Raw genomic sequence first — 576,716 nt, 5'->3', positions numbered from 1 at the left:
GTAGAGATCATTGACCTAGGGGTGGGAAGGGGTAAGCAGTTGGCATATGGTAGGAGTGGGTGGGGGGGGGGGGGGGGGGGTGATGGCTTGTGGTAGAGATATAATCCTCTGGGCGAGGACAGGTCCTGCGTGTTGTGTTGGATTCAGGTTCCAGTTTTTTTGTGAGGTGGAATGATTAGTGCCTCAGGTATCAGTAGCCTGAGTGAACAGCAGGGAAATGACGATCCACAGAGGGCACAGCTCTCGCAATGGCAACTAATGGGAGGATTGGACAGCTCCTGTGAGTAGGAGCTGCTGAAAATTAGACTTTATGACTGAGAGAAGTACTCCTGCTCATGCTGGCTTCATATCCGGATGAGGATGGGAACCTTCCTGTTGGTTAACATCACGATGTACTGTGTGAAGCTAGGAAATCTCTCAGCTTAGATCCTAAACTAAATGGAAAAAGTGCAATTTATTGTTGTTTTATTTAGCCACTGGAAGATCCTTCAGTCTGAATGCTGGAATTTATGTACCTTGTACAACCACTTGATACAGAATGGATTTATATCAGTTTTGGTTCTTGTTCCTCTTCTTTTGATCACCAAAAATCTGATTACCTACTTTTATTGAAATTTTGTTTATTTCAGTAGCACTACTCCCTCTGATGTTGATAGTATTTGGCAGCAATTTTCTGAGGAAATAAGATAATTGCAGAGGACATAACCAAATGTAACACTTAACAGGGCGCTTAAGGACAGAAATGGATACTTTTGTGTGTAAAGTGGTGAAGATCATACCAAATTAACCAAGTATATCTACGAGGAGCATATCTTAGGCCACCCAGTGTGGATACCTTTAAGCAGATGTGCCTAAAGTGATACCCTATTCAAGGAGTGTAAGGACATTCCTTGTAAGTACAGACCAGCAAATTTAACATCAGCGGTGGGTAAAGTTTGAGAAAAATAAACAGGGAGAAGATCAGGAGGCACTTATAGAGGCTTGAATTCATTAAGGATAGCCAGCATGGATTTGTCAAGGCAGATCGTGCTTGACTAATCTAATTGAATTTTTTGAAGGGAAAGCAGTGGATGTTGTCTCTATGGATTTTAAGGAAGCGTTTGACAAAATATAATAAAAAGATGGTGAACAAAATTAATGCTCGGGAAATAAAAAGGTAATTGTCAGCTTGGATAAAAATTGGCTTCAGGACAGAAAAGTGGGTCATAGTAAATGGTTATTTTTCACACTGGAGGAGATGGACAATGGTCAGTCGTAGGACAATTACTGTTTTTGTTATATTTAATTGAAAAAAAATGTTTTATTGGTTTTACAATTTTTTACAGTAACTGTTGCCATGGATACCACACAAAGAAAGAGAAGAAAAGTAGGAATCTGCAAAATGGATATACAAAAGCAGATAATGAAGGACAAACAAACATTTATACATTCATACATTCAAGTAAAGAAATCCATGGACAGATGTGGGCACCCTTTTTTTGAGAGCCTGGGAGTCGGTTGCCACAACCATACCATTTTACTTACGTCCCTGCGAGAACATACTGGGGAGATCTTTGGACAGCCAGTCTGTGGCCTTGGATGGCATTGCAGGAGTCTTTGACGGGCAAAGGTGAGGGCATCTTCCCCTGTCCCCATAAAGAGCTCTGGCTGTTCTGACACACTGAAGACCACTACTAGTAGGCATGACTCCACCTTCACCCGCACAATCGTGGACCACTTCACCCCCACAATCATGGGCACGGCCTCAAAAAGGCTGTTCAGTACCCGATGAGTCTGGGGCAAGACCAGAACGTGTGGGTGTGGTTGGCCGAGTCTCCCTGGCACCATTCGCATTTGTCCCCTACTCCATGTTTATTCATGTTCTGATTAAGTACGCCCTGTGCACCACCTTTAACTGCGTTAGGCTCAGCCCTGTGCATGAGGAGGTGGAGATCATTCTATGCAGTGCTTCGATCCAGAATCCTCCTTCTATCTCCATGTCTAACCCTTCCTCCCACTTCTCCCATATCTTGTCTAGTGGTGACTGTACCTCCTCTAGCAGTCATCCGTACATGTCCGTGCAGTTACCATCCCCTAGTTCGCCCGCGATCAAAAGTCTGTGTAGTCAGGAGTGTCATTGTAGCTGGCGGAACAATGTTGTTTTCTCTTGGAGGATGTTCCTTGTTTGTATGTACCATAGCTCATTCCCGTTCGGGAGCTGGAGCTTGTCTGTGAGTTCCCCCAGGGTGGCTACTCTGCCTTGTGAGTATAAGTCCCTACCATCAGTACCCTTTCATCCTGTTTAAAGGAGGTGTCCAATGTCACAGGTGCGGGGCAGGATCTTATGGTTCTTGCAGATGGGGGCCATGGTGGAAATTGCTGTTAGACCAAAATGGTGTCCCAGTTGGTTCCATGTTCTCAGAGTGGCCACTGCCATTGGATCTTGAGTAACTGGCTTGGGGAATGGAAGTGTGGCCATGGCCAGTGCTCGAAGGGATGTCCCCATGCACAAACTCTCCTCCATTTTAACCTATTTCGCTCCCGGCTCCTTGACTTATTCCCCCTACTCTTTCTGTGGTTGCTGCCTAGTGATAGAATAGGAGATTTGGGAGGGCCAGGCCTCCCATGTTTCTCGTTCTCTGCAAAACACTCTTTCTGATCCTTGAGGTCTTTCCCCCTGCCCCCAACACACACATACAAATGTGATGATTAATTTGTCTATCTTATTGAAGAAAGCCTTTGGGATGAAGATCGGAAGGGATCTGAACAGGAAGAGGAACCTCGGCAGCACATTCATTTTGATCGTCTGCACATTCCCCGCCAGGGAGAGTGGGAGCGAGCCCCACCTTTGCAGATCCCTCTTTACCTCCTCTATCAGACTCAACATGTTCTACTTGTGGATCCGTTTCCAGTTGGGCTATTTGGATCCCCAGGTATCGGAGTTTGTCTTGGGCCAGCTTGAACAGCAACTTCCCCAGATCTGCACCGGTTCAAGAGGAAGATTTTGCTCTTGCTCAGGTTAAGTTTGTAACCTGAGAAGGCTCTGAACTCTTTCATGTTGATTGGAAGTTTGAGACACAGAGGAACAGGTTATCTGCATCGAGTGGAACTCTGTGCTCCCTGTTGCCCCTCTGGATGCCTCTCCACCCCTTCGCTGATCTGAGAACAATTGCCAGTGACTCAATTGTCAGGGCAAATAATAGCGGGGACAAAGATATCCCTGTCACCCGCCTCTGTGCAGCAAGAAATAGCCAGAGCTGGTTGTGTTCGTTCATATGCTCACCATGGGAATGCTGTGCAGTAGTTTCACCTGTTATGGGCCAGGGTTTAGAGAACACCAAAGTATATCATGGAGTTCACCTGACCTACAACTTTTAGATTTTGGTTATGAGGAGCACAAGGACCCACTTTCCAGGTGTTATGCAACTGAGATCTTAAGTATTTTTAAACAAAACTATGTTTATTCTATGAATCCAGTTAACATTTTATAAACACACAGTAAACATCTTATCAACTACCAACACAAATACCCCCTCAACGATACAGGTAACCCTTAATAACTTTCCTCACAACATCCATAAGCCAAACACCCTTTTTTCGACAAAACAGTAGGTTTGAATTCCTTACAGAAAACAGGTATTACTTTGAAGTTATCAAGTGGTCTGGAGACATTCTTTAGCATGCAGCGAGAGAGACCAAAAATACACCTCTTTGTTTGAATGCAGCTCCCAACTGAAAATAAAACCAGAAAACTCAGAGCCACAAAGCAGCTTGCAGCTCAAAATGAAAGAAAAAGACAGAATTACAGCCCAGCTCCACCCACACAATGACATCACTGCAGCTGTTTGATAAAACACATTTTTTGTAAAGAGACCCTCACATGACAGACCCATGAGGTGAACGCTGGTCCAGTACAGGTACCTCCATTTGGCTCTGTTAAAGGCCTTCTCTGCAACCAGGGAGATGATCAGTTCTGGCTTCTCCTCCCCGGGTGGGGTCATGATCATGTTCAGCAGGCGCCTGATGTTCGCCATTCATTGACTGTCCTTGACAAAGCCCATCTGGTCCTCCACGAATACCTCTGGCATGCTGCTCTCCAGTCGCCTCGCCATGGCTTCATCAGTACTTTGGCATGCGTGTTTAGAAGTGAGATGTGTCTGTAAGACCTGCACTCGGTGGGGTCTTTGAATATTTTAGGGATCAGTGATATCAAAGCCTGTGCCAGCATGGGCGGTAGGGTCCCTCTCGATAGTGAGTAGTTGAACATCTCCCTCAGGTGCGTGACCAGTGCTATTATGAATGTTTAGTAGAAGTGCACATATTTTTGAAGTTGGCAAGACGTGCAGTTAGTAAAACATCTGGATCTTGTGCACCATAAATAAGGGAATTGAGTACAAAAGCAGGGAAGCTATGCTGAATCTTTATAAAGCTCTGGTTAGACCGCAGTGGAGCATTGGATATATTTTGGGCCATTAAACCTCAGGAAGGATGTAAGGGCGCTTAGGAAGGTGCAGAGGAAAATTACCAGAATGATTCCAGGGAGGAGGGATTTTAGCTACAAGGTGAGATTGGATTAGCTGAGCCTCTTCCCCTTGGAGAAAAGAAGGCTGAGTGAATAGTTGATGGAACTGGACAAGACTATGGCAGGTTTAGATAAGATAGACAAAGAAGCGCTGCTCCCATTAGCGAATGGTATCCTTCTTCTTGGGCTGTCTCTCAGCATCGAGGATGGCTTGTTTCCACTTTGGGGAGGTGGGTTCTGCTGTGGCTGAATTGTCCGATTCTGGATCCACAGACTGCCCTAGGTTTGGCAGGTGGTGCTTGATGAGGTGGGTGGGTGGGACGCTCTGGATTCTATGCACTCCTTCCGCTGTTTACTACTGTTCCACTGTTGCCGTCTGTGTGCTCCACCATTGACGCTTGAGGCAATTGACGCCTTCGTGGATGCTTTCTCTCCAGTTTGTAGGTTTCCAAGGCAAGTGTTTCCCACGCGTCGGTGGGGATGTTGTATTTATTTAGGGAGGCTTTGTCCACAGGATCTGTCCGGGCTTACGACCAGAAAGTCGGCGCCCTCCCCCCTCACACCGATCCTCCATCCGCAGCTACACAGCATAAAGCCCCATCTGCGGATACCGCCTGTGGTGGCTGCGCCGTGCAACATGGCGCTGGACACGCGCATTCCCTGCTGTCAAAAACTGCCTGCCAAAAATTGCCCCCCTGTAACCAGTTTCACCACCCCCATACCACCCCCCACCAGTCCCCCCCAGCCCGTGCCGAAGCCCCCCCCCTTCCAGCGAAACGGTCCCCCCCCGACTGTGGCGGCACTGGACTCAGTCCGCAGCCCCCACACAAGGTCCCCAAATGGTGTGAGCAAACGTGTCCCACGCCGTCGAGATTTGGCCCATCGGGGAGGAGCATCAGGGAGGGCCTATGGTGATGTCCTGAGGCTATCCGTACTGTGTACGGCGTACTCCCGGAGTATGCCATTTTTGAGGGGGTGGAGTATCAGCGCCCCGATTCCAACATAAATGGGGATTCTCCGGCTGATCACCGAATGCGATTTCAGCATTGCCGATCAGAGGATCCAGCCCTTAATCTTTATTAACTCAATTGAAAATGTAGACAAAGGTACACAGGAAATTTCAGAAGCTGAAAAAATAAACCCAATCACAATTGTTCATAATCAGGATAATTGAACAATTCCAGTGATGCTGAATGCCAGATTAATCATCTACAAGCTTGTCACGGGAACGAGTGCCAATATCGTCAGCCTCTCCAATTTGAACTGCCTGAGAGTTCAATTGGCAGTTTTTGATCAATCGAAATGGCTGATTGCCCACAGTGGGAATGCAATTGAAATGCCAGGGGTATGTGACCTGGAAGCATGAATGCACATTCAAAGTCACATTGTGTAATTCACCATTGTGGACACAAAGCGAGAGTTCATATTGGGAGTGAGGCACCCTCAATTACGATGCGAGAGCAAGGTCGGTAATCAAAAGGCTTTAATCTACAGAGAACAGGACAGCATTCGAGAGAAGTGTGCTTGCCACATGGAGCCTCATCCTATATACCGTTTTCTGGGGGCGTAGCCAGAGGCGGAGTCCCCCAGGGTTCCAAGCCTCTTAAAGGGGCAAGGTATTAAAGGTCAGGCACCGTTTACGGCAGTTATTAATACCGTTCATCACATTCACCCACTGTTTAAAAGAAACACATAGTCCGTCGGAGGTGAAGTGTTTTAAATTATAAGTTCAGTCTTTGTGGTGGTCTGATCGTCCGTGCTGACTTTCGCTGCTCCAGTGTTGGCGCCGTGGATGCAGTCGGTTCCGATGGTGGTATATCCGGGAGCATGGTTGACTGAGCCTTTGCCCGCCTTGGACGGGGGGAGGTATCAGGGGTCATTAGGGTGGTCGGTGCCGACGCCGGCTGGGCGGCAGGGGGTGCTATGGGGGACGCTGTCGGAGTCGGCGGTCAGTGCGGGGTGGGGACCATCGGTAGAAGGGGGGGTGTCGGTGGGGAAAACGTCGGGGTCGGTGGGAGAGTCGGTGGGAGAGCCAGCGGGTGCCAGGTCTCGCAGGGAGACAGTATCCTGCCTGCCGTCGGGGTGCTCGACGTAGGCATATTGAGGGTTTGCGTGCAGCAGGTGGACCCTCTCGACTATTGGATCCGTTTTATGGCTCCTCACGTGCCTCCGGAGTAGGACTGGACCCGGAGTCATCAGCCTGAGTGGAAGCGAGACCCCAGAGGTGGACTTCCTGGGGAAGACAAACAAACGATTGTGGGGGTTCTCGTTCGTGGCCGTACAGAGGAGCGACCTAATGGAGTGCAGGGCATCAGGTAGGACCTCCTGCCAGCGGGCGATAGGGAGACTCCTTGACCATAGAGCTAGGCGGACAGCCTTCCAAACTGTCGCGTTCTCCCTCTCCACTTGCCCGTTTCCCCGCGGATTATAGCTCGTCGTTCTGCTCGAGGCGATGCCCTTGCTGAGCAGATATCGACGCAGCTCATCGCTCATGAACAATGTACCCCGGTCGCTGTGGATATAAGCGGGGAAACCAAACAGTGTGAAGATGCTGCGCAGTGCCTTGAACACGGAGGCCGAGTTCATATCGGGGCAGGTGACAGCAAAAGGGAAGCGGGAGAATTCGTCGATGACGGTGAGGAAATAGATGTTGCGGTTGGTGGACGGGAGGGACCTTTTGAAGTCCACGCTTAGTTGCTCAAAGGGCCCAGAGGCCTTTATCAGGCGGGCCTTGTCTGGTCGATAGAACTGCGGTTTGCATTCCGCACAGATCTGGCGCGCCTTAGTCATGGCCTTGACCTCCCCTGTGGAGTAGGGTAGGTTGCGGGACTTGATGAAGTGGGCAAGCCGGGTGACCCACGGGTGGCAGAGGTCATCGTGGATGGATCTCAGGTGGTCCAATTGCACGTTGGCGCACGTGCCGCGGGACAGGGCATCTGGGGACTCGTTGAGCTTCCCGGGGCGATATTTAATATTGTACGTATAGGTGGAGAGCTCTATTCTCCACCTCAGAATCTTGTCGTTCTTTATTTTGCCCCGTTGTCCATTATCGAACATAAAGGCGACCGACCATTGGTCGGTGACGAGGGTGAACCTCCTACCAGTGTCGCACGGCCTCCACTATGGCTTGTGCCTCCTTCTCGACTGCAGTGTGCCGAATTTCCGCGGCGTTGAGGGTTCTGGAGAAGAACGCTACCGGTCTGCCAGCTTGGTTAAGGGTAGCAGCCAGGGCGACGTCTAATGCGTCGCTTTCTACTTGGAAGGGAATGACTTTGTCCACCGCGTGCATGGCGGCCTTGGTGATGCCGGCCTTGATACAGCTGAAAGCCGACTGGGCCTCAGCCATCAGGGGAAAAACCATGGTCTTAATGAGTGGCCGGGCTTTATCCCCATATCTGGGGACCCACTGGGCGTAATAGAAGAAAAGCCCCAAGCACCGTTTGAGTGCCTTGAGGTTACGGGGGAGGAGGAGTTCCTTAAGGGGGCGCATGCGGTCGGGGTCCGGGCCTAGGACCCCGTTTTCCACGACGTAGCCGAGGATGGCTAGCCGGGTTGTGTGGAACACGCATTTCTCTTTGTTGTACATGAGGTTGAGGGCCCGGGCAGTCTGGAGGAACTTCCTCAGGTTTGCGTCGTGGTCCTGCTGGTCATGGCCGCAGATGGTGACGTTGTCCAAGTACGGGAAGGTAGCCCGTAAGCCGTACTGGTCCACCATTTGATCCATCGCCCTCTAGAAAACGGAGACTCCGTTTGTAACACCAAAGGGTACCCTAAGGAAGTGAAACAGCCGACCGGCTGCTTCAAACGCCATGTAGGGGCGGTCCTCTGAGCGGATAGGGAGTTGATGATAGGCCGATTTTAGGTCAACCATGGAGAATACCCGATACTGGGCGATGTGAGTCACCATTTCAGCTATGCGGGGAAGTGGGTAAGCATCGAGTTGTGTAAAGCGGTTTATAGTCTGGCTATAATCCACTACCATTCGTTGCTTTTCCCCGGAGCGGACTACCAATACTAGACCCCTCCAAGGGCTGTTGCTGGCCTCTATGACCCCCTCTTTTAGTAGCCGCTGAACCTCTGACTTGATGAAAGTCATGTCTTGGGTACTGTACCGGCGACTCTTGGTGGCAACGGGCTTACAGTCGGGAGTGAGGTTCGCAAAGAGGCGGGGTGGCGCAACTTTGAGTGTCGCCAGCCTGCATACCGTGAGTGGGGGAAGGGGTCCGCCGAACTTCAGTGTCAGGCTCCGGTGGCTGCACTGAAAGTCCAGACCGAGCAACAGGGGGGCACAGAGTTGAGGAAAGATGTAAAGTTTAAAACCGGTGTATTCAGCGCCTTGAATTGCGAGGTCAGTGTGACACAATACCCCGTGATTTGAACCAAATGGGACCCTGAGGCGAGGGCGATAGTTTGGGAGGCGGGGTGGGTGCGCAGGGAGCAGCGCCTTACCGTGTCTGGATGGATAAAGCTCTCCGTGCTCCCGGAGTCGAATAGGCAGGGAGTGTCGTGGCCGTTGACTTGAACCCGCATCATTCAGTTTTGCAGGTGTTTCGGCCGCGATTGATTGAGTGTGATCGCTCCTAGTTGCGGGCCGTCAGAGTCGAACTCACAAAATGGCTGCCCGGAGTCACAAGATGGCCGCCGGCGCCGGTCGAACGTGTCGGGTTTCCAAGATGGCCACCGCCAAGATGGCCGCTCCCATGACTCGCACAAGGTCGATGACGCGTTGGAAGTGGGCGTGCCCGGCCACAGCGCGGCCGCGTTGCGGGGTCTGTGAGACCGGGAACTTGATTTCTGGGCCTGGTGAGGGTTTCGTTTGTGGCCTTTGGGCCCAGCCAGGCAGACTTTCGCGAAGTGCCCTTTCTTCCCGCAGTCGTTGCAGATCGCGGAGCGGGCCGGGCAACGCTGACGTGGGTGCTGGCCTTGCCCACAGAAATTGCATGGGGAACCCCCGGAGTGAGCGGATCGCTGTGCGGCACAGGCCTGTAGTGTGGCCGAATCTGGAGGGGATCAAGAGGGGTTTGCAAGGTCCGCGGAGTACGTACGGAGGTTATGGTGGGCCATTTCGAGAGAAGAGGAGAGTGTTACCGTGCCCTGGAGATCCTTTGCCCTGTCTTCTCGGAGCCGCTGCCGGATGTACGAGGACCTGATACCAGACACAAGGGCGTCGCAAATATGTAAGTTCCTGTGGTCTTCTGCCGTTACTGCTTTGTGGTCGCAGTTCCTCGCGAGCGCATTGAGTCTTTCCACAAACTCGTCCAGCGTTTCCCCAGAATGCTGGCTGCAGGTTGAGAGCAAATGTCTGGCGTGTACCTCGTTAGTAGGTTTTATGAAGCGCTTCTTCAGTATTTCGACCGCCGCATCATAGGTAGTAGCGTTTTCGATCACGGGGGAGAGTCGGTGTCCCACCCGGCCATGTAGTAAACGCAGATTGCGAGTGCTGTCGACATCAGTCGTTGAGGAGTCCAGATAGTCCTCGAAACACCGGAGCCAATATTTAAAAATTTCCGGGGCTTCCGGTGACCTGGCGTCCAGGTTGAGTTTCTCCGGTTTTAGAGCGCTGTCCATCTTGATGTGTCTGTAGATTAAATTGAGGCATCCTCAATTACGACGCAAGAGCGAAGTCGGTAATCAAAAGGCTTTAATATACAGAGAACAGGACAGCATTCGAGAGAAGTGTGCTCGCCACATGGAGCCTTATCCTATATACTGTTTCCTGGGGGCGTAGCCAGAGGCGGAGTTCCCCAGGGTTCCAAGCCTCTTAAAGGGGCAAGGTATTAAAGGTCAGGTACCATTTACGGCAGTTATTAATACCGTTCATCACAGGGAGCGAATGCATGTGAAGCCCTGAACCTCATTGAGCGACTGTATGTTCCAGACAGTGTGAATACCAAAGATGTGCAGGTTGGGTGAATTGGCCATGACAAATTGCCCTTAGTGTCCAAAAAAATTCTATGATTAAGACAGAGGATTATTATGTCTGCCCATGAGATTTGATGCCACAATCATCCGAGGAGGACAGTAAAGAAACAGATGATGAGCCAGAAGAGGAAGACTATGAATGTCTAACTAGTTTATTTGCGACTAGTGACAAAGTGATCACAAGTAGCATACAAGTTGTGCAGGACAATGACGACACTGACAGATCTCAGCTGGACTGCACAGAGGCTGACAATGAAAGTGCAACAGTGAACAGATCAATTGATAGCACATCAATTGTGAGCAGCCAACAAGAAAATGAAGATATCGTGGAGAAGTGACTCCAGATGAGAAGCACAAAGAGCTCAAAGACATGTCAGACAATCCAAAGGAAACTGATACTAAAAGGTCTGAAAATGGGCAGCACGGTAGCATGGTAGTTAGCATAAATGCTTCACAGCTCCAGGGTCCCAGGTTCGATTCCCGGCTGGGTCACTGTCTGTGCGGAGTCTGCACGTCCTCCCCGTGTGTGCGTGGGTTTCCTCCGGGTGCTCCGGTTTCCTCCCACAGTCCAAAGATGTGCGGGTTAAGTGGATTGGCCATGCTAAATTGCCCATAGTGTCCTAAAAAAAAGTAAGGTTAAGGGGGGGGGGGGGTTGTTGGGTTATGGGTATAGGGTGGATACGTGGGTTTGAGTAGGGTGATCATGGTTCGACACAACATCGAGGGCCGAAGGGCCTGTTCTGTGCTGTACTGTTCTATGTTCTATGTTCTAAACCAAAAGGAGCTGATCTTGAGAACACAAAGATTAACTACAGAACAATAGAATTTACACAAAGGTACGGGGGCAAACCAGAGCATCCTGAGGAAACCCAGGCAGACACAGGGATAACGTGCAGACTCCGCACAGACAGTGACCCAAGCCAGGAATCGAACCCGGCTGTCTGGCACAGTGAAGCAGTAGTGCTAATCATTGTGCTACTGTGCCGCCCATTGAGGCTGGTGGATGAATTATGGCCTGGCCTTTGCCTTGGGCCTTTGGTTCCCGGCCCAGATTTTGTGCGCATTATTATGCTTTGATGGTTTATGAACTGGCCACAAGATTTTCCTGTCGAAATATTAAGCAATAATTGACACTTCAATTTGTCATTTATTTTCTTAAGAATAATGGGCGGGATTCTCCAACGCCCCCGCCGGGTCGGAGAATCGCCGGGGGGGCGGCTTGAATCCCGCCCCGGCCGGCTGCCAAGTTCTCCGGCGCCGGGGTTTAGGCAGGGGTGGGAATCGCGCCCCGCCAGTTGGCGGCTGCTGGCAACGGCCCCCACCCCACCACCCCGGCGATTCTCCGGCACGCCATGGGCCGAGTGGCCGCCCGTTTTCGGCGAGTCCCATTGGCGTATGTTAGGATAGGTACTTACCAGCGGGACCTGGCTCCGCGGGCGGCCTCGGGGGGGTGCAGTGGGATCTGGCCCTGGGGGGGTGCCCCCATGGTGGCCTGGCCTGTGATCGGGGCCCACCAATCTGCGGGCAGGCCTGTGCCATGGGGGCACTCTATTCCTTCGCGCCGGCTGGTGTAATGGTCTGCGATGGCCGGCGCGGAGATGAACTGCCCCTGCGCATGCGCTGGGATGATACCAGCACACGCTGGCACTCCCACGCATGCGCCAACTCGCACCGGCCAGTTGGCGTGACGCCAAGCCCCTTCCGCGCCAGCCAGTGTGGCGCAAACTACTCGCTGCTGGCCTAGCTCCTGAAAGTGGAGGATTCCGCACCTTCGGGGCGGCCCGACGCCAGAGTGGTTCAAGCCACTCCTTCGCACCGGAGTTGCCCGCCCCGTCAGTTTCCGAAGAATCACGCCCAATAGCTCTGCGAAACTGAGGGAGACTGAGGTTTAAAATCCAAATATATTACATAATTTCTTAAAATATGTTTGATTTTGTTGCCGGACCAAAAAACAGAAATTGCTGAAAATACACAGCAGATTAGATAGCACCTGAAAGGTTATGACATTTGATCGTGTTTCCTATATCAGAACCGGTGATGCTGACTGATCTAAATATATGTTTCCAGTATTTTAAGTTTTTCTGTCCTGATTTTCAGCATTTGCAGGTTTTCTTTCTCTTTATTTTAGATTTGCGCCTTTAACTCCCAATTACTTTGCTCAAGATCAAAGTCTATCCAGCTTTCTCTGCTCAAACCATTTACATGGCATATTCACCGCTCATTAAACCGGACCATGACAAGGATATTGGAATAATTTCCAACGAATCTATTTGAATTTCCCATGATGCCCTTTTGAGTTAATTGAACAATCAGGCACCTTGAAATGTGACTTTTCACATATTACCATCCAAATGCTTTGTATGCTGTTCATTTGTATAAAATTCCTTTGCTATTATAACTTAGCTGTTAAATAGTTTACTTTAAATTGGATACAATAATAAATTCATAGAATCTTACAACACAGAACGCCATTCAACTGGTTCTTTGAAAGAACTACACAATTAGGACCACTGCTATTTCCCCGTAGATCTGCAATTGTGCATTTTCAAATATATCTCCAAGTCCCTTTATAAAATTCCCATTTAATGTGCTTCTTCCATCCTTTCAAACAGTGTATTCTAGTTAGTGCTGCCATTAAAATAACGAGCAATGGAATTGCACATCAATGTGTTAACCATTCATATTCTAATGCTCAAAGACTTCAATTTGAAGGCATAATTTAGCAAAATGCTTTCTCATGAACTGCTCTGAGGTTTGCTTACAGCGTCACATCTGACAATATTCGATTCTTTTGAAATGGCAGTTTGAAACAATGTGGAAGATGAAAGTATGGCCCTTGAGGAACCTGGGTCAGGAATTTGCCTCTTGGGTCTGGACCCCAATGTCGGGGTGAAATAAGAGTCACAACCCCACAGTGTAAGGCAAATGGTTAGCTTGTATTCTCACTGAATTGGCCAATTAATGGCCAGAGGGCTGTCTCTTCATCCAATCAGGTTATCACCAATTAATTTTAATGGTGCCATTTCTCCAACCTTTTAGATATGCAAGATCAAAAATGGCCTCAGCTGTCAGGTTATAATCATGGAGGGGGCCTCTCCATTGATGGCCATAGCCCCAGCTAAGACCAGGTAGGCATGAAGTGACTCAAAGCCTGCCTGAATCACTGTCCCCCTGATCTACCACTAAGCGGTCACCTCCAGGTAGCTGGTCTCAACGCCTCAGGCTCCTGAAGGAAGACTGGGAAATTTCAATCCATTCATGCTATCATTAATTGGCTACTGCTGCTGGCAGATATTTTGTGGGTAGTTACATCCTTCATGTCACAATCTCCAACACAGTCATAAGTCACCTTACTGAACTCAGATATAACTCATGTTACAAAATTGAATAATTAATTGAAAAATGGGGTAAAATACATTTTACTTATCTTTTAAACTCTTCCTGCCTCCAATCCATGTCTCATGCCTCCCTGTTACCAATGTTACCAATGCTGTTGAAATTCACTACCTTCATCAAATTTTTTAAAAACCTTACCTGGAGATGGGATTTTCAGCTCAACCTGCCGTGTGTTTTGCCGCGGTGGAGGTGGCCCACCATTGGCCGATGGCAGGATCTTCTGGTCCCGCCATTGTCAATGGGGTTTCCGGTTGAATGCATGCCTCATCTTCATGAACCCGCGGCAGGGGTTCACCATCGTCGGGAAAGAAAGTTCTCCTTAGTATGAATAGCCGGAAAGTTTCATGCTTTCTATAGGGACGTCAGGAATAAAAGAATGACTAGGGTAAGAGTAGGGCCAGTCAAGGACAGTGGTGGGAAGTTGTGTGTGGAGGCTGAGGAGATAAGCGAGATACTAAATGAATACTTTTCGTCAGTATTCACTCAAGAAAAAGATAATATTGTGGAGGAGAATGCTGAGACCCAGGCTATTAGAATAGATGGCATTGAGGTGCGTAGGGAAGAAGTGTTGGCAATTCTGGACAAGGTGAAAATAGATAAGTCACCGGGGCCGGATGGGATTTATCCTAGGATTCTCTGGGAAGCCAGGGAAGAGATTGCTGAGCCTTTGGCTTTGATTTTTAGGTCATCATTGGCTACAGGAATAGTGCCAGAGGACTGGAGGATAGCAAATGTGGTCCCTTTGTTCAAGAAGGGGAGTAGAGATAACCCCGGTAACTATAGGCCGGTGAGCCTAACGTCTGTGGTGGGTAAGGTCTTGGAGAGGATTATAAAAGATACGATTTATAATCATCTAGATAGGAATAATATGATTAGGGATAGTCAGCATGGTTTTGTGAAGAGTAGGTCATGCCTCACAAACCTTATCGAGTTCTTTGAGAAGGTGACTGAACAGGTAGACGAGGGTAGAGCAGTTGATGTGGTGTATGGATTTCAGTAAAGCGTTTGATAAGGTTCCCCACGGTCGGCTATTGCAGAAAATACGGAGGCTGGGGATTGAGGGTGATTTAGAGATGTGGATCAGAAATTGGCTAGTTGAAAGAAGACAGAGAGTGGTAGTTGATGGGAAATGTTCAGAATGGAGTTCAGTGACTTGACTTCCGGGCGGCGAGCGAGGAGGTCGCAGGGAGAGGGGCTCCCGCAAGCGGTGGACAGCAGGAGGAACAGCCCCCCCCCCCCCCCCCCCCCCGACAGGCCGGACGGCGGAGGAGCCGGAGCGGGAGCCGAGGAGACGGAGCCGAGGAGCCGGGGAGCCGAGGAGCCGGGGAGCCGAGGAGCCGGGGAGCCGAGGAGCCGGGGAGCCGGGGAGCCGGGGAGCCGAGGAGCCGGGGAGCCGAGGAGCCGAGGAGCCGGAGCGGAGGAGCCGAGGAGCCGGGGAGCCGAGGAGCCGGGGAGCCGAGGAGCCGAGGAGCCGAGGAGCCGGGGCGGAGGAGCCGAGGAGCCGGAGCGGGAGCCGAGGAGCCGGAGCCGAGGAGCCGGAGCAGGAGCGGAGGAGCCGGAGCGGAGGAGCCGGAGCGGCGACAGGGGGGCCCAACAGCAGCAGGTCCATCCCCTCTCCCTCCCCCCCCCCCCACGCGGGCCAGGAGCGGTGCGGCGGCGGCCCCCCTTCTCTCCCCCCCCCCACGCGACCCAGGAGCGGTGCGGCGGCGGCGGCGGCGGCCCCTCTTCTCTCCCCCCCCCCCCCCCCCCACGCGGGCCAGGAGCGGTGCGGCGGCGGCGGCCCCTCTTCTCTTCCCCCCCCCCCCCCACGCGGGCCAGGAGCGGTGCGGCGGCGGCGGCGGCCCCTCTTCTCTCTCCCCCCCCCCCCCCCCCACGCGGGCCAGGAGCGGTGCGGCGGGGGCGGCCCCTCTTCTCCCCCCCCCCCCCCCCCCCCGCGGGCCAGGAGCGGTGCGGCGGCGGCGGCCCCTCTTCTCTTTCCCCCCCCCCCCCCGCCAGCAGCGGGGACCCCCCCCCCCCCCCCCCCCCCCCAGCCAGCAGCGGGGACCCCCCCCCCCCCCAGCCAGCAGCGGGGACACAACCCCCCCCCCCCCCCCAGCCAGCAGCGGGGACACAACCCCCCCCCCCCCCAGCCAGCAGCGGGGACACAACCCCCCTCCAGCCAGCAGCGGGGACCCCCCCCCCCCAACCAGCAGCGGGGACCCCCCCCCCCCCAACCGGCAGCGACCACCGGCCCACTCGCCCCTCCCCCCCCCCCCCAACTGCTGTGACCACCACGTGGCAAAGACAAAGGGACTCTCTCTCCTGGTTGAGTGGGGAAAAAAGAAAAAAGAGACTTGTATTTCTGTTCTTCCCAAAAGAAAACTGGTAAAGAGAAAAGGGGTAGGGGAAATAAATTTAAAAAAAAAATATATATATATATACATATATAGATATATAATAATAAATAAAATAAAAATAGGGTGCGGAAAAGGGGGAAAAAGAAGAACAAGGAGAGAAGAAAAGATGAAGGGGAAGGGGGAGAAAAAAGTGCCAGAAAGGAGCCAAGAGAAAGGGGGCACCGGAAGTAGACTGGGCAAAGGGAAAGCCAGCTCGGGCGAACGAGTCAACACGCGAAGCGGCGGGAAGGATGCTTCGCCGCATCCAGAAGAGCTGGACGGGCGGGCAACCTCTCCCCTGGGGTTAGAGGGGGGCGTGAATTGGAAGGAAGCCTTTGCCGAGGTGGTGAGGGAGCAGCTGCAGGCATTCAAGGCAGAGTTAAAAGCAGACGCAGAGGCCGCAGCACAGGCAGCAGCGACCAGGGCCATGTCAGGGGTGCAGCAGGTTCTGACCAGATTGGAGAAGAAAGTGGATGCCCAAGGGAAGATACTGGAAGCCCAAGGGAAGATACTGGAAGCCCAGGGGGCAACCATTAAAGAGCTGGAGAAGGCAGCGACTGACGCGAGCGACCGGGTCATATCCCTGGAGAGGGGAATGGTGAAACTGAGTGCAACACAGGGGAGCCTGAAGGGCAGGGTAGACGACCAGGAGATCAGCTCGAGAAGGCAAAATATCAAGATAGTGGGCCTGCCAGAGGGGATAGAGGGTAGAAATCCCACAACATTCGTGGCTGCGATGCTGGGCTCCTTAGTGGGGCGGGAAACTTTTCCCACCCCACCGGAAATGGACAGAGCTCATCGGTCACTGCGCCCGAAGCCCAAGGAAGGGGAAAAACCGAGAGCAGTTATAGCCAGACTGCACCGGTACCGGGATAGGGAGACAATCCTGCGCTGGGCCAAGGAGAATAGAGCCTGCAATTGGGACGGGCACGCCATCCGAATCTACGAGGATTTTGGAGCGGACATAGCTAAGAGACGGGCGGAGTTCAACAGAGCGAAAGCAGCTCTCTATAAGAACAAAGTACGTTTTGGTATGCTGTACCCAGCAAAACTCTGGGTCACATACCAACACAAGGAATATTTCTTTACAGCCCCTGCCGAGGCGAATAGATTCGTCGAGGAGCACGGGCTGGAAAAACGCCATGGGAAGTAGGGACGAGGGGCCCATGGCAAGGAGACACGTCATGCCGACGGGGGGGTGGGGAGGGGCGAGGCAAAGCCAGCCCCCTCCCCCCTGGCAGAAACACCCAGAACGGAAAACAACCCAATGCCCTAGGGCCCGCTCCAGGTGGGAGGCCAGGCCCCGGCACGAGGGAACGGGAGTACTGGAGAGGGGAGAGGGGAAGCGGGACAGCAACCTCCGAGAGGGGAGCCACCGTGCTAGCAGGAAAGCTAGCGAAGGGGGCGCGCAACAGAGCAGGGCCGCAGCGCACCCCCAACAGGGGGGAAGGCGCCAGGCAGGGGAGGGGGGGGATCACCCATCAAAGGTGGGAGAGCAAATGGGGACAGGAATGGGGGAGAGAGGGGCAATGGAGGGGTACACAGGGGTATCCCCGAAAGGGATAGAGCGGGGGGGGGGGGCACCCGGGGGGCGAGAGACCAGGGAGGGGAAACGCAGGGACGAAGGGACAAAAGAGGCCAGTAAGGGAATAGGGCCACAAAGTGCCACAGACAAGGGCTCGAAACAGGGAACTGCTGCAAGCACCCACCCAGTACGGTCTGTGGGTGAAGGGGCCCCCCGGAGTGCAGGGGACTACCCGCGTGGCGGACACAAAGTGGACGGCCATGGCGGGTGTCCCCGGGACAAGGGGGAACCCCGGAGCGCAGGGACCCGACCGCATGGGGAGAGCAGTGATAGTGGACATCCTGGACGGCCCCCTAACATAGGGAAACCCCAGAGGGCAGGGGCGCGTCCACCGGACAAATATGGTTAACCCCACAGGAGCAAGGGGGCAGAAGCCCCCCACCAGAATAGTCACCTGGAACGTAAGGGGACTTAACGGCCCAGTGAAGAGATCTAGAGTCCTCACCCACCTTAGAAACATGAGGGCCGACATAGTCTTCCTCCAAGAGACGCACTTGAGGGAGCGGGACCAACTGCGGGTAAGAAAGGGCTGGGTGGGACAAACCTATCATTCCTGTTATGGGGCAAGGGCCAGGGGGGTGGCGATCCTGATTGGCAAGAGGACAATGTTTAGGGCGACAAAGACGGTTACGGACCCAGGGGGACGGTATGTCATGGTCAGCGGGGCCCTGGATGGGGCGCCGGTAGTTCTAGTTAACGTGTACGCGCCCAACTGGGACGACACGAGCTTCATCCAAAAGACCATGGCAGAAATCCCGGACATAGCGACGCACCGACTAATCATGGGGGGGGACTTCAACTGTGTACAGGACCCAACGACGGACAGATCAAACCCCAGAACGGGGAAAACCTCAAACATGGCAAGGGAACTCAGCCACTATATGGAGCAGATGGGAGCAGTAGACCCCTGGAGATTCGCCCACCCGGGGGAGAAAGAATTCTCTTTCTTCTCCCCAGTACACAACGTGTACACCAGAATTGACTTCTTTGTGGTGGGGAAAACGGTGCTTCCAGAGATAGACAAGGTGGAATACTCCGCAATTGTGATATCAGACCACGCTCCACACTACATGGATGTGCGGCTAGAGACGGGAAGGGCCCAGCGCCCCAAATGGAGGTTGGACGGTGCCTTACTAGCTGACAAGGCCTTCAGCGAAAGGATAGCGCAGGCCATAGCGGAGTACACTGAGATCAACCAAAACGGGGAGGTCTCACCCTCCACGTTCTGGGAAGCGCTTAAGGCCGTACTAAGAGGGGAAATCATAGCCTACAAAGCGCAAAGAGATAGGGAGGAAAGGGTGGCTAGGCAGAAGCTGGTCGACTCCATACTGGAGGTAGACCATAAATACTCCGAGGCCCCGACTGTAGAACTCCTGGCGGAGAGAAAAGAATTACAAAGGAACTTTGACCTGCTCTCCACCAGGAAAGCAGTACACCAACTCCGCCAGGCACGCGGGGCCCTATACGAACACGGAGACAAAGCCAGCCGCCTGTTGGCCCACCAGCTGAGAAAGCAGGCAGCCAGCAGAGAAATCGCGCAAATCAGAGATACCAGAGGCACGTTGGAAACAGAACCAGAGAAGATTAACAAAACCTTCAAGGCCTTCTACCAAGAGCTGTACACCTCAGAGCCCCCAACGGGGAAGGCTGGGATGAACCGGTTTCTTGACGGACTGAACATACCAGTTGTGGGAGAGGGCAGAAAACGGGATCTGGAAGCACCACTAGCACTGGGAGAGATCATGGACAGCATTAGCTCCATGCAGGCGGGGAAGGCGCCGGGACCGGACGGATTCCCGGCGGACTTCTACAAAAAATTTGCGACAGCGCTGGCCCCGCACATGCGGGAGATGTTCACAGACTCGCTAGCTAGGGGCACGTTGCCACCCACGTTAGCACAGGCCTCAATCTCGCTGATACCTAAGAAAGACAAAGACCCAACGGAATGTGGGTCATACAGACCCATATCTCTGCTGAATGCAGACGCCAAAATACTGGCCAAAATCCTAGCCAAAAGGCTAGAAGACTGTGTACCTGAGGTGGTCACAGAGGACCAGACGGGCTTTGTCAAAGGTAGACAGCTGACCGCGAACATCAGGCGCCTGCTGAGCGTGATAATGACCCCCTCCGGGGAGAGAACACAAGAGGTGATCGTCTCCCTGGACGCAGAAAAGGCCTTCGACAGAGTCGAATGGAAATACCTCATAGAGGTACTGGAGCGGTTCGGGCTTGGAACAGGGTTCACCGCTTGGGTAAAGCTCCTGTACAGCGCTCCCATGGCGAGTGTACAGACCAACAATACCAACTCCCAATACTTCCAGCTGCACAGGGGCACCAGACAAGGATGCCCACTGTCCCCGCTGCTGTTCGCACTAGCAATCGAACCGCTAGCAATCGCGCTCAGGGCAGCAAAAAATTGGAGGGGGATCCGAAGGGGAGGTAGAGAGCACAGAGTCTCACTCTATGCGGATGATCTGCTCCTCTATATCTCGGACCCACAAAGCAGCATGGACGGAATCATCGCGCTCCTGAAAGAGTTTGGAGCCTTCTCGGGCTACAAACTCAACATGAGCAAAAGTGAGATCTTCCCATTACACCCGCAAGGGGGGGGGGGGGCAGCACTAAAGGGGCTGCCGTTCAAACAAGCCCGACATAAATTCCGCTACCTGGGGATCCAAATAGCCCATGACTGGAAAGGGATCCACAAATGGAACCTCACCAGCCTGACGGAGGAAGTTAAAAAGGACCTGCAAAGATGGAACACACTCCCGCTCTCCCTCGCGGGGAGAGTTCAGACGATCAAAATGAACGTACTGCCCAGGTTCCTCTTCCTGTTTAGATCCATTCCGATCTACATCCCCAAGGCCTTTTTCAAAGCGCTGGACAAACTCATCATGGCGTTCGTATGGGGGGTAAAAATGCTAGGATCCCAAAGAAGGTCTTACAAAAAACAAAAACCAGGGGAGGGTTAGCCCTCCCGAATCTACAATTCTACCACTGGGCAGCAACAGCCGAGCGAGTAAGGGGATGGATCCAGGAGCCAGAAGCTGAGTGGGTGCGTGCGGAGGAGGCCTCCTGCATGGGAACCTCCCTCCGGGCCCTCGCCACGGCAGCACTCCCATCCCCACCCAAAAAACACTCCAGCAGCCCAGTGGTGACAGCCACCCTCCAATCCTGGAACCAACTGCGGCAGCAACTTGGCCTGACCAAAATGTCGAACAGGGCTCCCATCTGCAACAACCATAGGTTCAAACCAGCACTGACCGACGCCACCTTCAAAAGGTGGAGGCAGGACGGGGGGACACTGACAGTCAGGGACCTATACACGGACGACAGGATCGCAACACTGGACGAACTGACAGAGAAATTTCAGCTAGCTGGGGGGAACGAGCTACGGTACCTGCAGCTCAAAAACTTCCTACGAAAGGAGACAAGGACGTACCCACAACCGCCACGACAGACACTACTGGAAGACCTACTGGACGCAAGTATCCTAGAGAAAGGGAACTGTAGTGACATGTATGACCGACTGGTAGATAGGGACGACACCGTACTGGACGCAACAAGGAGGAAATGGGAGGACGACCTGGGGATGGAGATCGGGTGGGGACTCTGGAGCGAAGCACTGCATAGGGTCAACTCCACCTCCACGTGCGCAAGGCTCAGCCTGACGCAACTAAAAGTGGTACATAGAGCCCACTTAACAAGAACCCGTATGAGTAGGTTCTTCCCGGAGGTGGAAGACAGATGTGAACGGTGCCAAAGAGGCCCGGCCAACCACGCCCACATGTTCTGGTCCTGCCCCAGACTCGTGGAGTACTGGACAGCCTTCTTCGAGGTAATGTCCAAAGTGGTGGGAGTGAGGGTGGAGCCATGCCCGATAGTGGCGGTCTTCGGGGTTTCAGAACAGCCAGATCTATTCCTGGGGAGGAGGGCGGATGCCCTTGCCTTTGCCTCCCTGATCGCCCGCCGTAGAATCCTGTTTGGCTGGCGGTCAGCAGCACCGCCCAGAGCTGCGGACTGGCTGTCCGACCTCTCGGAATCTCTCCAAATGGAGAAAATCAAATTTGCCATCCGAGGGTCGGACGACGGCTTCCACAGAACGTGGGAGCCATTCATGCGACTGTTCCGGGACCTATTTGTGGCCAATGTACAAGAGGAAGAATAGTCGGGGGAAGGTAGCGGGAGGGGGGGGGGGGCTACAGGTTCGTTACGGGGGTTCGATGGCTAGCTAAGGCCCAAAACCAAGCTAAATAAACATGTTGAGGGGGGGAGGGGGGGGGGGGGCGCAGTTACTACTACGAAGATGCTTACCTGTAAATATGTGTGTTAATTTTTGCGTGTTTGTTTTTGTTTGTTTTTTTTTTCTCTCTCCTAACAATTTGTAATTTGTTCAATATAAAATACGAAAACTGAATAAAAACATTTATAAAAAAAGAATGGAGTTCAGTTACGAGTGGCGTACCACAAGGATCTGTTCTGGGGCCGTTGTTGTTTGTAATTTTTATAAATGACCTAGAGGAGGGCGCAGAAGGATGGGTGAGTAAATTTGCAGACGACACTAAAGTCGGTGGAGTTGTAGACAGTGCGGAAGGATGTTGCAGGTTACAGAGGGACATAGATAAGCTGCAGAGCTGGGCTGAGAGGTGTCAAATGGAGTTTAATGTGGAGAAGTGTGAGGTGATTCACTTTGGAAAGAATAACAGGAATGCGGAATATTTGGCTAATGGTAAAATTCTTGGTAGTGTGGATGAGCAGAGGGATCTCGGTGTCCATGTACATAGATCCCTGAAAGTTGCCACCCAGGTTGATAGGGTTGTGAAGAAGGCCTATGGTGTTTTGGCCTTTATTGGTAGAGGGATTGAGTTCCAGAGCCATGAGGTCATGTTGCAGTTGTACAAAACTCTAGTACGGCCGCATTTGGAGTATTGCGTACAGTTCTGGTCGCCTCATTATAGGAAGGACGTGGAAGCTTTGGAACGGGTGCAGAAGAGATTTACCAGGATGTTGCCTGGTATGGAGGGAAAATCTTATGAGGAAAGGCTGATGGACTTGAGGTTGTTTTCGTTAGAGAGAAGAAGGTTAAGAGGTGACTTAATAGAGGCATACAAAATGATCAGAGGGTTAGATAGGGTGGACAGCGAGAGCCTTCTCCCGCGGATGGAGGTGGCTAGCACGAGGGGACATAGCCTTAAATTGAGGGGTAATAGATATAGGACAGAGGTCAGAGGTGGGTTTTTTACGCAAAGAGTGGTGAGGCCGTGGAATGCCCTACCTGCAACAGTAGTGAACTCGCCAACATTGAGGGCATTTAAAAATTTATTGGATAAGCATATGGTGATAAGGGTATAGTGTAGGTTAGATGGCCTTTAGTTTTTTTTCCATGTCGGTGCAACATCGAGGGCCGAAGGGCCTGTACTGCGCTGTATCGTTCTATGTTCTATGTTCTATGTTATTAATGAGCCGACAACGCTGTCACTTGCCTCCTTCATTGGAGCAGGCAGATCCTAGCACCCTCTTGAATGCCCTCTTGAAAATGATTGAGGGCAACAATGGGGACGGGACCTCTAGCTCCACTCAATGACCATTTGTTTTTTGTTACCCTTCTGTTTGGATCCCTGTTTTGTTCAAATAAATATTTTGCTAAAGGCTAATTTAACTGGCTCCACAACTTCATTTCAAGTGTTGCAGATTCCAGTATATGTTTTCCCAGTGAATTTGCATAGAACTATCTGAGGCATAGATTTAAAGTAATGGACAGGAGATTTAGAGGGGATTAGAGGTGGGAATCTAGAACTCATTGTCTGAAAGGATGGTATATAAGAACTAGGAGCAGGAGTAGGAGTAGGCCATCTGGCCCCTCGAGCCTGCTCCTGTAGGTATTACGCTCAGATGGTATTTCATTTCATTATCTCTGTAATAAGAATTAGAAAGTAAGTCTTCAATTCTTCAACTCTAATTGTATTGTGTTCTACAATCACTCTCCTCCAACTCCACAATGCCATTATCCCCTTTATAATAATAATCGCTTATTGTCACAAGTAGGCTTCAACAAAGTTACTGTGAAAAGCCCCTAGTCGCCACATTCCGGCGCCTGTTCGGAGAGCCAATACGGGAATTGTAAACGCGCTCCTGGTCTTGTTCTGCATTACAAGTCAGCTGTTTAGCCCACTGTGCTAAACCAGCCCCTTTTTTTTATATATGGGCAGTCCATCAACATTATGTGTGGTCTATTAAACAATTAAAGCTCCAATATTTAATTTAAGCACTGGGGAAGATTAACAATTTCCCAACAGATTCCTCCGTTAAACAAAGAAATAATCATCTTTAAGTTTGACGTGAATTACCATAACACAAATGTATATATTTTCTTTTCAACAATAATTGAACCCTACTCTCTGAGGTTTGTTTTTAATTTAATATCCACCTTCACATTTTCTTCCTTGTAAGAAGACTTGCCCCTCTTTAACAATTTCTAATAACTTCTTCAAGCCAGCCCCTTTTTTGTCCGACAGTCAAATAATTGGTAACTGCTATCAACCCAATTGATCATGTCGATCTCCCTGTTCTCGAGCATCTGTTTTCGGCTCACTAGGTCAATGCGTAGTGACTTTTCAATGACGCTTTTCATAGAGTGGACATTTTCCCAAAGGGACTTATTATCCATGTGACACGCTATAGGTACAGTTCCCGAATGTCCTATTCCATTCAAAATTTCAGTCAGGATCCTGGATATAAAAAATGCCATATCTACCGCCTCTACTCGGACAAGTATCTCTGCCGCCAATGTAATTTTTACCACTATTCATATCTTTTTAGTTTCCAATTCCAAAGGGCAACATTTATCTTTCTTCTTCAGGAGAAAAATTATAAATCTTCCCGCACCCAGAAAGCTATTAGAGAGATTAACATGTCATACCTCACAATAAAAAACAGTTTCAGTTGTCTAATGATACCTGAAGATAGGAATTTCAAAACACCAATTCTCCAATTTTAATTTTGCCAATGTTTTGTTTACTCAAACAATTTCTTCAATTTTGGGATCGATCATTTTAGTGCTTAGTTCTAAAACATTAAAACTGGAGTCCGGTATTGTTTGTCTAGCTAACCAATTCAGTGGCCCAATTAAACTTCAGAGTCCCTCTTTTCACAATGCAGAAGCTGCCGTGTCTTTTTGTAAGGCCCTACCTTGAGTAATTGTTGTAGGGTTAATATTCTTCAAGTAAGGCTGCTGATGTAGAGTAACATGTGAACCACTCTGCCTGATTTCTAACTCACAGTATTTGAATGCACCAGAGGCCTTACGTCCGATCTTGAACTCTGTTAAAGCCCGTTAATAACAGTATATTCAAATTCGCTATTACTACACCATAAAAAAAATCACCTCCATGCATCATGAAGATGTCCAAATGTTTCCCTCCATGGTGCCAATAAAACATCACAGTGTCTGCTTTCAACTGAAGACAACTTTAACAAAACCAACCTCATTGAGGAATAGCAAACTCTGATGGTGTCATTCAACCCGTATACTTCCATTTTAACCTGTTTTAACTTCCAGACTATCCTTCCTGTGTCTGGATTCTTTTGAAGAGGACAAAGAAAAATTTATCTTTGAAATGAATGTCTCTGTAAGAAAGCAGCTTTAATATCTACCGACTTGCATTCCGAAGAATTTGTGGCTAACAGAGCCAAGAAGATCTTCAAAATAACCTTTCCTGCCGTAGGTCAATCTACCCTTGCATCTTGGTCACCTAAGTTTTCTTTAAAAACCTCAAGACCCCAGCCTGACTTTGGCCTTATTAGTTCCATCAAGAAGCACCTTTTCTATGCCTTTCCATCCATGAGATAGAACTCGTTGTTCCCTATCCGGGGCCTTTGTATACACCTCAAATTCTTTCCAACTTTGCAGTTTTCCATCTTTTATTAATTTGTCATCAAACTTGTTGGAAGCCACTAAGATCTCTCGATCATATAGATTTTTGCCCCTGGTAACATTTCTCGTCTGTACTTTTTTCTTGACCTTGTCAGGCTGCACCCTCTATTCTGCCTTATATCTTGTTCCAGACTGCTGCAGCTTGACCTGCACATCTTATTCTGAAATGTTCTTTCAATAGTTATTGACCTCTTCCTGTAGGTATGTCATTGCCAGATCCACTGTCTGAACTGACACAAGCTTTCTAAATTTTTTGTACTTAATGATTCCAAACCATGGGCCTAACCTCCTCCCTTTTATCTTGTACATTTGACCAGTTTTTGTTTTTTCCGCTTGGCCTTCCCCCCTCTACCAATGATAATTGCCATGATGTGGAGATGCCGGCGTTGGACTGGGGTGAGCACAGTAAGAAGTCTTACAACACCAGGTTAAAGTCTAACAGGTTTGTTTCAAACACGAGCTTTCGGAGCACGGCTCCTTCTTCAGGTGAAGAAGGAGCCGTGCTCCGAAAGCTCGTGTTTGAAACAAACCTGTTGGACTTTAACCTGGTGTTGTAAGACTTCTTACAATGATAATTGCATCCTTCCACTGACTGACCCTTTCTGGCAAGTATGTCACCTTAGTGCCAATCTTTGGCAGTTCTGCATTGGGACAAATTGCCTCATCTGGTTCATTAGAATTACTGTGTCTCCCTTCAGACATCCTGTCAATTTCCATGATCTGGACCTCATAACTCTGTAACATATGTATATGAGAAATACCTGGTTCTCCACACTTTCAATAGCCCCTTTTGATACTGCAAACTTGTAATCTGTGCCCACTAATCTTGATGAGTGCTTCCAAACAATTTTGTTTCTATGCTGCAAAATGTTTTACCATCTGTACCTATAACCATTCCTGGACCTTTCCATTCATTAAACCCATCACTTTTATAGTATGGCATGTCTTCCTGTTTGAAAATAGGTGGCCATACATTGTGCCTCAAAGCTCACAAAATTCTTTCTGAGATTTCTGCTTTCAGGAATCTCTTCAGCCCACATGCAGTGCATTCAAATGCTCAGAAAAGGTAGAGCTAATCGTAATCCACTCCCAAACTGGAAGATGATCCTTCATGACTGAAGGAATTTGGGGATTTCTACCAAAAGCCAACTGATACGGACTATAACTCCCAACCATATACAGAGAATTATTTGTCTGGACGGCCCATGCTAAAGCCAAAGTTAATTTACAATCTGGCCTATCACAATTGTACAAAGCATTTAATCTGTCACAGCATGATTTCTCTAATACACCCCATTAGTAAGTGGGCTTTCAGCAGCTGTATTCATAACTATTATGTTCATGTTCTCACACATATCACAAAATATATAATTGGCAAACCACCCCCCCCCCCCCCCCCCCCCACATTATCTATGAGAAACCTTTTCACTCACCCTGGTCCGGGGCCTATCCGTTTTCCATTATCTATCCTATAATTATTTTCTTTCCATTACTGTGTATAATCTGACTAAACCTAGTTCCGAAGTCTACAAAGTGTAATATGAAAATGTTATTTTCTTTATGACACGTTAAGATCCAGAGCCACTGTCATAATATGCACCCATGCACATCATGAGGTAAAAACAGGCAGTGCCAGACACCCAGGTGAGCCAATCAACATACAGGACAGAACACAACCAATCACCAGACAGAACACCAGAGGGGGGCTTCCAACTATAAAACACATGAGGCATCAGCACTCCGCCTCTTTCCACTGGTGACAACTGTAGTGACAGTCAGGGTGTATATATCAGTTAGCACCTTCTACACGTGGATCAGAGCTAGTCTGGTCTAGTTAGTTATAGTTAGTACACTTAGAGTAGTAGAGTGTCAACCAACAGCCAGCTGTGTGCATTGTTACAGAAGTTCAATAAATTGTATTGAACCAACGCCTATGTTTGGTGTCTGCTTTACCGTTCATCTGCATCCGGTTGCAGTCTGTGTTACCCCAGGGTGAATAACACGACAACCACAACTTTATTAAAATCTCTTGCTAAGAGAATACTCGCTATGGGCCATGATGATGTTCTTACGTATTTCTTACATATATCACATCTATTGCTTATCTGTTCAGAAATGGGCGGCACGGTGGCACAGTGGTTAGCACTGCTGCCTCACAGTGCCAGGGACCCCGACTTTTGGTGACTGTCTGTGCGGAGTTTGCACATTCTTCACGTGTCTGCGTGGGTTTCCTCTAGATGCTCTGATTTCCTCCCACAGTCCAAACATGTGCAGGTGAGATGGATTGGCCATGCTAGATTACCCCTTAGTGTCCAAAGGTTAGGTGGAGTTACGGGGATAGGATAGGGAGTTGCGCCTAGGTAGGGTGCTCTTTCAGAGAGTCAGTGCAGACTTAATGGGCCAAATGGCCTCCTTCTGCACTGTAGGGATTGTACAAGTTTGGTGTTTTCTTCATCTCTTACATCTGCATCCCTGTGCAACATTTTTAACCTTTGGGAAGACGGATGGGGAAATTGCCGATGCAACTTTAACACAATCATCTTTTTCTCTTCTCCATCTTGTTCTCTGATGCTAATAATACTTCCTTAGTTCCTTTACAAGAAAAAATAGCATTCATTAACGGAATACAATAGTGTCCAGATTGTGCCAGTTGTAAGTCCACAGTTTTTCCAAATATGATGGCCTTGTCATTTTCCATGTCAAGTTTCATATGTGCTTTCTTCACTGATGGTCAGCTAAATAGTAACAATATTTAGCTGGATCCAACATCCGTGCCAATAAAACAATTCCTTCCAACAATTTTACGAGGCATCTCTTTTCAGTTATGTAAAGGATTAATCATCCCCAAATCTGAAAATTGTGGAACTTCTAAATTCCTTTACCTTGTTCCTAAATTTGTCACTTAAAGTGTCCAGCTAACATTTCAACCGGTCTATTTCACATATTGCAGATGTACGTTCATTGTCTAATACAGCATAATTGATGGAGTATTTGACCAGCACTTTCATCATTGGACTGAAACTTCTCATTACCAAGACAATGCCTTCTCTTTGGTCAATATCTTCCTCATCTTCTTCAGAATTTTCTGTCTTATGTTTGGCTTCAAACACCCTATTATATCTCTTCGGACATATTATTGCATAATGTAATTTTGAACCATGCCTAAAACACTGATTGACCACACCCTGGGTATTTCTGGGGTTAATGTGTCTGTTGGAATTTCCTAACTCATTCCTCCTTCCATAATTGTTTCTGTCCTCATTATTTTTAGTTATAAATATAATTCAGGTTGTCAGCATGGTCATCACAGGCTGAGATATGCCTTGGGCACCACCACTCAGGATTTTGCTGTCGTGCTCCAGGCTTTCCACCATGGTCGACACACCTAGCATTGTCGACATCATCTCCTGCGCCTACAGCCTTTGGAATTCCTCCAATTGGCTTTGCACTTGCTGGAATGTCGCTGACATCCCTTCCTGAATCTCACGGCTGTGTTCTATCATCTGCATCAGCTCTGGAAGAACCTTGTCCAGAGGTTTGCCATCTGACTGGAACATTGCTGAGTCCTGGGATCCAGCAGACCTCCAACTGTTGACTCCCTTGGATGTTCCAGCCTTCACCTGATGTGTATCAGCAACTTTGTGGTGCTCATTAACTTGTCCCCAGAAGCCTGGCCACTAATGTTGCCCACCAAGGTATGTGTCTTCACATTGGTGGAAGGTGTGATGCCTTGATGATGGTCTCCTCAGAGCACTCCTCCAAGGTGCTCTCTTGGGTGGCAGAGGGAATGATTCCGGATGGCCCGGCCCCATCAGATGGAGATCCTGCAAGGCAATGGACATGTGGTCAATGAGATCGAAGGATCATTTTTTCTGACGTGAACAACTCACTTGAGACAGGTCATCAGGGCACTGGCTTCTCACCTCTGCGGCGCCGACCAACCTCACTGTCGGTGACTGCTCTCTCCTTGGACAACCTCACGATTTCCAGGGCCCGTTTCTCATAAGAGGTGAGACTTTGAATGTCTGGAACCCCAACCCCCTCCCACCCCCCAGCCATCTTGGCTCCTACCCACTTATTACGGGTGATCTTCTCCTGCTGGGACAAAGAGAGGACATGATGAGCCACACACTTGATGGTTCAGGGGGTCTATAGCAGATAGCATGTGTGGGCACCGCAACCATACATGAAGGGATTGTGCTGATGGGTGCCAGTGGGTTCTGAAGAACAAGCATGAAGATCAGATGTGGAGGGTGCGAGGCTGTTATCTGGGGGTGGGGGGATGGGAATTTGAGGGGTGGCAGGTGGAACTCATGTCAGGAGAGAGATGGTAACTTACCCTTGCTCGATGGAGGTCGTTGGTCTTCCTACATTGGATGTTGGTCCTCCTGGTCATGCTTCCAGCACTGACAGCCACTGCCACTGCCTCCCAGGCAGTATTGGTGACACTGCTGCTGGTCCTCTGATTCTCTTGGGGGAACATGATGTCCTGTCTTGCATCCACAGCGTCAAAATGCATGACCATGTCAGCATCGCAAAAGCAAGGAGCAAGTCTGCGCACAGCCATGCTGTGTGTCGACCGGGAGTGAGTTGTGCGGGAGTGTTTGAAATCAGCTCCCCCTTGTTAGTGGCGAGAAACTGAGGTGCAAGTCTGGGGAATCTGACGGTGCAGCAGCCAATAATGGCGAGAAGCTCATGGGGGTTCATTTGTGATATGAAATGCTGTTAAATACGAGTCGTGATCTCATCAACCCGGCCATCGAGAAGCACCCCGTCGATCACGGCCAAAATGACACTTAGAAATGTTTGCGTTAAATCGTGCCCAATGGTTATGAGGGCCTACAGGAATGTGGAGTTGAGACCACAATTAGATCAACCATGATCCTACTGAATAATGGAGCAGATCCAGGGGGAGAGATGGCCAAATCGTCTCATGTTTGTTATGTTCTGATGCTCTTAAGACTTCCCTCTATAAGAGCTCCCAAAACCTTTCGGATATTTTCTGTTATTTTTCTGAAGACACTTGCTGACTTTCAGATTTGCAAAGCACAACGCGACTGGGCAGCAGGGTAGCATGGTGGTTAGCATAAATGCTTCACAGCTCCAGGGTCTCAGGTTCTATTCCCGGCTGGGTCACTGTCTGTGTGGAGTCTGCACGTCCTCCCAATGTGTGCGTGGGTTTCCTCCGGGTGCTCCGGTTTCCTCCCACAGTCCAAAGATGTGCGGGTTAAGTGGATTGGCCATGCTAAATTGCCCGTAGTGTCCTAATAAAAGTAAGGTTAAGGGGGGGGGGTTGTTGGGTTACGGGTATAGGGTGGATACGTGGGTTTGAGTAGGGTGATCATGGCTCGGCACAACATTGAGGGCCAAAGGGCCTGTTCTGTGCTGTACTGTTCTATGTTCTATGTTCTATGTATCACTTAGGTTGCTGCAGGTTGTGATTGTTTTGAAATCTTGCAGCTTCACGTGAGTTTCTGCCCACTAACAATGATGTTCTCCATGGCAAGAAGTCACCCGTTATGAGAATGAGGCTATGGGATAGCACATTAATGGTAGGCCATGTGGCCATGCCTCTGATCAAGTGTGCCCCCAACGGGAAAATCTAGGCTATTTTCTGTGTGATTGGGTTGGGTAACTACAACCAAGTTTTTGGTTCAAGCCCCACATCTGAAACTTGAGTTTATAATCAATCTGACGTTTTGGTGCAGCGCTCAAGATGCCTCACTATTTGCGGTGCTTTCTTTTGCCTGAGACCTTAACAAGGCTATGCCCACCTATTAAGTAAATTTAAAACATTCTATGGCATGATTAAAAGTTGAGCGGGGAGTTATGTTTGCAGGCCAAACATTTGTCCTCAGTCAGCATTATTTGGTGATGTTAATCCATTAAATGTCTTTTTTTTTTGCACAGATATTTTGCCGCATTAGACTGCAGTACTTCTGAAATACCTCCACAAAGGTGCTACATAATGCAGGTTTGTTCTTTGCTTGGGATTTACCCGTCCTTATCTTGCACAGGAAGGAAGGAAATAGGATCCTGCACTCCATAAGTAAATATATTCTATACTATTCAAGACACATTGGAAGGAAAACAATGAGTTGTTTTTTTTGATATACCTTTCTTTTCCCTTATTGTAATGATATGAGCAAGCAACTTGGAGGGAAACAAGCCCTCCAAAGCAAGGCTTGGGGATGACTGTCTGAAGGGATATTGTCAATTTGCTACTGAATTGCCTACAAATAAATTGCCTCAAATCCAATGTTTGCATTGCCACAGCAGACAGTCATCCCATTAAGTCTTCTGTTAGTTCCTTGGATCTTTCAGATTTGTGAGTTTGATATAAAATTGGAAGCCCAGTGTTTAATAATTCATGCTTGATATATCTATACAATGCCAAGAGTAGTTCAGTGTAATCATTTTTTCCTCACCCTTTCTTCTATTCTGATCCTCTTATCAGTTTGTAAACTCAGAATTTATAACTTATAAACCTCCTCTGCGACCAAGCTTTTTGTCATCTGTCCTCATATCTCTTTAAGTGGCTCAGCATCAAATCATTTTCAATGATATTGCTCCAGGAATATTTCACGAAGCTAGAAATGCAGTATAAATGCTATTGTTGATCGGGAATTCGTGCAACTTGTGCTTGAGACGGTTTTCAACAAATGTTTAAAACAAATAATCTGGAAAAAAAAGTCATTTGTAGCCAAACTCTAAAGAGATTGGGTGAATTTCAGTTGGAGTTTTCTGACTGATCATCTGTAGCCAGATTTTTATGCTCCCCTGCCAACAGGTTTGTAGGTGGTGTGGTGGAGGGGGGAGTATGCAATTGAAAGAATGGGATTCCCTCTGGGTTCTCACTCACTCCAACCATGCAGCAGATTTTATGATGGGTAAGCAAGGCCTGTGCCCAGTTTCTGGTAGTTCTTCCACTGCCAGACTTCCTCTAATATTCAAATTACCTCAACGATCCAACTGAGACCATTAAGGGCCAGTTATTGGCCACATCAGAGTCATTTCCCATCTAGCCTCAATCTTTAGGCTGGCAGAATAATTTACCTGGTGTTGGGGAGCCTGAGAAAGAGTAGGCCTAGATCTCAGGTGGGAGGGGGGAGCGCCCCCATGAGAAGCCCCCTTCTGACAGCAGGCACCATCCACACCAGTCCAATCCCATAGAACCATGGAATTCCTACAGTGCAGAAGGAGGCCATTCGGCGCATTGAGTCTTCTCCAACCCTCTGAAAGGGCATCCTATTGAGGCCCACTTCCCCGCCCTATCCCCGTAATCCCACACCTCACCTAACCTGCACATCTTTGGACACATCTGAGAGGGGCAATTTAGAAAGGCCAATCCACTTAACCTGCATGGACTGTGGGAGGAAACCAGAGTACCCGGAGGAAACAAACGCAGTCATGGGGAGAAGGTGCAAACTTCCCACAGTCACCCAAGGCCAGAATTGAAACCGGGTCCCTGGCCCTGCACCCCCCCCCATCCAAAAGATTCAGGTCCACATCTTTGGCAAGTTAGCTGTGAAAACCATGAATAAAATAGTATACATGTTGTTAATGCCATTTTTCCAGTGTTTCCATTGACCTTCTGTCAAAGTTATGGTAGATAAGTAGAAGAATTCTATATTTGCTATTCAGTAAGAACTAGGAGACTAGGTTTGATTCCCAAACAGTGATGAGTTAGCTGATATTGGGGCCATGATATTAGAAGTCCTACATTTGAGATCAGTTTGTTTGAATTGTGACGTAGAAGATCATTCCGGTTTCCCATGCCTGAGAGGCTGGATTTTCTGCTCTGGTTATAGTTTGTGATAGTGTGGTCGGTGTGACGTGTGGTTGCCTACTGAAATTGTCAGAGATCTTGGAATGTTTGACAGGCTAGGTTATCAAAATTTGTGGGCAAGTCCAGTAAAAACTGGTGCAAAATATCATTCCGCTGCAGGATTTTAAATAGCTACAACAACTTAAGGAGCGAGGAACTTTAGGGCTAAGAATTAAAAGCAAAATGTAAGGAAGGACTGAAGGTGGAGGTTGGGCTCTCAAATTACCCTGATGCGGACGTGCAAGAGTTAAGGGAAGCTGGGCTTAATAAATGGATGCAGTCATAGACATGAGAGCATCGCAACAATGCCATACACAGCTAGACAGTGGCACATGAACGTTAAGACAAGACCAGGTCAGAAAAGTAAGTGGATTTCAGGACACCTTCATGATTGCGACATATTAAACAGATAAGGGGGGGGGGGGGATTTTCCATTGGAAACGCGATTGGCCGGAGAATAGGTTTTGACGTCAAAATTGCGGCAGACACCGATTTGACGCCAAATCGCAATTCTCCGTCACCTCGACAACAGCGTCAATGCGTTCCTGAATGCACGTACAGTAAACACCATTTGCATGTCATTAACGGGCCCAACCCGATATTCTCCGGGGCCTCCGTGATTCTCCTCCTCTGATGGGCCGAGTTCATGATGGCACGGTTCACTTGTGCTGTTACAAATTGTGAAACTAGCATTGTGGCTGATGAGAGAGAGAGAGGAGGTAGGGCACAGAGAGGAACGACTATGGGATGCTGGGCTGGGTATTGGCAAGGCTGGCTGGGTTGGGGGGGTTCCCCGCAAGGGCTCGCAGTGGGGTGTTGATGGGGGAACAGGCCGGATGGTCGTGTGACCCCCTGTGGGAGTTGGGTGGTGTTCAGTCATGGACCACCATTACCACGGCCGGCAAGGCAGGCATCTTGCTCCGCACCCACTGACCACCCACCTTGGCCCCTGATTCTGCAGAGTGACACCTGGCCGTATGAGTGCCCCCCACCGCCTCCCCCTCCCCCCACCTGCTGCCACCCGCCAGCAACCCACGCAAGGCAACGCCAACTGTATCCCATATGGGGTCACAGGGTGGGGGCTGCAGAGCATACCCCTGGCTTCAGGGACAGGCACAGAGCCAGAGGCCCCAATGGTGGCAGGCAGCGACGGGGCAAGGTCTGCGGGGATTGGGGAGGGACATGCAGGGGCAGAGTCCGCAGTGCTAATCAGAGCCACCATGTATCCCGGTGGACCTGGTTGGGCACGAGGGTATGCACCATGCTAACATGTCGGCCTTTCACCCCCTGCAGAGAATGTATATTAGAATTCAACCACCAACGGTGGCCTTCCAGCAAGTCACAACAGCTCTGGGGAATGCCCTGTGGCTGTATGGGCTGGAGCTGCTTGAGAAAAGGAAGTTGGAACAGTGGAGCATGCTGGAGAGGAACAGGAGGAAGCCACCCACGATGGAGAGTCGGCCACCCAACAGGCCAAGGAGGAGGAGATGCCAAGGAGGCGCCGAATGAGGCCTTGCTTGTAACGGCAGCGCATTTCCTTTGAGGACCTGCCGGACCATGCAGGTCATTGAAGACTGTGGCTGAGCAGGGGGACAGTGCAACATATCTGTGGCACCTGATGATGATTGGCCGCTCAACACCAAACAAAAGGGGGACCAATCGATCAACATGCAGCTGATATGTGACCATCAGCTGCGCATCATTCACCTCTGCGCCCGATAACTGGGCAGTGTGCACAACGCTTTCATTCTGGCACGCTCGACGATACCTGACATGTTCGAGACAATCCGTCCCCTCCACTACCCCCTCCCGGGGGCTCCTGGGTGACAGGGGCTATCCGCTGCTGTCGTGGCTGATGACACCGATCCAGAGGCCACAAACAGATGCGGAGAGCCACTACAACGCCGCCCATACAGTGACCTGGAGTGGTTCTTTGGTCTCCTGAAGATGCAGTTCAGGTGCCTGGACCACTCTGGAGGGGGCCACCAGTATGACGCTAAGAGGGTCACCCGCATCATGGCGGCTACTACGTTCTCCTCAACATTACGCAACAGAGGAGCGACGTGCTGGAGAAGGAGGAGGAACACCAGGCCTTGTCCGATGAGGAGGAAGTGGGGGAGGGCGAGAATGGGCAGGACATGGGACCCAGGCAGGCACGTGAGATTGAATGACGTATGCACCAGGGCCAACATGCATGGGATGCTCTGATCGTCTCCAGGTTGACCAACCTGGGGGGTGGGGGTTGGGGGACTAGCTAGGGGAATTACACTGCATCCCATCCCCACACCACTCACTCCCCGCCCCTCCTCGGCCACCCCCATGCCTCCTGCCATCTTTCCTAATCTATAATCTACCATTGTAACCCTCTGCTCTCTTCCATCTCAAATGATTGTCTCACTTCCCTGGATATGCAATCTAAACTATTTGCTTCAACCATTCTCTGTGGTAGTGAGATCCACATTCTCACCTACATTCTTCCACATTCCCTGTTGCATTTTTTGTAACTATTTGATATTGATGGCCTTTCTACACATGAAGAAAGGGTTGGTTAGTTTAGTTGGTTGGATGGCTGGTTTGTGATGCGGAGCGACGCCAACATCATGGGTTCAATTCCCATACCACTGAGGTTATTCATGAAGGCCCCGTCTTCTCAACAGTGTCCCTCAACTGAGGTGTGGTGACTCTCAAATTAAATCACCACCAGTTAACTCTCTCTCAAAGGAGAGAGCAGCCAATGGCCTTCAGGGACTATGGCCATTTTCACTTTCACACAAGGGGAAACACTTTTTCTATATCCGCTTAATGAAGTGAGGAAGAACAAGAGTATAAAAAGATTGTTAGTGGTGTTCGATTGGCAACCCTGGAAATTTATGGGACATTACCCATGCAGTTATATTGGGATTATTTCAAATTATGCTCACCAGCTGTGGCCCTGCCAGAGTTTGGAGGGAGAATGTGTGATCATCTCAATAGGCAGGAAAAGAGACTGATTTGGGGAATTGTTTCATTTAAACATTGAACTCTTCAGCGTCCAAATAAATGTTGCCTGGAGGGAGGCTTACATACACTCTTGCAGAATTCAATACACCTTCACTTACTCTTATTGTGTGATGTGGAGATGCCGGCATTGGACTGGGGTGAGCACAGTAAGAAGTCTTACAACACCAGGTTAAAGTCCAAAGGTTTGTTTCAAACACTAGCTTTCGGAGCACTGCTCCTTCCTCAGGTGAATGTGTTCTGTGTTCAATGAAATATGGTGAGTATTTCTCATCTGGCCAACCAAACATTTTCTGCTTTTAGCACTCAATATTGAAGAAGAAAAGCTTGTGTTTATACAGCAATTTTCATGACCACTGGATGTCTCAAAGTGCTTACAGCCAATCAGTCACTTTTTGAAATGTAATCTCTGTTGTAATGTTGGAAATGTAGCAGCCTACCAGTGCACAGAAAACACCTACAAACAGCAATGTGATAATGACCATTTACACAGCTTCCGCTGGAAATTCTGTACTATCGCCTCCAGGACTGATTATCTCTGTGTGTCTAGCTCACATTGTGAAGTCAGCACCACCAGAAAAGTGAATTATACAGCTTTGATTTTCAATCTGCTGACCTCCATGAAGAAATATCTCATTGGACTTTATTTCTGGACTCTGGAACCCACATGAAACAATATTTATTTTCTCTGTGGTCACCAGACTGTAAAACCTTCTTCTTTTACCATATGAATGTGATGGGGGTGGTTTTGTAATACTCCTGTCCATGTTTTGTGTGTGTTCAAATAAACTAACCCTTTGAGTTCATCCAATTGCGAGTTTTCTGTGAGGTTGTTGTTAGAAACCTGGAACACACCAAAAACATGGAGCTGGGAAATAAGCTAGCACTTATAAAGAGGGAAGCAAATTAAAACTCCTGTCTGTTTATAGATGTGTGGTGATGGAGAAACTGGTATTGTTTAAATTAATCCCCCTACCGTCCACAACAATGAGATGCCAAACAATGGTCCATCTACGTTCCCATATCATTGTAATCTCCTGTGCATCATAACATGGACAGTCTCCACTCACTTGAAACAGTCTCCACTCACATGAAACAATGCCATCTCCTGGGAAAGGTAAAAGACAGATACAAACCAGGCAACTGGGAGAAAAAATACGGAAAGTGCCTCTCCAACTCTGTTGGATGATCGAACCAATCCAGCAATCTGGTGCTGATACTTCTAAAGGTGATCTCCACCCCAGGCACAAATAGGTCCAACTTAAACTTGAAGGAATTAAATGAATCTCTATCCAGTTCATGAGTGGGCAGCCTGTTCCAGATGCACTGCCAGATGTTCCTGTGTACTGTCCTGTCCTGCAGAGAGAGTACATCCTACAACGGAGAGTGCCAATTTTGGGGCTTCTGCTTGTTGTGCACATGCTGTGAGGGAGAATGAGCAAGATGTAGGCAGGATGGGAGTTGTTCAATAGAAAACAAGTCTGTGCAGTGAGAAAGGAGCTGTGAGAGATGTTGCTGATTCTAAAAAGACGGACAAATGTCAACAGGATAGTGCTTGTGATGATGTGAATGGAGCAAGAAAGAGTTGAATGTCTGTTTATAATGAGAATGAGAAGTAGTATTGTGTGTCCTTGTGATGAATCGTGAAGACTGAGGGAAAAAAGGGCATCTCTTATTGACAAGGATGAAGAAATGGAGAGTGACATTCACACTGGTTTTTCTTGTGAGGTCTTCCTGAAATTCCAAGACTCATTATGCATTCTTGGCTGAGATCCATTCATACAGATGCGCCCAAGGGAAAACATTGCCTGATTGACAGTTCTTGCTCTGTGGTCTATTCTGCAAATGGCACAATGTCTGTTTACACAAGATAAAAGGGTGTCGAGTAGATAGAGGGCGGTTCTTACCAAAAAGGCAAAGTGTCAGTTCCAGCGAGAAATCCTGAGTGAAACTGTCGGTGGGATTTTTTGCGAATCTTACACCACTTTCAGAAAGGGTTTTCTCCCCATAAGCATAACACCACCCTCTGGGTGCCCTACCACTGCTTCACTCGCACCGGGGAAAATTAATCAATGCAAACACTGGGAAGCTCCATATAAATGCCTGTGGGCGGCACGGTAGCACAGTGGATAGCATTGTTGCTTCACAGCTCCAGAATTCCCGGCTTGGGTCACTGTCTGTGCGGTGTCTGCACATTCTTCTCGGGTCTGCGTGGGTTTCCCCCGGGTGCTCCGGCTTTCTCCCACTGTTCAAAGATGTGCAGATTAGGGGGATTGGCTATGCTAAATTGCCCTTAGTGTCCAAAAAAGATTAGATAGGGTTACTGGGTTATGGCAGTAGGGGGGAGGCGTGGGCTTAGGTAGGGTGATCTTTCCATGTGCCGGTGCAGACCCGATGGGCCGAATGGCCTCTTTCTGCACTGTAAATTCTATGTCTATACCTCCACCAGCACTCGTTTCTGATTCATTTAAGGGGTTAGCAGCATGGAAGCCAGCTCCGCGTTTTACTCTGGGAACCCTGACCAGACACTTAGATGGGGTGCAGCAGAGGCAAGGTGCATTCTATCAACAATCCAAGAGGTGGCTCACCAGTAGGGTCACCACCCCGCCTTGGAGGCAAAAGCTGTCTTTTTCAATGCCAGCACGCTGCAGAAAAGGACAGGGCGGCAGTGCCACAAAAAGATGAATGACCTTCTTCATGCAGCCAAAGTAGGTCTGCCACCTCCAGTCTCTCAATGCACCCCCTCACCCATTCATTGCACCTCCAAGGTGATCTCTCACCCATTGACCTCATAGGTTGCCCACCTGTCACATAGCCCTCTGAATGGTGCTTCCTCCCGCCAATCTCAAGTTTTCTCCTCACATCCGTGTTCCCGTTCCAGTCCCACGCATGCCACTTCTCAATGATCTGCATTGACAGATATGCCACCTACACTCTCCCCATCTGTATCTGCGCAGGACACACTGGAGCACAACCGGTGTGAGATGGCATAGCCACCTGGTGTCATACAGGAGCTTAGAAATCTGACACCGCATGTGGAGAGAATGCTTGAACTGGCCTGGGAAGAGTCTGATCGTGCCTGTACTGATGGAAAAATGGGGGCAGAGAGGAAAAATGAGAACCCTCAGGACAAACAGCCATTCTGAAACCATCACTTGTGTAAAAATCTTGCACCGTTGATCCCTCATGATGTACGTATGCCATCTCCCTTCCCTTGCAGAGCAAACAGTTGACCAACTCAGACCATCATCAGGCCCAGAAAGATCCAGAGCAGAGCAGTTGAAAGGGAGACTTCTACGAATTCACCCTTCAAGAGGCGGCACAGCTCTTACCCGCACCCTTTACCAGCGCTGATACTCACAACTCATTGGGAATAACTAGTAGGCAGGCTTCTGGGTTACTTGCTGGTGAACACCTTACAGGTGATGATCCACAACAGGCGGAGGCAGAGACATCCTAGGGATCTGGCACTCGGAGGGATGGAGCCCAGGACTTTGCTGAGCCTCTGGGTTCAGTCATCCCCGAACTGATGGAACAACAAAGGCAAGATCACAAAAGTCAGGAAGGGATAACAGCATCCCTCCTCAGATTGCTAGTCCAACAGGAGGGGTCCAATCACCTTTAGTCCAAGGAGATGGTGTCATCGCTCAGATAGACAGTGGCCTACACTGCGAGGGTGGCATCAGCAGTGGAGACCTTGGTGCAGGATGTGCACTCCATGGTGAGGGATGTCCGCTCCATGGCTGAGGACATGACATCCATGGCTGAGGGTTTCAACTGCATGGTGCAGGCATAGGTGGGAATCCACGAGTTTCAGTGGCAGAGGATGTCAGGGCTTTTGGATCTCAATCCCAGGGAGAAACACAGGGACTTCCAGGCACCCAGAGGGAAGAGGATTAGGCATGAACACGGCTCGGGGCCCTCCACCCTGTGAGCAAAATACCTTCAGCCTCACACACCAAGAGACTGCACTGCAACACCCATGTTGCCCGAGTGTGTGCCTGGATCCTCAATGTTGAGCCGGCCAGGGAATGACAGCCAAAGTAATCTCAGGCATCAAGACATGGAAGGCATCAGACCGTGCTAGAATCAGCTGGGCACACACCTAGACGTAGTCTGAAGGCAGGAAAGAGTAGGAATCTGTCGCACCTAGTGAGCAAGGGTGATCACAGGCACTAGTTAAGATAGGGCACCACTGTAATATAGCACCTGTAATAGATTTCACTTTGTTCACCATCGCATCCACAACCCAGTCATTCCATAGTCCCAAGAACCGCACTTGGCACTTCATCCCTGTGCAGGGTTAGAGTAGCAGTGCTAAGTCTCTCCTACCTCCCACACTCACTCATTGAAGTCCCCCCACCCCTGGCATCAATGCCCGGGCGGGCCTCTTTTAGCAGCCACTCTTTTCCTGTGATGAGGATGCCGCGGGCTGACAAAGTACGGAGAGGCTGACCCACCCCAGAGGTCAGCTGTAGCAACTAATCCGTGGCATTGTGGTTCTGACATCAGAAGATAGGAGGATCAATTTGGGAAGATCCTTGACCGGTATCGTGTCAAACAGGGCTATTCACTCTGTGGGGCTTCGCGCTGTCTAGCTAAGGGCCCAGGCTCCCCCTCGTCAGCAGTGTGCTGGTCCTGGCTGCACTTCACTGTCTCTGCTTCTGCTCTATCGCAAGCAGCCAATTCAACAGGCTCCATGATTCTCCGGAATCATGCACTGAAAAGAGAAGGAAACCACAGTGAGTGGTGAGAATTCCTGAGAAATTCTTTTCTGCCGCTTTCCGTCTTGTACCAGGACCTTCTCAAAGTCTTGAGCATGGTCACCACGTGCCGCAGCTTTTCCCCATCAGAAGTAGTGGCTATCATGAAGGAGCCGCTGCTCAAGAATCTGCACCTCCATCAATATCCATTCCGGTGGCTGGCGAAGCGGAGGGCTGTGGCTGCCGGGGTGACCAGGATTGGGGATGTGCTGGGTGGCGAAGGAATAGGCTGGATGATGCCCTACGAGCTTGCTAAGCGCGGAGCTGTGTCCGTCCAGCTCGTGACCGAAGCCATCCAAGGCCTTAAAATGGTCGTGCTCAGCCCCAAGGGCACACTCGGTCTTCAAGCGGCACAGGTGTGCAGTGATATCCCATCTGAGCGGATCCCTGCTTGGACAGAATTCCACACTGGTGCCAAGCCCCGGAACCTCCCCCGGCCGACGGTGCCCCATGCCCCCAGCTACCTCGTGGAAATACCCTCCATACCTTTTCGCACTGCGCGAAGGGGTTTCCTGTACGGTCTGCTGCTGCACGCCTTCCATTTCCTTGTCCTCGCCCGCCGTTCAGACACGCCTTGGCGTGCTTCGCTGCCGTCTGGCGGCAGAGGTCCCTGCTGGAGGTTCCTGTATGGAGGTGTCCTCCCCACAACACTTGGCAACCTGGGGTGGAGGGTGATGCATACGCCAGTACCGTGCAATCAGCGACTGCACTTCTTCTCTGACTCCCCAGTGGCTTGCTCTTTTTGCGGCCTGGTGGAGTCCGTGCACTATGTTTATGTTGCATGTCATAAGTTGCATTCCATATTTGGTTTCTTGACAACGTTGTGGTTGAGGTTTTGTTTGCACTTCTGCCCCTCACTCCTGATCTATGGGCATCTGGTGTGGAGGGGGGCGGGGAAGGAGGAGGACTTCCTTGCGAACCTGCTCCCGGGCCTGGCCAAACTTTCCATAAACAGGCCCAGGCAGCTGGCGTCTGAGGTGGTCATCCAACCGGACTGTCTGCCCCTCTTCCGCAGCCGGGTGTCCCTGGAAAGAGAGCATGCGGTGTTCATGGACACACTCGAGGCCTTCTGTGCTTGGTGGGCACCGCAGGGGTTGGGCTGCTTTATCGACCCCGATTTAAACAATTTGGCTTGATGGTTTTTAAGTTTACGTTTCCTCTTTATTCCTTTTGGACTGTGCTCCGATTGTTCTTTGGGAGCAGCCCCTTTTAATTTGTCCACCAGTCAATTTGTGTTCTTCAATTTAGTTGATTGGGCCCTATGGAACATATCCTGTGTGATGTGAACTCTTGTTTTAGCATTGGGGTTCATTGGTTGGAACGGAACCATTTTGTGTGAAACCAATTAAACTAAATAGAATTAACTGAGAGACAAAGCAAAAGGAGAAGCCCCTTAAAATGGAAACTGCCTTAAGAAAAAACAAATCACAAATGAAACTTAAAACAGCAAACTAATATGTGATTAAAGGGGTCACGCAGTGGTTGGGACTGGAATCAGTGGCATTTCTCTTAGCTTTGTATAGTTCATTGGCACCGTTGTGTTGCTAATGAAGGATAAAATTGCATTCCAATCAATTGACTGCCTGTTGTGACAGATGAGGCACAGCTGATTAGAGTAAAGCCTGCAATGAGCATGACATGCAGGTTGAGTTTTCTGTGTGCTGCTTTTGGCTGCAAAAATGCCTGAAAGCCTAGATTTTGTTTGTTGCTGTCTCTTCTGCGGCTTGCAGTAAGGCACAGGGAGGCTGTAAGAAGGCGTACTACCAGTCTGAAGTAGGGGGAAGAGGTGCTGTCTCACTGCTCTGTATTTCTTTCAGGTGATGATTATTCCTGCCTTGAGAGTCCACTGCTGGGAGCTGAGAGAGAGAGGAGTGACCTGACTGCTATTGCTGCCACTTGGAAACTTGCTTGCTTGCTTGCTGCCAGATGCAACCACTGCCAGTGCTGACGACGGGGAAGTTTGGTGGCCAGATTCAACTGAGCAACTTGCTGAAGATATGAAGAACTGCTCATGCAGTTTGTTGACACTTTTATTGTACTGATGACTGTTCAGTACAATGTTTTTTGTCTGGAAGCCATGTGTTTGCTTGCTTCCACCTCCTCTACCTTTGTGGTCTGGGACTATGAGGTGGAGGTGCTCTGCTGCAGGTGATTTGGAAGGGTGGGAGCCCAATTCAACTGAACAACTTGCTGGATGTGTGAAGGACTTCTCTTGTAGCTTACTGGTGCTTTTGTTGTACTGTTAACTGTTTAATGTTTACCATCTGGAAATGTATCTTTGCTTGCTACCGCTTCCTCAACATCTGTAGCCTGAACCAAGGACTGGATGGTGTCAGGTGACTAGCTGCCGGTACGACAGGAGGGAAAAGTTGGCTACCCGATTCCACTGAGCATCTTGAAGAAATGATTTGCAGATTGCTGGTGGTTTTATTATGCTGGTGACTGATGTGTTGGGTACTTTGGATCTGTGGAGACTGTGTTTACCTTAGAAGTAACATAGACAGGCTACCAACACTTGTAATAGTACAACACTATTTTATTAAGCTAAGAACTGTTGAACATACTTGCACAGTGGGTCGACACTATGTTAGATTAGCTGAAGGCCTATCCTGACCAGTCTAAACTGTTAGCACATGGTGAAGGTTTGTGCTACTTGCTGCGAGCTCTGGCTGTCTCAGAGGCTGCATCCCGAATAAGTGGGAAAACTAGTGCCCTCTGGCTTTATAGTGACTGTGCCCTAACTGGTGATTGGCTTCTGTGTTGGGTGTGTTGATTGGTCTTGCAGTGTGTCAGTCAGTGTGTGTCTCTGCACCATTATATACTGATGTGTATATTATGACAGTGACTGTTTATTGTTTCATGCCTGGAAGCCATGCAGATTACTGGTGACTTTTTGTACTGTAGCTGGTTTATGTTTAAGGACCGAAAGATATGAACTTGCTATTTTACTGATGACTGTTTAATGTTTGATGTCTAGAGGCTGTGTATCTGTCTGCTGCATCCGTTTCGCATCTGTGACCTGTAATCTGGAACCTACTGCCAGTACTGACTTGGAGGAAGGGAACTCTCTCAATCTTAATCTTCTACCATGCTCTGTATCGATGTGACTTTTCTGGTGCATTGTTATGCTGACTTTTGAGCAACTTGCCACTCATGTGGGTCCAGTGCTGGAGCTGTGGCAGTGGGGAAGGGTTGTTGTACTATTAGCTGTTTGCTGTTTGATGCCTTGAGGCTGTGTGTTTGGCTGCTGCAGTCCCTTTTGTCTGAGGCCTCAAGTCCAGACAGGGTGCTCTGTCACTCTTCTGCCATGCTCTGCATCAGCGTAGCTTTCTGGTGTATTGTTATGCTACCCCAAGTGACTTTCCACTGATGCGCGTCTGCTGCTGGGATGTGTGGGAGAGGGAAAGAGAGCGGCGGGTTGATTTGGATGCTGGTAAGTTCCTTGTAGTCGTTACTTGTAATGCTGACTGTTTATTAATGTTTATTGTGTATTTGTTTTTTTTTTGTATCTCTACACTTTTGTGGTCCTGTGTTTATGCTGATCTATATTGGAAGGTATCTGGCATGGAGTTCCAGGCAAGGTGGCGCCAGAGTGAGGCGACTCTCTGCATGCTCTCCCCAACAGATCCACTTTTAACTTAAATTATACTCGTTCTAACCTTTTAATTCCCTTTTCTTCCATGTACTGAATGATCTGTTGAGCTGCTTGCAGAAAAATACTTTTCACTGTACCTCGGTACACGTGACAATAAACAAATCCAATCCAATGGTGCTTGTGCCTGTTCCCTGACAGTTAATGGTTCATGAGATATGTTGATTGTTATGTAGTTTGCTTTGTTGTGTTGTCAACTGTTCACTGTTTGATGTCTGGATGCAGTTGTCCCTTTTTGTCATCAGGCCTGGAGTCTCGAAAGGGCTGCTTTCTCGCTCTTCCGCCATGCTCTGCGTCAGTGTTACTTTCCTGTGTATTCGAGTCTGCTGCTGGGAGGTGTGGGAGGGGCAGAGAGTGGCAGTTTGATTCAGATGCTGGTAACTTAATTACAATGTTTTAATGTTTGACCTGTATTTGTTTTTTTTTGTATAAATCCACAGTTATAATTTTGTTCGTACCAATTTTCTGTAGCAAAAAGGTGCCTGTGTATATGGGACGGTGCCTTTTCCGTTAATGGATTCTGCAGTTTGTGGATTGTTCAATTGTTTGCTTTAATCCATTTTGTGTCAAGGTATTGTTGACTGTTATTGAACAAAATATTCATGCATCCAGAGAGTACCCACATTCTTCCATTTCACAAACCTTACACACTTATTCTTGAGAGACAAGCTTCCTTAGCAAGTGCAATTGGACATCAATGGAGCTCAACCCCTTGGTGAGCAGAACGTAAGCAGAGTTGTGCCAGAGTGTGGGGTTGCATTCATATTTTAGTTGTGCTTCCCCAAGTGAGAGGGTCTTCATTCCTCATTGAAACAGGGAAGCAAGCCATTCCTGAATTGCCCTCTCTGCTATTGCAACCTGACCTCTCATGGGACCTCACAGTCATCCCCAGATTTCATCTTCTCTCACCCACTTTCAACTCGCAGTAAGGATGGGCACATCTTCAGCAGTGATTTGAGCAGAAGCCCAGAAAGGTAGGCACAGGAAGCGATGCCTGCATGATAGCTTCCAGACCCCCTTAAAGCAACGGGCACCCCATAGTGAATGGAAGGTAAGGCCTGCTAGCGATCCCCACCGCCGAGAATGAGTGACTGAAACCCAACCCCAAGTTGAACTTCTGTGTCCCCAGCATCCTCTCCAGTGCACCCTAAGCAATGAAGAGCCAGGGAGTCATGGCCGTAGACATAGACATTTACAGTGCAGAAGGAGGCTATTTGGTACATCGAGCCTGCACCAGCCCTTGGAAAGAGCACCCTACATAAGCTTCTGGATGATTGGCACTTTTATACGGCCGCAGCATAAAGTTTTTTTTTAAAGTTCCAAATGAATGATTATTTTTTTAAACAAATATTTTTGCACATCCTATTGTTATTGGAGTGAGGGCTGGAAGGCTGTTTATTTTGTTGTCATTAGTACAACTGGGTCAAAGTCCCAGAGCACCAAGTCAAGCATTTGAAACCGGTCATCTCAGCACAAAACAGCCCAGTAACTGCCTCCGCACCATTGCCAGGAACAGTGGGCTTGACTCTCACATTCACCCCACCCCACAACTCTGCCAAACCATAGGATGAACATTTCACCTTTTCTGGCATTTATCCCCCAGGCGAGCATATTGAGTCAGGACATTTCCTGGCTCCCACTATCTACCTTGGGATGAAAATCCAGCTCAACATTTCAGGCCTGTGGACTTTCATGACTCATGAGAATGGTCATTATTACTGTGGTTCATAGAGTGGGCTGCAAAATTATCTCAAACCCCCTATTACTGTACTATTTTCACACACTACTCTCAAAATGGCACTGTGGAGTCAGTGAAGGTATCTATCTCCTTTCGGGGAATAATAACCAAGAGAAATTCACACAACAGTCGCCCAAGATGAATTGAAACAATAAAAAACCCACTTGGGGCAAATCAAAAACTGGGAAGTGGGATTAATTTGGAAAGCCCTTTTATGACCAGTAAGAAACAAGATGGCAGAAATAGACGACTCCTGTGCAGTAAATTTTTCTCCTATGTTTCTAACTGCTTGAATTGAAAGTTTTTTTTTAAAAAACTTTGTTAGAAAAATGCCAGCATGTTAACAAATACACACTTGTGTGAAAATTGGCATGAGAATTCGCGATTTGATTTGCGCTGTTCCACACACAAACAGCATCTCATCTTTAGTTTTGCTACTATTCTTAAGAATTTACTGGATTTGCACGTTAATTGCCCATTAAACATGAAAACAAGTCTGGTACCCTTTTTAACAATGTGATAATTCTTCATGCAAAATGTCAGTCATCCTCTCTGGTCCAGAAGAAAAACAATTTTATATCTGCAGAATCTCAGTCATATATTGCAAGTACTGAAATGTTATTAGCAGCATATGTCAGTTGTGCTTCAGTTAGTAGCACTCCTATCTCTAAAACAGATTGTGGGTTCAAGTCACTCCAGTGCAGCACTATGCAGAGGTGTTGTTTTACAGACAAGGCATTACATTGAGGGAAAATATGGCAGAAGTCTGAAATAAGAACAGAAACGTGTTGGAGATACACGGGAGATCTGGCAGCATCTGTGGACAGAAACCAAGATATTGTTTTGAATCTAACATGACTCTGCTTCAGAACTGAAGGAGTGGCGAAATGTGATAAGTTAGATGGGGAATGGGAGGAAGAAGGAAAAGGATGGTCTGGGATAGGGTAGACAGCGGGAGGGATTAAACGGCAAAGATGTCAAGGAACAAAAAGTAATGAGGAGTAATGATGGTTGTCATGTTTTGATGGCCACCTAATCAAGCACTAGGAGGGAAATAGAAAGCAATAGAGGTGAGCAAGGTTAAAGAGGCACATAAACCTCTGGTCGACGAGAAGAACCTTTTCAAGGTTGGCACCCCTGGAAGAGAAGTGGCAGCCAAGTAAGGCTCCATTTGATCTCCTTAAAGTGGATGTAAATGTTCCCATGAACTTATTCTGAATTATTCAAGGTGTCCTGGCCAATGGTTATCCTTCAGTCAATATCATCAAAACAGATGATCTGGTCAATATCACATTGCTGTGTGTTTGGGAACTTGCTACATTACAATAGTGACTATATTTCAATGTACTTGATAACCTTATGTCCGATGTCCTGGGGGGGGGGGGGGGGGGGGGGGTGTTTGCTCGAGCTGTTGGGGAGGGTTTAAACTAATGTGGCAGGTGGATGGCAACCAATGCAGGTAGTCAGATGGTCGTAAAACAGTGACAGAAACAAAAGGCAGCAAGGGGGAAAGTGTAAGGCAGAGAGGCCATAGTCAAAAATCAAAAAGGGTGACAGTACAAGGTACAGTGACTGAGGGGAGCTCAGTGAATAGGCCCAGTAATACTAAAAGGAATAAAACGGGAAGCAAAAACATAAATGGAAAGCGACGCGGCAGGTTGTTACATGAAGATATAGGTTCAACAACAAGGAAAATTAGGAGAAAAGTTAAGAGGAAATATAACTCGGGAGAGGTTACTGATCGAGGTGTTAAGATTCAAAACAGAGGTATAAAAGTCAACATAAGTCTACTTTACCTGAATGCTTGTAGTATTTGGAATAAGGTAAATGAGGTGATGGTGTAAATCATCGTGAATGACTATGATTTAGTGGCCATTATTGAAACATGGTTAAAGGATGGTCACGACTGGGAGTTAAATATCCGAGGGTATCAAATTATTCGGAAGGACAGAGTGGATGATAAGGGAAGTGGTGTAGCTCTGTTATTTAAGGATGACATCCGGGCAATAGTAAGGGATGACATCGGTGCTATGGAAGATAAGGTTGAATCCATTTGGGTGGAAATCGGGAATAGCAAGGTGAAAAAGTGACTGATAGGAGGAGTCTCTCAGCAGTGCCTTCATACTTTTAGGGTAGCGCAGTGGTTAGCATTTGTCGCTTCACAGCTCCAGGGTCCCAGGTTCGATTCCCGGCTTGGGTCACTGTCTGTGAGGAGTCTGCACGTTCTCCGTGTGTGCGTAGGTTTCCTCCGGGTGCTCCGGTTTCCTCCCATAATCCAAAGATGTGCAGGTTAGGTGGATCGGCCATGATAAATTGCCCTTGAGTGTCCATAGGGGTTGGGTGGGGTTGCTGGGTTACAGGTATGGGGCGGAGTTCTGGGCTTAAATGGGGTGCTCTTTCCAAGGGCCGGTGCAGGCTCGATGGGCCAAATGGCCTCCTGCACTGTAAATTCAGTGTTCTATAGGCCACCAAATAGTAACATTATGGTGCGGGAGGCAATAAACAAAGAAATAACAGATGTATGTAAAAATGGTACAGCAGTTATCATGCGGGGTTTTAATCTACATGTCGATTGGTTTAATCAGGTTGGTCCAGGCAGCCTTGAGGAAGATTTTACAGAATGTATCCGTGATAGTTTCCTAGAACAGTATGTAATGGAACCTACGAGGGAACAAGCAATCCTAGATCTGGTCCTGTGTAATGAGACAGGATTGATTAATGATCTCATAGTTAAGGAACCTCATGGAAGGAGCGATCACAATATGGTGGGAAGGAGCAATCACAATATGGTGAAATTTAATATACAAATGGTGGGTGAGAAGGTAAAATCAAATACTAGTGTTTTGTGCTTAAACAAAGGAGATTACAATGGGATGAGAGAAGAGCTAGCTAAGGTAGATTGGGAGCAAAGACATTATGGTGGAACAGTGGAGAACCTTCCAAGCAATTTTTCACAGTGCTCAGCAAAGGTTTATACCAACAAAAAGGAAGGATGGTAGAAAGAGGGAAAATCGACCGTGGATATCTAAGGAAATAAGGGAGAGTATCAAATTGAAGGGAAAAGCATACAAAGTGGCAAAGATTAGTGGGAGACTAGAGGACTGGGAAATCTTTAGGGGGCAACAGAAAGCTACTAAAAAAAGCTATAAAGAAGAGTAAGATAGATTATGAGAGTTAACTTGCTCGGAATATAAAAACAGATAGTAAAAGTTTTTCTACAAATATATAAAACAAAAAAGAATGGCTAAGGTAAATATTGGTCCTTTAGAGGTTGAGAAGGGAGATTTAATAATGGGGAGATGAGGAAATGGCTGAGGAACTGAACAGGTTTTTTGAGTCTGTCTTCACAGCAGAAGACACAAATAACATGCCAGTGACTGATAGAAATGAGGCTATGACAGGTGAGGACCTTGAGATGATTGTTATCACTAAGGAGGTAGTGATGGGCAAGCTAATGGGGCTAAAAGTAGGCTTCTGGCCCTGATGGAATGCATCCCAGAGTGCTAAAAGAGCTGGCTAGGGAAATTGCAAATGCACTAGTGATAATTTACCAAAATTCACTGGACTCTGGTGTGGTCCTGGCAGATTGGAAATTATCAAATGTGACACCACTGTTTAAAACAGGAGGTAGGCAGAAAGTGGGTAATTATGGACCAGTGAGCTCAACTTCGATAGTAGGGAAGATGCTGAAATCTACCATCATGGAAGAAATAGTGAGGCATCTGGATGGAAATTGCCCCATTGGGCAGACGCAGCATGGGTTCATAAAGGGCAGGTCGAGCCTAACTAATTTAGTGGAATTTTTTGAGGACATTACCAGTGTGGTAGATAATGGGGAGCCATTATTTTTTGGTCTCCTTACCTGAGAAAGGATGTACTGGCGCTGGAGGGTGTGCAGAGGAGATTCACCAGGTTAATCCCAGAGTTGAGGGGGTTGGATTACGAGGAGAGGTTGAGTAGACTGGGACTGTACTCGTTGGAATTTAAAAGGATGCGGGTGGATCTTATAATAATATATAAAATTATGAAAGGAATAGATAAGATAAATGCGGGGAGGTTGTTTCCACTGGTGGGTGAAAGCAGAACTAGGGGACATAGCCTCAAAATAAGGGGAAGTAGATTTAGGACTGAGTTTAGGATGAACTTCTTCACCCATAGGGTTGTGAATCTATGGAATTCCTTGCCCAGTGAAGCAGTTGAGGCTCTTTTGTTAAATGTTATCAAAATACAGATAGTTTTTTGAGGAATAAAGGGTTATGGTGTTTGGGTGGGAAAGTGGAGCTGAGTCCACAAAAGATCAGCCATGATCTCATTGAATGGCAGAGCAGGCTCGAGGGGCCAGATGGCCTACTCCTCCTGCTTCTAATTCTTATGTTCTTATTTATTTCTTCTTTTTCATGTGACCACTGGCGAGGCCAGCATTTGTTGCCCATCCCTAATTGCCTTTGAACTGAACAACTTGCGAGACCATTTCAGAATAATTGATCTCTTGATCAATTGGGCCACTGGGCTGCCGAATGACAGATGGAGTTTAATTTTGATGCGTTTTGGTAGATCGAATTGGGGCGAAACCCACTCAAGTTAATGGTTGGGAGATGTGGAGAGTTATAGAACCGAGATCTAGGATGAAGGTTCATAGCTCCTTGAAAGGTGGAGTCACAAGTGGACAGGGTGGTGAAGGTATGCTTGGTTTCATTGGTCAGAACAATATTGGAGTTCTACTGGAGGCTATATTGTAGTTTCTATGTCGATGCATATAATTTTTTCTGGTATCACATTAATTAGAAGTAATAATTGCACATCTATTTGGGGCAACTGGTTAATTTTATGCAAACCATGCATTTGTCCATTTTCTGGCTGCTCAAATATTTACTCTTCGCTCCAAACTTCTTTCCTTGGGTAGGACAGTGGGGAAAAAAAAAAGTAAAATGTGTGAGAGAGATAGAGAGGGGAGACTGTATGTGAGAGATGGCAGATGTCCCCATTCTGGTGTGTGCCATTGTGTGATTTATATAGAGGCCGGACTAGGTGTGAATGAGATGGAGAGGGAGAATTAGGAGATGTAAAGGCTGGAATTCTCCAGCTGCTTGGGGTTTTTTTTGGTACAGGGATGATGGTCGTCTTCTTGAAGCAGATAGGCACCTCAGATTGTTATAAAGGCACCTCAGATTGTTATAAAGAGAGGTTGAAGATGTCTGCAAATACCCCCGTCAGCTGATCCACGCAAGACCCGAGTGCTCGTCCGGGTACCCCATCCGGGCCAGTGGCTTTCCGTGGATTGACCTTTAAGAAGGCTGCTCTGACATCTGCAATGGTGATCTCAGATACAAGTTCATCCGCAGCTTCTGGCGTGGAGGGCTCGCATTGGAGCGGCGATTTTACATGCCTTCATCTTGTAGCCCATCATATCTTGCAGACCTTGCTATAGACAGCGGGGGTCTGTGTGGCTAGCCTTGGACCCGAGCTTGGTCCAGTATTTTCTTTTGGCATCTTTGATGGATTTTTTTAGATCATATCTGGCTTTCCTTTGGAGGTCAGGGTCGCCTGACTTGAACGCCTCAGACCTAGACTTCAGCAAGCAGTGGATATCCCTGTTCATCCAGGGCTTCCGGTTGGGAAACACGCAGATTTGCTTCTTTGGCACACAGTATTCTACACACTTATTCATGAAGTCAGTTACTGTAGTGGCGTACTCGTTCAGGCTGGTCGCATAGTTTTTAAATACTGACCAGTCCACTGACTCTAATCAGTCTAGTAGGAGATCATCTGATTTCCTCAGACCAACACTGGATGACTTTCTTTGACAAATTCTCCCACTTCAGTTTTTTAAAAATAAATTTAGATACCCAATTAATTTTTTCCAATTAAGGGGCAATTTAGCATGGCCAATCCACCTACTCTGCACATCTTTGGGTTGTGGGAGCGAAACCCACGCAAACACGGGGAGAATGTGCAAACTACCCACAGACAGTGACCCAGAGCCAGGATCGAACCTGGGACCTCGGCGCCGTGAGGCAACAGGGCTAACCCACTGCGCCACCGTGCTGCCCACCCACTTCAGTTTTTGCTTATAAGCCGGGAGCAGGAGCACAGCCTTGTGGTCAGATTTGCCAAAGTGTGGGCGGGCGATAGAGTGGTAGGCATGTGCCTGGGTGGCAGCAGACATGCCAGTGTATCACCCTGCCCCGAGCCAAACCACCCAGCGGCCTCTGATGGCCTAGGAGACCTACCAGGTACAAATTACGCCTGCTCCACATCTGTGTGGACTCGCACTAAACAGCACCAGGTGAGGTCTCCCAGGCCTGGGCATTCGTTCCTGGGCCTTGGGAGAATCAGGCACTAACATATTTAAGTGAGCCTAACTGACTGTGAGGGTGCGATCCAGATCATAATGTCTCAGGAGATCTTGTTAGATCTCGCGTGGCAACCAGATTGTCGCAAATCTCACGAGTGGCTCTTGAGTATGGCCTAGTCGTGTCAACTGAGCCTGTTGTGGCTGAGGAACACTGAAACCTTTTTGCAGCTGTTTACAGCTGTTTGGGAGGTTAACAGCCAGGAGATGATGTGTCAGCGCCCCTACAAAGACGAGATGAACCCCTGACAACCCAGTTGAGTGTCTGTACAGGGTAGCAAAGATAATTGGGGAGGAACTATTTAGCAAAGCCAATAAATTATTGGGGAGGTAAACCAGATAATAGGAAACAGCAAAATCTGTGTCGTCAACATGTTGAAGTAGTACCACAGCCAGGAAAAGGTCAAGCAGGTAATGGTCTGTCAGATGACAAAAGAACTGGAGGACAAAGGGAAAAGTGAGGATGAATTAGAGCCTGGGAGAAGCCTAAAATGAATCTCCTACCCTCCTTTTAGCAAACATGGAAATTTGGGAGATATTAGACTTCATATTCACCCATTAAAATACAGCACAAAGAAGAGAATTGGCAAGGCTGCTCACAGCATTGAACAACTATGTAGAGACAGTCAGGCTGCACCATGTCATCTCTGCATGATGTGGATGTGAGATAAACCTTGCCCATCCCTGCTGCCTTGGTTCAGATAAACCGACCCAGGTATGGGAGGAAGTTGAATTTATGCTGAAGTGCAAACTAATAGAGACCAAGTTCTCCAGCGGTGCTTGTGACTAAACCAGATGGCTTCACAGGCTTCTGTATTGGCTATCAAAAGAGCTGACTCCTACCGGATCCCAACTAGAAAACTGCATATATAGATTTGGTAGCACAGCCTATGTCACTTAAGACAGACTCATTTAAAGGGATACTGGCAGATTCATTTAACCACTTGAGTGAAAGCAATCTCTACCTTCATAAACTCCAGATGGGTTATTCATGTCGAGTCATGCCATTCAGACTTCAAACTGTCCCATTCACCTTCAAAAGGCTAATAAATCAGGTAGTGACGCCTACTCAACAGTACAATAGAATGATCTCATTGTGTATAGTGACACCTGTGAAAGCCACCTGGAGCAATTGGAAACTCTTCTTAAGGTTATAGTCAACTGACCTAATGGTTAATCTTGCAAAGAGTGAGTTCACTGAGGCTCAGGTGTCCTACCTAGATAAGTATTAAGCCAAGGGTAAATAATGCTCAGAGCTGCAACAATATAGGCAGTAGTAAATTTTCCCATCCACAACAAAATGGGAAATACTTGAGAGTTTTAGAGCTGTGTTTTCTACTACATGTTCGGTCCAAACTTCAGTACCATAGGTGCCCCAATTAACAGACCTACGGCAGAAAAAAACAAAGGCAGTTTGGACAGAGCGATGCCAAATGGCTTTCGAAAGCTAGAAACCATTCTAGTATATAAGCCACTGTTAGCAGCTTCAGATTTAAACAAACCATTTAAAGTAGCCATAAAACCTAGTGACTTTGGGGTACTCCATGAGGACAAATCAAGCATAGAGAGACTGATCAGGTATTTGTTCAAGAAACGCTAGAAATTATATTCCTCTGTGGAGTAAGAAATCTTGGGTTTATTACTGGCCCTCAAACACTTTTTGACATACATGTCTGAAATGGCTATACAAAGACCACCGTAGGATCACAATTCCTTGACCTTTTGTGGAGAAATTCGAAACCCGAAATACAAGACAATTTCATTAGGGTTTGTTCTTCCAACTCTATCACTTAAATGTTACCGAGATTTGTGTGGAAAAATAATTTGCAGATGTTTTGTCAATCCAGATAGCAACAACAACCCAAACCTCAACAGATCATAACCAACAGAATAGAGTAGAAGGTCTGAGTGCAGCGAATAAATGTGTATGTATGGCTTTTGTTTTTATTGTGCTCGTTCCTAATTTTGTAATGAAATAAGAATGAATGTCTCCTTTCAAAAAAAAAACCCAACTCTGTTGTAGTAAAATGAGGAATAATTTCACCCCTCTTAACCTGGTCATAGCAAGTGTGTGCACAGTAGTACTGATTCATCACAGTGCTGCACTGGAGGAAATCTTGGAGAAGGAGATGGTGAGATTATTTTTAGGAGGTTAGAGAAGGTGGGTGGCACAACAATAGGACCAGCATACTGCATGCAGTAGAGTGAACTGTATGATAGAGTGTGCCGCTGTGGAGGCTCCTGTTCAGCAAGGAAGTTGTCGCGGTTTTCACCATCTAATTGAGCAAGGTCAACAGCTATGCTCATCTACACTGTTCTTTCAGTAGTAATGAAAATCACCACAGCACTCTGACTCCATGCCACAAATCTGCTAATCACATAGGATTTATCTGTGAGGAGGGTCAGTTTGCCATGCAATTCTAGTTTAACAAGGTGATCAATCCCATTTCACCATGGACAAACTGCTGCATTAACAGATGGGCCAGTCACTTTTGTTCTGTGATTCTTGCTTTCATTGGCGGCAGAGGATTTATGTATGGAGGACTTGCACCTGAAATTAAAATTTTTATATAGGAATTATACATATCAAAAATTATTGCCTACTCCACATGTCTTCTATGGTTTCCTTCAATACAGTCTAATCATGAGATATTTATCAAGTTCTAACAAATTCCTGTGCTTAGATTCTCCCAATCCCAGTGAGCATCTGTGCATCCTCTTGCTGTCTCTGCCTTCACAACTGCAGTATCCTCTAGAGGGTGCTATTCTTCTCTAAAGACAATATTGCACTCATTGCTCACAATGCATTCTAGACCCCTTCAGTAAAGTGTGATTTTCTTTACCACCTCCTCTTCTCCATTGCCAACTGTCTCATCTGCCACTTTAGAAGTGGTAGTGCACTATCCACAGCTGGATTCATGAATTATGAGTGTTTCTTATTGGCTCAGTCAGTCCTCCCACGCATTCCAAAAGCACAACAATATTATTGCAAGTTAGTTCTGATTGGGGCATCCGTCAAGCAAATGTTCACGCAGCACTGATCCCGCAGCTATCATGCCATTATAAATGATATTTTCTAGCAAGAGCTTTACATAGCCAAATAATACCAAATTTTTTTTCAAATGTACGGAGAAAGTTCACGCCTAGGAAAAGAAATTCAGCGAAATTAAAATGACTGCAAGTGATGCAGAATTATATGAACAATGAGAGTGCACTGGCAGAAGAGAGTATGAGAGTAGAATGGGACGTTGTAATTACCCTGCATTAAAATGAAATGAGGTCATGCAATTTTCAATGGGGAAAGTAAATCGATGAACTCTCACTGTACCAGGCAAGAGGCCACTCTTTATTTAGTATTTAGCAGTGTTGCAATTTAAGGAAAATTAAGATTTAAGAAAAAAACTGATATTGGAATAAATTTAAACATGGTAATTGGAATAAATTTAAACATGGTAATTGATAAGTGCAGGGTGTTTTGATATGTGAATTAGCATACCAGTGAGAAAAGCAAGTGTTTATTGATGTGACTAGGGAAGAGGTGACGCCCAAGTACAGAGATAAGGGAATTGACACTCGTATGATAAAAGCGGGGTCCACAGGGTGGGTAACATCAAAGGGAAAGCATGATATATCCATGGCACAATAACAGGAGATGCAGGTGCCATCACGGCCAAATCCATCTGCAGAGAACAGTCTTCCCCCAAAACAGTTTATTGCGAAAAGGTGACTGGATAAAATCCCAAAACTCGAACAGATCAGATTACTGAAGACAGTTTCACCAAATGTGGGCAAATAACTTGTGTGTGGTAATGATATGCTGGATTTGGCTTGTAGAGTTACATGTATTGGATGTTGTTTGGGGAAAGAGGCGTTTCAAAGTTCAGGACACTGAGGTAGCTGGGAACAAAGGGATAACTTTATGAGATCTTGTGAGTGTGTAGCCATCAGTGTAGTTAAGTGTACTGTTGTCATTAATCTTTGAAGTTGACAAATATTCTTTATTAATTGATAACAGAACAACTAGACTATTCTTTCCTGGTTTGTGTATTTTTTCTCTCAGTATAGCAAATTGAAATATACACCACTAAGAGCTGGTATTTCAAGTTACCTACCAGGGTATTGGAATGCCCTCTCATTTTAACATCAGGGGAGTTCTTATAGACCATGGAACATATAGTGCAGAAGGAGGCCATTCGGCCCATCGAGTCTGCACCGACCCATTTAAACCCTCGTTTCCACCCTATCCCTGTAACCCAATAACCCCTCCCAATCTTTTTGGACACTAAGGGCAATTTAGCATGGCCAATCCACCTAACCTGCACGTCCTTGGACTGTGTGAGGAAACTGGAGCACCCGGAGGATACCCACGCAGACACGGGAGAATGTGCTGACTTCGCACACAGTAACCCAGCGGGGAATTGAACCTGGAACTCTGGCGCTGTGAAGCCACAGTGCTATCCAGTTGTGCTACCGTGTTGCCACTCTTAACAGCAGTAAGCCTAAGGTTGGGAAGTGCTTGAAAACATTTGACGCCAAATGTTGGCACAGGTAGGAGAAAGAATAATAAAGTTAATGTCAGAGATTTGAAGAGTTGATTTTAAAACCAGTTAAGAACTACAATTACAGTAGATTGATAAATATTGAAGCAGAAAACTACTGAGCATAAAGGGCTATCTTTTGTACAGCAAAGAAATCTCACAGAACATCGACTATATAGACATAGGTGGTTAATGACACAGTCCAGATCGAACAGAGTGAGCCAAAAAAAAACAAATTTCTAAGTAGAACGGAAATCAATAATTATGCCTTAAATAAAAAGATGCAGAAAGAAAAATCAGGAATTAAAACAGGACATTTGACTATTAACTCAATGGACAATTGGACAAATAAATAGTATGTTTGGGTTTTTTAAATAATATTGAAAAATAAGTGGGACAACTTTTGAGAAGGGAGGTGGTGGTAAAAGCTTTTTCTTATAAATTTAGAGTACCCAATTAGGGGCAATTTAGCATGGCCAATCCACCTCACCCTGCACATGTTTGTGTTGTGGGGGCAAAACCCACGCAAACACAGGGAGAACGTGCAAACTCCACACTGATGGTGCCCCAGAGCCGAGATCAAACCTGGGACCTCGGTGCCGTGAAACAGCAGTGCTAACCACTGCGCCACAGTGCTGCCCATGGTAAAAGCTTTTACTGAAGAACATGTTGAAGACAAAGGCACAAGAGGAGAACAGGAGCAGCTGTGAGGAAATTTCCAGAGTGTATGCACATTTTTATGTCCACACATTTATATTTTCTTCAGTAATCACTTCAGGAAGTGATCACTTCAGATTTCTTCTGAGGTTTCTTCTTCCCAGGCATTTATTGAGGTATACCTTCAGGGTGTCTTTGAAGTGCTTCCCTTGTCCTCTTCTTGTTTGGGTGCCTTTCTTGAGCAGGGTGGAGAAGATTTGCTTTGGCGGTTGGGACTCTGGCATTCTAAGCATGTGGTCAGACCAGCAGAGTTGGTTTCAGATGATCATGGACTCGATGCTGGTGCTATTGGCTCCTTCAAGGATGTTGATGTTAGTACGTCTGTCCTTCCAGCTGATGCAGAGAATTCGTCTCAGACAGCATTGATGATACCCTTTCAGGGCCCTGATGTGGTGTCTGACATAATCCAAGTTCCTGAGCCTTTTAGAAGAGTTTCAAGGACTACGGACTTGTGCATGAGGATCTTAGTATCAGCACAGTATCTCGCCCTTGGGCGGCAACACTTGTGGATTGGATACAATGTTGGATCTTCCCATTGATGTCGGCCTAGGTGAGATATGGCTCCCCAGTTAGGGGAATTATTCCACATTTGGTAGAGTTTCTCCATTGATCTTGATGGAGGAAGAGACCAGATTTTGCCTTGGGGCAGTTTGGTAAAGGACTTGTGTCTTGAGGTTGAGCCTGAGGCCAATTCTTGGTGTGCTTCCACGAAGGATTCAAGCATGGCTTGGAGATTCTCTTCCGAGAGAGTGGAGATTTTGATGTCATCAGCACATTGAACTTCCACGCGTGATGTCAGTGCCATTTTCTTCTTGGGTTTTAACCGGTTGAGGTTGAAGAGTTTTCTGTCCATCCTGTAGACATGTTCAGTCCACTGGGAAGAATGTTCTTGACATGATGGAGTTGGAGAAAAGGGTGGGGGAGATGACGAGTCTCTGCTTGACTCCAGTCATGACCTCAAAGGATTCTGTCATTTTCCATCAGTGAGGACTGTTGCCGACCATCCTGTCAGGGAGGTGTTCGAGGATGTTGATGAACTTCTCTGGACAGCCAGTCTTTGACAGGGTCTTCCATCGTGCTTCAATTGACTTAGTCAAAAGCCTTTGCCAAATCAATGAAGGTGATGTAGAGTGGTTGGATTGTTCGGAAGCCACACTGGTTTTTCGGAAGGATTTCTAGGGGAGGATGATATCGCACGTGTATCCTCTGCCTGATCTGCCATCGAGGACTTGTTTTCCATTGCGCTTTGTCTGGTTCCATTTATCTTTATAAAAAAATAAAGAGAAAGATGTCAGCACTTTTTACATATCGTCAGTCTTAAAATATTTAATAACTCTACTTTTTGCTATAATTTAATCAACTTGTAACTCACATTACCATATTCCTCGAAGTACCAAACATGTATTCCTTTCTTCACATTTCCTCTCCGGTATAAAAGTAGGACCATTTGAATTTCTGCAGCAATATTTTGACAAACCAACTGAAATCTGATGATCACAATCACTCAGATGGCTCCGCACGTAGAATTTGGATATCATTATGGAATTACTGCAGAGAACTAAACAGAATAGGATTTAAAAAGCTTTGACAAAGGGTCATCTGGACTCAACATTAGATCTTTTCTCTCCCTACAGATGCTGCCAGGCCTGCTGAGATTTTCCAGGATTTGCTTTTTGGTTTCAGATTCCAGCATCGGCAGTGATTTGCTTTTATTTTAAAAAGTTTACTTTGGCTCATGGAATTTTAGTGCAGTATTTCCTCTTTTCCATCATGAAATGCATAATGAAATTTGCATTAATAACTTTCCCTAAATTTGCATAAATACCTTTCCCTAAATTTTCTGTCGCTGGAACAACGCTTGGATTTATCTTTAACAACTATTACCTTTTCTTTATGCCAAGTGTCCTGCACAGTTATTTATAACAGTAATTACATCTTGCACTTCTGGTCTTCCTGTGCCTTCTTTCAGGCGAAACACCAGATCCTCAATAATTGACTGCATGATGAACTGTGCTGTACTGTGAGAACATGTTGTCTACTTTACTTTATTAACACCCAATTGCATTTCTCCAGAAAAGCAAAGACCAGTACATCTGAAGTTTTGTTGAAAACATAACACTGGCCCACTAAGAAAAATTGTACTCTTCAATATTTTGACAAACCAACTGAAATCTGAACATAAAATTTGCAAACTTTTGCATATTTACAATAGGTGAATAGGTGAAGTATCTCATTAGCTGGGCCAGAAATGTTTAAATGATTTAATTAAAAGTACCACCTAATTAACTGTTTTATTTTAATTTCTACTAATTAAAATACATTCTCAGGAACAGAACATGACCAAACTAGATGTTCTTGCAATGCAAATTACAATCAAATAATTTATTTTGGCTTTTTTCTGCACAGAGGAATTATCTAATAAAGGTCTGTCGGTTAGCCTGGGAATTCTGTGGTGAGTGTGGTAGTCTGTATTAGGGGTATTACGGTACCCAGGTTGAGGCTGTAAAACCATTGGTGTTGAGGTACCTGAGACAGCAAGATCATTGGTGAAGTCTGCCTGCTGGTTTCACTCAGTAAGGCGGAGTATAAGAGTCTGTGTCTCCCCAGCGGCTGCATTCTGTACCTGCGCTGCTGGGGGAAACATCTAGTCCAATAAAGCCTTCAATTGTACTCCAATCTCGCTTTGAGAGTTATTGATCGTGTATCAGTGAGTAACTCACAGCTCCAACAACACTCTGGAACCTGGACATCGTTGAAGACCAAGCAGCCTGCTTGATTGGCACCCCATCCACCACCTTAAACGTCCACTCCCTTCACCATCAATGCACAGGGGCAGAGGCATGTACCATCTCCAAGATGTACTGCAGCAACTTCCAAAAAAACACGCAACCTCTGCCACCTAGAAGATCAATGGAAGCTGATACAGGGGAACACCACCACCTGCAAGTTCCCCTGCAGGCTACACACCATCCTGACTTGGAACTATATCGCCATTCCTTCACTTGTGCTGGGTCAAATTCCTGGAACTCCCTCCCTAACAGCATTGTGAGTGGTACCACTGCAGGCCCCATGGTGTGGGCAAAGAAGGCAGCTCACTACCACCTTCCCAATGGCAATTGGGAATGCGCAATAAATGCTGACCTAGCCAGCATCACTTGCATCCTGTGATTTAAAAATATTCCTAATAATTCGTGATGACACCCAAATTTCTGAAAGGGCCTGATGATCTGTAAAGCACTGGGATGTGAGAGAACCTCCCTAGTGTAATAAAATAAATAATAAATCGTGAAATAGGGTTTGGTATGCTTCAAATATTGTTAATTATTGGTACTAAGAGGGGTACCAGAGGATTGAGAAATAATAAATACAATCTGCCGATCCTAAACTACACTTCCTCCCTAAATCACTTCCATCCAGGATATATTACGAGCAGGAATATCATAGGTCATAGAATGTACAGCGCAGAAGAAGGCTATTTGGCCAATTGAGTCTGCACTGCCCTTAGAAAGAGCACTCTACTTGAGCCCACACCTCCACCCTATCCCCGTAACCCAGTAACCCCATCTAATCTTTTTGGACACTAAGGGAAATTTAGCATAGCCAATCCACCTAACCTGCATATCTTTGGCCCGAGGGAGGAAACCGGAGTACCCGGAGGAAACCCATGCAGACACTGAGACTCCGCACAGACAGTGATCCAAGCTGGGAATCGAACCTGGGATCCTAGAGCTGTGAAGCAACATTGCTGCCCATAAATAAGATCAAATATCATAGAATCATAGACTTTACAGTGTAGAAGGAGGCCATTCAGCCCATCAAGTCTACACCAGCTCTTGGAAACAGCACTTAAGCCTACAACTCCACCCAATTCCTGTAACCCAGCAACCCCATCTAACCTAACGGCAATTTATCATGGCCAATCCACCTAACCTGCACATCTTTGGACTGTGGGAGGAAACCGGAGCACCCGGAGGAAACCCACGCAGACATGGGGAGAACGTGCAGGCCCAAGCGGGAATCGAACCTGGGACCCTGGTGCTGTGAAGCCATAGTGCTAACCACTATGCTACCATGCTGCCCTAATATAGGAAGTGTACATTCAGTTATAGTTTTGAAGTTATTTTTTATTAATTAGCAAGAAAACCCAATGAAAGATTTCCCAAGATTCTTAAACCATCATTAAATAGCATAGTTAGCACTTGCAAAACAATTCAAATGAGCAAAGCTGCCTGCATTAACATGCGGGGGTTATTCAGGCATCACGATCACTGCATCTGTTTTCAGGGGTTATCCAATTTGGATGTCACATTATGTTTTGAGAAAGGATGTACTCCTACCCATGCTCTTAAAATATTAAAAGTTTAATTAGTGGAAATGAAGCTTTAGCATTGTTTTTATTTCTCTCGTGTACATAATTCTCAAGAGAATTTAATTAGGTATGATAAGCAATGAACTGATTCCAGCTAGCCATCTCTATGAATAGTTACATGCTAAGGGCATCATTTTGGCTGTGGGCGATGGTGTAAAAGGGTTTATATCTGTTCAGTCGGCAGTTATATATGTCTCTCAATTAAAATTCTGGAGAGATGTACAACAGGCAGCTGATCTGATATTATCCTTTTTACACTATTGCCCAAAAGCACAATTGACGGTCAGGATTTTGCCAACCGCAGGGTGGTAGGCTGGGACGCGGAGAGAGGCTGGATGGGCAATCAATTTAAATAATTAAGTGCCCCTGAGAATGACTTTTGAGAACTGCCTTCATTTTGCTGGTGCTGGGGAGGTACCCCCTCCCTCCACTGCATGGAGGTGGCTTCATTGTGACTGTCTAAGCTCGAGGCTTGATACACCAATCAAGGGATAAAAGGCATCTCCCATTTTCCTCAACCCAACCTGCCTGTGGAGCCTTCCCTCTTAGCCGCTGGAAATATTAAATTAAAACTTCCCCTCTGAGGCCTCCTCCACTTTGAAGCACCATCGTGTTACCCCCACCTCCCAGCTTGGAGTTGCCGAAGGTACAGAACTGACGTCTCTCTAATTGGGCCGGCAGCCTCCACATCCCACCTGCCATCCTTAATTGGACAGCAGTTCCAGAAGCAACCAAGGCCACCTTCAGGATATAACTTCTTCTTTCGTATTGTTTTGTAAGAACAACAACTATAATTTTACAACAAGGTGGTTGAGCTAGGCTATTACATAAGGAGTGGTGGTGTATATTGTAGTAATACCTCCTTCATATTTATGGGTTGGCCATTGAGTTCTATGGTCTTTTCAGGATGATGACAGTTACATACAGGTGAGTTTATAATTTTCCATTTGTGCAGCAGATATTTGTGCATACCTGCCATGGTTTGTACAGATTCAGTTGAAGGTGCCAATGAGCTTTGTGGGAGGTTGAATGAGGGGCATTCTGTGTTGTCTTTCACAAGTGTTTGTTTGTGGCTTCTGGTGACCATTCCTTTTCTCCAAGTATTTTCAGGGTTGAAATGCATTGCCTAAGGTTATGAGTGTGGGCCTAAAAAAGTCTACATAAGGGTGGGGGATGTTGGTGTGGCCCTGGTGGATGGGGAGGTATTTGTCTTCCTCGATTTGCTGAGCTTCATGGAGGGTCGCTGCATCACGATGGATCAGTGTGGGGGGGAACGATGTATGCCGGTACAGGTAGCCAGTGTGCTGAGGTCGATCTGAAGGTTTCAGTAATGCATCTGATTGCAGTGTTCAGTTGAGCATCAACCAGTCGGGTGTGGCCACTTCTGGTCAATACCAGTTCACTGTACGTAGTGACAGAGTACACAAGGGCATTGCCAAAGTCCTAGTACTTGTGCTGAGGCTCACCAACAGCTGCTTGCCAGTTTCTGGATCCAGTTGAATGTGGTCCAGCTTCACGCTGAGTTGGACGGGAGTCACATTGTACAAGGTTGCAATAGGGCAGCACGGTAGCACAGTGGGTAGCACTGTTGCTTCACAGCTCCAGGATCCCAGGTTCGATTCCCGGCTTGGGTCACTGTCTGTGCGGAGTCTGCACGTTCTCCCTGTGCCTGTATGGGTTTCCTCTGAGTGCTCCGGTTTCCTCCCACATGTCCTGAAAGACGCGCTGTCAGGTGAACTGGATATTCTGAATGCTCCCTCTGTGTACCCGAACAAACGCTGGAATGTGGTGACTCGGGGATTTTCACTAACTTAATTGAGTGTTAATCTAAGCCTACTTGTGACAATACAGATTATTTTTTTAAATTATAGAAGAATAATCGCTTATTATCACAAGTAGGCTTCAATGAAATCACTGTGAAAAGCCCCTAGTTGCCACATTCCAGCGCATGTTCAGGGAGGCCCGCGATTCTGCCTTGTTCTGCATTACAGGCTAGCTGTTTAGCCCACTGTGCTAAACCATCCCCAGTCCAAGTCCAAGGATATGCCCAGGCTGCATTTAGTATTCTTGATATCAAGATGAAGTGGGGTGACTGTTTTTCTTGTGTGGGTTTGGTTTTGAGTGTCCATTGCTGGAAGTATTCAGACATGATGTTGGATTGCAGGTCCGAGGCAAACTCTGTGTTGTCAAAGGTGGTTGTTTTGAGTTGATTGTCAGCATATGGAAATTTGTGCGACTTTGTTGGTGGCATGTTGCTCATCTAAACATTGAAATATATCAATGTCAGTATTGATTCTTGTGGCAATCTTTTTGAGGGATCAAGGTGAGCTGACTTTGCTGTCAAGATGGATATAGAGTCAACTATTGCTCAACATCGCCCAAAGCAGACATTTTGTTTTGGGGCAGAGGATGATTGTTGAAAGTTTCAGCCTCAGGCCTTTATTCCAGACCAATGAGCAGTCTATGAGGGCTGCACTGGTCTTACATTTCCTCTGTGAACTTGTCTCCATGTGCACCGTGTGGACAATCTGCTCATGGGAACTGCATACAGGCCGGAAACCTGCCCATTTTTCAAGGATCATAGCCTTGATGAGAGGGCTGATTTTCCATCAAACGATGGGTTTAAAGAAGCGATTGTCATAATATACACACAAGTATATGATGTGCACAGACAGGCATTGATTAACACACAGGATGACCAATGAACACACAGGATGGCCAATGAACACCCAGAACACATCAGTGATATCAGCCTATAACTTGCTGGGTCATTAATCAGCTTGTGAAGTTTTAGTGTGTCACGGGCCATCGCCTCCTGTAATGCTTTTGAGTTGCATGCTTATTCCATGGCTTTTCTGTACGGTTTTGCATGCCACTGTATCTATTTGGTGAAGAAATTCCAGGGAATTCCATCTGACAACCTCCATCCCCTCCTTCATTGATACTGACTCTTCCTTCACCTCACCTATGTTGGGGAACTTGTGGAGATATCAAGGTCATTGTCTAACGTATTAACGATGTACCTCAGTCTTGGTGCTCTTGTCGAGAGGACTTTTTGTAGTTTCTCCTAATTTGGAGTCAATGGAGTTTGACTGGGCATTTGGGGGCTAGTGTTCCATAGTAATAGTAGATCTAAGAACACAAAGCAGGGACTAGCACATAGACCAGTGTGTGAAGTCAAAGCCTTAAAAACACTCAATCCAGCGCGAGCATGTGGCTGAATTTAGAGACTCAGTCAGTGTTCCCAGACAGATTGTACTGCCAGAACAGGTCCTAGGTTTCCTTTATCTAGTGAAGAATAATGCACTGAGGCTTTGGGGGGGACACTTATTGGCAACAGTGGGCCGGAATGTTGGAGCCAAGCACAGATCCTCCAAAACCACCATTACAAAATTAAAGAAAATATACAAAAACCCCAGTTCTAAGGGGATTTATATATAAACCACACAATGCAATGTAACACCAAACTAAGGCCCAGTGCAGAACATACATCATTCCACTGAGAGGATCAGCAGCAACATGTTCGGATTATGATCAAATCTTCAGAGCCTCCCAAAAAAGGAGGAAGAAAAAGGAAGGAAAAGCTAGAATTATCAGAACTAACCCTCACGATAACAAGGGATTAGGACCCAACCCAGCCTCCATATTACCCTGGCGCATGCCGAGCAACCACCAATAGTGAAGAGAATGAGCCGCTCAATCATGCAAAAAGGTGTCCCGCCCCCAAAGGAACAGCAGGATATTTAACAAGCTTAGAACTCATCTCATCCCCAGGCCCCCGTGTCTAACGGCCCAGGATGCCTCCATAAAGCCCCCAGAGGCAACAGGATTCTAGCCTTAGCACCGAAACTGGCCTAGCCCAGCACATCCGGGGACACAGGAAACTATACCCCTATTGCCTCCAGCGCACCCCAAAACCTGTCACCCAGCAAACCCATACCTCTCCCACCTCATCCAGGGCAGTGCACTTTCCCTACTAATACTCAGAATAAAAAGGATGGTCACTCCTGCCCCTGCCAGGGTGAGGGCACTGCAACCCAAGAAGAAGAACCATCAACGCCCCCAGAAGTTGGGCACCCTGGGAGGGAGCACTGATTCCCTCCTCCCCAGTACAACCAGACCAGGATTAGAAACACAACCCTGCTCACCCTGATGAAGAGTGGGAGAAAGTAGCCCCCAAGGAATGAGACTCCCGAATGACTGCCAACACAAGATAACAAAAGCAAAAACCCCCCTCCTTAACAACCCGGCCACAATTAACTAGTTTCACTTCAGCGTGTACCATTATTAAATAATCTTCTTCTAAAAGCTAAGAAGAGGACAACAGAGATTGACCCATAAGGAGGAAGATTCAACCTTGGGTGTCAGACAGAAGTCTGTCCTCTCCCAGGATATAAAATCTGCCCTGGCCATTAAATAATAAAGGCACATATTTCTAAATTCAAGAACCCCAAAATTAAGAAAAAAAACTCAATTTAAAAAAAAAACCTAATATGGATTAACTCTAACGGGGGGGGGGGGGGGGGTTTATCCTCAATCTCAGTAAGAACCGAATGAACCCTACCAACCCCAGACAACCATCCTTCACCCAGCTCCAGCTGCAATCATCCACCTTTTAAGCAAGATCGGGGGTGAAAAAAAACGGAACACTCACTTGCCACAGCCACAAGAATTGTAAGACATAATAACAAAAAGGGAGTAAAGCTGTGCACATATCACACTTCACATAATCGACTCAACATGATTTTGCTAAGCCAGGATAATCGACAACACCTGCCCCCACACTTGCATGCTGCACTCTCTTGCAGGAAAAAAGGCCAACTTTAAATATTAAATAATCAACAATGTAATCACAAGGAAGTAACTTCCAGGATAGTAGAAGAATTACATGACAAAAAGGAGGATAAAGACCCCACCCACATTACATAAGAAGATAAAGGGTAAGCCAAGATCAGTGAGCGCTCTTCAGGATCTCTCGAGGATTCCAACGATGAAAGTGCAAGGCGCCATCACATCCACCATACCGCCTCTCCGACGTCCAGGTGGGCCACCGCCTAGGCCCTGGGCAGGGGGGGGAGGAAGGACTTGACCAGCATAGCCACCTAAAACCTCTCGTGACTAACATCAAGAATATAGCACCGGTGATCGGTGGACTTGACCAACACCTGGCCTTGAAGATTGGACTTGTTGTGCTCCATCGAATTTAATGCACCCAACCTCCAAATCAAGATTACCAAACATGGCAGCTAATTTTTGAACTCAAATCGGAAACTCGCCTCTCCTCGCTAGGGACCAAGCCCATGAACGCACTTTGCTTGACCACTACCCCCTGAACCGTCAGGATAAATGACATGGCATGCAGTAGAACCTTGATAACACCGAAGGTGGGTCCTCATTGGGGAAAGTGCTTTCTCAAGTGTAGGAACTTTCTCATCTCCACCACTCTACCAAAGTTACCTTGCAATTCCCCCCCCAGTGAGCTCTATGACCTGAATCGCAAAGACATGATTTTCATCCAAGACATATTGCCAGGCTGCGCCCGACAAATAGTGCACCGCAGTGCACAGTTTACTTGAGGTAACTAAGGCATTGGTTCTATCTCCTTCACCTTGGAGAACTCTGGAGGGTGCCATTAGGTACTGGTCTCTGCAAATGGGGATCAGACAGAATGGTACTTGTCGGGGTCTCCTAACCAGTGTCGGGTGTGATAGCTGGGAAACACGGGCTAAATGCACTTGCTATGGGGCATAATTCCCGTTTGGTTAAATCGCACCGACATTTTCAATGGCGGCCATCATCTGGGTGTATAAAACATCACCAAAGCAAGGGCCAGCTCAGCAGAAACGACGCCACTGCAAACTGGACCTCAGTCAGCCCACTCCAACCAGCAGGAACAAACAAAAATTTTCACTATTAATCTGAGTCCTTCTTGCAAAAACACCAAATTGGGACCTCCAGGGACATGCTGCAAGCCACATAATCCAAATATGAAATGTGAACAAGGATAAAATAAATGATTGGAAGATGAGTAGAGCCGGAGCTTGCAAAACCAAAACCACACCCACATTCACATCACATGACTCTGGGTCACCACTTTTTTTGACTGCTTCCAGATAGCAGTCCCTCATCAAGTTCCACCTTGGGATTCGTTTTGATACCCCAAATGCAATACTGATGTGACTATTGATGAGACCATCAATTCATGCGACACGTGGTTAGAAGTGAACAGTGGTTTTAATCGTCTTACACCAGAGCCTGCCTGTGCCACGATGAACTGGTAGGCAGGCTCTCAGCGTCAACCTTTAGACTTCCGGTTAGGGGGAGGAGTCATGGGTGGAGCCAAGGGTGGAGCCCAGTACAAACTCCCGTACACTCCCAGTGCATCTCCCCCTAGTGGCAGAGTAGCGCAACTGCTCATGTGCCGAGCTTACAGAGACATAGTACAACATGTGTAATACAATGTGAATTACGCTACTGTGATTCACCACATTCACCCCCTGTTAAAAAAAATATATATATCAAGTCCGGCGGGGGTGGTGGCTTACAGATTGAGTCTGCCCGGTGGCCGAGTTGTTCACTGTGATCGGCGGAGCACCAGAGTTGCAGCCCCTTCTGGTGGCTGGATGAGCACCGTCGGTTGGGGTATGATGGCAGACTCCGGGGGCGATTCCGCCCGAGCTTCGTACCCGTCTGGTTCGACTGGGGAGTGGGGGCGCTGGGAGCTAGCTGGTGCGGGCGCGCAAAAAAAATGTAGCGAACTGGTGGGTGCGGGGGGCCGAGTTGGGTGGGATGTAGTGTGAGGGGTACCTCGGCGGTGGTAGTGGGGGGGGGGTTGGATCCTGCAGGTGCTAGGTCCCGGATGGATACAGCGTCCTGACGGCTGTCTGGGAACTCTACGAAGGCGTACTGGGGGTTTGAATGCGGTAGGAGCACTTTGTCTATGAGTGGGTCAGTTTTGTGCGCCCTGACGTGCTTCCGGAGGAGTACTGGGCCTGGTGTCTTCAACCATGCTGGGAGAGAAACCCCCGTGGTAGTGCCCCTGGAAAAACTAAAGAGCCGCTCGTGAGGGGTCTGGTTGGTAGCGGTACATAAGAGGGACCTAATAGCGTGGAGCGCGTCGGGGAGGACTTCTTGCCAATGGGAGATCAGGAGATTCCTGGACCGGAGGGTCAGTAGGACGGTCTTTCAGACCATCGCATTCTCCCTCTCCGCCTGCCCATTCCTCCTGGGCTTATAGCTGGTAGTCCTGCTCTAGGCAATGCCCTTGCTGAGCAGGTACTGATGCAGCTCGTCACTCATAAAGGACGAACCCCGGTCGCTGTGTACATAGCTGGGGAAACCAAACAGGGTGAAGATACTATGCAGGGCCCTAATGACTGTGTGGGAGGTCATATCGGGGCACGGGATAGCAAAGGGAAAATGGGAGAACTCGTCGATGATGTTCAGGAAGTACACATTCCTGTTGGTCGAGGGGAGTGGCCCTTTGAAATCAATAGCGAGGCGTTCAAAGGGCCTAGAAGCCTTGACCAGGTGGGCCCTGTCTGGTCGGTAGAAGTGCGGTTTGCACTCCGCACAGGTCGGGCAATCCCTGGTGATGGCTTTTACCTCCTCGGTGGAGAAAGGCAGATTTTGGGATTTAATGTAGGGACGAGCCGGGTGACCCCCGGGTGGCAGAGGTTATTGTGGATGGCTTTTAAGCGGTCACTCTGTGCGCTGGCACATGTCCCGCGGGACAAGGCATCTGGGGGCTCGTTGAGCTTCCCCGGTCGATACATAATATCATATTTGTAGGTGGAGAGTTCGATCCTCCACCTCAGAATTTTGTCATTTTTAATTTTGCCCGTTTGCGAGTTGTCAAACATGAAGGCAACCGATCTTTGGTCGGTGATGAGGGTGCACCTTCTACCTGCGAGGTAGTGCATCCAGTGACGAAAAGCCTCCACAATGGCTTGTGCTTCCTTTTCGACTGAGGAGTGTCGAAGTTCCGAAGCGGATAGGGTTCGGGAGAAAAATGCGACTGGTCTCCCTGCCTGATTTAGTGTGGCTGCAAGAGCTGCTTCTGAGGCATCGCTCTCAACCTGGAAAGGGATGGATTCATCCACCGCCTGCATGGCAGCCTTGGCAATGTCTTCCTTGATGCAGTTGAAGGCCTGGCGAGCCTCAGCTGACAGGGGAAAAAGTGTGGCCTTAAAGAGTGGGCGGGCTTTGTCCGCATACTGGGGGACCCACTGGGCATAATACGAAAAGAATCCTAAGCACAGTTTGAGGGCCTTGGGACAATGAGGGAGGGAGTTCTAAGAGTCCGGGTCCGGGTCGAGACCCAGGACTCCGTTTTCCACGACATAGCCGAGGATGGTTAGTCTGGTTGTGCGGAGAACGCATTTCTCCTTGTTGTATGTGAGGTTAAGCTTCTGGGCCGTCTGGAGAAATTGGTTGAGGTTAGCATCGTGGTCCTGCTGGTCATAGCCGCAGATGGTGACGTTATCCAAGTATGGAAACATGGCCCACAGCCCGTACTGGTCCACCATGCGGTCCATTGCTCGTTGGAACACCGAAACCCCATTTGTGACGCCAAAGGGGACCTGGGGGAAGTGGAAGTGGCCATCGGCCTCAAACGCCGTGAAGTGGCAGTCCTCCGGGCGGATTGGGAGTTGGTGGTATGCAGACTTCAGATCCACCGTGGAAAAAATCCGATACTGGCCGATTTGATTCACCATGTCTGCAATCCTGGGGAGGGAGTACGCGTCGAGGAGCGTAAACCGATTAATAGTCTGACTATAGTCTATGACCATGCAGAATTTTTCCCTGGTCTTGACTACCACCACCTGAGCTCTCCAGGGACTGTTACTGGCCTGTATGATCCCCTCACGTAAAAACCTCCGGACCTCGGATCGAATGAACAACCCTGTCCTGTAGGCTGTACCGCCTGCTGCGAGTGGCTATGGGTTTACAGTCCAGAGTGAGGTTGGCAAAGAGAGGAGGGGGGGGAGATTCGCAGCATGGCTAGGCTGCAGATAGTGAGTGGGGGTAGGGGTCCACCGAAGCTGAGGGTGAGACTCTTGAGATTGCATTGAAAGTCGAGTCCCAGTAAGAGTGGGGCGCAGAGTTCGGGCAGGACGTTAGTTTGAAATTAGAGTAGCTAGCGCCTTGGATTGTTAGAGTTGCGATGGTGCGCCCTTGGATATGGACAGAGTGGGAACCCGAAGCGAGGGAGATAAGTTTGCCGTGCAGGGAAAACGGGGAGCGAACAGCGTCTTACCAGATCTGGGTGTACGAAGCTCTGTGCTCCCGGAGTCGAAAAGTCACGGTGTAGTGTACCCATTGATTTGGACCGTCGTCATCGAGTTGTGGAGATGCTTTGGGCGCGATTGGTCCAGTGTGACTGTGTTGAGTTGCGGGTCATCGGCGGCTCAGTCAGCTGCGTTGGGATGGCCCCGCGATGAGTGCCCGCTGAGGTCGCAGTCTTCAATCAAATTTTCCGAGTTTGGAGAGGATGAAGTCCAAGATGGCCGCCCCCGTGGATCGCACGTGGCGGGTGGTGAGGAAGATGGCGTCCAAGATGCTGGCGTGGTGGGGGTCCGCCAAAATGGCGGTCCGCATGGATCACACGTGGCAGGCGGGGCCTGAGTCGGGGTATATGCCGCAGTGTTCCGGGGCCTGCGGGCCTGCGAGTGCGGAGAGCAGTTGCTTTGTGCCGCGGGAGGGTTAGGGGCTGGGGCCTTCCTTGCCAGACACACTCTGGCGTAGTGACCTTTTCGCCAGCAGCTGCTGCAGGTCACATTGCGGGTCAGGCAGTGCTGCCACGGGTGCTGGGACTGGCCACAAAAGTGGCAGGCTGGGGCAGCATGGTGGCTGGGCGGCCGCGCGGCACAGGCCTGGGGCAGTCACTGGTCGGGGGCCCATGACGGGGTTGCGGAGTCCGCAGGAAATGAGGTGAGGCTACAAAACGAGACCTCCATAGTTGTAGTGAGTTCACCAGTTTCTTCTAAATTTTGAGCCCCTTTCTCCAGCAGTCGCTAGCACACGTAATTCGATCTAAGGCCTGCAACAAAGATATCGCTGACAGCCCCGGGATAAGGCTTTTAAGTCTCTTAGAAATTCTTCTAGCGATTCTGTGGGGCGCTGGCGGTGAGTAGTAAAAACCTCATTGACGGGCTTCCGTACATTTTGTCGAGTAGGGCCAGGGCCTCTGTATATGAGCCGGTACAGTTTAGCTGAGTAGATATACGATGGCTCACCCTTGCGTGCAGTAGGCTGAGTTTCTGCCCCTCCGTCGTTTCTGGGGTGCTTGCTTCAGCCAGGTAGGCCTTAAAACATCAGAGCCAATGAGAAAAGATTTATTTCGCCTTTGCATCCTGTGGTTCGCGTTCCAGTCGATCAGGCTTGAGGGCTGATTCCATAGTCGTTCCTTACTGTTTCTTAAGACGATTAAATTGATGAGACCATCAATTCACGCGACACGTGGTTAGAAGTGAACAGTGGTTTTAATCGTCTTACAACAGAGCCTGCCTGTGAAACGATGAACTCCAGATGAACTGGCAGGCAGGCTCTCAGCATCAACCTTTATACTTCTGGTTAGGGGGAGGAGTCGTGGGTGGAGCCCAGTACAAACTCCCGTAAACTCCCAGTGCATCTCCCCCTAGTGGCAGAGCAGCGCAACTGCTTGTGTGCCGCGCTTCGAGACATAGTACAAGATGTGTAATACAGTGTGAATTACGCTACTGTGATTCACAACAACTATCATGGCTGGTGGGGAAATGCGGCGTATTTTGTGGGACATGTGTGGCATGTCCCTGCTTTAGTCTTTGGACATGATGGTAAGGTCTGGGTTGTAGCCTCCTTGCCAATGGGCAGAATAGAAAGTTACTCACTGTTTGTGAATGAAGAGTAGTCGTAAGAATATAGCCAAACTGATCCCATTGCCAACATGTGAGGGTGTGGGACTCTCATTTGGTCCCGATGTCAGGGCCCAAAAGCCCCAAAGTCGGGGCGCAGCAGCAAGTGTTAGCAACCAGCCTGAAGAAACTGTTGAATAAGGAACCACAGGCTGGATTCTCTGAACAGGCTCTGTCCTCACGCCGGCGTGGGAACGGTACGTTTTACGACTGAAAATGTAAATGTGGCGCAAAGCGGCCACCGATTCTGTTTGTGGGGCTCGCAGGCAGGCAGTGTAGAGCACCCAGCTCTAGCTGCCGATTAAGGCCGGAGAATTGCCAGGTCTGAGTCCACAGCTGCCACGCCGAGTTCCTGACAAATAATAGCATGAGACCCACACCGTCAGGGACTCGGTCAGTCGGGGGAAGAGCTTTGGAGGAGGACCTTGGGCAACGTCCTGAGGCCGTCAATGTGGCGTTCGTCTAGAGTACGCTGCTTTGGAGAGGGTGGAGTCTCATGAAAGGGGTGGCACCCCCTGGTTTCGGCCTGATCGTCGAACGCAATTTTGGCGTCGGCGACTGGAGAATCCCACCCCACGTGTGGTGCAATTAATTGGAGAATTAAAATCCAACTTATTTTTAGAATTGGTCTTTTTTGAAAGAAAATATTTGCTGGTACAATTACATCGCCAATGAACAGTAAGAAGTCTTACATCACCAGGTTAAAGTCCAACAGGTTTGCTTAGAATCACTAGCTTTTGGAGCGCAGCTCCTTCCTTGGGTGATGACACTCGCCTGATGAAGGATCTGTGCTCCAAAAGCTACCGACTGGTTGAATAACCAGCACAATATCAAGAAGTGAAATTGCTCTTTTTTTTCCTCATAACTGCATTATGTACAGGTCTTCCTTTCCTGATAAAATATATATAATGGAGGATTTTATTAACGGAGTGGACGGAGGACATTTGTCATACAGTTCAGCACCTGCCACAGGAACCTGGGTAGCCTCAGTGATCAGCAGACTTGTTATGTCTTTGGTTTTCAAAGAGACTGAATGTTGTCTGAGTTATTGCAGTGTTATTTGCATCAAGTCCCTGTGGGAATTCTGTTCCATCCTGTTACACACCGATCAGTTGTTAATATTTGGAACCCAGTCACTATACTTTATTGTCAGGAAAATTGGAGAGGAAGATTTCAGCTTGAACAATTCACTGCTCAGTGAATTGTAAAGGAAAATTGCCTGAAGACGGACAGAAATCATCCTCCTTTACATCAGTCATTTCCCCATTACTCCAGATTGTAAAGTTCGTGCAGTGATGAGCCATTCTACACTGTCCTGAAAGATTACATCATTAGCAATATGTGGCCCATTAAAGGCTGACAGTACATTTTGTGCCAAGTCTATTTTTGCATAAGGGGAAAACAGGGCTGTATGTATTTCTGCGGCTAATACCATGGGCTGAATTTTAACATTCAGACCTGCTCACAGTGGAGGAGGCTGGCAGCACATCGGGAACCTCGAGGACATTTTGTCAACTGCTTTTTAATCCAGCCACTGCTGCCCTCTGTGATTCCCAACCAAGTAGAGCAGGAGGGCTTGAAGATATCCTAGGTCAGTCTGTGTTTACTGTACTATTTAAAGGGACTCTGAGAGTTAGCATGGAAGAATTGTTGAAGTATTATGACCAAGCCAGGAATGACACAGATGGAGGTTCAATGTGGCAAGGCATCATTTTCATACATTTTTCAGTGATGCATCACTAGAGATCATTATGAGGCTTTGTCTGTAAGGGCTTACAGCAAATTTCTCTTCCCTGAGGGTGTGAAAACAAGGTAGCCTCAGAAAATAAGTAAGCAGACTTGGCTGGAAGTAGTTGAGGAGACCAACAGCAAGAATGTGCTTTCTCGCTCTTGAAATGAAATGAAATGAAAATCGCTTAGTGTCACGAGTAGGCTTCAACGAAGTTACTGTGAAAAGCCCCTAGTCGCCACATTCCGGCGCCTGTCCAGGGAGGCTGTTACGAGAATCGAACCGCGCTGCTGGCCTGCTTGGTCTGCTTTCAAAGCCAGCGATTTAGCCCTGTGCTGAACAGCCCCTCTTGGATAAAGTGCTGCAAGAAATTCAATGACCATCCCCCTCCCCACCCCTCGACCTCTGTCTCTGCCTTCCACTGGAATAGTGCCGGAAGACTGGAGGATAGCAAATGTTGTCCCCTTGTTCAAGAAGGGGAGTAGAGACAACCCTGGTAATTATAGACATGTGAGCCTTACTTCGGTTGTGGGTAAAATGTTGGAAAAGGTTATAAGAGATAGGGTTTATAATCATCTTGAAAAGAACAAGTTGATTAGCGATAATCAACACGGTTTTGTGAAGGGTAGGTCATGCCTCACAAATCTTATTGAGTTTTTTGAGACGGTGACTAAACAGGTGGATGAGGGTAAAGCGGTTGATGTGGTGTATATGGATTTCAGTAAGGCGTTTGATAAGGTTCCCCACGGTAGGCTATTGCAGAAAATAAGGAAGTATGGGATTGAAGGTGATTTAGCAGTTTGGACAGTAATTGGCTAGCTGAAAGAAGACAGAGGGTGGTGGTTGATGGCAAATGTTCATCCTGGAGTTCAGTTACTAGTGGTGTACCGCAAGGATCTGTTTTGGGGCCACTGCTGTTTGTCATTTTTATAAATGTCCCTTTAGTTAGGAAATAACCATGGGGGTCCCTTAAGTTAGGAAATAACCGTGGGGGGTTCCTTTAGTTCGGGGATACCTATGGTGGCTTACTTTAGTCGGGCAGTCTTTAGGGGGTTTCACTGTACTTCGGTACATGTGACAATATATCAAATCAAATCAATCGAGTGCCATGATGTCTCAGATATTTACATAATGTTTATATCCATGGAATATGTGGGTATCTATGTGAAGCATCAGATGATACCTGTTGAGTAGTTATTTCAGTATCTGTCACTATTGTTATGGATGCCTGGACAGCTCTCAACAGTGGATAAGAGACTGGACCAGAGTCATAACTTTTTTTAATGTTTAAGGCAATGCAGAAAGAATGATTCCTTCCAAGAGAAGAAATCGGGCTTGGCTATTTTATAAAACAAACTTTATCAAAACAAGAGAAGAAAAAACATATTTAAACTTTTAATCTTCAACTCTAACGCTAACAGATTACATGATGTTTCTTAACCTTAACACTCTAATTCCAATTAAACACTTTAACAGCAGCTCTCATTCCACTCACACAAATTGGCAAAGGCAATATTTGCATTTATGAAGCAATTTTCTTTCTGTCAGGGACATTCGTTCAGTCCTGTGCTTTTCCAAAGCCTGCCTCAGTGACAACTTGCATGACCTTTCTCGGTCACTTTCGAAAGCCTTCTCCTGTACCTGTTCAAAACAGTATTCTTTTTCTCTCTCTCTGAGCTCCACCCAGCAATGGTTCTCTGGGGTTTCCAGACTTGAACCTATTTCATAGAATTTACAGTGCAGAAGGAGGCTATTCGGCCCATCGAGTCTGCACTGGCTCTTTGAAAGATCACCCTACCCAAGGTCAACACCTCCACCCTATCCCCATAACCCCATAACCCAGTAACCCCACCCAACACTAAGGGCAATTTTGGACACTGAGGGCAATTTATCATGGCCAATCCACCTAACCTGCACATCTTTGGATTGTGGGAGGAAACTGGTGCACCCGGAGGAAACCCACGCACACACGGGGAGAACGTGCAGACTCCGCACAGACAGTTACCCAAGCCGGGAATCGAACCTGGGACCCTGGAACTGTGAAGCGATTGTGCTATCCACAATGCTACCATGCTGCCCATTATTGTTATCTTGGCTGTTTGATGACCCACTCCCGTTTAAACAGAATAACAGGGCCATGCTACTGATAAGCAAACTAATCTCCCATTGGTGGACAAATAAGCCATCAGACCCGATAATAGGCTAATGGCGGGTCAGACAGGAGTGTCCCAAAGGACAATGGATCCTGTGTATTCCCACTAATGAGTTTAAGTCTGACTGGGAAAATGGAACTCGGCCAGGTGTGGGCATATCCCTCTGACTCCACGTTAGCAGGTTTTTTCCCTCTCGGTCTGCTCAACTCCTAACTGCCTGCTACATCCTGGATCTCATTTCTGGACCCAAGTTCCTGATATCTCCCTCGCATAACACTAGAGACATTGAAAAATCCTCAGAAACAGAATCTGAACTCATCGCTGTCTCTGTTCCAAAGTATAGCTCTCTAGATCTTCTAAAGGAAGAACCGCTAGAGAGGTTTCTGAAAACTCACTTTGTGCAGCAAGTGGCAGATCAGCATGACTTCACCAAACTCCTTCCATCACCCATTTGTATGGTGTATGATATTGGACCTGTATTTGCTAGGATCATAGCTGGTATCAATTTCCCATTGGTGGTGTAACTCCTCCTTACCTCTCTGGCTGAATATTCGCATTTTACAGATTCTATCCCTCCTATCAATTTATGTTTGTTGTTGACGTTTGACAATCTATAAAGTATTAGGCAGCATTAACAAAGCAAACTATGTTTGTAGTTTCCTCTTAAACAGCATTGCCAGTGAATTTTGCGTAGTTTCATGTACAGTGTTAGATAATAGAATTTTGTTTACTCTTCTTGATAGTGTTCCTTGATCCTTTGGCGCAGTGATACAATACTTTACTGATTGCACAACATTTTCAGCCAATCCATTCATTGCTGGATGATGTGGAGCTGACTTGATATGGTGTATACCAATCCCCCTCAATTCATCCTCAAACTCTTTCAAAGTAAACTGTGTACCATTATCACTGACAATCTTCTCCAGTGTTCCAAATCTTGCGAATATTTAATCTAGTTTTTCAGTGGTTGCTCAGTCGTCGTTGACATCAATATTGCGACTTCTTTTGCCCATTTCGAGTGCATGACAAGAATCACTAAGAACCTGCGTCCTTCCAGTGGACCAGCATAATTGATGTGCATTCTCTGCTATGTCTGAGTTGGCTATTCCAATAGATGTAATGGTTGGAATAGTGGAGTGTTCCTTACTTTTGAACAAGATTGGCTTGCCCAACTTTCTCTTCAATTTGATCATCTAATCCTGGCCACCAAATATATCTGCATGCTAATTCCTTCATCCTTACCACACCAGGAGGCCCCTCATGCAGTTAGTTGGTCAAGGACTGTACTACCTAAGTATGGAGGAATAACCATGTGGATTCACCACAAATAGAACTCCATTCTGTACTGGCAACTCAAGTCTTTGTGTGATGAAGGGCTTGTGGTCTGAATTTTTTCTATGAATGTCTGACAGCGTTCCTTTTTGGACAAAGTCCATCAACTCCGCATCACTCGATCGGTTCTTGAACATCTTTGAACTTGAGATGAAGTCACACTATCCGCAAGTACAAAATATTGACGACCTTTTCTTCTGGGCCATGCTTTGACTTGTATCGGCAATCGCGATAATGCATTTTCATGCTGTTCGAACTTGAGATACTGGATATTGTAGCTGTGTGCCAACAATATCAATGACCATTTCTGCAATCTACTAGTTGCCAAAGATGGTCTGTGGGTTTCCCGAAGGCGTGGGGTGGCCACAATGGGAAATCCCATTGACCGGCTGCAGGAATGGAGAAGCCTGCTGCCGGTGGGGGCATGCCACACCGGAAAACACAGCTGGCGGGACGGAGAATCTCGCCTGGTATACCTTTATATGGCAGAATGATTGAAGGGGCAATGATCTGTTAAAAGGGGAAAATCATTCCCATATAGGTAATGGTGGAACCTTATTTCACCAAAAAGCTGCAGTTTTTAGCTATTGATTCATTTCTACGCTAGTAAAGAGTTTTTGAAGGAAATGGTATCGGTTCCTCTCCTGAAGGTATAATGTGCGAGATAACAGCACCAACCCCAGAGGGTAAGACATCACAAGCTAGTTGTAACTTCATTTTGGAATATAATGAACCAACAGCTCCGACTTCAGTAAAGCTTCTTTCATTTTGTTGTATACACTCTCTCATTTCCTAACCAGTGTCCTGCCCGTTTGTCACATAATAACATTTGTAAAGGCTTCAATCGTGATGCTAAATTTGGCACGAATTTACCACAATAATTGATCAATCCGAAAACCGAGCTTAATTGTGCCAACATTTGAGGAAGTGGTGCTTCTAAAATTGTTGACAATTTTCTTCGGTTCTTTGTGTAAATCATCTTTGTCGATGATATGACCAAGATAATTTATGGATGACTTGAAATAGTCACACTTTTCCTTCTTAACTCTCAGATTTTGGCTCTTTAACTAACTTCAGGGTAGCTTCCAAATTTTCCAAGTGTTCCTGTTCGTTCGAACAAGTGATGAGCGCTGGTTTAGCACAGTGGGCTAAGACAGCTGGCTTGTAATGCAGAACAAGACCAGCAGCGCATGCACCTGTTCAGGGAGCTGGAATGTGGCGACTAGGGGCTTTTCACGGTAACTTCTACTTTTGACAATAAGTTATTATTATATGTCATCTAAATAACATTGAACTCCATTCAATCCACTTAGAATTTGATCCATGGATCTTTGAAAAAGAGAAGACACAGATGTTATTCCAAAAGGAAGTCTTCTGTAACAGAACATAGAACGATACAGCGCAGTACAGGCCCTTCGGCCCTCGATGTTGCACCGACATGGAAAAAATCTAAAGGCCATCTAACCTACACTATACCCTTATCATCCATATGCTTATCCAATAAATTTTTTAATGCCCTCAATGTTGGCGTGTTCACTACTGTTGCAGGTAGGGCATTCCACGGCCTCACCACTCTTTGCATAAAAAACCCACCTCTGACCTCTGTCCTATATCTATTACCCCTCAATTTAAGGCTATGTCCCCTCGTGCTAGCCACCTCCATCCGCGGGAGAAGGCTCTCGCTGTCCACCCTATCTAACCCTCTGATCATTTTGTATGCCTCTATTAAGTCACCTCTTAACCTTCTTCTCTCTAACGAAAACAACCTCAAGTCCATCAGCCTTTCCTCATAAGATTTTCCCTCCATACCAGGCAACATCCTGGTAAATCTCCTCTGCACCCGTTCCAAAGCTTCCACGTCCTTCCTATAATGAGGCGACCAGAATTGTACGCAATACTCCAAATGCGGCCGTACTAGAGTTTTGTACAACTGCAACATGACCTCATGGCTCCGGAACTCAATCCCTCTACCAATAAAGGCCAACACACCATAGGCCTTCTTCACAACCCTATCAACCTGGGTGGCAACTTTCAGGGATCTATGTACATGGACACCGAGATCCCTCTGCTCATCCACACTACCAAGAATTTTACCATTAGCCAAATATTCCGCATTTCTGTTATTCTTTCCAAAGTGAATCACCTCACACTTCTCCACATTAAACTCCATTTGCCACCTCTCAGCCCAGCTCTGCAGCTTATCTATGTCCCTCTGTAACCTGCAACATCCTTCCGCACTGTCTACAACTCCACCGACTTTAGTGTCGTCTGCAAATTTACTCACCCATCTTTCTGCGCCCTCCTCTAGGTCATTTATAAAAATGACAAACAGCAACGGCCCCAGAACAGATCCTTGTGGTACGCCACTCGTAACTGAACTCCATTCTGAACATTTCCCATCAACTACCACTCTCTGTCTTCTTTCAACTAGCCAATTTCTGATCCACATCTCTAAATCACCCTCAATCCCCAGCCTCCGTATTTTCTGCAATAGCCGACCGTGGGGAATCTTATCAAACGCTTTACTGAAATCCATCAACCACATCAACTGCTCTACCCTCGTCTACCTGTTCAGTCACCTTCTCAAAGAACTCGATTAGGTGTGTGAGGCATGACCTACCCTTCACAAAACCATGCTGACTATCCCTAATCATATTATTCCTATCTTGATGATTATAAATCGTATCTTTTATAATCCTCTCCAAGACTTTACCCACCACAGACGTTAGACTCACCGGCCTATAGTTACCGGGGTTATCTCTACTCCCCTTCTTGAACAAAGGGACCACATTTGCTATCCTCCAGTCCTCTGGCACTATTCCTGTAGCCAATGATGACCTAAAAATCAAAGCCAAAGGCTCAGCAATCTCTTCCCTGGCTTCCCAGAGAATCCTAGGATAAATCCCATCCGGCCCCGGGGACTTATCTATTTTCACCTTGTCCAGAATTGCCAACACTTCTTCCCTACACACCTCAATGCCATCTATTCTAATAGCCTGGGTCTCAGCATTCTCCTCCACAATATTATCTTTTTCTTGAGTGAATACTGACGAAAAGTATTCATTTGGTATCTCGCTTATCTCCTCAGCCTCCACACACAACTTCCCACCACTGTCCTTGACTGGCCCTACTCTTACCCTAGTCATTCTTTTATTCCTGACATACCTATAGAAAGCTTTTGGGTTTTCCTTGATCCTACCTGCCAAAGACTTCTCATGTCCCCTCCTTGCTCGTCTCAGCTCTCTCTTTAGATCCTTCCTCGCTTCCTTGTAACTATCAAGCGCCCCAACTGAAACTTCACGCCTCATCTTCACATAGGCCTCCTTCTTCTTCTTAACAAGAGATTCCACTTCTTTGGTAAACCACGGTTCCCTCGCTCGACCCCTTCCTCCCTGCCTGACTGGTACGTACTTATCAAGAACATGCAATAGCTGTTCCTTGAACAAGCTCCACATATCCAGTGTGCCCAACCCTTGCAGCCTACTTCTCCAACCTACACATCCTAAGTCATGTCTAATGGCATCATAATTGCCCTTCCTCCAGCTATAACTCTTGCCCTGCGGGGTATACTTATCCCTTTCCATCACTAACGTAAAGGTCACCGAATTGTGGTCACTGTTTCCAAAGTGCTCACCTACCTCCAGATCTAACACCTGGCCTGGTTCATTACCCAAAACCAAATCCAATGTGGCCTCGCCTCTTGTTGGCCTGTCAACATATTGTGTTGTGTAATTCTTCAACTTGAGGCTTGATGGTCTATGGCACGGTTCTAGTCTTCAAGCATTTGGGTGTACTGTCTGGGTTGATTTTTAGGTGTAGCTCAACTCCAGTCATAGAGCCTAGTAAATCTTTGAACACATTCTCATGCTTCTTCAGAAGTTACTCTTTGAATCCACTAATTAATCAACTGTTTCATAGTTAAGCCTAATCTTAGACAACAATGCTCTGCCAAATAGAATGGAGAATTTCTATGGACAATGTGAAGAGGCAACTTTGCCTATGCCCATTTGCTTCTACTTTCACCATAATGCATCCTCTTAATGGTACGTCCTCTACATTGTCTAGCCTGAACATCATATCAAATGGTTTTAAATTGTCTCAGTTATTAACAATACTGCTGAGCCTGTATCCACTTCCATTTTAATTTCATGATGTCCAAGTTTTGGATATGCCCCAAAACATTGTTGATTGCCCTGCATTGACAAGACACCTAGCTTGAGCTCTTGCAGTAGCTCGGTTTCACTGTGTTATGAGTGATCATGAGCTTTCTCCACGAATTTGTAGAAATGACTAGATTGTTTACTTTTACTATTCTTCTTGCACCTTCTTGATTTAGAAGTTCTGAGTCCAACACTCCTTGGCAATATTGGCTCTTCTTGCCACAGTTCTTGCATGTATTTCCTTTATTCCAGCATTCTTCTGCTGATTGTCCAAAAGCGGCATGGTTGCACTTTTTCAGCCCTGTCCCTTGAGGTATCCATTTTGTGGATCTTCTCTCCAGCCCCTGGGCGCAATTCTCCGTCCCCCACGCCGGTTGGGAGAATAGCGGGAGGGACTCCCGACATTTCTTTGCGTCCTCCCAAAATTCTCCCCCCCCCCGCCCCGCCCGACCCACGACACGAATCGCCGCTCGCCGTTTTTTACGGCGAGCGGTGATTCTCCGCGGCCGAGCAGCCGGGCCTTTACGCCTGTTTTTTCACGGCAGCAAACACACCTGCTTGCTACCATTGTAAAAACGGGCGCTGGATGCCCGTTTGAGGCATCCAGAGGCCCGTTTGGGGCGGGAGCACTACCGCAGTGCTCGGGAGGGGACAGGACAGACCGATCGTCAGGCCTGCGTCCAAAAGGGACGCACTATTTCCCCTCCGCCGCCCGACAAGATCAAGCCGCCACATCTTGTCGGGCGGTGGTGGAGAAATGCGGAACCGCGCATGCGCGGGTTCCGTCAATGGCGTGATGACATCACTTGCGCATGCGCGGGTTGGAGCCGGCGGCGCGTCATCTTGGCGCGCGGCCTTAATGGCGGTCGTTAAGGCCGCGACGCCGTGATTCCCGGGGTCCCGCTCCTAGCCACGATGGGGGGGGGGGGAAGAATCGGGTCCCGGGTACGGCAGCCTTTACGACTCTCCGCATTTGCGGAGAATCTCGCCCCCTATCTGCGAAGCTTCTCTCGTAGCAAGCTCCATAGGTGTGGCGATTCTAAGCAGCTTTTAGAGTTAAATCACTTGCAGTAAGCAGCTTCCTCTGAATAGCTTTACAGCGTAACCATCAAGTGTTGAACCAAATTCACAATTTGGTTAATCTTTTCAAAAACGCTTTAAATTTTAAAATGGTTTCACCCTCTTCCTGACTATGCTGGTGGAATTAGAACCTTTCTGCAATCGGTAACGATTTAGGAGATAAATGTCTTCATTAATTCACTGAAGGACTTGTCTCCTGGTTTTGACGTGTGAACAAAATTCTGTAACAGCATAAATGTTTCAGAGGACCTTTAGATCCTCGGGTCTCTGATTAGCTATTAAAAATAATTGGGATCTTTTTTCATTTAAATTCCATGTTTCTTAATCCTAATCAAACGTGTCCATGGTATCGGTTTTTCCCATCATTTATGGATTATGGTTCCTAATGTTTGCACTTCCTCCTTCCGACTATGTTGGAAGGTATGGCATAACAATCCCTTGAACAAGCAATCAGAAAATCTTTCTACTTTTCCCTGACTATTTCAACTTTTTGTTCGTACAGTGACCCTTGCACTGTTGGAAGACTTCAAAATCCCTATTCGCCACAGCCCATGTAGCTTCACCATGTGCATGGTCCCTGCAACCCAGACCCCAATCACTTCAACGCAAGAAAGTCTTCCCCCACTATCGATCTTCTTACTCACAGTTACTGTTGAAAATATTTGTTGAACCTTCACATCGGGAATAATGTTTTGCCTAACGTCTCTATGTCTAAGTCTGGTGTTGAGAGCCTTCTCCCAGTACTATCCCACAATTAGTCAACAAAATCTTCTTTCACACTATTTTTATGCCTCAATCCTCATCGCCAGTTTTCTCTCCTGTTATACTTTTTTGCCACAAAGAGAAAAGGTATGGGAGTGTCAACACTCTCTATTCTTGTAAAACACGATGAGAGGTTTAAAAAGAGTGTTCTTCAATATAATCAGGATGGCGACCTTCCCAAAGTCCACAGAAACTCGCTGCTGGTGTCTCTACTCATCAGGTGATGCAGAAGCAGCAATAATGTATTCCCAGATACATAGCACTGATCCTCACCAATGGCCTGCAGACAATGGGCAGCATGGTCGCACAGTGGTTACCACTGTTGCTTCACAGCTCCAGGATCCCAAGTTCAATTCCCAGCTTGGGTCACTGTCAGTGTGGAGTCTGCACATTCTCCTCGTGTGTCCGTGGGTTTTCTCCGGGTGCTGCAGTTTCCAACCACAGTCCAAAGATGTGTAGGTTAGATGGATTGGCCATTCTAAATTGCTATAGTGTCCAAACAAAGTTAGGTTGGGTTAAGGGGATAGGGTGGAAGCGTGGGGCTTAAGTAGGGTGCTCTTTCCAACGGCCAGTGCAGACTAGATGGGCTGAATGGCCTCCTTCAGCACTGTAAATTCTATGATTCTATTCTTTGAGTCAAGCTGCAATGTTGTTCTGCTCTTGGCTAGCAGGAATATGCAGGTGGGATTCAAAAGAGCATATGGAGAAAATGTGCATGGAAGCAGGGACCCTTAAAAGTACTTTCAATCCTGGTCCCTTGCCTGTAACCCTGAAATCAGAACCTAAATGATGCCTCTTCTCTAGATAGTGGAGCTTGTTTCCACACAGATGCTAGTGGGGCAGTTTATGGAGGGTTGCAATTGCTCCAAAAACCCAGAGGGCATCACTCAAGAGCATAAGCAGTCAGAGCAGGGGTACAAACAACCTGCCTCTAACTCCTGAAACCACAGGGGTTGCACCAGGAAGGTGTAGCAGGAAAAGGAAAAAAAGGGATTTGTGGTTCCACAAGCTATTCACTCGAATGTTTACCTCTGTGTTACTGTGCTGCACTTCTGCTGCATGCTAATAAGTCATAACATTTATTACAAAGCTCCATTGCTCAGGTCTACCCACTTTGCTTGCTATCTGCTAAGTAACATCTGCCTCGTGAAGAAGGGTATGACAAGAGTTAAAGACAAGTACTGGGTGGCTGTAAAGAGGATCAATTTAATAATTTTAATAATCTTTATTGTTACAAGTAGGCTTACATTAACACTGCAATCAAGTTACTGTGCAAAGCCCCTAGTCGCCACATTCGGGTGCCTGTTCGGGTACATGGAGGGAGAATTCAGAATGTCTAAATTACCTAATAGCACGTCTTTCGGGACTTGTGGGAGGAAACTGAAGCACCCGGAGGAAACCCACGCAGACACAGGGAAAACGTGCAGACTCCGCACAAACAGTGACCCAAGCTGGGAATCGAACATGGGAACCTGGTGCAGTGAAGCAATAGTGCTAACCACTGTGCTACCATGCTGCGCAACTGATGCGTATTAGGCTGATCAGTGCTGGGGCCACAGGTGCAGAGCGCAATAAGTTCAGAATTGGTGTACCAGATGGTTGTACTGCCTTTGATTAACTGAAGGACTGAATCAATTCCTCCTGGACATTCCTGACAGTTAAACTAGTGACTGCGGATGCCCTCGACACACCACACTCCTCCTCATCCTGTTGTTTCTCCTCTTCCTCTGAAGATGCAAAGAACTCTTACCTTCTCCTCATGGCTCTCCAGATTCTCCTGCTATGCAAACTTGTGCAAAGCACAGACAATCACCATTCAGAAAAGCCTTGCTGGTATGTTTGAAGGGTGCACCAGATCTGTCCAAGCATCTGAATTGCACCTTCGGCAACTAGTTTGACTGCTCAATTATCACTCCAGTTCTCATGCGGCTTCTTTTGTACTTTTCCCACATGCCAGTGGTAGGGCTCCTCAAGTTTCATCTGACATATGAGAAACCTTTGTCTCCAAGGCACCAGCCACTGACATTGCTTCAAGATGTGAATATTCCAGGAGAATTGACTGGAGTAGGACAAAGTTATTAATGCCACCCTCTGGGTATATTTTACTGACGGGCATGATGAATATTCAGTAGTTGCAGTCCAGCTGAACCTTGATGCAGTGGAATCCCTTTCAATTAAATTGATCCCTTATCAGCCATGGTTGAATGGTGGAGCAGACTAGATGGCGAGTAGCCTAATCCTGCTCCTGTGTCTTATGGTTTTTTGCCTTGTGGTCTAATTGATAAATATGCCCGGATCAGCTTGTGGCATCTTGATTGCCACCTGTGCATTCTGTGACTTCCTGGACCTGTGAGAATCCAGCCAGTACAACAAATTCAAGCGTCCTCTCACTCTTACTGACCTTGTCGTTTACAAAGTGTTTGCAAGTGCCATCCTGGAAAGCATGCCATCCTGGAAAGCATGCCATCGACCGATCACCTATGTGGCAGCATTTGTGGCAGCAGATTGTGATAATCCGCAGATTCCTAGAAGGACTCTGAAGCGAGGAAATTAAGGGCTGTGACCTTCACAGTTGCTGGTAATGAGTGCCCACCTGATCCACTTGGCAGGAAGTCTTTCTCTCGGATGCTGAAAATGTCAGCAAACATTTAACAGGAAAGTCTGAGCTGCCTAAGGAACTGGTGCTCAGTCATGCCCAGAAAGCTAACCCTTTATCTCAATACCTTTATAATGGGTATATTTCTTTGTATAGCTGATGATGGGCAGCACAGTAGCAAAGTGGTTAGCACAATTGCTTCACAGCTCCAGGGTCCCAGGTTCGATTCCCAGATTGGGTCACTGTCTGTGCGGAGTCTGCACGTTTTCCCCATGTGTGCGTGGGTCTACTCTTGTGCTCTGGTTTCCTCCCACAGTCCAAAGATGTGCAGGTTAGGTGGATTGGCCATGCTAAATTGCCCTTGGTGTCCAAAATTGCCCTTAGTGTTGGGTGGGGTTACTGGGTTATGGTGGAGGTGTGGGCTTGGGTAGGGTGCTCTTTCAAGAGCTGGTGCAAACTCGATGGGCCGAATGGCTTCCTTCTGCACTGTAAATTCTATGATGTGTGCTCATCCCCTCTGTCCTGTTTGGCAGCTGATGCTTGAGGAAAGGCTGCTGCTGCTCATGGTCTTGCTCCTCCTGTTCCTCTTGCTCCTCACTTAAGGTTCAGGTTAAACACTGAGCTGTAAAAGCAAATTCTAAACTTCTGTGAAGACTGACATTTGGGAACTGTTGAGAAGTGGCATCCAGAGTTTTGGAAATCATCTTTAAAGCAATGAAAACATATGCCTTCTCAACAAGACCTATACAGTCCTTTCACTTTGACAAAGAAGCAGCTGTCGGATCTCAATATTTAAAGCCTTCCTTGTTTGCCAATTGTTCACGTCCATCCTCTCCCCTTGTTTTACCAGCAGAATTCCAAAAGACCCAAGTTCATAGAGCTCAATTCAGAATACTGAGTTAAAATTGCTCTTAATCAACATTTAACATCTTAAAATGTTACACCTTCCTGTCCTTTGGGTCTTTTTTCCAAGCACTGTATAATACACTTGAATTTATCTATCCTCATTAGTTGGTGAAGTATAACATGACACACTAATACTTTGGTCATGAGTTTATTTACAGAAGGCAGTGATATATATGACTGCTTTCTCCCTACCAATCCAGTGTCAGTCTCTCTCTTTATATGTACGCTCGCACTGAATTTAAAAATGCCCAACTTAACAATACCATTAACATTCCATCAATACTACTGACATGCTGGTAGTTTAAAATGTTTTAACTTGTTACTTGCAGATGAACGCACACATCTTGCCAGTTTAAAATGCCCCCCCCCCCCCCCCCCCCCCGCCACAAGGAGTCCTTTATTTTTGTAATGGCCCCAAAAGGATTTGGTCTGACGAGAGGAGCAAATGCGCTAAGATCATTTAGCCATATTTAAAGATATTGGTTTGTATGAAGGGAAGGGGTTTTCGAGACTAGTTTTTACAGTGATTAAGGTACTGGGGGACCCTCCCATATTGCTTTCAGCTGACAGTGCCCGCTCACGCTGGTTGTGATCAAGACAGATGGGGAGAATGTAGATGGGAGTTCTGTCGGGTCAGATGGTGATGAAGGCTGGCATGCATGGTACACAAGTGGGAGTGGGGATGTGAGGAGCAGATTATATACCCGGGGACCATGGGGAGTGGGATGGGGGTGCCATGGTGAGTGTTGGGAATCATGAGGTGACTGGGTGAAAGATCACTGTGTGGAGGTGTGAATGGTGCACTGGAAACATGTGGGAAGAAGATTTACCCTGGTTGCATGAAGAAAGTCATTCATCCTCTTTTGGCATGTTGCCCTGACCTCTTATGCAACAGGCTGGCATTCACTATCATGGCACTGCATCCCAGGCGGAAGTGGTGACCTTGATTGATGGGCGTCTGCATGATCACGGGTAGAGGATACCATCTTGTGTTCCGCACCATCCATGGGTTTGGGAAGTTTCCCTCCAGGAATCATGGTGCTGCCTTCCTGGCAACCTTCACCCCCAGAGTGGACTTGGAACAAGTGCAGGGGAGGAGTTTAAAAGGAGCGCCCAATTTATTACAGAGATTAATTATTCCCAGGGTGAGCATATCAGAGGCAAGCTGCCATGACCGTGGCATGACCTCTTTTGAGGTTCACTCAATTAAACTAAGTAAACAAACTGGGGGACAAATAAAAAGGGGCCGCTCCTTAAAGGGCACTCCCCAAACAAAAACATAAAAGAATCTATTAAAAGGTGATTAGAAGGGTCAGCAAAGCACCCCAGATCATCCTTTGCCCACCGGGCATGGAAGGCCTCGAAGATGCCAGTGGGCACTGCTCCATTGACATGGACACCTGGCCATGAATGAAGCCACGCAAGAGGGGCAGACAGCAGGGCTGGATGCCCCCCTCTATTCCCCCCCTGCCTGGACCTGTTCATGGTAAGTTTGCCAGACCCAGGAGACGGTACATGAGGAAGATCTTCTCTTTCCCCACCCCTCTCCGTGCCATTACCCGTAGATCAGGGGCGGGATTCTCCGACCCCCTGCTGGGTCGGAGAATCCCCGGGGGGCGGCGCAAATCCCGCTCGGACACCAGCTGCCGTATTCTCTGGCGCCATCTTTCCCGCCACGCCAGTCGGGGGCCATTGGCAGCGGCCCCCCCCGGCGATTCTCCAGGACACAATGTGGCGAACGGCCATTGGTTTTTGGCCAGTGCTGCCGGCGTGGGTTACGTATGGTCCCACACAGCAGGACCTGGCAAGTAAGTCGGCTTGGGCGGTCCTCGGGGCGGTGGGGGGGGGAGGCACGTGGGGTGATCCGACCCCGGGGGTCCCCATGGTGGCCTGGCCTGCAATCAGGGCCCACCGATCTGCGGACGGGCCTGTTCGTGGGAGCACTTCTTCCTTCCGCGCCAGCCCCTGTAGGGCTCCACCATGGCTGGCACAGAGAACAAACCCCCCCCATGCATGCGCCAAAGTACGACGGCTTGTCTACGCATGCGCAGAATCACAATGGCGATCCGCACATATATGAGATCACGGCAGCCGTTCCGCGCATGCGTGACCTCGCGCAGTTCCTTCAGCGCCGGGAAGAGCAGCGCCAATGCCTCCAGCATCCACCTAGCTCCCTAGACAGGTTTGAATTCCTCACCTTGGGGGCCCGTTGATGCCGGACTCGTTGGCGCTGGTTCTCCTGCCGGCGTGGGGTCTTAGTCCCCGGAAGAAAGAATCTCGGCCCAGGAGCGTGCAACTGTAGCGCATACAAAGCTTTAATAAAAGGTTTTTTCAGGACTTGCGGTGGCGGCAATGCGGAGGTAAGCCGCATGTTCGGCAGCTCCCGCTAATAACGGACTTTGGGGCTCTTTTCAGGGCCCCCAACGGAACTTAGTCGACGAATCCCGACGTGGGAAGGGGTCTGGAGTAGATCCCTAAGGTCCTATGGTCCGGACCACGAGTGGGGCAAGAAGAAAAACGGTGGAAGCGCCCCTGGAAAAGCAGGGGAAAAGAAACAAAATGGCGGCCGGCGGAGCCCTCGAGGAGCTGAGGCAGTGGGCGCAGGAGCAGCAGGAGACTCTGCTGTGCTGCTTCCAGGAGCTTAAGGTGAAGCTGCTGGAGTTGCTGAAGGCTACCACCAGAGAGCTGATGGAGACTCAGACAGCCCAGGCGACCGCGACCCGGGAGCTGCAGAAGCAGGCCTCCGAAAGGGAGGATGTGGCCGTTGCGGGGAAGGTGGAGATGCATGAGGCGCTCCATAAAAGGTGGCAGGAGCGGTTCGAGGAGCTGGACAACCGGTCGAGGCGGAAGAATTTGCGGATCCTGGCCCTCGTGGAGGGGTCGGACCTGGCGGCCTATGTGGTTGTTATGCTGAACTTGCTGATGGGAGCTGGGTCCTTCCAGGGGCCCCTGGAGTTGGAGGGGGCCCACAGAATTCTGACTAGGAGGCCCAAGCAGAACGAGCCGCCGCGGGCGGTGTTGGTGCGGTTTCACCGGTTCTTTGATCGTGAGTGCGTGCTCCGGTGGGCCAAAAAGGAGCGGAGCAGCAAGTGGGAGAACACGGAGGTGCGGATCTGGAGTGGAGTGGAGTGCGGAGGTGGCTAAGGTGAGGGCCGGGTTCAACCAGACGAAGGCGGTGCTCCACAGACGGAGCGTGAAGTTTGGCATGTTGCAGCCGGCGCGTCTGTGGGTCACCTACAAGGACCGGCACCATTATTTTGAGACCCCGGAGGAGGCGTGGGCCTTTATGCAGGCCGAGAAACTGGACTCAAACTGAGGGTCCAAGATGGGGGATTTTGTATGATAATGTAGTTGTGTTTGATTTTTGCTCTGGAGCGGGGGGTTCTCTGTTTAATGCAAGATGTGGGTTGGCTTTGGGGTGGGTGGGGCGATGTCGTTATGTCTTTTTGTATGGGTCTGGTGGACGGGTTTGGGCAGGGAGGTAAACTGGGAGTGCGGGGAGCTGGTGGTGGGGACTGGCAATGGGAGTTGCCCTCGAGGAGGCGGGATTGGGCAGGGCGAAAGCGCGGGCTTTTCTCTGGTTTCCCGCGCTGTGGGATGATGGGGGCGGAGTCGGGGCTGAGAAGCACAGGCCGTTGCTGCCTGTTATTTTCCCGGAGGGGTCCTAGCCTGGGGGGGGGGGGAGTACCGGGTTGCTGCTGGAATGGCCAGGAAGCAGCTGGAGGATGCAGGGGGTGCTGGGAGGGGAGGAGTTGCCGCGGTGGCGAACTGGCCAAGCGGGGGACGCTGGCCAGCGGTGGGCAGGTGATGGGTTATGGCTAATCAGCAGGGGAGAGGGGCAGGGAGCCCTCTGATCCGGCTGATAACCTGGAATGTGAGGGGGCTGAATGGGCCGGTCAAACGGACCCGGGTGTTTGCTCACTTGAAGGGGCTTAAGGCGGATGTGGCCATGCTCCAAGAGACACACCTGAAAGTGGCGGACCAGGTTCGGCTGAGGAAGGGATGGGTGGGCCAAATATTTCATTCAGGGCTGGATGAGAGGAATCGGGGGGTGGCGATCCTGGTGGGAAAGAGGGTGTCATTTGAGGCATTAAATGTGGTGGCTGACAGTGGCGGGAGGTATGTGATGGTGAGTGGTAAGCTGCAGGGGGAGCGGGTGGTGTTGGTGAATGTTTACGCCCCAAATTGGGACGATGCGGGGTTTATGCGGCGCATGTTGGGCCGCATTCCGGACCTGGAGGTGGGGGGCCTGATCATGGGGAGGGGACTTCAACACGGTGCTGGATCCCCCATTTGATCGATCCAAGTCCCGGACGGGTAGGAGGCCAGCGGCGGCTAAGGTGTTGAGGGGATTTATGGATCAGATGGGAGGGGGGGTGGATCCCTGGAGGTTTGCGAGGCCAAGGGCCAGGGAGTACTCGTTTTTCTCCCACGTGCATAAGGCCTATTCGAGGATTGATTTTTTTTGTCCTGAGCAGGGGGCTGGTTTCGAGAGTGGAGGATGCTGAATACTCTGCCATTGCCATTTCAGATCATGCCCCGCACTGGGTGGACCTCGGGCTGGGGGAGGAGAGGGACCAACGTCCGCTCTGGCGCTTGGAGGTGGGGCTGCTGGCAGATGAGGAAGTGGCCGGGAGGGTTCGGGGGTGTATTGCGAGGTACCTTGAGGCCAACGATAATGTGGAGGTCCGAGTGGGGATGGTCTGGGAGGCATTGAAGGCGGTGATTAGAGGGGAGTTGATTTCCATCCGAACCCATAGGGAGAGGGGGGAGCAGAGGGAGAGATTGGTGGGGGAGATGGTGAGGGTGGATAGGAGATCTGCGGAGGCTCCGGAGGAGGGATTGCTGGGGGAGAGGCGTAGCCTTCAGGCCAGGTTCGACCTATTGACTACCAAAAAGGCGGAAGTTCAGTGGAGGAAAGCACAGGGGGCGGTGTATGAATATGGGGAGAAGGCGAGCAGGATGCTGGCACACCAGCTCCGAAAGCGGGACGCGGCCAGGGAGATTGGGGGAGTGACGGATAGAGCTGGGAAGGTGGTGCGGAGGGGGGTAGATGTTAATGGGGTCTTCAGGGACTTTTATGGGGAACTGTACCGGTCTGAACCCCCGGTGGAGGGGGGTGGAATGGGGCTCTTCTTGGACAAGCTGCGATTTCCGAGGGTGGAGGAGGGGCAGGTGGAGGGACTGGGGGCGCCGATTGAGCTGGAGGAGCTGGTTAAAGGGATAGGGAGCATGCAGTCGGGGAAGGCGCCGGGGCCAGATGGGTTTCCGGCCGAATTTTATAAAAGGTATGCGGACCTATGTCACGGACGCTGATTTCCTTGATCCTGAAGCGGGACAAGGACCCTCTGCAGTGTGGGTCATATAGGTCTCAGTGTGGATTTCAAAGGGCCCCTCCCCTCCACCAACCGTAATACACATTTTCTCAGTGTGGTCGATGGGTACTCCAGATTCCCCTTCGCCATCCCATGCCCCGATATGACGCCTGCCACGGTCATCAAAGCCCTCAACACCATCTTAGCTCTGTTTGGTTTCCCCGCCTACATCCACAGTGACAGGGGATCCTCATTCATGTGTGATGAGCTGCATCAGTTCCTGCTCAGCAGGGGTATCGCCTCCAGCAGAATGACAAGCTACAACCCCCGGGGAAATGAACAGGTAGAGAGGGAGAATGGGATGGTATGGAGGGCCGTCCAACTGGCCCTACGGTCCAGGAACCTCCCAGCCTCCCGCTGGCAGGAGGTCCTCCCTGATGCACTACACTCCATTTCGTCACTACTGTGCACCGCCACTAACAACACACCCCATGAACGTCTTTTTGCCTTCCCCAGGAAGTCCACATCCGGGGTTTCGCTCCCGACTTGACTCTTTGCTCCAGGACCCGTCCTTCTCCATAGGCATGTCCAACTCCACAAGGTGGACCCGTTGGTGGAAAGGGTGCAATTGCTCCATGCAAACCTCCAGTATGTCTACGTGGTGTACCCCGACGGCCGCCAAGATACTCAGGGACCTGGCACCAGCAGGTCACACACACACACACCCCGCCGACCCGGCACCACCCTCCCCCGGCGCTCCCAGCAGCAATCCCCCCCGGGACCATCCGTCCTCACCCTGCCCACACCCGAGGATGAAGAGGATTTCGGCACGCTCCCGGAGGCTCCGGACATCAGACCAGCATCGGCATCGCCGCCACTACTACGTCGCTCCCAGCGGCACATCACGGCCCCGGACCGGTTAAACCTCTAACGAGTCCACTGGACTTCAAAATACATTTTTTTCTATCTATCAAATATTGCAAATGTAAATGTAAAATGAAAACCATTTGTTGTATCTAGTTCTCCACCACTCCCGCCGGACTCAATTCTAACAGGGGGTGAATGTGGTAAACCACTGTTGCACCTCTATTAGGTGATGTATGGTAGGACCTATACCACAGGTACGTTGGTAGTCCCTGCCTGCTGGCTCCGCCCAGCAGGCGGAGTATAAATATGTGTGTCCTCCATGCTGCAGCCATTTCGCCAGCTGCTGTGGGAGGCCACACATCTTGGAGCAATAAAGCCTCAGTTGTATCCAACTCAAGTCTTTGTGCAATTGATTGTGCATCAAGTATCAACCCAGCCAAGAAGCTGATAAGAGTTATACATTCCACTTTTTATCATTACAGCTTTAACTTCATCTGTATCTATTCTTTACATGTGTGATAGTGTGAAACAGAGGTGTTCATGAGACATTGCGTTCAAACATCTGGGGTAAGTGTGTGACAATAAATAACCTTATTTTAAAATCTTCATAAAGCTTACAGCTAAAATTTATTATCAATGAAGAAAAATCACTGAGGACAAGGACACATGCAATTTACATAAGAAGTCCTGATTATAGACTGGAAGGTACCACATAAATCTTGTCCATAGTGAGAAAAAAGTTGCATTTTATTGCACTTCCTGTAATTTTCAAGTTGAAATGTTTGCAATGTACTTTTACAAATTCTATGACTGAAGAATATTTTTTGGAAGCAAAGGTTTTCCCAGAATGAGGCTAGGCCATTGAACTTCGGCTGTACTGACACTGCAATGTCCCCAAATGCAGGATACTCTGCTGTAAAATCTGTGGTAGTGGGAGACTGCAATTGGGCACTCCCCTGATTACAAACCAAAAAGTAGAATTTCACCATCCTGCTCTGTCTTCTGCTACATGAGTGCAGCACAATATTTCCCTCCTGTGCCTTCCTGCAGACATTGATCACAGCTGGAGGACCATCAACCCAGCAAAAGATGCTCTTTGGTCTGCCCAAATCTTACTGGTCATCCAGTGCAAAGAAGCAGTTGTATTAATTCCATCTCAATCCCAATCACAAGACGTCAAGCTAATAATGTCACTGTTGGTTTATTGAATGCAATTTATTGCTAGTTTAGACTGTTTGGTTGATACACCCATCATCATAGGCACGTGCTATTCAGTTCTGCCACAGCTGTGTTGATGCCTTCAAAAGTTCCCATTCATTAAGATCAATAAATTCATGCCTAACTATAAGTAAAATGTGGAGAGAGAAGTGAGCTAACATTTTGAGTCTGGATGAATCTTTGACCAAGCTAGAGAGAATTGGAAATAGGGTCAGATTTATACTGTTGTAAGAGGGCGTGGAGCGGCGTGACTGGATAAAGGGCCAGTGATAGGTGGATATTGACAAAATATGTCATGAACCAGAAAAACAAAAGGAATGTAAATGGGGGTGATTAAGGTTAAGAAGGATGCTGATAGAAGCACATACAGAGATTAGAATGTGTTAATGGCAGAACAAAAGTGAGCAGCGTGTCAAAGAACAACTAGGAACAGGGAACAGGTGGCCCAAGTGGGGTGGGGGGAGGGGGAGACAATGATGATGTAAAAACAGAACTATGGAAGAAATGAAAATAAATTGATAGAAATAAAAATGGGGTGAAGGTGGAAGAGCGAGTTCACGGTCTGAAGTTGTTGAAACTCAATGTTACGTCCGGAAGGCCGTAACGTGCCTAATTGGAAGATGAGGTACTCCAGATTACATTGGGCTTTACTGGAACATTGCAGCAGGCCAAGGGTGGACATGTTGACGTGAGAGCAGGACGGTGAGTTGAAATAGCAAGTGATATTTTTCCTTTCTGTCCACGACATCTTTGTCTGTCTCCACCTATCACTGACCCCCTATCCAGCCCCACCGCTCTACGCCCAACCCCCCCACAGCAGTATTAATCTGACCCTATTTCCAGTTCTCTTCAGCTTTGACACAGAATCATCCAGACCTGAAATGTTAGCTCCCTTCTCTCTCTCCACAGATGCTGTCAGACCTGCTGAGATTGTCCAATATTTTCTGTTTTCGTTTCAGATTCCAGCATCCACTGTATTTTGCTTTTGTACAAGTAAAATGTTCTACTTTGACTTTACATTTCAGGAAAATTATCTTCTTCAAGTCTGTAAATATCTTTCATCGTGACAGTCAGTCAAAGTCCAACGAGTTACCCGTTGCGCCACAGAGCCACCAGCTTTCACCAGGCCTTACGAGTACAAAATTCTGTTTCCCACTCTTTTGTTTTTGCTATTGACATGTCAATAAGACATGAAAGAAGTTAAAACTGTGAACATCAAACTTTATTTTTTTCTCTATTTTAAAATTGACTTTAGTTGAACTTAAAGATGGCTGGTGACTCATGGTCATAGACTCAGGTCACAAGACTCACAGGATTGGCCATCTGTCCTGGAAGTTTCCAACAGGAGTTACAAGAACAAAAGACTTCAACTCTCTACCTGGGATGGTCCAAACCCTCGAAAGGGGACCAGTGAGAGGGAAAATGGGCATAATTTGCATCTCTATGAACTTGCCCCTCCAGAAGAGTCATAGGGTCTGCCCAGACAATGGCTCCCCGAAACTAAATCCTCAACATGGGTGATGGCTCTTTCAGAGGCTGATAGTTGAGATAATACAATCCATAAAATAAAGGCCAGATCCAGACATCAGATAAACATCCCTTTTGAAATCACTGTGGAGGAAAGAGATCACATGACTGAATGGGCAGCATGGTAACAGTGGGTAGCACTGTTGCCTCACAGCGCCACGGTCCGAGGTTTGATTCCCGGCTTGGGTCACAGTCTGTGCGGAGTCTGCACATTCTCTCCGTGTCCTCCTCATGCCCCACCGCCCCCCCCCCCCCCAACCTGGTTTCCTCCCACAAGTCCCGAAAGACGTGCTTGCTAGGCGAATTGGACATTCTGAATTCTCCCTCTGTGTACCCGAACAGGCGCTGGAGTGTGACGACTAGGGGATTTTCACAGTAACTTCATTGCAGTGTTAATGTAAGCCTACTTGTGACACTAATAAAGATTATTATTATTAAATGGCCACTTGGAAATCTCTATATTCAGTTGAGAAGCGAGAAACGAGCAGTCTGCTGATCAACTGAAACCTGAAAAGAACAACAACAGGCAAGCAGCCAGTGACACATGTTTTATTTTAAAAGCATCCCACCACTGTATGCCAATCAACATAGGTAAAGAAACCTCATCATGCTGCATTGCCATTCTCTTTAAATGTCTTCTGTGTTGCTGTCTCCGAACAGAGACTTATCTGAATGAACTCATCCACAAAGCAAACTCCCTCTGGACTTTGACTTTCTTGACTCTGGAAATTATGTGGTTCTATTACTACTGTTATCCATAGTTGTAAAACTCCCTCTTTTTTTCTATCCTCCCACTGTCTATATGTGTGCACGTACAAAGTTGTGTATTCACCCCCCCCCCCCCCCCCCCACCACCTCACTAGACACACACATGCACGCACGCACACACCAGTGTTTGAATGGAGAACCAACCTTCTGAGTTAATCACAAAGGGAGTTTGCTGCAAGTTACTTTAAAAATTGGACCATACAAACTGAGGGTCTGGAAAAACCCACCCAGCCTATTTTTATAACTAAAAAAGCTCTGTTTAATGGACAGGCTGCAAGAGGATAAAGGAGTTCAGTGGCCTCTCTATCCTGTCCCTAACACTATTCTTTGAATCCATTATTGGTGATCAGCACTTCCAGCACTGGGCTAAATCGCTGGTTTTTAAAGCAGACCAAGCAGGCCAGCAGCACGGTTCGATTCCCGTACCAGCCTCACCGGACAGGCGCCGGAATGTGGAGACTAGGGGCTTTTCACAGTAACTTCATTGAAGCCTACTCGTGACAATAAGCGATTTTCATTTCATTTCAATAGCACTTACTTCACATTTTAGTCACAAAATAGACCAAATCAAATTAGTAGAGACATGTATGCTGCTTTCTAACTTCAACATAAAGTATTCTCAGGTCAGGTGAAAATAATGCTTTTCCAACTCGGCCATAACAGTGTGCCTTATCCTCAACTCCAGAGAGACCTCCTACTCTACTGTAATGTGGCATCATTTCACTTCCTACTCAACCATCTTTATGACTTTCCTAATTCAGTACTTATTGGCATAAAATTGTGATTACTTTCATGCTGCAGATAAAGTTTAAGATTTTCCAATCTCCCTTCAGCTGATTAGAGATTTTCATTTCATGAGGCTGGGCTGTTTCTAACCGGGCACGATTTAACAAAAAAATAGTCCATTCTGGGCAGGAATCGAGATGTTGTTCCCGCTATCTAATGGCACTCTATCTTATTTCAGGCCTCAATGGGAAAGGCTCTGCCGAGGCCGCACTTAGACACATTTCCTGCACCGAGTAGCTCCGACAAGAAGAGCTTCTCAATGCAGGAAGACATTGGGGCTCCATTTAAATATGGTCCCCCAATCTCCAACCACCCCCCACCCCTCCCCACCCGACAAACCACCCCGGGAGCCACTCAATGTTTTAACTCATTTTTTTGGGGGGTCCTTAAGCCTCCACCCCCCCTGCACCCCACCTCACTTGACAGGGCACCCCGGGACTGATCCCCAGTGTGGGCAAAATGCCATGAAGGAACAACGCACGAGCCTACCTTAACAAATTTAATTTAAAACCATTTACTTCTAACAAGAGGAAAGCAATTCTCAAAGTCATTCCGACTGGTCTGTTCGGTCTTCTGGACTGATGTATCAGGATCTCCCGACTTCTGCCATTTTGAGAAGTGTGAACTTAATAATCTTGGTAATTTTGCATAAGAAGTGGCAGCACAAAACATACCATTAAATAAGATATCCAATTGTTCAGTGCCAAGATCCAAGAAGCAATTTGCTTCATGTAAAATAATTTTCTATTCTAGACATGATTTTCCAGCAAACAATTTCCTGCAATTGAACCCTGCAAACCTAATTTGGTCAGCTTTGGAATCTTATTCGAGTTTAAGATTCTGTCTTAAGACGTTGTTCCCTTGAATTAGAATTCGAACAGAGTCATACACTTTTGTAGCAATGCAAAACAATTTTGTATTTAAAAAATGCATTACTCAACTTATTCCTGGAATGGGGGATTTATCTTCCAAGAAAACATTGAACGGGTTGGACCTATACCCATTGGAGTTTATAGAAGAATATATTTTTAAATTTGTTCATAGAATGTGGGCATCAGTGGCTGGGCCAGAATTTATTACCCATCCCAATTGCCCTTGAGGAGGCAGTTAAGAGTCATCCATGTTGCTGTGGAGCTGGAGTCACATGGCGGCACAGAAGACTTCCTAAAGGACATTAGGGAACCAGATGGGGTTTACAATAATCGACAATGGTATCATGGTCATCATTAGACTTTTAGTTCCAGATTTTTATCAAATTCAAATTTCACCATCTGTAGTGGTGGGATTTGAACCTGGGCCCCGCCAGAGCATTACTCGGGGTTGCCAGTTTACTAGTCCATTGACAATAACACTATGCTACCACTTCCCCATGTGAGATGATCTTATTGAAACATGTACGATTCTGAGGGGATTTGGTAGAGTGGATATCAGGAGGGTGTTTCACATTGTGGGAGAGACCAAAACCGGGGGACACAGTTTAAGAATTACCATTTAGGATGGAAATTGGGAGGTTTTTTTCTCTCAGAGGATGGTTACTTTGTGAAGTTCTCTACCCAAGACAAAAGTGGATGCTGAGTTATTGAATTTATTCAAGTTAGAGGTGAACAGATTTTTGATAGACAAGTGAGTCAAGGGCTATGGGGGCCAGATGGGAAAATGGAGTTGGAGCCGCAACCAGATAAGCCATGATTTTGTCGAATGGCAGAGCAGCTCGAAAGGTTGAAGAGGCTATTGATGCTCCGATAGCGTAGTTGTATCGTCACTGGATAGGTAATGCAGATAACTTCTGGGGACCTGGGTTTGAATCTGTGGCGCGGCATAGAGGTTAGCACTGCTGCTTCACAGCATCAGGGACCCAGGTTCAATTCCAGCCTTGGGTGACGTGAAGTTTGAACTTTCTCCCCGTGACTGCATGGATTTCCTTCGGGTGTTCCAGTTTCTTCCCACAGTCCAAAGAGGTGAAGGTGAAGAGCACAGATATGTGCAAGTTAGGTGGGGTTATGGGGATAGAGTGGGGGAGTGGGCCAAGATCGGGTGCTCTTTCAAAGGGTCAATACAGGTCGGTGGGCTGAATGGCCTCCTTCTGCACCAGGGTTCTATGTACATTCTTACCACGGCAGAGATGAAATATGAATTCAACAAAAATCTGGATTTAAAAGCTCTAATGATTGTGATGAAACTATTGTTGATAGTTGTAAAATCTCAGGTGGTTCACTAATGGGGAGTAAATCTGCCATCATTACCTTGGCTTGCCTCCAGATCATCTCGCAACACCAGATCCACGGTAATGTATCTCATTCTTAAATACTTTCTGAAATGGTCATGCATCAAATCACTAAAAAGCCTAAAAGAAATGAAAGTGGACAGATCGGCAGGCATCGACCTGCACAGTCCTCCCTACAAATATCTGGGAGATTTGTGACAAAGTTGGCATAACTGTCTCACAGACTATTCAAACACAGCCTGACATAGTCACAGTCACGGAATCATAACCTTATAGATAATGTCCCAGACACAATTATCACCATCGTTGCATATATTCTGTCTCTCCGGCAGGGCAGACACACCAGAGGTACAATGATATACAATTGGGAGAGGAGGGGTTGTCCTGGGAATGCTCAACATTGATTCCAGCCCCCATGAAGTCTAATGGCATCAGGTCAAACATGAGCAAGAAAGCTACTTTTTGACTACAATGTACTGCCCCTCCCTCAGCTGTTAAATCAATATTCCTTCATGTTGAACACCATTTGGAGAAAGAATGGAGAGCGGCCAAGAACACAGAATGTACTCTAGATGAACATCACCATCACCAAGAGTGACTCGGCAGCACCATTACAGATGGAGCTGGCCTTGTCCTAAAGGATATAGCAGCCATGCTGGGTCTGCAGAGGGTGGTGAAAGAACCCAACGAGGGGGAAATAAACATATTTGAACTTTTCCTCACCACACTGCCTGCCGCAGGTGCATCTGCCCATGACAGTATCGATAGCAGTGAACACCATGCAGTGTTGGTGCAGACAAAGACCAGTCTTCCCAAAGACCCGTTTTTCCTATTAGAATACCCTCCGTCGTGATCTTTGGCTCTATCACCATGATAAAATAGAATGGATTTCAAACAGATCGAGCAATTCAAGATTAGGCATCCATGAGGCACTGTGGGCCATCAGCAGCAGCAGAATTTTACTCAACCACTATCTGTAACCGCATGGCCCAGCAGATTCCCCACCTTCCCATTGCCACCAAACCAGGGGATCACCCCTGGTTCAATGACCAGTGCAGGGGGGCATGCCAGGAGCAGCAACAAGTATACCTAAAAGTGAGGCGTTAATTTAGTGAAGTTACAACACAGGACTACCTGTTTATCAAGCAGCAGAAACAGCAAGTGGCAGAGCTAAGGAATTCCACAACCAACAGATCAGATCTAAGCTCTGCAGTCCTGCCACATCCATTCATGAATGGTGGTGACAATTTAAAAAACTCAATGGAGAAGGTGGCTCCATAATTATCCCATTCCTCAATGGGAAGCCCAGAAGATCAGTTCAAAATTTAAGGCTGGAGAATTTACAATAATCTTCAGTCAAAAGTGCCAAGTGGATGATTCATCTCAACCTCCTCTGGAGGTCCCCATCATTACAGATGCAGTCTTGAGCCAATTGTATTGACTCCACGTGATATCAAGAAATGCCTGAAGGCACTGGATACTGCACAGACTATGGTCACTAACAATATTTCAGCATTAGTACTGAACACTTGTGTTCCAGAACTTGCCACTGCTCTAACCAAGCTGTTCCAGTACAGTTACAATGCTGGCATCCACCCAGCAATTTAGAAATTGTCCAGGCATGTACTGCACACAAAAATCAGGAAAAATTTAACTTGGCCAATTACTGCCCCAACAGTCATCTCACTATCATAGGTAAAGTGATGAAAGGAGTCAGCAACAGTGCTACTAAGCAGCACTTGCTGAGCAATAACTTGCTCACTAATGCTCAGTTCGGGTTCCACCAGGGTCACTCAGCTCCTAACCTCAGTACAGCCTTAGTTGAAACATAGACAAAGGAGCTGATCTCCAGAGGTGAAGTGAGAGTAAATGCTCTTGATATCAAGGCGGCATTTGACTGAGCGTTTGCTTCAAGAAGCCGAAGCAAAACTGGAGTCAATTGGAATCAGGGGGAAGATTCTCTGCTGGTCGGAGTCAGACGAAGCACAAAGGAAGATGGGTGTGGTTTTTTAGGTCAATAATCTCAGCTCCAGGACATCACTACAGGAGTTCCTCAGAGTAGTGTCCGAGCCCCAAACACCTTCAGTTGATCTTCCTTGCATCGTAAGAGGTGGGGATGTTCGCAGATGACTGCACAATGTTCAGCACCATTCGCAACTCCCCAGATACTGAAGCAGTCCATTTCCAAATGCAGCAAGGCCTGGACAGTATTCGAGCTTGGCCAAATGTGATGAATATAGGAAACTTTTATATATATATATTGTATTGTATATCTGTTGCAATAATATTTCTAAAAATCCTGGTTTAACATACAGGCAGGTGATGTGTCTACTAGGGTTGTATAATTAAAGTATTGTAAAGGTGAAATAATCCTTCATTCCAACCATGTCTTTGTTTACTCAAATGGGGTTAATGGAATATTGTGTACTTTGGAAGATTCTCTGGGGTGTAGATAATTGAGGGGTTATGTTTAGCCTTAGGTAAGATGGTCATGAGGCAGTTAGTGGGATAGAGAGGATGTAATTAATAAGAGGAGCCGAGTCTGCAGCAAGCAGTTTAGCTGTAGGATCTTTTAGTCTGACAACGACAGAAGGTTTTCCAGGTTGTGCCTGTAAGGATCTCTCTCTCATTTTCTGAAAGGAAAACCCTGCACAATAGTACAGCAAGTATCTCTGTGTTTGCGAACTTTATTTACAAGTGGCTTTTGACCTGTAATGGGCTTTGCTTATTTGGAGATAGAGAAGGTATAAGTCAGTGAGTAGTGTTTCCTTTAATTTTAAGAATTATGCAACTGTTAATTGAAAAGCTATTTTCTATCCTGTGTTAATAATGAAGTTTGTTTTAATCTAAAAGATCCCTATTTGTCAGTGGAATCATTCCTGGGAATAAAGTATCCTTTCCTCACAGTTTTACGAATTGAAAACTTGGAGGATTTCTGGTCCGGTTTTCTCATATAACTTAGTGCCTGGTCCGGTACTGTAACACTAACAAGTGGCAAGTTACATTTGTGCCATACAAGTGGCAGGCAATGACCATCTTCAACAAATGGGAATGTAACCATTACTCCTTGACATTCAATGTTATTACAATCACTGAATGCCCCCACTACAACATGCTTCGGGTACTAATGACCAGATAATGACTATCTGGACTAGCCATATAAATATTGCAGTTATAAATATTGTGGTTATAAGAACAGTCAAAGGCTAGGAACCCTGTGGTGAGTAACTCAACTGCTGGACTTCCCAAAGACTGCCCCTAATCCACAAGGCACAAATCAGGATGTAATGGAATTCTCTCCATTTGCCTGGATGTGTGCAGCTCCAACAACACTCAAGACACATTTGACAACATCCAGGACAAAACAGCCCATTTGATTTGCACTCCACCCACAAACATTCACTCCCTCCAATATCAACTCACGGTGGCAGCAGTGTGTACCATCTACAAGATGAATTACAAGAACTCACCAAGGCTCCTTAGACAAGTGCATGACCACTAACATCTACAAGGACAAGGGCAGCAGGCATATGAGGCATCACCTGCATGTTCCCCTCCAAGACACTCACCATCCTAACATCAACATTTATTCTCTGCCGCTGGGTCAAAATATTTGAACCCGCTCCCTAACAGCACAGTGGGTGTATCCGCACAACAGGGAGCGCAGCAGTTCAAGAAGATAGCTCACCACCACTTTCTTAAGGGCAATAGGAGTGGACATTAAATGCTGGCCTAGCCAGCAACATCCACATCTCATGAAAGAAAGTTCCGTGTTCCTGTGAGTCCAAATAGCACAATTTGCAACTGGTTTATTTTCCTGCAATATTAAAGGCAGCCAATATGAAACCATTTGTTTTATCAATCTTACCCTATTGCAAGAGCTTGCAAATCTTTCATATCATACATAAATGTTTTAGCGCAGATGTATATTGTGAAATACTACATAAACACATTTAGTAAGATTTTTGAATGAAAATGTACATATTTACATACTTTAATATAACAATGTGGTTCAAGTTATTAACTGAACATTACTTTGTGTTTTTTTAATGCCTGCATTTTTCATTTTGCTGATAGTTAAAACATATAAATATTCTAACCACTATAAGCAGAGAGATAATAAAAAGACAGGAAAATAAGGGAGACAGAACTAGTGAAGCAATTAAACATACAGACATGGTAAAACAATTCTCATCCTAATTTGAAGTTTTTTTTAGATACTTAGCGAGTTGAACTTTGGAGGTAAACAAATGTTTTTGAATAATATCTAATTAATACATTTACTTTGCTCCTGGTTGAAAAATAAGAACATCCTAATTACTAACAGCTATCAGACACAGGGAAAACAGGAGAGACAGGTTGTTCCTTCTGAACTTGAACTTTGTTTTCCAAATGAAAGTGGGCAGTTGGAATCAATTAACATCTGTATTTTGCTCATGCCTATAATTAAAATATTTATATATCCCTATATAAAGAACTCAAGGAGACAAATAAACAGACAGAAAAGAGAGGGAAATGAAGAGAAAGGCAGGCAGAGAACCAACCAATCACAAGTTATCAAATCAACATTTGCAAAAGTTCAATAGATAATCGAATCCTAATGCTGTACGGAGCTCCTCACCCATCCAAGTACTATCAGACTGGGCATTCTCTCTTCACTGCTAGCAGACAGCAGGTCTGGAATTTTAACTTTCAGACCTGCTCACAATGAGGGAAGCGAGCAGAGCACCAGGAACCTGAAGGTTTCAGCAACATTTTTGTCAGTGCAACCCAGCCACTGAATCTGCACCTGACCTCCAGGAATGCTAACCTTAATGAGAGAGGGTATATTTCAGCTCCAATATTTAAAAAGTTCCTGCAAGAGTGAATAGTGATGAATTGTAAATCTGTTATGACAACAACAGCAACTTTACAAATTGAGGTCCTCTGCTTCACCAATGCATTTGTTTGAAATCTAATCTATTTACCACAGTGTCAGTGACACTGCACAATGGAGGATATCCTTATTGGGAAGACGGAACTTAGTCTCCACAAGGACTGTGCAGTGGTCGCTCTTATCAATACTGACAGAAACACCTGAGCAGGCAGGTTGGAGAGGATGAGGGCTCATGTGTTTTTCCCTCTTCTTGCTTCCTTCACCACTTGCCACAGCCCAGTCTAGCAGTCCTTGCAGACTCAGCCAGCGTGGTTTGTAGTGGTGTGATCGATGGACATTCAAATCCCTCATCCAGAATGCATTCTGCGCTCCAAGTGCTTCTTCTGACTGGTGTTTAACATGGTGGATGTCATAACCCGCACGGGACTTACCAAGTGGTAATAATTAAACTCCCTGTGAGCCTCGCTGAATACAAGCTCCCACGTTAAAGAGAGCGGGGAACACTAACTATGTATTAGATGAACTTCTGTATAAAGTCGGCCACTTTGGGTGCTGACAGGAGAGACACGATTGGGATCTTTCGAACCATGTAAATAATAGTATTATATGTAAAACTGTCTTTCTCAACTCGGTGTGGACTCCCTCATGGTCTATTAAAGTGGAGTAATGACTCATGAGCAGAGTGGGGGGGGGGGGGGGGGGGGAGTACATGCTAATTGGCAGGAGGTTTCCTCGCCCATGACTTCAACGGATGTTGAGGGCTCCGAGGGCAACTTCCTCCCAACTGTATAACTCTGTGATAGAACCACTGCAGGAGGTGGTGTCTGGGATGTTATCGGTAAGGTATGATTCCGTGACTATGACGACATCTAGCTGTTGCTTGACTAGTCTGTGAGAAGGCTCTTCTAATTTTGCAAGTTGTTCCTTTGCATGGTTGACAGGGCTGAATTTGCCATTGTAATTTCCAGTGCTTAGGTCAATGCCAAGTGGTCTGTCCAGTTTCATTCCTTATTGTCTTTGTTTCTAGTAGCAAGCTGAAATTCACATGGCAGATTTTCCTGAAGGGAATTAGTGAGATGGGTTTTTAAGTCCAAATTTCTATTGATTGAATTCAAATTCAACTATCCATGGTGGGATTGAAACCCAGGTCCCCAAAGCAATACCCTCATCTCAGATGGCCACCTGCAAAGGACCATGGAAATTATGGCCAATCCAGGACTCAGATAGACTCAGAGCTTGTGTGTGTATTTGCAAACCAGATAGATAGACACAATTGAAACCCCCGCTCGTTTGCATTCTAATGGACCATTTCCCAAGAACAAAAGAACTGTACTCAGGTAACCGATGCAGATACAGACTGATTGGTGCTAATCCCTTTACTCAGAGAGCCCAAACAGCCAAGGTCAGTGACCGCTTAGGACACGCCCAGCTATCAAGGCACCCGCCCCTTTATTGGCCAAAATTTAAGGCAGTAATCGAAGCCTGTTGAATTATTGGGTCCAAGTTAAGGACCGCCCCAAAGAGCACGAAATCCCAGAGGCATAAGAAGAGACACAGCCATGTGCTCGGTCTCGCTTGGATCCGGCCTATTCTAACCCAAGTGCAGCATAACGACCAGACAGACAAGTTCAAGACCAACAATCGCTACCAGGATGAGCCCAGCAGAAACAGAGCCACTTCTTCCACCCAGCCATGCAAGTTCCGGCCAAAGGCATTGTCCATCTGCATAGAGCCAGTTGCCCTGAAATTAAGTATAGGTTATTGTAGTTGTTAGGTGTAGTTTAACTTGTAGTGTTTTGTGTTGCATGTCGAAGTAATCCTTGTGTGTAAATAAACCATCTTTGAACTTGAACTGACTAACTGGTTGTGTGGTCCTTTGATCGATATCTGGTAAAGCCTTGTGGTGGTATCATTTGATACCTGGCGACTCTGAAGAGCATCATTATTAACTTGCAACATTATTGGCGATACTCGTGTGATAGTATTCCATTAAATTGGCAACACCTGGATCCCTGGATTGTTAGCCAGTGAGATTACTGCTACACCACCACCTCCTCCTCAATACCAATAATTTGGATGAGGGAATCAAATTTTATATTTCAAATTTGTTGATTGATGACACAAAACTATGTAGGATTGTGAGTTGTGAGGTGGATAAAATGAGGCTTCAAGGGTATTTGGAGAGGCTAAGTGAGTCGGCCAGAACATGGCAGATGTAATATAATGTGAATAAGTGCGATGTTTTCCCTGTGGTAGAAGAAACGGAAAGGCAGATTATTTCTCAAATGGTAAGAGCTTGGGCAGTGTTGATATCCAAAGGGACATGGGTACCTTGTTCATGAGTCACTAAAAGGTGCAGCAAGCAATTCGGAAGGCAAATTGTATATTGGCCTTCATTGTAAGGGGAATTGAGTACAGGAGTAAAGATGGCTTGCTTTAATTGTATAAAGTCTTAGTGAGATCGCATCTGGTTTTTGCCTATAGTTTTGATCTCCTTATCTACGGAAGGATGTACTTGCCATAGAGCGAGTGGAACAGTGGTTCATCAGATTAATTCCTGGGATGGAGGGATTAAGAAGAGAGTGAGGAAACTGGGTCAGTATTCTCTAGCGTTTTGAAGAATGAGTGGTGACTTTATTGAAACTCAGTATTATGGTTAATGTAGATAGGATGTTTCCTCTGGTGGCGAGTATGGAACCAAGGGACACAGTCTCAGAATAAGAGGCAGACCAAAGGGGCTGGTTTAGCACACTGAGCTAAATCGCTGGCTTTTAAAGCAGACCAAGGCAGGCCAGCAGCACGGTTCAATTCCCGTACCAGCCTCCCCGAACAGGCGCCGGAATGTGGCGACTAGGGGCTTTTCACAGTAACTTCATTGAAGCCTACTCATGACAATAAGCAATTTTCATTTCATTTAATACTGAAATGAGGAAGAATGTCTTCATTCTGAGGGTGGTGAATCTTTCGGATTCTCCACGCCAAAGGACTGCAGAAGCTCAATCACTGAGCCTGTTCAAGACATAAATCAATAGATTTCTGTATACTAATGACATTAACGTATAGGGATTGGATTATATTTGTTTATTATCACCTGTACCTAGGTACAGTGAAAAGTATTGTTCTGCGTACAGTTCAGACAGATCATTCCATACATGAAATAAAAACATAGGGCAAACATAAATACACAATGTAAATACATAGGCCCAGGCATCGAGCGAAGCATACGGGAGTGTAGCATTACTCAGTAGAGGAGCTGTGTGAAGAGATCCGAACAGTCCAGAAGTGGGTCGTTTAGGAGTCTGGTAACAATGGGAAAGAAGCTGTTTTTGAATCTGTTAGTGCGTGCTCTCAGATTTTTGTATCTCCTGCTTGATGGAAGAAGTTGGAAGAGTGAATATGCCGGGTGGGAGGGGTCTTTGATTATGTTGCCCGCTTTCCAAAGGCAGCAGGAGGTGTAGACAGAGGCAAAAGATGGGAGATGGGTTGCGTGATGGTCAGGGCAGTGTTCACGACTCTGTCATTTTCTATGGTCTTGGGCAGAGCAGTTGCCATACCAGGCCCGTGATGCAGCCACATAGGATGCTTTCTATGGTACATCTGTAAAAGATGGTAAGAGTCAATGAGGAAATGCAGAATTTCCTTAGTTTTCTGAGAAAGTATAGGCGCTGTTGTGCTTTATTGGTCTAGCGTTGACGTGAGTGGCCCAGGACAGATTGTTGTCAAACATCTCCACCTTGGCACCAGTGGATGTAGACACGGGCGTGTACGTGCTTCCTGTAGTCAATGACCAGCTCTTTTGTTTTTCTAACATTAAGGGAGAAATTGGTGTCACACCACTCCACTAGGGTTTTGATCTCCCTCCTGTATTCTGACTCATCGTTGTTCGAGATCCAACGCACTAGGATTGTGTCATCAGCAAACTTGTAGATGGAGTTGGAGCCAGATTTTGTCACACAGTCGTGTGTATATGGGGAGTATATTAGGGGGGTAAGTATGCAGCCTTGCGGGGCCCGGCATTGAGGTATATTGTGGAGGAGATGTTGTTTTTTATCCTTACTGATTGTGGTCTATGTCAGAAAGTCGGGGATCCAGTTACAGAGTGAGGAGCCAGTGGTTTAGGAGCTTTGATATGAGCTTGGCTGGGATTATGGTGTTGAAGGCAGAGCTGTAGTCAATGAATCGGAGTCTGACGTAGCATCCTTGCTGTCAAGATGCTCCATGGATGAGTGTAGGGCCAGGGAGATGATGTCTGCTGTAGACCGGTTGAGGAGGTATGCAAATTGCAGTGGATCTAGGCATTCTGGGAGTGTGGAGTTGATATGCCTCATGACCAACCTCTCGAAGCATTTCATAATAACCGCTGTTAAGGCCACTGGATGATAGTCATTTAGGCACGTTGCCTGGTTCTTCTTTGGTACTGGTATGATGGTGGTCTTCTTGAAGCAGGTGGGGTCCTCCGAATGGAGTAGGGAGAGGTTGAAGATGTCCGCGAACACATCTGCCAGTTGGTGCATGCAGGATCTGAATGCATAACCAGGGACCATGCCAGGACCCATCGCTTTCTGAGGGTTCATTTTCAAGAAAGCTGATCTGACTTTGGAGCTGTGATGGTGGGTAGGAGTGTGTCCGAGGCTGCTGGGGCAGCTGACGGCAGTTCGATGGTTTCCTGCCTGAACCAAGCATAGAATGCATTGAGTTCATCAGGGAGGGATGCGCTGCTGCTGGAGATTCTGCTCGGCTTCGCTTTGTAATCCGTTATGTTGTTTAGGCCTTGCCACAACTCACGTGAGTCTGTAACACTGATCTGTGACTCTTGCTTGGTCTGATATTCTCACTTGACATCTCTGATGAATTTGCGGAGGTCGTACCTGGATTTCTTGTATAAGTCAGGGTCGCCTGTCTTGAACGCCTCAGACCTCGTATTCAGTAGAGAGTCAATCATCCGATTTAAGCCATGGGTTCCAGTTGGGGAACATGCGTTCCACCTTCTTTGGCCCACAGTCTACTACACATTTGGTGATAAAGTCTGTGACGGTGGTGGCGTACTCGTTTTGGTTGGTCGCTGAGTTATTAAGTCTGGACCAGTCCACTGATCCAAGCAGTCACATAGGAGCTCTTCTGTTGCCTCGGATCACCATTGCACAGCTTCTTAACCAGATTCTCCCGCTTAAGTTTCTGCTTGTATGCCGGGAGAAGGAGCACCGTCTTATGGTCCGATTTTCCAACATGCGGTCGGGGGACGGATCGGTAGGCGTCCTTGGTTTTTGTGTAGCAATGGTCGGCAATGTTGCCGTCCCTGGTGGGAAGGAGATGTGCTGGTGGAATTTTGGCAGTATACTCTTGAGGTTGGCCTGGTTGAAGTCCCTGGCCATGATGAACAAGGCCTCCGGGTGTTCTGTTTCACTGTTATTTATAATTCGTCAAGTGCCTTCTTCTTTTCTGCCTAGGGTGGGATGTAGACCGCTGTGATAAGGCTGAAGTGAACCCCTGTGGATGGTAGTATGGACGGCACTTCACGGTTAGGTATTCCAGGTCTGAGGAGCAGTAGTTCACCAGGTCTCCACATCTGAGCACCAGGAGAAGTTGATGAGGAGGCAAACCTCTCCACCCTTTGCTTCGCCTGATAATGCCATGCGGTCCATCCAGTGTATTGAGAAGTCTTCAAGTTGTATGGCACAATCCGGTGGGGAGAAATGGTGTAGAGCAGTGTTTTTCAAACTTTCTCTCTGGCCAACCTTTGGGATCCATACCAGCCGATCATCGCGACCCACACCGGTCGACTTTCATGACCACGCCTGCCAAATTCCGTGATCTACCATTTTTGCTTACCTTTAATGTGACAGGTGAGCTTGCTTGGTCCCCATGATCTCACTTGTTTTGTCACTCAATTTTACATTTCTGTATGGGTTGTTCTTCAGAGGTGCTGGAGCTCACACCACCACTGCTTTGTCCTGTTGTGGATTCCCTGAGCCACTCACTCCAACAGGTTTAGTTCTGAGATCCTGGCCTGTTTGTGTCTCTGGCCCTCACTTTCTTATTACAAAATGATCCATTTTAAATTTTTCAATCCTGTTGCTTGTATGCTGCTGACAAAATGGAGGAATCGCAATCGTGCCCAGAACATGTGACGTCAGTGTGTGGGGCACGTGACCTGTTTTCTGCGTCACTTCAGGCAAGAAGACTGATTTAATTTTTTTAAATCTTCTCATGAGTCATCGTGCTGATGTCAGGAGCAGGCGGTGTTTCTCACTGGGTTCCGGGCATGCGCACTGATGGGCGGGCACGCATGTGCAGCACGCCCGCATTTTTAAAGCCGATCGCGGCCATCATTTTTAAAGCCGCTCGCAGACGGCATTTTTAAAAGCCAGCTGCTGTGGCCATTGCACATTAATTTCCGTGATCGGGAACGCCGCGATGGATGGCTCCGTGACACTCCTGACACCCCCGTGACCCACCTGCATGTTGAGACCCCGACTTTGAAAAACTTGATCTGTTTAAATGACAGGATCGTCAGCTCCACTGGCATATTCTCCCTCCTATTTCCTTTGTTCTTATATTCCTCCCAGGGCGCTTGAAGGATGGGGGAGGAGTCAAGGCTCACTGCAGGCGGTTAGCACTGCTGCCTCGTGGCGACGAGGGCCTAGATTCGATCTCAGCCCGGGTCATCGTGCGTGCGGAGTTTGCACTTTCTCCCCGTATCTGTGTGGGTCCCACTCCTACAATCTAAAGGTGTGCAGGCTAGGTGGATTGGCCATGCTAAATTGGCCCTTAATTGGAAGAAAATAATTGGGTATTATAAATTTAAAATTAAATAAATACCCTTAAAATAAGCAATTGCATTTTTAATGTCTTAACACATGCTCAGAACATGTCAAAGAATTTCTGCTGACAAAAAACTAAAATACTGCAGATGTTGGAAATCTGAAATAAAAACAAAAAATGTTGGAAAAACTCAACAGGTCTGGCAGCATCTGTGGAGAGAGCAATAGAGTTAAAGGCACATGCAGTAAAACTGCATATCAGACTCCAAACATTAACTCTGTTTCTCTCTCCGCAGATGCTGCCAGACCTGCTATTTTTTTCCAGCACTTCTTGATTTTTTTTTCTGAGATCCAGTCACCGTTGATATGTAGGGAAGGGGCAGCCAATGTGTGGATGTTGAGTGCTGATTGCCATGCAAAAATGTGGGCCAGGGCAGGGTACAACTTCTTGTTCTTTAAATAGTGGGAAGGCGATTGTATACGTCGAGCAAGTGTTTATTGTCTTATCAGAAATGTATTACTGGTAGAAAGTTTTCTAATAGTGGCGCCTGTCATCATGTTGTTTATAGTATTGGTGGTGGCGTTTATACATTAAGCTGCTAAGTATTTAATTGGACGAGGCAGAGGTGAGGTGATGCTTGTTTGTGGTGTTCGCCAGCACAATGTTACCTGTGAGTCTCTGTGAAAATGCCCTCACAGCGGAGATATCTATTGGGTGGAAATGTGCAGAGATGCACTGCTGTCGTTGAAATACCTCTTACTGCACAATTAACACAATGTCCAAAACTAATTTGACAGGCACCATCTGCTGACGGTGCTTACGGAGCCATCGGCGGACATCCTCTCCACATGACCGGATTTGTCTCTCAGTCCCAGATTAGGTTTTGCAGGGAAAGAGATTAAGAGCAACAGCTTGATATATGCGCTACCTTCCTCCGGTCACTGGCCTGCCCACTCCCCCCTGTAAACCAGAAACCTCGCACTGGGGGGTGCAAGGGTCCCCTTGAGCCTTGGCTCCAGCACGTTCCCCTTTCAGTCGCCCTGTTCCCTTGCCATACCATACAATCACAATTCAAATGTTACGCACCACATGATTAACCGAATTCAATCAGGTTATTTGTCGATTTGTCTTATATCTTGCAGTATAATTACAGAATCACCCCCCCCCCCCCCCTCCCCCCCAATACATTCTGCAGGATTCTATTCCTTTCAGGAAACTGCTGGGATTGGGATTGAGGAGAAATTGGGTTGCCTCACTAAACCGAACCAACGCGCTGTGTTTATTTTTAGTCAGCCCTTGGTCACAGGGCGAACAGCTTTAAAGCGCGGTTTATGCAAATCGGTCTGCTGCCCCTGCAAGTGGGTGGTGTCTGTCGTTGAAGATCAGGTGGAAATTAAGGCGAACGCTCCTTAAATGTGGAAGATGGACGGCAATGGACACATTGGAAATGTTAAACACTTGGCTGGCTTGCGACTGCCAAGCAACAGTGTGTGAGAACACAGCACCATCCTGCGGCTCTGAGTTCAAGGCAGCGTTCAGCACCGAGCTCACTCACTCACTTCCACTGATAGTGACCTCCAAAAGGCAGAGCACACCATCCACATTAAACACGCAGTTCAGTCCGCTGCCGGCCGCCACAGCATTTGCTCCATCTCCACCTGGTGCTGAGTTGGGACGGGGGGGTGCTGGAATGTGAACAGACCTTCGATTCCTTGCACGTTTCCACTCGCTTTTATTTCTAGCTCCCCCCCACCTCCCCTTGCAAAGCGGCCGCTCGTGTGTGTGTGTGTTTCCCTTGTTACGCCAATGAGCAGCCTTTTCACTTTTCTCGCCGCCACCTTTCGTGAGCAGTCATGTTAAAAGTCCATGTGGGCTGATTCCTTGGCGCTGCTGCGGGCTCTCAGTGTGCTTGGCTGAGGAGGGGTGGGGGGGGGGGGGGGGGGGGGGGAGAGTGAGTGCTCTGTGTGTGTGTGTGTAGGGAGACAGACACAGGGAGGGATGGATATCTGGGGTTTTGTCTGAGCTGCTTTAGGGTGTGAGACGTGAGTTGTTTCTCTGGGGAGGAGGGGGGGGGGGGGGGGGGGTTAGTGCGCAGGCGTCATTAATCTATTCCTGGCACAAGTCTGTGGGTTAGGATGGGACCTCTCCCTCTCTCTGTATGTGGGTGTCAACAGGGGGAAGAGGAGAGCAGTCCCGGGGCTCAGTCTGCCTGAGCTTGCCAACTTCTAGTTGTGTTTAATCTTGTCCTCCGCCCTGATCTCTCTCTCCCCTGACATTAGCAGGAGGGCTGCCAGGGGAGGGCTGCCAGGGGAGGGTTGTGTGTGTGTGTGTGTGCCTGGGTTTGAAGCTCTCAGTCATTCTCATCGGCCTGGGGATTCGGCCAGAGCCGCAGCCCTAACAAGAGCTCGGCGAGGAAGCGAGCGCAAGAAGTGGCTGCAGGTCTTTTTCTTTTGGATGGCAATGACATGGAGGAAGTACCGTTCCGTAAAGTGCGGACAAGAAGGAAGAGATGCCCCTGCGCCCCGGGCTCTGCTCTCGACACGCTCAGCTGCGAGGACGAGTTTGACTGCAAGGAGCTGGAGTTACTCTTTCAGAATTACAACCTGAAGCTGGAGCAGACGGCCACCCTCAAGGCTTTAGCCATCCTCATCGTCATGACGGCCACTCTGGCCATCGTGGAGTTACTGGCCGGCCCGCGCCTCTCCATCTCCAAGGGCTCTCACCCGGTTCACACCATCATCTTCGTCTCGCTCTTTATTGTCACGAACGTCAAGTACCTGCAGGTCACCCAGCTGCAGCAGATCGTCAAACTGAGCCTGCTCTTCGCCTTTACTTTCTGCTTCCTCTGCTGCCCCTTCTCGCTCGGATCGTATGGCCTGGAGCCGCCCACCTCCCCGGAACACGGCATGTGGCAGCTCATGTTGGTCACTTTTGTCGCTTACTCACTGCTGCCCGTTCGGACCTTGCTGGCCATCATCTTCGGCCTGATGGTGGCCGTGTCCCACATCATAATCACCGCCACCTCGGTCACCTCCACAAGGCAGCCACTCTGGCGCACGGTAAGCAATTCTCCCACTCACATGAACAAGTATTATTGCTGTTGTTTTAAAAAGAGCCAGATTTAGAACCGAATCTGCCAAGCTCCTTTATCCCAGTGTCCTTGAATGAACTCAGAATCGTTGTTTCCAAGTTGGCGTTTCCAGGGTTCGATGCTCCTTTCTATTTCTGGGAGGTGCGAATAGTTCCCGGACCACGTCTAACTTTTAACGTTCTGTCTTTGGCCATTCAAGTGGAATTGCAGGAAAGTCAGAATAGTCCCACTTTGTTATTTTAAGAGCGATCAACTTGATCCCAATCCTGGTGGATCCTTGAAATAAAAAGAGTGAATGCTGGACAATCTCACCAGGTCTGGACAGCAGCTCTGGAGAGTGGGGCTGTGGTCGAGGTCTGACTTCCAAAACAACAGGTTCTGATTCTGTTTAAAATGCTGTGGAAGAATTGTAATTGCAACTTCCCCACCCAGTCTTTGACAAGGGTCTGACTATATTGTTGGCAAATAATTGGCGAATGTTTCTCTGTGTGGACTGACAATTGCTCCACACATCAGAATAAAACGTATCCATTATAACTAGGGTCACCTAACGGAAAATAGGCTTCAATCCCTCCCGTAGTAAAACACCTTAGATGAAGATAACGGATTGCCGTTTCCAGTAGCTTTTGTTAACAGCGCCGACTCCTTCTGCTGAGCCGTGTCAAACATCGCATTCATTTCTATTTTTAGTCTGAAAATGAGATGGAGATGCCTTGTCCAGTTCCACTTGTAAATTACTAATTTCACCCTCACTCCAAGTTTCTGAGATCAACTTTAAAACGTGTCCCCCCCCCCCCCCCCCCGCTAATTTTCTTCAGGATAAACCATCCATCCCCTGCAAAGTTCCCTAAAACTCAGATAAAGCAATCCCGAGACGCTGGGGGTGATAGTCTAGGGTGAGCAGTGATCAGGAAAACTCTCGTTCAGTGAAAGTAAATCAAAAGGAGCGCTTTGAACTGTAGCCGCTCAGATCAACATTGATAACGAGGGATGTTACTGAAAGGGAGAGGGTGTGATTTTAGTAGAATGGGAAGACTTCAGTGTCTGTATGTATGTATGTGTGTGTTATCGTTACTTCCTCAGTATCTTGGAAGGGCGGTTGAAAAATCGAAAAAAAAAGTTTTAATGTCCCTGAGAAACAAAAGAAACACGTTACTTTTCGGGTTGTGTTGAGTGGACAACGCGTTTCAGGCGCACGGATTGATTGCAATGCTCTCCTCCGCAGCTTGTGGCCAACGCTGTTCTGTTCGCCAGTGTGAATGTGTCCGGGGTGTTTGTCAGAATCCTGACGGAGAGAGCCCAGAGGAAAGCCTTTCTCCAGGCGAGGAACTGCATCGAGGAACGCCTTCGTCTGGAGGATGAGAACGAGAAACAGGTGAGTGGGGTTGGCCCTGAAGATTGAGAGCCCAGAAAGCCGAGAGATGTGTGAAAAGGGGGAAGATGTCACGGTGTGGAGCGAGGTCTTCGAGTGCATTGCAGATTTCTGGGAATGAAACAATCTAGTCTGTAATTTGCAGGCAACTTATCAACAACACACAGCGTAAACAGAGGAGATAACATATTGATGTGTGTTGAAAGGCAGAAAACACGCTCCTTTGAAATTGAGAGAGGTTCGGAAATATCCGCAATTTTTTGCGCGAGTTCCAAACTAACTGACCTCCAAAAGTTGCAGACGTGCTCACAATGTCCATCAATATACCTAACATTTACTCTTTTAATAATCATGGCTTAGTCTGATCTGACCAGGTTATTGAGTGAAAACAGATACAGACAACCCGGGTTTTCTTTTTACAAATCAGGCCCCCATGTTCTCCTTTTCCATGGACATTTTTACATTTTCCCTTATTTCCTCTGGCAAATAACATCTGAACTACAAATTACACACAGTGTAAATTGCCCAGTACAATAGAGCCACCAACTTCTGTGGAATGTGGAAATCTGAAACTAATTAGGGGAAAAAAAAGTACTGAGAATACTTTGCTGCCTGTCAGATACCTGTCAGCATCTGTGGGAAGACAAGATGAGTTCAACCTTTCGGGGCCTTCCTGCCTCAGGACTGCCAGAACTTTAACAGAAGGGAAACTCCATTCCTGCTGACCAGAATATACCTGAGAAAGGGTTAACTTGTCTACTCTCATCTCAGATGCTGACTGACCTGCTAGGTGCTTCCAGTATATTCTGAGGGCTCTTTCTTTGCTAAGTGCTTTTAATATTTTACTTAACGTTAATATATATATATGCAATATGCATGAAAATATATGTTACCGAGATTCTTGTTATTGTTTCATTACAAAGCAGTCAACACTTGTTGGTGCTGAGTTAAGGAAAGACTTAAGCTATTGGAACTATTTCCATTTGAGGCCAAGCAGGTTAAAATGAAACTTATTAGGCATTGAACATTATGAATGGTTTTGAAAGTGTAAGTGGGGAAAACTGAGTTTGGGGAATCAGTGATAAAGATTTGTCAGTTGTCAGTGTTCACTAAGCTAACGAGGAGAGCAGTTGGATAACTTTTTATACAGAGAGCTGTCATTTTCTACAGAAGGTAACTGAGACAGAGGTTATCGTGTTTTTAGAAGGAAGGTAGATGCATATTTGAAGCAGACAAGAAAACAAGTCTAAGGGACAGTGGAATTAGGCTCTGATTATTCTTGAAAGAGCATAATACAATGGGCTGAGTGATCTCCTTCCGTCATATCAATTTTCTCTGGATGTTTGTCTTCAGAGAACGTTACACAAAGAATATTCCATTTACTTTCAAGTTGGAGCTGTATTCTGGGAGAAAATAAGTTGTTTTCTGACTAAACAAATCTTTTAGATTGTCAGACTGATAAAGTGGAAGTTCAGTCATGGGGACCAAAAGTTCTGACTAGTCCTACTTCAAATAAAATTAAATAAGTCAATAAATCCGCAGGGTTTTCTATACAGTGTTAAGGGTATGTTCTTAGAGTTAACAATCCAAATAAACTGGTGACAAATATTAAAACAAATGTTTTAGTGTGGTAAACAGTACATAATGTCCAATGGAAAAATCACAGTGAACCATCCTGGTACCCAGTTGGGCATTATAATTAAGTCATTGGACAGTGTCAGGTTTTCTAAACACAATATGAATGCTTTAGCCTGAGTTGACTAGTGAAAAAAGATGACTAGTAATGTGTAGTGCAATATCATGTTCGAATTTCCAATTGGATGTTTCTCACATTCAGCATGTACGTTATTGTAAACTAATAATAATAACCTTTGTTAGTGTAGGCTTACATTGACACTGCAATGACGTTACTGTGAAAATCCCCTAGTCACCACACTATGGCGCCTGTTCGGGTTACACTGAGGGCAATTTCAGAACGTCCAATTAACCCAAAAAGCACGTCTTTTGGGGACTTGTGGGAGGAAACCGGAACACCCGGAAGAAACCCACACAGACGTGGGGAGAACGTGCAGACTCCACACAGTCAGTAACCCAAGGGAATCGAATCCGGGTTTCTGGTGCTGAATGCCTTCCTGTAGAAATGTTTTAATGAATAAATCTGCGCCTGGTGTTTAAAGAAACAATGGGCGTGATTCTCTGCTCCTGAGGTTAAGTGTTGACGCCGTTGCAAACGCCGTCATTTCCCGCCGGCGTCAAATGGCTTCAGGAGCAGCAATTCTGACCCCTACAGAGGGCCAGCACGGCACTGGAGTGACCCACGCCGATCCCGGCATCAGATGGGCGCCACGGGTCTGCGCATGTGCAGTGGGACCGGCGCGATTGCCGCGCATGCGCGGTGGCTCCCTTCTCTGCACCGGACCCGACGCAACATGGCGTAGGGCTACAGGGGCCAGCGCAGAACAAAAGAGGCCCCCAGCTCGAGAGGCCGGCCCGCTGATCAGTAGGCCCCAATCATGGGCCAGGCCACAGCGGAGGCCCGCCCCCCTCCCCCCCAGGGGCGGATCCCCCCCCCCCACGAAGATGCCCCCGGATCCATTCACGCCGAGGTCCCGCCGGGTAAGACCAGGTTAGAACGGTAGCACGGTAGCATGGTGGTTAGCATCAATGCTTCACAGCTCCAGGGTCCCAGGTTCGATTCCTGGCTGGGTCACTGTCTGTGCGGAGTCTGCACGTCCTCCCCGTGTGTGCGTGGGTTTCCTCTGGGTGCTCCGGTTTCCTCCCACAGTCCAAAGATGTGCGGGTTAGGTGGATTGGCCATGCTAAATTGCCCGTAGTGTCCTAAAAAGTAAGGTTAAAGGGGGGTTGTTGGGTAACGGGTATAGGGTGGATACGTGGGTTTGAGTAGGGTGATCATTGCTCGGCACAACATCGAGGGCCGAAGGGCATGTTCTGTGCTGTACTGTTCTATGTCTATGTTCTATGTAGAACGGCGCTGGCGGGACTCGTTTTTTTTGTACTGCCGCTCGGCCCATTCAGGGCCGAGAATCGCCGGGAGGGCCACGTAGAGCGGGCCCCGACCACGCCGGCGCCAATGGCGCTGATTCTCGCTCTCCGTAGAATCGTGTCCCAGCGCGGGCTCGGAAAATCCCGCCCATCATTTTGAATGTTGACGGTCAGAAAACTAAGTCCAAGAAAAGTCTGTGAAAATGAGTAATAATTTCAAATTATTAATTGCAATACTTCTGACAGTAAGATGCTTTCAGGACTGGATGTCAAGATTGGCACAAATAGATAGAGCTGCTTGAGTTCCAAAGTCAGAAGCAATTTCGCTCCCTGGCCCAATTCCGAAATGCTGTTTCATATCATGAGCCAATGAAAATATCAATTGAAAATATAATTGTGTATACTTATTGTTATGGGCCAGGGTTCAGAGAAACCCAAAGAATATCATGGAGTTCACCTGACCCACAACTTTTAACAGATTGTGGTATGGGGAGCACACAGCCCACTCTACACGTGTAGTAGAGCAGAAATGGAAAAGTATTTCTTGAAGCAAAGCAATGTTTATTCTATGATCTCAAGTTAACCATTTTAAAACATACAGTGAACATCTTCGCAACCATGAATTCAAATACAACCCCCAAAGACTACAACACAAAGTAAACCGTTAAGCTTTCCTTTTAACATCCATACGACTGAAAACACCTTTTACCAGAAGCACATCAGTTTAAAGTCTTACTGCTTTTAGTTTCAAATCACCAGGATCGGTTTACAGTCTTTAGATTACAGAGAGAGATTCATACACCTTCTGGCTGTGACTGCAGCTATCCAGCTCTGAAAACAAAACTAAAACACACCCTGCAGCAGACAGCCTAAAACAAAAGTAAAAAGCTGACAGACAACCCAGCTCCACCCACTCTCTGACATCACTGCAGTAATAAACACATTTCTTAAAGCTACTCTCACTACAGATATTTACATACATATCATTTCTAAACACCCATTTCTTAAATGTACTCACATGACATTATGGCCTGTCTTGCATTAATAAGCATGCACTCTTACCCATTCTCTATGTAAAGATCATTTGCTTGGAGCCCTAGCTGGCTGATACTTAGTATAGGTCATAATGTTTTACTGGTTACAGTGAGCAAGAAACCCTTCCCGAGGACATCTAGCCGGTCCCTCAGGTCCTCAGAATTTGTACTGTTGCAGCCGACCAGAGTTGGGTTTCTTAGCATAAACAAACTTGGGCCTATGTGTAACTGTAAATTGTCTAACCTTGATAACCTCTAGGGCACATGTTATTTGGGGATTAGCTTGCTTTCTGCAAATGGGAGTTTACCTGCTCTCAATGAACTGCCCATTAGGTAGCAACTGCAGACGAGGAAATCTTTACGGAATTATTAATCATAAAAGTTGGTGCTGTGTTTCACACAAACACTGTAAAACATATAAAGGGACACAGTTGTCTGCATTACAAATATTGCATACAGAGTTTTTTAATTCTCAGTCCAGCTACCTAGAACACAGAACATAGAACATTACAGCGCAGTACAGGCCCTTCGACCCTCGATGTTGCGCCGACCTGTGAAACCACTCTAAAGCCCATCTACCCTATTCCCTTATCATACATATGTTTATCCAATGACCATTTAAATGCCCTTAATGTTGGCGAGCCACTACTCTTGCAGGCAGGGCATTCCACGCCCTTGCTGCTCTCTGAGTAAAGAACCTACCTCTGACATCTGTCCTATATCTATCTCCCCTCAATTTAAAGCTATGCCCCCTCGTGCTAGCCATCACCATCCGAGGAAAAAGGCTCTCACTGTCCGCCCTATCTAATCCTCTGATCATCTTGTATGCCTCAATTAAGTCACCACTTAACCTTCTTCTCTCTAACAAAAACAGCCTCAAGTCCCTCAGCCTTTCCTCATAAGATTTTCCCTCCATACCAGGCAACATCCTGGTAAATCTCCTCTGCACCCTTTCCAAAGCTTCCACTTCCTTCCTATAATGCGGCGACCAGAACTGCACAAAATACTCCAAATGCGGCCGCACCAGAGTTTTGCACAGGTGCAACATGACCTCATGGCTCCGAAACTCAATCCCTCTACCAATAAAAGCTAACACACCATACGCATTCTTAACAACCCTATCAACCTGGCAAAGTGGCAACTTCCAGGAGTCTATGTACATGGACACCGAGATCTCTCTGCTCATCCACACTACCAAGAATCTTACCATTAGCCCAGTACTCTGTCTTCCTGTTACTCCTTCCAAAATGAATAAACCTGTTCAATTTGTTAATTATCCATGTAATTTTAATATTAACACCATGTTAAGCTGAATTTTCGACATTTACCTTAACTAGTTAACTTCAAATTTTAGTGCATACACAAGGATGCTAATGTATTATATCTCCACCAATCTACATGTTTTTATCACTGGTCTTTACCTTATCTTGTACAGTTATGTTTAGATTTACTGACTGACTAGTGATACATATAACAAAAAGTTGACTGATTTTGTGCACAAGTGCTTTCTAGAATAAATGTGTGAATTTGAAATGTGTACATTATATGTAAAAAATAATGTTTGTTTTATTAAACGTATCAGTTCATATGGTTAAAGTGTCTGTGTTCCCAAAAAGAATCAACCCCTTAGGATACGCTTAGAAAACCCATTTACATTTATTTTTAAAATTAATTTTTCTTTTTAAGGAAACCCCTTACTGGCAGGATGATGGACAATTCAATAATGTATACTGTCATGTGAGAGTACCTTTAAGAAATGGGTGCTTAAGAAATGTACCTTTAAGAAATGAGTGTTTATCAGTGATGTCAGAGTGTAGGTGGAGTTGGGCTGTCTGTCAGCTTTTTACTTTTGTTTTAGGCTGTTTTGCTGCAGGGTGTGTTTTAGTTTTGTTTTCAGTGTTGGAGCTGAAGCCAGGCAGAGCAGGTGTACGGTTGATCTCTCTGCCATGAAAAGACTATCTCTTGATCATTTGGTGAATTCAGAATTCTAAATGTTTTCAGTAGTGACTTTAACCTGATGTACTTCTGTTAAAGGTTTTGTTTTTAAGTTGTACAGATGTTAAAAGGAAAGCTTAAAGGATTACTTAGTGTTGTAGTCTTTGGGGGTTGTATTTCAATTAATGGTTGCTAAGATGTTCACTGTATGTTTTAAAAAGGTTAACTTGAGTTCATAGAATAAACATTGTTCCGCTTTAAAAAATACTTTTCCATTTCTCCTGTACCACACCTGTAGAGTGGGCCGTGTGCTCCCCATACCACAATCTATTAAAAGTTGTGGGTCAGATGAACTCCATTATACACTTTGGGGTTCTCTAAACTCTGGCCCATAACAATATAATACTCACAGTGAATCAGATGAACAAACTTGCATTCATCCACATTAGATCGTGCAAGAATGAATAAATTATAGTACTGAGATAAATATATAAATTATTTTATTAAGTTCTTAAATCTGACACTTGGGTACTTTTACATATTTTTAAATGCTGTAATAATTTGAAAAACACCTGAATATTACCGACAATTTCAATCTGTAATTTGTCACAGGAAAGACTTTTAATGAGCCTGTTGCCCAGAAATGTGGCAATGGAAATGAAGGAAGATTTCCTGAAGCCTCCCGAAAGGATATTTCATAAAATATACATCCAAAGACACGACAATGTCAGGTAAATTACTTTGATTTTAATTTTCCTCTTTCAGTAATATTGCAACTATTTATGTTATTTACATGTGGTTGTTGATTATGATTGATAGCCCGAGAGGTTCTATATTAAATGTTCCTAACATCCGGTCATGCAGAAGTCCACAGGTCATCATATGAATCTATAACCTCAGGATCAAAATACTGTCAATTTATAATGCAAAGAATCTAATAATGAATTGGACACCTGCTATTTGTTTACTAACTGTATTAACAACAGTGAAAACCTACTCATATTTTTCAAACTGTTCAGCATGTCAAGATTTATTCTGCGTGAAATTCCAGACTGGGTTATGGATACATTAAGTTCTTAAGCTATAAAGTATCAGTTAAACAGTTCATATGAACCAGCTTAAATGTAATTTTGAGACTGATTAAAAAAAAAATAACTTGATAGATTCCTCACTTATAAGTTACTGATAGGTATTTTTAAGTATGAATTTCAAGGTATGCACAGTACCTGCTCAGTTTAAAAAATCTCACTTCTGCACAAAACTTTTGTTTATAATGTATAAAACATTTAAATAATACCAACAGATTTTACATTATTACAAAAATAACCCCAACACCAGCCCCCCCATCCACCCACCCAGTCACGCACCAAGACTAACCCCTTCCAACACCCCCTAAAAAAAACTCGACCAAACTGACCATCACCACCCTATCCGCCTCTAACAGCTGACGGTAACCAACTCCCTAAAAAATGGAATAAACGGCCACCACCTTGAGTAAAAACTCCTCCACCGACCCTCTCATAGTATACTTTAATTTCTCCAGGTGCAGAAAATCCACCAAGTCCCCTAACCAAGCCAAAGCAATAGGCAACGCCAGGGACCTCCACCCGAGCAAGACCCACCTCCAAGCTACAAGAGAGACGAAAGCCGAGATATCTGCCTTCTCCCCCTCCTGCAGATCAAGCAAGACCGAAACTCCAAAGCTGGCCAACATCAGTCATGACGCCACCTTAACCCCTAGAATTCCTGATACTGTTTCGAAAAAAGAAACCCAAAAATCAGTAAGCCAGAGGCAAGACCAAAAATGCGTGTATGGTTTGCCTGCCCCCTAGAACATCTGACACCTATACTCCACCCCCGGGAAGAACCTACTCATACGCACTCTAGTCAAGTGCGACCTATGCATCGCTTTAATCTGTATGAAACTTAGCCTCGCACAAGAGGAGGTGGAGTTGACCCTCTGCAGAGCTTCACTCCACACCCACCCCTCAGAGATCAGCCTCAACTCGTCCTCCCACTTCATCATAATTTCTTCCAAAGAAGCCCGATCCGTCACCATCATCTGCCCATATATGTCTGGGATCCTTCCCTCCCCTCCTTCATCCCAAGACAGAATCCTATCCAAACTCAAAGGGGAAACGAAGGAAGCTCTTTATGCGCAAAGTCCCGCACCTGCAGACATCTAATTACGTTTGGAAGCTGCAACGTCTCAAAAATCACTTCTAACCCTGCAAACCTACCCTCCAAAAACAGGTATCTAAACCTACCTCCCACCTCCGTCTTTCATGCCCGAAACATTGAATCTAGACCAGCCAGCACAAACCTAGGTGGCTGGATTCTCCGCCCCGCCGGGCCACATTTCTGACCTGACCCACCGGTGGGGTTCTCCGTTACGTCGGCCGGTCAATGGTGTTTCCCATTGTGGGGCAGCCCCACGCTGTTGGGAAACTTCCGTGTGCCGGCAAAACGGAGAATCCTGCCGACGGAGAATCCTGCCCATGATTCCTACAAATTGGCGCGAACAGCGACATAGTGCCTAATTTAAAATGCTAACTAAATTGGTTCCTAATCCTCAGAGGCTACTACCACTGGGCTCAACAACAATCTCATCAGGGAGAATGGGAGAAGGGCAATCCGGAGCCCACAAGTTCGACCCAATAAAAAAAGTCTCCTCCATCCGTTCCCATATAGAGTCTGAATCCTTAAACCACCCATGTTTCTTCTCAATGTTTGCTACCCCATAATAACACAGCAGATTAAGTAGTGACAATCCCCAGACTGTCTATCTCTCGGTAAAAAATGTCCAAGGGGTCTTGCCCACCCAAGCAAAAGAAAATGTTAACTTAGTGACCCGACCAAAGAATGCCTTCGAAAGAAAGATTGGGAGACACTGGATCAAGAACAAAAACCTTGGCAGAATATTCATTTTCACCGTCTGGCCTCTTCCCACCAAATTCAAAGGAAGGGCATTCCACTTCTTCAAATCAGCCATACCCCATCCACCAGACTGGAAAAGTTAAGTTTATGGAGTGAGGCCCAATCATGTGTGACTTGAATTTTCAGATACCGTAAACTAGCCCTGGCCAGTAGCCTCCCCAGATCAACTCTCCTCCCAAGGGGTTTCAGCGGAAAAACTTCACTTTTACCAAGGTTTTAGCTGTACCCCGAGAAGGCATCAAACTTTCCAAGCAACTCCATTATCTACTCCACATTGGAGAGAGGGCCCATAATGTACAACAGCAAATCGTCCGCATACAGGGATATCCGATGCTCCCTCCCTCCCCGCTCTATCCTCCTCCACTTAGAAGACGATCTAAGCACAATGGCCAGTGACTCGATAGCTAACGCAAACAACAGCGGGGATAGTGGACAGCCCTGCCTTGTAGCCCTGTTCAGTCAGCACTACTCCAAGCTCAGCGCATTGGTACAGACACAGTAGATGCCCAATACAAAAGCTTAACCCAGAAAATAAATTTTGTCCCAAAACCTAATCGATCCATAACCTCAAAAAGGTACCTCCATTCAACCCAATCAAATGCCTTCTCCACGTCCATTGAGATAATCACCTCTGGCTCAGCCACTGAGGAGGGCAACAGCACCACCCTCATGAGTCTCCTAGTGTTGGTTGACAGTTGCTGGCCCTTAACAAACCATGTCTGTTCCTCCAAAACCACCCCCAGCAGACAAGGCTCCAAACGAGTTGCCATCACATTAGCCAACAGCTTCACATCAACATTTAACAGAGAAGTAGGTGGGTACTCTCCACACTTTGCTGGATCCTTATCCTTTTTCAAGATCAGTGAGATTGATGCCTGCGCCAGGTGGCTGGCAGTACCTCCCGAGATAAAGAGTTGTTGAACATCTCCAACGTAAGCGGAACTAACAGCCATACAAACTGTTTCTAAAACTCTAAAGGGAATCCATCCAGACCTTCCCGTCTGAAGTAGACACATACAGCTAAAAATCACCTCCTGTCCAATCAGTGCCTCCAACTCTTGCCTTCTATCCCGCTCCACCACCGGAAAGGTCAACTCATCTAAAAATTGTACCGTTGTCGATTCCTCCTCCGGAGGCTCAGACAGATATAGACCACAGTAAAATGTCTCAAACATCTCATTCACCTTCTCTGGGGCAGAAACCAACCCCCAACCAAGTCCCTAACCTGAACGATCTCCCGGGAGGCAGCCTGCCACCTCAGCTGGTGAACTAACAAGCAGCTGGCCTTCTCTTCATACTCATAAAACCCCTAAATAACCGCCCTCAATGCTTCCCAGAGCGTGGAGGGTGAGACCTCCCCATTCGTATTGAACTATACATACTCGCTAATAGCAAAGAATATCTGCTGGCAAAAACCCTTCTCCGCAAGCAACACCATGTCCAATCTCCATGGGAGTCGCTGAGAGCGGCCCGGCCTCAACAACAGATCCCCATAATGGGGGCATGATCCGATATTACTATCGCCGAGTATTCTGCTCCCCTGGCCCCGGGGATCAACGACCTACCGAACACAAAAAAAACCAATTGGGAGTAAACCCGATGAACATTGGAATAGAACGAAAACTCCTTGTCACTCAGGTGTCTAAATTTCCATTAATATACCCGCCCCCCCCCTTTGTTCCATGAACACCAGCAGTTCCTTTGCCGTGCCGACATGGTGAAGGACTTTGAACTTAATCTGTCCAACCTAGGGTCCAACACACAATTGAAGTCCCCCTCCCATTATCAACTGATACGTATCGAGATCAAGATTAGACACCAGTGCCCTTTGAATAAAATCCGCTTCATCCCAATTTGGCGCATATACTTTAACCAAAACCACCGACGTGTCCGCTAACACCCCACTAACCATAATAGACCTCCCTCCTGAGCCTACCATAATGCGGACTGCCAAAAAAAATACTGTTATTATTCAATGCCCCGGTCCCCCATGACTTGGCATCAAAGCTAGAGTGAAACACTTGCCCAATTCATCCTTTCTGCAACCTTGTCTGTTATCTAACCCTCAAATGGGTCTCTTGTAAAAAGACCACATCAGCCCTCAAACTTTTCAAATGTGCAAACACCCAGAACCTTTTAACTGTTCCATTTAAGCCCCACACATTCCAAGTAACCAACCAGACCAGGGGCCTGTGGCAACCCCCCCCCCCCCCCCCCCCCCCCCCCCCAAACAAAGGATCAGCTGTATCCCTCCCGTGAATCAGTCCGACGGGACTGCGACCTGTGCCAGCTCCAGGCTCAGCCAAGGTGGCACCATCACCCCCATCCAACCAATTCAAAATCAAAGGAACTGCACTGCCAGCAAACTACCCTTTCCCCCCAACCGCTCCCCCTCCCTTCCACTCAGCCCCACCCTCCCTGAACATTAGATAAATAGCCCACTAAAACCCAAACCTCCCCCTTCATCCCCCAAGAAAACAAACACCCAAAACCTAAGCTCCTTACCATAAGAAACAAAATAAACCCCCCCACCATAGGTAACCAATTACAGCAATCTCATCCACTCCGCTCCCATTAGCCAGCACACTTGCGAGCCAGGTGACCCCCACCTAGGTTGGAAAAAAAAGACAAGACCAAGAAAAACCCTACCACATCATGTATCCACAACAATCGCCCAGCCCAAACCAAGCTTTAATATCAAACATTGTCGGAAGAAAACATAAACCCACACCTCAGTCCCCTCCTCCCAATAGTTCGAAAATACTATAAACAACCCCTAAACCAGCAAACTCCATTACAACAACACACCCTCTCCCACTTTACAACAAAACAAAAACATTTTTTCGAAATATAGGAGAACTCAAGAATGTCTAAACAAAAGGGATAATAATCCTCAAAGCCTTGCGTCCCCACCTCCAGTCCGTCTTTATTAACAAAGCTATTCACCTCCTGCGGCGTGTCGAAATAATTATCTCTGTTTCTGAAAGTAACGCGAAGGCGAGGCGGGTATATCATCCTGTAACACACGTTGTTTCTGTAGAGGGCCATCTTGGCCTTATTAAATACTGTGCACCTTCTTGGCAACTCTGCCCCAACGTCTTTATATATTCGGATGGGATGGCCCTCCCATTTACAATCTCAGGTGTCCTTCACCCATCTCAGGACATTTTCCTTATTCAAGTATCAATGGAACCAGACAATTATTGCCCATGGTGGTTCCCCAAATCTGGGCTTCTGTCTCAGTGATTGCTGGGCCCAGTCTAACTCCAGAAAGGTTGAACAGATTCCCTTCCCCACCAACTTCCAAAATATCTTGCATACATATCCGTGGCACTTGTACCTTCCAGCCCCTCTGGCAGACTAACGATCTTTAAATTCTGATGTCTGAACTGGTTCTCCAGGTCAATCGACTTTGGCCTTTAACATCTTTCGCTCTCCCACCAACAACACCATCTCTGCCTTCAACGAGACAAACCGGTCACTGTGATCATTGAGGGCCTCCTCCACCTTCTTAATCATCGACCCCTACACCTCCACTCACTGATCCACCCTGGACAAGGTCACACAAATAAGTGCTATAAACCCCTCAATCGCCTTCCTCAAATCATCAGCAAATGCTTGTCGTTGTTTCTTGAATTCCCCCAACAAAAGTTCCACCAACATCTCCATCGCCCACTGAGGGAGCAATGACGCCTCAGAGACCCCCACCATTTTCTCCCCTTCTGAGGTTTGAGAGACTTCTGAGTCGGATAAAAATCCCTTGCCTGATTTATTCCTAGTATTATACCCCTTAGACATCACTCGACAGAGGGGATCTAATTCTGTCACCCAATGCCACTTTCTTCCCAAAGAACACCTATTAAATGGATCAAAATGGCCACAAATCAAATACCCAGGCAGGAGCCACCTTGTGTGCAAATGTTCACCACATAGCCACCACTGGAAGTCCTGCACTGTCATTTTGATATTGTTGTTTGCAAGAAAGTAAATTATTACAATGATGTATAATGCCTTTCTTTTATAATGCCTTTCTTGTTGGAAAATCTTTAAATAAATTTTTAAGCTGATGTGCCTTGTAACATTGGCTGCAGTGCAAAGTTTAAACTGAGGTCACAGTTGCCTGCCCCAGTAGGTCAGGTAGAATGAAGGACCCCGTGACAATTTTTAGAGGGGAGCAAGGCAGTTTACTGCTGTATAGCCAACATTGTTCTGAATGCTAATACCCCACATGGGACCATGACTTCAGAGAGGGGCTGGAGAGCTGGTCTCAATAAATGACTTCAGAGAGGGGCTGGAGAGTTGGTCTCAATAAATGTTACTATCGGGACAATTATGAGATAGATAACTGATTAAGTTTAACATAGGGTACCCAAAATGGTTCCATAGAAACACTGCATGGTTCTTTCAAGGACAATATCACAAATTTATAGTCTAATGCATTAAACTTACGCATTCCTGAATGATGATTACGTTATTCAGACAATGGCAAAGCAAGTTATTAGAAGGAGTGGACTTTAATACTAATCATGACTCAGTTTTTGGAATTAATCTCAAATGTATCATTAGTGATGCTGGATCAATAACAGGAAGATCCAATTAAATTCTAATTACATTTGCAATTTTCCCATGATCATTGGTGAATTATCAACAACATCCTGAAGACAACTGTAAAAGTTTTTAAGAATGTACAAGGCAGCTTTACCTATCTTAAATTCAAAAGTCTGCCATCATCCTCCCATTCCTAAACAGTATTCAGATTGTTATTGGATGGTAGCACTACTCTCTCCAAATGAACTTGATCTATGTACACAGCTGGTCTGTTTCTGAGTGCTAATACTGCTTCCAAGTTTGTTGGATTGTCACAATCATCATTGTGGTGTGCGATAATGAGTATTCAACAAATGTTGGCTTTGGATCAATGCTGGAAGGTTGGAGCAAACATAATGTTATATCTGACAACCATCGCTACAAGCACCATTAAAATAAATTCTTGTTTTTTATGTAGCACGGTGTGGGACACATAAACATGTGCAATCACCTCAACTGGCTGTGTAATTAGGTGGGATATTTCCTGATATCAGTGATACTGTCAAATATTCAGTGATCATCCTTCCAAAGCAAATTCCAGGCCATAAAATTTTATTCATTTATAAACGCCTGAATACTAATATCAAATGCAATCAAGAGTGACTTGTTGTTGCGCCTTATCTACTCAGTAAGTTTGGTGTGTTTTTGGATATTTATTTTCTATTGCCTGCCGCAATTCTCCAATGTAATTTGATGTCAAAAATTTAGTTCTCCTTCCTATCCTTTGAAACTAATGTGTAACCCATTTTGTGGACTGAGTTTTATGGCCCCCTCTGGGGGCTGGTTGGTAGGCGAGGGGGGAATAAAATTGGGCAGCAGGTTATGGATACTGTTTCTGACACCAATCTACCTGCCCCTGCCATAATGTGACCAGTGGCGAGGACGGAGTTCTGAGTCTCGTGTACCCAGTAAAATCCAGTCTCCCGTCTCTGGGTAAAAGATATAATGGAAAATTAATGGATTATCGTAGCGGTTGATTTGGGATATTTTGCATATAATTGGCTGTGATGACATCCTATCATTTGCAACATTCTTGACTGAAGTTCCATTTAAATTTGAAAGCTGAAAATTTTGACAGGCAGCTTTGACTGTGAGAAGACTGCTGCTCTTCATAATACAGATTCCTTCTTTGTGTTTGTAAAGCAGATTGTCTCTCAAACCACAAATCCTCTCAGTAAATCATAATGAACCTTGAAATACAAGAAGCAGGTGTCAACATCACAGCAATATCTGGGAATGTTTATCGTTTACATTTTGTGAGATTATTGGGACGAGGATGCCTTCAGTTAGTTATTTTTTAACTAGAAATTTTATAGGTTCGGGAAAGGCTAGTGCAGCAGGCAGTCAAATGATTTATTACTGTTTTTCCACAGAATTTCCATGCACAACGCAACAATTCTGTAACTCGCTGCATTGAATTGTTAGACCATGTAAAATGTTCACCATTCTAATGCATTAGTCCTAACCTTAATTTTCCAAATGCGTATTGATGTGAAGGCCAGAGATGTAGGAGCAGAAGTATGCCACTCGGCCCATCGAATCTGCTCCACCATTCAGTGATTTCATGGCAAATCTGGTATAATTCTCAACTCCAATTTCCCGCTTATCCCCATAACTCTCTTTTTTCTTATTGATTAAACATCTGTCTATCTCAGCCTTGAACATACCCAATGATCCAGCCTCTACAGCCCTCTGTGGTAAAGAATTCTACAGATTCACTACCCTCTGAGAGCAGAAATTCCTCCTCATCTTTGTCTTAAATGGGCAATCCCTTACTCTGAGATTATGCCCTCTGGTCAGAGATCTCCACAGGAGGAACTATCCTCTCAGCATCTATCTTGTCAAGTTCCCTGAGAATCCTATATGTCTCAATAAGGTCACTTCTCATTCTTCTGAACTCCAATGAGTACAGGCCCAATCTACTCAACCTCTCCTCATAAAAGATTCCTTTCACACCCGGGATCAATGTAGTCAACCTTCTCTGGACTGCCTCCAATGCCTTTCCTCAGATAAGAGGACCAAAATAGGGTTCCAGGTGTGGTCTAACTCGTGCCTTGTATAGTTTTAAGAACTTTTCCCTATTTTTACACTCCATTCCCTTTGAAATAATCAACATTCCATTTGCCTTCCCAGTCACCTGCTGAACTTGCATGCTAGCTTATGGTGATTTATGCCAGAGGACACCCAAATTCCTCTGAGCTGCAGTTTTCTGCAGTCTTTCTTCATTTAAATGATATTCAGATCCAGTTGGCGGGATTCTCTGATGACGAGTCAGAGTATCCGCGCCGCCGTGAACACCGTCCCGTTTTCCGACGGTGCAAACAGGCCGCCGGCAGCATCGATTCAGGCCTCGAAAAGGGGCCAGCAGCGGTGCCGCAAGAAAGGCGATGGGTGTGGTGCAAGAGCTGTGCCGCCGGCACGCGACACCCGAATAACGCGGCGTCTCGGCGACCACGTGCATCGCGGCCTTGGCGATGTCAGCCTTGATACGGTTGAAGGCCTGGTGAGCCTCGGCCGTCAGTGGGAAAACGGTGGATTGAATGAGTGGGCAGGCCATGTCTGCTAGTTTGGGACCCACTGGGCGTAATACGAAAAGAACCCCAGGCATCGTTTGAGGGCCTTGGGGCAGTGGGGGAGGGGGAGTTCCATGAGGGTGCAAATGCGATTGGGGTCAGGCCCTAGAACTCCGTTCTGAACCACATAGCTGAGGATGGCTAATTGGTTCATGCTGAACACACACTTCTCCTTGTTGTAAGTTAGGTTGAGGAGTGTGGCGGTGTGGAGAAATTTGGAAAGGTTAGCGTCGTGGTCCTGCTGGTCGTGGCTGCAGATGGTGACGTTGTCCAGATACGGGAAAGTGGCCCGCAGCCGTACCAGTCAACTATTCAGTCCATCTCACGTTGGAAGACCGAGACCCCGTTGGAGATGCCGAAGGGAACCCTAAGGAAATGGTAAAGGCGGCCGTCTGCTTCAAACGTAGCGTATGGGCGGTCCGCCTTATGGATGGGGAGCTGGTGGAAGGCAGATTTCAGGTACACTGTCGGGAAGACCCGGTACTGTACAATCTGATTGACCATATCAGATATGCGAGGGAAGGGGTACGCGTTGAGCTGCGTGTACCGATTGATGGTCTAACTGTAGTCAATGACCATCCTGTCTTTCTCCCCAGTTTCCACAACTACCACTTGAGCTCTCCAGGTGCTGTTGCTGGCCTCGATGATGCCTTCCCGCAGTAGCCTCTGGACCTCAGACCTGATGAAGGTCCTGTCCTGGGCGCTGTACCGTCTGCTCCTGGTGGCGACGTGTTTGCAATCCGGGGTGAGGTTTGCAAACAGGGAAGGCGGGACGACCTTAAGGGACGTGAGGCCGCAAACAGTAAGGGGTGGTAGGGGCCCATCAAATTTCAGGATTAGGCTCTGGAGGTTGCACTGGAAGTCCAGGTCGAGTAGCATGGCAGCGCAGAGGTTGGGGAGGACGTAGAGCCGGAAGCCGCTGAACTCTACACCGTGAACGGTGAGGGTGGTGATGCAGTACCCCCGGATCCGGATGCCAGGGAGATTCTTTGGTTAGCGGGGTGGACTGCGAGGGAGCAGCACCTTACCGTATCGGGATGGATGAAGCTCTCAGTGCTCCCGGAGTCCAGAAGGCAGGATATCTCGTGCCCGTCGACCTTCACCTTTGTCGAAGCGGTCGCGAGGTTGTGCGGTCGAGACTGGTCGATCGTGACCGAGGCGAGACGTGGCTGGTCATCGGCGGTGGCAGGCGATGAGCAGCCCGATGAGGTGCCCAACAGGCAGGGGTCCTGAGGCGGGCAGCGCCCACGGGCCACAGGTGTCCTGGGGCAGGCAAGATGGCGGCGCCCATTGGTTCTGAGGCAAGCAAGGTGGCGGCGCCCACGGGCCGCACGTGTCGCGGGTGGAGCAATATGGCGGCGCCCATGGGCGGCACATGATCTGAGGAGAGGAAGATAGCGGTGCCCACTGGCCACACGTGGGGGGAGCAGGGACAATAGTGGAGATTGAGTGGGCCTGGCACGCTGCAGCGAAATGTCCCTTCTTGCCACAGGCCTTGCAGAGCGTGCTCCGCGCCGGGCAGCGCTGCCGGGGGTGTTTTGTCTGTCCGCAGAAGTAGCAATTGGGTCCCCTGGGGTTGGTTGGCTGCCGCACGGCACAGACATGGGGTTCGCTGGCGGTCAAGCGTGGCCCCTTCTAAGAGGCGCTGGCGGATGTAGTCAGACTCTATGCCCGTAACGAACACGTCTCTCATTATTAGGTTCGAATGTTCCGTGGCCGAAACGGCCTGACAGAAATCCGGGAAGTTGATGCCGCGTGGACAGGATATGCCTGCCGTAGATCTTGTTGGTCTGCTGAGCGCCTCTGCGTAGGTAGGTGTGTCCTGGACTGGGGGGAAGACGTTGGAGCTCAGCCACGTGTACGGAATCTGGAGCTTCTGTGCTTCTGAGATTGCGTCTGGCGCAGACCCGATATATGCTTCAAAGCAAGCTAGCCAATGTGCAAAGTCCTTTTTGGCTTTGTTTGCTTGAGGATGCAGCTGCAGATGATCCGGCTTGATGCGGAGGTCCATCTCTGAAAAATCTCTGTGTAATAAATTGATGCACTATCAACTACGACGAGATGAGAATAGAATGTAATCGAGGCTTTATTACACAGAGATGTGTGGCCTCCTACAGCAGCTGGCGAAATGGCTGCTGTTCGGAGAGCACACACCTTTATACTCCACCTACTGGGCGGAGCCAGCAGGCAGTGATCTACCCCATACCTGTAGTACAGGGGCCTTACCGTAATACCACTATATACAGTATAATACAACAGGTGGTGACTACCACACTAGGGTTGTCGGATGGTGCGGGAGATGGGGGGTTCTGGGTGGTGCGTTTGGGCGGAATGGTGGTGCAAGTGCCTGTGCTCAGCGAGGCCCTCCCCCCTAGTTGGTGAAACGTGGGGCAATCAACGCCTCACGTGCTCACTCGCCAAGCCGGTGGCGTCATGCAGCACCCGGCAATATCCAGCACCCATGTCGTGTCTGTGTCCCCCCCCTCCCCATCCTCCTCCTCCTCCTCTTCCTCATCGAGAGATGCTTCACCCTCATCGGGCTCCCCCTGTGCCTCCTCCTGCTCCTCCTCCAGGACATCGCCCCTCTGCTGGGCTATGTTGTGCAGGATGCAGCAGACAACAACGATGCGGCCGACCCTCTCCGAATGGTACTGGAGGGCCCCTCCAGAGCAGTCCAGGCATCTGAAGCACATCTTCAACAGGCGAAAGCACCTCTCGACCACACCCCTGGTTGCTGCAAGGGCCTCATTGTAGCGCGTCTCCGAGTTGGTCTGTGACCTCCGTGTAGGTGTCATCAGCCACGACCGCAACGGGTAACCCCTGTTGCCCAGCAACCAGTCCCTCAGTCGGGGATGGGGGGGTGTCCCTCGAACATGGTGTGCCAGTATAAAGGCATCATGAACACTGCCGGGGAACTGAGCGCACAGATGCATGGTCTTCATGCGGTGGTCGCAGACCACCTAAATGTTCATGGAGTAGGTCGCCTTTCTGTTCATGAACACGTCCCTGTCCTCCGCTGGTGGACACATGGCGACATGCATCTCATCAATTGCCATCTGGACCATTTGTATCCTGGCCATGGAGGCGAATCCTGCTGCACGGGCATCCTGGTGTGCGCGGTCCTCTGGAAACTGGATGTACCGGTAGGCGATGGCATACAGGGCGTCGGTGACTGCTCGGATGCACCGGTGCACCGATGCCTGTGAGATACCGGACAGGTCCCCGCTCGGCACCTGGAATGACCCCGTCACGTAGAAGTTGAGGGCAACCGTCACCTTCCCGGTGACGGGATAGCATGTCCTCCCCCCATGCCACATGGTGCCAGCTGTGACATGAGGTAGCAGATATGGGCGACGGTTTACCGACTCATCCTGATTCTCCTCCTGCATGACCTGTCCGGCAGGTCCTCGAAGGACATGTGGTGACGTTACACTCGAGGACTCATGGGGCACCTCTGGCACCTTGGCACCACCACCTGCTTCTCCTCTTTCCTCTGCGCCCCATCAAGATCTGTATCCTCATCCAGTGCATCCCCATCGATGTGGTGGACATTGTCCCCCTCCGCCGCCTCCTGTCTGGCAGGTGGGACTGCAGCCTGAGTGGGTGGCCCTCTGAAGCCCATCCCTCTGCTGCAGCCGCCGCTGCCGCAGCTGCTCTGAGCCGCCTGCGTCGACGCTGCCAAAGGGCCACCTGCAGGGCAGCGGTTCCCACCACGGGGGCAAACATGGCTGGCAGGTGCCCAAAAATTAGAATCTGCAGGGGTGGGGGAGATACAACATGTTTAAGGATGGCGCATTGGCACCTCAACAGCCAGTTGCCATGGGATACATGTGTGCCCCAGTTGGCTGTTGTTGCTACAGACACGCAGGCAGCCTGACCCCTGCCCACAGTATCCGTCTACCGCCCAATTTTTCTTCTTCCTCCTCATTGCACCCCCGTCGGCTGGCCATGCCCTTACGGGGGTTGGCATGTGTGTCGTCCTGACCCTCCCCAGAGATGGTCTCTGTCAGCTGGGTGTTGCAGCACCTCTGGGGGGGGGGGGGGGGGTGTGCTGGGCGCCAAGGTGAAAGCGTGTGGCCGTGCGGGATGGCAGCGCCAGTGGCCTATGTCCATCAGCATGACCTCAACTTGCGGGCATGGCTTCGCTACCGCCCTGCCATGGCAGGCTGGCTGGCATGTCACTCCCGCGGGAAACTCTCCCTACCCCCTCCCTGGAACATGGAGGCCCCTGCCTTGAACCCCCCCTCCCCCAGAGCATGGCGGCACCCATCCCCCACCCCTCTCCTCCCCCCCCCGAGCATGGCTGCACCCTTCTCTCCTCCCCCCTCCTGAGCAGGGTTGCACCCTTCCCCACCCCCCGTGTTTCCCCCCACCCCGAGTATGGCTGCAACCTTCCCCACCCCTTCCCCCCTTCCTCCCCGAACATGGCGGCACCGTTTTGTGTGGTACCTTATTGAATGTTTTATAGAAATCCAAGTACATTACATCTACTGGTTTCCCTTCATCTACTCTGCTCATTAGCCACCTCAAAGAATTTGAATACATTTTTCAGGCATAATTGCCCCTTCATGATGCCGTGCTGTCTCTGCTTGATTATATTATGTACTTAAAAATGCTCTGTCATTACATCTTTTACCTCTATGACTCTAAGCTAACTGGCCTTTAGTTACTTGCTTTTTGTCTCCATCCTTTTTTGAATAAAGGTATTACATTGGCAGTTTTCCAATCCTCTGGGAGTTTTCCAGAATTTAAGGATTCTTGGAAGATTACTACCAGTGCATCCACTAGCTCTGTGGATATTCCTTTAATATCCTGTGGTGTGACCCATCAAAGACCTCTCGACTGTTAGCCTCATTAGTTTCCTTTGCACATTTTCCCCAAATACTGGGTTACGGGGATAGGGTAGTGTCGTGGGCTTGAGTAAGGTGCTCTTTGTAAGGGCCAGTGCAGACTCGATGAGCCAAACGGCCTCCTTCTGCACTGTAAATTCTATGAAATTCTATGAAACTACAATAACTTGCATTTAAGTAGCACATTTAGCATAGAAAAAACATCCCAAATCTCTTCCTAGAAGCTTTACCATATTAAGGATCATAACCTTCTGGTGCCCCAGCATCGCGTTTAGGGGTACCCCAATGATGCACTGGGGAATTCCTCTAGGAAGGTCCTAAATAGGGGTTTACCCGGCAATTGTCCAGAAGTTTTAACTTCCTCTGGACAACTGGGCTGGACTGGGAACGATCCTACAGAAGTGATTTAAATTGATAACTTTGGTGGTTCTGCCAGTTTTACCCTGATTGTTACCCCGAAATAGTCAGGCAGAGTAAAGTTAGTTCCAATTCCAGAGTAACTATTAAAACATACAGATATAGCCTGCAAGAGGTACCCCCACCCCCACATACACAACTCCCAATGGAAACCCCCAGCCCTGAACAAACCCCCCCCCCCCCCCACCTTGCTGACCCCCCTCTATAGGTCGGATACCCCCTATCCCCAGCCTGACCCCTTTTCACAGAGTGACCCGACCCGTCCTTCGGTCCGATCGCTACCCCTCCCAGACTGACCAACCCCTCCAGTTGTCTGAACACATACCTTTGAAACTTAGCTTTGCCCTTTAAATTGTCCCTTTAAACACCTCCAGTCTGGCAGCTCGTGCCATAAAAAGGGAGCATGTCTTACCTTTCTGCCCCAGTTACTCCACACCGATGCAGTCGGGGGGGGCGGGGGGGGGGTCGCTGCGCCAGTCCTGAGGAAGGTTGGGTCAGACAGGTGCTTTGTAATTTAATTGTGGGTAAATCCACCAACAAGAGCAATCCATTAGAGATTACCAGTCTTGAGAAGTTACACGCCAAAACATTGGCCACACACCAAATAATTAACATTCAAAGGCATGATTAGAGGCTTGATCGAAGAGCTAGTTTTCAAGGATAGTTTTAAAAGAGGAGAGATTTGGAGAGGTTTTTGGGAGAGGTTTCCAGAAATGAGGATTTTGGTGGATGAAAGAATGTCTGCCAATGGTGGAGCAAAGGGTGTGGGAAATTCGCAAGAGACCAGTGGGAATTGAGTGCTGGGAAAGTTGCAGGTCTGGAGTCAGTTGGAGAAATGGAATCATGGTGAGAGTGGTGAGGGGAGGGAGGAGTAGGAGGGGGTATGAATTCGAAAGACAAAAATAATTTTAAATTGGAGACTAGGTGGACCAGGAAACTAAAGTAGTTCAGTTAGCACAAGGATGATGAGTGAATGGGCCTTAGTGCTACATTGGGGATCAGTACCATGACTTTGGATGAGCTGGTGTTTGTGAAAGGTAAAATATGCAAGAGGAGAATATTGGAATTATGGTGTCTGGAGGTGGCAAAGGTAGGGATGAGAGTTTTAGTCTCACGTGGATTGAAGCAAGGATTATTGAGATGGAAAAGTTAGTCTTTGTGATGGAGAGGATGCAGGGTCAGAAATTCAATTCAGGGTAAAATAAGTGCACAATCAGCATGACCCTGATACAGTGCCCAGGGAGGGGAATGGAATAATTGGCAAATATACTCATTTTATGATGGAGACTGAAGACAGTGGTTTTGGTTTTCTCAAAAGTTTAATTGAATGAAATTTCAACTCATCCGAAATTGCATGTCAGTTAAGTGGGCTGACAATATAAATGCAGTGAAGGGTGTCAAAATAAATAGCAGAGAAATAGAACTGGATGTTGCAGTATTCATTTGGAAAGTGATGGTATGCACGTTCCCCCTGTGTCTGCGTGGATTTCCTCCGGGTGCTTTGATTTCCTCCCATAAGTTAATTAGCTAATTTGACCATTCTGAATTCTCCCTCTGTGTAATGGCCGGAATGTGGCGACTAGGGGATTTTCACAATAACAGTATTGCAGTGTTAATGTAAGCCTACTTGTGACAATAAAGATTATTATAAAAAGTGTGGGCTTGGGACTCACGTTTGCTTCTGATGTCTGCGTCTCAAAGCCTGCTGAAATATCCAGCCCTATGTCTTTGGTGGATGTCACACAAGAAAAGCAATCAGAAGAAAAATATGAAGGGTTAAAGATAAATCTATGGGAACTATAGAGGTAACAGTGTGGAAGAGAAGCCATTTTTGGAAATTGTCTGACTAGGTAAGGATAGAAAAATGTAATTAGACCTATGCAGTTTGACACAGGAAAAACTTTGAAGGAGGATATTGTGATTGAAGTTGCGAAAGACTGCAGAGAAGTTGAGAAGGATACAGAAGTGCATCATGTTCAAAAGATGTATTTGTGATTTTGATCAAAGGTGTTTCTATGTTATGTTAGGAACAGCAATTTAGTTGGAGTTAAGGGAAGGATGGGTGTAGTTTTAAAATTAATATTCATATATTTTGACAGCAACTTCAAAATAATGCATATTTATATCGTTGGCAAACAGAGATTTAAACTGCAAACTGCAAGGTTAGATTGTATCCTCTGCCATCTTAAACTATAAGTTAAAATGCCGAGTAGCAAAATCAAGATGGCTGTATCTTTAGAAAATGGAAGAATATTGCATTGTTTGTGAATTTAAAATAGCTATAATTATGATATAAACAGGAAAGAAAAGTTAGTGTAAGAGTTTAAATTTGATGATATTTTATCGTATTAATTTTTTTAGCCATTGTTTTTGAAAACAACAGAAGCATAACCTTGAAGATAAAAGGAAGTCTAATCTTATGTAAATGTTAAGCACAATATTTCCTTTTTGAAATATTACAGATTAGTACTTTATGACAAATCATAATGACTAAAAATGTAATTTTGAAATTCTATTTTAGTATTTTCATCAACATTTGATCTCTTTAATCAGTGCCTTCGTATAGAGGAGACAATCTATTATGAATTAGGGAGATAATGAAATGATTAACACATTGATACATGTAATTTCTTCACAGACTGGAATTAATGAGAAGTTTATAAATATTCAGTGGCGAGTGGGAGTCTGATAACTGTGGTTGACGTATTCAATAAACCCACTCTTAATGTTTTGAATTTCATATGCACAAAATAAATGTTTGTGCCAATGACAGAATAATTCTTCATAAACAGTCCCAGTTACTTCCACATCACAACATATAGGGGTCGAGCTTCTGTCCAAGTTCTGCTGTTATTTCAGCATAATTGGCCTGATATTGGCCAGATCCCTGCCCAGACATTTAAGGTTTTCAGTCAATAATTATAACCAGTACAGAGTGAGTTTCCATGATCTTTTGCACTAGTTTAAAAAACAATTACACTCAAAGCAGTCCAGTGACAAAACTGGCCACGCTACCTTATTGATCAAATCACCATTACAGGCTTTCACGAATTGCAGGATTTTGAAAATGAAGGGACTCATTTGGATGCAAGGATACTTGTAGAAGATGCCTATACGTGTTTAACTATATTGTGGGCGGGATCACATTTTAGCAAATCTGCATATTAAAGCGAGCCATCTAATCTCACTTTAATGTGCAGATTCCCGAGATACTCAAGGAGTGGGATCTATCTTCTTCACCTTGGGTGAGTGCCTCAGTACTGGTCTCCACAAACAGGGACTAGATGGTACGACACTAGTGGGGCTCTGGGGATCGGAGGCCCCCAGATGCATGCGCTTTGGTCAAGGTGGTACCCTGTCTTCTGCTTGGGTGTTGCAGAAGGGGGAGGTGGGGGGTAGCGGCGGACTCTCCTATAGTGTGTTGGAGCTTGAAAGGGCGGGGGGGGTGAGGGTCGCTTCGGGGGCTCCAGAGATCGGGACGCCATTTAAAAATGGGGTCCCGATCTCTCGCTAGACTGAGGAGTTTGGCGAGTGGAGCTCCCCAGTGCACCAAACGGGGCTATGTGCAGCCTCAATCACACGTTCCCTGCTGAGGCCCCCTATCTGCTGTGTGAGCCATATTCTCAGTGCTGCAAGTGCCAGGAGACACGCGGCTAAACACGTTCGCTATGGGACACTGTTTCCATTTAGTTAAATTCGCCTGTTGATTAAAAATTATTGGGGCGGCACAGTGGTTAGCTCTAATGCCTCATGGCGCCGAGGACCCGGGTTCGACCCTCGGCCCGGGTTGCTGTCCATACTCCCCGTGTCTGCATGGGTCTCATCCCCATACTCAAACATGTGCAGGGCAGGTGGATTGGCCCTGTTAAGTTGCCACTTAATTGGAAACATTTAAAAAATATATATTATTTGTTCTGATAAACTAATTTTCAGCTGTATTAAGTCATTTGCATCAAGTTGTCATAAATATTTCATGGAATATTTTTAAAGCAAACATTAAAAAAAGTCTCCTGACACCCTATTGATTGTGTCTGCTTGTGGCAGGTATTTCATTTGGTAAAATGTAAATGAGTTTGAGCAGAAACTTGGGGTGGGGGTGGGGGAATAAAAGCCTTTCCAAAACTAACACAAGCTATTGATTGTGTCCAGATCACCAATTATGCCCGAAGAGGAAATGTTCCTCCATTATTAAATTAATTTCCACAATTCCGAAAAAGTGATTCAGATGTTTTCGAATTTAGAAAATGTTGGTACATTTCTTTGAAAAAGCACAGGGGCTCTGAAAATATTAAATCGTGCAACGTGGTATTTACATACGAACTGTCATTTGATAATTAATCTCAAATGTGACAAAGCTGAAAAAGAACTCAGATGCTCACCATCTCACCTGAATAACCGTACTTTAAAGTTGTGGTAAATTGGTTAGAAATGTATCTGGAGACTTGACTGCTCAATCCTGTATTTCACAGATTTGTCCAGATGTGCAAGCAGCTTGGGTATTTGCTGGGGAATATTAAAACTCTCCTTGAAGTGTCACACAGCATTTCCTGCTGCTAATGCCCTTGTTAATATAGCTGTTGCATCAAATTAGTTTTGAAGTCAATTCCAATTAAACAAATGGAAGCAACTGTGATTTTGTTTTCACATCAACTGAATGAATAAAATATTGTAACCAAACCTCCCTTTGTTGGTAAACCTTTACTCTCTGACGTAGGTGAGTGAATAACATTAGTTTATCTGTTTTAGTCTCCTTGCTTGAATGTAAATGTTGATGAATGTTGATGAGTGTAATATTGCATAATTAATTCCTGTTAAGTTTGTGAAGCTGACAGTTTTTCACTTTCCAAACTTTATGGATCAATTGCACTGTTGCTTTTGCATCAGTAAAAAGCAGCTTTAGGTGCACAGAATGTAAATCTGGCAGTACAACATCTGAATCAGATCATTAACCTGAATGGACATACTAGAGCCTCGGTTCAATGTTGTTGTACCCAATTTCAAGTTCTGGGCACTTGTGCAACTGTGTACAAAGTCGGAATCTTTTTTAGACAGCTGTCGCTGCCTCCTGAACTGAACACAGAGCTCATTTCAATATGTCTAACTCGGATGCCTAAATTTGTTTACATAGTCAGAGTGAGAATCTTTATTCATCCACAGGATTTTGTGTTGCTGGCAAGGCCAGCATTTATTGTCATTGAGCAGGTGGTGGTGAGCCGCCACTTGAACCATTACTGTTCATGTGGATTACAGTTTCTGGTGGTGGTTTCCATACAGCTGAATGACTTGCTGGGCCATTTCAGAGGGCAACTAACAGTCAAAGACATTTCTGTGGGTCTGGAGATATATATTGGTCAGAAACATAGAAAAATAGAACATGGGAGCAGGAGTAGGCCATTTAGCTCCCTGAGCCTGCTCTGTCATTCAATGTGATCATAGGAATTGGAAGGAGAAGTAGGCAATCGGCCCTTCGAGTCTGCTCCGGCATTCAATCAGAACATGGCTGATCTCTTTCTGGCCTCAAATACACCTACAAAACCACCTCCCACATCAGATCATGGCTGATCCTCTATTTCAATGCCACACTCCCACTCTCTCCCCACACCCCGTGACACCTTTAATGTCCAGAAATCAATCTACTTCTTTCTGAAATATATTCGATGACTTGACTTTTACAGCCTTCTGTAGTAAAGAATTTCACAGGTTCACAACCCTTTAGAGTGAAAAAGCTTCTCCTCATCCCAATCTTAAATGGCCAACCTGTACCTGGAGAATGTGACCCCTTGTTATACATTCCCCCGCTCCCAACCAGGAGAAACATCATTCCCGCATTCAGCCTGCCTATCCCCGATAACATTTCATATGTTTCAATGAGATTCTCTGTCATTCTTCTAATCTCCCGTGATTAGTTAAGCGAAACGCTCGGTGATCCAATCTCTCCTCATACGACAATTGTGCCTTCCCAGGAATCAGTGTGGCGGTGAACTTCTGCTGCACTCCCTCTATGGCGAATATACCCTTTCTTAGGTAAGGAGACCAAAACTGCCCACAATACTTCAGGTGTGGTCCCAACAAGGCCCTATACAGCTGCAGTAAGACAACCTTGCTCTTGTACTCAAATGCTCTTGTAATGAAAGCCAACATACCATTTGCCTTATTTTAACTGATTGCTGGATCAGCATGCTTGCTTTCAGTAACTGGTGTGCAAAGACACCCAGATTCCATTGTACATCAACATTTCTCAATCCATCACCATTGAAATAATACTTCGCCATTCTGTGTTTCCTACTGAAGTGGATAATTTCACATTCATCCACGTTATACTATTTCTACCATGTATTTCCCACTCACTCAACTTGACTAAATTACCTCGAAGCCTTTTAACATCCTCCTCACCACTCACATTCCCACTTAGTTTTGTGTCGTTAACAAACTTGGAAAGATTACTTTTGGGTGCCTCATCCAAATCGTTGTCATATATTGCGAATAGTTCGGGCCCAAGCATTGATCTCTGCGGGATGCCACTAGTCACTGCCTGCTACTTTGAAAAAGGCACATTTATTCCTCCTCCCTCTTTCCTGTCTGCTAACCAATTATCAATCCATGTCAATATATTACCCACTCCTAAACTTTTATGTGGGACTTTATGTGGGAAATTTATGGGTTTGAAAGCTGATAACCCCCAGGGCCTGATTATCTGCATCCCAGAGCACTTATGGAAGTGGCTCTAGAAATAGTAGATGCATTAGTGCTCAAATTTTGTTTTTTAGTGCTAACCACTATGCTACCGTGTTGCCTTTCCGGGATTCTATAGACTCTGGAACATTTCCTGTAGACTGGGAGGGTAGCTAATGTAATTCCATGATATAGAAAGGGGTAGAGAGAAAACAGGAAATTATAGACCAGTAAGCCTGGAGTCAGTAGTGGGGAAAAATCTAGAATCCATTATCAAAGATTTTATAGCAGAGCACTCAGAAAATAGTGGCAGGATTGGACAGAGTCAGCATGGACATAGGAAGGGGAAATCATGCTTGATAACCTACTGGAAATCTTTGAGGATTTAACTGATCGAGTTGACGAGGGGGAGCCTGTGGATGTGGTATATTTGGACTTTCAGAAGGCTTTTGCCAAAGTCCCTCATAAGCGATTACTGCATTAAATTGAAGCACATGGGATTGGGGGTTGTGCATTGGGATGGATAGAAAACTTGTTGGCAGACAGGAAACAAAGAGTAGGAATTAATGGGTCTTTTTCAAATTGGCAACCAGTGACTAGTGGGTTACCGCAGGGATCAGTGCTTGGACCTCTGCTATTCACAATATATATTAATGATTTTGATGAGGGAACAAAATGTAATATCTCCAAATTTTTAGATGACACCAAGTTGGGTGGGAGGGTAAGCTGTGAGGAGGACACAAAGGTCCTTCAGTGTGATTTGGACAAGTTGAGTGAGTGCACAAATGAATGGCAGATACAGTGTAATTTGGAGAAATGTGAGGTTATCCACTTTGGTAGCAAAAATGCGAAGGCAGACTACTATGTGAATTGCCATGGATTAGGAGAGGGGAATGTACAACAAGACCTCCTACACCAGTCACTGAATGTAAACATGCAGGTACAGCAGGCGGTAAAGAAGACAAATGGAATGTTGGCCTTCATAGCGAGAGGATTCAAGCCCAGGGCCGACTGTGAATGTCTTGCTGCAATTATATAGGGCCTTGGTGAGGCCACACCTGGAATATTGTGTGCAGTTTCAGTTTTCTTATGTGAGGAAGGAGGTTCTAGCTATACGGGAAGTGCAGAGAAGTACCAAACTGATTCCTGGGATGGCAGGGCTGACGTATGATGAGAGATTGAATCGGTTAGGATTGTATTCTGGAGTTCAGAAGAATGAGGGGGAATCTCATAGAAACCTACAAAATTCTTAAAGGACTAAACAGGGTAAATGCAGGAAGGATGTTCGCGATGGTGGGTGTATCCAGAACTAGGGGTCACAGTCTGAGGGTAAGGGGTAGACCATTTAGGACAGCGATGAGGAGAAATTTCTTCACCCAGAGACCTGTCGTCCTGTGGAATTCATTACAACAGGAAGTAGTTGAGGCCAAACCATTGTATGTTTTCAAGGAGCAGTTAGATATAGCACTTGGGGCGAAAAGGATCAAGGGATATATGGGAGGAAAGTGGGATTAGGCCAATAAGTTGGATGATTAGCCATGATCGTAATGAATAGCATCCAGTAACTCTCCTTTATCTAGTCTACTAGTTACGTCATCAAAAAACTCCGATAGGTTTGTCGGAAATTATTTTCCTTTCATAAATCCATGCTGACTTTGTTGAATCCGTTTGATATTTTCTAAGTGTCCTGTTATCACTTCCTTTATGATGGACTGATGTTAGGCTAACTGGTCAGTAATTCCCTGTTTCTCCCTCTTCCCTCTTTTTAAATAGCGGGGTTATATTTGCCACCCTCCAATTTGCCGGGACAGTTCCAGAATCCACACAATTTTGGAAGATGACAATCAACGTGCTCACTATTACATGGACACCTCCTTTAATACCCTGGGCTCTGGGGATTTAGCAGCTTCCAGTGCCATTAATTTCTCCAGCACTATTTTTTTCCATTGGTGAGAGGTTGCAGTCAGCCCCTCCCAGACTTCCTTTCTAATTGCCTCCCCAATTCCACTTTTCAAAAATGTACTATTTAATGCTATGTGGGCTTCACTGGGAAGGCAAGTCTTTGTTGCTCATCCCTAATTGCCCTTGAACTGAGTGGCTTGCTCAGCCATTTATGAGGGTAGTTAAGAGCCAATCACATTATTGCTGTGGTTCTGGAGTCACATGTAGGTCAAACCAAGTAAAGACGGCAGATTTCCTTCTCGAAAGGACACTCGTGAACCAGATGGTGCCATCAATGATATTTTCAATGTTTCTGCTTTCAATTCTCGATTTTATGAACAGAATTTAAATTCCACCAGCTGCCGTGGTGGTTCTTGAATGCTTGCCCCAGGGCATTATTAGCCTGGACCTCTGGATTATCAGCCTAGTGACATTACCACCATGCCACCATAATTTGTAAGCTTGCCAGTAAACAAAATTGGTTAGACTCCGACAGGCAAGTAGTGCTGGTCTACCTGATTGGCATCGTCAGTTCAGCAGAATTATGGTAACAAAGCCCAAGGATGAGAATAGTGTGGCCCTCTGTCCTCTTTGTTCTTGTGTGCCATTTGCTGTCTGCCACCAGAATTGTGGAGGCTTTCAATTGCTGAAGAATTTAGGCCGCATAATGACAAGACATGCGATCTTGCATATTCAACCTGTCCCACCATCAAAAAGCCATTGCTCTGCTCATTGCTTTCCAGATAAGTGCTCAGCATGCAATGATTCTTTCAAGTAATTACTGATAAGTATTCAGTAGATTTCTGTATCTCTGTCAAAACCAGATCAAGGTGTGTTTTGGTTTTTCATTAATTTAATATGGCCCAGGATTTTCTGTCAGTGGTGAACTGACAGTACTCACCTCTGATATCAAAGAAAATTGTCTAATGACATAGTAACCCCTGGAGCATGAATTTCACCTTTCATACATCAATTTGATTCTGACACCAATAACAGAGATCTCCAGCAACAGTGATGTCATCAAGCAGATTAATCAACCAATCACATGGAAAAATTCTCAGAGAGAACAAAACAGGAGAAGCAGTGATGTTGTGGTATTGTCACCGGACTAGTAATCCAGAGACCCAGGAGCATAATCTGGGTAGCTGGGACTGAATCCACCATGGCAGCTGGTGCAATTAAAATCTGATGATCACCATGAAACCATTGTCAATTGTCATAAGGACCCATCTGGTTCACTAATGCCTTTCAGGGAAGGAAATCTGCCCTCCTTATCTGGTCTGGCCTATATGTGACTCCAGACCCACAGCAATGTGATTAACTCTTAACTGCCACTATAAGGGAAATTAGGGATGGGTAGCGATGTCCGCATCCTATGAAAGAATTTTTTAAAGTAAAATGCATTGATCATCCTTCTCTGTTTGATCATTTTACGGAAAGTGAAATAAGGATTGGTGTATACACACGGGGCTAAGGTAGAGGCTGTAATATCATAAACGTTAACAAAAAATATTGTTTATTACATTGAAAACCAATAGATTTTTGATCATAATGGAGACATTTGACATTCCAATGGAGCACTCCCAGTGGAGGAGCAGGGAATAACTGACACAAGCTGCTAGATTTCTGGGACGGACTTCTCCCGTAACTGGCCGGATGGCCTGATGCCAGCGCCAAGAGCGGCGTGAACCACGCCGGCGTCAGGGCGTCCGGAAGCTGTGGAATCCTTTGCACTTGCAGGGGCTAGGCCGGCGCCAGAGGGGTTGACGCAGCGCCAACCGGCGCCGAAGGGCCGCCGTGGTCCCGCGCATGCGCAGGACCGCCGGCGTGTTCTTGCACATACGCAGGGGGTTTCTTCTCCGCACCGGCCATGGCGGGGCCCTACAGAGGCCGCGCGGAGGGAAAGAGTGCCCCCATGGCACCGGCCTACCCACAGATCGGTGGGCCCTGATCGTGGGCCAGGCCACTGTGGGGACCTCCTCCCCGGGGCCGGATCCCTGCCCCCGCCCGAAAACCGGCGCCGTAGAATTCGGCAGCCGGTGTCGGAGCTGCAGGGTGGGATTCACCCCCCCCCCTCCCCCCCCCCCCCCCCCCCCCCCCCCCGGCGATTCTCCGACCCCCCCGCCGGCGTGGGGGTCAGAGAATCCCGCCCCTGTATTCTGCTGCACATGTGTGGGGTTCAGAAATTATGGTCATTTTTGTATTTGCAATGATGGAAAAACTGTCAGTTTCATTGTCATTATAACAATAAAATCTAGATCTTTAACAAGCAGAGCCAAACAACATTTTAGTTTTAGTTTAACAAACTTATTCCATTTTTTGTTATCTAACTCTCCTCAGGGAGCCTCGTTTATCCCATGGCTGACAATCATTAGTCCAGTTCCTAACTTGGAGTGGACAGTCTCTCAATGTTAAATTGTTGAAAACCTGATTTACTCCTAACCCCACTGGTAAATTTATAAAGACTAAAGGTGAACCTACTAGAATTCATGAAACTACTCTGAATCCAAGTGTACATTGGCACTATCACTGAAATAAAATTTCCATATTCTTATTGACAGCACATAGTCGGGTTTAGATAAAATAGCTATTGAGCACATTTTTTGAATGTGTGAATTTAATATTTGACAGTAACATCTCTTTCCATTACAGTGTAATTAAGACATCCATCTTCTCCATATCTGTAGTGTATCTTCATTAGAACCATTTCTGTAAATATAGTAAATTACATCTGTGCAAATGAGATACATCTGCTTAAGTTAGTCACAACATGATAAGCATCAGGTCCTAGAAGTTGCAAAGAATTTATAGAATTAAGTCTCCTTTCACAGAGTTTAAGTTAATTAATTGGTTGCATTCACACAAGCAGAGGATGCATATTAATTGCAGCAGCTCTCTGTAGGTTCTGGTTACTGGCAGAATTCCAAAGGGAACTATGTAGCATTTGTTTCTTATCACAATCTTTATCAAGACTGTGAACAGAGTCATTGATAGGGTCACTGATGTTCAAGAGTTGAATATTTGTGCAGAGAAGATTAACCTTTGGAATAGATTTGTGGCAAATGTGGATTTGCTTCCTTTTTTGTATGTCCAGGGCAAAATTAAAGGCCAAAAAGTAAACAAAATCAAAGGGCATATTTGTATTTTGTCCATTGTAAAACAATTTCTTGTCACAAATAATTTGTTTATTTCACATGCAGTATTGAAGCTGACAAATTTAACACATTTGCTTTTAATCTAGTCATTTTTCTGTCCTAGAGTGAGATTTCTCGCAAGTCTTTTCATTTGTTCTGTCAAAATTCTACCATGGTAGTTCATTTCTTTCAGTGGGCTAAAGAACATTGTGAAAGCTTTCCAAATTAGAAATGCATAGTCACACAAGGATAATGAGAATACTGAGTGTGTAACCCATTTTCATATGCGATTTGAGAAAAATCAATGGCTGGAACTAGAATGTCAAAAAACAAATCTGTGGAGTATAACCGCTTTGACGCCAGTTGTATTCATATGTCCAACAGCAGCATTCGTGAACCAACCTCACAGCTCCATCAAACAACTCCACTGCTGTGTGGACACCTCAGGGGAATGGAAGGTGAAGAGTGTAAACCCTGACAAAAGATCTTGAGTGGTACCCAAAGGCAAGCTGATCTCTAAACATGTCATCTTGCCGGCAACTCCCAAAACCAAATCAGTGCCAAACATAATGGGCGCGATTCTCCCAACGGGAGACTGATTACCGACGCCGGAGTGAATCCCGGAGTGTTTCACTCCGGCGTCGGAGGCCGCTCCTCGCACCCTATTCCCCCCCCCCCCCCCAGGGGGCTAGGAGTGGCGGTGCGTGAAACCCGAACGCCCGGCCTTGACGCTTGCGTCAAAGCGGCGTGCCAGGAATGACGCGGCCGGCGGCGCCGAAGTGACGTCAGCCGCGCATGCGCAGGTTGGCCGGCTCCAACGCGCGCATGCACGGTTGCCGTCTTCCCCTCTGCTGCCCCCGCAAGACATGGTGGCTTGATCTTGCGGGGCGGCGGAGGGAAAAGAGTGCGTTGTTTACAGAGCAGGCCTGTAGTGCTCGATCCTCCCTCCACCCCTCACAGACCCCACACTCACCTGTCGCGCGCTGTTCACGCCGGCAGCGACCAGGCGTGGTTGGCGCTGGCATGAACCGGTTGGGTTCGGCAGGCCGCTTGGCCCATCCAGGCCGGAGAATCGCCATGTTGGATTTTAACCTGGTGTTGTAAGACTTCTTACTGCATTTATACAAAAAATAGAGCCATGCTACCTATGAACTAACGACCCACTGACGGAAAATGAAGCCTTAATGGGCTCATAACTGGTCAGGCAAGAGTGACCCAAAGAACAATGGATCTGGGGCATCCTGCCTATTCCCACAAACAGGTTTAAGCTTGACTGGGACAATGTAACGTGGCCAAGTGTGGGCATATCCCTCTGACTCTGTGCTGGAAGGTTTTTTTCCCTCAGTCTGTTTAATCCCTAAATTGGCTGCTACATTGGGGTCTCATTTCTGGATGCAATTTCCTGATATCTCCTTCGCGTAACAATACTGAATGGCATCAGTATTATTTGCAACTTTCTCTCATTCAAGTGACAGATATTTTTCATGGTTACTCTGCTATTCCAGTTTTGAGTAAGATCACGGGCGCGATTCTCCCGACTTACGAAAAATCGGAGAATAGCGGGCGGCGTAAATTTTTACGGACACGCTGGTCCGACGCCCTCCCGCTATTCTCCTCCCCCACGCCCGCCTCCCGACACGAATCGCTGCCCGCCGTTTTTTTACGGCGAGCAGCGATTCTCTCCTGGCCGATGGGCCGATTTCCAAGGCCTTTACGGCCGTTTTTACAAGCGTAAAACACACCTGCTCTGACCGTTCGTAAAAACGGCCGTAAAGTTCCCGTTCTCGGGAACCATGGCACCGATTGGCACGGCCGTACCACGGCCGTGCCAAGGGTGCCATGGGCCCGCGATCGGTGGGCACCGATCGTGGGCAGCGGGTACTTTCCCCGCGCACTCTTTCTCCCTCCGCCGCCCCGCTGGATCCATTCGTGGGGCGGCTGAGGGGCATACCGGCCCGCGCATGCGTGGGTTTCACGCATATGCGTGATGACGTCATCCGCGCATACGCGGGTTGGAGTCGTCCAATCCGCGCATGTGCGGCTGACGTCATCTGACGCGTCAGCCGTCGCTAACTTTGGCTAGCGGGCTTAACAAACTTTGTTAAGCCCGCGATGCCGGAGTTCATGGCCGCGCGATGCTAGCCCTGACCGGGGAGATGAATCGGTTCCCGGTCGGGGGGGCGGAGGCTGGCGTCAAACGCGCCCGTTATTGACGCCAGCTTCCCGATTTTTCGTAACTCGGGAGAATCGCGCCCCACAGTTCCAATACACTTGCAAAACCCTTATGGGGATAAACCTATAAGCTTGATGTGCTTGGCTTCAACATGAAGCCCCCACTGGGCACACTTTAACCTAAAAGATTATATCAACTATACATAATAGTATCCTTCCTTACTTACTGGATTTTGGCAGGTTAAGGGATACTGTTATGCTCCTCACATTGACATGTCAATTCTGACAGTTTTGCAAAATTTGAGATGGTTATCTGGTTTGCAATCCATGCTGCTGTGGTACAAAGGAAGATAGTTGTGGGGTTGGAGATCAATTATTTCAGCTCCAGAATATCACTACAGGGGTTCCTCAGGGTAATATCCTGGACCTAACCATCTTCAACTGCTTCATCAATTAGAATTAGATATAGCTCCTGGGGCAAAAGGGATCAAAGGATAAGGGGGGAATGCGGGATCAGATTATTGAACTTGCTGATCAACCATGATCATAATGAATGGTCGAGCAGGTTCAAATGTCCAAATGGCCTTGTCCTGCTGCCACGTTAGCACAGTGGTTATCACTGTTGCTTCACAGGGTCCCAAATTTGATTCCGGCTTGGGTCAATGTCTGTGCGGAGCCTACACGTTCTCCCCGAGTCTGCGTGGGTTTCCTCCAGATACTCTGGTTTCCTCCCACAGTCCAAAGATGTGCAGGTTAGGTGGATTGGCAATGCTAAATTGCCCTTAGTGTTCAAAAAGGGTAGGTGGGGTTACTGTCTTATGGGGATAACTGGAGTAGGGTGCTCTTTCCAGTGGCTGGTGCAGCCTCGATGGGCCGAATGGCCTCCTTCTGCACTGTAAATTCTATGTTTCTATGTATCAATGACCTTCCTTCCATTATAAGGTCAGATTTGGGGATATTCGCAGATGACTGCACAATGTTTAGCACCTTTCATAAATCCTCAGATACTGAAGCAGTCAAGGTCCAAATGCAGCAAGACCTGGACAATATCCAGGCTTGGGCTGATAAGTAGCAAGTAACGTTTGTGCCACTCAAGTGCCAGGCAATGACCATCTCCAACAAGGGAGGATCTAACTATCGTCCCTTGACATTCAATGGCATTACCATTGACAAACCCCCGCTATCACCATCCTGGGGATTACCATTGACCACAAACTATACTGGACTAGCCACATTAATACTGTGGCTACCAGAGCAGGTCAATGACTAGGAATCCTGTGGTGAGTGACTCAACTCTTGACTCCCCAAAGCATGCCTACCCATCGACAAGCACAAGGCAGGAGTGTAATGGAATTCTCCACTTACTTGGATGAGTGTAGCTCCAACAACACTAATGAAGCTTGACACCATCTAAGACAAAGCATCATGCTTGAATGCCATCACTTTAACAAATCATCAATCCCTCCACTACTGATGCACAGTAGCAGCAGTGTGTACCATCTACAAAATTCACTACAGGAACTCATCAAGGCTCCTTAGACATTACCACAACTGCCACCATCTGGAAGGACAAGAGCAGCAGATACCTGGAACACTACCATTTGGAAGTTCCTATCCAAGTCACTCACCACCCTGACAAGGAAATATATCGCTGTTCCTTCTCTGTCACTTGATTAAAATCCTGGAATTCCCTGCCTAACAGCACTGTGGTGCAGCTCATCATGACCTTCTCAAGGGCAATTAGGGATGGGCTGTAAATGCTGGCGTAGTCAGCAACGTGCACATCCCATAAAAATGGATTTTAGAAAATAGCCATTGCAAAAATGGCATCTTAGACTCTGGGCCAGAACCTGCTAGGGGAGTTGGAGTCACAGTCAAATTGTTACTCTGCTCCTTTTCCCTTACACTGGAATGCAGCTGCACCTTTCTTGCTACACCTTCCAACCTGGGCCAGCTGAGAAAGATGCAATGTAGCAGGTTCCCGCAGCAGAACTTGGCCGAAGTGAAGCCATGTCAAAAGACTAGGAATCCTGTGGTGAGTGACTCAACTCTTGACTCCCCAAAGAAGTGAAGGGCAGCACGGTAGCATTGTGGATAGCACAAATGCTTCACAGCGCCAGGGTCCCAGGTTCGATTCCGGCTTGGGTCACTGTCTGTGCGGAGTCTGCACATCCTCCCCGTGTGTGCGTGGGTTTCCTCCGGGTGCTTGGTTTCCTCCCACAGTCCAAAGATGTGCAGGTTAGGTGGATTGGCCATGATAAATTGTCCTTAGTGTCCAAAAATGCCCTTAGTGTTGGGTGGGGTTACTGGGTTATGGGGATAGGGTGGAGGTGTTGACCTTGTGTAGGGTGCTCTTTCCAAGAGCCGGTGCAGACTCGATGGGCCGAATGGCCTCCTTCTGCACTGTAAATTCTATGACATTCTATGTCCCCTTTTTTAATAGCACTAGCTGCCATAAAGCAGGTAAATTCAAAGGCCCAGCTAATTTGAGAAGCAGAGAATGAGCAGCCTCCTTGGAAGCTACTGTGCAAAGATGCACAATGGGAATGGACAGTCACAAAGCAAACAGCGTTTGATGTTTAGAGACAAGGAAAGAATCTCCTCCAGTCAAGTGTACTTCATCCCACATGTGGAAATGCGTAGTACAACAAATCTGTCAGGAACTGCAAATTAAGCTGTTCTCTCACAATACATTGAAGGAAGCAAATGACTAATTGTTTATGTGTCCTGCCCATTGTTGGAAAATGAATGCAGATACTCTACTGGAGTGTGGAACGGTTTAATCTGAATCTACACCTGTGAACATTGACATATGTATCTATGTGATAGAAAGTTCACTCTTTGCAATGGTTACCAAGCACTGGCTACTTTGTGAGCCATGTCAGGATCTGCTAATCAAACTGTACGCATCTACAGACGATCAGATAGTCTTCATCAATGTAACTTCGAGGCTCACACAACCATTGATGTTAAAAAATGCATGGATAAGCACTTGAAATTTCATAATATTTAAGGGTACGGCCCAAGTATTGGAAAGTGCGGTCAGTGTAGATTTAGTGTAGTTTTGTCAATACAGACTCGATGGGCTGAAGGGCCTCTTTTGTATTGTATGACTTCACGACATGTTGGGCCGTACAACAACTATAGACAGCATTGTCAATTATGAAGAGACTTAAGAGATTGAAGATTATGTGATCATGTTGATTTCACAATTGTTATGTGAGAGCACTTGGAGACAGAATCAGCGACATACAGCATGCTGCAGGAAGTAAGGGCAGCAGGCGCAGTGGTTAGCATTGCTGCCTCACAGCACCGAGGTCCCAGGTTCGATCCCAGCTCTGGGTCACTGTCCATGTGGAGTTTGTTCATTCTCCCTGTGCCTGCATCGGTTTCGCTCCCACAACTCAAAATATGTGCAGGTAGGCGGATTAGCCACGCTAAATTGCCCCTTAATTGGAGAAAATGAATTGGGTACACTAAATTTATTTTAAAAAACTGCAGGAAGTAAGGCAGTGCCTAAAATGAAGTGGCACTGACAAGCTTTGGCATATTCTCTTTGTTGCTGTTATAACCTTTCAGGTAATCTCATAGGGTGTCTCCTTTTATATCAGAACTTATGGAATTATGTTCAATCTTGCCTGTCTGAGGTCCAAGACAAAGATGCACTAAGTTCTCATCAGAGATTTGTTCTACACTGACAATGTTACATTATCATTCCATACTGAGGAACACTTTCAGCAGCATACAGCCAGACTCTGTCACCCTTGTAAAGGGTTTTCTATGACCATCAGCATCAGGAAGACAAATGCCATGGTTCAGGATGTTGCCATGCCATCATCTATCTGCATTGACAATGCGACACTGAAGCTTTTTGACAGCTTTACAATTCTAGTCTCCACAATCACCAACAGATGCTGATGCTGAAATCAACAGATTCAATGTAAAAGCTGCAGCTGTTATGTTTAAGCTGAGTTGCTATTCGTCTTTCAGTATTGAAGAAGATAATCTACATTTGTCATCCAGGTATTGAGCTGCATGGATGTGAAGGTGGGTGATAGGTCCTATCATAGCATGTAAAGCTCTAGCGCAAGTGGAGGAAAATGAGGCTAGAAGGTAGTTAGGGGCACTGTTCTCGTGGCTTTTTCATGCCTTGCTCTTGTTTGGAGCTGACACTATCCATTGTTTCTTATATGCTGATGCGCCATTGGGAATTGTCTCCCACAATTCAATGTCAATTTTGAAGTCCTTGAGGGAGCTTTAAGGGTATCTCTGAAGCGTGCCATGGGTGCGTGCTCTGTTCTGCAGTTCATCGTAGAAGATTCAATTAGGGAGTCGGTTGCCAGGCATTCTGGTAACATATCCAGCCCACTGGAGCAGTTTTTATTGGAATATTGTGAAGATGCTGGCCATGCCGGTTCTCCAGAGGACCTCTGTGCCTGGGCCTTTGTCTTGCCACTTGATATTCAGGAGCTTGCAGACGCAGCAAAGTGGAAGGAATTGATTTTCTTTGCCTGTTGTTGGTCCAGGTCTCATTCGCATAGTGAAGAGTGGAGAGGACGACTGCTCGGTAGTCCTTGAGCTTGGTTTTTAGGCTCACCCCTCCATGTTCCCATACTGAATGATGATGTCCTCTGAAGGACACACTGGCCTAGCAATTCTGGCACCAGTCTCATCATGAATATGAACACACCATGAGAGAATGCTGTCCACAGTGGTCAGCTTCTGGCTGTTTACTCTCACTGTTGGCCCTTGACCGAGCTTTCCTGGGCCAGGTTGCAACATTACTTCTGTCTTCTTTGTGCTGATGTGAGACCAAAGTTATCACAGGTTGCGGATAAAAGGTCCATAATGTGCTGTATGTCTACCTCAGTTTCAATGTTTAGTGCACAGTCGCCAGCAAATAAAAATCACGTAGCCTATCAACGGGGTCCTTGGTCTTGGCATGGAAATGTTGCAGGTTGAAAAGCGTGCCGTCTATCTATGCCTAAGTCCTCATCCTGGGAGGCGTCAGTGAGCATGGCTGAGAACATGTTGAAGAGGGCTGCCACCAATACATAGCCCTGTTTCATTCCATTGCTGACAGGGAAGGGGGCCGAAGTCTTATTATCATCAAGGACGAGGACCTGCATGCCATCATGGAACTGTCGAACCATCTGAATTAATTTGTCTGGACACCGAAATATGCACATAATATTCTAGACCCCCTTCACGGCTAATAATGTTGAAGGCTTTGTCTAGGTCAGCAAAGGCGGTGGATAGGTCAGCATTTTGTAATTGGCATTTCTCCTGCAATTGGTGAGCAGCAAACACCATGTCAATGGTCTCCCTACCTTTTCTGAAACCACACTGGCTCTCCGGAAGTAAACCCTGTTCAAGATGTGATATGAGCTGATTTAGAAGGATTCCTTTTTTGTTTATTTTTTAAATCAATTTAGAGTACCCAATTTTTTTTCCCAGTTCAGGGGCAATTTAGTGTGGCCAATCCACCTAACCTACACATCTTTGGGTTGTGGGGGTGAGACATGGGGAGAATGTGCAAACTCCACACAGACAATGACCCAGGGCCGGGATCAAATCCGATTTAGAAGGATTCTGACAAGCAATAGACAGGAGAGATATTTCTCTGTGATTGTCACAGGACTGGCGGTTGCCTTCGAGTTTGTAAATGTGAACAATGAAGACACTTTTTAAATCCTGGGGAAGGACCCCTAGCTCCCATGTCATCTGGAATGGCTGGGTGAGCTTTCTGAGCAGCTGTGATCCACCCTATTTATAGATCTCCGCTGGAATTCGATTGGCTCAAGGGACTTTGCCACTTGATAATTGCTGTACAGCTTTCTCTGTTTCCAGCAGTGTGATTGCAGTGCCTAGAGCAAGCTTGGCATTGACCTGGGACAGCCTATTTATAGCTTCATCATTAACGTGGGATTGGTCTGTTGAGGGCATTATTGGAATGCTCAGCCCATCTCTCCAGATCTGGGATTTCTCTGTGAATAGCATCATCCCATCAGTACTGAGTAGCTGAGAGGAGTTGAGTGATTGAGGACTGTAACCATCCTGACAGATTTGTGTCATTTTTGTCAGCATAGGCTTGTATTTCATTTGTCTTTTGACTCAGCCACTTGTCCTGCATCTCACAAAGTCTGCGTTGGACTGTGTTGCGAATATAGTTATAGGCAGTTTTTCTCGTTGTGGACTCGTCATTTAGCTACGCTTGTGTAACTTGTATTTTTCTTCAATAATAATAATAATCGCTTATTGTCACAAGTAGGCTTCAGTGAAGTTACTGTGAAAAGCCCCTAGTCGCTACATTCCGGCGCCTGTTCGGGGAGGCTGGTACGGGAAGATTCTCAATCTCAGTGTTTACTCTTGGTGGGACCAAGTATCTCATAAGCTGTAGTATACACAGTATCCCATAGAGAAGCCCAGGTTTCCTTGATGTTGCCTGAGGGGATCTGAAGGTTATTTAGCCTCTTCTTTAGATTATCAATAAGCTGCTATTGGGTGTTATCGATCTTCAGGCCTGAGATGTTCAGGCACTTGGGGATCTTCTTCCCTTGAGGACGTTGCCTTGGCTGAACATTCAGACACATCTTGAGATGAGATGTCTGGCCAGTCCAGCAGTCAGTCACACATGGTCTTAGTCACTCTTATATCCTGTCTGTCATTCTCTCTGATGATGACGTGGCCGATGAGATGCCAGTGACCAGAGCAAGGGTGCTTCCAGGATGTCTTATTTTGGTTTGGGAGCTGGAAAGCTGTGTTGGTGAGAAGAAGCTCATGCTCAGCACAGAATTTCAGGATTAGAAGACCATTTCTGTTGCCTTTCCCAACTCCGCTTTCGCCATTAACACCTCCCCAGGTTTGGTAATTTGTGCTGACTCTGCCGTTAAAATCATCAAATGTGATTACCTTGTCTGACTTTGGTTTCACTATAGCCAAGAAGTGGAGGTCTTCATAGAAGTTTTCCTTCATGATTCAGGATTGTCATTGTGGGGCATATGTACTGATGATGGTGGTTTGCTTCTTGCCTGCCAGTGGGATTTTTAGCAACATGAGGCCTTCATTTAGGCCCTTTGGGAGGCTGGCCAGCTTGGTCACCAGTTCATTTTTGACTGCGAAGCCCACACCAGCCTCATGCACCTGGTCTGCTTTGGCTTGATCACTCCAGAACAAACTGTATCTTGCCCCTATTTCCCTGAGTTGACGTTCCTCTGCAAAGCGCATTTCGCTGGGGCGGAGGGTGGGGGGGGGGGGGGGGGGGGGGGGGCAATATCAACTTTGTATCGAGCTAGCACTCTGCCAACTAGGGCAGTTCTCCATTCAGGTCTACCAGTTTGGGTGTTGTCCATGAGAGTGCGCACATGGCATGTACCAAAGGTGAGATGTGTCAGATTAGCTTTCTTTCTTTTTGATATTACTACTGCTGAAGTGGAACTCACCAGCCGCAGTGAGCTGGTCACATTTTGTGAAGCAAGCAATCTTTGGGGCACCTTTTCTCGCTCCTTTCTCAGACTGCAGAGATGAGCAGTACAGCCCTGAAAAGGTTTGCTCAATCGCTTAGGTGGTTGCCGCGTTTCACCACTGCTTCGGTTCAGTGAAAGATGACTCTATGACCTGATCTGCCTGTGTGCGGGTTTGTGGCTACAGGTTCCAGTGAAATCGCTGCTTTGACGCTCACCCATTGCCACAGGAAAGGAGGTCCAATAGATATATGCAGATGACTTGTGTGTGAATTTCATTTAAGTGAGGCAGATTTGAGTACCGTCAGCCTCACTCTATACTCACATATCCACCTGTATCCAGTGGCAGGACAGGGTATAGATTTAGATTTATTGTCACATGCACCAAGGTACAGTGAAAAGTATTGTTTTGCATTCAGTGCAGGCAAATCGCTCCATACATGAAAACATAGAACATATGATAAATACATGAGGATACATAATGAAAAATACATAGAAATTGTGTGAGGTATACGGTATGTGGTGCAAGAACTGTGGAAAAGATGTGTAGAGAAATCAATTCAGTCCTGAAGATCAGTTCATACCCTAAGAGGGTCATTCAGGAGTCCGGTAACAGCGGGGTAGATTCTGTCTTTGAATCTATTGGAGCGTGTTCTGAGACTTTTGTATCTTCTGCCCAATGGAAGAAGTTGGAAGAGAGAATAGCCCAGGTGGAAGAGGTCTTTGATTATGCTGCCCGCTTTCCCAAGGCAGCGGGCTTGGACCGAGATGTTTGCAATACCAGGCTGTGATGCAGCCAGATAGGGTACTTTCTATGGTCCGTCTATAGAAATGGCGTCGTTGTGTACATGCCAAATTGCCTTAAATTCCACAGGGCGTAGAGGATGATCAGGACATCTTCAGTGGTTTCCTCCATGCTGGCTGCCAGGAACAGACGTCTCACATTTCCAGGTAAACAAGTCCTGTGTCACTAAAGCCTTCAGCCTGCCAGTTATTATCACCTGGTTTAACCCGCCCCATGAGATGGCTTTCTGGGGTGTGGCCGCTGTCGCATGCAAACAGCTAATTGGAGTAACAGATGAGAGCTGAGTGTCAGGTCGGGTCTGATCCGGGTGATCTGCTCTGAGAAGAGCATGGCATGATCCCCTGACAGAGGTACTTTCCACAACCATAACACCCCATACACCCCCCCCCCCCCCCCCCCCCCAACAAAGTAAGTGAGTGTGGAACAAGAACAACAGGACTCAGGGCATCAAAATTCAGATCCAGCAAGCTTGAATCCTCGGTGCACTCCTCTACATTGATGAGACCTGGACAGCCAATACTAGGCAGGAGAAAGGCTGGAAAGTTTCCACCTTCACTGTCTCAGATGTTTCCTCGGCATCTCTTGGCAAGACAAAGCCACAAGTTCAGAGATCGTGGAGCATACTAATTACATGAACATAGGCTCATTGCTGAACCAACAACATCTCCACCGGCTAGGCCATATTCAGTGGATGGATGACAGTCATGCACCAAAAGACCTTGTTTGGTGAACTGGCCACGGGGCATCCATACCTCTGCTTCAAAGACATCTTCAAATGAGACATGACTCTGGTAATATCATGGTTGTGTTATATTTCACCGACTGACCACTAGGCGTCTCATTATTATATCAGTGAATGTTCGAGTTAGGTGACCTCAGACTGACTGGGGAGCTGGAAGAGACAGGTTGCTTGTGCATTTTAATACTGTTATTCATCTGTTGTTTTGTATACAGTTGACCCACAGTTGAGGTTGATACATTTAGCTTTCACTGTTCTTGGAATATAAGTCAGGCCATCCAACAACAACATTATAGGGTACCAGGAGAGGGGTGGATGTTGTCAAACACTGAGGAAAAAAACTATCAGCCTACCACGAGGTCCACAGAGATTTAAAGATTTTGCCGACTGCCAGAATTAACAACATGGAGTCACCAATGAGTCTCTGATTTCATGGTAATATGGACAGAAACTGGCATGTGTTTAAACAACAATTTAATCTGTTTAGGAGATCAATCAAATTTGTGTAAGGTGGTGGTGCTCCTAACAGCAGCAGGGCCCAAAGCAATTGCTGTGATTAATACGTTTAAATTTGCAAACGATGAAGTTTGGAAAAATTTTAATTAAGTAATTCGAAGATTTGATGCACATCGCCCCCTGCAGATACAATTAAATTTCTGAACGCCATTTGTTTAGATCATATTTATAGAAGACAGAAGAGTCCATAGATAATTTCATCACTGATTTAAAGTTAAAAGCTAAAAGCTGGGGCAGGATCCTCCGAAATGGAGGCAGAGTGTCCGCGCCGTCGTGAACGCCGTCGCGTTTCACGACGGCGCAAAACGAGTGTGGGCACTACCGATTCTGGCCCCCACAGGGGGCCAGCACGGCGCTGGAGTGGTTCATGCCTCTCCAGCCTCCCTTCCTGGCACCAACTGGGCGCTGCGCCAACCCGTGCATGTGTGGGGGACTTCATCAGCGCACTGGCCCCAACGCAACATGGCGCGGGGGTTCAGGGGCCGGCCGCGTAACAATGTAGGGCCGGGGCTGGAGAGGCCAACCGGCCGATTGGTGGCCCCCGGCCCGGCACGGGGCTCGGAGAATCCCGACCCTATAATTTTTCTACGGTGGAATCTTCCATGATTCGGAACCAGTTTGTGTTTGGTTTGAATGAAAATGAGCGGAGGGAACGGTTGCTGAGGGAACGGTTGCTGAGGGAATTGGAGCTGTCTTTCGAACAAACAGTTAAAATTTGTCAGGCGCATGAGCAAGCAGCACAGCATTCTAAAATGTTTCTCAATAATAACAGCATCTTCTTGAAGGAAAGAACTCCGGTTGCTGCCCTTTTTCCAAAAAGGCAGGAAACTTACGAATAAAGGCGGGAAAGTTCCTGCAGCTCCTCGCACACCAACAAACAGGTTAAAGATTGGGACAAAGTATTTCTGTGTAAAAGATGTGGTGAAAGGCTCAAATTGGGGCAGTGTCCAGCGTTTGGCAAGTTTTGTTCCAGATGCAATGAAAAAAATCACTTTGCTCAGAATTATCACTCTTAGCTCAGCCTTAGGTCAGTCAGCACTGTGGAAGACACAGTCTCCAGTGATGTAACATCATTGTTTGTTGAAGCATTAACAGACAAGATTAATTTTTTTGAGACATCAAAAAACTTTCCAGCACTTAAAAAAATGTAAACTGATACTCCATTTAAAATAAATGTGGTTGATGAGGACAAACGGCTGCTACCACTTGAAGTGAATGGTACAGTAGTCCAACTGAAGTTATGCACTGGTCCCTAAGCCAATCTAAACAGCATGATTGATTTTTTAAAAATCAAAAAATTCAGCCTATTAGAAGAAATCACAAAACATCGACAGATTATAATGGTTCAAGCATTAAATGTTATGGTGCTTATGGCTTGAGTGTGGTGGTGAAGAACAGTTTATTCCGTCCCATTCTGTATCGTATCCGAGGGCTTGGATTCATTATTTGCTGATCAGTCCTGTGAAGAATTAGGTCTTATGCAGTTGGTATATAGCATCCACAAAGGGTTGGAACAACATTCTGATGATTCTGAGAACATTATCAGCAAATTCAGCGATGTGTTCACAGGTTTTGGCACACAACCATTCATTTATAAGATACAACTCAAAGAGGATGCAAAACCCATGATACAGGCACCAAGAAGAGTACCTGCACCTCTTCGGGATCGCTTCAAAAAGGAGCTAGTCAGAATGATAAAATTAAATGTAATCAGAAAGATGGAAGAATCTGGGTAAACTCCATGGTTTGTGTAAAGATATTCGCATGTGCATGGATCCTAACGATCATAAATGAAATGAAATGAAAATCGCTTATTGTCACGAGTAGGCTTCAATGAAGTTACTGTGAAAAGCCCCTAGTCGCCACATTCCGGCGCCTGTCCGGGGAGGCTGGTACGGGAATCGAACTGTGCTGCTGGCCTGCTTGGTCTGCTTTAAAAGCCAGCGATTTAGCCCAGTGAGCTCAAAAGAGAACACTACCAAATACCAAAGCGGGAGGAAATCACATCTGAGGTGGCTGGTGCACAATTCTTTATGAAACTTGGTTCATCTCAAGGTTTCTGGCAACTAAAGCGAGAGGAACAAAGTACAAAATATTGCACTTTTAATACGCCATTTGGACAGTACTGCTTTCTGAGAATGCCATTTGGCATAATTTTGGCATCAGCAATTTTTCACTGTAGCATGTAGCATCTTCAAATGAGACATGACTCTGGTGATATCATGGTTGTGTTATATTTCACCCACTGACCACTAGGAGTCTCATTAGTATATAAGTAAATGTTAGAGTCAGATGACCTCAGACTGACTGGAGAGCTGGAAGAGAGAGGTTACTTGTGCATATTAATACTGTTATTTATCTGTTGTTGTGTTTGTCGTTGACCCATAGTCAATGTTAATAAATCGTTTATGGCTTTAGCGACAAGTCTTCTTATAATATAAATCAGGCCATCCGACAGGAACATTACAAAGACAATTGAAGACATTAACACTGATAACTGGGAGACAGTCAATGACCTCTGGCAGATGACTGTCTGAAAGGGCATTGGAATAGGTGAGCAGAAAGAAAAGACTCAGCTGAACAAGAAGAAGGCCCAGAGAAAACAGAGAAGAGCAAATGTTGCACCCTCTCAGCCCACTATCGTCCTCTTCAACAGATGTGGCAGAGACCGCCGTGACAGAATGAGGCACCTGAGCCACATGAGGCCATGTTTCACATGGGTCTGATCATCCTGATGCAAGCCATTGTCTTAGGGAATGGAAGTTTGCCAAATATATTAATACTGATGCCGATGTGATTCAACAACATCCTCATTTTAAGCGGGCATTGAATACATGTTTAATGGTTAAAGTGTAAACTTAAGTTGAAATGCAAAGCATTTTATTTGCGAGTGAGAAGGTTACGGACTTGTTCTTTTTCTATTATAAAGACTTCCATTTACAGGTTTGAGGAATGATTTTCAAATGCAAGCTTTATTGTCAGACGTGTAAAACAGTAAATAAACGTCTCACCATGCCATTGTTTCATTTGGCAACAACATTCCTGTTTATAAAATGAAAATGTGTAATCTGCAACAAAATAAGATAATATGTTAATTTAACAGTTTACCACACAGGTTATTTAAATTTTCTGTCTACTCCATCAATTAAGTGACAATAAGCAAAAAGTACCCTTTTCAATCTGTGCGTCTGGCAGATACTAGTTCAGTTAAACACAATATGGAAATTTTATCCCATTGTTTTTGACTTTGTGTGCATAGAATTTCTATAATTGAATATCTAACAGCACAAAATTAAAAATGAGATCTTCCATCTACTTGGCTAAGTGAGTTTGAAATGGTTAAGAACAGGTACCAATGAGACCACAATGGAATCATACTAAGAGTACTCAGAAATGGGATGTCCAATATCAATCATATTGATGTAAAAAATAAATTAAACAAATTTGATACAAAAGTTTGTTAAGAAACAATACGCCAGCAAAAATACCCATAAAATAATTAAAAGGAACCACTCATGGTTTAAAAGCATTGTTTGAATCTTGTTACCACCAATTTAAATCTCAGCGTCCAGCAATCCTGATCATCCATTAATATGTTTATAATTTAGATTGATGTTAACCCAGTTACAGACCAGTGAATTATGCAGGTGGATGAAACTTCCCCCAATTGGCTCACCAGAAAAACGTGATGGACATAATAGATGGCACGGAGGTGTTGTGGATGTCTACCCCCTTTCTCAATTCTAGAACATTGATGAACTGGGGCACAGGACAACAATTAGCCCCCTGGTCTAATCCCCATGTTACAAAAGATCTATTTGATTGAAATTCATTTCTGGACTCGGCTTTGAACAGCCCTGTTGGCATCCCGTAAAATCTTGACTGTTATGCCTGGCTTTTATTTACAGCTATTTGGAAAAACAGGACTTACATTTGATTTCTTTCTTCCTCCCCTCCCCAGCATCTTGTTTGCCGATATTGTGGGTTTTACCAGTTTGGCTTCACAGTGCACCGCACAGGAACTAGTCAAGCTTTTAAATGAACTATTTGGCAAGTTTGACGAGCTAGCCACGGTGAGTCTTTGATTTTTCTTTCCTTTGGCTTTGGTTTAATTTTCTCTTGATTGTTTGGTGAAGAGTAAAAATCACTTTGGATTTTACTTCTCTTGGTTAACATTAATGATTAACAAAAATACAGTGCAAGCAGTCAGCACATTTGTTTACTGGTGCCTTCCAATAAATACTCCCTACTGCATAGTCATCACTTGGATCAACCTGCATTAAGAAATGTGCAATCTGATTTTGAAAGAACACTTGACATCAGGAACAGGAAGGGGACAAGCAATCACAATGTTGGGAGTTTATTACAGGCCCCTCAACTGCCAACGAGAGATAGAGGAGCAGATAGCTAGAGAGATTGTGGATAGGTGCAAAAGTAACAGGGTTGTTGTGGTAGGAGATCTTAACTTTGCTTACATTTGACTGGGACTCAATTGGTGCGAGGGGCTTGAATGGGGCAGAGTTTGTAAGGTGTATCCAGGAGGCTTCTTGATGCAATATGTAGATCGACCAACGAGAGAAGGGGCAGTACTGGACCTGGTATTGGGGAATGAGCCTGGACAGGTGGTTGCGGTTTCAGTAGGGGAACATTTTGGGATTAATGACCACACTTCTGTACGCTTTGGAGGACTTTTGGATAGGGATGAGGGTAACCCTCAGGTTAAGGTGTTAAACTGGGGAAAGGCAAATTCCGATAATATTAGATAGGAATTGAAAAATTGGGATTGGGTGCGGCTGTTGGAGGGTAAATCAACATCGGACATGTGGGAGTCTTTCAAGCGACAGTTGATTAGGATTCAGGAAAGTCACGTTCCTGAGAGAACGAAGGATAAGTATGAGAAGTTTAGGGAGCCTTGGATAATGAGGGAATTTGCACGGTCCAGAAGGGTGGGGACAGTCAAAACCCTTGAGAGGAATATTAAGAAAGTAGAAGGTATTTGAGGAGGAAATTAGGAGGGCTAGGAGGGGTCATGAAAAGTTCTTGGCAAGTCGGACTTAGGTGAATCTCAAAGCTTTTTATTCTGATGTAAAAGAGGATGGCTAGGGAAAGGGTTGGACCACTTCAGGACAGTGGAGAGAATCTATGTGTTGACCCAGAGGAAACAGGCATGGTACTAAATGAGTACTTTGCATCAGTGTTCACCAAAGAAAAGTACTTTGTGGAAGATGATTCTTGGATGGGATGTGTAGATAGTCTGGGTCATGTTGACATCAAAAAGGAGGAGGTATTGGGTGTTTTAAGAGACATTATGGTAGATAAGTCTCCCGGGCTGGATGGGATTTACCCCAGAATATTGAGGGAAGCAAGGGAGGAAATTGCTGGGGCCTTGACTGACATCTTTGTATCCTCAAGTTACTATTAAGCAATTTTTCTGGCAGGAACAGCTGGTTGTGCCAGATTGGTGAAGACCCAAAGAACTGGAGAATAGCTAATATTGCAAGACTGCTTAAGAAAGGTAGCAGGGGTATTCCAGAAAACTATAGGCCGGTGAGCCCCATGTCAGTAGTAGGTAAATTATTGGAGAGAATTCTCGGGGACAGGATTTATACCCATTTGGAAAAAAGTCAACTCATTAGCGATATACAGCACGGTTTTGTGAAGGGGAGGTCGTCTGTCACAAACTTGATCGAGCTTTTTGAGGAGGTGACAAAGATGACTGATGAGGGCAGGGCAGTGGATGTTGTTTACATGGTGTTCAGTAAAGCCTTTGACAACGTGCCTCATTGCAGATTGGTACAAAAGGTGAAGTCACACGGGATCAGTGGTGAGGTGGCAAGATGGATACAGAACTGGCTCCGTCACAGAAGGCAAAGGGTAGCAGTAGAAGTGTGTTTTTATGATTGGAAGGTTGTGACTCATGGTGTTCCACAGGGATCGGTGCTGGGGCCTCTGTTGTTTGTAGTGTCCATGAACGATTTGGAGGAAAATGTAGCTGGTCTGATTAGTACGTTCGCGGATGACATCGAGGTTGGTGGAGTGGCAGTTAGTGTTGAGGATTGTCAGAGGATACAACAGGACATAGATAGGTTGGAGACTTGGCAGAGAAATGGCAAATTAAGTTTAATCTGGACAAATGTGAGTTATATTGGTAGGACTAACATAGAGGGGAAGAATACAGTAAATGCCAAAACTCTTAGGAATATAGAAAGTCAGAGAGATCTAGGCATACAGGTCCACAGATCTTTGAAAGTGGCAACACAAGTGGACAAGGTAGTCAAGAATGCATATGGAATGCTTGCCTTCATTGGACGGGGCATCGAGTACAAAAACTGGTAAGTCATGCTGCAGTTTTGGTAAGCCGCACTTTACAACCTTGGTAAGCCGCACTTGGAATATTACGCACAATTCTGGTCGCCACACTAACGGAAGAATGTGGAGGCTTCGGAGAGGATGCAGAGGAGGTTTACCAGAATGTTGCCTCATCTGGAGGGTGTTAGCTATGTGAAGAGGCTGAATAGACTCGGATTGTTTTCATTAGAATGATGGAGGTTGAGGGGCGGCCTGATAGAGGTCTACAAGATTATGAGAAGCATGGATAGAGTGGATGGGCAGGCACTCTTTCCAAGGTTGGAAGGGTCAGTCACTAGGGGGCATAGTTATAAGGTCCATGGGGCAATGCTTGGAGGAGATGTGCGAGGCAGGTTTTTTTAAACAGAGGGTGGTGAGTGCCTCGAACACGTTGCCAGGGGAGGTTGTGGAAGCAGATACATTAATGGCGTTCAAAAGACATCTCGACAAATACACAGATAGGATGGGTATTGAGGGATAAGGCATTAGGAAGTGCTGAGCATTTTGGCCAAAGGTGGTATCATGACTGGTACAGGCTTGGAGGACTGAAGGGCCTGTTCCTGTACTGTATTGTTCTTTGTTATTTATTCTGGACAGTTATCACTGTACGGTAATAAATGCTTGTCAAGATGCATCAAATTGATCTAATGCAGCCTCTAGTGTGTGTATTAGCTACATCATTTTCACCAATGCTTCGAATATATGAGTGTTGCAAAATGCATTGTTTATCTTCTTCACTCTGTTGTAGTTGCTATCTTTATTCCAACATATTCCAATGCTTCATCACCAAAAGTGAAGTGTGAATGTTTCAACAAATGTTGCAAAGTAAACTTGAGAATTCTTCAGGGAATGTAGCAGCAAAAGAATAAATATGCTTTTTCACATTGCTACCCCTTCTCAATCTTGCTCATCGCCTGAGGTGTGGTGATCCTCATGTTAAATCAGCACCAGTCAGTTCTTCCCCCTCACAAGTGACAGCAACCTATGGTCATCTGGGACTATGGCGACTTTACCTTTACATAACTTATTAGATAATTGTGGGTTTTCGAGTAGCATTACTTGCCCTTCATTGAAGAATTACGTTTTAGTTCCCACCTCAGTGGTTATAATCATAGATCATAGAATTTACAGTGCAGAAGGAGGTCATTCGGCCCATCGAGTCTGCACAGGCCCATGGAAAGATCACCCGATCTAAGCTCACACCTCCACCCTATCCCCGATACCCAGTATCCCCATCTAACCTTGGACACTAACGGAAATTTAGCACAGCCAATCCACCTAACCTGCACAACTTTGGACTGTGGGAGGAAACCGGAGCACCCGGAGGAAACCCACGCAGCTCGGAGAGAACGTGCAGACTCCACACATACATTGACCCAAGCCGGGAATTGAACCTGGGACCTTGGAGCTGTGGAACAACTGTGCTAACCACTGTGATTCCGTGCTGCCCACAATGGTAGGACGTTTTAGTCCCTTTCTGGAGCCATTTTTTTCCAGTGACTCAGAAGCAGGGAATGTGTCATGACAACATCAGGCTCTTTGCCGATCTGATTTTTACTCATCAGCGGTGAGTTCCCCATGCTCAGAGTCTGAGCTGAGTGGAAGATTCAAATTCTTTCTTCTTGTTCAAATCCTACAAATTTTTGTGTTCCAATTGGAGAGCTATCACAGGAATTGAATGCATTTTCCTTTTGTGAAATCTGACAAGCTGTGTTAACAATAATGCAGAACAGCATGTTTTTAATTACACCTACTTGAAAACATAGGATTTTGAAGAGCAAACTAGAGTAACTCACAGATCACAGGCTCTTATACATTTTAAGAACATAGGCACCGGTTTCACTTGAGTCAGCTTGCCCTTTCAATTACACCATGGCTGATCTGTACCTCATCTGTATTTATCTCCCTCTGTTCTATACACCCCTATACCACTTTGATACCCCCTCACCTCCTTCTTAGATGAGAAATCGCTTATTTTGAAACTGTGCCCCCAGTTCCAAGTTTCCCATGAGAGGCAGCATACCCTGTGAAGCAGATGGAACAGATGGCAGGTGTAATTCAACGCAGAGAAGTGTGAAATGATTCATTTTCCTTGGAAGAACGAGGAGAGGCAATGTTAAACAATTCTAAAGGGGGTGCAGAAAAAGAGGGTCATGGAGGTGGATTTGCACAAATCATTAAAGTGGATGGGAGAAATGAGAGAGTTATTAAAAGAATCTGAGGATTTATAAATAGGTGCAAAGAGTACAAGAGCAAAGAAGCTATGTCAAACCAGGCTGGCCTGAACTGAAGTGTTGTGTCCATTTCTGGGCAGGATGTGTTGGCATTGGAGAGGATGTCGACAAAATTCACAAGAATGGTTCTCGGATTGCGGGCCTTCACTTATGTAGATAGATTGGAGAAACTGGGTCTGTTCTCCTTGGAGATTAAGGAGATTGGTAGTGGTATTGTTGCTGGACTAGTAATCCAGAGACCCGGGGTAATCCTCTGGGGACCCGAGTTCAAATTTCCCCACAACAGGTGATCTGGAATTAAAAGTCCAATGATGACCATGAAACCATTGTCGATTGTCGTAAAAAACCATCAGGCTTCACAGTATCCTTCAGGGAAGGAAATCTGCCGTCCTTGCCTGGTCTGGCCGACATGTGACTCGTGACCACAGCAATGTGGTTGACTCTTAAATGCCCACTGATACAGCTCAGCAAATAGGGATGGCCAAGAAATATGGCCCAGCCAGGAATGTCCACATCCCATAAATGAATTAAAAAATGGGCTAGATTTTCCCTTTTGGGGACTGAGTCCCCACGCCCGCTGGAAAACAGGCGAGAATCACTCCGGACTTTTTCCTCAAAGATCAGGGGTGATTCTCTGTTTTCCAGGGGGCTAGCAGAGCCCCGGCGTGTGTCCTGCAGCTCTGGCCACCTGTAGGGCCTGCTAGCCAGACAGCGCGGCGGCCGTAAGTGGGTCTGCATGTGTGTGCGGCGACCCACCTCGGTGCGGGTGCCGCCGACATGGCGGAGCCACACAGCGGGCCTGCGTGGAGGAAGGTAGGTCCCTTCCAGATTGCGATGGCCCGCCGATCGGTGCTCCCTGATTGCGGCCTGGTCACCACTGAGGCAGGAGTCAGATACCCCCCACCAGGACTTTAGCTGCGGGCCCCAGCTCCCGTCGGGTGGTGCCACAGGTAAACCACACCTGCGGGAATTTGGCCGGTCGATCGTGGAGAATCACCGCGGGAGCCTGTTCCAAAGGCCCCCGACTGGCGCCGTGTCAACCGTGGGCGCGGGACTGGCGCGTCCGCAGAGAATCGCGGAAGCGTCATCGCGCCGGATTTCCGGCGTGAACGGCTATTCTCCGTTCCTACGCTGGTCGCGATTCCGGCGCTGAGGATCGGAGACTCCCGCCCAATGTAATATTAATTGTTCCAAATTTTCTTCAGTCAGCACGTTGTGGATCTTTGGAAGCCCAGAGGGCCGTGGATGCTCAGCCATGTACATGCAAGATAGGGATCAACATGATTTTGGGTATAAGGGAATTAGAGGATATGGGATAATGTGGAAAGATGGAGCTGAGGTAAAAGATCAGACATGTTCTTACCAAATGGCAAAGCCTATACTGATTTGACCAGCTTTGCTTGTCTGTTGGTTCCTCACATTAAGTATTACTATTCCGTTTTGTGTGCTACTTTTAGCTGAACTTTACTTTGAGAACACATCTACACATATTAAAAAGTTAAGGATAAGATAACAGAAGCACAAGCTGGGATTTTCCATACCTCTTCCATACAATTGACAAATGTAAGTGACACATTTATCAGAAGGACTTATCTCTTTTGCTGCCAATCATTTCTAACAAATGTGAAAGAGTCCTGATGCCTTTCAGCCACTGTCTTCTAGCAATGTTGAAGTCTAAACCTGGGTCTTAAAATGGGTATAGATTCCAATGGCGTTCAGTGATGATACACCAGAACAGCAAGGGCTGAGGACTGAACTAAAATCATCATGTATTTAGATTTCCAAAAGACCTTGGCATAATTCAATCATACTGTGATACCAATAACATATTCAATGGTGCTGTGGCCCAAAGCTGAGTTTGAGTAGAAGGCAAGTGTGAGGTGGCAGGCAAAGAGGTGGGGGCAGGACATGTTTTTAGGCAGGCTGGCAGCAACCTGTGGTTGTTTGGAGCAATGAGGAGGACTGCTGCTGCTTGGAGCTCCACTTCAAAAAAATACATTTAGCCAGATTTTGAGCCCTTTTTTGAGTATTATTCCTTTAAATGGCCACATATCACAAGTTATGACCAGCCTAAACACATTTAGATATTAATGCTTGAAGACGTGCAGGAGGTTCATTTGAATGTTAAATTAAATCAGCATTCGTTTAAATCAACCACAGGGCCATCTGTAAAAACATCAATGCAGCAGTGATCCAAAAGCCTTTGCAGACCTTTGCCTTTCTAAATTAATTGGGTATTTTGCTCATTTTATGCCGATAAGACATGTACACAGGTAGAATTTAGATTTTTTTGTATCTTTGTTTTTTGGCCCACCTTAAATATCCATCAAGATGTCTCACAAATATATGAGGGGAGGTATGTTTATTTGTCACCTGAGCCCTTCGGCTTCAAGATGGCTTTCTAACTTTAAGAAGGTTTTTTTTATGGCTTTTCGCTCAGAAGATTCATAGCTTATTAGATTCGAAGCCTCTATTAGTTTGACCAGCTTTCCTTCTCTGTTGCTTCCCAGCATTTAGTACAATTACTATTCCATTTTGTGTGGCTACTTTAAGTTGAACTCCATTTTAAAAACACATCTATGCCTGCTAATAGGTTAGAGATGAGATGGCAGGAGCACTATTTTATATATCTCCCTGAGGGCACGCAGACAACTGAAGTGATCCGATATTCAAAAAGTAAGATAGATCAAATCCAGGGAATTATAGACAAATTATCTTAACATTAACTGTAGGAAAGATAATTGATTCTTTACTCAAAAATGTATTATAGAGATATCTAGAAACTGAAAATATATTAAAATACAGCAACAAAACAGAAAATAGAGAGCAGGGGTTAACATTAGTTACTCTAGGCTGTGCAAATGTGGGTAGAGGTGTATTGCATAGGGATCAGTGCAAGGACCACCATTGACATAAATTACTTGGACTCAGGAACTGTAAGTACAATTTTTAAAATTGTCGATGACAAATATTTGGAGGTATAGGGGGCGATTTTGATCCCTCTCTCTTTTTCCATGAGAAACTTGGCATGGGCTCAATATCTAGAGAGAATCAAATACGTGATTCTCTCTGGCTTGATCTAGTTTTGGAATTTCCACCACACCTCTCTCCGGAGGAGAAATGAGAATCGCACTGCAGAACCGCAGAAACCTCATTTTAATACATTAACATGTCATCAGTGAGCACTCTCTCCTCCCCCTGCCCACAGAATCTTGATCTAGCGCTGGCGTGATGTCACACTGCCATCATTTACATTAAGTCTCTCTGCTTCCCTTGTAAGTCATGGTTTGGCCACCCTTCCCATTTAACTTTTACGCCAGCCATGAATAAACAATTGTTGCAGTTCACCCATGCATTCCTTGAATGTTTGCCAGTGCCAATCCACCATTATCCCTTTACGCAACATTTCCCAATCTATCATAGCCAACTCATATCATCATAGTTTCTTTTATTAACGTTCAGGACCCTAGTTTCAGAATCAACTAAGTTACTATCCATCTTGATTAAACATTCTATAATATTATGGTTGCTCATCCCCAAGACTGCTAATGATTCCCTTCTCATTACACAGTACCCAGTCTAAGATGGCCTACGTTCTAGTTGGTTCCTCAATGTATTCGTCCAGAAAGCCATCCTGTATACACTCCAGGAATTTCTCCTCTACAGTATTGTTACTAATTTGATTTGTCTGATCTATATGCAGATAAAAGTCATCCAGTATTACAGATGTTCCTTTATCGCATGAGTCTCTAATTTTCTGTTTAATGCCATTCAGTACATCACCACTACAGTTTGGGGCTCTATATGCAATCCTTACTCATGTTTTTTGAGCCTTGGTGTTTCTCAGCTCTACCCATACAGATTCCGTGTTGCTGGAGGTAATATACTTCATCACGATTGTGTTAATTTAATCTTGAAACAGCAATACAACACCACCACCTTTTCCTTTTGTCCTTCCCAAATACTGAATACCCTGGGACATTCAGTTCCCATTCCTGGTCACCCTGAAGCCATGTCTCCTTAATCCCGACTATATCATACCCGTTTACATCTATTTGCGCGATTAGTTCATTCACTTTATTGTGAATGCTCCACGTGTTAAGGCTTGTTTTTTTAACATTACTTGTCCCGCTCCCAATATTTTTTACTGTTTGAATCTGGCCCTTGGTTTATCTGCCTATCATGTTTCTTATGCCCTTTTCTCTGTTTTATTTTTGTGCTTGATTACCCTTCCTCTGACTCCTTGCAGAGGTTCCTATTCCCCTAACTTTTTAGTTTAAACCTCTTCACAGCCACTCTAGTAAATACTCCCCCTAGGATGTCAGTCCCGGTCATGCCCAGGTGTAATCTGTCATGTTTGTACTGGCCCCACCTTCCCCAGAACTAGTCCCAATGCCCCAAGAATCTGAAACCCTCCCCCTCACACCATCTCTTTAGCCACCTATTCATTTGATGCATCCTGCTATTTTCACTCTGACCAGCACGTTGCACTGGTAATAATCCTGAGATCACTACATTTGAGGCCCGACTTCTTAACTTTCTTCTGAACTCAAGAAGATGAGTCCCCTGGGCCTTCGGGATAAATAAGTGCCCTGGGCCTGACGGGATATACCCAAGGTTACCACGGGAAGCAAGGGAGGAGATTGTTTCGCCGTTGGCGATGATCTTTGCACCCTCATTCTCCACTGGAGTAGTACCGGATGATTGGAGGGAGGCAAATGTTGTTCCCCTATTCAAGAAAGGGTATAGGGAAATCCCTGGGAATTACAGACCCATCAATGTAATGTCAGTGGTGAGCAAAATATTGGAAATGATTCTGAGAGATAGGATTTATTGGGCGGTATAAAAATCGGGATGGCCGTCGTGAAATCGTCCGAGGTTCACGACGGCCTCGGGGCCCGCTCCCCGCACCTAATTCACCCCCACCCGGGGGGCTAGGAGCGGGCAACCCGCGCATGCGCGGATGACATCAGCGCGCAGACGGCACGAACACGCGCATGCGTGGTGCCATCTTTCTCCACCGCCGCCCAGCAAGACGTAGCGGCTTGATCTTGCTGGGCAGCGGAGGGGAAAGAGTGCGTCCGTTTTGGACGCTGGCCCGACGATCGGTGGGCACCGATCGCGGGCCTGTCCCCCCCCGAGCACATTCGCGGTGCTCCCGTCCAAATCGGGCCCCTAGATGCCCCAAACGGGCATCTGCCGGCCGTTTCACGAATGCAGCGACCAGTTGAGGTTGCTGCCGTGGTGAAACGGGCGTGAAGGGCCGGCCGCTCGGCCCATCGGGCTCGGAGAATCGCCGTTCGCTGTAAAAAACGGCGAGTGGCGATTTTTCCGAGTTGGGGGGGGGGGGTTGGGAGAATCGCTGGGGGCACCAGGGGGCGTAAAAAATGTTGGGAGGCCCTCCCACGATTCTCCCACGCCAGGTGGGGAGCGGAGAATTCCGCCCATTATTATTTAGAAAAACATAGTTTGATTAAAGATAGTCAGCATGGCTTTGTGAGGGGCAGGTCATGCCTCACAAGCTTCATTGAATTCTTTGAGGATGTGACGAGACACATTGATGAAAGTCAGGCAGTGGATGTAGTGTATATGGATTTCAGTAAGGCATTTGATAAAGTTCCCCATGGTAGGCTCATTCAGAAAGTTAGGGGGCGTGGGATACAGCAAAATTTGGCTGTCTGGATACAGAATTGGCTGGCCGAAAGAAGACAGCGAGTGGCAGTGGATGGAAAGTAGTCCGCCTGGAGGTCGGTGACCAGTGGTGTCCCGCAAGGATCTGTTCTAGGACCTCTGCTCTTTGTGGTTTTTATAAATTACTTGGATGAGGAAGTGGAAGGGTTGGTTAGTAAGTTTGCCGATGACGCAAATGTTGGGGGAGTTGTAGATAGTGTTGAGGGTTGTTGCAGGTTACAACAGGACATTGACAGGATGCAGAGCTGGGCTGAGAAGTGGCAGATGGAGTTCAACCTTGATAAATGTGAAGCGATTCATTTTGGAAGGTTGAATTTGAATGCTGAATACAGGGTCAAAGGCAGGATTCTTGGAAGTGTGGAAGAATAGAGGGATCATGGGGTCCACGTACATAGATCGCTCAAAGTTGCCACCCAGGTTGATAGGGTTGTTAAGACGGCATATGGGGTGTTGGCTTTCAGTAACAGGGGGATTGAGTTTAAGAACCGTGAGGTTTTGCTGCAGCTTTACAAAACTCTAGTTAGACCAGACTTGGAATATTGTGTCCAGTTCTGGTTGCCTCATTATAGGAAGGATGTGGATGCTTTGGAAAGGGTACAGAGGAGATTTACCAGGATGCTGCCTGGACTGGAGGGCATGTCTTGTGAAGAAAGATTGAGAAATCTAGGGCTTTTCTCACTGGAGAGAAGAAGGCAGAGAGGTGACTTGATAGAGGTGTACAAGGTGATGAGAGGCATGGATAGAGTGGATAGCCAGAGACGTTTCCCCAGAGTGAAAATGGCTGTTACGAGGGGACATAACTTTAAGGTGATTGGAGGAAGGTATAGGGGAGATGTCAGAGGTAGGTTCTTTACACAGAGAGTGGTGGGTGTGTGGAATGCACTGCCAGCAGAGGCGGTGGAGTCAGAGTCATTAGGGACATTTAAGCGACTCTTAGACAGGAACATGGACAGCAGTAAATTGAAGGGGTGTAGGTTAGATTGATCTTAGATTAGGATAAATGGTCAGCACAACATCGTGGGCTGAAGGGCCTGTACTGTGCTGTTCTATGTTCTATAACTCCCTATATTTATGCTTTTAGTACTTCATCCCTATTTGTACCAATGTCGTTTGTGCCAACGTGTACCACGACCCCTCCAGAATGTCGAGTAACCACTCCAAGACATCGTTATGGGTGGCACGGTAGCAGAGTGGTTAGCACTGTTGCCTCACAGTGCCAGGGTCCCTGTCTGGGTCATGGTCTGTACTGAATCTGCACCTTCTCCCTGTGTCTGCGTGGGTTTCCTCCAGGTGCTCCAGTTTCATACCCGCAAGTTACGGAACACAGGCTTGTTAGGTGAATTAGACATTCTGAATTCTCCCTCAATGTACCCGAACAGCCAACATAGTATGACAACTAGGGGACTTTCACAGTGACTTCATTGCAGTGTAATGTAAGCCTACTTGTGACACTACTAAAGACTATTATTATTATTGACCCTAGCACCCATTCTCCTGATCTGCGGGCACCCAATGTGGAAAGGTGGGGGGGGGGGGGGGTGAGGAGAAACCCTGCTGGTGGACAGCCTCCTGTATTTCGGGTACAGGACTTCCCACCCCTGCTGCCTACCACCCAGGAGTCTGGTCAGGGCTCCCTCCATGAAATGCAGTGCTGACTTTCGTGCTGCCATTTCTTGTCATGGTTCTGGAACAAGTGCTTGGCAGTGCTGGAGACACATTTAAATGGAGCTCCAAGTGATTGCAGTGATTAAGTTTCCCTGGGGCGAGCGAATCAGTGGGAGGCTACCGAGAGCACGCTTGGTGTCCTCCCGCTAATTCGGTGGGCGGGATTCACTCCGTTTTTCTCAATGGCTCTGTCACTTTGCTGTTTTTTGGTAAGATTCCATCCATAATTATATGTTGTTAAAAGATAGTTTAGAGTAGTTGATGTGTTGGGTACTCTGGATCTGTGGAGACTGCGTTTACCTCAGCAGTAACACACAGGCTACCAACACTTGAAATAGTACAACACTATTTTATTAAGCTAGAAACTGTTGAACATACTTTCACTGTGGGTCGACACTATGTTAGATTAAACTGAAGACCTATGCCGATCCTTACCAGTCTATACTCTCAGCACATGGTAAAGATCTGTGCTACAAGCTGTGAGCTCTGTCCTTCTCAGAGGCTGCATCCTGAATGAGCGGGAAAACTGGTGCCCTCTGTCTTTATAGTGAGTGTGCCCTAACTGGTGATTGGCTGCGGTGTTGTGTGTGTTGATTGGTCTTGCAGTGTGTCAATCAGTGTGTGTCTGCACCATGATATACTAATGTGTATATTATGACAGTAGTGATATTGTCGTCGGACTAGTAATTCAGAGACCCAGAGCAGCTCTCTCAAGACCCGGGTTCAAATACCACCACAGCAGATGGTGAAATTTGAATTCAATCGCAATCTGAAATTAAATGTGAATGATCAACACGACTCCATTGTCATTTGTAAAAGGAAATCTGGGGATAGCACCATGGCATGGTGGTTAGCATTGCTGCCTCATGGCGCCGCAGTTCCCGGTTCGATCCCGGCTCTGGGTCACTGTCCATGTGGAGTTTGCACATTCTCCCCGTGTTTGCGTGGTTTTCGCCCCCACAACCCAAAGATGTGCAGGGTAGGTGGATTGGCCATGCTAAATTGCCCCGTAATTGCAAAAAATGAATTGGGTACTCTAAATTGATATTAAAAAAATAATAAAAGGCAATCTGTCATTCTTACCTGGTGTGGCCTACGTGTGACTCCAGATCCGCGACAATGGGCGGGACTTTCCTCTTTCTCATTGGCTCGTTCTGCACCCGTCGAGGTCAGCTCACCAGTGGCTGGGAGTAGGAACGTATGGTCTCACCATTGTTAACGAGGTTTCCCATTGAACACACCCCTCGCTGCTGTGAAAACCCGTGGTGCGGGCGTGCCGTCGACAAGACCATAAAATCGCACCAGCAGACAGATAATCCCTCACAATGTGGTTGATTCTTAAAATGCTCTCTGAAGTGGTCTTGCAAACCACATAGTTCAAGGGCAATTAAGGATGGGCAATAGATGTTGGCCCAGCCAGTGGCATCCGCATTTCATGAATATTTTTTAAAATCACTCCCGTGAGCAGTACTATTTTAAAGTGAAAAATATATTTATGTACATTAGTACAACTTAAAAAATATCTAAAAATCTCAAAAAGAAGCCTGTCCATGTGAATCTGTCTAAAATGTAACAGCCTAATTTAAAAAATCTCCTTGAAGGATCACTAATTAGTCCAATGAACAGAAACTTGCAGCCCTGATAATTCAGCCTGAGGCGTGACCAGTATCCTGGGCGGATTTGGCTTCTCATGCAATTTGTTTTATGAAAAATTAACTTGCACTTGAAATTCCTCGATGTTTTGCATTGATTTGGCTGAATGGGGGTGAATTGCACTGAAATTAATAGCTGAACTGATAGAAACACCTGCCTCATATAAGAAATCAAGGGGGCAATTCAACGGACTCAAGTTAAAGTCGACTGACTGGCACAATTAGCTAGGTGTTTCCCGGCAGCTGCCGTGCTAAGAAACATCCTCCTATCCAACGGCATTTTGCCATTGTTCTGGGCCTGGGGGAATTTCTCCCACTGAGGCCGCACTTAGAGGGATTCCCTGATGGTGAGTTGAAGCTCCATTCTGGAAGGCTGCCCTGATCTTCCCCTCCCCTCTCTATCATCCCCACCCCCCACTCTTTTGAACCCCTCTCCCCTCCCCAACCTTGGGGAGGCCCCTGCGTATCTCCCTCACCCCCCCCCCCCCCCCCCCCCCCCCCGTACTTGTCAAGGCCCCCCTCGGCCCAGCCCCTGGCAGTGGCAACCTGGCACCCTGGTACTGCCAGCCTGGCACACGGGTAGCACCCCAGGCACCCTGACAGCACCACCTCGGGACCTTTCCACTGCCAGGGTGCCAGGTTATCAGTGCCATGGTACCCAGTTCCTGAGAAGTGTGCCAAAGTATCACCGTACCCTATCCCTGACCATACAGTTGTCTCCAATGGCCTGGGAGACCCCCCCATGTGCCATTACGATGAGTCCACATTTATGTGACCAGTGGTAAACGGTGCCCTGATGAGAGCTCCCAGGTGCGGCCATTGAGTCCTGGTCACCAGTTGAATCTGGCGTCCACCTAAATACTCACATCTGGATCTCGGCCAGCAGTCGGCCCGGCACTCAGTGCGGAGCCCACACTGGGGCTCGCACGCAATTCACCTATTGCGCCAGATCCACAACGGTGTCACTAAATCACGGCCCAAATCTTAGATCTAGGTATCTCCTCAATGCCTTTCTCCGGTCAAATAAATAGAAATAATTGCAATAAAATACTGCTCCACATCATAATAAATAATTTTTGTCAAAGAAATCATTCAGTTTTTATTTTATAAATGCTGATTGCTTGATTATTAAACTAACCAACAATTAGAAGCAATAATATATAGCTTTCTAAGAAAGATGAAGCATCTAACCCCGGTTTGAAAGATCAAATAAATGGAACAGAGATGTGACATTAAGTCATTATCCATTGAGCTGCTTGGCAGATCTGTCAGATATTTTGCCAGAAATGTCATGTGCAGCATTAGATTTAATACAAGCATTGGTAATTGCCTCCATTGCAAGCAAAAGCTGAGGAAACACAGTATGAATTATTGTGCTGTTCTTTCGAATATGGATCATTATAACCGTGCAGCACCTATTCTATTATTGAACTTGAACCTATTTTCTCACAATCAGTCTGGTTTGCATTTATAATAATCTCAGATATCTTGATTGAAACATTTTATAACTCGAGGTGGAATCTTCCAATAAATTGTCAGAGCGTCAGATTCAGTGAGAAAACTGACGTATCGCTCTCAGGCTGCACAGCCGAGTTCCCCCTCCAGATTCTTTGGCACTCTGTGCCAGATCCACAGAGATTGGGGTGCCATCCTTAAAGGGCACCCCGATCTGCAGTGAAAACATGCTCCTCACCCCCTCCACGGATACAGGGGCTCCCCTCCAAGCTCAGAGGCAACCCCACCACCTTGTCACAAGCATTGGGGCAACAGCCCCAATAGTGCTCCCCAGAGGGCATAACCCTGGCACAGTGCCACCCTGGCAATGTATTTAAATGAGGTTCCTGCCCAGAGTGTCACTGGCGAGTGGGCAGAGAAAATCTCCGAGCGTGATTTCAACGCCCAAATTCTCGTTCCCAATGTCTCATGGAATCTCCGCCAGCACCGACATTTTCGCCTGCAGTGAACAGCAACTGAAAATCCCAACCTGTGTATCATGCTCCTTTGTTTAGCGTTCACCATGTCCAACAAAACTATTAGTAAAATGAGTTGTTCCCAAGTCTTGCTAGCAGGTAGCCTCGTCAACTGAAAAAAAAAATTCTTTCTTGGGGTGTGAGCATCACTAGAAAATCCAATATTTATTTCCTATCCTTATTTGCCATGTCCTTTCAATGTTATTTTATGCATTTTGAACTTTAATGGTGTAGTGGAATTGTTGCTGGACTAGTAATACAGTGATCCAGGGTAATGTGCTGGAGACCTGGGTTCAAATCCCACCATGGCAGATGGTGAAATTTGTTTTCAATAATAAAAATACCTGAACTTTAAGCATAATTGGAATTTTTCACTGAAGAATAAAGCAAAAACCTCAGTTGTAATGACATAGCAACTTTAACACAGGAAAACAGCAAAAGATACTTCACAGATAAAACTGGCACTGAGCCAGAGAGTGGGATATGGAGAGGGTGATCAAAAGCTTATATTAAAAAAGTGTATTAAGTGTTTTACACAGAGACAGGCCATTTGGCCCAATGAGTCAGTGCAGACCTTTATGTTTAATATGAGCATCCTCGAACTCCATCAACATATCTTTCTATTCCTTTTCCCTCACATGGTAATCAAGCTTCCCCTTAAGTGTATCTGTGCCATTTATCTCAACATGATTGACTAATTGGGGCAATGGGCCAATAAATGGCAGATGGAGTTCAATTTGGATAAATTTGCATTTTTGAAGATCAAATCAGGGCAGGACCTACTCAGTTAATGGTTGGGAGTTGGGGAGAGTTGCAGGACAAAGAGATCTAGGGATACAGGTTCATAGCTCCTTGAAGGTGGAGTTGGAGGTGCATAGGGTGCTGAAGAAGGCATTCAGCATGCTAGGTTTTATTGGTCAGAATATTGAATACAGGAATTTGGACGTCTTGTTGAAATTGTACAAGACATTGGTAAGACCACACATGGAATATTCTGTTCAATTATGGTCAACCTATTATAGAAAGGATATTGTTAAACTAGAAAAGTGCAGAAGAGATTTACGAGGATGCTACCAGGACTTGATGGTCTGAGTTATAAGGAGAGGCTGGATAGGCTGGGATGTTTTTCCCTGGAGCAGAGGAGGCTTCGGGGAGATCTTACAGAGGTCTATAAAATAATGAGGAGCATAGATAAGGTAGATAGTCGACATCTTTTCCCAAGGGTAGAGGAGTCTAGAACTAGAGGACGTAGGTTTAAGATGAGAGGGGAGAGATGCAAAAGAGACCGGGGGGAAATGTTTTCACACAGAGGGTGGTGAGTGCTGTGTTATGTAATTTGGAATAACACAAGCTTGATGCAGATTTGAGTAAAAGATGCTCCAGACTTTGAAGTGAGTTCAATGTGTTTTATTGAACTATTAGCACAGTTCTCAATGAGTTCGACTCTCTGCTAATCTAAACGTAGTAACTCAGTCTAACTGAACCAGTCTTGCTCTAAGCCACGTGCTGGGGTGCGATGCTAAGGATACACCCTGTCTCACTCTGCAGATGTCGGTCTGTGGAAAGAGGCGGGGTTTGAGTGCCTCATCCCTTTTATAGTGAGATATCACCCCTGAGTGTCCTGACTGCTCATTGGTCATGTCGTATTCTATGTATTCATTAGCTGCATGTTTGCATATCATGCCATCTCCCTTTATTTAATGTTTTGTTGGCGTAATGGAATGTATTTACATGTGAATGAGTCTGTCTAACGTGACTGATGGAGGACAACAGAACAAAGCAAACAAAACAAACGTTCACAAGTGATCCTGGTCGACCGCCAGAGAGGTGGCGGAGGGAACGACGGCGCCTTGACAGGCGGGATGGAAGCCTGACTGGTGGCCTCGTGATGCGAGGCAAATCAACATATGAAAATGGAGGAGAAAGTGGTTGTGTGTCCTGACTACTCATTGGTCGTATCCTATTATATGTGTTCATTAGCTGCATGTTTGCATATCATGCCAGTGAGCATCTGGAACGAGCTGCCAGAGGCAGTGGTAGAGGCGGGTACAATTTCTTCCTTTAAAAAGCAGTTAGACAGTTACATGGGCAGGGTGGGTATAGAGGGATATGGGCCAAATGTGGGCAAGTGGGACTAGCTTAGTGATAGAAACTGGGTGGCATGGACAAGCTGGGCCGAAGGGCCTGTTTCCAAGCTGTAAACATTATGACTCTATAACTATTCCTGTATTAGCGCATTCCACATTCTTATCACTCCAGTTGAAAAGGCTTCTGTTGAATACCCTGTTGGATTTATTAGCTGTTCTCTTATTTTGATGACATTAGGTTTTTGCAATTCCCCACTAGTGAAATAATTTCTGCTACACCTACCCTATCAATCTCCCCTTTCATAATCATAATTGGGTTACACCTTAGCCTTTGGCTGGAATTCTACGTCCACTTGCGGGTGGTGGGATTCTCTGGTCCCGCTGGCAGTGTCCCCTGCCCATGGGTATACCGGCAATTCCCATTGATAGCGGTGGGAACAGAGAATCTGTCTTTCGATGTTTTTTCTCAGTCTGTACAGTTTTTACCAAGCTAACTGTTTCCTGTCACAAGGCTAACTGCCTTCCTCTGTAAGGACCACTGCAGATTCATTCCTCTAGCTTCAAGCCGAATCTTCCAGCTTCTTTCTCCTTTACAAATTTCTAACCGAGCTTGAGCCCCACCTGCATTCTGCATGTTTAATGATAAAGTTAGTATTTCCTCTGTTTAATGTGCAGGCCTTGCTCCCCAACTTGGTGAGTGCAGCATACACAAGACCAAAACTGCAATTACATTCTGTGAGAAATAATGGAACCTTCGAACTCCCACAATACATCTTTGAGGCAACATGACATACATGAGATGTTCCAATCCGAAATGTCAATCAATTGTTTCTATCTTCAACACAACTTGTCCCCGCAGCTCCAACTGGCGCGGAACGGCTGGCGCGAGTCCGCGCAAGCGTGCTACAGCTGGCATACTTCTGCGCATGCGCGGAATGGCCGGCATGATTCCGTGCATGCGCGGGGGTTCCCTTCTCGGTATCGGCCCCAGGCAATATGGCGGAGCCCTACAGGGGCCCGGCGTGGAGGAACATAGGCCCCCATTCGGGGTCGGAGCTCCCCACTCCCCCTTCAGCACAGCCCCGCAGACTCACTTTCCAGGTCCCGACATGTGGGGCCTGAGTAAACCACGCCGGCAGGACTCGGCCGAACTCGTCGGCCACTCGGCCCATCGGGGCCCGGAGAATCGTCGGTGGGGGGGTCTTTCAACGGCCCCTGACCGGCACGGCGGGAATCCCGCAGGCGCCCGAGAATTGACAGGAGAGAATCGGGAAGCTGGCGTCGGGGCACGGCTCTCGTGTCCCCCCCGGGATTCTCCGACACAGCGCCTGGTCGGAGAATCCCAGCCATGGTGCTTAAATTTGCTGATCACAAAAAGATAGGTGTAGTATTATCATAAATGAAGGCAATGCAAGGGTTAATGAAATGTACACAGACAGCCACTAGAGGGAGCTAGTCCTATGAGTATATAGTGAATGACGCTGAGCCTTGTGGGTTAGATGATGAAGAAAAGGAGATAGAAGAACAGGGGCGGGATTCTCCCGTACCCAGCAGGGCGGGGGGTCCCGGCAGAACGGAGTGGTGTGAACCACTCCGGCGTCGGGCCGCCCCAAAGGTGCGGATCCCTCCGCATCTTCAGGGGCTTGGCCGGCGCCCGAGTGGTTTGCGCCCCGCCGGCCGGCTTGGAAGGCCTTTTGCGCCGCACCAGCCGGGGCCGAAGGGACTCTGCCGGCCAGCGCGGGAGCGTCATCGTGGAGGACCACACAGCCAGCGTGTAAGAAAAGAGTGCCCCCACGTCACAGGCCCGCCCGCGGATTGGTGGGCCCTGATTGCGGGCCAGGCCATCGTGGGGCATCCCCCGGGGCCAAGTCACCCCACGATACCACCCCCAGCACCCCGGAGGCCGCCCGCGCTGCCAGGTCCCACCAGTAAGGGACCTAGTCCGATTTACACCGGCGGGACCTGCATTGAACGAGCGGGACTTCGGCCCATCACAAGTCGGAGAATCGCCGGGGGGGCCGCGGCTGCCGACGGGTGCGGCGCAATTCCCGCCCCCGCCGAATCCCTGGCGCCGGAGAATTCGGCAGCTGGCGGGGGCGGGACTCACACCGCCCCCCAGCGATTCTCCGACCCGGCGGGGGGGGGGGGGTCGGAGAATCCCGCCCTAGAAGACAGACAGGAGATAGTGAGGCATGAGAGATAGTGAGCAGTTGTGTACTTGAGAGTTCTGCAGTTAGAGATAGCATAGTTTAATACAGTAACCTTCTACTTTAGGAATGTGAACAAAACATACTAAGTAGTGTAAATAAATTTATAGTTTTGGTCGTTAACAAGACTTGTTGTTCATTGTTCAACACTACGTATTCAAGCCACCCAGGTAAAGCAAAGCAGAGAACAACACAATAGGTAGGAAAATAAGATGTGAAGAGGACATAAGAAGGCTAAAAAGAGATGTAAATGGGTTAAATGATTTGGCAAAGATCTGGCAAATGGGGTATAATGTGGGAAAATGTGAAATTGTCCAATTATCTAAATGGGAAGAGATTGCAGAGCTCTGAGATGCACAGGGATCTTTATACTAGTTGGGCTGAATGCACTGTTCCAGTGCTACAGATTATATCTAATCCTATGATACCGAACTAAATGAGTAGTTTTAAATGTAAATGAATCAGGAATAGCTGACATAGATTTGTTAACGGCAAGTTGCAGGTGACATTTAAGATATGTGTTTTTGAAGAAGTAACCAATTAAATAAGGATACCGCAGTAAATACACTGCATTTGGATATCCAGAAGCATTCTATAAGATGATTCATTATTTGTTGCATTGTAAACCTGTTTATTTGTCGGCAGAAATATAACAAGAGACTGGACATTCTGTATGGTGGCATGAGGGGTATTTGGAGAAGGATTGGAAATGATGCAGGTATCAGTACTAGACATTAGGAGCAGACTATTAACTTTCGTGGATTGTAATGTAGGGTTTTAGCAAAGAATGAGGAAAATTGTGAAAAACGTTGGGAAGTCATGCGTTCTTGGGATGGGCTGACAGGTGGCAACAATAATTTAGTGCTGAGAAATATGAGGTAACTGGGAGGATAAACAAACACTGGGGCATAAAGTCAATTAAGAGCCCTTGAAGAGTGGGGTTAAACCTTTGGGCCTGGATTCCCAAAGTGAGTTTGGGAACCTGCCATTCAAATGAATTCTGGATGCTGACTCATAGCCTGCATTTTGTCACTCTTGCAGAGTTATTCTAAATGTAGATGGTATCATTTGGTCGGAGGGAAGCTTGCCACCCAATGAGAGGCACCAAGTGCCTCGAGGAGGAGGGAGCTGCTTGTTTGGAGCCAGCAGCAAAGCTAAGTTGTTAGCAGCCGCTGTTTGACTGAGGAGAGCTTGCATCTCCTGAAAGGTGAAGAGGATAAAGATGTAGCAAAGTTGCCAAGGATACTAAACGAGTACAGCATGAGGCCCAGCATTAGTTTACTCTTTTACTTTTGCAAAATAACAAAGGTGGAAACAAACTTACTTTTACCCTGCTGCGGCCCCAATAGTTGTGCATTTGCATGAACGTTGTTCAGGAAAAAGATTGGAAATCCCATTCATTTCCAGACTGGCCACTCAATAAGCTTCTTAAGGCACTTCATAGGTTGTTAATTGGTGGCAACAAGGTTTCCCATTCCTCCTCCACTGCAGGCTTTTTGAACGTTGTCCAGAAGCAGCAGGATCCAATGCCTTGAGCTGTCAATGTAATTTTCAAATGATGTTTGAACATGTTCCTGCTCCCAATGCTATTGAAACCCAGCCAATAGGTTTGAATAGGTAATTTCTTGAAAGCAAGAGAGCAAGTAGATAAAACTACATAAAACAACAATTTCATTTTGGGCTTTATAAATGGGCATCTCAGTTATGAATAAAGGTTTAATGGCCAATTTGTGCAAGGCAGTTATAGAATATAGTTAGAGCACAGTGTGCAGTGAAGAAAGAGAGTACATAACAATTATGCCAGGATTGAAAACTTATAGTTACAGATTGATAAATCATTTTTGTATCACTTCAAGCATTGTGATTTTACTCTCTTGAATACTGAGTTGGCAAAGAGCAGATATAATGATTAACTTTGATTACAATAAATTGTTTACTGTAATTTAAGTAGGAATCCCATGGTTCCAAATATAAAGTCAATTTTGTACAGGCTAAATGAATCAAATTTATTTGCACAAGAAACAAAGTAAAGATAATAAACAATACTTTAAAGTACAATAAATATTTCCACATTTGCATTAATGAAAATTTGTTGGCCGGGATTCTCCCCTACTCAGCGGGGCGGGCCGTACCGGTGCCGAGGAGTGGCGTGAACCATTCCGGCGTCAAGCCGCTCGGAAGGTGGGGAATCCTCAGCACCTTCAGGGGCTCGGCCGGCGCCGGTGGGGTTGGTGGCGCGGAAGGGCTTGGCGCTGCGCCAACCGGCATCGAAGGACCTCTGCTGGCTGGCATGAGTTGGCGCATGCGCGGGGGCGCCAGCGTGCATCATCCCAGCAAATGCGCAGGGGGTTCTTCTCCGTGTCAGCCATGGCGGAGGTTGACAGCAGCTGGCGCGGAGGGAAAGAGTGGCCCACGGCACAGGCCCGCCCACGGATCAGTGGGCCCCGATCGCGGGCCAGGCCACCGTGGGGGCACCCCCCAGAGCCAGATCCCCCCGCGACCCCCCCGAGGACTCTGCAGGCCCCTGTAGAGTCAGGTCCCGCCGGTATGAATCTGGTTTGATTTACACCAGCGGGACCAGCCGAAAACGGGTGGCCGCTTGGGCCATTGGGGACCGGAGAATCGCCGGCGGGGCCACTGCCAACAGACCCCGAGCGGCGCGGGGCGATCCCCGCTCCCGCCAAAAAACCAGCACCGGAGAATTCGGCAGCTGGCGTCGGAGCGGCAGGGCAGGATTCACTCTGCCCCCCCCGGCGATTCTCCAACCCGGCGGGGGTCGGAGAATTCCGCCCCTTATCTTAATTAGATTCTGGTCAAAATTGTGGTTCTCTTCCTCTTGTCGAATCTCACTGTGCTTAGTGTTAGCAACTCATTACACATTAAATCCCCGCCTAAGTTCTTGGAATCCAGTATGAGGGAAGTTTTTCTTGCGGGTGGGGAAGGGGTACAAAGGTTAGGGAGGGGAGGAGAGGCCTTGCAGGGGGAGGGGGATATGTGGGTCGATTAGTGGTGTTGGTGCAGAGGTTAGGGGAGAAGGAATCACCCGGAGTGCCTGACCTTATTTTTGGGGGCGGGGGGTAAAGGGAGATGATTAAAGGAGACATTGATGGATTCTCAGCCCCCCCCCCCCCCAACCAATTTCCCATTCTGCCTTCCATCACTACCCCTGAACCTCTCCCAACAGACTGAAAATTGAGGCTAGGAGGGTAGTGGCATTAACTGGTTTCAAATTGTTAAAGTCTGCAGGGAGTTAGGGCTATGGCAGGTGTTGAAGGAGGTTTTACTAGTGTCAAGGCTTTTGCACAAATCAGCCATGGGTGCAACAACAGATATTGCTCTTGGAATTCAGAATGACTGGGAGAGTGAGCAAAGGGCATGCAGAGCAGGGCAATCTGCTAGAAGAGGGAGGAGGAGAGGGGGGGGAAAGATCTCTCAGCAGGGCGCACGTACCTCCAGGATGTAAAGGAAGCAATTCTCGCCTACCTGAATTTCAATGTGAAAGTGTGCAATTCTGAAAGGACAGTCACACTGAAATCTGTCACATACTGCTGTCATAAACTTAGGTCTCAACAAAGTTGGTGCAAAAGTGACTGTGTTGATGAAATTTTATGTGCTGGACTCTTTCCAGGTTAGTGTTGGAAATATATGCAAATCCGAGCAGTTTGCCATCCACTCTTGCATAAGGAGAGGAACTGAATATCTCTACTTATAGAGAACTGATTACAGAGAACATAGACCATAGAACATACAGAGCATAAGGAGGCCATTTGGCCCATCGAGTCTGCACCGACCCACCTAAGCCATCACCTCCACCCTAACCCCATAACCCAATAACCCCTCCTAACCTTTTTTGTTCACTAAGGGCAATTTATCATGGCCAATCCACCTAACTTACACATCTTTGGACTGTGGGAGGAAACCGAAGCACCCGGAGGAAACCCACGCAGACACGGGGAGAATGCGTGGAAATATGCCGACAGTTCTGTGCATGTTTGAACTCGCGCGGTCCATGCCACGCTGGGTAGAGCTGTGGGGACCACTCTGGCACCAACCTAGCCCCCTAGGAAGGGGAACATTCCCCATTATTGGGGACTGTTGATACTGGAGTGGTTAGCGCTGCTTTTCACGCAAGCATGGGATCATAGCCCCATTAATGGAGGATCCCGCCCGTGGTCTTTTAGGCCAGGAAAACTGGCGTCAGATTCACCATCTTGCTAGCAGTCAGCTGTCATGGAGTTTGCAGCTCCAGCTGCCGATACGGCTCCCCGCACTTCCGGGTCCGAGGCTGCGCATGCACACAATGGTGGCCTCCAGCGGCCTCACCGTACTGCATTGTGGACTCAGCCCACAGACCTGAACTGCCTAAATAGTGCCCCGCATCGGCCACTCTTCCGACCCGGACCGCCCGCACAAAAAAAAAACAGTCCCAAATGAGGCCCCCCTCTGCCCTCCGATCATCCCTCCACCAACTCTGGTGGCCCCGGACTGAGTCCACAACTGCCACACTGGTATCATGGACGATGGGACCATGAGTGATGCACGCAGTCAGGAATTCGGCTGGTTGGGGACGGAGAATTGCGAGACGGGCCTCAGCCAATATTCAGAGGCCGTGGATATGGCGCGCGCTGTACTCCCCGGGTATGCCACTTTTTTAGGGGGGCGGAGAATCGCAGAACCGGCGCTGGTCACGATCACGTTCGGGAAAACGGATTCTCTGCCCCGCTGCCGAACGCGATTTCGCCTTCGGGGTGCGGAGAATCCCGCCAGGAAGTGTCAGTTAATCAAATAAGCTGACTAACTGAGAAGCGTGAGTTCCTCATTTTCATCCATGGGAAGCTTCAGGATAACCATTTGGGTATTGAGGTCTCACAAGAGTTGCAGGAGCGGGCGAATCAAATGTGGGTGCTGAGGGGAGATGGTGCTACCGAGCAGTGGGAGACTGAGACTGGGGCGAGGAGAGACCATCGATAATTATTACCAGTGAGTTTAGGATTTCCAGTCGTAACATGGACCGATAGGCCGGACTCCTGAATTCCAGTTAGCAGAGAATTCCGTTTGGTAGAGTGCTGGATACCAGAAATGTTACTGCATTTACATTGATCTCTCAGATGATAAGCTTAAAAATCACATCTTATAATTGTATTGAGAATAATCATTCACCTGCCGAGTGATAAAGAAACACTTTAAACCACCGACAATGCAAGCTTCAGAGCCATGGAAATTTTTTTCCACTTAAAAGCTTCAAATTTCTTGTTATATTTTAAGCATGAAAATATCTTTAATAATAGGTTCAAATAGAGCTTTACCTTTTATTTTCAAACATTCATGATTCTAACCAGTCTATTTTTGGCCTGCATAATTCAGTAAATGAGCCAAGTACAGACACAGCTTCCTTTCAACTTCAAAGTGTAGGATTGTTTTCAATTGATTTGTTGGCAGTGTTGGAGCAGAATAGATGGAGAATTATTCAGCACTAAGATTGGACTGTGCCTGGCAGAGTGCTTTTTATTGCTTCCAGCTGGAAAAATTATTCTACTTCTTCCTCCTTAATGAGCAGAGAAATTTGCTAAAATGTTGATCGATATTCTCCAGAAGATGAACAAATTCTGTACTGGTCATAATCTTTGACAGTTTTACTAATAATTTGTATAAAGTTCAAATATAATAAAAAGAAGAGATGAGGGAGGTAAATAGGCCTCCAGAGGTGGTAGTCAGTGATGTACAGAATGGTTCTGTGCTGTTCATTGTGGCCTGGAGTTTTATTTTTGGAAATGTTTTTATTCGATTTTTAACATTTCATACAAAATTACAAAATAAATACCTTTAACCAAACACCAACCCCATAGAAATTGCCAACGGGTTGTTGTTCAACCAGTGAAACAACAAAAAGGACCAAAATGTGTTGTGTGTGTGTGTCCCCTCGAACAACGCTAGCACCTCTCTTCCACCCCCTCAAACAAAATGACTCATCCGAGCCTTAGTGAGGTGCCCTCGAAACACTACCTTCATCTGGATAAGGCTCAGTCTCGCACATAACAATATAGCGTTCACCCTCCGCAGCCCCGCACTCCACACCTCATCCTCCAGTATTGGCCCCAACTCCTCCACCCACTTAGCTTTCACCCCCACCACCGAACGTAATTCTTCCCCCACAATTCATGCATGTATGTCAGCCATACTGCCCTCTTCTGTCCTGAACAGGAGAGAGTCCCTTCCAATAAGGACGATGGTGGCACCACTGGGAAATCCAAAAGAAAACCTCTTAAAGCTCCGCACCTGGAGGTACCAAAACATGTCCGAGCCTTGCAGCCCAAATTTCTCCTTCAGCTCCTGCAGGCTGGCAAACCGCCCCTCCAAAAATAAATACCCCACTCTCTCCAGCTCTCTCTTCCCCCATGCACCAAATGTGGCATCCAGCCTTGCTGGCTGAAACAGGTGGTTAGTACAAATGGGAACCAGCCTTGAAACTGCCCCCAGCTTAAAATGCTGGTGCAGTTGCCTCCATATTTTTAGCATGGATATCACCACTCGGTTCGTTGAGTACTTTGCCGGTGCCGACAGAAGTGGCGCTTTTACCAATGTCTCCAAACCTTCCCCCGACATGTCCCTGACTCTATCTGAACCCAGAAAGCCACCGGGTCCCCGCAACACCCCAACAGCTTCTCTGCATTGGCTGCCCAATAGTAGTACAGAAAATATGATCAATGCTAGATCCCTGCCTGTTTCTCCCTCTGAATCCTCGGGACCTTACCCGTTTTAATAAAACCGGAAATAAGCCACTTGACCCTTCGGAAAAACAACTTGGGCGGGAACACGGGGAGACACTGAAATGGAAACAAAAATCTCCGCAAGATGTTCATCTCAACCGATTAGACCTGGCCCGCCAATGTTAACGGAGACTATCCCACCTCTACAAGTCTGTGTTAACTCTTACATTAGGCTTGTATAATTCAACCCCCAAAGCCACCTCCTGGACCACTATCAAAGACTAGTCCCTGCCAACTGAAACGGCAACCCTCCAATTCAGCTCCCCTCCCTGATATGCCAACCACAAAATATTCACTCTTTCCTATGTTCAACTTGTCACCGGAGAAGACACTAAAGCTCTACAAAATACCCATAATATTTCCTGGAGACAGTCCCGGGTCCTTAACATATAGCAGCAAATTATCAGCGTATAACGACACCTATGTTCAACCCCACCTCTAATGCTCCCACTCGCCGCTTTTGAGCCCCTCAAAGCCATGGCCAAAGGCTCAATTGCCAACGCAAACACCCGTAGGAAACCCACGCAGACACAGGGAGACTCCACACAGACAGTGACCCAAGCCGGAATCAAATCTGGGACCCTGTGAAGCAACAGTGATAACCACTTGTGCTACCATGCATACAGCAACTGCACCCATGACCCAAACCGAGGACCAACCCAAAATACTCCAAAACTGCAAGAAGATACCCCACTCACCCAGTCGAATACCTTCCGTGCGGCCAATGATACAATTATCTCTGGTACTGGCCCGTCCGCAGGGGTAAGCATTCAACATTTAGCAACCGACGCACGTTCAACGACAACTTCTGCCCCTTCACAAACCCCATCTGATCTTCCTCTAACACCTCTGGGAGGCAAGGCATCAACCTTAATACCTTGGCCAGTAACTTGGCATCTACACTTTAACAGGGAGATCGGATGCTATGACCCCCACGCTGTGGGGTCCTTATCCTCTTCAGGAGCAGCAAGGCGAGTGTCTGCCCCAGTGCCTCAGGGAGGGTGCCCCATGTCAAAGAGTTCTTTAACATTCCCAGCAACAACAAACCCAACTGATCCACAGACTTCTTATAAAATCCCACCGGGAACACATCCTGTTCCGGTGCGTTCCCTGCCTGCATGTGCTTCAACATTGCCTGATTCTCCTCCAGGCCCAATGGTGCCTCCAGCTCCTCCCTCAAATCACGGGAAACTCCAAAGGCCCAGGAACTCTGCCATTCCTCATTCGCACTCCGATGGCTCCGACCTATACAATCTCTCATAAAAGCCTTAAAAATTCCATTCACCTTCTCCTGGAAGGAGACGATCCCACCCTCCAAATCCCTAACCTGAACAATATCTCGAGCCGCCTCCTCCTGCCTTAACTGGTGAGCCAAGAGCCGGCTGGCCTTCTCCCCAGACTCATGCACCACCTCTTTCGCCTGCCTCAATTGCCACACCTCCCACTCCATGGACAGCAAGTAAAACTGCAATTGCAGCTTTTTCCTACCCGTCAAAAGTTCCTGGGTCGGGTCATAAGAACATAAGAACTAGGAGCAGGAGTAGGCCATCTAGTCCCTCGAGCCTGCTCCGCCATTCAATGAGATCATGGCTGATCTTTTGTGGACTCAGCTCCACTTTCCGGCCCGAACACAATAACCCTTAATCCCTTTATTCTTCAAAAGACTACCTATCGTTATCTTAAAAACATTGAATGAATGAGCCTCAACTGCTTCACTGCGTCCCTCATATATCCTCCACCGCTAGAACCTCATCCACCAGTTTATTTCACTCCTCCTTCCCCTCCCTGTCCACATGTGCCTTAAACGCCATGATCTCTCCCCTGATCACCACCTTCTTCGCCTCCCACAAAGGTGAGGGAGAAGTCTCCCCATTATCATTATGTTCCACACACTCCCCTTTGGCCCTCAAAAGTCTCATGCAGAACTCCAAGTCCGACAGCAGCCCTATGTCTAACTGCCACACCCTATGGTGCTCTCAATCGACCTCCAACGCCAATGTGGGGCATGATCTGAAATGACCACCACCGAGTACTTAGTCTTCTTCGCCCCCAGAAAAGAGTTCAATTTACAATAAAATAATCAATTCTCGAATACATCTTCTCCCCAGGATGCATAAACCGCCACAGATCTGCCCCACCCGTCTCCTCCATAAATACAGACAGTATCTGTGCCACCTCAGCCAGGACCAATGATTTTAGCCTGGAGTGATCAATCTTCGGGTCCAATAGAGTTCATATCACCCCCCAAAATTAAATGGTGGGTGTCCAAATCCGGCACCATAGCGAGCAACCGTTTGATAAACAGTACATCATCTTAATTCGGGGCATACACATTCACTAGAACCACCGTCCTCCCTCTAATGCCCTGCTACCATAACGTATAGTCCACCCTGATCAGCTAGAAACCTCTCCAGCCGGAACCGAACTCTCTAATTAGGATTCCACCCCTGATCCCTACAACCAAAGCCTGAGTGAAGACCTCGCTCGTCTAGGCTTTCCGGAGCCCAATCTGGTCCCGTACCCCCATGTGAGTCTCCTGTAAAAACACCGTGCCGGTACCCAGACTCTTTAAATGAGCAAAAGCCCTTACCCTCTTTGCCGATCCTCCCAGTCCTTGCAGGTTCCAGGTGACTAACCTTGTCGGGAGCCTCTCACTCCCCTCACACTCAGGTCAGCCATTACCACCACATTGCGTCACACCTTTACCACCAGTTTCTAGGCCCCAGGCCCACCTATAATGGCCGATTGCCCCATCCAACAGGTTAGACAAAGAAAATCCCCTGATCACTGTTAGTTCCCTACCCCTCCCTCACCCCCCCCCCCCCCGCCATACCTCCTCCTTCTCCCCCAAACCAGCAGACTGCCTGCCGCCTCAACAACCCCTCTCCCCTCCCTTCCCAAACAAATTTTCTAGACACATCGAGCCTCGCCAAACTGGCCCAACAGGTCGTAGGCCTCTCCCATACCACTCCCATTCACAAGCCTACCCTTTAGTACGAGCAAGGTATTTCCCCCCCCCCCCCCCCCACCAAGGTCCCATCCAGAAACAATCAAAAGAATAAGGTCTACTATCCTATTCCCCGGCCCATACTTGATGCGCAATCAATAACTACTGAAACGAGGATGTAGTCCGAATTGAAGGCTTTAATCAACAAGATGTTTCCCCAGCAGCTCGAGTACAGAAAGAGGCCAGCTGTTGGGGAACACGGGTTCTTATACCCCACCTCACTGGGCGGAGCTACTTTACGTTCCGACCAATGAAATGCAAACACTTGGGCCAATGGGCAGAGAGCCTTCTCCACCAATGGTAGCTCACACTCCCAGGTACCTTAATACCTCTAGTCATACTACCACATTCACCCCTTATTGAGAAAGGAACCGGGGGTGGGGGCGGGGGGGGGGGGGGGGGGAGACTGCTTGGGCGAGCAGCCATGACTGGTAGTCCGGGGTGAGTGGGATAATTTACTGGTAGTATGATTAGTGATATGGGACTATACCTCTCTCGAACGGCGGCTGCCCACTGGCCCGTAACTATGTACAGCATCAGGGATTATGTTGTAAACATGGCACACTGGCCCGTAACTATTTACAGAGACAGAAAAAAATCAATTAAGAGTTTACATCTACTTGATCAGATGATCGGGGGCCTTGGACGTCCTCTGCGACCAACGGAGCTTCGGCGGAGATATTGATGGAGATGCGGGCGTCCATGACTCCGGGAGCAATGATCCGGTCCTTGTGGAGGTTTCAACACCCCCAGACGGCGCTGGAGAGGGCCGGGCGGGCAGGGGGGGGGGGGGGAATCTAGTCCTCCAGGTGGCGCAGGTGAGGGGATTGGCGGGCCAGGGAGGGGAGCGCCTGCAGGGAGCAGTTGCGGTTGGGGGTGTCCTTCCATAGCATGTGGGGGGGGTGGGTGGGGCTGGTGACGAGGGGGATGGCCGGGAACTGGCGGGCACCAGGTGCCGTAGGGAGACCGTGTCTTGTCGACCGTTGGGGTACTCCACACACGCACATTGCGGGGTAGCGTGGAGCAGCTGGACCCTCTCGATCAATGGATCTGATTTGTGCGCCCACATGTGCTTCCGGAGCAGGATGGGCCCGGGGACTGCCAGCCAGGTCGGGAGCGGGGTCCCTGAGGAAGACTTCCTGGGGAAGACAAGAAGGCGTTCATGAGGTGTTTGATTAGTAGAAGTGCAAAGTCGAGACCGGATGGAGTGGAAGGCGTTTGGAAGGACCTCCTGCCAGCGGGAGACTGGGAGATTTCTGGACCGTAGGGCCAGTAGAACGGTTTTCCAGACTGTGCTGTTCTCATAACTGGTCGTCCTGCTTGAGGCAATGCCCTGGCTGAGCAGGAATTGACGCAGTTCGTCACTCATGAAGGAGGACCCCCTATTACTGTGTATGTAGGCGAGGAATCCAAACAGGGAGAAAATGCTGTGGAGGGCTTTTATGATGGTGGTTGTGGTCATGTCGGGGCAGGGGATGGTGAACAGGAATGGGGAGTACTCGTCAATCATGTTGAAGAAGTACGTGTTGCGGTTGGTAGAGGGGAGGGGACCATTGAAGTGCATGCTGAGGCGTTCAAAGGGACGGGAAGCCTTTATCAGATGCGCTTTTTCAGGACGGTAGAAGTGCGGCTTGCACTCCGCGCAGATGTGGCAGTTTCTGGTGACTATCCTGACCTCCTCGATGGAGTAGGGCAGGTTGCGGGTCTTCACGAAATGGAAGAAACGGGTGATCCCCGGGTGGCAGAGGTCCTCATGGAGGGATCGGAGACGGTCCACTTGTGCGTTGGCACAGGTGTCGCAGGACAGGGCATCAGGAGGCTTGTTTAGCTTCCCAGGACGATACAAGATGTCATAGTTGTAGGTGGATAATTCGATCCTCCACCGCAAGATCTTGCCGTTCTTTATCTTGCCCCTCTGTGCATTGTCAAACATGAAGGCCAGTGACTGTTGTTCTGTGAGGAGGGTAAACCTCCTGCCGGCCAGGTATGCCTCCCATGCCGCACAGCTTCTACTATGGCCTGTGCTTCCTTCTCGACCGAGGAGTGGCGGATTTCGGGAAGCGTGGAGGGTACGGGAGAAGAAGGCCACGGGCCTGCCCGCTTGGTTGAGGGTGGCTGCCAGAGCTACGTCAGACGCGTCGCTCTCGACCTGGAAGGGGAGGGACTCGTCGATGGCACGCATTGTGGCCTTTGCGATATCCGCTTTGATGCGGCTGAAGGCCTGGCGGGCCTCCGTCGACAGGGGGAAAGTGGTAGGCCGAAAGTGTATGAGGGGACGGGCTTTTTCACCGTAGTTGGGGACCCACTGAGCGTAATAAGAGATAAACCCGAGGCAGCACTTCAGGGCCTTGGAGCAGTGAGGGAGGGGGAGCTCTATCAGGGGGTGCATGCGTTCCGGGTCGGGGCCTATCACTCCATTTCGCACTAAGTAGCCGAGGATGGCTCGGTGGGCGGTGCTGAACACGCATTTTTCTTTGTTATAGGTCAAATTCAGGAGTTTTGCGGTTTGGAGGAATTTGCGGAAGTTGGCGTCGTGGTCCTGCTGATCGTGGCCGCAGATGGTGACATTATCGAGATACGGGAATGTTGCCCGTAAACCGTATCGGTCGACCATTCAGCCCATTTCTCGTTGGAAGACCGAGACCCCGTTTGTGACACCGAAGGGAACCCTTAAAAAGTGGTAGAGCCGCCCGTCCGCCTCGAAAGCAGTGTACTGGCGATGGCTCGTGCGGATGGGGAGCTGGTGGTAGGCCGACTTCAGGTCTACCGTGGAGAAAACCTTGTACTGTGCGATCCTGTTGACCAGGTCGGATATACGGGGGAGAGGGTACGCGTCCAGCTGCGTAAACCTGTTGATGATCTGACTGTAGTCTATGACCATCCTATTCTTCTCTCCGGTCTTTACCACCAGCACTTGTGCTCGCCAGGAGCTGTTACCAGCCTCAATGACCCCTTCCTTCAGAAGTCGTTGGACCTCGGACCTGATGAAGACCCGGTCCTGGGCACTGTATCGTCTGCTCGTGCGGTCGGGGGCGTATGAACGGGCGTTTCTGTACACAACATCTAGAGAGCTCACGAGGGCCTGTGCCTCTGTGAGGCACAAAGTTTCCTTCTCTAACAGTCTCTGGTGGATTTGTGGGAACTGCATACCCGCAGAAAGGCGTCTCGGATTAACAGTTCGGTGTGCTCACTGGCCGAAACTTGCGGGCAGCCGCGGTTCCTCCCCAGTACCAGGAGCGCACGGTAAAAATCGTCCAACGACTCACCAGGGATCTGCTGCCTCGTAGCCAGCAAGTGCCGAGCGTAAACTTGATTCACCGGTCGGATGAAGTGTCCTTTAAGCAGTTCCATGGCGGAGTCCGAGTCGGACGTGTCTTCGATGAGCGTAGATGGCAGTGCCGATGCACGAGTGGAGGATGTGTAGTTTCTGCTCCCTCGTCGGAACGTTTTCCGCCGTGCTAAGGTGGCTATTAAAACAAGCCAGCCAGTGCTTGAACATAGCTGCTGCGTTAGCTGCGTGGGGGCTAAGTCGTAGACACCCCGGCTGGATGCCGAGCTCCATCCTTTAAAAACTTGTTGATTAAATTGATGCGCGATCAATAACTACTGAAACGAGGATGTAGTCCAAATTGAAGGCTTTAATCTACAAGATGTTTCGCCTGCAGCTCGAGTACAGAAAGAGGCCGGCTGCTGGGGAACACGGGTTCTTATACCCCGCCTCACTGGGCGGAGCTACCTTACGTTCCGACCAATGAAATGCAAACACTTGGGCCAATGGGCAGTGAGCCTTCTCCCCCAATGGTAGCTCACACTCCCAGGTACCGTAGTACCTCTAGTCATACTACCACAATACTCCCTTGTCCCAGTCCCAGCATCCTCACCAGGCGTCTCTTTCCCACAAATTACCATATCAATCCCCCCACTCCACCATCCCCCATGACCTCCAGGAAAAGTGTCCCCGCCATCCAAGAAAAAGAAGAGCAAAAACATAAAGCACTATATTGCAACTTTTACAACCACCCCAACTCAACTTTCACATGCAGAAAAAAATCCACCAGCCCTCCTGACACCAGTCCCAGCCCTTTGTCCCTGATGAAGGCCTCAACCTGCTCCGCCATGTCGAAATAGTGATCCCTTGTGTCCAGAGAGACTCCCAGCCTTGCTGGATACACTACCCTGAACTGCACATGCGTATTGTACAGTCAATCCAATGCTTCAGCCAATTTAGTACCAATGTTCTGGTAGATGCGCTTCTTGTGCCCATCCCAAATAATTCCTCTTATTGGCCCACTCTGGGACCCACTCCTTCCTCTGGCAACTGTGAAATTGGACAATCACTGCCCACGGCGGCTCGTTCAGCCATGTCTTCTGCCGCAGAGCCTGATGCACCCTCCAATTCCGGAGTGGAAAACACTTCATCCTCTCCCACCAACAATCGAAAGCACGTTTCAGAAAAATACTCTGTTGGTCTTGGGCCCTCCACTCCCTCTGGCAAGTCCACCACTCTGATGTTCAGGCCTCACGGTAGCATGGTGGTTAGCATCAATGCTTCACAGCTCCAGGGTCCCAGGTTCGATTCCTGGCTGGGTCACTGTCTGTGTGGAGTCTGCACGTCCTCCCTGTGTGTGCGTGGGTTACCTCCGGGTGCTCCGGTTTCCTCCCACAGTCCAAAGATGTGCGGGTTAGGTGGATTGGCCATGCTAAATTGCCCGTAGTGTAAGGTTAATGGGGGGATTGTTGGGTTACGGGTATAAGGGTTACGTGGGTTTAAGTAGGGTGATCATTGCTCGGCACAACATTGAGGGCCGAAGGGCCTGTTCTGTGCTGTACTGTTCTATGTTCTATGTTCACACTCTTTGACCTGTTCTCCAAATCTTCAACTTTGGTTTTCAGGCGCTTATTCCTGTCCGCATGAGCAGCATATCAGCTTCCAACAAGGCAAGCCAATCCTCGTACCTTGACAAGGCCTCCTTATGCCTTTCAGTGTCTTCCCTTGCTCCTTCACAGCTTTTGCAACCTTGCCCAGCTGCTCCCATATTGGGCCAAACGCCTCCTCGATGGTGGTTCTAAACGACTCTTTAAGCTCCTTCCCTTGTCGCTCAAATTGGCCATCCATCTGCCTGCCAAACCTCTTCAACTCCTGCGCTGTCACACCTGCCGGTGTTTTTGATGTGATTGGTACAGCCGCCTCCACCATCCTTTCTGCCCCAGACTGCTTTGATGGGCTACCAGCCGGGGGTTTCTTTCACATGGCCTTTTTCAATGAGGCTTTTGAGATTCCTCAGCTGCTCTTCCATTCTCCACACCTATCTATGGGTTAGAACCCAAAATCCTCCAAAGGAAAGAGGCACAAAAGGTGCAACATGCCAGGACCATGGCAGGACCCAACTTTTGTGCAACCTGCTTTCATGTGCCATCACCAAATTCGTGGCCTAGATTTTTGGGGAGTCGTAGAGAACCTAGTTATCGAAATCCAACCCCTATTTCTGACAGATCCAATTCTCACGGGATGTATGAGGGGTGGGACAGGGAGGTGTGCTGTTGATCCCAAACTCAACAGACCCATTTGAACTCAGCGCAAAGTTCAAACAGAAAAGCCCATTTTCACTGGAATATGGGCTTTACCCCACAGTGTGGTGTTAAGAATCTTGGAAAAGTCTAAAAGTTGTAAATGCTCTTGAAGAATGGATAAGGCCTGTAGAACTGGAAAGCTGTTACTTTATTTAAATGGCCAACCCTTTAAAATAGAAAAAAATCCTGCCTATGTGAGAGTTGGAAATGGAATCTGTTCGCGCAATTTCAATAGTTGTTTGTTGACATAAACTTAAGTGCTATCCTTACTACATTATTCATTCTGTTTTATTCATTCAGGGGATACTGGTTGAGCCAGCATGTATTGCCCTTCGCTAATTGCCCTTGAACTGAGTGGTTTGCAAGGACATTTTAGAGGGCATTTAAGAGCCAACCACATTGCTGTGGGTCTGGAGTCACATGTAGGCCAGACCAGGTAAGACCTAACTGTCTTTAATCTGGTCCAAGAGCTGTCAATCATAACCAGGTGTTTATAAACATTGTGGTTAGTTTCACAGCTGGCTACTTGAAATTCACTCAAGCATGAATGCAAATGAGGTGAAACAATCCGGATAGCTGGCTAACAGCTGACTATGTGTGCAAACTGTCTATCACAGCCTAGTAAAATCAATTTCACATTGATATGAATGAAAGCCTTACAGATCAAAGATCTGAGGGGGGTTTAAACCCAGCTGATGTGGTTTTCCCCTTATAGGAATTTACAGGTGGTGCTTTCTCTGCCTGTACTGCACAGGTGAGTTTTAAAGCAGTGATTTGTTTCCACTGTCTCTGTCTGGACTCTTCTTTAGTTTCCAGGCAGGGGTATCCATAAGTGGGGGCTTCCAGGCAGAGGTCTTTGTAAGTAGGGGCTTCCAGGCAGGAGTCTCTCTTATGGGGATTTCCAGACAGGAGTCTCTATAGTGGGGGGCTTCCAGGCAGGGCTATCCCTTATGGGGGAGATTCAAGGTAGGGTCTCTATAATAGGGGGTTTCCAGACAGGGGTCTCTCCTATGGGGTCTTCCAGCAGGAATATCTATCGTGGAGGACTTCAGTCAAGGGTCTCTCTTTTGGGGCTTCTCTGGTGTTGGATTCCTTATGGCGGGGGGGAGTCTCTGCTGGGGTCTCATAAGTTGGCATAGGGACTTTATGGGCTATGGGGATAGATGGTTTTCATGAGTTGGCATGAGGACAATAAGTTGGCAAGGAGCTGTAAAGAACCATGGGATGGGTACAAGCATGGGTTCGTATGGAGCATTTGAGGGGCATTTGGGGTGGGTGAGAAGCATGGATTGGCATTGGGAATAAGACATAGGAGTGGAAGTAAGGCCATTCGGCCCATCGAGTCCACTCCGCCATTCAATCATGGCTGATGGGCATTTCAACTCCACCTACCAGCATTCTCCCCGTAGCCCTTAATTCCTCGCGACATCAAGAATTTATCTATCTCCGCCTTGAAGCCATTTAGCGTCCCGGCCTCCACTGCACTCCGCGGCAATGAATTCCACAGGCCCACCACTCTCTGGCTGAAGAAATGTCTCCGCATTTCTGTTCTGAATTTACCCCCTCTAATTCTAAGGCTGTGCCCACGGGTCCTCGTCTCCTCGCCTAACGGAAACAGTTTCTTTGCGTCCACCCTTTCTAAGCCATGTATTATCTTGTAAGTTTCTATTAGATCTCCCCTTAACCTTCTAAACTCCAATGAATACAATCCCAGGATCCTCAGCCGTTCATCATATGTTAGACCCGCCATTCCAGGGATCATCCGTGTGAATCTCCGCTGGACACGCTCCAGTGCCAGTATGTCCTTCCTGAGATGTGGGGCCCAAAACTGGACACAGTACTCCAAATGGGGCCTAACCAGAGCCTTATAAAGGCTCAGTAGCACATCGCTGCTTTTATATTCCAACCCTCTTGAGATAAATGACAACATTGCATTCGCTTTCTTAATCACAGATTCAACCTGCATGTTTACCTTTAGGGAATCCTCGACTAGCACTCCCAGATCCCTTTGTACTTTGGCATTATGAATTTTCTCACCGTTTAGAAAATAGTCTATGCTTGGATTCTTTTTTCCAAAGTGCAAGACCTCACATTTTCTCACGTTGAATTGCATCAGCCATTTCCTGCACCACTCTCCCAAACTGTCTAGATCCTTCTGCAGCCTCCCCACTTCCTCAGCACTACCTGCCTGACCACCTAACTTCGTATCATCGGCAAACTTCGCTAGAATGCCCCCAGTCCCTTCATCCAGATCATTAATATATATGGTGAACAGCTGTGGCCCCAACACTGAACCCTGTGGGACACCGCTGGTCACCGGCTGCCATTCCGAAAAAGAACCTTTTATCCCAACTCTCTGCCTTCTGTCAGACAGCCAATCCTCAACCCATGCCAGTAGCTCACCTCGAACACCATGGGCCCTCACCTTACTCAGCAGCCTCCTGTGTGGCACCTTATCAAAGGCCTTTTGGAAATCCAGATAGACCACATCCACTGGGTTTCCCTGGTCTAACCTACTTGTCACCTCCTCAAAGAATTCTAACAGATTCGTCAGGCACGACCTCCCCTTCCTAAATCCATGTTGACTTGTTCTAATCCGACCCTGCTCTTCCAAGAATTTAGAAATCTCATCCTTAACGATCGATTCTAGAATTTTACCAACAACTGAGGTTAGGCTAATTGGCCTATAATTTTCCATCTTTTGTCTTGATCCTTTCTTGAACAAGGGGGTTACAACAGCGATCTTCCAATCGTCCGGGACTTTCCCTGACTCCAGTGATTTTTGAAAGATCTCAACCAACGCTTCCGCTATTTCTTCAGCCACCTCTCTCAGAACTCTAGGGTGTAGCCCATCGGGGCCAGGAGATTTGTCAATTTTAAGACCTTTTAGCTTTTTTAGCACCATCTCTTTTGTAATGGCAACCATACTCAACTCAGCCCCCTGACCCTCTATAATTTTTGGGATATTACTCATGTCTTCCACTGTGAAGACAGAGGCAAGGTACTTATTAAGTTCTCCAGCCATTTCCTCGTCTCCCATCACTAGCCTTCCGGAATCAGTTTGAATTGGCCCAATGTCTACTTTGGCCTGTCGTTTGTTTCTTATGTATTGAAAGAAACTTTTATTATCATTTCTTATATTACTGGCTAGCCTGCCTTCATATTTGATCCTCTCCTTCCTTATTTGTCTCTTTGTTAACCTTTGTTTGTTTTTGTAGCCTTCCCAATCTTCTGATTTCCCAGTGCTTTTGGCCACTTTATAGGATCTCTCTTTTTCTTTGATACATTTCCTGACCTCCTTTGTCAGCCATGGCTGTCTAATCCCTCCCCGGATAATCTTTCTTTTCTTGGGGATGAACCTCTGTACAGTGTCCTCAATTATGCATACAAACTCCTGCCATTTTTGCTCTGCTGTCTTCCCCACTAGGGTCTGCTTCCAGTCGATTTTCGCCAGTTCCTCTCTCATGCCCTCGTAATTACCTTTATTTAACTGTAACACCATTACATCCGATTTTGCCTTCTCTCTTTCAAACTGCAGACTGAACTCAACCATATTATGATCGCTGCTTCCTAAGTGTTCCCTTACTTTAAGATCTTTTATAAAGTCTGGTTCATTACATAGCACTAGGTCCAGAATAGCCTGCTCCCTTGTGGGCTCCATGACAAGCTGTTCCAAAAAGCCATCTTGTAAGCATTCCATGCATTCCTTTTCTTTGGATCCACTGGCTACGTTATTTACCCAATCCACCTGCATATTGAAGTCCCCCATGATCACCGTGACCTTGCCTTTCTGACATGCCTTTTCTATTTCCCGGTACATGTTGCGCCCCTGGTCCTGACCACTGTTAGGAGGTCTGTACATAACTCCCATTATGGTTTTTTTGCCTTTGTGGTTCCTCAATTCTACCCACACAGACTCCACATCATCCGACCCTATGTCGTTTAGTGCCATAGATTTAATTTTGTTCTTAACTAACAAGGCAACCCCACCCCCTCGGCCCACCTCCCTGTCTTTTCGATAGGCTGTATATCCTTGGATGTTTAACTGCCAGTCCTGAACCCCCTGCAGCCATGTCTCTGTGATGCCTACCACATCATAATCATTCACGATGATCTGTGCCATTAGTTCGTCTACTTTGTTACAAATGCTACGAGCATTCAGGTAAAGTACCTTAATGCTAACTTTCTTATCATTACAGATATTGGAAGTCCTAAGATGTCCAAAGTTATCCTTCCTTTTTGTTGAATTCCTAGTCTGCATCAAGCTTAAATCCACCTGCCTACATGTTATCCTCCTGCGTATCTTGCCATTTAACTCCATGCTCCCTGTCGCTTTCACTTTCCCTTCCCCCCAACTCAGAAGTTTAAAGTCCTACTGACCACCCTATTTATCCTCTTCGCTAGAACACTGGTTCCAGATCGGTTCAGGTGGAGACCGTCCCAACGGTACAGATCCCCCCGGTTCCAAAACTGATGCCAATGTCCCATGAAGTGGAATCCCTCTTTCCCACACCAATCCCTTAGCCACGTGTTTACTTCCCTAATTTTATTGTCCCTATGCCAATTGGCACGTGGCTCGGGCAGTAATCCGGAGATTATGACCCTTGAGGACCTGTATTTCAATTTTCTTCCTAGTGCTTGATAGTCCCCGAACAGGTCCTCCACCCTAGCTTTACCTATGTTGTTAGTCCCAACGTGGACCACAACAACTGGATCCTCCCCCTCCCGCTCCAATATCCTTTCAAGCCGGTCAGAGATGTCCCGCACCCTGGCACCGGGCAGGCAACACACCATGCGAGACTCCCGATCCGGCTTGCATAGGATACTATCTGTCCCCCTAATTATAGAATCCCCTATAACAACTACTTGTCTTTTTACTCCCCCCTCTTGAATGGCCTTCTGCACCATGGTACCGTGGTCAGCTGGCTCATCCTGTCCAGAGCCCTTTTCCTCATCCATACAGGGAGCAAGAGTCTCATACCTGTTGGACAAGGTCAAGGGCTGAGGCTCCTGCACTCTTGAACTCAGGTTCCCCCTGCCTGCCTTACTAACAGTCACACTCTGAAATCCCTGATCACTTACTGAATGTGAATTACTTAATCTCCCAGGTGTGACTGCCTCCTGAAACAAAGTGTCCAGGTAACTCTCCCCCTCCCGGATGTGCCGCAGTGTTTGAAGCTCAGATTCCAGATCATCAACTCTGAGCCGGAGTTCTTCCAGCAACCAACACTTGCTGCAGATGTGGTCATTGCCATTCACAAGGGGAACAGCCAGCTCCCACATCATACAGCTACAGAACATCACCTGCCCAGCCATCTCTGATTAGTTAATTAATTTATTACTTTGTATAAATTTCAGTTTAAAAAAAAACTTGGATACCTGTGCTATAGTCTTTTTCAACCTAGTTCTGGTTAACAAATAAGAAAAAGAATGAATGAGAGTGTGTGAGGAATGAGGGTTAAAATGCCTAATGCTTAAAATAACAACTAGGATGAAGTCCCAAAGAACTATAATCAACCCTTTAAACAGTCTGTGAGTACAGAACAGTGCTTTATTGGACTTTGGTTTAGTATGAATAATGTCAGTGTATTTTGCAGTGGTGCTGTGCCTGGATACTAGTACTTTGAGATAAATAACATCTAGCCTACAGCGCCTTCCAGCTATTTTTTCCCTGAGAAAGGAATATATAGCTGTAGCCGACAACCTGAAGGGATTCTGCTGTCCCCAGAATAGGCTGTGCTTTATGAGTCTCCTGCAGTTGCGTTGGTCATCATAAATGCCACGGTGACAAACTTCAGGTGTTATATTAAACCCTATTCTCCTGACTGACGAGCCAGGTGCTTTGAAGGAAGAGACACAACCTCAATGTGGGGCTTATATTTTCAGACTTTAAAGAAGGGTCTCCATCAAGTGATCAATCAAATTCATTATGAGGCCCAAATCTTCGCCAATCTCCTGACTTTGCTTGTCCAGTGCTTTTTTGCATTTCCATTTGCCATTTATAGGTGTTCTGGAGAATCTAGGGCGGGATTCTCTCAGCCAGCGCCGGTTCGGAGAATCCCTGTTCCCGACGGTTTTTCGAGCGACACTGGTCCGATGTTGCGATTCTCCCAACAAGCGAAAACGGCGTTGCCGTGATCGGCACCGAGCGGCCCAGAGAATCGCCAGAGGGGATCCGTTTAGCGATTCTCCAGGACCCCCGCGATTCTGCAGCCCGGATGGGCCGGAGTCCCAATGGCATGACCCCAGGTCACGCGGCACTGTTCTAACCTGCTTTTAAAAATCGTGAGCCAGTCGGTTCGGGCACGGGCTTGGCTGGGGGGTGTGGGCCCCCAGGTTTGGGGGGTAGCGTTCAGCCCCGCCGGCCGGTAACGGCCTGCCATGGCAGGGCAGTGCCTAAGCCACGGCCGCAATTATGGTGGCAAGGCTGATGGGCACCGACCCTGGGTGCTGGCTGAGCGCGAGCCCCCGATGGCGGCACCCATCATCGGGTGCAGGGCCACATCCATGGCATCCCCCAGTGAGGGCACTGCCATCCATTGGTGGTGCCATCATGAGGGATGCGCAACAGGAGTCAGGGCACAGAGGGTGCGGCCAGGGGTGGTTGTGCATACGTGTGTGTGGCGCAAGCGTGGCACAACTGGCCAACTAGGGCGGCCATGAAGCCCATAGCATATGGTTGTGGAGGGGGCTATGCGCCACGGTTAAACCTGTTGTCTACCCCCCCCCCCCCCCCCCCCCCCCCCCCCCCCCCCCCGCCTCCTCCCGCAGAGCATAAGGTTTGGGCACCAGCCAGCGATGTTGGCCACCGTGGTGGGGGCTGCTGCCCTGCATGCAGCCCTGTGGCAGCATCGGCGCAGGCGGCTCAGAGAGGCGGCAGCAGCAGCAGCTGCAGCAGAGGGACAGGTTGCAGAGGGCCAGGTGGCATCCGCTCAGGCTGCAGGGCCGCCCGCCCGACAGGCGCAGGAGGATGAGGACAACGATAGGGGCGAGGCACAGGATGAGGATACCGACGTGGATGGAGGGTGGGGAGGAGGAGGTGGCGGTGGAGGAGGAGGTGGAGGAGGAGGTGCCACAGCGCCGGAGGCGCCCGATGAGGCCTTGTGTCTACCGATGCTGCATGTCCTCCGAGTACCTGCCAGACAGGGAATGCAGGAGGAGAATCCGGATGAGCCGGGAGACCGTCGCCCATATCTGCCACCTGATGGCACACCGGGCATGCTATCCCAGTGGCCGTCAAGGTTACAATGGCCCTAAACTTTTATGCCATGGGGTCGTTCCAGTCGCCGAGTGGGGATCTGTCTGGCATCTCCCAGGCATCGGTGCACCGGTGCATCCGTGCAGTGACTGATGCCCTGTACGACATCACGGCCCACTACATCCAGTTTTCTGTGGACCCGGGACAACCAGAATGCCCGGGCAGCCGGATTCGCAGCCGTGTCCAGGATACCCATGGTCCAGGGGGCAATCGATGGGATGCACATCGCCATGCAGCCACCAGTGGAGAACAGGGACGTGTTCATGAACAGGAAGGTGACGTACTCCATTAATATTCAGGTGGTCTGCGACCACCAGATGAAGATCCTGCACGTCAGCGCACGGTACCTGGGCAGCGTGCATGACGCATTTATCCTCGCAGAATCGTTCATCCCCGCCATGTTCAAGGGACACCCCCCCTCCCGCCCCGGCTGCAGGGCTGGTTGCTGAGCGACAAGTGTTACCCGTTGCAGTCATGGCTGATGACACCTATATGGAGGCCACAGACCGATGCGGAGAACCGCGACAACAATGCCCATGCAGCGACCAGGGGTGTGGTCGAGAGGTGCTGTGGGCTGCTGAAGATTTGCTTCAGGTGCCTGGACCGCTCTGGGGGGCCCTCCAGTACCCGTCAGTGCATCGTCGTGGTCTGCTGCACCCTGCACGATATAGCCCAGCAGAGGGGCGATGTGCTGGAGGAGGAGGGGGAGGAGGAGGCCGAGGGGGAGCCCAGCGACTGGCAGGGCTCTCCAGATGAGGAGGATGGGAAGGGGGGTGGAAAGCGACGGGGCATGGGGGCTGGATATGGACGGGAGGCTGCACGACGCCACCGGCTTGGCCAGAGAGCACGGGAGGCATTGATCGCCGCACGTTTCACCAACTAGGGTCTCGCTGAGCATGGGCACTGACCCCACTGTACAGCACCACCTCACCACCCCGCACCCCCACCTCTCACAACACCCAGGAGGCGCACCTCCCATGTCACCTACCACCTTTAGCTCCCAAACGATCTCATGCACCACACCCTTCCATTACATCCACCTGCGGCACAACTGGCTGGGCCCACATGGTTGCTTGTCGAAGCGGGTGTGCTCGATGCCATGGAGGATGATGACAACCGGCTCTGCGATGAGCTGTCAGCTCCATATCATCACACAATGTCTGACTCATGGCCACAGTTACACCATCCACCTGGGTTGTCGCTGTCTGCGTCACGGACACTCCATCGCTCCATCACATGGCCCTGTCGAATCGCTGGGGGTGGCGTGGCGTGGACGTCCGGGGGGTGGGGGGGTGCATATTACACCCACCGGGGCTCAAGTTCATTCACCCCTCGACCACAGTGGCACTCAATACCCTACCCGACCCCGCAGGCACCGGACATGGCACAGAGGCAGCTTGCATTGGTGCAACAGTGTGTTTAATTAGAAAGGTTACATCCACGTGCCCTAGCCCCTATAACTAAACTGTGCCCTGCACCAGTGCCAACTTACTAGGTGTCTAACTTCCTGGCCTTACGGGGCCGACCACTATGTTTCTGTGCCTCCCCAGACGGTACAGCAAGAATGGAGGTGGACCGCTGAGACGCCTGCCCTGTGACTTGGCGCCCCGTCGGCGCTCGTCTCCTGGGACGGCCCAGCTTGGATGGGCCAGGCTGCTCCTCGGGTGTCCTGGATGGTGTGGTGCCACCCTGTTCTGCCCGCTGCCCACCAGATGCACCATGGATGGAACGTGGGGAGTCCGAGGTGCTGCGGTGTTCCGGGACCTCCCTTGCAGGAGTCACCAGCACAAGCCCCAGCTCCTCCTCCTCCCTCGGGGTGCACAGAGGACCCAGGCCTCTCTATGGGATGGGGGTGCGAGCGGAGACAAGCCCAGAGGCACCAGCGACACCTGGCGCTGCCAGTTCTGGAGGCCCGCTGTGGTATCGACCAGGGTCTGAACGGTAGCAGCAATGGAGCTCAGGGAGTGGGCCACACCTGTCTGGGACTGCGCCACCTCCCTCTGGGCTTGTGCGACGCCACCCAGCATCTGGGCAATGCCACCGATGCTCTCAGCGATGGCCTGCTGAGACTAGGCCATCACCTGGGCAATGCCGCCGATGATCTTAGAGATGGCCTGCTGAGACTCAGGTAGACTGTGGAGCACGGCTGCAATGTCCAGCTCACTCTGGCACATGGCTGCCTGTGAGAGGGCAACCCTGTCCTGGGCCATGTATGACACATGCACATGAAGCCTCACACCTTGCAGAACCTGACCCATGGCCGCCACCATTGCCCCCATGGCCTCTACCGCAGACGCCACCCGTGCGGTGTCGGCCTGGGTGGCAGCCATGACCAGCACCACTCCCTGCTCCTGGACGCAGATGGACTTCTCCACCTGTGTCTTCAGCTGCTGGAAGCCGGCCGTCACCCGGTTGTCTAGTCTGGGTGGGTCTGGTCAGTCCAGGAACCTGGGAACCGTCTGGGCGGCAGCTGATTGCTGGGGCTGGGCTGCCCTCCGACCGTCCAGACCCTCGGCTGCTCCTACCTCCACCTGCTGTACCGGTACGGCTGTGTGGTGCGCAAGAGTCAGTGTCCCAGAAGCCTCATCACTAAAGTGCCCAACTGAGGTGATAGTCTCTGCGATGGTGGAGCATGTGGGTAACAGCAGTGCCGAGAAGTCAAGGTCGTCATCGGAGCCAATGTCCGGGGTTTCCTGCGTCGACCCCTGGCCTGATGGGCACTGAGTCGCCCCCGTCTGCGTCTCACTGTCCGGTCTGTCAGTCCTCTGGGTTGCCATTCTCTGTGTGTCAGTCCTCTGGGTTGCTGTCCTCTGTGTGTCAGCCCTCTGGGTTACCATCCTCTGTGTGTCAGTCCTCTGGGTTGCCATCCTCTGTGTGTCAGTCCTCTGGGTTGCCATCCTCTGTGTGTCAGTCCTCTGGGTTACCATCCTCTGTGTGTCAGTCCTCTGGGTTGCCATCCTCTGTGTGTCAGTCCTCTGGGTTGCCATCCTCTGTGTGTCAGTCCTCTGGGTTGCCATTCTCTGTGTGTCAGTCCTCTGGGTTGCCATCCTCTGTGTGTCAGTCCTCTGGGTTGCCATCCTCTGTGTGTCAGTCCTCTGGGTTACCATCCTCTGTGAAATGAAATGAAAATCGTTTATTGTCACGAGTAGGCTTCAATGAAGTTACTGTGAAAAGCCCCTAGTCACCACATTCCGCCGCTTGTTCGGGAGGCTGGTACAGGAATTGAACTGTGCTGCTGGCTTGCCTTAGTCTGCTTTAAAAGCCAGCGATTTAGCCCAGTGTGCTTGTCAGTCCTCTGTGAGTCAGTGTCCTGGATGTCAGTCCTCTGTGTGTCAGTGTCCACGGTGTCATGTGCATCTGGGTCCTGGGTGTCCGTGTCCTGGCTTTCAGTGCCTTTGGTGTCCGTCCTCTGGGTCTCAGTGTTCTGGGTCTCTGTGTCAGTGGAAGGGCTTTCATGGCGTCTGGCCTCCCCACCGTGGCCTGCGTCCCTGGGGGGCACTGGGCCTGGCACTGGCTGTGGGAGTGCAACGCCGGACGGGCCCGTACCACCGGCTGGTCCTGTAAGACACAAGCCAGCACATATCATTAGACAGGCGGACGGCGGCCCATTCACGCCGTCGTAAAACGCTCCGGATTTTGGCGCAGGTCAGAGAATCCCACTCCCAGTTTCCACTCCTTTTTCCTTAGTTGGTCAATTTTGGAGAGAATCCTCACAGAATGAGAATAGATATCTTGTTGAAAATAAGCAACTGGTATAGGGGGCATGAGTCATTCATGGTCGTGTGCAATCAGTTTTATACCCAACCAGGCTTTCTTTTCCATTGAAATGGTAATGATATAGCAATCCAGACTGGGTGTAAAATGGGTTGCTGATTCATTATTGTTTGTTTGCACTAATGCCCAAGACCAATTTACTTGAAATAAATAATTCCCAGGAATGGATTCCCAAGCTTTGTATTGCTTTGCAGCAGTATATAGTGAATCTGATTAGTAGTGTGAGCTAATTTGAATTCAGATGCACAGCGGTACAAGGTTGCAATGTAAGAAGAATAGTCACTTGAGTTTTCATAGGCGCTAATCTCTTTTTTTAAGTATTTTTGTTCAACAAATGTTCAACAATCTTAGAATGCAAAACAACCCCACAAAAACAACCCCGCAACTCCCCCAACCCCCCCTCCAAACAAATCCCAATAATTGTCGAACCCCTCCTTTACCCCCCTCAGCTTGAACCTCACCTTCTCTCATGTCAGAAATTCCAGCAGGTCTCCTCCGCCCACGTCGGGGCACAGGGTGGAGAAGCTGACCTCCACCCCAACAAAACCCGCCTACGAGCAATCAACGATGCAAAGGCTAAAATATCTGCCCCCGCACCTGCCTGCAGCTCCAGCCGGTCCGACACCCTGAAATGGCTTCTGTGGGACCGGGCTGCTCCAAAATGGTGTTGAATACCATCCTCCAAAACCTTTCCAGCTTTGGACAGGACCAAAACATATGCACATGGTTCACAGGGCCCCTCCCACATCGCTCACAGACACCCTCACCCCCCCAAACAGCCAGCTTATCCTTGATTTTGTAAGGTGTGCCCTGTACATTATCTGCAGCTTTATCAGCCTCAGCCTCGCACACAAAGTCGAGGCATTTACCCTTCTCAACATCTCACACCACAGATCCTCCTCCAGCACTACCACTTTGCCTTAACCCCTCCCCCCCTCAGGACACCCCGTCCTCCTCCAAAATCCTCCAATAAATCACCGAGATGGCCCCTCTCTCTACTCCCCCCACAGACAGCACTGCCTCCAATAACGAAGCGGCAGGCACTATCGGGACGGTCGGAAAGATGTACCTCGCAAAGCGCCGCACATGCATATCCCTGAGATCTTCACCCTGCACCAGCCCAAACCTTTGCCCATCTCCTCCAAACTCGCAAATCGCCCTCCCAGGAACAGATTTTTCATTTCCTTAATCCCTGTCTCTTCCCATTCCCCAAACCTCACATCCATCCTCCCTGGCACTTCCTCTTGCATACACCTCTCCCAGAAGCGATCCCTCCCCCCCCCCCCCTCCCCCCCACCCCACCTTTCACACTTTCCAGGGCCATTGAAACATGTTCGACCAGACTCCAATGACCGTGTCCCCTCCCCCACCACATTCCCGTTCACTAGGTAACCTTTGCTTGCTAGTGCGGTGATCCCTCCCAGTGCCCCCCCCCCCCCCCCCCCCCCCCCCACCTCCCATCTCCTCCTCAGTAACCCAACCCCACATATCCCAACAATCCCCCACCTCTGTCATATTAAAGAATGGTACAAAACCGTGCCCACAGAAACATGGAATAAAACCAAAACCCAAGACACATTTGAACAAATGTAAATAAAACCCCCCCATTCAAGAAATTGATAAACAAAACCTGAATCAAATAGAAAACCCTCCATGAGAACACACATCCCAGTCCCCACAAACCAAGTCTAGATCCCAACTCTCATCCAGTCCCAGTACTTTACCCTTCAACAAGCCTCCGCTGCCTCTACCACCTTGAAATTAATGTCCCTCAAGTTGGGCGTCACTCTCAGCTTTGCGGGGTAGACCACTCCAAATCTCACTCCATTGCGATACAATGCTGCCTTCACCCCTCCAAAGGCCTTCTTGCCAGCTCCACTATCATACCAATGCCTTCCCACTTCACTTCTCATCTCTGTTTCGCCAAGCTCAAAACCTTCTCCTTCACATGGGACTTGCGAAAGCAGATTATAACCATCCTTGGTGGCTCATTTGCTTTCGGCTTCGGCCTCAGCGACTGATATGCCCTGTCCATAGTGGGAGGGTTCTTTCCCGCCCTCATAGTGGGAGGGTTCTTTCCCGCCCCCCCGCCCCTCCATCAACTCCAGCAACATCTTTAGGAAGTACTCAGATGGCCCCAGGTCCTGCACTCCTCAGGCAGGCCCACAATTCACTGATTTTGTCTCTTTGACCTGTTCTCCAGGTCCTCCACCTTAGCTCTGAGCCCTTTGTTGACCTCCACCATCCTCTGTAAGTCCTCACCCATCAAGGTGAACAGGTCGCTATGTTGTGACAGAGCCTCCTCCACCCCCTTCAACGTCTCTTCTCGCTCCCACACTGTGGTGATATGCATCACTGTAAATACACAAGGGGTTAATTTAATACACTATGACTAAGTAAACACTAGAGGGAGCAACAGAGCTGTCATGACATGCAGACGTACAGCTAATGAACACATAGAATAGGACACGACCAATGGGCAGTCAAGACACCCAGAGGTGACACTACCACAAGGGGGCATTACACAACCCATATATAAGGACAAGGCACACATGCTCTGTCTCTTTCCACAGGCGACACTTAGAGAGTAGGACAGGGGCAGATCAGAAGCATCACACCCACCACGTGGCTTAGAGCAGACTGGTTAGTTAGACTGAGTTACTATAGCAAGATTAGCAAGAGAGTCGAACTCATAGAGAACTGTGCTAATGGTTCAATAAATCACATTGAACTTACTTCAAAGTCTGGAGTATCTTTTCGTCAAAGCTGCATCGAGGTGCAGCCTGTGTTCTCCCAGAGTACATAACACAACACGCACCTCGGCCGATGTCTGCACCATTGCCGTCTTTACCTGGGCAATTGCGTCCTCCACCCACTCTTTCATCGCAGCCATCATCTCCCTCCACAGCACCTCCATATGCTTGGTGAACTGCCTCTCAAATTCTCCAGCAATCACCTCGGTCAGAGTGGGAGCAGTCCCACCCGACGACCCAGCCCCCGCCATCTTGCTTCCTGTCGGACACACAGACTCACTTGACGGCGGACCTTTGCTCACCCTCTTCTTTCCAGCCCCCTTTTTCTGGTTCTTCGATATTTCACACCTTCCTCATAACTTCCCACACCAACTCATTCACAAACTACCTTTGAAACTGGGCATATAGGTCCAAAAATCGGAGACTCCAGCAGGAGCTACCTAATGTGTGACCTCTACCTACATTGGTTAGTAAGTTTGCGGACGACACAAAGGTTGGTGGAATTGCGGATAGCGATGAGGACTGTCAGAGGATACAACAGGATTTATATCATTTGGAGACTTGGGCGGAGAGGTGGCAGATGGAATTTAATCCGGACAAATGTGAGGTAATGCATTTTGGAAGGTCTAATGCTGGTAGGGAATATACAGTGAATGGTAGAACCCTCAAGAGTATTGACAGTCAGAGAGATCTAGGTGTGCAGGTCCACAGGTCACTGAAAGGGGTAATACAGGTGGAGAAGGTAGTCAAGAAAGCATACGGCATGCTTGCCTTCATTGGCTGGGGCATTGAGTATAAAAATTGGCAAGTCATGTTGCAGTTGTGTAGAACCTTAGTTAGGCCACACTTGGAGTATAGTGTTCAATTCTGGTCGCCACACTATCAGAAGGATGTGGAGGTTTTAGATTGGGTGTAGAAGAGATTCACCAGGATGTTGCCTGGTATGGAGGGCATTAGCTATGAGGAGAGGTTGAATAAACTTGATTTGTTCTCACTGGAATGAAGGAGGTTGAGTGGCGACCTGATAGAGGTCTTCAAAATTTTGAGGGACCTAGGCAGAGTGGATAGTCAGAGACATTTTCCCAGGGTAGAGGGGTCAATTACTGGGGGACATAGGTTTAAGGTTCGAGGGGCAAGGTTTAGAGGCAATGTACGAGGCCAGTTTTTTTATACAGAGGGTAGTGGATGCTTGGAACTCGCTGCCGGAGGAGGTGGTGGAAGCAGGGATGATAGTGACGTTTAAGGGGCATTTTGACAAACACATGAATAGGATGGGAATAGAGGGATACGGGCCCCGGAAGTGTAGAAGATTTTAGTTTCGACGGGCAGCATGGTCGGCGCAGGCTTGGAGGGCCGAAGGGCCTGTTCCTGTGCTGTACTTTTCTTTGTTCTTTGTTCTTTGTTCTTTGTACATGCCACCACCGGAAATCCATGGATGTTAATTCTTAATTTAAACTGTAACAGCTACAGCACGTACTGAGTTGCCGAACATGCTCTCTCAAAAAAAATGGACAGAATTCAATGAGAATAAAAGTGGAAGGTTACATTATGATGGGATGGTGATAACATTGTAGAGAGTCAGAACTGAAGTAGTGTGGAGTCCATTAACACCCCTGTGGTAAACAAGCTTCCGGAGATGAGGAATCATAATAGGCAGCTTGAAATATGGTGACAACCAATTTAAAATTGTTGTTTCGCCTTGCAGTGTGATGCATTTGCATTTACGGAAGCTGCATATATTCATACATAGGGCCCTATTAGTACAGACAGAAAGAACATGTACACACATTGTACTTGTTTCAGCAAAACAAAATAGGTTACTGCCATTCGCTGATTCATCCTTAAGGAAGTAAATAAATACCCTGGAAGCAGTCCGGAGAAGATTTACCAGACCAGTACCTGGAATCGGTGGGTTGTCTTATGAGGAAAGGTTAACAGAGGCTAGGCTTGTATTCACTGGAGTTTAGAAGACTAAGACGTTACATGATTGAAACATGTAAGATCCTGAGGGATCTTGACTTGGTGGATGTGTGGAGGATGTTTGCTGTTCCCAATGAGGTGCCAGCGCTCAGTCAATGGCAATACCCTTGCCTCTGAAACACAGAGTTCAAGGCTCTATATTCTCCTTCAGAGACTTGAGTTGATAGTCAAGATTGACACTCCAGTGCAGTACTGAAAGAAAGCAATGTCTTTCGGATGAACCAGTGAAGCAAACTCTTATCTTCCCAATCAGGAAGATGTATAAGGCCCTATGACACTGTTGTAAAAGGCTTGTCCCTTATAAATATTGATGTTCAAAGAGACTTGTGTTTGTACGAGGAACACAGAAAGTTAGCATGCAGTTCAGCAAGCAATTAGGAAGGCAAATGATACATTGGTCTTTATTGCAAGGAGATTAGGCTACAGGAATAAAGAAGTCTTGGTACAATTGTACAGGTTATTCTTGAGACTAAATCTGGAATACTGTGTGCAATTTTGTCTCCATGTTTAAAGAAAGCAATACTTGCATTCGAGGCAGTACAGTGAAGGTTTATTAAATTGGTCCCTAGGTTGTCATATGATGAGAGGTTGGGCTGGATTTATCTTTTGGGAGACTATGGCTGGATTCTCCGATTTTGCGGCTAAGTGCTGATGCCGGCGTGGAACTATGACATTTTATGATGCCAAAATCGGCACCGAACCTCACTGATTCCAGGACCGGTGAGGGGTTAGCAGCGGAGCCAGGTTAAACATCCGGTTCCTGCGCTAAAAACAGCTGGAGAATGGCCAGGTCCATGGCCGCGGACCCGGCCTGCCAAATACGGCCTCACAGGACAACCCCTGGCCACTCCCTACCAGTTCCCCCAATTCTCATGGAAGCGCCCCCCACCAGCCAGCTGCATGGCTCCCGGCCGACTGTGATGGCGCTGGACACAGTCCGCAGCTGCCATGCTGGGTTCCCGACCGCTCAGATGACACGTTAACCGCGCGGTCAATAACTCGGCCCGTCGGGGGCAGAGAATGGGGGAACGGCCTTCCGATGATGCGCTAACCCTGTTTCTATGCCGTGCGACGCGTGATGCGATGTTGCCGGTTTTGAAGGGGCGGAGACGCAAAAACTGGCGTCAAACCTCACCGCCCCTAATTTGGGCATCGGAAGGGATTCTCCGCCCGATTGCCGATTACAATATCTGCGATGAGCAAAGGAGGATCCCATCCTATGTTGTCCTGCTGGAGGTGAATTGCCCCTGATATGAGCTTTCGCTGAGAGTTGAAATCCAGAGGTGATTCACTGTCACTTGCCATGCAAATTTCTGCACAGCGGTGATTGAAAGGGATTCCCTCGTGAATCCTGTTATCGGGCCGTCGTTTTGAGCGGGCAGTCTGATAGCGAGGTCTGGCGGCTGGGTCCCCTACACTCGCAATGCAATTTCACCTCTTCTTCCCCCTCCCCCAACTTGATTTGCCGGGTAACAAACCCCCCCCCCCAAAACTATGAGGGTGATCAGGTCCCCGAACATACCCCTCCATTACAAAGACCCCCCCCCCCAACAGAAGTTCCCCATTAGAGAGACCTACCAGAAAACTCCCAAAACAGGCACCCATTAGAGACTCCCACCAGAACCCCCCATTACAGAGACCCCCATTACAGAGACCCCTGCTCGAAAACTAAAGAGGAGTCCAAAAGTGAAAAAAACTGCATAAAACTCACCTGTGCCCTGTACCTGCTGGCTGAGGCAGAGGAAGAAACACTTGTAAATTCCAAGAAAACAAAAGTGCAAATTGCATCAGCTGGGTTTAAAAGCCCCTCAGATCTTTGATCTGCAAGGCTTTTTTTCATATCAGTGGGAAATTGGTTTTACTAGGCTGTGATTGACAGATTGCACACAGCCAGCTATCTGGATTGTTTAATTTAAATTCCATTCATGCCTGAATAGATCTCACGTACCCAGCTGTGAAACTAACCGCAATGGTTATAAACATCTAACTATGATTCATAGCTCTTGGACCACTACAAAAGCAGTTAAGTGCTTTCTCAGAGAAAAAAGAGGAAGTGAGAGTGGGGGGTCACTGTAATGGGTGGGTTTCTAGTGGGGGTCTCTCTTATCCCCTATAAGAGAGACCCCCACTAGAAACCCCCCCCCCCCCCCCATTACAGTGATCCCCCACTCTCACTTCCTCTTCTGTGACTTCTGTGGGGATCTCTGTAATAGGATTATTTCTGGTGGGGGCTTTATGGGGAGTCTCTGGTGGTGTCTCTGTAATGGGGAGGCTTCTGTCGGGGTCTATGTAATATCATTATTTCTGGTGGGGGTCTCTCTTATGGGGGGTCTCTGGTGGAGGTCCTGTGGGAGTGAGATGGGCAAGATTTGCATTGTGGGTGGAGGATGGCCCTCCAATGGACTTTGGGAGCAACTCCTTCAAGAGTTACCTCCTTGGCTCACCGCAAGGTCCACCATGCCAGGGCCATGCTGGGTATTACCTGCTCCATTTCTCACCCACGTGAATCTCGATCCAGAGGACTGGAGAATCATGCAGGCTTGGGAATCCAGTGGCCAGCCTGTAAATGGGATGCAAATGGGTCATTGTGACCTATTTGCATCCTCCTGCTGGCATGGCGGGGGGGGGGGGGGGGGGGGGGGGTGCATGAACCTCTATGCTGCAGCCAACAGGAGACAAGAGCATTGTCTTTTGATGACACTGGATTCTCCGCCACACCGAGAATGTTGCTGCCAGCAGTGGGTAGCAGAGAATCCAGCAAATTGGGCTTCTATTCTCTGGAGTTCAGGTAGATGATGCGATCTCATTGAAACCAATGAATGTTTGAAGGGGCTTCTTGGAGTAGAGGCTGAGAGATTGTTTTCGCTGGTCTTGGAGACCATGTCAGGATAAGTGGCTGACCACTTAAGACGGAGGTGAGGAGAAATTACTTCACTCAAAGGTTTGCAAATCTTTGGAATTCTCTACCCAGAGGTTATAGATGCTCCATCATTGAAAACGTTTAAGGCAGATTTTTGGTCTCTCGGGGACCAAAAGAATATGGGGAGCAGGTGCGAAAATGAGCTGAAGCATCATCCATGATTGCATTGAATGGTAGACCAGGCTTAATATGCCATATCGTCAGCTCCAGCTCCTTTTTCTTGTGTTCTTGCGTAGAAAAGAGTTGGGGAGTTATAACCAATATCCCACACGCATTAATCCAATCAACATCGCTAAAAAAATACAAGCAAAATACTGTGGATGCTGGAAATCTGAAGCAAAAACAGAAAGTCTTTGAAAAGCTCAGCAGGTTTGGCTGCATTTATGGAGAGAGAAACAGAGTTAACGCGTTGACTTAAATATGATTCTTCTTTGAAACTTTCTGTCTCAAAGACTCTTGTGCTACAATTGAACATTATATGCGTAGTACTATCATACATGAAGGTAATGTAAGGGTTAATGAAATGTATACAGATAGCCACTAGAGGGAGCTAATCCTTAAAGTATATAAGGGATGATGCTGAGCCTTGTGGGACAGAAGGTTGAAGTAGGTGGTAGGAGCAGGAGCAGGAGCTGGACAGGAGGACTAAAGATAGTGAGAGAGCAAGTGAGTAGTTTAATCTGTTAGTGAGTTAGATGTAGATGCGTATAGTGAATATAGTTTATTTGTGATCAATCAACTGTTTGTTTCTTAGGGATAAGTGTCGAATCCAGTTAGTAGTGTTTAACAAAATAGTTTTGTTGGTTTGCAAGACTCGTTGTTCTCTGATGAACACTACACATCGAAGCCATCCGGATACAGCAAGGCAGAGAACAGCACAATAGGAATAGCAAAAAAAAGTATCACACAACATTAAAGCAATGCTAAAAGAGCAATGCAATATCACTATAAATAGATTTTCCGTCTCTTGCTACTTATGCAAACTGGCTGCTGCTTTATGATAGAATAGAACAGTACTTCAACAGTGCTTCAGTGGCTGTCAACACTTTGGGACACACTCAGGTTGTGACAGACAAATGCATGTTTTTCCTTGTTCTGTAAGTTGCTTTGTATCTCACTCAGCTAAATCGCTGGCTTTTAAAGCAGACCAAGCAGGCCAGCAGCACGGTTCGATTCCCGTACCAGCCTCCCTGGACAGGCGCCGGAATGTGGCGACTAGGGGCTTTTCACAGTAACTTCATTGAAGCCTACTCGTGACAATAAGCGATTTTCATTCATTTTTCAAATGCTCCTTCATTAGGATATTTAATGGCAAATTGCCTGTTGGCACTGTTCTACTTTTGATTGCTGATTGGTCACTCTCTAATTGTTCGTCTGAATTTATCTCCTTCAGGAGAAACAACTATGATGGTTGACTTAACCAAATAACACAATTGGTGGCATGTCTCACGTGAAATGTTTGAAGGGGAGTTCCATCCCATCTTCCTGCTGTGTCTTGCAATAGTGCTGTAACACCCACTGCAACTGTACTGTTTGTGCTATTGCCTTAGCTTTCTGTGTTCACTCTCTTTGGGGATAGCATGTTCATTAATGTTGTTAAATGTTTGTTATTCATGCTTGACAAATTAAGTCAGAAAATTATTCATTGATGAAAAATTCTCATTTAGCACATTTGTACACTGGAACAAACATATACTGAGTTATATTTACATTATGGGCGATAATAAATTGGCCAAGGTGTAACTCAAGGTTAATCACAGCATATGGTATATGTTTTGTCTATATTATACATAGAAATGGATGGAGATGAGAAGTGACAAACAGGACTGTAATTTGGAAAGGATTTTAAGAGATATGCTCAAAGGCAATGAAGTAAGTCATGGGGTGCCACTGATTCATAGTTATTATGTACAGGAGGAGACCATTTAGCTAATCGGGCCATTCCAGACCTCTGTTGAGCAGGCCAGTCAGGATCATTCCCCTCCTCTTACCCATAGCTCTGCAAGTTCATTTCCCTCAAGTGTGGACCACATTCCATTTTGAGTTTATTTCCTGGAAATTGCGAACCGATCAGATACTTAAAGCAGCTTTACTGCTAAATATTTGCTATATTTAAAGAGATAGGATGGAATTTAATCGAGGCGAGGGGTCTGACTTGTCGGCTGGAGAGATGGTGAGACCCCTTCTTCACCTCCATTGAGAAAGGCCCACCCAAATTAAGTGCCCACCAGGCGCTGAACTGGCTAGTGGCAGGCCTTTCTCAGGGTTTAGAACCTTGGGAGGTGGAAATTTCACTCCTCCGCCCACTCTCCTCTGAGAGCTGCTGGCCAGATACACTGGGTGAAGGTTAAAAAGAAGTGAATAAAGGTGGAAGTTAACCTCCAAAAAGCTAATGAGACTGAGTGAACTGGCCAAACGTTTGAGTAAGGGATGAGAAGTACACACCAGTTTTCAGTCTGAGCCCAACACTTTGCCAAATTTTGGCTCGATTCCTCCCACCATGTCTGCTTTTCTGCTTACCAGTGGGAATGCAAATTCAGGACCCGATGCTAGACACATGACTAGAATACACCTCATGATATCATCTTTGCTCCTAATCATATTTCACATGGGGCTGGATTCTCTGTTTTTGCAACTATGTCCCCAAACCGTCGTAAAAACTGTGGCCTTTCACGCAAGAAAAACTGACGTGATAGGGCCACATATTCATAACCCGGCAGGGGGCTAGCAGTGAACCACCGTGAAACTAGCAGCTTTTGCTGCAGATACGAGCCCCCGCACAGGTTGCACATGCACCGTGCTGCATGGCACACAGACCATGAACTGGACCATCCAAATAGGGCCCCTGATCGGCCGGGCGACTGACCTGGACTGCCCGACCAAAATTAGCGAGGGCCCTCCAGCAATGGCCACTGGTAAGCGATACGTGGCGCGGCATACTCCCCGAGTACGCCACTTTTCGGGGCCCGGAGTATCAGTGAACAGGCGCCGGTCCCGATTCCATGCGGGAAACTGGATTCTCCGCCCTGGTGCCGGCCGCGATTTTGGCGTCGGGATGCCGAGAATCCAGCCCGTAATTTTTTTTTTACATAGAATTTACAGTGCAGAAGGAGGCCATTCGGCCCATCGAGTCTGCACCGGCTCTTGGAAAGAGCATCCTACCCAAGGTCAACACCTCCTCCCTATCCCCATAACCCAGTAATCCCACCCAACACTAAGGGCAACTTTGGACACTAAGGGCAATTTAGCATGGCCAATCCACCTAACCTGCACATCTTTGGACTGTGGGAGGAAACCGGAGTACCCGGAGGAAACCCACGCACACACGGGGAGGATGTGCAGACTCCGCACAGACAGTGACCCAAGCCGGAATCGAACCTGGGACCCTGGAGCTGTGAAGCGATTGTGCTATCCACAATGCTTTCCACCCATTCCCCTTAGGTGCCTGGTCCTTTTCAGAATGCTGCAGGCCAATCTATACATTCACCCAAAGTGCTAATAAAGCTTGCTGAAGAGTGTTTGTGGCATTCAAAAATCCTGAAAGGAGAATCCCTCAGACCCAAGAAGCTTATGGTCGCACAAATAACGTTGCTGGACACAATCAAGCACTCCATGAACTGTGGGGGGGAAAAACCCAGGAGTATTGTAAACTCCATTAGCACTGTGGCTTCACAGCGGCAGGGTCCCAGGTTCGATTCCCTGCTGGGTCACTGTCTGTGCGGAGTCTGCACGTTCTCCACATGTCTCTGTGGATTTCCTCCGGGTGCTCCGGATTCCTCCCACAGTCCAAAGACGTGCAGGTTGGTTGATTGGCCATGATAAATTGCCATTAGTGACCAAAAAAGTTTAGGAGGGGTTATTGGGTTACGGGGATGGGGTGGAAGTGGGTCGGTGCAGACTCGATGACCTAATGGCCTCCTTCTGCACTGTATGTTCTATATTCTATATTCTATATCATGACCACTCCCTCAAAAAAGATATCACTTTTAGTTGTAGTTGAAAAAGCACACAGTCCACTTGAATCTGTAGCACGAGGGAACTGCATGATGGCAGCTCATTAAATATATTGTGCATATTTGCTTTTCTGTTAATAGAGGAAGTGGTGAACATTTTAATAATGGCAATGGTATGAAATACTTTTGTCTATAACAATGTGGGAAAGAATCGTTAAACTCGGAAGAACACCTGGGCAATGCTAATAGACTTACAAAGTGAAAGCAAAATACTGTGGATGCTGGAAATCTGAAACAAAAGCAGAAAATGCTGGAAACATTCAGCAAGTCTGGTAGCATCTGTGCAGAGAGAAAAACAGAATTCACGTTTTGAGTCCGCATGACTCCGTCCGTATGACTCTTCTTCAGATCTAGATTCGGTAAATCAACTCTGAAGAAGACCATACGGACTTGCACCATGAGGTCTTTTCATTCTCCCCGATGCTGCCAGACCAGTTGAGGTTTCCCAGCATTTTCTGTGTTTGTACTTATGAAGTCAGATGGATTTTCCTGGGACTGCACTTGGAGGCAATGGATTGTCTGGGCTCACAGACTATTACAAAAGCGGGTGAAAGTCATGCCTGTGAGAGAACTAATCAAATTTCCTTCCATTTAAATAAATGGGCTTTCAGACATTCACTGTACCCCCATGACAAACTGTACCCCTACACAGGCCCATGAAAATAAAGGAAAATAAAGAACTTGCATTTATATAGCACATTTTATCTTCTCAGGATGCCCTGAGTGTGGGGAGCTGAGGGAGGGGAGAACAGCAGCATATGATCTTGAGGTGACCAGCTTATTAAATATCCATCCACGAGAAGCGTGTCAATTCACGCAGTGGGAACAGGCAGAAAGTTGCTATCCCTCCCATTAACTCATGGGAACAAAGCTCCAGGCTGTGCCTGGATGGGCTGGGGCCGACTGCTCTCCAAAGTGAGTCTTCCTTCTAAGTGCAGGCAGAAGTCCTGCCTGCTGCCAATCAATGCTCATTTGAGCATAAAATGGCAGCAGGCCTGTCAAAGTCGACATGGATCTGCTCCCCATCTACTCTCCCAATGGCAAGGGTCAAGCTCCCACCATCTGAAACATTCAGGGCTTTAAGTTTATTAATTTAAACAGGATTTAAGGGCTAATTTGTGCAAGTGCATCCTGGCTGATTGCCCCATACTATCTGAATATCAAGCATACTTTAACTCATCATGTGGAGATGCCGGCGCTGGACTGGGGTGGGCACAGTTAGAAGTTTTACAGGTTAAAATCCAACAGGTTTATTTGGAATCACTAGCTTTCGGAGCGTAGTTCCTTCATCAAGGGAATCACCTATGTAAATTCTATGATTCTTTGACCTGATGAAGGAGTTACGCCCCAAAAGCTAGTGATTCCAAAGAAACCTGTTTGACTTTAACCTGGTGTTGTAACTCACTATGTTGGTAAGAGAGCACTGTCTTCGGTAAAAATGGTAATTTATGTGGATTCCGTTGTGCTTTTTAGTCAGGGTAGGTCCTGTGATCAACTGGGGTTGCATCTCTAGCTGTAGTTGTATGCCACTATTTAAGCATGACTTATGCAGATGCACAGAAAAAAGGTCTCCTGTGATGTTGGGTGAACTGTGTACCAGCTAACTAAGTGATGCTTAGTGCTCTTTGCTACTTAACTGCAATTGCATTCCAGAAGCTGCAACATACTGATGTTGCGTTCTACTTCAAGTGTGGCCTTCTTTCCATCCATTCATTGCTGAGGTTCTAGCAAGGGTGCTTTGATGGTACTCAGGCGTCATTCAATCTTGAATGTCTGTCTCTTTTCTGTTCCACTCTCTACAACTACAGTTTTCTGTTTCTTCCAAAGGGCCCAGCAAATAGTGATCAATCTGCTCTGCTCAGCTGAGCTCCCGCTAGTCTTCCTACACATGCTTCAGTTATGCAGTAAGAGTGCAATGTGTGACTCATGTAAATCCTGAGTACATTTGCATGTGCCCTATTAATTGTTGTTTGACCTGCAAAAAACAAAACTAAATGATCCAATGGATTGCTAAACATTGCAGCCATTTACTCTGAGGAACAATTATAGGAGTGTGGGTGAAAGTTAAGCCCTCGGATTTATTTTGGGATGGTAGGAGTGCAGGCGGAAGACAAGGAGAGCAGCAACGTGTCCCAAATCAGTTAGCCTAAGCTCTTGGAGATCCAATTCCCAGGACTCACCTGCATAGAATTAATCATTTTCTCACTCACATCTGCAGGAAATGGTAGTGGAGTGTGGGGCAGTAGGAGGCTGTCACTGGGGCTCACAGGAACTGGGAGAAGTCACAGATGTAGGGTTTGGGTGCTTGGTGATCATGAAGGAACAATGCCTAGACCAGGGGAGAACATAGAACATAGAACAGTACAGCACAGAACATTGAACACAGAACAATCCATTGGATCATTTAGTTTTGTTTTTTGCAGGTCAAACAACTGAGGAGTCTTGGAGGAGCACTCTTACTCCCCCTAATTTCACAATAAAATATGACGTAAAACTGTTGGGAGGGTGTTGGTTACAGAACGGTAACTTCTTAAATAAATCTTTGTAGAAAACGATAAGTCTTTATTGACAGAATTAATTGGACATATACAGTAAAGGGTACGGGCTAAGAGCTATCTCCAATGCTTGAATCTTAATCTGTCTCTGCTCAATACCGCACTGACCTTTGGATCTGGGTCATGTGCCTTTTTACATCACTGCGTGGGTGGAACTGTACTCAATCCCACATTAACCCAATATGCCAGATGTGTACACTACAAAAAACAATTATTTTTTGTGGTCTAATCATTTCCCTGCCTGGTGACCTAGATCTGGTGAGAAAGCAAAATGGCTGACCTGTCCCGAACTCTGGTTAAAATAGTCGTCAGCCTTGATGATGTTGTCAAAGCTGATCTACATATTCCGTCAGTTTCTGGCAGGTTTTCTCTCACCCACTTAGGGCTACAGTTTCAAATAAAAAATGCGCAAACATTTCCCTGCAGTGAGAAATCTGTACTTATTGTCTCTCTGAGTATTTAACATGTTCTGTGCTCAAGAGAAAATTAAACTGCCAGTGTGTGTTGTTCGAGATTATATTAACTGTTCAGGGAAAATTAAAACTGCACTGAATTGCTTCAAACATATATACCTCACCATTGAGAAAGAAACGATGAATGAAAAAGTAAAACTTGTGGGAAGTCCCACCATGCAAGTGTTCACTACTTTTTATGAGGCAGCAGCTATGGGAGCATCTTCAGCAGTGAGAGGCGAAATACTTAAATAATATACTTATTGGCTCCCATAGTGGAATTGTGAGCCTAAGTTGAAATTTACTGCTGTAGCATGGCTTCCCAGGGGTCGTGACAATCATCGGGAAAAAAAAGCCGGAGCTCCCAGCTCCCCAAGTGCCTCTTTCAATGCTCCTTGTTGGTCTGTGGGAGCAGGAATGTTTCCCATTTCGACCCCACCTTTTGCCCTTCAAAGACACCTTTGATCCCCCCACCCTAATTGGCAGCTTCCCACTCTGACTCCTCCCCTCCCTAAGCCTCTATTGCCAAGGATTATCCCCAGGTGTCTTCGGCTGCAGCCTGCTGCTGCTGGTGTCCTTCCTGCAGGCTGGCCAGAATGTTTGCTGGCACTGCCATATCCCAGCTTTGTCAATTGCTTTGGCAATTTTGCTTTCACCTCGACCCTCCCTGCTTTTCCATAAATATCGATCCCAAAGAACATTATATGTATATCGCACGGTGGATAAGGTAGAGAAGCAATTTTAGAAGGTGGCAAGTTAAGCAAGGATCGTTTGCGAGAATGAAGCCAGAAGTATTAAAATAATTATCAGAAGCTTACACCTAGGTTGACACCCAACTACCTCATAGAGATATAAAACACTTGCACATTGTGGGCGGGATTCTCCGACCCCACGCAGGGTCGGAGAATCGGCCGGCAGCGGCGTTATTCCCGCTCCCGCAGGGTTTTTAAATCTCTGACCGGCCAAAAACCGGCGCTGTGCAAATCCCGCTGGCAGCCTCTGAAAACAGCTGGCGCCGGTGGGATTTCATTTTTTTTTTAGATTCCACAAATCTCCGGCCCGGATGGGCCGAAGTCCCGCCGACGTGGCCACGGGTCACGTCGGCGAAAATCACAGTTGCTTTAAAATGGCGTCAACCATTGATGATGGTTGACGCCGTTCAGTGTCGGGGGGTGGGTTGCGGCATCGGGGGTGGGTGGGTGGGCTGCGGCATCGGGGGGGTGGGTGGGCTGCGGCATCGGCGGTGGGGGGGGGGGTTGCGGCATCGGGGGGGGGGTTGCGGCATCGGGGGGTGGGTTGCGGCATCCGGGGGGTTGCGGCATCGGAGGGGGGTTGCGGCATCGGGGGGTGGGTTGCGGCATCGGGGGGTGGGTTGCGGCATCGGGGGGTGGGTTGCGGCATCGGGGGGGGGGTTGCGGCATGGGGGGGGCATCGGGGGGGGTTGCGGCATGGGGGCATTGGGGGGTGGGTTGCGGCATCGGGGGGGTTGCGGCATCGGGGGGGGGTTGCGGCATTGGGGGGGCATCGGGGGGGTTGCGGCATCGGGGGGGGCATCGGGGGGGGTTGCGGCATCGGGGGGGGTTTGGGGGGGTTGCGGCATCGGGGGGGGTTTGGGGGCAGCGGCGTGCAGAGAGGGGGGGGCTACGGATGCCCTGGGCCAACGCACCGTCGCCCCCCCTCTGTACGCCACTGCCCCCTACCCCAACCACCCCCCCCCTACCCCAACCACCCCCCCTCACCACCCCTACCTCCCTCCAACGCCCCTACCCCCCTCCCCACCACCCCTACCCCCTCCCCACCACCCCTACCCCCCTCCCCACCACCCCTACCCCCCTCCCCACCACCCCTACCCCCCTCCCACCACCCCTACCCCCCTCCCCACCACCCCTAACCCCCTCCCCACCACCCCTACCCCCCTCCAAACGCCGCCCCTACCCCCCTCCAACGCCGCCCCTACCCCCCTCCAAACGCCGCCCCCCATCTCTCCGCAACGCCGCAACCCCCCACCCTCAACGCCGCAACCCCCCCCTCATCGCCGCAACCCCCCCCTCTCAACGCCGGGTTCCCCCCCCTCATCGCCGGTACCCACACCCCGTCCCCCTCCCTCTGAAGGCTGGTACCCACACACCCCCCTTCTCTCCTCCTCCCCCCTTCCTTCCTCCTCCTCCCCCCTTCCTTCCTCCTCCTCCCCCCTCCTTCCTCCTCCCCTTCCTTCTCCTCCCCCTTCCTTCCTCCTCCCCCTTCCTTCCTCCTCCCCCCTTCCTTCCTCCCCCCCCTTCCTTCCTCCCCCCCCCTTCCTTCCTCCTCCCCCCTTCCTTCCTCCTCCCCCCTTCCTTCCTCCTCCCCCCCTTCTTCCTCCTCCCCCCTTCCTTCCTCCGTTAGTGGGGGGGGGGGTGCGGCGTTAGTGGGGGGTGGGGGGTGGGGGGGGTGCGGCGTTGGAGGGGGGTAGGGGTGGTGAAGGGGGTAGGGGTGGTGAGGGGAGGGGGTTGGGGTAGGGGTAGCTGCGTGCAGAGGGGGGGCGACGGTGCGTTGGCCCCGGGCATCCGTCGCCCCCCTCCTCTGCACACCGCTGCCCCCAAACCCCCCTCGATGCCGCAATCCCCCCCCGATGCCGCAACCCCCCCCCGATGCCGCAACCCCCCCCCCGATGCCGCAACCCCCCCCCCCCGATGCCGCAACCCCCCCCCCCCCCCCCGATGCCGCAAACCCCCCCCCCCAATGCCGGAACCCCCCCCCCCAAATGCCGGAAACCCCCCCCCCCAAATGCCGGAACCCCCCCCCCAAATGCCGGAACCCCCCCCCAAATGCCGGGTCCCCCCCCCCCCCAAATGCCGGGTCCCCCCCCCCCCAAATGCCGGGTCCCCCCCCCAAATGCCGGGTCTCCCCCCCCCCCCCAAATGCCGGGTCCCCCCCCCCCAAATGCCGGGTCCCCCCCCCAAATGCCGGGTCTCCCCCCCCCCCACCCCCCCCCCCCCCCCCAAATGCCGGGTCTGTCTCTCTCCTCCTCCTCCAAAAAACGCCGGGTCTCACCACTTCCGCAGCTGGTGAAACTGACGCGTATCGCGTCAGTCAGCTGCTGGCCCCTCCGGGGACGGAGAATAGCGGCCTAAAAGAAGGCCCCGACGCCGGAGTCATGTACACCGATTTTTCTCGCCGGAAATCGGCGTTACGACGGTCTGCAGAGAATTTCGCCCTGTGAATGGGTTCAACAGAGGATATCATTCATGAATAGAGATTTTTACTCATCATCATATCTTCCATCAACTGATACCATTTTATAGACATACACGTTTGTTATTTATTTGCAGATGTCATTTTCTGAATAACTATGGAGCAATCAGAATTCCCTTAAAATTGCTGTTAGTTTTTTTTTTGATGCAGAATCACCACTTATTGACATCCCTTCTTGCTAAGGTGATGGTGAGCCTGCAGTCTATATGGTGAAGGTACTCTTACAAGGCTGTTTTGTAGGATACTCAGCCAGTGACAATGAAGGAACAGAGATATATTTCCATGCCAGGATGGTGTGTGACCTGCAGGGGAACTTACAGGTGGTGATGATGTTCCCATCACTTACTGTTGATGGCAGAAGTCCCGCATTTGACAATACTATGAGAAAAACCTTGACAAGATGCAGTGGTACATTTTATAGATGGCACATTGTGCAGCTATGGAGTGAGTGAATGTTTAAGGTGGTGGATGGCATGCCAAACAAGTGACAATTGAATAGTTAAATGGAGCCTTTTAATGTACCAGAAGCAAATACATGATACTGCTAATAAGACTTGTACCAGTATATTCCAGGATTACTTGTTACCTGGATACTAATTCGTATCTAATATAGTGCACTTGTGTCTCGCATTATGGAGGATGCTCATTGACTGGCGGATATCCTCAAGCTATAATGCAGAACCAATTCAAGATTATGTTAATTGAATGAAAATGGAATAAAATGGTGACTCAAGGCTGACATGCAAAGAGACTAACTTGAGCCACCTAATGATGGCTTCAGTTGTGGGAGAAAATAAACTTTGTTTGAGAATAATCATTTTCAAGCTTCATTAAATATTTCAGTGATTGTGATTGTTGCTATAGTGATCAATCTGAAAATCTAAGATAATCACCATGCACAAAGAACTCCCATGTGTGCTCTGTGCAGCAAAATCTGTATTAAAAGTGGAATCAATTAATGATTTTGCTGATTTCTTGTTATTAAGAATGATAAAATAGAACTTAAAATGTATAGACTATTCCTGCTGTCAGAGTCTGTGAATAAATGGAATTACCATTCAATGACACTAAATGCAGAATACATCTTCCATTAAAGCCAGGTTGTCAAAAACACTGCCTGAAATGGAGCAAGACTTCTTAATTCAATGAAGATAATACACACAACAGCTCAATCAGAAGGGAAACATTGGTCCAGTCTGTGAGAATGGGCAGAAGGGATCTTAGAATTCCTACCGCATAGAAGGAGGTCATTCGGCCCATCGTGTGAGCACTGACCCTCTGAAAGAGCACCCTATCCAGGTCTGCTTACCTGCCCAATCTCCATAACTCTGTAACCTAATCTGCACATCCCTAGACACAGAGGCAATTCAGCATGGAAAATTTAGCACAACGTTAGATTGTGGGAGGAAACCAGAACACCCAGAGGAAACCCACGCAGATACAGGAAGAATATGCATACTCCAAACGGACAGTCAGCCGAGGTCAGAATCGAGCCCGGGCCTCTGGCGCTGTAAGGCAACAGTGCTAACCACTGTGCCCAGCATGCCACGGTTGAAGGAAAGAGTTGAAAGACCCCAGAACCTAATTATACATTGCCACATGTGAACAGGTGGCTACAATTACACCCTGACGGGCAGTTTTTTAGATGCACAGTATTTCAGTGTTAAAAGATGATATGAAATCAGCAACAAGTGTTATCACAGTAGAAAGTTGATACCTGTACACAAGGGCAGGGAATTTCTTCTATGTTTCCCTGAAGAGAATGTTGTTGAGGCATAAGGTGTCTTGCCGGCCAGCTGGGGAGCCAGGGAGAGACCCATGATGCCTGGTTTCAGGAAGGGCCACAAAACAACACGTCAATCAGAGGGTGGCAAGCTAACTGGTGGGCTTTCTCCTAGATTCAGAGCTAGCAAGAGCTGTTAGACAATCAGAGGCTCGTAACTCTTATGTTCAGCAATGGCATTGAAAAGGCAATGGCAGCTGTTGGGTGGGGAGACACTAGGGGCACCAGGATCACGTAGAGACCCAGGCAATAGGCAAGTGATATGGGGGAAGGGAGGGAGCATTGTAGATTGCTCTGAGGGGCGGCAGAGAAGGTGGTTCTCAGTGGGCGACCCACCTCTTCATCCCCCACCCTCCCTCCCCCACATCCCCACTTCCCGATGTCCTGTTACTCGATCAGACACTGATTGTCTTTGGTGGAGGAACTTCCCTAGGAAGTAACAAGTTGTCAACTCAGTTTTAGCTGCCATGCATACACGATGGAAAATTGGCGAGGTATAATAATAATCGCTTATTGTCGCAAGTAGGCTTCAATGAAGTTACTGTGGAAAGCCCCTAGTCGCCACATTCCGGCGCCTGTTCGGGGAGGCCGATACGGGAATTGAACCCGTGCTGGTGCTGTTGTTTTGCATTACAAGCCAGCTGTTTAGCCCACTGTGCTAAACCAGCTCCTCCAATTCAGGGGTATATAGGTGTATATACCTATACAGTGTATAGGTATGTCCTATACACAAAAAGCTCATGGCATTCAGGGCTGTTTACCCTGCACAACATATTTTGCAGCCTTAAATACCATTTTTAAATCTCTATTTGCCAATTTTAGACAACCCCATAGCTACTAGCCACCTGACACTGCAGCATGAGCCAAAGATATACAGTGGTCATTCTCCAGCTGTTCCAGGTGGATTCTTTGGGAAGAATTTTCTCAGATTTTTGCAGAGTGTGGCAGCAGGCGGGAAAAGGTGTGCAGAAGCTACGGACCCTGGTGTTGGTTTCCTCCACCATATTGTTAGGGACTTAGAAAAAAAGTCCAAGCTGCGAGTCCCAGTACTTCATGCTGGCGGGGCAGGCTCAATCAGCAACTTATGTTCGAAAATATCGCGGTGCTCCTTTTAGACATCAACACCATTGAGTAGAAACTGAACTTGACCAGTCGTATAAATTCTGTGGATACAAGAGCAGACCAGAGCCTAAGAATCCTTTGGCGAGTAACTCACCTCCTGATTCCCCAAAACCTGTCCACCATCTACAAGGCACAAGTCAGGAGGATGGTGGAATACTGCCTGCTTGCCTGGATGAGTGTAGCTCCAGTAACATTCAAGAAGTGAAACACAGTGGGCAGCACCGTGGCACAGTGGTTAGCACTGCTACATCACAACACCAGAGACCCGGGTTCAATTCCGGCCTTGGATGACTGTCTGTGTGGAGTTTGCACATTCTCCCTGTGTCTGTGTGAGTTTCCTCGGGGTGTTTCGGTTTCCTCCCACGGTCCAAAGATGTGCAGGTTAAGGGGGGTTATGGGATTACGGGAATACGGCAGGGGAGTGGGCCTAGCTAGGGTGCTCTTTCAGAGGGTCGGTGCAGACTCAATGGGCTGAATGGCCTCTTACTGCTGTAGGGATTGTATAACTTCTATGACTATCCACACAATGCAGTCCGCTTGATGGACCCCCTCCAATACACATTCACTCCTTCTATGACCGATGAACAGCGGCAGTTGTGTGTACCATCGAGAAGATACACTGCAGGAACTCATCAAGGCTTCTTGTACAGCACCTTCCAAAGCCCCGACCACTACCACCTAGAATGACAAGGGAAGCATGTACATGGGAACATCACCACCAGGAAGTTCCTCTACAAGTCACTCACCATGCCGACTTTGAAATATACCGCTGTTCCTTCACTGCCGATGGGTCAAAATCCTGGAACTCCCTCTCTAACAGCACTGTGGGTGTACGTACACCACATGGAATTATCAAAAAGATAATTCAACACCACCTTCTCAAGGGCAATCAGAAGTGGGCAATTAGTGCTGGCCTAGCCAGCACTGCCTACATCTCATGAACAAATACAGCAACAAATACAAGTAGAACGGGAAGTGTCCTTTTGTGATTTTCGGAATTAAGCAATAAGTGTTTTGATTTGTATAATTTTAAGTTAGAAGCACTCAGTAGGTTCAACTTTTGTACAGTAAAGGTTTTTGTTTAAATTGTAAAATCATAATCCATTTAAGTTAATAACTGGGAATTTGAATTTTATTCAAAAATTATTGGTCTTCATTGGTCAAGATTATAACGATTGCTAGTTTACTGTATATCTATCAGCCATTGTTTTTAAAACCAATAACTGTTCAAACCAAAACAATATAAAGCAGTTTACTCAAAGGCAAAACATCCCTAAAGCTTTTGTGATTTTAATTGCACTTAGATTTCATGCAATCAATTTAATTCTTCCCTATAATCCTATCGTATATAGATTCTGCAAATATTACTTGAAGAACATGCACGGAAGAATCTAGGATTATGGTTTACTTTCTTAAATATAAAACATGCTACATATCTTTTTTTTCTCTCTCTCTGACAGGAGAATCACTGTCGAAGGATTAAGATACTTGGGGATTGCTATTATTGTGTATCAGGTCTTACTCAACCAAAAACCGACCACGCTCATTGTTGTGTTGAAATGGGATTAGATATGATTGACACGATTACGTAAGTAATTCAACTTCAAAAGGGAATATTGTCTTGTGTCAGTTTCATTCATAAGTTTTGTAAATAAATAAAAAACACAAGTTCTTCCAGCTAGCCCCATAACTGCTAATCACGATTCTTAGCAGTTCCCAAAGATTAATAATTGCTCTCATAAATATGAATGAAAAATAACTTGTAACAGTAACATGATTTGTTGTCTGTCAGTGCTATATCAGATCTTTAATGGTAGCACAAGGCTACAAGGAAACTGTCTAATATTTTGCCAAAGTCACATTTTCTTTGGTCCTTCTTGACCGAAGCTCAGTTATTCAGATTTTTGCAACAACGATTATTCTGATTTGTCAGTCAGGTAGCTTACTTACCAATTAAAAAATGACCTTGAATCAGTTCTTGGTCTAGCCTTGTTGGAACTACTCCCCTGTAGGGAGATGAGCTTCACTAACCTCCCAATGGAGGCTTAGTAAAGTGTTCACATTATGTGACGAGCGAGATTCTTAACATGCGCTAAAAGGTCAACACTGAAAATAATCTTATATTAGAGCCTACAAAATTAATATTTTTTGAGGTGTTACTGTAAAGGCACAACACAGTTACAAATGAGTAAATCTCATGATACTGATTGTGGTACATTGTTTTAAAAGGAAAGGAGCAGTTAACCTTGTATATAATATTCTGCTGCTGACATGCACCTCCATCGAAATTGTGTCACCATTTTGATGTGGGAGTGTATGGTATCATGCTGAAGAAACTACAAACTACCACAGTTAATGCAGCACTAATCATCCCATTCTCATCCACATCTGGATCGCTGACTGTTAAAGACCTTTTTCATTCAGTCAAAATAGAAAGGGGATAATTCAATCGGAGCGTTTAGAATTATGAAAGGATGATACAGGGTAGATTGAAGCAGATTGTTTCCGCTCATTGAGAAATCAGGAATGATGGACCTTAGGTAGAAGATTATAAATAAGAGATTTATAATTGAAGGCTGGAGAAATTACTTCATGCAGAAAGTTGTGGAATTCATTTTCAAGGTTAATGGCTGGAGGTAGAAGCTATGTCAACATTTAAGCTTGGATTGGACAGGTGGGTGAAGGGTAAAGAGGGAAAGGATGGAGGAGCACTGCGGATAATTAAGGGTCGGACTATTTGCTCACGTGGACTGTTGGCTAAATTGCTTATTTCTATTTTGTAGATAATAATAATATAATAATAATAATCGCTTATTGTCACAAGTAGGCTTCAATGAAGTTACTGTGAAAAGCCCCTTGATAGTTTGTTTTAGGATTTGTCCAAAGAAATGGATTAAGTTAATTTGCATCTGTTTTAACTAGACTCCAAATACACTCGAAAGTGCAGATGGCCATTCAGCCCACTGAGTCTGCACCAACCACACGAAAGAGCACCATACCTAGGCCCACTCCCCCGCCATATCCTTCCACCCCACATAACCTGCACATCTTTAGACACTAAGGGGTAATTTAGCATGGCCAATACACCTAACCTGCATATTCGTGGGGCTGTGAGAAGAAACCGGAGCACCTGGAGGAAACCTATGCAGAAAAGAGGAGAATGTGCATACTCCACACAGTTACCCGGACCCCTGGTGCTGTAAGGCAGCAGTGCAAAACACTGTGCAACCACTAAAAGTGATGCTGAGTTGCCAGTAGTGACAGATAAACATTCTACTAAAATGATCCCACTATGGCCTCTGCATAAAAGCTCAGCAAGAATTAGGGCTCTTATGGCAGAGGGGCTGCTGATCATGCCTATGTGCACTATAGAATGTATAAAGAAATGGTTCCTACCTTACTTGAGCAGCTGGCTGATTTATTTGGCAGTCATTGGGGTCGGGAATTCCTTGAGTGAAGGCCATGGTGTCTATATTTAATCAGAACTGGAAAATGATACAACACTACATTTTGTTTTAATTGTTGGCATATTTCTACTGGAGAGTGTTAAAGACAAGGGGCTGGATTCTCCCAAAATAGGACTGTGTCCCCACGCCGGTGTAAAAATGCTGGAGGTTTGCTCTGGAGATTCCTGTTAAAGAGGACAGCTAATTTAATGCCCTGCAGGGGGCTAGCAGGGACCCGGAGTAATTCAGGCAGCTTTAGCTGTGGATACGGGCCCCCGGCACTTCTGGTTTTGAGTCCACACATGAGCACGGCGGTGGCCTCCAGCGGCCGTGCTGAGCGCCATGGCGGACTTGGACCGCGGAGGCACACTAAAAAATTAGACCCCCCGACTGGCCGCGCGCCCGAGGATCTGACTGCGCGGATCTTAACCGTGGCCACCTATAAGGCTCCCTTGGTGTCCGATCCCCCCACACTCCCACCAGGGTGCCGTGGACTGAGTCTACAGCCGCCACGCCAGCATCCAGACCGGCAATACCAGGTTAGTTCCACGCCGTTGGGAACTCGGCCGGTCGGGAGCAGAGGATCGCTGGGCTGGCCTCTGTCAATGACCCCCCCCCCCTCCCCACACCCCCCAGCCGTGTGCCATACTTTGTGATCATGCTGATTTTCGGGTCCCGGAGAATCGCCGGCCTGGCGCCGGGCCCGATTTCGCCGTGAAATTGGATCCTCCGCCACCGTGCCAAATGCGATTTTCGGCACGGGGCTGTGGAGAATTCAGCCCATGCGCTCAATAGTTTGTTACTGGAAATCACAACTTGATATTTGGAGTCAGGGGGTCCCCTCCCACTAATTTAGTTGAATTTCTTGCAAGGTTGGAAAGTTGTAGTATGATGGTAGGTCTTTGTCAGTGCAGGCTTGATGGGCCTTAATGTACAGTTTGATTCTATCATTCAATTGATACTGTGGCCTGTAAATTCCTGGGGTCTGGACCTGCTGACATAAATGCAGCAGAGCAGAAACCCATACTCCCCTAATCTCCCCACCGCTTACCCAAGGCCAGAGACCCCTCCCCATACAGTGAGAAAAGGGGATACAGATCCCCAATGTCTGCAGGTGCCTATCAGTGGGGTCATCCTGGGAAAGCCAGTTCGTCTGAAATTTCTAAATTTTCCTCTTTTTAAAGCATCTTTAGTCCCACTCAAATAATTCAAAAAAGGAAAGGTAATGGGTGGCATGGTGGCACAGTGGTTAGCACTGCTGCTTCACAGTGCCAGAAACCTTGGTCTAAGTGCTGCCTTGGGTGACTCTGTGGAGTGGAGTTCGCACATTCTCCCCATGTCTGCTTGGGTTTCCTCCCACAGGCCAAAGATGTGCGGGTGAGGTGGATTGGCCATGTTAGTGTCCAATGGTTAGGTGGTGTTCCGGGGATTGGGCCTAGGCAGGGTGCTCTTTTGGAGGGTTGATGCAGAATCATTGGGCCAAATGACCTCCTTGTGCACTGCAGGGATTCTATGTTCTATTCTATGTTCTCTGTTCCTCCAGGATTATTTAACTTAATCTAGTGACTGTCTGTGGACGTCAAAAGGAATTTTGAATGGAATCACACCAGGGGTAGTATTTTGTGCTCCCGCCAGTGCTGGGAACAGAGGTGGGTGTGAGTTAACAATATCCCCACTGGCTGGTCCTGGTCCCATCATGCATCTGGGTAATCTTTATGGAGGTAGAATATGCAAGCAACAGGACTAATTGCCTGCATGCGGATGGCAGCTGACATGGTTCATTAAGTGCCTATTGAGGCCAATCGAAGGAGGCTGACTGGGGTTTTTCCTTCAGCACAGGTGGCAAGGGCCAGTTAAGGCGCCTAGTTGCAGCCACCCAGCAGCAAGCTCCAGACAAGCTAAGAGGCTCTGAGTCAAGGAGAAACTGCAAGCCGCCCTGTTGAGGTATCCACCCCACAACTCCAGGGTGGCCTGCCGAGAAGATCCATTTTTACTTGAAGTTTGAAATAGGTGGAGAGTTGACACCTCCATCTGGAAGCGTCTTCGCACATATCCAGCCTGTATTGTAGCCTGCTGCTGCTTTCAAGTTGGAAAGCATCTGATTGGCTGTCCAACTTCAAGAGTCTACTGTCACCTTTAATTGATCACTGAGCCTGTTTTCTGGCCATTAATTGGCTACCCCATGGAAAATCATAATTTGTGACTGTATTACCCTGGGGTGGGTTCAGCACCCTTAACAGTTTACTACCCCTCCTTATCAAAAGGAAAACCCTGTATCAAGTTTCACCTGACTCCATTCCTATATATTTTTTACGAATGTAAAGAAACGAATTCCTCAGGGATGAACCTTCACTGGACATCCCTCCGTGACAGAGAGATGAAATGAAAAAAATGAAAATCGCTTATTGTCACAAGTAGGCTTCAATGAAGTTACTGTGAAAAGCCCCTAGTCGCCACATTCCGGCGCCTGTTCGGGGAGGCTGGTACGGGAATTGAACCGTGCTGCTGGCCTGCTTGATCTGCTTTAAAAGCCAGTGATTTAGCCCAGTGTGCTAAACCAGCCCCTCTCTCCTCTCATCTCATCTCATCTACTCTCTCATTGACCGACCCATCCTGCCCCAGAACTCGATCATAATTCAATGGTCTGGTTGGAATATGGTGCTGACAGGTGCTGGATCACATTCCATATGCCACACTGTCCTCAGAGAGATGGTGCTCAGCATCTCTCCATACCCAAATAGAAAGGGTTCTGTATGTTTGAATTTCTCAGTAGTTTTTGATTAAGCATTGCACAGAAGGTTGTTAAGTATAATTGTGTGCAATAGATTCGCTGGGCAGATTTTATGCTGGATGGAGAATTGGAGAATTCACATAAGCAAAAGAAAGCACAGTTATAATGGTAGCAGCACTGCATGGGGTTCAGTCAGTCATGAAGTCCTGCAGGGACTCATGTTGGCACTGTTGCTCTGAAGCATCTTTATCAATTATTCAGATGAGGGCACCAGGGGATAATTCTTAAATTATCCAATTACACAAAAATGTGAGGAATAAGTTTGATAGATGAATTAAATAGACTGCAGACTGACGTAGTTACATTGGGGAAACGGGTAGATACAATTCAATGTGGATAAATGCATTGAGATGCTTTGGAGATGGGATAATTCCAGACATTTATATATTATGAAGTGTTATCCACTTAAGGGTTGAGAGCAGGAGGGGGGAGCTGGCAATTGTAGCCCGTGAAACAATTCACGTCCATAACCAATGCTGCAAGGCCACGCAATTGGGACAATTAAATACAAAACTGCAGATACTTGCTGCATACAAGGCCTTGTAATGGCAATATCTAGTATAAATGTGTTCCATTCATATGTTGAATGGTATGATGTCCCGAGAAGAGATAGTGGAGGGTCATCAGAATTACATCAAGATTTAGAAAAAGTTATCAGAGTCCACTCAGCAAATGCACTGGAGGAACAACCCTTCAAGGAGACAGGATATGAAATCAGTGGAGACATCAATTAAAATATAATGACACTACCTCCATTTTAACAACCCCTGCTTGTTTGAAACTAGGACAGTTAAAATGGAATTGGACACCTACCCCGCCCTCCCTGCCGAACACTAATATGCTGCAATTTCAAATAGTAGGCAGCAAGGATACCTTCCCAAAATCAATGGGGTCCTTTTTTAAAGATGAAAATTTAAACTCTTTAGACATCATTGTGGGTCAATCTGCTGTCATAATGGAAGGTCGAAAGGCAGGAGTTGTAGCTTCCCTGCCAAGGCCAAATGTGGACAGTGTGCCAGGAGAAGCCCTGCAAGATAAGTCTTTAAAAAAATGTTATTTTCATGTGGAGCCAGGAGGAGTAGGTCTGGCCTGGGCCGTTACCACTTACCACACAGCAGGAATGATTTCTGCTGGTCTTGGGAATGATTTCCAGACACTCAAATAACTGTCTCCTTCAACACACTGCTGAGACAATGATTCTTACCATGATCAGGTGGTGGTCTGGGAAGTCGCTAATGTAACATCACTGCTTTAGAAGGGAGGGAGGTAGAAGACGGAAATCCTATGGTGTTAAGGGTAAGATCCTGGCATGGATAGAGGATTGGCTGACTGGCAGAAGGCAGAGAGTGGGGATAAAGAGGTCTGTTTCAGGATGGCACCCAATGACTAGTGTTCACCTCAGGGGTCTGTGCTGGGACCACATCTTTTCACAATACACATGAATGATCGGAGAAAGGAACTGAAGGCACTGTTGCTAAGTTTGCAGATGATACAAAGACCTGTAGAGGGACAGGTAGTATTGAGGAAGCAGGGGAGCTGCAGAAGGATTTGGACAAGCTAGGTGCGTAGGCAAAGAAGTGGCAGATGGAATATAATGTGGAAAAGTATGAGGTTATGCACTTTGGAAGGAGGAATTTAGGCATAGACTATTTTCTAAATAGGGAAATGATTCTTTAACGTGCAGGTTCAGTCGGCAGTTAGGAAGGCAAATGCAATGTTCGCATTCATGTCAAGAGGGCTAGAATACAAGAGCAGGGATGTACTTCTAAGGCTGTATAAGGCTCTGGTCAGACCCCATTTAACCATATTTGGAGTATTGTGAGCAGTTTTGGTCCCCGTATGTGAGGAAGGATGTGCTGGTCTTGGAAAGGGTTCAGCGGATGTTCACAAGAATGAACCCTGGAATGAAGAGCTTGTCGCATTAGGAATGGTTGAGGACTCTGGGTCTGTACTCTTTGGAGTTTAGAAAGATGGGGGGATCTTATTAAAACTTACAGGATACTGCAAGGCCTGGGTAGAGTGGGCGTGGAAAGGATGTTTCCACATGTAGGAAAGACTAGAACCAGAGGACACAATCTCAGACTAAAGGGACAATCCTTTAAAACAAAGATGAGGAGGAATGTCTTCAGCCAGAGGGTGGTGAATCTGTGGAACTTTTTGCCGCAGAAGACAGAGGAGGCCAAATCACTGAGTGTCTTTAAGACAGAGATGGATAGGTTCTTGATTAATAAGGGGATCAAGAGTTATGGGAAGAAGGCAGGAGAATGATAACATATTAAAACATGCTGCTGTGCAGAGGGACCTGAGTGTTGCAAACCGTTGGTTACAGGTGCAACAGGTAATTAAGAAGGCAAATGGAGTTTTGTCCTTCATTGCTAGCGAGATGGAGTTTAAGGCTGGGGAGGCTATGCTGCAACTGTATACGGTGTTAGTGAGGCCACACCTGGAGTATTGTGTTCAGTTTTGGTCTCCTTACCTGAGAAAGGACATACTGGCGCTGGATGGTGTGCAGAGGAGATTCACTAGGTTAATCCCAGAGTTGAGGGGGTTGGATTACGAGGAGTGATTGAGTAGACTGGGACTGTACTCATTGGAATTTAGAAGGATGCGCGGGGGGATCTTAAAGAAACATATACAATTATGAAGGGAATCGATAGAATAGATGCGGACAGGTTGTTTCCAATGGCGGGTGAAAGGAGAACTCGGGGTCATAGCCTCAAAATAAGTGGAAGTAGATTGAAGATTGAGTTTAGGAGGAACTTCTTCACCCAAAGGGTTGTGAACTATGGAATTCCTTGCCCAGTGAAGCAGTTGAGGCTCCTTAATTAAAAGTTTTTAAGATAAAGATAGATAGGTTTTTGAAGAAGAAAGGGATTAAGGGTTATGGTGTTCAGGCCGGAAAGTGGAGCTGAGTCCACAAAAGATCAGCCATGATCTTATTGAATGGCGGAGCAGGCTCGAGGAGACAGTAACATATAGTATAGCAACAGTAGTGAACTCGCCAACATTGAGGGCATTTAAAAATTTGTTGGATAAGCATATGGATGATAAGGGCATAGTGTAGGTTAGATGGCCTTTAGTTTTTTTTTCCATGTCGGTGCAACATCGAGGGCCGAAGGGCCTGTACTGCGCTGTATCGTTCTATGTTCTATGTTCTACTCCTGCTCCTAGTCCTTATGTTCTAATGGGGATGAGAAAAATATCAGCCATGATTGAATGTCGGAGCAGATTTGATGGGCCGAGTGGCCTAATTCTGCTCCTATGTCTGATGGTCATATGTCAGCCTTTCAGCATATCCTTCTATCCACATGTACTTGTTTGCAAGTAAAGGAGACCAATAAGACGTGCCTGCAATTGTTTCTCTCGAGGCACCAAACTCCATCTGCGGACTGAACCCTTATATAATTTTGTGCCTTCTGAAATATGGGTTTGTGCGTAAAGTTTGACTAATGTTTGCCCGGAGGGTTTCTTCGTTCCTTCTTTTGGCCTAACATAGACTCAATTTTCTGTCCATTGACTATATACGCAAGGCATATTTAGACACATGCTGTGGGGAGAAATCTCAAATCTAGATCTGAGGCACTGCTTTCGAAATGGTAATATCATTGACACTGCTATTAGAATTCAAGAGATAATAGGCTGGATATAAACCGTATGTCTGATGGAAAAAAATGAGGAAAAATTATGAAAAAGTGAATAAGTTGCTTACTCCAACAATCCTCGCAGGTTGGAATAATATATAGATCATTTTTGAGGAACATTAGAAAGCTGCATGAATCATCAGCTCAAGCTGTTCAAGGGATTTCCAAACAGCTTGAACGTTTACAAGAAGTTCAACGGGGAAGTTTTATCAGTTTCTTCTTCTAATGAAGTGTTTCGCAAGCTGGGCAAACATATCAGAAGTTCAGGTGTAGAGGTCACAAGTTTTTCTCCCATTAGTTTAAATTATAAAATGTAACTGTGGGTCCGTGACAGTTATAATGGCATGCCTTTGTCAAACAAATAATCTTAGGATTTTTCAGAACAGGCAATTGACAGGAAAAACAAAAATTTATGACAAGCATGAAAACAAATAAACCCTCAGCTTGTGCTGCCTCCTTCCTGCATCCAAGTCATGATAAACATTTGCAGGTAATGGCGTGCTAGATTTCTGATGTTGGATGCTCTTGACAGATAAATACTAATCTTGGAAATGTCACTAATTGCTGCCAAAAGGAGGTTAGCTATGCCACTAACCAGAGAACTATTACACTGTGATTTATTTACAACTGTCAGGCCATGCTTTGTTCAGCTTTGCTTAAATGGATTATAACATATGACAGTTGCTTGGATTTTAATAACTGAGATTAAATTTTCCTATCCAGCAGTTTATATTTCCGCATGTCTTGATTTTGTTAACTTCCTTGCTTCAGTCCTTGAATTGTTTTCTTCATGAATTTTATTAAAATTGACATTTTTTGTTTGTTTGTCAGATCATATTAAAAGTTATAAATATATGCTAGCAATAGCTAAGAGCTAGCAATGACCGTCACTTTAAACATACCCTTTTGAAATGGAACTCGCACCAGCTACAATGTGGATTTTATTGTTCCAAAACAAAATATGGCTATACTGAGAAACGACCTTTGAGCCAAACATGCCTCGGTTCATCACAAAAAGGGAGATGTCTGTTTTTCCCCACAAAATATTTGAACCATGAATAGATTTGCAGGAGCACATACTTTTGAAAGGAATTGTGCCAGGAATGCAATTTAATTAGTGGAAGCAGAAAATAACACCACTATCCTTGATCAAAGATCTGGAATGAGAATCACTGGACATGATTTTCAGCCCACTTCTTCTCCCACTACCACCCCCACCATGAGGTGTTTTGGCAGGATCATCCAGTCCTATCGCTGTCAATGGGGTTTCCGTTGTTTCCATCTTCTGCCACCGGAGAACCCATGGTGGGAGTCACCGTCATAGGATCGGATGTTCCTGCTGGTTGGAGCGGCTGGAAAATCCCGCTCACCACAGCACAGGGGGGAGAAAATAGATGTCATGTTCTGTGAAATATGGAATAGATGAGTGGGAATTAGCAGAAACAAGCACCTGGTGCCTCTGGCAATAACAAAACTTGAGGTGGCCACAGAGACAAACTAAAAAGACCATTTGTTTCGAACACCATGGGCGGGATTCTGCCGTAATCGGCGGGGCGGGCAACTCCAGTGGGAAGGAGTGGCGTGAACCACTCCGGCGTCGGGTCGCCCCCAAGGGTGCGGAATCCTCCGCACCTTCAGGGGCTAGGCCGGCCCCGGAGTGGTTTGCACCATGTCGGACGGTGGGGAAGGGGCTTGGTGCCATGCCAACCGATGCCGAACGGACTCCGCCGGCGGGCGCGAGTTGGCGCATGCGCGGGAGCGCCAGCATGTGCTGGCATCATCCCAGCACATGCGCAGAGGGCTTCGTCTCCGCATCTGCCATGGCGGACCACTACAGCCACCGGTGCAGAAGAATAGAGTGCCCCCGCGGATTGGTGGGACCTGATCGCACGCCAGGCCACTGTGGGGGCAACTCCCAGGGCCAGATCCCCCGCGCCTCCCTGAGAACCCCGGAGGCCACCTGCGACGCCAGGTCCTGCCGGTAAGGACCTACTCTAATTTACGCCGACGGGACTGGCAAAAAAAAACGGGCGGCCACTCGGCCCATCATGGGCCGGAGAATCGCCGGAGGGGCCGCAGCCAGTGGCTGCTGATCTGAGCGGTACGATTCCCGCCCCCGCCAAATCTCCAGCGCTGGAGAATTTGGCAGCCGGCGGGGGCAGGATTCACGGCACCCCCCTGCGATTCTCCGACCCGGCGGGGGCCGGAGAATCCTGTCCCATATATACACAATCCTTCTTCACAAGCTCACTCCCACAATGGAACAAGCTGGCAAACGAAATAGTCACAGCCCCATCACTTGTAATCTTTTGGACCCATCTTGAGATAATTTCCATTTAAAAGTTTTCATTATCAGGATGACCATTTCATGCCTAGTTTAACTTGCACTATCCATAGGCAGAATACAATACAGTCTGCGATGTCGACACAACTAAAGCAGAGGCAGAAGGTGTCGACATTCATGGTGGTCTGCTGCACAACCTCGCTATCGTTGCAACTGGGCATTCAAGGCCACGTGAGAAGGAGGAAGATGTTGGGATGAGACATCTACGACCTGGGGTCTGGTTGGACTATCCATAAGCAGCTACTGAGACTCCATTTCCCCAAAGGTGCCATCCCAACATCAATATTGCTCCATAATTGCCCACCTTTCAAATTATCTGCAGCATCCATTGCAGTGTCCTCTTGGCACAAACCCTGAAATAAAAGCCACCAACAAAGAAATCATTTTATAACAACTTTACTCATCAAGAAATCCCCAAATTCATACAAAACTGCTCAATCTTGTATATAATACTTTTGTGCAAGTCTTTTTTTCCTCAGGCAATAAGGGATGTGGGCTTTGTCGACTAGGTTAGCATTTATTGCCCATCCCTAATTGCCCCTGAGAAAGTGGAAGAAAGCCGCTTTCTGGAATTGCTGCTGTCATATGATCGTAGAAACATATGAATTGTGAGCAGGAGTTGACAGCTCGAGTCTGCTCCACCATTCAATAAGATCATGGCTGACCTCATTGTAATTTCAACACACATTCTTACCTACCTCCAATAACCCTTCACTCCCTTGTTAGTCAAAAGTCTATCCAGCTCTACCTTAAAAATATTCAAAGATTCTGCTTCCACTGCCTTTTGGGAAGAGTGGGCACGATCATCCGGCCATGCTACGCCAGAAAAGCATCTCTCTGCGGTGCAGCATGGCCGGTGAAAGCTGGGAGATCCCACTCCTGGGATCTACCTGGCTTGCAACACTGCAAGGGGAATCCTGCCGATGATGGATAGAATCGGAAGCCCCCAGCTTCATGCCCTTTGGGCAGTGTGGTGCCCTGGCACTGCTGGTGCCCGCTGGGTATGCTGACAGTGCCAGCCCATCACCCTGGTACTGCCAGCCTGTTACACTGGCAGTGCCACATGGGTGCCAGCCTGGCACTGCCAAGGTGCCCAGGTAGCACTGCCTGCTGGAATGGGCACTGCCAGGTTGCCAGACTAGTGCTGCTATGCTGGAATTTTGCGCACATGTGATCAGGCTGGGGTTGCCCATCATGGGTGTTGGAGGGTGCGGGGCGGAGGGTTTCCAGGGGACCCTCCCATGTTGCATTCGGGCTGGGAGGTAGGTCGGGGATTTTTTTGTGAGCCATGGAGATCGGGACACCATTTTTAAATCTCTCACTACAACGGGGAGTTCTGGTGAACAGAACTCCCCATTGTAAAAAAAGGGGCTATGTACGGCCTCAGCGACGCATCCCCCGTTTCGGCCCATTATTCAAAGCGAGCGGCACAGTGTGAGTTCCGGGAAACACGTGGCTAAACCGCTCACTCGGGGACTTTGTACCCTTTTGGGAAAATTGCGCCCAGAGTTCCAGAGACTCACGACCCTCTGAGGGAAATAAATTCCCCTAGCTTCTGCCTTAAATGAGCGACCATTTATTGTGAAAAAGTGTCCTTTAGTTTTAGATTCACTGACAAGAGGAAGCATTCTTTCCACATCCAATCTCTCAATCCCCTCAGGATCTTAAAGATTTCAATCAAGTCGCCTGTTACTCTTCTAAACTCTAATGGATATAAACCTATCCTCTTGAATCTTTCCTCATCAACCAACCCACCCATTCTTGATATTAGTCGAAGTAAACCTTCTGGGATAGGTACACTCACCGTGCTGTTAGGGAGGGAGTTCCACAATTTTGATCCAGTGACAGTGAAGGAACGGTGATATATTTCCAAGTCGGAATGGTGAGTGAATTGAAGGGAAATATGCATGTGATGGTGTTCCTATATATCTGTTGCCCTGGTCCATGTAGATGATAGTGGTCATGGGTTTAGAAGGTGCAGCCCAAGGACGCTTGCTGAGTTTCTGATGGGTATCTTGTAGGTGGTACATGCTGATGCTACTGTGCTTTGGTATTGGAATGATTGAATGTTTGTGGATGGGTGCAAATTAAACAGGTTGCCTTATCCTGGATGATGTCAAGCTTCTTGAATGTTGTTGGAGCTGCACTCATCCAGGCAAGTTGAGAGTATTCCATCACACTCCTGGCTTGTGCCTTGGTGATTGTGGACAGGCTTTAGGAAGTCAGGAGGTGAGTTACTTGCCGCAGGATGCCTCGCCTCTTGCTGCTTCCTTTGACTGTCTGAGTGCTCTAAAACAGTGCTACGTCAAAGGCTGTAGGATGGCTGGTTAAATAAAAGAAAAAGTGAAATGTTCATTTTTCAGGACCACCAGGCATCTCAAAGCACTTATAGCCAATGAAGTACTTTTGAAGTGTCACCGGTGCAATGTGAGAAAGATTGCAGCTATGCTTCCGTGAAGCAAACTCCTGTAAACAGCAATGTGATAATGAGCAGACTGCTTGTTTTTGTGATGTTGATTGAAGGATAAATATTGCCCAGGACACGAGGGATCTCCCCTCCTTCCCTTAATATCCAGCTGAATGACAGCACCCCTACAATGCAGTACACCCTCAGTAATGCACTGCAGCGTAAGCCTTCTTTTTGTGCTTAAATCCTTGAGTGTGATTTCAACTCAAAGCCTCATGATTCATGAGTAATCCACAGTTGACATATGGGACTGCTGATGGCTTTGAACAGCTCTGGGCCTTATGGTCCAGCTTCGGCTGCACCGTCTTAGGAAACCTGAAAGCCCTCTTTCTTTCTTGGTGCTCCATTCTCGGTGCATCTCCTCACAGTCAATTCCTCCACAGTCAGCAGCAGCTTTTCTATAATGAGTGCAGCTCACCGTTAAGATGGGCATGCGAGCTGAAACATTTGCCAATCACACACGCTGTTTGCCCCCCCGTTGAATCTGCAGACAGCCCGTGGCACATTCTGCACTGGAATCATTCAAATGAGGAGGAAGCATGAAGTTTGTCTAAATAAATTGGAATAATTGAATTTTTCTCCAGAAACTTTACCACAAGAGGAGGCCAATTAGCCCTTTGATTGCCATCAAATTAAGGATCCACCTAGAGGCAGATTCATATCACAATCTTACTTTCTTCCAGAAAATATTTCCTTTTTTATGCCTGTGCTGTTCTATATTTTGATTTAAGTTCTTAAACAAATGAACTACTTAAGTGGAGGCAGTGGTGTAGTGATATTGGTCACTGGACTAGTGGCCCTTATTTCATTGCTCTGTCTTCATCCCATTGAGAAGTTTACCTTTTAAGCTTTAACATGTATGCAATTTGCATACAGGAAGATAACATGCATAGCAATGTAATAATCATCAGATAATGTGTTGTATTGATCCTAGTTGAGGGATAAATGTTGACTACGGCAATGTGGAGAACTGCCCTCTTTTGCAAACAGTGATGTGATAACTTTAACCATCTGAGGAGGCGGTTTAATGTCTCATCTGATAGATGGCACATATGTCTGACTGTGCAACACTCCCTCTACACTACACCTTCACATCAGCCGAGACCATTTGCTTAAGCTTCTGAAGCAGGGCTTGGTCCCACCCATCCATGCAGAAGCAAGAGCCATTAGGTAATGACTGTAGTAAAGAAGATCTTTTGCTACTGCTGTCAGTCCATCAGAATTAGACAGTTATAAATAGAGTCATTTGCGTCCCTACAGATTAACAATTAGCTATTTGTACTGCGCATTCAGTTAAGGGAGAATTTACTAGCTGGATACATCTATAGAAGGTCATGGCGCACAAGGAGCAAATCCAATAATCATAGTAAAATGTACAGAGGCCGCAGTACAGAACTGAAAAACCTTATTCCAATTTTCATGTATTTAACATTTTTTTAATCTGATGAAAATAAAGCATTGTGGCAGCCTCTGAGATTCCCTATGCTGTAGCTTGAAAGTTTCCATGCACTGAAGTCATACGCACCAATTGAGAAAAAAGCAGCAGAAAAGCTGTACATGTTATAAAAGCTGACAATTCAAATAATAAGTACCAACAAATACACATCGCAAAATAAAAGCTTATGATACGTTTCACTACAATGATGGAACTTTTGTTTTCAAATTCCATGATTTCTAACACTATTTTCAAATCACATTGCACAATTCAATGAGAAACAAAGCCTAAAGATCTTTCCCCTGAGGTGAAGACAAATAGTTACGCTGAGAGTGCAGTAGATTTGCCTGCTGTAAGTGAAGTTACCGGTCTATTCTTCATCTGTGTTGCAGAGGAAACTGAAGTTGACAATAATGTAGCTTTCTTAAGGGCCAGTCCAAAAATTTGTGAAGAGGGAGGGATATGATGTGATCACTGCAGAGTAAAGATTATTATCTGGTGAGCAGTGGGTGTTGACTCCCACTGAAAATCTGACTTTTGAAACTTTTTATGGTGCAATGTGGTGTCAGTTGTGATTCTACCTTTCAATTTAAAAAGATTGGAGTAGGTGACATATTTTAAATATCTTGATCAGCCAATTGTTAAAAGTCACAATTGAGTCCTGATCCCCAATTTGAACCATGGGCAGAATTGGGGCAGTTAGTGGTAGCGTGCATTTGTGAGTCAGAAACACAACCATTGCTCAAACATTAGGAAGCAGATCTGGGGTATTTTAACCATGGTGCCTTTTGTAATCAGAAGGTGAACTTTTCACCCGATCAGCTGACACAGTGGGAAACATTCTCACTTTGCAGCACAATATCGAGAAGCTCAGCTGGAGATCTACTTGAAGCAGAACCACATCTCTGATGTATTGCCATTTGGCTCTCCCAGGCAAATCTTACTGAGCAAAGAAACAGAACATCAGAGATGTCGAGGAAACAAGCATCCAGGTTTTCTGAAGTTTCGTGGGAGCTCCTGCTGGAAAAGGTGAGTGAGAGGAAGGAAATCCTTTATCTAAGTTCTGGAAGAAGTAAGCCTGTGTATGAGTTCTACGAGGGTTAGAGGGAGATGGCAGAAGTAGCTAACCCCAGCAGCGTCACCTTCATAACCTAAATTCAACATCGGAAATGCTCCAAATTTCACAAGAGTAGCAAGCCAGCAGTTCCTCAACTCAATTGAACGGGTGCTCTCCAGCATTTCAACACAGAGTGCAGAGCAAAATGGAACATACTTTGAGGTACCATCCACAATACCACACCCTCAACATTTGGGAAGCAAGAGAGAGAAATGCTGACTGGTTAGAACTGTGTTACAATTTATTATTGAAGACAATCAACCTGCTCTCATTCATTACATAGAATTTACAGTGCGGAAGGAGGCCATTCGGCCCATCGAGTCTGCACCGGCTCTTGGAAAGAACATCCTACCCAAGGTCAACACCTCCACCCTATCCCCATAACCCAGTAGCCCCACCCAACACGACGGGCAATTTTGGACACTAAGGGCAATTTAGCATGGCTAATCCACCTAACCCGCACATCTTTGGACTGTGGGAGGAAACCGGAGTACCCGGAGTAAACCCACGCACACACGGGGAGGATGTGCAGACTCCACACAGACAGTGATCCAAGCCGGAATCGAACCTGGGACCCTGGAGCTGTGAAGCGATTGTGCTATCCACAATGCTACCGTGCTGCCCATTACAAGAGAGATCTGAGCAAGAAAACTCCAAATATGCTAAGAGCTGCTTAAAATGCAGTCCAACAGACTGCTAGGCACGATGTCAATGAATACCACTTGCAAGTTTGCCAGAAATCCAGATGTCTTTGACACAAACTGCCAGAGGCAAGTATGAAGAGATCAAAAATACAAGAGGTTCATCAGCAAAGAAAACAAGTCCATTGGAAACAAATTAGGAGAGGTAATCACCAGAGGCAATAAACAGTTGGAGAGATGGGACAAACACTACCATGAGTTGTACTCCTGGAGAATATGACGCTGTAGAAATCCTGCAGGTATGAGTTGGATATTAAACCCACAGTGAAAAAGCTCATTAAAGCTGTTGATTTTCTTGCAAATCTCCAGATGCTGATCCTATACCACCAGAATTCATCAAGCACAGGAAGCTCCTGCAGCATCTGCACAAACTTCTCTGCCTTAGCTGACAAGAGGGACTGTGCCACTTGATATACATGATGCAAAGAATGTTACCATGTATAAAAACCAAGGCGACCAAAGCAATTGCAACAACTATCAAGAAGTCTCCCTCTTGAGCAACATGGGGAAAAGTAGTTGCATGTGTTATCCATGTCAGACTGTAGATGATGGTTGAACACATTTACCCGATGTCCTGGTATGGTTTCAGAACTGGAAGATCTACAATTGACATGATCTTCTCAGTCCGGCAGCTGCAAGAGTAATGCCATGAATAAAGGTAGCCACTATATATTTCCCTCATGTGTGTCACAAAGGCATTCGGACATGAGACCAGAAGCGGTCTATTTAAGCTGCTGGAATAAAAATGGCTGTCTGCCGAAGCTACTCAGTGTGATCGCCTCTTTCCATGACAACATGATGGGTAAGGTCAGCTATGAAGGGACATCATTGGAACCCTTTGAGATCTGTAATGATGTCAAAGAGGGTTGTGTTCTGGTACCAACATTCTTTGGCATGATTTTCTCTTTGTTGCTGTCAGATGCTTTCAGGTCATCGAAGGAGGCTGACATAAAACTACTCAGCCTTGTTCCTCTGAGACCCAAGGCAAAGTTGCACCAAGTCCTTGTCAGAGAATTGCTCTATGCTGACAATGCCAAACACTAGCATTCCATACTGAGGAAAGGCTTCAGCGGCAAATGGACAGATTCTCTCAAGATGGAAAACATAATAGACAAGCTTGACTCTACTATTTTGCACTGTGGTGCATATCTTTTTCAACCATTTAGACTCTCACGGTCATCACATCCGTCCCATTTCCTTTTCCTCTAGATCCTTCTAACCAAGTGGAAGTCTGCATCAAAAAACGTTTTGAGGAGGACAATTCTACAGAGGAAGAGCTATTATACTCTCTATCTCATTCAAATACCAGCAGAGAGATAACCTGGGCCAGTTGGGTGGGGGATGCTAGAAAGTGAAGTCGAGAGTAATGCACCCAGCACTAATGAGCAAGAGCATGTATGGATGAGGAGACAGCTCGCTGGACTAGGTCTTCTTCCACCACTGTTGAGACTGACAGAGATTGGGACTTCAGGGGTTCAGCAGTGAAAAGAAAACTACTTGTGTCGCACAAGTCCTTATGTCATGGATTGGAAGACATGTCAAGCTGTTTCAGCTGAAAATATGCCAGATTCTACTTGGAGGCTGTTTGCTGTCATCTCAAATGGTATCAGCAGTTTGAGATTGTCAGCACCACCAGGACACTGCAACTAGGACAGGAATCTGTTCACCAGATTTTCTGCTTTTGTGGTAGCTCAAAATAGTTGATCAGCAGACAGCGGGCTGAAACATGTGTCTTGCCTGGTAGAGGCAGAAATCCAACATGGAGAGACTTGTGGAGAAGAACATATGGGGCGGGATTCTCTGACCCCGGGCCGGGTTGGGGAATCGACGGTGGAGGGGTTGGGGGGGGGGGGGGGGGGGGGAAGGAGGTAGTGATGCCGCTTCGATGCTTGTCTGACGATTCTCTGGTGACTGGAGCAATTGGTGCCGGCATGGTCGGCTCGGTGCCAGTCGGGGACCGCTCTACGCAGCCCCCCGACGATTCACCGCGCGCGTTGGGCCGAGTGGCCGCTGAGATAGGCCGAGTCCTGCCGGTGCTGTTAACGTGTGATCCTACTCGGTGGGATCTCGCCGTTCATCCTGTGTGTGGCGGCCTGGTGGGGAGGAGGGGGGATCTGACACCAGGGGGGGCCTCCATGGTGGCTTGGCCCGTGATCGGGGCCTACTGATCGGCGGGCTGGCTTCTCCTGGTGGGGGCCTATGTTCTTCCGCGCCGGGTCCTTGTAGCTCTCTGCCATGTTGCGTTGTGGCTGGCGCGGAGAAGGAAACTAGCGTACACGCGCAAGCTTCCGCCGGCCGTAGCGCGCATACACGGGTTTGCGCTGGCCGTAGTGCATAGACCCGCAGCGCCCGTTTGACGCCGGTATCGGCAGCTGGAGCTGCATGAGTCGCTCCAGTGCCATGCTGGCCCCCTGTAGGGCGCAGAATCCTGATCACGGCTTATGAATAAGAGTTGGCCATTTGGCCCTTTGAGCGAGCTCCACCATTAAATAACATCAATGCTGATCTGGTTGTGGTCTCAACTCCATATTCTTGTTTGACCCACATAACCCTTGACTCCCTTGTCTGTTGAAAATCTGTCTAACTCTGCCTTGAAAAAAATCAATGATCCAACCACCAATTCTCTCCGAGAGAAAAAATTCTCATCATCTCAGTCCTAAAAAGGAGACGTCTTTTTCTTAAACTGTGTTCCCTTGTTCTAGTGGAATCATCCTCCTGGTATCTCCCCCATCAAATCACCTCAGGATGTTATATGTTTCATTATGATCACCTGTCATCCTTCTAAATTTCAATGGGGTATAGGTCCAACCTGTTCAACCTTTCATTGTAGAATAAGCCCTTCATCCCAGGAATGAGTCAAGTGAGCCTTTCCTGTATTATTCCTAACGCAATTATACCTTTATTTATATAAGGCCCTAAATTGTACACAGTATACAGATGTACTCTCACCATTGACTTGTCCATCTGCATTCTACTTTTATATTACTTTCTCCTTGCCAGAAATGCCAATGGTCCATTTCCGTTCCTCATCACTTTTTGTAATTCATGTACCAGGACATCCAGATCCCTCTGTTACAGTAAAGTTCTGCAATCTGCCTCAATTTAAATAGTGTAATGCTTTTACATTTTTCCTGCCAAAGTGGCCAAATTCATATTTTCCCACATTATTTGCACTCCTTTGCCAAATTATTTCCCACTCACTTGACCTGTCGATATCCATTTACAGACTTTCTATTTTTTTTGTTTAAGTGTTTATTGAGTTATTGGAATATAAAACAAATATAAATATGAACAAACAATAGGAGATAAAAAAGACAAAAAATAGAAAGTAAAACTAAAACTATTTACACATAGGTTGGCTTCAACTATTTACATACTTACATCGTAGTTTCCTTTTGCGCCAATGTATTCCTGTGCTTGCAAAACACCGGGACTGGTCCGGATCGCAAACCCCAGCAAGCCCACTACCTCAACCAGCACCCGGGACCATGCCAGACGCAACCCCGGAAACGTAACCAGCACCCTGGTCCCCGCCAGCACCCCGACCCCCGCCAGACACAACCACCTACCTTCCACAAGGTCGGACTTCTCACATCGGATCCTGGGACGATCCAGCCACAGCCGCCGACCGAGGAAGCGAAGGAAACGTGGCAGTCTGCAGGTGAGACTGAAGCAACACAGTTTCAAGACTCCTATCCCCAGCATACACCTGGCAAATGTCCAAGTGATCGAAAACAAACTGGATGAACTTAATCCTATTCTTACCTCTCAGAGGGAAGTAAGAGACGGCTTTGTGCTCGGTTTCACAGAGAAGTGGCTCAGCCCTGCCTCACCAGACTGTGCCATACAACCTGAAGGCTTCTCAATTCATCAGGTGGACCACACCCCGTCATCAGGCATAGCGAAAGGTGGAGGGGTTTGCCTCCTCATCAACCACTCCTGGTGCTTGGATGTGGCGACCCTGGCGACCTACTACTCTCTGGACCTGGAATAACTGACCATGAAGTGCTGCCCATACTATCTTCCACGTGAGTTCACTTTAGCCATTACCACAGCGGTCTGCATCCTATCCCAGGCAGAAGTGAAGAAGGCGCTCGACGAACTGTACACAGTTATAAACAACTACGAAACAGAACACCAACCTCAAGAGTGTACTGCCAAAATTCCGATAGCACATCTCCTATCCCATCAGGGGCGACAACACTCTTGACCACTGCTTCTCAAAAATCAAGGGCGCCTACCGTTCCATGCCCCAACCGCACTTTGGGACATCAGACCATAAGACGATGCTCCTTCTCCCGACATGCAAGCAGAAACTGAAGTGAGAGAATCCAGCGAAGAAGGTTGTGCAGTGCTGGTCCGTGGGAACAGAAGAGCTCATACGTGACTGCTTAGGGACAGTGGAACTGGTCCATATTTAAGAACACAGTGACCAACTTAAATGAGTATGCCACCACCGTCACAGACTTCATCAGCTAATGTGTGGACGGTTGTGTGCCAAAGAAAGCAGCACATATGTTCCCCAATTGGAAACCATGGCTCAATCGCGAGATTGACTCCCTACTGAAGGACAGATCTGAGGCGTTCAAGTCAGGTGACCCTGACCTATACAAGACTATACAAGAAATCCAGGTACGACCTCCGCAAAGCTATCTGAGTTGCCAAGAGAGAATATCAGACCAAGCTAGAGTCACAGACTAGTGTTACAGACGCTCGGCGGTTGTGGGAAGGCCTAAACAACATAACGGACTACAAAGCGAAGCCGAGCAGTATCTCTGGCAGCAGCACACCCCTCCCCAATGAACTCAATGCACTCTATGCTTGGTTCGAGCAGGTAACCAACAATCCGCTGTCGAGTGCCCCAGCAGCCATAACTCATCCATACCCACCATCACAGCTTCCAAAGTCAGATCGGCTTTCCTGAAAGTGAACCCTCGGAAGGCGACAGGTTCGGACAGGATCCTAGAGAACCTAGTTGAGTGATGCAGCGACAACAATCTATCCCTCAATGCCAGTAAAACCAAAGAGCTGATCACTGACTTCAGGAAGCTGTCATGAGAGAGTACCTTTAAGAAATGGGTGTTTATAAATGAGTGTGTACATAAATATCTGTAGTGAGAGTACCTTTAAGAAATGGGTGTTTATTATTGCAGTGATGTCAGAGAGTGGGTGGAGCTGGGCTGTCTGTCAGCTTTTTACTTTCGCTTTCGGCTTTTTGCTGCAGGGTGGGTTTGGTTTCATTTTAGTTTTGGAGAAGCTGCAATCAGAGCAGGATGTGTATGAATCTCTGCAAGCTTATGAATGTCCATTTGCTGATTTCAACGTGGTAACTGTTCTCAGTAGTGAAGTTAAAACCTGAGTTGCTTCTGTTAAGTCTTATGGATGTTAAAAGGAAAACTTAAAGGATTACTTAGTGTTGTAGTCTTTGGGGGTTGTATTTGAACTAATGGTTGCTAAGATGTTCACTGTATGTTTTAAAAACATAGAATAAACATTGTTTTGCTTTAAAAAATACTTTTCCATTTCTGCTGTACTACTACTGTGGAGTGGGCCATGTGCTCCCCATACCACGATATATTAAAAGTTGTGGGTCAGGTGAACTCCATGATACACATTGGGATTCTCTAGACCCTGGCCCAAAACAAAGCAAAGTACTGTACACACCCTGTCAGCATCAATGGGGCCGAGGTGGAGACGATTAGCAATTTCAGATTCTTTGGGATACACATCTCCAAAAAGCTGTTCTGGTCCACCGACGTCGACACTACCACCAAGAAAGCACAACAGCACCTATGCTTCCTCAGGAAACTAGGGAAATTCGGCATGTCCACATTAACTCTTACCAACTTTTACAGATGCACTATAGAGAGCATCCCATCTGACTGCATCACAGCCTGGTATGGCAACTGCTAAGCCCAAGGCCGCAAGAAACCTCAGAGAGTCGTGAACACAGCCCAGTGTGTCGGCCCTCCTCCCCGTGAAGTGATCTGGCTGTTCTGATAACCTGAAGATTGCCACTCTTGGGCATGGCTCCACCCTCGTCCCCACCACCTTGGACATTGCCTCGAAGAAGACTGTTCAAAACCCAGCGGGTCAGGGACAAGACAAGAATATACGGGCATGGTTGGCCAGGCATCCTTGGTACAGTTCACATCTGTCCATCACCTCCAGGAAGAACCTACTCATTCAGGGTCTGGTTAAGTGCGCTCTCTGTACCACTTTTAGCTGCATTAGGCTGAGCCTTGCGCATGTGGAGCTGAGTTGATTTTGTGCAATGTGCTATGCTCCAGAGTCCCCACCCTATTTCAAACCTCAAGTCCTCCTCCCACTTCCATTTAGTCTCATCCCGCTGGGTGTTGGTCCCCCTGAGCAGTTGCCAGTACATATCCCCACAGTTCCCTTTCCCTAAGATGTCTGTCCAACAGGTCCTCTAACAGTGATTGTCATGGTGGTTGTGGATACGTCCTTGTTTCCCTTTGCAGGAAAGTTTTGATTTGTAGGTATCTAAGTTTGTTTCCCCCTGTCAGCTGGAATCTTTCTGTCAGTTCTTCGAGCTTTGTTGGTGTAAAAATATCTAACTGTCAGCATCCACCCGTCCTGACTCCACCTTCACCCAGAACATTGAGGGTGAGACATTCCCATTCTGGCTGTTAGAAATATACTTGACTACTCGACTATGCCTGTGATATTGTCTCGCCTTATCTGCCAGGAGGGCTGTGAGGGGCAATGGGCAAAGCTCATTTCCAACCTCACATGCATATAGTGCGGAGCGTGGTCGGAGATTACGATCGTGGAATGTTCAACTCTTACTTGCCCTGAAAGCACCGCATTTTCCACCAGAAAGAAGTTGATCTGTGAATAGACATTATGTACTTGGGTGAAGAAGGAGAACTTCTCCCCCAGGTGGGTGAATCGCTATGTGTCCACAGTCGCCATCTGCTCCATGAATTGGCTGAGTTATTTCACCATGTTGGAGGAACCTTCCCATTTGGGGGTTCAACCCGTCCATCTTTGGATCCTATACACAGTTAAAGTCCCCTCCACTGAACAGTCGGTGTGTGTCTATGTCAGGAATTTCTGCCATGGTCTTCTTTATAAATTCTGTGTCATCCCAGTTGGGAGCATACACGTTCATCAGGGCTATCAGTGGCCCATCTAGGACAGCGCTGACCATGATATACCACTCTCCAGATCCATAACCATCCTTATCGGTGTGACCATCGTCCTCTTATTTAGCAGTAGCACGGATGGTAGATCTTTCCCACTCAACCCTTCTTTTCCTGCAGTTGGTCCTTCACCCTCAGGTGTGTCTCTTGGAGGAAGACTATGTCAACTTTCATACTTTTCAGGTGGGCAAAGACTCTGGATCTTTTCACTGGGCCGTTAAGTATCCTGCGTTCCAGGTGACTATCTTGATGGGGGGTTTTTGTTCCCCCATCTTCTTTCCCCCCTACCCTGTAGCTACTCCACCTTCCTCTTTCCCCCTATTTCTTCCCCTAGTTATCCCTCTGTACTTGTTGTCTGCCCCCCTTGCCAGGCGCTTTCCCACTTACGGATGATGTGCCGTGGCTTCTCTCTCCTGCATGAATCCCAGTGCTAGCTTCCTCGCTAGTGTAGTGGCCCCCCTCCTGTTTAGGGGATGTGTAACAAGGATGCTTGTTGTACATCCTCCTGTTGCCCGATCTCTGGGCCCCCTGTCCGCCATTCCCGTCACCCTCCCCTGTGCTTTTCTGTACTCACTCATACTTCCCTCTCTTACCTTTCCCATCCCCAGAATGAGGCAGTACTCTCCCGTGTAAAGCGGTTGCTGTGGCGATAGTTTACAGTTGGCTGTACAGAATGTAAAGAGAAAAATACTTTTTAACACTGGCCATTAGGAAGCTCATTCTGCAGGCTCTTTGTCGCTGCCCCTGCTGCTGCTTCTCCAGGCCGTTCTCTGCAACGAACATGATCGCATCTGCAGGGAATGTGAAAAAGTACTCCCTGCCTTGATACGTGACCCAGGGCTTGGCTGGGTAAAACATTCAGAATCTCATGCTGTTTCTGTACAGCATGGCCTTCACTTTGTTAAATCCGGCCCAGGGTTTGGCCAGGTTGTGGTAGTCACCACTGTTGTATTATATTGTATATATGGGTATTACGGTAAGGCCCCTGTACTACAGATAAGGGGGTAGATCCCTGCCTGCTGGCTCTGCCAGTAGGCGGAGTATAAAGGTGTGTGCTCTCCGAACAGCAGCCATTTCGTCAGCTGCTGTAGGAGGCCACACATCTCTGTGTAATAAAGCCTCGATTACAGTCTACTCTCATCTCGTCATAATTGATAGTGCATCAATTTAATACAGAGAATCGCCGGGGCTCGGCGTGAATCCTCCCCCCCCCCCCCACCGTCATCCGAATTCACCGGCCTCCCAAAAGTCAGCGAGGCGTGAATCGCGCCGCCCGCCTCGGAGAATGGCGGGGACCGGCGCGACTCAATGGGCCCTGGGGCTGCCGAAATTCTCCAGCCCGTGATGGGCTGAAGTCCTGCCCATCTTTTGCCACTCCCGCAAGCGTAGATCAGACTAGGTCCCTTATCGGTGGGACCTGGTGGCGTGGGCGGGCTTCGGGGTCCTGGGGGGGCGCCGGTGATCTGGCCCCAGGGGGTGCCCCCACGATGGCCTGGCCAGCGATCGTGGCCCACAGATCTGCGGGCAGGCCTGTGCCCGGGGGGGGGGGGGGGGGGCACTCCTTTCCTATGCATCGGCCGTGTCAGCCTCCGTGATGGCCTCCGCGTAGGTGACCCACCCTGCACATGCGAGGGGATGATGTCAGCAGCCGCTGATGCTCCTGCGCATGCGCCGGTGGAGTCCCTTCGGTCCCGGCTGGCGTGGCGCCAAAGGCCTTCGACGCCAGCCGGCGGGTACAAACCACTCCGGCACAGGCCTAGCCCCTGAAGGTGCAGAGGATTCCGCACCTTTGGGGTGGGCCAACGCTGGAGTGGTTCACGCCACTCCATCCTGCCGGGATCCCCCGCCGGGTACTGGGGAATCCCGCCACGGGTCTGCGCCAGACCCAATCCCAGAGGCACAGAAGCTCCAGATTCTGTACACGTGGCTGAGCTGCAACGTTTTTCCCCTCATCCAGGACGCGCCGACCTATGCAGAGGCCATGGCGCTACTGAAGGAGAATTACGCTCAGCGGACCAGCAGAATCTGCGCCAGGGACCTCCTGTTCACACAGCACCAACTTCCCGGATTTCTGCCAGGCCGTTTCGGCCACTGAACATTTGAACCTGCAAATGAGAGATGCGTTCGTTACGGGCATAGGGTTTGACTACATCTGCCAACGCCTCTTAGAAGGGGCCACGCTTGAACTCGCGGCGACCAAGAAACTAGCGCTCTCGCTCATGGTCGCCTCATGCAACGTACAGGCTTATGCCCTCTGACTGCAAGGCCCATCGCCCCTGTGCATCGTGAACCCCACCGGCAGTCACCCCATCGTGGACCCCATCAGCGACCGCCCTTAGCCAACCCCATGCCTGTGCCGCGCGGCGGCCAACGAACCCCGGGGGACCTAAATGCTACTTCTGCGGACAGACAAAACACCACCGGCAGCGCTGCCCGGCGTGGAGCGCGCTCTCCAAGGCCTGTGCAAGAAGGGACATTTCGCTGCAGTGTGCCAGGCCCGCTCAATCGCTGCTATTGTCCCGGCACCCCCCATGTGCGGCCAGTGGGCGCCGCCATCTTCCTCTCCTCAGACCACGTGCAGCCTGTGGGCGCCGCCATCTTGCTCCACTCACAACATGTGCGGCCTGTCGGCGCCGCCATCTTGCCTCAGAACCAATGGCGGCGCTATCTTGCCTGCCCCAGGACACGTGCGGCCCGTGGGCGCCAGCATCTTACTCGCCTCAGGACCCAACGGCTGACGACCAGCCGCGTCTCGCCTCGGTCACGATCGACCAGTCTCGACCGCACAACCTCGTGACCGCTTCGACAAAGGTGAAGGTCGACGGACACGAGATATCCTGCCTTCTGGACTCCGGCAGCACTGAGAGCTTCATTCACCCCGATACGGTAAGGCGCTGCACCCTCGTGGTATACCCCGCGAACCAAAGAATCTCTCTGGCCTCCGGATCCCACTCCGTGGCGATCCGGGCGTACTGCATCGCCACTCTCACCATCCAGGGCGTAGAGTTCAGCGGCTTCCGGCTCTATGTCCTCCTCAACCTCTGCGCTGCCTTGCTACTCCGCCTGGACTTCCAGTGCAACCTCCAGAGCCTAACCCTGAAACTTGGCAGGCCCCTACCACCCTTTACTGTTTGCGGCCTCGTGACCCTTAAAGCCTTCCCTTTTTGCAAACCTCACCCCGGATTGCAAACCCGTCGCCTCCAGGAGCAGACGGTACAGGACCCAGGACTGAACCTTCATCAGGTCTGAAGTCCAGCGGCTGCTGCGGGAAGGCATCATCGAGGCCAGCAACAGCCCCTGGAGAGCCCAAGTGGTAGAGGTGAAAACCGGGGAGCCTAACAGGATGGTCGTTGACTACAGTCAGACCATCAACCGGTACACGCAGCTCGATGCGTACCCCCTCCCACGCATATCTGATATAGTCAATCAGATTGCACAGTACCGGGTCTTCTCGACAGTGGACCTGAAATCTGCCTACCACCAGCTCCCCATCCGTAAGGTGGACCGTCCATACACTGCGTTTGAAACAGGCGGCCGCCTTTACTATTCCTTAGGGTTCCCTTCGGCGTCACCACCAGAGTCTCGGTCTTCCAATGGGAGATGGACCGAATGGTTGACCGGTACGGACTGCGGGCCACTTTCCCGTACCTGGACAATGTCACCATCTGCGGCCATGATGAGCAGGACCACGACACTAACCTTTCCAAATTTCTCCACAACGCCACTCTCCTCAACGTCACTTACAACAGCGAGAAGTGTGTGTTCAGCACAAACCGATTAGCCATCCTCGGCTATGTGGTTCAGAATGGGGTTCTAGGGCCCGACCCCGACCGCATGCGCCCCCTCATGGAACTCCCCCTTCCCCACTGCCCCAAGGCCCTGAAACGCTGCCTGGGGTTCTTTTCGTATTACGCCCAGTGGGTCCCAAACTATGCGGACAAGGCCCGCCCACTCATTCAATCCATCGCTTTCCCACTGATGGCCGAGGCTCATCAGGCCTTCAACCATATCAAGGCCAACATCCCCAAGGCCGCGATGCACGCAGTCGATGAGACGCTTCCCTTCCAAGTCGAGAGCGATGCATCAGACATCGCTCTGGTCGCCATCCTCAACTAGGCAGGCAGGCCTGTAGCATTCTTTTCCCGCACCCTCCATGCCTCTGAAATTCGGCACTCCTCCGTCGAAAAGGAGGCCCAAGTGATCGTTGAAGTTGTGCGACATTGGAGGCATTACCTGGCCGGCAGGAGATTCACTCTCCTCACTGACCAACGGCCGGTTGCCTTCATGTTTAACAACACAGCAGGGTAAGATCAAAATGATAAAATCGTGAGGTGGAGGATCGAGCTCTCCACCTACAATTACGAGATTTTGTATCGCCCCAGTAAGCTCAACGAGCCCCCGATGCCCTATCCCGAGGTACATGTGCCAGCGCACAAGTGGACCGACTCCAGGCCCTGCACGACAATCTCTGTCACCCAGGAGTCACCCGCTTTTACCACTTCATTAATGCCCGCAATCTGCCCTACTCCATCGAGGAAGTCAGGGCTATCACCAGAGACTGACATGTCTGCGCGGAGTGTAAACCACACTTCTACCGGCCAGACCGTGCGCGCCTGGTGAAGGCCTCCCGCCACTTTGAACGCCTCAGCGTGGACTTCAAAGGGCCCCTCCCATCCACCAATCACAACATGTACTTTCTCAATGTGGTCGACGAGTATTCTGATTCCCCTTCGCCGTCCCATGCCCGGATATGACGTCTGCCACAGTAATCAAAGCCCTCAACTCCATCTTCGCTCTGTTCGGTTTCCCTGCCTACGTCCATAGTGACCGGGGACCCTCATTCATGAGCGATGAGCTGCACCAGTACCTGCCCAACAGCGGCATTGCCTCGAGCAGGATGACCAGCTACAACCCCAGGGGAAAGGGCAGGTGGAGTGGGAGAATGTGACGGTCTGGAGGGCCATCCAGCTGGCTCTACGGTCTGGAGATCTCCCGGCCTCCCGCTGGCAGGAGGTCCTCCCCGACGCACTTCATTCCATTCGGTCGCTACTTTGCACTGCGACTAACGAAACCCCCCAGGAACGTCTCTTTGCCTTCCCCAGGAAGTTCACCTCCAGGGTTTCACTCCCAACGTGGCTGGCAGCTCCAGGACCCATTCTGCTTCGTAAACATGTGCGGCACCACAAGGCGGACCCATTGGTTTAAAGGGGACATCTATTCCACGCAAACCCGCAGAACGCCTATGTAGCGTACCCCGACGGCCGCCACGACACAGTCTCCCTCAGCAACCTGGCACCAGCTGGGTCGCCACACACCCCCCATCTGCCCCGGCGCCACCCTCCCTTCGCCCGGCACACCCCACCATGTGGTAGTCACCACTGTTGTATTATATTGTACATATGGGTATTATGGTAAGGCCTCTGTACTACAGGTACGGGGGTGGATCCCTTCCTGCTGCCTCCGCCCAGTAAGCAGAGTATAATTGTGTGTGCTCTCCGAACAGCAGCCATTTCGTCAGCTGCTGTAAGTGGCAACACATCTCTGTGTAATAAAGCCTCGATTACATTCTACTCTCATCTCGTCGTAATTGACAGTGCATCAGAGGTCAGCCACAATATCCCGGTAGATCCAGATCTTGCAACCTTCCCAGCTGCAGTTTTTGGATTGCCTGGCCCAACGCAGGATTCTTCCCGGTCCGGGTACCGGTGCATCTTTATAATTATCACCCTCGGCTGTTCACCAGTTTGGGGCTTTGGTCGGAGCAACCGTTGCGCTCTGTCGATTTCTGGTGTGTTGGGGAAGCAATCCTTCCAACCAGATTGCCAGCATTTGGGCCAAATTGTCTGTGGGGTTCTTACCTTCGATCCCCTCCGGTAGGCCCATGATCGGTAGGTTTTGTCGCCTCAACCAATTCCCCTGGTCCTCGACTTCGCCCCTCAGATCCCCTTGTGCCTCGACCAGCCTTGTCACCTTTTCTCGGGCGACAATCTGGTCACCCTGGTGTGTTGCAGCCCTTTCCAGCTCTTTAGTTGTTTCCTCCTGGGCTTCCAGTTGCTTTTCCGCTTTGTCAAGGGCCACGTGCATAGTTGCTGGAGCTTCGGCAGCCATACCCTTCACTGCAGCTTGGATGTCCTGTGTTATTATCATAACTATCAGTATTACAAAGGTTAATGTAGTGTTGAGAGTAGCCATTAGAGGGAGCAGCAGATGGGCAGCATGGTGGCCCTGCTGCCTCACAGCGCCGAGGTCCCAGGATCGATTCTGGGTCACTGTCTGTGTGGAGTTTGCACATTCTCCCTGTGTTTGCGTGGGTTTTGCCCCCACAACCCAAAGATGTGCAGGCTAGGTAGATTGGCCACACTAAATTGCCCCTTAATTGGAAAAAATGAGTTCGGTACTCTAAATTAATTTTTAAAAAATTTTAAAAAGAGGGAGCAGCTGATACAACTGTATAAGGCAGTGATGCTAGACGTTAGGGAAGCAGTGTATGCAGGAAACAGCTAGTGAAGGTCATAAGGGCAGTTAGTGTGAGTAAGGTTAGATTATAGTTTATACCAGTAGTGAGGTTAGCAGTCGATGAGTGTAGTTAGATGTTATTGATCAGTTGTGTATTCTTAAGGACTAAGTGTCGAATCCCAGTTTAGTTAAGTAAATAAAATCATAGGATAAAGGCAAATTACTGCGGATGCTGGAATCTGAAACGAAAGGGAAAATGCTGGAAAATCTCAACAAGTCTGGCAGCATCTGTAGGGAGAGAAAAGAGCTAATGTTTCGAGTCCGATGACTCTTTGAAGAGTCACGGACTCGAAACGTTAGCTCTTTTCTCTCCCTACAGATGCTGCCAGACTTGCTGAGATTTTCCAGCATTTTCCCTTTCGTTCGAAATAAAATCATAGCTTTGTTTCAGTTAAAAGCTATTCTGTGGTCTTTGTGAACACTACGCCAATCATCCTGAAATTAGCAACACAAAGAACACCACAGTTTCTTCTCGACATTCTCTCAATTCTCTTGAGAGAAACATCCTCCACCCATCCCCTGGTGTGGGGTCTTCTCGTGTGGCGGGTCCGTCCCTCTTGCTCTGGTGAAGTCCGAGTTTCACCGCCTCGTGTTTTGGCCAGTTCAGTCGTTTTGCCGCTTTTCCAGATTTTTTCCACTCCTCGTCTCCACTCATCTTCTGAATTGCCATCTTTTCCTTCTTCTGTGTTTTTTTAGTGGTGTGGAGATGTTCTGTGTTGTTAGCAGGTGCTTTCCGGGCAAAAAGAGCTTAGCTTTCAGGTTCGTGGGCGAAGAGTCACCTGATGTGCGACGTGTCAGCACATCCCCATCACTGGAAGTCCTTACCTTCACAGACTTTCTACCTTCTCTTGACAATTTACTTTCTAATGTATTGGTGTCATCAGAAAATTTAGCTACCATACATTCGGACTCTTCTTCCAAATCATTGATGTAGATTGTAAATAGTTGAGATCCCAGTACTGATCCCCATGCCACTCTACTAGTTGCAGTTTGCAAACCTGAAAAAGACCCAGTTATTCCAGCTCTCTGCTTTCTGTTAGCCAACTAATCTTTTATCCATGTTAATATGTTACACCCCCTGCACCATGTGTGTAGGAATCTTTGTTGACGAACCTATGAAGAGCCTTTTGGACATTCAAGTACACCACAACTACAGATTTCCCTTTATCCACCTTGCGTGCATACGTCCTCAAAAACCTCTACATGAGTTTTACATGATTGCCTTTTAACAAAGCTATGTTGCCCTTGCCTGCTCACATTATAATTTTCTAAGAGTCCTGCTAAAACCTCCTTAATCATAAATTCGAGCAATTTCCTGATGACAGATAACCGACAGCATCCAGAGAATCGGAAGGTCAACTGGGCTTGACTGCAGTGACAACAAGTCTGCTGTAATTTGCAAACAGTCTCTTGGAGGCTGAAGCAATCAGCAGAGAGTGACAACAAGGATCATGAGGGTCCTAATGTGAGCCACAGCAGTGTTTTTCAAACTATTTTGCCCGGGACCCACTTTTACCAACCACCCGTCCTTCAGGACCCAAGCCGGCTGACCTTCACGACCCACGCCAGCCGACCTTCGCAACCAATGTCGGCCAACCTTCATGACCCACAATGCCTGAACTTCGCATCCCACCATTTTTACTTACCTTTAATACGACAGGTGAGCCAGCTTGGTACTCACAATCTCACTTGCTTTGTCATTCAATGTTACATTTCTGCTGAGGTCTTCAGCTGATGATTTAAGTTCTCACTGCATCCTTTGAAAAAAATCAAGGAGTTTGTCCTCAAACTCACCATGCTTAGTCTTCAAATGCGTTTGAATTTTTGAGGATTTTAATCTTTCAATTGCCAGTGCTTCTTTGCATAGAACACACATGGGCTTTACATCCTGATTTGCATTGGCACAATTAATAAATCCATACCTCAAGAAATCATCTTTATACTGCTTTGTTCCTCATTTCAACTTCTTCTTCAGAGACCCTGGAGCTCACACCAGCTCTGCTGGCAGCTGCAAAATGGAGGAATTACTCTCGCGCCCAGAGCACATGACGTCAGTGTATGGGGTACGTGACCTGCTCTCTACCGCTGCTTCTGGAGAAAAAACTCCATCGATTTTTGAAAAGAATCTGCTCCTGAGTCAGCATGCTGACGTCAGGTGGAGGCGGTGTGCCTCGCAGGGCTCCGGCCTGCATACAGCTGAAGGGCACGCATGCACGGGATGGCCGGCATTCTGAAAGCCGCCCGTGGCCGGCATTTTTAAAAGCCGGTCAGGCCGTTGGGCACTTTGTCTTATGGATTGCGACCCTGAGTTTAAAAATGACTGAGCTATTGCAGTCTTCCACCAAACATACTAAAACCACTGGAGCAGCAAATCACTATGGATTGGTCATTGGGGTGACAAAAGAAGGCACTACAAAATTGAATTTACAATTAAAGCCAACATGTTTATTACCTTTGAGACTTTGATTTATAGTTTATTTTCATTGCAGCTTCTTAGCAGAATTATTAGAAAGTAATTAACCTGGGAGTTTCATTGTTCTTTAATGCAGAGTTAAGGATCAAGGAAGTGTTGAAGAGTTAGGTAAGGACTGTTAATAAAAATGTTTTTTTAATGACTTTTCAGGTAAGGGAATGAAGCCAGGCCTAACTAATTGAAATGCGATGCCCCCTCTTCCTTATGGTTCTATCTTGTTTTATCTGGTGAGGCCTCTTTTTCTTATTGTGCCTCCTCCAACACCAATCTACATTGTATTGCCAGGTTGTGCAAAATGCAGCAAACTACAATGATGCCACCCATTTCTAATAAGATAATTATCTTAATTGCCATGAGTAGGCTTACATTAACACTGCAATGAAGTTACCGTGAAAAGCCCCGAGTTACCACATTCCGGCGCCTATTCGGGTACACAGAGGGTGAATTCAGAAGGTGGGATTCTCGGCTTGCTGATGCCGAAATCGCATTTAGCGATCGAGCGGAGAATCCCTTTTGGCACCACAATCGGGTGCGGCACCTATTTTCGTATGCTCCGTCCAGTCCAAAAAGGCATCATCAGAGAGTACGCCGTATGCCGTTGGGACGGCCTCAGGACATCACCTGAAAGCCCTCCCCCGATGCTTCACCCTCGATCGGCCGACTTCCCCACGGCGTGGATCACTTGTGGTCTGAATTCTCATCAACCTCGCATGGCGGCTGCAGAGTGTGATGAGTGGAAAGCAAGAGGTCTATGGTCGTACCATCTGTAACCTGCAATTAGACCATAAGACATAGAAACAGAATTAGGCCACTCGGCCCATCGAGTCTGCTCCACCATTTAATCATGACTAATATTTTTCTCATCCCCATTCCCCTGCCTTCTCCCAAGACTCCCTGATCCCCTGATTAATCAAGAACCTATCTATCGCTGTCTTAAAGGCACTCTGTGATTTGGCCTCCACAGCCTTCTGTGGCAAAGAGTTCCACAGATTCATCACCCTCTGGCTGAAGAAATTTCTCCTCATATCTGTTTTAAAGGATTGTTTTAGTCTGAGATTGTGTCCTCTGGTTCTAATTTTTCCTACAAGTGGAAACATTCTCTCCACATCCACTATATCCAGGCCTCGTAGTATCCTGTAAGTTTCAATAAGATCCCCCCTAAGCCTTCTAATTTCCAACAAATACAGACCCAGCACCCTTCAACCGTGCCTCATGCAACAAGCTCTTCATTCCAGGGATCATTCTTGTGAACCTCCTCTGGACCCTTGCCAAGGCCAGCACATCTTTCCTTAGATACGGGGCACAATACTTTAAATGGGGTCTGACCAGAGCCTTATACAGCCTCAGAAGTACATCCCTTGTCTTGTATTCTAGTCCTCTTGACATGAATGGTAACATTTGCATTTTCCTTCCTAACTGCCGACTGAACCTGCACGTTAATCTTAAGAGAATCGTGAACAAGGGCTCCCAAGTCCCTTTGTGCTTCTGATTTCCTAAGCATTTTCCCATTAAGAAAATAGTCAATGCCTAAATTCCTCCTTCCAAAGTGCATAGCCTCACACTTTTCCAGATTGTATTTCATCTGCCACTTCATTGCCCACTCTCCTAGCCTGTCCAAATCCTTCTGCAGTCCCCTTGCTTCCTCAATACTATCTCTCTCTACAGATCTTTGTATCATCTGCAAACTTAGCAACCATGCCTTCAGTTCCTTCTTTCAGGTCATTTATGTATATTCTGAAAAGTTGTGGTCCCAGCATAGAGCCCTGAGGCACACCACTAGTCACCAGATGCCATCCTGAAAAAGACCCCTCTATCCCCACCCTCTGCCTTCTGCCAGTCAGCCAATCCTCTATCCATGCCAGGATCTTACCCTTAACACCATGGGCTCTTAACTTATTTAACAATCTCTTATGCCGTACCTTGTCAAAGGTCTTCTGGAAATCTCAATAAATCATGTCCACTGGTTCACCTTTGTCTAACCTCCTTATTACCTCCTCAAAGAACTCTTAACAGATTTGTCAAACATGACCTCCCTTTGACAAAGCCGTGCTGACTCTGTACTATTTTACCATGCACTTCCAAGTACTCCGCAATCTCATCTTTAATAATGGACTCTAAAATCTTACCAATGACCAAAGTCAGGCTAACTTTCCTATAATTTCCTGTCTTCTGTCTCCCCCCCCCCCCCCCCCCTTCTTAAACAGTAGTGTTACATTAGCCACTTTCCTGTCCTCTGGGACTATTCCTGCCTCCAGTGATTCGTGAAAGATCACCACCAATGACTCCACAATCTCCTCAGCTATCTCTTTTAAAACCCTGGGGTGCAGTCCATTCGCTCCAGGTGACTTATCCACCTTCAGACCTTTTAGTTTCCCCAGAACCTTCTTCTTAGTGATGGCCGCTGCACTCACCTCTGCCTCCTGATTCTCCTGGAGCTCTGGTATCTCACTGGTGCCTTCTATCGTGAAGACTGATGCAAAGTAACTATTCAGTTCGTCTGCCATTTCTTTGTTTCCTATTATTACTTCTCCAGCCACGTTTTCCAGTGGTCCAATGTCTATTTTTGCCTCTCTCTTACCTTTTATATATTGAAAAAAACTTTTCCTATCTTCTTATTTATTACTTGCTAGCTTGCACTCATATTTCATCTTCTCTCCCCTTATTGCTTTCCCCTTATTGTTTTTTTAGTTGTCCTCTGCTTGCTTTTAAAGGCTTCCCAATCCTCTGGCTTCTCACTATTCCTCACCACTTTGTATGCTTTTTCTTTTGCTGTTAGGCTGTCCTTAACTTCTCTCTTCAGCCATGGATGCCTTGTCCTCCCCTTAGCATGTTTCCTCTTCCTTGGGATGAGTTTCTGCTGTGCCACCCCAATATCCCCCAAAAATCCCCCACTTAATGTCAAAGATTTTTTGTGTGTGAGAGGAGATAGCATTTGAAGAGGTAGTCACTGACCTTGAACACTCGTGATGTCGTTGACTTTTTCCCAGGAAAGAGGGGTCAATTATTAGGGGGCATAGGTTTAAGGTGCACGGGGGAAGGTTTAGAGGAGATGTACGAGGCAAGTTTTCTACACAAAGGGTAGTGGGTGCCTGGAACTCGCTGCTGGAAGAGGTGGCGGAAGCAGGGACGATAGTGACGTTTATGGGGGATCTTGACAAATACATGAATAGGATGGGAATAGAGGATACGGACCCCGGAAGTGTAGACGATTTTAGTTTAGACGGGCAGCAGGCTTGGAGGGCCGAAAGGTCTGTTCCTATGCTGTACTTTTCTTTGTTCTTTGTTCTTTGAACCTTTAGTGGCACTGCAGTCATCAGGTTCGGGCCTTGATTTGACCTCTATGGCGACTTGCGCCCTTTGCAAAATGTGTCTGATGGATCTCCTGGCCCTTACAGAAGGAAGACTTCACCTTTAATTTCTACTTTTGAACTAAGGTCTTTGAGCTTCATTCTGGAGAACCTGGGAGTCCAACCTGGGACCGACCTGGAACTCCTGGGAGTCACGCACCATCCTGACTTGGAAATATATAACTGTTCCTTCATTGTCACTGAGTAAAAATCCTGGAGTTCCTGCCCTAATACAACATGATGCTTCTGCCTACACCTCAGAGACTGGAGCAGCTGAAGAAGGCATCTCACACCACCTTCTCAAGGGCAACTTGGAAAGTGCAATAAATGCTGGCCTAGCCAGTGATGCCCACGTCTCGTAAGTGAATTTTTAGAAAGGGATGGGTGGTTCCCAGATTATCATACCTGTCATTTACATTCCAGACATTGCATCTGCCCCAAATTGTCATTTATCAACTGTGCAGCAGAGGACAAAACAAAAGCACACTGCACTTTCAAAGGCTGTTCTGTCAACTATGAATAATGGGCTATCTCATTCACTTTCTCCACAGCAAAGATTAATAACATGTTAGCATTTTGTATGAACATTTGTGTTGCTGTTTCTTGACTACAGGCTCTTTTTTGCCCCACCTGCACGTTCAAGATTATTTAGAAGGTCCAGGTAACTTTTTGCTCAACTCAGCAGTTATACCTGTTGACTATTGCAGACGTCACTATAGATTTTGTAAGTTTGTGCTCATTCGAAAATGAAATCTATACCAGTCCATGAGTTTGAGGGACTGCGTAAATCATATATGCACAACTACAATACATTTCCTTATTTTTCCATGTTCTTCCATAGCCTCGAGCCTGTGTAAGGGGAAACGGGAGGTGGAGGCAGTGTTTTATAGGGCAGGTGGCGTGGGAGAAAGAGGAGTGGGTGACATCTTGGGAGGGCTGCCCCTGATGCACATAGGACACCCCCTTCTCCCCCTCCCAAAAGGGAGCCCTCTTCCCTTCTTTTCCACCTTTGTTTCATATTGATGTTAAAAAATGGCCTGCCCACTCTCACCTGTCTGCCCATGCCAACTGTATTATTGCATGGACAGTGCATTATCAGAGTCAGTAGGCTTGCTAACTAACATAATTGAAATGTAATCATTTATTTAAATATGGTTGGCGAGCTTCCGATTTTGGTGGCGGAGGTGGGTGTGAAGGTGGTGGGCGAGCCACCCAACCTATTTTCCAGCCTGCCCTGACGGGGTACCAAAAATTCAGCTCATAGATTTTTTAAAATGCACTTTTATTTGATGAAATAGTTGTTATTCAAAACTTTTTCATGCCAGTTACCTTTAATGTAAATCCAGTACTCATGAAAATAAAACAAGCAATATTTAACATCAACTTTTACATACAAATTATTGTAAAATGGTAAAAATGTGATAGGGTGTCCACCATGGGTATAATTGCTGATTCTGGGGAAATTTGCAGTGAACGTTGTCCTCCTCTTGGAGCTTGTGTTCTACCAAGTACCACTCAAATTTCTTTGCACTTTGTCAATTGTAATGCTTCAAAATGTAATTAAGAATAAATTTGCTTCAAAAATATTCTTTGATATGTTTGAGAGATTTGACAAAAACAGTTGAAAATGAGTTTACCACAAAAAGTAGGCATTTTAATCTGGCATTCCACCGTCACCACCCAATTTTAATTGACTGAAATATATAAATCCATTTCTTGTTCGATAGAGGTGCAGTATTTATGCCTGTATCTTCCCAAAAGGTCCAGTTTAAATTTGGAATATCCCCAGAGTCCTGCTGATGCCCAATGGTGATTCATTTACCATATGGACATGGCCAGTTTTATGGGTGTGGTCTTCTGGCATGATGCTTTTTAATCCAGTGCAAAAAATTGCAGAATTCCTAGTTGCGCTTAATGTCATTTTCACTTAAAGTTCCACACTCTTCTGTGTTGATTACGCCTATAGGGGGAGAGTTGCATCATTATAAAAAGCACAATGAAGCAGAAACTTCAAGCCAGCGTGTATAATCTAATTTAATGTCAGAGATTTTGTGATATCTGAGTATCTAATGCCATTTGCCATTAGGTAGGCTTTCTCTTGCACATTTGGATTGTTAATATTTGTGTGGAAGTTGCTGAAAGCGCATGCTGATAATGGCACAATGAATGAACCAGAACAAGCTACTGGGAATTATCTTAACCAATTATATTGAAGCATTGTGAAATTAACAGGGAAGGGACTGAGAAGGAGAGGGAACAAGAATGGGTCAATTCAATGTCAAATCAAACGCACAAAGAAATGAAGAGGGGGAAGAAAGGTTGGCTTTAGAGAGGGAAAAAAGAGACAGAAAAATTAAAACTAATTTTAAACAAAATAAATTGGACATTTTTAAAACCTCCAACCACGTCAATTAACATGTTAGTCATAGTTTATTTTTGATGCCCCAGAGCTTGATTGGCAATAATTAACATATATCACTATGTTAAAGGGGTACTTAGACTTGAACTGCAAGACATAACTTTATGAGTGTTAGTTGGTTTTGTACCATACACATGCTGAAACTTCATGTTATTCAATGCATTAAATGTTGAGTCAGGCAGTGAGATTGACCTCTTATTGACATTTCTGAACCATTTTTAAATAAATAAAGGAGAGCATCTTTAACCTCATTCTCTTCTGGCCCAAAGTAACAAAACATATTGTGCTAATTCCACCATTCTGTACTCCTGGCAAGGAAGCTGCATTCAAAAGAAGTGTGAACTTGAGTTAGATCTAGCCAATTCTCTGACCCACTTTTTCTACCTGTCAAGCTCTTGTTCACAGAATTCCTACAGTTCGACTTCCGGTTGCGGCTATGCGGGAGCTAAGCCGCACGTTCGGCAGCTCCCGCTTTAAGAGGACTTGTGGGCTCTTTTAAGGGCCCCAATGTGGTGGTATGATTTGCATAGCTGTCTGCCATTGGTGCAGAACATCGGCTTACCATTGCCCCTGGTCGGTCATGTGCCTCTCGACCGATTGGTTGAGACAAGTCATGTGACGGCTCTCCGATTGGTCGAGAGGCTGAGTTAACCACGCCTCCATACCGAGGTATAAATAGTCAGAACGCCCGGCGGTCGTCCATTTACTGTAGTCGACCGCAGGGCTAAGTTCTAGCTTATTAAAGCCTAACTTTTCTATAGCAACTCGTCTCTCGTGCAATTGATGGCTCATCAATTTAATAAGCTAGATTTTTGAAGATGGAGTTCCGGATCAAGCCCGAATGCCTCCGCATCAGCCCGCAAACTCCGAACTCGGCAGAACTTTTTCAACATAGGCTGGCATGTCTCGAAGGATACCTGGAGTCTGCAACCAGCCCCCCCACCATAGCACAGAAGCTTCACATCCTCCAGTCCAGCGTGGGTATAGCAGCCTACGCGATAATCAAGGAGGAGAAAGATTACAATGCCGGCATGCTAAAGCTGAATGGACAATTCCTTAAACCAGTTAACAGAGTATTCGCCCGACATCTGCTGGCCACCAGACAACAGTTCCCCGGTGAGTCATTAGACCAATTTTACCAGGCCCTCGCTATCCTGGGGAGGAACTGCTCCTGCCTCACAGTTTCAGCTACGGAGCACATGGAACTGCTGATCAGCGACGCTCATGTGGCTGGGATGCAGTCCCCCGCTATCCACCAGTGGATGCTGGAGAAAGACAACCTCAGCTTAACTGAGGCACGGACTCTCTCCACCTCCCTGGAGGTCGCCGATCTAACCGCCCACGCCTATGTCCCCAGCTGCGCTGCACCATCCTGGGCCTCCTGGCATGCTTCCCCACCGCCATCCGCCGCTCCCGACCTCCCTCAGGCCTGCGCCGTGGGCCGCCCTGACAGGTCCATGGGGCCCCGCTGCTACTTTTGCGGGTTCGCAAAACACCCTCGCCCGCGCTGCCCAGCCCGCTCCGCCCTCTGTAAGAGCTGCGGGAAGAAGGGCCACTTCTCCACCGTCTGCCAGGCCAAAACGGTCGCTGCGGTTCTGCGCAGCGACCAGGAGTCCCCACCTCCGGGCCCTTGCTGGCCCCTCCTGGATGCCGCGCAACTATCTCCCCCCCCCCCCCCCCCCCCCGCCCCTGGGCCCCTGCGCCCGGCCTGCACGCCTCTCTCCTCCAGGCCCTCCCGGTCCTCTCCTGGACGCCGCGCAACACTCTCCCCCCCGCACCCGGGCCCCCGCGTCTGGCCTGCGTGCCTCTCTCTCTCCTCCGGGCCCTTCCGGGCCCCTCCAGCGCACCGCGCTACTCTCCACTCGCCGCCCCCGGGCCCCTGCGCCTGGCCTGCGCGCCTCTCTACCCCCGCTCACAGCCGCTCCAATTGGCCCGCCGGCACCACTAACCCCGCCCCCAGCAACCACGAGGGCCCCACGGGTGCCGCCATCTTGGGGCGCCAACTCCACGTGCGGGCCCTGGGCGCCACTATCTTGGGGCGCCGACCCCACGTGCGGGTCCTGGGCGCCGCCATCCTGGGGCCCTGACTCCACGTGCGGGTCCTGGGTGCCGCCATCTTGGCGCCCCGACTCCATGTGCGGGTCCTGGGCGCCGCCATCTTGGGATCCCGACTCCACGTGCGGATCCTGGGCACCACCTTCCGGGATTGGCACGCAAGGTTCTTCCAGCATCTACTCGGACGACGACGACGAATACGGATTTTCTCCACGGCTCGCGGCCATTCAGCTTGACCAGTCACGTCCACGCACGCTCGCCAAAACGACAACGCTCATCTACCTCAACGGCCACGAGACGGGCTGCCTGCTGGACTCCGGGAGCACGGAAAGCTTCGTTCACCCTGACACGGTAAGACGCTGCGCGCACCCTGTCCATCCTGTAAAACACAAAATCGGGTTAGCCTCAGGTTCGCACTCCGTCCGCATCACCGGGTGCTGCATCGCGGACCTCACGGTCCAAGGGAAGGTTTTTAAAAATTATAAACTCCTTGTCAGATAGACCGCCTCCGCTCCCTCCACGCGGACCTCTGCCATCCAGGGGTGACCCGTCTCTACCACTTCATTAAGGCCCGCAACCTGCCTTTCTCCATCGCGGAAGTCAGGACAGTAACCCGTGACTGCCACATCTGCGCCGAGTGCAAACCGCACTTCTACCGCCCCGAACGCGCACACCTGATCAAAGCATCCCGCCCCTTCGAACGTCTCAGCATCGACTTCAAGGGGCCACTTCCCTCTAACAACCGTAACATTTACTTCCTGGCGGTAATTGACGAATTCTCCCGCTTCCCCTTCACCATTCCCTGCCCCGACATGACCACATCGACCGTCATTAAGACCCTCCTCTCCATCTTCTCCCTGTTCGGCTACCCCGTGTCCTCCCTGACCTTTGCGCAGCGGCACTCCTAGGACTGGACTTCCAGTGCAACCTGCAGAGCTTGACCTTCCAACTCGGCGGCCCTATACCCCCCCTCACTGTCTGCAGCCTCGCGTCCCTCAAAGTGGACCCCCCCCCTCCTTGTTTGCGAATCTCACCCCCGATTGCAAACCCGTCGCGACACGGAGCAGACGGTACAGCGCCCAGGACCGGTCCTTCATCAGGTCCGAGGTCCAGAGGCTGCTGAAGGAAGGGGTCATCGAGGGCAGCAACAGTCCCTGGCGAGCCCAAGTGCTGGTTGTCCGGACTGGGGAGATAAACCGAATGGTCATCGACTATAGCCAGACCATCAACCGGTTTACGCAACTGGACGCGTATCCTCTCCCCCGTATTTCCACCATGGTAAACGATATCGCGAAATACAAGGTCTTCTCCACTGTGGACCTTAAGTCCGCTTACCACCAGCTCCCCCTCCGCGCGAGTGACCGCAAATACACTGCGTTTGAGGCAGATGGGCGCCTCTACCACTTCCTTAGGGTTCCATTTGGTGTTACAAATGGGGTCTCGGTCTTCCAACGGGAGATGGACCGAATGGTCGACAAGTACGGATTGTGGGCTACCTTCCCGTATCTTGATAATGTCACCATCTGCGGCCACGATCAGCAGGACCATGACGCCAACCTCCAGAAATTCCTCCAAACCGCAAAACTCCTTAACCTCACATACAATAAGGATAAGTGCGTGTTTAGCACCGACCGTCTAGCCATTCTCGGCTACGTAGTGCGTAAAGGAGTGATAGGCCCCGACCCCGAACGCATGCGCCCCCTGATGGAACTCCCTCTCCCCAATACCCTCAAATCCCTCAAACGCTGCCTGGGTTTCTTCGCTTACTATGCCCAATGGGTTCCCAACTACGCTGACAAGGCCCGTCCCCTCATTCAAACCACGACCTTCCCGCCGTCGACAGAGGCCTGCCAGGCCTTTAGCCGCATCAAAGCGGACATCGCAAAGGCCACGATGCGCGCCATCGACGAGTCCCTCCCCTTCCAGGTCAAGAGCGACGCATCAGAAGTAGCTCTGGCGGCCACCCTGAACCAAGCAGGCAGACCCGTGGCCTTCTTTTCCAGAACCCGCCAGGCTTCCGAACTCCGCCACCCCTCTGTGGAAAAGGAAGCCCAGGCCATAGTCGAAGTGGTGCGACATTGGAGGCACTATTTGGCCGGCAGGAGGTTTACCCTCCTCACAGACCAACGGTCAGTAGCCTTCATGTTTGATAATGCACAAAGGGGCAAGATTAAGAATGACAAGATCTTACGGTGGCGGATCGAGTTGTCCACGTAAAACTATGAGATCTTGTATCGTCCTGGGAAGCTCAATGAGCCTCCTGATGCCCTGTCCCGCGGTACCTGCGCCAGCGCGCAGATAGACCGCCTCCGCTCCCTCCACGCGGACCTCTGCCATCCAGGGGTGACCCGTCTCTACCACTTCATTAAGGCCCGCAACCTGCCTTTCTCCATCGCGGAAGTCAGGACAGTAACCCGTGACTGCCACATCTGCGCCGAGTGCAAACCGCACTTCTACCGCCCCGAGCGCGCACACCTGATCAAAGCATCCCGCCCCTTCGAACGTCTCAGCATCGACTTCAAGGGGCCACTTCCCTCTAACAACCGTAACATTTACTTCCTGGCGGTAATTGACGAATTCTCCCGCTTCCACTTCACCATTCCCTGCCCCGACATGACCACATCGACCGTCATTAAGGCCCTCCTCTCCATCTTCTCCCTGTTCGGCTACCCCGTGTACACACAGCGATCGGGGGTCCTCCTTTATGAGCGACGAGCTGCGTCAATTCCTGCTCAACAGGGGCATTGCCTCTAGCAGGACGACCAGCTATAACCCCCGGGGTAACGGACAGGTCGAGCGGGAGAATGGTACCATCTGGAAGACCATACTACTAGCCCTCCGGTCCAGAGATCTCCCTATTTCCCGATGGCAAGAGGTTATCCCCGATGCCCTACACTCTATCCGCTCACTCCTCTGAACCGCAACAAATCAGACACCTCATGAACGTCTTCTCGTCTTCCCCAGGAGGTCGTCATCCGGATCGCCTCTCCCGACGTGGCTGGCCTCCCCCGGACCCACCTTGCTCCGGAAGCATGTGTGGGTGCACAAGTCCGACCCGTTGGTGCAACAAGTCCAGTTCCTCCACGCTAACCCGCAGTACACGTATGTGGAGTACCCCGACGGTCGGCAGGACATGGTCTCCCTCCGGGACCTGGCACCCGCCGGCGTGCGGCCTTCCCCCCCTTCACCACAGACCCCCCCCTGTTTATTTCCCCCCAGCGCCCCACCCAGGTCACCCCTTCCCGATCCATGGCGTCTCCACAGCCAGCTCAGGTGACGGAGACTATTCAAGGACCATCGCTCCCGGACTCCAGCGGAACCACCACCATCGGCTGAACCGACGTCACCTACTCCACTGCGGCGGTCTGCCAGAACGTCACAGGACACGAAAAGACTGATAGAATCAATTTAAATTTCAACAGCTCCATGGGGTTCTCATCCCCCCCCTCCCCCTCCGCCCCCGGCTCTCGTTGATACACCCCCCGCGCCCCCCCCGGCTTCTTTCTCCGCAAGGGGTGAATATGGTGGTATGATTTGCATAGCTGTCTGCCATTGGTGCAGAACACCGGCTTACCATTGGCCCTGGTCGGTCATGTGCCTCTCGACCGATTGGTTGAGACCAATCATGTGACGGCTCTCCGATTGGTCGAGAGGCTGAGTTAACCACGCCTCCATACCGAGGTATAAATAGTCAGAACGCCCGGCGGTCGTCCATTTACTGTAGTCGACCGCAGGGCTAAGTTCTAGCTTATTAAAGCCTAACTTTTGTATAGCAACTCATCTCTCGTGCAATTGATGGTTCATCACCCAAACAGCGCTGATTCGACGATTCCCGGTGGATAAAGGGGTCTGGAGCAAAACCCCCGGGGATTTATGGTGCGGACTCGAAGTGGGGTGAGGAGAAAAACGGCAGCAGCTCCCCTGGAAAAGCGGGGGAAGGTGGACAAAATGGCGGCCGGTGGAGCCCCTGAGGAGTGGAGGCAGTGGGCTGAGGAGCAGCAGGCGGCCCTTCTGCGCTATTTCACGGAGCTGAAAGGGGAGTTGTTGGAATCCCTGAAGGTGACGACGAGTAAGCTGCTGGAGATCCAGACAACCCAGGGTGCAGCGATCCTTGAGTTGCAGCAGCAGGCCTCTGAGCGTGAGGATGAGGTCTTGGCCCTCGTGGGGAAGGTGGAGATACACGAGGCGCTTCATAAAAAGTGGCAAGATCGGTTCGAGGAGATGGAGCTTCAGTCACGGAGGAAGAACCTGCGGATTCTGGGCCTCGAGGAGGGGCTGGAGGGATTGGACCTGCCGGCCTATGTGGCCGTGATGTTGAACTCGCTGGTGGGGGCAGGATCCTTCCATCTGCCTCTGGAGCTGGAGGGGGCCCACAGAGTACTGGCCAGGAGGCCTAAGGCGAATGAACCCCCGCGGGCGGTGCTGGTGCGGTTCCATCGGTTAAGTGACGGGGAGTGTGTTCTCCGATGGGCCAAGAAGGTGAGGAGTAGTAAGTGGGAGAATTCGGTAGTGCGTATCTACCAGGACGCTGGTATCTACCAGGTGCGGAGGTGGCCAAGCGGAGAGCCGGGTTTAACCGGACGAAGGCGGTGCTCCATGGAAAGCAGGTGAAGTTCGGCATGTTGCCGCCTGCGCGCCTGTGGGTCACCTACAAGGACCGGCATCACTACTTTGAGTCCCCGGAGGAAGCGTGGGCCTTTGTGCAGGCTGAAAAGCTGGACTCGAACTAGAGATTGAGGGCTGTGGGAGTTATTCTATTTCTGTATCATTGTTTATGCTGTAGCAGGTTATTCTGTTTGTTTCTGTTTTTTCTCTCGCTTTCGGACGATGTGGGTTATGGTTTTGTGTTCTAAGGGGGGTACTGGGGTTTGTGGTTGTTGTGTCTTTGTTTGTACGGAGTTGGTGGTTGGGTTGGCACTGCGGTTTGGGAGCTGCGTTGGTGGGGTGGGGCAGTGTGAAAGCGCGGGCTTTTCTCTGGTTTCCCGCGCTGTGGGACGAGGGGGTGGAGCTGGTGGTGAGGGGCGTGGTTATTAGACCGGGTTTCCCGCGCTGGAGCGGTGCCAAGGAGCTGCTGTAGGGTGGGGGTGACCCCATATCGGGAGGGGTCAGAGTTAGAGCGGGTGCTGCCGGGGTCAGCTGTCTCACGGGAGTACAGTGGAGGGAGAGTCGCGGCTAGGAGGGGTCTTAGCCTGGGGGGGGGGGGGGGGGGTGGATACCGGGTTGCTGCTGGATTGGCCAGGAAGGAGTTGGTGCGGGTCGGGGGGTGGGGGGTCGGGGTGAGATTCTATCGCCGTGGGAAATGGGCCGAATGGGTGCTGGCCAGGGGCGAGCAGTCGATAGGCTATGGCTAGTCGATAGGGGAGGGGGGCGGGGTGCCCACTGATCCGGCTCATTACGTGGAACGTGAGGGGGTTGAATGGGCCGGTTAAGCGGGCCCGGGTGTTTTTGCATCTGAAGGGGCTGAATGCGGACGTGGCCATGCTCAAGGAGACCCACCTGAAGGTGGCGGACCAGGTCCGTCTGAGGAAGGGGTGGGTTGGGCAGGTTTTCCACTCAGAGCTCAACGCGAAGAACCGGGGGGTGGCGATCCTGGTAGGGAAGAGGGTGGCGTTTGAGGCATCTGAGGTTGTGGCTGATAGTGGCGGCAGATATGTGATGGTGAGCGGTAAGCTGCAGGGGGGAAAGGGTGGTGTTGGTTAATGTGTACGCCCCAAATTGGGATGATGCTGGTTTCATGAGGCGTATGTTGGGCCGCATTCCTGGCCTGGAGGTGGGGGGCTTGATCATGGTGCTGGATCCCCTACAGGATCGTTCTAGTTCAAGGACAGACAGGAGGCCGGTGGCGGCCAAGGTGTTGAGGGGGTTTATGGACCAGATGGGAGGAATGGATCCCTGGAGGTTCGGGAGGCCGAGGGCTCGGGAGTACTCTTTTTTCTCCCATTTGCACAGGGTTTATTCCTGCATTGATTTCTTTGTCTTGAGTAGGGGACTGGTCCCGAGGGTGGAGGAGGCCGAGTATTCGGCTATTGCGATTTCGGACCATGCTCCGCATTGGGTGGATCTGGAGATTGGGGAGGTGCGGGACCAGCGCCCGCTTTGAAGTCTGGACGTGGGGTTGTTGGCTGATGAGGAGGTGTGTAGGAGGGTTCGGAGATGTATCGAGAGGTACCTCAAGGTCAATGATACTGGGGAGGTCCAGGTGGGGATGGTGTGGGAGGCTTTGAAGGCAGTGATTAGGGGGGAGCTGATCTCCATCCAAGCCCATAGGGTGAGGGGGGAGAGGGGGGAGAGGAGGGAGAGGGAGAGACTGGTGAAGGAGCTGTTGAGTGTGGATAGGAGGTATGCGGAGGCCCCGGAGGAGGGATTACTGGGGGAGCGGCGTAGCTTGCAGGCCAAGTTTGATTTATTGACCACCAGAAAGGCGGAGACACAGTGGAGGTAGGCGCAGGGAGCGGTCTATGAGTATGGAGAGAAGGCGAGCAGGATGCTGTCGCACCAGCTTCATAAGCGGGACGCGGCTAGGGAGATTGGTGGAGTGAAGGATAGAGATGGGAATGTGGTGCGGCAGGGGGCAGAGGTCAATGAGGTCTTTAGGGACTTCTATAGGGAACTACCGGTCGGAGCCGCCGGCGGTGGGAGGGGGAATGGAGAGTTTTTTGGACAGGCTCCGATTTCCAAGGGTTCAGGAGGAGCAGGTGGAGGGACTGGGGGTGCCGATTGAGTTGGGGGAGCTGGTCAGTGGGAGTGGCCACATGCAGTCGGGGAAGGCGTCGCGACCGGATGGGTTCCCGGTTGAATTTTATAAGAAATATGCGGACCTGCTGGGCCCCCTGTTGGTTAGGACCTTCAACGAGGCATGGGAGGGGGGTGTTCTGCCCCCGACGATGTCTCGGGCGCTAATCTCCCTGATCCTGAAGCGTGATAAGGACCCCTTGCAGTGCAGATCATACAGGCCGATTTCACTGCTGAATGTAGACGCCAAGTTTCTGGCGAAGATCTTGGCCACTAGAATAGAGGACTGGGTGCCGGGGGTGGTACATGAAGATCAGACGGGTTTTGTGAAGGGGAGGCAGCTGAACACTAACGTGCGAAGGCTGCTAAATGTGATAATGATGACGGCGGCAGAAGGAGAGGCGGAGATTGTGGTGGCATTGGATGCGGAGAAGGCCTTTGACAGGGTTGAGTGGGGGTACTTGTGGGAGGTGTTGGAGAGGTTCGGGTTTGGGGTAGGGTTTAGTAAATGGGTGAGGTTGCTGTACGAGGCCCCGATGTCGAGTGTAGCGACAAATGGGAGGAGGTCCGAGTACTTCAGGCTCCACCGTGGGACGAGGCAGGGGTGCCCCCTGTCCCCCTTGCTTTTTGTGTTGGCTATTGAGCCTCTTGCCGTGGCTCTCAGGGAATCGAGGAGGTGCAGGAGTTTGGTGTGAGGTGGGGAGGAGCACTGAGTGTCACTGTATGCGGACGACTTGCTGTTGTATGTAGCAGACCCGGTGGGGGGAATGCCGGAGGTGATGGAGATTCTTGCTGAGTTCGGGAGTTTCTCGGGATATAAATTGAACCTGGGCAAGAGTGAGCTGTTTGTCGTACACCTGGGAGATCAGGAGGAGGGGATTGGAAGGCTTCCGCTAAAGAGGGCAGTGAGGAGTTTTAGGTACCTGGGGGTTCAGGTGGCTAGGAGCTGGGGGACTCTGCACAAGCTCAATTTTACTAGGTTGGTGGAGCAGATGGAGGAGGAATTTAAAAGGTGGGACATGCTGCCGTTGTCGTTGGCGGGTAGAGTACAGTCCGTTAAAATGACGGTGCTCCCGAGGTTTTTGTTTTTGTTTCAGTGCCTCCCCATTTTCATTCCGAGGGCCTTTTTTAGGAGGGTGAACAGCAGCATTCTGGGATTTGTTTGGGCGCACGGGACTCCGAGGGTGAGGAGGATCTTTTTGGAGCGGGGCAGGGATAGAGGGGGGCTGGCGCTGCCCAACCTCTCTGGGTACTATTGGGCGGCTAACGTCTCGATGGTACGTAAGTGGGTAATGGATGGGGAGGGGGCAGCATGGAAACGGATGGAGATGGCGTCCTGTGGAGGCACAAGCCTGAAGGTGCTGGTAACGGCGCCGCTGCCGCTCCCTCCAACGAGGTACACTACGAGCCCGGTGGTGGCGGCTACCCTCAAAATTTGGGGGCAGTGGAGGGAACACAGGGGGGAAGTGGAGGGCTCGGTGGAGGCCCCGCTGCGGGGGAACCACCGGTTTGTCCCAGGGAACATGGCTGGCGGGTTCCTGGGGTGGCACAGGGCGGGCATTAGGAAGTTGGGAGACCTGTTTATCGACAGGAGGTTCGCGAGCCTTGGTGAACTGGAGGAGAAGTTTGAGCTCCCCCCGGGGAATATGTTCAGGTACCTTCAGGTCAAGGCATTTGCTAGGCGACAGGTGGAGGTGTTCCCTTTGCTGCCCCCGCGGGGGGTAAGGGATAGGGTGCTTTCGGGGGTGTGGGTCGGGGATGGGAAGGTGTCTGACATCTACCAGGTAATGCAGGAGTTGGGGAGGCGTCGGTAGAGGAGCTGAAGGCTAAGTGGCTGGTGGAGCTGGGGGAGCAGATTGAGGAGGAGACATGGGAGGACGCCCTGGAGAGGGTGAACTCCTCCTCTTCATGAGCGAGGCTTAGTCTCATCCAGTTCAAGGTGCTGCACCGGGCCCACATGTCCGGATCTAGGATGAGTAGGTTCTTTGGGGGTGAAGACAGGTGCGTCAGGTGTTCGGGGAGTCCAGCGAACCATGCCCATATGTTCTGGGCATGCCCGGCACTGGAGGAGTTCTGGAAGGAGGTGGCGAGGGCTGTGTCGAGGGTGGTGGGATCCAGGATCAAGCCAGGCTGGGGACTTGCGATATTTGGGGTTGGGGTGGAGCCGGGAGTGCAGGAGGCGAAAGAGGCCGATGTCTTGGCCTTTGCGTCCCTAGTAGCCCGGCGGAGGATCTTGCTGCAGTGGAAAGGTGCGAGACCTCCGAGCGTGGAGACCTGGATTAATGACATGGCGGGATTCATTCAGCTGGAGATGGTCAAATTCGCCCTGAGGGGGTCGGTACAAGGGTTCTTTAGGAGGTGGCAACCTTTCCTCGACTTTCTGGCTCAACGATAAGGTACTAGGTCAGCAGCAGCAGCAACCCCGGGGGGAGGGGGGGAAAGGGGGGAAAGGGGGGGGGGGGTTTAGGGGGATAGTGTTTAAGTTAATTTTCGTATTGTTAATTTATTTTGTTGTTTATTGGGTTTGGAGGGGGTGGGTGGGTTTGTTATATGTGTTGTTACGGGTGACGGGGGTGTTTATTACTATTATTGTTATTGTTATTATTGTTTTGTTGATATATATTTTTCAAAAAATTCCAATATAAATTATTTAAAAAAAAAGAATTCCTACAGTTCGGAAGGCGGCCCTTCGGCCCATCGAGTGTGCACCGACCCACTTACCCACCCTATTCCTATAACCCTTTGATCTAACCTACACATCACTGACGCTAAGGGACAATTTAGCATGGCCAATCCACCTAACCTGCACATCTGTCGACTGTGGGAGGCAACCGGAGCATCCGGAGAAAACCCACGCAGACATGGGAGAAAGTGCAAAATTCACTCAGACAGTCACCCGAGGCCGGAATTGAACCAGGGTCCCTGGGTTATATAGACACCCACCACCCTTTATGTGTGTTTGTGGAAACCACCTCTTCATTCACCTGATGAAGGAGCTGCACTCCGAAAGCTAGTCATTCCAGATTTATTATTTGAATTTAAATTCCATTTGCTGATATAGTGGGATTTGAACCCATGATTTCTAGAGCATTAGCCTGGGCTACTAGTTCAGTGCCATTATGACTACACTAGGGACTAGGAACGGAAAAAATGAATGTGGGCACCTATGTGGTGATCTTTGATGGAAGGCATGCCTGTATGGATTGGGCAGTGCTGTGCCATGGTGTTCATGGCCTTTTGACAGTATTTTCCAGGTTCACTCCAGAATTGCCACTTTGGTAAGACCACTGTAGGGATAGCAACATATCATAATGGGAGGTGTAGAAGAGTGACTATAAATTAAAGCAAACAAAGGGGCTCTTAATTTCACTGATCAGCTTCATAGGGGCTGCAATTAGACTGACATTTATTATCCCTCTAAATAACATAGATATTTTTAAAATTTCCTTTCAGGTGACCAAAATGTAATATTGGATTTTAAAATGTATATATCATAGTTTTCAAGATAATAATCCAAATATTTCAAGAAGGTATACAATACTTTAGGTGATGATCTGGCAACCGGGTTGACTCTTAATTGCGAATAAAAATAAATTATTGACTGAGAGTGGTGCTATTGTATAATATTTACCTGAGGTGCAAACAGCAGAATAAATTAATTATCAAGCCATTACTCTGCGGTGTAATGTGAAAGAAACAGTAAGGTTCTTTTTTTTTAAAGCAAATTTAGAGTACCCAATTATTTTTTTCCAATTAAGGGGCAATTTAACCCGGCACCTACACTGCACATCTTTTGGGTTGTGGGGACGAAACCCACGCAAACACGGGGAGAATGTGCAAACCCTACACGGACAGTGACCCAGAGCCGGGATTGAAACTGGGACCTCAGTGCCGTGAGGCAGCAGCACTAACCACTGTGCCACCGTGCTGTCCTAACAGTAAGGTTCTTCAAAGTTAAAGTCAAAAGTTTGACTGAGTTGCAATAAAAAAATAGACAAAATATTGTCTACTTGTTGTAAACTTGAAAATGCACTCTGAGTCACATAATGTATAATGTAGTCGGAACATTTTTGAGGACAGAAAGGGCACAAAAATCAAAGTTGAGAGGTTGCGTAATCAAATGAGGGTCAGTGAATATGAAGGTGATTTGTGAAGATTGAATCAGCAGTGGTGAACCAGGGAAAATTTCAAAATAAATCTAAATGCGCATTCCATTTGCAGAAGATAAACTTCAAACTCAGACTTGTTATGATTAGATAAGTATCTCGGATACTGAATATCGGCTCCATTGAAGCACTTAAAATAGACCGTTTTCTAAGTTTTCAATGGACAGTGCCTCAGGCCAACCACGTCAAAGAGGAAGTAAAAGTAGTCTAAAGGAGTATTGTGCATTCACCAGACTGTACGTTTGATAGATTGAACTGACTATATTTGCTTCTACTGTGTTTTGTAACTTAGTTCTCATATGCTGATGTGCATCTGTTTGTATTTTTCTTCCAATGAAACAGCAAATAACAATCTTTCCAAAAACAGGTTAAAAATTAGATTTTCCTTTAAGACTATGCAAGAGAATCTATGGAATAAAACTTATCGTAGTTGTGAGGAAAAGTGGTAAGCTTTAACTCTTTTCTTCCTGATATTAGTGAATATTCACTCTGTACTTAGTATACTGTACAATACTAATTTTAAATGGTTTCAGAAAATGTTAATGATGGATGTAGTAGACATTAATCAATGACTTAAGTATTCTCGACATACTTTGCTGCAGATGTAAAAGTGGAGGATAAACCTTCAATGCCGGATCCTCATTAACTAATACACCGTGAAGATGGAATTGGGTGAATTAGTTGTGTGCAGATTGGTGTCCTGCTGAGGCACAAAAAATGGTGTCCTGCTCTATGCAGTCTGTATAATACCTGCTGCAAACATGTTTTGCTCTGGCCTGGCGATTTATATTCCTACAGCAGAAATTGCTTGTCAGGTGTCAGGTGGGCTTTAGTAATCATATATAAATACTAGACACTACAGACTAGGAAGCCTGTCTATATCTCTTGATTCTTGCCATCTATTTTTATCATGGTCAATTTCTCTGTAGAGGATATTAATGTTTAAAAATGCCAAAATTTGACCAACAATAATTTTCCTAACTCTTAATTTCCTATTGAAATACTTAATCCAGATAATCGGACATCACGCCAAATGGTATTTAAACCACTTCTTAAATCACAATGAACTGTAACCAACAGTGGGATGGCTCCTTTTTGCCTGGTGATACTTTGGCATACCTGCACTTTTACTTGGAAACAGTAATGACAGATGAAAGGAGAGCAGTGTTCAAACCTGGACAGACACATGCTTGGCTTAACTCTTATAAACTGATCTGCTTAAGGATTCTTAGACCATGAATTATCTTGCACCCATAACTTGGGTATAATAGTCATTTTAGTTCCATAATATCTGGGAATAGAGCAGAAGAATGTGGATTCAGGTCAATCTCTGGTCTTTCTAGCAGTTCCTTACTCCTCCTCCAGATCCAGGGAACATTCGTTTAAGCAGTTTGTGTGTCCTAAGAAGAGTCCTCCGATACAGCGATTCTCTGCATCCACTTCCAGTTGTCTCATGGAGCAACGGTAAGTCCTTTTCTGTTGTCCCACTCAATCAATTAGCAAAGTTGATCCCATTCCTAGCAAGCCAGTTTGTCCAAGCCCGACTCCCAGTGTTAGTGACCCATTGATAGTATCCTTTCCAGATGCTTTATTATCAATCCTGGGAAATTAATTATGCTGAGTATTTAAGAGATCAATTAGTCTTACTTTGCATAAGGAAGGTCTTGCAAATCCTATCTACTGTTCAGTCTTTCTGATCTGATGCAAGCTTCAGGTTGCTTTTTTCTTTGTCCTGCCACAGATTGCCAATGGGTAACTTTGAATACAAACACCGTCCAGTCTCCTGGATTCTGCAACATATTCTGCATCAGATTTATCAAGAGTTGGGGCCGGGGGCTACTATTTGATCAGAAAAATTATGGTCAAAATGTATGAAATAACTTCAGCTGCATATACCTAACAAACGTATATACCCTACAATGGGTGTTTCTTACTTTTCTGGATATTGTTATTCCAGTGATGTTTTCACTCTCCGTGTACTCCAGCAAATTACCTGCTGCATTGCGTTGGCCCGCTCATCTCTTCTGATTTATATGGTGACCAATTCTCAGTTTGCATCAGATTTATTGAAGGCTCTCTATATTCCAAAGTATTTTCTGCACTCACTAGATGTTTGATACAGAGCTACTGCCTTCCCCCTCTTAGTTTGATGTCCTCATATTCTTTCGTCCCATTTTCTCTTTCTCACTTGTTCCTTGCACTCAGTTTTCCACCAATCGGGATTCACTCCTGGTTTTTCTTTGACTTGCAAATTCGGAGAAAGCTGGTGCCCATTACCGTGCTTTTTACTGCCACCAGATGGGCCTCACAAACCTTGAAAAACCAATTGAAGCTTCAACTCAGGTTGGCAATCTTTATAAGAACTGGAATTTGATCCTTGTAATTCATATTCATTCTCCTGGAAGTCCTCCCTTTACACCTGTTTGCACCTGAGAATCCATGGATTCTGGATACTTGCCTTCCATCGTTATATACATAATTGGAAAGAAAACAAAACAAAAAAAGATATGAAAGAAAATTTTTGAATAAATTCTTTTATTATAATATTGGGGAAAAAGTTGAGGAACTAATCTTTCAACAGCTTGTGTGCAGTAAATTGGCATTTAATAATGAGAAGATTACATTGATTAGGCATGCTGGATAATGTATATCTGAAGATAGTACCAATGAAAGCTGATGCAATGTGGTCCAGGTAGAAAAAGACTACAAAGACGACCAGATTCAAGATGGAGATCCTGTGGTATGAATGAAAAATAGCAGGAGGAGCTGGTAGTTAGGACTTGTGGCATTAATAGGCAGCCTAGTTAATGATGATTGCTCACTAGATTTTTAAAGCAATAACATGCCACTCATAGCTCCATTATTCAAGAGAATTTGTTTGATTCCTCTAAGACTCCACATGTATGAACAATAGTCTCTTTTCAACATATCAAAACAATCTCAGCTGGATGTAAAAGCAATTTTATGTTTCCTATTTACTTGGTTCTTCTTTACTGCATGGCCTTTAAGACAGACATGCGCTTTTGTGAGAATCAAATTATTACAGGCACGATCTAAACAAGTTAGAACAGAGTTGCATGATGAACGCGTGTAGCCGGGTGTTTCCCGGCATTCACGGTGCCGAGAAACACCATACTATCTGTCGGGACTCTTATAATTCAGGGCTTCCAAGGGGAACACCTCGCCAAGTTTGAAGTAAGTCCCATTTCCTGCATTGAGGAGCTCTGCTCACAGGAACTCCCCAGTGCAGGAAGAAATTGGGTGCCATTTTTAAATGGCATCTTAATCTCTCAACCCCCACCCTGATGCAACTCTGGACCTCCCCAAAGTTCCAACGCCCCTATAAGTGGGTCCTCGGGTCCTCCCCCCACACCCCAGCTCATGCAAGTATGTATAAATGAAGAAGGGAGGGAGGCAGAAGATGGGAAATTATAGGCCGGTTAGCCTGACTTTGGTCTTTGGTAAGATTTTAGAATCCATTGTTAAAGATGGAATCGCGGAGTACTTGGAAGTGCATGATAAAATGGGACTAAGTCAGCATGGCTTCGTCAAGGGGAGGTCATGTCTGACAAATCTGCAAGAGTTCTTTGAGGAAGTTAGACAAAGGAGAACAGTGGACGTGATTTATTTAGATTTCCAGAAGGCCTTTGACAAGGTGCCGCATAGGAGACTGGTAAATAAATTAAGAGCCCATGGTGTTAAGGGTAAGATCCTGGCATGGACGGAGGATTGGCTGACTGGCAGAAGGTAGAGAGTGGGATAAAGGAGTCTTTTTCAGGATGGGAGCCGGTGATAGTGGTGTGCCTCAGGGGTCTTTGCTGGGATCACAACTTTTCACAATAATGATCTGGAAGAAGGAACTAAAGGAACTGTTGCTAAGTTTGCAGATGATGCAAAGAACTGTAGAGGGACAGATAGTATTGAAGCTGCAGAAGGACTGGACAGGCGAGGAGAGTGGGCAAAGAAGAGGCAGATGGTATATAATGTGGAAAAGTGTAAGGTTGTGCAATTTGGAAGGAGAATTGGAGGCATAAACTATTTTCCAAATGGATAAATGCTTCGGAAGTCAGAAGAACAAAGGGATTCTCTTCTGGTTAACATGCAGGTTCTGTCGGCAGTTAGAAAACAAATGCAATGTTAGCATTCATGTCAAGAGGGCTAGAATACAAGGGCGGGGATGTACTTTTTAAAATAATCTTTATTGTCACAAGTAGGCTAACGTTAACACTGCAATGAAGTAACTGTGAAGTTACTTCTGAGGCTGTATAAGGCCCTGGTCAGACCCCATTTGGAGTAATATGAGCTGTTTTGGCCCCCGTATCTAAGGAAGGATGTGCTGGCCTTGGAAAGGGTACAAAGGAGGTTCACAAGAATGATCCCTGGAATGAAGAGCTTGTTGTAAGAGGAACGGTTGAGGACTCTGGGTCTGTGCTCGTTGGAGTTCAGAAGGATGAGGGGTATCTTATTGAAAGTTCAGGTTACTGCAAGGCTTGGATCGAGTGGGCGTGGAGAGGATTTTTCCATTTATAGGAAAAACTAGAAGCAGAGGACACCATCTCAGACTAAAGGGACGATCCTTCAAAACAGAGATGAGGAGGAATTTCTTCAACCAGAGGGTGGTGAATCTGTGGAACTCTGCCGCAGAAGGCTGTTGAGGCCAAATTACTGAGTGTCTTTAAGACAGAGATAGATATGATTTTGATCAATAATGGGATCAGGGGTTTTTGGGGGAAAGCAGGAGAATGGGGATGAGAAATGTATCAGCCATGATTGAATGGCAGAGCAGACTCAATGGGCCAAGTGGCCTAATTCTGCTCCTATGTCTTATGGTCTTATAGTCTAACCCATTACTCCCACTGACCGTGGAGGCATCTGGCCCCATGGCTGAAGGCTATTGCTAATAGCCAAGTGGATTCCTGTGGGTAGGCATGTCATGTAGAATGTTGGAGTTATTGCCCCCGATCAGACTGTAATGCCTGGGCACTGTCTGAACACTGCAAGAAGCAACACCACAAATGCAGCAGCCAACATCCGGTAAACCCAGGGGTTGGACCCCAGCACCGGGGACATTTCCGTGACCAGAGGTTGGGTTTGTGCACTGGGGAGGGGACCAGTGCCTGTTCCTGGTAACATTTTGTTTGGGTTACTGGAGTACAGGGTCTGGGGTCTGGTGACCAGGGGCCCCTGCTGCGGCTGGGGGTGCATGGGCAGGGTATGTCGGATGGCAGGGGATGAGGTGGTTGGGGGTGGAAAGCAATGGGATAATGGAGGGTCCCGGGGTGGAAGACACCGCTGGTTGTTAGTTTCACACCTGCCCTAATTCCTTACTGACATTACAAAGGATGGATGATATCTTGGACCCCGCGGAGGCTGCCATTGTGGTTCTGCTAGCAGGCCAGTCGGCCAGTCACCGGAGAAGGCAGCAGCAACAGTGTCAACAGAGACTAGAGGAGGTGGCCCATATGCAGGGTACTGCTCCACACCCTGAGGATCTGGCCGCCCATCATGTGAGGGAAAGCCAGGCAGCACGGTGGCACAGTGGGTTAGCCCTGCTGCCTCACGGCGCCGAGGTCCCAGGTTGGATTCCGGCTCTGGGTCACTGTCCATGTGGAGTTAGCAAATTCTCCCTGTGTTTGCCTGTGTTTCGCTCCCACAACCCAAAGGTGGATTGGCCATGCTAAACTGCTCCTTAATTGGAAAAAATTAATTGGGTACTCCAAATTTATTGAAAGAAAAATGTCAGGGAAGGCCGGGAGGGGGAGGCTGGCAAGGCCCATGGTGCACAGGCATCTCTGGTCTTTCGAACAGATGGCAGACAGAGTATGTCGCAGAAGGCTCGGCCTCAACAAGTGAATGGTGCGGAACATGTACCATGTCCTTGTGGTGAACGTATTGCATTAACCATTCACCATGTATGTTACGATACCATGCTGTTGCCTATGAGGGCTCCACCTATGGACCATTGTAAGGTATTACCTGTGATGTATCACGTTGGTGCCTTGTGGGCTCCGCCCCTGGCTCCTCCCCTTGAGGGGAGGTATAAAGAGCAGTAACCCTGTAGGCGGCTGTCAGTAGCAGAGCAGTCGCAGGCAGGCACTGTTCTAGCCGATTAAAGCCACAGTTTAATTCAACTCCTTGTTTCACGTGAATTGATGGTTGCATCAGTCCTCGCAGACTTGGCACCACGTGGAGGAGGAGGATACCCACTACTGGTGGCCATTAATGTCAGCGCAGCCCTGAACCTTTATGCCTCGGGATCATTCCAGGGCTCAAGCAGGGACGTGTGTGTCATCTCATGGATTCCCTGTTGCCTGGGCAGAGAATTATATAAACATTGACAAGGACCAGGCCAAACAAGGTGCCTGGTCAGCAGGATTGTCTGCCATCCCCGGGGTGCCCCAGGTCCAGGGGGTTATAGATGGCAGGCATGTTGGCTTGCGCGCACCGAACTGTCTGGGACTGCCCTACATCAACAGGAAGAGGTTCCACTCCCTTAACATCCAGCTCATGTGCGACCACCATATGAACATCATGCACGTGTGTGCATGCTTCCCAGGGAGTGTGCACAACAGCTACATCTAGGGCAGACAGAAATTCCCGGCCTCTTTGAGAACAACCCCAGAATGGCTAGTTGGCTGTTGGGGGATAAGGGGTACCCGCTGAGGACTTGACTGATGATGCTAGTGCAGAGACCGGGATCTGATGCAGAGACCCGATATAAGGTAGGCCATGTGGCCACCTGTGCTGTCATTGAGCGGTGCATTGGACTGTTCAAAATGGGGTTCCGTTGCCTCGACCGCTCTGGTGGTACACTGCAGTACATCCCCCAGAGGGTCGGCAGCTTCGCATAGGTTGTGGCTTTGTCTGTCATCCCCCTCCTCCCTTCTCAATCCCTCTCCCTTCCCCCTTCCCCCCTCCCCGTCCCTCTCCCTCACCCTCTCCCATCCCTCTCACTTCCCCATCACGCCCCTCACTCTCCCTCTCCTTTCCCTCTCTCCCTCCCTCGTTCCTCCTTCCCCTTCCCCATTCCCCAATCCCCTTCCCTTCCCCTCCCCCTCCCCTTCCACTGCCCCTCCCTCTCCTTCCTTCCCTCTGTTCCACCATTCCCGGGTCTGTATAACAGCACTCCAGGGGGATGGGACTGTGTCTGCACAGTCAGCAGGTCACTCTCGAGGACAGGGGGCTGGTGATAACCCTCGGAGAGCCGAGCGCTGGTGCTCCTCAATCTATGCGATAGTCTGATTCCTGCCTGTCTACTGAGTGCTCGCTCACACCCATCGCCTGAATGTGGTGTGCCTCGGGAGCGGGGTCGGACAGTGGGAGGTATCCAGGACGCCCATACCTAGCGGGGCAGGGGATTGGTGGTCGGCTCGCATTGAGGGAAAAAAATGCAAAGGCATCAAGACTTCTTCAGTGCAACGTTTTTTAATGCTGCACATATGTATCCCCAACTGCCCGCAGCGCTTGATGACACTGCCCCACCATCCCCACCCTGCCCAAACTTTCCTCACAGACTTGGCATCACGTGGAGGAAGAGGATACCCACTACTGGTGGCCATTAATAAGAGGGCGATGTCAGCAACACTCCAGCATTGCTGCCACCATCTACCGTAGCCTTTGGGACTCCTCCAGTCGACTATGGATTTGCTGGAGTGTTGCTGACATCCCCCTCTTAATATCACGGCCACATTCTTTCAACTGCATCAGCTCCAATTAACCTGGTCCAGAGGCTTAGCATCTGACTGGGACCCACCGGGTCCTGATCTCCAGCAGACCTCCGACTGCTGTCTCACCTGGGGCTTCCTGCCTCCTGCATCGGCAACTTTGAGGTGCTCACCAGAATGTGCCCCAGAAGCCTGTCCACGTTTGTCACCCACCGAGGTGTGTATCTTTGCTCTGGTTGAGGGTGGGGATGACATCTGTGCTGTGAATATGCTGGTCTCTTCGGAGCTTTCCTCCGAGGTGTTCTCACGGGAGGTGGGTGGGAGGGGTGCGGGGAACTACCACGGAGGGGCCGCCACCATCGGATGAAAATATTGTGGGAGAATAACATGTGGTCAGTGGGAGGGATGGGTCTGTGAGGCATTAACGACTCACGTGTGGCAGGTCATCTGGGTGGGGGCCAGTGGATCCTCACTTGTGTGCCATACGGCAACCTGTACATCGGTGACAGATCTGTCCTTGGTCCTCCCCGCAACCTCCAGGCCCCATTCCTCTTAGGAGGTGAGGGCTCTGATGTCTGACAGCCCGCTGCCTGTCTGGATCCTCTCCCGTCTGTTGTGGACCAACCTTTCCTGCGAGAACACTGAGGAGGCATCATAAGCAGCATGCATCGTTCACCGCAGGGATGGGGGGTGTGGTTGTAGGGACGTATGGGGGGAGGGGCAATGGGGCATGTGGGGAGGGCATGGGCTGCACTGTTTAATATGGCTGGGCTGGGGCATGGAATAGTGATGGGCAGATGCAGTGCCAGGGGGCCGGTGCCAACCCACCCGTGTGGCCTGCTTGAGGTTCTTGATCTTCTTATGGCACTGGGTGCCGGTCCTGCTGGTCACATTCCCTGAGCTGATGGCCACAGCCACTTCCTCCCAGGCGGCACTGGCTGCCCTGTGACTGACCCTCCCAGACCCCTGGGGCAACAGGGAATCCCGTCTGATCTTGGCCACGTCCAGCAATCTGGCAAGGTCGCATCCCCAAATCGTGGGGCTGATCGCCTCAGTGGCATGGCTGTGAGCTGTGTGGAGTTTGCTCTGCAAGATCAGTTTAATTGCTGCTCTCTCTTCTTAGATGGGGATTGGTGAGCGCTGTCCCAGCGAATCAGCCGGTGGGACAGTCATTTGCAGCGTGAAGCCTGTGGAGCCTTGTTAAGTGGACCAATTAATATTTGATATCGCTGACAGCCTTGGCGAGTCAAGCGTCGGGAAGCTCGCGGCAGTTCCTGCTACCTACCAAACTTTAAAATCTTTCCATTATATCGTGCCCATTGGTGCTTCAGCTGTACTTTATAAATGTGAGCAAGTCTCTTAATTAAACTGTAAAGTATACAATTGCAGCAGACTACCAGCAGAGATAAAAAGGTTTTAGAGATCAGGGAATGCCGGTACTCTGTAATGCAGTAGAGTAAACAGAACCCAAAATATAAAGAAAAGAAAGAACTTCCATGGCTTTAGGGCACCCCAAAACACTTTATAATGAATTAAGCACTTTTGAAGAGTAGATCTTGTTGTAATGAAAAAAATGCAGCAACCAATTTGCATACAGTAAAGACCTAAAAAAAGAGAATAGGATAATGATCTGATTATCAGTATTAATGGTTTTGGCTGATGGATGATTGTCACCTGGGACTTTTCATGATCTCAAGATGTCCCACAGTGCTTTACAGCCAATAAAATGGCAGGAAATAGAAGATTCCATTTGCACACAGCAACCCCTCACAAGCAACAACAGTGACTGGATAAATCAGCTTTATCAGATGTGAGTTGAGGGATACATATCGGCTGGAACAACAGATATTAGACTGCTCTTTGAATTAATGCCATGGGATCTTGTACATCCAACTAAGAAAGCAGACAGGGCCTTGGTGTAATGTCTTGGCCATAAATTGGCACCTCCAACAGTGCAATGAGTCCGCCTGGATTATCTGTGCAAAAGGAGCCACAAAAACGAGGAATCATGATTGAGAATTTTAGGGCAGTCACATAAACGATGTTAGGGGAAATGAAAAAGAAGCTGAAATATGTCAAAGAGAACATAAAGGTAGATGTAAATATTTTTGTAAACTACCAGCTCACAATATATGCATGGTGCAAAATTGTAATTGCAAAGAAAAACGGGGAGATCAAGAGATATTGACTGAGAAAAATATAACAGGAGAACATAAAAATGGTTGAAGGAAAAATGATGGGATTATACAGATTCCATCATGCATGTGATCATGAATTAAGAATATATTCCAGAATGAATTTATCTGGCTCAAATCAGCTATCCTCAATCGCCCTAAGTTTAAATACTGTTTGTTGACAATTCAGCAGCCCAATGGATGAATATGTTTGTTTACTGATGATGCCCCATCTGCTGTCTTTGCAGAGTAAAGAGAACCCAGCTGCTTTCCAACAGAATCTGAAGAGTACCACTTATAAGCATATCAAGCGTACCACCACTTCCATCATTCACACCACACAACTTTCCTTTTTAAAGGCAAACCTTCCACATTTGGGGTGGTGACCTCTCCAAAAGGAGATCTTGCAATGGTGTATGAATATGCTAATATAGATCTGCAATTACATCAGAAAATATTGAAAATACAAGAGAAGAGATCCATTTCTGCTATGACCCTTTGTTATAACTGAATACTAGCAAGCTTTGTTTGTAAGATTGAAAAACATTGCGTGAAGATGCTTCAGTCAGAGATGTAGCTCATTGATAGAATGGCCTGTTACTGAACTCATTAACTTCCCTTCCATGATCAGGTCATCTATATTTTCTTACCCCTCCCTTTTCACTTTGCTTATGCTACTGATGTATATTTCCATTTTTTTTTTAGCTTTCCAGCATCTTAAATATTAAATTTGCCTCTATTGTGAATCTGCTTGGGAGGGAAGGCTTAGAAGGCCTGTGGATATTATGGGAGAACGCAGAATTCATGGCACGATACAATTAATATAGTGTATGGGGAGGAATTCTCCGACCCCCCCCGCAGGGTCGGGGAATCGTCCGGGGCCGGTGTAAATCCCGCCCCCGCCGTGGCCGGAATTCTCCGCTACCTGGGAATTGGCGAGAGCGGGAATCACACCCCGCTGATCGGCGTACCCCGCGCCGATCGGCGGGCCCCCCGCGGTGATTCTCCGGCCCGCAATGGGCCAAGGTCCCGCCGCTGACAGGCCAATCCCGCTGACGTAGTTTAAACCACCTCTGTGCCGGCGGGATTGGCGGCGCAAGCGGGACCCCGGGGTCCTGGGGGGGGCACTGGGCGATCGGACCGCGGGGGGTGCCCCCACGGTGGCCTGGCCCGTGATCGGGGCCCACCGATCGGCGGGCGGGCCTGTGCCGGGGTGGGGCACTCTTTTTCTTCCGCCGCCGCCACGGCCTCCACCATGGCGGAGGCGGAAGAGGCCCCCTCCACCGTGCATGCGCCGGTGGTGACGTCAGCGGCCGCTGACGCTCCGGTGCATGCGCGGACCGGCGAAGGCCTTTCGGCCAGCCCCGACGCCAGGCGGCGTAGCACCAAAGGCCGTTGGCGCCAGTTTTGGCGCCATCGGCGGAGCGGGAGCCACTCCGGCGCTGGCCTAGCCCCTAAAAGTGCGGAGAATTCCAGGTGTTCCTATTTGAAATCTTTTGTGAAGCTTTCTTCACTGGCAACTTTGTGCAGAGTGCAGAAACCATCTGTAATCATGCTGACCTTCTCTGGGGAATTTATTACAGCTTCCTCTAATTCCACTGATACCAGCACCAGAAGTAATCTTTTAAACACAGCAAATGTCTCAGCAACAAAGTCCAGACATCTAGGCCCTGTTTCCCTCCTTGGCTAAAAGAGTTGTGCAGAGTGGATATCAATCATGATCATACTGGACAGTCCATATCTCCAAGAAGCTGTTCGTCCATTATTTCCTTTATTAAAGAGTTGTTTCCTTTATGCTTCATAGAAACAAAGAATGATAGAAAATAGAAGCAGGTGTTGGTAATTCAGCCCTTTGAGCCTGCTCCATCATTCAATATGATCATGGCTGATCCTTTATCTCAACGTGATGCTCCCACACTCTCTCCATACCCCTTGATGCCTTGAGACTAGAAATCTATTTGCTTAAATATATTCAGTGCTTGACCTTCACAGTCTTCTGTCGTAGAGAATTCCATAGTTTCGCTGCCCTCTGAGTGAAGAAATTATTTCATCTCAGTCATAAATGGCCTACCCCATAACCTGAGTCTGTGACCCTTTCCTCTAGATACCCCAGCCAGAATAAACAAAATTCCTGCATCCAGTCTGTCCAGCACTATCAGAATTTTATACATTCCAATCAGATCCCCTCTCATTCTTCGAAACTTCTGAATACAGGCCTGATTGACCCAGTCTCTCCTCATACGACAATCCTGCCATCCCAGAAATCAGCTTGGTAAACCTCTGTTGCATTCCCTCTAATAGTGAGTATACCCTTTCTTATGTATGGAGGCCAGAACTGCACACAATACTCTGGGTGTGGCCACACCAAGGCCTGGTATAGCTGCAGTAAGACATCCTTGCTCCTGTACTCAAGTCCTCTTGCAATGAAGGCCAACGTACCATTTGCCTCCCGAACTGCTTTCTGTACCTGCATGCTTGTTTTCAGTGGCTGGTGAACAAGAACACACAATTCCCTTTGTACATCAATATTTCCCAATCTATCACCATTTAAATAATACTCTGCTATTCTACGTTTCCTACCGAAGTGGATAACTTTACACCTATCCAGGTTATATTGCATCTGCCATGTATTTGTCCACTCAGAGTCTGCACAGACCAGCTGGCGAGTGTATTTGCAGACACCCTCAATACCTTACTCCTCCGCTGCGAGGTGTCCACCTCCTTCAAGACCACCATAATACCAGTACCAAAGAAGAACATGGTAGCCTGCCTCAACGACTACCGACTGGTGGCCCTGACGTCTGTTATCATGAAATGCTTTGAACGGCTAGTCATGAAATGGATCGACGCCAGCCTCCCAGACGGTTGCGATCCATTGCAGTTTGCCTTTCACCGCAACCGGTCCACCGCAGATGCTATCTCCCTGGCCCTACAATGAACACTCGAACACCTCGACAACAAGGACACCTACTTGAGACAGCTGTTCATAGACTACAGCTCCGCCTTCAACACCATTCCTCCCACCCAGGCTTTGCCTTCTTCCAGACCCTTCCATCAGGCAGAAGATACAGAAGACTGAAGATCAGCACATCCAGACATAGGAACAGTTTCTTCCCCACAGCTACTAGGCTCCTCAAGTACTCTCCCTCGGACTGATCTGTTCCCTGTAAGAACACTCTTCTCGATGTCCTATGCTGCTCTTGCTCATGTCTTTGCTTTGTTTGGCCCCTTGTTCTGCACTGACTGTTTGTCGATTTACCATTTGTCAGTGTATTCTGTCAATTATTTTTTTTTGTCTACTATTTATGTACTGTATACGTTCCCTTGGCCGCAGAAAAATACTTTTCACTGTACTTTGGTACATGTGACAATAAATCAAATCATATCAAATCACTTTGTCTAAACATCCTCCTCAACACTCATTCCCATTAAGTTTTTCTTCATCAGCAAACTTGGAAATATTATGTTTGGCTCCCTTATCCAAATCATTGATATTTATTGTGAATATCTGGGGCTCAAACACTGATTCTTGTGGTATCCAACTAGTCACCGTCTGCCACTCCAAACAATGCCTATTTATTCCTCCTTTCTGTTTCCTCTCCACTAACCAGTTCACAATACATGCCAATATATTACCCCAAATCTCGTCTGCTTTACACAACTTTGCACAATAACCTCTTATGTGGGACCTTATCAAAAGTGTCCAAATACATCACATCCACCGGTTCGCCCTTATTTATCCTGCTCGCTGTGTCTTCAAAAACTCCAATAGGTTTGCGAAACATGATTTCCCTTTCATAAATCTATTTTGACCTTCTAGAGAGGCTTTCTGTACTCACTGTGAAGAACCTTGTTCAATCTCGGCGATCAAAACCAACATCTCTATAATTTCTTCAGACAGTATTTTTAAATCCCCAGTATAAAGGCCATCAGATGCAGAGCAGAATTTAACAGATCCCTACCAGCAGATTTGCAGTTGAGCGAGGGCGCCTGTTAAATTACTTGAGTTTCCTACGCACCCACCCCTGACCTTCCCTCCCTCGCATCAATTCAGGCCTTTCAGTGGCCTTTTAAGGGATGTTTCCCCCCTGGCCACTGAGAGGATGTCTGGGGTAGGGAGGAAGCAGAAAGCCTCCCCTCCAGGACCCCATTCCTGATCAGATGCCCCCTCCCAGAATCACCCCCTCCCATCCCTCTCGTCAACCCCACCCTGGACCTCATGTTTCTCACATGAGAAACCTACTCTTCCTTGGCCTTGGACTCTGGGAATTAGGGCTGGCTGAATATGCTGCAAAATCAGGACTGCTTCGCACCCCCGGTGACAGATTATCAGGTGCAGTGACATCAGGTCGTTTTCCCAATGTCATCACGCTTGAAAGCAATAATATCATCAATGTGCAACCCACGAATTAGGGAGCTCACCCACCATATTCAAATTTTCAATGAATGATTACTTAAGCTCATTAGCAGCCCAATCGACTGCAGTAATATGTACTGAATGCAATAATACATTCAGAGTGTGGAAGAAACGTCAGGTGGGATCTCGCTTTTTTCTGTGGTTGGATGTCAGGGTGCGTTTAAAGGCAGCCTTCGGGTTGAGTGTTCAACTTTCGCAGTTCAGCCTGCTGTGGTTGGCGTGAGCAGTTATTCTTTGAAGATGTGTATTCAGTGTCATCTACAGGTGGTTTAAGGCTAAAAGTTGCCTGCAGTCATGTGCACTCAGTGCCGCATCCACACTTCAGCCTGTGTGGTTTGAGTAGCATGGGGATAGTGGTTGCCATGGAAGACCCGTGTTCTAATGATGAGGAGAGGAGGACATTGAGAAAGAGGAAGAAGACAAGATGCTCAGGGGCAAGGCGCACTAGAGATGCATGAGGGTGGCCAACATGCACAGGAGCAAAGGGCTGCTGAGGGCAGGATGCTGCAAATATAGAGATGTAGAACAAAGCCTTATGCTCCCAATCTGTATACAGGGAGAGAATGAGTTATCTTTAAATGTCTGAGACACTTTGCTGAAGGAAACTCAGGATATCGAGAGCCACAGTGACCTCTTTATGTGAGATGTTGGCTGGGGACATCGCTTCCAATGGTCATCCAATGCCAGTTGCAATTATGGTGACTGGTGGTGAATTATTTTGCAACCTGATCATGGTTGCATGTGGAGACCTCAGTGGAATAATACAGCCTGCTATCCACACAGCATTCACACACTGCACTGTGCGAAAGGACAGATCATTGCATCACATTCTCCATCGGCTTTCACAATCAATTTGAACAAGCCAGAAACTTTGTGGCAATAGCAGGTTTCTCCAGGGTTCAGGGAGTGATAAACTGCACACGTTTCCAAAAACACACCAAAAGGCCAGCCCCGCACAATTATAAACAAGAAGGGATATTATTCTTTAAAAGTGCAGTTAGTATGTGACCACCATTAAATAACTCTGCAGGTGTGAGCCAGGAACCAAGGCAGCAGCCACAATTCCAATGATCTCAAGAACTCTCAGGTGTCAGAAATATTTACAGGACTTAATGCCCTGTTGGATTGTTGTTTGTCCAAAGATATGCAGGTTAGGTTGATTGACCATGCTAAATTGTCCCTTAGTGTGCAAAGGTTAGATGGGGTTACAGGATTGCAGGCGGGGTGGGTACAGAAGGTCGGTGCAGACTCGATGGGATGAATGGCCTCCTTCTGTACAGTCGGGATTCTATGATTCTATGGGTGACAAAGGCTACCCTTTGAAGAAATGGCTCATGATGCCATTGAGGACTCCTCGGACAGACGCAGAGTGGAGATCCGGTGACAGCCATGGCATAATCAGGGCCATCATAGAACAAACAATTGGGCTTCTTAAGTTAAGGTTCTAATGCCTGGATAGATCAGAAGGAGCACTACAGTACACTCTATCCAGAGTGTTGCTAGTGATCGTGTGTGCTGTGTACCGCAACATTATGCTTCAGAGAGGGAAGGCCCTGGAGAAAGAGGAACCACAAGGAAGCAGTCAGTCCTCTGACGATGAGGTTGCTGAGAAAGCAAGAAAATATTCCAACGGAGAAGTGCAAGGGCCTGCATGGGAGCACATGAATGACTGTGACACACATAAGACCTGAATAGTACAGTGGTTCCAGTCGGTCATTTAGTTGAAGTCTCGGAGCTGCCCATACTCCCAGCATTTCTGTTTCATCCCACCTCCACCGAGAACCCATTGCTAAAGCCAGACATCCTGCTCTCCAATACACACTGACAGAACAACAATGTTGTGGGCTGGAGATCTGCCCGGTGAACGATAATTGTCTGATTGCTATTTAATACATAGTCCTGAATGGTATGGATGGGAGTTGGCGAGCCACTCATTTCTAGGTCCAACTCACATCCACTGAAACAGAGCATACTATTCCACCCCTGAGAATCTGGAGACTGTCTGTAACACTAGCCATGGTCACTAGCCTTAGTGATGCTGCTGGGACTGCAAAGCTGCCAGTCAATCTGATTGGTGTTCAGCTCTCTCTCTGAGGCAGGTCTTCCGCCTGAGAGATGGAAATCTCACATCCAACCAATTAATACTCCATGGAGCAGTAAATGGTGGAGGGGTAGCCTGCATCAGCAGAGACATTTTCTTTTTTTTTTTTTTTTTTTATAAATTTAGAGTACCCAATTATTTTTTCCAATTAAGGGGCAACTTAGAATGGCCAATCTACCTATCCTGCACATCTTTGGGTTGTGGGGGTGAAACCCACGCAGACACGGGGAGAATGTGCAAACTCCACACGGGCAGTGACCCAGGGCCGGGAAGCAGAGACATTTTCCCCGCCGATTCTTCAGGTGGCGGAGCAGGAAACCATGTTACCTGGTAAATTCTGCCCCTGAGAAATTTGATGGTTTTCTCAGCTTTTAGTCTTGTGTTTTCTGCAATATTCTTTAGTTACTAATATTAATGACTCCCTTTCAATAGACTCTTATTTTCCCACAATTTCCATTAGGTTCTTTGTGCCTTCTACTGCGAAGACAGGCATAAAATAAATCATAGAATTCATAGAATTACAGTGCAGAAGGAGGCCATTCGGCCCATCGAGTCAGCACCGGCTCTTGGAAAGAGCACCCTACCCAAGGTCAACACCTCCACCCTATCCCCATAACCCAGTAACCTCACCCAACACTAAGGGCAATTTTGGACACTAAGGGCAATTTATCATGGCCAATTCACCTAACCTGCACATCTTTGGACTGAGGGAGGAAACCGGAGCACCCGGAGGAAGCCCACGCACACACGGGGAGGATGTGCAGACTCCGCACAGACAGTGACCCAAGCCGGAATCAAACCTGGGATCCTGGAGCTGTGAAGCAATTGTGCTATCCACAATGTTACAGTGCTAACATCTCTGCCATTTTCTTTTCCACATTATAATTTCACTTGTCACAACCTCATGTTTACTTTTGATAAACTGTTCCTTTCTGAAACCTTTTACAACTGTGTAAGAAATGTTTTATAATTCTTGCTAGTTTATGCTTAGAATCTATTTTTTTCCAAATTTACCAATGTCATGGCTACACTTTGATGACTTTTCAACCATCCCAATGCTGAAGCTGACTACCCTTTTTGGCAACATTGTGAACCATTTCTTTTAATCGAATACTTTTTAAGATTACTTATTCATGAGATATGAAGCTTGCTGGCAAGGCCAGCATTTACTGCACATCCTTAGTTCTTCTTGAGAAGGTGATACTGAGATTGTGTGGTGAAAATATGCTCAAGGTGCTGTTGGATAAGGAGTTCCAGCAGATTGACCCAGTGGCAAAGAGCGAATGATGATATACTTCCAAGTCAGGACAGCCTGTAATTGGAGGTGTTGATGTGCCCATGTGCTTCTTGGTGGTAAAGGCCATGAGTTTGGGAGGTGATAAAGAAGAAGTGAGTTGCTGCAGTGCATCTTGTAGCTGACACCCGCTCTGCAGCCACTGTGCACCAGTGGTGGAGGAAGTGAATGTTTAAAGTGGTGAATAAGGTGCTGAACAGACAGGTTGCTGTGTCTTGGGTGGTGCTTCTTGAATGTTGTTGGAGCTACATTAAGTAAGTTATCATAGTCCTGAATCATTTCTTGTAGATGGTGGAAAGGATTTGAGCAGTCATGTGCTGCAAAATATCCAGCCTCCAAGTTGCTCTTGTCGTCCACAGTATTTATGTGTCTGATCCGATTGAGTTTCCAGTTAATGGTGGACCGTGGGATGTTAATGATGAGGCTTTGATAGTGCTAATGTCATTGAATGCCAAGGGAGGTGGATTTCTCTCTTAATGGATAAAACAAATCATTTTCTAGTACCTGTGTGGTGTGAATGTTACTTGCTATTTATTAGCCGAAGCCCAACTATTAGCCAGGTCTTGTTACACACAGGTGTGGATTGTGTTATTATCTAAGGAGCTGCAAATGAAATTGAACATTGTGCAATCATCAGTGAACATCCCACTTCTACCCTTATGATGGAGGGAAATCTGGTGATAGTAAGGCTCAGGAAACTACCCTGAGGAACTCCTGGGTTGAGATGATTGACGTCCAACAACAACCATCTTCCTTTGTACCAGGTATGCCTTCAACCAGTAAAGAGCTTTCCCTCTGATTCCCTTTGATTTCATTTTTACTGGACATGAGTTTACAGATTGTGGTGGAATATAATTGTTGATTGTTCGAAGCACAATATGGATATCCAGTTTTGTGCTGCTAGATCTGTTGTGAATATATCCTATTTGGCCCAGTGATAGTGTAATTCAATAGAATGGAGTGTGTTATCACTGTGAAGATGGGACCTTTTCCCCACAAGGACTGCATGGTAGTCACTGATGCACCTACGAGAAATGGATTGTGAGGTTGAGGTCAAGTAAAGTTTTCCCTTGTGCTGGTTCTTTGAATACCTGCCATAATCTCTGTTTGCCAGTTATGCCTTTCAGAACTCAGTCATTTCATTAGATATGCAAGCGAGCCAATACATTCTGCGCCATTGTTGGCCCCAGTGCTTTTTCCAAGTGATGTTCAACATGGAGGAGCACCTATTCAGTAGCTAAATCAACAGGACATTTACTTGCTCATGTTTGACTCAATGCCATTGATGTGTTAGGCAGGTTGGTTCGAGATGGACTGCACTCGATGCAGGGAAGTTAGAAACAGACGTCTAACACTGGAGAAGATCCAACATTGTTTTATTCAGCTATAGAATTGCTATACATATTCAGCTGTGGGTCGACACTATACTGATCTGACTGGTGACCTTGTAGTAGCCTGACCAGACTTACTAGCTGCCGCATGGTGTTTGCACTTGCTAGCTCGTGGACTCTGACTGTCTCAGTAGCTGGGTCCCGAGAGAGTGGGAAACCTAGTACCCTCTGGCTTTATAGTGTTAGTGTCCTGTCTGGCGATTGGCTGTACTGTGTTATATGCTTACTGGTCATTCTATGTGTCAATCACTGCCTGTCTGCATCTCATTATATACATGAGTGGATATTATGACATCACCCCTTTTTTTTTAAGCTAAATAAATACTGAGGTATGTATATGTATGTATATATATGTATATGCCTGACTATATACAAATGGTGCTTGAACAAACGTATATACATGGGAAGATGTCGATAGTGCAGATACATGGCAAACGAAGCAATATTTACCAAGGTTAAATCGATGAATTCAGTCACAAAATTTACAAAAGATCAGTCGAAAGATTCAGTCTTTGTGATGGGCGACAAATTCTTGTCGATCGCCGCAGGGATGGATCAGGAGCCGCCTGCACGTGGATAAGTGGGATCGCTGTCATCGCGGTGAGCGCATGGGCCGGCACGATCGCTGGCAGATTGGTGGAGCAGATCTGCAAAGGGCTGCGTAGTGGCCAAGCTTGCCACATTGGAGACATTGGCATCCTTTTGCCAGACATTGCCACTTTAAGTAGGCGGAGCCACAATTCGGACACGTCATGACGCTGACGTCAGCGCGTTCCATGCACCATTGCGCATGCACAGTGCGGTCTGTCGACGTACGCACCTGTGCAGTCGGGTTGTCGGTCTCGTCGTCCACTCGGTCGTGGCGCGCATACGCAGGGATCCGGGAAAAGCGTGCAAAACGGCCACTCTCCTCGATGCTCAGGCCCTGCATCTGTGCTCAGGCCTGCACCCTTTCCGCATCGTGGGAGGCCAGCTTTGTAGTTTCTGCCGCCCTGACGTGGGAGTAATAATTCTTGCCATACTCATGGACAACGCACGTCTCAATAGCGACAAAACTGTCAACTGTTTTATTTTAAGGAGCTGCTGCCACAGGGAGTCGGAGTGGACAACGAAAACGATCTGATCATGGATCATGGAATCAGCTGTTGAGTCATAGTTACATGACTGCGCTAGGATGCGAAGATGGGTCAAGAAGGAGTGAAAAGGTTCATCCTTACCCTGAAGCCTCTGCTGGAAGATGTACCGTTCAAAGCTCTCGTTCACCTCAATGTCGCTGTGGCTGTCGAACTTCAGCAGGACTGTTTTGAATTTCATTTTGTCTTCGCCGTCGGCGAACGTAAGGGAGTTGTAGATATGGATGGCGTGATCCCCCGCAGTGGAGAGAAATAGTGCGATCTTCCTGGCATCCGATGCTGCCTTGAGGTCGGAGGCCTCGATGTACAAGAGGAACTTTTGCTTGAAGATTTTTCAGTTGGCGCCGAGGTTGCTGGAGATGCGGAGTTGTGGAGGAGGCTGGATGTTCTCCATTTTGCTGGAAGGCTGATTGCTGGTCAATGCTGATTCACTCGAGGTAGGTCCGTCAAGATCAGTATTACTCTGGTCCCATGATGTGTTAGGCAGGTTGGTTCGAGATGGACTGCACTCGATGCAGGGAAGTTAGAAACAGACGTCTAACACTGGAGAAGATCCAACAGTGTTTTATTCAACTATAGAACTGCTATATATATTCAGCTTTGGGTCGACACCATACTGATCTGACTGGTGACCTTGTAATAGCCTGACCAGACTTACTAGCTACCGCATGGTGTTTGCACTTGCTAGCTCGTGGACTCTGACTGTCTCAGTAGCTGGGTCCTGAGAGAGCGGGAAACCTAGTGCCATCTGGCTTTATAGTGGTAGTGTCCTGTCTGGTGATTTGCTGTACTGTGTTGTATGCTTACTGGTCATCCTATGTGTCAATCACTGCCTGTCTGCATCTCATTATATACATGAGTGGATATTATGACAACCATGAGGCTATCTTGAACTTCTTTGGTTATTTACTTTCCAGTGGAGTTTCAATTCCTCAATAGAATGTACATTCATTGAGAATTCTAGATTTATGAAAAATTATTTGCCATTGCTCACCTGGCGTCATATCTTTTAATCAAATCCCCATGTACTGAGCCAAGTCTCCTTTTATACCTCGATAATTGGCCTTGTTTAAATTTAAGGCCCTTGTCTCAGTCTGAACCACTTCACTCTCAAACTTAATGTGAGGTTCCATCATATTATGGTCACTCTTCTGCAGAGGACCGTTTACTATAGGATTGCAAATTATGTAGGCTGAGTCCACAAAACATATTTGCATATTGCTGAAATAATAAGCCCTTACTACTTGCGTATGCTATAAAATTATTGATAAATCCATGTATCTTGAGAAAGCAACAACCTGGAAATAATGGGCAGGATTCTCTGGCCCTGACACTGGTGAGCACCATCAAGAGTGGGACGGGAACATTTGGAGAACCAATACAGCCAAATGTTACTACTGCTGGTATCTGTTGACACATATGCAGTTTGATGGAGACAATAGAGGATTTTAGTTATGGAATCATAAAAGTATAAAACCTTAGAATGTTTACATCACAGAAGAAGGAGGGCATTCAGTCTCCATGTCCATGCTGGCTCTCTGCAAAAGCAGCGTAGCCCTGCAATTATTTTTTCATCAGGCACTTATTCAATTTGCTTTTGAAAGCCACCCGCAGTATCACTATAGACTTACTTGGCCCACTCTGGGAAAATATGAGCACTCTTCCTTCCTTTTTCTCTGGCAATCATTCCAGTGCTGACCTGCCTTGCAGCAATTAAAACACAAAGGCCAAAATTCTACACTCTGCTCCGTGGCAGGATTTGAAGTGAGGCGGGGAGCATAAAATAGCATGGACGGAATTCCAGCTGAGATCTTGCTCACCCTAACCCAGATCCAATTTTATCATGGGGTGGACAGGACCACGGACGGGAAGAAATTAAAGTCCTAAAGTGGCCTCTTAATGGCCATTTAAGTGCTTTTTCCCAGATAGCCTCACTTCTTAGCCCGATGGCTGAAGATGGGAAACAGTCGCAATTCGATGGCGAGGAGAGGGTGGTTTCCTCATTTGGAAGGCCATTTCAGATTGGGAGTGCCTTCCTCTCAGAAACAGGAGGGATCCGGCCATCCATCCTCCCAGCTTTTCAGCCTACCCCCCGACACCAAGATGGCCTCCCTTATTCCGCCTCATGACCACTTCTCCCCCCCCGCCCCCCCCAGCCACCACTCCCTCCACCTCAGGAAAGCTCCTGCCTTCTCCTCCCTGGGACCCTTGGTACTTACATGAACTGTGGTCCTGGGACTGAATCTCAGGCATGGTGCTGCATTAACTTTTCCAGCCATTACAGCGCAGGACCTGGATGGGTTGGAGAGCTGTGAGCCATTCTGATTGGCCGACTGCTCGCCAAGACAGAACATCTGTCCAAGTGTGGACAGACGTCCTGCCTCCTGTCAATCAGAGCTACATTGAGTGGGAAATGGCAACAAACCTATTTGAGGCATTCCCGCCGATTCTCCCAATGTCAGGCACCGAGTGCTCACCATCCTGAAAGTTACAGCCAAAGGCTTCTTGCCTTAATAATTTAATTTTTAATAATAATCTTTATAGTAGGCTTGCATTGCAATGAAGTTACTGTGAAAAGCCCCTAGACGCCACATTCCGGCAGCTGTTCGGGTACACAGAGGGAGAATTCAAAATGTCCAAATTACCTAGCAGCACATCTTTCGGGACTAGTGGGAAGGAACCGGAGCACCCGGAGGAAACACACACAGACACGGGGAGAACATGCAGACTCCGCACAGACAGTGACCCAGCCGGGTATATAACCTGGGACCCTGGAGCTGTGAAGCAACAGTGTTAACCACTGTGCTATCGTGCTGCCCTATCTTTGCAGCAACATCCTTTCTGGCCTGAGGAAGGCCCCCTGTGTTTCCTTCTTTCCCAAGTGTGCCCAGTTTGCTATCACAATTCTACCTTCTGGACTGCTCAGTTGGTTGGAGGTGACTCGGGAAGGGTTTCCTTTGGGATGAGATTTTGTGGATAAGCTCATAATCATCAGCTAGAGTTGCTGCCTGTCTCATGTTACTTTCTGTCTGCTATGTAAGTTGAGTTCCTGCCGGGAAGAGTATGGATTTTTTGAACTACTAAAGGAGACTATTTACATAAAGGTTTCGGAGGTGGCTTCAATTTTAAACACCTGTTCCCACCTGTCAAACGTGAGCTGCTTTAGCGATTCCATTTCCTGGGGGATACAGAATTTCTACCTCTGACATTAGCTGTAACACACTTAAAATATCCTCTTTTCGCTGTCCCAGGCTGGAGGGAGTAAGCTTCGTGAGCTTTTCCTGTCAGCTTACTCTGCAACAGCACCCCACCACCCAGCGGGTTTCCCAGCGCTGTAGGGTGGCTTCACTGGGAAATCCCATTGACAAGTGGCGGGAAGATAGAATCCCCCCTCCCAGCAAATGGCACATGGCCGAGAAACATGGAGCTGGGGGACTGGAGAATACCGCTCATTTGTACATTTCCAAGAGGTTTTGGGTGGATCTGGCTGTGGCAGCCATTGTTTCAGTATCCAACATTTGCCATTTCAACTTGTCTTCAGTAGCGAGTAGCGAGTTTCGATGGATGCCTGAATTATGGGAATTATCTCATTTTTTGGCATCCCCTGAGGTTGACTTGATGGTTTTTCACCTTCACCTTGGAAGGCTGCTTTGCATTTTTAAATACTTTGTTCGATCTCATTTTATACTGCAAAATTTTCAGTCAATTGAAAGTTGAAAATTATACTTTCAAAATTAAGGCAGCATAACCTCATAACATTTGGATATTTCAAAGTCACACTTAGTACACCAAAGTCTGGTGCAATTTTTATAATTATGTGGATATATATATATAAAGAAAAACAATGGTCCTAATACTTATCCTGGGAAACCCCGCAGTATGACTTCCCCCAGTCCAAAAACTACTGTTCATCAGTGCTTTCTCTTTCCAATCACTCAGCCAAATTTTGTATTAATGTTCTCAGTGTTCCTGAGGGTGGCACAGTAGCACAGTGGTTAGCTTCACAGATCCAGGGTCCCAGGTTCGATTCCCGGCTTGGGTCACTGTTTGTGCGGAGTCTGCACATTCTCCCCGTGTCTGTGTGGTTTCCTCTGGGTGCTCCAGTTTTCTCCCACAGTCATGCAGGTTAGGTGGATTGGCCATGCTAAATTGCCCTTAATGTAAAAAAAATGGTTAAGTGGGGTTACTGGGTTACGGGGATAGGCTGGACGTGTGGGCTTAAGTAGGGTAATCTTTCCAAGGGTCAGTGCAGACTGCATTAGCCAAATGGCCTCCTTCTGCACTGTAAATTCTATGATTCTGTGATTCCACTCCATGCACTTCAACATTGCCAGCTGGCCTATTTGGTAGTACTTCACTAAATGCTTTTTGAAAGTCCATGAACACCACCTCAACTGCATTACCCTCATCATAGAACATAGAACATAGAAAAATACAGCACAGAACAGGCCCTTCAGCCCACGATTTTGTGCCGATCCTTTGTCCTAGATTAATCATAGATTATTATAGAATTTACAGTGCAGAAGGAGGCCATTCGGCCCATCGGGTCTGCACCGGCTCTTCGAAAGCCGTGGGCAGCACGGTAGCATGGTGGTTAGCATAAATGCTTCATAGCTCCAGGGTCCCAGGTTCGGTTCCCGGCTGGGTCACTGTCTGTGCGGAGTCTGCACGTCCTCCCAGTGTGTGCGTGGGTTTCCTCCGGGTGCTCCGGTTTCCTCCCACAGTCCAAAGATGTGCGGGTTAGGTGGATTGGCCATGCTAAATTGCCCATAGTGTACTAAAAAGTAAGGTTAAGGGGGGGGTTGTTGGGTTACGGGTATAGGGTGGATACGTGGGTATCAGTAGGGTGATCATTGCTCGGCACAACATCGAGGGCCGAAGCGCCTGTTCTGTGCTGTACTGTTCTATGTTCTATGTTCTATGAAAGAGTACCCTACCGAAGGTCAACACCTCCACCCTATCCCCATAATCTAGTAACCCCACCTGACACTAAGGGCAATTTTGGACACTAAGGGCAATTTATCATGGCCAATCCACCTAACCTGCACATCTTTCGACTGTGGGGGGAAACCGGAGCACCCGGAGGAAACCCACGCACACGCGGGGAGGATGTGCAGACTCCGCACAGATAGTGACCCAAGCCGGAATCGAACCTGGGACCCTGGAGCTGTGAAGCAATTGTGCTATCCACAATGCTACCGTGCTGCCCTTAAGAACAAATTCATCGACACTCCATTATTCTACCGTAATCCATGTACCTATCCAATAGCCGCTTGAAGGTCCCTAATGTTTCCGACTCAACTACTTCCACAGGCAGTGCATTCCATGCCCCCACTACTCTCTGGGTAAAGAACCTACCTCTGACATTGCCCCTATATCTTCCACCATTCACCTTAAATTTATGTCCCCTTGTAATGGTTTGTTCCACCCGGGGGGAAAAGTCTCTGACTGTCTCCTCTATCTATTCCCCTGATCATCTTATAAACCTCTATCAAGTCGCCCCTCATCCTTCTCCGTTCTAATGAGAAAAGGCCTAGCACCCTCAACCTTTCCTCGTAAGACCTACTCTCCATTCCAGGCAACATCCTGGTAAATCTCCTTTGCACCTTTTCCAAAGCTTCCACATCCTTCCTAAAATGAGCCGACCAGAGCTGCACACAGTACTCCAAATGTGGCCTGACCAAGGTTTTGTACAGTTGCATCATCACCTCACGGCTCTTAAATTCAATCCCTCTGCTAATGAATGCTAGCACACCACAGGCCTTCTTCACAGCTCTATCCACTTTAGTTGTAACTTTCAAAGATCTATGAACATAGACCCCAAGATCTCTCTGCTCCTCCACATTGCCAAGAACCCTACCGTTAACCCTGTATGCTGCATTCATATTTGTCCATCCAAAATGGACAACCTCACACTTTTCAGGGTTAAACTCCATCTGCCACTTCTCAGCCCAGCTCTGCATCCTATCTATGTCTCTTTGCAGCCGACAACAGCCCTCCTCACTATCCACAACTCCACCAATCTTCGTATCTCTGCAAATTTACTGACCCACCCTTTAACTCCCTCATCCAAGTCATTAATGAAAATCACAAACAGCAGAGGACCTAGAACTGATCCCTGCGGTACGCCACTAGTAACTGAGCTCCAGGCTGAATATTTGCCATCCACCACCACCCTCTGACTTTTATTGGTTAGCCAGTTCGTTATCGAACTGGCCAAATTTCCCACTATCCCATGCCTCCTTACTTTCTGCATAAGCCTACCATGGGGAACCTTATCAAATGCATTACTAAAATCCATGTACACTACATCCAATACTTTACCTTCATCCACATGCTTGGTCACCTCCTCAAAGAATTCAATAAGACTTGTAAGGCAAGACCTACCCCTCACAAATCCGTGCTGACTATCCCGAATCAAGCAGTGTCTTTCCAGATGCTCAGAAATCCTATCCCTCAGTATCCTTTCCATTACTTTGCCTACCACTGAAGTAAGACTAACTGGCCTGTAATTCTCACGGTTATCCCTATTCCCTTTTTTGAACAGGAGCACGACATTCGCAACTCTCCAATCCCCTGGTACCACCTCTGTTGACAGTGAGGACGAAAATATAATTGCCAACGGCTCTGCAATTTCATCTCTTGTTTCCCATAGAATCCTTGGATATATCCCATCAGGCCCGGGGGACTTGTCTATCCTCAAGTTTTTCAAAATGCCCAACACATCTTCCTTCCGAACAAGTATCTCCTTGAGCTTACTTGTCTGTTTCACACCGTCCTCTCCAACAATATGGCCCCCTCATTTGTGACTCATCAGTCCACCTTGTTATTTTATTAAAAATTCAATCAAGTTGATTAAACATAATTTTAATTTAATAAATTCATATTAACTTTCCAAAATTGATTCACGTTTGTCCAAGTCATGATTAATTTTGGCTCAGATTGTCATTTCTACAAACATTCCCACTACCTACCTTCTTAAGGAGAAACAAAGAGGGAGCACATTGTTGTCATGGAAGTTAACCGGATGCTAAAGTCAGGATTTAGTTGCAAATGGGAATTCACTGTTATGTTTTTCAGATGTAGTACTTAGTTTAATGTTGAAGGCCCTGTGGCGAAGTGGGTAGTGTCCTTGCTTCTGAACTAGAAGCTCTGGCTTTGAGTCCCAACCCAGGACACAAGGAAGATGTGTTTATAGTGTAGCCAAACAGGTTGTGTGTCAACCTGCAAATTCCTTTCAGCACACTAATGACAGGCAGGAGGAGAGACTCCTGGGCCGGGATTCTCCCCTACCCGGCGGGGCGGGGGGTCCCGGCGTACCGGAGTGCCGAGAACCGCTCCGGTGTTGGGCCTCCCCAAAGGTGTGGAATTCGCCGCACCTTTAGGGGCTAGGCCCGCGCCGGTGTGGCTCCTGCTACACCGACTGGCGCTAACGGCCTTTGGCGCCCCACCGACCGGCGTCGGGGCTGGCCGAAAGGCCTTCGCCGGTTGACGTGAGTCCGCGCATGCGCCGGAGCGTCAGCGGCCACTGACGTCACCACCAGCGCATGCGCGGAAGAAGGGGCCTCTTCCGCCTCCGCCATGGTGGAGGCTGTGGCGGCGGTGGAAGAAAAAGAGTGCCCCCACGGCAGAGTGCCGCCCGCCGATCGGTGGGCCACGATCGCGGGCCAGGCCACCGTGGGGGCACCCCCCGGGGTCCGATCGCCCCGCGTCCCCCCCCCCCGGGAGCCCGGAGCCCGCTCGCGCTGCCTGCTCCCACCGGCACCAGAGGTGGTTTAAACCATGTCGGCGGGAAAGGCCTGACAGCGGCGGGACTTCGGCCCATCGCGGGCCGGAGAATCGCAACGGGGGGCCCGCCAACCGGCACGGGGGGCCCGCCAACCGGCGGGGCGCGATTCCCGCCCCCGCCGATTCCCGGGTGGCAGAGCATTCCGGCCACGGCGGGGGCGGGACTTACGAAGGTCCCGGGCGATTCCCCGACCCTGCGGGGGGGTCAGAGAATTCCGCCCCTGGTCAGCCATGCCTGATGTGGAGTGGTGCCCCTTTCAAGCTATAAGCCTCTGGCAAAGAGCGAGTGACCAGTTCCAGGGAAAGCTTCATTATGGGAACAGATGAAAATCTGCTTTGTCCACCATACGGTGTGGGATGAGAAATGACAACAACTCAGTTTAATATTTAGATTTGATTTAGAACTTTCAAAACTAACTGGAATTACAGTCGAGTTAACAGAAACTATCTATAGTTTTTATAGTTGGAAATGTTAACTTGGGTGTCAATCATGAACCCTTATATAAGTAAACAATATTTGCCACCATTGAGTGGGGAATACAGAATAGTTGTGAAAGAGTGCTTTGTTAACAGAGTGCTCAAGTTGGGAATTCAGTGCAGAGGTGAAGCCTTTATTTTCGTTGTTTTATGAACAGCAGCTGGTGGGTGTTTTTCTTCTAGAGATATTTCAGCTCGGAAATTGAAATGTGCTATTACTTTAGTAGTAATTAAACTAGATAAACCAATTAATTAAATAAACTAAAATAATTGATTCAATTATGGAAGAATTAACTAATTAAATCAATGAATATATAAATAATGTTAAGTACCTGCAACAGGGCTGGTTATGTGGCGTAACATGTGGGAGTTTGTGCAGAGCATTGTAATCCCAGGCAACAGTATCTGTGTAAGTGCCTGCAGCTCGAGGAACTTTGACTTCGAGCTGTTCAGCTGGAACCTGAGTTGCTGATATTGCACGGCATCAAGATGTAAAAAAGGCACCTGGATACTATTCCAGGAGGCAATCCTGAGGTTGGACTGAACTTTAAAGTTGGTCAAAGGTCAGGGAAAAGATGACTGCTCATGAGGTAGATGTGGAAATCCATGTGGAGTGATGGAGGCACCATCGTCCTTGACCAATAGCCATGGTGTGCTTGCTACATGAGAGGCAAGGCTTCCTGGTAGATGGGCAAACTAACCATTGCACCATGATACAGGTGACCATTTAAGTAGGGAGAGTAAAAAGGAATGTGGTTGTGACAGGGGACAGCGTAATGATATTTGCTAGAGCAGTTGGGGAGGGTTTAAACTAATAAGCCAGGGGGATGGAAACCTATGCAAGGAGTCAGAGAAAGAAGGAGCAAGGACAAAAACAAAAGGTAGAAAAGGGAATAAGAAAAGTGATAGATAGAGAAACCAAGGGCAAAATTTAAACAGGGCAAAAGAGAAAAATATTGGCAGCAAGACAAACAATGTGAAAAAGATGAACTTAAAGACTCTGTGCCTTAATGCACGGAGCATTTGCAATAACGTGGATGAACTAATTACGCAGATAGATATAAATGGGTACGACACAATTGGGATTATGGAGACATGGCTGTAGGGTGACCAGGGATGGAAATTGAATGTCCCAGGGTATCCAGTATTTAGGAAGGACAGGTGTAAAAGAAAAGGTGGTGGTGTGGCACTGTTGGTTAAAGAGGAAATTAACACAATAGTGAGAAAGTATATTACATATGACAATGTGAAGTCTGTATGGGCAGAGTTGAGAAATACCAAGGGGAAAAAGACATTAGTGGGTGTCATATATAGACCCCAAACTGCAGTGGTGACTTTGGGAATCACATTAAACATGGAATTAGAGATGCATGTAATAAGTGAATATCGGTGATCATGGGTGATGCTAATCTTTACAAAGATTGGGTATATCAAATTAGCCACAATGCCATAGAGGTGGAATTTCTGGAGTGTCTACAGGATGGTTTTCTTCACCAATATGTGGAGGAACCAGCTAGAAAGCAGGCCATCTTAGACTGGGTACTGTGTAATGAGAAAGGAATCTTAGCCAATCTGTAGTGGTCCCTTGGGGATGAGTGACCATAACATGATAGAATTTTTATCAAGATGGAGAGTGAAATAGTTGTTTCAGAGACTAGGGTGATGAATCTTAATAAAGGAAACTATGAAGATCGGAGGCAGGATGCTCCCGTACCCGTCGGGGCCGGGGGTCCTGCGTGAACCACTCTGGCGTCGGGCCGCCCTAAAGATGCGGAATCCTCTGCACCTTCAAGAGCTAGGCCCGCCCCGGAGTGGTTGGTGCCTCACCGGCCGGCGGGATAGGGGCCTGGCGCAACACCAACCGGTGCCGAAAGGCCTCCGCCGGCCGGCGCGAGTCGGTGCATGCGCGGGAGAGCCAGCGCATGCTGGCGTCATCCCCGCGCATGCTCAGAGGGATACACTTCCGCATCGGCCATGGCGGAGGACCACAACGGCTGATGTGGAAGGAATAGAGTGCCCCCACGGCACAGGCCTACCTGTGGATCGGTGGGCCCCGACAGCAGGCCAAGCCACCGTGGGGGAACCTCCCGGGGCAAGATCCCCCCGCGACCTCCCAGGAACCCTGGAGCCTGCCCGCGCCGCCAGGTACCGCTGGTAAGGGACCTACTTCGATTTACGCCGGCGGGACCGGCTACAGGCGGGCGGGACTTCGGCCCATCGAGGGCCAGAGAATTCGGGTGGCCCCGGGGCCCATTGAATCATGCCGGTCCCTGCCATTCTCCAAGGCGGGCGGCACGACTCACGCCGGGCCGGTTTTTGGGGGCGGGAAAATTGGGAGGACGGCGGGGGCAGCAATCACGCCGACCCCCCGATTCTCCCACCCAGCGGGGTTCAGAGAATCCCGCCCCTGAGGCGTGAGTTGTCCTTGATAGATTGGGGAGAGCTACTTAAAGGGATGACAGTGGATAGGCAATAGCAAATATTGGGGGAGCTGCAGCAACTGTTCATTCTTGTCTGGCACAGAAGCAAAATTGGTAAGATGGCCAATCCATGGCTTACAAAATAAATTAGAAATAGTATCTGAACCAAGGAAGATGCATACAGATTGGGCAAGAAAAATAATAGGTCTGAGGATTGGGAGCAGTTTAGAATTCAGCAAAGGAGGACCAAGGGATTGATTAAGAAGGGGAAAGTACAGTACAAAAGTAAGCTTGGAGGGAACATAAAGACTGGCAGTAAGAGTTGCTATAGATCTGTGAAGAGAAAGAGATTGGTAAAAAGAAATGTAGGCCCCCTACAGACAGAACCAGGAGAATGCATAATAAAGGACAAAGAAATGGCTGAGCAATTGAATATAAACTTTGGTTCTGTCTTCACAAAAGAGGACACAAATCGGATGCCAGAATGTTGGAGAATGAATGGTTTAGTAAGAGGGAAGAACTGAGGGAGATCATCATTAGTAGAAAAATGGTGCTGGGAAAATTGATGGGATTGAAGGCGGATAAATCCCCAGGGCCTGAGAATCTGCATCTAAGAGTGCTTAAGGAGATGGCTCTGGAGATAGTGGATGCATTGGAGGTCATCTTCTGGGATTCTATAGACTCTGGAACTGTCCCTGCAGATTGGAGGGTAGCTCATGTCACTTCAATATTCAAAAAGGGAGGTAGAGAGAAAACAGGGAATTGTGGTCCAGTAAGCCTGACATCGGGAGTGGGGAAATTCTTGAATCCATTATCAAGGACTTTATAGTGGAACATTTAGAAAGCGGTGGCAGGATCAGTCAGAGTCAGCATGGATTTATGAAGAGGTAATCATGCTTGACAAATCTGTTGGAATTCTTTGAAGATGTAACCAGTACAGTTGACAAGGGGGAGCCAATCAATGTGGCATTCTTGGACTTTCAGAAGGCATTTGACAAAGTCCCCTGTATAAGAGATTATTGTGCAAGGTTAAAGCGCATTCAATTGGGGGAAGTGTATTGAGGTGGATAGAAAACTGGTTGGCAGTGAGGAAGCAAAGAGTAGGCATTAATGGGTCCTTTTCAAATTGGCAGTCAGTAATCAGTGGGGTACCACAGGGATCGGTGCTGGGACCCCAGCTATTCACAATATATATTGATTTGGATGAGGGAATAAAATGTAACATCTCAAAGTTTGCAGATGATACCAAGTTGGGTGGGAGGGTGAACTGTGACGAGGATGCAGAGATCCTACAGCATGATCTGGACAGGTTGGGTGAGTAGGCAAATCAATGGCACATGCAGCATAATTTGGATAAGTGTGAGGTTATTCACTTTGGAAGCAAAAACAGGAAGGCAGATTACTACCTGAATGGTTGTAAATTGGAAGAGGGGAGTGTGCAGCGGGACCTGGGTGTCCTTGTGCACCAGTCGCTGAAGATAAGCATGCAGGTGCAGCAGACAATAAAGAAGGCTAATGGTATGTTGGCCTTCATTGCGAGAGGTTTTGAGTACAGAAGTAGGGACGTGTTGCTGCAATTATACAGGGCCTTTTGGTCTCCTTCTCTGAGGAAGGATGTTCTCGAGGAAGTGCAACGAAGGTTTACCAGACTGATTCCAGGGATGGTGGGACTGTCATATGAGGAGAGATTGACTAGGTTAGGATTGTTCTCGCTGAAGTTCAGAAGAATGAGGGGTATCTCATAGAGATTTATAAAATTCTAACAGGACTAGACAGGGTAGATGCAGGGAAGGTGTTACCAATGATGGGTGCATCCAGAACCAGGGGTCACAGTCGGAGGACTCAGGGTAATCATTTCGGACAGAGATAAGGAGACATTTCTTCACAAAAGTGTGGTGAGCCTGTGGAATTTATTACCACAGGAAGTAGTTGATGCTAAAACATTGAATATATTCAAGGGGCAGCTGGATATAGCGCTTGGGGCGAATGGGATCAAAGGTTATGTGGAGAAAGCAGGATTAGGCAATTGAGTTGGATCATGAGCCATGATCATGATAAATGGCGGAACAGGCTCGAAGGGCCAAAAGGCCTCCTCCTACTCCTACCTGGATTGGATTGGATCGGATTTGTTTATTGTCACGTGTACCGAGGTACAGTGAAAAGTATTTTTCTGCAAGCAGCTCAACAGATCATTCAGTACATGGGAAGAAAAGGGAATTGCACAGAATTCAAGAAAATACATGAGAATACATAATAGGGCAACACAATATATACAATGTACTACATAAGCATTGGCATTGGATGAAGCAGACAAGGGTGTAGTGTTAATGAGGACAGTCCATAAATGGGTCATTTAGAAGTCTGGTGACAGTGGGGAAGAAGCTGTTTTTGAGTCTGTTCGCCCGTGTTCTCAGACTTCTGAATCTCCTGCCCCTACTCCTACCTTCTCTGTATCTATGATATTTGTCTGTGCAGCAGCGATCAAGTTCCAAATATTGTATTATCTGCCCAGTTCTAGGATGAAAGGTATTTGCTCATAGCTAGAGAAGAACTTGAGAGGATCGTGTTGTCCTACTGAGAGAGTTTGAGGAGCTGGGATACAAATTAAAAAGCGTAATCTCAGAAGCAGTAATCTGGGGCGAAATTCTGGGGCGAAATTCTCCGACCCCCGATCTCCGATCCGCTGAAAATCCCGTCCCCGCCATGGCAGAGATTCTCCGCCATACGGGGAAGTGACGGTGACGGGAATCTCGCCACTCCGATCGGCGAGGCCCCTGCGGTGATTGTCCGGCCCGGATGGGCCGAAGTCCCGCCGCTGGGAGGCATCTACCGCCGCCGAGGTTTAAACCACCTCTGGTGGCGGCGGGAGCGGGCCCCGGGGTCCTGGGGGGGGGGGGGGGGGGGCGGGGTGCAATCAGACCCCGGGGGATGTCCCCATGGTGGCCAGGCCCGCGATCGGGGCCCCCCGCTCAGACTCCGGGCCAGTGCCCTGGGTGCACTCTTTCTCCTCCGCGGCCGCCACGGCCTCCGCCATGGCGGAAGCGGAAGAGAAAGGCACATCGCGCATGCGCCGGTGGTGACGTCAACGTCAACGGCAGCTGGCCGCTGACATCACCGCCGGCGCATGCGCCAACCGGCGAAAGCCTTTCGGCCAGCCCCGCTGCCGGGGGCACCGGTTTTTTGTACCAGTCTTCTGGTGCCAACCGCTCCGGCGCGGGGCTAGCCCCCAAAGGTGGGGAGAATTCCCCACCTTTGGGGAGGCCCGACCCCGGAGTGGTTGGCGCCACTCCCCTACGCCGGGACCCCCCGTCACGCCGGGTAGGGGAGAATCCCGCCCCTGATTTGTTACCTGAAGCAGGGGCCAATTGACAGAAGAATAATTAGATTAGAAAGTTAAATGCATGGCAGAGGGAGTGTTGTGTGAGGCAGGGGCAGTACTTAAACAGACCACTTGTCTTTGAGGCATTGAGCATGATGTCATTAGAAAGGAAATGTTATGTGATCCAGTCTTCATTTCACTTTTGCTTTAAGCAGAGAACACACACAGCTCTGATGCCTTCAAGTTTCAAACCAACGTGTGCCTAGTCTTAATTAATGAACCCACAATGTGTTTGCCAAATCCGTTATGAGCATTTGGTGCCTATTAACTTGATAACTGGCACCGAGAGGGAGTGGTTCCACTGTACAAGCTCCACTTAAACTGGCTGGGATCAGGGTCCTGCTAAATTGAATAAGGCAAGGGACAGGATTTTAAATTAACAGAAAAGTCAGGGGTGGGAGGATTCAGAAAAGGGTAAATTGAAAAGCAGTATGGGAAATGTGGAAGCCTCAGAGCAGAGCAGTATTTTGAGTGAAAATAAACAGTAGGTCAGGAAGGGCCAATGAGAGTAACAACGTTGCTCACCCACATCACCACATTTGGTGGCCGAGTCCCATCAGCACAAGATCCATCACCGGACTCTCAGGGAGGCAAAGGCCAATACATTGGTCTCTGTCCCCGCTGAATTCCCGGATTTTCCGACATGCCAAATGTTGCCACCTCCGGACCGGGGGCCACCCTTAAACCCCCGTAGATGTACTGACAAAACTATTTCACTGCGAATACCTCGGCCAAACCCTCCTTCTCAATTTTGGCGTAATTTCTCTCGGCCGTGGAGAGAATCGGAGAAGCGAATGCAATGGGTCATTCTGTGCCGTTATCAATTTGGTGAGCCAAACCTGCTCCGACGCCATAAGTTGAGCTGTCACAGGTGACTATCGTCGACTTGGTAGGGTCGAAATGGGTCAGCAATTGTGATGACGAAAGTTGTCTCTTTACCTCGGCTATAGCTATCTGCTGCGGCAGATCCTATGCCTGGCCCTTGTTCAGCAACTGGTCTAAGGGGGCCAACAGCATCAGACTAAATTTCCTGTAATAGTTTACAAGTCCTAGGAATGAACAGAGTTCCGTGGGGCCGATCGGGATGGGTGCCTGCCGAATCACTCGCACCTTGTCTTCAACCGGGCAAAAGCCATTTTGGTCCAAACGGTAACTGAGGTACATAACCTCCCAGGCATACAACTCGTACTTCTCCCTTCGGAGTCTAACCTCGGTGGCTGAGATTCATCGAGGTTCCTCAAATGTTCCTGGTGGTCCGATGTCCCCATTATCATTACGTCATTGTTATCAGTTAACCTCGCAGTATATTTTCCATTACGTGCCGGAATATTACACAGGCCAATAATAGCCCGAAGGGCAATCTGATATATTCATACAAGCCCCATTGTGTATTTACCATCATCTATTTCCTGGATCCTGAGTCCAAAACCAACTGAGGGTAAGTGTGGCTTATGTCGAGCTTAGTGAAGGAATAACAGCACGGTAGCACAAGTGGCTAGCACTGTGGGTTCACAGCGCCAGGGTCCCAGGTTCAATTCCCCTCTGGGTCACTGTCTATGCGGAGTCTGCACGTTCTCCCCGTGTCTGCATGGGTTTCCTCCGGGTGCTCCGGTTTCCTCGATTCCTCGGACGTCCAAAGACGTGCAGGTTAGGTGGATTGGCCATGATAAATCACCCTTACTGGCCAAAAGGTTACGAGGGGTTATTGGGTTACGGGGATAGGGTGGAAATGAGGGCTTAAGTTGGTCAATGCAGACTCAATGGGCCGAATGGCCTCCTTCTGCACTGTATGTTCTATGTCTATGTCTATGTCTGACCCCTGCTGAGCTTCACGTAAAGGCCTTGGCTCGATGGTCTGGGTCTTCTTGGTTGGGAAGACATGTATCCTGTCCCGTTTGACATCAGCCTGGCCCTTGGCGGTAAGGGCCCCAGGGTTGGGAGCAGGAATTATCGGACACCGAAGGCATCGCGCTGCGGGTGGCTGATCATCCTAAAGCGAGGACCACCATGCCCTGCCACTCCTCTATTCCTTGTTCCTTTTCAGGTCCAATGTGAAATGAAATGAAATGAAAATCGCTTATTGTCACGAGTAGGCTTCAATGAAGTTACTGTGAAAAGCCCCTAGTCGCCACATTCCGGCGCCTGTCCGGGGAGGCTGGTACGGGAATCGAACCGTGCTGCTGGCCTGCTTGGTCTGCTTTAAAAGCCAGCGATTTAGCCTGGTGAGCTAAACCAGCCCCAGTGGTTCAGCTAATAGATTCCTCTGTGTCACCATCTTGCAGATCCCACAAACCAGGCTGTCTCGCAGCATTTTGGACAGTGTTGTCCCGATTTTTCAGAACTCTGCGTGTTTCTACAGATGGGCTAAGAAGTCTGTCATGGACTTCCCCTGGGTCTGGAAACAGAGGAATTGAATGATGATGGGTGGCCTGGGGTTGAAATGCTCGCCCACTAATGTGACTTAGCTTGGGAATGACCGTGTGTCCGGTGCGTGGGGTAGGTTAAGCACTTGATAAAGCTGTACATGGCAGGCCACAAGGCATGAGTAGGGTGACCATCTGACACTCATCCCCAATGAAGGGATTTGTGCAAAAACAAATTGTATTCACTCCACATATTGGGACCAATCATCCTTACCTGCATCAAAACTTTCCAGCTTCCCCATGTGTGGCATGTTGGGCGTCGGTAAAGCGGCCTCCTGAGTCCTTTGAAAAGTGGGCCGAGTTCTGAGAAGATGGCGCCGTCGGCAGCTCCACTTTATCCTCATCGCCAGTGTTGGATCCTGACAGATTGACCACAAAGAAGCAATGATGTAAGCAAGGTTTAATTACACAATACTACTATCAACAACTACACTCTGCAAAGGGTCTCCCACCCAGACCCACATCCGGATCAGGGTTTTTATGTCCAGTGTTAAGAGGAGGTCCCATCCCCTATTGGGGAAACTCGGATTCATCCAAGGTCACAACAAGCAGCCTCACAGTCAACGCCCCATGGCTTTGTGAGGTTTACAACAAGGACATTAAAAATATCTCGATATAATGGGGTACCAACAGTCTAGCAAGAATGAAGAATTTGTAGAAATTAGTATAAGTAAAGAACTAGTACTGGCAAAATTAATGGGTCTAAGTGGCAATAAATCCCCTGGTCCTGATCATTTGTAAATTTCTTAAGAGAAATTTGTATCCTAGGATTTTAAAAGAGATTGCTGCAGAAATAGCGGATCTATCGATTTTGAGCTTTTAGAGTTCCTGACATTCCAGGACAGTTCCAAAGTATTAGGTAGCAACCATAATTATTTCAGGAAAGATTAAAGGAAAATAGGCAACAAAAGTCCAGTACGTCTAAAATCAATAGTCAGCGAAGCTTGGAATCTGTAATGAGGTACATTGTTACAGGTCACTTCAAAAATTATGTGATTAGGAATCGGCATTAATCTATGAAAGGGAAACCACATTTGAAAAATATTTTTGAGGATGTAACTAGTAGCATGGAAAGGGGGTACCAGTGGATGTAGTGTATTTGGATTTTTAAAGAAACATCCATTCGATAATAGATTATTACACAAAATTATGGTTTATAGTTTTGGCCTGATATATTAGCATGGATTAAGGATTGGTTAATGGACAAAAAACCGAGTTGTTAATTTGGGACGTTTTTATGTTGACAAGCTATAACCAGTGTAGTACCTCAAGGATCAGTACTTGGATTTCAGGGGCGGGATTCTCCGAATTCCCGCTGGATTGGAGACTTGCTGTAGGGGCGGCTTGAATCCCGCCCCCGCCGACCGCCGAATTCTCCAGCGCCGGAGAATTGGCGGGGGCGGGAATCGCGCCGCGCTGGACTCCGACTCACTATGGGCCAAACTCCCGCCCGTTCTATGCAGGTCCTGCCGGCAGAAATTGGACTAGGTCCCTTACTGGCGGGACCTGACGGCACGGGCGGGCTCCGAGGTCCTGGGGGGGGGCGCGGGGCGATCTGATCCCGGTTGGTGCCCCCACGGTGGCCTGGCCCGCGTGCCGCGCCGGCCGCTGTGGTCCTCCGCGATGGCTGACGCGACTGCGCATGTGTGGGGATGACATCAGCAGCCGCTGACGCTCCCGCCCATGCACGGACCCGCGCCGGCCGGCGGAGCCCCTTCGGGCCTGGCTGGCATGGCGCCAAAGGCCTTCCACACCAGCCGGCGGGGCGCCAACCACTCCGGGGCGGGCCTAGCCCCTAAAGTTGCAGAGGATTCCGCACCTTTTGGGCGGGCCGATGCTGGAGTGGTTCACGCCAGTCCGTCTCCCCGGGACCCCCCGCCCCGCCGGGTACGGGAGAATCCCGCCCCAGATATTAATGACTTTGATGAGAGGACTGAGTATAACATATCCAAGTTTGCTGATTAGGTGGGAAACTGGTGTGGAGGACACAAAACTGTAGAGCCATACAGACAGATATCCAAAGTTATACAATTTGGCAATTTGGTTGGAAAAATTGAAAAGTAGAATACGTTTTGAATGTGGAACTTAGAAATGTGCACATTCACTGGAACCTGGGAGCCTTTGACTGTGAATTGCAGAAAATTAACATGCAGCAAGAAATTAGGAAAGCAAATGGTATGCTGACATTGTTACACAGGAATTGCAGTATGTTAAAGACAGGAGGGCGTCAGATCAAACCACACTAACGTTTCCTCTTCCCAACTGTCCGTTAACAGGAAGGCATTTTGATTTGTTTCCTTTGTTTTTAAATAAGCGGTGGCGTATTTCCCAACCGCTCGATATTTGTGTGATCCAATTTCTGCTGATAACCCGCAACAAATGTGAGGTACAATGAACTGTGTTTATTGCACACATTCTTAAACTGTGAAATGGGGGTCTGCAATGTTCCCCCGACACGTACAGTAAAGAGAAGGATGGAGAAAAGTATTACGGTACAGAGGCCACAGAGACAACAAATATTGGTTCACGTGAGGTCCAGAGTCCAGAATCACAGTCCCTTGAGGAATTCCTTCATGGAGGTCAGCGGGTTGAATATAGAATTGAATATTCTGGAATGGAATCCCTCCAGTGCAGAAGGAGGCTATTTGGCCCATCGAGTCTAGACTGACCCTCCAAAAGAATACCTTATCCCTGTAACCCCACTAAGGGGCAATTGAGCATTGGCAATCCACCTAACCTGCACATTTGTGGTGTAAAATCTGTTTGTCAGGTGGTGTTAACTTCACGAGATGAAATAAACAGAAAGATCAATCAATTTTATAGGTGATGGTACAGAATTTTCAACAGAGGCACAAAGTAGATGGGGCCGGTTGTCCAGCCAGGTCAAAGCTGGCTCCTGTGTGGTCTAGTATTCCGATGTTAAAGCAGCAGGCTGGCTAGAAGCTCAGGAAGGCAATAGTAATCATTTCAACAAGCCAGAGTCTGCGTCTCCACAATGTCTTCAAAAAAGGACATTTATCCAGTGTCTGGAAATTAGCTTTGTGTTCCAGACTGGTAACACCGCGGCCATTATAAGTTGAAGAGGTGCTATTTGTTGAGGGCCTGGTGTTTGGGAAGTTGATGGGGACGACGATCATAAGCCCTCACTCTCTCTCTGTGAGAAGAGGCGTGGGCTCAAAACCAGGATATAATTGAAAAACGTGATTCTCTCGGGCGTGATTAAGATTCTCAATTTTCACCCCTCCCCCTACCCCTCGCCCTCCCCCTCCCCCTCGCCCTCGCCCTCCCCCTCCCCCTCCTCCTCCCCCTCCTCCCCTCCCCCTTCCTCCCCTCCCCACCTCCCCTCCCCCCTCCTCCTCCCCCTCCCCCCTCTCCCCCTCCCTCCCTCCCCCCTCCCTCCTCCTCCCTCCCTCGTCTCCCCCTCCCACCTCCCCCAACCCTGGCAGCACTGTGAGGACCAAGGGATTGATCTCCATGGCATTGCCTGGGCAGTTTGTCTGTCAGGAATTAGTGTGTAAAGCTGTGAAATGGAAGAATGAGGGTGGCCTCTAGATCTGTTCTTGTCATGTTAACTGCAGGCTTCACTCTAATCAGCCTCGCCTGCCACAAGAGGCACTAATTTCTGTGATATGCTACTTCATCCTCCATTGACAAGTCAATTGTGCCAATGAAATCTGAAGAGCGAATGTTCTCTGCCACTGATTGGAGTCCCAAGCATTGAACTCCAATACTTATACAAGAGTTAACATCACACAAGATACACTGATGTTAACCTCAATGCAAAGATTCATGGTGAAGTCTCTCATCACTCAACCTGTTATAGATCATGATGGTGGTGTCTTGCAGATGCCCCATATGGATGCATACGTAGGGCCCATGCATCCATTCAATTGCCCAGTCATCTAACACAAGGATTGGGGGAGGGACCTCATGACAAGTGGGCATTCTGGCATGGGTGAGAATTCACCTTGGAGATGCGGGGGGTGGGTGAGGAGGGGCAGTGAGAGACTACAGATGGCAGACTTACCCTGGCTGTGCAAAGAAGGTTATTCATCTTCTCCTGCACTGCTGTCCCATCCTCATCCAGAGTGAGCTGGCATTCGCTAATACAGCTATATACTCCCAGGTGGGTCTGATCATCCAGACTCATAAAAAAACTGTGGTTAGGAAAATACCTGCTACCCTGTGGTAATGGATCCCTGCAGAGCTATGATAATAAGCAATCTGATTCTCTCCTTTGAAACTGCCTCGACTTGTCAACCAACAAGATTTCAGCAGAAGTGGAGTGTGAAACTAAATGTAAACATTCCAGTTCAAAGCTTTCAACCTTCTAGCCATACACACATGCACGCTTCTATTTTTAAAGGGCAATGAAATTGACTGTGTGAAAACCACTTAAAAGGATCCATCTCATTAAAGGGATAACCTTTACCTGCACCTCACTGACCTTTAAAGTTGGCATTCTGACAGACTTTTTGAAAGATTTAGAGGTACAAATTACAACGTTTTTACTTGATTACAAGAATGCGTATTTCTAAGATAATATACTCAGGAACGTTTTGAATTGTACGGGGCATAGATAAGACACTTTCACTTTATTATGAGAAAACCTTAACTTTTACTTCCTGACTGACTGTTTAATGGGTTTAAATGCTGCAGTTGGGGAGAGCAGTCAAACGAGCCCCATCCCAGGGAAGACCCCCCGACCTGAGACCCTCCAGCCCAGCACCAGCCCCCTTGACCTGCACCTGGCATAAAATGCCCAATCTGCAACTTGCCGGCAATTGTTGGGAGGGTACTTACTACCTTGCCACCTCTTGAACTACAAGTTGCCAGGTTGACAGTGCTAATGGGGGGCGGGGGGGGGCATCCTGAAGAAGAATATTGAGTAGAGGATTTGAAGGGTGGGCTGGGAAATGAGGAGGCTACTGAGGGGTTGACTGGGGGCATAAGGGGTTGCCGAAGAGGGATTTTGAGCGGGGGGTGTGGGGGGGCCAGATTCTTGCCACCGGGGGGGGGGGGGGGGGGGTGGCTGCAGCAAATATTTGAGATTATCGCACCCTTTTTAAATCAGAACTGTGGACCTGTCAGAGAGATTTGGCCCCTCCGTCTCAGTTGCAGCGCGGACCCTGATGTGCCATAGAAAAGGTAACGCTGCAAAAAAAATAGTTTCCAAATACCATAGCATAGCAGGTCGGAGTCACTGCGAGCACCATCGGGAACTACTCTGGTTTTCCCACTGGTGTGAGCACTTAGTTACAGTTCAGGAACCACGGCAAATTAAAAAAAAATTAATTTTGAGTATCCAATTATTTTTCTTTTCCAATTAATTGGCAATTTAGCATGGCCGATCCATTTAACTAGCACATCTTTGGGTTTTGGTGATGAAACCCACACAGACGCGGGACGAATGTGCAAACTCCACACGGACAGTGACCCAGGGCCGGAATTCGAACCAGAATCCTCAGCGCTTGAGCCCCAGTGCTAACCACTACGCCAAGTGCCACCCCACGGCCAATATTTTTAAGGGTTTTCAAAGGATAGCTGGAAAGTGTTTCCCTTACTGAAGGATTGAGAAAATGGTATCAATGTTTTATAATAAGCAGTTGGCCATTTACAGCTACAATGAGGAGAATTTTTTCCACTCAAAGGGTTGTTAATCTTTGAAATTCTCTATTCCATAATACTGGGGGCACATTCATTATATTTTTAAGAAAGAGTTTGATAGATTTATGGATACAAATGAAATTATGGGATAAGAGGATAGTGTTGGAAGATAAGAGTTGAGGTAAAAAAATCAGCCACAATCTTGTTGAATGATGGGGTAGACATCAATGGTTGTTACACTTGTCATAATATACATCTATGTATATGATGGTGCACAGACAGGCAGTGATTGACACACAGGATGACCAGTAAGCACACAGAACAGAGCAGCCAATCACCAGGCAGGACACTACCACTATAAAGCCAGAGGGCACTAGGTTTCCTGCTCTCTCTGGACCCAGCCTCTGAGACAGTCAGAGCTCGTGATCTAGCCAGTGCAAACACCATGTGGTAGCTAGTAAGTCTGATCAGGCTAGTACTAGGTCTCCAGTCAAGTCAGTATAGTGTCAACCTACAGTTGAACATGTATAGTAGTTAAGACGTTAAATGAAATCGTGTTGCATCTTATCAAGTGTTGGAGGTCTGTCTCTCGCTACACTGCATCAAGGGCAGTCCACGTCGACCCAGCCTGCCTAACACATCAACACTCTTAGTCAAGACCTCTATCTTTAAAAGAAAATAAGAATTCCTAAATTCCAGTTATTTACTATTCTATACTGAACCATTTCCTCGGCCACAGTCGGAACCAAAGAACAAGCAACCGGTGGGTTACTGCACTCAACAGGTAGGTTTTTATTATTTTATACTGTGCATCATCACAAGACTGGGCCTAAAGCCTGTGCACCTGACTGATGATGTCACCAGTGCTCATGTGACTCATATCTGAAAGGGACACTGCTCCAACATAATATACACCGACATATACCAATTATAATATATAACATTTACTGAAAGAATAAAGCCTCAAGGTTCCATAGAATAAAAGAAAAGAAGTCAAACAAAGCAAACATGCAATACTTTCTTTGGTAACCATCTGTACTCTAAAATCCAGAATTAATGCAAGTTAAGCATGAATTAACAGGCAAACTGTTGATTATAAACTATAAATTACATATTAAATTGATGTATTTTATGAATACAGCATATATGTCATCAATCTCATTCGCAAAGACATTCAAAATTCTGTCTTTCTCACAAAGAATATCAGCCTAACTTTTTCTAGGATTTAGCTTGATCCTCAGCTGACAGCAGTACATGAGCAAGTGAGCTCTACCCACACAATCTTCCCCCAAAATAGCACACAACTGTAGAGCCTCCACAACTCTGCTCTGATGATCTGGATGGTATAGATCCACCAATGGTATCTTCAAGTAACAGAAATAGCTGCAGAAACTGTATATTTTCCTATTCTGCTTCTGGATCTCCATCTTCTTCAGTCTGCCTTTACTGCACCACGAGGATCGTCATCTGATTTCTGATGGCTTTGTATCCTTTTATATAGTTTCAACCAGTTTTAGTCTGCCCAGAACATTTGGGTTCCAAACTCAGAATTAGTTTTAGCTTCCTTCGAAATTGGGAGCGTCAATTTCTTCCTCAGTTTTTCTTTCCAGTTTCCCTTTTCAATTTGGGCCTGTTTCAAAAAAAAACTTTGGAACCAGTCCATGTGGTGTATGTATACTCCAGATGATGTTAGGGAGGGAGTTCTGGAATTTTGAACCAATGGTGATTAAGGAAGATTCATATAGTGCCAAGTCAGGATAATGTGTGACTTTGAGAGGAATTTGCGGTGTTCTCATGTCCCTTCTCATATAATTTACAGTGCAGAAGGTGGCCATTTGACCCATCGAGTCTGCGCCGGCTCTGGGGGCAGCATGGTGGCGCAGTGGGTTAGCCCTGCTGCCTCACGGCGCCGAGGTCCGAGGTTCGATCCCGGCTCTGGGTCACTGTCCGTGTTGAGTTTGCATATTCTCCCTATGTTTGCGTGGGTTTCGCCCTCACAACCCAAAGATGTGCAGGGTAGGTGGATTGGACATGCGGAATTACCCCTTAATTGGAAAAAATTAATTGGGTACCCCAAATTTATGTTAAAAAAGTGTCTGTATGAGTACCCCACCGAAACCCACACCACCACCCTATCCCCACAACCCAGTAACTCCACTTAATGTGAGGGCAATTTAGCATAGCCAATCCATGTGGGTGGAAACTGAAGCACCCAGAAAAACCTATGCAGACATGGGGGGATTGTGCAAATTCCACAGAGTTACTCAAGCAAGGAATTGAACCTGGGACGTTGGAGCTGTGAAGCAACTGTGCTAACCACTGTGCCACCCCATCTTTTCCTTGTTCTTCAGGTCGGTCAAAGTCCTGGGTTTGGAAAGTGCTGTTGAAGATGAAATTGCCAGATACATAGCGGATGAAACTTAACTCCGAGAAGTGGCGCAGTTGTAAGAAAAAGTGAGGAGAGGCAATATAAATTCAATGGTATAATTTTAAAAGGACTTGCAGAAACTGGGCAGTCTGCAGATACAAATATTTCATGGTGCCATGATAAGTAGATTAAGGCTATCCAAAAGCATACAGGTCCTATGCCTTTATAAGTAGAGGCGATTCAGCTGATGTATTGTGTCCAAATCTGGGCACCACACCTTAAAAATTATGTAAAAGCCTTATAATGTGCAGTGCCAGAACACTGAGATATAACCATTTTGCTTGGAAGCATTGGATTGCCCATGATCAATGCACGGGGTTACGGGATAGAATGGGGCATGGATTGGATTCGGAATTTATTGCAGAGGTATGGCTATCGCTCATAGATGTTGAAACATGTGTTCAGTACACTACTTAGACATTAGATTTTAAAGCAAAAAATGTATGTGATGGCCTAAAGGGCCTGGTACTGTACACATTCAATTTCCATACTCTCTTCCCCCATTCTTCTCACAAAATCATACACTGGTAAACTTTGGTGTTTTAGTAGCTCTTGGGCTAGATTCTCCCGCAACTGACCGGATGGCCCGACGCCGGCGCCAAGAGCGGTGCAAACTACTCTGGTGTCGGGCCGCCCGAAAGTTGGAGAATCCGCCGCACTTCGGGGGGCTAGGCTGGCAGCGGAGGGGTTGCCACTGCTCCAATCGGCGCCAAAGGGCCAGCGCGCATTGGCACATGTGGAACCACCGGCATGGTTCCGCGCATGCGCAGACCGGCTGGTGTGTTCCTGCACATGCGCAGACCGGCCGGCGTGTTCCTGCACATGCGCAGGGGGGGGTTCTTCTCCACACTGGCCACAGCACAGCCCTACAGAGGCGGCGCAGAGAAAGAATGCCCTCACGGCACAGGCCCGCCCGCAGATTGGTGGGCCCCGATTGCGGGCCAGGCCACGGTGGGGCCCCACCCTGAGCCAGATCCCTCCACGCACCCCCCCGAGGATCCCGCTCCCCGCTAGATGGCCGACAAGCCAGGTCCCGCCGCGATGGCCCCTGTCAATTTCACACCGGTGGGACTGGCCAGGAAACGAGGGCTGCTCGGCCCATCAGAGCGCCCAGAGAATTGCCGGGCCCCCGACCGGCGCTGCATAAACCCCGCCCCCGCTCGCAAACCGGTACCGGAGAATACGGCACCCGCCGTTGGAGCGGCGGGCCGTGATTCACGCCGCCCACCGGGGATTCTCCGACCCGGTGGGGGGGGGTTGGAGAATCCCTCCCCTTGTGTCTTATATCTGTGTAATCTGAAATTAAAAGTCTTTTGACTTGGGCATGTGTGTCTCTTTGGGGAGGCAATGTGCACCCGATTTCTAGCAAGCAGAAACTCAAATAGATTTCTTGGAAGACTTGGCACACAGAAACACAACTTCAGTGAATTTCTCAAAAGTTTGTTTTTCTGACTATTAGCATGATGATGGGTTTTTAAGTGAATCAGATTTCTGGCTGATCAAAACAAATTGTTACCATCTGTAGAATATTGTTTATTATTGATTTCCTAAAACCTACATCAAGAAAAGGACAGCTTGTTCTGCAAAATAATTGATTAGTTGAGTACAGTATATGCATTTGTAACATCATCTAAAGCCAGCAAAATAGAGATTCCTCATATCCTTGAAAAATAATTACTTTGTTTATCTGCAGGTTGTTCTCATTGAAGTTATTTTCTGAAATGTGCCTAATGGCGTGCACTGTTAATGAGCATTACTACATACAGTTTTCAACTAGCTACCAAATATTATAAATATCTATGAAATGGTATTAGAAAGGAATATCATTATTGCCTCTCAGAATGAAAAATGCTTACACACCTTTATTCCATGAAAGAGTTGTTTTCTCGAAAACCTCGGTGCTTCTACTGACAATGGTTGTGTTGCGAGTAGTTTCTAATCTAAACCCTGACACACTGGCCTTAATATCCTGATCTTAACACTTTGAATCAAAGCCCTATTCATTCAAAAAGGTTATTGACCTCAAACCATAATTCTATTTCTTTTCGCAGATGCTTCCGGACTTGCTGAGTACTTCCAGCATTTTCTGTTTTATTTCAGGTTTCCAGGATATGCAGTATTCTGCTTTTGTGTCAATGCAATGGATGTTGTATTGCAAAGCCTGGATATTGTCTGGAATATGCATGTCTCAGGGCAAAGTTATTGATGGACATTCCTGATGGTTCTATGATTTATTTTTCCATTATTTTAGACAAATTTATGAGGTGCAGGATATACGTTGAGTTCACACTACTTTAGCTCAAGCTAAGCAAAGCTGAGCAAAGGAAAGTAATTGTACCATCTTTGTGATGTGGTTTCCTACTGTTCTGTGCATGTGAGCATGCTATTGTTAAAATAATATGAAAGGAAGTGTGCTGTGCCATGCTGTGAGTCTCAGAGAGTGTCTGTCAATGCAATTGTACCTGTCAGGTTATTTAAATTAGTGTATGAGCTAGGGGAGCAGCAGAAACACTAGATTACATTGAATTTAGACCGAATTTGGCTTTATTCAGACTTTCTTATCTGCATCTTTTCTTTTAACAAGATGTTTGTGTTTTTACACAAAAAGGTTACATCACACATTATCTTTTTGTATGGACCATCCAAAGGTTATTTTGGTCGTGAGCAGTTCTGTATTAATCTTAACAAGGAGCTTGAAGGGGGCTTTGCGTGGATTTACATTTGTGGGGATTTTCTGCTTCCATTTTTGGAGAGGCATGAATGGCGAAGGGGAAGAGAATCGAGTGGGAGTCCCAAAACAGCTTTTACAGCAACGGGTTTTCCCCGATCAATTGTTCCCCTCCGTCAAAGGGCGGCTTTTAAAGTCGGGATACCCATTTGCATCATTTTAAATGTAATTATCGGGCCTTTCTGCCTGATTGTTCCTCCATGCTAAATTGACCATTGAGTTCAGTCTGACATCACGCTGACATTAATCACTACAGGTCCCCCTGACTTGCACCTGACGCACAAAACTTGCCAGAGGTGCAAAGTTCAGTACAGTGCCCAGGAAGGAGGGGGGTCATGCTTGGGCAGCATCCTGGCACTGCTGGGGGCAGGGACGCTGTTCTGTGGGGAGGTGCTGGGGTAGGGGGAGGGTGGGGAGTCTCTTTGTTGCAGGGAGGGGATGTTCCATGGAGGAGTTTCATGTGGAATGGGAGAATTCTCTGCAGAGAATGATGTTTCTATATATATTAAGGACGCCCCGATCTTTTAAAAACCTAAGGGAGTACTCACCCTCTGCTCCGACAAGCATAACTTCGAGGAATCCACACCTTACCTTTTCTTCTCAATCAGTTTATAAATACGGCAGGAAAGGCCAGCAAGGCCAACAATTGGTTGCCCTCTGCTTTTCCTGCCTGAAATGACTCTGCCAAATAATAGCAAAATTTGGCCCATTATTTTGCATGATATTTTACCTCAGCCCTATTTATAATAAGAGATTTTAAAATATTACTGTACAAGGGAATGCTGCATATGGTGAAGGAAAATTTTGAGTTTACATTTAAAATAGGATTCCTTATGATACAATGGCTTTGAACAATGTACTAGCATCAGTATGATATCACTGTTTTGGTGGAACTAGATTTGGATCTGATCGGCTACAGTATAGAAAGAGAATATAGTTAAAGAAAATGTTTTTAGGGCAGCACGATGGCGCAGTTGTTAGCACTGCTGCTTCACGGTGCCGAGGACCCGGGTTCGACCTTGGCCCTGGATCACTGTCCCTGGTCACAATATTTTTAATTCATTCACAGGATGTGGACATCACTAGCTAAGCCAAGTGGTGGTGAGCTGCCTTCTTGAGCTGCTGCAGCCCATGTGGTCTAGGTACACCTACAGTTCTGTTCGGGAGGGAATTTCAGCATTTTAACCCAGTGACAGTGCTATATTTCCATGTCAGGATGATGAGTGGCTTGGAGGAGAACCTTCAGGTGGTGGTGTTCCCATGCGTCTACTGCCTTTGTCCTTCCAGATGGTAATGGTTGTGAGTTTGGAAAATGCTATCTAAAGAGCCTTGGTGAATAACATTGGAATTAAAGGGCAGCACGGTGGTGCAGTGGGTTAGCCCTGCAGCCTCACGGCGCCGAGGTCCCAGGTTCGATCCCGGCTCTGGGTTACTGTCCGTGTGGAGTTTGCACATTCTCCCCGTGTTTGCGTGGGTTTCGCCCCCACAACCCAAAAGATGTGCAGGCTAGGTGGATTGAACACGCTAAATTGCTCCTTAATTGGAAAAAATGAATTGGATACTCTAAATTTATTTTTAAAAACATTGGAATTAAATATGTATCCAGTTTTGACATTACTGATATTGCTCTCTCTCAGAGTCAAACGTCATAAAGAAAAATTAATGCATACCAAACACAATTAAATACAAAAAAGAGAATAATGGAGTGGATCTTGCTGGACATAAAATTGCACATTAATGACATAATTGAATTTGGAAAATTGTCCAGAGAATTCAGGGAATTAAGAGATACTCAAAAATTGCAAATCTCCAGAACTTGCTGGGTAATTTAGACAACTTCACTCCTTGCGTCTCAGCCTTAGTCTCCTTAGCACTGTAGGGAATCTAGGATCATGCCAAATACTACAGAGGCCAAATCACAGACAGGACAATTCTATGGTGATCATGGACATATATTTGACAAGGAGCGGCACGGTGGCACAATGGTCAGCACTGCTGCTTCACAGCGCCAGGGACCTGGGTTCGATTTCAGCCATGGGTGACTGTGTGGAGTTTGCATGTTCTCCCTGTGTCATGGAATTATCATAGAATTTATAGTGCAGAAGGAGGCCATTCGGCCCATTGAGTCTGCACCAGCCTTTGGACAGAGCACCACACCTCCACCCTATCCCTATAACCCAGTAACCCAACCTAACCATTTTTGTCACGAAGGCCAATTTAGTATGGCCAATCGACCGAATCTGCACATCTTTAGACCGTGGGAGGAAACCGGAGTACCCGGAGGAAACCTACGCACACACGACGAGAATGTGCAGACTCCGCACAGTAAACCAAGCCGGGAATCGAACCTTGGACCCTGGAGCTGTGAAGCAACCATGCTAACCACTGTGCTACCATGCCGCTCATATGAACAGGTGAAAAAGTTACCCTCTGCAGTTTTAAATTCAATCAACCTTTCACCATTGATTTTACTCCAGAACTAACCTAATGAATCACATGATCAGAGAGTCTCCCAATGTAAGTCTTTCGAAACTTTACAAAATCATCAGTTTAATTATTTTAAATATTCTGGGGAAATTAACTGCCCTAAGTATCCAATGAGTTTAGATAGAATTCTTGGTCTCATTATTTTAGATAATAAATTCAGTGATGTCTACATGGGTTTCCTCCAAGTGCTCCAATTTCCTCCCACAGTTCAAAGATGTGCAGGTTTGGTGGAATGGTCATGCTAAATTATCCCTTGATATCAAGGGATGTTCAGGTTAGGTTATGGGGTTAAGGGGATAGGGCAGCGTGGATGAGAGAGTGAGCCTAGATAGAGTGCTCTTTCGAAACATCGGTGCAGGCTCAATGCACCGAATAGCCTCCGTCTGCACTGCAGCGATTCTATGATTCTTGTTATTTAATGGATTTTTACATTAATTGTCCATTAAATCTGGAACAGCAAAAGTACGTTCTAAATGATGTGATAATGCACTGTCAATCAACCTCCCGGCCTGAAAGAGAATAATTTTAACTGTTAATTTTGAGTTCTGCCCACAGTAAATTATTTTTAGGGAATTTTAAAATGTCTAATTTTACATTTTACATTTTTTTATTGTTTAGAACATAGAACAGTACAGCACAGAACAGGCCCTTCGGCCCTCAATGTTGTGCCGAGCCATGATAACCCTACTCAAACTCACGTATCCACCCTATACCCGTAACCCAACAACCCCCCCCTTAACCTTACTTTTATTAGGACACTACGGGCAATTTAGCATGGCCAATCCACCTAACCCGCACATCTTTGGACTGTGGGAGGAAACCGGAGCACCCGGAGGAAACCCACGCACACAGGGGGAGGACGTGCAGACTCCCTTTGATTCTGTATCTATTTTCTCTCAATTTTTCTCAATCCAATCTTCCTTTTCCTAATTTTATTTTATTTCTATATCTGATTTGACATTACGTTCATCCACTCTAATCAATCCTCCTCTATCATTCCATTAGTTTTTTCTTCAATCCTTTCTTCTCATTGGTTAAAGTAATAGACGATTGGCGAAGTTCACTATGGTGCTGGATGACGTTGTCCTCAGTACAGCATTGTCAGCTCATACTCCCAATGTATTAAAATGCAAAATGAAGATTGCAAGAGAAAGGCTAACTAACAGCATGGACGGGATTCTCTGACCCCCCGGCTGGGTCGGAGAATCCCCGAGGGGTGACGTGAATCTCGCCCCGCTGCTCCGACGCCGGCTTCCGTATTCTCCGGCGCCAGTTTTCGGCGGGGGCGGGGATCACGCAACACCGGTCAGGGACTGTTGGCAGCGGCACCCCCCAGCAATTCTCCGGGCCCCGATTGGTCGAACGGTTTCTGGCCAGTCCCGCTGGCGTGGATTGGAAATGGTCCCACACGGCGGGACCTGGCAGGTAAGTTGCCTGGTGTGGTCCTTGGGGGGGGAGCGGGGCGATTGGGGCCCACCGATCTGCAGGCGGGCCTGTTCCATGGGGGCACTTCTTTCTTCTGCGCCGGCCCCTGAAGGGCTCTGCTATGGCTGGCACGGAGAAGACACCCCCCTGCACATGTGCCAGAATATGCCAGCGGTTCTGCGCATGCGCTAACTCACGCAGTCCCGCTGGTGCAACGCCAACCCCTCCAGTGCCGGCCCAGCCCCCGGAAGTGCAGAAAATTCTGCAACTTCCAGTCTGTCAGACGCCGGAATGGTTTGCGCCGTTTTTTACGCCGGTGTCGGGCCATCAATCTGGTTCGGGACAGTCCGCATCATATGTCTCAATATGCCTCACTCCACATGATCTGACCGATTAAAAACAACAGATTTCTGGCTGGATTTTCCTTTAGAGGCAGGAAACGGGAGGTGGGTCTGTTTCGGGGGTCAAGAACCTCCCTCCAGTGGGAGTCTGACTGAGTTTCAAATTTTTCTGTGGGTGAGCCCTTAGTTGGAATGGAAATGGGTTTCTTGTTCAATTGTGGGAACAGGAATGGGGACTGGCTTCAGACACTGGTGGCAGCCACTGCTGAGGCTGCTGCTTGTCGTCAGGAAATTGGGACAATACCTGACACTGCACCAGAGGCCTGCCATTCATGAGGGAGAGGAGGGAGATTCTCTTTCCAAAGGCTGGCAGCAGGAAGCCACCTCATCATTCAGCAATGGCACCTCTTTTTTCCCTGTGCTTGTGCGGATTTCTGGGCACCACTTGACCATGTCAGGCACCGGACCAAGTGTCCCATCAGTTGTGATGCTGATGTATTGTCCAACATTGATGAAGAGGAAGTCAGTCACTTGGGTGATTCACCAGTGTACAACCATCTGTGAGATGCCGCAGAGGTCTGCTCCTGACAATGGCACAGAGGTCTCTTAATGAGTCCAAAAGCAATCTAAAATGCCAAGTTAATTAGAACAGTCCTGTTCTGGGGCCCAGTCCCTCTCCCTCCCTTGGAAAAATGGCAATGGGCTGAAATACTCATGGAATGATAGATTCATAGAATTTACAGTGCAGAAGGAGGCCATTCGGACCAGCGAGTCTGCACCGGCCCTTACGAAAGCACCCTACTCAAGCCCACGTATCTACCTATCCCCGTAACCCAGTCACCCCCACTGGCAGGACCTCTGGCTGTGCGATGCCAGGGACAATTGTTTCTCGTTTCCCCCCTCCGTTCCAATCCAATCGGAAGCGGCAAAATTCAGTTTTCTGTCTTTCCCTCACAAGGATGTAATCATGACTCGGCAGTACTCAAAGAAACCTCCATTTCCTAACAGCTGTGCTCAATCTAAGAATAGTTACGCTTCCCTTACGTGGTGAGAAGTACTAAACCAAATCAGCATAAAGCAGAACATAGGGCTTGATTTTCACCGGGTCAGGATGACTCTGAAGCTCTTAAATGGTGGGTGGGCCCTGATTCCAGGCTCCCAGACCCATATCAGGGTTTCTGATTCTCAGATGTGTCTTTCAAGGGTGTGGGCTAGTTTGGCTGTGTGACCACATCCTACACTTCTTACTTTTAAAAATTCAGTTACAGGATGGTTAGGCCAGCATTTATTGCCCATCCCTAGTTGCCCATCAAAAGTTGGTGGTGCCTTCTTGAACCGCTGCAGTCCCTGAGGTATAGGAGGGAGTTCCAGGATTTTGCCCCAGTGACAGTGAAGGAATGGTGATATATTTCCAAGTCAGGGTGGTGAGTGACTTGAAGGGGAACCTCCAGGTAGTGGGGTTCCCAGGTCTCTGCTGCTCTCGTCCTTCTAGATGGTAGTGGTCGTGGGTTTGGAAAGTGCTGTCTAAGGAACTTTGGTGAGTTACTGCAGTGCATCTTGTAGATTGTACACATGGCTGCCACTATTTTTCAGTGGTGGAGAGTTTGAATGTTTGTGGAAGGGGGAGCAATCAAGTGGGCTGCTTTGTCCTGGATGATGTCGAGCTTCTTGAGTGTTGTTGGAGCTGCACTCATCCAGGCAAGTGGAGAGTATTTCATTACACTCCTGCATTTTCTCCCAATGTAGGTATGCAGGGCCGGGAATTTTCATAAATACGCAAAGAGGATGATCTGGCCCATAATTTTATATGAATATTGATAGGTCTACTTGCAAATAATTTTGAAAATTGTATTTATTTGTTGTCTCCTTATTACAATCCTGTTTCATCGAGCAAACAAAGGTACAAAATAGGAATCTATTGTAACTGGCAGAAGGTAAAAAATACGAGCATTAAACAAACAAAAGAAAACATCTGGGGAGGGATTCTCCGACCCCCCCCCCCCCCCCCCCCCCCCTCCCCACTGGGTCGGTGAATCCACGGGGGGCAGCACAAATCCTGGCCCGCTGCCCTGGCACCCCGACGCCGGCTGCCGTATTCTCCAGCGCCGTTTTTCAGACGGGCGCGGGATTTACGCCACGCCGGTCGGGGGCTGTTGGCAGCCCCGGCAATTCTCCAGGCCCCGATGAACCGAGCGGCCTTCCATTTTTTGCCAGTCCCGCCAGCATGAATCGCTCAACTCACGCACCGGTGGGACCTGGCAGGTACGTCGGCACGGTTGGTCCTTGTGGAGGTGCGGGGGGGATTCAACTCCGGGGGGCCCCCACGGTGGTCTGGCCCGCGATCGGGGCCCACCACTCTGCAGGCGGGCCTGACCCGTGGGGGCACTCCTTTCTTCCGCGCCAGCCCCTGTAGGGCTCCACCATGGCCCGCGTGGAGAAGAGAACCTCCCGCACATGCGCCAAAATACGCGCATGCGAGAGATCACGCTGGCCCTTCGGCGCATGTGAGAGATCACGCTGGCCCCGCTAGTTAGAGCGGCGCCAACCCCTCCGGCATCCACCTAGCCCCCAGAAATGTGGAGAATTCCACACTTTCGGGAGCTGTTGACGCCGGAGTGGTTGGTGCTGGATCTCCCGTCGGCGTGGGGACTTAATCCCAGAAGGGAGAATCCCGGCCCTGATGTCTACTCTTAGAAAAGGAACCACACTTTTTGTCTTTGATGCCAACCCACTCAGTTGATTCAAAATTCACAGCAAGTTCATCCATCCAAATACCACTGACACATAGCCCGAGATTCATACACTCAATCTTCCAATGGGGAACAATGAAGATGTTGAGTTACTAAACCAGCCAGTTTAATCACCTCATTTAAACCCAGGAGCTCATGAACTCATGAGCTCATGAGAACAATGAAGATGTTGAGCTACTAACCCAGCCAGTTCATTCATCTCATTTAAACCCAGGGGCTGCAGAAGGACTTGGACAAGCTAGGAGAGTGGGCAATGAAGTGGTAAATGAAATACAATGTGGAAAAGTGTGAGGTAATGCACTTTGGAAGGAGGAATGTCGGCAGAGACTATTTTCTGAAAGGGGAAATGCTTCAGAAAGCAGATACACAAACGGACTTGGGAGTCGTTGTTCACGATTCTCTGAAGGTTAATGTGCCGGTTCAGTCGGCAATTAAGAAGGCAAATGCAATGTTTGCATTCATGTCAAGAGGGCTAGAATACAAGAGCGGGGATGTACTTCTGATGCTGTATAAGGCTCTGGTCAAACCCCATTTGGAGTATTGTGAGCAGTTTTGGGCCCCGTATCTAAGGAAGGATGTGCTGGCCACGGAAAGGGTCCAGAGGAGGTTCACAAGAATGATCCCTGGAATGAAGAACTTGTCATATGAGGAACGTTTGAGGACTCTGGGTCTGTACTTGGAGTTTAGAAGGATGAGAGAGGATTTTAGTGAAACTTACAGGATACTGCGAGGCCTGGATAGGGTGGACATGGAGAGGATGTTTCCACTTGTAGGACAAACTAGAACTAGAGGACACCATCTCAGACTAAAGGGACGATCCTTTAAAACAGAGATGAGGAGGAATTTCTTCAGGCAGAAGGTGGTGAATCTGTGGAACTCTTTGCCACAGAAGGCTCCGGAGGCCAATTCACTGAGTGTCTTTAAGACAGAGATAGATAGGTTCTTGATTAATAAGGGGATCAGGAGTTATGGGGAGAAGGCAGGAGAATGGGGATGAGAAAATATCAGCCATGATTGAATGGCAGAGCAGACTCGATGGGCCAAGTGGCCTAATTCTGCTCCTATGTCTTATGGGATGAAAAAAATATCAGCCATGATTGAATGGCTGAGCAGACTCGATGGGCCGAGTGGCCTAATTCTGCTTTTATGTCTTATGGTCTTATGGTCTCATCATTCTGTGTCCCATAAATGTAAGAACTAACAGATCTATAAATAATGTATTGACACCAAATGATTAATGATCTTTAGGTATGACTGTATTATTTCAGGTCTGTAGCTGAAGCCACTGAAGTTGATCTCAACATGCGTGTGGGTCTTCATACAGGGAGAGTGTTGTGTGGCGTCCTTGGTCTCCGCAAGTGGCAGTATGATGTCTGGTCCAATGATGTTACGCTGGCTAATGTAATGGAAGCCGGTGGTCTACCTGGGTACGTGGCATTTAATTTAAAACTTGAATAGAGTAATTGTAAATCACTACTGGATGAGTCCTAACTGGCAGGTTAATGGCAAGATTATTCAGATAAATATTCAATGTGATTCTTTTCTATCTCCTTGAGTACTTTCAAACGAATTATTAAAACTAGTCTGTAATTAATGTTAGCATTCTTATTCAATCTGAAATCAATGGAGACAGCTCTGAATTTTGAATTGTGCCTTTTCTATCATTCTGTTAACAATCTTCAGCTTTCCTTTTTCTTCTTTATGCTTACTTTTATCATCGTATCATTTTGTTCACATTCTTTCCCCCTGGTAATGTTGCAAGGAAATGGAAATTAGAATGCAGAGAGCAACTATGGGGAAAGGTTTCCTCAAAGCAATTAGATTATAAACATGCTTCAAAAGGGCTGATTTATGATGTCTTGAAATATTGTGCGAAGAAGAAATATCATTTCTTCTCCACTGATCAGATTGTGGCAGAGGGAAATCTCCAGAATTTGAGTGGTGGTCTGAACATGGAAAGTGATTCGGTTTGGAAATAAAAGCTGATTGTTCCACTTTCTCAATGCAATCCTCCAAACGTGGGATAGGAAAAGAGTCCGTTCTTGTAACTGCATTAACCTTTGCATAGTCCACACACAACTGTTGGGTACCATCTGGTTTTAGTACCATCATTATGGGTGAGCTCCATTGGCTGCAAACCACTTCAATTATGCCATTTTTAAACATACTCTCAATCTCTTTGTTAACCTGTGCCAATTTTAAAGGGTTAAGTCTGTATGAATGTTGTTTCATTGGAACAGCATTTCCAACATCTACATCATGTATAGCCATTTTAGTACTTCCCAATTTATCTCCACACACTTGCCCATGTGATATCAATAACTCTTTCAGGTCAGTTTTTCCTCTGGAAGGTAACTCAACAATTTATCCCAATTTTTAAGAACATCCTCATTTTCCAATTTAATTTGAGGTATGTCAAATTCACAGTCATCTGGATTTGGTTCGTCATTTTGAGTTAGAATCATTAAAACCTCCTTTTTCTCTCCTCTTTTAAAGTACCTTTTAAGCATATTCACATGACACACTCGGTGAGTTTTTCTTCTATCTGGTGTTTTTACCATATAATTCACCTCACTTAATTTCCTTTCAATCTGATAAGGTCCACAAAACCTAGCTTTTAAAGGCTCCCTACCATTGGTAACAACACTAAAACTTTATCTCCACTGACAAAACTATGAACTTTGCATTTCTTGTCCGCGGCAAGTTTCATCACATTTTGTGCAACTTTCAAATGTTATCTAGCCAATTCACCTGCTCTATTTAATTGTTCCATAAAATTTGACATGTAATCCAATAATGTAAGTTCCAATTTCCCACTCACCAATTTTTCCTTAATCAATTTAAGTGGTCCTCTTACCTCATGACCAAAAATTAGTTCAAAAGGACTGAATTTGGTTGACTCATTAGGTGCATCCCTAATTGCAAAAGGTACAAATGGAATTCCTTTATCCCAATCCTCTGGATAATGGTGATAATAAGCCCTCAACATTGTCTTGAATGACTGATGCCACCTTTCTAACGCTCCCTGCGATTCTGGATGGTACGTAGTTGATTTAAATTGTTTTATTTTGAAGCTATCCGTAACTCCTATGAATAACCTTGAGGTAAAATTTGATCCTTGATCCAATTGTATTTCTGTGCGTAGTCCATATCTAGTCAAGAATTTAAGTAACCCCTCCACAATCTTTTTAGCTGTAATATTACCTACAGGACTGGCCTCTGGACTTATACACCTTCTGGCTGTGACTGTAGCTATCCAGCTCTGAAAACAAAACTAAAACACACCCTGCAGCAAATAGCCTGAACCGAAAGTAAAAAGCTGACAGACAGCCCAGCTCCATCCACACTCTGGCATCACTGATAAACACCCATTTCTTAAAGGTACTCTCACATGACACTGGAACAATGGACAGTGGTGGAGGATGCAATTTTTCCCCGTCAAATGGTTGGCCCGTAATCTCGCCTGCTGTTACTGGCTATCAATAGTGTTTTTAAAAATTCTTTCATGGGATATGGTTGTCGCTGCAAGCCCAACATTTGTTGTGCATCTCTAATTGCCCTTCAACTGAATGGCTTGTTAGGCCATTTTTAGGAAATTTTGTATCCATGTTGTCAGTGCATTACCCTGGACCTCTGTATTACTAATTATCACTATGCCACTATCTCCCTTCAGGTTTGTTGAATTCACTGCCTCACGGCGCTGAGGTCCCAGGTTCGATCACGGCCCTGGGTCACTGTCCGTGTGGAGTTTTCACATTCTCCCGTGTTTGCGTGGGTTTCGCCTCCACAACCCAAAGAGGTGCAGGGTAGGTGGATTGGCCACACTAAATTGCCCCTTAATTGGAAAAAATGAATTGGGTACTCTAAATTTATAAAGAAAAAAAATGGACAGAGGCAGGAAAGCACAGGCAAACCAACACGATGAACTATTTTCTAATTTTGCTCAGCATTCCTATGCGTCTTCCACCCCAGCCTCAGCAGGGCTAATTCCCCCCCCCCCCCCCCCCCCCCCCCCCACCCCGAGGTCTCCAAAAGATTAAAACAAACTGAAAGTTAAATGTTTTGGCTTAGATTTAAGGTCAATAGGTGACAAAATTATTATGAAATGATGTGTAAAAGCAGATGTTCCTGCACAGTAGACACACACAAATTATAAATATCGAGCGACACGGAACCAGTTCAATAGTTTTGCTTTTGGCATGGAGGAAGAAGTTCGATTTTTACTCTTCATTGTGGGGATAGGAGTATTTTTCCATCTTTTACAGATGCGTTCTTCACCGATAGGTCAGCAACTGCTTTGTTTTGGATTGAGGAATAAATTATCAACTCTGTTCTAATAATGGACGTAATAATGGACTCGCCAGTAGCGGGTTTCCCGATGCAGTAGAGAATTGGGCATTTGCGGTAAAAATGGATCAGCACCCTCCGGGGCCCCTCTGGCTGCGCGATCAGGCGGTTCGCACCCGCACGCCAGTGGGAGGATGCAAATGGATGCAAGCGGGTCTTAATAACCCATTTACATCCACTTAGCAGGCCGGGTACCATATTCTCCGGGCCCTCAGGATTCTCCAATCATCCGGGTCTTGCATTTTATGTTTCAAATTTTGTCCAAAAATTTTTATTTTTTAAAAATAATTTTTATTGGAATTTTTTGCAGAAAATATAAAAATATAACAACAAGTATAGCAATAAGCAGTAATATGCAACTAACAGTCCCATAACACCCACAATTCCCCCCAAACCGTAACATCACATGTATCACACTCCCCCCACCCTCCCCAACAAGAGAACTTAACCATAAATTTAAATTAAATAAATCAAATTTAAATAAAATAAGCAAACATAATCAACGTCCCGTCCCCCCCCCCCCCCCCCCCCCCCCCCCCGCAGGTTGCTGCTGCTACTGTCCCAGTACCCTATCGTTGAGCCAGAAAGTCGAGGAAAGGTTGCCACCGTTTAAAGAACCCTTGCACCGATCCTCTCAGGGCGAATTTGACCTTCTCAAGCTTAATGAAGCCCGCCATGTCATTGATCCAGGTCTCCACGCTTGGGGGCCTCGCGTCCTTCCATTGTAGCAAAATCCTTCGCCGGGCTACAGGGACGCAAAGGCCAGCACACCGGCCTCTTTCGCCTCCTGCACTCCCGGCTCTACCCCAACCCCAAAGATCGCGAGTCCCCATCCTGGCTTGACCCTTGATACCGTCCTTGCCACCCCCTTCCAGAACTCCTCCAATGCCGGGCATGCTCAGAACATATGGGCATGGTTCGCTGGACTCCCCGAGCACCTGACACACCTATCTTCACCCCCAAAGAACCTACTCATCCTCGTCCCAGTCATGTGGGCCCTATGCAGCACCTTGAATTGAATGAGGCTAAGCCGCGCACACGAGGAGGAAGAATTTACCCTCTCCAGGGCATCAGCCCATGTCCCGTCTTCGATCTGTTCCCCCAGTTCCCTTGTCCAAAAATTTTAATGGTTTATGGTCTGCATATGCGATTGTGTCAGATAAATTGTGACCAACATAAATGTTCTGATCTTGCAATGCTAATACCAACTCAAGGACTCCTCCTCGATTGTCAAATATTTATTTTGGTGAATGTTGAATTTTCTAGAAAAATATCCAATTGGTCTTTCAATTCCTTTGTCATCTTCCTGCAACAGTACAGCACCAACACCCACATCACTTGCATTAATTGCCATCTTAAATGGCTTGGCATAATTAGGTGTCATCAACACTGGTGCAGTGGTTAACAGTCTTCAGATTATCAAGGAACAAACAACATTACAGCACAGGAACAGGTCCTCCAGCCCTCCACTCCTGCACTGACCATGCTGCCCGTCTGAACAAAAGCTGCCTACCCTGTCGGGTACCATATCTCTCTCTTTCCATCCCATTCATGTATTTGTCAAGGTGCCCTTAAAAGTTACGATCGTATCTGCTTCCACTACCTCCCCAGGCAGCAGGTTCCAGGCCCCCATCAGCCTCTGTGTAAACAAAACCTGCCTCATATATCTCCATTTAAACTTTTCCCCTTGCACCTTAAACCTATGCCCCCTAATAATTGACTCTTCCACCCTGGGAAAAAACTTCTGACTATCCACTCTGTCCATGCCCCTCATAACCTTGTCGATTTCTATCAGGTCGCCCCTCAACCTCCATCATTACAGTGAGAACAAACTGAGTTTATTCAACCTCTCCTCATAGCTAATGCACCCCATACCATGCAAATCCTAGTAAGTTTTTCCTATTTCCTTTCCTAAGCCTCCACATCCTTCTAGTAGTGTGGCAACCAGAATTGAAGACTATATTCCAAGTGCTGCCTAACTAAGGTTCTATAAAGCTGCAACATGACTTGACAATTTTTAAACTCAATGCCCCGGCCGATGAAGGCAAGCATGTCATATGCCTTCTTGACTACCTTCTCCACATGCGTTGCCATTTCCAGTGACCTGTGGACTTGTACACCCAGATCCCTCTTCCTATCGATGGTTCTGCCATTCACTGTATGTTTCCCATCTGTATTAGATCTTCCAAAACGAAGGGCAGCACGGTGGCGCAGTGGGTTGCCTGCTGCCTCACGGTGCCGAGGTCCCAGGTTCGATCCCGGCTCTGGGTCACCGTCCGTGTGGAGTTTGCACGTTCTCCCCGTGTTTGCGTGGGTTTCGCCGCCACAACCCAAAGATGTGTAAGCTAGGTGGATTGAACACACTAAATTGCCCCTTAATTGGAAAAAAAATTAATTGAGTACACTAATTTTTTATTTTAAATCTTCCAAAATGCATTACCTCACATTTGTCCAGATTAAACTCCATCTGCCAGCTCTCCGCCCAAGTCTCCAGCCGACCTATATCCTGCTGTATCCTCTGAAGGTCCTCATCGCTATCTGCAATTCCATCAACCTTTGTGTTTGCTAACTTACTAATCAAACCAGTTACATTTTCCTCCAAATCATTTATATATATTACAAACAGCAAAAGTCCCAACACTGATCTCTGATAAGCGCCACTAGTCACAGCCCTTAATTCAGAAATGGACTCTTCCCCTGCTGCCCTTTGTCTTCGATGACCGTGCCAATTCTGTATCCATCTTGCCAGCTCACCTCTGATCCCGTGTGACATCACCTTTTGTACCAGTCTGCCGTGAGGGACCTTGTCAAAGGGCTGACTGAAGTCCATGTAAATAACATACACTGCCCTACCCTCAACAATCATCCTCTTCACTGTCATGTGAGGGTACCTTTAAGAAATGGGTGTTTATAAATGGGTGTGTATATAAATATCTGTAGTGAGAGTACCTTTAAGAAATGGGTGTTTACTACTGCAGTAATGTCAGAGAGTGGGTGGAGCTGGGCTGTCTGTCAGCTTTTTACTTTCGTTTTAGGCTGCTGCAGGGTCTGTTTTAGTTTTGTTTTCAGTGTTGGAGCTGAAGCCAGACAGAGCAGGTGTTCTGTTGATCTCTCTGCCATGAAAAGACTATCTCTTGATCATTTGGTAAATTCATAATTATAAATGTTTTCAGTAGTGAATGTAAACCTGATGTGCTTCTGTTTAAAGGTTTTATTAAAGTCTTCTGGAAGTTAAAAGGACAGTTTACAGATTACTTAGTGTTGTATTCTTTGGGGGTTGTATTTGAATTGATGGTTGCTGAGATGTTCACTCTGTTTTAAAAAGGTTAACTTGAGTTTATAGAATGAACATTGTTTTGCTTTAAAAAATACTTTTCCATTTCTGCTGTACCACAACTGTAGAGCGGGCTATGTGCTTCCCATACCACAATCTGTTAAAAGTTGTCGGTCAGGTGAACTCCACGATACACTTTGGGATTCTCTAAATCCTGGCCCATAACATCACTTCCTCGAATAACTCGATTAAGTTAGTGAGACACGACCTCCCCTTCACAAAACCATGTTCCCTCTCGCTAATACATCCACTCATTTCTAAGTGGGAGTAAATCCTGTCTCGAAGAAGCCTCTCCAATAATTTCCCTACCACTGACATGAAGCTCACCAGCCTATAATTACCTGGATTATCCTTTCTACCTTTATTAAACAAAAAACAACATTGGCTTTTCTCCAATCCTCTGGGACCGACCCTGTAGTCAATCGGAATACAACGATTTCTCTCAAGTCCCAGCATTTTCCTCCCTTGCCTCCCTCAGTATTCTGGGGTTGATCCTATCAGGCCCTGGGGACTTGTCTACCTTAATGTTTTTCAAGACCCTCAATACCTCCTTTTTGATCTCAACATGACCCAAACTATCTACACACCGTTCTCCAGACTCATCATCCACCAAGTCCTCCTTTAATACTGCACCCATTTCCTCTGGCTCCACACATAGATTCCCTCCCCTGTCTTGAGTGGGCCAACACTCTCTCTGGCTACCCTCTTGCTCCTGATGTATGTATAAAAAGCCCTGGGATTTTCCTTAATCCTGCTGGGCAATTACTTTTCATGACCCCTTTTCGCTCTCCTGACTCCTTGCTTAATTTTCTTTCTACTTTCCTTGTATTCCACTCTTGCTTTGCATGTTCCCAGCCTTCTAGCCTTGCCAAATGCTTCCATTTTCTTTTTCACAAGGCTCAAATGCCTCCTGACATTCTATTGTCCACTGAAATGTTTTGTGTTGTTTTAGAAGTTCAGACAATGGAGCAACCATTGCTGGCAAAATTTGGCATCCATTTCCGATAGAAACCACTCATGCCCAGAAATCTCAAAACTTCTCTCCTAGCTAATGGTATTGGAAATTCTCCAATAGCTTTCATCTTCACATACCATGGAGCCATCTGACCATGTCCAATGTTATGGCCTGAGAAGGTGAATTGAGTTTTTGCAAATTCACTCTTAGCCAATTTACCACCAATCCATATTCCTTTAATCGATTGAATAGTTGTTTTAAATGTTCCAAGTGTTCCTTCCATGTTTCACTAAACACCACCAAATCATCAATCAATGTATACTGCACAATTGTTTAGATCCAAGATGATCTTCGTGGTTAATCTTTGGAATGTTGCTGGCACATTCTTCATTCCAAACGGCAAGACCTTAAATTGATACAGACAATTCGGCGTCATGAAAGCCGAAACTTCCTTTGCCCTGTCCATAAAGGTACTTGCAAATATCCTTTAAATAAGTCAAGTTTAATAATAAAATGGGCTTGTCCCACCTCTTCAACAGTCTTCTAAATGAGGAATAGGGTACGCATCAGACTTTGTAACTGCGTCAACCTTATTATAATTCGCACACAATCGTTGTCTTCCACCTGATTTTGGCACCATGTCAATTGGTGAACTCCAATCTCTGCAGCTCACTTCAATGATATCCTCCTTAAGCATGTTGTCAATCTCCTTTTGTATCTGTGCTATCTTTAGTGCATTAAGCCTGTATGTATGTTGTTTAATGAGAGTAGCATTTTGTATATCTATATCACGCATAATTACTTTTGTACTTCTAAATTTATTCCCACCTAGCAGCTCTATGTGTCTGTAAAAGACTTTTAGTTAATTTTGATTTTTCTCTGGAAGGTAACTCAATAATTAACACCAATTTTTTTAATACTTCCTCATGATTCAATCTAATTTAAGGAATGTCAAATTAATAATCATCTGGATTTATCTCATCTCCCTGAGCGACAACATCTAACTCTTCCTGCTTCTTTTCTTCTCTATCAAAATACCTTTTGAGCATATTAACATGACACACTCTTGAGCTTTCTTTCTGTCTGTCTGGCGTTCTTATCAAACCATTCACCTCATTCAATTTTCTTTTAATTTGATAAGGCCCAGTAAATATTGCTTTAAATCAGGAGTTCTCAACCTTTTTTAACCCATGGACCCCTTTTCCTCTTAATTTTTTTTTGTGGACCCCCATAGCCATTCCACAGAAAAAAAAGCTTCTTATATGCGTGGTAAACTAATCCTAAAGTCCATCTACCTTACCGTGAGGGTTGGAAACGGATTAGCGGTATTTTCGTACGTTGCCAAACTTATTCTAATATGAAAAGTAATGAAAAAAACTTTTTACTGACTAAATTGAATTAAATTACTCTAAAAATAACCAATTCATATCAAATAGACACAGTTTCTAGTGATTACTGTGTTAAATCAGTCATTAAACTTGTCAAGGAGAAACGTGGCATAAGCGTCAGGTCAACCGTGGGTATTTAATAAGCACAATAAACCCATTTGTCATCAACCGGTATGGATTTTTTTTTCTCAGAATACAGTACCACAAAAATAAACACAGCAAATGCACCTTTTAGTTCTGAGCCCCTTCAGCCCTCAAGGTAAATTAGATGGATTATAATCTCTATTTGACCTTTGTCAGTGCGAGAGAGAGAGAGAGAGAGAGAAAGGTGAATATTCATCATGAAAACAAACATTTTTTTCTTCTACTTGATTCTCAGTAATAACAATTTTTCTGAAGTAGAATTGCTCTATGGACCACTAAAATATCACCGTGGACCCCCAATTCGGTATTTTTTTTGTGTGGACCCCCAGTAATGTTACATGGACCCCCAGGGGGTCCTCCATGTGGACCCCGGTTGAGAACCACTGCTTTAAATAATACAAAGAACAATACAGCACAGGAACAGGCCCTTCGGCCCTCCAAGCCTATACCGGTCATGATACCACCCTTAGCCAAACCCTTCAGCACTTCCCAGTGCTGTATCCATCTATACCCATCCTATCCATGTATTTGTCAAGATGCCTTTTGAACGCCGTTAATGTATCTGTCTCCACAACCTCCACTGGCAGCACTTTCCAGGCACTCACCACCCTCTGTGTAAAATCCCTGCCTCGTACATCTCCTCTGAACTTTGCCCCATGACCTTAAACCTATGCTCCCTAGTGACTGACCCTTCCACCCTGGGAAAGAGTGTACCTGCCCATCCACTCTATCCATGCGCCTCATAATCTTGTAGACCTCTATTAGGTCGCCACTGAAGCTCCGTCATTCTAATGAAAACAGTCCAAGTGGATTCAGCGTCTCCTTATAGCTAAGAACCTCCAGACCAGGCAACATCCCGGTAAACCTCCTCTGTACTCTATCCAAAGCCTCCACATCTTTCTGGTAGTGTGGCAACCAGAATTATGCACATTATTCCAATTAAGGCCATACCAAGGTTCTATACAACTGTAGCGTTTTTATACTCAATGCTCCATCCAGTGAAGGCAAGCATTCCGTGTGTTTCTTGACTACCTTGTCCACTTGTGTTGCCACTTTCAAAGATCTGTGGACCTATACGCCCAGATCTCTCTGACTTTCAATATTCCTAAGACTTTTGCCATTTACTGTTTTTCCCATCTGTTAGACCTAGCAAAATGCATTACCTCACATATTGCAGAATTCTCCCAGAATCTACCGGGAGAGAGAAACCGATCCCATTGGCTGCTTTGCATATCATAAATGCTTATTAAAACAGCTGGTGTCAGGCCATCCAATCTTGCATCATGCCAGAGTGGAATTACATTGGTCTAAAACCTAATTGATAAGAGTGACATGCACAGTGCGGTCCTCAATTCACAAGAACATTGGAGGTGAGTGCAGCAAAGCTTCCTGTTACAGTACTGTACTGCTTCTGGTGTGCTGTTCTTCTCTCTGTCAGGGCAGACCAGTTCCTGTCCTCCGTGTTCATACCGAGCCAGTCTTCATGGACAGCACCATGCTGCTCAACCCATAGACCCTATGTCACTGTTTAGCATCAGTACAGTGCCTGAGTTTGGGGAGTGCAGGGGTTTCTTTGCCCCCCCTCCCTCTCCCCCACCCCCACACCAGTGTTTACCTTGAAAGGGCTGTGCTGTGCTACATGAGCCATGCAGCCATCCCAACAAGGCTCGAATTCCGACCAGAGGTGGCGTGTGAGGGGAAGCCAGGCAGGTGGAATATCCTGACAAGATTTTATGAACGGCAGATAAACAAACAGGTGTAAGTTATAGCACATATATCACTGGAAGAAAATGCACACCTGCCCCAGATTGTAGGGGGAGGGCCTGTTAATGTGACACATGAGAGATGGTTTGCATGGACACAGAACAAGTCAGGGCTGCAGTGTTTGGTGAAGGTCACTGTTATCTACAGTCCTCTTTGGAAACACAACTATGTCAAGGCTCCCATGAAGTTCAAGGATTGGCAGACAGGAGTTAGAGAGTACAAACATTCCTGCTGCAAAATGGAAAGGAATCACAGATGTATGGCAGTCCACGGGCTATGTGGACCTCACAGTCTGAAGTCAGGGAAACGAGACAGCAGGAGAGCAGCGGTCATGCAGCAGGTGTAATGATTGGAAGCACAACTGCAGGGAATGGTGAGTGCTGTGTGCTTCAAAGGAATAATGCACAGCTTGGAATGCAGGACGACCCTACCATCGATGCCACTGGGCTTGGCAGACTCTGTATTTGGCTGCAGAGGTTATGGTGATGGTCACAGGGGCATTTGCAACCTGTAGATAGGGAACACATAATGCAAGGTGGGATATGTGAATCATGGGGTGGAGGTACTGTAAATTACGGTGCACACAACCTCCAGATTGGGTAGGTACAGGTCCACATGAGGCATGGGCACCTCACAGGTAATGGGCTCCGAGGGAGAGTGTCAATGTCCAATATGACAAAATCCAGTATCAGTGGAGAGGCTGGAGAATAACAGGTGGTATATCTCTACCTGCACATCATGAGGCTCCAGGCAAATCGGAAGCATGCAGATAGAGAGGGAGGGAGGGCCAAACCATGTGCTGTAATAAGGGTGTAGAACCACCGTCTTAACACTCAGGTAAAATTAGATCTTCCAAAATCAGATGTAAGAGTGTTTTTTTTCTGGGAGGACCGCTAACCCTGGCTCTGGGACGTCTTCTTGCGACACATACACACTTGTTGGTGCTGCTAAATGGACAGGGTCCAGGTCAATTAGTAGGACTCAGAGCCTGTTTCTCAGGAAGCAACAACAGGCCAGATTTCTAAATTGGGCTTTTAAAGGGATAGGAACAATTTATAGCCTTGTGTCAAAGTTTGAAAAAGCTACATTGTGGATGGCAGGAATGTAGCCTTGGAGAGTGAAGGTTATAGTGAAGAGGACAGAGCAGCATCAACTCAGCCATCCCATCAGTGAAGGGGAGTCACAGTTTAACAATTAATGCCATTCATCAGTGGCCAAACTGATTCCATTCATACACCATGAGCAACCAAAAGCTCATATATACGCCAGGTCAATAAGTGGAGTTCAGAGCCAGATTGGTTCAATTATGGAAATGACAAGTTCTTTCCCACACAATATACGCAGATTAAAGCAGTCATTAATATGACAGCGCTAACATTGCTCCCTCTCCGTGTCAAGCCGTGATCCTCCCCATTTTCCATGCTGGTGAAAATGAAGGAAGGATCTGCCCACTTCTTTCTTTGTCTGATGTGATTTAGCCTGACAGCAGGATGAAAAAATCCAGCTCCACTAACTCAGCAGAAAGAGGAGACTTGCATTCCAACTCCCTCAGCTAGATCCAAACCTTATTTTCAAAGGCGAATGGTAAGTGCGCAAACCAACTGTTAAATACAAATACTAAGGGGAAAGTAGTAGCATGGATAGAGGATTGGTTAATTAATAGAAAGCAAAGAGTGGGGATTAATGGGTGTTTCTCTGGTTGGCAATCAGTAGCTAGTGGTGTCCCTCAGGGATCAGTGTTGGGCCCACAATTGTTCACAATTTACATTGATGATTTGGAGTTGGGGACCAAGGGCAATGTGTCCAAGTTTGCAGACGACACTAAGATGAGTGGCAAAGCGAAAAGTACAGAGGATACTGGAAGTCTACAGAGGGATTTGGATAGGTTAAGTGAATGGGCTAGGGTCTGGCAGATGGAATACAATGTTGACAAATGTGAGGTTATCAATTTTGGTAGGAATAACAGTAAACGGGATTATTATTTAAATGATAAAATATTAAAACATGCTGCTGTGCAGAGAGACCTGGGTGTGCTAGTGCAGGAGTCGCAAAATGTTGGTTTACAGGTGCAACAGGTGATTAAGAAGGCAAATGGAATTTTGTCCTTCATTGCTAGAGGGATGGAGTTTAAGACAAGGGAGGTTATGCTGCAATTGTATAAGGTGTTAGTGAGGCCACACCTGGAGTATTGTGTTCAGTTTTGGTCTCCTTACCTGAGAAAGAATGTAGTGGCGCTGGAGGGTGTGCAGAGGAGATTCACCAGGTTAATCCCAGAGCTGAAGATGTTGGATTACGAGGAGAGGTTGAGTAGACTGGGACTGTATTCATTGGAATTTAGATGGATGAGGGGGGATCTTATGGAAACATATAAAATTATGAAGGGAATAGATATAACAGATGCGGGCAGGTTGTTTCCACTGGCGGGTGAAAGCAAAACTAGGGGGCATAGACTCAAAATAAGGGGAAGTAGATTTAAGACTGAGTTTAGGAGGAACTTCTTCACCCAAAGGGTTGTGAATCTATGGAATTCCTTGCCTAGTGAAGCAGTAGAGGCTCCTTCATTAAATGTTTTTAAGATAAAGATAGATAGTTTTTTGAAGAATAAAGGGATTAAGCGTTATGGTGTTCGGGCTGGAAAGTGGAGCTGAGTCCACAAAAGAACAGCCATGATCTCATTGAATGGCGGAGCAGGCTCGAGGGGCCAGATGGCCTACTCCTGCTCCTAGTTCTTATGTTCCCTCAGCTAGATCCAAACCTTATTTTCAAAGGCGAATGGTAAGTGCGCAAACCAACTGTTGAATACAAATCAAAAAAACTTGTTTTCCTTCCCATATACTGATGAATTAAATAAATTATTTTCTCTTGCTAAAAAAAACATGTAAACAGAAGCCAGAAAAATAAACTGAGATCAAATGTTGAGTCTTTGAAAGCAACAAAACAATGATGTATCAGAGCCTGGAACATAGGATTTAGGCGCAGAAGTAGGCAATTCAGCCCTTCGAACCGACTCCGCCATTCAATCAATTTCTTTCTGATCTCAAATCCACCTCCCTACCTGTTCCCGATATTTCTTTAATCCTTTTTTTAAAAATCAGAAATATGTCTATTACCTTCTTGAAACCATTTAATGATCCGGACTCCATCGCGCTATGGTTCCACAAATTCACCACCCTCTGCGTGAGGATGTTCCTCCTCATCTCAGTTTTAAATCTCATGCCTCTCAACCTTTGTCTGTGACCTCTTGTCTTAGATTGCCCCACAAGGGGGAACATTTGGTCTACATTTACTTTATCAATCCCTTTTAGTATTTACATACCTCAACCAGATTCCCAACTCATCCTTCTAAACTCCAGCGAGTATAAGCCCAAACTGTTTAATTTCTCCTCCTTTGTCAACCCCTTCATCCCCAGAATCAATCCTCTGAACTGCCTCCAATGCCACCACATCCTTCCTCAAGTAAGGAGACGAAAATGGGACGCAATACTCCAGATGTGGTCTCACCAACACCCTATACAAGTGCAACAATACTCTCTACTTTTATTCTTCAGTCTTTTTGCAATAAAGCTAACATTCCATTTGCCTTTCTTTTACATTTTGTACCTGCATACAGACTTTCTGCGATTCAACAACACCCAAATCCCTCTTCCCAAATGCATTTTGAATCTGCTTTCCATTTAGATAATAATTTTCGGACTAATTTTTTTCAGCCAAACACTATCCACATTAAACTCCATCTGCCATATTTTGGCCCAATCGCCTAGCCTATTTATATCCATCTGTAAAATCTGTATCTCTTCTTCACAGCCTGCTTTCCCACCAATTTTAGTATCATCCACAAATTCTGTTATGTTACACTCTGATCCTGCTGCAGATCATTTTTATAGATTGTAAACAGTTGAGGGCGAGGACAGAATGCAGCAGCACCCCACTTGTTACAGTTCACCAGTTAGAGAAGGACCCATTTAACCCGACCCTCTGCTTTCTGTTAGTCAACCAATCCTCAATTCAATCTAGTATTCTACCCCAACCCCCTGTGATCTCACCTTCTGGATCAATCTTTTATGCGAAACCTTGTCAAATGCTATCTGGATGTCTAGATATACCACATCCCCAGGTTCCTCATCCACCTTGTTGGTTACATCCTCAAAGAACTCGAGCAAGTTTGTCAAGCATGACTTACCCTTCATAAAACCATGCTGACAATTGTGGATTGAGCTTTGTCTTTCCAAATGTTCAGTCATCTCCTCCTTAATGATTGATTCCAGCAACTTCCCCACCACAGAGCTCTATATTTTCCTACTTTTGGCCTCTCCCTTTTTGAATAGGGGAGTCACATTAACGTGTTTCCAATCCACCGGGACCTTTCCAGAATTCAGGGAATTTTGAAATATCATAACCAATGCATCCACTATCTCCTATAATACCCTAGAGTGCAGGCCATCAGGTCCCGGAGACTTATCTGCCTTTAGTCCCAGTAGTTTATTCAATACCTTCTCCCTAGTGATGGTTATTGCACTAAGGTCTTCTGCATTAACTGCAGTTCTTGATATGATGTCAGGTCACATGACAGCAGTAAGAGAGATCTGGAAGAAGAGAAGCTTTAATCTCCTGTGGAAGTCCAAATGTGTAAACAATTGCCTTCATAAACAGTTATGTATAAAGAGACTACGGACTTTAGCAGCATACTTTTGGGAGACCAAGCAATCTCCAAGCTCCATTGAGCCCTTCGCACACAATACATTTAACGCGCCTACCTACCCTACCACGCGAACCCATTCACTCATTCATCCATTCATCTGTTCATTCACTAAGATTCAAACAAGGCATTTAAATCTGCCATACGGCGGCAGGTACTATAAAAAAGGAGCATGTCTCTCAGACTCTGCTCCGCTGTGATGGAGCTCTTTGAGTGTCACTACGCTACTCATTTTTGCAAAAGCCATGCTCAGAAGGTCTCGGAAGAAATGCGGAGCAGCATTAAATTGGGAGCATGTTTGAGTGGAGCATCAATCCAACATTGATTTAGTTCCTCGGAAGATCTGGGCCATTGCTTATTTGTCTGTCAACACTGGAAAGAAGCAGTTCTGTGTAACTGGAATTTGCAGACCTTTGTGAAATGTAGAATTTGTTTTGTGTGTGGATAAACTAAACAGTCATAAGTCTGGATGCTTTGCATGCAAATGCACTGTGGGTGGCACAGTATTTCTTTCAGTGAATTACTGTGTATGAAGCATACTATAAAAAGTAATGACATTTTAGACACAAACAGTTGAATAAATTATATTAAATTTTGAAATTTGACAACTTGTCATAATAGAGATATATATAATTACAAAACCCCTACTGTACCCCTACTGTACTTAAGTGTACAAGATAATTTGCAGTTTTAAATTATGACTTTTCTTCATTTGTTAACTCCCTACCTGCAATTTCTTATTCTGCTCTCCCCACCATGTCCAGTATTATTTCCCAGATAGGAGAGTAAATTGATGACTGAGTAATGTCCCAGAATGTCACATTTTTCACCAAACTTCTTTCTTTTCCCTCTGCTTTGGCTATTTGCATTTGCCTCTTTTTCTTAGTGATCATTTGAGATTGAAAGTTCAATGTGTGTACGTGTGCCCCAAGTAGGTGGGCGGGGTGGGGGTCACAAGATGAGGGTGCATGCTGGAAAAATAGGGAAGTATTTTACATGTAGAAGCCTCAACATCAGCTGCATACCAAATAGCAACGTAAATGCCAGTAATGAATGAACTCCTGTGAAGAGCCACCATTTCTGCGATCTTAATTCCACCGAGCTACCTCAATGACATAGCTTATAGACGAATCTAAGACCAATGAGGGCAAGGGTAAGAAGTTGACTGAGTTGATAATTGTTGCTACCAATGGAATACTTCATCAGTATCCATCCAGCTCTAATTGCTGATTTCCAGATGTATTTGTGGATCAGGTGAGAAAAGTCCAAATGGAGAAATTGCCCCTTGTGTCCAAAGATGTGCAAGTTAGTTGGGGTTATGGAGATAAGCCAGGGTAGTGGGCCTAGGTAGGGTGCTCTTTTGGAAGGTCAATGCTTCTCCGTTCCTATGTTGAAGAAAGATGTAAATGGGAGAAAGATCTGCATGTGGTGAGGAGGAAACAATATTGTAATGTTCTGGAACTCAGTCAGCTACATTTTTACACCTGTTATTATACAGATATATCTTGCCTTTTACAAATATTCTCCTTCAGTAAACAAACAACTACTCCATGAAAAATACAGGTTGTTAGCAAAGAAATGGGATGCCAGATTGTGAAGGATTTAGGTTATTCCGAACCTGATATACTTTATTAATAACCTATGCTCTAGGTTAACCCACCAAAAGAGGGAAACCTGTTTTCCTGCCAAGACTCAGAAATGAAAATGAAAATCGCTTATTGTCACGAGTAGGCTTCAAATGAAGTTACTGTGAAAAGCGCCTAGTCGCCACATTCCGGCGCCTGTTCAGGGAGGCTGTTACGGGAATCGAACCGTGCTGCTGGCCTGCTTGGTCTGCTTTCAAAGCCAGCGATTTAGCTGTGTGCTAAACAGCCCCTGAGAATAGATCTCACGAAGGGAGAATGCTTTTCCGGGTCTCAGACAGTTAAACAGGATTTCAGTTACATTTTATGGGGAAAGTTCAGAAGCGTCACTCATAACTAAATCTTTACCTCTTATCGTTGTGGGTCCTATCCATTTAAGGCTTCCTACATGAGTGTCTAGCAGTTTAAACTTTGAGAGTAATTCTTACACAGTATAATTTTAATCAAAGTATTTTTATTGTAAAGATACTCCCAATAGATACAGACAGAATTGCAGAGTTAAAAATATAAGTTGACGAACAATCTTTTTAGTTATCTGTTAGTAATACAAAATCCCGTTAACAGTCCTTTGTTATCTGTTAATAATATAAAATCTTTAACAGTCCTATGTTATCTGCTGACACACTAACTTCTCTCCAGAGAATGAGATATGTGAAATATGAAAAATCCTAAAGTATCTCCTATCAATTTCTTAATACATTTCTAAGAAGTTAAACAAAAACATACTTACAAAACCTGAGGTTTTGTCTGACGAGGCAAGCTTGAAGAACAGAGCTTTGACCCACACTCCTGCAGAGGAGTGAGAAGGTACCTCTCTGCTAAAATGCCTCTCTTTTTATGTACATAAAATTCTCTTATCAGCCAAGGACTGCATATGTTATCTTGACACTTATTGTTGGTTAATTACCTAAAGCCAAATGGCTAATTGGATGTATTATCATCAATACATATTTTAATGATCATAGTGTCTATGTAAATGTCCGGTGACTTAATATATATTGGCAAAGGGGACTTGTATAGAACAAAGAACAAGAACAAAGAAAAATACAGCACAGGAACAGGCCCTTCGGCCCTCCAAGCCCGTGCCAACCATGCTGCCCGACCTTAAACCTGTGCCCCCTAGTAATTGACCACTCTACCCTGGGGGAAAGCCTCTGACTATCCACTCTGTCTATGCCCCTCATAATTTTGTAGACATCTATCAGGTCGCCCCTCAATCTCCGTCGTTCCAGTGAGAACAAACCGAGTTTATTCAACCGCTCCTCATAGCTAATGCCCTCCATACCAGGCAACATCCTGGTAAATCTCTTCTGCCCCCTCTCTAAAGCCTCCACATCCTTCTGGTAGTGTGGCGACCAGAATTGAACACTATACTCCAAGTGTGGCCAACTAAGGTTCTATACAGCTGCAACATGACTTGCCAATTCTTATACTCAATGCCCCGGCCAATGAAGGCAAGCATGCCGTATGCCTTCTTGACTACCTTCTACATATGTGTTGCCCCTTTCAGTGACCTGTGGACCTGTACGCCTAGATCTCTCTGACTTTCAATACTCTTGACATTCACTGTATATTCCCTACCTGCATTAGACCTTCCAAAATGCATTACCTCACATTTGTCCGGATTAAACTCCGTCTGCCATCTCTCCGCCCAAGTCTCCAAACGATCTAAATCCTGCTGTATCCTCTGACAGTCTTTATCGCTATCCGCAATTCCACCAACCTTTGTGTCGTCTGCAAACTTACTAATCAGATCAGTTACATTTTCCTCCAAATCATTTGTATATGCTATGAACAGCCAAGGTCCCAGCACTGATCTCTGTGGAACACCACTAGTCACAGCCCTCCAATTAGAAAAGCACCCTTCCATTGCTACTCTCTGCCTTCTATGACCTAGCCAGTTCTGTATCCACCTTGCCAGCTCATCCCCGATTCTGTGTGACTTCACCTTTTATCACAGAATTTACAGTACAGAAGGAGGCCATTTGGCGCATCAAGTCTGCACCAGCTCCTAGAAAGAGCACCCTACCCAAGGTCAACACCTCCACCCTATCCCCATAACCCAGTAACCCCACCCAACACTAAGGGAAATTTTGGACACAAAGGGCAATTTATCATGGCCAATCCACCTAACCTACACATCTTTGGACTGTGGGAGGAAACCGGAGCACCCGGAGGAAACCCATGCACACACGGGGAGGATGTGCAGACTCAAGCCGGAATCGAACCTGGGACCCTGGAGCTGTGAAGCAATTGTGCTATCCACAATGCTACCATGCTGCCTACCAGTCTACCATGAGGGACCTTGTCAAAGGCTTACTGAAGTCCATATAGACAACATCCACTGCCCTACCTGCATCAATCATCTTTGTGACCTCTTCGAAAAACTCTATCAAGTTAGTGAGACACGACCTCCCCTTCACAAAACCATGCTGCCTCTCACTAATACGTCCATTTGCTTCCAAATGCGAGTAGATCCTGTCTCGAGGAATTCTCTCCAGTAATTTCCCTACCACAGACGTAAGGCTCATCGGCCTGTAATTCCCTGGATTATCCTTGCTACCCTTCTTAAATACAGGAACAACATTGGCTATTCTCCAGTCCTCCGGGACATCACCTGAAGACAGTGAGGATCCAAAGATTTTTGTCAAGGCCTCAGCAATTTCCTCTATAGCCTTCTTCAGTATTCTGGGGTAGATCCCATCAGGCCCTGGAGACTTACCTACCTTAATATTTTTCAAGACGCCCAACACCCCTTTTTGGATCTCAATGTGACCCAGGCTATCTACACACCCTTCTCCAGACTCAACATCCACCAATTCCTTCTGTTTGGTGAATACTGATGCAAAGTATTCATTTAGTACCTCGCCCATTTCCTCTGGCTCCACACATAGATTCCCTTGCCTATCCTTCAGTGGACCAACCCTTTCCTTGGCTACCCTCTTGCTTTTTATGTACGTGTAAAAGGCCTTGTGATTTTCCTTAACCCTATTTGCCAATGACTTTTCATGACCCCTTCTAGCCCTCCTGACTCCTTGCTTATGTTCCTTCCTACTTTCCTTATATTCCCCACAGGCTTCGTCTGTTCCCAGCCTTCTCGCCCTGACAAATGCCTCCTTTTTCTTTTTGACGAGGCCTACAATATCTCTTGTTATCCAAGTTTCCTGAAATTTGCCGTATTTATCCTTCTTCCTCTCAGGACCATGCCGGTCCTGAATTCCTTTCAACTGACACTTGAAAGCCTCCCACATGTCAGATCTTGAATTACCCTCAAACATCCGCCCCCAATGTAGGTTCTTCAGTTCCCACCTAATATTGTTATAATTAGCCTTCACCCAATTTAGCACATTCACCCGAGGACCACTCTTATCCTTGTCCATCATCACTTTAAAACTTACTGAATTGTGGTCACTGTTCCCGAAATGCTCCCCTACTGAAACTTCTACCTCCTAGCCGGACTCATTCCCCAATACCAGGTCCAGTACAGCCCCTTCCCGAGTTGGACTGTCTACATATTGTTTTAAGAAGCCCTCCTGGATGCTCCTTACAAACTCTGCCCCATCTCACCCCCTAGCACTAAGTGAGTCCCAGTCAATATTGGGGAAGTTGAAGTCTCCCATCACAACAACCCTGTTGTTTTTACTCTTTTCCAAAATCTGTCTACCTATCTGCTCCTCTATCTCCCGCTGGCTGTTGAAAGGCCTGTAGTAAACCCCCAACATTGTGACTGCACCCTTCTTATTCCTGATCTCTACCCATATAGCCTCACTGCCCTCCGAGGTGTCCTCCCGTAGTACAGCTGTGATATTCTCCCTAATCAGTAACGCAACTCCGCCACCCCTTTTACATCCCCCTCTTTCCCGCCTGAAACATCTAAATCCTGGAACGTTTAGCTGCCAATTCTGTCCTCCCCTCTGCCGGGTCTGTGTAATGGCAACAACATCATAGTTCCAAGTACTAATCCAAGCTCTAAGTTCATCTGTCTTACCCGTAATACTTCTTGCATTTAAAAATATGCACTTCAGGCCACCAAACCCGCTGTGTTCAGCAACATCTCCCTGTCTGCTCTGCCTCAGAGCCATACTGGCCCTATTCCCTAGTTCACCCTCAATGCTTTCACCTTCTGACCTATTGCTCTGGTGCCCACCCCCCTGCCATACTAGTTTAAACCCTCCCGTGTGACACTAGCAAACCTCGCAGCCAGGATATTTATGCCTCTCCAGTTTAGATGCAACCCGTCCTTATACAGGTCACACCTGCCCCGGAAGAACTCCCAGTGGTCCAGATAACGGAAACTCTCCCTCCTACACCAGCTGTTTAGCCATGTGTTTAGCTGCTCTATCATCCTATTTCTAGCCTCACTGGTACGTGGCACAGGGAGTAATCCCGCGATTACAACCCTTGAGGTCCTGTCTTTTAACTTTCTGCCTAGCTCCCTGAACTCCTGCTGCAGGACCTCATGCCCCTTCCTGCCTATGTCGTGAGTGCCAATATGTACAATGACCTCTGCCTGTTTGCCCTCCCCCTTCAGGATGCCCGCTACCCGTTTGGAGACATCCTGGACCCTGGCACCAGGGAGGCAACATACCATCTTGGAGTCTCTTTCACGTCCACAGAAGCGCCTATCTGTGCTCCTGACTATAGAATCCCCTATAACAATTGCTCTTCTGCGCTTTGACCCTCCCTTCTGAACATCAGAGCCAGCCGTGGTGCCACTGCTCTGGCTGCTGCTGTTTTCCCCTGATAGGCTACCCGCCCCCAACAGTATCCAAAGGGGTATACCTGTTTGAGAGGGGGACAACCACAGGGGATTCCTGCACTGACTGCCTGCCCCTTCTGGTGGTCACCCATTTCTCTGCCTGCACCTTGGGTGTGACCACATTTATATAACTCATTAATTATATAATTAATTATATAACATTTATATAATTCATAGAAAGCTATCTATGATGCTTTACGCCACCAGCATGCTCCTAAGTGCATCCAACTGCTGCTCCAACTGTGAGGAGCTCCAGTTGGGTGCACTTTCTGAAGATTAAGCCATCCGGGATTCTGGAAGCCTCCTGGACCTGCCACATCTCACAGTCAGAGCACTGCACCCCTCTAATTGACATTGCGTCAATTAATTAGTAAATTAAATTTAAAAGTTTTTTAAAAAGTTACTGTTAACTATATGTTTCCTAGCACTAGATTTCTACTGTAAATGTGAAAGCTAAATACAGTACTCTCCGATCTCTGGCTTAGATACCCCTCTAAATTATAATTGAGTAATAAGTAATTATGTTTAATTAGTTTAACAATGCTTCATTTTTAAATTTAGTGTAGCTTCCCAACCAGCCAATCAGGTCACAGCTTTACTGTGATGTCACTTCAGTTTCCCCCTCCCCCCACACAATTTGAAAATGTAATAAAAATAAATAAAAATCACTTACATTTCCAGGTTCTCAGATGCTCTCTGGTTCTCACCCTGCAGATTAAAAGTTACAGGCCAGAAGAAAGAGAGAGAACAAACAATAGGGAAAAAGCACCTTCTCCCACTCTGCACCGAATTACCTCACTGCACCAAATTACCAAGTTCCAAATTCCCACTCTGGATGTGTCTCACTCCGGCTGTGTCTCCTTCACTTGTGCAAAGGCCTGTCTTTTTTCAGTGTTGTCATGTTCTTTAGATACCAAAACAGACACTTCTTTGAGGGTATTTTTCTAAGTGTCAAGAGTCATATAATTAAGGAAGGATTTGTGTGTTATTTATCTGAAGAATTTCCTGTGCACATGTTTTGAATATTTATAGGTGTAGTTGTGATCTAAAAGAATTTATGGTGTGTCAAAGGAAGGTCTTTCTTATCCTGTTATTATTTGTATTAATGAGCCTTTGAAACCAGCTCCAAGTTTCTCCCAGCAGATGGTAACTTCTACATAACCTTCAGCTGAAGTGGTTTTATTCCACTTTGAATTAAAATGCTGTTTATATTAATGCCTTATTTCAAACCGAATTCTGCGGTGAACGTGATATTCATCACAAGATGAGGAGTCAGCTGTCAGTTAGTGGTTAAGAATAAGATGGCTGACAAGACAATTGTCAGGGGAGGTATAAAATAGAACATAGAACATACAGTGCAGAAGGAGGCAATTCGGCCCATCGAGTCTGCACCGACCAACTTAAGCCCTCACTTCCACCCTATCCCCATAACCCAATAACACCGCCTAATGTTTTTGGTCACTAAGGGCAATTTATCATGGCCAATCCACCTAACCTGCACGCCTTTGGATTGTGGGAGGAAACCAGAGCACCCGGAGGAAACCCACGCAGACGCAAGGCGAACGTGCAGACTCCGCACAGACAGTGATCCAGCGGGGAATTGAACCTGGGAGCCTGGCGCTTTGAAGCCACAGTGCATCCACTTGTGCTACCATGCTGCCCTGATGGCTTGGAGCAGATACTTGGTTAAGGTTAACAGAAATTAGCCATTTAATTTCCATTTGCCGCAACATGGGCTGGATTCTCCGCAGCCCCTCAACGAAATTGCGTTCGGCGAGGGGGCGGTGAATCCAATTTCACAGCGAAATTGGGTCCGGCACCGGTCCAGCGATTCTCCGGGACCTGAGAATCGGCGTGATCGCGGAGTACTCTGCACGGCTGGGGGCCCATTGACAAGCCAGCCCAGTGATCCTCCGTTCCCAACCAGCCGGGTTCCCGACAGCATGGTTCTAACCACCTATTGCCGGTCGGGACTCTCGTGTGGTGGCTGCAGGCTCAGTCTGCGGCTGCCCTGGTGGGGGGTGGGAGGATTGAACACTGGGGGGGGGAGCCTTATAGGTGGCCGGGGTTAATATCCATGCGGTTGGATCCGAGGGCATTCGGCCGATCGGGGGGGGGGCGGGGGTTTACCTTTTCAATCTGCCTCCGCAGTCCACCATGGCGCTCGGCATGGCCGCTGGAAGCCGCCATCATGCGCATGCGCGGACTCAAAACCAGAAGTGCGAGGGCCTGCATCCACAGCTAAAGCTGCGTAAATTACTCTGGATCCCTGCTAGCCCTCGAGGGCATTGAATTAGCCAATCTTTTTGGGGGGAAACTCCAGAGTAAAACCCCAGCTTTTGTACGCCGGCGTGGGGACATAGCCCCATTTTGGGAGAATCCAGCCCCATATTTAGCAAAATTATAGATACAATTGCAATATTTTTTTAATGTCTTCAGTGCATAATCCGCAACAAATGTGTAATGACATGGTGACAAATTAGTATTTAGTAGCTCTATTATCCATCATTTTGATCTTAAAAGCCCTGAGCTGCACATAAAAAACATATTTTCTCAATGTTTCATGTGTTTGTATACAATGCCATAGTTTCTCTAGAATGCTATGATATTTTTGACATTTCACTGTTCATAGTTTAAAAACAAATGAAAATAAAATCTAAACAAAGCCCACATTTCTCAAAGGCTTAGTTGCTGTTATTGGGTAGTTGTAAATTCTTGGGTTAAATACCAATAGGTCCCATAAGTCTCTTATTACTTGACTGCAATAATTAAGGGCCTTCATAACTCCCTGGTGAAGACATCATACTTGTTTATGTTCATAATCAATTCTGAATTACTTTTGTTTAATGTCTTCACTTTGGTTTTAGAAAGGTTCATATAACAAAGACCACCTTGGAGTGCCTGAATGGAGATTATGAAGTTGAAGCAGGATATGGGCATGAGAGAAACAGTTTCCTTAAAAAGCATAACATTGAAACCTTCTTCATCGTGCCCACTCATCGAAGGAAAGTGAGTCAAAAACTGATCTCTGGCTTCACAGTTAAGATTTAAGCCTACAGAAGTATTACATTGAAATGTCAAGATAAGCCTAAGATTCCAGTTGCTGAATTGTTTTGAATTACAAGAATTACCAAATTCATTATGTTTTCTACCTGTTTTCCACAACACTTTTGCAGAGGCTGATATTTAATTTCTGCCCAAAATGGACGCGCAAATAGTGAAGTGGCCACACATCTTCCTTGTTAGTGTTGGCATGAGGCCTGAACCACTTTGAGACTTTGTTCTTAGTAACATGCTGCTAATAAGTTGCAAATGTTAAGCAGGTGGCCCGTGGCAAATCTCCATTTGTGGGAGAGCAGGGAAGCTAGCTAGACATGAGGATGGGTAGAGCAGGGAAAGCATCTGTGGTGGTGGTTTTGGGTGGAGGGGTGCTTTGAGCAGGCTGCCTGCCAGGGCGAAGGATTTCTTTGCACAGCTCAGTAGCAACACTCTTGTTCTTCCGTGGGAGCATCCAAGAAAAAGGGTGATTTTTGAGTGGGCACCAGTGTTCAGTGTTCTCTTAGGGACGCACCAGGCAAGTTATTAAAAACAGGGGACTGAGGCAGCATGGTGGTGCAGTGATTAGCACTGCTGCCTCATGGCGCCGAGGTCCCAAGTTTGATCCCGGCCCTGGCTCACTCTCCGTGTGGCGTTTGCACATTCTCGCCTCACAACCCAAAGATCTTATTACTTGACTGCAATAATTAAGGGCCTTCATAACTCTCTGGTGAGGATATCATATTTGTTTATGTTCATAATCAATTCTGAATTACTTTTGTTTAATGTCTTCACTTTGGTTTTAAAAAGGTTCATATAACAAAGACCACCTTGGATCCACCAGGGTCAGTCCTTAATTGGAAAAAATGAATTGGGTACTCTAAATTTATTTTTTAAAAAGGGGACATCATGCTTTTCTACATAACAATGATAAATATTGCTAGAAACTTTAATAAACCAGTCACACCAGTTTCACATCAAACATTGGATTTTCTCCAGTCCAGGTAAAGGATAGGAAAGTATCCTCGGTGATAGGGTTAGGATATAAATTAATTCAGATGATTTGAGCTAATACCTGCTGCTGAAAAAAATGTCTCTTTATGGAGTTTGCCAACAAATTCCATTGTTTTGTTGTTATACAATGTTACATTCTCACACGATAGAAAGCACTGAAGTTGGGTTTGACATCTGTCAGATTTAGAAACTTTTCCAGGACGATTAGTGCTAATTTTGTATCTGTGATTTTCATTCCATTTTTATAAACACAGAAATAGTGTTAATTTAGAATATTTTTCACGAGGGCGTAATTTGTTGTGTGCATCAGGCCCCATACACACATTATTAATTTGTAAGCGGTTATAATTCAGTTGGTATTAATTAATGCCATCTTTTAATGGAATTAATAGAAGTATTTATTTTGCTATCTCATTGTTATTTAGTTCTTAATGCTGACCATGTAAATTTACTCCGGATTTAATTTGGTTCAATACTGGGTTAAGTTCTTCCATTTAAAATCTGTCTTTCAAACACAGAAGGGAATCAAAAAAAATTCATTGGTGAGCAGAATAAAAAACATTCCTTGAAGGAGTTTTTTTGGTGAACACTGCAGCACAACAGTGTCAATGCTAGATAACTTGGAGGATGGAGAACAGCAACAGAATGAGATGATGATCCAAGCCTGGGGAGGTTTGGGACAATAAAATGTGTCATTCATCTAGACTTCAGCAGGGAATGGTACCTGAAGGAATTTTCATTGCCAACGATATGAAGTAAAATTCTCCGTTTGGGAGGCAATGGGTTGAATTTTCCGCCATTGGGATGCTCCATTTTGTTGGCAGCCCAGGGGTTTCCCGACGGCAAAATCTGGTGCGGCGGGATGGAGAAGCCTGCCCTATGTTCTCCCTCTGGAGCTGTCCCGCCTCCCTCCCGGATCGCTATTCAGCGCCCATATAGGGGTGACCCGACCTGCCTCCCCATCCCAGAGACTCCCTATAAAAGAGAACCCCAGAGACTCCCTAAAGATAGGGTATCCCCCCCATAGACCCCCCCCCTCCAGAAAAGAAACCCCTGTCAGGAACCCACCCAGAAGAAAGCTCACCCCGGAAGAGAGACCCCTGACTGGACATAGAGAGCAGTGCCGATCAAGGCAGTGAAAATAATTACTGCTTTAACACTCACCTAGGCAATACACCTGCTGGCTTGGACAATGGAAGCACCACATGTCAATGGCCCGAATGAAAATGCCCATTCAGCTGTGTTTAAAGCCCCGCAGACCTTTGAGCTGCAAGCCATTCTTCATTTCTCTTTCACATTGATTTTACTAGGCAGTGATTGACAGCTTCCACATACACAACTGTCAGCATTGCTCCATTCATCTTCCTTCATATTTAAGTAACTCTGAAGTGACCTCACTGCAATTTTTATAAACATCATGCTTTGATTGACAGCTCCTGGACCACTTTGAACAAAACTAAGTGCTTTCCAAGCACCTCCCTTCACGCTTGTGTGATTTTGATATGTTCAGCTGGAAATTGACAGCTCAACCTCCATCATGACGCCAACAGGGAGTCGGAGCATCGGAAATGGATCAGTGACTCACCAGAAACTCCACTACCGGTGGTGCGAGGTGGAGAATGTTGCCCATAATCTTAGACTTATACTGACTCCTAGAACAAAATCTGCAGCCGCACAGCAATCCGGATGGCAATTTCAGTAGAAGTCACATTGACTATCATAATTAATTTCTAATGCTGGGATTTTCTGGTCCCACCTGCTTGCTGTTGGAATCTTCCGCTTCCACCAGATTTCAATGGACATTTTATTGGCATGCTGCATCTGCCGGAGTAGGTCCCGCCACGGTGAGGCTGAAAAATCCTCACCTGTGGCATGATGCATTTCCAGGCATCAATCGTACACATAGATACATAGAAGATAGGAGCAGGAGGAGGCCTTTTGGCCCTTCATGCCTGCTCCGCCATTCATCACGACCATGGCTGATCATCCAACTCAATAGCTTAATCCTGCTTTCTCCCCATAGCCTTTGATCCCATTCTCCCCAAGTATCTGTATCTTATATCAGCCAGTGTGCAGTTCACCATTGCATGACTGAAATTATAAGATTCCTGCTTTTGTTATAATGCAGTATTTATTAGCTATGGCAGTAGGAAAGGCCCGATGCTCTGCGATTCACTCCCCAATCCTTTCCACCTCTCTAACTCCATCTCTTTTTTTAATGCCCACGGGTGGGATTCTACGTCCAGCAATGCCGGAATCACAATCAGGCGGAGAATCAGGCGCCAGCTGAAAATAGTGGTCTGCGCTGGGCGCCTGACGGAGCACCGTGCTCTGGTGCCTTGATGGCAGCATGCACACATTGCACACCTCCCGTGTGCGTGGGCATGCAAAACATGCAGTAGCATTCATTAACATAATTAACGGGCCCGTCCTGGTAACCTTAGGCGTCCAGTGATGCTGCGCAGGCTTTTGGTCCTGGAATAGTAGTATAAGCGGGTATGGTTCATGGATGGAGGATGACGGCCCGCAGTGTGATGAGCTCTGGTGCTCTGTATCATTTGACAGTGTCTGACTCTTGTCCAGGTGTCACGTTCCATTGTCCGCCCAGGACAGATCCCTGCATGCATGCCATCCATTCAATTGCATGGGCCCACATTCAGCAGGTGCAGTGGTGGGGATGGGTTCTGGAGGTGGTGAGCGGTGATAGATCACTCACTGGGTAGGCCCTACCACATGACGCCCCTGCCTCTCTGTTTCAGTTCCCTGCAGACTCCTTCGGTGGCCCCGGGTGAGTCCCCCGACTGCCCCGGGGCACTGGCCCGTGTTGTCCTCCAAAACCCGCACCCGCACCCCATATCCCTGGCCTCCCACACACCATCCCTCATACACTTGGATAGAGGACTGAGGCAGTTTGGAAAGTCGGTGAACAGGTGCTTATTTGTGTCCTTGCCCTTAATGCTATCCTATGTGCTGCACCCCTGCCAACTTAACTGCCACCTCCCTTACTAATCTTGCGTGTCACAATGCAACATTTAGGTGTGCCCCTGGGCGCTGCATCAGATGTGGAGGCTGTCTGCTGCGTATCCCACCTGTGACCTGGGTCCTCTGGAGTGACCCGGCCAGGATGAGCCCAGCAGTCTTCCGGGTGTCACAGGTGCAATCCGGTTCTGCCCACTGCCCATCAAATGCGTCAGGGACAAGTGGAAACGGGATTCTGAGGCACTGTGGTGTTCCAGCACCTCCCCTCTGGGAGTCACCAGCACAGGGCCCATTACCTCCTCCTCCCTCAGGTGCCCGATGGCCCCGGGCTACTCCCTGGCACAGGGGTGCGGCCAGGGGATCCGCCGTCACCTAGCACTTCCGGTCTTGGAGGCCTGCTCTCGTCTCAACTAGAGTCTCAATGCTCGCGGCCATGGAGCAGAGGGACTCTGCCATGTCCCTCTGGGACTGCACCACGTCCCTCTGGGGCAATGCCACATTACTCATTGACCATGCCAGGTCCCCCTGTGACTGGCTTAGGTCAGCCAGTGGCAGGCCAATGTTCTCAATGCCTTGATCCGTGGCTCGTTGTGACTGGGCCACGCTCTGGAGTGCCACCACAATGTCCATGTGACCCTGGTACATGGCTGCCTGTGACATTGCTGAACTGTCCTGTGCCTCAGCCACCGCCCACACACTGTGCCCAGGCCTTGGACATCCTGACCCATGGTCGAGACCCTTGCACCCAAGGCTTCCACCACAGATGCCACCCTTGCGGTGTTGGTCTGGATAGCACGCATTGTCGGCACCACCTCTGCTCCTCCAGGCTGTTGGACATCTCCAACTGCACCTGCAGCCGGTGAATGGTTGCTGACACCCCCTCATGTAGTCCCCGGCTCTGTGTGTGCATCTCCAACATTGATAGGACTGCCCTCTCCAGAAGCCTGAGCCCTATCTGGACGGCAGATAGCCCCTGGGGCCGGGCTCCATCCAACTGCCTGGCCCCTTGGAGGTTCCTACCTCCACCTGATGTATCGCAGCATGTATTGCAGCAAGTGTGTCATGCACACCAGAGAGTCTCCCAGGAGTCTCTTTACTAAAATGTCCAACCAAGATGAGTGTCTCTGTGATGGTGGAAGGTTCCGGTGGCAGCAGTAACAAAATGTCGGTGTCGTCCCTAGGCAGGTGCTCTGGGGTGTTGCGGGGTTGCGGCTGGGGCGAGGGACCCCAGATGGTCCCTCCTCAGCGGAGGTTACCCTACAGGATCAAGACAAGATGCATGGCAGGTGTGGTGTGGGGGGAGGGGTGACTCACCTGCCATAGGGACATTGCAATGCACTGGGGGCTCATTTGGTTGTCCCATTTCCACTTGTGCCTTTTTGACTGCCCGCTCTCCCACCCCACCGACCTGGTCCACCGCCCCTGCACTGTGACAGTGTGGGCCGCAGGTCCAATGGGCCCTCTCTGGTCTTCTCCTGTTCCTGGCAGTCGTGGCCACCTTGTCTTGGGGGACCAGATATCGCACAGTATGAGACGCTCGGACGCGGGCAGCACAGGAGTTCGCAACTAGTGGCCTGTGTGTGAAGAATACCTGGCCATGGTGGGCAATATGGGTGTTGGCATGTGGTGTAAGGTTGGGTCCATAAGGATTGCCAGTGGGTCGGGTTTGAACCCCTTCTAGGAGGGGGGGTGGGTTATGGGAGTGAGGTGGGATTGGTGCCTGGGGTGTGGTGGTGGTGACTCACAAAGGTTGGCCTGGGAGGGGGTTTCCTATCCATATCCAGCACTTGTTTCCCAGTCCACCTGGCGAGGGTTGTATGGGGGGGGGGGGGGGGGGGGGGGAGAGAATGATGGGTGTGGGGTGGGGGTGGTTCAAGGGGCACGGAGCTGGTGACTCACCAGTGCCTCCCTGACGAGGTTGTGCAGTGTCTGACGGCACTCCTGTTTGGTCCTCGCAATGGGGTCCACCTCTTCCCAGACCTGGTTGACATCCTTCCCACCCTGGGGAACAGGATGCCCCACCTCTCCCCCATGGCATCCAGCAAAATCTCCAGCTCTGCGTCCGCAAACCTTGGGGCTGCTCTCCGGGGTGCCATCTTCTTGGCTGCAGTGAGTGAGTTGGAGAGGAGTGCTCATATGCAGCTGTAGTTGGTCAGGCTCTCCAGTGCCATTCCCAACTTCAGCCAATCACACGCTGGCATGCATTGGAATGGCACTAGTTCCACATGGCGTGACTGCTGCCTATCAGCATGTCGTGAATTGCTCCAGCAGTCACACCCCCATCGGGACTGTGGAACACCGGCCATTCAGTCCCGACGTCGTCTCTTAAACGGAAAATCCCAATCTACATCTTTGACCAAGCTTATGGTCACCTGTCCTAATATCTCATGCGGCTCAGAGTCAAATTTCATTTAAGTACCTGTAAAGTGCGTTGGGATGTTTTACGATAGAAATATTATATAAATCAAGTTGTTGATCCAATTCTATCAGTCATCCCTACACACCACATATCATCATTTGTTCATCTGCTGGTAATGTGCATAATTGAAAGTGGCTGTTTCCTCAACAATCAGAAGCTTTCGCCCATAGAAATTATGTAAATCAATATTCTTTTCCAGAAAATAGCATACAATACACCCATCTGGTGAGTATCCACAATGTGCTTACTATACGCTGAGAAATGCATAATGCATCTTACAATGTGAATTGAAGCAATACTAGACAGGTTACTTTGCCAAGAACACGGGCTGCTGCAGTTTATTTCAACATTGTAGTGTCCTTCCAAAACAATTTAACGGGATACTGGCTCAAAAGTTTCATTTTTCCTTCCTTTTGATCTCTGCTCTATGATAGGACTGTCACCACACAAAATCTCATTTTTTGTAATTCAGAAGATGTAGCTGTTGCTGGCAAGGTCATCATTTATTGCACACTCTTCATTTCCCTTGAAGATGATGATGTGCTGCCTTTGTGAACCACTGCAGTCCATGTGGTCACGGTACTCCCACAGTGATGTGAAGAAGAAATTTCCAGGAATTTGATCCATTGATGATGAAAGAACAGCAGTATACCTCCCATGTCAGGATGGTCTGTTACTTGCTGCAGAACTTCCATAGAATCCCTCCCGTGCAAAAAGAGGCAATTTGGCCCATTGAGTCTGCACCAACAGATCACCCAATCTAGCGCACTCCCCCACCCCATCCTCGTAAACCCACCTAATCGTCATATCGTTGGACATTAAGGTGCAATTACCATGGCCAATTCACCTAACCTGGACATCTTTTGACTGTGAGAGGAAACCGGAGCACCCAAAGGAAACGCACATAGACACAGGGAGAAAGTGAAAATTCCACACAGTCACCCAAGGCTGGAATCGAACCCTGGTCACTGGCGCTGTGAGGCAGCAGTGCTATTCACCGTGTCACTGTGCTGCTCTTACTGGTGGTCAGGTTCCCTTGCATCTGCTGCTCTTGTCTTGCTAGGTGGTAGAGCAGGGGTGGGCAAACTTTTCCGTGCAAGGGCCACATTCAGAAATTCACAATTTTAAAGGGCCGCATAGTATATTAAGTAAAATAATTAATATTTAAAATAGCCAAAATAAAAGGTTTTTAAAGAAAAAAAAAGCAATTAATTTTTATTAATTAATATTTTAAAGTAGAAACTTTACATGAAACACATTTATTTGAAAAACAAAGTAACTCAGTTTAAAGAAAAAAAAGCAATTAATTTTTATTAATTAATATTTTAAAGTAGAAACTTCACATGAAACACATGTTGTGCCGAGCAATGATCACCCTACTCAAGTCAACGTATCCACCCTATACCAGTAACCCAACCCCATTAACCTTTCTTTTAAAAAAAATTTTTTTTTTTTAATGACTTGATCTTGGTGGGCCGCATAAAGACCTTTGGCGGGCCGCATGCGGCCCGCGGGCCGTAGTTTGCCCACCCCTGTGGTAGAGTTTGCAGGGTTGCGAGGTACGGCCTCAGTAACCTTGGTGCAGTCATCTTGTAACTGAAACATTCTGTAATCAGGATGTGTCAGTGGTGGAGTAAGTGAATCTTTAATGTGGTGTATGGCCAGCAATCAAGTAGGTTGCTTTGGCTTGCATGGTATCAAGCTTCTTGAGTGTTGTTGAAATTACATTACCAAGGGAAATTAAAGTTATTCAATCACACTCCCAACTTATGTCCTGTGTATGGTAGGCAGGCTTTGGAGAATTAGAGGACGAGTCACTCACTGCAGAATGTCCAAACCGTGACCTTTTATTACAATCGCAGTATTTATATGTCTGATCCATTTAAGTGCTTGGTCAGTGGTTACCCCAGAATATTGATGGTGGGTGCTGTTGATTGTCAAGGGGGTTAGTTAGATACTCTCTTGTTGGTGATGGTCATTGCCATAGAAGTTGCGATTGGAACTGAATATTATGCAATTGTCAGCCACTTCTGACCTGAAGATCCAGGGAAGGTCATTGATTATTTTTGTGTTCAGATATTCAAAAGTCGCGTTAACTGTCCTATGCACAGACAATTATCACATTAAATGTAATAGCAGTGTAGATATGAAATGAAATTGTTTTGAGCCATGTGGTTGTTTATTATGGTTGTTACATTTTCTTATACCATCCATACTGTACTCACAAGTACATGAGAGGAGTTAATATCTTGTTAAGTATTTCATAGTGACAGCAGATACTGGTAAACTTTGCCATGCTGAATCTGTACCTGATATTGGTGAGGTTCTGTCTCGGGTACTGCCTTCCAGAATATGAGGAGGATATAGTATATTGGAGGAATACTATAAGAAGGATACAAGGATAATTCATGAATGTAAGGGCTCAGATTCTCAGCAAGATTATCTCTTCTATTGAGAACATTTCTAGATTGTTATGAATTAAAATAATTTGGATTCAGAAATAGCCTGTCAAGCACAGGTTTCAGGGACAAAGTAAAACAGTTCCAAAATTTTGTGTCAAAAGGAATAGAAAATTCCGGCAACTTTAGTTTTTAATAAGAGGGTGATGCAATTGTATAATAGATTACCAGTGGGCTTGGTAGAACAGAAAATAACAGGCTTTCAGGACTGGATGAATTCATGTTGAGAAAGATGTTGGAGGGCAATTATTTCCTGAATCATTAAATTAATAGGAGGCTTGGAAAAGTGAGCTGCTTAGACCAATGTTTTCGCCCGTCCAAAAGAAAAATACCGTGACTACAATTTGTGATTCAAATATTGCCAAATAGGTCATACCAAAATTTGCCTGCAATCAAAATTCATTTTTCCACACCTTGTTTGTGTGGGTTAAAGGTGATTTTTAGAAATTACTCCCAGTTTAGCAAATTAACCTTGCAGAACAGCAATCCCAGAAAACGTGATGTCTGTCCTTCCTTCTCCACATTCCCAAACAAATAAACTGCATCAACCCTTTATCTTGCATTGTTCCCAGCATAAATCCAATCACACCAAGAAGGCTGGGTACATTAATCCATTGTTCGCACAAGTGATGGGCAATCAAAAAGTATAATGGCTTTTCAAAATATATATATATAAATGTACACTTTTGAAAATGCAATTTAAAAAAGATTTTTTTTCTCTCCCCCTCTCCTGTGTCTACCTGCACCACCAATTATCCCTGACAAAAAGTGAGGGTTTGCAAAGGGACATAATTACAAACTTTGCCGGACCAAAACTTTTAAGAAGAAATTTGAACTTCCAGTGACTGACTGAAAGGATTACAAGACAGAATTTCACGTGCTCAGACTTTTACTGCAACAGAGGAATTGAAAATAAGATTGGCTAAACCTATTTTTGGAAGCAACTTGTACTTTAAACTACAGAAAGTAACTTCCCCTAGTTAACTGTTCACATGTCCAAAAATGCCACATTACAGTTGTACTTCACAGGATCTCTTAAGTGGACATTTTATTCTCCACAACCACTCCAAACTGATTCTAAGCTCCTGTGCACTTTCTTTCTCTTCGCTTTCCAGCTGGGTATTTCCTAATAACAGGCTGTCTTAGAAGGTGGTGCATGAACTGGAAGTTCTTCCCTCCAGCCAAGCCAGAAAATTCTCCCAGTCTCATTAAAATCATCACAAACTTGGGCTCTTCAACCTAAGTGTGAGCTTCCACATTCGTATTGCATGGTGACCAGCAGTATTTTCTCTGCTTAAGGTGTGGGTCGAGCTGCTTTTATCTTTCTACTCTCTTGCTCTCTCAGATTCTTGCAGACTGACTGTCTGTAAGGATCCGGTATATGCTAGGAAAACATGCAACACACTCCTATAATGACTTCATCTTCCTCTCAATGGCCATATTCATGGCAGTGTGAATCACATAGGTCTTGTATCTAGGTAGGGATGTGAATTACATATCTTTTAGACCCTGAATGACATTCTGGTCAGAATTCTACGGCTATTGCGATTCACTTTTGCCGTCGGCAGCGCAGCTCCACCCCATCTTTCCCATGGGTTTCCCAGCGGTGGGGGCTGGCTTCAATGAGAAATTCCATTGACTAGTGGCGGGAAGACAGAATCCAGCTGCCAGCAAACAGTGCCCCACTGAGAAACACATGGCTGGGGGTCCATAGAATGCCACCCTCTATCTTAAAATTAAATACATTTTTAAACACATAACCATTTATAACATATGAGACTTTGAGAACTACAGTCTACTCATGATCTGTACAGATGTTCCTGCCATTGTCCACAGGTGTGAACATCTCGGACCCCTTCCCAGTAAAATAATCTTGGCCTCACTTTAATCTGTAACAACCAAACATCCCAAGCTCCTTGTTGGGCACTATTCAGAGCAAATCACATGAATCCCTTCATTGCTTCAGCCTTTCATCTATCAAAGGGAAAATATTAGAATCTGTTATTAAGGAACTTATGACAGGGCACTTAGAAAATCAACATGCAGTCAGGCAGATGTTTTGAAAAGGAAAAAATGTTTCACTCATTTATAAGAGCTCTTTAATGAAGTTACAAACAACGTGGATTAAGGAGAACCTGCAGATGTGGCGTACCTGGATTTCCAAAAGGCATTTGTTAGAATGCAACATCAAAGACTACTGCACAAAATAAGAGCTCATGGTTGGGGTAACATATTAGCATGTATAAAGGAATGGTTAGGAAAAAGAAAGTAGGGATAAATGGCTCTTTTTCAGCTTGGCAAGCTGTATTTGGTGGAGGGCCGCTTCAACTAATAACAATCTATATCAATGACTTGGATGAAGAGACTGCATCTATTGTTGCTGAATTTGATGATGACACAAAAATAGGTAGGGGGATGTCCTGATGTAAAAATACCCAAGGACCCCAGGAAACAGGGCGATCCTAACCAACCACCATCGACTGCCCCCATACCACGAAACACCCGGAACCTCCCATCACTGCCCCGAGTTTTGTTCACCAGTTCCCAGTTTCACAAAACCTATTGTAAATTCTGCCAGAATGAGGGGGGGAACTTGCCTACATGGTGAGGTGATAAAGCAGGGATGCCCACTAAGTATATGGTTGTGTATTATAATGGGGTTCCCGGGGCAGCACTGTGGTGCAGTGGGTTAGCCCTGTTGCCTCACAGCGCTGAGGTCCCAGGTTCGATACCGGCTCTGGGTCACTGTCCGTGTGGAGTTTGCACATTCTCCTCGTGTTTGCGTGGGTTTCGCCCCCACAACCCAAAGATGTGCAAGGTAGGTGGATTGGCCACGCTAAATTGCCCCTTAATTGGAAAAAATGAATTGGGTACTCTAAATTTATAAAAAAATAAATTAAAAAAATAATGGGGTTCCCACGGCAGGAGCCCTGTTATGTCACTGGCGCGGGGCAGGGACAATTGAGTAGGGAAATCATGCCGGCATGAAAGATGGGAAGAACGGTAGCATTGTGGGTAGCACAAGTGCTTCCCAGGTTCGATTCCAGCTTGGGTCACTGTCTGTGCGGAGTCTGCACCTCCTCCCCGGGTCTGCGTGGGTTTCCTCCGGGTGCTCCGATTTCCTCCCACAGTCCAAAGATGTGCAGGTTAGGTGGATTGGTCATGATAAATTGCCCTTAGTGTCCAAAATTGCCCTTAGTGTTGGGTGGGGTTACAAGGATAGGGTGGAGGTGTTAACCTTGGGTAGGGTGCTCTTTCCAAGAGCTGGTGCAGACTTGATGGGCCGAATGGCTTCCTTCTGCACTGTTAATTCCGTAAATTCTATGATTCTGTGTTGGGACTCCCCGTTGATTCTTTGCTCGCACCTCCATTCCTGCCCACCGAAAAAGGGCAGAATATCCCCCACCCCCCAATATCTCTTGATATCAGTCACTCAGAGGTCAAGGTTCATTATTTAGCAATGATAGTGCCATGGCAGAGACCATCTGTATTTGATTGTGAAGGGATGAAAATCTAGTACTCCTTTGATCTGCGTCAAATTTAATTTCACCTATTGCCTGCTAATGAATCTTTTTCTAAATGGTGGGGAGAATTTCATGGGCGCGATTCTCCGCTGCCCACGACGGGTCAGAGAATAGCGGGAGGGCCTTCCTGACATTTTTCCCGACCTCCCGCTATTCTCCCCCCCCCCCGTTTTTTACGGCGAACAGCGATTCTCCCCTGGCCGATGGGCCGAGTTCCCAGGCCTTTACGGCCGTTTTCACGAACGCAAACACACCTGCTCTCACCATTCGTGAAAACAGCCGCAAAGTGCCGTCCCGGACAACCATGGCACCGATTGGCACGGCCGCACCACGGCCGTGCCAAGGGTGGCATGGGCCCGCGATCGGTGGGCACCGATCGTGGGCAGCAGGTCCGATACCCGCACACTCTTTGTTCCTCCGCCGCCCCGCAGGATCAGTCCGCGGGGCGGCTGAGGGGCATGACGGCCCGTGCATACGCGGGTTTGACGCATATGCGTGATGACGTCATGCGCGGGTTGGAGCCGTCTTCGTGCGCGTCAGCCGCCGTGACGCTTGGCGCGCGGGCTTAGCGACGGTCGCTAAGCCCGCGATGCCGTGCTTCACGGGGCCGCGCTGCTAGCCCTGACCGGGGGGGAGAATCGGGTCCCGGGAGGGGGCGCGGAGGCTGCCGTGAAACACGGCCAGTTTCACGGCAGCCTTTACGACAATCCGCATTTGTGGAGAATCGCGCCCCATGTGTCTCCATTCAGGCATAATTGGTGATTGGGCACAATTAATATCACAAAGTCAGACCAATCCAATTACATGTCTCTAAAATTACAGCCTGATTTTCCTTTTATTATTTTAATGAATACAATAATAATAATAAACCTTCCCTTTGAGATATTTGAGTGTGCATGTACTTTCAGTTCCAACTTACCGGAAAATTGCAAATGAAAACCTTTGTGCGTTTCGAGAATGTGAACTTATGTCACATGTTAAGCAGAAGATGTAATGCGTAACTTAATCTAAAAATAATTTCTTTCTTATCCCTACTCTACTACCTCCTTATACAATGGGCCTGTTTAGTTTATGCTTTTATTTTGTGAAGCTGGGGTATAGCTGGGTTTTGCTTTTATCCCCCCTGCCCACTCACTCCCATGTTCTAAAAAAATTACAAAACTCCTGCAACACAAATGTTTAAATAAAAATTAGTTACACAATTAAACTGATAGATTATTAATTTTTTTATGTGCGCATTGCTGGTAAGGTGAGCATTTATTTCCCATCACTAATTGTCCTTGACAAGATGATTATTATTATTTTATTTACGAAATGTGAAACATGGATGATTGAATTAAGGCGTAACAAATGGCTAGCCTCATCTATAATCACCATAACTTTGTGGAAAACCACAACAAGGAAACCACAACAAGGGGCTGGTTTAGCACAGGGCTAAATCGTTGGCTTTGAAAGCAGACCAAGGCAAGCCAGCAGCACGGTTCAATTCCCGTACCAGCCGCGCCGGAATGTGGCGACTCGGGGCTTTTCACAGTAACTTCATTTGAAGCCTACTTGTGACAATAAGAGATTTTCATTTTATTTTTCATTCATTCATTTCATTTCATTTCATTTCATTGGATGGGATTTTCCAGCCCAACCCTAATATATTAAATGGGTGGCACGGTGGCACCGTGGTTAGACTCCTGCCTCATGGGGGCCAGGACCCGTGTTTGATCGTGGCCCCGGGTCACTCTCCGTGTGGAGTTTGCACATTCTCCCCATGTCTGCGTGGCTCTCACACCCACCACCCAAAGATGTGTAGGGTAGGTGGATGGCCACGCTAAATTGCTCCTTAATTGGAAAAAAAACTGGGGAAGAAAGTGATTAAATTATCAGCACCATATTTCAAAAGTTAGGAAGAAGTATCAAAGTTCTGAAAGGCTTTTTTAAAAAAAAATGTTAATCGTTAGATTGTTTGCATGAAACAGTTGAAATGAATTTGGTGAGAAACCCAACCGAAGTATAAGAAAATGCAAGCAAGAAAATAAACACATCATCTGCTGAAATTAAAAATAAATAAATTTAGAGTTCCCAATTCATTTTTCCAATTAAGGGGAATTTAGCGCGGCCAATCCACCTATCCTGCACATCTTTGGGTTGTGAGGGTGAAATGCACGCAAACACGGGGAGAATGTGCGAACTCCACAAGGACAGTGACCCAGAGCCGGGATCGAACCTGAGACCTCGGCGTCGTGAGGCTGCAGTGTTACTCACTGCGCCACCGTGCTGCCCTTGCTGAAATTTTTTAAAGCATATTCAATTCATCGCTAAGACCACTGATTTGCAGCTTTGTAACATTGCCCTTTACACCTGTCTAAGCTTGTCTGCTGCTGAAAGCCTCATTGATACCTTGGGTACCTCAGGGCTTGATTGCTAGGTGGTCTACCACATTCTACACTCTGCAAATTTGAGGTCATCCAAAACGTTGCTGTCCTTTTAACTTTCAGCAAGTTTTTTTTTAGAATTAGAACAGTACAGCACAGAACAGGCCCTTCGGCCCTCGATGTTGTGCCGAGCAATGATCACCCTACTTAAACCCACGTAACCCGTATACCCGTAACCCAACAATCCCCCCATTAACCTTACACTACGGGCAATTTAGCATGGCCAATCCACCTAACCCGCACATCTTTGGACTGTGGGAGGAAACCGGAGCACCCGGAGGAAACCCACGCACACACGGGGAGGACGTGCAGACTCCACACAGACAGTGACCCAGCCGGGAATCGAACCTGGGACCCTGGAGCTGTGAAGCATTGATGCTAACCACCATGCTACCATGAGGCCCCGACAAGTTCTGTTGCCTGATTATCCCTCTGGTCACTGACCTACACTGGCTCATGGTCATCAATGTCTTTATTTTTAAATTGTCATCTGTGTTTTCAAATCCTTCCTTGGCCTTGCCCCTCTCTATTTCTGTAACTCCTCCACAATCCTCTGAGATATTTATGTTTGTCTAGTTCTGACCTCTCATGCATCCCCCATTTTAATATTTCCATTGGAGGCCGTGCCTTCAGCTGCCTCAGCTGAAGTGCTACAATTTGTTTCATAATACTCCTGTCAAGCACCTTGGAATCTTTTATTATGTTACAAGTACAATATAAATATAAGTTGTTGTTGCTTGAAGTGAATCCTCGTAACACACGCTAAGTGTGATACAGCAACATGCAATATGTGTTGAGGTCAGCTTGACAGTAGACCCTCCACCGCTACAGTGTCATCAATTCACAAATATTTGTGCAATTCAACATTTCACATAGGAATTAATTTCTCCTTTTACTTCTGCCTCTTGTACACTCCAGGCTCTATAACTGTTCCTGTGTGTTCACCTCTCAGCTGCAATCAGTGCCTGAGTGAGGGTGAGCACATCTCTGTCTATGTTGGACAAATTGGATGCAGAGGGGCTGTGCAGACCTCTCACCAGCGTCAGTCAGTTATGAGAGGCCAGAATCATTTGTGCAAGTCAACAGATATGATGCAGGAAATTTGTGCACAACCCAGGCTCAGCCTGCTTGAGCTGCTGTTTGAACTAAATATGCAGGTTCAGACACTTCCGACTTGTAGGCCCTGCACTTGTCATTCTTAATCTTTATTGATTACAGTGTTACTCCACAACTCCGCTGTCCCACCATAAATACAGGTACAAAGAACATCACTGCCAGTCACTGATGGGAGATTATGCTAGGCAGGCGTATTACGATCTTGGATCAGACCCCAACAGTTGCTAGGATATCAAACAATAACCCCATTACTTTATTTAATTTGTATGACTGTGAAGGATACTTCGCTCCATGAGTAACTCCACACATAAATCGGTATATTGTATATTATAACAAACTTTAATATTTACACAGAATTAAACTAAATTTAACAGCATACAGAAATTGCCAGTTAAACGATCAAATGAAACACTAACACTGTCTTGTATTCTCTACTCAAGCAACTCCATCTTCAGTCAAAACCTACTTTTAACTAAAGGTAGCAAACACAGGGGCCGGGAATCTCCCCTACCCAGCGGGGTGGGGGGCCCCGGCGGGATGGAGTGGTGTGAACCACTCCGCCGTTGGGCCGCCCCAAAGGTGTGGATTTCTCCGCACCTTTAGGGACCAAGCCCTAACCTTCAGGGGCTAGGCCAGCGCCGGAGTGGTTCCCGTCCTGTCGGCTGGCATGGGAGGCCTTTGGCGCCATGCCAGCCGGGGCCGAAGGGACTTCGGCCGGCGGAAGTCCGCGCATGCGCCGGAGCGTCAGCGGCTGCTGACGTCATCCCCGTGCATGCGCAGGGAAGGGAGTCACTTCCGCGTCCGCCATCGTGAAGGCTATGGCCAACGTGGAAGGAAAAGAGTGCCCCCTCGGCACAGGCCCGCTCGCCGATTGGTGGGCCCCGATCGCGGGCCAGGCCACCGTGGGGGCACCCTCCGGGGCCAGATCGCCCCGACCCCCCCAGGACCCTGGAGCCCGCCCGTGCCGCCAATCCCGCCAGTAAGGGAGGTGTTTTGATTCCCGCTGGCGGGACCGGCATGACAGCAGCAGGACTTCGGCCCATCGCGGGCCGGAGAATCGCCGGGGGGGGGGGGCCGCCGACCGGCGCGGCGGGATTCCCGCCCCCGCCGAATCTCTGGTGCCGGAGACTTCGGGAGACGGCGGGGCGGGATTCACGCCGCCCCCGGCGATTCTCCCACCCAACGGGGGACGGAGAATCCAACCCAGGATTACTTGCCAAACATTGGATAGAGATCTTTTGAGTCTGCTTGAAGAGGGAGACCTGACACCCTGTCAGAATAATGTCCTGGCTGTACTCTTCAGAAACTGCTACTCTGCTCGCTTTGGAGCCAAAACTGAAAATTGAAATATCCACACCTAACTGCTTTAGCTCCGGCTCCTCCCATTAACTACGTCGGGCACGATTTAACGGGAAAAAAAACAGAGATCCATTTTGGGCGAGTTTAGCAGGATGTTTCTCAGCGCCTGTCGCACTCACTTAAATATGTAAATATGGATCACGCCCAATGAGGCCTCTCACGCGATTTAACAGCCTTATCAAGTCACCGAGTCGGGTGCGATGAGGCCGTTTGTTCGCATCCAGCATCTCTAACCAATTAACTGAGTTATGATCACCTTACTAAGGCTAAACAAATGTCTCTAATTATCAACCCCCCCCCCCAGGGAACCTTCTTTCTGTAAAGAAATTCTATTAGTCCTATTCAGGTAAACAATATACATCATAGAAGAATGAAAGAATCAGTAAAGTGCAAAAGGAGGCCATTCAGCCAATTAAGTCTGCACCAACCCTCTGAAAGAGCATTTTAGCTATCCCACACCCCAATCCTATACCTGCAACCCTACCTGACCTTTTTGGACACTAATGGGCAATTTAGCATGAACAATCCACCTAATCTGCACATGTTTGGACTGTGGGAGTAAACCTAGGACCCAGAGGACACCCGCACAGACACATGCAGAATGTACAAACTCCACACAGACAGTGACCCGAGGTTGGAAACAAACCCGGGCCCTGGTGCTGTGACACAGCAGTGCTAACCACTGTGCCACCATTCCACCATTGGAATGAATTTTGATCTTACTTTTATGACATTTTAATTGCACGTTCAGGAGCCAAAATGTCTGTCTTTCCTTTAAACCAGGATATTTAAAAACATTACTGCAGCAGTCACATACATATATTAACCCAGGTTTTCAACCGTACTGCACCAGGATATATAATACAATATATATATGTGAAATAGTGTGAGCCAAAAAACTATTTTTCGCAGACCTCTTGAAACCTAGTCACCCGTAAACCCCGAGTGGGGAAATCCGACTGGAGACCATTTAAGCACGATGTTCACTTTCAATTGTCCCTTTAACCCAATGGGAGCTATCGCAGCACATCAAATTTTTTGGTGCGGTTCAGGTAGGGAATTCAATAGAGAAACGCTCGATTTTGCATTCAGAGATTCCTGTGGTGCAACACCATTGAGAAAAACATTTCAATTTCTATTGAAGAGTAGGTGCAGAAGCTGGGTTAGGAGAGGGTTTTTTAGCTTCGTAAATGTTGGCATTGGGGAATGGAACATCTTTCCATTTTCACAAGCCAAATATGGAATAGGCTAGTTATGTGGCAGAGCTCTCTTAATCTAGCATCTTCACCAAGCATCTGAAGAGCAATTCCTCCAGCACCAGTCTGACATTTCTATTTCGCTTACCGACTAACCTAAGGGAATCTTTTGGTAGGTCTGCCAATTTGATGCCAATTAGTATTGACTTGTGGATAGATCTGTGCTTTGGGCTTGTATTCATTACAAAATGGGTTGAGACAGCTCAAGTTATGCAAAGAAATACACAGCAAGTCCAAAAAGGTAATAGGCCAATCGGTCCATTTAGGCCCGATTGGTGTTTACCTTCTACTCTAAATAGTTCCAATCACAATTACTAACCTTATTCTCATAATCCTTTAACCCCCCTTTCTCCTTCATCGAACTATCCAATCTAATCATGAAAGTTGACAGTCCCTTCCTCATATTAACCTTGGCAATGAATATTACAGCCTCACAATTCTTTGAGGTTTCTGCTGAACTCTGATCTAAATCTTACATTTAGCTGGATGCTGCAGCCCCATATTTTTAACTCATCAACTACTAGTAAGTCTTTTATCTACCCTGCCCTTTCCTTTCATTGTTTTCAAACATAATTTCAAACACTTCTATTATTATTAACCCATATCCCATGATGTTGCAACAAAAAATAATACTTTTGTTTTGTTCATGTGCTACTTTGATAGCAGATAGCATCCAAATACATCTATGTTATCCTCTCATTAAGTCTGAGCATCCTTCTTATGGTCTGAAGCTCAATAAATGTGCATGTAGAGGTCCTAGTAAGGTTTCATATAGTTCATCATGAACTTTTAGTTTTTATATTTTATGCCTCCTGTTATAAAAGCTAGAATTTGATTTATTTTATTTTCACAGCCTTATGAAGCTGAAGTGTTACCTTTAATGTTTTGTGAACTATTTCCGTAAATCTTCTGCTTTCCAAAAGCCCAAACCTAATCCTATTCAGAGTATAATTTCTGCTGATATTTATTTTATTAAAACGTATCACCACGCACCTCGTGACATTGAATTCCATTTGCCACTTTTTAACCCTTTCCCCATCTTACCAATATCCCTTTTGCACTTTTGTTTTGTCTTCTGAAGAATTAACTATAAACCTTTACATCCAGCAGCGACGGAGGAGACTTCTACTTTTTACTTGACTTAGATTTGAACCCAACTCTCGGATGAATGGAAGACATTTAAATGTATATGTTCTGCTGTCTTAAAACTGCAGTACATTGTTACAATTATATTGAGCATTGATGAATTTTCTCCTTTTGACAGATTTTTCCTGGGTTGATTCTCTCAGACATAAAACCAGCAAAGAGGATGAAATTTAAAACAGTCTGTTACTTACTTGTTCAACTTATGCACTGCCGTAAGATGTTCAAAGCTGAAATCCCCTTTTCCAATGTGATGACGTGTGAGGATGATGACAAGGTAAGTGATAAATCAGAACAACTTTATTCTGACATTTGTTGATGTGTCTGACTTTTTAGTTAATGAGATCCTTGTTTGACAAGGAAATGTTTCAAAGAGGAAGTGTTATTTTTCTCTATTCCTGCCTATTTCTATTGAAAGTCATTGCCTTGTATATATTCTTGTGCAACAGAAACTCTCAACATGCCTATTGTGTTGATTGAAAGCTGCTATTTATTTCTGCTCTCATCACCCTACCCAGATGGCATGAAGTGAATGAAGCTTTGTTATTTGCTTCCTAAATGACCACTGCACAGATGTGGATGAGCATCAGCAAAAGGAAGACACTAATTCAAACCTAAATATAGACTCCTGCTACAAATTAGAATATTTAAATATATAATAGTGTGATCAAAATAGTTTGCTTACATTTAAAACAGAGCAATTGCTGAAGGTGAAAAGGATCTGTAAGGGGTTGAATATAATACACTTAAGTATGTGATTGAAGAGGTGTAGAATTTGTGGTGCAGACATAGTACATGAACATTTTTCAGATTTCCAAATTCAGGGGTTTGTTTTCAATTAAGATAACAATTAAGACAAAAGTTACTTTCTGGAAAGTAAATAATTTGTCTTGGCTATGTTGCTGATTAAAAGTAACTTAATAGATTACAATAGAGCATTGTCATCCAGCTAAAGATTCACTAGTTTGGCATTCTACATTCTAAATCTTCAGTAGGTTGGAGTTTGGCATTCCTTGGTCAGGCCTTTAGTTGCTAGACTAGGTAGTGAAATGTTGCAATTGCAGAGCAGGTCAAACCTGGTAGAACCCAACTCATCCCATGGATGACTGGCAGTGGCATTGGAGAACTCGGGATTCTATTTGCTGTCACTATTACATGTGACTTGATGTAAAATGTGTTGAGTTGGGAGGCAGCAGATGAGAGAACATAGATGGGGAAATAATGAAGCGGAACCATCAGTGAGGCAGAAATATAATGATTATTTTTCCTGATAGATAGAGTTAAAAATCATTGCACCAGGCTGCTGTTTCATTTCTGTGAAAGGTGAGCTCTAAAAATGGGTAGATATTGGCATTTGAAGCTAACATGTGATTTCCTTTGTATATTTTACAGTACACATCAAATAAAAGCTGTTAATTCATTCACATCTGTGTGCATCAGCTCGGATATATTAATGCTATAAACTGAATAAACTGTGTCAACCATTATAGTGGGGCTAATATGAGACTAACACACAGAACGTGTCACACTGCTGGAAAAGCTGGTGTTTCTTTGTATCTTAAGGTCTTCTGATACTCACTATGCAAAATATAATTTTTCCTTTATTCCCTCATACCTGTATTAGCATAATGAGTACATAATGAGATTCCCAATTTCTTTGGGACATTAGTGAATTGAGGAAAATAAATTAAATATTAAAACGTATGAGACAATGTGTGATGAAAGCAAAATACTATTGGTACTGTAAATAAAATCAGATCAAAGTGTCAGAAATTATCAGCAGGTCGAACAGTATCTGTGGAGAGAGAAATAGTCAAATAGTTTGACTTGAATAATAACTTAGTTTCTCTCTCTCTACAGTTGTTGCCAAACCTAGTGAGTATTTCTTAGGTGCGACAATAACGGAGTTGTGTTCTCCTCCTCCCCAGACGCGTGTTCCTCGCCAACACGCCGTCGCCAGCAGTGAGATTCTCCGTTTCCACCGCCGGGCATTGGGATTTCCCATTGTGGCCACCCCACGCCACTGGGAAATCTGCGGATGGCGTTGCCGGCGGAACACTGAATCCCGCCGGCGGAGAAGTGACCCTACTGTAACTGGACCCATTGATGGTGTGAACCCATTGCCTCCAAAATTTGACAGCATGATACCTGTAATGAAAGAAAGTTACCACAGTCCTCGAGGATCATGGGCTTCCCTTCCCTTTTGCTTTGGGAGTTTGCACATTCTCCCCATGTCTGTCTGGATCTCACCCCCACAACCCAAAAAGATGTGCAGAGTAGGTGGATTGACCACGCTAAAATGCTCCTTATAAACAAATTAGAGAATTTACTCTGCGTTACAAAGAGAGAAAAGTGTGCCAATGAGTGTGGAGCAACCAGTTTGGGTGATGTGTATGCCAGGGCTGAATAACAAGGTGTGTGGGTTAGAGTTGCAGTAGTGCATGATGAAGCTACGACGGTGAGAGTGAGGTGAAGCTATGAGAGTGAGGGTGAGGTGATGCCATGAGTGTATAAATGAGTTGAATCTTATAGATGTCTATGAAATAATGAGGGGCATAGATAAGGTAGATATTCAACATTTTTTCCTAAAGGTAGGGGAGTCTAAAACTAGAAGGCATAAGTTTAAGGTGAGAGGCAATTTTTTCACACACAGGGTGGTAAGTGTCTGGAACGACCAGCCAGAGGCAGTAGTCGAGGCGGGTACAATTTTGTCTTTTAAAAAGCATTTAGACAGTTATATGGGAAAGATGAGTATAGAGGGTTGTGGGCCAAATGTGGCCAATTGGGACCAGCTTAGTGGTAAAAACTGGGTGATATGGACAAGTTGGGCAGAAGGGCCTGTTTTCATGTTGTAAACTTCTATGAATCTATGACTCTATGTGGCTGAGAATGAGGTGAAGCTATGAGAGTGAGAATGAGGTGATGCCATGAGTGTTTAAAGTGAGCTGAAGCTGGGAGGGTGCGAGGGAGGTGAAGCTGTGAGAATGAGGTGAAGCTGTGAGGGTGAGAGTGAGGTGAAGCTGTGAGGGTGAGAGTGAGGTGAAGCCAATAGGATGAGGTGAAGCTGTGAGGATTCTCATAATATGCACTCGCGCACATAATGAGATACAGACAGGCAGTGACAGACACTCAGTACAGCCAATCAACACACAGGACAGAACACAACCAATCACCAGGCAGAATACTAGAAGGGGGTTTCCCACTATAAAACACACAATGCATCAGCATTCTGCCTCTTTCCACTGGTGACAACTGTCATGACAGTCAGGGTGTATATATCAGTTAGCACCTTCTACACGTGGCTCAGAGTTAGTCTGGTCTAGTTAGTTATACTTAGTACACTTAGAGCAATAGAGTGTCAACCCACAGCAAGCTGTGTGCACTGTTACAGAAGTTCAATAAATTGTATTGAACCAACGTCTAAGTTTGGTGTCTGCTTTCCAGCACAACTGCATCCAGTTGCAGTCCGTGTTATCCCAGGGCGAATGAGAGGAAGCTCAAAGGGTGAGTGAGGTGAACCTGTGAGGATGAGGTGAAGCTCTGAGGGTGAGTGATGTGAAGCTGTGGGAGTGAGGTGAAGTTGTGAGAGTGAGGTGACCATGTGAGAGTGAGAGTGATGTGAAGCTGTGAGAGTGAGTTGACTGTGTGAGGATGAGGTGAAGCTCTGAGGTGAGAGTGAGGTGAAGCTACGAGGGTGAGGTGGCACTGTGAGGGTGAGGTAAAGCTCTGAGGGTGAGAGTGAGGTGATACACTGAGGGTGAGAGTGAGGTGAATCCATGAGGGTGAGGTGACGCTGTGAGGGCGAGGTGAAGCTATGAGAGTGAGTGTAAAGTGAAGCTATGAGGTTAAGGTAAGCAAAGATGATGATGGCGAGCTGTGATTAATGCTTGATCAAAAACGTTGGTTGGTAAGTGAAGGGAAGGATAGTGAATGGGGCTGTATATGGGGCTAGTGGTCCATTTGTAAGGGTATGGCATGTGAAAATACATTCACTGACCTTGACTTAATGTAAACACCTTCACCCTCTTCCTGTGCTGCGTCCCGGTCCTTGAGACTTGACTGCTTGAATACCTACTCCCATAGCTTTCTCAGTGCCTACTTGGAGAGTCTCCTATTCACCTCCTCCACCAAAGCCTCCAGCGCTGAAATGGATTCTCCCATTCGGCGACAGAGTGTCCATGCCGTCGGAAACACCATCGCGTTTAACGACAGCATGTACGGGCCGCTGGGAGTACCGATTCAGGCCCCTACAGGGGACCAGCATGGCGCTGGAGTGGTTCACGCCGCTCCAGCCTCCCATCCCAGCACAAACTGCACCGCGCCAACCCGCGCATGTGCAGTGGCCTCCCTCAACGTGCTGGCCCCGATGCAACATGGCATGGGAGTTAAGGGGCCGGCGCGTAAGAAAATAGGCCCGGGGAGCGAGAGGCCGGCCCGCCGATCAGTGGGCCCCGATTGCCGGCCAGTCTCCATCAGAGGCCCTCCCCAGGGTCGGAGCCACCCTCCCCCTCCCACATACTGCCCCCCGACCCTGCGCGCAGAGTTCCCGCCGACTGCGACCAGGTGTGGATGGCGCCGGAGAGACTCTGCCTTTTTAGAGTGGCTGCTCGGCCCATCCGGGCCAGAGAATTGGCGGCCCGGCCGCATAGAGCGGTTTGTGACCGGCACCGCGCCAAATACACCGGCAACAATGGTGCCAATTCTCCGCTCTGCGGAGAATCGCATGCCGGCGTCGGGGAGGCATGGCGCAGTTGTGGGGATTCTCCGGCCCGGCGCGGGGCTGGGAGAATCCCGCTCGGAGAACCTTGCAGCATGCTATCCATCCTGTTGTGCCATTATGTTTTACCTTTCTCCCTGTCAAAATGACTTCTACAATCAGTATCACATCAGCTGCAGCCAGAATGCATCTCCCATTGAAGAGTTAAAGTTGGCTTGAAGGGGTTAACGGCATCTTTAAGAAGTGCCAGTGTTGCATAACGATGGGTACCCTGAAAAGGCCAGTAGCCAGTCAGTAGTTTAGTGCTGGAATGCATACTGCTGTTATTTAAATTAGCAGACAGCCCTGAGCTTTGCATGCTGTCTATATCAGAACGAAAGGATCACAATCTCCATGTCCGCTTTTGGATCTCATCCAGTGTTTCCCCATTAATGGTATTGTGCAGATGAAGATATGTTTATGGCCTGCTGTGTAGTGTTGAATCAAGATGGCATAGTTGACAACACATGTGAAAACTTTTATAATTTGTGTTTGGACAATGTTGCTTGAATTCAATAAAGTAAATACATTATTCATTTGTGAAAATAACAATATTGGAGCTGAGCTGTTTGTGTGAACTTACTGAGTCATTACTTAAGAGTTTTTCTAAGAATTGGCCAGTCAGAAGAAACAAAAGGCAATTTGCACAACATAATGAAGAATATTAAGACAGTTCATACCTTCAAAATTAGAATAGGTATAAATACAACATGCTACTAATTTCATTTGTTAAAGAACAGTGGGTGGTATTTTTCTATTTGCAATATGTTTGCATGCATCTAGAGACCCCACCATCAAAAGGTTATTTTTGCATTTGAAGGATGTTTCCTCTTGTTATTTTTGTAAGATGATCCAGTGGGCAGATATTCCTCCAGAATTATACTCTCTTGATTGTTGGATCACTTATCGTGGTGATATAAAATGCCTGCCAAACTTATTTCCTCCACTTCTCCCTCTCGAATTTATGCTTAAACTTAACACACTTTGGTACCTTTTGAGACATGGGGCGAGATTTTCCGGTCACGTTGCGCTCAAGCGAGAGCACAACGCAGCCGGAAAATCCCGGGAGAGGCTTCCAGCGAGCTTTCCGACAGCCTGCACGCCTCGCAGTATTCTTCAACGTCCCGCGAGACATCGGAGTCGGACCTCCACCCCAAATGGGCAGGACCAAATGACGCTTGCAGAAGTAGGTCATAAACCTAATTAACACCTATGTGCCTGGGATCCACTGACCTCCTTCGATTCTTCAGCCTCCCTGCAGCAGCCGGTCGCCGATCAGTACTGGTCCACATTCGGAATGGTGCCCAGGGGGTCTCCCAGGCCATCGGAGACCCCTAGGTAGTCAGTGCAAGTGCAGAATGGCTCTCTGCCCCTCTCCCTGGAATGCGGGCACCTTGGCACTGCCCAGCTGGCACCTTGACACTGCCACCCCAACACTGCCAAGGTGCCCGGATGGCACTTCTAAGCCAGCAGGAGCACTGGGAGAATGCCAGGGTGGCATGCCAGTGTGCCCGAGTGCCAGGGTGTCACTGCCAAGGGGGTGAGGGAGGGCATACCCATGAAATGAGGGTTTGAAGGATGGAAGAATGCAGGGCAGATAAGTAGAGGCCTCTGTGAAGTTGATGGGGTGATGGGTGGGGATCCTGGAAGGGAGGGGGTATAATAAGGGGGCTTGGGGAGGCTTGGAGACCCCCAGGGGCCCAATAGCAGGGTGCCCTTACTTGTGGGTGTGGGGTAGTGTCCATGTGTGTAGGGGTGACATTACAGGGGTGGTGGGGATCCACACAATCACTTAGAGATCGGGGCACCCTTTAAAAATGGTGGGCCGATCTTGGAGTTCAGCTCAACGCATTCTATGCTCAGTTCGAGCAGGTAACCAACAATCCGCTGTTGAGTGCCCCAGCAGCCCATATCTCACCGATACCCACCATCACAGCTTCCGAAGTCAGATCGGCCTTCCTGAAAGTGAACCCTCGGAAGGCGACGGGTCCGGACGGGATCCCTGGTCGTGCACTCAGAGCATGCGCGGACCAGCTGGCAGAGGTACTTGCGGACATCGTTAAGCTGTCCCTACTCCACTCTGAGGTCCTCACCTGCTTCAAGAAGACGACCATCATACCGGTGCCAAAGAAGAACCAGGCAACGTGTCTCAATGACTACCGTCCGGTGGCCCTGACCTCAGTAGTAATGAAGTGCTTTGAGAGGTTGATGATGAAGCACATCACCTCCATACTCCCAAAATGCCTTGATCCACTGCAATTCGCACACCGTCGCAACCGGTCCACAGCAGACGCCATTTCCCTGGCCCTACACTCTTCTCTAGAGCATCTCGACAACAAGGATTCCTACATCAGACTCCTATTTATTGACTACAGCTCCACCTTGAACACCATAATCCAGCCAACCTCATATTAAAGCTCCAAAAGCTAGGACTTGGCTCCACACTCGGCAACTGGATCCTCGATTTTCTGACCAACAGACCACAATCAGTAAGAATGAACAACAACGCCTCCTCCACAATAGTCCTCAACACCGGGGTCTCGGAAGCCTTCATAACTAGCCCCCTACTCTACTCCCTGTACACACACGACTGCGTGATAAAATTTGGTTCCAGCTCCATCTACAAATTTGCTGATGATACGACCATAGTGGGCTGGATCTCGAATAATGACGAGTCAGAATACAGGAGGGAGATAGAGAAACTAGTGGAGTGGTGCAGCGACAACAATATCTCCCTCAATACCAGCAAAACTAAAGAGCTGGTGACTGACTTCAGGAAGCAAAGTACTGTACACACCTCTGTCAGCCAACTTTTACAGATGCACCACAGAAAACATCCTATCTGGCTGCATCACAGCCTGGTATGTCAACTGCTCGGCCCAGGACCGCAAGAAACTTCAGAGAGTCGTGAACACCGCCCAGTCCATCACACAAACCTGCCTCCCATACATTGACTCCATCTACACCTCCCGCTGCCAGGGAAAAGCAGGCAGCATAATCAAAGACCCCTCCCACCCGCTTACTCACTCTTCCAACTTCTTCCATCAGGCAGGAGATACAGAAGTTTGGGAACACGCATGAAGACTCGAAAACAGCTTCTTCCCCGCTGTTACCAGACTCCTAAATGACCCTCTTATGGACTGACTTCATTAACACTACTTCATCCGATGCCGGTGCTTATGTATACCTTGTATACCTTGTGTATTATGTATTTTCTTTTATTCCCTTTTCTTCCTATGTACTTAATGATCTGTTAAGCTGCTCGCAGAAAAATACTTTTCACTGGACCTTGGTACACATGACAATAAACAAATCCAATCCAATCCAGCTCCCCAATTCTAAAAAAAAATTCAGTGAGAAGCTCCCCAGGGCCCAAAAAAGTGACTACGTTTCATTGAATAGCGGTGGAGAAATCGCCGGCAGAGTCGATGGGAAACTCCCTGAAAAACCAGCCACAAATTAACCTTTGGGAAGCATTGGGGAGGATCACGCCCGTGGATTTGCATATCCAGAAACCATTTAGGTACATATAAAAATATGGGGTTGAATTTTCACTCTGATTGGAACCAGAACTGTTTCTGGGTTGGGAACTGTTCCGCAGGAAACGATCATTGACCTGGGATTTTTACAAAGGTGTTTCCTTCATTGGCACAGGGGCAGGTCCTTAGTTCATTTAAGTGCAGCATGCTGGCTGTCGAACCTTGGGTGTCAGAGGGTTGGAGAGATGGGGAGTCCCTTTATAGGGTAGCCTTTGTCTGCACCCATACCCAGGCAGGCCAGGAGGGCCTGTAGGCCTACCTGGTGAGCTGGTACCCAGCCTGCCCTCCTGCCTGTTGAACTGCACTCCTGTTAGGTAGGGAATTGGAGACCAACAGGCTCCCAGTAAGCCTGATTGGCTGTCTGCTTTGTGGATTTTGCCAGCCTCCAAATCTGTCTCCCATGAAATGGCTGGCATTGGGAATGGTGTTAGGAAACTGGCACGGCAGCAACTGTTGGTATTTTTGGGCCCTGTCTGTCTCTGTATCCCCCCCGAGTGGAGTCAAATAACTGTTTTTTGAAATTCTTCTTCAGACCTCTTGTTGGGTCTTAACAGTGTAAATTGTAGGGGCTGATGCAACATGAACTGAATAAGGTTGAAGTGTAAAAAAAAGCTTTTACATACTTATAAGTGCCCAATCTTGTTTCTTCAATTAGGAGGATAGGTTGGGTGATTGCCTTGCATTTGTCATTGATGTAACTTTCAGATGAGATAATGTCAAGGAAAATCTCACAGGTCTCACGTATCAAAAATGATTAGTAGCGAGCAGTCATGGAGCGCACTATTTATTAAAAATGCATAGTATGATCAGAACAAGTGAACACAGTTTCACCAAAGGGAATACCTGTTTGACAAATATATTAAGAGTTTTTGAGGATGTAAGTAATGGGTTAGATGTTATCCCGGATTTCTAAAAGGCATTCTATAAGGTGACACACAGAAAGTTAATACATAAGCTAAGGATTCATAGAGTTGGGATTAATATATTAGCTGGGATAGGGGATTAGTTAATGGATAGAAAGCAGAGCATTGCCATAAACGGGACTTTTTCAAAATGGCAGACAATATGTCATGGAGTGCCACAAGAATCATTGCTGAGGCCTCTACTGTTTACAATCTATATTAATAATTTAGATGAAGAGACAGAAAATAATATATCAAGGTTTGCTCATGATACCAAGGTAGGTGGGAAAGTAAGCTCTGGGGAGGATACTAAGGGGCTGCAAAGAGGTATAGACAGATTAAGTGAATGGTCAACATGTGGGCAGGTGGAGTACAATATAGTAAAATGTGAAGTTATTAATTTGGTTAGAACATAACGGGCTACAAAGCGAAGCCGAGAATATATCCAGAAGCAGCGCATCCCTCCCCAATGAACTCAATGCATTCTATGCTTGGTTCGAGCAAGAAACCAACAATCTGCTGTCGAGTGCCCCAGCAGCCCATAACACACCCATACCCACCATCACAGCTTCCGAAGTCAGATCGGCTTTCCAGAAATTGAACCCTCAGAAGGCGACGGGTCCGGACGGGATCCCTGGTCGTGCACTCAGAGCCTGCGCGGACCATCTGGCAGATGTGTTCGCGGACATCTTTAACCTGTCCCTACTCCGCTACGAGGTCCCCACCTGCTTCAAGAAGCCCACCATCATACCGGTGCCAAAGAAGAACCAGGCAATGCCCTCAAAACTACCGTCCGGTGGCCCTGACTTCAGTCGTAATGAAGTGCTTCGAGAGGTTGGTCATGAAGCGCATCACCTCCATACTCACAGAACGCCTTGATCCACTGCAATTCGCATACCGCTGCAACCAGTCCACAGCAGACCCCATCTCACTGGCCCTACACTCATCCCTAGAGCATCTCGACAACAAGGATTCCTACATCAGACTCCTATTTATCCCAGCCAAGCTCATATCAAAGCTCCAAAACCTACGACTTGGCTCCTCACTGCAACTGGATCCACGACTTTCTAACCTACAGACCACAATCAGTAAGAACAAACAACAACACCTCCTCCAAAATAGTCCTCAATACCGGGGCCCTGCAAGGCTGTGTATGTGGCCCCCTACTGTACTCCCTGTACACACACGGCTGTGTGGCAAAATTTGGTTCCAACTCCATCTGCAGGTGTGCTTATGATATGGCCACAGTGGGCTAGATCTCGAATAACGACGAGTCAGAATACAGGAGGGAGATAGAGAACCTAGTGGAGTGGTGCAGCGACAACAATCTATCCCTCAATGCCAGCAAAACTAAAGAGCTGGTTATTGACTTCAGAAAGAAAAGTACTGTCCACACCCTTGTCAACATCAATGGGGCCGAGGTGGAGATGGTTAGCAGTTTCAAATTCCTAGGGGTACACATCTCCAAAAATCTATCCTGGTCCACCCACGTTGATGCTACCATGAAGAAAGCACAACAGCACCTATACCTCCTCAGGAAGCTAAGGAAATTTGGCATGTCCACATTAACCCTTACAAACGTTTACAGATGCAGCATAGAAAGCATCCTATCGGGCTGCATCACAGCCTGGTATGACACCTGCTCGGCCCAAGACCACAAGAAACTTCAGAGAGTCATGAACACAGCCCAGTCCATCACACAAACCTGCCTCCCATCCATTGACTCCATCTACACCTCCCGCTGCCTGGGGAAAGCGGGCAGCATAATCAAAGACCCCTCCCACGCTTACTCACTCTTCCAATTTATTCCATCGGGCAGGAGATACAAAAGTCTAAGAACACACACAAACAGACTCAAAAACAGCTTCTTCCCCACTGTTACCAGACTCCTAAACGACCCTCCTATGAACTGACCTGTTTTTTTGAGAGCATATCTGGGGTTCTGTATGCAGTTTTAGTCTCTACATTTTAGAAAGGATGTACTTGAGCTGAATGTGGCACAATGAAGGTCCACTAAAGTGTTCCCTGGGATGAGAGGTTTGTCCTATGATGAAAGGACGAGTAAATTGGGCTTATATTCCCTGGAATTCTGAAGAATGAGAGGTGATCCCATTGAAACCTACAAAATTCTGAAGGAGCTTGATAGGGTGGATGCAGAGATATTTCTGCTGATAAAACACAGGAGCACAATCTCAGGATAATGGGCTGATCATTTAGGACTGAGATGAGGAGAAAGTTCTTCACTTCAATGGTTGTGAACCTTTGGAATCCTCTGCCCCAGAGGATTATGGATGCTCCATTGTTGAATACATTTAAGGCTGTGATAGGCAGATTTGTTGGTTTCTCAGGGAATTAAGGGATATGAGGAGTGGGCAGGAATATTGAAGTTGAAGCCCAATATCAGCCACGATCTTATTGAATGGTGAAGCAGGCTCGATGGACCATATGGACCACTGCTGCTGCTATTTCTTGTGTTCCATTCTATCCAGAAGCAAGTTTATGTAATTCATTGATATTGTTCTTTATTGTTTAATTGTTGTTCTGCACTGTATTTTTTCTGTGTCAGTTATGTCTAATGGGCAAATCTCCATACGAATGATTAAGCCAGTGAAATTGATATGCTTCTTCCACTGAACCTCTGTGCAATATTTCGTGCACAAATCAATGTTAACCTTTATATGGTGTGTACTGCAGTTAAGGTGTGAATGTCCTCTGTTGAATAAGTTTGGGTCGAAGTGGTTTGAACTGTATCATGTTTATCCAATGCTGTTGAAGCTATTTTCCAGAGATTACTTGACTGCTAAAGTGAACCAGGAAAATATCAAGGCCTGCTAAAAAGATAACGGAAACAGAAGCCCCCACTTCCCATTCCATTTTCTGGATTAGGTTCTGCACTGGGGCTTTACAACTGGTATGGATTGAAAATTGGACAGTAGCAGAGTGGTCCTCTCCAACCTGTCACTAATTAAAATGTTTTCTTTTATTTACAAAGAGAAGAGCACTGAGGACAGCATCTGAAAAAGTCAGGAATCGATCATCTTTCTCGACAAATGTTATACACAGCACTCCAGGAACACGAGTGAATCGGTACATCAGCCGGTTAATTGAAGCACGACAAACAGAGTCTGAAATGGCAGATTTACATTTTGTTACGTTAAAGTACAAACAAACTGAAAGGGAGCAGAAAGTAAGTTATTTATGTAAAACAAGATAAACATACTTTTTTTTAGGTTCACCTAGATTATCTGGGTGCCTTGAAAAACTAGTCAGATTTCTTGGCAGGCAACCATTTTGAATCGTGGGACTGGTTGTAAAGTCAAGTGGGATGGGGTGGGGGAAGTGTGATGGTTGGTGGCAGGGGGGGAGGTGGGTATGAAAGCCCATAGAAAATTCATACCTGGTGCAGTTGGTCTGTGATTGGCTTTTTAACTGAGCCACCTCATTGTACTCTTACTTCCAGTTTTGCATCTAGTTAACGTCAGTAGGCATGTCGATAACATACCCATGGAATATATGACATGATTTAAACTCCCGGGCTTAAAGAAACACTAAACATCTTTGTTGTTTTTTGCCACTCCAAGCAGAATACATGATAAATAAATGAAAGGGTGGGGGATAATGAGGGATAGTGGTGGGGAGGGCAGTAGTGTGGTCTTTCCCTCTCTGTCAATTTTGTTTGTTTGAATCCTTTAACAGACAGACAGACATTCAGCCTGAACCATTGTATAGTGATGGAAACCTTGGCTGATTTTTCCATTCCATAATGCAAGATGGGAGAATTCCTTCCATTTGCTATTTGTCACAGCATTATAAGTGCACAGAATATGTTTATAATTTCTCTACAAACACTGAACAGGTTAAAAATCTTCTCAAACAAGATTTAAAAAAAATAGCAAACAGGAAAGAAATTTTCCAGAGAGACCGATTTTTAGCAACATAGCCACCACTGCAGTTTAGACTGGCTGAATTATAATTCAAGGCTTTTAGCTTATATTGGTCAGTATGGCAGCATGCAATGCATTTACTGATTGCGCACTTAGTGGAACTTAAATAGGTTTTCCATATAATTACAGGAGGTGAACGCTATTTGACCTGAAGTTCCCCATGCAGAATCTAGATGCTTGCTAAATTATTCAACTATTTTATCTACTGGTTTACACTGACTGTATGTGTGAAGGAGAATTTTCGAATATCAGTTCTAAACTTTACCTTTGAGGAGGTTGAACCTATGTCACCTTGTCCTACAATCGCGATTTAATTTAAAATAACATTGCAGATTTATCTTTCGCAGTCCCTTAACTATTCTTCTATAACATAACTCAGACATGTTAAAAAGCCCAATTATTCAAGTTTTTCCTCATAATTCAGATAAAACACAATGGATCCGTTTTATGGCCTCTTCTCTGCGAATATCACCTTTGTGATTTAGGAGTGGCTTAGGGAGTGACATAGTGGCACAGTGGTTAAGCACTGCTGCCTCACAACGCCAGAGACCCGGGTTCAATACCGATCTTGGATGACTGTCTGTGTGGAGTTTGCATATTCTCCCCGTGTCTGCGTGGTTTTCCTCTGTGTGCTCTGGTTTCCTCCCACAGTCCAAAGATGTGCAGGTTAGCTGGATTGGATAAGCCAAATTGCCCTAAAATGGAATTACAGGGGTATTGGGCCTGGGTAGGGTGCTCTTTTAGAGGGTCAGTGCAGAATCCTCCTTCTGCAATGTAGGAATTCTATGATTATATGTGCTCTGACCAGAATATTGAGCAGTTTGATTACTGATTCTTTTAACATGTATTCTGCCATTTTTGTTATGCTGTTCATCATTTCATTGGCTTTGTTAATTGCTGCTCTGCACTGGTTGAACATGTTGCGTTTGCTTCAACAAAGACTCCGAGAACTATTTTTAACTTGATTCTTCACAATTTCAAAACCATTCATGATGTTTCTCACTGCCTTTATAAGCAGAATGAAAATCAGAAGGGTTCTCCATTGATTCTTGCTGTTGAGCTTTGTCAGCATTTCTTTCTTTTGTCTGCTGTTTCAAAGTGTCATCTGACATGAAGACAGGCCTTTATAAGATTCTAGTGTCAGACTATCTGGTTTTACTAGAAATTGAGTAGGCAGTCTTGTCAGTTTAGAGATAGGGAACCATTTACAAATTACCAAAGCATTTTTGTACTACGTGGCATAACATCATGGTAATACCAGAAACTAGCAAGTTGCAGTATTTGCACTCCAGTATCTATGGCAATAGGGAGTTAAGGAGTAGTGTGAATATATTACAAGGCAGCGATTTAATCGTAAACAAAGAGGTGATAAAGGTGGAAGCTTAGAGGATCATAATGTTGCTAAATTACACTGTACTCCCAGTCTGAGATGACTCCCTTTCCATTAAGTAGTGACGGCTCATTGCTGAAATTTACTGGCTTGTTTGGCTTTGCAATTAGATGGACTATTCCATATTTTCCTTGACTGATGGACTTGTTCACGTGCTGAACATTTCAACCCATTGATTCTGGTACAGTGACACTACACATGCCCAACCCTTTATCAGTGTGTGTTGGTTTTGCGTCCCCCCCCCCCCCATGCCAGTGCCATCCAGACGTGACATATATCGTGACAGCATAGCCCAAGTTGTTTTCTTTCTTGAGAAATTAATGCTGACAGCTATCTAATGCAGGTATTATGTGGGTGTTAGTGCCTTCGTTCTGACTTTTCATCCGGTACAAAGGACCTTGGATTTAGTTTTTACATCATGCTCTGGTATAATTGAAAAGTACAGCATTTACATGTTGCATTAAAAAAATCATTTCATAGAATTTTATTTTAAATTACATTTTACATGTATAATTCACTGTTCTCCATATAATGGCTGAGATTTTGATGTTGAAACAATGATGAGACTCATTATTAAGGAGAAAATTGGACAATAACTTCCACATATGCCTAGTTAAACAAGAAAATCAAGACATTGCTGCCCAAGATACCCTGCTCCACCACTAACTTCACTGTCCCAGAACCTCATCAAGTGATTCAGCATTTGCATACATACAAAGGTATGATGTTGCGGCACTTACTAAACATACCATGAATAGTTAGGCACATCCATTCATGCATAAGTGACTTTTTTAATGGCCTGGTACATCTTAATTACTGCAAAACAACCTCTCATGGACATTTACAAACGTGAAGTCTAATTTCTTCAGATTGAACTATTGTTGGAGATTTAAAAAAAAATTAAAATAGGAAACATCCTGTTTTACTTTTTCTTTTTCTACCCCTTTTATATCTCTCTCTTAAACACATTTCTGTTACACTTCATTTTTATTTCTGTACATGAATTTATATTGAATTCAGTAATCCAATTTAAAATTCCTGCTTCAGATTGTGGATGAAAAGTTCAATGGCCCCCCAATACAGGCTTAGGAATTGTGATGCGTGATTAACTGATGCCTGTTCAATGTAATGCATACAGCACACTAACTTTGTGGTGTCTGCTAATTGATCGTGGTGTACAGCCCAGCATAGGATATGCAGCTGATTGGCTGAACATCTCAACAGGGTCCCAAATTTATGCTTGGCTAGCCTATACCATTTAAAGGAAAGAGCATTCCGGCCGAAGAAAAATGGGAAGACATATTGAAGAGTGACTGATTATAGAGGAGCGTGGGCTCCCAGATTTTCTGATGCAACACTCGAGGCTCGGGTAGCAGACAGAAAGAGAGTTCTTCTTCCGAAGAAGTGTGGTGGTGGGGGTGTGTGGAGCAGGGCGGCACTGTAGCATAGTGGTTAGCATAATTGGTTCACAGCTCCAGGGTCCCAGGTTCGATTCCGGACTTGGGTCACTGTCTGTGTGGAGTCTGCACGTTCTCCCTGTGTCTGCGTGGGTTTCCTCCAGGTGCTCCGGTTTCCTCCCACAGTCCAAAGGTGTGAAAGTTAGGTAGATTGGCCATGCAAAATTGCCCTTAGTGTCCAAAATTGTCCTTCGTGTTGGATGGGGTTACTGGGTTATGGGGATAGGGTGGGGGGAGAAGGTGGGCTTGGGTAGGATGCTCTTTCCAAGAACTGGTGCAGACTTGATGGGCCGAATGGCCTCCTTCTGCACTGTAAATTCTATGAAACCTTTTAAATGACCACTTAGAAGTGAACATCAGAGGAGAGCCATAGAGCGTAATTTCTATAAAATTCCCACAGTGTAGAAGGAGGCCATTCGGTCCATCAAGTCTGCACAGCCCCCTGAAAGAGCACCTAACATTGCCCCCCCACCTCCTTCTGTCCCCACAGCCCCTTAGCCCCTCCTAATCTACACATCTTTGGACACTGAGGGGCAATTTAGCATGGTCAATCCACCTAACCTGCACATCTTTGAACTATGGGAGGAAACCCGAGCAACCGGAGGAAACTCACACATGGGGCGCGATTCTCCGCTCCCTACACTGGTGGGAGAATCGCGGGATGGCCGGGTGACTCACGTCACGCCCCCTGGCGCCCCCCGCAATTCTCCCACCCCCCCGCTCGGAAGAATCGACGCTCGCCGTTTTTCACGGCGACCGGCGATTCTCCGGCCCGGATGGGCCGAGCGGCCTGCCGTTCGCGACCGGATCATGACGGCGGCAACCACACTTGGTCGCTGCCATCGTGAACATGGGCGTCAAATGCTCGTTTGAAGCTTGTGGGGGGCGGAGAGGGGAGTGAGCACCACGGCCGTGCTCGGGAGGGGACTGACCCGCGATCTGTGCCCACCGATCGTCGGGCCGGCGTCTCAAAGCGACGCACTCTTTCCCCTCCGCGGCCCCGCAAGATCAAGCCGCCACGTCTTGCGGGGCAGCAGAGGGGAAGATGGCAACCACGTATGCGCAGGTTTGAGCCGTCCGCTGTCATGATGTCAGCCGCGCATGCGTGGATTGGAGCCGGCCAACCTGCGCATGCGCGGCTGACGTCACTTAGGCGCCGCCGTCGTGTCATTCTCGGCGCGCTGCCTTGACGCAAGCGTCAAGGCCTGGCGGCCGGGGGTTACGGAGCGCCGCTCCCAGCCCTCCGGGGGGGGGGTGAATAAGGTGAGAGGGGCGGCCTCCGAGGCCGTCGTGAAACTCGGCCAAGTTCACGACAGCCTTCCCGATTTTTCGCGGGAGCGGAGACTTCCGCCCATGCACAGGGAAACTCGTGCAAACTCCACACAGACAGTCGCCCACTGCCGGAATTTAAACCGGGTCTCTGGCGCTGCAAGGCATCAGTGCTAACCACTGTGCCACCATGCCAAGACACGGCTATAGTGCTGCAAGACATTTAATGACCATATATCAGTAGTCAAGGTTAGTGAATTCATCTTAAAATGCCATATCCGCACAACTGAACCATGAATCTCACAAACACTCATGTTACACCCTAAGGACAATGGCAACATAGCATTGCACATGACTGGGAGCAAGTAGTCTGATGAGAACCCTTGCAGTCACAACCATTGCCTTCTCCATGTACCGCAGCACTTCCTAAAGATATCATCAACTGTCAGCGACTCCTCAAAATTCTAGCACTTCCAAAACACTCAAAGCCAGTGGAAATTTATCAGCAACTAACTTATAAGTAGTTGATAAAGCCCGTTAAATAGCCCTGGGGATAGGGATTAGTCTTGCTGCTGAACACAATTTATCTATGCATGTTAAGAGAGAGCTGTAGATGAAGCAATGAGTTTAAATGGCGAAACTGACGTCAAATCAATGTTTTACGGTAACTAATCTGCAATGTCTGCATACTTCCAGTATATACCCTTAACATCTACATTAACACCTTTCCTAAGTTGTCATTCAGTGCATGTTACTCTGAAAGTTTGCACATGTGATATGGGCTCCATTTTGGTACCAAAACACCACTTGTAGCGCCAATAGGTATTGCACATCACAAGTGCATAGTTTTGCAGCCTGAATCCTTGTCTCTATGAGGAGTCTTCAATATGACACACTGTTGCTTGATCTGCTCACACAGGTTCCAAAACCCCTGTGGTTAGCCCTTGCTGTCCTAGCCTTTTTCATTACCACAAATTCTAGTATAAAAGCACACAGAGGTCTGTGAGAAAGAGAAAATGCAATGAATGATGAATGCTATTTGATTACTGCTGATTGCAAAACTTGGGCTAATATATCAACATTAGTTCTCAGCTCTGTCGTCAGGAGAATTATGCTTGTGTCTTATTTTGGAATCATTTTTGTTTAAATACAGCCAGTTACCAAATAAGCATGCTGTCAAAGTTTCATCTGTCAGATCCCAAATCCCCCAAGATGGATGCACAGTCATTTATTTTTAGTCCAGAGTAAGATTTACTTTCACTCTTCCACCCACAGTATCATCAACTTCATGATGAATATTTCACCAGTGCAGTCATCCTCTCATTGATACTTGCTGCCTTATTTGGCCTTCTGTATCTTCTCATAATACCACAGTAAGTAGTATTCTCTATACTTTAATGCAACTGCATTTTTTCTAATTGAAAAGGCTGTTATTTGTTAGCATCTGAGTACTTATTTCCTTTCCTGTTTCTCTGTTAGGAACACTGTGGTCCTTGTGCTCCTGGCATTCTGCATTTGCTTCCTGGTTGCTTGTATTATGTATCTCCACGTCACTCGAGTGCAGGTAAACTGGATTTTATTTTACAAATTATCAGTTTGTGCGAGAGGAAATGAGGATCCAAATAATGTCAGGAAGCTAGAAAGCAGTCCATATCGGAGCTATGGGAAGCATCATAGCTGTAATACTTACCTTGCAGCTCCATGTGTCCATTCCTTTGAAGGGCAATAATTGAGCCTGCTTCTGGTTCCCACAGATTCACTATCTGCAATCCATTCATGGCTTTGCAGTAGTGTTTTGTGATTTACAGCTCGTAAAAACGGAGCTTTGATCCATTCTTATCCCTTCATTCATTAGTGGCCTAAATGGTGAAACCCCAATGTTTGACAGGGGCTGTTTAGCACAGGGCTAAATTGCTGGCTTTGAAAGCAGACCAAGCAGGCCAGTAGCAAGGTTCGATTCCCGTAACAGCCTCCCTGAACAGGCGCCGGAATGTGGCGACTAGGGGCTTTTCACAGTAACTTCATTTGAAGCCTACTCGTGACAATAAGCGATTTTCATTTCATTTTCATTTCATTTCATTGCCTACATTAAAGAGATGAAAGTGCACTAAATGCATTCCAATCATTCAAGCATGTGGTTTCACTGCACTTATTGCAAGGTAAATACTACAGCAACAATGCTTCCCACAGCTCCTGTCTGGACTGCTTTCTAGCTTCCAGGCAGGGGTACCTTTCTATGGGACAGGGGGGTGGTCTGTGGAGGGGGATCCTTTAGGCAGGGGTCCCTGGTGTATCCAACTATTAAAGGAGTCCCTTTGGGGGTCCCCCTATCACAGGGATCCCTTTGGGGGTCCCCTTATCACATGGGTCCCTGTGGGGGTGTTGCCCTATTTCAGGGGTCCTGCGTGTATGGGTCGGGTCACTCGTGTACTTGGGGGTGGGGGGTGTGGCACGCAGGAATTCCAGGGGTTGGGGGCTGCTGTGCGGTGCAGGGGGAGGTGGTTTGGGGCGGATTGGTGTTGCAGAGAGGGGATGGTCACAGATGGTCACTACCATCACAGCCCTTGTGTGGTGGATCTTGTGTTGGGCCAAGGGGGCAACAGTTGCTCCCTTGGCCCACCGTGAGATCCACCACGGCAGGTTCACGATTGCTGAGACCACAAGTGAACCTCGCTCATGTGACTACAGACCATGGGTTCCGGAGATTCACGGTAGGTGGGGCACAGGGCACCAGGCTGGCTAAATAGATACAAATGGGTCATTACTTCCCATTGCATGTATTTCCATGTTCCCACTGGCGTGCGGCGTCAAACTCATTCACACTGCTAGCAAGTGGTCGGAGCATTGCATTCGATGCCAATCCCGATTTTACCCCAACTCCTGATTCTCCATCCCATTGATGAACACATTCTGGACATCCAAGAGATGGATAATCCCACCCCACATGTTATATTGAATCAAGGTTTGGTTTTCAAATTTACAGCTTTTAGTAAGTTTATTTGGCTTATCAAAATAAGTAACATTACTGTTGGGAATGGAAAACTTAAGTATTTTTGTCCCACATAATAATAATAAGCTTTATTAGTGTCACATGAAGGCTTACATTCTCATTGCAATGAAGTTACTGGGAAAATCGCCTAGTCGCCACAGTACGGCACCTGTTCGAGTACACTGAGGGTGAATTCAGAATGTGCAAATCAACTAACAAGCACGTCTTTTAGGACCTGTGGGAAGAAACCGGAGCACCAGAGGAAATGCACACAGACACGGGAAGAATGTGCAGACTCCGCACAGACAGTGGCCCAAGGCAGAAACCGAACCCGGGTCTCTGGCGCCGTGAAGCAGCAGTGCTAATCATTGTGCTACCATGACGTACTCATTTGTTTGCATTGGATTGAATGCAAGAGACCAGTTAAATATGCTAATTATGATCTGGCACTGGTTAAAGGAGAGTGTTTGCAATTTTCAGATATAAATTGCCAGAGCCTGTGTTATGCATGCACCATCTATTATACTAATGCTTTGGGTGCATAGTCTATAACAGGGGTGGGCAAACTACGGCCCACGGGCCGCATGCGGCCCGCCAAAGGTATTTCTGCGGCCCACCAAGTCATTAAAAAAAAAAAAATTTTGTTTTTAAAATTTTTTTTTATTTTTTAATTTTTTTTTAAGGTTAATGGGGGGGGGGGGGGGGGGGGGGGGGGGGGGGCTTTTGGGTTACTTACTGGTATAGGGTGGATACGTTGACTTGAGTAGGGTGATCATTGCTCGGCACAACGTCGAGGGCCGAAGGGCCTGTTCTGTGCTGTACTGTTCTATGTTCTATATGAGGCGCCCAGAATCATAACCGGGTGAAGTAATTATTTTACTTAATATACTATGCGGCCCTTTGTGAATTGTGAATTTCTGAATGTGGCCCTTGCACGGAAAAGTTTGCCCACCCCTGGTCTATAACAATTATGGTTCAAATAGAAGGCTGGTGAATTCATACGAAAAGGCCCATAAACTTGTAAGGAAGCTGTTGTGGAGTTACAAGGAGCGCTTATTCTAAGAAGTGCTTCTTCGAACTCCTCAAAAATACTGTGACCCACTTATGGCCTGTGTTAATACCCTTTGGGACTAGTTCCCCCAGCCGACCACAAATGCCAGCTCAATGTGTTACCTGACCAATATAACCATCCTCTCACAACTGAACTGCCACAGGTCACCCATTTGGCAATCACATCTTGCTGACTGCATTCAAATGAGATCAAAACTCCAACATATAATGGCCGGGATTCTCCGATCCCGTGCCGGGTCGCAAATCCCGCAAGGCCGCTCCGATGCCAGGCTGCCGATTCTCCGGTCGCGTTGGCACGGTTGTCGCGGCGCCGATCGGGGGCCGTTGAAAGCGGCTCCCCAGGCGATTCTCCGTACTCGACGGGCCGTGTGCCCGCCGAGTTCCGCCGAGACCAGCTTGCATCGTTTACGTATGGTACAACCCGGCGGGATCATGGCGGTCTGGCTGAGGGGGCCATCCTGGTACGGGGGCAGGAGGGGGGAGCCGACTCCGGGGAGGCCTCCACGGTGGCCAAGCCCGCGATCGGGGGCAACCGATCAGCGGGTGGGCTCATTCCAGGGTGGGGGGTCCTATGTTCCTCCGGGCCGGGCCCCTGTAGGGCTCAACCATATTGCCCAGGGGCCGGCGCGGTGACGGCCGCGGCCTGCATGCGCAGACCTGCGCCGGCCGTGTCGGGCAGGCTTTCGGTGCCAGAGCAGCGCACAGCACTCCGGCGATGTTCTAGCCCCCTAGGAAGGGGTGAATGCCTGGGCCTGGAGGCCCGTTCAGATAATTCCGGGCAATGTCCATCAAAAGGATGGAGTACACACCAAGTTGCGAGGTTAAACAAGAGGTTTATTTCTGCAGCAGAGAGTCGAAGCAAGTGCTACCAAACCTTGTGAGTGCCGGCCGGTTCTACTCCGACCAGTTTTATATCAGAAGCTTGAGGTAGCTCTTTGGTGGGGGAGCGAGTATTACTTTGGGGATTCTGGGGAGACCAGATCCCTGACGCAGTAGGCTTCGGCAGGGCCTAGGTTATGACACAACAAGTTTAGGCAGAAGTCAAATGCACCCTCCACCAGTAGGAAATATGCTCATCGAATATTAGAAGTGCAAAGCACTGATTTGAATTTGTTTTGCAATGGCATTCAATTTATAAGATGTCTGTGGTTGGAATGTAGACCTTGGTCCTGTCAGGATTACTTGAGGTTAATATCATAGATATAGTTCAAGGAAAGTTAGATAGGCCCATAAGAGATGAAGGATATGTTGATGAGGTTGGGGAGTTAGGAGGGGAATGATGCTTACATACAGCATAAGCACTGGCATTGACCTGTTGGGTTGAATAATCTGTTCTCTGCTGTATATGCTTTCCATTGTCAGACACATGAGATTTTACAGCCAGCCATTTATGGTACTAAGTGCACAGGCATCTTAAGAAATCCTGTTGAGACAAACATCTATGACAACTCCGTATGACTCACATGAAAATGTCACAGTGATAAAAGTTCAGTTTACGATGTGTTAGCTTCACTTGAGCTTGTGATTGAAGGAGGAAAAGACTTGCTCAATTGGATGGAAAGAAAGGAAAGTCATCTTGTTGCGATGGACAGGAGAGCAACCATTTTACCTTACTGCGGTAGAGGCAACAGCAAATATACCCCAGGTTTAATGTTATCAAAAAAAGTAGGGACTGGTAGGGATGGATGAGTTAAAGAAGAAAGAAAATTGTAATCACATCCAAACACAATTGAGAATGGATGATAGGCCATAGGAATTGAGAGGGGAAGGAAATGCCAAGAACTATTTAAACTGAGCAAACCCAGATAGATCACTGTAATTGAAAACATTATTCAAACTCCCAGATTCAGATTTTTCTCTAAAATGGGTCTGCTGTTGAAAAAGCACCAAACTCTCCTTTCACCCATCAGTATAACTTCCCCGGGTCTAACACAAATCTTGGGCGGGATTCTCCCCTACCCGGCGTGACGGGGGATCCCGGCGTAGGGGAGTGGCGCCAACCATTCCGGGGTCGGGCCTCCACAAAGGTGGGAAATTCTCCCTACCTTTGGGGGCTAGCCCCGCGCCGGAGCGGTTGGCACCAGAAGACTGGCGCAAAAAACCGGCACCCCCGGCAGCAGGGCTGGCCGAAAGGCTTTCGCCGGTCGGCCCATGCACCGGCAGTGATGTCAGCGGCCAGCTGCCGCTGACATCACCACCGGCGCATGCGCGATGTGGGTTTCTCTTCCGCTTCTGCCATGGCGGAGGCCGTGGCGGCCGCGGAAGGAGAAAAAGTGCACCCAGGGCACTGGCCCGGAGTCTGAGCGGGGGGCCCCGATTGCGGGCCTGGCCACCGTGGGGGCTCCCCCGGGGTCCGATCGCCTCCCGCCCCCCCCAGGACCCCGGGGGCCCGCTCGCGCCGCTGATCCCGCCGTTACAGAAGTGGTTCAAATCTCGGCGGCGGGAGAGGCCTCCCAGCGGCGGGACTTCGGCCCATCCGGGCCGGAGAATCACCGTAGGGGCCTCGCCGATCGGAGTGGCGAGATTCCCACCACCGCCACTACCCGGGTGGCGGAGAATCTCTGTGGTCTTTCTTTAGTGCTGCTACAACAGCTGGTAAGGGCAAGGCAGACATTTTGCACCATTACAGTGTTGTCACTGAAATGTCTTAGGTTGGTACCTCAGGGCACTTCTTTAAAAGCTCTCTGGCACATAATTGCCCTTGAGAAGGTAGTGATAAGTCACCTTTAAAACAACCTGAGTGGCTTGCTGAGCTATTTCAGAAGGCAACTCGAGTTAACTGCATTACTTTCACATTGGAGTCACAACGTGGGATTAAGAAAAGGCAAGAGATGTACTTTTCTAAGGACATTATTGAACCAGATGGGTTTTTAGTTTCATGACTAGCTTTTTATTCCAGCAGTATTTAATTCATTTAATTTGAATTCCCCAGGTACAATACTGGGATTTGAATTAATCGCGGGCAATTTTGTGCTCGCGTTTGCCGTCAGAGAGAACGGCGACGCAGGTGCAAAATACAGTGAGAACCGGAAAATAAGATTCTCACCAGCGAGATATCATTTCCCAATTTTCCCCACCCCTGGCAGTGACGTACAAGATTTCTAGCCCAGAAAGGGTGGGAAGCTCACTTTAATATATTTTGCTACATTTAAATACCATTAAAGGGTTTCCTAGCCACCTCACTAAATATTCATACCTTGCTGAAGTGACGTGACGTTGGTGAGGTTCACAACTGCTATTTAAGTATGTGAAGTAGTCGTGGGGGACCCGCTAATGTAAGTATAGCCCCTGGGATGTGAGGGACGTGCTGGCACTGCCCCCAGCAAAAGTTGCCACTGGCATGTTGGTATTGCTAGATTTCAACAAGTTGGCACTGTCAGATTGGCACTGCCAAAATGCCAACTTGTGCCAACCTGGCAGTGTCAACATGTGCCAATCTAGCAGTGCTAACCTGACAGTGCCAATATGTGCCAAACTGGTAGTGCCAACCTGTGCCACTGGCAGTGTCCTCCAGGGAGCCCAATTGGAGGGGGGGGGGGGGGTTCCCATTATGCATGGTGGGAGGGGCATGCAGATCGTCAAGGCGTTTGCAGGGGAGGACTTGGCCGTGGTGGGAGCAGGCAGTGAGGGGGAACTTGGCATTGCAGTGGGTACTCTTATCGAGGTGGGGGGGGGGGGGGTGGCTGCGGGGAGTTTAAAGTTAGTTCTGATTGGGGTGCCTTTTAAAGACTGTGCCCCAATTACTGCAGAGTCGGCCTTGCCAGCTCTATCAGGCCCTGCCCCACCAGAATGAAATGGTAAACCACACAATCCCCTCCCTGATTTCTTCTTTTTTGTCAGAGTATCTCAAGATCTGATGTGCGACTTTCCCACTATGCTGTGCCCACCGCTGATCAGGGTGCATGTCAGGGAGGCCCAAATCGAGCTTCATGCCAGGTGGAAACCTTACACGAGTCACCTGACCCGCAGCATCAAGTGTGATCTGGATCATGCTTTCACAACGCATGATCCAGATAATCATATTCAAATGAGCCAGATGAGACAGCATTCTCCCTGGGCCCGGGATACCCAGCGAGGCCTCAACTGGGCACCGATTAGTACTGGTCTCTACAAGTGCAGATTAGGTGTGATAGCCACTCTGAGGTCTCAGAGGCTATTGGAGCCCCCCAGGTGGTCAGGACAGGGCAGGGGGCACCCGGTCAACCTGGCAGTGCCAACTTGGCACCCCTGACAGTGACAAGTGGTGACCGTCAAGGTGTCTGTTTGGCAGTGCCATGATTCAGAGGCAAGGCCCACATGCCAGTCTGGCAGTACCAGGGTGCCAGTTTGGCACTGGTATGGGCCAGGAACTGAGAGGGGCCATGCCCATGTCCTAGGACAATGAGGGGGATATGAAGGGTGTTGGTGCGAAGCTGGTATGAAGGGATGTCATAAAGGTTGGGGAATTAGAGCAATCGATGTGGCTATCGATGGTTACTAACCAATTTGAAGGGAACACCCAGGTGAACCCCTGAATGATCTTCAACTCAGTTGTCCAAAGGACTACCATTCAATTCTGGTGCCAATTCTTTTCTGAAGATTATGGCTAATCCACTCCCAGAAAATAAAACAGATAGCTGCAGTGTCAGTAGTGTCATGGACAGGAGAGAGTAGCAAACTTGAACTCCTTTATTTTCTCGCTGTCTGTCCACAAGATGAGGTGTTTTAATTTTTGAAATAGACTGTGGCTTGTTTTTCCAAACCCTTTGTGGGATCAGTTTTTAAAGTGGCTCGCGACAAACTCTCTTTAGGATGGAATCACAAGTATAGTTTATTCTTACATTCAAACCCGTAAAATGATTGCAGATTTATACATACACACAAGCATACAACAAGAAGATAAGAGAGAGGAGTATTTACAATTATGAATAACTTAAAAGAAATGGAACCACAGATATTGAATATCAGTTCACATGATCACCGGAGTCCAGAAAGTCAGAATTGAGGTTAGGGTTCCCTCACAGAGGAGTTACAATTTAGACTAGCTGAAGAGGGTGTTGCAGGATTCCTTTAAAGTTGATGGTGGCACAGTGAGATGAAGTTGGTATACAGATACCCATACCCCTGAGCATTGTTCCTATTTAAGTAATCATCTAATGTCCTCTTGAAAGTCTCGACTGTACCTGCCTCCACCACACTTCCAGACAGTGCATTCTAGATGCGAACCACTCACGTGAAAAAGGTTTTTCTCATGTCACATTTGCTTCTTTTGCAAATAATTTTAAATCTGTGCCCTCTGGTCTTGGTCCTTTTATAATCAGGAATATTTCTCTCGATCTACTCTGTCCAACCCTTTATGGTTTTGAACACCTCTATCAAATCTCTTCGCAGCCTTCTTCTCTCCAAGGAGAACAGTCCTAACCGCTCCAATCTTTCCTCATACTGAAGTAATGTGACCTAGCAATGAGAGGTCTCAGATTCCACAAGGATGAGAGTTGAGTTTTTATCTTGTAATTGTTGAAAATTTCCAGAAATGGTCAACAACTTGCGACTCATAGAACATAGAACATACAGTGCAGAAGGAGGCCATTCGGCCCATCGAGTCTGCACCGGCCCATTTAAGCCCTCACTTCCACCCTATCGCCATAACCCAATAACCCCTCCTAACCATTTTTGGTCACTAAGAGCAATTTATCATGGCCAATCCACCTAAGCTGCACGTCTTTGGACTGTGGGAGGAAACCGGAGCACCCAGAGGAAACCCACGCAGACACGGGGAGAACGTGCAAACTCCGCACAGACAGTGACCCAGCGGGGAATCAAACCTGGGACCCTGGCGCTTGAAGCCACAGTGCTATCCACTTGTGCTACCGTGCTGCCTGGTTGTGCTACCGTGTTGCCTGACTCATGTGACCTGCAGCTGCCATCTTTTGATTCGGCAAAGTCTGCCTTCTAAATCAGCAAAAATATAAGGTTCAAGTTAAACAGTTTATGAACACTTTCATGTACTGGAACATGGCAATATTGGAGACACTGTAGGGCCATGAGCTCAGTCCCTATTACCACAGTGAGCGAACAAGTTTTTCCAGTAAAATTAAGATTTGATCTTTCCCAGACAACAAGTTGGAGCTGAACATTTACTGACATTGGTAAATGCTCTGTTTTCCAAACTGCGTAGCTGCTGAGCTCCTCTTCTATGGGCTGCATACATAGTGCATGTATTGTGCAAACATTTATTTCCTAGCAATTGACCCTATTTCCTGAAACTAATATTGGTAACCTTCTTAATTGCAAAGAATGTTTTTGTTTATTTAATTGGTGATTTATGGATGTGAAACTCTGTTCACTAACTTCACTTGCTCTACCATTGATGCCTGTGCCTTCAGTTGCCAAGGCCCTAAGCTCTGGAATTCTTTCCCTCAACCTCTCCAACCTCTCGACACACTTTCCTGCTTTCAGGCACTCCATAAAACCTCCTTTTTTGACTAGGTTTTTAGTTCTCTGCCCTAATATCAGCATCATATGTTATTATTGTTTTTGTTGTGAATTGATGCTTGCTGCATAATTATTCTGCTAGAAATGATCTCAATGCCTCAAATATTACTTGTCTGAATGCTACTTCATGCAGCCTATCTTTTGTGAAAATGAAAGCTCCGAAACAATCTGTTTTACACAATAGTCATCCTCCACCAAAAAACTGTATAGCATCTCTTTAAGTGCACAAGCCCTTTAAGAGCTGCTGAACTTTTCCCCCCTTTTGCCCTCATGTCTTGAGTTTGGGGTCGAGATTGGCTTTCTTTAGCGTTTGCCTGTTACCCGAAGAAAGCTACCATAGATTATTATTCCTAAAAAAACATTCTTATTTACTTACAGATCTATGTTATCTCAGCAACTCTACTTGAGGTTAGCACAGTGGGCTAAACAGCTGGCTTGTAATGCAGAACAAGGCAGCAGCATAGGTTCAATTACCGTACTGGCTTCCCCGAACAGGCACTGGAATGTGGCGACTAGGGGCTTTTCACAGTAACTTCAATGAAGCCTACTTGTGACAATAAGTTATTATTATTACATCTGCTTCCCACCAGATTGCAGTCACTTAGTCATGTGACTTTGTATCATAGATACATCAGATGATAACTTTTTATTCTACAATTAGTGCCACTTACAAATAAAACGGAGACAACTCATTTAAATAATTTGGCTATGTTGAATCTAATGTTGGTCCAGTAAAGTCTGCATATAGGTGCAATTTATTTATTGGCTTGATTATGGGAATGTCCCTACTTAATGTACAGTAATACATTTATTGTCCACTGGTCATGGTGAGCTGGATCAGAGAGCATATACTGGCCAGCATTTGTGCCAGGTTTGCTGCAGGTGTAAATGGCAACAGGGGCGATAAATCTCATGAGAGTCGAAACAGGATTTACGCCGGTAAGATCTCACTATGTGATTGTCCGCACCCCCTGCCAGTGACGTCATAGGGTTTCTGGCATGCAATGATGGAAAACCCATTTTTATACATTTTAGTATCATTAGCGGGCTTACCTGCTGTATCATTTCTCTCCCCACCACCCCACGGAAAAAATATAGCCCCCCGGGGGTGAGAGGAGCATACCTGGGCTGTTCCCTGGCACTACCTGGAGCAATAATGGGGGCAGTGAACAGGTGGGATTCTTTTTGGAAGGTCCGGGGGAGAGGATCCCTGTGTTTGTGAGGGAGGGGTTTACCCGTGTCCATGAGGGGTTTTCATGTGCTTAGGAGGAGGGTGTGATCATATGCCTAAAGTAGTTATGTACATGAAGTTATGCATGATTTCCGACCACTAGGTGGCAGTGTTAACCCACCACTTTACTCTCTCTGGGAGTTGGGAGTAGGTCGTGCTTGGAGACAGACATATATTGCAGTAGCTCTACACTAGTTCATTAGTGATGGTAGTTCATTAATTAGTTAGTTAATTCATTCATTCCTTAGTTAGATCAGGCAATCCCTGGAAGGCCGGTGTTGCCAGCGGGGTGTGATGTGACAGCATGGGAATTGCTTCCAGCATTTTTTCAACTAAGTTTTGAAATATATGGTGGGAAACGCTGTCCGTAGAGCTGATGGGTTACTCACCATTTTCCCGTCCAAAATGATACTTAGTTTAAAAAACAGAATATTCCGTCAACTGTCTTTTAAAGATAGAAGTATCATATTAGATATTGGGCAACGTAGTAAAGTGACAGCAGCATGTGGAACTGGTTCCTTTGGATGGGATTCCTGCCGGCTCTATTCCCACTGACGGCAACCCTCTGGCACGTGTTCCCCGGCGCCAGAGGATGCGAACAACAGGAAACCCCGTTGACAGTGGTGGGACTGGAAGATCCGGCCAGTGGCGGGCTGGTTCCACCACTGCAAAACACGCCACGGAAAGTGGAAAATCTTTCATGTCTGTGACATCCAAAGATTAATTAGAGTCTAATTTCTCATTGAGAAAGTTTGTTTTCAGATGTCAAAGACAGTGATACGTTTTGAAGTTGTGGAAGCTTCTCCCTGAAGTGAAATATTTAGATTCCTTTGCCTTTCGGATTGATCCTGTGAACTTGTGATTTCACCAGTGAATCACACTAGAAGGTCAGAGGATCTAGGCCCTACTTTCTATCAGCACTTCCTGGTCGGTGCTGGGAGTGAGTGAGGGTCGCACATTACAGCTTTTCTTGTGCTCTACTCTTAAAATGTAGCAGAAATATTTGCATTTATGACAATTGAAATGTGACAAATATAGTAGGAATATTACTTTTGAAATGTATTGTGAGTACAATTTAATGAAATATAATTGATTGCCTCTTTAGTGTTTTCCAGGGTGCCTGACAATACAAATTCGAACCATTATCTGCGTCTTCATCGTAATCTTAACTTATTCTGTTGCCCAGGGATGTGTGGTAAGCAAATGTCAGGCTACTTTAATTGTATCAAATGTTTGTGTGCATTGAAAATGGCACAAACAGAGTATGGAATGGCTATTGGCAATGAATGCAAATTCGTTTCTTAACTGAGCAAATTTACTTTTTGTTTTGGTCATTTTAGGCTGGGGTATAATAAATTTCAAGCAATTAGCCGTTTTTATGATGTTATTTGATCATCCATCAATGGGACTCTCTCCCAGCAGCTCAAAAGGCTTTCCTATGGAGATTCAGAAGGACCTAGATTCAATCCCTGGTCAGAATTACGTTTGATAATCTCAGTCGGGGCAATGGTAAAAGTAGCTTCCGTGCCTTTAGATTAAAAAAGAAAAAAAATCAAACAAAATTTCTCCTTCTCAATATTCTTACTGGAAAGGTTGTTGGGTAGATGAGGGAGGAATGTTGGTCAGGACACCGAAAGAGAATGGTGCTGCGCCTGCATCGATGTCATATGATGACGGAATCAGGTTCCAATGTAATATCTCCACATATGTGTGAACATTTACACTGAGTACTGACAGGCAAGGCCTATGCACAAATAATAATGAAGTGCTCCAGGAGAGTCTGTGCAAACAGGACTGAAACACAACAATGAGCCAGTGGTTCCAGAATACTGAAGTCCTATCCGCTACAGAACGGTAGTGAAGTTGACTCCCATTATACCAAGAAGCATAACTCTGGTGATTGCTTTTGTGGCCTTTTCCATTTGAGGTAACAGAGAGATACCATCTAGGAGGTTTTATAAAGCAACATCTCAAAAATGTCTTCTGCCATCGTTGCTGTAGGCTAACAAACAACTAACACGATCCAGATGGATTTGAATGATGTACAGCACTCTGAACTTTATATGCTGTATCATTAATCAGGCTTTAATGTAATAAATATTCTAATATATTAACTTCCATGTTTTACAATTGTCCTTTCTCTCACTTCTTTCATGTGCTTAATCTGTTTTTATTTGGTTTTTTTTGGATTTCTCAATTTTTAAGTTTGTTAAGAAGATAAACCTAGGAGAGAAAGTGGGAGTAACATTGTGGGAAAAGAATTGTTAGAGTACAGGAGCAGCTCTATCCTTTGGGTTAGACCTTTAATTAAAGTGGCGCCTCCCAGTTCTGGAGCCAGGGCAATATTTGAAGAAGTGCTGACGTGCCCTGACCAATATTTCTTTCTTAACCAGGATAACAACAGGATTAACTGGTCAGCTATATCACATATGTTGCAGGAACAAAATGAATGCCATTATCTTACGTAATGACAGTTGTTAATTTTCATTTTGAGAGTTCCTTTGAAACAATAAGACAGAGCGTAACGCAAAATAAAATTGTATTATTAAAGAGATATTTACAAAGGAGATTCTAACCAGTCTTCAGTTTTTTAATTCACTAATTCAGCAATAGTTACAGCACAGAAAGAGGCCATTCAATCATTCGTATCCATAACAGCTCTCCATAAAAGCTACTTAGCTAATCCCATTCCCCTACCTTTTCTCCATAGTCTTGCATTTGTTTTCCCTTCAGAAAATGATTCAAGTCTCTTTTGAAAGTCCTAACTGAATCTGCTTCTGCCACTCTCTCAGGCAGTGCATTTCCAGATTCGAACCACTCACTACATAAAAACTTTTTTTCTGTCCAATCATAGTGACTTCTTGCGGGGTTGTGCTAATAGAGTCACAGTTTTATAGCACAGAAAGAGGAGAGGCCCTGCAGCCTGTTGTATCCGCGGTGACCATCAAACACCTAATTCATTAATAGTGGAATGTTAGAATTTAGCTTCATGTTTATTTCCTTTACTATAAAAAATGACAAAACTTTAGAAAGTTTTATTTTTAATTTACCTTACATGTCAACAATGGATTACAAGAACATCAAATACAAGTCAGTAATTATAAAGTAGTGTTCCATTGATCCAAAAATTGATCTTAACAGGGATGGCACGGTAGCACTGTGATGAGCACTGCTGCCTCACAGCGCCAGGGACCTGGGTTCAATTCCAGCCTTGGGTGACTGTGTGGAGTTTGCACTTTTTCCCCGTGTCTGCGTGGGTTTCCTCCAGATGCTCCAGTTTCCTCCCACAGTCCAAAGATGTTCAGATGAGATGGATTGGCCATGCTAAATTGGCCTTTCGTGTCCAAGGATTTGCAGATTAGTTGGGGTTATGCGATTATGCCGATAAGGCAGGTGAGTGGGCCTAGGTAGGGTGATCTTTCACAGGGCATGTACAGGCGCGATAGGTCGAATGGTCTCCTTCTGCATTGTAGGTATTCTATTCTATTCATTTCATTTCTTAATATTATAATGTATCAAGACAAATTAGGCACAGTCAATTTTTATTATTGAGTTATAGCACAGGATTTTCTAAGGATTTGTTTTCAGGAAAAAGTATAAATCCTTTTTAATTTGTGTGTTTTCCACAGGTTGGCTGCATGCCTTGGCTATGGACAACCAACTCAAGCAGCTCTATTGTTATTATTGCCGCTGATGGGCTCAATAAAACAATGATTGAATTGCCCTGTGATGCAGCCCATTATGCTTTTCTTGCTTGTGTTGTTGGAACACTAAGCCTTGCAATATTCCTACGCATATCTTCATTACCAAAATGATCCTACTCCTCATCGTCACTATTTTATATATAGTAATTTTTGAGATTAGTGGATACAGAAGAGCAATGGGGTAAGCATTTAATTATTTCAAGATACTATCAAATGCATATTACTCTTAAAGCTCTTTCCTAATTATACATTTATCAAATCTATATGTTAAACATCAGTGTGGCTAAGTTAGGTTTGCAGTAATAATAATTATATTATATTATGAATAATATTATGAAAGGGGCAGCATGCTTAACACTGCTGCCTCACAGCATCAGGGACCTGGCTTCAATTCTAGCCTTGGATCACTGTTTGTGCGGAGTCTGCACATTCTCCCCGTGTCTGCGTGGGTTTCCTCCAGTTTCCTCCCACAGTCCAAAGATTTGCAGGTTAGGTGGATTGGCCATGCTAAATTGCCCCTAAGTGTCCAAAGGTTAAATGGGGTTATAGGGATAGGCGAGGGATTGGACTTGGTAGGGTGCTTTTCGGAGGGTCAGTGCAGACTTGATGGGCTGAATGGCCTCCTTCTGCACTGTAGGAATTCTATGATAATGATGAAAAAGACAGGAATATTCCACTTTGTATGTAATGTGCCATACAACCCTATTTTAGGAGAAGTGAAAGAACCACACTGTTAAAATTGAAGAGAAAAGAGAAACATGGAAGTTGTTCACTAAAAACATGTTTATTTTTCACTCCATATACCCTTAGCTTCTCTGCGTAGTCACCCAGCCTTTATAGCTCTTATAACATTGCTGAGAGCAATTTCCAGAATAATCATAAAGCGAGTATTTATCTTTCTAATACTTTGCAGATATGTATTTTGCAAAAGGAGCACTTTGATTTGTTCCAACCATGCATACTTAATTCATTATTGCTATCGACAATGACTCTTGCATACATTATCTTTCCTACTTAAATGAATAGATAATACTGAATGGTTTTAATGAATGTGTTTTTCTGTTCTATTCATTTCTGAAGACGTGGCTCATTTTATATACGGGGATATGAATCTATCTTGGCAATCCTACTTTTCTCTTGTGCACTTGCTCTTCACTCCAGACAATTGGATCTAAAGTTACGTTTAGACTACCTCTGGGCAGCACAGGTAAGCTTCTTATTAAAACAATTACATGTGTTTGAACCCAACCAAACAGAACAGGGGAGAAAGAAGTTAAGTTTATTCATAAAAGGAAAAGTCTTATATGCTGGAAATTAGAAAAAGAAAGAAAAACAAAATGTTCAGCTGCATCGAAGTCAAAAAGCAGCTGAAAATCAATTTTGTTTAATTTTGCTTTGATGCTTCTTCTCTCATCTTAAAATCAGTAATCTTACTTCTTCCTTGGTTGATTTACATTTATGTTTTAGACCATTTTCATTTTAACGATTTTATATCAGTCAAAAGTGCAGTTTCCCGAAAGGGAGATGTCCTTTTGGTAAAGGTAAATAAATAGGACTGAAAATATAATGGGCTGGATTCTCTGCTGTCGGGATTCTTCATTGCACCGGCAGCCCAGGGATTTCCCGATGGCATGGGGCTGCTCACAATGGGAAATCATTTGGCCGGCTGGTGAGACGGAGAATACCGGGGGAGCGCCACACCAGAAATCTGGGGCAGGATTCTCCTCTACCCAGCGGGTCGGGCCTCCGCACCTTCAGGGGCTAGGCCGGCACCTAGCGGGGTTGGTGTCACGCCAAGCGGCGCGGAAGGGCTTGCGCGGCGCCAACCGGCGCCGAAGGACCTCTGCAGACCGCCGCAAGTTGGCGCAAGCGTGTGAGTGCCAGCGTGTGCTGACGTCATCTCAGCGCATGCGCAGGGGGGTTCTCTGCACTGGCCATGGCGGAGGTTGATCGCAGATGGCGCAGAGGGAAAGAGTGCCCCCACGGCATAGGCGCACCCGCGGATCGGTGGGCCCCAATCGTGGGCCAGGCTACCGTGGGGGAACCTCCCGGGGTCAGATCCCCCCGTGCTCCCTGAGGACTCTGCAGGCAGCCCGCAGAACCAGGCCCCGCCGGTACGGATCAGGTTTGATTTATGCCGGCAGGACTGGCCGAAGACAGGCGGCCACTCGGCCCATTGCGGGCTGGAGAATCGCCGGGGGGCCACTGCCAAGGACCCCCGACCGGCACGACGCAATTCCCGCCCCGGGCAAAAAAACAGTGCCAGAGAATTGGGCAGCCAGCGTCGGAGTGGCGGGGTGGGATTCCTGCCGCTGGTGTTAGAGAATGAGCGGGATTCTCCCTTCTCCCAGACGGATGCTTTGTAGTCGTGCGCCATTCGCTGGCGCCAAGATTCTCTACTCCCGCCTCGTCCAATGGTATTTCCCATTGAAGCTACCCCACGGTGCCAGGAAACACGTGCGCGGGCATGCTCTGCCAGTGGGAAAAGAGAATCCCAATGGTCGGAGAATTCCAGCCACTGTTGCAGCAAGGTGCATCCAGCTCTTTTTATAAACAATTTTATTGAGGTATTTTTGGCATATAAAACAATGACATTATATAGTAATGTATGAAAAGAAAAGTAAATAACGCAGAGTACAAACCACAATTCCATTCTCGCAAGAAACTGCCTAAACTACCCCCTACTCTACTCTACTCTAGCCGCCCCCCACCTCCCCTGCTGATGATTAATTTTCCGTGAAGAAGTCAATGAATGGCTGCCACCTGGGGCGAACCCCGATAGTGAACCTCTCAAGGTGAACGTAACTTTCTCTAGACTGAGAAAGCTTGCCATGTCCGATATCCATACTTCGGTCTTCGAGGCCTTGAGTCCCTCCGTGCCAACAGTATTCATCGCCGGGCTACCAGGGAAGCAAAGGCCAAGACGTCGGCCTCCTTGTCCTCCTGGACTCCCGAGTCCTCCGACACCCCAAAGATTGCCACCTCAGGACTCATTACCACCTCAGTTTTCAAATCCCGGGACATGATGTCTGCGATTCCCTGCCAGTGCCCCCTGAGTTTAGGGCACGACCAGAACACGTGCACGTGATTAGCCGGCCCACCGGCGCATCTGGCACACTTTTCCTCCAGCCCGAAGAATTTACTCATCCGGGACACCGTCATGTGGGCCCGGTGCACGACCTTAAACTAGATCAGACTGAGCCTGGTGCATGTTGTGGTCATGTTTACTCTGCTCAGAGCTTCAGTCCAAATCCCCCCCCAAGCTCCTCCTCCCACTTAAACTTCAGGTCCTCAGTCTGTGTATCCTCTGCTCCCATTAATTCTTTGTAAATATCTGAGACTCTATGCTCACCTACCTCTCTTCTCGATACTACCCTGTCCTGCCTCCCCTTTGGCGGGAGGCGTGGGAAGGATGGCACCAGTCTGCACATTAAATCCCGCACCTGTAAGTATCTAAAGTCATTCCCCTCCCGCCAGCCCAAACTTCTCCTCCAATGCCCTCATGCTCGGGAAGCTCCTTTCCAAGAACAGATCACCCACCCTCGCAATCCCCACCCTCCGCCACAGTCGATATCCGCCTTCCATGTTTCCAGGGGCAAATCAGTGATTGCCGCAGATTGGGGTCCACACCGATGCTCTCACTCCCCCAATGTGCCTCCTCCTCTGGCCCCAGATCCGAAGAGCCGCTACCACTATAGGGCTGGTGGAGTACCGCGCCGGTGGGAGCGGCAGAGGGGCGTTAACCAAGGCTGCCAAACTGCTGCCCTTGCACGAAGCAGCCTCCATCCTCTCCCAAACCGACCCCGTACCCACCATCCATTTCCTTATCATCACTATGTTGGCCACCCAGTAGTAGTTGCTGAAGTTCGGCATCGCCAGCCCCCCTTCCCCTCTGTTCCTTTCGAGCATCACCTTCCTCACCCGGGACTTCCCCGCCCAGACAAATCCCAGGATAATTTTATTCAGCCTCTTAAAGAAGGACCTCGTGATGAAAATGGGGAGACACTGAAATATGAACAAGAATCTCGGGAAAATCGTCATCTTAACAGTCTGCACCGTCCACGCTAGTGACAGCGGGAGCGCATCCCAACCCCGAACCTCCTCCCTCACTTGTCGGGACAGGTTGAGCTTATGCAACTTGCCCCAGTCCCATGCCACCTGTATCCCCAAGGATCTGAAGCTTTCTCCTACCAGCCTGAATGGCAACCCCTTCAGCCTACTCTCCTGCCCCCTTGCCTGAATTACGAACAACTTGATCTTAGCCATGTTCAATTTATATCCTGAAAACCGGCCAAATTCCCTCAGGGTTTCCATGATACCGTCCATCCCCGCCATTGGGTCCGATACGTAAAACAGCAGGTCATTCGCGTATAACGAGACTTTTTGTTCCACTCCCCACCGGACCAGCCCTATCCAATCCTTGAAGCTCTCAGAGGAATCGCCAGGGGCTCTGTGGCCAGCACGAACAGCAGTGGGGAGAGAGGGCAACCTGTCTTGTCCCACGGTGCAGTCTGAAGTAATCTGATGTCGTCCTATTCGTTCTTACACCAGCCTCTGGGGCCTGATATAACAGCCTTACCCAGTCAATGAACCCCTCCCCGAACCTAAACCGTCCCAGCATCTCCCACAGATAGACCCACTCGACCCGGTCAAAAGCCTTTCTCGCATCCATAGCTACCACTATCTCTGCCTCCCTGCTCTCTGGGGGCATCATAATCACATTAAGCAGCCTTCTTAGATTGGCCACCAGTTGCCTACCCTTTACGAACACGGTTTGGTCCTCCGCAATTACGTCCGGTACACAGTCCTCAATTCTAGTTGCCAAGATATTGGCTAATAACTTAGCGTCTATGTTGATCAAAGATATCGGCCTGTAAGACCCACAAGCCTCTGGGTCTTTACCCCATTTCAGAATAAGTGAAATAGTGGCCTGCGACATTGTCGAGGGTAGAACCCCTCTGTCTCTTGCCTCGTTAAAAACCCTGACCAGCAACGGCCCCACTATCTCGGCAAACTTTTTATAAAACTCCACCAGATACCCATCCGGCCCCGGGGCTTTACCCCACTGCATGACCTTCAGGCCCCTTAATACCTCTTTGATCCTGACCAGGGCCCCCAGTCCGTCTACCAACCCCTACCCACTCTTGGGAAGGTCAGTCCGTCCAGGGATCGCCTCATCACCTCCGGTCCCCTGGGGGGTTCCGAAGCTTACTATAAAAGTCCCTAAACACCTTGTTGTAGCCCTGCCGGGGCCTCCACCAGATTTCCCTCCCCATCTGCTATATTTCCTATCTCCCTAGCCGCTTCTCTCTTCCTTAGTTGTTGTGCGAGCATTCTGCTGGCCTTCTCGTTTTTCACGGCTTTTGCCTTTCTAAGCTGCTCTACAGCCTTGCCTGTAGTCAGCACCCCGAACTCGGTCTGCAGCCTCTGTCGTTTCCTGAGTAACTCTGGGCCTCGGGGACCCCGCGTAGCTCCTGTCCATCCATAAAATTTCCTGAACCAGTCGGTCCGTTTCTGCCCTATCTGTCCTGTCCCTATGAGCCCGGATTTAGATCAGCTCCCCTCTCACCACTGCCTTCAGTGCCTCCCAGAGCACCGCTGCTGAGACTTCTCCGGTATCATTTACCTGCAGGTAATTCTGCATGCATCTCCTGAGTCTCTCACACACCGCCTCATCCGCTAGCAATCCAACTTCCAGCCTCCATTGTGGGCGCTGAAAGCTATCCTTATAAATCTGTAGATCTAGCCAGTGCGGAGCATGGTCCGATATGGCAATTGCCGAATATTCTGCCCCCACCATCCCGGCCAGCAAGTCCCTACTTATGACAAAGAAATCAATTCGGGAATACACCTTGTGTACGTGGGAGCAGTACGAAAACTCCCTCGCTGACGGCTGGCTAAATCTCCACGGATCAGCTCCCCCCATTTGCTCCATGAACCCTCTCAGTTCCTTTGCCATCGCTGGCAACCTGCCCGTGTTTGAACGCAACCGATCCAGGCTCGGGTCCAGTTCAGTGTTAAAGTCCCCACCCATGATCAGTTTGCGCGAGTCCAAGTCGGGGATCTTCCCCAGCAACCTCCTGATAAAATCCACATCGTCCCAGTTCAGGGCATACACACTATCCAAGACTACTCTCACCCTTTCGAGCTTATCCCTAACCATAACAAATCTGCCGCCCCCATCCGCAACTGTACCCTCCGCCTCGAATCAGGATCGCCACCCCCCTAGCCTTAGTGTCGAGCCCCGAATGAAAGACCTGACTAACCCAGCCTTCCTTAGCCTAACCTGGTCTGCCACTTTCAGGTGTGTCTCCTGTAGCATGACTACGTCCACCTTCAGAACCAGCAAATGCGCAAACACACGCGCCCTCTTCACTGACCCATTTAGCCCTCTAACATTCCAGGTGATCAGCCTGGTTGGGGGGCACTTTCCCCCCCCCCCCCCTTTGCCGATCAGCCATACCCTTTCCTTGGCCAGCCCCCCAGCCATGTGTCGCGCATCCTCTGGCCCGCCTCCACCCATGACCTCCTCACTGTTGCCATGTCCAATTTCAATCCTTGTCAGCAGATCAGCTCCCCCCCCCCCCCCCCCCACCCATCCCCCCCGCCCTCCTAGCAACACCATCCTACCACCTACCCCTGCTCTAACTATATGAACACCCCCCCACCCGGCTTCCGCTGACTAGTCCACCCAGCTAGCCTGGTGGCTCCCGGCTTCGGCGCCAGTGCATCTCTCACCCATTGTTCCCAGGCTCCCCTCCCCCCGGCCCAACTATACCACTTCCCCAAACCAGCTCTGCTTAAACAAAACTCTATACAAGTCAGAAACATCCCCAACAATAGTGCAATTTAAATCAAACAAATAGAGATAAGAATACCAGGCACTCTCAGCCCTCACCTCCACACACAGAAAAAGATTGCAAAACAATTCCAGTAAAACCCCCATCATAACCACACCTTTTTAACTATTTTCTATTTTTATTTTCCCCCTACCAAACCTCCCTCCAAGCAAGAGACCCTAAAAAGGAAACATTCAAGGAAACCACAAAAAAAGACCAAGAAAAAACACATCGCAACCAAAATACATCAACCTAAAAAGGTCGAAAAAAATGAAAAGAACAGACGCAAGCATGCAAGAGAGAAACAAATAGACTTAAAAGTTTCTAACCATGAGTTCAAGAGTCCTTAGCTCAGGGCCAGCCCTTGCTTCTTAACAAAGTCCATCGCCTCCTCGGGTTCCTCAAAATAGTGGTGCTGGCTCTCATACGTAACCCACAGTTGCGCCGGAAAAAGCAGCCCGAACTTCACCTTGTTCTTATACAAAATCTCCTTCACCTGCCTGTAGCCTCCCCTCCTACTGGCCACCTCAGTGCCCAGGTCTTGGTAAACGCGCAGGGTGCTAGTGTCTCAAGTACAGCTTTGTGTGCTTTTGGCCCATTGCAGAACCCGGTCCTTGTCCAGGTACCTGTGGAACCGGACCACCATCTCTCATGCGGGACCCCCTTGTCGCAGCTGCCTCACCTGCACTCTGTATGCCCTGTCCACCACCAGCAGGCGAGGGAACACATCGTTCCCCAGCAGCTTCTGGAACATATCTTCCACATACGCGGCAGCATCCAGCCGCTCAGCCCCCTCCGGGAGGCCAACGATTCTTACATTCTGCTGGCGAGATCTGTTGTCCAGGTCCTCCAGCCTTTCCAGGAGCATCTTTTGCTGATCCCTCAACTTCCGAATCTCCACGTCCACCACCGTTTGAAAGTCGGCCTGCTCCTCCACCGTCCTCTCCAGCTTCTGGAGCTTCTCAGCCTGAACATCCAGCCTTTTTTCCAATCAGTCAGTCGACTTCTGGAGTGGCTCCAATTTATCGCGCTTCAGAGCTAAAAAGCCCTCCTGCATGGCCTGTGGCAGCTGCTCCATTGTAGGCTGGGCTGTCGGCGCCTTGTTCTGGACATCAGCCATATTGGTCTCTCTTACAGCCTCCACCGTGCCCTTGCTTGACTTCTTCTTCTGCTGTTTATAGTCCGTCCGGTTTCTTAAGTCCATACAACTCTGTGTGGCGTCAGCGCCTGAGTACTATTGCTTTCCAGTTCCGCGCTCAAAAGTGAAAAAACGTCGGGGGAAAAGTCCAAAAGTCCGACCGAAACGGGAGTCACCAAATGTGCGACCTACTCCCTCATAGTCACCACCGGAAGTGCCGTGCATCCATCTCTTAACTATCACGCTGCTTTCTATAAAGGATTAGTGCAAGATGGAGTAAAGAGGATTAATACAGTTTTTAAGGTGGTAATGCCCTACAAGATATTACAGCACTGATCCTCCCTCAGCCTCCCACCCAACCCACACCCCCAGACATAGCATTGAGGAATTAATTGGCAACTTAGATTCTATGAAGTTCTCAATAATAATCTTTATTATTGTCACAAGTAGGCTTACACTGCAATGAAGTTACTGTGAAAATCCCCTAGTCGCCACAATACGTTGCCTGTTCGGGTACACTGAGGGAGAATTCAGAATGTCCAATTCACCTAACAAGCACGACTTTCCTCCCCCTTGTGGGAGGAAACCAGAGCACTCGGAGGAAACACACGCAGACCCAGGGAGAATGTCCAGACTCCACACAAACAATGACCTGGTGCTGTGAAGCAACAGTGCTAACCACTGTGCTATTGTGCTGCCCTAAATAAGGATCTCCACATAGAAAAAGTGCACTTTACCAAATGAGCAAAAGGAAACCTGTGCCAGGTACTGTGAGACTATGTGCCGAGATAGCCTTTCCTATTACTGGAAAAATAATGACCAACTCAACATCAGTGCCACAGGTTCATTTCAAGCAATCACCAATGATCTGTGCAATAACGTTCAGGATGTCTGCCAAAGGTTTATCCAAAAATAACCTAATACACTTCTCAGCAAACCTGGGGGAATTGTAAACAGTTTGGTGAGTTTGCAGATTATTCAAATTAATATTTAGTGGTGTTTTCTACCTCCTTCCAATGCTGTGTTCCATTCTTTGGGAGTCTTTGCCACCTACCAGCTCAGTCTTTGTAAATGTTCAGTGCTTCACTGATACTCTGCCAGTCTGCTTGCAATGTTCCCTTCCAAACGTGCCAAACTTAATTTAGGCTCTCACCCCCGATATAGCAAAATTATCCAATTATACATGAGTGTTGGGGCATTGAAAGATATGTGGGTAATTAAGTTAGCTGACTTCATCTTCTCTGGTTCGCTCAAGAATGTAGGTGATCAAAGAGTTGACATTCGGCCCTAAGTGAGGAACGCTGGTGTAAGTAACATTGTGAATTTTCAAGGTCATACTGTGTGAGTAAATAGATGAGTAATTTACGCAAGAATTATAGCTTTTGGATTGATTTATATTATGGTCAACAAGAAAATAAGTGGTGTTGTAGCTTCAGACACAGGCACCTTTACTCCTGGGATTTGGTTGCAAATTCGAGCTGCCTAAATGTCAGAAGAGTTTCCACCCCCTGTTCCGTCTCAACGTGCAAAGTTTTAAAGTTTCTAGTATGTTTAAGTCCTCAGAATTGCAATCGAAGGTCTCACTCAGAAATCATAAGACAGTTGATGGGTGTCATAAATTCTATTGGTGGTCTCTGAGATTAGTTTAAGGGTTCATGTTGCACTGTATTACACTTGATTTACATAAAGGAGGGATGGGAATAAAAAATAACCTTAAGTAGATAACATGTTGAGTTATAGGGCACAGATCTCACATCTGGGGCTAAGTTCCCTGGCTGGGGTGTGGAGTCTTTCCTGCTGCGGACGCTGCAGGAAAACATGCCATATCTTCTGGCCCAGACCTCAGTAATTATGTAACAGAGTGTTTAACGCCATAGGCCATGGCGGAGCAGGCCTGATGGCACGTGGACTACCATTGTGTCCAGGCACCATATTAAAAAGACGCCTAATGTCACTGATCCACTATTGAAGAAAGAAGGTGGACCTCCTGAAAATGAAGATGAGGCTGGATGATGGAGCTCCTCCAGGACACTGAATCGGGAAGATCCACCTGTCAGTGCTCACTCACTGCTGTGTTGTTCCAGGGTCCAGGGTTGCAGGCAATCTCCATCTCAAACTCCGGAAGCAGCCCAGGCATTGTTCAGATGACTCGTGAAAACTGCACGCCATGTTGTTCCAGACGTGTTTTGAACTAGCGTGATTTCACACTGGCATCATGGAGAATCTGACACAGGTAGTCAGACCTTCATCTGCATCCCATTAGCGGGATGCAAATCAATTTCACACCAGTTTCCAGCGGGTTCCCGATCCACCATGACAGCCATCAGCTGAAGATGCCATAGGAAATTCGCACCAACATAAAACCAATTTATGGGCCTCCCATCAAATGCTCCCCCCCTCCCCTCCCCTGCCCGCCATTGAACCTGCCAACAAGCGGATGGGAGAATTCTGCCTCCACGGTGACAAATTAGGAAGTGTCAAGTTTGTTGTCAAAGCAACAATATGCCGAGTATTAATGCTGTTGTTCAACAGAATAATGTTTCAACGCCTGTTACATAAGATAGGGAAAAAACATTAGGTAATAACTTTGATCTTTTTTAATTATAGACACCATGGAGAATGTTTTATATTGCCTGCTATATCTCTTGAATTAATATACTTCTCTGTTTTCCCTCTCCATCTCCTAAGTTGGTAGGTGGCTAATGAAGTAACCATTGATGTCAATATTTCCTTTAGAATTTAACACCATTGCAAAGTCTTCATTCAGAGTAAAATGGAAATTAAGTAAACAAGACGTTCTAATTTTTCAAAAGGGTATGATATGTTCCCTGTAGTTTGACTAAAATTACTTTCTAATCTGAGAGAAATAAAAAGGCTTAACTTGAAGTGGAGCACGAGAAGACTAATGAGAGCACATTGTAAACTGTAATTGGGTTACTTGACAGAATATAAAAGAACTGCATGCACTTTCATTTTAATGAAATGTTATTCTGCACATTAAGCAAGTGCCTGAATACTATCTTTATCAAGTGTTTTATTTTCATGTTTTCATCTTACTTTCTGAACATTGAGTGGGAGTGAATATAATAGCACAGTGCCTGGCTGAAGCTGCGGGAAAGAAACACTTATTGATGATGCAAACATAGCAAACTGGAGAGGAGGTCCCTTGTTGTAAACAGTAATCACTGTTAAGCATTTATAGTATTTGGCTTTTGAGGGAGGTTGGACTAACCGGTATAGGTATTGAAATGAATGATAAATGATGCAGGGCATCACTGGTGTTGAGGGAAGACTTACATTTAGAAAATAGCTCACTTGCTGCTCAGCGCTTAACATGTTATTGTGCAATAATTTTCAGAATAGTATGCATCCTTACATTTTGTGTACATTTATTTTGGATTTAAACTGCAGAAATGTTATGGATTTGATAAATAGTTTATAAATCATAATATACAATATATTGAAAACCTGATTTATTTCTTAAGTACTGAAATATTAGTGCTATGGATATTTGTCACGCAAAACCTATGTAGTGCGTCACCTCATAGGGGTGAGTGCCAGGATGGACCAGCCTTGTATTTTTTAGGTGGCGATACTTGCTATGCATCAAGGATAGAAACATTTTTAACATGTTTTTAGTAAACAGTTATGAGAATGTTTTGTTGCCTCAAGTTTCTGATTGATTGGATTTTCTCAAGAAGCCATTAAACTAATGGCTGAGTGGCAGGAGATAGAGAGAAGATGTGATGAACAGGGACATTAATGGGCAGGCTAGGATTAGTAGCATCCGACAAGGATCTGTGTTGTTAGACATAGACATAGAATTTACAAGGAGGCCATTCGGCCCATTGAGTCTGCACCGGCCCTTGGAAAGAGCACCCCATTTAAGCCCTATTCCTGTAACCCAGCAACACCAGCTAACCCCTTTGGGCACTAAGGGCAATTTATCGTGGCCAATCCACCTAACCTGCACATCTTTGGACTTGTGGGAGGAAACCGGAGCACCCGGAGGAAACACACGCACACACGGGGAGGATATCCTGTGCAGACTCCGCACAGACAGTGAGCCCAGCCGGGAATTGAACCACGGACCCTGGAGCTGTGAAGCAACTGTGGTAACCACTGTGCTACCGTGCCACCCATGTTGCCACAACTATTTAATGTTTTATTAATGCTTAGCTGATTGGATAGAAAAACTCATCAAAGTTTGATAAATTTATTACAATTGTTTAAGGATGCAGCAAACTGGGTGGATAAAGAGGAGCCATATCGATCTCCAATAGACATTTGGTAAGGTGACACATTAAATGTCACTATTCAAGGTAAGAGCTCATGGTTTTGGGGGAAAGATATTGGCATGGATAGAGGTTTGGCTAATGAACAGAAAACAGAGAGTCAGGGGCCGCGATTTTCCTCTCCGGCGACAGATTGCGGGCGCCAGCGGGAAAAGAAGCGCGTTTTATCTCACTGTCGGCGCCAGTTCCGAGACGGCATTCTCCGGCCGACAAGGGGGCTAGTAGGGGCATGGTGGAAAGCGCGGGTGTGCGGCCTCGGAGCAGTTTTAGATATCCGACGCCATGTAAACGACGTGTTGCCGCGGCGCACAACAGGTGACACCACTGCACAAGCCGCCAATGGGGTACAATGGCGCCACGCCGAGCTGCGCTCAGGTTCACACACCACGACCTGGAGACACTGCTGGACGCCCTCGAGGAGAGGAGGGGGCGTCTATACCCCGGACCCGGCCAGAGGGTGCCAGCCAACGTGGCCCGGTGTCTGTGGAGGGAGGTGGGCGCGGCCGTGAGGGCCACCGCAGTGACACCCAGGACTGGAGAGCAGTGCTGCAAAAAACTCCACGACCTACTGAGGGCAGCCAGGGTGAGTACCCAGCAATGTGCCCATGGCACCAAACCTCCTACCCCCCCCACATGTGTGACACCCACCCCGTTCCCAGGGGGATGGTACAACCACAGCCCTGAGGCACATGGCTGCAGCCACCCATACAAGCCATACAAGCCATACAAGCTTGTCCTGTGCACCCATGCCAACATAGCCCCCCCCCCAGGAAAAGAGCACCCATAACCAACAGGAGCGAGCCCAAACCGGAGGAGGTGAACCTGACCTGCGCCAGCTCACCGTGCATGAGCAGTGGGCCACTGGACATGGTGGTGCACCCGAGGACTGGGAGACTGCCCATGCCGAGTTTGGAGGCGTGCCACCAAGTGAAATCCCTCCCCTGCCTGGCCCCCTTCCCCTCAGCCCTCCCCTCTCAGCCCTTTCCCCTCAGCCCTTTCCCCTCAGCCCTTTCCCCTCAGCCCTCCCCCTCAGCCCTTTCCCCTCAGCCCTTTCCCCTCAGCCCTTTCCCCCTCAGCCCTTTCCCCTCAGCCCTTTCCCCTCAGCCCTTTCCCCTCAGCCCTTTCCCCTCAGCCCTTTCCCCTCAGCCCTCAGCCCTCCCCCTCAGCCCTTTCCCCTCAGCTTTCTCCCCTCAGCCCTTTCCCCTCAGCCCTTTCCCCTCAGACCTTTCCCCTCAGCTCTCTCCCCTCAGCACTTTCCCCTCAGCACTCTGCCCCCTCAGCCCTTTCCCCTCAGCCCCCTCAGCTCTCTCCCCTCAGCCTTTCCCCTCAGCTCTTTCCCCTCAGCTTTCTCCCCTCAGCCCTTTCCCCTCAGCCCTTTCCCCTCAGCCCTTTCCCCTCAGCCCTTTCCCCTCAGCTCTCTCCCCTCAGCACTTTCCCCTCAGCACTCTGCCCCCTCAGCCCTTTCCCCTCAGCCCTTTCCCCTCAGCCCTTTCCCCTCAGCTCTCTCCCCTCAGCACTTTCCCCTCAGCACTCTGCCCCCTCAGCCCTTTCCCCTCAGCACTCTGCCCCCTCAGCTCTCTCCCCTCAGCCCTTTCCCCTCAGCCCTTTCCCCTCAGCCCTCTCCCCTCGGCTTTTTCCCCTCAGCCCTTTCCCCTCAGCTCTCTCCCCTCAGCACTTTCCCCTCAGCACTTTCCCCTCAGCACTCTGCCCCCTCAGCCTTTCCCCTCAGCTCTTTCCCCTCAGCTTTCTCCCCTCAGCTTTCTCCCCTCAGCTCTCTCCCCTCAGCACTTTCCCCTCCGCACTCTGCCCCCTCAGCTCTCTCCCCTCAGCCTTTCCCCTCAGCTTTTTCCCCTCAGCCCTTTCCCCTCAGCCCTCTCCCCTCGGCCTTTTCCCCTCAGCCCTTTCCCCACACCCCGTACTGCGAACCACACCTCCCTCCACCTGCCTAACCATGATGGTGTATTGTGTGTTGCAGGGCCACGCGGTGACCAACCCGGAGCACCTGGCAGACACCGCCTGCATCCAGCGCCTGGACGGCCAGCCGACGCGAACCAACCAGGCACATCAGGCAGTCACCGACCCCGGCAACTGCTTGGGCAGCCAGCCCACAGGGACTCTAGCAGCGACGGGGAGGGCAGCTCCATCAACAGCCCCCCCGGCCCAGTCCAGTGACGACACAGCGACACAGGACACCAGCACACGGAGGACAGACGGACATGAAAGGACACAACACCAATACGGAGGGGAGGGGCAGACAGGACACGGCACCCCAGGGGACCCACGACCACAGGTCCGATGAAGACACTGAGGTTGCGACACAGCTATCTCTTCCACCCCCCACCATCGCAGAAACGCTCACCTCAGTTGGCCATGTTATTGGTGAGGCTTCTGGGACACTAACTGGTGCGCACCACACAGCCGCTCCGGTACAACAGGTGGAGGTTGGAGCAGATGAAGGGCCGGACGGTGGGAGGACAGCCCAGCCCCGGCAAAGACCTGCCGACTAGACGTGTCCCGGGTCCCCGGAGTCCCCTCACCCAATCATAGATCCAATGCAGTCGGGGACCTGGAACCCTGCGCCACTTTGCCCCCCCCCCCCCCCCCCCCCCCCCCCCCCCCCCCCCCCCCCCACCACCCCTGGTGCACCTGGTGGGCAGCGGGCAGAACAGGGTGGCGCCCGGCCATCCCAATTGCCCGAGGTGTGGCCTGGCCCACCCAGGAAGCGGCCGCCGACGAGGACCACAGTCACACGGCAGGAATCACAGGAGTCCACCTCCAGTTCTGCTGTACCGTTTGAGGGAACACCTAGACGTAGTCACAAGACCCATAATGCCAGAAAGGTAGACATGGATGAGTGAGTTGACATGGTTGCAGGACACAGATTAGTTAGATGGGCTAGGGCACATGTACAGGACGTCTGTTATTGAACACATTCCACACCTATGCAAATTGCCTCTGTACTGTGTCCGATGCGTGCGGGGGTGGGGCGGGGATTGTGTGCCAGTGTGTGTGAGAGGTGCTGCGATAGAGGTTGGGCTCCGGTGCGTGTGGCCTGCGCCCCCCCCCCCCCCCCCCCCCCTCACACCGCACCCCCCCCTCCCCCCCACAGTTCTCCGACGCCACCCCGGCCATACGACAGGGCCATGAGATGCAGTGTCAGGGCTGCGTGCAGAGTCCAGCCAGGCGGAGCGTCATGATGTGGCCATGAGTCAGACATTGCCGAGTGATGTATGGCTCAGAGCCCATCGCAGAGCGGGCTGTCATCATCCTCCATGCCTTGTAGCAGACCCGTGTACACCATCAACCGTTCCCCCATCACGTTGTGCGGCAGGGGGATGTGTCATGGAGGGGTGGTGTGCATGTGGGTGTTGTGGTGGTGGGGTGTTGGGGGTGTGGGAGGTGAGGGTGCTGTGGTGCAAGTGGGGGTGGGGGAGGTGAGGGTGGTCGTTCATTGGGGAGGTGCTGAACCCGCTGCCTGTGCCCATACCCATTGTGGTGAATCACAATCCTAGTAATTCACATTGTGTTATTGTGATGATATGATCTGCATACTCGTCTGCCATTGGGCCAGAACGTCGGCTTACCATTGGCCCTGGTCGGTCATATGCCTCTCGACCGATTGGCCGAGAGGCTGAGTTAACCACGCCTCTATCAACGAGGTATAAATGCTCAGAAGCCTGACGATCGTTCCTTTCCACTGTAGACGATCGCCAGGCTGTGTTCTAGTTAATTAAAGCCTGACATTGGTAAATCACTCGCCTCGCGTGCAATTGATGGTGCATCAATTTAATTAACTACAACTTTGAAGATGGAGTTCCGCATCAAGCCCGAATGCCTCCGCATCAGCCCGCAAACTCTGAACTCTACAGAACTCTTCAAACTCTGGCTGACTTGCCTCGAAGGGTTCCTGGCATCTACAACCACCCCCCCCACCGGGGCACAGAAGCTGCACGTCCTCCACTCCAGCGTGGGTATTGCCGCTTACTCAATAATCGAAGACGAAACAGACTATGATGAAGCTATACGGAAGCTAAAAGGACAATTCCTCAAACCCATCAACAGGGTATTCGCTCGACATCTGCTGGCCACCAGAAAGCAGGTCCCCGGTGAGTCTCTAGACCAATACGCCCGGGCCCTCTGTGCCCTGGGGAGAGGTTGCGCCTGTGAAGCGGTGTCCGCTACAGAGCACATGGAGCTACTCGTCAGAGACGCTTACGTGGCTGGGATGCTGTCCCCCGTGATCCGCCAGCGGATGCTGGAAAGAGACGAACTCAGTTTAACGGAGACACTGACTCTCTCCGCCTCCCTGGAGGTCGCAGATCAAAGCGCGCGCACCTATGACCCTGGCCAGGCCGCCTCCTGGCACGCTTCCCACCAGCTACCCACCGCTCCCGGCCTCCCTCAGGCTTGTGCCGCGGGGCGCCCCGATAAATCCGCGGGGCCCCGCTGCTACTTTTGTGGGTACGCTAAGCACCCTCGCTCGCGCTGCCCAGCCCGCTCCGCCCTCTGTAAGAGCTGCGGGAAGAAGGGCCACTACTCCACGGTCTGCCAGGCCAAAACGCTGGCTGCAGCGCTTCTGGAAGCTGCACAGCACTCTCCCCCCCTCTCCCAGGCCTCTGCAAACGGCCTGTGTGCCTCCCTCTCTCCCCCAGGGCCGCCCCAGCTGCTACCGACTCGCGCCCCGCCGGCCGACATGCGCACCTCCCCGGCCCCTCCAGGCCTCTGCCTGCCCGCCGCGCACGTTTCTCCCCCCCGCCCCCGGGCCCCGGCGCCCGACCGGCTCGCCTCTCCGGGCCTCCCTGGTCCCTGCCTGCCCGCAGCGGCCCTGCTTCCCTCGCTCCCGGACCCCGGCTCCCCCCACCCCCGGGCCCCGGCGCCCGACCGGCTCGCCTCTCCGGGCCCCCCGGTCCCTGCCTGCCCGCAGCGCGACTCGGCTCCCCCCCGCCCCCGGCCCCCCGCACCCGGCCCGCGCGCCTTACCTCCGCCCACAGCTGATGCACCTAGCCGGCGTCCTGGAGCCGGCTTCCGCATCCCCACAGCTGATGCACCTAGCCGGCGTCCTGGAGCCGGCTTGTGCATCCCCGCAGCTGATGCACCTAGCCGGCGTCCTGGAGCCGGCTTCCGCATCCCCACAGCTGATGCACCTAGCCGGCGTCCTGGAGCCGGCTTGTGCATCCCCGCAGCTGATGCCGGTCACTCACCTCTTGGAGCCGGCCTGCGCGCCTCTCCGCTCACAGCGCCGGGAACGCTAGCTCCGCCTCCAGCGGCCACGAGGGCTTCCTGGGCGCCGCCATCTTGGGGTGCCGACCCCACGTGCGGGTCCTGGGCGCCGCCATCTTGGGCCCCGACCCCACGTGCGGGTCCTGGGCGCCGCCATCTTGGGGAACAGACCTCACCTGGGGATCCTGGCCACCGGCTTCCACATCTGCCACGCAAGGTCCCTCCAGCATGGAATCGGACAGCGACGACGGATTTTCTCCACGGCTCGCGGCCGTTCACCCCACATATGGATCCTGGCCACCGACTTCCACATCTGCCACGCAAGGTCCCTCCAGCATGGAATCGGACAGCGACGACGGATTTTCTCTACGGCTCGCGGCCGTTCAACTCGACCAGTCTCATCCACGCACGCTCGCCAAAACGACTACGCTGATCCACCTCAACGGCCACAAGACGGACTGCCTGCTGGACTCCGGGAGCACGGAAAGCTTCGTTCACCCTGACACGGTAAGACGCTGCGCGCTCCCTGTCCATCCCGTAACACGCAAAATCGGTTTAGCCTCAGGTTCGCACTCCGTCCACATCACCGGGTGCTGCATCGCGGACCTCACGGTCCAAGGGAAGGTTTTTAAAAATTATAAATTCCTTGTCCTCCCTGACCTTTGCGCACCGGCACTCCTAGGACTGGACTTCCAGTGCAACCTGCAGAGCTTGACTTTTCAATTCGGCGGCCCTATACCCCCCCTCACTGTCTGCAGCCTCGCGTCCCTCAAAGTAGACCCTCCCTCCCTGTTTGCTAACCTCACCCCCGATTGCAAACCCGTCGCCACACGGAGCAGACGGTACAGCGCCCAGGACCGATCCTTCATCAGGTCCGAGGTCCAGAGGTTGCTGACGGAAGGGGTCATCGAGGCCAGCAACAGTCCCTGGCGAGCCCAAGTGCTGGTGGTCCGGACGGGGGAGAAAAACCGGATGGTCATCGATTATAGCCAAACCATCAATCGGTTTACGCAACTGGACGCGTATCCTCTCCCCCGTATCTCTACCATGGTAAACGAGATCGCGAGATACAAGGTCTTCTCAACTGTGGACCTTAAGTCCGCTTACCACCAGCTCCCCATCCGCGCGAGTGACCGACTGTACACCGCGTTCGAGGCTGACGGGCGCCTCTACCACTTCCTTAGGGTTCCGTTTGGCGTCACGAATGGGGTCTCGGTCTTCCAAAGGGAGATGGACCGAATGGTCGACAAGTACGGATTACAGGCTACCTTCCCGTACCTTGATAATGTCACCATCTGCGGCCACGACCAGCAGGACCATGACGCCAACCTCCAGAAATTCCTCCAAACCGCAAAACTCCTTAACCTCACGTACAATAAGGATAAATGCGTGTTTAGCACCGACCGCCTAGCCATCCTCGGCTACGTAGTGCGTAACGGAGTGATAGGCCCCGACCCCGAACGCATGCGCCCCCTGATGGAACTCCCTCTCCCAAATACCCCCAAATCCCTCAAACGCTGCCTAGGGTTCTTCGCATACTACGCCCAATGGGTTCCCAACTACGCGGACAAGGCCCGTCCCCTCATGCAAACCACGACCTTCCCGCCGTCGACGGAGGCCTGCCAGGCCTTTAGCCGCATCAAAGCGGACATCGCAAAGGCCACGATGCGTGCCATCGACGAGGCCCTCCCCTTCCAGGTCGAGAGCGATGCTTCAGAAGTAGCTCTGGCGGCCACCCTGAACCAAGCGGGCAGACCCGTGGCCTTCTTCTCCAGAACTCTCCAGGCTTCCGAACTCCGCCACCCATCTGTGGAAAAGGAAGCCCAGGCCATAGTCGAAGCCGTGCGACATTGGAGGCACTATTTGGCCGGCAGGAGGTTTACCCTCCTCACAGACCAACGGTCAGTAGCCTTCATGTTTGATAATGCACAAAGGGGCAAGATCAAAAATGACAAGATTTTACGGTGGCGGATCGAGTTGTCCACGTACAACTATGATATCTTGTATCGTCCTGGGAAGCTCAATGAGCCTCCTGATGCCCTGTCCCGCGGTACCTGCGCCAGCACGCAGATAGACCGCTTCCGCTCCCTCCACACGGACCTCTGCCATCCAGGGGTGACCCGCCTACACCACTTCATTAAGGCCCGCAACCTGCCCTACTCTATCGAGGAAGTCAGGACAGTAACCCGTGACTGCCACATCTGCGCCGAGTGCAAACCGCACTTCTACCGCCCCCGAGCGCGCACACCTGATCAAAGCATCCCGCCCCTTTGAACGTCTCAGCATTGACTTCAAGGGACCCCTTCCCTCTAACAACCGCAACATTTACTTCCTGGCGGTTATCGACGAACACTCCCGCTTCCCCTTCGCCATTCCCTGTCCCGACATGACCACATCGACCGTCATTCAGGCCCTACTCTCCATCTTCTCACTGTTCGGCTACCCCGCGTACATTCACAGCGATCGGGGGTCCTCATTTATGAGCGACGAGCTGCGTCAATTCCTGCTTGACAGGGGCATCGCCTCTAGCAGGACGACCAGCTATAACCCCCGGGGTAACGGACAGGTCGAGCGGGAGAATGGTACCATCTGGAAGACCATACTACTAGCCCTCCGGTCTAGAAATCTCCCTATTTCCCGATGGCAAGAGGTGCTCCCCGATGCACTGCACTCTATCCGCTCACTCCTCTGTACTGCAACTAATCAGACACCTCATGAGCGTCTTCTTGTTTTCCCCAGGAAGTCGTCCTCTGGATCCCCTCTCCCGACGTGGCTGGTCACCCCCGGACCCATCTTGCTCCGGAAGCATGTGCGGGTGCACAAGTCCGATCCGTTGGTGGAGCATGTCCAGTTACTCCACGCTAACCCGCAGTATGCGTATGTGGAGTACCCCGACGGTCGGCAGGACACGGTCTCCCTCCGGGACCTGGCACCCGCCGGCGTGCAGCCCCCCCCCACCACAGACCCCCCCTCCCCTTTTTCACCCCAGCACCCCACTCAGCTTCCCCATCCCTCATCCATGGCGTCTCCACGGCCAGCTCAGGTGACGGAGACTACTCGAGGTCTATCGCTCCCGGACTCCAGGACATCAGCAGGACCATCAGCCGATCCGACGACTCCTCCTCCACTACGGCGCTCGGCCAGGACGTCAAGGACCACCAAACGACTGATCGAATCCATCTAGAGTTCTACGGTCCCATGGACTTCCTTTTGTAAATATTGTTATGTCTGGGCCAGTGGCAAGCCCCCAAATTCGACAAGGGTACGGAGAGAAAATTATTCTCCCGACGGCTACTCATATCATCAGTTCTTCCCCCCCCCCCACCCCGGGTCTCGTTCACACCCCCCCCCCCCCGCCTACCTTCTCCGTAAGGGGTGAATGTGATGATATGATCTGCATACTCGTCTGCCATTGGGCCAGAACGTCGGCTTACCATTGGCCCTGGTCGGTCATGTGCCTCTCGACCGATTGGCCGAGAGGCTGAGTTAACCACGCCTCTATCAACGAGGTATAAATGCTCAGAAGCCTGACGATCGTTCCTTTCCACTGTAGACGATCGCCAGGCTGTGTTCTAGTTAATTAAAGCCTGACATTGGTAAATCACTCGCCTCGCGTGCAATTGATGGTGCATCAGTTATATTGTATGTGTTGTGTCTCTGTATGCTCGGTATATGAGCAGTTGCGCTGCTCTGCCCATAGGGGGAGATGAGGAGTTTGTACTGGGCTCCACCCTTGGCTCCGCCCATGGTTCCGCCCATGGCTCCTCCCACTAACTGGAAGTATAAAAAACTGCAGTTGTGAGCCTGCTGCCAGTTCATCTCGACGCAGGCAGGCTCAGTTGTAAGACTATTAAAACCACTGTTCACTTCCAACCACGTGTCCTGTGAATTGATGGTCACATCACCCGCGATGATGGTCGCCGAAATGGGAAGCTACCAGCGCCTCCTGTGCCTCCTGGTGCAGCCGTCGGCACCGGGCAGCCTCGTGTTCCCGTCCATCCCCCTTGTCCCGTACATTGGCTCCCACCTCGGCATCCCCCTCATCTGGGGATGAGTTCCCCTCATCCTGACCATCCTCCTCCTCCTCCAGCACATCGACCTCTGCTGAACTATGTTGTGCAGGACGCAGCAGACCACGATGATGCGGCCGACCCTCTCCGACGGGTACTGGAGGGCCCCTCCAGAGTGGTCCAGGCACCTGAAGCCCAAAGCACATCTCGACCACAGTCCTGGTTGCTGCATGGGCATCGTAGCGTTTCTCCGTGTCGGCCTGTGGCCTCCGTACAGGCGTCATCAGCCACGACCGCAATGGGTAAACCCTGTTACCCAGCAACCAGCCCCGCAGCCGGGGGGTGGGGGGGGGGGGGGGGGGGGTGTCCCTCGAACATGGCAGGGATGAACGATTGGGCTAGTACAAAGGAGTCATGCACACTGCCGGGGTACCTGGCGCGGGCGTGCAGGATTGTCATCCTGTGGTCGCAGACAACCTGCACGTTCATAGAATGTGTACCCTTCCTGTTTCGGCACATGGTCCTTTCCTCCGACGTGGACCGCATGACGATGTGCACTCCATCGATCGCCTCCTGCACCATGGGCATCTGGGCAATCACGGCGAACCCTGCTGCGTGGGCATCCTGCTTGGCGGGGTCCGCAGGGAACTGTATGTACCGGTCCACGATGCCATACAGGGCACAGGATGCACCTGTGCACCGATGGTTGGGAGAGGCCAGACAGGTCCCCACTCGGCGACTGGAACGACCCCGTCACGAAGAAGTTGAGGGTGACCGTCACCTTGACGGCCACCAGGATGGCATGTACCCACCGTACCGTGTGGTGCCAGGTGTGCCATCAGGTGGCAGATGTGGGCGACAGTCTCACGGCTCATCCGCATTCTCCTGGGAGGACCTCGAAGGACATGCGGGGCCGGTGCACACAGTGTCACATCGAACGCCTCCGTGGCCATGGCACACCCTCCTCCTCCTCCCTGTCGACATCCCCGTGCTGTGGCTCCCGCATGGCGTGGTGCCCCTGCTGCGCCACTCGGGCGTGCGGCACTGCGGCCTGGGCGCCTTGCATGTGCCCCACTGCAGCCCACTGCTGTACTGCTGGCTCCACCTCCCTCTCACACACGTGCTCCAGTTCCCACTGGGCCTCATGCATGGCAGCAGCCCCCACCACGTTGGTCAACACCGCTGGAAGATAGCTGAACATTGTACGATCTGTGAGGGGTGGGAGTAGACAGGGTTTCATCATTGGTACACCCCCCTCCACAACCAGGTGCCATGGGCAGTATGGCAGGCCCGGTTGCTAACAGGCGCTCCACCCCTGCCCCTTGGTGCCGTGGCACCTGTTGGCCATCCCGCCTGCCAGGGCCACCGTCTGCTGGCACTGCCCCCATGGGGGGGGCTGCCGTGTGTGCAGCCCTGGAGCCACCCGCCGATTGGTGCTGCCAGTCTGGTGGGGAGGTGGGGTCTGGTACACGTCAGGACGGCCGGGCCCCGTGGGCCGCGATGGCGGACAGGCTGGGTGGACAACCGCGTGTCTGCTGGCACGGTGGGCCGTGGCCCCCCGCAGTCCTCCGGACCCCACTGTCCCCACCATCACCCCCACCCCAACCCCCACCCCCGACAGCGGATGTGTGGGGCCACCCCCACCCGCACCTCACCTCCACCCGCCTCCCCACCCCCCACCCCCCTCCGGGGTCTCCCCCACACCGCACACAGAGACAGCCGTCCCGCTCATCCCAGGGTCCCTACCCTCAACGTTGTCGCGCAGCACCTGCCCCCCCCCAATGGGGGGACCTCCTCACAACGTCACCCACCTCCCGCAGCGTCAGCCAACACGACTGGCTGACGCTGTTTTATAACATGTTGGAATGGCGCCGGCGTGACATCCAGTCACGCCAGCGGGACTTCGGCCCATCCGGCCTAGAGCATCGCTGGTCCACCGGAGAATCGCCGCTATGGCTGTTTGCGGCGATTCTCTGTGCGGCCGGGCGCCATTTGCGCGTGGCCGTTTTCACAGTGGTGGGAGAATCGCGTCCCGGCGTCAGTGCGGCATGGCGCGATTCGAGCGGCGCCGCAGCGATTCTCCCATCTGGTGGGGGGTCGGAGAATCCCGCTCACCATAAGTGGACCATTTCCAAGCTGACAAACTGCAAGTAGAATTTCACAAGGATCAGTTCTGAGTCCTCAACTATTTACAATCTATAGTATTGGCTTGGATGAAGTGACTGAATATACAGTACCAAACCTGTTGATGAAACAAAGGTAGATAGGAAAATGAGTTTGCAATCGGAAATGGATTTGTTAAGTGTGTGGGCAAAACATTTGGCAGATAGAGCACAAAGTGGGAAAATGTGAGGCTTTAGCAAAATGAATAGAAAAGCAGGGTATTATTTAAATGGAGAAGATCACAGTGTGCTGCAGTACAGAGAGGGTGTCGTCTTGCATGAATTGCAACATGTTACTGTGCAGGTACAGCAAGTAATTAGGAAGACAAATTGAATGTGTGCCTTTATTCCAAGGGGATACTGTATAAAGGTAGAGAAATCTTGCTGCAACTGTACAAGTAGCCGCTTGGTAATGCCGAACTTGTGTATTGCTGAAAATGTGATATGCTGTTAAAGTTATCCATCTTGTACTCGTCAGCACAGATGCAAGAACACAACATTTCAAAAGGAATAGCAATTTATGTTGCATGAGACAAGGATGCTGATTGGCTGGCAAGTGGATTCTGTTTGAGACGTAGCCATCGAGAATGCAACAGGGAACAATTACCCAAAACATTAGTCAAATTATAAAAAAGAAGGGGCAGCACAGTGGTGCAGTGGTTAGCCCTGCTGCCTCATGGCGCCGAGGTCCGAGGTTCGATCCCGGCTCTGGGTCACTAACCGTGTGGAGTTTGCACATTCTCCCCGTGTTTGAGTGGGTTTCGCCCCCACAACCCAAAAATGTGCAGGGTAGGTGGATTGGCCACGCTAAATTGCCCCTGAATCGGAAAAAATTAATTGGGTCCTCTAAATTTATTTTTAAAAAGATAAAATTATAAAAAAGGAAGTCAACTCTAGGGGAACATTGCCATGAGAAATGCATCAGAGAAGCAATGTCCCAGATGCTTTTATTTCCGTGACAAAGACATAGTGCCTCAACTTATTCATTCTGTTTGCAGAGGACAGGTCTCTGCATACGATTATACGTGAGCCGAACTGATGATTGTAATTTGATTGTAGAGTACTTCTCAACACAATTAGGATTGTTCAGTAGGTACTGTCCAGACTTGCACAAAAAGAACAGAGAACAAAGAAAATTACAGCACAGAAACAGACCCTTCGGCCCTCCCAGCCTGCGCCGATCCAGATCCTTTATCTAAACCTGTCGCCTATTTTCCAAGGATCTACATCCCTCTGTTCCCCGCCCTTCATATATCTGTCTAGCTGTATCTTAAATGATACTATCGTGCCCGACTCTACCAGCTCTGCTGGTAAAGCGTTCCAGGTACCCACCACCTTCTGCGTAAAAAACTTTCCACGCACATCTCCCTTAAACGTTCCCCCTCTCACCTTAAAATTGTGACCCCTTGTAATTGATACACCTGCTCTTGGAAAAAGCTTGTTGCTATCCACCCTGTCCATACCTCTCATAATTTTGTAGACCTCAATCAGGTCCCCCCTCAACCTTCGTCTTTCCAATGAAAATAATCCTAATCTACTAAACCTTTCTTCATAGCTAGCAGCCTCCATACCAGGCAACATCCTGGTGAACCTCCTCTGCATCCTCTCTAAAGCATCCACAGCCTTCTGGTAAGGTGGCGAGCAGAACTGCACGCAGTATTCCAAATGTGGCCGAACCAAAGTTCTATACAACTGTAACATGACCTGCAGACTCTTGTACTCAATACCCCGTCCGATGAAGGCAAGCATGCTGTATGCCTTCTTGACCACTCTATCAACCTGCATTGCCACCTTCAGGGTACAATGGACCTGAACTCCCAGATCTCTCTGTACATCAATTTTCCCCAGGACTCTTCCATTGACTGTATAGTCCGCTCTTGAATTGGATCATCTAAAATGCATCACCTCGCATTTTCCTGGATTGAACTCCATCTGCCATTTCTCTGCCCAAGTCTCCAATCTATCTATATTTTGCTGTATTCTCTGACAGTCCCCTTCGCTATCTGTAACTCCACCAATCTTAGTATCATCTGCAAACCTGCTAATCAGGCCACCTATACCTTCGTCCAGATCATTTATGTATATCACAAACAACAGTGGTCCAAGCACAGATCCCTGTACAACACCATTAGTCACCTTTCTCCATTTTGAGACACTCCCTTCCACCACTACTCTCTGTCTCCTGTTGTCCAGCCAGTTCTTTATCCATCTAGCTAGCACACCCTGAACCCCATGCGACTTCAATTTTTCCATCAACCTGCCATGGGAAACTTTATCAAACGCCTTATTGAAGTCCATGTATATGACATCTACAGCCCTTCCCATATCAATTAACTTTGTCACTTCCTCAAAGAATTCTATTAGGCTTGTAAGACATGACCTTCCCTGCACAAAACCATTCTGCCTGTCACTGATAAGTCTATTTTCTTCGAAATGTGAATAGATCCTATCCCTCAGTATCTTCTCCAACAGTTTGCCTACCACTGACGTCAAGCTATAATTCCCTGGATTATCCCTGCTAGCCGTCTTAAACAAAGGGACAACATTAGCAATTCTTCAGCCCTCCGGGACCTCACCCGTGCTCAAGGATGCTGCAAATATATCTGTTAAGGCCCCAGCTATTTTGTCCCTCGCTTCTCTCAGTAGCCTGGGAGAGATCCATCCGGACCTGGGGACTTGTCCACCTTAATGCCTTTTAGAATACCCAAAACTTCTCCCTTCCTAGTGCCAACTTGACCTAGAGTATTTAAACATCCATCCCTAACCTCAACATCTGTCATTTTCCTCTCCTTGGTGAATACCGATGCAAAGTACTCATTAAGAATCTTACCCATAGAGTCTCGGGTATATATAAGGTGCTCATGAGGGAGGAAGGGTCCCAGACAGAGGAACTGAAACTTAAATGGGAGGAGGAGCTAGGCAGTGAAATGGAGGATGGGCTGTGGGCAGAGGCCCTGAATAGGGTAAATTCGACCGCGACATGTGCTAGGCTCGGGCTGATTCAATTTAAGGTCGTTCACCAGGCCCATATGACGGTGGCTCGGATGAGCAAATTCTTCGGGATAGAGGACAAATGCGCTAGGTGCGCAGGAGGACCAGCGAACCACGTGCACATGTTTTGGGCATTCCCTAAGCTGAGGGGGTACTGGGAGGGATTTGCGGGGTTATGTCCCGGGTGCTAAAAACAAGGGTGGTGATGAGTCCAGGGGTGGCAATTTTTGGGGTTTCGGAGGACCCAGGGGTCCAGGGGGAGAAAGAGGCCGATGTTTTGGCCTTTGCTTCCCTGATAGCCCGGCGACGAATACTATTGGCGTGGAGGGACTCAAAGCCCCCGAAGACTGAGTTGTGGCTTGCGGACATGTCGAGTTTCCTGGGTATGGAGAAAATTAAGTTCGCCTTGAGGGGATCTGTGCAGGGGTTCGCCCGGAGGTGGCAACCATTTATTGACTTCTTTGCGGGAGAGTGAGCGTCAGCAGGGGGTGGGGGGGTGGGGGGGGGGGGGGGGTAGAGTAGAGTAGGAGGGAAAATATGGCGGGTAGTACCGGTGGGAGAGGAGCGGGCTTGTGCAGTATGTTACGATTGAAGTATTGAATGTACGTGGATGTTTGCACATTTTTGCCTTTTTTGCTTTCTTTCTGATGATGTCTGTAACTGTTTATAAAGCCAAAATCTACCTCAATAAAATTGTTTATTAAAAAAAAAGAATCTCACCCATTTCCTCTGACTCCACGCATAAATTCACAGACATGTCCCTGTGAAAATGAGGGATAGAAATGGCAAAATTAGGAACCATGGATGACGGATGGAATTGTCAGACTAGATAAAATGAAAAAGGAAGCATACATAAGGTCTAGGCGACTTAAAACTGATGAAGCTTTGGAGGAATATCGGGAATCTCAAATGTGCAATAAAGAGGGCTAAAAGGGGTCATGTAATATCTTTGCCTAAAAGGATTATGGGCATGGAAGCATTAGACCTTGGTTGGATGTAATGAGGGGCCAATAGGTGGATGGAGAATCATACTTTGGCATAGGAGGGTATGATATTCCATGGGTGGTAGGTGGGAAGGGGGGACATGTTGGCATGGAGAATGTGTAAGGTATGAGGAAGTGTGATAAGCGAGGATGAGAGAACTGTTCTTTGTTTTGCTGTCTATTATAAAGTCCTAGAGCACAAAGGCGGAACTTTTAAACAACCCACCTCAGCACGTGGCAGCCCCTGTCGCTGTCCCTGAACTCTTTTCAGGGGCAGCAGCCCGAATTCTATTAACACTCATGGTCCCCTGCCCGATCCTGGGACAAAAATCCAATTCTTGCTGGCACTTTCTCCCGAGGCTGGCACACCTGTAATTTCCTGATTCCCACTATCCACCGAGAAGATGGAAACCAGCCAGTGCTGTCCCTGGAGTCGAACCCAATCCAACCAGGACAATTTAATCATGCTTGTCTCTTTAAAATGTTTAAACAGGTCTTGAATCAGTTTTGGTACATTTTCCAGTTGAACTACAGTCTAGAGGTATCCTAGGGCATGGTGGCATTGTGGTAAATGTCAGTAGATAAGTAATCCTGAGGCTCTAGGAACCTGGGTTCAAATTTCACCATGGTAGCTGGTGGAATTTAAATCCAATTAATAAATCTGGTCTCGGTAATGGTGACCATGAAACATTGGTGATTGTTGTTAAATACTATATTGTTTCTTAATTCCCTTTAGGGGAGGAAATCTGCTGCCCTTACATGGTCTGGCTTACATGTGACTCCAGGCCCACAGCGATGTGGTTGACTAAAAAATACCTCTGAATGGCCCAGTGAGCCATTTATTTGTATCAAACCGCTACAAAATTTAACAGGAATAAAAGCAGTCAGACCACCTGGCATTGGAAATGACAATGGCACACTCATGTCAACCTTGCAAAGTCCACCTTGGGGCATGTGTTAAAATTTGCTGAGTTATCCCATAGACTAGTTAAGCAACAACCTGACATTGTCTGTAAGGTAGTATTCAGCAGTACGAGTATATTCCAGACGCCACCATCACCATTCCTGGTGACTAGAGGTGACAGCACAGTGGGATACAGTTTGGAGGGAGTTTCCCTGTCAGTTCATAACATTGCCATTGGACCCCATGAATTCTCCCGGCACCAGTTTAAAGATGGACAGAAAATCCTCCTGCTGGTTTCCACCTACAGCCGCACCCTTCACCACCTCAGCTGATGAATCAGGACTCCTCCATGTTGAACACTGATTAAGCCACGTCTTCACATTGAGGGTGACCTCCATCACGCTATGCGGCATTACCAATGTTCTCTTTGGGATAGATGGCATAGTGGTGGCACAGTAGTTAGCACTGCTGCCTCACAGCATCAGGGACCCAAGTTTGATTTCAGCCTTGGATGACTATCTATGTGGAGTTTGCACATTCCTTCCATGTCTGCGTGGATTTCCTTCCGGTGCTCCGCTTCCCTCCCACAGTCAAAAGATGTGCAAGTGATGTGGATTAGCCATGCTAAATAGCTTTTTAGTGTCCAAAGATATGTATGTTAGGTGGAGTTACGGGGATAGGGCAGGGGAGTGGGCCTAGGTAGGATGCTCTTTCGGACTGTCAGTGCAGACAATGGTCTTCTTCTTCACTGTTGAGATTCTATGAACAGAACTCATAATTAAGTATCCATGAGGTGCTGTGGACGATCAGCAGCAGCAGAATTATATGCAACCACAATTTGTAACCTCATAGCCCAGCATTTCCTCCACTCTGCCATTACCATTAAACTAGGGGGTCAATCCGGGTTCAACAGAGACTGCTGGAGAGCATGCCAGGAGCAGAACCAGACCTACCTAAAAATGAATTGTCATCCGGGTAAAGCTTCAGCACAGGACTACTTGCGTGTCAAAGAGCAGAAGCAATATGTAATAGACATAATTAAACAATACCACAACCAATGGATCAGATCTAACCTCATCATTCCTGTCACATTGAGTTGTGAATGGGTGGAGGAGGAGGCGGCTCCACAAATAGCTCCAACCTCAATAATGAGGGAGCACAGAACATCAGGACAAAAGGTAAGTATTTGTAAACAGCTTCAAACAGAAGTGGCAAGTGAATGATTTATCTTGACCGCCTCCTCAGCATCACAAATGCCAGTCTTTAGCCAATCAAGGGCTGGTTTAGCACAGTGGGCTAAATAGCTGGTTTGCAATTCAGAACAATGCCAGCAGCGTGGGTTCAATTCCCATGCCGGCCTCCCCGAACAGGTGCAGGAGCGACTGGAGGCTTTTCACAGTAACTTCATTGAAGCATTCTTGTGACAATAAGGGATTATTATTATTATTATTAATTTGATTCACTCCACCTGATGTCAAGGAACAGCTGAAGGCACTTGATACTGAAAAGGCTATGGGCCCTGACAATATGCCAGCAACAGTACTAATCTATTAATTCCAACACTGGCATTTACCCGGCAATGTGGAAATTGCCCAGCTACGTTCTATCCACGAAAAGTAAAACAGATCCAACCCAGCCAAGTCTTGCCCCTTTCGATCATCAGCAAAGTGATGGAAGGAGTCATCAACAGTGCTATCAAGCGGCACTTACTCAGCAATAACCTGCTCACTGACGTTCAATTTGAGTTCCACAAGAGTCAATCAGCTCATGACCTTGTTATTTCCTTGGTTCAAACATGGACAAAAGGGCTGTAGTGAGAGTGCCATTGACATTGACATTAAGGCAGCATTTAAATGAGTCTGACACCAAGGAACCCTAGCAAAATTGCAGTCAATGGGAATAAGGGGGAACTAAAAGCAAAATACAACGAATACTGAAAATCTGAAATCAAAATAAAAAATGCTGGAAAGACTCAACAGGTCTGGCAGCATCTGGAGAGAGAAACAGAGTTAACTTTCCGAATATATATGATTTCTTCAGATCTAGAATAAGAGGGGAAACTCTCCCCTGGTTCAAGTCATACCGAGTACAAAGTACGATAGATGTGGTTATTGGAAGTCAAACATCTCAGTCCCTGGACACCACTGCATGAGATCCTCAGACAGTGTCTAAGGTCTAACCATCTCCAGCTGTTTCATTAATGACCTTTCCTCAGCCGCAGGGTCAGAAACGGGGATGTTCACTGCCAATTGCACAATGTTTAACACAATATTGTTGATCCTCCGATACTGATGCAGCCAACATCGATAGCTGCAAGACCTGGACAACATTCAGGCTTTACTGACAAGTGGGAAGTTACATTTGCATCACACAAGTGTTAGGCAATGACATTACCATTGCTGAGTCCTCCACGACCAACATCCTGGGGGTTACCACTGATCAGAAACTGAACTGGACTCGTCATATAAATGCTGTGGCTACCAGAGCAGATCAAAGGCTGAGAATCCTGCAATGAGGAACTCACATCCTGACTCCCCAAAGTCTGTCCACTATCTACAAGGCACAAGTCAGGAATATGATGGAATACTGTCCACTTTCCTGGATGAGTGCAGCTGCAATAACACTTGAGAAGCTTGATACCATCCAGGACAAAGCAGCCCCCTTGATTGGCACCCCATCCACCATCTTCAATATCCACTCCCTCCCCACTGATGAACAATGACAGCAGAACATACCATCTACAGGTTGCATTGCAGGAACTTATCAGGATCCAACAGCACCTTCCAAACTCATGATCTCTATCATCGAGAATAACAAGGGCAGCAGATACATGTGAACACCACCAACGGAAGGTTTCGCTCCAAGCAACATATTATCCTGACTTGGAAATGTATCACGTTCCTTCACTGTCACTGGGTCAAAAGCATGGAACCCCCTCTCTAACAACACTGTTGGTGTACTTACACCACAAGGAATGTAGCAAAACAAGAAGGCAGCTCAACACCAGCTTCTGAAGGACTGTTAGAAATGGGAAGTAAATATTGGCCTAGCAACACCCACATAAGAATAAAAGAACTGGGGGAGTTTCTGGTTTCGGTTATTTTCAGAAGGACTAAGGATCCTGTGAAAATTTGGTTACGTTGCTTGCTGGGCTGCATCTTCAGTATTTATAGTGTGGTTTTATTTTAGTTTTGATTTAAACCCTTCTGCTTTAAAAGTTTAGTATAATTGTTATTTAGACATTTCTCAGTTCAAATATATTGGGCTGGGGTCTTTGTCGGCCGTTACTGGAATTGGAAACGTGATTGGGCGGCGAATCAGTTCTGACACCGAACTCACGGGGAGCATCAGTTTCACGCCAAACTGCAATCCCCTATCACCTCGACAGTAGCATTAATGCATTCCAGAATGAACTCACATTAAACGGTGTCGGCATATTGTTAGCGGGTCTGACTGAGTATTCTCTGGGGCCTCTGCGATTCTCCATCTCCACTGGGGTGAATTCCCGACAGCGAGGTTCACTTATGCTTTTAAAAATCGTGAAACTGGCGCCATGGCTGATGAGGAAGAGAGAGGAGGTAGGACATGGAGAGGCGTGACCGGGGCTGCTGGGCTAGGCACAGGCAGGGCTGTCTGAAGAGGGGGGTCCTGCCAGAGCTGGGGCGGGGTGGTGGCACGGGAAATGGACGTGGATCCCGGGTAACCATGCACGAGATTGGGGCGGTGCCCAGGCACGGACTGCCATTGCCGCGTCATGCAAGGCAGCCATCTTGCTCCGCACACCATTGACCACCCACCTTGGCCTTGGTTCTGCAGAGCGACACCGGCTGTATCTGATTGGGAATGAGGGTATAAACCATGCTAACATGTCGGAATTTCACCCCCTGCAGACAATGAATTTTGGAATTGAACCAGCATTGGTAGCCTTCCTGCTGGTCGACGCAGCCCTGGAGAATGCTCTGCGCTGTACGAGCCAGAGCTGCTCAAATAGGAGGAAGCTCCGGTAGCGGAGCCTGCAGCAGCGGAACATGAGGCAGCCGTTGGGGATGGAGAGCCGGCCACCCAACAGGCCGAGGGGGAGGAGAAGGAAGAGGGCGGGGTGCAAAATAGCTGCCACATGAGGCCAGGGGGGTATGGGGGAGGACACCCGTCTCTGGTGGCCGTCAAGGTGATGGCCGCCCTGAACTTTTACGCCATGGCGTCCTTCCAGCCGCTAAGTGGGGACCTTCCTGGGATCCCACAGACCTAGGTGGACAGGTGCATCCGCGCCATCACGGAGGCACATATGCCCAGTCAGCAAAATATATCAAATTCAATGTGGACTGAACCTACCCGGGTGCTTGATCAGTCGGACTCGCCGCCATTGACGGGATGCCCCAAGTCCAGGGGGTGATCGGCAGGATGCATGTCACTCTATGACCACCTGGCTGTTGTACACAAACTGAAAGGGCTTCCATTCGATGAACGTGAAGCTGGTGTGTGACCATCAGATGCGCATCATACACGAATGCGCAAGATACCCGGGAAGTGTGCACGCCACTATAATCCTGATTCACTCGACAATTCCCAGCCTCTTCGAGAGCCCTTGGGCTGGGGGGGTTGATTCCTGGGTGACTGGTGTTATCCACTGCGGTCGTGGCTGATGACACCTATCCGGAGGCCACTGACCGACGTGGAGACCCGTTACAATGACAACCATGCAGCGACCAAGGGCGGGATCGAGCGATGCTTTGGCATCCTGAAGCTGTGGTTCAGGTTCCTGGACCGCTCTGCAGGGGCTGCCCGCTTTGTGGCAGGGGGGAGGGGAGGATCAGCAGGACATGAGGCAGAGGAGGCTGGTGGGTGGGGGGTGGGTGGGGTAGTCCGAGGTGCTGCGGTGGTCCGGCATCTCTCCTGCGGAACTCACCAGCATGGGTCACATCACCACCTCCTCCCTCGGGGTGCCCAATGACTCTCGAGCTACTCCATGGGACAGGGGTGTGAGTGGAGCTATTCCATGAGGCTCCCTTGTCACCTAGCACTACCAGTCCTGGAGGCCCACTCTCATCTCGGCCAAAGTCTGCATGCACGCGGCCATGAGCATAGGGAGTGGACCATCTCCATCCAGGGCTGCGGTGCTTCATGCTGTGACTGTCCCAACACTTTATTGGTATGTGCCACATCAGCCAGTGACTGTGCAATCTCCCTCTGGGACTGGACCACCTCCCTCTGTCTGTGCCACGTCGGCCAGTGCCTGGGCAATGCCACCGACACTCCCAGTCATGTGACTGGACCACGTTCAGGAGCGCCACTGAAATGTGCAGGTGGCTCTAGCACGTATCTGCCAGTTAGAGGGCAGCCCTGCCCTTGGCCTCCGCCACCCCCTACACAGAATGCCCCAGGCTTTGGACATGCTGATCCACAGCCAAAACCCTTGCCCCCCAAGGCCTCCACCACGGACACCACCCGTGTGGTGTTGGCCTGGATGGCACTCATGGTCGGCACCGCCTCCTGCTCCTGCACATGGTTGGACTCGTTCACCTGCGCCTGTAAGTGCTGGATGCTCGCTGAAAACCCCTCATGTAGTCCCTGGCTCTGCGACTGCATCTCCACAATTGATGCTCTGTCCGTTCCAGAAGCCCAAAACCCATCTGGACGGCAGCTGTACCCTGGGGTCGGCCCGCCCTCCAACCGTCCTCCCCCTCGGGGGTTCCTGCCAGAGCATCTGTGCAGTGCCCAACCGAGGTGAATGTCTCTGGGATGGTGGAGGGTTTTTGAGACAGCTGTGTCAACATCGGATTCGAGCTCCAGAGTGGCTTGGGTCTCAGGCAGATGGCTTCACTCCGTGTCAGTGTCATCATCGCTGCTCGGCACATGGGGGCATTTCAGGCTGAGACTGGGGGCGGGGCACCAGAATGACCTGCCCCATCACTAGCAGCTCCTGCAAGACACCAGACAAGATGCATAATTAGGCCGGGAGGGTGTGATGGTGGTCTGGGGTTGAGGGTGGTTTGGGTGTGGTGTGAGGGTGCTGTGAGGTGAGGGAGGTTTGACGAAATGGTGGGAGGGGGGCGGTTGACACACTTGTCACGGGGAACGGAAACGGGGTCTCACATCCTCGCACGAGGCTGATCTCCATCCTGGTGACTTCCCTTTCCTCTGGCCCACTGACCATGTCCAGGGCCAGGTGCTCTGCCACGATGAGGGGCCGCAAGTCCAATGCTCCCCCTGCATTCTTTTCCCACTTCCTGGGTGGGGTGGGGGGGGGGGGGGGGGGGGGGGGGAACAGAAAATACACAAAGTTAGTCAGTCCGACGCATGCAACCCAGGGGGTGGGTAGCTGATGGCTTCAGTGGCCAGGGAACCTGGCCATGGCAGCCTGTATGGGTGCCGGCATGTGGTGCAAATGGGTTTCGGCCGCCCTCCGGGTATGGGGTGGGGGTTGGCGCCAGGGGCACAGAGCTGTCTACTCACCCTGGTCACCCTGAGGAGGTCGTGCAGGTTTTTACAGCACTGCAGGCTGGTCTAGACGATGTTACTCATGGCACTGATGGCCTCTTCCACTTGCCCTCAGCATGGCGAATGGTGGCGGCTGACAGCCACCTTCCCACCACGGGGTATAGTGTGACCTGCCTCTTCTCCACAGTGTCCAGAAGGGTCATGAGCTTGACGTCCCTAAATCCTGGATCTGCTCACCTTGCTTCCAATATGTTGGCTGCCATGGTGTGCGTGGGGAGTGATGTGCATATATGTGGCTGCAGCTTGTCAGCCTCCTGAATCCCTGCAGTGCAGGAGGAGGTCATTTGGCTCATCGAGTCTGACGTACCCTCCGAAAGAGAAGCCTACCTCTGCTCAATCCCACACCCTATCTCCCCTCTAACCTTTGGACACTTAGGAACAACGTAACATGTCCACTCCACCTGACCCCAACATCTTCAGACTGTGGAAGGAAACTTAAGCACCCGGAGGAAACTCATGCTGACAGGTGGGAGAACTTGCAAACTCTACACAGCCCGTCACCCTGTGGTCGGAATTGAACCTGGGCGCCTGGCACTGTGAAGCAGCAGTTCTAAACACTGTGTCACTGGACTCGATGCAAATCTCGGCCAAATTGGTTTCAATAGGCAATAGATAGCTCAAATGAGTGAACAGGTAGGTGACAGACAGAGTTTGGCATGGTGAAATGTTAAGTTATTCATTTCGGTAGGAAAAATATTTAAAAATTGAATATTTTTAAATGGTGATGAAGTATTAAATGCAGGTGTTCAGAGTGATTTAGAAGTCCTTGTGCAAGAGAGTCAGATATAGATATATCAAGCAATGAGGAAGGTAAATTATTCGCAAGAGGGTTTATCCGATAGAGTTTAGGAGAGAGCGAATCACATTGAAACATAAGGAGCGGGGTTCTCCCACCCCCCGCCGGGTGGGAAAATCCCCAGGGGGGCGGCGTGAATCCTGCCCCGCCGCCCCGATGCTGGCTGCTGTATTCTCCGGCACCATTTTACAGGCGGGTCGGGATTCCCACCACGCTGGTCAGGTACCGTAGGCAGCGCACCCCCCCCCCCGGCGATTCTCCCGGCCCCGATTTGCCGAGTGACCATCGATTTCTGGCCAGTCCCGCTGGCGTGAATCACTCAACTCCTGTACCGGAGGGACCTGGCAGGTAAGTTGGTGGGGACAGTCTTCGGGGGGGCTCGGGGGGATCCGACCCTGGGGGGGGGGGGGGGGGGTTGGGAGGGGGGGGGGGTGCAGGGTAGCCTAGCCCATGATCGGGGCCCACTGATCTGCGGGTGGGCTTGATCCTGGGGGGCACTCCTTTCTTCTGCGCCGGCCCCTGTTGGGCTCCGCCATGGCCAGTGCGGAGAAGAGAACATGTGCGGAATCATGCTGGCGGTTCCGCACATGCCCGAGATCACGCCGGCCTTTCGGCGCATGCACGAACTCCCTTCGGCACCGGCTGGAGAGGCGCCAACCATTCCAACGTCCACCTAGCCCCCGAAAGTGCAGAGAATTCCGCATTTTTGGGGGCTGTTGACACCGGAGTGGTTGGCGCCGGTTCTCCTGCCGGCGTGGGAACTTAGTCCCCAGAATGGAGAATCCCTGCCAAGTGTTTGAGAGTATTTGTCAGGGTAGATGCTGAGAAGTTGTCTCCTGGCTGGAGAGTCTCAACCTCGGGGATATAGTCTCAGGATAAAAGAATGGCCATTTTGGTCTGAGATAGAACATAGAACATAGAACAGTACAGGCCCTTCATGTTGTGCCGAGCAATGATCACCCTACTCAAACCCACGTATCCACCCTATACCCGTAACCCAACAACCCCCCCCCCCCTCCCTAACCTTACTTTTTAGGACACTACGGGCAATTTAGCATGGCCAATCCACCTAACCCGCACATCTTTGGACTGTGGGAGGAAACCGGAGCACCCGGAGGAAACCCACACACACGGGGAGGACGTGCAGACTCCACACAGACAGTGACCCAGCTGGGAACTGAACCTGGGACCCTGGAGCTGTGAAGCATTTATGCTAACCACCATGCTACCGTGCTGCCCTCTAATTTATTTATTTTCACTGAGGTCTATGAACCTTTGTAATTCTCTACCTGAGAGGATGTATATACTCAGACCTGTGATCAATACACCTTTGGATTCTAAAGAAATCAGGGGATAATGGAATCAGGTGGGAAAGTGGAGTTGAAGTCGAGGACCACTCACAATCTTATCAAATGGTACAGCAGACTTGGGAGATTTTATGGTTTACTTTTATTCCTATTCTTTATTTGCCCTTCTTTGCATGCCGTGGTCATCACAGCTGAGGCCCGTTGTGCACTCACCTGATCGTTGACTATCCCTCAATAGAAGATGATGTCTACTCAGGGTCATATGCCTTTGTGTGACGGAACAGGCCAATTCTCGACGTGGACATTATTGAGCACATGTGTTCAATGCACCCAAGTCAGTGATACACACATCATGAGAAGCAGCAATCCCAGAAATTTTTTCTCACAGAAGGTTGTGAATCATTGGAACTCTCTTCTCTAGAGAGCGGTGGACGCAGGATCATTGCAAATTTTTCATGCAGCGATGGATTAAACTACCAAGTCAGTCAAAGGTTATTGGGGGTAGGGATATGGACTTGAGGCCACAATCAGATCAGTCGTGATCTTATTAATGTCAGAGCAGGCTCGAGGGGCCAAGTGGCCTACTCCTGCTCCTAATTCATATGTTTTTATGTATTTAATAAAAGTGCCAGCAGCTAGGAGAAGCAACTGTGAAAAATTCTACACTGCAGAGACTGTGGAAATCCAGCATTCAAGGATGGCCTGATTTAATTCAGAATGTCCAGGAACATGGGAGACCATTTTAGCCACATTGGAATCAGTTAGGCACTCTCAACACGTCATCTTGAAAGGCAGGCTGGTCATCATACTGGAATCTTTGCGACTGAATATTCTTCAACTTTATCACTCACATACTGGCATAGGTTAGATGACAAGGCTTGTAAGAGAGATGGTTTATTGGCCAGGCATGAATAATGACATTGAAGTCATCATCAAGAAGTGTGAGGCATGTCAAGAGCTTATGCCAAGCCAGCACAAATCACCATTGGTTCTGTATGAAGTTCTTACACTTCCTAGGTCCAAAATCACATCCAACCTCTTTTATGTCCATGATTCGAACCATCATCATTGTTGACTACTTTACCAAGCATCCCATTATTTGACATAGAACATACAGTGCAGAAGGAGGCCATTCGGCCCATCGAGTCTGTGCCGACCCACTTAAGCCCTCACTTCCACCCTATCTCCGTAACCCAATAACCCCTCCTAACCGTTTTGGACACTAAGGGCAATTTTTGCATGACCAATCGACCTAACCTGCACGTCTTTGGACTGTGGGAGGAAACCGGAGCTCCCGGAGGAAACTCACGCAGACACGGGGAGAATGTGCAGACGCCTCACAGACAGTGACCCAGTGGGGAATCGAACGTGGGACTCTGGTGCTGTGAAACCACAGTGCTAGCCACTTGTGCTACCGTGCTGCCCTAATATCTGAACAATATGTCAAAAAAAACAGTTACACAATCTCTGTGCTATTTTCAGTTTATTTGATGTGCCTAGAAAGTTAATGCAATTTATTGGTCACCCATTTCAGGATACGTGTGAGAAGTGGAATATCGACCACACTTCTCTTCATTATCCTAACATGGCTTAAGTGAAATCCCTAATTCTCAAATGTAGACAGATTAAACAACATCAGCGCATTGCAATGTTACATCTGAGAGTGACCCCTCTGGTGGAGGGGGAATCCGGTCCTGGGGGGGCCTCCAAGGTGGCCTGGCCCGCGACCGGGGCCTACCGATCGGCGGGCCGGCTTGTCCTGGTGGAGGCCTATGTTTCTCCACGCCGGGCCCCTGTAGCTCTCCACCATGTTGCGTCAGGGCTGGCACGGAGAAGGAAACCCATGCGCATGCACAAATTCGTGGTATCGGCAGCTGGAGCAGCATGAGGCTCTCCAGTGCCATGCTGGCTCTTTGTGAGGCGCAGGATCGCTGCTCCCAGAGGCCTGTTGACGTCGTTGTAAAACGCGACAGCGTTTACGACGGCGTCAACACTTAGCCTCAGGATCAGAGAATCCTGCCCCTCATGTTTAGTGGATGAGTGTGTATCAATTTACCCACTCTTATCTATTCTTCCACAAAATAGACTAGCTATTTTTAAAATGACAAGAGAAGATGACCATTGTGCATGATAAAAATGTAGGAACAGAATTGCCAAGTTAACAATTGGGACATATTCACATCCAGGATCCCATAGAAGCTCTGTGGTAACCAGCTGAGGTCACAAGGATTTGTTCAGAGCCAAAGATCTATGAAGTCATTACACACACAGGCGGAACAGTGAGGCATATCTGAGGACAAATCCGATCCATTCCAGTTCCGAAAATACCACACGATTATACTGCATCATGAATAAAATCCCAAATGAAACCGGGAACAACATCCATAAATGACAATCAAACGATCACTGTGAACAATTAAAGAAATCCCCAAAAACAAGTTACCATTGCAAGATCTGAGCATAGCAGCAGATTACGTCTGTGCTTCAGAGGCTCATAGATTCACCAGTTCCATGCACTTAAGTAATTTAAAAAATATTTTTATTCATCCGTGGGATGTGGGCGTCGCTGGCTGGGCCAGCAGTTATTGACCATCCAAGAGGGCATTTAAGAGTCAACCACATGCTGTGGGTCTGGAGTCACATGTAGGCCAAACCAGGTAAGGATGACAGATGTCCTTCCCTAAAGAAAATTAGTGAATGTTTTTTACGTCAATCGACAATAGGTTCATGGTCACCTTTAGACTTTTAATTCTAGACTTTTATTAAATTCAAATTTCACCATCTGCCATGGCGGGATTCAAACCCGGGTCCCCAGAGCATGACCCTAGGTCTCTGGATTAGTAATTCAGCGACAATACCACAACACCACTGCTTTCCCAATGGGAGCTGAACATGTACTTCTTTGGAAGGGGGAAAAGTATGGAAATTGCAATATGGCAGCATGACATCACCAGAAAAGAAATGTGTCATGTGATCCAGTCTTAGTTTCAATTTTGCTATGAGCAGAGCACAACCTCACACAGCTCCTAATGTCTCTGATCTATACAACAATGCAGGACTGTTTTGAGGAGGTGGCATGGTGGCACAGTGGTTCATACTGCTGCCTCATGGCGGCGAGGACCCAGGTTCGATCCCAGCCCAGGTCGCTGTCCGTGTGGAGTTTGCACATTCTCCCCGTATCTGCGTGGGTCTCACCCCCACAACCTAAAGATGTGCAGGGTAGGTTGAATGGTGACGCTAAATTGCCCCTTAATTGGGAAAAAAAGAATTGGGTATTTAACATTGATTAAAATAAGATTGTTTTCAGGTGCCTAGTCTTAATAAATGAACCCACAATGTGTTTACCCAATCCCTTATGAGTGATTGATGCCTTCTGTCTTGTACAATAAATAAGCCCAAGGCATTGTATAATTATAATAACACAATGGTCAATAATTTCCTCAGACTCCACCACTATAATCCAGGTGAGTGTTCATCAGAAACTCCTGATTACATGTATAAAAGGGGTTTTGCAAAGATTAAGCCCAGAGGAAATTTCTGACCATTGTAAACACAGGAAATCTTTCACCAAAGAACTCTTACAGTTCATTAAACAAATACTTTAATAAAGATATAATCATATTTCTTCACAATTTCTGAGGTGCAATGTTTGTATCGCTGGTCATTATGAACACTTTGTCATAACTCAATGCCTCTATCAACACATTTAATATATTTTTTCTTTCAGGCTGAAGAAGAGAGAGATGATATGGAGCGAGTAAAGCTTGACAACAAACGGATTCTCTTCAATTTACTTCCAGCACATGTTGCACAACACTTTTTACTGTCCAATCCCCGAAATATGGTGAGAGAAACCTCTTAGTAAAATCTTTTTCAGTTCAACAAATTGTGATTGAAATTTGAAGAAAAATATTTCAGCTACAGCTGCAGAATATTAACTACTAGCACATTATGTTTTATTTAACTGAATCATAGTACTGCTCTATTTGATTGGGAATGCTACCACTGTTGTTAGAGATTATTACTTATTTTAATTCAATTGAAGGGATGGCACAGTGACACAGTGGTTAGCAGTGCTGCCTCACCTATCCAGGGACCCGGGTTCAATTCCAGCCTCGGGTGACTGTGTGTGGCGTTTGCACTTTCTCCCTGTGTCGGCGTGGGTTTCCTCCAGGTGCTCTGGTTTCCTCCCACAGTTCAAAGATGTGCAAGTTAGATGGATTAGCCACGCTAATTCTAAAATCTATGAATTGATTTTTAAATGTTCTTCATTTAAAGTAAAAAGCAATGAAAATATCTTTGTCATAACACGTTCATCTGAAACTGGAACTATGCAGAGTTTACTTTATTTTTCATTACATAATACACCACTGAATGTATTGGTGAACAAGAGAAAGTTTATCGAAATATCATACCAAATTATTTTGTTAATCCTGGATCGTTATCAACTGGACTGACTTCTAAGAATTATAGTTGACCCTAGACCCCAACAGTCCAGAGCTTAGCCAACCTTGCACCAAGGCTCATTGGTTGACTTCCCAATGAGGGGATCGGAGAATTACGGGAGGGCAACGTCGCACCTTGATACCTTGTCACTACCAGCCTGGCACCCTGGCTGTAACACAGCCGGCCTGGCAGTGTCACCGGTTACCCTGGCTGTGCCAGGCTGGCAGTGCCAGGGTGCCCAGGTGCCAGAGGGAGTGAAAGGTGACACCCTGCCCAGTGCTTGACCACCCTGAGGCCTCAACACCCCAGCAAGACACCTCCCACTGCCCCCCCCCCCCTCCCCCGAGGTGCCATCATGTCCAGATCACGACTTTGTAAACCGGTATCAAACTGCGCCCGGTTGAGGCCTTCTTCGTGCGGGTTGAATCCCGGGATTAATTGGGTGCGCGCATATTTAAATGAGCCAAATGGATCATTTTAATATGCCTTCCTGGATCTCGCCCAGCGAGAGAAAAATCCAGATCACAACACGAGATTCATGACGTGTTTCAAGTGTTGTGAACCTCGATTCAGGCCTCTAGCGAGATTCAACGTCCTCATCCTGACATCAAGCCGGGCATGACGGGGCAGCTGAATCGTGCCCACAGACAGGTTAAGTAAGTGGACAGCAAGGTGACAGGTGGAATATAATATGAGGAAGATGGACTTTATTCAGTTTGGTGGTGACAATATAAAAACAGATTTTTTTTGAAAAGCGTGAAACTTGTAAATGTGAATACTCAGATGCTAGTTAGATATATACCAACAAGGAACACAGTTAGAATTCAGGTACAGCAAGCAAATGGAAAGGCAAATGGCATGTTGGCCGTTATTACAAGGATTTTGGAGTGCAAGAATAAAGAAGTCTTACTACAATTGCACAGAGCTTTGGTGAGACCACACCTGAGATATTGTGTGCAGTTTTGGTCTTCATATTTAAGAAAGGATATACTTACATTGGAAGCGCTCCAGCAAATATTAACCGGATTGACCCCTAGTATGAGAGGACTGTCCTACAAGAGGCTTAGGTAACAGGGTCTATATTCTCTGAGATTTAGAAGAATGAAAGGTGATCTAATTGAAATTCAGGCTTCTGATAGGGCATGGTAGACATTGTGGGGGTGTTTTCCCTCGCTGGGGAATCTAGCACGGGGGCAACGTTTAGGGATTAGATGACAAGAAATCTCTTCACTCAGAGGGTTGTGAATCTTTGTAAATGTCTACCTCGGAGGGTTATGAATGCTCCATCATTGAATATATACGGCTGGGATAGACAGATTTTCAGCCTATCAGGGAATCGAGGGAAATGGGAGCAGGTAGGGAAATGGAGTTGTAGCCAAAGATTAGCCGTGATTAGATTGAATGGTGGAGAAGGTTCAACAGACTGTTTGGTCTATTTCTGCTCCTAATTGATATGTTATTTGCCTTTAACAAATCTGTCTGCCTGTCATTTGTTAAACCCATAGTTTTCAAATGACAAATTTTGTTGCAAATTGTCTACAAACATTGCTCCACCACTGATGTTAGCCTGGCTGGCCTGCATTTCCCAGGTCTACCATACTTTACTTTTATTTTTAATTGGATTGTAACAGTTGCAAACGTACATGGTACAGCAGGAGTGGTTAATTCATGGTGAGAACAGAGCAGTTACTATTACAGTCGAAATACGTGAGCATTTAATATTTCCTGTCGATATCTGAAGAATTACTGTAACTCTGAGTACCTCTAGTGGAACAATGCAGCAACTACAATGTTCCCATCAACTTATCCCCTTGTCGCTCTCTATTTTGGTTATCAGGTAGTGAGAGGAGGAAAGACTTGAGCAAGATCACCTTCGTAATGTAGTGTGCTTTTTAGCTAATCAAAGTAGAAACAGAACACGTTCATCTGTCCACAGCGATACAGAAAAGAATACAAGGGCAGGAATTGCACACGGCTGAGTTCTTCTCTGAACATTTAAGACTGTCAAACAAAATTCCTCTCAGTGGCAGTCATAATTTACTTTTGGTTTATTCAGTGTCAAGAAGGGGACATGATTGTTATACTCTCCTTTTCAACTATACGTTTCATCCCATATTACACTTTATCTCCTGTGTATTATTTTTTGCAGGACCTCTATTACCAGTCATATTCACAAGTGGGCGTGATGTTTGCCTCAATTCCAAATTTTAATGACTTTTATATTGAGCTGGATGGTAATAACATGGGAGTTGAATGTTTGCGTCTCTTGAATGAAATAATAGCTGACTTTGACGAGGTACATTTAATTCTACATCAATCACTTCTATATAATAAAAGTCTTGATTTATAAAATATTTGAATGCGGCTCCAAATACTTAATAATTCTTGTAAATATGTTTACATCTTTCTTTTGGTGTCGAAGCTAATGGACAAGGAATGCTATAAGGATATAGAGAAAATCAAAACAATTGGCAGCACTTACATGGGAGCAGTTGGACTTGTACCCACAACTGGGACAAAGGTGAGCAATTTGGTTTTTATGCTTTCCTGTTAATCGTCAGTCATTGGGCAGAATTTCACTTCGGCAGGCAATTATAGTCTTATTGAAGTCAACAGTTTGCTGTGTTTCACGGCGACATCACGGGGCAGTAAAATTTAATCCATTATTTCTGAGCAGACACAGGGGGATCTGTCAAACAGTTGCATCTTATTTCCACAAATACAAGGATTAAACCACAAATACCTGCGAGCAATGAAGAAAGGATACAAACCAAACTTGATCTGATATCTCAATGTTGTGACACAGCAAGTTGGATTTTGTTTTCCTGTTTAGTTGGTTTGTAACGGTGGAGTTCAGCATTGCTGTAATTTGATTTGATTTGATTGTCATATGCACCAAAGTACAGTGAAGAGTATTTTTCTGTGGCCAAGGGAACGTACACAGTACGTATATAGTAGACAAAAAAGAATAATCGACAGAGTACATTGACAAATGGTACATCGACAAACAGTGATTGGTTACAGTGCAGGACAAGGGGCCAAACAAAGCAAATACATGAGCAAGAATAGCATAGGGCATCGTGAATAGTGTTCTTACTGGGAACAGATCAGTCCAAGGGAGAGTCATTGAGGAGTCTAATAGCTGTGGGGAAGAAGCTGTTCCTATGTCTGGATGTGCGGGTCTTCAGACTTCTGTATCTTCTGGAAGAAGGCAAAGCCTGGGTAGGAGGGGGTCTCTGATAATGCTGGCTGCCTTCCTGAGGCAGCGGGACGTGTAGACAGAATCAAAGTGAGGGTGGCAAACTTGTGTGATGCATTGGGCTGAGTTCACCACACTTTGCAGTTTCTTGCGATCGTACCATTTGCAGTTGTCTAATGTTCACAGGCAGAATCAACTTGACATCTGATGATAAAGATGTTGTACATGTACCCCTTTAATGAAAGGTTTATCATTGAGTTTCAACATCATTTTGGCCTCAGCTTTCTAAATGCCAGCTGCTTTGAGTGGATGCAGTGCTTCCAGATTTGCATACACTCTATTAAGCTGCAAATAGTGTCCTATTTAAGACTGCATTTCATTGACTTGACTTGTGAAAATGTTGTTAATACAAGGTTGGAAAGAAATACTTTCATATGCATACAGCATTGACAGAAGCATCATTCAAAAAGTGTGACACCACACATATGTGAGATACAGCTTATCTCTTCTTATAGAATCAAAAGTTCTCCAATTCTTTGTAGAATTATACTACAGACGGAGACAGAAACAGAAAATACTGGAAATACTCTTGAATTAGGCTAAATCCATCAAGAGAACACAAGCTGATGCTAAGCAGGTGGATTTTTTTTTTCTGAACTGGAAGATATAACAAATGAGCTACATTTGTAAAGCAATAGAGAAAAAAAGATGCAGTGACAAGGCACACAGGAGAAATGAAATAGAGTGGCTTGTGAAGAGCTGAGCTACACAATGGCAGGTATTATTAGCTCCCATTGGCGACCATTTCACCGGCATCAGTGCTCCACCATCATTGTATTCCCTCACTATGCCCTTCCCCCATACACTTTGCCCCTTTTTAGCTCTTGCACTTTTAAAATGCTATTAATCTGTGATGTCCTCAAATTCAGAGGAAGGTTTCCACACTGAAAATCTCTCACCGGATGTTGCCCGACCATTTCTGCCATTTTCTCTTTTTGTTTCAGATGGTAACCACCCTTCAGTATTTTGCTTCTTCCTTCTATCAGAAATGAAGAATCTTCCTGCATGACAACGCACCCTCAATGCCCCAGCCAATGAAGGCAAGCATGCCGTATGCCTTCTTGACTACCTTCTCCACCTGTGTTGCCCCTTTCAGTGACCTGTGGACCTGTACACCTAGATCTCTCTGACTTTCAATACTCTTGAGGGTTCTACCATTCACTGTATATTCCCTACCTGTATTAGACCTTCCAAAATGCATTACCTCACATTTGTCCAGATTAAACTCCATCTGCCATCTCGCCGCCCAAGTCTCCAAACTATCTAAATCCTGCTGTATCCTCTGACAGTCCTCATCGCTATCCGCAATTCCACCAATCTTTGTGTCATCTGCAAACTTACTAATCAGATAAGTTACATTTTCCTCCAAATCATTTATATAGCAAAGGTCCCAGCATTGATCCCTGCGGAACACCACTCGTCACAGCTCTCCAATTAGAAAAGCACCCTTCCATTGCTACTCTCTGCCTTCTATGACCTAGCCAGTTCTGTATCCACCTTGCCAGCTCACCTTTGATATGTGTGACTTCACCTTTTGTACCAGTCTACCATGAGGGACCTTGTCAAAGGCCTTACTGAAGTCCATGTAGACAACATCCACTGCCCTACCTGCATCAATCATCTTAGTGACCTCTTTGAAAAAATCTATCAAGTTAGTGAGACATAACCTCCCCTTCACAAAACCACGCTGCCTCTCACTCCAAATGGGAGTAGATCCTCTCTCGAAGAATTCTCTCCAGTAATTTCGCTACCACTGATGTAAGACTCACTGTCCTTAGTCACCTGGATTATCCTTGCTTCTCTTCTTAAACAAAGGAACAACATTGGCTATTCTCCAGTCCTCCGGGACATCACCTGAAGACCGTGACGATCCAAAGATTTCTGTCAAGGCCTCAGCAATTTCCTCTCTAGCCTCCTTCAGTATTCTGGGGTAGATCCCATCAGGCCCTGGGGACTTATCTACCTTAATATTTTTCAAGATGCCCAACACCTCGTCTTTTTGGATCTCAATGTGACCCAGGCTATATACACACCCTTCTCCAGACTCAACATCCACCAATTCCTTCTGTTTGGTGAATACTGATGCACAGCATTCATTTAGTACCTCGCCCATTTCCTCTGGCTCCACACAGATATTCCCTTGCCTGTTCTTCAGTGGACCAACCCTTTCCCTGGCTACCCTCTTGTTTTTATGTATGTGTAAAAAGCCTTGGCCTTAACCCTATTGGCCAATGACTTTTTGTGACCCCTTCTAGCCCTCCTGAGTGAAATGAAATGAAATGAAATGAATGAAAATGACTTATTGTCACGAATAGGCTTCAAATTAAGTTACTGTGAAAAGCCCCTAGTCGCCACATTCTGGCGCCTGTTCGGGGAGGCTGTTACGGGAATCGAACCGTGCTGCTGACTTGCCTTGGTCTGCTTTCAAAGCCAGCGATTTAGCCCAGTGACCTAAACAGCCCCTGACTCCTTGCTTGAGTTCCTTCCCACTTTCCTTATATTCCACACAGGCTTCGTCTGTTCCCAGCCTTCTAGCCCTGACAAATGCCTCCTTTTCCTTTTTGACGCGGCTACAATATCTCTCGTTATCCAAGGTTCCTGAAATTTGCCGTATTTATCCTTCTTCCTCACAGGAACATGCCGGTCCTGAATTCCTTTCAACTGACATTTGAAAGCCTCCCACATGTCAGATGTCGATTCACCCTCAAACATCCGCCTCCAATCTAGGTTCTTCAGTTCCCGCCTAATATTGTTATAATTAGCATTCCCCCAATTTAGCACATTCACCCGAGGACCACTCTTATCCTTGTCCAGCAGCACTTTAAAACTTACTGAATTGTGGTCACTGTTCCTGAAATGCTCCCCTACTGAAACTTCTACCACCTGGCCGGGCTCATTCCCCAATACCAGGTCCAGTACAGCCCCTTCCCTAGTTGGACTGTCTACATGTTGTTTTAAGAAGCCCTCCTGGATGCTCCTTAAAACTCTTCCCCGTCTAAGCATTAAGTGAGTCCCAGTCAATATTAGGGAAGTTGAAGTCTCCCATCATAACAACCCTGTTGTTTTTACTCGTTTCCAAAATCTGTCTACCTATCTGCTTCTCTGTCTCCCGCTGGCTGTTAGGAGGCCTGTAGTAAACCCCCAACATTGTGACTGCACCCTTCTTATTCCTGATCTCTACCCATATATCCTCGCTGCCCTCTGAGGTGAGAAAAATAATTTAAAACAGTCTTGAGATGCTGCAAGCAGGCAAATCCACATGCTAAAATTGGGTACAATTATTCTCTTGACAATTGCATATGTTAGAAACCTGGCCGTTCTCCATTATATAAAGATTTGTAGCAAGCTATAGCTAGTTCCAACAAGACATTAGTGACTCAGAATGGGACCTAGTAAGGTAGGGTCACAAGTCAGCCAGGTGGTAATTGGAGAATACATTAAGCAATTCTGAAACATACTAAGGGGAGGACAAGGCAACCATGATTCATGGGGGAAGTCAAGCACAAAAGTAAAGGAAAAAGCATACAATGTGGCGAGGCTTAGTGGGAAGCCAGAGGATTCCCACTATTTGATAGAAATCTTTGGATCCTCACTGTCTTCAGGTGATGTCCCGGAGGACTGGAGAATAGCCAATGTTGATCCTTTGTTTAAGAAGGGTAGCAAGGATAATCCAGGGAACTACAGGCCGGTGAGCCGTACGTCAGTGGTAGGGAAATTACTGGAGAGAATTCTTCGAGACAGGATCTACTCCCATTTAGAAGCAAATGGACGTATTAGCGAGAGGCAGCATGGTTTTGTGAAGGGGAGGTCGGGTCTCACTAACTTGATAGAGTTTTTTTTGAAGAGGTCACAAAGATGATTGATGCAGGTAGGGCAGTGGATGTTGCCTGTATGGACTTCAGTAAGGCCTTTGGCATTGTCCCTCATGGTAGACTAGTACAAAAGGTGAAGTCACACGGAATCGGGGGTGAGCTGGCAAGGTGGATACAGAACTGGCTAGGACATAGAAGACAGAGAGTAGCAATGGAAGGGTGCTTTTCTGATTGGAGGGCAGTGACTAGTGGTGTTCCGTAGGGATCGGTGCTGGGACCTTTGCTATTCATAGTATATGTAAATGATTTGGAGGAAAATGTAACTGGTCTGATTAGTACGTTTGCAGACGACACAAAGGTTGGTGGAATTGCGGATAGCGATGAGGACTGTCAGAGGATACAGCTGGATTTAGACACTTGGGCGGAGAAATGGCAGATGGAGTTTAATCCGGACAAATGTGAGGTAATGCATTTTGGAAGGTCTAATGCAGGTAGGGAATATAGTGAATGGTAGAACCCTCAAGAGTATTGAAAGTCAGAGAGATCTAGGTGTACAGGTCCACAGGTCACTGAAAGGGGCAACACAGGTGGAGACGGTAGTCAAAAAGGCATACGGCATATTGGCCGGAGCATTGAGTATAAGAATTGGCAAGTCATGTTGCAGCTGTATAGAACCTTAGTTCGGCCACACTTGGAGTATAGTGTTCAATTCTGGTCACCACACTACCAGAAGGATGTGGAGGCTTTAGAGAGGGTGCAGAAGAGATTTACCAGGATGTTGCCTGTTATGGAGGGCATTAGCTATGAGGAGCGGTTGAATAAACTCGGTTTGTTCTCACTGGAACGACGGAGGTTGAGGGGCGACCTGATAGAGGTCTACAAAATTATGAGGGGCATAGACAGAGTGGATAGTCAGAGGCTTTTCCCCAGGGCAGAGGGGTCAATTACTAGGGGGCATAGGTTTAAGGTGCGAGGGGCAAGGTTTAGAGGAGATGTACAAGGCAAGTGTTTTACACAGAGGGTAGAGGGTGCCTGGAACTCGCTGCTGGAGGAATTGGTGGAAGCAGGGACGATAGTGACATTTAAGGGGCATCTTGACAAATACATGAATAGGATGGGAATAGAGGGATACGGATCCAGGAAGTGTAGAAGATTGTAGTTTAGTCGGGCAGCATGGTCGGCATGGGCTTGGAGGGCCGAAGGACCTGTTCCTGTGCTGTTCTTTTCTTTCTTCTTTGTTCTTTTGGAGGTTGAGAAGCGACCTGATAGAGGTCTACAAAATTATGAGGGGCATAAACAGATTGGATATTCAAATGGCTTCTTCCCAGGGTAGAGGGGTCAATTACTAGGGGGCATAGGTTTAAGGTGTGAGGGGCAAGGTTTAGAGGAGATGTACAAGGCAAGTTGTTTACACAGAGGGTAGTGGGTGCCTGGAACTCGCTGCCGGAGGAGATGGTGGAAGCAGGGACGATAGTGATGTTTAAGGGGCATCTTGACAAATACATGAATAGGATGGGAATAGAGGGATACGGACCCAGGAACTGTAGAAGATTTCAGTTTAGACGGGCAGCATGGTCGGCACAGGCTTGGAGGGCCGAAGGGCCTGTTCCTGTGTTGTACTTTTCTTTGTTATTTGTTCTTTGATTGGGAACCCTTTAAAAGCAAGCAGAGGACAACTAAAAAAGCAATGAGGGGAGAAGTTGAAATATAAGTGTAAGCTAGTAATATTAAAGAACATTACAAGAGGTTTTTTTTCAATACATGTAAAAGGTAAAAGAGAAGCAAGAATGGACATTGGACCACTGGAAAATGAGGCTGGAGTAATAGCAATAGGGAACAAAAATATGGCAGAGGAACTAAATAGGTACTTTGCGTCGGTCTTCACAGCGGAAGACATTAGTGGCATACATAGCCGAAATCTGAAAAGGTGTTTGGGCGGAGAATTGGTTCTGACACCAAAAACACGGATGGTGCCGATTTGACCATAATCACAATTTTCTGTCACCTCGACAGCGGTATTAATGCGTACCGGAATGTATATCTCGTAGACACCGTTTGCATGTCATTAGCGGGCCCAACGCGGTCTTCTCCGGGGCCTCCGTGATTCTCTACTCCAATGGGCCAAGTTCCCTTGTGCTTTTAAAAATCGTGAAACTGGCATGGTGGATGCTGAGGGAGGTAGAACCCGGAGAGGAGCGACTGCGGGCTGTCGGGCCGGACACTGGATGGGCTGGCTGCGGTAGAGGAACCCTGCCAGGGCGGGGGGCAGGAGGTTACAGGGGGTGGGGGAACAGACTGAGTGGCCAAGGTGATACCCTCCCCACAGAACTGGGTCGGTGTCCAGGCAAGGACCGCCATTACAGTGGCCATCTTGTTGCGCATGCACTGACCGCTCACCTTGGCCCACGGTGTGCACTGACACCCGCTGTATGGGTGCTCCCATCCCCCACCCACACACCCCACCCTGCCGCCACACACCACACCTTCCATATCCACCCTCACCCAGCTGCCACCCAGGGCAACACCCACAGTAGCCCCTGGTGAGTGCAGTAGCCAGCCAAATGTACCCCTGGCATCAGGGACGGGCGCCAAGGCCAGCGGCCCTGCGATGCCGGGCACAAACTGGGCCAGGGGTGCGGGGATTTGGGGGAGGGGGAGGCACATGCAGGGGCAGAGCCCACAGTGCCCACTGGGGCCACCATGTAGACCGGTGGACCTAATAGGGCACAGGGGCATGCACCATGCTAACATGCCAACTGTCCAAAGATGTGCAGGTCAGGTGGATTGGCCATGCTAAATTGCCCTTAGTGTCTAAAAAGGTTAGGTGGGGTTACTGGGTTATGGGGATAGGGTGGAGGTGTGGGCTTAGGTAGGGTGCTCTTTACCAGGGCTGGTGCAGACTCGATGGGCCGAATGGACTCCTTCTGCACTGAAAATTCTATGTTGACCTTTCACCCCTTGCAGACAATGAATATTGGAATACAACCAGCAATGGTGGCCTTCCTGCTAGCCGCCACAGCCCTAGGGGATACACTGCAGCTGTACAAGCTGGTGCTGCTTGATTTAATTTGATTTGATTTATTATTGTCACATAGTATACAGCACATTGTATACAGTGTATACTAGGAGCACATTGTATACAGTGAAAAGTATTGATTCTTGCATGCTGTACAGACAACGCATACCGTACATAGGGAAGGAAGGCGAGACTACAGAATGCAATGTTACAGTCATTGTTAGGGTGTTGAGAAAAAAATCAACTTTATACGAGATACGGCCATTCAAAAGTCTGATGGCCGTAGGGAAGAAGCTGTTCTTGAGTCAGTTGGCACGTGACCTCAAACTTTTCTATCTTTTTCCTGACGGAAGGAGGTGGAAGAGAGTATGTCCGGGGTGCGTGGTGTCCTTAATTATGCTGGCTGCCTTTACAAGGCAGCGGGAGTTATAGATAGAGTCAATGGATGGGAGGCTGGTTTGCGTGATGGATTGGGCTACATTCACAACCATTTGTAGTTTCCTGTGGTCTTGGGCAGAGCAGGAACCATACCAAGCTGTGACAGAACCAGAAAGAATGCTTTCCATAGTGCATCTGTAAAAGTTGGTGAGGGTCGTAGCTGACATGCCAAATTTGCTTAGTCTTCTGAGAAAGTAGAGTCTTCGATGGGATTTCTTAATTATACTGTGTCAGCATGGGGGGACCAGGACAGGTTGTTGGTAATCTGGACACCTAGAAACTTGAAGCTCTCGACCCTTGAAGAGGAGGAGGAAAGTACAGCAGAAGAATGGGCAGCAGAGGAGCGGGAAGGAGATGGGCAGTGAGAGGGGGGGGGGTGCGGTGAGAGGAGTGTTGGGAGCACAGATCACCCACAGTCCACCCATTCCCCCCCGCCGCCGCACTTACTGACCAGCCCAGACCAACCCACTCCTCACACCCAACCCATCAGACAGAGCACCGAGGCAGGTTGGAACAGTGGTAACAGGTGTTTATTATGAACAAATATATACACGTTTGTGTCCTAGCCCCTATTACTAAGCTGTGTCCTGCACCTGTGCCAGTTAACTGGTGACTACTTTTCTGGCCTTATGAGCCCTAATGTTATGCCTAGGTAGATCCCAAGATAGTACAGCAGGAGTGGAGACGGCCTGCTCTGATTCCCACCCTGCGACATGGGTCCCCATGATGTTCCTCGCCATAGTCTGCTGTGACTGGGCCACATCAGGAGCGCCGCTGCGATTTCCAGGTGGCTGTGGGACATGATTGCCTGTGAGGCGGAAAACTTGTCCTGGGCCTCAGCCAGCACCTGCACAGAGTGTCCCAGACCTTGCTCGTGCTGCGCCATAACTGAAATTGTCACCCCAATGCCTCCATCGCGAACGCCACTCATGCAGTCTTGACCTTGGTGGCACACAAGGTCGGTACCACTTCCTGCTGCTGCACGTAGTTGGACTCCTCCAACGGCACCTGTGGGTACTGGAAGCTCACCGACAGCCCCTCATGTAGTCCCTGGCTCTGCGACTGCATCTCCACTATCGATGGGACTGTCTGTTCCAGAAGGCTGAAAAGCATCTGAATGGCAGCTAGTCCCTGGGCATCCGCCTCCTTGCGTGTTCCTACCTCCATGTGCTGTACAGGATCAACGGTGTGGTGCGCACCAGAGAGTGTCCCAGGAGCCTCTTCACTAAAGTGCCCAACCAAGGCGGTGGGAGTGGGCGTGGGGATGGGGGGGTGGTGGTGTGGGGATGGGGGTGAGGGTGGTGTGGGGGTGAGGGTGGTGTGGGGGTGAGGGTGGTGTGGGAGTGAGGGTGGTGTGGATTGACAAGTTTGTCACAGGGAACCTCAACTCAGCAGGTTTTCACTTCCTCACCCGCGGTCGAGCTCCAGTTCAGCGACCTCCCTTTCTTTCGGGCCACCAACCATGTCCAGGGCACTCTGCTCTGCCACAGTGAGGGGCCGCAGGTTCGGCGGTCCCCCTCCTGTCTTCTCCCACTCCCGGCGGTTGCGCACAGCCTTCTCCTGGGGATGGGGGGAGGGGAGGGGGGGGGGGGGGGGGGGGGGAGAGGAACACATAAAACAACAGTGTTAGATAATCTGACACATGCAGCCCAGGGGTGGGTAGGTGATGGCCTCAGTGGCCAGGGCACCCAGCCATGGCGGCCAGTATGGGCACCCGCATGTGGTGTAGGGTGGGGGTCCGGCCACACTCCGAGGGGAGGGGTAGGGTTACATGTGCGTGGGACGGGGTTAGTTTTTCTGGTAATGCTGGCCTGTCCAGATGGTGTTGCCCAAGGCCTCTGACACCTGTGCCCATGTACAGCGAATGACAGTGGCTGGCAGCCTCGTTCCCTGGCCGGGGTACAGAGTCATCTGCCTCTCCTCCACCGCATCCAAGATCGTCTCCAGCTCGTGGTCTTTGAATCTCGTGGTTGCTCTCCTCGCTGCCATCTTGTTGGCTGGGATGGTATGTGCAGGTGGAGAATTGTTTATATGCTTATACAGTTTGTCAGCCTTTGGATGTCAATTGCAAAACTGGTGAATCCGGCAACATTTCTCATTGGAAATGATTGTGTTCAAAGTCCACAAATTCTGCATTGGCGTCAACATTTAGTCTCAGAAATGAAGAATCCTGTCCCAGAACTTCAAGGGAGTCAGGGGGCAGAGCTGAGTGCAGTGGACATCACTAAGGGGAAGGTGCTGGGGAAGCTGAAAGATCTGAAGGTGGATAAATCACCCAGACCAGTGTTCTGAAGGAGATAGCTGAGAAGATTGTGGCGACATTAGTGGTGATCTTTCAGGAATCACAGGAGGCAGGTAGGGCCTGAGAGGACTGGAAAATAGCTGATGTAACATCTCTGTTTAAGAAGGGAGGGTGCAGGGCAGCATGGTGGCACAGTGGTTAGCATTGCTGCCTACGGCGCTGAGGACCCGGGTTCGAATCCCGGCCCTGGTTTACTGTCCGTGTGGAGTTTGCACGTTCTCCCCGTGTCTGCGTGGGCTTCGCCTCCACAACCCAAAGATGTGCAGGTTAGGTGAATTGGCCACACTACATTGCCCCTTAATTGGAAAAAATAATTGGGTACTCTAAATTAAAAAAAATAAAAATGAAACGAAGGGAGGGTGGCAGAACACAGGAAATTATAGGTCGGTTAGCCTGACTTCGGTTGTTGGTAAGATTTTGGATCTATTATTAAGGATGAGATTGCAGAGTGCTTGGAAGGGCATGATAAAATAGGGCTGAGTCAGCACGACTTCATCAAGGGGAGGTCATGTCTGACAAATCTGTTGGAATTCTTTGAGGAGGTAACAAGGAAGTTAGACAAAGGAGAACCAGTGGAAGTGATCTATTTGGATTTGACACGGTGCCATACAGGAGGCTGCCTAATAAGATAAGAGCCCATGGTGTTAGGGGCATGGATAGATACTGGCATGGATAGAGTATTGGCTCACTGGCAGAGAGTGGGGATAAAGGGGTCCTTTTCAGAATGGCAGCTGGTGTCTAGTTGTTTCCGTAGGGGTCAGTGTTGGAACCACAACTTTTCACAATATACATGAATGATCTGAAATGAAATGAAAATCACTTATTGTCACAAGTAGGCTTCAAATTAATACTGTGAAAAGTCCCTAGTCGCCACATTCCGGCACCTGTTCAGGGAGGCTGGTGCGGGAATTGAACCGTGGTGCTGGCCTGCCCTGGTCTGCTTTAAAAGCCAGCGATTTAGCCCAGTGTGCTAAACCAGCCCCTGATCTGGAGGCAGGAACTGAGGGCACTGTTGTTAAGTTTGCAGATGATACAAAGATATGTAGAGGGACAGGTAGTATTGAGGAAGCAGGGGGGCTGCAGAAGGACCTGGACAGACTAGGAGAGTGGGCAAAGAAGTGGCAGATGGAATACAATGTGGAAAAGTGTGAGGTTATGCACTTTGGTAGGAAGAAAAGAGGCATAGGCTACTTTCAAAATGGGAAATGCTTCAAAAATCAGAAGTACAAAGGGTCATAGGAGTCCGAGTTCAGTATTCTTTTAAGGTTAACGTGCAGTTTCAGTTGGCAGTTTGGAAGGCAAATGCAATGCTAGCATTCATGTCGAGAGGGCTAGAATACAAGAGCAGGCTGTAGAAGGCTTTCTCCTTCAGACCCCATTTGAAATATTGTGAGCAGTTTTGGGCCATTACCTCAGGATGTATGTGCTGGCCTTGGAGAGGATCCGGAGGAGGTTCACAAGAATGATCCCTGGAATGAAGGCTTGTCTTATGAAGAGATGTTGAGGACTCTGGGTCTGTACTCTGTGGACTTTAGAAGGATGAGGAGGGATCTTATTTAAGCTTACAGAATACGGAGAGGCCCAGATAGAGTGGGTGTGGAGACGATGTTTCCACAAGTAGGAAAAATTAGAACCTGAGGGCACAGCCTCAGACTGAAGGGATGATCTTTTAAAACAGAGATGAGGAGGAATTTCTTCAGCCAGAGGGTGGTGAAGCAGTGGAACTCTTTGCCGCAGAAGGCTGTGGAGGCAAAATCACTGAATTCTTTCAGACAGAGACAGGTAGGTTCTTGATTAATAAGGGGATCAGGGGTTATGGGGAGAAGGCAGGAGAATGAGGATGAGAAAAATATCAGCCATGATTGAATGGCGGAGCAGACTCGATGGGCCAAATGACCTAATTCTGTTCCTATGTCTAATGGTCTTATGGTCTAAACCAGTCATTTTCAAACCCAGGGTGGATCATGGGCGCGTGTCAGGGGGGTCGCGGGGGCTATGCGTCGCAGCGTCCCCATCGCCGGAAGAAGCGCGACTGGCTTTTAGAAATGTCCACGGTGACCGGCTTTCAGAATGCCGTCCGTTCCGCGCAAGCATGTTCCCCCTGCATTGCACAGGCCCAGAGACCAGCAGGGCAGAATGCCTCCTCCTGACATCAGCACTGACCCAGGAGCAGATTTTTAAAAAATCTCTGGAGTTGTCCTGCCTGGAGCGGTGGCAGAGTGCAGGTCACGTGCCCCGTACGCTGATGACACGTATTCTGGACGCGCATGAGAGATTTTTCCATTTTGCAGCTGCCAGCAATGCAGGTGTGAACTCCAGGGCCTCCGGTGAACAACCCGTGAAGAAGAAGCTGAACAAAGCATCATAAAGATGATTACTTGAGGTGCAGGTTATTAATTGTGCCACTGCAAATCAGGATTTAAAGTTCATGTGTGTTATACGCAGGGAAGCACTGGCAAATGAAAGTTTAAAGCCTTCCAAACTTCAAAGACATTTGAAGATTAAGCATGGCGAGTTCAAGGACAAACCTCTTTATTTTTTTCAATGGATGCAGTGAGAGCTTAAATCATCAGCTGAAGTCATTATCAGAAATGTAACATTGAATAATAAAGCAAGTGAGATTGTGAGGACCAAGCAGGCTCACCTGTCACATTAAAGGTAAGTGAAAATGGTGGGTCACTAAGTTCGGCTGGCGTGGGTCCCGAGGGATGGCCGGTTGGTAAAACTGGGTCCCAGGCAAAAATGTTTGAAAAACATTGGTCTAAAGCTTAGTTATCAACAGAAAATTATCAGTACATCCGCAAAATATTCAACAGTTGTGCAAGTGTCACAGAGTTTATTTTTTTGCAATGTATTTTGTTCCAAAGATCTTGCAATTGACTATTTAATTGCTTTTTGTCATGGATTGAATCTTAAAAGAAATGAATCTTTCACTTGTACAGTCATTTCAGTTTGAAATCGGGTTATCCACATATGGTGAACTCTGATTAAAAATGCTTATTTTTCTGTGATCATCCATTTTTGCTTGCATTAATAAAACTGTAACAAATTGGCAGTCTAAAAAATATCATATGATACTTCTAACGATTTTTAAAAAAAAATGCCTTTGAACAGCTTCCTGATTGCGCTGGTTCTTGGCGAAGTTTACGAATGGGGCCGGGTGAATGGGACTGAGTGGAAATTTGGGTTAAAAAAAATTGTGATTTTGAGCACAATTCACACCTATTTCCCAAAGTGGAAACTCTATCCGAAGGAGTTTCATCCCATCATCTTAGCACTTGTGCAATATTGGAAAAATAATATATGCTTCACATCAACCTTAATTAATACCATGAATGCAACATAAATATATGAATATGATATATACCCAAAGTAATCTAGATATATACATTCATAATTCAAGTGAATTACTAAGTCTCTTATCTGTATCAAATTGCTTCGAGGTTCAATCTTCCCCATAAGTTTAGAAATTGAACATCTGGAAATGATTACCAGACATTAACTTAATCAAGGGTTGGAGATGTCAAAAGCTATTAGTGAAGTTTTTGTATTACAAAATCCAATAACCTTCATCTGGACCTCAGGATTTGATTATAGTCTCCAAATCACTCCCTGAAATTTGCTGCATTTATTTGTGATATATCCTTTTTATCTGTTAAGTGGGGATTTTATTTGGATTTAATCAGTCTTCAGGCTGGCCATGGCTGTCAGTGTCATCTATTGGTGAATGCAGATACTATTTACACACGGTAGATTAACTTTGTAGGTTGTTTGCCACAAAGAACATGGAAATACGATTGTGTCCTGCTGCTTTTTGAATGAAAAATTAATGGTGGGGGATCAAGTTTGAGGCATGATCTTTCACACTGCATCACTTTGATGTTTGTCTGAAACCAGTGCAAAACTATTGGAATATACAAATTAGGGAATGAATGTATGTATTGGGAATCCATTCCGAAAAGATTATAGAGACTTGTTTTGCGCTGATCATAATTTGCGCTTAAAACGCCACGCCATTTGTGCTGATTTGACTAATTGCAAGTGAACTGCGCTTAAAACAAATACAGCAAAACCTGATGCAAACTTCAGGTCAACTGGTTCATAGTTTTGTTGATGCTGAGTTGGAACAAATTTCAATTCGGATCAAATTGATATGCAGGTCACACATATTACTGACGATGAAAAATTAGGTTCTTCGTTTTCGGTGCCAAAGTTACTGAAAAGGCAGCTTTGCTGAAAGATGAGTGATGAGGTTGATCCTAAACCCATTCGAGTGAAGAGATTCAGCTCCCATTTCAAGTTGTGAGAAATCCGTTATTTGAATATGTAGGGTGGACCACCAGTAAGGTACCTCAAACTGCAAAATGGAATGTTCGTGGCACCATTCCAATCCTGCATAAGAAGAGTAGGCCACCCATGTCCTCAAGCCTATTTTGTCATTCAGCAAGACCATGGTTGATCTATACCTCAATATCACATGTCTGTCTTTGATGCTTGTCCCTTTTCAGCATTATCCAATTTAAGAAATGCTGATTGCAATCTTAACATTTTAATTGATGCAGCATTCACAGACTTTTGGGGGAAAAGAAATCCAGAAGGAGTTCTCAAACGTCTCAATGAAAGTCTTCGTAGTTAAACCTCCAATGGAGCAAGCAGAAGATGATCAATCTACCCAATGGATTGGCCATGCTAATTTGCCCTTAGTGTCCAAAAAGGTTGGATTGGGTTATGGGGATAGGGTGGGGGGATGGGCTTAGGTATGGTGCTCTTTCCAAGGGCTGGTGCAAACTCGATGGGCCAAATGGCCTCCTTATGCACTGCAGATTCTATTATCTATGATCTATGAATCCTCTTCTGGGTTTAAATACCTTTCCCGAATGAACATCTCTGACCTTTGCAACATTCTTAGTAGGACACAGGCCAGCTCTTAACCTTATAAGGGTGAAATTCCCAGGGTAACTGACAAATACTTTCACACTCACCTCCTTTAAATGAGTGAGAAGGCAGGCAGATAATCTACCCACTTGTGCCACCCACTTCACAGGAAATTACGAGGTGGGACAATAAAGGGTGGAGCACAGTCCCATCTCAAATGCTGGCACATATGATAATCCGCTGTGGGGCAGAATTTTGGCACATTTAATATCGAATCAAGATTTTAATTCAATCTTAGCAACTAACGTATCACATTAAAATGAGCAAAACGCCAAAATAGACGCTTTAAAGCTAAATGCGGTACCTAAGTATAAAATGAATCAAATAAACTTATTGAGAGAAAAGATAGATTGGTATTTGAAAAAGGATTGGACTGGAAATGTTCTTTTGATTTGATTTAAATTTACAGCATTTACAGTTAAACTCTTCTAAGGAAAGAACAGTTCAAAATGTTCAAGTCACAGTAAAAACCAAAAATACTGACACCAGAAATACTGGAGTTCCATTTTAAGCTACAAGATGGACAAACTTTACTTGTTCACATCCAAGTTTTCCGTTCCACCCCCACCTTTGCTTTTCTGTCCTTTTCACCATTAGCCTCATGAAAATGCCAGCAGAACTTCATTTTAAAACAGCCATTCATTATTTGTGAACTGTAACCATGAGCATTGGCTGACTGTTCATCTTGTAAGGAAGGAAAGCTGAGACCTCTGCAGGTGTTGGCTACAGAATAGTGTCACTTAAAGAAGTCTTCATGGACTTCAGTAAGTTAACTTTAAGCCTTTATCAACAAGTAGAACTATTTACACAGTACAGTAAAGGATACAGGTAAGTGTGATTCTCGGGCCTACACCTAAACCCATCTCCGCTCATCACCACACTAACCCTTAGCTTTGTGTCACATACCTTTTTACATCACTGTACTGGTAGCACTGTATATTAACCCTGCATGTACCACACCCTTGTGCTATACCTCCCCCACAAGTCTTCATCCAATGTATATGGAATTACACTATACTTCTTCATGCCTTACATTATCAGTCTGATGCATTTACATTGTTGTTACTGCATTCTTACTATTATCATATTGCTTTTCCTGTATTCGCATTATTACAACATTCCCACTACCCCATCACCCCACTGCAAGCCATTTAAGTTACAGGTTCAGGTCTGGAGGACTCCTAACTCTTCCCCATCTTGCTTGCTGTTCTGTTGGAGGAGCAGTAGGCTCTGTTGGTTCTGGTCATTCCTGTTGACTTGGAGGTTGGACTGGCATTTGGATATGAGTCCATTCTTTTCTTCTACTCCTTTGTGTTGAACTACACTTGGTCAATTCGGCTGTTGTGTTTACTAGTGATTGCTGCTACTCCAAATCGTTTCCTGTGACATGGATGAACATTGTATTCACCTCCTTGGTGCTTCTTTCATCTGTAAGCTACCTTAAAGTATGTGAATATTGATGTTTCAGCAGTGGAATCTTCTTTCGCACCTGTTTCACAATTTTAGTCAGATTTGTCATTACTTTCTTCTTTTCTAGTTGCTATTCAAGCTTGTGAGTCTTCTCATTCAGCATGGCAACTACTCTGGTAATTTGAGTAGTCTCCATTTCACAGTTATTCACGGATTTCTTTCATACATGTCGTGTCCATAATGTTGCTCAAGTCGGATTGGAGGTCAACAACTTCAGCGGTTTTGGCCATTAATTTTGGATTCAAGCAATCTTTCTGATTCTTCAGCAATTCCATCTCCTGTCGCAGGCATTTGAGTTTTCCCAACTCCTGCTTTGATTTGCCAACCATGGAATTAAGGATTGTTATTTCTTCCTAGTTTCTTCGTGATGTCTCTGAATTGTTTTGGTTCATAACTTGAACCATTTGCTTCATTGAAGACTTTAGTTTATCATGCATTTTCAAAGGTGTATACTCAGCTTGAATCTTGTGCTTCAAATCTTCCTGTTCAACTTGAATGATTTTTTTGATTTTACTTGTCAACTTGCTTGCTCTGTCTGCTGAAAGATTGTCATTCACCACCAGTTGCTGGTAGAGTTCTGAAAGCGTGTCAGTATCATCAAAAAGGCATTCCATTGGGACTTTGGGAAAGTCACCTGCCTCTCTGGCACCTTTGTGTGGTTTATTTGGACACCATGTTATTGCCTTTCATCACTTTGTTGGCAGTCTTCTATGCCGCTCCTCTCCTTGAAGATTAAAATATTTGTTGAAGGTTGTTAATAGTTCCTTGAGGCTAGTTGTAAATTCATCAGTGCCTTGCATTAAGAATAAATAAGGGATTGTGTTAGAAGGCAATTTTTCATTTGCTCTTTCGGTTTTAAAACATTTCTTTGGAGTTTTTCTTAGATTTCAAGATGTTGCTAATTCCCATGCTTTACAGTTCTGATGGGATCCTTAAAATGGTGATGGTGCTAGGTGTTAAGTGCTTTCACATCCTCTTTTTGTCAGCAGAAAGTATTTAACTGCTTTTAATGTGGTTTTGAGCTGTCAATCATTGATAGATGTTTATAAACATTGAGGTTAGGTTCAAAGCAGGATACTTGAGATGCATTCAAGCATGAAGGGAAATTGAAATAAATAATCCAGACCCCTGGGTGTCTGAAAGCTTTTACCCTGCCAATTGAAGCCTACTAAAAACCTTTCATTTTTGAAAATAAATAGAAGTCTTGCAGATATAAGGATGAAATGAAATGAAATGAAAATCGCTTATTGTCACGAGTAGGCTTCAATGAAGTTACTGTGAAAAGCCCCTAGTCGCCACATTCCGGCGCCTGTCCAGGATCTGAGGGTGTTTAAAACCTTGCAATGGGGTTTTGGGTTTCTAAGAATTCTCAGCTGCTGCTTTGTACACTTCTGTGTGGCAGAGACAGGTGAGTGAAAAAGCACTGAATTTTCACTGTTTCTGCTTGGACTGCTCTTTAGCTTCCGGGCAGGGTTGACTGATGGGAGGGTATCTCTGATGTGGGAGTCTCTGGTGAGGGGTTTGATGGGAGTTTCTGGTGGGGAAGGTCTGATGGAGGTGTTTGATGGGGGGGGGGGTCTATTGAGGGGGATCTGATGTGGGTCTGGTGGGCGGGAGTTTGTGTCACCCTCATGTGTGCGTGATGTTGAGGGGGTGTTCCAGCAATTCCTGTGGTGGGGGCGTGGCCTACTTGTCGGGGGGAGGGGGGGTTAGGATTTGCATTGTCGGGGAAGGGACGCCAGCTACCGGACATTGCTATCGGGCCACCTGCTCAACATGGCAGCCCGATAACGGGATTTAGAACTGAATCCTTTGTGCTCTTTGCCATGCATAAATTTGCACTGCAAGGGAGAGGAAGTTGCTTCTGGGAACCGCATCTAACACCAGCGCAAACCAGTAGCAATTCACTTCCTATGGGAGAGCATAGTCTCCCAAATGGAGAATCTAGCTGGACCACGGCTTTATCCTCTTTGAGTTCAATTTGTTTGTTCAATATTTCCCTTTATTATTTTTAATTAATTTATGTCATTAATCATCTCATCAGTCAATGCCATGTGTGCCTGTTCTATCTCCTTGATAAATCCCGAAGTAAATAATTATTTACTACTGCCATCTCTCTATTATTACCTGTGGGGGCAGCACGGTAGCATAGTGGTTATCACAATGGCTTCACAGGGCCAGAGTCCCAGGTTTGATTACAGCCTTGAGTCACTGTCTGTGCGGAGTCTGCACATTCTCCCCGTGTCTGCGTGGGTTTCCTCCGGGTGCTCCAGTTTCCTCCCACAGTCCAAAGATGTGCAGGGGTAGGTGGATTGGCCATAGTAAATTGCCCTTCGTGTTTTTCAAAAACAAAAGATGGGTTTTCGGGGATAATGTGGGGATAGGGTGGAGGTAGGGTGCTCTTTCCAAGGGCCGGTGCAGACCCGAATGGCCTTCTTCTGCACTGTAAATATCCCTTAATCATCCAAATCCGATCACAGCCTTCCTGTTTTAATTGATGTGTCGCTAAAATATTTTATTATTTTATTTTATATCCCTTGACAGTTTAAGTTCTGATTTGCCTTCATGCACTCCTTTGCTGACTGTGGTCTGAGTATTACAGGAATGGGGGGTGGGCAGATGGCTTGCCCCCACCCCCACCTCCCTGCAAGCAAAGTTAACCCATTGCATGCCAGGATGCCCGCAGCCATAACATGCTGCAGATGGATTTAGCAAGGGCTGAGCAAGACATCCAAGCCTCACTGGGTAGGAGGACCTGCCCTCGCTAGCTGCCAGCTAATTGGATTGTCCAGCACTTCTATCAGTCCTGGCAGTGCCAACGGCCAGTTAGTGGGAACTGCCAGCATTGCAAGAGGTGGACAAAGAAGGCCCTGGAACCATGGAAGCAAGTAAGTCTGGGGTCTTCGGCAGTGAGGATTTGGGCAGCACAGGAGGGGAGAGGGTGGGCTGTTGGCAATGGGAGTGGATTTAAGGCTGTAGGTGGATAGGAAGAAAATGAAGGGATCTATATCGATGAAGGACAGCCCCCCAGAGATGGAATCCTTGCTTCCATCACACCTAATAAGGAGATTATTTGAACAAACTAAACCTCCCACTCCCACCCAAATATTTTATGGCACAGCAGTATATTATTGGGGTCAGTTGGCTTGGTAACAAGCTTAATTAACCCTTGATTATCATTTTCAATATGGTAGGTGACTTTGGTGTCCGCCCATTCCCCCACACTATGGAGGTGAGACAAGTGGTAGATGGTGAGATGGTGGGGTGGGAACCTGCCCTATTTTGCTTGCCCCCTTGCCGAAAACATGCCCCCTAAAATATAGCCTTAGTGCATGCCTCTTTCCTGATCCTCAATCTTTCCCTTCGGGTTTTGTTCATCCAGAGAATCTCACTCATGTTTAGTCTATTTTTTCCTGCCAGCAGAATGTGGTATATTTTTCCTGCTCTGTATTAAAAACTATTCTAAACGTTTCCCATATTTTTTCTGCATCATTATTTGCCAATATTGGCATCCGTTTTATTTCCCAAGTTCTATACTCAGCCCCTCGAAATCCACTTTTCTCCAATCCATGAACAGGTTCTTTTATCATCATGATAAAGCATATTATTATTATATTATGGTCATTTTTGCCAAGATTTTCCCCCACTTTTACTTCTCTTATTTGCTCTGGTTTATTCCCCAATATTGGATCCCATGGCAAATCTTCTTTTGTTAACTTTTTGACATGATGAGGGCAATTTTGTGCCCACATTCACCATCAGCAAGAACAGCAAGATCCTTGGAAAACATGACTCTCATCGGCAAGATCTTGTTTCCTGATATTTCCTGCCCCTCGCAGATGATGTAACAACATGCAAATACATTTGAATGAATATGAATATTATTAAACCTGTCACATAATCCTCCCTCGCTGAATATGCATGCCAGCCACGTGATGTCACGCCGGCGAGGTTCACAACAACTTTATGAAGACAGGAAGCAATCAAGGGGATCCCACCTGGGACGCCAATGTAAGTATAGCCCCCAACGAGAGAGGGACACGCCATGCCCCCTGGCACAGGTTAGAACTGTCAGGCTGGCACTGCCAGATTGGCACTGCAGGGGCAGTTCCGAGGCAGATCCATCTGGGGAGCCCAATTGGGGGGGCTTCCGTTATGTGTGGTGGGGGAGAAGATGAAAAGCACTGAGGTCTTTGAAAGGGGGTGCAGGCAGTGAGGATGGGAGTACATGGCATTGAGGGAAGGGAATCTTGCGGGGGGGTGGGGGGGTGGGAGGAGAGCACATGGCAGAGAATGGGGGAGCACCATTGACACTGGTTATTGGGGGGGGGGGGGGGTTGCCATGGTGGGAGGAGGCTGGGGGAGTTTCACCTCAGTTGTGATTGGGGCATCGTTTAAAGACGGTGCCTTGATCTCTATGGAGCCGACCTTGCTGGTTCTGTTCGGCCCCAGCCCGCCTAACTGCAATGTAAACCATGCTCCTTGTTTTTTTTCTGTCAGAGTGGCCCATGATCTGGTTTGAAAACGCGACACCGCATTTGGAGAGGAGAAGAATTTTGAGCCTATGTTACCTGTCAGTGGCTACATAAGTGCAAAATCCCATGAGATTTGGGAAACGTGCTTCTCACTGGTGACCTCATGTTTCTTGATTTTCCATGCCCTCACCGATGAAGTTATGAGGTTCCCAGCCAGGAAAGTTGGGAACATCATTTAAATGCATGATAATATAATCTGCGAGTCTTTTTGTCGGGATTTTCCCCCACGCCTGTGCGATTTACAACTGGTTTATGCAAGCGAGGACAACGCAATCTAACCTCCAAAGGGAGGTGAGCGCTCAGGTCGGCATCACCCTCCAGGTTGTAAAATGGGGAAGGAGAATCAGAGAGGATGCAGGAAGTGGTTAGGAGCAGGTGAAATCAGTACAGGGAGTGACTCGAAGGTCCTTGGGTGGGGTCCCGTGAAACGTCAGGCTGCATGGGCAGAATAGGGGACTTTGACAAGGCATGTTGAACAGCTAACTGTGGGCAGCAGACCCTGACACAGCATGGAGAATTAGTACAGTCAGAATGAACCCCCACTCTCAGGCTGCAGAGTGTATCCTCAGGACATCAGCTGTCTAGAAGGGAAAAGCCACTGGTTAGGGAAGCCTGGCCATCAGGGAATCAAGTTAGGATGGGGGACTTGTTTAATCCATAGACCATGAGGGCTGGGGGAATGGAGGTGCCATCTAAAGATGAAAGTAACTGAAAATTGCTGTCTTAACAGCCATTGATTGAATCCAGTGGTTAACCCTTTGGGAGCTGAGCCCCTAAGCATTCAAGATGAAGGCTTACTCACCTCTCTATGATTAAGAAGTGGCACAGATGTCGCCCGAATGCAAGGCAGGAAGGCAGAAGCATTCATCAGTCACCCTGTTCAGGACATGATGGGTTGCAATGCCTAATTTCCCCCGTGAGGTTGGAATGCAGGTCGATTGAACACAGTCAACTGCTCTCAATACTCACCCTTAGGGGGGTGGGGGAAGTGGACCACTGGGGCTCTCAAAGGTCAAGCTGCTTCTGTCCTGTGGACCCGAGATGGACAACCGTGTGGATATAAACACAGATTTAAAGATTAGCATGGGAAAATAGAGTACGAGAGTAAGCTTACAGGAACATAAAAACTGACTGTAAATGTTTCTAGAGATATGTGAAGAGAAAAAGATTGTTGAAGGTGAATGTAGGTTCCTTACAGTCAGAAACAGGAGAATTTCTAGTGGAGAACACAAAATGGCTGACCAATTAAATACATATTAGATTCATGCTAGACAAAGGTGTTTGTATGTGATGGGGTCAGTTTCAACTCCATCTTGGATTCTATTTTGATAGAGAGAGCTATGGTATGGAAAATCAATAGACCAGCAGAGTAGGTGTGGCTTGGCTTCTAGAGGCCCTTCTAAGGTAAAACAAAAAGCTTTTGTGTGTTTTTTTTTTAAAACTGAAAGCCAAAGCAGTTGCAGATAGACAGCTGGAGAGAAAACATCCCTCAGCTTTGTTTGACGCAAGAGACGTTGTACAATGGAATAATGTGCAAGAATGCAAGCTGCAGAAAAACTAAAGGATGGTTGATGCTAGAAACCTGGGTGTAGAACAGGTTACAGTTCATGGACACCAGGACAAAGTTGAGAAGGAATTGGCTAGTGAGAAACTATGGGCGGGATTCACCCCTACCTGGCGGGGCGGGCGGACCTGGCGGGAGGGAGTGGCGTGAACCACTCCGGCGTTGGGCCGCCACAAAGGTGCAGAATCTTTCGCACCTTCAGGGGCTAGGCCCGCCCCGGAGTGGTTGGCGCCCCGCAGGCCGGTGGGAAAGGGGCTTGGTGCCACACCAACCGGCGGCGAAGGGCCTCCGCCGGCCGGCGCGAGTCAGTGCATGCGCAGGAGCACCAGCGCATGCTGGCGTCATCCCCGCTCATGCGCAGAGGGATTCGCTTCCGCACCGGGAATAGCAGAGGACCTCGGCCTCCGGTGCGGAAGGATAGAGTGCCCCCACGTCACAGGCCTGCCCGTGGATCAATGGGCCCCGACCGCGGGGGCTAGATACCCCCGTGACCCTCCAAGAACCCCGCGCCACCAAGACCCGCCGGTAAGGGACCTACTTTGATTTAAGCCGGCGGGACTGGCAAAGAACAGGCGGGACTTAGGCCCATCGCGGGCCGGAAAATTCGGTCAGCCCTGGGGCCCATTGAGTTGCGCCGGACCCCGCCATTCTCCAAGGCAGGTGGCGCAACTCACGCCGGAGCAATTTTTTGGGGGGACTGGAGAATTAGGAGGACGGCAGGGGTGGGATTCACGCCGACCCCCAGCGATTCTCCCACCCGGTGGGGGGTCGGAAAATCCCGCCCTAGGTTTCTAATGTAATCTTCGAACAAAGAACAATACAGCACAGGAACAGGCCCTTTGGCCCTCCAAGCCTGTACCGGTCATGATACCAACCTTGGCCAAAACTTTGGAATGCAAACAACTTTGGAATGCATGATCATGAGAGAAGATTTTGAAGTGTGTATTGGGAATTAGAGTTTGGAAATTCTTATGTGACAATCATCTGGCGGGAGCGGGGGGGGGGGGGGGGGGGGGGGGGGGGGGGTTCTAAGGAGCCAGCTACAGAAAGTCACTTGGGGTTTGAGAGTGTAATGTATATTTGAGCACAGGCATCTGGTGTTTGTCCAGGGGCTTGTTGTGTTAATGGGGCCATTCTTTAAATATACTTTGTCATCCGTGTTAATCTTAAAACCTGGGGCAGCAGGGTAGCATGGTGGTTAGCATAAATGCTTCACAGCTCCAGGGTCCCAGGTTCGATTCCCGGCTGGGTCACTGTCTGTGTGGAGTCTGCACGTCCTCCCCCTGTGTGCGTGGGTTTCCTCCGGGTGCTCCGGTTTCCTCCCACAGTCCAAAGATGTGCGGGTTAGGTGGATTGGCCATGCTAAATTGCCCGTAGTGTCCTAATAAAAGTAAGGTTAAGGGGGGGGGGTTGTTGGGTTACGGGTATAGGGTGGATACGTGGGTTTGAGTAGGGTGATCATGGCTCGGCACAACATTGAGGGCCGAAGGGCCTGTTCTGTGCTGTACTGTTCTATGTTCTATGTTCTAATTGTTAAACCAGGTGCTGAGTAATGGAGTATTTTCTTATATTTTTCATGTTTAATAAATGCATTTTTCTTGTTGTTGAAACTAATTTACGGTCCTGTGACTCAGTTACTCTACATTTGATAAAATAAAATAAAAATGACGATCCTTTGAGCCAGGATTCCATTCTGGGGTCTTTCCAAACAGTTATAACTGGATTGTTACTGGGATCGCAACAGTGATACTCACGACTGTGCCTTTGCAGCTCCAACAGCTCTGGATCAACCATATCCAGGGTACGTTCAGCTGAATCCGGGGCTCTGGTCTTCCTCCAATTGCCGGATCCCTGGAGTGTTCCTGTCTCTGCCTGCTGTGGATCTTCAGGTGTGAGGTGCTCACCAGCTAGTGACCCAAAAGCCTGCCTACTACTTATTCCCAGCAACATGTCGGTATCTACGCTGGAAGAGAGTGCGGGTGATAGCTGTAACTCCTCCTCAATGCTTGGTCGGGTCGGTGGCATCCAACAATGGTCTGGACTGGGCTGATTTGCTGATTGACCTGCAATGGAAGGGAGATGGTTTTAGTGTAGGACAGGTTAACACTGATAGGATAAAGTTAACTCACATGATTCTCGCTCCCTGTCTGGATGTGTTGAAGGTTCTCACTTGTGCCATTGGCCCCCACCTCACCCTCTGTACATGTGTGGTCCTACTTCTCACCGGCAAGAAAGTTTCTCAAAGGGATTAAAAATCTTGAGCATCACTCCAACTCGCTGTGCCCATTCATGCCTGTTCTGCTCGTGTTTTCCCTGCAATAAGATAAATGGGTAGAATGAAAGCACGGGTCTTGCCAGATCAGATGGTAATATAGCTTAGAATGTGTGGGGAATATGTGGCAGCAAGGATGTAAGAAACAAAGGAGTAACTGGGGGTTAATGAGTTTGGTGGGGCGTCAGCATAGGGGCCCGTGAGGTGCCTGGGAATGTGCGATCTCCATGGGGGTGTGAGGGCTGTGTTAAGGATTCTGAGGGAGACATGAGGAGGCAGGCCTACTCTGGCTGCACGAAGAAGGTAATTCATCTCCTTACAACACTTCCCCATCACCTTATAGAATGAGCTGGCGCTCATAACCCCGGCCTCAGTTTTCAAGACACGGTTTGCTGGTAGGTTGCCTGCCCAATTGAGAGTCATGTGTCTCCTGCCTCTGCTGGACCCAATCCAGAAGCTTGCTGAAGACTTCCTTGGTGAAGCGTGGTGCAGCCTTCCTATCAGCCATCTGCCAGATTGAACTTGGAACAAGTCTTGGTGAGTGCTGGGGAGGCGTTTAAATGGTAAGCCCCACTGATTGCAGAGATATCTTGTGGCAAGCGAGTCAGAGAGAGACCATCATGGGTGTGGCATGAAACCTATGGAAACATTTGTCATACCTATTGTCATACCTTGCATTGTTTGTTTCCCAATCCTGATTTTTCTGTAGCCATACCTCTGCAATCTCGATTATGTCTGGTTCCTTCCTACGCAGGCTTGTGTCTAGCTCCCCTATCTTATTCCAAACATAGGGCAGAATTCTCCCATCTGGGATAAAGTCCCATGGTGGGATGGAGACAGGCAACGCACTGTCTACCTTGGCGGGCAGGCTTGAGGTACGCGTCCTACCATCATATCTGGCTGCCATATTTAAAAGGCACCCAACATCACTAACCCACTGTTAAAGAAAGAAGATGGAATACCTGAAAAAAGATGGATCTCCTGTGGAATGAAGATGGACCTCCTGAAGAAAGAAGGTGGATCTCCAGGAACACTCTTAGGCAAGACGTTGAATATGGAAGATCCACCTGATAGATGCTCCCCCCACCCACTGCTGTGGTGGTCCAGGGTTGCTGATGGCCTCCATACCAAACTCCGGAGGCAACCCTAGGCCTTCTTCAGGTATGTCCTGACATTTTCATGTTGCATTTGTCTAGACGTGTTCTGGACAGTGTGCTTTTGCACTGGTGTCGCAGAGAATCGGGCATGGAGGGAAGATTCTGGTCAGGCCTTAATCTGCATCCCATTAGTGGGATCCAATCAATTTCCAATCAGCCTCAATATGATTCACTAAGGCAGGTAACAGCTGAAGATGCCACTATAATTTCACACTGGTGTGAAATCAATTTTTGTGCCTCCTGCCAAATGCTTCCCTCCGCCGGCCATTGACCCCGCTACTGAGGGAATGGAAGAATTCCACCCATTGTGTGCATTTAATTGGATTTCCTCTCATTTTATATTTAACCATCTTCTTATACTTTTGTTCTATAACTGTGGGCGTAATCTACCCGATTGGGAACAGAGTCCCAGAATGCACGAGATTAACCGGGTATTACCCGTTGCTCAGAATACCAGGGAACATCACGCTATCAAATGGTCATTCAGGTAGATTGGGGGCCTCAGTTGGGAATGCTCGGCTGAAGCTGCACTTAGTCACATTTTTTGCACTGAGGAGCTCTGCTCTCCGGAAACCCTCAGCACAGAAGGAGATCAGGCATCAATTTTAAATGGAGTCCCGATCGCTCGACCCCCTGATGTGACCCCAAAATCTCCCCAAGCCCCAACACACAAATAAGGGGTCCTCAGTCCTCCCTGCACAGGGCACCACCAGTCCAATTCCCGATGTAGGAAAAAAGGCCAGACTGGCACAATGGCAGTGTCACCTGGGTAACTTGGCACGGTGTTCAGGTGGCACCAGTAGTGCCAGAGTGCTATCCTGCCCAGAGGGCAAGCACATGGGGGCCTCCAATCCCCCTTGAGACCTCCATGAGTGCAGTTCTGTCTGGTCCCCGTTTATGAGGATCAGTACTGAATGGCACTCACCCAAGATCTCCAAGGTGAGGGGGTTAGATCCCATGCCTTGGGTAGATTGTGGGAATGCATATTAGAATAATACTCGCTATTTCACTCTAATATGCAGATTTGCTAAAAAGTGATTCTGCCCACAATGGACAGGATTCGCATTGCGACGTTTCGGGAGATCGCGTTAGGCTGCCTTTCCGACACGGAACACGGCCAGTAGATCTCGCCCTTGCTATCAATGTCCTCCCTTACTTTATTCTTTTCAATGTATTCTTCCCCTGTTTTGTTTACATTTGCATTGCTTTCATTTCTTGTGGATCTTGAAGCTCCCTTCCCAACCTTTACCAGTGGTCTTTGCCCGTCCCATCCCAGTTCAGGTGGAGTCCAGCGCAGCCCATCCCATCCCATCCCATCGGTGCAGCTCCTTCCTCTTCCTATTCTTAGCTGCAGAGGCTGTGTCTATTCCCCTATAGAGTCCCCATTACTGCCTCATTTTTTTTTATGCTCTTCTGCTTCCCCCCCCCCCCCCCCCCCCCCCCCACCCCCCCCCATCCCCTTCTCCCACCTCCCCTCCTCGACAGCCTTCTGAGCCTTGGTTTGCATTGTGGCTCTTCTCCCTGCAGTTTTCTCTAGATTACTGGAGACTGGTTGCAGGAATAAAAACCTGTTCAATACATATTCCAACACGCCCATCTTATATAAATTCTGCAAATATAGCACAGAGCTAAATCATTGGCTTTGAAAGCAGACCAAGGCAGGTTCAATTCCCGTACCAGCCTCCCCGAACAGGCGCCGGAATGTGGCGACTAGGGGCTTTTCACAGTAACTTCATTGAAGCCTACTCGTGACAATAAGCGCTTTTCATTTTTCATTTTCACAGTAACTTCATTTGAAGCCTACTTGTGACAATAAGCGATTTGTATTTCATTTCATTTCAATTCTATGTATAACTAAATGCAGTAAATTCGAACATTTGACGTTTGAAATACACTGCAGTTTGAACTAGGCTGCATCCACAAAGAAGCAACAGTACATCACTCTCAGTTATTATAATTAGCAGTGAAGTGCTTTAGCAGTTGACATTTTGTTTTCCATGACAAAATCTCATTACACCGGGGCCCCCAGCTGATTGAGGATTACTGCCTATCACTTTGACAAGTTGAAACTCAGTTACAATAAACAGCCAACTCAACTTGAAATCTCTGCATTCTTGTTGCAGATTCAAAAAGTGATGCAAAGACTCCATAATCCAAAGAATGTGCTGCATTTCTCTTGCTCTGAGTTTGTAAACCTGGACAGAAACTAGGGGCATATTTGATGCAAACACAATTGTTGCTTTTGTTTAATTGAGAGGAACAGAGCCTTAAAAACCTGACAAAACAGTAGCTCATTACCTATTCAGGGATGCATGTATGTTTTTTTGAAATTAACGCTTCAATTTCCAGCATTCCAAATTACATATCACATCACATATATGGACAGGCTGAACATTGTAAAATGATTTTATATATTTTCACCATAAATTGTTGAAAATGTCATTCTAAAGGGTGCATCAATCTATAATTCTTATCCGGGCATACAAAATGTAGGCATTGAAATGTTTTGGCAGCAATGGGTTTTTATTTTGCTGCTTGGTGAATTATCAAGGTCATCTACGTAAGAGAAAGATCTAAGTTCAAAATCTCCTGCATTGCCATTCTTCAGATTAATATTTAGTTTGTGTGTATACATATATTCTATCCTGACAATTTTGTCAGAAATGTGTTTCAAATCGTGATTGGATCTTATCTGCCTTGTGTGAAAAGTTATTTTTTTGGTAGCTTTCGTATACACTCCATTATTTCATGCAGTATTCCAGACATGGCTGCCATCATGAGAATACTATAAACAGAGATCAAGGGCAGGATTTCACCCATATATATGGGCAGGAATAGAGACGTGCAGCCGCGAAATTTCGCACCATCATGGCATACTGGTTTTCTAGTACCATCCCACCCTCAAATCATATTGTTTAAGGTTAGTTCAGGGGTAGAGTGGCAGTCTGCCTGAAAGCACTTCATGCAAATTTAAAGTCAGTTGAGACCAAGTCAGCCTGCGAAAGCCCCCCCCACCCCACAACATTTGGACCATTGCAGGCCCCAGTGGCAGTCTCCCAACAGTAACCTGCAGGACGTCACTGAGACCAAGATGCCTTCCTAGCCACAGTTGTGGCAACAGGCCATATCGTGGAGTGGGAACTCCTTCAAAATGGTGGTACAGCTAACTGAGACAAGATACATGTCTTGTGACTGCTCTTGCTCTATGTGGGATTGGCACCCCGATTTGATTCTGGATTCTGACCCAAAACGTAAAATCTTGTCCCAGGTGCTATTTCTTAGACAGCTGGCACCCAACGACTGAGACAATGAATGTTGTTCGTTTTCTGTTCATGCACTGTGTCACAGAAGTAAATTGCGTAAGTGCAATAAGACTGCTCAGGAACAAGTTTACCAGTAAAATTAAAAATGAAACCCTCATAGAAATTACCAAAAAAGTAGATTTTAAGCATATCAATTGCTTGTCTTGTTTCCTCTTGTTCCCTGTCCTTTTTCATTTATATTTAACTTCAGTTTTATTACCCCCCCCCCCCACCGCAACCCTCCCTACCCCACCCACAATCTCCCTCTATTCTATTTATTCTATACATTCTAAGTCTATATTGTTTTAAGCTTTAAATCCTTACCTCCTTTTCTGCCTTCCACTCACAGAATCCATTTTCAGAGTAGGCACTATTTATTTTAAAAAGCTTTTTTTTAAGTTGGTCATAAACACAGCTTAAAGGTCAGCTTTCCAGTCACAGTAACACAAACTTCTGAAGGTCGAAAATTAGTTTGGTCAAATTGTTGATGTAAGAATTACCTCCGGACACTGGGATGAAAAGACATTTCACTTTTAGTCAAAATTTCATCCATAGGAAAACAGAATATGAACACTTATCTTTTGATATTAACCTTCCAAGTTATAAGAAAAATATACAGTAGCCTGAAATAACAAGGAAGACAGCAAGCGATAATAGATTATTTAAATGTAAACAGTGTTGAGCTTAATTTACTATTCAGCGAATCCTGTTCAGCGAAACAGCACAATGTGGTTTATAACAAAAAGAATATCAGAACACGAGAAACGAAGGACCAAGAAAAGCCACTTGAACATTCAAATCCATTCCTTCTGACGGCACAGGTATTATTTTTACTTTCCTCTCTAATTTAAATAGGGGGAAATTATCCAGCTGTGTTGCGCCCGGCAGAGCCTTGAAACAGGATTTGCGCCGGATGCAAATTGTTTCCATTCTCCAAGTCAGCTCCTGCTGGTGTGCTCAGGATAATCTGCATTCATTTTAATCTCATTAGCTGTGTCTGACAGCAATTCTTTTAGACTGTATCTTTTCAACCTCTGATGGTGGAATAGTATTCCTCCTCTGGAGGCACTTTTCCACCATTGAAGCAGCTGGCACCACTCAGACATCAAAGTGCCAGGTTGCCACTGCCAAGGGGCGGGGCCTGAAAGGAGGGCAGTAGGAGCTGAAGTGGGGGTCCTTTGGTGACCCCATAGTGGGGTGTCGCTCACTTGGGAGGGGGGACCTGATGACAGTGATTTGGGGTGGGGGTGTAGGATTATTCTGAGATTGGAGGATCCTTTAAAAAGGGTGCCCAATCTCTGAGGATCCAGCTTTGCCGGTGTCTTCGGGTCCCACACATCGCATTTATGGTGTGAATCACCCAAAAAATGATTCAAGTGTGGGAAGACCACAATAGGAATTAGTCACTTTTGGGGAGAATTCCGTCCATGATCTTTTCAGAGGGTCAAATAACTAAAAAAGGGAAAACCAACATTTCTACATGTGTTCCAAAGCTATTAAACTAAATGTGTTTACTAATTTATCACATTTGCCTGACATTGTGCAATAAAGTTACATCTAATCTAGTTTCTTCATAAAGAAACAAATTCCTGTAACTTTCGGACTATAGCTATCTCATTGATGACTCAAAAAATGTTGCAAGTCTTTGTGTCATATTTTAGCAATAGCAATGTGAAAATGTAGAACAAAACAATAATCTTAATTGACTCAAATTACAGATCTATGTTAAATTAAATTAATTAAATTAAACAAGCTGGAAACCTCCAATATCTCACTGATTAAATGCAAAAACAATCCCCTCGTTGAACAGGTGGAAGTGTTTTAAATCAATAATCATTAACAACCTCAAAATCTACTATTCGATATGGTCAGTTTTGTTTTTAAAGAAATGAAAATCGCTTATTGTCACGAGTAGGCTTCAAATGAAGTTACTGTGAAAAGCCCCTAGTCGCCACATTATGGGAAGGCTGTTACGGGAATTGAACCGTGCTGCTGGCCTGCTTGGTCTGCTTTCAAAGCCAGCGATTTAGCCCTATGCTAAACATCCCCATAACAGCCAATACCATAAAACTAACTAACCAATTTTATTCAGTCCAGACCCAAAATGCAAAATCCTGGGCAGGATTCTCTGGTCCTGAGGCTAAGATTTGACGCTGTCTTAAACACCGTCGCGTTTCACGACGGCATCAACATGCCCTCAGGAGCAGCGACTCTGACCCCTACAGGGAGCAAGCATGGCACTGGAGTGACCCACGTTGCTCCAACTGCCGATGCCGGCATCAGATGGGTGCCGCGGATCTGTGCATGCACAGTGGGACCGGCACCAATGCGCGCATGCACAGTGGCTTCCTTCTCCGCGCCGGCCCCGATGCAACATGGCGTAGGGCTACAGGGGCTGGCACGGAACAAAAGAGGCCCCCATCCTGAGAGTCTCCCCCCCCCCCCCCCCAACCGAGGCACACCAGGTGGGGTGATGGGTGTGAGTGAGCACTCAGCAGACAGACAGGAGTGAGACTATGACATAGATTGAGGAGCACGATCACTCAGCTCACAGCGGGTTATCATCAACCCTCTGCAAATTGTAGTGACCCGTTGACAGCGCCAACACAGCCCTTTCACCCTGAAGGTATGTTACACAGACACTGGGAGAGTGGAGCAGGGTGGTGAGGCTGGGGGAATGGGTGGCAGTGGGTGGCGGGCGGGAGGCGGCGTTGAGATGATGGATGAAACCACGGCCTATGTGAAGCGGGTGAAGCTGATGGTCTCACTGGTCCTCAGGGTATGCCGGTCTGTCGTTGCCGCCACCTGTCCTCCATCCACTGGCTGGTCCTATAGGTCCTGCCTGGGCTCGTCCTCCAGCCCCTCCTGGTCCAACGCCTCCTCCTCGTCCTCCTTGGAGGTGGCACATTTCCTTCCCCTCCACCTCCTGCCCATCGCCTCACAGCTATGCCAGGTTGTGAAGGGCACAGCAGACCATCATCAAGGGGGTGACCCTTTGGAGGGTGTACCGCAGTGCACCACCAGAGCGGTGAACGCATCGGAACCACGTTTTGAGCAGTCCAACACACCGCTCAGCAACAGCTCAGGTGGCCACATGGGCCTCGTTGTATCAGGTTACTGCATTGGTCAGTGGCCTCCATATTGGCGTCATTATCCAGGCCCCCAGTGGGTACTCCTTATCCTCCAAGAGCCAAACCACTTTCCTGGGGTGCTCGTCAAAGAGGCCAGGGATGTCCGACAGCCCCAGGATGTAGCTGTCGTGCACATTCGCTGGGAAATGTGCACACATGTGCATGATATTAAGGTGGTGGTCGCACACGATCTGGACATTCAGGGAGTAAACCCGTTCCCATTGATGTAGGGCACTTCCTTACGGCCCAGTGTGTGCAAAGTGACTAGTGCGACATCTATTAGCATTGCTGCCTTACAGTGTCAGGGACCCAGGTTCGATTCAAGCCTCGGAATACTGTGTGGAGTTTGCACATTCTCCCCGTGTCTGCGTGGGTTTCCTCCAGGTCTCTGATTACCTGCCACAGTCCAAAGATGTGCAGGTTTGGTAGATTGGCTATGCTAAATTGCCCCTTAGGCTGGGTTTGCAGGACGGGGGATTGGGCCTGGTAAGGTGGTCTTTCAAATTGTCAGTGCAGACCTGATGGGCTGAATGGCCTTTTACTGTAGGGATTCTTTGATTACCCCCTGTACCTGGGGCATCCTGCCGATGGTGGAGACTCCTGCTGTCTGGGCACCTTGTTGGGACTTTGCCATGTCAAGGTTTACATAGTTTGCTGCCCGGGCAAACAGGGATGACCTCACGGATGCACTTGTGGGCTATACCTGGAGCGGGCGTGAGTCCCCTCCCCAGAGCACTCATCCGCCCTCTGGTCGCGGAAATGTCCCCGGTGCTCGTCCCCAGCCCCTAGGTGTTCCAATGTTGGCTGCTGCATCCATGTTGTTACTTCCTGGAGCGTTCAGTCACAGTGTCCAGGCACCACGGTCTGAGTGGGATGTGAGGCAATAACTCCCACATGCTACATAGCACGTCCACCCATGGGAATCCACTTGGGAGGTGTGAAGTGTTCAGTCAACTACATTTGCCACGCAGCCAAGGCCTCCATGGTTAGTGGGAGTCATGGGTGGTCGGTGGGACAGACAGGCAGGATCTGGGGTTCCCACCGTTATGGGTACACATGATCCAGCGGGTAGCACAGCAGACCCATGGGTGCTGAGACACTACACCCCCACCAGCAATACCCCCTGGGTCTACCCATCTCTTCAGGCTCTCGCAGCAGCGCTCCCGCCATCAAATAGCTCAAGCATGGCGCAGCCATAAAATCGTGGCCAACATCTCAGATAACTGGCATATTTGTTTAACCATTGCATCCCACTCTGGGATAACCACAGGTTTTCCTGTAGGTGAAACTTTGGTGCAGTGGATTTCTGTGTATTTTTCCAACCAGTTACATCTGCTTTTAGCTGCTTAATTAGCCATTACCATTCTAAAAAAAAAATTATTTTAATGCCTTATTTGCTCCAGTGAGATTCGGAGGTGAATAGCTGATCAGGAACGATATGGGTCTTCAGTTTGGTTAAGGAGGCAAAACTTGTTCAAAGATCCTTGGCTGGATTGTCCGTTCCTGAGACTAAGTGTGGACGCCGGGGCAGGAATCGTGGACTTCCATGACAGCAAAACTGGCACTGGACTGATTCAGCGAGCATTGAAGGGCTAGCACCGGCGCCACATGGAACATAATCGATTCCAATGGGAAATGGAGTGGGAATTGCTGGGTCCATGATTGACACTCAGGAGTCTGACATGCTGCAGCCACAGAATACGCACTTCACTCCCCACACACACTCATCCCAGCCAACAAGGTGGCACTGGTTTCGCTAGAGTGCGTCCATCCTGCTGATAGGTCGGCTGGGGCCAGAGGGCACTTAGTGAGTGCCCTGGGAGATACCCATTTGATCTGTAGCCGTAAGTTCACAGTGGACAGTCAGCAGTATCTGCTATTTTTTTTGTGTGTGTATTTATGTATGCCCTATGTTTTGTTTCATCTATGGAATGATCTGTCTGGATTGTATGCACACCAATATTTTTCACTGTAACTCAGGACACGTGACAATAAACAAATCCAATCCAATCCAGCGGTGTGCCCAGCTGTATGGCTGCCTTTCCGGCTCTGACTATGGTGTTCCGTGCCCGCCCATCCTGACCACCCAGCTCCTGGCCACGCCCCGCTACTCCCCCCGACCCTAGCAGAAGCCCCCTAGTCAGCGGCACGACTATCAGCAAACTATGGCATGTTGGACACTTTCCATACCCCCTTTAATTCCCTCAGCAGCCACAGCTCCTGTTTCACAATTTTTATAAAGCACAAGTGAACCTCGCCATTGGGAATTCATCCCAGTGGAGGCGTAGAATCGCAGAGGCCCCGGAGAATACTGGGTCAGGCCTTCTAATGATACGCCAATGGTGTTTATCGTACCTGCGTTCTGGAACGCATTGACGCCGCTGTCGAGGCACAAGAGAATTGCGATTTGGTGTGAAACCGTGTCCACAATTTCGGCGTGAAAACTGATTCTCCGCCCAATCGCGTTTTAGCGATTCCGGCGTCGGTGACAGAGAATCCCACCCCCTATCATTGACCTAGTGACATCTGCTGAAGGTGTGCGGGACAGGTTTAGCATTGGCTGCCATGCCCTTGCAGAGGAAATAGTCCACTGACGCCAACATTATATAGAAACTTGGTTAGCATGTACTCAGAGTACTGTGCACAGTTTTTAGTCTTCAAATTTTAAGAAATGATGCAGAAGCAATGAAAAAATCGAAAAAACAATATTCACAAAGGTGACACCTGAACTAAGAGGGTCCAACTGTCAGGACAGACTGAACAAGCTGGATCTTTTCTGTGTTAAAGAGAAAATTGAGATGGAACCTGTTAGGTGTCTTTTAAAATTATGAGGGTTTGAATAGAGTAGTCATGGCAAAAATGTTTCCACTCTTTGCAGAGTTCAAAATTAGAAGTCATAAATGTATGTCAGTAATAAATCCAATAAGGCATTCAGGAGAAGGATTCCTGCTCAGAGAGTGGTGAGACTGTTTAGCATGGACGCAGTTACAGAGAAACTGTAAATGGATAAGGGAAAAAGAAATAGGTATTGGTGAGAGGGTGAGAGCAAGTAAGGTTGTGGGAGGCTCATGTGAATCATGAAACACCTGCATGGACTTGTTGGACTGAAATGCCTGCTTCTGAGTTGTATAATCCTTTGTAAAAGGCATGTGGCTAACACCAATTTTGATAATGAATGTGTCACTGGAACCAAAAGAAGAACACTGGCAAAAGAAATTGGTGTGAAAAGAAAAAGTGACCTTGAAAATCCCTGGGTCTTCAATCCCAATGTAAGTCCCACCAAATATCTCTTCTGCTGCCCACAACAAACTATTTGGGATCCAGGGAGTTGCCTTTACCTTAATGAAATTGTGAGGTGTTCATGCCATTGTTGGGGCAGCTCAGCAATTGTTTGTTTTTGTGTGGTGGCATTCCCAGTGGCATTCCTCAAGGATCAAGGCCAAGGCTCAGGTCTGGATCCAGGTTTGGCTTCACATCTGCTGATTTGTGCGGGTAGTATACCTGCATCTACTTGTCATACACACCACCCAGAGAAACCTGGGCCAAGGTCAAAGAAACTCCGTGCCTTGGAGTTACCATCCTCCCCCTGCACCCCAGCTTCAGGGATGTCCTCTGAAAATCGAGAGCAGTTTGAGGCAGCTGGAGGCTCATGCTCCACAAAAAGAATTCACTGCTGGTTGGCATCCCGTATTCAAGTCTGAGCCCAGCTCCTGGACTTCCACTACTATCCTGGTGGAATTACACTGTCAATATATTGCACAGACCTGTTGATTTTCAAGTAAATATTGTTTCCATATTGTTAGTACAGGTATAGTGTCTCAAACCCTGCTGTTCAAACCAGAGTTGTCCAGAAACCAGCCATTTTAGAATGCATAATTTTTAAAAATAAATGTTTTTTATTGGGTTTTTGAACAAAGTATATTCACCGTTATGTACACAGGATAAGAAACATATATATACACATATATAGAAGAGAAGGGCACACCCAACATACCAAAGAAAAGAAAATAGTGAATAATAAAAAATATACAATAAAAAATAAAATAGAATAACTGGTAGGTTATTGTGCACCAGCTCAACAGCAACAACTCTGTACACCTGGCAAAATTATTTACAACACATAAGTAGGCGACTGTTTGCGGGGGAGAGGGGGGGGGGGGCGTGGAGACTGGTGGGGAGGTAAATATACATTTGGGTGCCGGAGAAACAATTATAGTGGGCAATACTCGAATGGGTTTGGTGTTGGTGTTGTAGCTTGCTTCTCCCGGACGGACCTCGCTGCCGTCTCGCGCTCACCTCCGCTTCTGCCGTTCCTCCCATCTTTCGTCTTTATTCTCCGCGTTCCCTACTCTTGGAGATGCCATGTTTGTTATTGTATCCCGTGCCTTCCTTCCGGCTCACATTTCCCTGCTCCCCCCCCCCGTCCTCCTCTCTTGTCCCCTGTCTCTTCCCTCCCCCCCCCTTTCTGTGGTTCACCTTTCTTTCCTTAGGTTTAGCCTAACCCCCCCCCCCCCCCCCCCGCCCCCCCCCCCCCCCCCCCCCCCACCGCTCCCGGTCTATCTCACCCCTCTCCCTCTCATGCTTTGGCTACTTTCCCCTGATTCTTGGCTACCTGGCTATTCTTCCGCTTGTTCGTTGGCCACAAACAGGTCCCGGAACATTCGCGTGAATGGCTCCCACGTTCTGTGGAAGCTGTTGTCTGACCCTCGGATGGCGAATTTGATTTTCTCCATTTGGAGAGATTCCGAGAGGTTGGACATCCAGTCTGCAGCTTTGGTTGGTGCTGCTGACCGCCAGCCAAACAGGATTCTACGGCGGGCGATCAGGAAGGCAAAGGCAAGGGCGTCCGCCCTCCTCCCCAGGAATAGATCTGGCTGGTCCGAAACCCCGAAGACCGCCACTTTCGGGCATGGCTCCACCCTCATCCTCACCACTTTGGACATTGCCTCGAAGAAGGCTGTCCAGTACCCTGCAAGTCTGGGGCAAGACCAGAACATGTGGGTGTGGTTGGCCGGGTCTCCTTGGCACCGTTCACATCTATCCTCCACCTCGGGGAAGAACCTACTCATACGGGTTCTTGTTAAGTGGGCTCTATGAATGCATCATTTTTAATTGAGTAAAATAAAAAACGATGACCTAGATCAGGGGTGGGCAAACTTTTCCGTGCAAGGGCCACATTCAGAAATTCACAATTTTAAAGGGCCGCGTAGTATATTAAGTAAAATAATTAATATTTAAAATAGCCAAAATAAAAGGTTTTTAAAGAAAAAAAAGCAATTAATTTTTATTAATTAATATTTTAAAGTAGAAACTTTACATGAAACACATTTATTTGAAAAACAAAGTAACTCAGTTTAAAGAAAAAAAAGCAATTAATTTTTATTAATTAATATTTTAAAGTAGAAACTTCACATGAAACACATGTTGTGCCGAGCAATGATCACCCTACTCAAGTCAACGTATCCACCCTATACCAGTAACCCAACAGCCCCCCCCCCCCATTGACCTTAAAATTTAATGACTTGATCTTGGTGGGCCGCATAAAGACCTTTGGGCCGTAGTTTGCCCACCCCTGACCTAGATAATTCAGGTGGGCGCTGTATTAGTACGGTCCCAGACCAGTCACCTGTTTCGCAGCTTGTGCACTTTCCTGCGCTCAAATCTACTGTGTTCATTATAATTATATTATACCTTAGACTTATTTACTATACAAGACACAAGGCACCAATTACTCATAAGAGATTTTGTAAACACATTGTGTTCATTTATTAAGTCCAGGTACATGAGAACAGTTATAAATTGATATAAAACTTGAAGTCATCAGAACTGTGTGTGTGTGCTCTGCTCGAAGCACAAGTAAAACTAAGACTGGATCGCATGACATGTTTCTCTTCCAGTGATGTCATGTTGATGTTCCTTCAAGGCATAATAAACATCTTATCTTTTTGAAGGTACTTCCCCTCCCCTTCCAAAGATGTTTTAACTAGTCAAAATACACATTCATGTTCAGTTACCACCACATAGCTGCATAGAACTGTTAATCTATGAGTCTAGACAGTATAAATTCAATCAGATGGTTTGTCCACATCTTAAGATGTTAACGCTATCTGTATGTTTCTTCAATTGCTCATAGTGATCTATCGATTGACATTCTTAGGTGTTCTTCCTGGTTGCATTTGAGATATTGTCCTAGCTGCAGTATAACTGTATGATGGTTGAGAATCTGTAATGGATCTGATTTGTCCTTTGTAATGCCTCACCATTGCACATCTGTGTGACATGGCTTCCCAATACCTTGCTTCTGAACAAATTCTTGTCATCTTCACTGGTTGCCACATACCTACTGTGGGATCCTGGATGTGAATTGGTTACCCCAACTGTAAACTTGGCAGTCCTGTACCTGCATTTTTGTTGTGCATGTTGCTTAGGTTCTCCTATAGCTTTAAAGGTCGTTCTCTAGTTCCTGAGAAAGTAGAATGTGTGAGAGTAGGTACATTGGTACACACTGGTCTGCAAAACATGAGCTCTGCTGCTGATGGAATAGTTGCACTTAAAGATGTTGCTCTCAAATGCAAGATTGTAATGTATATATTTTGCTTGGTCTGTCTTCATTTGGATTTTCACTGTGCAAATCATTAATTCACCTCGACCATTAGGTCTAAGGTAATGAAGAGAGAGCTAGTATGGTTGATATTCCGTTTCTCACACACGTCTTGAAATGGTTGACTAATAATTATCCATAATTATATCTCTGGGCTCACCTGATAAATTGAAAATAGCACTTAGAGCAGGCAGGACAGTTGTGCTTGAAGTTTTGTGCAATTGTTAAATAATGTGGTATTTGGTAAAGTAGTTGATGATGACGATGAAGTCAGTGCTTTGGACATGAAATAGGTCGGATACAATCTTGGACCAAGGATTGGCCAGAACTTCATGTAGAATCAGTGGTGCTTTGTGCTGACTTGACATATGCTCTTGACATGCCTCACACTTCTTCAATGTCATTGTTCATACCCGGCCAATGGGCTGTCTCTATTGTGATTCCTCTTGACCGATCTATGCCCTTATATTGAGATGTAGTTAAACCCACTCTGCTGTTCGGAAGGGAGTTTCAGGATGTTGCCCAGGTGACAGTGAAAGAACGATATATTTTCAAGGTGAAATTGCAGTAAACTCTCAGGTCGAAAATTTTAGTACTATCTCAGTGAGACTGAGAGTCAATCTGCTGGAGGCCTGTACTACACATGAAGGTGACTCTCCAGAGGGAGTCCTGCAGCCCGTGAGCAGATTCTAAAAGATCCAAACCAACCAATGATTTCAAGATCGCCGACTACAAAGACTACACCTCAGCAGCAAAGATTCATCTCGGCCTTTTAATTCTGGTTATTTTGGAACCTTTTTGTCCCCCCCACTGCGTGCCTGCCTTCTGTACATCTGGGCAGTGGGTGGGATCGGGTTTGGGGAATAGTTGGATTAGTAGACCATTGTTCTATTCTTTCCATTACATGTTTATTTCTTCTCTTATTATAAATAAAGTTTTTTTTAATGTTTTACTTACAAACTTTGTGCCTGGAAATCATTGAAGCAGTCAAGGGTCAAAGATCTCCAAAAAAATGCAGATTGGTGGTTAATTCACTTATATTTAGACTCCAGGACCTGTGGGGCTGGAATTGACCATCAACTAGCCCAGGGAGGTGTCACATTATGCGCTGCAATTTCACCACAAGGTATCTGTCTGCTTAGAAGTTCTTTAATTGAGCACTAGCTCAGTGCTTTGCCCTCAAAGCTTATCTTCACAGTAACCCACAACATTTTCAACACGCTCGACATTGCGACTTCAATATAGTCTGACCAAAACTTCAAGGAGCTTTGCATGCCATGTAGCATGATCTACAGCAGTTCACCATGTCAGACCTGTACTAAACCTTGGATTTTGTTGATTGCCATGTGTACCGAGGTACAGTGAAAAGTATTTTTCTGCGAGCAGTTCAACAGATCATTAAGTACATGAAAAGAAAAGACAATACATAATAGGGCAACACAAGGTACACAATAACTACATTAACACTGGCATCGAGTGAAGCATACAGGGTAGTAGTGTTAATAAGGTCAGTCCATAAGAGGGTCATTTAGGCGTCTGGTAACAGCGGGGAAGAAGCTGTTCGTGCGTGTTCTTACTCTTTTGTATCTCCTGGCCTATGGAAGAAGTTGGAAGAGTGAGTAAGCCGGGTGGGAGGGGTCTTTGATTATGCTGCCTGCTTTTCCCAGCCAGTGGGAGGTGTAGATGGAGTAAATGGATGGGAGGCAGGTTCGTGTGACAGACTGGGCTGTGCTCACAACTCTCTGAAGTTTCTTGCGGTCTTGGGCCGAGCAGTTGCCATACCAGGTTGTGATGCAGCCAGATAGGATGCTTTCTATGGTGCATCTATAAAAGTTGGTAAGTTTTAATGTGGACATACCGAATTTCCTTAGTTTCCTGAGGAAGAACAGGCGCTGTTGTGCTTTCTTGGTGGTAGCGTCGATGTGGGTGGACCAGGACAGATTTTTGGAGATGTATATCCCTAGAAATTTGAAACTGCTCACCATCTCCACCTCGGCCCCGTTGATGCTGACAGGAGTGTGTACAGTACTTTGCTTCCTGAAGTTAATGACCAGCTCTTTAGTTTTGCTGGAATTGAGGGATAGATTGTCGCTGCACCACTCCACTAGGTTCTCTATCTCCCTCGTTGTTATGCGAGATCCGGCCCACTATGGTCGTATCGTCAGCAAAGTTGTAGATGCAATTGGAACCAAATTTTGCCACACAGTCGTGTGTGTACAGTGAGTATAATAGGGGGTTAAGTACACAGCCTTGCGGGGCCCCGGTATTGAGGACTATTGTGGAGAAGGTGTTGTTCTTTATTCTTACTGATTGTGGTCTGTGGGTCAGAAAATCGAGGATCCTGTTGCAGAGTGAAGAGCCAAGTCCTTGGATTTGGAGCTTTGACATGAGGTTGGCTGAGATTATGGTGATGAAAGCGAGGCTGTGGTCAATAAATAGGAGTCTGATGTAGGAATCCTTGTTGTCGAGATGCTCTAGGGATAAGTGTAGGGCCAGGGAGATGGTGTCTGCTGTGGACCGGTTGCGGTAGATCAAGGCGTTCTGAGAGTATGTAGGTGATGCACTTCATGACTAACCTCTAGAAGCACTTCATTATGACTGAAGTCAGGGCCACTGGATGGTAGTCATTGAGGCACATTGCCTGGTTCTTCTTTGGCACCGATATGATGGTGGTCATCTTGAAGCAGGTAGGCACCTCGGAGCGGAGTAGGGACAGGTTAGAGATGTCCGCAAACATATCTACCAGCTGGTCCACGCAGGCTGTGAATGAACGACCAGGGATCCCATCTAAACCTGTCACCTTCCGAGGGTTCACTTTCAGGAAGGCCGAGCTGACTTTGGAAGCTGTGATGGTGGGTATGGGTGTGTTATGGGCTGCTGGGGCACTCAACAGCGAATCATTGGTGTCCTGCTTGAACTGAGCATAGAATGCATTGAGTTCATCGGGAAGGCGTGCTCTGCTGCTGGAGATACTGTTCGGCTTCGCTTTGTAGCCCATTATGTTGTTTACGACTTGCCACAACCACCAAGAGTCTAACGCTAGTCTGTGACTCTAGCTTGGTCTGATATTCTGTCTTGGCATCTCGGTTGGTTTTGCGGAGGTCGTACCTGGATTTTTTGAATAGGTCAGGGTTGCCTGACTTGAACGCCTCAGACCTGTCCTTCAGTAGGGAGTCAATCTAGCGATTGAGCCATGGTTTCCGGTTGGGGAACATACATCTTGCTTTCAGGCTTGCTGCCAGGCTGTTTAACTACAAATGATCACCAGGTCATGTTATTCTAATAACCTTGTGCTTATGTGCTGTACAACACAAGGCACCAATCGCATAACACTAGGCACATGGGAACAGTTATACTTTGGTAAAATGCTTGAGGTTATCAGAGCTGAGTGTGTGTTCTGCTTAAAGTAACAGTGAAACTAATGGATCGCATGACACGTTTCTGCTCTAGTGATGTCATGCTGATATTTCTTAAAGGTATATTTTAATATGAGCGACCCTTAACCTCACATGACCCGGCTGGCTAAACTGCCTGATCCAAAATCCAGCATGTCCTGGGTCCTGAGCTTTCCAGTTTTGAGACACAAAATTTTTACCATTATGCCTTGCAAAGTTACAACAGCAATTCTATTAAGTGAACTTTTGGCATAATTGGAAAACATGCCTTTGAATCTGTTCAAACCTTATTTATTTTTGAAAATATTTTTATTATAATTTTTAGCAATTTATATACAAAACATACAATAACACAGAATAAAAATTAAACAATAAGAACCCCCTCCCCCATCAGAAAAGGAAGAACGTGCAGGGTTACAGAGAGGAGGATGGAGAACGGGACTAAGTAATTATTTATTCGAAGAACCAGTGCAGAGACGATAGGTTGAATGGTCTCCTGCACTGATTATGTGGTGCCCTCCCAATTTTGCCTTCTTGTGTTCCACAGGTAGCACCCCAACACTGGGAAGGATTCTCTAATATTAGTTTTTCTAGCTTAAATCATGCAGTGGGGCTGATGTAATCTTGTTTATGAGTTCACAAGTTTAGTAAAGGACACTTAAAGTGCACTCTGCCTGAAGGAATCTTAACCCCCACCCCAATATTTTTGAGCTCAGGAAACTGCCATAGGTTAAATGTTTCCTATCAGTGGAACATCTTTTGGATAGGTTTTGCTTCCCAAGAGCAGGGAGTGAAAGTGTATTGCTGCAGTAATAACGGTTTAAAAATGAAACTGCTCTCCAAAAAAACCAGCCAGAGGACATTGAGTTCGAACAATCTTACTTTCTGGGCCTGTGAAGTATGTATCTATCTTTTTGGAGTTCAGGGAAAGGTTATTGGCTGTCTCTTCAATGATGCTTCAACATGAGAGGGTTCAGTTCAACATTTAAGACCAAGATGAGAGCCAGAAAGATTAGGCAGGAAACACGTCACCACCATTCTCATTCACTTGAATTATATTTGTTCTCTTCAGTTTCAGCCAGAAGTGCCTCGACACATCGGGGAGATGCACAAAAAAGTGCAAGGTAGAAAGGAGACAGAGATCTGATATAATGGCCTGAGGCTGATTTCAGGAGTTGGAACAATTCCCAGCTTGGTCCACCTCGGGTGAAAGTGCCCACCAGGGTGGGATTTTCATTATGGGGGCTCGGGTACAGGCTTGAGTCAGGCCAGCTAACCCGAAGGGGAAAAAGGTCAGAGGAAGCTATAGGGGCTGCTGGGTCTGAAGGAGGACACCTGTCTCAGTGCTATGGGTCTTTCTTCCAGTAGGAGTAAAAGCAGAAAGGCCCTCAAATTCTCACCCCTCACATTTCCTTCACCACCCAAACATTCCCATGCCTCATGAACATGACATCATTACCTACTCACCCCCTATGGCCTCTCATGCCACCCTTGCCAAGGTATGTCCCACAAACAATACCTATGGAATTTTAGTACTTCGATACACGTCTGTGATCTCAGCCAAGAATGCATAATGAGGCTTGGCTAAGATTTCAGAAATCCATTGGTCTATTGAAGCAACTGAGCTCAGCAAAAGCATTGCTTGCTGGACAGTTCTGGCCCTCTGACCTGTGCTGTCAATTTCACAATGCATATTTACAAAAGACACAGCGGTTTTAAGTCTATTCAGTTTCAGCTACTGATACTTTAAAGTAGCTGGATGATTGACACTTTTATTGGGCTGTAGTAAAAAGAAATTTTTGACATAGTGGAAAAGTATGAATGAATAAATGACAGCCTATTTTACACATCTTATTGCCACAAAAAGGTTCATTGGTTCTATTTGGTGCACAGTGGGTCAATGGCAATTGAAGTAGCTACAGCTTGGTACAGTATGCGCAAGGAATCATCAGGGCTGTTTGGGCTGCCATACTTTCCAATGAGTTACATGAGGGGCCATAGGAATTATCTGCCTTGGCATGGGTAGCATGAGAGCCATAGAGATTGTTTGGGGACGCAGCTTTGCACAGGGGGCATGAATGTTATAGAGGTGGTTTGGGAACGAACACTTCAGCATTGGGGCATGAGGAGACATAGAGGTTGTTTGGGATGGCACAGCTTGTCACAGGGGCCATAAGGAGCTGCTTGGGGAGGTATACACTTAGCATGGGGGGGGCCTAAGGAGGACATTTTGAACTGACCTTTTAAAAGGTTTCCTCATACAGACTGATTCACAACACCTCTGAGGTTCTGTGAATTGTGACTCATTGTAAATGCAACCAAACTTGGAGGACTAGGACATAACTATCCACGCAATGGAGCCGGCCAGGTTGGGAGTACAGGGTCCTGGAATTGGGTCCTGGTCACCATTTTTGAAGGGCGCCCAACTCATTCCAACTCAGTGAAAATCCAGCCCAGTGCCTTTCTTTGCTCTATTTTGCACCCAGTAAAGACGCATGCTACTCTGAAGGCAATATTGGCCCCAATATACCATGCAGCTTTCTGATGTTAAACATTATTCTTTTATTAAATGTTGGAGCCTGATCTCAGATAGTAAAAAGAGAATGTATTATTTTGGCTGCTGAGTTGCAAAAATAAAAACACAAAATTTAAATAGTTTCCTGGATCATAAACTTAATCGTGGGAGGCGCCAGATTTTGGTGAAAGCTTTTTATTTAAATCGACAAAACCATCTGTCAATTAAAGCAACAAATCTGCCTGACTTGTGATCAAAGAACCCAACAGTACAGTCTGTGTTGCATGCTCAACCCCTTTTAACCAATCTCATTTAACAAACTAAGAAAATTAACATCATTAGGAAATTTAGGGTTTCTATCATGTGCAAGGTCACAATTGATGTAAATGTCATTTTTTAATGTATAGTTTTATGTCTGGAGCTGTCAACTTGTCATTTTAACATATAGATTAACACGTTGACCATTTTGAGAACAATTCTTCATCTTTTTTCAAACAATAGGCAAAACGTTCAATTTATTCCCACCTGAGCACATTGGCAGATTTTGCAATAGAAATGTTTGACGTTCTAGATGAAATCAACTATCAATCGTACAATGACTTTGTCTTAAGAGTTGGTAAGCAGTTGTTTTGGAACTAATTGTGATGATCTCACGTTGTAGTTTAGTGATACTATGTAATATAATGAATAATTCTATGTACTACATAATGTTAAAATAAAATATAAACATGTATGTATAAATGATTGATTTTACTTATTATGTACTAATCATTCAACAAGAGTTTGAAAATACATCTGTTGTGAAGTTTGTAATTAAACATTATGAAGAAGCTGATTGTCATACAGAACTTGAGTTTTGTTGAGAAAAGAGACATACTGTTAAAGCTTTTCATCTTATATTCACCAAGATAGATACAAGAAGACAAAATTTCAAAGGGAACAATGCAATGCCACGATCAGAGTTCACTTGCCAACCAATCAGCATTGGTTCGTCATGCAGCATAAATTGTTCTTATCTTTAAAATGTGCCATTCTTACATCTGCCCAATGAGTGTAAGATGAAAAGCTTCAACAACATGCATCTTATTTCAGCAATGCACATTATTAAATTGCATTGAAAAATATAAACTATAGATGTCCATCTAGCCTCTCCTGATAATGCAACAGATGCAAAAGAAAAGGTTGTGGCTTATCTATCTCCTCCCAAGTAAGCTTATCAGCTCCCCTTGAGTTATAGAAGAGAAAGGTTCCACTGGCTTCCCATTTATACGGTGGATTCTCCAATATCCAAAGCCATGATTGGGATCCCCGATCTGGCGGAGAATGGGCGCCAAACCCATTGCGATGCTCCAATCCTCCGAGTATGGCCCTGCTGTGGTGGAACCCGAAGTAGGTCAAGGGGGGATCAGTGCATAACTGAGGTGCCTCCCAAAGTCCATCGGAAAGGGCCCCTCCCTAACTCAATGCAAATCCTGCGCCCCCCCGCCCCCCACTGACAAGTAGGGGCATTCTCTCCTACACCAATGGAATAATGGGTCACCGCCCCACAGTGCACATGCCTGAAGGTGACCTGATCCCCTCCCAAACCGTCCCCCCCCCCCCCCCCCAGCACCCGATTTCAATAATCTTTTCTAATTTGCCACCTTCCATTGATATCAATTATTTTCTTACAGCTTGTAAAATTGCAGATGAACATTCATATCTTCAACACAGCATTCCTCTTTTCTTTACAAAGGTATAAACGTTGGACCTGTAGTGGCAGGTGTGATTGGAGCAAGACGTCCACAGTATGACATCTGGGGAAACACTGTGAATGTTGCCAGCAGAATGGATAGCACGGGGGTTCAAGGCAAAATTCAAGTTAGTAAATTCCTCTTGCAAAACCGTAAAGGAAATGCAGAATTGAATATATTGGGGTTTATTGATGCATACCTTTTAATCCAGCACATTTTTATTCTCAATAAATTAAGACCCTATGTTTTATTTTGTCTGCAAATAATGAAATAGCCATATATACCAAAGTTACTCCATATTGCAGAAGTTGAGAAAACTGCATATCAGTCTAAAGTCTTACGTGTAGAATGACAATGAACAGTAAAGTTATGAATGAGGACAATGCAGAACGAGAAGAACCATTACTGTCCATCAAGCCCGTTCCAATGCCCAGAAGATATTTCTTGCTCATACCTCCAATCACTTCATATTCTCAGGTGCTGCTCCTTTCTGTAAACGTGGAGGTGTCCATTTTGACTCACCTTTTACTTAACTGCTCTAATGTGCAATACCTTGAGGTAGATGCTATGCCCAATTCTGGAGTCCTCAAATGCTGATTATCCTTAATATCTTTTTGTCTCACCTTAAAGTTCTCCTTCTATTTTAGAAAGGAAACCGTTTTAGTTTTTGATTGACTTTGTTCTCTCCTCCCCTTGCCTTACTCCTTTAAAATAGTCCTGCACTGTTCAACGAATGTGCATTGAATGCAAAGATTAATGGCAGTGAGTTTTAGCTTACCTCTACTGGAATCTGTACCAGCTGAACAGCTTCTCCCTTGCGCAGAAATTATCTGTGCGTCCTATGAATCAAAAACCATTATTTTTATGATATCACTCAATTTACCATATCTGCATTGGCGGAACGGTAGTACAACGGTTAGCACCATTGCTTCACTGCCACAAGGAACCCGGGTTCAATTGCTTGTCTGCACGTTCTCCCCGTGCCTGCACGTGTTTCCTCCGGTTGCTCCGGTTTCCTAGCACAAGACCCAAAAGACGTGCTTGTTGGGTGAATTGGACCTTAGTGTACCCGAACAGGCACTGTAGTGTGGTGACTGGAGGACTTTCACAGTACCTTCATTGCAGTGTTAATGTAAGTTTACTTGTGACACAATTAAAGATTATTATTATTAGAATTTTTCTTCGCAAAGTGAGGATCATAAAATCAATACCCCTGAGCTCTTGAACTTTAATGAGGCATCTCAATTCCTAAACGTTGATCTGAAGGACACCAGTCTACTTTTTATTTATTGATAATTTCCACATGAGTCGCAGTTTCTATTTGCTAGATTGCCCATTTCGGGAGTTCTTCCATTGTGCCCCATACATTGTCACTTGGGAGACATCATATCAATCAAGATTCGGCAGTGCAGCAGCAAAATACCTGGACTATCCTATTGTGTTCTTTGTTGAAAAGTCTAATTCCTGTCCCCCATCAGCAACTGCTCACACCATGATGTTTCAGTGTTTATTATCTTACCCTCTGTCACTATGTTCACCCACATCACCAGGAAAACAATTGCAAAAGCACAAATTCCTAATGGTTTCTGTCTCTTGACTCCTTCTTGAACCACGGTCCATTCCCATCTCATCCTAATCACACCTAAACTTTTCAATGTTGACCCTCTGAACCAGGAAGTGACCATCTGCTGGAACATGCTTCACCAAAATCTTTTCCCCTCTCTTATGGCGTGGAGTGTAGCCATGGGCAACACAAATTAGTTATTTCCATTTTCGAACCGCAAAGTTTAAACATATATATCCAAGAATCCATGAGATTTTGAAATTGTCCATGTCATGGATGCCATGAACATCACAGATGCTCCCTCCTTCTGCTCAATCTCCTTAATTGTGGCAGCCATGATGTAGAGATGCCGTCGTTGGACTGGGGTGACACAGTAAGAAGTCTCACAACATCAGGTTAAAGTCCAACAGGTTTGTTTCGAATCACTAGCTTTTGGAGCGCAGCTCCTTCATCAGGTGAAAGCAAGTGATTCGATGGGATGGGAATAGAGGGATACGGACCCCAGAAGTGTAGAAGATTTTAGTTTAGATGGGCAGAATGGTCGACGCAGGCTTGGAGGGCCAAAGGGCCTGTTCCTATGCTGTACTTTTCTTTGCTCTTTGCGCTTTGCAACAAACCTGTTGGACTTTAACCTGGTGTTGTAAGACTTCTTACTGTCCTTATTTGTGCTTATGGTCCAAGTTTCTGGTGAGATTACGTTTCTTTAAATGTTTTAGGCGGGATTCTCCCAATGGGCGGCTAAGTGCCAACGCCAGAGTAAAATCGGGAGTGTTTTACTCCAGTATCGGCGCCCGTTCTGGGACCCCATTCTGCAGCCCACAGGGGGCTAGCACGATGCTGGAGCGGCCTCTGGCGCTCTAGCTGCCGATCCCAGCATGAACCCGGCACTGCAGGGTCCGGCGCCAACTCACGCATGCGCATTTGGACTGGCGCCAACTAGCGCATGCGCAGTGGACTTCTTCTCCACGGCGGCCCCAACGCCAAATGGTGCAGGGCTACAGGAGCCGGCGCGGACGAAAGGAGGCAGGGGGGCCAGAGACACCGGCCTGCCGATTGGTGGGCCGCGATTGCGGGCCAGGCCAGTACGGAGGCACCCCCCCCCCCCCCCCCCCCCCCAACAGGCCGCACCCGGACATTTCAACGACGAGGTCCCACTGGCCCAGAGCATGTTAGAATGGCACCGGCAGGACTCGGCTTTTTGTTGACGCCCACTCGGCTCACCCGGGCCGGAGAATCGGTGCGCTGGCCCATGCTGGAGAGTCGCCGCATACCCCGACTGGTGCAACACCGAACACGCAGGCGCTGATGACGCCGGCCCAGCGTCGTGGCGCGATTCACGCGGCCTGCCAGCGATTCTCCGACGTGAGGTCTGAGAATTCCTCCCTTTGTTTTTGAAATTTATTTTCCATATGTGCTAGGTCCAACTTTACAAGACTTAAAACATTGTATAATCCGAAGAGAGAAATGTGAAGTAATTCATTTCGATGGGATAAATATAGAGAAACAATATGAAAATGAAATGAAAATCGCTTATTGTCACGAGTAGGCTTCAATGAAGTTACAAGAAAGTTACAACAATATACAAGAAAGGGTACAATTCCAAAGCAGAGGGTGCATATGCACAATTATTGAAGGTAGCAGGACAGTTTGTGAAAATGGTTTCCAAACCATGTAGTACCCTAAACTTTATTAATAGGGGCATAGAGTACAAGAGCAAGGAGATGATGTTTGACTTGTATAGAACACTAGTTTTGCCTCTGCTGGAGTATTGCAGCCTGTCCTGGGTGCCACACTTTAGGATGGATGTGAAGGCATTAGAGAGAGATTGAGAACAGATTCATGAGTTACAGGGATGAGGAACTTCAATTATGAAGATAGACTAGAGAAGAAAAGGAGACAAAGAGGAGATCAGCTAGAAATATTCAATATCATGAGGAGTCTGGTCAGAGTAAATTGAGAGAAACTGTTTGAATTTGTGAAAGGATTGAGAATGACCTAACAGAAATGGCAAAGAAACAAAAACAAAATGAGAAAAAAGCTCTTCACACAGCGAGTGGTTAGGGTCTGGAATGCACTGCCTGAAAGTGTGGTGGAGGCAGGTTCAAACAAAGCATTCAAAGGAAATTAGACTGTTATCTGAAAAGGAAACGTTTAGCAGCGTTACAGGGAGAAGGGCAGGAGAATGCCCTAAGTGAATTGCTCTTTTGGAGAGCCAGTGCAGACATGATAGGCCAAATGGCCTCCTTTTTTTAATTGTTCATGGGATGTGGCCAGCAATTTTTGCCCATCCTTGAGGACATTTCAGAGTCACATTATCGTGAATCTGGAGTCACATGTAGGCCAGACTAGGTAAGGATGGCAGAATTCCTTCACGAAAGGACATTAGTGAACTCGATGGGTTTTACCACAACTGATAATGGTTTCATGGTCATCATGAGACTTTAAATTCCAGAATTTTTAAAGTTTATTTTATTCAGATTCCACCAGCTGCCCTTTTGGGATTTAAACCCAGCATGACCATGGGTCTCTGGATTACTAGACCAGTGATAATACGAGATCAGCACCACTGCCTCCTGTGCGGTAACAATTCTGTGATTCTAAGATAAAGTGATCGCATTCTCTCTTTATTTTTATTTTGAAAGTATTATAAAATCTGATGTGAAATCTGCTTCTACCCATGATTAGCTCCTTACATCAATTTCATGCTGATTGGCCAAGTAACTGCAAGACAGGCTTAGCACTGCCAGCAGGGTGTGACGAGGGTGGGCACCGTGACCAGTAAGGTTGTGGGCAGGGGTTTTAAATAGAGCTCTCTAAAGGCTGGCAGTCAGCACTCAGAGCCTCAGGGAGCTGTTTTAGAACTTGCATTCCTTGACTCTTCACTTGATTGAGAGTGCCGCTACTGTCTGCAGAATGTCATTGTTGCCAGGGGTCCATGCCAGGCAGGACGGAAATTACAGAAGCCAACCTGCCCAGCCCCATTTTTCAGATGAGTGCCTTTAGGATCTTGTTGGAAGTAGTTAGTGATCAGCGCTACATCCTGCTCCCATGGAACAGCAGGAGGAGGCCAAATCATGTAACGAAGAAGGCCTGGACGGAGGTGCAAGCCTGGTCAGCGGCCATGATGGCATTTTCAGAACCTGGATCCAGGGTGAGTACACCTGGGCCCTTGATGCACCCATGTCACCTACTCCCTTTGCACCATTCACCAGCATAGCTACAGGCACATCAGTGGGCATCTGAATATTGGAGCAGATGGTGGTGACAGTCATGAAGGACCTCACACTCACCTCAGGAACTGGCAGTGGTAGAGAATCCCCAGGGCGCTGGCAGTCAGAAGATTGCTGTAAACCAGGACAGTGCTCAGCCAGAGACAGACTTTTGGAGTTCTTCATCTGATGAGGCCGGGCCATCTGGAGTCATGCCCCCCCCCCAAACAACCTCCCCTCACCCGCCACCCAAGACAACACCTCGGAGGAGATGTCCAAGGAGAACACTGGTGATGTGTCACCACGATAACCTGCGCCTTCTACCAGTGCAGAGATACACACCTTGGTGGGCGATATTAGTGGGCGAGCACCTCACATCAGCTGATGCAAATCAGGTGGCGGCAGTAACATCCAAGGACACAGCAGTCAGAGTCTGCTGGATCTCAGGACTCAGCTGGTTCCCAGCCGGATGTCAAGTCTCTGGACAAGATTCGCCCAGAGCTCATGCAGATGATAGGACACAACCATGAAAAACAGTAGGGGATGTCAACGAAGTTCCACCGACTGCAAGGCCGATTGGATGAGTCCCAAAGCGTCAGGTGCGGGAGATTATGCAGGCAATGCATGGCACCCAGGCAAACACTGCCAGTGTGGTGACCGCAGTGGAAAACCTGGAGGATTCGAGCACTGAGGCAATGTGGATAGAGCTGAGAAATAGGAAGGGTGCAGTAACATTGTTGGGACTTTACTATAGGCCTCCCAAAAGCGAGCGTGAATTAGAGGTACAAATATGTAGACAGATTATAGAACAATGTAGGAGCAATAGGGTGGTTGTGATGGGAGATTTTAACTTCCCCAACATTGAATGGGACTCGTGTAGTATTGGAGGCGTAGATGGAGCAGAATTTGTAAGGAGCATCCAGGAGAGTTTTTTAGAGCAGTATGTAAATAGTCCAACACGGGAAGGGGCCATACTGGACCTGGTATTGGGGAATGATCCCGGCCAGGTGGTTGACATTTCAGTCGGCGATTACTTTGGGAATAGCGATCACAATTCCATAAGTTTTAGAATACTCATAGACAAAGACGAGAGTGGTCCTAAAGGAAGAGTGCTAAATTGGGGAAAGGCCAAGTATAACAAAATTCGGCAGTAGCTTGGGAATGTGGATTGGGAGCAGCTGTTTAAGGGTAAATCCACATTTGAAATGTGGGAGTCTTTTAAGGAAAGGTTGATTAGAGTGCAGGACAGACATGTTCCTGTGAAAATGAGAGATAGAAATGGCAAGATTAGGGAACCATGGATGACGGATGGAATTGTGAGACTAGCTAAAATGAAAAAGGAAGCATACATAAGATCGAGGCGACTCAAAACTGATGAAGCTTTGGAGGAATATCGGGAAAGTAGGACAAATCTCAAACGCGCAATAAAGAGGGCTAAAAGGGGTCATGAAATATCTTTGGCTAACAGGGTTAAGGAAAATCCCAAAGCCTTTTATTCGTATATAAGGAGTAAGAGGGTAACTAGAGAAAGGATTGGCCCACACAAAGACAAAAGAGGGAATTTATGCGTGGAGTCAGAGGAAATGAGTGAGCTTCTTAATGAGTACTTTGCATCGGTATTCACCAAGGAGAGGGACATGGTGGATGTTGAGGCTAGGGATGGATGTTTAAATACTCTAGGTCATGGCGGCATAAGGAAGGGGGAAGTTTTGGGTATTCTAAAAGGCATTAATGTGGACCGGTCCCCAGGACCGGATGGGATCTATCCCAGGTTACTGAGGGAAGCGAGGGACGAAATAGCTGGGGCCTTAACAGATATATTTGCAGGATCTTGAGCACGGGTGAGGTCCCGGAGGACTGGAGAATTGCTAATGTTGTCCCTTTGTTTAAGAAGGGTAGCAGGGATAATCCAGGGAATTATAGACCTGTGAGCTTGACGTCAGTGGTAGGCAAACTGTTGGAGAAGATACTGAGGGATAGGATCTATTCACATTTGAAAGAAAATAGACTTATCAGTGATAGGCAGCATGGTTTTGTGCAAGGAAGGTCATGTCTTACAAACCTAATAGAATTCTTTGAGGAAGTGACAAAGTTGATTGATGAGGAAAAAGCTGTAGATGTCATATACATGGACTTCGGTAAAGCATTTGATAAAGTTTCCCAAGGCAGGTTGATGGAAAAAGTGAAGTTGTATGGGGTTCAGGGTGTACTAACTAGATGGATAAAGAACTGGCTGGTCAACAAGAGGCAGAGAGTAGTGGTGGAAGGGAGTGTCTCAAAATGGAGAAAGGTGACTAATGGTGTTCCACAGGGATCCGTGCTCGGACCACTGTTGTTTGTGATATACATAAATTATCTGGATGAAGGTATAAGTGGTCTGATGAGCAAGTTTGCAGATGATACTAAGATTGGTGGAGTTGCAGATAATGAGGCGGACTATCAGAGAATACAGCAAAATATAGATAGATTGGAGAGTTGGGCTTGAGAAATGGCAGATGGAGTTCAAACCAGGCAAATGCGAGGTGATGCATTTTGGAAGATCTAACTCAAGAGCAGACTATATGGTCAATGGAAGAGTCCTGGGGAAAATTGATGTACAGAGAGATCTGGGAGTTAAGGTCCATTGTACCCTGAAGGTGGCAACGCAGGTCGATAGAGTGGTCAAGAAGGCATACAGCATGCTTGCCTTCATCAGACGGGGTATTGAGTACAAGAGTCGGCAGTTGTATCGGACTTTGGTTAGGCCACATTTGGAATACTGCGTGCAGTTCTGGTCGCCACATTACCAGAAGGATGTGGATGCTTTAGAGAGGGTGCAGAGGAGGTTCACCAGGATGTTGCCTGGTATGGAGGGTGCTAGCTATGAAGAAAGGTTGAGTAGATTAGGATTGTTTTCATTGGAAAGATGGAGGTTGAGGGGGGACCTGATTGAGGCCTACAAAATTATGAGAGGTATGGACAGGATGGATAGCAACAAGCTTTTTCCAAGAGTGGGGGTGTCAATTACAAGGGGTCACGATTTCAAGGTGAGAGGGGGAAAGTTTAAGGGAGATGTGCGTGGAAAGTTTTTTACGTAGAGTGTGGTGGGTGCCTGGAATGCTTTGCCAGCGGAGGTGGTAGAGGCGGGTACGATAGCATCATTTAAGATGCATTTGGACAGACATATGAACGGGTGGGGAACAGAGAGAAGTAGACCTTGGAAAATAGGCAACAGGTTTAGATAAAGGATCTGGATCGGTGCAGGCTGGGAGGGCCGAAGGGCCTGTTCCTGTGCTGTAATTTTCTTTATTCTTCTTTGTGACATCCGCATCTTGAGTAATGACGTCCAAGGCATGGCTCAGGCTGTGACGACCATCACTGAGGGCCACAACATCAGGTCCCAGTTGATGAGTGACATGTCCCAGACATAGGTAGACATTGCCGAGGCACTCCAGAGCATGGCCCTGTAATTGAGGACCATTGCTGAGGGTGTCAACACCATGGTGCAGACGATGAGGAGCCTCCAGGACTGGCAGCGGCAGGTGGCTCCGAGGCCTTTGAATCTCACTCCAGCACCCTCTGTTCTATGGAGTCACCCAGGGCCTACAGGCACCTTCAGGGAGGAGGATGGGATGGAGTGCATTGGCCTTCTACCAATGAGACTACTGCGATCTCCAGTTCTTCTAAATCCCCCCTCCCAACACAGGTGCATCTCCAGGACAGAGGAAAGAATCGGGTGGCACGGCAACGCCTGTGACACTGGTAAGTTGGCCAGGACCCTCCTTCGTCAGGCCCTCCAGAAGATGTGCGCAAAGGGTATCAAAATCCAGAGGGTGTGGAAAGTGGCAGGCTGTCTCCTCCTCTGATGTGCATACTGAGAACACACCTAGATGTAGCACTAGACCACGGAAGATCAGGAAGAGCGAGGAACACTTAGTGGGCACTGATGAGGTCACTATCCATTGCTAGGGGGAATGGAAATCTGTACGTTAAAATGTTCACAATTAAAACATTTCACACCTGATACGTGTGAAGCCTCTGTCACTTTAATTTTCAGAACAGGCCTGCCAATGCCCCTGCCCCTCATTCCCCCCCACAACCCCACTCCGTCACCCCCTCAGTGGTCCAAGATCAAAAGCCTCCGATGCAGACTCCACCATGAGAATTGGTCTGAGCACATTGTCAACAGAAAGAAAAGAAACAGACTTAATCAGAATCTGAGGAGCTGCAGAGCGTTCCTCACAGTGAGTGGTCATTACCTCCTGCCTTGAATGGGGACCCACCGACAGTGCCACACAGGCCCACCAGGGTGGTCAGGGAGGGGGCGGTGTGATGGGATGTGGGGTGGGGGGGGGGAGCGCGGGGGCGGGGGGGGGGGACGGTAGTTGTCGAGCTGATGGATACAGCCTCGTCTCAAGATAATCTGGAAATGATGAGATTCTCCATTGTCCTCCTGGCATTTCCATTGGCATCGTCCAGTCTGACCGTATCACCTGCATGCAGTGGCTGGCACTTCCTTGTGGATCTATTGTAGAACCCTTTCTGCCTCCTCTTGTGAAAAAGTTGTTTCCAATCCTCGAACTACAAGGCGAGCTGCAATGGAAGGTAGGGTTGTTTGCAGCTGTCTATTCGTGAGCAGCTGTGCTGGTAAGAGCCCATTGATAAGTGGTGCCGAACAATAGCTCAAAAGTGCCAGATACATGTCTTTGTGGCTGTCAATTACATTTTTTTAGCAGCTTTTTAATAATGCGCATGCCCTTTTCTGCCTTCCCGTTTGACTGGAGATAGAGAGAACTTGAAGTGATGTGTCTAAAATCATTGTGACGGGCAAATTCAGTCCACTCATAATTTTTAAAACAGGGACCAAGGGACCATTGTCAGACATGACAATGATTGGAATGCCACCCCGGACAAAACATTCTTTAGCATGTTGTATAACACACCAAGCAGTCGAGTTCGCCAATTGTGCAACCTCCAGGTAATTTGAGAAATAGTCATTAACCAAAAGGTAGTCTTTTCCATTGAAGTGAAATAGATCAATGCCCACCTTCTGCCACGGACTTGTGATGATTTCACCCGTGTGCATTGGCTCTTTGCTTTGCTTACATGGAATTTTTGACATATATCACAGTGGGCATCTTGACAAATAAATGAATAGGATGGGAATAAAAGGATACGGACCGCGGAAGTGTAGAAGATTTTAGTTTAGACGGGCAGCATGGTCAGGGCAGGCTTGGAGGGCTGAAGGGCCTGTTCCTGTGCTGTACTTTTCTTTGTTCTTTGTTCTTTGGTCGACCATTCCTGCAATGTCTTAGGTGATGCCTGGCCAATAAATTGTATTCCTGGCCCTGCGCTTGCACTTCTTAATGCCCAGATGCCGTAGATGGAGCTTCTTGAGCATGAGTGGCCTCAAGGAATGCGGAATCACAATCCAATGCTGTCACAATAGAAGACCGTTTCCTTCACTCAACTCTGACTGCACATTGTAGTACCCGGAGCAGGAACCCACAGGCCATCCCTCTTGGAGACATTTGATAACCTTTTGTAGGACTATGTCCTTGGCTGTTTCTTCCTTTATTAAGCGCGACTTCTCATCGGAGACTGGAAGAGATGCAGTGAAGAGATTGTCATGTCGTCGCACATCCTCATCAACCAGGTGTATTTCTTTAATGCCCGTGACTTGAGAAAGCGTGTCAGCGACAGCCAGGTGCTTGCCATGTGTGTAGATTCAGTCAAAATCGTAGCGCTGGAACTTCATCACCATGTGCTGGATCCTCGGGGACATCTGGCATAAATTCTTCTGCACGATGGATACAAGTAGTCTGTGGTCAGTCTCCACAAGAAATGTCGGAAGACCATACACATAATTATAGAACATGTCCAAACCCTTGACTAATCCATACGCACTTTATCCTGGACATTGCTCTGGGATATGCCACAGGCAGCAAGCTGTCGTCTGCACCCTGCTGCAGCAAGACCGTTCCTCGACCATCCTTAGACGCACAGTCAATATTTTGGTCTTTTCCGTCGTGTCAAAATACGCTAGGACTGGCGCTGTCGTCAGCGAGATTCGCAATGCTTGCCACTGCTGCTCATGTCTGGAATACCATGGACAACAGCATCCTTTTTATCGAATCTCGTAGTTGATAAATTTTAACGGCCAGGTTGGGAATACAATTGCCAACAAAGTTGATCATCTTTGGTATCTGTAGAATTCCTTTTTGTCTGTAGGATGTGGCATTGTCAAAATGCCCTTTATCTTCTCATTATCTGGCTGCACACTTTTTGCAGAGAGCCTGTCCCCCAGGAAGGTAATGCTATCAACCGCGATATGATATTTTGCTTTATTAAGCTTCAGGCCATTTTGTTTTATCCGCTGTAGGTCTCTGAGAAGCCTTCTGTCATGCTCGTCACGCGCATGGACCCCTGGATTATTATATCATTGACATAAACGCAGATGCCTGGTAAACATCAACTATGTGCTCCATGGCACGATGGAAAATTTCAGAAGCCAAAATTATGCCGAATGGCATCCTCAGGAAGCAGTAGCGCGCGAATGGTGTGTTAAACTTACACAGCCTTGAGCTTGCTTGTCCAGCTTGAGCCACCAAAAACCTTGTGACGTGTCCAATTTGCTGAAACATATCGTTCCAGCCATCCCACTCGCTATTTTTACCCTCTTCGGAATTGGGTGGTGCTCCTTCTTGATGTTAAGGTTCAGGTCTTTGGGGTCCATGTATATCCGCAGGTCATTATTCCTCTTTTTTACGCACACCATAAAGTTAACCCAGTCGGTAGGAGTCTGACTCCTAGAGCCGTCATTCTGTCTAACTCGGCCTTCAGTTTGTCCCTCAGTGGAGCAGGTACACATCTCGTCGTGTGTACAACTGGCTTTGTATTCTCCTTCAATTGGATGTGGTGCATGAAAGACAGAGTGCCAAAGCCTTGAAATATCTCCGGAAAGTCCTTCATGATAGATTCTACGGATGCATGTTGGTGGGGTGCTATGCTTTCTGCAGTGTACACCCTCTTAATGAGCCCAAGCGCTTCACACACATCCACTCCTATGAACGATTCGCACTCTGTCTCCATTATGGAGAATGTAATCATACACATTCTTTCCTTGACAGTTACTGCGGGTTCACATGCTCCTAACGTTGTGATCTGATGATCATTATATAGGAACAATGCTTGCCGAAGCGCTTCATTATTTCATCAAAGTTCTTCTGATCCCCCTCACTTTTAAAGACAAATGAGTTACATAGTTCGAGTGCTTGTGAACCTGAAAGCACGGGCGCGATTCTCCGCTCCCCACGCCGGGTGGGAGAATTGTGGGAGAGCAGGGCGACTCATTTCACGCCCCCTGGCGCCCCCCGCGATTCTCCCAACCCCCCGCTCGATAGAATCGGCGCTCGCCGTTTTTCACGGCGACCGGCGATTCTCCGACCCGGATGGGCCGAGCGGCCTGCCATTCGCAACCGTTTCACGACGGCGGCAACCACACCTGGTCGCTGCCATCGTGAACATGGGCGCCAAAGGCCCATTTGAAGCTTGTGGGGGGGGGGGGGGGGGGGGGGGGGCGGAAAGGGGAGTGAGCACCACGGCCGTGCTCGGGAGGGGACTGGCCCGCGATCGGTGCCCACCGATCGTCGGACCGGCGTCTCAAAGCGACGCACTCTTTCCCCTCCGCTGCCCCGCAAGATCAAGCCACCACGTCTTGCGGGGCATCGGAGGGGAAGATGGCCACCGCGCATGTGCAGGTTTGAGCCGTCAGCCATCGTGACGTCAGCCGCGCATGCGTGAGTTGGAGCCGGCCAACCTGCGCATGCACGGCTGACATCACATAGGCGCCGCCGCCACATCATTCTCGGCGCGCCGCCTTGACACAAGCGTCAAGGCCTGGCCACCGAGAATAACGGAGCACCGCTCCTAGCCCCCCGGGTGGGGGTGAATACGGTGAGAGGAACGGCCTCCGAGGCCGTCGTGAAACTCGGCCGAGTTCACGACGGTCTTCCCGATTTTTCCCCGGAGCGGAGAATTCCGCCCCACATCTTTCTGGACTTGTGGGAGGAAACTGGGGCACCCGGAAGAAGCCCACGCAGACATGGGGAGACCGGGTACCATGCTGTATTTGGTCCCTTGTACTTTATGATGAACTCACCAAACACTTTGATCTGTCCAAACCAAGAACCTTTTATTGTGTCTCGTGCAGTAGGATGAGAATCTGATACAGAGCACGTTATCATGGAGTTTTGCTGGAACTTACACCTTCTGCTGATTTGTTGCTTGTGCATCCTATTACCCTCTATCTCATGATCTCTAGATGGCCGGATAAGCTTTTCTTTATATACGGGTCCCAGGTCACATGACCTTGGTCTTGCGACCGCATGGGGTGTCTGTACTGCCACCTGCTGGTTGGAGGTCTTACACCATCCAATATGATATGGCCCATAGGCATATCACCACACAATCATTCTGTACTGATGGCATTCAAAGTCTTTACACCAACAGTCAGTGGGTGCTGACCAAGCTTTGAACAATTGCAACATGGGCGGCACAATGGCACAGTAGTTAACACTGCTGCCTCAACCTTGGGTGACTGTATGGACCTTTTACGTTCTCCATGTGTCTGCTTGAGTGTCTTCCGGGTGCTCCGGTTTCATCTCACAGTCAAAGATGTGCAGGGTAGGTGGATTGGCCATGCTAAATTGCCCCTTGGTGTGTCTAAAGGTTAGGTGGGATTAAGGGAATAGGACAGGGGAGTGGGCCAACATAGGGTGCTCTTTAAGAGGGTCAGTACAGACTTGATGGGCTGAAAAGCCACCTTCAGCATTGTAGAGGGCTAGAATTCAAGACCAGGAATAGGCTGTATAAGGCTCTAGTCAGACCCCATTTGGAATATTGTGAGCAGTTTTGGGGCCCGTATCTAAGGAAGCATGTGCTGGCCTTGGAAAGAATCCAGAAGAGGTTCACAAGAATGATCCCTCGAATGAAGAGATTGTTGTATGAGGAACGGTTGAGGACTCTGGGTCTGTACTCATTGGAGTTCAGAAGGATGAAGGGGATCATATTGAAATTTACAGGATACTGCGGGGCTGGATAGAGTGGACGTGGAGAGGATTTTTCTACTTGTTGGAAAAACTAGAAGGAGAGGACACAATCTCAGAGTAAAGGGACGATCCTTTCAAACCGCGATGAGGAGGAATTTCTTCAGCCAGAGGGTGGTGAATCTGTGGAACTCTTTGCTGCAGAAGACTGTGGAGGCCAAAACATTGAGTGTCTTTAAGACAGAGGTAGATAGTTTCTTGATTAATAAGGGGATCAGTGGTTATGGGGAGAAGGCAGGGGAATGGGGATGAGAGAAATATCAGCCATGATTGAATGGTGGAGTAGATTCGATGGGCCAAGTGACCTAATTCTGCTTCTATGTCGTATGATCTTTTGGTCTTATAGTGGTTCTATGAATCTATGATTCCTGGCTGCTTGCTATCTTGTTGCATGCTCAGTTGTCATGTTAGGCAGTTGAATTGCCACATTCAGCTTCTGTGCTTCTTTTGCAGCAAGCTCCATGGAGAGTGCAATCTCTCTGTTTTTGTGCAGGGTGGGATTAGCCTCAGTCAGGACGTGGTTCTGGATTGCTTCATTACGAAAGCCACAGATCAACCTGCCACAGAGGAGATTGGTCAGCACTGCATTGAATTCACAATGTTCAATGAGCTTTTTACATACGGCAACATATTGTGCCATTGTTTCTCTCCCCTCTTGGTTTCTTTTAGTGAAACCTGAATTTTTCTGCTATTACAAATGGCTGAGGGGGAAAATATGTCTCCAGGACTCTGACAATGTCCTTATGTGACTGTGCCTGGTATGTCAGGCAGCACCAAACATCTCAATAAGCCCAAATGTTTAGCTCCCATTACACTTAAAAAAGTTGCCACCTTTCTATCATTTTCCAATCCATTTTCAACGACAAAAAACTTAAAACGTTCAGTGCAGGAGCTTCAATGTTCGACAGTCTCATCAAAATGATCCCGGAAATGTGGCCATTTTCAGACTTTTATTTTCTCTTTTTTCGACAGGTGCTATGTTGCCACTTTAAGTGTATTGCTGCGTTAGGACTGTCACCAGTTTGTTTCTGAATTGTTTGAGCAGCTGCTGGTTGATTCTCGGTATTTCCCCATAATTTCTCTTGGAAGACCTGATTGCAGCTGTATTTTTTTTTAATAATTGCGCGGTTCTTACTTATTTTTCCAACCTACTGCAGGCTTTCTTCTGGGTTTTTTTGCGCACTGGGGGTCTGTTTGCAGCCTGTTAATTTATTTGTTGTTGATTTCCCGCACTTTTCCAGGGTCCTTTCAAAAAATTTAATACTGCTTCTAGTGCCAGCCATTTTATAATTTGTAATTTTGATTTACTAGCTCTTTTCTGTTATTGGGTGTGCTCTACCAGCCACGTCATGCCCCAAGGGGCGTGCAACATGGCCAGTAGATCCAAGTTGAAGGTTCCCACGGGCTTCCGTCAGCCATGATTCCTCACAGGATCTACCCAGGTCCCGCATAATGTCAGGATCAGGAACCCACCGACGATGGGTGGGACCATGCCTCGCTCACGTAAGTAGGCCTTAATCCTTCTTAAGTCCTACTTACCCGGTATCTACCGGCCTCCTGGTATCTATTGCCTTCCTTAGGGAGTCCCTAACCAAGGGCCGTTCAGTACTGGTCCACATAAAAGTTTAAAAAAAATAATTTCAGTGTTACCCAATTCATTTTTTTCCAAATAAGGGGCAATTTAACATGTTCAATCCACCTACTCTGCACATCTTTGTGTTGTGGGGGCAAAACCCATGCAGACACAGGGAGAATCTGCAAACTCCATACAGACAGTGACCCAGAGCTGGGATCGAACCTGGGAGCTCAGCGGCATTAGGCAGCAGGACTAACCCACGGTCCACACAAAATTGGACCAGGCGGAAGAGGTCTCCCAGGTCAACAGAGACCCCTGGGATACCAGGGCTAATGCAGGGTGGCCCCCTGGCCCTACCTCTGGAATGTGAAGAAATTGGCACTGCAGGGCTGGCACCTTGACACTGCCACCTTGGCACTGTCAAGCTGGCAGGGCACTGCCACAGTGCCAGAGTGGTAATGCAAGGGTGCGTAGGTGGCACTGCCAAAGGTCAGAACCAGAGGGGGACCATGCCAATGAAAGAAGAGTGGAGGGGGGTATGAAAGGTGGAAGGAATGTGGGCAGGTAAGAAGGGGCCTCTGGGAAGTTCGGAGTGGGTGACGACTGAGGGTCCTGGAAGGGGGGCCTATATGAGGTTGCGGAGGGACCTGAAGAGTGTTCCCCTTGGCCCCCATAGCAGGGTATCCTCACCTGAGGGGGTGTGGGGTAATGCCCATGTGCGTGGGTGGTGACATTGCTCATGAGTGGGGTGTGGGGGGCCCACAAGCTCACTTAGAGATCAGGGCACCCTTTCAAAATGGTGGCCTGATCTTTAAGTTCCGTTCCCCAGTGATGAAAAAATTCTATGGACGGCATTTACTGGCTGTTCACACCAGCGGGATATTCTGGTCCCGCGCGCTGTATGGGATTTCTGGCGACGAGGCGTGGAGTCAATGGGAAATCCCGCTGGCGGGCTGCCTCCATAACCGAGAAACAGGTGGCGGGTTGGTGGGTATATCCCACTCTGAGTGTGGGCTAAACTGGTGAGAAACTCCCCAGGGCCCAAAAAGTGACATCAGATAGCGGTGCGGAACTCGCCGGAAGAGGCAACGGGAAACTCCCACCAAAACCCGCCATAAATGAGACTAAACTTTTTCCATTAAATCGCGCCCATTATTTTGTTTCATGCCCTTTGTTTCTTTTTAACTTAAACTGACAATGTTTCTAATTGATTTTTAAAAAATCTTCTACATTTTTTACTACCCTCTACAGTTTCTTTTTTTAAACATCTGCAGGTTTCTTTTTGTTCCAACACTGGAGGTCCCTATACTTAACTGCCAGCCTGCCATGCAGTAAAAATTCAACATGTGGTTCAGAAAAATTATGTTTCCTTTCTTTAATTTCACTTTTCCAGTGGCATCATGCAAAGGTTTGTCATTCTCATTGACAGTTTCTTATGCTATTAGCCCTGGCCAGTTTTGTGTGGACCATGGGTTAGTCTTGCTGCCTCATAGCGCCGAGGTCCCAGGTTCGATCCCGGCTCTGGGTCACTGTTCGTGTGGAATTTGCACATTCTCCCTGTGTCTGCTAGGTTGCCGCTGGAGCCGTCCCCGCTGCTCCAGCTGGCAGGGAACGGCCCGCGCATGCACAAAATGGCCGGCGTGATCTCGCGCATGCACGGAATGGCCGGCGTATTTCCGCGCATACGTGGCGGTTCCCTACTCCACGCTGGCCCCCGGGCACTATGGCGGAAACCTAAGGGGTCCCGGCACGGAATAAAGTAGGCCCCCATGGAACCAGCCCGCCCGCTGATCGGTAGGCCCCGATCGCGGGCCAGGCCATCGTGGCGTACCCCCCCCCCCCCCCCCCCCCCCCAGGATGGCCCCCGCACACTTACCTTCCAGGTCCCGCCGTGTGTGAGGTGAGTAATCTACGCTGGCAGGACTGGGCCAAACTCGTTGGCACTCGGCCCATCGGGGCCCGGAGAATTGCCGGAGCGGCCGCTGTCAACGGCCCCCAACCGGCGTGGCGGTGATCCCACCAGCGCCCGAAAAATGCCGCCGGAGAATAGGGAGGGGGCGGCGAGGCGCGATTCTCACGCTCCCCCGGGGACTCTCCGACTCGCCGCCGGGTCAGAGAATCACGACCAGGGTCACGTGGTGGGTTGACACTGCCATCTGGTGGTCGATGGTTGTGTATAATATCATATACAAATTACTTTATGCATGTCATCACATCCTTTCCTTTGGGAAATGTGATTATTTACATTCATTAGATTATTTTTTTTACAATTCAATATGGTAGGCGTAACTATTTACATCTTTAGAGTGTTTACAGCGTATCACAAGTTCAGTCTTTTGGATTTGCATCGCAGCCTGGTTGATCTTCTAAGTGGTTGCTGAACTTGTGAAATTTCATTCTTTGTAGTTGTTGATGCTGTCTGTTGTTCTTCATGTATCGCAGGGTCTTTATCTTGTTGTAGTTGTTCCCTATGTTCTTCAGCTATTTTAGGACTGTTGCACGCTTCTTCTGGTGGTTGCATTACAATGGTTTGAAACTTTTTGTAAATTCATCGTCAAACCTCTTTGTGGATTTGGCCTGAAATCTCTCCTTTGCCTTTTTTTTTGAAAGAGTGGTAGCCTCTCTACTTTTGGGGTAAGGGTCTCTTTCGACCCTTTTAACTGAAGCATTCTACACCGTATGCAGTTTGTGTGCTTCCTGCACTGTCTGCAGACGGTCACTCTCCAGCACCGTGTGCAGTTTCCTACCATTGCCTCAATATATCGGATGATACCCGGCCAATAGACCACATGCATTCAGCTCTTTACTTACATTTTTTCTTCCCGTGTGCCCTTCATGGATTTTGCTCAGAATCACCGATTTCAGAATTACCATTCTCTTTTATCGCAACAAAAGTCAATCTGCATCACTCAACTCTGCTCTTACATTGTGAAAGCTTGAGCAGGATCCTCTGGGCCATCCTTCATGAAGATACTGTCTCACCATCTGTAAAACTATGTCCTTGTTGGTTTCTTCTTTGATTTTTACACAACTGGTTCAGGTTACCCAGTCTGTAGGTTCTTCTATGCGTGTAATGACACCCAAAGCTGTCATTCTCTCCTGTTCAGCGCATAGTTTATCTTTTAATGAGCTGCTACACGACTCGGCATGTGAATCATTGGCTTTGTGTTCTCCATTAATTATATTTTGTACGGTAATGTAATTGGAAAGGTACTATACCTTGGAAAATCTCTGGGAAATCACTTAGTATGGAGTCTCCTGAGGCATGAGGGCTACAGTGAAGAGCTGCCTGCAGTGTAGATCCATTTGACTATCTACGGTTCCTCACACGTTTCTACTGCAATCAATTTATATTCCACCGCCACAATGGAAAATTTCAACTTGTGAATTCTGTCTTTTATACAGACATCGAGCTTGCATGCTCCGAATGTCATGATTTCATCACCATTGTAATCTCAGGCAGCACAATGACGCAGAGGGTTAGCCCTGTTGCCTCACGGCGCCGAGGTTTGATCCCAGCTCTGGGTCACTGTCCGTGTGGAGTTTGCACATTCCCCCTGTGTTTGCGTGGGTTTCGCCCTCACAACCCAAAGATGTGCAGGCTAGGTGGATTGAACACGCTAAATTGCCACTTAATTGGAAAAAAATGAATTGGATACACTAACTTTAAAAAAAACATTGTAATCTCTTAACAATACCGTATTGTTAACTACTTTCAGTTCAATTTGCAGCTTTTTAAAATCAGGCCGATTGATGAGGTTGACCCTCGCACTTGTGTCGCGTTTGACTATTATAACTGTGTCATTTATCATTAATGGCACTGTCCATTGATCCTTTTGATTATTTGCCTTTAATTCACTATTGCTATAAATTGTTACAAACGCATTGTCATTTGGCTTGAGTCTCTTTGTCTTCACTGGAAATCATGTCGACAAAAAATTTGGCTTCGAAGCACACTTCATGAACTGTGTTGATACGTTTTGTTTGTTCAGGCCTTCTCCTGGAAAAACATTGCATCGCAAAATTATTTCTGCCGTTACAGTTGGAACACATCTTTCCAAACACTGAACATTGTCCTGGCAAATGGCGTTTGCCACATTGCGGGTATAAAATGGAGGAGCGGGTTGGCTGCTTAAAATGGCCACCCGCACTGGCAGCACCTTTTTTATTTGACTGCGTCACCACACTAATGGCATTGGCCGCCTCTTCTACCTTAATGCCAAAATGCCAGAGATTCAATGTGGTGATCTGTTTTGCTGTAAGCTCACTAGTGTGACATATTTGGATAGCATTTTCGAGTTGAAGCTCTGTTTCCCTTTGAAGCCTCTCGCTCACCTTATTGTGGAGATCCCAAAAATGATCTGATCGCTTGGGGACCTGCTATAGTGAGCAGCAACGTGATACACCTCTCGTCAGGCAATGCCTGCAGACCAAGGGCTGCCACATATAATTTGAACTGTTGCTTAAACACCCTCCAATTCTCGTTTCTATCACCAGTAATCCCAAGCTGTTGAGGTGCCTTAATACCTTCCATACTGTGCTTTGACATTTAACCGTGCATTGAGCACCAGTTGCCAATAGCTTACAAGGTCAGTAAAAAAAGATGCGTTTTCATACTTCTTCTTCAAAGTTATCTTTAAGAGTTTGGATTTATTTTTCAGAGTCTTCTTGTTCTTAGTCAATCATCCAGCCTGATACCATGTCATGTTCTGTAGACTGGCTGATATGAATGATGAAAGACAGAATATCAAGTTGAAATAATTTATTATGAAACAACCACGTGGTAAAGAGAACTAGAATAAATAAAATAACAAACTACTAACACGAACTATTATAGAGCTACTGCAAAATACATCTATGCACCAACACTGCTTGGTCCCAACTCCCCAGACACAGGTTCACCTGGTGAGTTTACACTGTCACCTGTTGGTCGGAGGTTGTGTATAATATTATGTAAGGAATTGCTTTATGCGTATCATAACACCAACCATCCAAGTGTTTTGGAGCAACAAACAGCTTTGCTATCTGGGAATGAAGAGGATACATGCATTTAGGCAGCTTCCTGGAAACCTGACATACAATCATTAATTAAGAAAAGAACTATTCAAAATATTTAATTCTTCTGCCTCCTCAGTTCAATGTGCAAACCATTGACCTCAGATCGGTTGCAAAGTTGTTCTGATGTAATTAACAATTAAAAATAGAAGTATAAATATTGATCTGCCCATGTATCACAGAACCTGGGGCGGGATTCTCTGACCCCCCCGCCTGGTCGGATAATCGCCCGGGGCCGGCGTCAATCCCGCCCCAGCCGTGTCCTGAATTCTCCGCCACCGGAGATTCGGCAGGGGCGGGAATCGCGCCGCGCCGGTCGGCGGGCCCCCCGTGGTGATTCTCCGGCCCGCGATGGGCTGAAGTCTCGCCGCTGTCAACCCTCTCCCGCCGGCGTGGATTAAACTACCTACCATACCGGCAGGAGCAGGCGGCGCGGGCAGGCCCACGGTAGCCTGGCCCGCGATTGGGGCCCACCGATCGGCGGGTGGGCCTGTGCCATGGGGTCACTCTTTTTCTTCCGCCTTCGCCATGGTCTTCACCATGGCGGAGGCGGAAGAGACCCCCTCCGCTGCGCATGCGCCGGGATGACGTCAGCAGCCGCTGACGCTCCAGCGCATGCGCGGACATACGCCGGCCGGCGAAGTCCTTTCGGCTCCGGCTGGCGGAGCGGGAACCACTCTGGTGCAGGCCTAGCCCCTCAATGTGAGGGCTTGGCCCCTAAAGGTGCGGAGACTTCCGCACCTTTGGGGAGGCCCGACGCCAGAGTGGTTCACGCCACTCCAACACGCCGGGATCCCCCGCCCCGCAGTGTAGGGGAGAATCCCGGCCCTGATCATTGTTTGATACAAACATTTTTGGAATGAAATATGAAATAATGGTCATTTTTTGTGTCTTATCAGTTTCTTTAAACAAAAGTCATAACAATTGATTTTTTTTATGGAATGTCCTAATTTCCTCTCCAATAAACAAAGAAAATATCTTGCTCTCAGAGCTGTGGAGTTGCAGACGCATGAAAAGTCTCCATTGTGCTGTTCAGTGATTTAATGAAATTCCTCTGGGGGACCAGGTCAGATGAGATGGAAATGGGTTGGGAGGTAGTGGGTGATGGGTGGAGTACTTGCAGGTTCAACAGATATAGTGAAGCTGGAGGGAGTTCACCACCTTCCTGCTTTATTTCCTCCCTAAACATCAGAAAGGCACCAATTTTGAAGGTACCCAGAAGAGATGTACACCTTGCACACAGCTCATCTGTTTCAGACAGCAAAGGCCAATGGAGTAAGGAAGGTATATTTTCTTTTTGTTCAAGAGCAGGACATTGGGACTGTCAAAGGATGCCTTCAAACTTCTATTTTTGACCAAAAAGCCCCAAAATGATTTGCTTTCAGGCCAGCATGGCTTCTGCATCTATTTGTAAGTGCAAGGCTTTGCAGAAAAGCAAACCTTCATCAGGGGCACTGTCGACCTTGTTGAATAGTCTGAATCCACGGGCGCGATTCTCTGACCCCCACGCCGGGTGGGAGAATCGCGGGAGTGCCGGGTGAATCACGCCACGCCGCCCTGGCACCCCCACGCGATTCTCCAACCCCCCCCAAAATGGCGTGTCGCGTTTTGCGACAGGCCGCTCGGAGAATCGCCGCTCGCCGTTTCTAACGGCGACCGGCGATTCTCCGGCCTGGATGGGCCGAGTGGCCTGCCTAACCCGACCGGTTCACGCCGGTGCCAACCACACCTGGTCGCTGTCGGCGTGAACATCGCGTGACCGCTGCATGTGGGGCCTGTGGGGGGGCCCACCGATCGTCGGGCCGACGTCTCTAAAAGACGCACTCTTTTCCCTCCGCTGCCCCGCAAGATCAAGCTGCCTTGTCTTGTGGGGCAGCGGAGGGGAAGATGGCAACCGCGCATGCGCGGGTGATGTCACTTAGGCACCGCCGGCCGCGTCAAGGCCCGGCGCGTGAAATTCACGCGCCGCCGCTCCTAGCCCTCCGGGGTGGGGGGGGGGGAAGAATAGGGAGTGAGGAGCGGCCTCCGACACCGGAGTGAAACACTCCGGGTTTCACTCCGGCGTTGGCTGTTTGTCTCCCTTTGGGAGAATTTCGCCCCACATATATGGCTGGATTCAGTTCAAATCTAAGCTCATGTCTGACATACACCACCAAGTGTCCACTGTGCATGTGGCGGGTGTTAGCAGATTCATTTGCTGAATCATTGGTAAATTAGAGTTTTTGAAGTGTGTGTGTGTGATGTGTAATAACAATTCTCTCTAACTACTGATCTCCAGGTAACAGAAGATGTTTATCGGATGCTCAACAAACAGAATTTTGAGTTTGTCTGTCGGGGCAAAGTCAGTGTAAAAGGAAAAGGAGAAATGCTGACCTATTTCCTTGAAGGAAAAGTGAATGAGAATCCACAAATAAGCTCAACAAATTTAGTGAGGAAATTATATCCAGATGGAAGAGCAAAACTAGCAGCAACCTGTCCCTCAGTGTCCTCAGTAGCTAGCTTCACAGTAAAAGCTGGGCTTGGAGCAATTCAGGCTGCTACAATGCAAACAAATCGATCTGTGCATTATCTTCCACCCATACCAGTTGTTGAACAAGCATAATGTATTTTGGAATAAAAATGAAGTCTACACTTTGAGCTGGTACGTCGATGGAAATCAATTAATGATGACACGATGCATTGATCTTCCAAAAGATTTTGGCATTTGGAAGTTGGGTTCTGAAGAGAGGATTGTTTGCCTGGAGCAAACCCCAGGAGGATATGGGTCATCAGCGCCAAGAGTCGCTGCGATTGAACCAAAGATTAAACTTTGGGTTTTGTTGCAAAATACAATTCTTGGAATGGAATATTAAGGGCTAACTATCTGTTAGAAGAAGCAAAGAACTACATTATTGGCATACAGAATTCTCTTTCTTTCTAAATAAAATGAAGAATCTTAGAAATCTGAATCAACCTTAACTAGTTTGTACATTTTCAAGTTTCTGCATGTTTTCTAAATGTACAGAACACATTTTATCACATGACTTTTAGTTATAAAATTAGTGCTCATTTTTACTTCAGTGGCCAATCGATAGTTCCATGTATTATGAAAATATCTGTGTAATATTGCCTTATTTGTTTTCTTTTTCAAATATGTCTAACATTTTCAAGGTCTGCCTTTTTCATATCATACTCTGTAAGAATTTATTCTATGTAATTTCTGTAAATAATTTTATTAATTATACTGTGTGGATTGTGTATGACATTGAAAAAGCACATGCCAGGTGAATATTTCATTAATTTTTTTATAACAAGGTTTTACTTACGCAAGCATGACTACTACATGCTCTGAAAGTTGCAGTATTCCTTCTTTTATTATCCTTCATAACTTATATTCAGACCTATCAAATATCAAAGCTATGGAATTCCATGAAATTTAGGTAATCTTTGCCAGAAGGTTACTGGCAGTTTACAGTGACAGAGCACTTGCTGAGTGGTGAGAACCTCTCTGTACAATTTTTTCCCCAAGCACCATAACTATTACTCTGTAGCAATAAACTTCAGCTGTAATAATATATATTGAACATTCTGTAGAGATTGCAGGATGTTAATGGGTTCATCCTGCACTACTGACTTCTGAGACTTTCACAGTGTCAGGCATCAAATGAGGAAGGCTGCGGCTCAACAGGCGAGAGAAGCAAGTTGGGGACTGTAACATCTTTTAATGTTGTGGCCTCTGTATTATGTCAAATGTTTTACAGATCATTTATTTTATGCTTTATCACACAAATAAAAACACTGCTGTGTGTTTGTGTTTTTTTAAACTGTAGTTAGCTTGCTAATTTTCCATATTTAAATACGGGTCTATTTTTATGTGCATATTGAATATTGTAGAATATCTTTCAGTCTCTTTTGGAACTGTAAGAATGACCTAAAGAATCAAATATTTGTCCTACCTTTTATGTTAAAAGTGGATAATATTCATGGAAATGTTTGATGTGAATGTAAATTTCTAATTATAACTTTTATACTGAGTGTTTGCACTATTATAATTTCTTCTGAGTCATATAAAAAAGTAAAGGATAATGGTTTGAAGAAAAAAATGTTCTTGTTTCTGTGTGTTTTCAAAAATTTACTGGAATGCCTTCAGCTCAGTTTGTTTGATTGATATCTCTCAATTTCACTTCAAAATGTTTTGATCATTGAACTTTCGATAGTGAGTTAGAAGTCTTCTACTAAGGTACATCTTTTCTACCAGTCTCACCAATCCCAACCATTGGTACAAGAAACATTTCTGTGCTTGAAAAGTCCCTCCCACTCTCTTTGTGAAAGCATTTGCTAATCAGCAAAATGTACATTTCTGTTACTGGTTGACAAAAGAAAGTTGATCGAAGTTTTCAAACAAAATTCGACACTCTACAAGACTATCACAGAAAATTATACTTTACAACATACTAACAGTTGTTTTATGACAAGCATCACTTATACAATTAAAAGTTTTGCAATCCAACTGGCATCTGCAATACACATTTTAAAAAGGCAACAAACATAAACGTATGGGCCTCAAAATTATTAATTTCTTACAATGAGCCTAGATGATTTTTAATACAAAGGCATTTTCAGTTGTGGATTTTTGGACGGAACCTGTTTCTTCCAGGTTTCTACCTAATAATAACAAGGTGGTAACCCCATTGGGCAAGGGGCTGCACGCTACTTACTTTCAGTAATGCAGCTCCTTTTAGCTACAGGTGGTATTCTACAAAGATGTGGAGATGCCGGCGTTGGACTGGGGTGAGCACAGTAAGAAGTCTTACAACACCAGGTTAAAGTCCAACAGGTTTGATTCAAACACGAGCTTTCGGAGCGCAGCTCCTTCCTCAGGTGAAAGCTCGTGTTTGAATCAAACCTGTTGGACTTTAACCTGGTGTTGTAAGACTTCTTACTATTCTACAAAGAGGCATTGATAAACTAAGTGGGAGAACTGAAACAATAGTTCCATTGTCTGGATGCTCTGGAAGAGCTATGCACTAGGAAACTGAGGGGGTCTCAAGAAGAGTGGGGACTTGCTACATGCTCCACAACCTTACTGTCATGAGTCAGCAACCCTTTCCACTACCAATGAGGTGAAAATGTCCAAAGGGTGAAAGGAAGGGGCCAGGGGCAGGTGCCTCAGGGAGGGGAGTGAGGCTACCAGTTAGATTACCTCTCATTACCTGGCGTATGTGAAAAATCAATTAAAGTGTGATAGCAGCACTGCAATCCCAATTGCCCTTTCATCAACACTCTCACAAGGCCTACTTTCCCTCTGTCATTAATCATCCCATCTTCTTGGCCACCAGGAACCAACTTCTCAATATCCGTACACAATAGTTCCTTGTGCGCTAAGATCATCACCCCCCCCCCCCCCCCCCCCCCCACTAAGACCATGCTCCAATGTGCCTCTAACACTATCTTTGGCACCTGTTTGGGCAATTCACCATCCCTGATATTGGGCTCAGAAGGCACCCTGGCCACCTGCATAGCCTTCTCCTTGACTGCACGAATTTCCCTCATCCTGGTTTGAACCATCTGTTTAGCATTGTGAGCCATCATCTCTTGCAAGTACACAATATAGAGGGTTATAAGGCCATTCTATTCCACATCCAGAGGCAAACATCATCAATGTGGAGGTGGATCAGAGGTCACATGCCATCCCATGAATTCTCGGATATTCAGGATGTGTTGTGGCCATTTATTCGTCCATGTTAGAGAAGAGGTGCATGTCAAATGTATCGGAGCTGATGTGTCAGGCAGCTGACATCTATCAGAGCAACAACTGTATGCCTCTGCCAAACAACTCAATCAAGTTCAGTGTAACTACAATTTCCTGACATGCGCTCTTTGTGACAGTGGTAACCTTCTCCCTGCAGGAGTCAGAGTATTCCTCCAGCCTTCAACTCTCTGGAGCATGAGCTGCAGGTCCTGGTCATAGAACAGAGTGTCTTGTATTCCTGGGCTTCTGCTGCCCAGGGATCTTCTCTGTGATCTTCCCCTGGCAAAATGTGCCGTTTGATCTGGCCTCAGGAAACCCCTGGCAAGCTGAACTGTTTGGTCTGGTCCAATGAAGACTCATCTTGATGGACTTGGCTGGCAGCCAATTAGCTACTTTGTATTCCCGGGTCTTAACTAACACTCGATGCTAATTGGTGTTGTCCATTCCAGAATGTTCTGCAAAGGCAGGCAAACCTGAATCTTGAGTTTCATTTTGTTTTGGACAGAACCAATGAAGGCTGTCTCTCAGAGGGTGAATCTCTCTCCATTACCTGGGCTGGGGCACTGGGACTCACTCCAGGTAAACGGAGCAGCCAGCTTTTCCTCTCCATCTAGCCTGTGAGTGTTTCCTGCCTGTAAGGTTACCAGACCTCTCTAAGGCCTTGTGGAAGTTGCTTCTCTGATGCTGTTTATCTGAGACAAGCTGTTGGTCAGTCTGCTGGAGTGAGAAACAGATGAGAATTAGAGGCCTGAGGCGGATCTCCTGGGTGAAGACCCAGGTGAATAAAAATGAAAGTGACTTGCCAAACGGGATTCTACAGCCTAACAGTCCTGCCTGAATGTTGCAGCCAGAAAAATCTTGTCAGCAATTCAACTAGTGTTTCAGCACTCTTGCCCTGGGGAGATAGGTGGTTACAACAATTTCAATATCAACAACAAGGACACTCATCGCGCTTCCATTCTAATCCCTATCATTTTATCTCTTTCCCCTATGTGTCTGTCTTGTGTGCGTTTGGGTAGAGGGGGGAATGGTAAAAGGGTGGGAGTAATAGATAAACTGGCTGATATTCTATGACAATCATTGACTTTCTAATCTGTCTTGTTATAAATGAAGTTTTTTTTGTGTTTCACAAACAAATCTGGTGCTGAAAAGTCATTGGAGCAGTCAAGGGCTACAGATCACAGAAATTATAGACAAATTATTGGTTAATTTACTCCTGTTGGGACTCCGGGGTCTGTGGGGGCTGGAATTGACCATACACTAGCCCATAACACAATAAAGAAAGCACATGAGTAAGTAAGGTTTCATAGTTCGTCGGCTGCTCATCACCTGTGATCATTCACATGTTGGGACCTGAACATTAAATTGAGCACACACTGATTTTCTGGGAAGCACCGTCATTGTTGGGTGTGCTTGTCTTAGATGTGAACATTACACGAGGGCATGGTATGTTCATGAGTGGACATGCCCCTGGTAGCCTGCACCCTCTGAGTCAGGCTTACCTGCAATGCAAATCTGCAGTATGGCTGCAAGGCCTATGGTTAGGACATATTTGGGAGCCCACACTAGGATATATGAGAGCTGAAAGGCTACAGAGTTAAGAATATGCATGCAGGGTCCAGAGAACAGCCCTTGAGCCCTTGAGGCATAATGCTAATGTGACTTATTGCAGAGTGTCAAGACCAACTGGAGCTGCCAAAATGAAGCCATCTGCATGACTGGATGGTGTAAAACTTTGTCAACAGTGAATGATTACCATTATAAGTTCAATAGGCAGAATCAAAGGGCGCGATTCAACCAAAACATTTCAAAGTGTAATTTTGGGTAGGTTTGATGGGGTGTTCCACTTCTGCCGCATAGGCATGATTGTGGCCTGTATTCACCTGCACTTAGTCCCAAATATGAGCCCTCAAGTGGACCTCACCATGCCTGGCTCCTTCACCATCTGATTCACCCAACTTGCGCCTCAGCTGCTCACTGCTAACAAGGCGGAACTGCTTTTAAACACTCTCTCACCACTCACTCCCAGTCAAGAAATGGGGTTGACAACACAGAAACCTGCTCCTTGCTTTTGGGATGCCGACCTGGCCAGACTCCTCGACGAAGTGGATGAAAGGCAGGACACCCTGTTCCCCCAAGGAGGGGCAGAGAACCAGCAGCAGGGTCAGCAATGCCACCTTGGAGGCAGTGACAGCTGCTGTGAGTGTGGGCAGTATGATCAAGACGAAGAACATCTAATGGAGGAAGAAGATTAAATGACCTCCAAGAGCTTCAGAGGGAAATTGCCACCTATTCAAGTCACCCTGCATCCTCCTCACAGCACACACTTCCACCCAGCTTAGTGTTATCTGCAAATTTGGAGATGTTGCATGCAATTCCTTCATCCAAATCATTAATGTATATTGTAAACAGCTGGGGTCCCAGTACTGAACCTTGCTGTACCCCACTAGTCACTGCCTGCCACTCTGAAAAGGACCCCACAATTCCCACATTACTTCCTGTCTGCCAACCAGTTCTCTATCCACGTCAGTACATTACCCCAATACCTTGAGCTTTAATTTTGCTCACTAATCTCTTATGTGGGACCTTGTCAAAAGTCCAGATACACAAAATCCACTGCTTCAATCCAATCCTTGTTCACTCTACTGATCACGTCCTCCAAAAATCCCAGAAGATTTGTCAAGCATGATTTCCCTTTAGTGAATCCATGCTGATTTGGACCGATCCTGTCCCTGCTTTCCAAATGCTCAGTTACTTCATCCTTAATAATTGACTCCAGCATTTTCCCCATCACTGATGAGTGGTGATGTCCAAGGCATGACTCAGTCTATGATGACCATCGCTGAGAGCCTCAACATCATGCCCCAGTCAATGAGGGACATGTCCCAGATGCAGGTGGTCATTGCCGAGGCACTCCAGACCATGGCCATGTCACAGAGGACCATCGCTGAGGGCATGGACACCATGGTGGAAACAACGAGGAGCCTCCAGGACTTGCAGTGCTAGATGACTCTGAGGCTTCTGGAACTCAATCCAGCTGCCTCTCCATCCCATGGAGTCACCCAGGGTCCTTGGGCACCCTCAGGGAGGATGAAGCACTGGAGCCCAATCCGGGGCCTGCCACCAAGGAGATTATGACGGTCTCCAGTTCTTTTGAATCCGCCCCTACTGACACCGGTGCATCTCAAGGGCAGTGGGTAGAAGAGCTTGACAAGGTGACACATGTATGTCGGCTCGGGCTCTCCAGCTGCAGGTCCTCCAGAAGACGTCTCCCAAGAGCATCAAAGGCCACAGGGCATGGAAAGCTGCAGGCTGCCTCCGTCTCTGATGTGCATCCTGGGGATACACCTAAACGTTGTGGCAAAGCATGGAAGATCAAAAAGCGTGAGTAGCACTGAATGGGCACTGGTAAGTTCACTATCTGTAGCTAGAGGGAATGGAAATTTGCTACATTAAAATGTCACCATTAAATCATTTCACATCTGATACATGTGAAGCCTCTGCCCCTTTGATCTTCACAGTGGGCCTGCTCGCAACCCCACCCTCACTGCCACGCTCTGTTCTCCTCCCCCCCAACTCCACCTGAGTTCCCAGGATGTAGATGTCATGCACGCTCCCAGGCTAGCAGGCATATCCATGCATAATCCTCGGCGGTGGTCACACGTGATCTGAACATTCAGGGAGTGGAACCCCTTCCTGTTAAAATAGGGCAGTCCTGATGCCCCAATACTCGCAGGGTGACTTGCATGCCATTGAATACCCCCTGGATATGGGGCATCCCTGCAATTGCAGTGAATCCTGCAGTCGGGCATCTTAGTGGGTCTGGTCAAGGTCGAAGGTGATATAGTCTGATGCCCAGGCATACAGAGCATCCGTCACCTCCCGCAAGCAAATGTGTGGGCTAAAGATTGTGAAATGCACACGAGTCCCCGCTCGAGCCCTGCAATTACCCATAGTGGTTTAGGGTTGCAGTGACCATCATGGCCACCAGGATCAAATATCCTCCTCCACGGAGTGCCATGTCTTCCTGCACATGGCATGGTTGCTGCACTGTCACCGTGTTGAGACGGAGTCTTCTGCAGCATATGCTGTCCGTCAGTTTATGGAATGACCAATGATACCTGTACACCTTGGCCCATCACTGGACTCCTGTTCTGGCCATCACCTCAGCCAGGGCAGCCAAGTCTTCAGGATGTGCAGCATCCCCCTGCGCATGTGGTACTGCCTCCAGCCTGCGGTGACGTCTTCGGCATCTGCCCACCTCAGCTGCTACAAGCACAGCGAGGACAGCCTTCACAGGATCCACACCAGCAAACAGATTTTCTACTGGGAGGAATTAGAGAAGGAGAGAGAGCAACAAAGTTAGGGCTTCCATCCAGGGACCCTCAAATCTCCCAAGCCTCCCCCACACTTGCCATGGCTTCCCTGCCTTCTCTCAGAGTGCCATCCAGTGAGCTAGATGGCCTGGCAACCCTCGCTCTGCACACTCACTCCTAGCGAGATCATGAACCCCTGGACCCTAGACTTCTGCCAGCACATTAAGAAGGCAATGCTCAGCTGCCCTCCACTCATCCATTCACTTACCCTTTGGCCGCAAGAGGATCATCAGTGGTGAAGCTCTTTAGTGTTTGATTGTTGGCGGCTGCCTTCATCATGTTGATAATCCTACAGTTCAGGCACACTGTTCAGGCATCAAAGGTTGCAGGACCTACAGGCGACTAATCATTCTCTCGGATGTGGCACCTGTTTCCTCAAGGAGACACCTGAGAGTTAGTTGCAATCCCAGCAAGGCTAATTCCTCCTTTGAAATAGCCTTCAGCTGTGAAGCTAGAGGCTGCTCACAGTCAAAGGGGGTGTAATTGACTTTCATGAGAGAAGCCTCAGCAGGGCTCTGTCCTGGCGAGTTTGGTAGGACAGATAGGCTGTAGCTGTGGTTGCTCCTGTTATGAGTCTCCCCATAGCCTGAAGGCTTCACACACGCAAAGCTCCTCACCTCCCCGCTTCAGGGGCGTTCCCCGACCTGGCCCCTCCAGCTCCACGAACTACCTCAATCCTTCTGTCGGCCCCTCACAGCCTTCCCGAGCACCTGGACAGCATCTCCGATGCACTTGAGCAGTATGCTGGTAAGTGAAAGGGGCTACTCACGTCCTCACTTCCCCACAGTGGCCATTGCATCAGCTTCTCATTTTTGTGAAAACTAAACGGCGCCCGCCATGACCTCTGATGGGGTAGTGGACTCCCAGGAGGCCGCTGTATTTGACTTCAAACTCACCAATGAGATTGAAATGAACACAAATTAGGCTTAATGACCTTCTCGCTATCTTTGGGAAAGATCTGGAACTCGCCATCGGGAGTGGGCTGGTTGAACCTCAAAACAATTGGTGCCCGACGCAAATCTCGATTTTGGCTTTTCCTGTGATTCACTCGGTGCACCCGGACCCTCGCCGGCACAACACGGTGGCTGAATCGTACCCAAAATGTATAGTTTCCCATGTAAGGCCCAGGATGGGCCATCTCGTCCATCAGTAATAACTAGGTGACCAATATTTACAGTTTCTACTCGGATGACTGCTTTCTGATGTCTCCTCCCACAAACGCTGATGATCCTGCAGCTACCTGCCTCTCAGCATGAATTGACATCCAGGAAAGCTGTTTGTATCAGGTCCGAGTTGTGAAAGCCTCACCTCCTCATTGTGATGCCAATTCACCTGCAGTCTGCTTCTGGGTTCGGAGAGCCAAACTCTATCCTGCTTCCGGACCACCTCCTCCCCACCCAGACTGAAAGACCAAAGAGACTCGCTATATGGAGGTGGATCTGTAGAGTTGGAAAATTTCCTGACCTAGAGCTACCCACCTCGGTGGTGCGAATCCAGCCACCAATGTCAGCAAGTTACTGCACAAAACCTGCAAAAAGAATGTGAAGAGCTACATTCTCAGTAAATGGCAAGATGTGTTCCTTTATCACTGATTGCAAGATCCAGCCCATCCCTTCATGATTTTGCTTTAAGAGTTTCATAAAGCCTGAGCAAGCTGGAATGCAATCTTCACCTCAAATAAGATTTGAGTGCTACAGTCTCTCGCCCTCTTCTCTTTGTTTAATTGCCATTTCATTTTTAATTTTCTCTTGCCAAGAAGTATTTGGTGTCTGCTGTCCTCACATCCCCATTGCTATAAATCAGGAATGATATCCTTCAATTTCTGAGCCTGTTGGAATATTCTAGATTACCTACTGTCTCTATTGTGACCCAGTCTACTGTCCATGAGACATAGGAGCAGAAGTAGGCCATTCGGCCCATCGGGTCTGCTCCACCATTCAATGAGATCACAGCTGATCTTCAACTATACTTTCCTGCCTTAACCCCATAACCTTTGATTCTTTTATTGAATAAAAATCTGTCTATCTCAACCTTGAACATACTTAACGACCCAGTCTCTACAGCCCACTGCGGGAAAGAACTCCACCGGTTCACTAAGCTCTGAGAGAAGAAATCCTCATCATCTCTGGCTTGAATAGCAGTGACTCTGACAGCTCCATGGTAATTCTATTTCACGCAGTAATCCTGACTAACACCCCTCCCAAAATATCACGGGCGGGATTCCCCGACCTATCAGCCCAGTTTTCCTGCGCGGCGCACCCTCATCGGCAGAATTCTCCGTTTCAATAGCCAGCCAATGGGGTTACCCATTGTGGGCCACCCCACGCCATCGGGAAAAGCGCGGATGTGGACGCGCTGCCAGTGGGGCGGAGGATCCCGCCAACGGAGAATCCCGCAGCACACATTTTGCCTCATTCAATTTGTGTGGAGAAGTCAGTGACGCAAACTATAATGGGTCAAAAACACGTATTACCTCAACACTCCTGCAGCTCTGTACTGAGAAATGTATCTATCAACCCAGAGGGATCAAACTTGTGACGATGGGCCACATCAATCTTCACATTCAACCAATGTGGTTCTCGAACCTCAGGCTGTGTTATCCAATCTGCGCTTACACACCAATACATGCTGTGGACGCTGGAAAACTGAAACAATAACAGAATATTCTGGAAATCACTCAACAGGTCAGTCAGCATCTACAGAGAGAGAGGCAGTATGCTTGATTTTACCAGCCCTCTGGAGATGAGTTTAAAGTTGGGAGATTTTAGAAAATGGTGGAAAAGGGCATTGGGAGAGAAGAACAATTCTTTCCCACCACTGTGGTGGGAGCCACAATGGCATGGTGACCCATAGACTGGAAGCCAATTAAATGAATTAAATAACCAATTAAGGGGCGATTCCCACCTCCACCAGGATTGTTCTGACATCAGAAGAGGACATTGCTCAGTGGGAAGATTGATGGGTAAACTTTGAAAGCCTCCAAGTGGATTCCTGTGCTTGCTTCATGACCCACATGGGGCATAACATGGCAAAATGACCACCCATAGTCTATGTTGGTGCTGCTGGCAGTCCCCCCCCCCCCCTCCATCCCCCATAATTGCAGCAATGAACAGCTCTATCAGTCACACTGCTCAGGCTACTGACCTGCTAAGGTGGGCTAGGAGGCCGGCTGCTATCCATAATTGGACAGTGGCCCCAGTGGCAGCCTCTTGATGATAAATAGGACCATGCATTTGTAAGTGGCCCCTGAGAATACATGGCACACGTTTATAGAACAATGGAGACTAATGTTTGGGCCAGCAAATACAGTAGCTTACAATTAATAATCCTAGATCTTATTTTCATCTTTGAAATATGAAAAAGGCTCATAAGCAATGGTAATACATCCAACTACACTGAGGTAAATCTTTCTCTGCTGAGCAGTAATCTGGTGGAATGGATCATGTCCCCTAAAATAGAATGTAACTGATCGACTGCAATGGTTTCTATACCTGGTGGGAGAATTTCTTGTGTGGAAGATAAAATAGGACCTCACTGTCTCCATCACAATCTAACCAGATCTTTACAGGTACATGGGCACGGGAATGAGATACCTCAGATTACATACAGTTCAAGACAGAGAACCAGGTCATGAGACCCAACTAGCCTGTTTCAGCTACCTGCCTCTCCTATTCTTTCTAATGTATTCATCTAGCTTCTTCTCAAATAGATATAAGTACATCAGTTGCTGTCTTTAAAGGCATCTACATTAATCGTCTTAACTCTCTTTTAGTTCAACATTTTAAAAATGTTTAGAGTACCCAATTCACTTTTTTCAATTAAGGGGCAATTTAGCATGGCCAATCCACCTACCCAGCACATCTTTGGGTTGTGGGGGTGAAACCCACGCAGACATGGGGAGAATGAGCAAACTCCACATGGACAGTGACTGAGCCGGGATCGAACCTGGGATCTCGGGGCCGTGAGGCAGCAGGGCTAACCCACTGCGCCACCGTGCTGCCCCTTATAGTTCAACATTGTAACCATTCTCTGGATAAATACATTTTCCCTGCATTCTTCATTGGATTATCACTGACTCAAGGTTGTTTTGGACTCCTCATTAATATCTCTAACATCATTTTATTTGAAAGAAAAGCAATTTGGGAATGTAGGAAGTTCCTGTCTCCGTTGGTTATTGTGTCAGCCTGTTGATTACTCAACAAATGATCTAAAGAGGACTCACAATGAGCAGGAGTGAGAATGGATGGATGGTGATATCACAGAGCTTCTTTTCAGGCAGAGGAGGAAGCACTGGAGATAGTCTGCCATTGTGGAGCCAGTTCACTGGTCTCAGAGAGGCAGGGTCTTGGATGAAGATAGGAAGAGTCCAGTGGACAGGGCAGAGATTGGTGGAGGATATGAGAGATGTAGGGCAGCAGTTGTAAGACTGACACGTGAAATCCAATTATCCCCATTGTGCATCCATTCAGGAGTCTTTGCTCAGCCAGATGTCCATTCTAAGAAGCAGTCAGACTGCATGCACTTCGAGTTTTTAATGTTGTTCAATACTGACATTTCTTCCTATTCAGACGGAACGTCATTACGACCCTAGAAGGACTACAAGGAGCATCCCTCAATCTCTGAGGAAAGTCAGATGACAAGACATATCCTGTCAGTGGCCCTGAAGATCAGAGCTATGCTAAATTTTCTGCCTGCAGGTCATCCCAGGGATCCACCAGGGACCAATGAGGCACCTCACAATCCTCAGTGACAATATGTATTAAGGCGGTTACAGATGCCCTCCACAATGCTCACCATTAAGTGAAGTTCACATTTGATTAAACAATCCAGGCTGCTAGATTTCTGGGGTTTCCAGCTATCTCAGGCTTCCCTCAATTACAGGTGCAATTGATTGCACGCATGTTGCATTGAGAGTTAATTAACAGGAAAGGGTTCCACGTCGTCAATGTTCAACTGGCATGTGATCATCAGGAGCACATCATGCGCGTTTGTGTCATATACCCTAGGAATTCCCATGACTCATACATCCTGAGTCACTTCTAGTCCCTCATACATTCAAAGGCCCCCAGCGATTACATGGTTCGCTGCTTGGAGATCGGGGTACCTGCTCAAATGCTGGCTCATGACACATGCATCTTCTACAGAGTGCCTTGGAGTTGAAATACAATGTGGCACCAGCATCCAGTAGACCAATGGCATCCATAGGATGTGTTTCCAATGTTTGCACCACTCAGTTGGGGCGCTAAAGTATCTCCACAGAGGATGTCCTGCACAATTGTGGTCTATTGCACCCTTCACATCAAATGGAAGTTCTCTTTTGAAAGTACCTTGGAAGATGAAGAAGCGGAAGGACAGGAACCTGAAGTGGAAGATGCAGATTAGCTCACACGTGAGGAATCATGATGTGGAAGACATGCCCATACCACGCTAATAGTCATCACATTTCAGGTGAGTTAAGGTGCAGGCAGCGGGACACGGCCTCACTCCTTCTGGCCCTTACAGCTAGGCCAGTGGGCTGTACGGCCTTTACAATGTAGCCACCTGGGGTGGCCACTGCCCAACACAAAATGGAAGATTGCAAGGAATGCAGGGAAAATGGACATGTTGTAAAGCAAGCAGCTTGCAAAGCGATTGTATATTGGGACGGCTGCAGAAACCAGTTTTGACTGCTGCAGAAACCAGACGGCACTGTTAAAAGAAACCAGTTAACATACTAATGAGGCGATACCAGGCGATCCCCAGATACAATGGAAACAAGTTAAACACAGATCGATACATTGAATGGAAGGCCAGACCTTTCGGCGCCAGAGAAGCCCAAAACAATAAGTCCCAAGAACCGCCCCAGTGACCGAGGAACTGCCCATGATTGGGGGATTCAAACATATCGATTGGGAAGAGACCCAATCGATTCCAAGCAGGTAAGGGAGTCCACCCAAAGGGGCGCGGATCCCCTGGGACCTATAAAAGATAGGTCCCACACATGGTTCAGTCTTCTGATCCAGCCCTCTAGCCCTTCTCTCTCTTTGACCAACACTCCTCTGTGGACCAGCTTTTGCCAAGAAGATCTTGAACAAGAGAGAGGAGAGGGTTCGGACAGCAGCCTCCAACAAGTAAGTGCCTCACAACGATCGCTACCAGGGATAGGCACTCCTGACCCCTTTTAACTGATACCAACCTGAAGTCTGCAGACCAGAGCAGAGCAAGAGGCCTTGTTCCCTGACCCAGCAGTTCCTTTGAGATAAGTATTAGTTTATTTAGCGGTAGGAATAAGTTTAATCCTTTTAGCGTGTGCATGGGTAGTTATTATAATTGTATTATAATAAACTCAGTTGTTTGGACTTACTAATTGGTGTATGGTTTTATTGCTTTGAACTTCACCTTGAAGCTCGTGGCGGTGTCTTAACGACACCTGGCGACTCCAGAGCTAAGTACAGAAACAGAGCCAAATTGAGTGTTAAGCACACTCACCCAGAACGACCAACAACAAATAGTATCATCGAGAGCAAATTCAGCATTCAGACTTACACCTTCAACCCTGATGACTTACCAGGCCCGAACCTTTGGAAAAGTCAGTGGTGAACTCTGTGGGCGAAATTCTCCCCCCCCCACGACGGGTGGGAGAATAGGGGGAGGGCCTTCCCGACTTTTTTGACGCCCTCCCGCTATTCTCCCCCCCCCCCCCCCGCCGAAATCCCGACAAGAATCGCTGCCGCCGTTTTTTTACGGCCGGCAGCGATTCCCAGCTGTTAGATGGGCCGAAGTCCCAGCCCTTTACGACCTTTTTACGAACGGCAAACACACCTGGTCCTGCCGTTCGTAAAAACGTCGTGACAAACTCGCAAAAAATAACCATGGCACCGATTGGCACGGCAGTACCACGGCCGTGCCAAGGGTGCCATGGGCCCGCGATCGGTGGGCACCGATCACGGGCAGCGGGCCCGATGCCCGCGCACTATTTGTCCTTCCGCCGCCCCGCAGTATCAATATGCGGGGCGGCTGAGGGGCAACCCGGCCCGCGCATGCGCGGGTTTCGCGCAAAATCGCGATGACGTCACCCGCGCATGCGCGGGTGGAGTCTTCCCACCTGCGCATGCGCGGCTGACGTCATATGACGCGTCAGCCGGCGCTAACTCCGGCAAGCGGGCTTAACGATTTTCGTTAAGCCCGACTTGTCGGAGCCTCCGACGTCGGGCTGCTAGCCCCGACGGGGGACCAGAATCGGTCTCCCGTCGGGAAGGGGCGCGCTGGGTTTTACGGCAGTTTTACGATTTCTCCCGTTTTGGGAGAATTTCGCCCCTTATATGTGTACTCAGGAAGTGAACAGCACAATCATTGCACCAAAGGGTTTGATGCAGTTAATGCAACCTCAATAAAAATTTAAGAATACACTGAAATGTGTGCATGGTTGCAGAGACCATCATGGCTGCAAGTCTTGTGCTTTGGCACAAACAATGAAGACAGCGGCCTGGATTCTCTGCCCCACAATGCTCGACAAGCGAATCGCGATCAGGTGGAGAATCAGGCATCTGACAAAAAAAGAGGTTCGCGCCCGGTGCTAAGCTGAAAGCCAAGCGCAGGGCCCGCTTTGGTGGCAATGTGGTTTGCGTCCTGCCCTGGCGGCAGCATGCAAAACCGGCATTTGCATGCAGTAACATATCATTACCGGGTTTGATCCACTATGCTCGCCGTCATCGTGATACTCTGCCCCCGTCAGGCGGAAATCATGTGGGCGTGATTTACTATACGTATTTACAAATGGGGACTAGGTGTTGTGGCTGCTGAGAGAGAGAGAATAAAAGAAAAATTTGTGAAATTGTTAAAAACCATTGCGCTTGCTGGGTGCTGGGGTATGGCTGCCAGGGCCGGGTAGAAGGCGGGGGGGGGTGGTTAGTAGCGGGGAGAAACTTGCTGACGTATCAGTGGATTTGGGGTGTCCCCCTTGGTATCAGAGTGGTCTGTCTCAGACTGCCATTGCTGCAGTATTTGTTTTAACCGCACCCACTTGGTACAAGTTACAGCCCTCTGGCTGCTCACTCTGCTGACTGCTCACTGTGTCCTGTAAATGTTCACAGAACCTCTGGTCATTTGGGAGCCATCTCAGGCAGCCCCACTGGAAACACTCAGACCCCAGCTGACCTATCACTGGGATGGACATGGCCAAGCTCAATCAGTGGCACACCAGGTGCTGCCATTCCTCAGTTCACTCATCAGAATCACAATCCCACTGCAGGGGAAGCAGGGCATAACAGAGCTCGCCCCAACTAAAGGACACATGTTTGGCACCCTCCCTGGCACACTGCCCCTCTCAGGGCAGAAGCCTCACCGGTGCCACTATCAGCAAGTCCACTCTACAGCATCTCCAGCTGTCTCCAAGCCTTGCCTGTATACCATGACCTTGCTCCCATCCATTCTGCCCCGGACAGGTTGTTGCAGCTTGTGTGTCACACCAGGACCCACATCACGCTGCAGCTAAGTCCCTTGCAGATGCCTACCTCCTTGCTCAAATTCATTTGTAAGATCTGCCCGCACACAGGCCTCGAAGCATGGAGATGGAGGCGCTTGGTGGCACACTGTGATCCTCTTCACCGCACAACCAGGTGCCACCCTGCTGGTGAGATAACACACAGCCCATCCAATGAGGACATCCACAATGGATCCCACTGGGGAACAGTACAGGGGCAACAGAGCCTACCGTTGACATGGGGTGCAGCACTGGTACCACTTTCATCAGGGATGGGGGGGTGAGGATAGAGGCTCCCAGGTGACACTCACTGATGGGGTCAGGGATGCAGTGTGGTTGGCAGCGTATCGGGGGTGACTGCTGAGCGGTGGGGGTGGGTTTGGGTGGGGGTGGCATGTGGAGGGTGGAGCTGGAGTGCAACTCAAAGTCATTGTTTAGCAGGTTGGAATTGGATGGGCAAGGAAATACTAATCTTGCTGATATTTCTTCTCTTTTCCCATCTTGCAGAGAATGAATTTCAGAGTACAGCCAGGAATGCTTGCTATTTACCTGGCCGCAGCTGCCCTTGCGGATTTACAGAGGCTGCAGGGCTGCTCAAGAAGGATCCTGCACAACAGGAACCTGCCCCAGAAGAGGAGGGTCCAGCCAGTAAGGCTGGAGAGTCGGTTGTCCAACAAGCCGAGGGGGAGGTACAAAGGAGGCGCAGCATCAGGCTATATGTATACCGTTGGTGCCAACCTTCGGGGACCTGCCGGACCGCACATGTCACCGAAGACCTTGGCTAACTAGGGAAAACGGGCAACATCTGTGCCAGGTGATGGCGTACCGAGAACCGCAGGGGTATGGAGGAGGACACCCCCTCTCTGTGGCCATCAATGTAACGGTGGCCCTGAACCTTTTTGCCTCATGGTCTTTCCAGGCACCACATGTTAACCTCTCTGGGATATCTCAAACATTAGCACACAAGTGCATCCAGAACAATTCCGATGACTTATATGCCTGGGCACCAGGATGCGTACTCTTCAGTTGGTGGCAAGTCCACCAAGATGCCTGGGTAGCATGATTCACCACCATTGCTGGCCCAAGGGGTGATAGATGGGACACATGCCCCCCGATAGACACCAACCCATGAAGGGGTGCCCTTCATTAACAGAAAGGGCTTTCACACCTTGAAGATGCAGTTGGTGTGCGATGCCTCGCTGCACATTATGCACGTCTGCCATTATGCACCCAATACCTGAGCAGTGCGCACGACCCCTACATCCTGGTGCACTCATCGGTTCCCGGTACCTTCGAGATGCTCCCTGGGGTGGGGTTGGCTCCTGGGTGACGAGGGTTATCTGCTCAGGCCTTGGTTAATGATGTCTGTACGGAGCCCCGAGACCGATGGAGAACACTGCTATAAGGACGTCCATGCTACAACCAGAAGCGTCATTGAGCAGTGCATCACTGTCCTGAAGACGCGGTTCAGTTGCCTGGACCGCTCTGGTGGGGCCATCCAATATTGCCCAGGGGAGTCTCACACATTGTGGTGGCCTGCTGCGTCCTGCACAACATCGCGCAGCAGATGGGGAATATGCTGGAGGAATGCCAGGGCCGGCACAGTAGCAGGCATGGTACGGTAGCACAGTGGTTGGCACTGTTGCTTCACAGTGCCAGGAACCCGAGTTTGATTCTCGGCTTGGGTCACTGTCTGTGCGGGGTAGCACGCTCTCCCAGTGTCTGCGTGGGTCTCCTCGGGGTCTTCCAGTTTCCTCCCACAGTCCAAAGATGTGCAGGTTAGGTGAATTGGTCACACTAAATTGCTCTGCAGTGTTCAAAAGGTTAGGTGGGGTTGCTGGGTTATGGGGATGGGATGGAGGTGTGGGTTTAGAAAGGGTGCTCTTTCAGAGGCCGTGTGGACTCAATGGGCCGAATGGCCTCCTTCTGCACTGTAAATTCTATGATTCTCATCCGACGAGGAGGATGAGGATGATGGTCAGGTGGTACAGTGTATACGACATGAGCAGGCATAGAAAGCTGCCCTACATGTGTCAGGGCCACTGCACGCGGGACAATCTCAGAACTTCCAGGTTCGCTGTCCACAGCAGTCAGCCACCTTGTCCCACCTTCCATTCCCCCCATGGTTTTCCACATCCCCCATGCCCCCATCCCTCTTCCTTTCACTCCAGCCCCCCACCTCAGTTACCCCACACCCCTCTGAGGGTTCTACCAGCAATACCACAGGGTTTGCGCCCTGTATGGGCAATCTCAGCAGCTCTTATCCGTAGGACAGAGGATGATGATGACTCACAGTGAGATGAACTCTGGTGTTCCTTATCGTTTGACAAAGTCTGACTCCTGCCTTTGGCATCACAATCCAATGGCCACCTGGGTCGTCCCTCCACGTCTGCTGGCCATTCCATTTCAGGGCCCATTTTTTCTTTGAGGGTAGTGGTGGGGGGTGGCGGGGTTTGGTTGGGGGTGGGGTTATTGCGGTGATGGGGATGGTGAGCGCTGATTGGTAGCTCATTGGGTAAGCTTCCTAAGTGGCGCCCCCACACTCCTGGCCCCGTTCCCTGTCACCTCTGAAGAAGATCCTAGCTGGACCGCCCAATTGTCCTGGGGCAGTGCCCCATGCCATCCTCCAACACCCACACCTTTCACCACCAATCTCCCATACCCTAAACTAGCACACCTTTTACACCCAGCCCAGTCCATCCCTCACATTCTGGAGACAGAGGATTGAGATAGGTCGGAATGTTGGTGAAAATATTTTTAATCGTGACAATGTCCAATTATTGTACACTGACACAGGAAGGGGATCAAGGGTTATGGGGAGAAGGCAGGAGAATGGGGATGATAAAATATCAGCCATGATTGAATGGCGGAGAAGACTCGATGGGCCAAGTGGTCTAATTCTGCTCCGATGTCTTATGGACCCCTACCTCTAACCTATGTACTGTACCCATACCAACTTAACTGGTAGTCATGATGTGGAGATGTTGGCGTTAGACTGGGGTGAGCATGGTAAGAACTCACCAGGTTAAAGTCCAACAAGTTTGTTTCAAACACTAGCTTTCGGAGCACTGCTCCTTCCTCAGGTGAATGAAGAGGTATGTTCCACAAACATATCTAGAGACAAAATCAAAGATGCAAGACAATGCTTTGAATGCGAGCATTTGTGGGAAATTAAGTCTTTACAGATCAGAGATAGGGTTAACCCCAGGTTAAAGAGGTGTGAATTGTCTCAAGCCAGGACAGTTGGTAGGATTTCGCAAGCCCAGGCCAAATGGTGCGGGGGTGGGGGGTGGTGAATGTAATGCGACATGAATCCAAGGTCCTGGTTGAGGCCATACTCATGTGTGCGGAAATTGGCTATAAGTTTCTGCTCGCCGATTTTGCGTTGTCGAGCGTCCTGAAGGCCACCTTGGAGAACGCTTACCTAGAGATCAGAGGCTGAATGCTTGAAAGTTTGCTTCAAACAACCGCGCAACCTCAAACAAACCATTGTTTGCAGCAAACTACCCAGCATTCAGAACAGCAACCATGACACCACACAACCCTGCCATGGCAATCTTTGCAAGACGTGCCAGATCACTGACATGGATACCACCATTACATGTGAGAACACCACCCACCAGTTACGTGATACATAGTCGTGCAACTTGGCCAATGTTGTCTACCTCATAAATTGCAAGAAAGGATGTCTACATTGGCGAGACCATGCAGAAGCTGCGATAATGGATGAATGGACATCGCGTGACAATTGCCAAGCAGGAATGTTCCCTTCCAGTCGGGGAACACTTCAGCAGTCAATGGCATTCAGCCTCTGATCTTCGGGTAAGCGTCCTCCAAGGTGGCCTTCAGGATGCGCGACAACGCAGAATCGCTGAACAGAAACTTATGGCCAAGTTCCACACACATGAGTATGGCTTCAACTGGGACCTTGGATTCATGTTGCATTACATTCACCCCCCACCATCTGGCCTGGGCTTGCAAAATCCTACCAACTGTCCTGGTTTGAGACAATTCACACCTCTTTAACCTATGATTATCCCTCTCTCCAGTTGCTCCGTCTGGACCTGTAGACTTAATTACCTGCAAAAACTTGCAGTCAAAGTATTGTGTTGCATCTTTGACTTTGTCTATATATATGTTTCTGGAACCCACCTCTTCATTCACCTGAGGAAGGAGCAGTGCTCCGAAAGCCAGTGATTCGAAACAAACCTGTTGGACTTTAACTGTTCTATTGTGTCTGTCTAACCAGTGAGACAGGACATAACCAGGAATAGTGGAAGTGGTGTCTGAGTCATCATCTGTAAGGTATGATTCCAAGAGTATGACTATATCAGGTTGTTACTCGGCTAGTCTGTGAGACAACTCTCCCAATTTTTGTCACACGCCCCCAGATATTAGTAAAGGAGGACTTGGATTGGATTGGATTGAATTTGATTTATTGTCATTTGTACAGAGTTACAATGAAAGGTGTTGTTCTGTGTATAATTCAGACAGTTTGTTCCATACATGAAAAAACATGCATAAATACACAAATTAAATACATAGTCACAGGCATTGGGTGAAGCTCACAGAGTGTAGTACTACTCAGTAGAGAAGAAGCATGGAGAGATGAGTTCAGTCCATAAGAAGGTCATTCAGCAGTCTGGTAACAGCGGGGAAGAAGTTTTTTAAAAATCTGTTTGTGTGTGTTCTCAGGCTTTTTAATCTCCTGCCTGATGGAAGAAGTTGGAAGACAGAATATCTCAGGTGGGAGGGGTCCTTGATCATGCTGCCCGCTTTTCCAAGGCAACAGGAGGTGTAAACAGAATCACTGGATGGCAGGCAGTTTCGCGTAATGGACTGGGCTGTGTACACGACTCTCTGTGGTTATTTCCTTTAGGACCAATCAGGGTCGACAGGGCTGGGTTTGTCGTTGTCATTTCTGGTGTCTTGGTCAATGCCATTTGGACATTTGGTTTCCTTCCTTTGCATTTTCTTCCCAGCGGTTTACTACCTCTCAATAGCTTGCTGGCCATTTCAAAGGGCATTTAAGAGTCAACTACATTGCTGTGGATCCAAAGTCACGTGTTGGCCAAGCCAGGTAAGGACGGCAGGTTTCTTTCCCTGAAGGACGTTTATGAGCCAGATGGGTTTTTATGACAATCAACAATGATTCCATGGTCATCATTAGACTTCTAATTCCAAATGTCTATTGAGTTTTAAATTCCACTATCTGCCATGTTGGGATTCCAACCTGGGTTCCCAGAGCATTACCCTTGGTCTCTGGATTACTCTTCCAAAGACAATACCACTATGCACTATGTCACTGCATCCCTCACCCTTGAGGGACAGGCCTGCTTTGGACCTTTAGTTGTGGGGCAGGTGCTCCTCCCTTTGCCTGGACAGTGGAAGGTGATGGGGTCACAGGCAGAGGGGGTTGGGATTGGTTGGAAACTCTTGGAGCCACCTAGTTGGATGGCCCTTGAGTCCCCAGCTGCTGGTCTTATCCATTAGGAATACCTGACTTGCTGAGGAGAAGGAGCTCCTGGAGTGAGGTCAAGGTGTCCTGACCCCCCTCACTTGGACACTGATGGATGCCACCAATGCCTATCGTGTTGGTATGCAGGTCTGAGCACAAACCCAGCACAATCTGCTGGACTAAGGTCTCCAAGGCAGCCACCACCTTTCCCTTGGTGATCTCAAGGCGCTCACAGAATGTGGATTGGCTCCTCGATCCTGCAATCTAGTCTGTAGGTTGCCTTTTGTAACTCTACCTGATTTTCCGTCATTTGTCATTGCATCTCCAGCTTGTGTGATACAGCCGTTTCCAAAGGTTCATCATCAGATTGAGGGGGTGCCTGATTTTGAACAGTTCTCTAAGTGTGGAGACCTGGACTATCACTGCGTCCGACTGCTGTGGAGGTGTTCTCCAGAATGTGACCTTGAGTCCAATCTTGATCTATGATCCACCAGAGTGTGTGTTTCTGCGCTGGTGGAAGTGCAGTTCAATGCATTGATAGTTCTTCCTCTGAAGCATCCTCAGCATCCTCCTCTGAAATGGTCTGTGATCTGGACATTAAGGTTGGTCTGCAGCTCTGGCTGGGCCTGCTGGTGCCTCTCAGAGTAAGGAAATAGATTTTCTGGTGATGTTAAAGTGTCCATAAGGCAATCAATGCTGATGACTGCCCCACTACTGTTATGTGAGATCCCTTAGCAGTGTAAATTTTGAATTCAGGATGCCACTATGAAAGTGTGTGATTGGAGTAAGCAGAAGGTTGACTTGTAGTGGATAAGATAATTCAAATTATTCCTGAACTGGACAGCTTTTCTCATGTGGTTGCCCGATGAGCTGACCTCCTCTGTCTGGCCTCCCAGACCGGCAATTTGAGGTTGGTGAGCCTCCTGGAACCATCCCTGAGGTTGAGGACATCACGGTGCTGGAGGACCCAATGGATGAGACCCTCCGGGGATTCATTGCTGAACCTTGGAGCAGCTTTTTCCTGTGGTGCAGCCATTGTAAGACATTTTCTTGCCCCCAGCTGGCCTGCTGAGCGTACTGTGTGCGTTTGGCGGTGTTTAAACATGTGTCTGGGACCATTGACCCCATGAGGTGACAGCAGAGCAGATTAATCAATGCCCAACCCAACATGTGATTCGGAGAGCTACTCAGGTTGTTGATGCATAATTAATGAGTTTCTGAGCATGAAATTGGGCGTGATTACCTGCCATTCCACATGGCGCAAAATGCACTATGAAACCCACCCACCAGCGCACGTGGGGCATGATTGAGCGATCCCATTGTACCTGGCACGGATGTGAGCGCAATGCGTGAATCGCACACTCACCTCAAATTAGACTCACTGGGCATGATCCAGATCTGAATATTTAAATGAGCTTCAGGTCTCATTTAAATGCCCAGACGCTGAATCACCTGGTACCCAAGATTCACCATCCCCGCCTGGGAGACCTCACCAGGGTGCTGGGTAGTACTGGATAGTACAAATGTGGACTATGTGTAACAGCATCCGGGAGGTTTTCCCCATGCCATTGGAGGCCCCCAGGTCGTCAGGGACAGTGTCGGGTGGCACCCTGATACTCCCTTGCACCTGGGTACTTTGGCACTGCCCACCTAACACCCTGCCAGGGAACCCAGGTGGCACTGTGAGGGTGCCAGGCTGGCAGTGCCGGAATGCCTGGGTGCCAGGTTGACACTGCCAGGGATCAGGCTTACAGGCGTCTTGCCAGGTAGAGGGAGGGTTGAGGGTGCGTTTTCCAGGTCCTCCCCATTGAAGGGGGTCAAAAGGGCATGAGTGGCCTTAAGTGGAGATGGGGGTCAGATCAGGGCAGCCGACAAAATCCCTCCTGGTGGGCCTCGGTGGGGAGAAACTCCCTTAGGCCACAAAAATGGCAAAATGCCATTGGATAACAAGGGGCTGGATTCTCCGCCAGCCATGCCAAATTTCTCATTCACCTCGCCGGCGGGATTCTCCATTACACCGGCTGTTCAATGGGGTTTCCCATTGTGGAGCAGCCCCACGCCGCCGGGAAACCCCCGGGCTGCTGGCAAAACAGAGCATCCCGATGGCGGAGAATCCAACCTAAGGTTTTTCTTGGCGCTGCAGCCACAAAGAAATACTCGCTAAACGTGCTGTTCAGCGGTCTTTAGCATGAGTCCGTTGAATTGTGCCCATGGTCTCTGGAAGGGAAAATTCCACCCATATTGTTAAAAATATTCTCCATTCACCTATACATCAACCATATCTTCTGCCTGGGTCAGCAGAATAACTTAAAAATCTCAACTTTTGGGGGTTAGTTGTTTAATTTTTGTCAGCAAACGGTATCACAATTTTCTTCCAATTCTCCCTTCCTTCCCTACTGTACCAAACACCATCACAACACTGTGGTGATTGTAGATCTGAGTAGATGCAATAAACTGAGCAAGCACTAGAGGGAGCACGGGAGAGCTATAAATACACAGGGACAGGAAGTGAGGACACACTTCACAGAAGGGAGAACTCGTAGCAGGACACAGACACAGGCAGGCAGCATTTGAGGTAGCCGTAAGTTAAGCTCTGAAGACAGAACAAATTCACAATAAAGCATCTTCTCCACCTTTGAGACAACGAGCTTTATTAAGACACAAGGAACAACACAAACACCAGCAAACCCCTTGTACCTCACTTAAGTATCATTCCTCATGTAGCAGACTATTCTCCTCTGGAGGATACCTGAATCAAGTCTGGCATGTAGGCATATGCATTTTCTGACGACAGCAAACAAGAACAAAACTAGCTGGGCTGATTTCCGTTTCTTTGTTCTGGGTGCTGAATCTAATTGAAGAACTTCATCTTCTGCCCCAACGGGGCAAATAGCTTTGGTCATCAGCATTCTCTTCAATAATGGCAGATAACCTGGTAGTGCCATTAGCACGAGGACAACCCAGACGTACCTGGTGCCAAATTTGACACCAAGCGCAATGTACACTATATGGTTGGTATCTGGGGTAATGATCACATTAAAATAAGTGATAATCCACAGCCAGGGTTTTACCACAGTCAATATACATAATTGGAACATTATAATCCTTGTGATTTGAGCCAGATTTCTTGAAGAAGCAGCTCTAAATTATTTGCCTGTTTCTGTCTTAAAGGAATATAATACTGGCACAACAGTTGAGGGGAATTAATTACTTGCAGCCTGGGTCTGCAGAGGTGTCTGGTTATTTTTGGCTCGAAAATCAAAGGGATAACTCACAATGAGTTGAAAGCTTGTTCACTCAGATAATCAGCTATCCCATGCCAAGTCTGTCAAACAAGTATTTGATACAGATCAACAGAACAATTGCTTCTTTATTGTCAGTGTATGAGTCATTTCAGAAATCTAGTGACGACTAAATGTAAAGTCAAATGTGTTGGCATGGACTTGCAAACTCTTCGAGTGACAGTATAAAACCATTGTTAAAACTCTGTACCTCAAAACATTGTACCAATATACAAATACCTGTATACCTCATACATGTACTCCAGATTATTATCGACTCTTTCTCCAAAGAATATGCAGAAATGGGCCCTTCACCAAACATCTGGAAAACTAAGATCTACTTTCAACCCTGCCGCTCAGCAAAACACCTATCCCCATCAATTAAAATCAACGGCAAGATCCTTGAAAATGCGAACCATTTTCCATATCTTAAGATCCTCCTCTTGGCAAAGACAGAAATAAAATGGAATTGTACAGTTCCTTGTGCCAGCAGGAGCTTCCAGTCCCACTGAAGTCTTTTGAATGTGTGATGAATGTAGAAATTGTTATATACTCAGCGGGATTATCCGTTCCTGAGACGGAGTGCTGACACTGGCTCAGGATTCGTGGAGTTCCACGATAGCAAAGCTGGCGCCGTACCTGGACTGAAGGGGTAGCACGGTAGCATTGTGGATAGCACAATCGCTTCACAGCTCCAGGGTCCCAGGTTCGATTCCGGCTTGGGTCACTGTCTGTGCGGAGTCTGCACATCCTCCCCGTGTGTGCATGGGTTTCCTCCGGATGCTCCGGTTTCCTCCCACAGTCCAAAGATGTGCAGGTTAGGTGAATTGGCCATGCTAAATTGCCCTTAGTGTCCAGAATTGCCGTTAGTGTTGGGTGGGGTTACTGGGTTATGGGGATAGGGTGGAGTTGTTGACCTTGGGTAGGGTGCTCTTTCCAAGAGCCGGTGCAGACTCGATGGGCTGAATGGCCTCCTTCTGCACTGTAAATTCTATGATTCTATGATTCAGAGACTGTTGAGGTGCTAGCACCGATACCATGAGGAACACAATCGATTCCAATGAGAAACGGTGCCGGATTCACTGGATTTGCAATCGACACTCAGGGTGCTGAAAAGCTGCAGCGGATATACGCACTTCACTCCCCCCACATACCATCGCAGCCATCAAAATGGCACCGGTTGCGCTGGAGCACGTCCATCCTGCTGATGCGTTGGCTTGGGCAGAGGGCACCTGGGGGGGTGGGGGGGGGGGGTGCCCTCGGGGACATCCATACAATCTATCGCCCTAAGTTCGCAGTGTGCTAATGGACACAGAAACCAAGGGTTAAGAGTGCTAATGGTAGTCCCCAGACTCTTTCCCCTTGGTTTCTGTGGCCATTAGCAATCGGTTTCCCTGGGTTTCTGTAGCTATGACTGATCTTTCATTCTCACTCCACAGTATAAATATTTCCCACATTCTCTGTTAGCTTTGACAAAGACTCATTGGACCCGAAACTATAGCTCTTTTCTGTCCCTACAGATGCTGCCAGACCTGCTGAGATTTTCTAGCATTTTCTTTTTGGCCGCTAGGAGCTTAACTGGTCAAAACAGGTATACTGGACTATTTCCATAGTTGATTTGTGAGCTAATAATTCATTGGCATTAAATTTGGAATGCAGAAGGTGTCCTCCTGCAGTTTCGCTGTGATATTCTCCTTAACCAGTAGTGTGACTCCACCACCTCTTTTACATCTCTCTATCCGGCCTTAAACATCCAAATCCTGGAACATTTAGCTGACATTCCTTTCCGTCCCTCAACCAAGTCTCTATAATGGCATCAACATCATAGTTCCAAGTACTAAACCATGCTCTATGTTCATCTGCCTTACCTGTTGTACTTCTCACATTGAAACAAATGTACTTCAGACCACCAGCCCTGCTGTGCTCAGCAACGTCTCCCTGCCTGCTCTTCATCTGAGTCTTACTGGCCCACTGGTTGCATGAGTTAACTACCTAGGTTAGAATATAACTTAATGCCTATTCTATATTGGGTTAGTGTAACCTATTTGCTGAGCTCAAATATACCTCAATTTTGAGAAGGGATGGAATGTGAAACAAATGGATTTTGTGGAACATTGAGGCTGAGTTTGAGATAACAAGGAAATGCACGTAAATGGATGTTGCCTTGAACTAATTGGGAACTGAGTTTTAAATAACAGAGGAAGGCGGAGGGTGGCTATCAGGTATCTTTGTGCAAAGATAACCATGAATGACATTAGGAATGTTAAGTAGTATCGATATGATTTTACGAGCCACAGTATTTAGAATGGATCTCGGGTAAGACATGTCTCTTTTCAGGTCAAACAATGTAATTTGTTCTTGATCTGCACAGCACTGTAAATAACTTCTGTTGTTTTAAGCTTGGCTGCGAGTTTGTTTATTTCCACTCTCTGAAGTCACTGATTATACAAATAAGAGTCAGCATGGTCAACAATATATTACTTTGAAGTTGAGAAAGTATAGTCCGAGGGATATCAGTTCTCCCTGGAGTTTGCAAGGTACCACATTGTTCCAAAGGAAGTGTTTGATTTCAAACCAGGTTCTATTGACCGAATCTCGTGGTACATTTCCATGCAAGCCTTGGATCTACTTCTGCAAAGTGTGTCTGGGACATCTTTATTGTGCCGGATTGTGGACAAGACTAACACAGAACTCGTGGAACATTGAATGAGAACATAAGAAATCGGAGAACACGCACTAATAGATTCAAAAACAGCTTCTTCCCCGCTGTTACCAGGCTCCTGAATGGCGCTCTTATGGACTGAACTGATATTTCTACACATCTTCTCTACAGTTGTAGCTGAAGAGCAAATCGGGATGGGCAATATGAAATATTGCCCGTAAATGAATAATATTAAAAAACGATCTGCCGTATTCTTCATCCACTGTCTGTGTTTATGTATTTTCGTTATGTATCCGCATGTATTTATCGTATGTTCTATGTTTTCATGTGAAGAGCGATCTGCCTGGACTAAACTCAGAACAATGCTTTTCACTGTACCTTGTACTCATTAGGTAACACAATTAACCCAGGAATTCATCGAGTGAATCTCCTCTGTACTGCTTCTAAGGCATTCTACATTTCCTTAAATAAGGAGATCAAAACTATACACAGTACTCCAAACGTGGTCTCATCAACATCCTGTACAACACAGCAAAACATCTCTATTTTGTATTCCATTCCACTTACAATAAATGACAACTTTTCATATAAATTTTTCAAGGGTGGCACAGTGGTTTGCACTGCTGCCTTACAGCTCCAGGCACCCTGGTTTGATTCCTATCTCGGGTGACTGTGTGGAGTTTCTCCCCGTGTCTGCGTGGGCTTCCTCCAGGTGCTCTGGTTTCTAGCCACAGTCCAAAGATGTGCAAGTTAGGTGGATTGGCTATGCTAAATTGGTCTTCGGCGGCGTTACATGATAGTGTGGCATTTGGGCATAGGTAGGGTGCTCTTTCAGAGGGCCAGTGCAAACTCAATGGGCCAAATGGCCTCCTTCTCCACTGTGGAGATTCTATGATTCTATATGTCTTCCAATCATTTGCTGAGCAGGCAGATTGTCTTTTTGTGATTCAGTTACTAGGACACTGAGATTCCTCTGTACAGTCACGTTCTGCTGCTTTTCTATTCTCACGGCTAAAGTGGTAAAGTTCACATTTTCCAACATTACACTCCATCTGCCAAATATTTTGCCCAATCACTTAATCCAGCTAAATCCCCTTGTAGACTCTTTGTCTCCTTTTGACAACTCAATTTTCTACCTATCTTTGCAACATTGACAAATTTGGCTACCCTAGGGCTAATTTTAGTTGGGGGGATGTGGGGGGGGGGGGGGGGGGGGGGGGGGGGGGGGGGCATTTGAGGGGGACGGATGGCCTGGCTACCCGGATTAAAAATCATTTGTTCACTCCATGTGAGCCTTCCTCACAGTATAAATACATTGCAGAGGGCTAAATTGGCTCACCATGTGAAATCTGCACCTTACTAGAGAGCGGGTCCTCACCTCTGGGGTTGCTGGCCCATTCAGGTTGGCTGGCAGCTCCAGTAGTTTCAGCAGCACCAAAACCAAATTAGTGGCCGCTGCCAGGACTGCAGCCAATCCCAAGAAGAAGGTCCAATGGATCCCAGAACCAGACCACTGGGCGGGGAGGGTTTGGTCTGCATAGGGAGGGCGGCCGAGGGTTGACGTTGTATTTTGTAGAACAAATGAGTCAGAAAGAAGGGGTAATTTTCAGGGTCTATGTGCAAATACGCAAAGGGTACCTCCTGAAGATAGTGTACCCCCTTATTTCCCCTTCCTTCCCACTCTATTAAAAGTTTTCAAAAAAACAGGCTGTCCACTCTAGCCCGCCTGCCCAAGACAATTCCATGATCAGAGTCAGTTTGCTTATTAAGAAGCTTAATTGACCTTGAATTATTGATTATATATTTGGCGATTGGACTGCTAATTTCAGCTTCCACCCACTACCACTGGTTGGGTGTCGAGAGTGGCAGCAAGGTGGGACACAGGTACTTGGGGATGATGCGAAAAGAGTGACCACGGGACCTAGGGGGATGACAACAAAGTTGCTCAACATTTTAAATTTAATTTATTGAGAAAAAAGTGACCGCAGTTTTTTTTGAAAAACATCTCGTTTTTGATGAGTTCAAACAGAGCTTTGGAGAAAAGAGCAGGACAGAGGAATAAGATTGGATCTAGCAAGGATTACCTAAAAATTGTGCTGGTTAAGTCACTCGCTTTAGACCAACGTGGAAGCCAGTGCTATCCGTAATGCTAACTGATTACAGGCCTATTTGAGGGTATGGAAAATCAGGGATCATTGACCCCACTTATGAAGGCAGTCTACACCTTTAAAAGGGTGCATGAGCTATGGCTGTAGGCAGGAGGAAATGTATTCCAAAGATAAAAATGACTGGAAAGCTTCATATAATTCACATAGATTTCCTGATAAATCTTTGGATGCCCTTGAACAGGTCCTACTCACTTCCTTATAGAAAGTCCTGCAGGCAACACTTTCAAAGGCAGCGAAAAGAAATTGCTGAACAGATGAAATTTAGGAGCTTGGCTCCCAGAGCATGGCTTTAGTGCTGTTAAAAAATGATTGACCTCACCAGGGTTGTCAAGGTAAAATTTTACCTAAACTTCAATGACACCTGCGCCATATGCAGCCCCGTTGCTCACCAGCACGTTCCTTCCCCGTTAACTTACACATTATTGAATCACGACAACACACTTCATCCCATCTCCTTTTACACCTAACATGCTCTCTACCTCTTGCTTTGCCAGGATTAAAGCATGCATGCTCCCCCACACCTAGTACCAGCTCCATTAACATCCTTGTATATATTTGACAACCAGCTGGACCAGGCGACTCAGACCCACATCTAGATGCTGCAAGTTACAGTTAGGCCCTCAAGACCTAGAGCTATTCAAGGTCACCCTCCTTTGCAATCTTCCATCTTCCAAGGTGTTGCCACTGGTGAGGGATCAGTTGGAAGAAAATGAGCAAACGTCATCAAACACACAAGACGGGCACTGAGAACACTGGTGAGGGAGATTTTCAATTCTGCAAATTAATTGTTATCCAATTCTTGCAGTAAACCTGTGTATTGGATTTATTGTTAATATCTGTAGTCAAGTGAGGGCAATGCCCATGAAGATGGATAGCAGGAGGGAAATTAAATGGTGATTACAAGGTGGGTAACTGGAGGCACAGTGGGACTAAAGTGCTCTTGTAATGGTTGTATCCTAAGAGTTCAGGCAACTGGGGGATTTGGTGGTCATTGCCATTCATACTTTTCCTCCTCTTTCACTTCTTCCTGCCCAGATAGTGGTGAGACCTGGATAAATAGGCTACAACCTGCACATAACAATTTGGAGGCACAGAACTGCAGAGTTCCTCCATTCAGGCAGCAGAAACAATATTTGAACATGTCCATGGGCTGCTCAAGAAGATTTTGGATGGCCATGGTTATCTCACTGTAAATCAAATCTGTATCTAAAGTGATGAATGACTGGAAAAGATATCCCTTGTGGCCAGACAGTCACAGAATCACTACAGTACAGAAAGAGGCCATTCGGCCCATCCCATCTGCACCCACCCTCCAAAAGTGCACTCTATCCAGTTCCACTCCCCCTCCCTATTCCCATAACCTAACCTGCACATCCACGGATACTAAGGGACAATTTAGCATGGTCAATCCACCTAAGCTGCACATCGTTGGACAGTCGGTGGAAACTGGAGCACCCAGAGGAACCCCATGCAGACACAGGGAGAATGTGCAAACCTGACACAGTCCCCAAAGCTAGAATTGAACCCCGGCCCATGGCGCTGTGAGGCAGCAGTACTAACCAATGTGCCACCATGCTGCCCAACCTCACCTGTGACCTGAGAAAGGTGGGACAAAGGCTTGGCACAGGATGAAGGCATCATGGCCACTGCTAGAAACTGGGTATGAACCTGAATTATGTGCTGCCTTTTGTTGCAAACAAGCAGGACACTGAGGAAGTGGTAATCTAATTTGTTGAGGATGTTGCAAGTCTGGTGATGGGGTGCATACAAATTAGTGTAAGGGCATTCTATGACCCCTGACATTTCTGAAATGTATGTCCTCTCGCCCTACTTCTCCTGGTTCATGGGGAAGGGGAGCTTGATACTCCTTCTGAAGTGGAAAAACCCGGTTACCTTCTTCCTGCAAGATGTCACAGATGCCACCTTCTGAAATTTGGAACAACATTTTGGCATAAATTTAGGCATCACTGTGGCCTAAAAATGCCACCTTTAATATGATGGTGAGCATGAAAGTGGTATTTAGGGGGACACCACCTGGAGGATTGTGCCAGCAGATGTGTTGATGTCATGGTTGGGTTGTGGACCCCCATATGCAGGCAATATTGGGTTTTCAATGCCCTCAGCAAAACTGAGTCCCTTAAGTGAAGAGAATGGAGCCCTAATTAAGGCCCAGGAGTTAATCATTCGCTGAAAAGGCCAAATCATTAACTAACCTGATTGATGGTCGCTTTATGTAGAGCTATGCAGAATCCTCACTGATACTTACCACCATGGTCTGTTTGGTAAGTTTATCATATTGCAGTCAGACTAATTTCTTAAAATGATTCTACAATCGGTTTATTGTTTAGTATAGCAATAATTTTTTTATAGGATTTCAGAATGTAACCTAAACCCGATCCAGTGATTTTGATTTGAACCCACTCCTCCTCCTGCTTTGCAGGAAAGGGTGAGTTGGCTCTCACTATCTTGGGAAGTAGCAGAGAACCAGCAATATCTTTCAGCTATATTGACAATTCTGAACAATCCTTTTGAGTCAATGTAAAATGATCCCTTCATTGAGGTGGGTAGCATAGATGTGTTAAAAGGTTCGGGAACCTATTACTGCCCTTACGCTACCTGTTCCAGTCTCCAATTTTAAATCAGGGATAATTTGTCTGGCAATACGCTTTGAGTGTGGAAAGGGAATTCATGTATTGGTCACCATATTGGACATTAGGCCTCCGTGAAATGCAAGAAAAATGGGCATGACACAATACAATTTCTAAGCCAGGATCTTTCATGAAGGTATAGACAACCAATACTTTGTTGGAATGCTAATTTTAAAATACTGTGGGGTCTTCAAATATAAATTCAAAATCACCAATACCAGGTAGATCTAGACATCTGGGCCTCTGAGCTCTCAGCATCCCTACATTTTAGCTTGTGATCCGTTCAATATCACTGAAATGATTTATGGCCTTCTACCAGGATCTGTTTGTAGTAATTAATCTTTAACTATGTCCCATCCTTCCCTTCTGAGCCACTGAATTTATGTTGTTGTTGCATGTCATTGTCCTATCTATCAGCAATTTGGCCATCACAGTCAACACCATGGCAGAATTTGCTGCACCCCCCTGCCCCACGTGTTTTCCAGCAGAGGTGGCAACTCACCATTGGCCACCTGTGGGACCTTCCATTCCTGCCGATGCCCATGGCATTTTGCGTGGGTCACCCGTCCCTCTGACTAGCAACTCGATGGAGGGGGTTCCCCTTCAGTGGGACCAGAAGATCCCATTGATGGTAAAGGGCAAAGATGTCACACTATGTGTGTGAACTCTGATTTTCTTAATCTTTGGGCTCACATCGTGCCAATTTTCCAAACACATTTGTCACAGACAGTTCTAAACATGTCTTCATAAATTCAAAGGTCCAATATTCAGTTCCTTCCTATTATAATTCGAGCTCTTCTTTGCCCTAGTTCTACATTGTCAGTTCCTGATACGGTTTCCTGATGACTGAACCACTTTGGCTCTCCTGGCTTTGTAGCTCTCATTCATCCATGTAGGTCATGAGCAGTCAATGTTAGCCTGCTCAACAAAGGAAATAAGGCCCTTGCCTTACATAATCTGAGATTGCTTGCTACGGAGACTGAGACAACAAAATTAGAAAATGTGTGGTGGGGATGAAGGTGTAGCTGCCCTTCAATCATTGATGTTACTGTATTCATCACCTTCACCAAGTTTCTGAAGTGTCGATGGGACAGATGGCCCAGGCTTCTGGAGTGCAAATTTTGGCATCATGACTGGAATTACTGTGAGCATGAGCATTACACAATGCCTATGAAGAGTACTAGTGAGAGGGATATCTCCTGATAGGGTGAATGCTAATGGAGACGAAGATAATAGAGTTGGAAAAGAGAGTATGATTGATGCAGCCTGACCTACTCTGAGTAGCTGGTGGTCGTAATCCCTCCACGAACAGCGCCCTTATCTGTAGAGGGAGGTCTGGTCTCCATAGATAAAAGAGTCTACGGCCATGATCTAATAGCTTTTATGCCCGACTTGGGCTGCAATCTCTTGAGAGGCCTCGCATGACAGTTACGATACACCTTACGGCTCGCGGAATCGAACTAGATCTCGCGAGGTGCCGCAATCTGGGTCCAGCCCCCAATGGGCGAGATCCAGATTTGCATATTAAAATGAGCGGTTAGCCGGGGCCTAATGGCCTCACCTCGGAGACCCTGAGCATGCGCCATTTAGCACTGGTTTCCACAAACGTGGACCAGGTATACTGGCACTTTGGGGTGGGGGGGGGGTTGTTCTCCCAGGTGATTGGGTGGTCCTGGGAGGTTAGGCTCTGGGCAATGTGGTAGCCGGCACTCCTGAAGGTGTTAGCATGCATCCTGAAGGTGCCACCTGGGTGCATCCCTGGCACTGCCAGGGTACCAAGGTGGCGCTTCCAGGCTGGCAGGGGCACTGATAAGGTGCCAGTGCCAAGGTGTCCAGGTGGCATCTTGTCCATGTTGGGGATTGGGCCCAGGGGTGAGATTGGGGCACTATTTAAAAACTGAACTCCTTAGCGCCGGAAGTGAGCCTCTGTGTGTCCTCAGGAGGGCGAGGGTGGGGGAGTTGGGGGGGGGGGGGGGGGGGGGGGGGGGGGGTCGTTCCTCACCGAAGCCCTTAAATGAAGCAGAGTCCCATTTATTAATAATAATAATAATTGTTTATTGTCACAAGTAGGCTTCAATGAAGTTACTGTGAAAAGCCCCTAGTCGCCTGTTTGGGGAGGCCGGTCCGGGAACAACTGGCTAATTGCACCCAAAATGGGACTGTTTCATTTCCATTAAATCACGCCCTATAATTCTAACATGTCCTGAAATCAATTAAGAGAAGAATAGAACTTAGAACTTAGAACAGTACAGCACAGAACAGGCCCTTCGGCCCTCGATGTTGTGCCGAGCCATGATCACCCTACTCAAACCCACGTATCCACCCTGTACCCATAACCCAACAACCCCCCCTTAACCTTACTTTTTAGGACACTACGGGCAATTTAGCATGGCCAATCCACCTAACCCGCACATCTTTGGACTGTGGGAGGAAACCGGAGCACCCGGAGGAAACCCACGCACACAGGGGGAGGACGTGCAGACTCCGCACAGACAGCGACCCAGCCGGGAATCGAACCTGGGACCCTGGAGCTGTGAAGCATTGATGCTAACCACCATGCTACCCTGCTACCCCTTAATAGTTGGAGAACCTGAATATGTTTTACTGTCTAATTATCACTGACTAAAATATTTCCATTGTTCTAACTTGCCTTCCCTGCTGTCAAGCATACACATATAAAGTGGTCTTTAATGGAAAAAAACTCAAAATCTGTGCTGCATTAGGCTGCAAGGAGAGAACGTACTGTCGAGTGAGGAATGTGAAAAATAGTACCCTGTACAACCAAAAGAAAATCTGAGCGAATCTCACCAATTAAAAGGCTAATTAAAACATGGATACCATAACATTTCAAGCCCCTGGAATTTAAGCCTGCCAACCCAATGCAAAAGAGAAATATAGTTCCAAAAATGCTAAGGAAAGACTGACCATCCCATTTCTACTATCATAGTGACCACCATAAGCATCATACATCGCCATCGGAGCACTTACTTGAGACTCGAGGTGTATTCAAATTGCAAATCAGATTACTATGAGGGACACATTAGGAGAACATCCACTCTCTCCGCTGGTGATCTAGGTGACTGACTACATGCTTACTTGAATGGGGCAGGTCTGCTCAACTGAGCTGCACAAAAACCAGCCTGTTCCACTGTCATGCTGAGTTACCTCTCCCCTGCTTCCCCAACCCTACCCCTCTATCACCTGGATCTACCTTTTTTAAACTTGGAGTTCTGGGTCCTCACCATATATATCATGATTGGGAGACAATGGGTTTTCGAAGGCATGCATTTTCCACAGAGGCTGAAGTCCAAATGCTTATGAGACACATTTTACACACTGATTTCAACAGAAAGTAAAATTAATTGGCATGTAAATCAGTCAGCCATTCTGATCCTGGCAGATTCCTGATTGACATGTTCGGTTAAAATGACACCACTTATTTCACCTTCCTCGAATTAATAATTCCATTTCAAGTTTCAAGCCTTTGGCAGTTGATGAAATTTGGTCAATTTTACATCTCTGATGATACAGGCCCATATAACAGCTCTGTTCAAAGCTTCTTCAGTTTTGTTCCACCTCTGAACAGATTGCTCCACAAGTTTTAACTAGCAGAATGCAGTCCCAACTTAATTATATTGCTCGGGAAAGAGCACAATGTCAACTTGCCCCCAGTTATATTCAAACCCTTGCAGTTAACACTTCCTATTGCGAGCATGTCAATAACTACATTTAAGAACCTGGAAGATGTTTTTTGCAAGATGCAGTCTGGCAACTGATTAATGATCTTTTAAATTGCTTTATATAGCAGTGAATCTTGTTAACTTCAAAGTGGAGTTGCCATATCCTGTGAGCTGTGAGCCTAATGGTGGTAAAAAAAAGTTAGAAGCAGAAGTACAGCCAGAACATATTGAAGATGTCTCTGGGAGCTTGGGAGTTGTAGCAGTTAATTAACTACAGAAATGCTTGGGTGTCTTGGAGCCATAATACAAGGGCTGGCACAGGGTTACATACCTTAAAAGTTAGTCAAGTAACCTGCACATGTATGTTAAAACTTCATTGAGGGAAAATGTAGCATAAGAGCAAGTGTTCTGGCATGGAACATCAGAGCACTAGGATCTGGTGGAAGCCAGGCGAGTAAAGGGAGCATCTGCGGGGATAGTGACCCCCAAGGTCATGTGACAACCTCTGCTTCCTCTGCATCTTGATTTTCATGCAACAAAAACAAATATAACGACAATGTAAACATATAAAGTTTGCAGTTAAATGGATGGCTATAAATACCTGTCAATTTATAACTAAATAGTGAATTGGTGCCAGGTTCAGCTGTACATCTGGATTGAACTTGTTCTTTATTAGCTCAGGAGATTGCAGATAGTTTATGTTTAACATATGAACTGATTACCCTGCGGGACACTGGTTATTTTAACTCTTTCTTCAGCATGATTTGAACAAGCCTTCCATTATAATTCTGCGTTCTGCAGATGCTCCATTCTCCGCCCGATCAGCATTTCCAATCGCAGTAGCGGTGAATGGAGAATCCCGGCCAGCACGAGATTTGCCTTGATGGAACAATATTCTTTAACTTCAGCCTTTGGAAAACATTTTATCAATATTGGAAGTCTTGCGAGGATATCAAAATTGGGAGAGCACACAAAACAAAATAAGTAGAACAGAAAACATCCGGAAAAAGTCTAATGCACACGTGGGATTCTCTGGTCCCCCAGCCGTGCGTTTCCAGGCGACGCGTCATTTACTGGCAGCGGGGTTCTTTCTTCCCGCCGCCTGTCAATGAAATTTCCCAATGTAACCTCCCCACACCGCTGAGAAAAATGAATCACAACGGCTGGAGAACCCCAGCCAGTATCTGTTAATGCAAGGAGATATTTGGGGTCTTGGTTGTTGCCTAAATCGCAAGCTATTTTAACATGATGATATGAGATACAAAGTATAAAGTGGTGACAGAGCAAAATATAGGAATATACAATAGTAAATTTAAAATTACAACTAATCAACAATCAATAAAATTAATGAACACTCATACTTATTTCTAGTAAGATACTTTAGAGCCAATCCACCAAAGCAAATGATGCCCATGACAGTCAAGTGGAATAAATGAAACAAAACTCCTATATCCTAAATTGTAACTTGTGCCATTTATCTATCACCCCTGTGTTCACTGTCCTACATTTGCTTCCATTATGGCAAGGCCTCTATTTTAAAACTATTATCATTATTTTTAAATCTCCCTGCTGTCTTGCCCGTCCATTTCTGTGTAGTCTTTTCCAACCCTCCAACCATCTGAAGTCACTGTATGTCGCCAAGTCTAGCCTGTAGTTCATTCCTGATTTACAATACTCTACCATTGGTAGTCATGCCTTCAAATACCCAGGCCCTAGGATCCCTCCCTAAACCTCTCTGCCTTTCTCCAACATCTCCTGCTTTAAGATCCTTCTTAACATTTACCGTTTTGATCATATTTTCCAACCCTAATATCTCCTTACATGGATCAGTGTCAAATTTTGCTTCATAACCTGTGATGCGCCTTGAGCCATTTTGCCAGTTTGGATGTTTTAAATTGTTAGAATCATGTTAGGGACAAGTAAAATTCTTTTAAAGTAGTCAAAATTTGAAATTCCAGTCATTTACTAATGGAATAAAGCCACAAAATGTCACAATTATTAAACAAATGGAAATTTAACAATACACGAATCAACAAAGCAATCGCTATTATCGATCCCATACTCTAACATCCAGAATGAACATGAGGTAAACAAAAATAACAGACAAGCACACCACAAACTGAACATTAAATGGCATACACAACCAAGCCAGATACCACAAAATTTCCAATAACCAATCCAGATGTCAGTGATCACTGTGAGTCTCAAAACCCTTTGAACTCTGTCTTCCCTGTGAGGTACTTTAGCTCCTCTCTTTCAAGGATATAACCTCCAATTTCCCTTGATAGCAGTTAAAATTCAGCCTGGAAGCCATCTTGCTTCTTTTTCCTCCAATGAGTTGTCAGACATTTGAACTCCAGCTCAGCCTATCCCAACGACAGCTCACCTCTTAGTCAACATAATCACAACATCTGAAACTGTATCCTATGCTATTTTCCAGGCTGCCCTACAAAGCCTATACTCAGACACAGTTCTAGCTCCCCAGCTACATTGCAGCCAGTGAGTGCTGCCAACCATCCTCAGCTTCTCCAAGTTGACACTGCTCCTTGGCTGCACCAAGCTAATGACAGCCATTGCTCCTGGGTGTCTCTGAGCCCCAGTTCCCAGTGGTGCTGATCAGTTACTACTCTACAGCCTCACTCTCCCATTGCTACACTCCTGAGGTCTGCTGAGCCCAGACTAATCATGCTGCATGCGCTAATTTTCACATCCCAATCCAGTTATTAAATTGGGTACCAATGTGAAAATGGGACACATGTAGCACTTCCAGTCACTTTAGTGCTACCCTATGGCATCCCATGCTGGGAATGGTGCTAGTGTGGAAGCATCATGTGTGTATCAGAAACTCCAGGAGATAACTGATATTGACATTGATCAGCCACTTTGGCTGATTGAATACAGATTTTCCTAACTTTGATCATGCGTGTTGTTAATCAGTTTTCATTTAACAATCATGAGCTGCATGAGGGGCCTGTCAGTAGCATTATATCAAAAGGCATCTGGTCCACTCACTTGCAAATGAGGTACTTTTAATTTACTTTTGCTGTGGGGGGGTCTGTGTGGAAGTTTTTTTCTGGAGGTCTGTTGGTGAGCTGATGAACCTATTCAGGGGCTCAGTGGATTTAGTCTGCAAGAGTTCTAGGGGTTGCAGCAGTAATGCCTTTGTGTCTACAATAACAATTGGGAAATGGAACTGAGGCTGCAGGGAGAGGAAGCTCTGTAAACAAAGAGGAGGAGAAAGCTCTCCTCATAAGGAGAGCTACCATGAATTTTCGAAGAAACTCAAATTCAACAAGGAGGTGATCATTGAACTGTTTTGCCTTTCAAAAGAAACTGCAGCCTCACACCAGGGTGAAAATGGCGCTGCCGCTCGCCAGAAGTTTCATAATTATATGTGACGACTGAAGACTTTAAGAATATTGGGTTCTAAGTATTGGGCAATTTAAAGATTAAAAGCCGGGGGTTAGAGTATGTTTGACTGCAATGATCTTTTTCTTTACTCGAGAATTCTATTTTGTAGGGCCTAGCAGCCAGCAGTTGAAATTGACAAAGGAATATATATTTCAGTCTAGGCTAATGGACTGTGGTTTGACTGGGAAAGTCCCCGGGAAGTTAAAGTGCTTTGCAGCTTGAAGAGATAATTTGTTTTCAGCTTGGGGAGATGAAGTCATTGCTGGGTGGAGCTAAAGAAGGCAGAGAGAGACATTTTGAAAGGTTTTATAGAGACAGATTTTGGACAAAGTTGTGGAGAGAGGCAGTTATTTTGGAAAAATCTTTGGAGAGTGGAGTTGAATTCTGATCTGCCTGATGCTGAGGCCACAATTCTCCCAAAGTAGGATAGCTTAAGTTTCTTTTCTTTTTGTTTAATGGGAAATTGAGTAGTAATGTTTAAGGTGCAGTCATAAGCTTTTTTTTGTGTGTGAAGTTAAAAAATTTAATATTGTAGTTATTATAAAGTTTTGTTTTAAAAATAAGCACATCCTATTTCTTCATGCAATCACTCCTCAAATGCATCATTCTTTTCGCACAGTCTTACAAATAAACTAAAATACTGTGGTTTCCATCCAGTATCCTAGCCACGGTTGGGGTCTGGTATGGGATCATAATACACGTTATAATTGTCCACGGTAGAATCATCCAGGTAGACTTGGACAACTTTACCAACATCTCCCAGTACACCATCCATTTCTGCATCTAGGAGGTGACAGCGGCTATTTATGCAAAGAAGAGGCAATCATATTGTATTCTGTCTGTGCATAGAGAAGCTGGAGGACAGGTTATGTGGATTCCTAATCTTGCAGAGAACCATCAATGACACACCATCAAAAATAGGTACAGGAGCAGCAAAGTGTTTCCATTCTATTAACATGCAGCTGATGTGTGACCATGCACAAACCATGAACCTGCTGAATGCTCTTTATCCTGGTAACAGCCACATTGCTTTTACCCTGAAGCAGTCTGCTGTTTCCTCCAACTCTGGGCCTCCAAGGAGAACCAATGGTGGCCAGGAGTCGGAGACTACCCCCTCTACACCTGACTAATGAATTCCGCTTTCTCACCTGACCATGTGAAGACAACAAGTGAAAACAATGGTGCCACCATGAATGTCACAGTGAAGACTATCAGCATGCTAAAGTAATGCTTCCATTCCTTAAACCACTCGAGTGCTGGATTGTATCTCCAAATTTGTGGTTTTCTGTTGTATCCTTCCTAACAGCTGTAGCGAATGTGTTGGTCATTCTGGGTGAGTGTGCTTAACACTCAATTTGGCTCTGTTTCTTTACTTAGCTCTGGGGTTGCCAGGTATCGTTAAGATACTGCCACAAGTTCAAGGTGAAGTTCAAAGCAATAAAACCATACACCAATTAGTAAGTTCAAACAATTGAGTTTATTATAATACAATTATAATAACTACCCATGCACACGCTAAAAGGATTAAGCTATTCCTACCGCTAAATAAACTAATACTTATCTCGAAGGAACTGCCGGGTCAGGGAACAAGGCCTCTTGCTCTGCTCTGGTCTGCAGACTTCAGGTTGGTATAAGTTAAAAGGGGTCAGGAGTGTCTATCTCTGGTAGCGATCGTTGTGAGACATTTACTTGCTGGCAGCTCCTGTCCGAACCTCTCTCTCTCTCCTTCAGGGTCTTCTTGGCAAAAGCGGGTCGAGGTGCTGGTCCACGGAGGAGTGCTGGTCAAAGAGAGAGGAGGGCTGGACAAGAAGACTGAACCATGTGTGGGACCTGTCTTTTATAGGTCCCAGGGATCCGCGCCCCTTTGGGCGGACTCCCTTACCTGCTTGGAATCGATTGGGTCTCTTCCCAATCGATATGTTTGAATCCCCATAATACTGAGGCTGTTCCTTAGCTACTGAGCGGGCTCTCAGGCTCTTTGTTTTTGAACCCTGTTGGTGCCTGAGTGTCTGGTACCCTTTACAATGTTGCAGTTGCTTCCCCATTTGTGTCCATTGTATCTGGGATCGTTCCATTAACATGCTAATTATCCCGGTGATTGCCTCATTAGTATGCGGAATGTTCGTTTCGGTGCTGTCTGCTTTCTTAGCAGACTGAATCCACACCTGCTAGGTGCAGCCTGCTGCCGCTGCAAACATTGTCCATTTTATCCTGTATGCTTTGCGTTCCTCCATTTTGTATTCAGGGAAATGGCCAACTTCGGTGGCTACACGCCCTCCTTGTGATCCTCATGAGAAATCATGAAGGATCACCTAACTATGGTGTCTTTGGGTTCCCTGACCTCAGCGAGTTCCATGGCTTTTATTCTTTCCTCAAATATGGCAAAAAAATTTTAACTAACAGTTTCTGATTGGCGCTATGTCAAATGGGACATGCATTACCAATTCGAATTAGGAACCTCTATCTCAATAAACTATTCTCATCTCGCATTTAAAACATCCTATAACATTCTAAACCCTTACTCATTCATACAACAGCATCTTTACATTTCGTTTTCTGACTCGGCAGTCGAGCGCAGAACATTATAATACATCCGCAATAATCTTTATTTACAGATCGTATCAAAATTAAATCTTTTATTATACATCAAGGGGTTGGGGGGATTGGTGGAATCCGAAAATGGGGGATTGTACTCTGTACACTGTTGAGGCCCGCGAGCGGTGGGCTCTCCTTCTCCATTTCCTCATCCTGAGGGTCTGGACTATGATACATAGGACTGCAATCACCAAAAGTGATTCTATTATATATGACAAGGAGTACCATGTCAGAAATGTGGTACACCAGGTCGGGGTACTATTACCATTGACTGGGCTGGGGGTGGTCTGGGTTTGGGAGAAGTTAGCAAACGTTGTACTGTGGGAAAGAGGGCCCGCGTCCACACGCAACCACACAGATGCCACAATAGCTAAAACCATAGCAATTCGTGTGCTCTTCATCTTCTCTTCTCTTCCCTTCTCTTCTCTTTTCTTTTCTTCTGGGATCTTGCTGTGTTAGATCATAGAATTTACAGTGCAGAAGGAGGCCATTCGGTCCATCGAGTCTGCACCGGCTCCTGGAAAGAGCACCCTACCCAAGGTTAACACCTCCACCCTATCCCCATAACCCAGTAACCCCACCCAACACTAAGGGCAATTTTGGACACTAAGGGCAATTTATCATGGCCAATCCACCTAACCTGCACATCTTTGGACTGTGGGAGGAAACCGGAGCACCCGGTGGAAACCCACGCATACACGTGGAGGATGTGCAGACTCCGCACAGACAGTGACCCAAGCCGGAATCGAACCTGGGACCCTGGAGCTGTGAAGCGATTGTGCTATCCACAATGCTACCGTGCTGCCCTACAATGCTACCGTGCTGCCCTGTTGCCTCGGTTCCTTTCCTGAATGTCCGAAAGTTAAGGGGATCAAGCATATTATCTGTTAGTGTTCAGCTTAATATCTTGACTTTAAGTATATCTGTCCTCTTGTTCCAATTTCCTCTTTATGATGGTCAACTCCATGTGACTCCCTCATTTTTTTTTTTCAAAAAGCGAATTTAGGACCAGACATATACTTATCTGTGAAACCAGTGCGAGCCGTCTCGCAGAGTGTTGAAATTTACCATCCCAAAATGTTCTTGGATGTAAATAGCATATGGAGTGGTGGCTACCTTAAACAAAAAGGAAACTAAGGTTTGGAAATAAAAGGTCTAATGAGTTGCGTATGGGCCGCGACGGGTAAGAGATGTATGGGATCCCCGGGTAGGGCATGATGTGCTGTACCCGAGCTTAGCTGACCAAAGGGTGGTCCTCAGACAGGGCGGGTCCTCAATGCCGTTTCTCTACTGCCTGAGCAACCTGAAATGAACGGTGAAGAATGTAGTCGTAGTAGAATTGCAGCCTCTATTCCCAGAATAGAGGGGCACCTTAAAAAAAAGGGGAGGAGCCAAGATGCTCCTTGTGAAAAGTTGAGCTGGGCTCCAGACATTTCAGATGTGTCAAGTTCTCAGAAATATCTGCGGACAAACTAACGTGCATGTGACGAGGTCACAAGCTTTTCAACTGAAAATTAAGTGGCCAATCTCCAAATCAAACATTTAACAGACAAACAAACACACATGCAGGTTCCATCAGAAAGGACAGCGCTTCTCTTAAGCGGTTCCTCTTTTTACATCATCTGGACACCTCACTTCTCTTCATTCTCTGCGTACAGGGTCGCAAAGGGGTTGCCGTGTCGGGAGTCAGACATCAAGTCATCCTCTTCTCCCGGATCCCATACTCTTGTATGGATCAGGCATGCAATCTTTGCATTGTGTGACCGGGGGTCACTCTCGTCATTGCAGACAAGTCGCCAAGAATTGTCCCTGTGTCAAATCGTGGGGTCTAAAATTGAAGGAGTGTTGTCAGGGTCGTCAGTGTTGGGTGGTGGGTGTAGGTGTGGGTCCGGATTTGTAATGTAGGTGATCTCCATGGGGTCACTGGAGTCGGGGTCATAGTCTCTGAAGTGGGGGCTGTAGGGTGGAGTGCTGTGGCTGTCCTCAGTCTCACAGTCACTGTCGCTGTCTCTGCTGTGGCAGCTTGTGGGCGTTCCGGGGCATGGTCTGGAGTCAATGGGCGGAGTCGAGGTCGAGTCCGATGAGGAACTGGTCTG

At 47.4% G+C, this 576,716-nt stretch overlaps 1 protein-coding gene, 1 long non-coding RNA gene and 1 other non-coding gene across 3 annotated transcripts; 2 read left to right on the top strand and 1 right to left on the bottom strand.

The window, feature by feature from the left end:
* Positions 1-95,259: 95,259 nt before the first annotated feature.
* On the top strand, positions 95,260-95,420 carry LOC119966697. The gene has a single exon (XR_005460815.1). It is a non-coding gene; the product is annotated as a U1 spliceosomal RNA (small nuclear RNA).
* Positions 95,421-114,721: 19,301 nt separating this feature from the next.
* Positions 114,722-534,221, top strand: LOC119966299 (adenylate cyclase type 1-like). Its single transcript, XM_038797774.1, is given in 21 exon segments — positions 114,722-115,681; positions 116,939-117,088; positions 123,670-123,788; positions 165,825-165,936; positions 234,364-234,491; positions 341,415-341,573; positions 366,044-366,185; positions 386,029-386,184; positions 398,097-398,291; positions 404,440-404,537; positions 404,644-404,728; positions 416,035-416,124; positions 418,559-418,739; positions 418,742-418,814; positions 419,714-419,840; positions 459,504-459,620; positions 462,372-462,518; positions 462,645-462,743; positions 508,428-508,542; positions 509,662-509,786; positions 532,428-534,221. Coding segments are annotated over 21 exon segments (3,336 nt in total). The 5' UTR covers positions 114,722-115,087; the 3' UTR covers positions 532,752-534,221.
* Positions 484,980-493,206, bottom strand: LOC119966300. The gene is made up of 3 exons (XR_005460721.1): positions 492,609-493,206; positions 487,308-487,616; positions 484,980-485,017 (listed from the first exon to the last, which is right to left on the bottom strand). It is a non-coding gene; the product is annotated as an uncharacterized LOC119966300 (long non-coding RNA).
* Positions 534,222-576,716: the final 42,495 nt, after the last annotated feature.

The sequence above is a fragment of the Scyliorhinus canicula genome, chromosome 5, assembly GCF_902713615.1.
Source record: "Scyliorhinus canicula chromosome 5, sScyCan1.1, whole genome shotgun sequence".
In the NCBI taxonomy this organism is placed as follows: Eukaryota; Metazoa; Chordata; class Chondrichthyes; order Carcharhiniformes; family Scyliorhinidae; genus Scyliorhinus; species Scyliorhinus canicula.
This window is presented reverse-complemented; position numbering and strand designations above follow the sequence as displayed.